The sequence below is a fragment of the Microtus oregoni genome, unplaced genomic scaffold (assembly GCF_018167655.1).
Source record: "Microtus oregoni isolate MIOR12 unplaced genomic scaffold, Mior012 000088F_ref0000325, whole genome shotgun sequence".
Lineage (NCBI taxonomy): Eukaryota > Metazoa > Chordata > Mammalia > Rodentia > Cricetidae > Microtus > Microtus oregoni.
This window is the reverse complement of record NW_024544555.1, coordinates 623,553-1,200,268: the sequence shown is the minus strand read 5'-3', so window position 1 is coordinate 1,200,268 and position 576,716 is coordinate 623,553. Positions and strand designations below refer to the sequence as shown.

Below are 576,716 nucleotides of genomic sequence, written 5' to 3'. Positions count from 1 at the left end.
CAAATCAAGAGGGGAACTCGAAACTATTGTAATTCATAGAAAGGCATCAAACCTATAGTGGCCACCATTTTGGGTAATTCATATGTCTCCAGGAAAATGCCTTATATAGTCACTCATATGAGACTGAGACATGAGGAGAAGAGTCAGAGTAGTGCTATTTTTATTTGGAATCTAATTATGAGAGAAGAACAGTAACAGCATCATTCAGAATACATTACAGCTCTGGTCCATACCTGAAGGAGTGAAAACAGTAGAGCCAATGATGTAGGTCTCCTCTGTGTGTTCAAAGGACCCAAAAGCAAGAAATACTGGTGTCTGAGAGAAGAGGAAGATAAGGTCCCAAGACTTCTCTATCACTTTACCAGTACCTTCTCCAGACATGGTGCTGTCCAGATGCAAATGTACTAGGTATTAGGGATATTGATGCTAAGTCCAGCACTTAGATTGAAGGGAGCACTTTTCTATTTCTCAGATGTGGTCATTTATATCTTAACTTTCTCAGATATCTGAATATGTATGTAAGTCCTAACTCGTATGTTTAAACTCCTATTGTGATAATGTATATGATGGTTCTTTATTTTCTAATGAGATCCAGACAGATACAATATTGAAAGTGGAGGAAATAACATGTTAGTATGAGTTCGTATTACTTGTGGGTATGATGTCTTTGGATTCATGTATCTTGGCTTAAACCCACACCAAAAACATCCGTAACTTATTTGATAAAGCACCAGCCTATGTGCTGAAAGGGCCCTCCTTTGTAGTAGAGGGCAAATAATTAAGGAGAGTCATGATTTGGCTTCTGCAGTCCTCTTGACAAGATGATTTGTTGCTCGTGGGTATAATGGAATGTCATCTACAAAGAAAGCAGACACTTTGAATGACAGGTGAAGATTTTTCAAACTGAAGTTTTGGGTCTGTGATAAATTACCTTGGAGCTTGAGAAAAGTTTGTGTTCATTTATTTCTTTCTAGACAAGTTGGCTCAATAGGACAGTTCGGAGTCAGAAAGCACATCTCCACCTCGTCCAATATGTCAAGGGCCTTTGGAAAGCCCTTACCTGGCCGAGTAAGGCCGTTTGTATTTGCCAAAACACTGTCCCTTCCACTTACTTATGGATGCTCTCCTTGAGTGGGTGCTTAGAGATCAAGATACTGCAAGATTTGTGCCATTCAACTGTAACTTAATACCTTGAGCAAGTTAAAATTTAGTGTGGAAGGAAAATAAACTCCGGGTTTGGACTTTAACCCTATATAATATTACTAATATTCTTGGTACTATTTCTATTAGGATGGGAAGGTCGCCTATTTCTGAGTACCCCAAATTCAAGGTGAAATATGTTCAAAATGTCATTATTAAAATTATATCATGTTTTTAAACAGATAAAGAACAAAACTCTTGCCACTCAGAAAATACTAAGTAAGTCATATATACGGTTATTAACAATGGATAAAACTCTTTTATACAACCCACCTAAACTGAATAGAGCCCATTGCTCAGATTGTTTAAAAATAAGAAGAGAAACCATAAAATTTGAAGCTATGTGTTTAATTTTGACTACTGACTAAATTTTAGAACAAACATGGACTTAAAAGTAAAATACATTCATAAAATTTCAACAGTTATAAATGTAAATATTACTAAATTGTCACAAAAATGAATCATTCATGCAATAATTTAGATTAAAATATTACAGCTACCCCCACCTTCTTTCTTTCCTTTCATATCTGTTTTCCACATCCCACCCCCCCTTTTTTTTTGATTTTCAAGACAGGGTTTCTCTGTATAACTTTGGAGCCTATCCTGGAACTATCTCTTGTAGACCAGGCTGGCCTCAAATTTACAGAGATCCACCTGCCTGCCTCCCGAGAACTAGGATTAAAGGCGTGCACCACCACTGCCCTGCTTTCCACATCCCTTTTTAGTGGTAACTATCATTTGTCTCTAAATTTAAATTAATTAATTAATTGTAAGTGAAGCCATAATCATTTGTATTCTCTTATGTATGGTTCTTTGTTCAGTATTTTAAAGGTCTTATTAATGTTGTTCTATTTTCTAACAGCTCCATTTTAATTGTTTCAGATATAAATCTATTACATGCTATTTATTCATGTTACTATTTATGGGCAGCTAGATTGTGTTATTATAAATAAGGTCCCTGCCCTGAGATGTTATAAAATTTAGTGCCTGAGTACTGAGCATAGCTGAAGTTTTGAAACCATGTGGTGGTATCTTTGCCAGCATGGTTCATTGGAGGGCATGATGCTCCTTTTCTCTCTGGGAGTACTTTTGGTCCCACACCAAAAGTCAAATAACCTCTTATAAAGTCATTTCTATGTTGCTCTTTTGTCTGTTAGCAAAACAGTAAACATGAATCATCGAGTTTACAAGCAGTTTTACAAATCTGGCCTCATTAAGATCTTATATTCCTCATTGTGCAGACATCTCATTGATCCAAGTTCTGCATTCATTGGTTAATGTATGTGTCTTTGTCTAATTTAACTGAGATACTGTAATGAAGGTTCTGGTACTAGTTGATTTTATTTTATGGGACAGGCATAGAACTGACTGCCTGGGAAAGACAACAGACCAAGATGCAAAGAGAGCAAGAGAGTGAGAGAGCTGGAGAGTGAGAGAGGTGGAAGAAAAAGCTTTATGAGTCAGACTGACATTTGGTGGGTTGAGGCCAGGTGGTGCACCTTGGGTTAGGCATTTTATAAGTTGTCTAGGGCCTTCCATCTTTCGCATAGTGTCACCTAGGTGTTTATCTCCAATAGCCCTTTTCCTCCCTGTTGTCTTCTCATAAGGAAAGGAAATGTCCACTAAAGGTAAAATCTCAGCAATAACCTGCAACTCCCTATCCAGGGTAATGAAACCCTGACTGTTTATAAGTACATGCTTCCTTAAGTCCCATGCTTCTTAGTTTTCTTTTCATTAATTTACATATGTTTGCTTGCTTTATAAGATTGCTATATAATTTTGTACAAATATAATGGGTGTATTTATGTTTCAGAACTTATAATATATGGACTATTAATGCCGCTTTCTGCTTGCTGGTTTGCTGGGCCAGACCAATCTTTCTGCTTCCAATGTCTAAAACTGTTTAAAATCATTTAAAGGAACTCAACATTTCAGGCATTGGACAACAAACACGATAGCAATTTCTATAAGAAAAATGTCTCAGCAGGGAAGTTTCGCTTTGATCTTATCTTCCTTTCTAGGTATGGTTTCTGAATATTGCAGAAGTGGTAGGCAGAGACACAGCATGAACAGCTGTAAGTGAAAATGTTGGTTCATTTCCCAGCTGCCCAGGCCTGAATAATAACATAGAAACTATATTGATTATAATACTATTTGGCCAATAGATTAGGTATATTTTTAGCTAACTCTTACATCTTAAATTAACCCATAATTCTTGTCTGTGTCAGGCATGTGGCTTGATACCTTTTATCAGCAAGGCATTCTCATATTGCTTTCTCTGGGTCTGGGTGACAACTGCAGACTGAGCCTTTCCTCTTCCCAGGATTCTCCTATTCTGTTTGCCCTGCCTATACTTCCTGCCTGGCTACTGGTCGATCAGCATTTTTATTAAACTAACACAGGGTATAAGACCATTGTCTCACAGTAAGCAGTGACCATAGGGAGCAGAGTTATAGTGCCAAAATAGCTGAGCTAGACAGGAAGAACTGCACAGACTCAAACTTGGAGGTTTAGGAATGTTAGCGTGTGTGCTATTATTGCAAACACTAACCCCGAAGTGACTGCTATCATGTTTCATGAAAAATTGACACAAAGGAGACAAGAATGGCCAATTAGAGCTGATCGTATGCACATGAGTGTGAAGTTATACAGTGAGGGTATGGAGTTGAGAGGGAGATTGGTGGTAGGGACTGTGGGCAATTGGAGGCAGAAATGATGGGTGGATATAATCAAGATACATTGTATGAAGTTTTCAAATGTTAAATGAAACTTAAAATTGAAAAAGAAATAAAAGATGGAGAGAAATATTACTTGATCTAGGCCATGAGTAGGCTTCACCTATTCATCTCATTGTAGCTTCACGAAGAACAGACATTTAAACCAAAGACCTAGAGTAGTGTCTGTCCTAGTAATCTACTATCAGAGGCCATAGTCAAACGACAATAAAAAAAGCATGGTCACCAAGACTTGGCTTTGGGTCTTTCCAGAAGGAGTAACAGAATATGTGCTGATTTAAGCATCTCTTATAGATACTCTGATTAATGAACAGTTATGTTGCAGAGATGGTTGCCAATGGATATTTTACTAATTTCCCATATCCACATACATACTTCCAGTAAAAGTTGACTGAAATCCTTTGAGTCAATTAAAAATGGCTGACCGCAATTTTGCCAGGATTAGTCAGCACTTGGCATCATGCTTACGTGAAACTAGTTGGGCTCTTTCTCTTCAGAGACCTTGAAACCCAGGTTAAATAAGCAGAGAATACAATTGTGTGAATCATGTCATCACTGACATTCTAGAACTTTAGTAACTTGCGCATTCAAAAGTGACATGAATATATTCTTACATTGTTGATCCTGCCTCTGGATGACTAGCCTTAATTCTTTGTTTTGGGTTATACCATAAACATAAAAACATACTAACTTGGGGTGCTGACTTCCTAGCTGTGGCTTGTGACTACAGTAACTTAGTTGACGTAAACACAAGAGCTATCAGAATTCACTGACAAGTATTCTACACCATGACTTATCATCATTACTTAATTTTCAAATTTTACTTTATAATGCTATTAAAGTTCTTTTTTTATCTTTTTTTAATTTTTTTTTATTGAGAAAAGAAGAGAAAAAAAACATAAACAAAAAAACAAGTTTCCACCTCCTCCCAGCCTCCCATTTCCCTCCCCCTCCTCCCACCCTTCTCTCCCTCCTCCCACCCTTCTCCCCCACCCCCCACTCCTCTCCCCCTCCCTCTCCAGTTCACAGAGCAGTCCGGGTTCCCTGCCTGTGGTAAGTCCTAGGTCCTCCCCCCTCCGCCCATATCTAGGAAGGTGAACATCCAAACTGGCTAGGCTCCCACAAAGCCAGCACATTAAGTAGGATCAAAACCCCGTGCCATTGTCCTTGGTGTCTGATCAGCCCTCATGCAGTGGATAGAGACCACTATCGAAAACCACAACCAAAGTACAGAGCTGTGAAGCCCAGTCTTAGAAGATACATCTACAACACAACTCTTGCATGTTAAGTTCAGAGATAATTGCAAAAGAGGGTACAGAAAGATTGCAAGAGACAGATGATAAAGGAGTTTTCTCTGAGCATTTTTTTTTAAATTTTGAATTTAGTTTATTATTGTGTATCTGAATGTTAGGTGTGTGTGTGTGTGTGTGTGTGTGTGTGTGTGTTTGTGTGTGTGCATGTGTATGTAAGTGCTGTATGCTCATGCCGTGTTGAATATATGGAGGTTACCACTTTCAGGCATCAATTCTTGTTGAGTGGGGACCTCTTTTATTTTTGCTGCTGAGTCATGTATCCCAGGCTAGCTACGCCCTAAGCTTCTGAGCAATTCTCTTGTTTCCACTTCCTGTCTCACCATAAGAGCATAAGACGACAGATGGGTGCCAACTCATCCCATTTCTTTAAGAAGCAAAAATTGCTTTTTTATGTATTTATTTTCTGTGTGTGCATATATACATGTGAGAATGTGAGTATGGTGGCAATGATAGGGACAACCCATGGCACAGAGGTGGCCGTCAGAGGATAACCTGCAATTTGCATGCAGTGGTTGTTTCTGGGTACCATGTGGATCTCAGGGGTAAAGTCAGCTCATCAGCTTGGCAGAAAATGCCTTTACCTGCTGAACCTTCTTACCTACCACATCTGTCCATTTACATGTGTTCAAGGGATCTGAACACAGGTTCTTAGTCTGACATGAGAAGCGATTTTGCTTACTGAGCCACCTCCCTGGCACTCAGCTCTGTATACTAAGAATTCAGGGAAACTTAAAATGAATAGAAGAGTAATTTTAACTGCAGCTGAACGCAGAAGAGGGGATATCAAAATTAGATAACCCAGAGGTCTCTTAGCAACTGAACGCATTCTTTCTCTGCTTTCTTCAGACCCAACTACTTTAGGCTCCTCCGTTTAGCCCAGCCTCAGTATTAAAGCAATATAACAAGGTTTGGGTGAAGATACTGTTTTCCTACATCTTCAAAGGCAGATTAACACAAATTCCTCACTCAAAGACTGCAAGTAAAGACTAATTACTGTAACCTCTGTGTTCCATGTATTCAGAATAGAGGCTTTTTTTTTTCAAAAGCCAAATTAAATTTGGGTTGAACAACAAGATGATGGTAAAAGAACCACTTTGAGCTGGCTACTTACTTACAAATAATACGTTCTAGTGCTAGGAGTAATTCTAGACACCAGGTATGTACATGGGGGTGACCTCTCAAGAGTTTGTTTGAAATGGAAACTGTTCCAAGAAGAGCTGGGGGCATATTCTTGCTCTTTAGCTTACGTTCTCAAGGAAGAATCTGCCAGTTTTTAGTTTTATATTATCACTGTTTTCTTTCAGCTATCTGTATTCACACACACCACATACACGCACATACACACACACACACCTACATAATTCAGACAAATAAATATAAATGAATTCTCCCAAAAAAGAGGGAGCAGGAAAGCATCTCTCTCTTTTTTTTTAATCTAAGAAACAATCACCATTTCTGAATTACCTCCTGGTCAGAGAGCACTTTCTCTTTTAGCTTTGGTACAATATAAAAATTCACTATTTTTAGCTTCAAAACAATGAACATAATCTTTTAGTGCTATCTTTTCCTGTAAGATGATAAACTTTCATGGGAGCCATGGGCTCTATGCTAGGGTTTAGCCTCTATATTTTCAAGCACTATGGTTGCCAATAGCAATTGAGTGCTCTAAAAATTTTCTCATTTCTTCTAGGCCTTTAGCTAAGATCAAGTATAGAAATTTTTTTCTGGAGTTTTCTTTTCTTACATAGGAAAAGAAGGTATTGTCTGTCTTCGGGTTTCTATTGCTGTGAAGAGACACCGTGACTACAGCAAACATTATAAAGGAAAACATTTAATTAAGGCTATGGCTTACAGTTTCAGAGGTTCACTTCATTATCATCTCAGTGGGGAGCGCATCGGTATGCAAGCTGTGGGGGCCCAGAGATATGGATCCTCTCTCCTATTCTTGCTCTTTCAAAGTTATCGACAACAGGTGTGACTACAAACAAGATTTTCTGACCTTGGGTATGGTTACTTGGTTTTTTGAGTATTAATATGACTCGTAGAGGTGGATTCACTGCACCATGGCCAAAGGTCTGAATATTCAAACCTATTTCTCCTCCTTCAAAGAGATCACAGGAGGTTTGACTCAGGGAGTGGCTCCTTACAGGTGTGGATCTCACTACAGGTGTGGTCATTACATGTCCTTTCTAAATGACAGAGTACTTAACTAAGGATATAATTGTTTGAAGCTTCAAGTATTGAAACAAATAATTCCTCTGCTTATTCCTTGCATCATGCTAACATCCTTTTCCTTCTCTGCTCCCTGTTTCGAATTGGGGTATATAAGTGTATGGAAAATAAACATGGACAATTTTCAGTATTCACTGAATTTCCTTCCTGATGCTATCCTGTGCTTATGTCTTTTCTTCCATAGTCTGATTTTTCTACCTGCCAGTTCTTAATTCTGATGTTTCCCTCCAAGCATGGACAAATGAGGCTGGTGGGACCCGGCTGATGGTGTCACTCAAATGCAGGCTACAATGGCAGACATACATACTGTATGTAGCTCAGACTATAGGAAGTTGACTGAGATACTGGGTGGTATCCTGAGCATAGGAAACCTCAAAACCCACTCCCATAGTGACATGCAAGGCTGTACCCAATCCAACACATCCATACCTCCTAATATTACTAATGCTTATCAGATTATGGGGGCCAATTACATTCAAACTACCACACTATCCTTTCAAGATTTTTTATTATTTTTACATTGAGTTAGAGTATTAGAAAACAACCCAGTTTAAACATTTGTTGTAGAGTGATCTGATGGTAATTCCAGTCAATATGGTTGGTTGGAATACTGATGTGTTCCTGCTGGTCCATTTAATTCAATTCATATAAACCAGGTCAAGAAAGGTAAAGAGGAGAAAGGCACACCACTGAAGGAAGCGGCCTTAGTAACTCACAGGCATATCCTTCAGTTCAAGAAGGCCTGCAATGAGTTGGCATTAATGTTTGCTAGACAGACAATTGTCTAGCCCATCTGTGTACATCTCTCTATTGACTGAACAATTATTTTCAATAACTCAACTAGAGTACTTTAGCTAAAAATCTCTCCTGGGAGTTCTTTATCAATCCTGCCCTCTTTGGATATTTCTGAGGGGATACCCCTGTTTTTCTGAAGCATGAAACTATTACCCTAACAAGTTCTCAAACACAGAGAAGTGACAAATTCTGTGGCTTGCCCTGTACATTAACATCACCTGCTTGGTGAAGTGGTGTGGCAGTTGAACAGTAATTCATGGATTCATGTTCCTGATCAAGCTGAATCTCTGTACACCCCACACCATATATGTAGTCAATGCTTCCCTGTGTCATTATTTCAGAAAATTCTCTGCTTTCAATCATGAAAAAAATTACCTTCAATAGTAGGAATTTCTTTTCACAAGCTTAAGGAGACTCACTGGAGATAGGAACCTTGGGCATTTACTTCCATCATGATATTTTATTACCATACTATCTTTCATTTAGTAAAAATTTAAAGGGGGTAGTTTCAGATCTGAGGGCTATGTTGGTTGTTTCATTTCTGATTACATGCTTGAAAATAATCCAAGGGTTTTAACATATAATTGGAAGAAGACATAGAATAGAAAATAGTATCATTCTCATAATTTGGCACTATTTTCTGAATACTATTGGTCTATCACAAGGCTAGAATGAGTAACAAATTCAGCTGGGCTGATTCAGTTGTGTATGAAGTCATCTGAAAGAAAGAGTGATTGGCACAGCAAAGCAACACGATGTGTCAGCAAAGACGAACATTTGTGAAAATAGCACCCAATGATATACCATACATACCATTTTCCACATCATTCCCAGGGCTTTTATATTGATGCAATCCTTTTAAAATCCTATAAAATGGATACTAAAGGGTAAAGAAAGAAAGCATAATGATTTTTCCCAATATCCCATCACAAATAAACTGGTAGACTTTTCAGACTGCACCTCAGGAACCTGCACTATTGTGTTTTCCTTGCTGTGCACACCATCCCCCAACTAAGTACCTGTCAACCACAGCGCTGCACTCACTCAGCACTGACTTGTAGTTGGAGGGAGTTTGTTTGTTTCTTGGCCATGCAGACTCCCGAAATAATCACACAGAGGCTGTACTATTTATAATCACTGCTTGGCTAATCACTTAAGAGTATTGCTAGTTAGCGCTTATATCTTTGTTTAACTCATTTCTATTATTTTATATTTTACCATGAAGGACCGGTTCCACATGGCCGATAGCATCTTATTTCTCTGGCAGCTCCAAGGCTTCTCCTTGACTCCTCCTTTTTCCTCCCAGCATTCAGTTTAGTTTTCCCTACCTAGCTCTGTTATGCCTTGCACAGGCCCAAAGTAGCTTCTTCATGAACCAATGGTAGCAAAACATATTCACAGCACACAGAGGGGAATCCCACATCATTGACTAACTTGCTATGAAACTCTACATTGAATCTTTAGTGAACAATGTGTAGCACTCAGTCCCAGCATCACTTTTAACATGATTTTATGTGGAGAAAGGAATGCTTTCAATGTTTTCTTTTTAATGTAAATAGCCCAGAAGGCTAAATCGAAATATGGTGGAGATATTCTCTCCCATGGGTGACAGCTGAGGGTAGCATTAGGGTTAGCTTTAGTTTCTACACATAGAAACTGAGTGGATTGAATATCTCCATTTCTCACTCCTAGGCACTGTTATTTTCAAATAACTTCTAACCAACAATGAAAAAAAGCCATGGATTTGAGTGGAGCAAGGTGGGTGTATTAGATTGTCTGTGGGATGGAAAGGGAAGAGGAAATGCTGCAACTGTATTATAATCTCAAAATTAAAGGGTAACCTTTAGCCTCAAAAGACTTGTTAGCATTAAAAAAGGTAAAACTATTTGTTTATTTTTGTCTTGTTTTGTTTTGTTTTTCAGTGAATTGTCCCCATCAGGAAAGGAGAGGGTTGGAAAGGAAGAAACATTTTCAGAATGTAAGAGAAAAAAAAAATGTTTCTGGGATTTCATCAATCCTCAAATTTGTTCTTAAAAGTTAAAGTTAAAACAGCAAAATTTAAAGAGAGAATTAGATGTGCACTGTCTATGCTAGGGGATTTATTTATTTGTTTAGAAAGTCTCTACAGCATGTGAATTTAGTCAAGTGAAAATATTTTTAATTTTTTTTTCCAAATTTTATCAGTGTTTCTTTCAGGAGTACAGAAAAGAGTCTTACATGAAAAACATTAGGGATACAGAGGTCCTCCTACTTACAGAGAAGCACTAAGAGAATCAGGAATATTAATCACATAGGGGTGTCTCTTCAGTGGAGGAGATCCAAATAAAATCCAGCATTCCATCCAGAAAGCTGAGAGTGGAGGTTCTTAATAACCTGATGAGCTTGGCTGTTTGAAGGACAGTCCTCACTCTAGTTCCCCAGAATGATTATTCCAGACTCTTCCCTCCCTGGACCATTACCATTTCTTAATGGAGATGTCACAAGTACTTTATAGCCTGCTAACCTCTACACTATTGGTCAGAGACCACACTGGATTCTCAGCCTTTGAGCTATAGATCCCACCCTCATGGACTTTGTAAAGGAGTCTCTAAAATGTCGTCACACCTTAAGCTTCATTGTGCACCTGGAAATGGACTGATTGTTGAAACCTTTTCAAAAATTGCACTGTGGTTTAAATATGCTGACAACAAACCATGTGGAATTAGACTCCCCAAAGTCTGATACAGGCTCTTGAAATCAATCTGCACTAGGTTTTCATCCTCATCTCTTCATGGGCTTCCCTGTATGACACCTGTGGGGACCCCCTCACTACTCTCAGTCTAAAACTTCTGTTCTGTATCTCTTTCCCCGCAACTTTGCAATCAATATAATCTCAGATATGAGACACAGCTCATGACTGTTATGTACATGCCTTGAGTTGAATATCTAGAATGAGAGGGAGATAAAGAGAAAGAGAGAGAGAGAGAGAGAGAGAGAGAGAGAGAGAGAGAGAATGTGAGGGGGTGGGAGAGATAGAGAGAGAAACAAAATACAATACAAACAGGCAAGCCACATATCCACTCCTCTAAATGATTCAAAATAGGTCAGAAATATTAAAATACTAAAATTGTGTGGTTTACACTAAACTTCAGATAACACTGGCCTTCTTTTCTACACCCTTATTTTACTTCTGAAATATTTCCTCCACCATCAGCAATTATTTCTGACTTGATCTTGAACCAAAAATTTCAGTAAGAACAGTAATTTTTTCCTTATTTCAGTGGAAGATAAACCGCTAACATTTTAATTCTGTTTTAAAGAAAAGTATCTAATGTGAATTGTATTTTTTCCTAAGCATTCCATATCTGCTGATCTTTCTGTATACTGTTACTTTGTTCAATTAAGTTTAATTGAGGCATAAATCTCAGTGAACTTTAAAATGAAATTATACACATACATGAAATATATGTGAATCTGTAAAATGTGTCTCCTGGAACAATTCTTTCAACCATAAGGGAATACGTGAAATTTTTTAAAGCATACTTACTGCATATTTATGAAGGTCTTTAATTAAGATCCAGCTCATGTTTTTACTTATCTGCTGAAAACATTAATAAATTTTTACCTACACATTCATTATCCAATAAGTATTTATTATTATTAACATAAGCTTCTGTATAAAATGGTATCAAATATTTTAACAAAGTTTATTAGAATAGTCATGTACTGCAAAAAATGTTTTTAATTTGTTTACCCTTACACTGAAATTTAATCCTCTAATAAATAGATATAATGGAATTTTCTCAACAGTGATAAAATTCCACTAGGTTGAGAGTGAAGAAAGACACTTCTTAGTAAATTTTTCATGACTTTCCAAATTTCTCTACACATGGAGTTAATAATTTCTTAATGTAATGGACACTTGTGTAGCTTGTGGAGTAATCTATGCATTTTGTACAGCATAGATAGTGTGTTAGCAGAACTTTCAATGAGGCAATGATGTTGCTAAGAGGCTCATAAGACAGTATATGTGGCAATTAAATGAGAATCATTTACATGCAGACAGATGCAGGCTTAACTAAGATTTGCTACCATGCTACCACTTGCTCTCCGAGTCTCCAGGCAAGTTGACCAACCTCTGTGATCTTCAGTTTCTCCATCTATAAAATATGAAGGAAAGCAGCACTCAGTTCATAGGGACTTAATGAGGGTCAATTGACATGGTGTTTATGTAATACTTACCACATCCTTAATACACTTGATGTTAATTAATATTGTTTCTAATCATAGTGCTATTATTCTGCTATCGTTGCATTACCCCCCAGCATTAATCTTTCATCAGATATTTTGGGTACTGAATGACTTAATAATTTCATAAGATAATTAACATATAATCAGAACTCATACACTAAGGAAGTGTTGAAAAAGACAATAAATATTGTTAACAATATTAAAATTGATCACAACCCCAGATTACTACCAATAAGAACTTTAGCTCATATATTTCCGGATATTTTTTGTAGTAAACTATTTGTGTACATGTCCAAATGTGTGAACACACAAAAAATGTTTTAAGAAACTGAGATAATATTGTGCATATTGTTACACCTCCTGTTTTTTAATCTCTTAATCTCATATTTTATGTCTTTGATATCTAGGTGTTTTTCCTCATTGATCACAAGACTCCTTTGTAACTTCTTTAAATTCATACTTAATCATAAATAGTAGCACACATCTTATTATATCCCTAACCATTCTTCTAGGCAAGTAATTTTTTCTTTTCTTGAAAACATTTATTTTCATAAGTGTATTCTGATTAGAGTAGCCCTCCCCCTATGACTTCTAGTTCTTCCCCATCCCATAAAGATTCATACCCATTCTTGTTCTCCTTAGAAAACAACAAACTGGAAGCTATAGTATACAACCAAAGTTAGGGAGAAAAAAAAAGAGAACAAAGAAAAAACAAAAATGCCCTGACTTCACATTATGAGATAAAGAACTTCCAAAGTGCCACTGAGTTCATTTTGATGTCCATCTACCACTGAACATGGGATTTATCCTTAAAAGTGGGTTATTCCCACAGTAAGACTTCCTTTCAGAAAACAAATTTCTCATTTGCAAGCAGTTATCAATAGGAGATAGCTTCTGGTAGGGGTGAAGGTGTGTGTCCACTTCTCCTTTCAGCTCTAGAACTCCATCTGGTGCAGAGCATGTAAACACTGTGTATGATCTTTTTGAGTTCATATGTGTGCAGCCCTGCTGTATATAGAAGGTCTTATTTTCTTGGTGTTTTCTGTTACCTGTGCCTCTTACACTCCTTTTGCCTCCTGTTCTGCAGTTTCCTGAGCACTGAGAGGGAAGACATGGTGGAAACATCCTTTCTTTGGACTTAGTGTTCCGAGTCTCTCACTCCCTGCATATGGTATGGCCTTGGGTCTCTGTATTTGTTCCTATCTGCTGCAGGAGGAAGCTTCACCAATGATGATTGAGCAATGCACAGATAGATGCATATAGGAGAATGTATCTGGCAGTCATTGCATTGTTGTGTTCTTTTAGCAGAACAGTAGTGTTTGGGTTTCCCCTAGGTCTCTGGACTATCTAGTCTTAGTTGAAGGCCACCAAATGAGTGTCTGGTATGGGGTTCATCTTATGGAGTGGACCTTAATTTAAATCAGATATTTTTTGATTACTTCCAAAAGCTTTGTGACACTGTTTCTTCATTGTACCTTGCAGGTAGGTCTGTCTTAGAGAGTGAAGGCTTTGTAGCTGATGTTTCCCATCTTCCTTTGGTAACATGCAGAGTACCTTCCATCCTGTAGGAGTGCAGGCTGGATGTCTCTCTGTTCAATGATTTATGTAGGTTGTCAGCAATAAGGTCTTACTGTCCATTTGTGGAGAGCCACCAATAGTATTGGCAACAGCATAAACTCTCTGGGAATCCCCATGGGAACTGATTCGATGTAACCCATTCTGATACTCGAAGCTTTATTTGGTGACAAGAGATGTCCATTTGGGGCTCTAGTTCCTTGTATATTTGGTGATTTCAGTTAGATCACCTTCATATATGTATATATTCTCGGAGGCATTTAATATGATTGGTTTCCATATGAACCCTCAAATAGCCCTTAGTTTTAGCTATCCTTTTCCATATTCTCTGCCTTGCCCCTGACTTTCCCTCTTACTCCATATTTGATCCTCCCATTCCAGTCCCCATTCCTCATCAATCCATAACTGTTTACTTTAGTTCCCCTTCCTAAGGAGATCCTTTCCATGATACTTCTTATATCAGTAAACAATTCTTTTTTTTTTTGATTTTGAGTCCTTTTGTAGCCCTGTATGGATGTAGGAAACTTTATTGATAAGAAAGAGAACAGGGTTCTCTAAGTGCTTCTACATTTGAATGTAGAGGATATGAAACTCTGAGGGAGAATGCAAAATGTCTTGGCTGCTAAGGTGAGTGTGGACATCACCTGAGTGTCATCACCTGAGGACATTTATTCCTCTTGTATTCTTTCTGGCTTGGGTGGTCCAGGGTTTCTAACTCCTTGGAGGTTGAGAAGATTATGAAGTCCACCATGCTGTTGCTATAATCAAAATCAGGAAAACACTTTGACAAAGTGTTAACTAAAGACAGTATCATACCCAGCACCAAATGTGTAAGGGTAGTTGTTGCTAGTAGAATCACATGAGACAACCTGATCCCCGGTAAAGACCAGGATGCCTCTTTTAGAGTGCTCTCTGATATACGACTGATTCCTTGGTGTCACGACATTTGTCACCTTTCTCTGGGCACAGGACAGATCCCTCATGGACACTTTGGAGGTAAGCATGTAAAAAACTGTGTCAGTGAGCTTCCTGTTCACCCCTGGGATGGTCTTGCCTGAAACCTTGACAGCACCAGGAGATACAGTGTTGATGCTCTTGGAACCTTCACTACTATTACATCAGTTTCCCAAGGGGTGGTGATGTCATGGACTCTGCTCCTGAGTATTTCCACAGTGCTGAAGTTGGCATGAGTGAACTTTAGATGTATGCAGGGATGTTGGGGTCAGGGGTAGGTAAGCAGTTCATGGTGTAGGAGGCATTATTCATTATCTTAAGTGTTCTTGAGGGAGTTGTCATAGTTCTTATGGTTTACACTCATCACAAACATGGTAACATCAATAGAAAGGGCTAAAATGTAAACCCCTTTGGCTCCTCTCTTCAAGTATGATCTTCAATATTGTTCACAGTAGTAAAGACATCAATAGAATACATGATATACTTAGCACTGCCCTTATAGGTATTGGTGGGACCTTACTCCTAGAAGATGGAGATAGCATCCTATTGATCAAAGTTTCTGTTCAGCCTTGACTCTGACATGAAAATTGTTGTGGACAAAACCATACTAGAATATGTAGACCATAACCATGTGCTCTAGACAGCAAAATTTATTCACCCTCATTTCCCGAGTTTAAGTAAGCACTTCAACTTGTTTCTGGGATGGAAAGGCATATAGACCAGTTTCTTCCATTTATATAAATCACATAATAGGTAAAACCAATATATGCTATCAGAAATCAGAATAATAACCATCCTTCTCTGGAAAAACATGCATAATTACTGAGAAATAATGAATGTTTATGATAATAAATATGCTAATTACCCTGACTTGGTTATCAAACAATGTATTAATATAGCAACACATAATATTGTATTCTATATGTATGGTCAAAATCAAAATCAAAACTCAAATAGAAAATGACAAGATACTTTATCCTTGTAGAGAGAGGTGAAGGGTTTGCAGGGAACACAGAAGATTCTGTCACACTGGATCTATTTAGGGCATTGATCTACACAGTAGCAATATGGATGTATGAAAAGTTATTATGTTATTTATGGTTTGTGCTTTATATGTATTAATATTCATAATGAGTTACAATGTAAATATTATATATAATACTTTGATGAAAATGAAATCTATACTTATTTTTTTAATTTATATCTGTGATATTTTTATCTTCATAGGCAGAAATCAAATACAGTGGAAAGGAAACACAATTGAACACAGAGATCAGAGATCAGTACTATTATTTGTGTATCCCTGGTCAGATAACCCCTCTGAACTTCAGATTTTGTCTGTAAAATAGAGAAATTATAAAGTTATGTTCAAGTTTATATGAGATGTTTGTTGGGAAAGTTCTTGACAATTTTACCATACAATTTAAAGCTCCCAAATATTTTAGGTGAAGTTAATAGAATGTGATATAATTATGGACATAGAGAAAAGATACAGTTCTTTTATTGAATAATTGATCATAGCCACTAAATTGTATAGTATGACAGAGAAGAGGTACTAACCTCACAGAGGTCACAGACATAAAATTGCAAGTTATTTTTTATTCATCATTTAACAAATGTTTGTTCTGAGTCCTTGACAGGATCAGAACAGGATCACTCACCTGGGATCAGAAGAACATAAAGTCTGCTGCACTTTTGAATCATTCATTCTATGGATGAGAGAGTTGTGCTACCTGTGAAGATCTCAGCTCAAACTTTGGGCACCCTGCTTCACTTTTCTTCCTCTCAGCACCCTGACCCGAACAACACAAATGATGAGAGATCTTCTTAGCATCCTTAGAAGGAAAGTGATGTCATACACTTGTCCACGATCTGTAGGTCAGTAAGGGCAGGGTGGAAGCTCCTATCAAAGTCATGTGGGCCTGACATCCATAGACATGTGTGTGAATACCCTATCTCTGTAAAAATGGCAGTGCCTATCATTTGAAGCTGTTCTTAACAATTAAAATGATCTAGTTAAAATCTGGAAATATATTGTATCAACTATATAACCATCATGAGTTTTTCAAAAGTTTTCAGTTCTGTCAATACTTTGCTAATTTACATGTGACAAATGCATATTATACGTATTATCAATATTCCTTCCCAGCTGTACTTCTTGTATTTGTTTTTTAGCTGTCAATTATTTTTCATATATTCTTTCATGCCAATAAAACTCCAAAGAAACTTAGAATGTCACTTTTGTCTCCCACTCTTCAAATTTCCCTCTTTCTACAACTCCAGGTCTCAGCCTTTAGGACAGCACCAAACACCACTCTCAATCATGATCCAACTTCCACTGGTTTCACACATTCATCTTACAATGTTTCAACTCCACACTTTTCTATTTCATCAAGGAAGAATACAGACACTCCATCTCAGCCCTACTCATAAGTCACATGCCAAACACACCCATTTGACTTTTTCCTTGCCCACAACATACTGGCTCAGATATACCTGTCTTCTGTCTTCAGAAAAAAAAAAAATTCAATGCCAGCCAAACTTTCTCAACCTTAGTCCTTCTACTTTTGCTTTTCCTCAATATTTATACAAAATAAAAAAAAAACATGCAAACTCTAATGCATGATCTGTGTAAGGACAAAAACTAGAGTTTGATTTTGTGGCCTTTCCATTATGACCCAGAGGCTTCAAATTTGCTAGCCAGGGTAAGCAATCATTCGATGGTCCCCACAGTAGGGGACTATTTCTCTGCTGTTTCAAGGAAATAGCCACAGACAATATGCAAACAATTCGATGTGACTGAGGTCCAATAAAAGTTCATTTTTAAAGTTGATTGCAATCAAGGTGTCATTTTCTGACCTCCAGTCTAGAAGAGATGACAATGGTGATTATGTTGTAGTTGAAGCAAACAGCTGAAACATTAGAGAATTTTCCACTTGGAAGGTGTTGTGTTGAACACTGTGTAATGCAACACATAACATTATAGGGTAATATAATACAGCACTGTTTGACAGATTGAGAAACCAAATTTATAAAACTATTAAACATATTGCCCAATGCCCTAAAGATGAAATGTATCCGATTAAAACATTCTTAAACAGTTGGCTGTTCTTCCTGACCTGAGAATTCCCCATAAGCTTTTCAGTTCTGATGTGATATCAATCTTTGACACTATTGAAGTAATAAGTTTCAGAAAGCATTCTCCTTATCCGTACTTCAGCTAGTACTTAATCCCAGTCTCAGAGCTACATTCGACTTTAGGAGCATATGGAACCCCATGTGGGGACTTTTGTTCAAATTCCAGAACCTCCAGTGTTTTTGATGTTTGTTTTAGCAGATGTTAAATGGAATTTTCAAATGAGTTTTAAAGTATGATGAAGATGTTGGTGTACTTAGCTGCATGGGGGAACCATTTTATCCTTGAAAAGATAGGACTCGATGCTTTTTTTGCTCAGGATTGTGATCCCTGTAACTTGTGAAGTTCTTTTGAAATCACACTGGGACTAATGTGTCAGATGTGGCTACGATTCAAAGCCTCCCTGAGTTTTTTTCAATAAGACGAGTAATAGGAAGAGTGTTTAGTGACTGTGACACTCCCTGACAAGGACTGATTAAGAGGCAGTTTCTTACTCGGATTTCCTTCAGCTAATGTCAAGAGCGAATAAAGATAATGATTCCCATGTCTCAGGGCTCACTCAGAGTGATGGGTCCAGCAACTGCAGCTGTATCCAAGTACAGAGATTCACCACAGTGCAGTAACTCAAGGCTACATTATTACTTATCTCAATTGATCTAGTGAAGGAGTGGCTTTTGTAGAAAGTGTGGAAAATAATAGGGAGTAAGCAATGACAAAGAAAAGCAAGGAAAGGAATAATGTCTATGTAATATCACCAATAACTGATAGATACAAGTGTGTTCCTAATCAGAGAATTGAGATTATCTAAAAATATAACCATTTTACAGATACATGCAAGAAAATTCACACAGAAATAATACGGATGAGTCCTAGAGCATGAAATCTTTTAATCTACTTCATAAGTCAAAATTCCAACTGGAAGTGTTAGCTCTAAAAAGACATCTTTGTTTCCTAAGTAGATACCTTCAACTGGAACAATAAGAAGAGACATGACTCTTAATTGGTTCTAGACTGATTTTTAGAGTCACAATTGTTTATTCTTTCATTGTCATGCTGACAACAGTTTGTTCTGGATAGGCAAAAATGATATGGAGACAGAAAAGCACTGCTGGAGCTAAGATGAACATTGAGATGATAAATTTTGAAAATTTTTAATTTTGGACCAGAAAGCGTCAGTGATTACATCCTGAGCATCAGTATAGGTTACAGGACATTCCAGATGTGTGGAACTTTCATACATTAGTATCTTCACACTAGTGTGGAATGAGTAAATGGAACACCTAAATCCAGAATATCTGGGAATTATGCATAACCAAATGAAGGGAAGGCTATTTAAGTCTCTGCAATGCACACTCCTTGGGTGTGGAATTGAGATAATTCTAATATAGCCCCTGGGGAGGTTATGAGGATAAAAAATGCTTGATGATGATAAGGAAGAAAATCTCTTCAATGAAAGGGGAAAGGTCAAGATGGCCTAAATTAAATTTCACAAGCAATATTTTAAAAAACAAGCCTGTTATTAAAGAAAAATGTGTCAAACATGATATTTTTATATCATATATAAGTTTACATATCAATTAACACTCATTATTGAGTTCCTAGAGAGTCCCTTCTAAAAACAGAAGTATTTAAGTTTGGATATTTAAATGAGTAAGTGTTTAGAATTTTGCTTTAACATTGAGAAAGACAGTATATTAACTAGAAAAAGTAAATGCAAATATTTAGAAGGTAGAAAAACATAAATTATAGACATAAACGAACAAATTTTACTCTGGCAAGAATGAGGTACATAAATCCTAGGAAAAGATAAGAGTGATACAATAGAAATATTCTGTCCATAGTTCAAAATTACTAGGTAATTTTGTGTAAATGTATATGGATGTATGTGTAGATACACAAATAAGTGATAAACAGGTAGATAACAAAAGGAGCTAAGAAGACACAATACATATTTAGATAAATTCTTAACTAATTAAGGAAAATAATTAGCATTTCCAGGATCAGGAACATGGGCAAATTCTTCAGTGACTTGTTTATATATGTGGGTCTTATTTCTTCAGAGTCTTTCCAGTGTTGAAATCTGTGCCTTGTCATTGCTATGGATTCTACAGAATGCTTAGAGGTAGTGTAAATGCATAGAGTAGAGACTAATAGGGTATTTGATTTTAGTAGCATGGGATTTTCACAGTACTAAAAGTCAGCATGAACTTAGGTGAACGTGCTACTGACTTCTTTTTACAATATGAAAATATTCAAGACTTGGAAAGGAAGAAGGAATGCTGAGGGTTTTTATTATTGGTTTATTGATTTGGCATAACTTCAGACAATGGGAATCTGAGGGAGAGGAAAGGCAAGTCTTTCCTAGAGTGTTTTAACAATTAGTGTGCATCAGAAAAGACTGCCAAGTGTCAGAGTCTTATGTTGCCATTCTAAATCAAAACTTCTTCAAATGAATAGAGTTATTATACAGAACAATAGTGATGGTAGGCTTAAATAATTGTTCAATGGTTACTAGATATAGGAGAGAAGAGCAATGTGCCTTATTGGCATCTCATTTTTGAGCAACCAAAAACATCTTTTAGCAAATGTTTCTGAAGCCTTTCTCAATACTCTGAGGTCAAATCAAGAAAAGTGGACAATTGCCTCAGAAACTTTAGGAAGGTTCTGGCTACTTGAGCTATTGTAACAGAGAGAAAGCAAAAATATTCAACTGAAAAAATGTTTTAAGTGTTAACTAATTTAAAGCAAGACTGTTCATTATTTTAATAATGAAAAGTCTTAGTGATTCTATCTTTCTTATAAGAGATTCTGAGCTAAGACATTCATTCAGATTATATAATCAATTAAGTTGTTGTTAAAACAAGCATTCTGTCAACTTGGAAATATCTCAGATCACAAATATCCATAGGCATTGTGAGATCATGCAAAGGTACAAACTAGCTCTTCTATGAGAAGTTCTAGAATTTTCCCAAAGCATGTATGATGACCCAGTCACTGATGGTACTTACACCACAGTCAGAGCATGTCTGACCATCATGGGTGAGATGAATGCTATTTAGAAAGAAAATCCTTAAATGAAAGAATGTTGAATAATTCTTTATACACCAACGTATTAATAATAGAGCCCCCTTGACTGTGGTTGCTCGTAAAGAAACACCATAGAGAGAAAATGCCAAAGACACTTAGGTCAATGTTCTTCCCAATGATAGATCTGCTAGTACACTTCAATCTTTCTATTCAAAATAAAGTGAAAGTTTGATATATACAATTTGGTGGTAAATCTCATGCAACTATCTGGTGAAAATATAATGTGAGAGAAGTTACTTAAGATTACCAATCGACTACCTTTCCAAAATGTAATGCATGACTGAGGAGATGGCTTAGTGGGTAAAAGCACTAACTGCTCTTCCAGAAGACCCAGGTTCAATTCTCAGCACTCACATGACACTTCACAATCCTCAGTAGTTCCAGTTCCAAAGTATATGACAACCTCTTTAGCCTCCACATGTACCAAGCATTCACATGGTGCACAGATGTATATACAGGCAAAATAACCCACACATAAAATAAATAAAACTACATGTATTTGAAACTGTAATATTACATTTACTTCTTTGAAAATTACATTCCAGTTAAGTAACATTAATTATTAATGGATGATTTTGAATGAATCCATCTTTCTTTTATTTATATAAGTATTATCAAATAAATAAAATAAATAAATAGATAAATAAATAAATAAATAAATAAATAAATAAAAGTGTTCAGAGCAATGCACACATGAGCAATACGCAGAGAAGGGAGGTTTGTCTTAATACATAATCTTGTGACAATAGTCATCTTTTCTTTTAGTTTAATCAGCAGGATTGAATGTGTGCATCTATCTTTCCAACAAAATGGAACAGTGGTGGCAAGGGTAAAAACAATTCCCCAATTCACACAGTTAACATGTGATGAGACTAGGTCTAAAAATGTATCCACTATCAGCCTAATTGCCACAGGGGGAGATTCTCCAGAAATAATGCATTTACTCAGGAAGATTTACAAACAGAGGTGCTGATGCCCTTATCTTATAGATGTATTTAATAAGACAAAGGGAAGCAGGGTTTTAAAAACAAAATGAAGCCGGGCGATGGTGGCGCACGCCTTTAATCCCAGCACTTGGGAGGCAGAGGTAGGCGGATCTCTGTGAGTTCGAGACCAGCCTGGTCTACAGAGCTAGTTCCAGGACAGGCTCCAAAGCCACAGGGAAACCCTGTCTCGAAAAACCAAAAAAAAAAAAATGAGTACAGATATGAGATGAAAACATTGATTGTAAGGGCATATTCAAGAAAACAATGGTAGTTTGTTAATGGGAGTGATTTTTCTGTATGCATCCAGTGGTTCTTGCATCTCATGCAGGTCATTGACAAAAGTTCTTGCTACAATCATATATGTGTGAGAGGCAGTCAAAGAGTTTGCGTAGTTCTTATCCTGGGTATATAAGCATGAGGACATGTTCCCCTTATCAGTTCTCTGGTTCTACTTTGGATGGACACAAGTAGTTGCATATTGAAATAAAAACTTTCAGGTATTTATATTTTAATACACACTTACATAAATATTCATTTGTTACTTACAAATGTACTTTGCAGGGATTAGTTTTAATTTATTCTTCTCTCATATATTACATCCCAACCTCAGTTTCTTCTTCTACTCCTTTCAATCTCTCCTCCCCCGTCTCCCCTTTCACCCATTCCACTCTTACCCCCATTTTCCTTCAGAAAAGAACAGGCATTCCAGTGATATCAACCATATAAAACATAACAAGTTACAATAAGACTAGGCACATACCCTCATATAAAGAATAGATAAGGAAACTTAGCAAGAGGGAAAAGGGTCCCAAGAGAAGACAAAAGAGTCAGAGACAACCCTTACTCTCACTGTTGGTAGTCCCACAAGAACACTAAGCTACACAACCATAACATATATAGAAAGGACCTAACAAAGACCCATACAGGTACCCTATTATTGCCTCAGTCTCCATGAGCCCCTTTGGTTATGTGGCTGGAGTTCTTGTAATGTCCTGGACCCCACTGTAGAAACTGTTGCGTCCTCCCTCGACCAGCAAGGAAAACACAACACCCGGAGCTCTTCTTGCAGCAGTTTATTGAGGACTTTATTCACAGCAATCTATCTCCTTCTCCTTCTCTCTCTCTCTCTCTCTCTCTCTCTCTCTCTCTCTCTCTCTCTCTCCAGGTAAACCTCTCCCAGCCCTTAAGTAGGCATGCATGGGCTGCCAACCCTGAACTGCCAGGTGGGCACCGCCCATAGGTCCACGCATACACAAGCAGCTGATAATCATTGTGTAATCATATCATAGGTCAGGCCTTAGCCATCTCAGGAGTTGATCATACATCTCCATCAGGTGTGACTCCATGCAGCTCGCTACAAGAAACAATCCTTTCTCTCCCTATTTGACAGAGTTCCCCTGGCTCTGCCTAGTATTTGACAGTGATTCTCTACATCAGTTCTTATTAATTGCTGGATGAAGCCTTTCTGATGAAAACTGGGCTAAATTCTTGTCTAGGCATGTAGCAGAATATCAAGAGGATTTCACTTCCTTTTTGGGCCAGTTGTATTTGGTTCTATTCTAGATCTCTGGGCTATCTAGTCTCTGCTTCTTGGCCATGCAGGCAATGTCAGGTGTGGACTCCCGTTCATTACAAGGTCCTAATTTGAATCTCATTTGCTGGCCACTCCCACAAGTTCTATGCCACCTTTACCCCAGCACATCTTGCAGGCTGGGAAAATTGTAGGTTGAAGGTTTTATGGCTGGGTTGTTGTCCCACTTCCACCACGGGAAGCCTTGCCTGGTTACAGAAGATGGCTGGTTCAGACTCTATATCCCCCATTACTAGGAGCCTTTATTAAGGTGATCCTCATAAATTCCAGGATGTTTTCATTGCACTAGGTTTCCACATCACCACCAAATTGTCCCCCAATTATAGTTGTCTCTCCCAGTACTCTCTCCTTCCGACCTCCCCTACCTCATCCCCTTTGTTCCCTCCCCCATCCACCCCATTCAGCCTACCCATGAAATATATTCTATTTCTTCTTTCCAGGGAGAACCATATGTCCTTTCTTGAGCACTTCTTATTGCTTAGCCACTCTGGGTATGTGGATTAAATAAATGGCTAATATTCCCTTATAATTGCGTACATACCATGTTTGTAATTTGGGGTCTGGGATACCTAACTCAGGATGATTTTTTTCCAGTTCCATCCATTTGTCTCCAAATTTCATGATGCTATTGTTTTTTTTCTTTTTTTATTGAGAAAAGGAGAAAAAAAAAAACAAGTTTCCACCTCCTCCCAGCCTCCCATTTCCCTCCCCCTCCTCCCCCCCTACGCCCCCTCCTCCCACCCTTCTCCCCCTCCCCCCACTCCTTTCCTCCTCCCTCTCCAGTCCAAAGAGCAGTCAGGGTTTTCTGCCCTGTGGTAAGACCTAGGACCTCCCACCTCCGTCCATATCTAGGAAGGTGAACATCCAAACTGGCTAGGCTCCCACAAAGCCATCACATTACGTAGGATCAAACCCCCGTGCCATTGTCCTTTGCGTCTCATCAGCCCACATTGTTCGCCATGTTCAGAGAGTCCAGTTTTATCCCATGCTTTTTCAGTCACAGTCCAGCAGGTCTTGGTGAGCTCTCAATAGATCAGCTCCACTGTCTCAGTGGGTGGGTGCATCCCTCGTGGTCCCGACTTCTTTGCTCATGTTCTCCCTCCTTCTGCTCCTCATTGGGACTTTGGGAGCTCAGTCCAGTGCTCCAGTGTGGGTCTCTGTCTCTATCTCCATCCATCACCAGATGAAGGTTCTATGATGATATGCAAGATATTCGTCAGTATTGCTCAAGGATAGGGTCATTTCAGGTTCCCTATTCTCAACTGCCCAAGGAACTAACTGGGGACCTCAGCTTGGGCACCTGGGAGCCCCTCTAGGGTTAGGTCTCTTGCCAACCCTAAAGTGGTTCCCTTAACTAAGAATTGTGGTTCCGTGCTCCCCTGTCCAACCTTCCTTTATCCCAATCCTCCTGCTTTCCCAAGGCCCGACATCCTTCCCTTCTAACTTTTCTCTCCCCATCTCCCCTTACCCCCAACCCACCCCACCCCAAGATCCCAATTTTCTCCCCGGCAATTTTGTCTACTTCCCTTGGCCAAGAGGATAACTATATGTTTTTCCTTGGGTTCCCCTTCTTACTTAGCTTCTTTAGATTCACCTATTGTAGACTCCGTGACCCTTATTTATGGTTAGAAACCAATTATGAGTGAATACATCCCATGTTCATCTTTTTGGGTCTGGGATACCTCACTCAGGATAGTGTTTTCTATTTCCATCCATTTGCATGCAAAATTCGAGAAGTCATTGTTTTTTACCGCAGCGTAGTACTCTAGCGTGTATATATTCCATACTTTCTTCATCCATTCTTCCATTGAAGGGCATCTAGGTTGTTTCCAGGTTCTGGCTATTACAAATAATACTGCTATGAACATAGTTGAACAAATGCTTATGTCATATGATAGGGCATCTCTTGGGTATATTCCCAAGAGTGGTATTGCTGGGTCCAGGGGTAGGTTGATCCCGAATTTCCTAAGAAACCGAAACACTGACTTCCATAGTGGTTGCACAAGATTGCATTCCCACCAGCAATGGATGAGGGTACCCCTTCCTCCACAGCCTCTCCAGCAAATGTTATCATTGGTGTTTTTGACTTTAGCCATTCTCACAGGTGTAAGATGATATCTCAAAGTTGTTTTGATTTGCATTTCCCTGATTGCTAAGGAAGTTGAGCATGACCTTAAGTGTCTTTAGGCCATTTGAACTTCTTCTGTTGAGAATTCTCTGTTCAGTTCAGTGCCCCATTTTTTAATTGGGTTAATTAGCATTTTAAAGTCTAGTTTCTTGAGTTCTCTATATATTTTGGAGATCAGACCTTTGTCTGTTGCGGGGTTGGTGAAGATCTTCTCCCAGTCAGTAGGTTGCCTTTGTGTCTTAGTGACAGTGTCCTTTGCTTTGCAGAAGCTTCTCAGTTTTAGTAGGTCCCATTTATTCAATGTTGCTCTTAATGTCTGTGCTTCTGGGGTTATACATAGGAAGCGATCTCCTGTGCCCATCTGTTGTAGGGTATTTCCCACTTTCTCTTCTATCAGGTTCAGTGTGTTCGGGCTGATATTGAGGTATTTAATCCATTTGGACTTGAGTTTTGTGCACGGTGAAAGATGTGCGTCTATTTTCATTCTTCTACAGGTTGACATCCAGTTGTGCCAGCACCATTTGTTGAAGATGCTTTCTTTCTTCCATTGTATACTTTTAGCTCCTTTATCAAAAATGAGGTGTTCATAGGTTTGTGGGTTAAAATCCGGGTCTTCTATACGATTCCATTGGTCGACTTCTCTGTTTTTATGCCAGTACCACACTGTTTTCATTACTGTAGCTCTGTAATAGAGTTTGAAGTCAGGGATGGTAATGCCTCCAGAAGATCCTTTATTGTATAGGATTGTTTTGGCTATCCTGGGTTTTTTGTTTTTCCATATAAAGTTGATTATTGTCCTCTCCAGATCTGTGAAGAATTTTGATGGGATCTTGATGGGGATTGCATTGAATCTATAAATTGCCTTAGGTAGAATTCCCATTTTTACTATGTTGATCCTCCCAATCCAAGAGCAAGGTAGATCCATCCATTTTTTGGTATCCTCTTCAATTTCTTTCTTCAATGCCTTAAAGTTCTTGTCAAATAGATCTTTCACTTCCTTGGTTAGATTTACCCCAAGATATTTAATGCTGTTTGTGACTATCGTGAATGGTGAAGCTTCTCTGATTTCCCTCTCTGCTTCCCTATCCTTTGTGTATAAGAGGGCGACTGATTTTTTGGAGTTGATCTTGTATCCTGCCACATTACTAAATCTGTTTATCAGCTGTAAAAGTTCTTTGGTGGAGTTTTGGGGGTCGCTTAAGTACACTATCATATCATCTGCGAATAACGAAAGTTTAACTTCTTCCTTTCCAATTCGAATCCCCTTGATCCCATTATGTTGTCTTATTGCTATTGCTAGAACTTCAAGTACTATATTGAAGAGGTATGGAGAGAGTGGACATCCTTGTCGTGTTCCTGAGTTAAGCGGGATGGCTTTGAGTTTCTCTCGGTTTAATTTGATGTTAGCTGTCGGCTTGCTGTATATAGCATTAATTATATCTAGGTATGACCCTTGTATCCCTAATCTCTCCAAGACTTTTAACATAAATGGATGTTGAATTTTGTCGAATGCTTTTTCAGCATCTAATGAGATGATCATATGGTTATTTTCCTTCAGTTTATTTATATGCTGGATTACATTGATAGATTTTCATATGTTGAACCAGCCCTGCATCTCAGGAATGAAGCCTACTTGATCATAATGGATAATTTTCCTAATGTGTTCTTGGATTCGGTTTGCCAGTATTTTGTTGAGGATTTTTGCATCGATGTTCATGAGTGAGATTGGCCTGTAATTCTCTTTCCTGGTTGAGTCTTTGTGTGGTTTTGGTATCAGAGTAACTGTAGCTTCATAAAAGGAATTAGGTAATGACCCTTCTGTTTCTATATTGTGGAATACATTAAGGAGTATGGGTATTAGCTCTTCTTGGAAGTTCTGGTAGAATTCCGCATTGAAACCATCTGGTCCTGCGCTTTTTTTGGTAGGGAGGTTTTTGATAACAGCTTCTAATTCGTCGCGACCAACAGGTCTGTTTAGATTGTTCATCTGGTCCTGGTGTAACTTTGGTATATGGTATTTATCTAAAAAAGGGTCCATTTCTTTTACATTTTCCAGTTTTGTGTTATACAGGCTTTTGTAATATGATCTGATGATTCTCTGAATTTCCTCTGTGTCTGTGGTTATGTCCCCCTTTTCATTTCTGATCCTATTAATTTGCGTATTCTCTCTCTGCCGTTTGATTAGTTTGGATAGGGGTTTATCAATCTTGTTGATTTTCTCTAGGAACCAGCTTTTTGTTTCATTGATTCCTTGGATTGTTTTCTGTGTTTCTATTTTGTTGATTTCAGCCCTCAGTTTGATTATTTCCAATCTTCTACTCTTCCTAGGTGAGTCTGCTTCTTTTTTTCTAGAGCTTTCAGGTGGGCTGTTAAGTCTTCAATATGTGCTTTCTCTGTTTTCTTTAAGTGGGCACCTAGTGCAATGAACTTTCCTCTTAGCACTGCTTTCATAGTGTCCCATAAGTTCGAGTATGTTGTTTCTTTATTTTCATTGAATTCAAGGAAGACTTTAATTTCTTTCTTTATTTCTTCCTTAATCCAGGTATGGTTCAGAAGTTGACTGTTCAGTTTCCATGAGTTTGTAGGCTTTCTGGGGGTAGCATTGTTGTTGAATTCTAACTTTAATCCATGGTGATCTGATAAGGCACAGGTGGTTACTAATATTTTTTTGTAACTGTGTAAGTTAGCTTTGTTACCGAGTATGTGGTCAATTTTCGAGAAGGTTCCATGAGCTGCAGAGAAGAAGGTATATTCTTTCCTCTTCGGGTGGAATAATCTATAGATGACTGTTAAGTCCATTTGCTTCATTACCTCCATTAATTCTCTAATTTCTCTGTTAGGTTTCTCTTTGATTGACCTGTCCATTGGTGAGAGAGGAGTGTTGAAGTCTCCTACTATTAGTGTGTGTGGTTTGATGGCTGCCTTGAGTTTTAGTAATGTTTCTTTTACATACGTGGGCGCTTTTATATTCGGGGCATAGATATTCAGGATTGAGACTGCATCCTGATGAATTGTTCCTGTTATGAGTATAAAATGTCCCTCTCCATCTCTTCTGATTGATTTAAGTTTGAAGTCAACTTTGTTAGAAATTAGTATGGCCACACCTGCTTGTTTCTTAGGTCCATTTGCTTGATAAGCCTTTTCCCAGCCCTTTACTCTGAGTAGGTGCCTGTCTTTGTGGTTGAGGTGTGTTTCTTGTAAACAGCAGAACGTTGGATCCTGTTTTCGTATCCAATCCCTTAGCCTGTGCCTTTTTATAGGTGAGTTGAGCCCATTGACATTAAGTGATATTAATGACCAGTGGTTGTTAACTCCGGTCACTTTTTTAGTAGTAGGGTTTGTGTGTTTCCCTTCTTTGAGTTGCGCTGGTGAAAGGTCTCTAGATGACTGAGTTATTGTGGGCATTGTTGGACTCCTTGGTTAGTGATTTTCCTTCTATAATTTTCTGTAAGGCTGGATTTGTGGCTACGTATTGTTTGAATTTGTTTTTATCCTGGAAAATTTTGTTTTCTCCATTTATAGTGAACGAAAGCTTGGCTGGATATAGTAGTCTGGGCTTGCATCCATGATCTCTTAGTTTTTGCAGTACATCTATCCAGGACCTTCTGGCTTTCATGGTTTCCATAGAGAAGTCAGGTGTTAGTCTGATAGGTTTACCTTTATAAGTAACTTGGCCCTTTTCCTTTGCAGCTCTTAATATTCTTTCTTTATTCTGTATATTTTGTGTTTTGATTATTATATGGCGAGGGGATGTTTTTTTTTTTTTTGATCCAGCCTATTTGGTGTTCTGTATGCTTCTTGAACCTTAATAGGTACCTCTTTCTTCAGGTTGGGAAAGTTTTCTTCTATAATTTTATTAAGTATATTTTCTGTACCGTTGAGCTGTACTTCTTCTCCTTCTTCTACTCCAATTATTCTTAGGTTTGGTCTTTTTATTGTGTCCCAAATTTCCTGAATGTTTTGTGATGAGAATTTGTTGGTTTTGCTGTTTTCTTTGATCAGTGTGTTTATTTTCTCTATGGTATCTTCAGTGTCTGATAGTCTCTCTTCTATCTCTTGTAATCTGTTGTTAGTACTTGTTTCTGTCATTCCTGTTCGTTTACCCAGATTTTCCATCTCCATTCTTCCCTCGGTTTGTGCTTTCTTCATTGCTTCCCTTTCATTCTTCATGTCTTGAACCGCTTCCCTAACCTGTTTGATTGCTTTTTCTTGTTTCTCTTGGTTTTCTTGCGTGTCTTTGAGCGATTTATTCATTTCTTCTACCTTTTTGTTTGCAATCTTTAATTGTTTATGGCAGTTTTTCACCTCCTGTTTAAGGTCCTCTATTATTTTCATATAGTTCACTTTTGAGTCGATTTCTTCTATTTCTTCAGGAGTAGGGTGTACAATTCTTCTTATTTCGGGATCCCTGGTTTCTGGTGGTGTCATGTTGCCTTTCAGATTGTTGGAGGAATTCTTGTATTGGCGCCTTCCCATCTCTTCCTTCAAATGGAGCCAGGAGAGGCCTGGTCTCTTTGTCCAGTCTTTGCTGTGATTGACTCTCAGGGTATATCTCTTCAGTGTAGAAGCAGGAACCGTTCCCGTCCAGATGGGATTCCTCAGCAACCGTCCTGATGGGATTCCTCAGCAACTAAACAGGGCCGCTGTTAGCCCAATGATCCAGGGCCAACAGGATGAATGGAGCAAGTGGGGGGGGGGTATCCAGGAGCGCGCAGGAAGCCTGGCGCCTGAGCTGAAGGTGCCCAGCTCCCTTACAGGGGACCCTGAGGCCTGCCCGGCAGGCAGGCACTCACTGCTCTGGGTGGGTCGCCTTAGTTTAGGAGCTTAAAACTAAAGTTGAGCACTGGTCCTAGAATACAGCAGGGCAGGGTTGGGGAGGGGTGCTGGGGGTGCTGGGTCGTGCGAAAGAAAGACAGCCCTGCAGAAGGAGCTGGGGGAGGGGGTTTGTACTCTCTTCTGGGACAGCCGCCCCTGGATAGCACACACTCATGGGAGTGTGTCCTGATGGGATTCCTCAGCAACTAAACAGGGCCGCCGGTCGATGCTATTGTTTTTAACAACTGAGTAATTGTACAAATGTACCACATTTCCTGTATCCTTTTTTCTTTTATTGAAAATAGATGTTTTATGCAATATAATCTGATCATGGCTTCCCTTCCCCCAACTTTTCCCAGATGCACCCTACATTTAAATTTACACATTCACTTGCATACCTTAAGGTCTCTATTTGAATTACTTGACAGTGGAGTAAAGTATGAAGACAAATGAGAATAATGAACAAAAGTCTAAAACAGAGTCCACTTTAAGGAATGGCATCCAGGATGTTCACAGCTAGTAGGTATCAGCAAGACTCCCAAGGAAAGCGCTATCATAAGGTATTGACAGAATAATCTATACTGTGGCCACATGAAATAGGTGCAGGGGACTTAGATGTTATGTTCTGAAGCTAGGTCTTTTTTAATAATTATAATTTAGTACTAGCAGGCTGTTCCAATCCTAGCATTTTTGTAGCATTTGGCAGATCTACAGAAGAGGAAAGAAGCAGACTCTCTACAAGTGTTTAGGAAAGCAAAGACTATCTACAAGTGTTTGGGAAGAGAAGACAGAAATCGTCACTCAGGGAAGATAGTCACTGCATATCCCTGGAGTTTTGAGAAGATGTCCGAGCTAAAGAAGGAACAACTTGGTAAGATCTAAGATGAAGTTGAATGCTGAATTCAAGATAAACCTAATTGTATTAATAAAGGAGTTGATAAAGGACATTTCAGGGGCATGTTATCATATACTTACTGTTTTCCAATTAGTCACCCTGAAAAAGATAAAGAAAAGCATTTTGCCTTTTAATTATTAGCCAATGGCATCAACAGAAGCTACCCACCTCCCGGTGTCACACAATTCAAACTAGCTTTTATAATCTCTACCACTCTTTAAACTCCTGTGTGAATTCTTGGTTGGAAAGATGCTCAGCCTCTGTCTCGGCAGTCAACTGTGATTGTGGGTGGTTCTCTGGTCCAGCACAGAAATGTTACCAGGTGCTGTTGTCTTCAGAACTTCTAGGAAGAAGCAATTTTCCAGATCACTAATCCAGGCTCAGATTTTGTCCCTGGATATTGAGGTTTGCCTTTTTCCACTGATAGTTTGCATGAAAGTCTCAAATCTTTTGGCAATCTGAATTTACTATTTGAACTGTTTAACATCTATTAATGATTATAATAGAATTTTGACATTTCTATATAATTGTTTCCAATTCCTTCATTTCCAAGTTCCCTAGACAGAATGTTTTGTATTCTAGTCCCTGGTGAGTAAGAGATACTATAGATCCTTCTAATGATGTGTAGGGCTTTCTCTAGTCCTCTGTTGCTATTGCTCATGTTTAAGCATGACTTTCAGAGCAGATACATATCCTGTTGGAAACAGACAGTGATGAGCTACATGCCAATGTCCTGTTAGAAACATGCTTCTCCTGGCTTTCTTCACACAGTAGTCTAGTGCCACACAGAGAGGTGAATTTCTTACTAGCTAGAAAGAACACACTAGGTACCCAACTGCATCTCCCTGAAAAGTACTTAAAACTAGGCTCCCAGTGAGTCTGGATTAGTGGAGATTATCATAGAGGATTTAGTTGGCATTGACATTTTCTGCTTGAATGAGTACCTTTTTTAAAATGTCTTTTCGACTTTTGTCCTTTGAAAAATATGATCAAGGAGTTTGTCAGTGATTCAATATTATTACTAATTTGAAATAACAATGTAATCATGAGAAAAAGAGACAAGGTTTAAAAAAGCAATCTTTTTAACTAACTAAACCTCTCTTTGAGTCTGGAGAGTGTAATTAAATCCAATCCAATGTTGTAACTCAGTAAGACACAACTTAATCTTGTGTATAAATATACACTCCTAATTGTTACAGCATCATGAAACACAAGTCAGCAGGTATGTGAGACAGCACCTAGAGAAGAGTGGCATAAGTACTTTCCTAAAGTTCAAAATACATTAAACATAGTCAGAGGTAAAATAACCCTTCTCCCAGGTATAACATTTTCCTGAATTTCTACAAGCAACAAGACTGAGATTTTTGAACGACAGACATACTAAGTTCTGAGTCACCTAAAGGGTTAAATAAAATCGGCTTTCCCAACAAGAGATGTGAGAGAAAATGTCAAGCAGTCTATGATTAGAAGCTTTTGTTGGGCAACAGATCTGATGGATAATATGGTGATAAAAGATGTATAATAAATTTATATTAAATTAAAATGAATACCATAGTAATATAAATTTATATATTATAAATACATGTCATATCTATGTAGTAAGGGCAATGGGTTGCCTGAAACTTTTCCTTTGTTTTTGTGGTTTTGGATCCAATCTTTGATTTGCCTTCAATCATAAAACTAACTTCAGCCTCTTTCTGTTTCTGTCTCTTTCTCTCTGTCTATCTGTCTCTCTCCATCTCTCTAGTTCTCTTTTTCCTTTTCTTCTATTTCAACCATCCTTTTAAAAGTTACCATGATGTTAATGATGATCAACTAAGCGTTAAAAAATCTACGTTGTTCAACTTATAAAACTTTACTATTTAAGGTGCATTCTCATCCTCTATTTCTGTCTCCAGAATACTTCAATACAGGATTGGGCTTGGAGAAATTTTAAGGTTGCCATAAAAAATTAGCAGGAAGGAATCAACTTAAGTATACACAAGTTATTTAGCATTTCTAATATGTTTAACTGTTCTGGATGCCAGCACAAATAAAATGCATGCACAGAGAAGGTAGAATGAAGACATTATTTTTGTCGATGACTGTCTTCAGAGGAGAAAGTCTGTTTCAGGAGTTCAAACACATTCCTTTTTGTTTCCATGACAGGCAGCACTGACTCATTACTACATGCTTTACTTCTGAGGCCAAGTGGTCTCTTGGGCAATCTGTCAATGTGGTGTTCCCAGCAGCCAGTGCCAATGAGGATTAGCACACAAATCAAAATCTCTTTGTCCTTTTCATGGAGAATGGAAGCTTCAAACATATAAAGTTTAATTCCTTTAGTCATCATCTAAGTAAGGTATAAATACATATTTCTTTTTTGTTGCTTTTTGTTCCTGAATGGTAGTTTTACTTAGTTCCTTATGTCAACCAGGATCTTTAAAACGGGCTTTTAGGTAACTTCTCTTATTTATGGTACAAATTTCTTTTCCTTAAAGTTTTTGAAAATCCCATACATGGGTAATGTATTTAAAACCTTTCCTTAATATTCTCTCTCTGCTCTAATTCTTCTCATGTTCCCCTTTCACAATCATGGCCTCTTATTTAATTATCACTGTTATATACATTTGCATATTTGTGTATATATATGAATAATTTGCTGAGACCATTTAGCATTGCCCATGTGTTTACATGTTTAGGGCTGGAACTTGTTAAGGAAGTGTGTCCCTAGAGGACATCGATTCGACCTCTCAGAAGTCACTGGCGATCTGGACCTCTCCACCTGTGCTGGGGCTTTGTGAGGTTTCTCTCATGTGCATTGGCATGCCAACTGGCATTTTCAGAATGCAGGCCTTATTTTGGTGACTGTGCTGTTGAGGCTTAATGAGTACATCTTCCTTGTCTCATATAGAAGATACTCTCTTCCAGGAGAAGTCCTGATTCTCTGGCTCTTAAAACCTTTTCATCTGTCTTCTAAAAAGTTCCCTGAGCCTTAGGTGTCGGAATTACATTGTAGATCTGTCAGTTGAGAACAGAAATCCCTATAGTCCCTTTTTAAAAATATATATCTTGACAATTTGCATATTTGTGTTATGATTTCCATCTGCCACAAAAGGAAACTTCTTTGATAAGAGATGGGAGCTACACTTATCTATTGATATAGGGAGAAGGATTCAGAATATGCATAGAAATTACATTGGTTTAAGAAATTGACACTAGTAGGTACTCCTCTGGGGTCCATGACTTCACCAGGCATAGGTAGTTGACTAGAATTACAGTATATGATGTGAATTATCTGCTATTGAACAGGTCTTAAATCTGATTAAACAGTTGTTGGTTACTTGTAAGATAAAGGTGCCACTGCTATTCTGCTGGGGATATTTTGTCAGGCTGGTCTTTATTGCAACTCGTAGGTTTGACAGTACATAGGACTTTTGATTGCTTTTTCCCCCCATGGCAGTTTCCATAGCACCTTCAGATGGTATTGGAGTTAGTACTCAGGGAGCATGCTGAAAGGTCAGTTCCAGTTCTACTCTCGGGAGAGTCCTGTGTCTGAAGTATGTTTGGTCCTCAGAAGACAGATCTTAACTTCAAGCTCTGGGAGGCAACCGAGAGCAAAGGCAGTAGTCTGTATTATTTTGTGGGTCTTTCCGAATCCCCTCACTAACAACTTGAAGCAAGGTTTCCCATGCCTGTCACTATGAGTTTTGTTAGATCATCTGTAGCTCTTAGGGAGAGTAATGATGCCCATGTGGTTTAATTCTATTTAAATTAATTTGTGTGTGTGTATATAATATATATATATTATGTGTAAATGATTTTATGTATATATATGTACAGATGTGTGTATGTGTGTACTTATGCATATTATAGGTAAACATAAAATAATATGTGTCCATGTGTTCCTTTAATAAACAGATGAATTCCTGTCTTACTCCTCCAAATGTTTACACACTATTTTCTCCTAAATTCCATGAGTAACTATATAATTTCAGTCACTTTAAAGCTTATTTCGCCTTCTTTATCCCTAAATACACCATCATTGCCATTGGGGTTATTCCTCCCCTTTTCATGCTTTCCTTTAATTTTTACTTCTGAAATATGGAGGAAGGTGATGCTCAGGCAATTTGGAGAACCACGTGCCTTCAAAGTGCCTTCTAAATAAAAATCTCTTAAACACCTACATTGAAAGCCCTCCTGGGAGTATTTTAAAACCTGTAACCTACAATATATTTAGGTGACCAAATTTCTAGAAGAGGACTGCTGCTGTGTGTGTGTATGTGTGTGGTGTGTATATATGTTTGTGTATGTATGTATGTGTGTGTAAACATTTCCACCCTAATGTACATACATGCTTGTCTATGTGTAGGAAAGTAAAAAGTATCTCATTTTTTTTTAAAAAATCTGCATAGTTCCAGAATACAACAAAGTATTCACATATCTTCCCATGTACTACCACTAAGGGTTTTATTTTTTTTTCATACCTCCCAGAAGCAGCTGAATCTTAGAGAGCTTATATAAATTTTTTTCTCTGTATGTTTCTATTTCTGACTTCCCCTTTCTCATTTACCACCAAACCCCAGACACGTAGCTGTGTCTTACCACTAAGAGCATTTTCCCTCATTATTCATGTCTTTACAAGCACATACTGTCTAACATGGCAGTCTGTGAGTAGGCATGGGGTGCTCTCAGGGCAAAAGAATGACACTTTCTGGATTTGGGGCTTTTACAAAACTTATCTCCACTAATAAGGAGAAGACCTGGGAGTTAAAACACATGGTCTGGAGAATGAATATGTGACATTCTTTTTCTTTCTCTCTAAGCAAATAATTTCATTTCTAAAATAGTCTTACATGGTTCATTTCTGGTTTCCTCTTGGTCTTATAAAATAGTATTAGTAATGATTAATTCTGGGTTTAATTCATATATGTGTCTGTTTGTGTAATGCTTGCTTAGATTTTTTTAGTTGTATACTTCTAGACAAAGCTTGTGTCCGTATGCTCCATTTAGAACTCAAAACATTTCCTGTACTCTACATGATATAGACTCAGTACTCTAAATCATGGTGAAATGTCTCCAGCCCTTGATCTAAACTTTTATTCCCAACAAGTTTACTTTCTAGACCCAAAGATAAGAAAATGAAATAGGTTCAATTTTGTTTTGTTTTCTGTTATTTTTTTAAAGAACCTCAGAGTCTATGCCATAGTTTTATTGTGGACGCTGCTGTTGATATGAGGATGCAATATCTAATAGCAAGCATTCATAGGAAGCTAAAAGCTTAACTTGTCTGCCATTTATATACCCATACTATATTCCCTTATCATTATCCAATTGAAAAATATATGCATAATGAAAATATGAAGAAGGAACTGGACAGGATTTGCCTTTTAAACATCCAAAGCACTGGGGTAATGTTGCATAATCATTTTACTAAGAGCCTATGTTAATTTTGGAACTTCTGATTTCTAGCATAATAAGATCTGTCAAATGCAAGCCATCTCAATGTCCCCACAATGCAAATAGACACTCACATTATCTTGAATACAGAGGATAGATATTGCCATTATGGGGAAGAGAGAAAAGGTGACAGGGATGTCCCATTTCTTGTTTCGTTCTGGTCACATTTCATTTTAATGTGATTAAGGGCCGCTTGACACTTTAATCAGGGTGATATCTCACATGCCTGGATCGCTTAGGCTGTGACAGGAGACTGAACACTGACATTTGTTTATTCCCCTTGTTCAAAGGAGTCACTGCTGTGTTAAGCGAGAGGGGAAGATTGGTTCAACAGGTGGAGGGAGAAAATTAAAGATAAATCATTTTCCTAAGTTCTTTCTGGTTAAAGGCCAAATGACAAACAGGGTAACATTTTTTCTTTATAAAGGCTCTTCTTCATGATTAAGCTAATTCCTCTTTGTATTGAGTTGATATTAGCTCAGAGCCACCTCCCTACACTGAAGCAAGTCTTTCTAAAGTCCAGGTGACATATGATACTCACTTGTAATCCATCTATAATTGTACTGCTACCTGGGCCAGTGTTGACTGATGGTGCAGCCACCAAGCTAATATTCTTGTCTACAATAAATATTTAAGCATTATTAGGTACCTGGAGACAAAGATTTCACTCACATTTCACAAAGAAGGATACTGACCTCCAATGTCACTGAATTACTTAACTAAACTGGACCCTTCACGATGCCATACAACCTCAGTGAGAAAATTAAAGGGATGAAAAATCTCCCACGGATGTCCTTTTTATAGTTTGCCATCGATACAAACATCCAAAGTCTGCCTTTAGTAATCTGGTAGCTATCTATCAACAAAATTCCTCAAGCTCCTTTGCAAACTGTTTTGCCGTTTTAAGCTAAATTTCATTTCCCATCTACTTGCAAACAGCTCTGCAGAAATTGACCCTTAACACACTATAATTTTTTTAAACTCACTGCTGCGTTGTTCTCACTGTTATGCAAATATGACAGCATTATTTGAATTTACTTTCTTTTGTAAGCCTTCAGCCCATCCCTCTTTTGTCTTCCAGAATCTCTGATAGAAGTGTGTGCATGACCTTTTTCTCTAATTACTCTCTTCTCATGTTCTCTTCAAACTACTCCAACCAGGTTTTGCTGAAACTTCTTACAGCAAGCCGATATATGACTTCCATGTTACTTGGCTTTAGAGTGTGTTTTTAGTCTTCATTTGACTTTATTTCATGGCAACATTTTATACATTTTATTACTCTACCAACTTGCCATATTTTTATCCAGTAAATTCCAGAAGAACACACTTTCTTGATTTGTTTTTAATGCTACTTGGCCCTTCCACAGGCTCACATGCTCAATCAATGATCCTTTACTCCTTCACACTTATCGCTCTGGGAAGCCCTCCTTACCAAATCCTTCACTTTACTTTCGATGCTGATGAGTACTAAATTCCAAGATCTTCCGAATTTTTCTTTCACAAGTTCTAGACCAGAACTGACACCTTGATACTAAGCATCAGTTTGAATTTCTAATAAGAACATACCTGAATCTATCAAACCCTTACCTTGGTCTGTCATCATTCGCAATATTTATTTCCTTCACTAGTTGCTGTAAACTCTTATAGTGCTTGTGCTCAACAAAATTCATTGTCTGAAAGATGGAACAAATGAAAGGATGAATGGATGCTTATTAGCCATCATTGCCACCTGGACATAATTTAGAAACCAATAAAAGTTTCTTGAACATATGAACAAGTAAAAGAATGAAAAATTTCATGGCCTGATTTGAGTCCTGATTCATTATTTCTTCTTTGTACCTAATTAAAATAAAATTATTATAAAATAATTATGAGGATTTTTCCTTTTAGAGAGACATTATTGGCAATAATCTCTAAGTTAGGCAATCTTCTGCCATTCCTAACACCAAGCCACTCTCTATTGAAACTATTGAATTCCCTTGTAAAGATTTTACTCGTGATAATCATTCTGTCTTGTTCCTATATACCCTTAAACATGCCTCTTTGCCCTCTCTTTGAAATATATCCAGAATCTGAGCCCTGATGTGGGATTCCCCTCTGTATGTTGTGAATACCATTGGTTAATAAAGGAACTGCTTTGGGTATATAACAGAGCTATAAAGAAATAGAACTTAGGTGGGGAAAACTAAACAGAATGCGGGGAGAATGAGGGGAGTAGTCAGAAAAAAAGCCATGTAGCCCCACTGGAGACAGACACCAGAACTTTACCCGGTATGCCACTGCCACATGACGATACACAGATTAATAGAAATGGATTAAATTAAGATGTAAGAGTTCGCCAAATAAGTAGCTATGAGGCCAAGCATTGATTTAAATAATACAGTTTCTGTGTGATTATTTCGGGGCTAAGCAGCTGAAAACTAACTAGCAGCTTCTGTATTACAGAGCCCTTCTCATCATCCATCTACTTTCCACTTCCAGATGTTGGTGGTGTTGTGACAGTTCTAGCTGTCTGTAGTTCCAGAGCTCTTGGAAGATAGAATTAGATATGCCACAAGTAAAATACACAGTGGGAAATACTTCATAGGAAAACATCATAAAGTGTATTCCTGGGCTAAGTAGAATCTATTATTAGTGCTAAGTTCACCTAGCTGTTTTGACTTTTATGTGACTACCATAAAAACATAAAGCTACATATGAGGCTGGCTCACTTATGTTTTGTGTTTTCTTTGGACCACTACTGTCATGGATTCTCCATCACCTCAGCATTTTTTAGTCTGTTTTCTAGCCAGTGATCTCTTCACTGTCTAGTCTGTGGACCCTTCCATCTAGCTTATAATAATAGCCAAATAATGAACTGTACCTGTGTAACTCTACTGGATTCAAGCTTAGTTCATACTACTCTCCCCCTAGTTCCCAATATCCAGCAAAACAGGCTTTTCCATTCATCTCTCAGTTTCTTTCTGCAGTTCTTCTATTAAACATCCTCTTTCATTGGGGAAGAGTTACATATTTTATTTCTTGACTTTAGTTTCATCCTATTTTTCATTTAAAATCTACTTTGCCCTTTACCAATACACATATTCCTGCTTTTGTTCTTTTCTCCTTACAGCTTACCACTAGTTAATATTATATAGCCGCACATGTATAGGTGATTGTGTCTGCCCCAAATCCTCCAAAGGTTAGGCGGTGCTGTTTGTTTACAACTATACAGTTAGTTTATACCCTTCGTGGTCTCTTGTGTTGTAGTAATAAGGGCGGCGGGGCTGCGTCCCCAGCAACCCGGCAGCTGCCTGGCTAGCTTATGCCCGAAATAACAACACACAAACTGTATTCATTTAATCACTGCTTGGCCCATTTCTATCTAGCCTCTTCTAGGCTAATTCTCACATAATAATTTAGCACATTTCTAATCATCTGTGTAGCGCCCCTAGGTGCGCTTACCAGGAAGATTCTAGCCTATGTCCATCCTGGGTCGGAGCTTCATTGCTTGTGTCTGCCTAGGAGCTGGGAGCATGGCGTCTCTCTGAGGTGTCTGCTCCCGAGAGGAGAGCTGTGGAGTCTGAGCTCACTTCCTCTTCCTCCCAGCGTTCTGTTCTGTTTACTCCTCCCACCTATCTTCTAACCAATGAGGGCCAAGCAGTTTCTTTTTATTTAACCAATGACCTTCCTCCATCATTTCCCCTTTTTCGGTTTAAATAAAAAAAAAAAGGCTTTAACTTTAACATAGCAAAATTACATATAACAAAACAGTTATCAAGTAAAAGTTACAATAATCTTTATCATATCTAAGGAAAATTATAACTATAACTAACGATTCTTAACTCCATCAAAGACTCCAGAAAGATACAATACTACCTAAGCAAACAAAAAAAAAAGCAACTTTTAAAACTCTAGAAATGACAGAGACATCTAGCTGCCTGGACAGTCACCCAAAGTTCCTCTGTACCATTGGGGCATCCATCTTCAGCCTTCAGGCCCATGGTATCCAGCAGACATTTCCATAAAGCAGGAAAATTCAAAGTCAGTTCAGTCACTATCTGTTGTGTCCGGCAGAATGTCTCGCAGACTCTTTCATGAATTAGGAACCCCGAAAGATCATCTCACATTAGGCAAGTTCAGTAGTCCTCTCTCTGTGGGTTCTCTGTGTCCACTTTATGCAAGAGTCCAGGCAAGAGCAGTTTCTTGCCCAAATGGCTATCAAACTCCATAACGAGCCTCTTCAATGCCCATCTTCCTCTTGAAGTAGATTGGTGCTGCCAGGAGCAGAGTGTCTCATTGTCAAGAAAAGTCCTAAGTTATTAAAACATTTAAAATGCCATATTCTATAATCTTTGAAAAATATGAAGAATGCCTATCTAAAATATATCTACGCACATTTAGAAAATATTAACTAACATGACTACAAACTTGACTATTATTTATGATTATCCATCAACAACCTATATTTACTAATTATACATTACATTTTAATAATGAACTACACAATCACAATACCTTAATCAATATCAGAAATACATATAAACATAACAAAATTGACTGTAAATCTCTATCAATAAAGCAAAATCTATACTAATGCAAATTATTCATTCCTATATCATATTCCCCTTTAAATGTAAAAGAACATTTATAAACATTTTTTGGGAAGATGGGCACAGTTATTTCTCTCCAAACTGCTTCTTGCTGAATGGGGGCGTCGTTAATTGGGTCTTTCATGGTATAACCTGTGTGCTAGTTTCATCTCAGTTGGCAGTTGAGCGAAGCAATTTTCTGAAGGTGTTCACACCAACCCTTCAGGAGGGCGTGGTCCATCATACCAAATCGGAATAGAAGAAATGAACAGGGTCTCATCCTCTGTGAAAACAAAATAAGAAACTCCTTTCCAAAGCATCATGTCCTTAGATCCAAATTTCAAAGTCAAAGCATCAAAATATCCATGTTGGATTAGTTCAGCAGCATTTATAAACAAATACCTTTTGCATCTGTTGCTCCTTCCTCAGCATTCAAACAATTCAAAGAGAGCATGATAGCATACAGCATCAAAATTCTCTGTGTATTTTCCATTTTTGTGTGCTTTATTTTAACCTCTATTTTGTTTATTTTTACTTTTAACTTTTTGCTTTTTGAGACAGGTTCTCTGTATCTTTGACCTGGAATAACTCTGTAGACCAGGCTGTCTTTGAACTCTCAGAGATCTGCCTGTCTCTGCCTCCCAGGCATTCGGGATTAAAGGTGTATGCTACCACACCTTGAACTCACAGAGATCTGTTTGTCTCTGCCTTCTAGGCACTGGGATTAAAGGCATGTGCTACCACACCTTGAAGTCAAATAAGTCAATCTCCCTCTGCCTTCCAAGTGTTGGGATTGAAGGTGTGTACTACCACACACAACAATTCTCTTCTTTTTTTTTTACTTTAAGAACTTCAACTTTTAGCTTGCATATATTTTTAACACACTGTAAACCATTTAGAAATTTTATTTGTCTTTGATGCTCTCTTTACTGAATCTCTCTCTGTTTTTCTGACCACATGAGTCTTTAATTTACCAAGCAATCTAAGTAGGACTAAAGCCGTGGCTTTGCCAGCTAGATGTAGCCCATTCCTTAGCTTTCTGCCATTCCAACCTTGTGGCTAAGGTACCGGCCAGAGCCACGTTCAGTGTCACAAGTCTACAGAGCTTCAGCAGCCTGTGCTTGCAAACCGCATGAACCGCCTGTGTAAAAGAGTCAGAGCTTGCCCTAGAAGGACAGCCCAGAAAACTGGCATTTTTAAACGGCGCAGCTTTTTTCCTGCTACAGCTGAAAACCGAAAAGCATGTGTTCAGCTTTTCATCAACACCGTTTAAGTGTTCCGTGGCAGTGGCAGGACCTCTTAATGAGTTGCAGGGTTTTGCAGCTAAAGCTGAGTCAGGATGCCTCTCTTAGATGAGAGCGCTTGCTTGCCTCTAGCAAGCAGAGCAAACCCAAGAAATTGCCATAAGAAACATGCTTTACTCTATTCTTTTCCAAGCTTTCTCAGGCTTTCTGTGGACTCAGTTAGCCACACGTCTGGGCGCCATTTGTAGTAATAAGAGCACTGTGGGGCTGTGTCCCCAGCACCCCAGCCACCTGGCTAGCTTGTGCTCCGAAATAACAACACACAAACTGTATTCATTTAAACACTGCTTGGCCCTTTAGCTCTAGCCCTTACAGGCTAATTCTCACATCCCGATCAACTCTTCTCTAATAATCTGTGAGTACCGGTCTTACCAGGAAAGATTCAGCATATCTAACCTGGCGGCTTGCTTCATCGCGTGTGCCTCAGAGAGCAGAGCTCTCGTGTCCGCCCAGGAGAGGGGAGCATGGCGTATCTCTGAGGTGTCTGCTCCCGAGAGGAGAGCTGTGGAGTCTGAGCTCACTTCCTCTTCCTCCCAGCGTTCTGTTCTGTTTACTCCTCCCACCTATCTTCTAACCATGAGGGCCAAGCAGTTTCTTTTTATTTAACCAATGACCTTCCTCCATCATTATGTAGTTTATGTTCAGTAATCAACAATTTCCTCTAACTTCACACTGTAGCCTCAGAGTCCTCTGTGATCTCATCCTCAACACAGGCTTCATTTATTTTCTTTGTTGTTCATCCTATTGCATGAGCCCCTCATTCCTCACATAGGTGAAGCTCACCTAACCTACTAAATCTTGATTCTCTGTTGCAACTCTAAAATATATTTACCCCCAGATCAGACTCATAATTTCTATATTTCTAAAAAGGGCTTCTTCAGTGAGTGTTCTTTCTAAACAGAATATCTAACCTCCAGCCTGACTCTATTTCTCTTTCGACTTTTTGTCACTGAATGAAACTATGTTGTAAATCTGTGGCTCTCTGTTCATTTGCCATCTGTCTTTTCTCTTGAATGTGATCTTCGTGCTGGGAGAAATCTGTCTTACTTGCTATGGCACTGCCAATGCCTGGAATACAGTTGTATCTACTAACTTTTTGTTGAATAAATAGAAATTGTGATCACAGATATTAGAATGCGATGACTCAAAGTATAAACAATCTGTGTCAGTTCAAAGGCAGAGGTTGAGGTGAACACAAGGGGCATCTCGTGCTTTGTAAAACAGTGAAATAAAAGCAGTGTCGGTGAACTATAGAGGATGGAACTTGGGATCCTAATTTTATATAACTCACCCCAACCCACACACTATTTATGGGTTTCACAAAGAGAAACATTTCAAATTGCTTCATGTAGAGACACTCACTGTGTCTTCTAGTGGCTGCCAACTCTTTCTTCCAATGAGTTAATTACCAACTCAGAATCTGTGTTAAAGTACACCTAACTAGAACTCTATGGTTCTTTTTGTTCAAGCACTAGCTTCAAGAGTATCAATAAAGGAAAACATTGTGGTGTCCAATTCCAGGAGGAGCACAATGCAGAAACAACATAGACAGTGCTAAAGAGCCAAAGATAACATTCTTAGCCTGGGTCAGAAATCTCATGCCAAATTCCTATACTCTCTTTGATAAATCAAGGGCAAGAAGAAGGTTAGGACCAAGGAACTGGGTAAATCCATCAATAAAAAGACTCCACAGAACAACATGGTTCTAGATAACAACAGATAGACAGAAACTGCTCTATAGCAGTGGCCATGCTATTTGTTCTTTGTGCGATGCTTAGCATCACAAAATAGGTTAGATGATGCCAAATGCATGGGAATCCTTTACCCATGGTACATGTAAACTGCCTGTTAAGGTAAGGGGTACTGAACAAGCACCAAGAGAGTGGGAACAGGTATTATTCCCTGACTCCTTTACATAAGTAACATACTTAGAGCTCTCCCTTGGTGTCTGGAGGTAACGGTTGGCTCTAGCTACTAAGGCCTGGCATATTTTGCCTGTTGTGATGAGTGTGGGTGACTCTAGCAGCAAAAGTCATCATTCCTTCCTTATTAGTCTTCAGGGAGGAAATTCATTTCCTCTAAAACACACTGGCATGGGCCTAAATGAGACATTAAAGGTCTCTTAGTCCAATTCCACCATTCAGAAATAAGAAATGAGTCCCTTGGGTGGGAAGCCTCTTTTAGATGAAAGAACATATTTTCCCAAATGTCTTAGTAGGGCCTTTGTCAGTCTGTAGAGTGAAAAGAAGGTTGTCTGAGGGCAAACTCTTTAAACTTATAACATATTTAGTTCACAGTCAAGATTTTAGGCATCCTTAGTTATGACCACAGTTCAACAATAAAGCATTATAAACTTCACTGTGTGATTAGGCACAATTTGCCTAATCTATTATTGCAGGAACATCTGTAGCACGAAGAGTATAAGTGAGACACAAATACTATGTAAAACCACACAGATACACAAACAGATTCAAGTGGCATACCCAATCGCTTTGTAGACATAGATAGGCACATATTAAAAGGAATGAGTAATAAGAGCACATGGAAAGTCTCACAAATTGTTTTTCTAAGCATTATGCTCTTTGGTATGGATTTTAGATATGCTAATTTTATGCAATATCACTTTGATCTTATAATAGTTGCTATTTTGTGGTTTGCTATTGTTCTATCTTGATGGAATCTAGTGAGCACCAGATGGATTGTCAAAGAACTTGATATAGAAATCAAGATGCATGCAATTTTGAATATAGTATCATGAGGGGTCTCTTTAAAAGCCTATGATCTAGAAGTATTTCAACTTTGGTTGATGCTGTTACCAACTTTGCCCTGTTATGAGCACATCGGCCCCAGTAATGGTACTTGAGAATTTCTAGCTATATGAATCACAATCCAGCACCACTCTGCTTTTGGAGAAAGCCAATATCACAATCCTTTAGATTCCTACTGTTCTGGAATGAAGATACACTACTTACCTGTGAGGGAAAATAATTGCTGAAGTCATTCCCACTTTGCAAGAAACACAGCCTGCTCTGGTTATCTGCTCAAATTTGGTGTCTTTAGATTTCAGTGTAGAAATCAGTCAAACAATTTTTTATAAAACTAACTCTCTTAGCACAGCTCACTGGGCCCAAGAATTCCAATGCATGGCTTTCGTTAGGCATCTCATTTCCCCCTTGCCCTGCTAGAAACAAATGATATTTACTGCCCTTCCCTGGGAGGTGAGAAAGAACCATTAGGACTTCCACTTCCTACGTTCACAAAGTAGAAATTTTAACCTGAAAATCTTAGTCAACAGACAAGCATGATGAATAAAATAATGACAAATTTCAGATGACTATTATTTATTTGGGTACAAATCTGCTCTCTAATCCTGCAGTTCTGGCTTTGTTGTACACTGAACATGGTAACCATGTGGTCCTGGGAGGTGTCATTCATCTCTCTAATTAGCCCTAAAGAAAGCACTTGTTTCAAATTAGGAGCAACAACATCTCTGAGAAGGACATAATAGCACTAACAGTGGCAACTTGCTTAAGTAATGGGCCCTTTAATGCTGCTTTTTTAATGAGAAAGACTGCAGTCCTTTTACTCAGTCGGCTTTTCACATTTCATCAGCATCCAGATCTTCATCACCTCAAGACATAGTTATCTTCAGCATCATCTTCGGCAAGGAGACAGGGCAGATCTTGGTTGGCTGCACTTAAAACCAAACCATGACAATAAATATATTGTCATTAGGACCACAACCTTGGTCCTAATCCAGGACCATTTGCACTTCATGTTTCCTTGAGGGTATACATGTCTTGAAATTAGTTTCTGTAAGCAGCATTCTGAATGCTGGCAGAAGGCCAGCTAGATTGACATAAGTTTGATGAAAATGACAAAGACGGTGAGAGGGAGGGTGAGTTTACTTCATGGAGACAGTGTGCTGTCCTTTGCTGTTTGGATGATTTGGCTGAGGTTGGTCATCTGTCCCGCCCCCCAGTATAGATTAAAAGTCTCAGCAGTTGGCTTACAGGTGAAAGGAAATCACCTGGCTCCAACTCCTCAGCTTCAACTCTTATTACTTTAGCTTTCTAAAAAGAAGTTCTGTTCTCCTCACAGTTGAGCTATGGCCTTTATTACTTTCTTTACCCGAATTTATTTACTGTCAGTTACCTGTCACAGGCATCAAACACTTTGTGAAAACACAAAACTGTTCACAAATAATATTTATCTATCTGTAGATAAATAGATAGGTAGGTAGGTAGATAGATAAATAAATAGATAAATAGATAGATAGATAGATAGATAGATAGATGATAGATAGATAGATAGAATGGATATATCCCATTTTTTTTGTCAACTCACTTCCATTTTTGCACCAAACTCTACTGCCATACTTTGTAGTTCTGCACCTGTATTATCAGCCACTAGGATAATAAATAATAATAATAATAATAATAATAATAATAATAATAATAATAATAATAATAAAGCATGTGCCCCTGGCAGGGAATCAGTAACCTAATTTTCATTCTTGGATCATGAGCTATGATATACTATGGACTTCTGATGGTTCTTTCCCATGTCATCGAAAGATATTGTCAGAAAATAAAACTAAATAAAGCACAAACCACACAGTGCTGATTCAGAGAAGAAGGAAGTAATGAGACCACACCCTTCAGGTTCCCACAGTTAAGAGATTAAAGATAGCTATACTTCTGAAGCCTCTGAATAAAACCTCTCTGTCTCTCTCTCTTTCCCTCCATACCTTCCTCTATCTTTCCTTATCCCTCTCTTTCTCTAATTTTCTTTTTTTTTGGATTTGCTGAAGCCAGTAAGAGTTGGACTCTTGTCATTCTAAGTAAGCATAGGACCTCTCTTCTTTGTCTTTTATTGTTTCATATTAAGCGAACTTTAACTGATACTTAATAACACTGACAAAAATAAATTAATATGAGTTATAAATTAGAGCTGATACACTAAGTGGAATGTTAGAAAATCCACCTGTGAATACAAAGATGATGGTGATGATGGGACAGGGCTGGGATATGAACTGTAAGTTTTGGAGAAAGTTCCTAAACAATGCTGTGGGTATTTTCCTTTACAGCACACAACTCTTCCTCAGATATTTTTTCTGCAATTGTCTTCAATTGCCAATGTAATTGCCAAAATAAATTAATAAAATAGCTGTCTCTGTCTATGTAAAGCATCATTAACCTTAGAGAGACATTTTCTTTTAATATACTTGTTTAGAGGCACAGGCAAGTGTGTCTTCATACTCAATTGTTTGTTATACATCTTAATGATTGATAATCAATCATTTCTGATTATTAGAAACAACTCCCTTCATTAACTCTTACGGCAACAGAATACCATGGACATTGCTTCCTTGTTCTTTTCATTAATTAAGACACTCAAATAGAGTCCTAAATCCATATATCTTCTAGATCATAGTTATATAAACCTACATCTAATTATATTCTATATCAATCTACATCAAATTACATTCCTTAGTTTATACTGAACACTCAGTAGTTTCAGCTATGTAAAAAAAAAAAGAAAAGGAAAGAAAGGAAGAAAGAAAGAAAAAAGAAAAAACATCAGTAGTGTGAAAATCCTAGAGGGGATAAAATTATGCTGTGGTTGAAAACACCAACTTACAGAAGACATGTGCCATTTAAATTCCTCTTATGCTCCCTGATAATAAAATGACGTTGATCAGATAAGAGAGCCTGGCGAAGCTGTATTCCAAATGTGTAGTGTGAGTGATAACAGGACTACAAGGGAAAGGTTGCTATAACAATTATCTTTTTTTCAACGCTAGGGTGCCCTTTTGCCAGGAATACTGTTCTTCCCAAGGGCCTGAATACATAAACATATGTCTGATGACATATGTAAAGGATAGTGAAATTCATAGTCTCAGTTCTAAAGGGAAAACTGAGACTCAGGGTGAAAATACTGGCCTAAGAGGGGAAAAAAACAAACAACGCAGGCAAACAACAACAAATCTGAATCTGATGAGAGACTCCAAGCTAGGTTTGAAGGCTCCAAACTCCCAGCACAGTGTGTTCTGCTCTAGCCCTCCCCAACCCCTTTGTTTTGTGTTCTATGTATGGAACCCTCCGTTCCTCATTCCCTTTCTTTCAACATGAAAGTGTAGTTGTGTGTGTGTGTGTGTGTGTGTGTGTGTGTGTGCGTGTGTGATTCTTAGCTGAATGTGTTTCTAGTTCACATACCTAGAGCACCTCGAGTCATAGAAGGATTCAATTAGGTCTTGCTGATCTTGCCTTACAAGTCTATTCAGCTGGTAGCATTCAGGCTTTTCCCAAACACACTTCAGTGCAGCTCCCCCTGCCCTGTATCTACAAATATTCTCCATTCCACTGGTCCCCCTAGACTGGTTTCTCTCCACCCCGTGGGTCCCACTCACTAGCTCCTGCAGCTACTTATGAAATAAACACTCTGAGGCTTAGAATGAATTACATACTCTTTGACCTATTAGCTCAGGATTTTTAATAACTAACTCTTACAATTTAAATTAACCCATTTCTATTATTATATATTTTATCACAAGGCCTGGGGTTTGTTACCACTTGTTTCTTGGGCAGCTACATGGCATCTGCCTGACTCCACCTTCTTTTCCCTGCATTCAGTTTAGTCTTCCTTCCTAGCTATAGTCTGCCCTGCCATAGGCTAAAGCAGCTTCTTTATTAACCAATGGTAATAAAACAAATACATAGCAAATAGGAATCCCACATCACACCCTGCCTACAGTTCTCACAAAAATGATTCCTGAATTTGTTCCCCTTAAAGAGGCCACGTGTGCCTTGGGGAATATAGGCCATGGGCATCTGCTTTCCTGAGTGGAACTTCACTGTCTGACTTGGGGGAGGAAGTGAAGAGCTTCTACGGAGGCTTTCTTCACTCCACAGGCGTGAACTTTATGCAATAAATTTGATTTTTTGAGGTAAATCCTTTTCCCAAAAACATTATAGCTCAGCCTGGAAAACCCTTTTAATTTTTAGTACCATCAAGATGTTTTTTAATGATGATGCATTTTTTTTCTTTTTCCAAAGCAATTGGCTTTCATACACTTTGTTTTTCTTATTGTCCTTTAAAAGCTCAAGCTCCTGAATCAATAATATAAAACTGCATTATCTGTCCTAAACAATCATGTACAGAGAAGAGGTCCACTTGCAATTTAACATGCCACTTAGGAAGTATACTTAGGAGTTCAGTTGTTTGCCCCTTTTCCTCAATAGGATGAGGATGAAAGAAGCAATTTATGGATGAGAGGAAAAGTCCACACACAAGGCGACAATACGGTAAACATGCTGTTCAGAGGCAGCAGCCTTATGCGTTTAGACTCATCAGAGAGAAACCACAATATTGCAAGATCAGGTGTATTGATTAAGTATACAGGCCACATGGACATTGAACCGTGCTAAAATAATCATATCTTAATTGCAGGGTCATTCTTTATCATCCCAAATCTATAGCGCAAATCACTGAATATAAGTATCCTCATCATGAAGGGACTGACCTCTGTATTTACAGCCACAGCTCTAATCTGCAGTGAACAACAGCATCTCATTGTCCAATATCACTGTGGCAAGTGGCCCATGGAGATGAATGTAAAATACAGTGGAATTAAAATATGAAAGACAGATGAAAATAAGATTGCTGACCCAGATTTCCTTGTGAAAGACAGTCAAAGACCTGGAAATGAGTCATCTCACAAGCTGGCTTGTGGAGGGTGTTGAGAGGAACTTCTATGAGCTTGCGATGGGCTGTAAATTGCCTCTGATACAACTGAGACAATGAAAGGAGAAATGCTGGTACCCGAGCCACATTATCCACTCTTGTTCTGAATACTTTGTATAAATCCTTCCCTAATAGCAAACCCTACATTTGCTAACACTTGCCCTAAATGAGCACCCAATACACGTTCATTTAACGGCTATATAATTGAACTAAGAAATCTACCTTGTTAGGCCCAGACAGAGAGTTGTGGATCAAAGTAGCAGAAGACTATGAAAATGGTAAACTCTATAATTGAGCTCAATCAGCATCCAGAGGAAGTCATGGTGACTTGGAAGGAAAGAAAGAATGTTTGGGGCTCCTACAGATTGGTAAAATTGAGAAGGAACTTAATCTGAGCACTCGTATAAGAGCATGTGCCTTTCAGAAGGCCTACTTGGAAGACAATGAACAGAAGAAATGTAAATGCATGATCACAGAGGGCAGAGAGGGAAGTGAGATGGATTTAGCCCAGGTAGAAGCACTTGATCCCAGGCAATGAGTAGGAAGGTCCCATATTGTGGAGATAGCTGGGAACTGTGACTTTAAAGCTCTGAGTGAGCTATAATCACCCACTTGATTGAGTGAATGGATTGGGGCATAATTGACTCATCTGAGATGCTCAGAAGGAATATATTTGATCGGGAGGATGAAGAGTTCAGTGGGAGCCAACTTTCTCCTTGGGCCCCAATAAAAGCCCAAGTGATAACTTTACAAAAAGGCTGAATAAGAGGAATGAAATCGAGATAAAACTAAAGTTCCAGGTATGTGATTGTTGAACAGAACAAAGGTCATATATGAAATCACTGTCTTTCTGACATTCTTTCAAAATGAGAGCTTTTATAAATATAAAGAATATTAGAGGATTTCTTAGAACTCTTCTGTTTGTCAATGAAGTGAACTGTTATGCCAGAGGTAGCAATTTGTTAAAGACTGTGTAGGCAAGGAAAATCAGGGGATGAAAAGAAAAGTAAGGAGATAGAAAAGAGGAGTCAGGAGAAAGTAATGAAGGAAGGGAACAAAAGAGGGGATGAGAGATCTTCTACACAAATGAGATGCAGTCCCATCTGAATATTTCACCAATTCTAACCATGCTGTAGAGATGACACCACACCAAACAAGAAACAGCCTACTTTTGCTGTGGACAGCTCTTCTGGTTTATAAAAGATCACATGATACCTATGGGGCACTATGGTAACAGTGTTGATCATGATTAATTACTTTCTATAAAAATTGTTGTCACTGTTATGATATAAATTAGGCTAATGAAGCATTAATATGGATTGAAAATGTGGCACTAGACACACTCTAATTCTAAGAATCAATATCTCATTAACAAGTCATTGCTGCATCTATGAGCATCATTAAATTAATCTCACACTACAAAAAAGCAATATTCCAAATACTGAGAAAAGGTCCGCTTCACAAAGATGCACAAGCTTTCTTATTTTTTGAGAGGAATAAGCGTTAAACACATAGGAATTGTGGAAGTAGTATGGTTTTCTGTTTGCTTAGACTCCAACAAGCTAAACATGACTCATTTCTTTCCTAATCTTTGTGATCATAGAGATATTTGAATTGTTTAATCACTATAATTTAGTATTATACAGAATAAATAAATAAAATGACAAAATAAGGTCCTGACATAGCTAAAGAATGACGGGGTGCTCCAAGAACATAAAATCTTAGAACAAATCAGGTTAAAAATCACAGCAAAACTGACAAGCTAGATTTGTATTCTTTTCCAGTTTCGGCGTGAGGACAGCCCCAGCAGGAGCCTTCCACTAGGTCATATTATCGATTACTGGGCCACTAGGCTGCTGGAAAGGTCCATGGCCAGAGGCTTACTGACAGATTGTCCATCACTGTAATTCCAAAAATGCCTAATGGAAGAGTGTCAGCCTTTGCAACCCAAGGATCAAAGGATTAATAAAACTCTCACAGTCATATCTCACACGTATTTTTCACCCTAAAATAAAGTGAATCCAAAGCCTGCATTCATCAAATTGATTTTTCTGTGTATTAATGTCAGAATTTACAGATTTTCTTTCAAGGTCTTCAAAAGTCCCTTAATGTCATGATAAATAATATACTCACAGGTTAATTTACAGACAAAAAAGTTCAGAGTTTCTCTTTGAGCTCTTATTTGAACAACAGATCTATAGGTTATTTTCAGGGTTAGAAAAAGTTTTAGAATTATTTCCCTCTCCAAAACTAAATGGGAAGATGGGAATTTATTGAATCTAGGTTATTTATAATTAAAGTTGAACAGGAGCAATTAGTATTATTCAAATATTTATACTGACATTGATTTCATAATATGTTGAAATCATTGTAATATATAAAGCAAGTACTAGAAACACATTAATATCAAAATAATTTTTATGCATTAGCTCTCTTTTTCAAGGAACCTGGAAATTCCTGACTACAGATTTAAACTGAGTTCACTTCATCCTTCCAGAGATCTGGGTATAACACTGCTCCTACAAACAAAGGTTTCTGTTTAATTAGATGTATTCTAGTGTTGTGTGTTGGTCTGTCTCTGTAAGTGACCTTTTGAGGAATGTATAGGTTTATAGTGTTTCTACTTCTCCATGTAGAAGAACAAAGTTGAAACAACAGGGACAAAGGAACTTCTCTTTACCAGATGGCCTTAACCTCAGATCTCAGGGATTCCTCTTCTCATAAAAGGTCTTTGCTGTTTTTCAAAACCTCATGGAACATTACAGTAATTTTTGCATTACTATGATTTTAGTGGGTGAAAGGGCAACTGTTTTATTTTCCTAAGTTCTCAAGTTTTTCTATGTAGTTCATGGGATGGAGGCTGCATATTATAGAAAGCAAGAGAACATTTCCCTAGCCAGATTCTTAGATGTCAGTCTTACTCTTCAAAATATAGATTTTTCTGACCTTGTGCAAGTTATATAATTTATTTGTAGGTCAGTTCTCTTAGTGTTTTATTATCTGTGATATCTATTAAAATGTGTATGTTCTGTAAATGTGATGCTGAGGAAATGATAAGAGAACTGTCTGCATGCAATCTGGGTGGATGGTATCACCACCTCATCATTGTCTTCATGCTCCCTCTTTCCCTTCTGTGTTTTTCTGTCCCCAGTGATCCCTTTCCTTTTTCATATCCACTGTTTCATTCCCATTGCCCCGTTAAAATGTCCTTTTCCTTTCTTTTGTGCTCTTTCTTGTTTCCTGGTTTCTAACCCCACTTACTCTCACTAAAGTAGATACATTTTAAAAAATTATCAGATTTTTATGATGTTGCTGTTTTAATCCTTTTAACACTTGATTTATTTATTGTGTGTGCATGTGTGCACACACAGATGTAATGAAACAGGACAGTTTGCAGAAGTCTGTTGTTCGTTTCTGTCACATAGATTTCCATGATCAAACTCAGACCTTCATGCCTGGCAGCAGCCATATTTACCCACTGAGTCATCCCAACAACCCCTTTTTGTTCATCTTTGAAGACAAGTTACTTTAAATTTTGTGTACGCATGTGTAAGTTCAGGTGCCTTGTGGAGGCCAGAAGTGTTGCGTGCCTTACAGCTAGATTACAGGTGGTTGGCAGTCACCTGATATGGGTTCTGTGCCCTCCTAAGAGCAGTATGTGTTCTTAGCCACTGAATCACTTCCTCAGACATATTAGGTAGTTTTAGAGTCTCAAATGCATACCTTTTCAAAAATAGCCTTAGATAACCTAGTACCAAGTACAATAAATACCATAACAAAAAATTTAAATTCCTGGTATTTAATGAAAAATTCATGTTATTTTTATTCATATTTTATAGCTTCCATGGAATCAAATCATTCATTTAGTTTAGTAATATTTAAGTAGAAAATATTTTTTCTAGATATCTAACCTTAATCAAGCTCAGACATGAGTCAGTCTATCTCCAGTCATGCTTAACAGTGAAGAAGAAGTCAGGAGAGCTCCTCATGGAGACACTCTCTTATGATCTTATGTCATTTTTTTCAATGCAAGTAAAAAACTAAAGAAGTTACCTTTGCTCTATTTGTTTGCTCTCAAAAGTATATTTTCCCCAAGTCCTTGACTTAGATGCACAGTACAGATAGTGATTTTTAAGTGGCAAAAACTAATCTCCCAGCAGGTGCTCTATTTTAAGCTTTTTGATTCTCAATGTTTTCATTGAGAACATCCATGCTAGGTGTTACACAGACCCATTAAGATGCATGAAACAAATGAGGATAGAAAAAAATGCATGTGGTCGTTCTTACAGAGTAATTTCAATACTGTGGTTACTATTTCAATTATTGGTAGTAAGTATTTAGCAGACATCTGTTAACACTGGAGTTGGAGGCGGCCTTGTTCTCTCACGACTGGAGATCAGAAATAATGATCTCTGAATACGAAATTTACCTTTGAAGTACATTTTGTACTCAAACATTCTGAGGCATTTCTCACACCTCCTAATTATTCTGGACTGGAGACATAGGTTGTTACAGTAGAAGGAGTTGCACTCAAGGTCATGCTATTTCTCAGATCTGTTACTCTTCTAATTAGCAGCAAGATTTCTGAACGACTCTTAAATTCCCAGGGTGGAGCATGTTTTGAGCATAAAATAAAAGGACGGAGGAGCTGGATAGCTATGCATCCCTGACAAAACAATACTGTTGCTTCCTCACTGAAAAAGAAGTCAGAGACATGGGTATGGAAAAATTCAACCGCCCTTCAGTCGATCCTGCTCTATAAGCCTGGAGACTTCAACATTCCTTCTGTTTTGTTTCTTTCATGAATTGAACTTTGACAAAGTAGCAGATCAATGGAAGTGTCTTTCTGACGTTATTCAAGCCAAGTCTCTCGTTGCCTAAGTAAGCAATGGGTTCTAGAAATATTTATTACTGTCCATTTCTCCCTAGTTTGATCCTTCTACTCATCCATCCATCCAATACAATATGAATTGACTATGTGGAAACTACAAGACACAAAAGGAAATTATATGCAGTCCCAGCCTTTAAGAAACCACACAACTGGGGATTTCGGAGATGCATCAGGGTCAGCATAAATTATCCACAGTTTGATTTCACTGACAAGGTGTAAAATATAATAGCAACAGTATAAGGACTAATTTCCTTTGTGAGAAATCTAGAAATATTTAAGTCTTAAGAGACTTCTGTATCCAGATGAATGTGAAAAGCCACATCTGATCCAGGAGAATTGTTAGCTCATGTGCCTGCCGCAATCAATCTCCCTGGCTCAGAACATCACTGAGTTTTCCTTCAGAAAGGAAGACTGAGACATGTTTTTATATTCATTTTCCCTTTTATTGGAAATAGATTTTTTTCTCATACAGTATGTTCTGATTACAGTTTCCTCTTCAGCTGTTATTTCTAGTTCCTCCTCACCTCACCTCCTATCCAGATCCACTACTCTCTTTCTGTCTCTCATTAGAAAAGAACAGAGTTCTAAGAGATAACAACAAAACATAACAAAATAAAACGTGAAAAGAGAAAACAAAAACCATCACATCAAAACTGGGCAAAGCAAACCAACAGAAGCAAAAGAGGCCCAAGAGCAGACACAAGAGTCAGACACCCACTCATTCACATACTCAGGAGTCCCATAAAATTACTAAACTAAAAGTTATAATGAATACGAAGGGATGCAGTGCAGATCCAGGTCATCCTGTGCTGGTTACTTCAATCTTTCTGAGTTCATGTGAGTCTTGCTGAGTTGTTTGAGAGGGCCTTGTTTTCCTGGTGTTCTCTGTACCTCTGGCTCTTATACTTTTTCTGCCTCCTTTTCTGTGCAGTTCCCTGAGCTCTGAGAGGAAAGATTTGGTGGAGACAGCCTGTTCAGGGTTGTGTGTTCCAAGGTCTCTCTGTCTACATAATATCTGGCTGTGGGTATCTATATTTGTTCCCATTTGTTTTAGGATGAAGTTTTTCTGATTTTGGCTCAATAAGGCACTGATCTAAAATACAGCAGAATAGCATTGAGGGTCATTTTATCATTACTTTTTTTGCTCAGTAGTAGTTCATTTTGCCTTAGGTCTCTGCTCTGTCTAGTCTCTGGTTCTTGGTCACTCAAGAAGTGTAATATATGGTTTGTGTCTCATGGTTGGACCTTAAGTCAAATCAGACGTCGGTTAATTGCTTCCATAAGCTTTGTGCTGCCATTGTCCTAACATGTTTGGCAGTCAGGACAGCATTATACATCAAAGATTTTATGTCTGGCTTGGTGTTTAAGTTTCTCTATTGGTAGCGTGTAGAGTACCTTCCATTACCAAAGACAATAGAAGATGGGGCTGAATGGTCTATAGAAGTACAAGCTCAATTTCTCCAGGCTTAATGACTTGTGTAGGTGTTGTCTTCAACAATAGAACCTTGTTGTCAGTTTCCATCCTAGCCCTCAAATACCCCTTACTTCTAATTATCTCTGTGAAGGAAGAAATCAAACAAGTGATACAAAAATACCTGAAGACAAATGAAAGTGATTGCATAAGGTATTGCTACTTAGCAGCTACAGCTAAAGCAGATAGACTAGAAACTAGAAAACAAAGACAAAATTAGACCTGAAGATACTACATGGAGAAGTAAAATAAAAACCAAAATAGAAAGCAACCAAAAGGAGATCAGGAAAGCAATAGAAAAGTCAACAAGACTAAGAGTTGCATTAAATATCACACACACACACACACACACACACACATAATTAAATAATATATGATATATCATTATAATTAATTATAGAGATAATTATATATGTATATATCATATAATTAAGGAAAAGAAATAAATAAATTTGAGAGAGAACAAGAGAGTGGTGTGCATGGAAAGGTTGGATAAAGGAAAGGGAAGGTGATCATAATTAAGGGAAGGTGATCATAATTTAAAGAAAACCTTAAAAATAATGTATTTGGCATGATAAAAATGGGGTCTACTTGGGTCAGAAAGATGCAAGCAGAACAGTGGCAGGGAGCTGGGCAATGGGACAGGAGAACAGAAAGGGGAAACAATCTCCCTGAAACAGCTTGAACATACCATAAAAAATCTATAGCTTTGTATGTTAATTGTAAAAAGAAACAAATCAAAATAAGAATTTATCTTGTTAAAGTAAACTGTTTTGTCCAGACACTTTCTCAATATTAATTGCTCCCCGAAAGATAAGGTGATTCATTTTTAAACAATTATAGAGTTTCAGAATTTCAGTTAGAAGGCAATTTAGGATTTTTTTTTTTCATTTCAAAGATGAAAGATGGCCAATTTGAGGTCCAGTGACCTTCGCACTGCCCGTGATAGGGCTCTGTCTAGAAGTCAAGATGATAATCTTAGCAGCAGGTATGTGTTTAATTAGGTTTTCATTCCCAAGGGGAGAGTCTGTTTTATTGAGTTACTAGGACAGGAGAATGATAACAAGAATCTGATGTTAATCTGCCAACACAGACAAAACAATCACATATCAAAGTATGAGCCCTGAACCCCTCAGCCTAATAGTAGGGGTTAAGTTCAGATTATTAGTATATTACACAAATTTTGATAAGACAAATTATTCATTAGATTTGAATCAGAATTTGTTATCCACAGATTTCAAAAAACACTAAAACTGCACAAATTGGTGAGGAAACAATTATAAATTAGTATCTCAAAGGGATTTCATATTATGTAAAATAGACATAGCCAGTACTCAAAGAGCAATAAAAAAAGAGAATGCAATTGGGCTGTGGTGGTGCACACCTTTAATCCCAGCACTCAGGAGGCAGAGGAAGGCAGATCTCTGGGAATTTGAGGCCAGCCTGGTCTACAAGAGCTAGTTCCAGGACAGGCTACAAAGCTATAGAGAAACCCTGCTCAAACAAACCAAAAGAAAGAGAGAGAGAGAGAGAGAGAGAGAGAGAGAGAGAGAGAGAGAGAAGGGGGAGAGACAGAAAGAAAGAGAGAGAGAGAAAGAGAGAGAGAGAGAGAAAGAAAGAGAGAGAGAGAAAGAAAGAAAGAAAGAAAGAAAGAAAGAAAGAAAGACCTCCTCTGGGATACCACTAGAATTATAAAGGATGAGAAACCCCCTCACAATGCACCTAGATACTTTTCAGAGTGATTGTCTTTCTTTGCTCATGTCCCCTTCTCTGTCACCATGCAAACATGTAGACTCTAACCACGAATGTGAATGTACCCTACAGCTAATCCACAGATACACTTTACAGTACCAGAGTTAGCTGGGAAAGCACAGTCTGTCTCATGCTGGGATGGACACTAAAACACGGTGAAAGAAGGTGTGGGGATGTGTGAACTGAGTGGCAAGCAATACATGTTGACTAGTAAGTTTGCAGATAGGCCAGAAATGGAGGTTTTGATTATAAATATATCCTCTAATCAAGTAGCTACAACCCATAAAAGGGGGGCATCATAACAGATTAAGGTTAATTTAATTCAAGAGAGAAAATGTTCAGAAACCTGGAATTTATCTGAACAATTACCTCAGTCATCCCCTGAATAGTCACATCCTCAGGAAAATTACCTAAGAACATTCATCTATTTTTTAATGATGTCACTCAAAAGTAATTTAAAAATTACAAACACAATCCAAAAGTCATGCTAGAGATGAAAGACAGGATTAATTGAGAAGTCAGGAAATAATCCCATATACCTGCTGAGTTATCCTGACATCAAAGGCAATTTACAACCTGGAAGGGAGTCTAGTAAAATGGGAAGCTTTCCAGGAGGTGATCAGTTGTCACAAACACATGCAGTTATGACATAAGGAAGATTCCCAACTTGAAAGAAAGATTGCTGGATTTCAATCATACCAAAAACATGAATTTAGAGATAAAAATGAGAGATAGAGTCTTCCCCAGGATGGAGCACACCAATTGGTAATCCAATACGAAGTGCATAACCTTAAAATCATATGTAGAAGAAACATTATATAGGTTCTGTGGAATGTACTTAGATATTGAGGAATATATATGTATTTATATGTGTATGTGTGTCTGTGTGAGACAACAATTAGTGAAAAAAGAGACAATGAATTTGAATGAGAGCAAAGAGGAATGGATGAGACTCTTTGGAGGAAGGAAATGGGACAATAATGTAATTATATTAGATCTCAAAAAATAAAATAAAGTAACAATTTTTAACTGAGGTTAAAAATGAAAGACTTCCTCTCTATGCTTTCTTCCTGGTTCTAGTACTTGTAATAAGGATGTTTGCATCAAATAAAAATGAGAGTTCTGAGAAGTTGTCTTTGAAAAGGAAGAAGACCAATCAGGTTCCTTCTTCAGAAGAAAATATCTAAACTTTTGCTTGCTTGTAAAAACATCTTCAGATTTCATGGTGTCCAAAATATGGTACATTTTTTCTAAACCCTACTTATACTTTTGGGTTATATGGGTTATGTATTTTCCCTTGCCCTAACTCTCCATTCTTATGGTCCTCAAATTTTACACCAAATTAAAACAAGGAATTCATTTGTTCCTTAAAGAAAGAGATTTTCTTTATGTTAAAGAATTGAGAAAATATCATACTAAAAGACACAGTGAGAAGATATGAAAAGGTTTAATTTTCACAGAGTCATTAAAGGTACACATTCAATGCATACACATGCATATTTAGCATGAAAAAGTGGTGACTTAGAATTTATGTTACACCATTACTGCTCTATTCAATTAAATAAATTTGCACTGATATGACTTTCTTGTGTTCTTAATTAGGTTCAACAACATGGGAAATATATATCTATATCCATATCATATATTATATATATACATATATACATACACTATGCTTTTGGAGTTGATATATTTGAAGAGTGTCTTCAAGAAAGAAAAGGGTGGGATTTGGACACATATGAACATAATTAAATAATCAGGAGTAAAATTATCAAAAGTGGTACAGACACTGAGCAGTTTCCATCACAAAAATGAGCTGCTTGGGATAGTTATTTAAATATAGATCCTCACAGTCCTTCATAAGCCTAATAAACCGATTTCTCTAGGCATGCACTCAAGAATTCACACATAAAATCACAATATTCTTCTTTGAATTTCCCTCTGAAGATAATGAATAAAATCTAAACCTTCCAGGACTGCCATATTATGTGTCTGGAAAACAGCATCACCTGGGTCCTCTGGCTTATTTGTCTATGCTTGGAGGGAAATGTGAAGATTAAGAAACGGCAGAGAGAAAAGACATAGATACAAAAGAGAAAGAGAGAGACAGAGAGACAGACAGAGAGAAAGACAGATAGATAGAGACACAGAGAGACAGAGAGAAGATAGAGTCCAGAGGGCTACCCAGTAAATACTGCCCATGCTTATTTCTCATAGGTTTTATTTGACCCAATTCAAAGAGGAGGGGGAAGACAAAAGACTTCTTTACCAAGATTCAAAGAACAAACAAAATAATTACCTCTCAATACCCAAATCATCAAGTAACAATACTCTAGGTCAAAACACACCTTGTAGTCACACCTTGGGTCAAACCTCCTGTCGTAACCTTAAAAGAGCAAGAATAGGCCTGAACTCTCTGACCTTTGGTCAAGGTGGAATGAATCCACATCCCGGGCTCCCACTTAGGACCCAGGATGTCTCATATTTTCCAGCACCTAGTTCCTTTGCAAGTATTGTGACTTATCCATCCCTGGTCTTCTACTCTTGTCCCCCAGCCACATATCTTGCTTCTTAATTAGCCTTCAGTTAACATTTTATGGGATGCTCATATGACAAATGTTCCCAGCATTGTATTGACTTAGTCACCATGTTTCTGCTCTGGACAGTTCCTTAGATGTTCCAACTCCTGGAGTCACCCTACTACCAGCACCACTTGGCATCTCACTAATCTGCATTATTCTATTCATTATGTTATTAACTTGATATTGCTATTCTAAAAATTACTACAAACCTCTCAGTTTATGGCTGCACAATGGACTGTCTTACAATTCTGTGGACCAAAGTTCAAGTACCTTATTCAGCTAGGAGCAATAAAATCAATGGCTAAGCATGGTGTGTTTCCTTTCAAGGCTTTAGAGGAGACTCCAGTAATATTAATTTCTCATAATCATCTGTAGTCATTAGATCTTGACCCCTTTCCTACATCTTAAAAGTCAGCAGTATAAGTTAATCTTTATCTACCTCATGGTACTCATTAAATTTCTGAGGTTTTAAATAGCCAGATTTGGACTCAAGATCTTTGCGTGGATTTCTTTTACTTTCAAACTTTTTAACTTTACTGGCAGCTATAGTCTTCTATTTATTATATAAAGTAACAAAGTCACAGACTAAAGTTACTGGGACATGTAGATCTCTGGGGGCATTGTCATACCTACAATAAGTTCTTAAGATTATCTACCACTTAAGTGTTTCTCTCTTCATTTAGCACTCTACTAAATAAAAATTTACCACTGATTTTGCATGTCTAGAAAGGAGTAGCTTTACAGTATTGAGTGAGTGAGAGAATAACTGAAAAATTATAAAGATGAGATTATATATACTTTTATGATTTAAACCATTATAGCAGCAGTTAGTTCAATTATTGTGCCCAAGAGTATGTAGCTAGTCTAATTTTTAGCCAGTTAAAATCCCCCGCTACAACTATGTTGTATAGCAGTCACTTAATGTATTTATAATACTTTATAGATGTGTCTTGCCTATACTGGAAAATTTCTATTATAGAAATTGATTTGGGTCAAATAAAATTTCTTTTATTTCAATTGAGAGTGCTTTCTTCCACTGTTACATGGAGACAGAGAACATACTGTTCTTTAATATGCTGTAACCATTTAAAGATAAATGATTCCAGAGGGTAAGTAGGAGACAGGAATGACCCAAGCTGGAGCAATGGAGTGGGGAAGGGTGCGTGTGCATTAGAGAAAACATTCTTAACTGAAAGGAAAAAGCTTAAAACTCTGAACCTGATGTATAATATGAATTTAGACATTCATGCCAATGCTGAAAATAATGTATGGGTAAAAATTGTTTTGTTCTAAGGTATAACAGAGTGCTGGTCCTCCATGGCAACTAATTTCTCCAGCCACTAAGCAAGCATGGGAGTGTGTGTGCACGTGCATGCACACACACACAGATGCACAGACACACATGGCGGGTGGACTGAAGACAGTTTAAAAACAAAATCACAGCTATGATTCATGAGGACAATTTACAACACTGACACTTACTGATATGGACAGAATACCAGCTTTCTTATGTAGAAATATTCCAATTTTGGCAAAAGAAGAGTGGTTGAGCAGACAAGAGCAAGAGGCTAATGTAGAAACATTGGTAAAGTATTATGGAGATAAAATCAAATTTTGACACTGCCAAAGATGTTCCTGTGTGAAGTGCCAAGCTGCCCAAGATAAGGGAACACAAAAAGCTAAGTCTATACCTCAGTAATTTCCCTGTTAAAGCAACCGTCAGTTCCGTGCACTTCTATTGCCACAGAAGTCTTCCTATGTCAACTCCGAAAAAGAAAACATACAATTTTCCTCATGGATGTTAAAAGGTAGCGGTCAAAGGAATACTTATTGAAATCATGCAGAAAGCAAAGAAAAACAAAACAGAACAAAGACACTGAGTCTATAGTGGCCTATAAAGTTAATGCTACATCAAAATGAAAAAAAAGAAAAAGAAAATAGTACAACCACTATTTGTTTTTAAGAATAAGCACAGATTTACATATCAAGGTAGATAGGTGAAGACACATTAGGTCCCACCCCTAATTATCAGCTACAGATATGTAAAGACTACTGAAAGAAGGAAAGTTAGTCTTTCCCAGAGATGAGCCCCCAAATCATTATCCAATCTCAAGAGGTCAGCCTTAAAAACAGACATGCAAGCAAACATACAACCAAACTTGGCAGGTTGCATTCATATACATATTATGGACACACATACATGCACGCATGCACGCGCGCACACACACACACACACACACACACACACACACATGCACACACAGAGACACACAAACAGAGTGTGTGTGTGTGAGAGAGAGAGAGAGAGAGACAGAGAGAGAGACAGAGAGAGAGAGACAGAGAGAGAGACAGAGAGAGAGACAGAAAGAGATACTAAAAGTAAGAGGCCATAAAATTGAGATGGAGTGAGGTGGGGCAGGGATATGAGATTGGAGGAAGGAGGGGGGAAATGATGTAATTGTATTTTAATTAAATAAAAATTTTAAAAAATAAAATGAAGGAGTTGTACAGATGGCTTGGTGCCTTAGAGCAGATGCTTCTCTTTCCAGAGGACCTTGGGTTTGATTCTCAGGACTTACATGGTGGCTCACAGCTACCCATAACTCTAGTTCCAGGGACCTTATACCCTCTTCTGACCTCAACAGACACCGGACACACATGCATAAATTCTGGCAAAACACTTATAAACTCTAATAAGAAAATAAACCCAGTATTTATTTTAGTCCATGTTCAAGAAAGTGATTGAGCATGTGTGTGCCCAAAAGGACATGCGCATGAAGCTACATCTTTTCCTTTGTAGCATCTTCTGTTAAAGGTCTGAGTCTGGATTTTGGTGAAAATGCCTTCTAACAGAATATACTTGAGTGCCTGAAGATTCCTCTACCCTGGGTCTGTTAGAATATTTCCAGCCCTAATCTGAACAGGAAGTCAAACTCAGGTCCTACAAGTTTCACAATGGCCATCAGGCTCTAACTGTAATGGAGAAATCGTCTTGACTTTATAAATGGTTTAGCTAGCACCTGTCTATATTAAGTCTTTGGGAATGGTTGCATTATGGATTTAAACTAATCCTTCACTCAAGTGCAAAACAGGACTATGGAAAGGCATTGTCTGGTCAGTTACCTGAGGAAGGGAAACTCCCTCCAGAATCAGTAGCCCAGAACGTCCACAATAAGAACCAGTTTGAGAACAGAATGGTCCATTAAGTACCAAAACCCAAGTAGGTTCAAGCTTCAACACATAGTGAATTCCTAGTTGAGTCCAGTTTTGAACTTTTCTGAGACCTCAGTTACATATCAAGTCCTACTGCTTGAGAAGGCTGCAGCATGTGTCACCATAGCCAAGAGACCCAAAGCTATCTAAGTCAGACAATGAATTCTCAACACTAATGTTGAGAGTGATAAAAGAATTAAGATGCTGTAGCTTGGAAGTCATACAAGCATTTTTTAAATTAGAAATGATCAAACTTCTTGTTTTAGGACACCTTTGTCTATTTATTTCATAAAATGAAAGCACTGCTCAGATATATAAACAAAAATAAAAAAATAAGATTTTTATAAAATTTTTGAGTAAACTACAGAAAGTTACTGAGTCTAGCTAACTTCAGAGGAAAACAGTTAAAAATATTATTTCCTCCATAATATGTCAAGATTTATTTTTTCCAAATTACAATTATGACTCATCATCTAGTATACATTTAAGAAAATTTTCTGAAAAATCAATTTTTTCTGCAACAGATTCAAAATGAAAAAAAGAATACATTATAATTTGACCTCCTTTAAGAATTCCTAAATAGTGGGAGAGCCGCTTGTTGGTTCCCAGCTGCCTGGCTAGCTTAGACCAGAAATAATCACACAGAAATGGTATTAGTTAAATCACTGCTTAGCCCATTAGCTCTAACTTCTTATTGGCTAACTATTACATATTAATTTAACCCATTTCTATTAATCTGTATATGACTACAAGGTCATGGCCTACCAGCAAAGTTTCAGCACATCTATCTCCAATAGCAGATCTATGGTGTATCTTTCTCTCGACCTTCCTTCTCCCAGCATTCAGTCTAGCTTTCCCTGCCTTTCTAACTAAGTTCTGCCCTATCAAAAGGCTGAGGCAGTTTTTTTAGTCATTAACCAATAAAAGCAATGCTTCGAAAGAAAGCTCTCCCACACCATTTCCCCTTTTCTGTTTAAACAAAGAGGCAGGCTTTAACATGGTAAAATTACATATAACAAAACTGTTATCAAGCAGCAATTACAGTTATAATATTTATACCTACTTTATCTTTTATCATAACTAAGGAAAACTATAATAACAACTATCTATTCTTTAACTCCATCAAAGACTCCAGAAAGACATAATATTACCTAAGTTAACAGAAAGTGCATTGTAAGAAACTTCCAAAACTCTAGAATTGACAGAGACATCTCATTGCCTAGATGGTACCCAAAGTTCTTCTATACTTCTGGGGCATCTATTTTTCAGCCTACAAGCCCATAGCCTCAGGGAGGCTTTTCCAAGAAGAAGGAAATTTCAAAGACAGTTCAGTCACTTTCTTGTGTATCCCGCAGAATGTCTCACAGACTCTTTTATGAAGCAGGAACCCTGACGGATCATCTCACCTTTGGGCAAGTTCAGTAGTCATTTCTCTGTAGTTCCTGCATGTCCAGTAATGCAGGCTAGGCAAGAGCAGTTTCTTGCCCAAATGGTTAACCAACTCCTTAAGGAGCCTCTTTGATGCCCATCTTCTTCTTGAAGTAGCTTGATGCTGCTCAGAGCAGATGTGTATCATTGTCATGAAAAGTCTTAAGTTCTTAAACATTTTAAATGCCATATTGTGAAGGCCTGTGAAAGATTTTAAGAATACCTATCAAACTGAAATATATCTCTATATATCTAGAAAATCTAACTAACATGACTACAAGCTTGACTATTATAAATTACATTTTTAAATGAACTACAAAATTACAATGCCGTAAACAAGAGCAGAAATATACATATAACAAGATTGACCTTAAATTTGTATCAATAAACCAAGTTCTATATCAATGCAAATCTCTATGGTATAGCCCTCTTTAAATATAAATAAACAATATTTGGGAATAGGCACAGTTCTGTCCAAACTTCCTCCTGTTGTTTATTGGGTGAAGTATTTTCTTTGTGGGGGTGTTTACAGCAATCTTTCAAGGGATTCTGTTCTATCAAACCATATTGATCTGGAAGCAATCCAATGGTTCTCATCTTCTGTGGAACAAAAGAAGAACCTCTTTTCCAAAGCAACATATCCTTAGACTCAAATTTTGGAATCAAGATACATTTCTGTTGGTTTAATTTAGCAGTCCATACAATGAAATGTCTCTATGTCTTCACAGTCAAAATATTCAGAGATAACATAATAATATACATAATCCAGACTCTCTATGAATTTTCCATTTTACATGGTTTGTTTTTACTCTATTACTTTTCAATATTTATTTTATTATCTTTACTCCTTTAATCTATGACTGTTTGTACTCTGTCTCTTTAAAGACCTTACCTCCTTTTTCTAAAAACCATTTACTTCTTTTCCAACTCTCTATATTCTTTTTCTTCTCTCTCCCAAGCCTACGTACATTTATCCAACACTGTGACTTGTTTAGAGTTCTTTCATGTCTGAATCTGTCCTTATTTGCTATCTGTAATTCTCTACTGTCTTGAAAAGCTTTTAAAATGGTAAGCAGCTTGGCTGCAAGCTGCTCTGGATACTCTCTCCACTTTGAAAATGGTGGACATATTATTATTGTTAGCTCTGGGGCCGCCAGGCAGGAGCCACGCTCAGCACTTTAACTCTGAGAATGAGTGTGTAGCAATAAACCCTTTTTATCTGAGTACTAGCTAAATATGCCCTGCAGCACATTGAGTGGTCTGGAAATATCTCTGTTTATGGCATCAGGAATCTGCCATGCTCTCTTACTTGTGCAAACCTTGCAGTCCTGATCCACTACCTGCCCAGGTGAGGGGCACTAAGCTGGTATCAGCTACTTTCCTCAGCCTTAGAGGGAACACAAACACCTGGCCCATAAATGCCATTCAAATGCTCCGCAGCCACAGTTTGTGCTGGCAGCATGGCCCAAGAAGCTTGTTTTTTAAAAGGTGAGTTTTTTTTTTTTTTTCTACTACCAGTGAATCAGGAATGCCTCCAGTAAGGCAGCTACAACATGCCACCAGGTGAAAAAAAAATGAGGTTAAACTTTGTTTTTCTGTGTCTACAGATCCTTTTCAAGCTTTTTAGATTGTACATAGATTTAGTCTACCATGCCAAATGTAGTGGGAGAGCCACTTTTTCATTCCTGGCTGCCTGGCTAGCTTAGACCTGAAATAGTCACGCAGAAACTGTATTAATTAAATCACTGCTTAGCTCATTAGCTCTAACGTCTTATTGGCTAACTCTTACATATAAATTTAATCCCTTTATATTAAAGGTATATTACCATGAGGTCATGGCCTACCAGCAAAGTTTCAGCATGTCTCTAGCAGCGGATCCATTGCATCTGTCTCTCTCTGACTTCCTTCTCCCAGCATTCAGTCCAGTTTTCCCCACTTACCTAAGTTCTTCCCTATCAACAGGCCAAGTCAGTTTCTTTAGTCATTAACTAAAAGCAACACATAGACAGAAGGACCTCCCACACCATTCCTAGAATACATAGCTCTCTAGATTCACTGGACATTATTACATTCATTTCTGATAGCTTTAATCTCCATGTATCTCCTGTCACCTCTACTGCTGAAGAGGAATTGTTGCCTTTTTAGAACCAATGGAAATTTTTCCCAGAGATAGATTCCGGGAAGATCTTGTTCTTAAGAGAATCCATTACATGATGTGTTCTTATCCTAATCCTTACTTTCATATTCCACAGTTCTGGGTGGAATTTGGGTCAGATAGGACAGGAAAGGATTGTGAAAAGGGCAGGGATGATAACATAGACTATAAAGTGTTTGTCTCATAAGCATACTTATCCACGTTTGATATCCCAGGTCCTATGTTCATCCATAGTTCAGGGATTATAAAGATGTACCACCATGGATGTGGACACAGTTGGTTCCCTGGTATTTATTGGCCAACCAGACTAGCCTAATCAGCCACACAGAAATCCTCAAAATACAAATGATACTGAGGAATGACAAGCAGTGCTGAAGACCCTCAGAGACATTCAGCCTTGTGGACTGAACAACTATTGATTCCTTGAACTTTCCATCCAGACAAATATTTCTGGATTAGCTGGACCACAGCCTGTAAGTCACTCTAATTTCTAATAAATGAGTCTTCTTTCTTTAAAGAATTCTGAATAATATAGCATACATGTATAATAAACAAGTTTAAAATGTTCATGAAATAAGAATCACAATTAATAAAATTGTTTCAAGCTGGAGACTTCTGTCAAATAAGTAGATTTTGATTGCCTTTGTCACCACATAAAAACACAATTACATGAGATGAAATGTGTTGATTTGCCAACTTTTATCATACATACATATATATGAATAGATAAAATATATAGCTACATATATATGTATGCATATATCAACCATTTTACTATCTGTATATATCCCTTAATATCATGCTATAAGTTTCAAATATACACAATAGAATTTATTTGAAAGGAAGTCATGAAGTCGGCAGCTTGTTAGGGAACAAAAATGTAAACAATCAATTAACTGAGTGACACTTTTAGCCAATAAATTAATTGGATAGCAAGTAAATAAATGAAGAACATAAATAACCTAAATGGCTAACTTGGCATTCTGTACCCAGTAAAACGGCCTTGAAAGCTTGGAGATGGATGCTGCTGAAATCTTCTTTCCAATTATCTGACCTTCCTTCTCCTTTATCAGTCTCTGTCCTTCTGCTCATTCATTTGCCATTTCATATCCCTAAGTAATTTTTAACTCCACAGAACAGTCTGTAATAGTTTTCTCATTTTCTGGCCTATGGTCACTGGTGATGTATGAATAGACTTTAACTGATTTCAAGTGAATTTCTGTATCTTACATAGATTGGTACTGTTGCTATTAGAAGAGCTTGCTTTTGTGCACAGTCAATGGTATTGGAGATTGAGTCCTCAGGAATAGGTTACTGAATAAGATCTGAAAATAAAAGTGGGATAGATATCTAAACCCACAGATGTGCACATTGCATCAGAGGATCGGACAAACTATCGAATAACAGGAAAACCCAACTTCCCCAAGAGATCACAGAATTAAAAATTTTGTAAATTAAAAATTAAAATAACAAAATGTAAAAACATTGCAGAAAGCATTACCAAAAGATTCAATAAAGCATTACAAATATTACAAATAATATCAGAGATGGCGCATGAGGTCTAGTAAGTGCTCCAACCAAACATAAGGAAAACAAACTGTGTGCAGCTACAGCATCCAAGAATTCTGGAGCACTATCAAAAGGACCCACCTAATCATCCATGGGATAGGAGCTGCAAGAAAACTAAAGGCATACAAAATTTAATGAATTAAATTATAGCATTTATTGAATTAAATTATAGCAGAAGTCCATATATATATATATATATGTATGTATGTATGTATGTATCATGCCATGACATATTGTAGGTAACAAAGGACAAAGATGGCTCAGCAGTACAAATGATACACTGTTCTCTTGAAAGACCCAAGTTCAGTGCCTGGTATCCACATCAGAGGGCTGAGAATGACTGATAACTTCTAATTCCTGGGACTCTGAGTCTCTAACACTCTCTCCCAGACTTTTAGGACATTGAACTTGTACATATATACATATTGCTTTAAAAATGAAAAATAAGTCTTTGGAAAAATAAATAAAAATTTTAAACCACAGGGTAAAATAACACTATTAATGCTGCAAGGGAAAGTGTCATGATATCTGCAAAGGCAAATATACCAATATGACATAAGACCTGCCACTAAACAGCCCTAAGAGCTATAAGAAAATAAAACATCGTGTTTCAAGAATTCAATGTAACTGTCAAGATGGTGATCTATAGCAAAGCTGTCTTCTTAACGTTACAGTAAACTAAAACATATCAAGATGATTGTAAACTAAGGCAGATCACAACACCAAGTCCACACTGCAGAAGATTCTAAAGGAATTCTGCACACAGTGGAGGAAGAAACGTGGTTCGAATTATGAGCTGGGAAAGAATAAACTTCAAAAGATTATGTGAGCGAATGAGGAATCTACCATCTCTGACACAGCAATCCAACAAAAGTCTAATGGCACTGAGGAAGATAAAGAACAAACAATAGTCCATGGAACTAGAAAACTAGCCAATAAGAATCTTAAATATAAGTGATCTCAATTTATAAAAAAAGAGACAGACTGAGCCGGGCGGCGGTGGTGCATGCCTTTAATCCCAGCACTCGGGAGGCAAAGGCAGGCAGATATCTATGAATTTGAGGTCAGCTTGGTCTACAGAGTGAGTTCCAGGACAAGCTCTAAAGCTACAGAAAAACCCTGTCTCGAAAAACAAAAACAAACAAACAACAACAAAAGTAAAGAGAGAGACAAGACAGACAGACAGACAGACCGGTGGGGTAAATTTCAAAAATAGATTCAGGGGTAGAGGAGATGGTTAGTATGTATCCACACATACCCGAGTGTCCGTGTCCAGAGTCTATGTGAAAATTTGAATATGATTCCATGTGCCTCTAGCTCAGCATTGGGAAATGGAAATAGGTAGATTACAAGAGATCTCTGGTCATCCAGCCTAGCTTAAGTGGTGAGCTTCAGTTCACTGAGAGACCCTGCTCAGAGGAATAAGGTGGAGAGCAATGGAAGAAGGCTTTGTACAACATGTTGTCTCTGAATGCATGTATGTGCTTATACACATACATCCACCACAGCATCCACTCACCCACACCCACCCACATAAATACTCACACACATATGGTTACACAAATGCACGTACCACCCACAACAAAACACAAATATACATCTATGGACCACACATACCATGCATACACACACGCACATGCACCTGCCATGCAGTCATGTACCATACACACCACGGAGAGAGAGAGAGAGAGAGAGAGAGAGAGAGAGAGAGAGAAAGCACAAGGGAGAGAGAGAGGGAGAGACATGGTCACACATATGCACGTACCACACGCATCAGATACACAAACATGCACACAGACAAACACAGGTGCCCTTTCCAAGAAACATGCAGCGCTGATGAAAACACTGACAGACTAAGAGTCAAAGCATGGGAATCACTAAATGAATGGAAGCTGAAACAAACAGGGGCAGCTAATATGATCTCTGATTTAAAAAATAAACCCTAATTCATATCAAAATCAGTCAGAAAAAAATAAGGAAGACCACTTTATACTAAGACACAGAAAAATTCATCAAGAAGGCACAGGAATTACAAATATTTATGTGCTGACCATGGGGGCTCCCATAAAGCAACACTAATGGAAATAAAGTACCTGATCATTCCTGATACTATAATAGAGTGTGATGTCTATATTCGACTCCTATGTTTAGATATCCATTTGAATGAAAAATCAATTAAGAAACTTCAGGCATAAATCAGATGAACTTTACAGATGTATACAAAATATTTTGTGTAACAGAAATGAAACTACACATTCTTTTCAACAGAACTTAGATCCTTCTCTATAAATAGAGGTGATGGCATTTTAGGTCAAAGAGCAACAAACACACTGTATTACGATAGTTCTTGTATCTTACTTATCAGGGTCTAGTGGATTAAAACTAGAAATCAACAGCAAAAGAAACTACTAAAAACTGAACTGAGTACATGTGTCCACATTTTATATATTCCTTACTCAGCACATAGGCTACTTCTAGAAACTGACCACTGTGACCAACGCTGCAATGAGCCTGAGCTTGCAGGTACCTCTCTGACAAGCTGACTGGCTCTTCCAGGTAAATATCCAGAAGTCATGTGTCTGAATTCTATTTTTAATTTTTAAAGCCTTTATATTCACATCCACAGTAGCCACAGTGATTTCCATCCAATCCCATCAGCAGGAAGTAGGGACCACCACCCCAGCAGCATTTCTTGCTTTCACTTCGAGGCCACTGAGTCGTATGAGATTGCTCCTACTACTTGTGATTACCTCAATGACAGAGGCTGTGCTGTATTACGACGTTTCTCTGTGGCACTGCCACAGTGCAGTGTACAATACACACTGCATATCCTTGCTGAAATGTGTGGAAGGGAGGACTGACAATTTACAGTGTGTGTGAACCTGGAAGGGCACCCTAAAGCATGCATCAAAGGCTTGTCCTTCATAATGGCACAACTGGAAGATGGTAGGACATACAATGTATGGCCTTGTGCAAGGCCTTTTGTCTCTGGTAACCAGCCCTTGAAGGGAATGCTAAGGTCTTAGCCCTTCCTCTTTTTCCTAATGCAGGCATAAGATGAATGCAACCTCCTGACAAAGAGAAGCATGCAGCCTAGGCTCAATGCTCAATGCTCATGCTCTGGTTTCAGCGGATCATGAACTAAAAGTTATAAGCCTGTGAACCAAAATGAACCTTTTCCCTTCAAGTTAATTATCTCATATATGTATTTACATATTACAACAGAAAGCTAACACACACTGAGACAAAAATCTAAAAGGCAGAAGCTCATATCTCTAGACCATTTTGGTGATTTCTTTTTATCTCCCTCAGCTCTGTCCTCCCACTAGGATTGCTTTATGAATTTTCTATAAATGTAAATTTATGAAATAATGCAATATGATGGTGGAGACTTTTTTCTTATCTGATCTTTAGGCCATTTAAAAAGTAATTATATGAACTCTCAGTGTTATTAGTTATGTTCATTGAATTGGCATTTTCATTTTGAATCCATTTTTAATTACACTGGACACCTTCCATCGATATTTCTTCTGAGAAGAGAGGAACATATAATGGCATTTGCAGAAACATATGCACAAGATCAAATGGAAAACGGCTACACATGCAGCCATAACAGGCAGGATCTGAGTTACTGGTAAGTTCTAGAAAGGACCTCGCAAGCTTAAGCAGTGTCTGTGCTAGCAGGTAGACTCAGAGCACTGTGGTAATTAACAGTCAGACTCATCTAGAGAACATAAAAGCGCTGGCTGTTTGACAGTTCCCTTCTTTATTAGTTCTGCAAAGGAAGAAAACGATAAAGGGGGAATTTTCAAGCTGGCCTCCCAATCTTTTGCTGAAAACAAGCGGAGGAATGCAGAAGCAAGCTGTTGTGGTCCCCTTGGTGAAAGGCCAACCCTCAGTGTGCAGGTGTAGGAACCCCAATATACAGGGTTAAAGAACAAAGGGGGTAGCTACCTCATGGGCAAGAAAAGACGAAAATTCATCTATTTTGGTGGACCTAAGAGTACAAACAAAAGACATCTGGACTAGTGGCTTAGTCCAGAATTCAGTAAAAATGAACCAGATAATAAGTATTTTTAGGCTTTGATGAGCTTAACAGGTCTCTGTTACATTTTATATACTTTTGTTTATTGTTTTACAAGTCATTTAAAAGACATCTTAAAAAACCAGACTCTGGAGTGCGTTTAGCTCCTGCCCTACTGTATCCAGTCCGTGGATAAACCACCATCCACAGCTCATGTTTTACCAACTCTTCCTGTTGGCATTCATTGTTGATATTTCCCCCAGTACAGAAATACTCTAGAATATATCACATTTGGTTTTAATGATTACTCAGGCTCTGCAAAAGGTAAATAGTTCCTCAGCTTTTCTTTGTCTCTTTCCCAACTTTCATAAATATATATGTATAACAATAATTAATGAAAAACAAGCCATAAATTTGAAAAGAAAAAAAGGGGATATATGGGAAAGTTTGAAGGGAGGCAAAGAAGGGGCAAATAATGTAACTATATTATAATATAAAAAATAAATAATATTTTAATCTCTATGGCAGTTATTTAGCCAACCACCTTTCAGTTTGGGGTAATGTGTATAACTATCCCTCCTAATTAGGTCAGAGCAATGGATTTATCTGAGAACATCCATAACTTATCATCTGACAAAGACCATGCTGCCTTGGCATGGGGATTTCCTGCTGTTATTATTTTAATGAAAGTGTTATGTACTGGGTTGCTCACTGCAAAGTTACTCTTTCCCTCTTTGTAATAAAAACAATGCAAGAAATTTTGAAATAGCTAAATCTTGTGCTATTTACACTAAACTTTTTCATTACCATTTATGTTTTCATTTCCATATATGCTATGATTTTGTTATAAGAGCTCTAACTTCCCTGTTTTCCCTTACCCCTTAAACCCCATTGATTTTTCTCTCTCTCTCTTTACTCTGTTTCTCTCTCATGTTTCAAGAAAAAAGACCTAAAATTCTCAACTTAATTAAAATATTAAAATTGTTGTCATTATTTATTTGGATGATCAGAAATGTCTCAGATACTGTCATCTGTCATGTATCTTCCTTTCATGTGGATTCTATTTTGTTTTATTGTGTGTGTGTGTGCATGCGTGCACACATACGTATGTGTCCGTGCCTCCCATCTTTTCTCTTTCTTTCTCTCTCTCTCCTCTGTGTGTGTGTGTGTGTGTGTGTGTGTGTGTGTGTGTGTGTGTGTATAGGTTTCCATACAGGCCAGAAGAAGATTTTGGGTTTTTGAATATGAAATTAAAGGTAGTTGTCAGTTTTTTCATTAGAGTGTTGGGAATTTAGCCCAAGTGATTTGGAAGGGCAACACATGCTTTTTCCTGCTGAGATATCTCTCCATCTTCTATTTCATATAAAATAAGATAATATTGGCTATTGGCTACTAATCTCCTCCCTGCTCACACCCCCCTTTTTTTATCCTGATGTAGGCCAGCGTTTTCTCTAAGAATTCTTTTATTGAGTTGTTATTTTTGTTCTTTTGAATATGATGATGGCGCCGTGAGTGTGAAATGGTAGTGTAGTATGTGTGTAATGGCCTTGGGCATATGACAAAAACCGCCATTGCAAAAAAATGTGGAGATAATAAAATCCACTCTTACCCTCCCAGTGAAAATGGGTTCAAAACAAAAGCCTAAGATGGTATGGACTTACCCTTTCATGGGCAGTAATGAGGCATGAAACTTCTAGATGCCACACAGGCTGACTGACAACCCTGGTCTTCCCTAAATTGCCCTGCAGTTCAAGTGGCAGCAATCTCTTAGAGGAACTGAGCCTCTGTTCACTGTCAGCAAACAGAGCCTATCTGAAAAAAAAAAAAAAAAAGAGGGTTCCAAGAAGCTGTGCTTGGTTCCCATTTTGATGGGTCTAGAAGCCCACTTTTTTCTCTAACCTTTGTTTTAGGTCTTATGTGGATCTATGCCCCCATACGATGAGCAGCATTTTGTAGGTGGAAACTGCTTGTGTCCCAGCCACCCAGACATAAAATAATTGCACAGAAACTATATTAGTTACAGCACTGCTTAACTAGTTAGTTTAGGCTTCTTAGGGACTAACTATTACATCTTAAATTAACCCATTTCTATTAATCTGTATATTAGCACATGGCTGTGGCTATTGCTTACTGGTAAGAATCTGGCATCTCTGTTGACCGCTACATAGAGTCTCCCTGATTCTGCCTACTTTCTATATCTCTGTTTGTATTTCCTGCCTGGCTTTATTTACTAAGCCATTGGCCAAAACAGCTTCTCTAATAACTAATGGTAATAAAACATAATCATAGCATACAGAGAGGAATCCCACATCAAACATATATTTTAAATATTATTAAATATATAATTCTAATATTAAATAAATTAAAAATAAAAAATACATAAGCTTCTTAAAAAATGAAAAAATATAAAGTATTGGCTACATGTTTTCTACTGTGGAGGACTGAAAACTCACTGAAGCTAAGTGGAAAAGCAGACAGAAGACATGTGAGCAGAATCAGCGGAATTAACAGTTGATTGAACTAGGGAATTAGAGTCATACGCTATGTCCTCAGTAGATTCATGATGATCGATCAATGTTTTACCTATAGCATAGGGCAAGCTTGATTATGGAAAGTTTAAAATCTTTAGGAAAAGGAATTGCCGTACTGTAAACTAATTAACTGTGTCTATGGGTGTGAGTGTGTATGCTTAGAATATTCATTTCAGAATTTCCCTTACATTTTAATTCCTTAAATATATTTTTCATTAGAATAGAATTACATCACTTTTCTTCCTCTTTCCATACTTCCAGGCCCTCCCAGCTAGCCTCCCTCTAATTCCTCCCAAGTCTCCCACCCTCAATTTGATATCTTCTTTTATTTGATTATTATTTTGTTTATTCAGTCATTTCTAGGATACAGTCACAGCAGACTGTCTGATATGCTGGCTCGCTCAATATTTCCACCCCCTCTACTATGATGTTCCTGATGACACAGATGCAGGAGTCCTGTGCAGTTGCATCGCAGACTTTTGTCTTGGTTAAAAAGCTAACATGCAGGGGAACTAGCATTGTGATGTCGGGGGCTACATTTTCTGGTGATCTGAAGCAGACATCTAATAACCCCAGATAAGAAACCATTGACACAACAAAGCAATGATTTGATTCTACCGAAGTCCATCTTGACAAACCAACTAGTTTGTTGGTATTATTTACAGGAGTATGCATGAGGGAGAGCCTAAATAAAGGAGCAAGAAGCCTCGAGGGAAGCTACATCACACAAAAACACACCCCAGCACAGGTGACAATTTTTGGAGTCTACAACTCCAGAGTTCTCTGAGATATACTTCCAAACTTTGGGGAGGGGCATTGTGAAATTATTAAGTTTGAGTTTTCTCAGGTTTGTGAGTTTTGTTTACTTCCTGGCTGTCATGAGCCACCCACTTCCCTCCAGGAAGCTCTATTTTAATTCTTAAGGGATTCGCTACACAACCTGGGAGTTAGCCTCAGTCAGATTATAGACCAGTTAAATTTATATCCTTCACAACACCTGGTTGTAGCTTACACTTGGTCAACTGGTAACTAACTGGTAACTATTGGGGCCTCATATATGTGCAGACTTAACCCTGCTGCTGTATTCTCATAGAAAATCAGAAAGCAGCAAACAGCACACCTCAATTGTAAAAGCATACATAGTTAATAATTTATATAGCACCATGAGAATATCTCTATAAAACTTCAGAACTCCCCTCAAATTTCCTCAAAGAGATACTTTTTCCTTGAATCTGCACATGAATTTTATAGCACTGGAGCTTTGAACAAAAATGTTCAAAATTCAAAATTGTCATGAATACCTTTGATGTAAAAGATTTTTGAAGCCCACTGAGCTGAACATATTTAAAGATTTCACTTAACATTTCCATTTGAGAGCATACTAGAAATACTGGCAATAAGTCAGTTTCTTGTTGGTAAATTAAATCCTCCCTGATAGGTTTTTTTTTTGTTTTTTGTTTTTTTAATTTGGTTTTGCCAACCAACTCTCTTGCACCAGCTCTACCTATTGAAGTACACCCTGCCCCAGAGATAGTTTTCTGCGATTGTAAATATGCAAAGCAAGACACATTTTACAAGAAGACTCAAATATGAGCTAAGGAAGAAAGGAATAATTATTTTGAGTGAAGAATCAATGCTAGGATCAGTAACAAAAAGAACTGTTAACTGGTTTGATACAAAGGATGGTCAGAATATGCTAAAGGGTAGGTTTTCTGTTTAGTAACTATGAGTCACTTTTAATAAATATTGATCAACTATATTTCTCAGGTGAACACTTAATGGTTAAATAATTCTGCTAGACGTTCATGATTAGTTTGAAATTCCAAAGATTGAAAGAAAGAAATAATGGAACCAAAAAAGGAAGGATGGAAGGAAGGGAGGGAGATAGGAAGGAAGGAAGGAAGGAAGGAACGAAGGAAAGAAGGAAGGGGTGGTTCAACAACACAATGTTGTTTCTGAAATTCAATGAGCTAGTTTTTAAAAAAAATCAGTGGAAATAAGAAAATATATAAATAAGAAGGGGAGATGTTTAGTAAGTGCCCTAGCAGCAATGAAATTTAAATATCATATATTTTCTTTTTCTCCCTTTCATATGGGGTAAGCAATCCTTAGGAAAGCATAAGACAAGTGGTCCTTGTGCCATGTTGTGATCACATGAGTTCTAAAACGAGGCCTTTCATTGAAAAGGAAAAAAAGCTTACAATTTTATGTATGGGTAATAAATAATCCTCTTTACTATGGCATTACAAAGGAGAGATATGCAGACATGCTAGGGTAGCACACAAAGGGATTACGAAATTATATTTGGGAGATCAGGGATGTCTCCAGGTTAGATGATGTATCATCTAAGTTTTAGGGAACAAAAACAATCAAAGAATTGGATGCATCCAGCAAGCAAGTACAGGAATTTCAAGGCTATGATGTCTACTGAAATCATACAGTAAATCCAGTTGCTTGAAGGTGTTCTACACCCCAAACACAAGTCTTTTATTTTACTTCTTAGGACTCCTCTGCTCCTCTGCTCTTTATGTGAATTGAGGCAATTTCAAGAGCAATTAGCTATTACACAAACAGACAAGTTCTCATGATAAGACATGATTGATCATGGTCTCTATCTAGTAGCATTTTCCATTTTATTTTCTTTATGACATGATTTACTCTGTAGACTATTTGCTTATTTTTTTTCCAATTGTGCTTAGCAGAATATAAGTCCAAAGAGTGAAAATATAGTATATGTTTCTATCTCTATAATCATATATCTGGAACAGTCTCTGATATACAGGAAAGACTCAATAGGTGCTTGTCAAATAAGGAATAGCTGCCTTCTGTTCCAGGGGTAACAAAACTTTGGGACATCTGGTCTACTTCTGCCCTGACATTTTGAACAGCATATTAATGCTGCATTCCTTGATTCTAGTATGAACATTGAGTCATAAAACAATGCCAGAGCATCCATTCTGACACATTAAAACTTTATGGGAGTGCCAACATTTGATGAAATATAATCATTGTCAATGCATTAAATAGTTTTATGACAGTAATTTGCAGATATCTAAGGACCACAAGTCCCAGCTGTGCTGTCTTGTGCTGTCCGTTTTGAATCTTACCTATTTTTCCATGAGAGCAAAAATACAAAGAAAAATCCACTCCATTTATTAAGTACATCTTGATGACATATTCCTGGAAAAAAGCTGTTGAATAAGAGAGTCAGTAATTGTACTATTATTAAGGTTAATATAAAGTGAACATGGAAGACTTGTTATTTAAAAAAGCCTTTCCATTTATATAACTTTTCATGGTATATAAATGAGTTTAAAGCACAGTGGAAAAGTGTCTCAGTTTGAATTGTTCAAATATGTTGTTATCTTTTATACACTGGCTCAATGGTATTCACAGTTATAAAAAAAATCACTAAAGGGATTAGAATACAATGGCAGACACTAGGCTCTGTGTGGGGGTAGCATCCCTCCGATTCTCATTACAATAAAAAGATAAACTCTAGAATAATATCTACTTTAAGATGTGAAAATTTAAGGTCAGAGAAGTTGTTTCTGATAAGCTAGAGTGGTTCCCATTAGAGTTTTTAGCTATCTGATAGAGCCAATTTCTAATCAGTAAACTCTGTGGAACAAACATCTAACATTTTTCTTTCCAAATGAGAAATGTACTTATTTAGTTCCTACTCAGTTGCTTTATAATTCATATTAATTTCTGCTATGGAAAGCAGCTTCTCTGTTTATGTGCTTTATCATAGACTTAAATGTACAGAGAATCAATGCTAAATCCATTTTCTATTGAACTGAAATCTTACTTTCACTGACCACAGAAAGAAATTAAAAATGGCCAGATACCTAAGTTCTGACTCGAATCTCAAAGCAATTAAAGATCAGAAATTATAGTCACAACTCTTCTCTTGATGGTGTTTCCTACCAGATTGCTATTATAACTCCAAATTTAAAGAACAAGTTAATATGGGTTTAATATACTCCCTGCCAGCTGTTAACACAATCTCTGATAAAGTGAAAACATTTTTAAATACTTTCTATATTCCTTTCTTTGCTTTCTTCTCATGATCCAGTTCATACATCACAGAGTTCATGACTAACATGATAGCAGGATCAATAATTCCCAATTGACTTGACTTTGGACTCTATCTTATTCATTACAGTGTCTATCTGAGAATTTTACTTGCTTGGTTTTTCATTGTTGTTGTTTCCTTTATTGGTTCCTTGTTTCTTTTTAGACAGGGTCTCATATAATATAGGTTGGGCTTGAAATTGCTCTGTAGCCAAAACCTTGGAAACATGATATCCGTGCCTTTTGAATATTAAGATTACTACCATAATGCCCAGTCATCTGAGGGCATTAAAAGATAACAGTCCTACATAAGCCTGGGTTGTAAAAGTGAAGAGCTAAATGACTCATTCAAAAAATTGTGATTTTTTTTAAAAATTTACCCTGATTAACCAAAGTAATCATTTATGATGAAAATGTGCTTCTATGAAGCTCATGTATTCAACCCTAGAAAAATCTCCTTGAGTTGATGTGAACAGTAAAGAACATGTTCCCAGAAGATGATCATCATTCCACATGCACTAATTTGGTGACTTTTAAAGCCTTCATTGAGCCTGGAAGCTTCTTTGGCTCCATCAAGTTGATTCCATCCTCCCTACCTTCTTAAGCAATTTCACCTGGAGTGTTGTTATTTGAAAGGTGAAGTCGTGGATGAGGATGCAGTACCCTGACTTTAGCCTAAAATGATACCTATTTGTCAAGACTCCTCAGACTTTCGACCCACATAAAACGTCCACACAGAAACTCCATTACAACCATGGTGTCACCAGTTTCCAGTAATATGTTAAATACCATGCAGTTCACCTCTGCAAAGCTTTGATGTAGTCTTCTGTGTATTACGAATCTTTAACATGCTGCTTAAATTATTGATGCTTATATCTATGATGGTTGGAAAAATGAACAAGTATTAGCCTTTGGGTTTATTTCCAGTCTTGGTATTTGAATATAGGGAATAATGTATGCTGTAAAAGAACTCTTCCCCTGAACTATGTCCTCAACCTTTTGAGTCTTGCTGTGTTTCTCAGAATAACCTCTACCCTGACTGATTGTGACCTCCCTGAAACACACAGATTGGTTCAGGCTTACATTCCTCCTACCTCCCTAGTAGTGAGGACATACTAGCAGTCTGGTTATGTCTTGGCAATTTGAGGTGACTTGGACATAAACATATACATTTATTCAGAATTACAGATATACCCATTTCACATGCTCAGTGTTAAATTATGAAATTCTAGAGGAAGCACTCCTTATACAAGTTGGCTGCAGTTCTCCAAAGTTGGCCTTTTCCTTTCCTGTACATTGAAAAATTTCCTCATACTCTGCTCAAACCTCCTCGAGTTTTCTGCTTCTTTCTGCTGATGTGTAAATTAATGAAGTTCATCAACCGACTCGCAGAGTAGTGTTGGCTCATGTTCTTCAACATAGAGTTTAAATAACTACATCAGGCAAGGAATAAAGAGAGTGGATAGGGACCGGAGAGAAGATAGATAAAGGTAATGTAGCCTCTCTGTTCCTGTCCTTTTAAAACAAGTTCTCTGCAGCTATTTAATAAAAACCACCCACTTGCATTGATAAATCACTTGCAAATTATATCAGTCCTAAATTAGTTCCCAAAGTTCCTAGCTGCTGATGGCAGCAATGTTTTATGGAGATTTAAACAAGGTGATTTGGCAAAGAAGCATCAGCTCGCCCTTGCATAGCCCTGAAATAACTGGTGCTTAAGAAATGAGGGAAATGTTCCCAATAAGTAATTTGTCACTTTGTCTACACGTACTGCCCTAGCGAGCTGCAGCACAAATGTCTAATGGTCAAGCATATTTACCCTTCAACACCTCATAAGGATGAGTTCATCTATATTGATCCATACTAAAGACAAAAAGGAAATGTTTCTGTGCAGATGGTTTGTGACAAAAGTATTCAGTGGGCTTTTACTGATGCATTATTTACTATCATGCAAAGGTTTTCTGAGGAGAAAAGTATAGAATGTTGTAGATAAGACTGTGTGTGTATATCAGTCTCTTCCTTCCCCCTCTCACTCTGCTTCTATTTCTGCCCCTTTCCCTAAAATACTAGCCTAATAAAAATTGTGACATTTTTGTACAACATATTTAAAATTGAACAGAGTCAAAAGACACTTCTGTATTGGTAAGAGATCATCATTACGTTAGCCTCTCAACTTAGAAACCAAAAGCAAATTGCTTGTCTGTCTGTATGTCTATCTGTAATCTCAGCACTGACTCTCTGGAAGTTCTGACACACTTAACACAGCCTTCAACTACAACTAAGGATAAAAGATTGAGTTGTAATCCCTCAGCTGAGACCACTGCAAGGACACTACCCATCTCTTGAGAACTCTTTACCAATAAGACATTTGCAAAATTTTGGATTTCCTGGAAGTCCTGACTGCTGTTTTCATCAGAAACTGTCTGGCTTATGTGCAGACGCAGAAGCTTTTCGTGCTTGAGCATCTAGTGTGAAGGCAGATATTCCCCGAGAAGGGCTGCTGATCCAGTAGGCACTCCCAGGTAACAGCTTTATAAAATGCAACAGAAATGCATTTGTGCAGAGGGCTGCTCCATCCGACAGAGCTTTGTGGAATTGTACCCAAATGTCTAGAGTGCCCCAATTCACAGATGTAGGACCTAGCTTTCTTAGTCTCACTGGCTTCTTGAACCTCATTTTCCAATTAATGAATATTTTACATCTCATCTCTACCAAGACATAGTAATATGGTGGGAATCAAGAAGGCAGAATCTTGTACTAAAAGCATTACCTTTTAGAAGAAAAAGTAAACATAGAAACAATAAATGCAAATTATCATAGACCTCATAAAGAAAATATTCTTAGTTAGGGGTAGATTTTTACTTCCTCTTCTCAGTGCTGGAATTTTGTCTTGTTTGAACCTGTGCATGTTTTGTGCATGAGGACACAGTTATTGTAAGTTCATACATGAATCAGTTCTGTGGTGTCTGAAAAACACTACTTCCTTGGTGTCACCCAAGACCTCTGCCTCTTAATTTTCCCAACTCCTCTTCCACATAGATACCTGAGCCTTGAGTGGCGGATTTGATGAGGACATCTCATTTAGGACAGAGTTCCCAGAGTCTCTCACTTTCTGAACATCATCTAGCTGTGGGTCTCTGTGTTAATTCCCATCTACTGTAAGAATAAGCTTCTCTGGGGAGGGCTGAGTGATGCTCTGATCTGTGAGTTTAGCAAGCAATGTCAATAGGAGTCATTTTATTGCTATGGTCCTTTAGCAGAATATTAGTAGTAGCTTTTCCCCTAGGCCCATGACACATATAGTCTCAGATTCTTGACAATTTTGGCAGCATCATATATGGGTTCTATCTTATAGAGTGGATCTTAAATTCAATCAGAAAGTGGTTGGTTACTCCCACAATATTTATGCCACTATTGTACCAGTATATCTTGTAGGTAGGACTCTGTTGTAGGTCACAGATTTTGTAACTGGGGAATGAAGAGAATTACTTTTCTCCTCCAGTCTACAGTACTATCCAGAGCTATGAATGCTTGTCAGTAGGGGTAAAGATTAATGTCATAAGTTATGTTTTTACAATAAGGGTGTTGTTATTGTCATTGTCTAAAACCTTGAGGTTCTTCTTACTTTCAATACTTGTTAAAACTGTTTTCTAGTCTATATTTTTCTGTAGTTTCTATTATCTGATTCATTTCTGTGTCTGCTTCTGTTAATTGACTTTCTCCAGAGGATTTTACATTTTTCTTGTTTCTCAGTTGTCTAGTGTTTTTGATTGAATGTTGAAGAAGTATCTTTTAATTTGATGTGTAGAAAAATAGAAGTTAAGCAAATAATGATGTTTCAAAATGAAAACATGTGCTAATTTGTAATCAACCTTGGTCTATTTTTGTTGTACCTTTAAAAGATTTAGTTCAGGGGCATATTTTACAAAATATTTTAGAGAAGAATCAAGAATTCCCTTTAAAGGAACATGAGGTATTAGTGCCTGATGACTAACTAGAAATGTTTAAATCTTCCAGACTATCTCCTTGCTTTGCAGATTGCTAAGGAGTTCTCTGCACTATGACTCTTTTCCTATGTGTGCACCCAGACTAAACAGTGTTGAGCAAGCATTTCCCTGCCAAGGTGTGATAGAGGGCTGGCAAAGACACCTGTGACTGTCCCTCACAGTACAGAGAGCACTGTTTTCCAGTGTGTTCCCAAGGACTATTTCTTCTCTTCACAGATGATAATTACTTTACGCTTTTCAAAAGTAATGATTATTTATTTTACTATCTAAAGACATCAATGCTGTACAGTAAATCACTCTTACATATGCCTTTGTTTCCAGTTGAGTGCCAATGTTATAGAATTTGGTGACTAGAAAGTCAGTGTTGGTAAACTCTCATTTAACTAAATGTGACAACATTACAGGAAGACAAACGGACAATAAGTAGCCATTTGGCAGGTGAACCCACACTTCCAACATTCTTCCCAGGAGAAATGTCTTTCTTATATTTCAAAATAAGTTTAAACAAAGCACCAAGTGTTCCCCAGGGGCTGAAGCTGGGAACACCCTCTATTCAATCTGTTCCCTTACAAGCATTCTTTATTGTGATATAAAAACGGTGGCCAAAAGGTTAATTGAAACACAGACTATGCTGATGCAAACATCAGTGATATGTGACAGCTTAATAAGTTTATTAACTTTCAGACTTTTTTGAAAAAACAACATAATTTATTATTCTTCCTGTGTTGGGTTTCAAAATAGACAAGCAGCATACCCTGAGTTCTCTGCAAACAGTATTATCGCAGAGTTTTCCATTTCAGTTTGTCTTTAAAAATAGTCATTATTATTTAAGGTATTCAAGAATCATGAAGAGATGGTACAAATGTCCTGACTTCTCAGTGTCTGTCAAGCTGATTCATAAGGCTACATGTGAGGCTCTGTTGATGTGCAGAAGTTCTACCAGTAACATCTGTTACTCCATAGATCACACGGACTAATGTGGCTGATCTAGATGGCTATGAACATTGTTCCTTCCTGCCTCACTGTTCCATGTTTACTCTTCCTGAAGCTGCGTGCTCAGATGAAGAGGAAAACTTTCCATAATAGGGGATGATCATTCTTGGGTCACAGATATGAGGAGTTGTACTTCTCTGCTAGAACCTCCAAACAAATCTGCCACGGTCCATATAAGGCTCTGTAATTAAGTGGAAAGATTGGGACAATATCTACTTGAAACATTGCCTAACTATAACATTGTGAGCTTTGACATGGCACATTGCACCAAAATAATGGCATCTTTTGGTCTTTATCTTCCTAGTTTCTTCTCACAATACCATTCCATCATCGCTTCAAAGCTGGCTTCACTATCATTTGGTTTTTATAAAATGAAAATTCCTTTTGCCTGTGTACTATTGCACATGTGATTTCCTCTGACTGGAATCTACATTCTTGTTTCTTCAATCTTTCCTTTGAAACTTGACTTCAAAGATAGATGACCTTACAAAGATTTCATGTCTCTTATTCATTGATCTATACCTAGCTGGTGTATCTTTGTAAACTTGAGCTTCTTCATGGCCATTTGCACACTTATAACTGTAGATTTTGTTGAGATCATAACTTTTTCTGTTAGAAATATGAGTAGAGCAAACATGGGTCTTGATGCTAACCCTCACGGGTGGGGCTTAGTCACTGTCTCAGAGCTTTGCATATAGTATTCACAAGAATGGTTGTGGACTTCTAGACCTGGTCTAGAAACAAGAAAAAGAAACAAAGACTGGTAATGAGCTCTGTTATTCTGCTTTGTTTGGCTTCTCTTACTTTACTGTTCTTTTGGAGATGCTATTCTCCACTTTTACTTCACTCATAAGGGCATTCGATGCCATCCAGTTCAGTTAACTCTAAACATCTATTTTCTGGGGCTTAAATGACTATTGTAAGCAGCAATAATTAGAGTTTTTGAACAGAAGTTTTGGAAATAAAGTCAAGAATGGAATGCCATCTCCCTTTATGCAAATATGCATTAGCTGGAAGAATCAACAAATGTAAGCATCCATTGTTCAGACATGAAAATAAGACCAGTAGAGAAGGCAGTCTTTAGAGAGAGTGAGTGAAACAGACAAGCAGAGAGGTGCATCCAGCCACGTGGTTTTTGATCTATACTGAGGTCATTCTGGAGACCCGTCTGTGCTTTGCTAAAGGTTCCTGGGTCAGATTCTGTAATGTCTCACTAGGTTCAGATCAGTGTGTTCTTAGAATTGCACTCCTGTTTGTGGCCTCTCAGACAAAATGCTTGCTTTTTTCAGCTTCTAGAGACTTCCCACACTCTTTGAATGATTATGTTTCACTCCATCTTCAAAACCGACAATGCCACATCTGCCTCCCTTAAAATGTTCCTACATTTAAAGGATTGTGGTTACAACAAGCCGATACTTTGGCAATCCATGATCATCGCCTCAATCCAAGTCCTCATCCAATTCATATCTACAAAGTCCCTTTTGCCACAAATAAAGTCACAGGTTCTGGGTTGAGTACATATATCTTGAGGGACTATTATTCTATCTAGTATGGTTAGTGTCCATAGGATAGATATCCCTCTGCATATGGACTATATCAGTCAATATTTCTATAGCAGAAATGTCTCTTCCTTAATTTATTCTATACTTTTGTCTATATTAATAGTATTCAAATTACTAGCTTTGAAACAAAAGTTCTTTAAAACTGTTTACTGCTAAGAGCACATAACCAGCTCACAGATATTCACTAGCTAGTATAACTAACCTTCAAGACCACTGGGTTGACCACATTTTGCCAGTGATCTAATTGAGGCTAAACGCCTCCTTCCCTATTGCAATAGTGCCTACCATAGATGTTTGTCTGTAGTTTCTTTCTTTTTTTTTTGTCATAGTAATCCCCCTGGATGACAATCACATTATTTTTCCATTGATGATCACATAATGGTGCGTATTTCTTAATAAAGCACATTTGATGGCTCGGAAATTCCCTAAATTACATCTAGACTTTCATAAAATGATTCACTTTAATTCATGGTATAACTGCCTTTGTTTTGCCTTCATCTCCCATTCTTCTTTTATTGTAAGATACGAAAGGGGCTTAATGAATATTTCTGTCATGAAATGCTTGCCCAATTCATTGTTCCTTTCTACTTGCTATGTGATAGATGCTCAGATGTGTGAAAAGAAATAAAAGAAGAGTCTTAAGAAAATTTGTTTTTAAATGTTAGGGTATGGAAGTAAATTGAAAAACTGTCAGAATGTGAAATATGGAGGGATACTTGTAGACTCAGAAAGCCTGTAACAGGACACATACAATGATTTTTGTAAAACTGTATTTAGTCATCAATTCAAATGTATTTTTTAATATTTGCTTTCTTCTGTGTTTTGAGAAAATAGAAACATGAAGATCAGTTAGCATCTTTCCATGTTATATGTTATTGGAGAAAAGATACAATCAATAATTCAATACATTGACAATATATACAATTTCGGATATAGTTATTCTAATGAAGTAAGCTTAGCAGAGTAAAAGGTGAACGAATAAAAAGAAAGGCTGGAATCCATTTTAGGCTGGGTTCTAAGGACAACTGTGGAGGAGGTGTCATATTTCATAGGTTTATAGTATAAAAGCATGCTCTGTATGAAAACCTAAGTAAAGAGAGTTTGAAAGTAGGAGCCAGTTGTGCACTAGGCCATGGTTTAGAAGAAAGCTTGAAATTCCAATATGAAAAGAAAGAGAAAGGAAACAGTGACAATGGGGTTAGAGTGAGGGAGAGGGACGAATGTGAGATCACTGTTGCGTGCTTCCTTACTTGGATGCTAAGCACAGTGTGAAAACCTTGTAGGGGCTTAGTCAGAAAACTGCTGTTTGACTTGTGGTTTAAGAAGCCCATTTTGTCTGCTACAGGAAATAGTAGATCTAGGGATGGAGAGATAACTCAGTGGTAAAAACAGTTACTGCTCTTCTAGAGGACCTGGGTTTTTGGTAACCACATGGTGGCTTACAACCATTTCTAGTTATAGTCCCAGACTATCAAATACTCTTTTCTGGCCAACAAAGTAACCAGGAGCATGTAAGGTACACATACATACATATAGACAAAACCCTTAGACACATAAAACTAAATAAAAGCAAGGCCCTAGAGGAACAGAGAAGGAGAAGGAAGCCAGTAAAGAGGTTACAGCAAAAGGCAAATCAGTGCCATGGTTCTCTACCTCCTTATGCTACGGCCCTTTAAAGCATTTCCCCATGTTGTAATGACCCTGACCATAAAATTATTTTCACTTCTACTCCATAAATGTAACTTTGATATTGCCATAAATTATAATGAAAATTGCTGTATTATCCAATGGTTTCAGAGGACCCACAAGTTGAAAACCCCTGAATAGTAGAGAGGATGGGGAAAATGAAAGTAACAGGAAGATGGTAAGAAGTGTATTTGTGAAATGTTGAGAATTGAATCGAGTCTTAAAAAGTATAACAAGAAAGTGAAAGGAAACATAATGTTCAACACTGAACCCAAGAGAACATGACAATTTGAAGTGTGTGTGTGTGTGTGTGTGTGTGGTATATGCAACTTGCATTTTTGTGTTTATGAACGTATGAGTGTTAAGAACAGGAGTGGATGTCAGAATTCTTCTGTTTTCACTCTCTAAATTTGTTTTTGAGACAAAGTCTCTCTCTGAACCTGAAACCAATACATCTGACAAAATTAAGTGCTCACCAAGCACCAGGAATTCTCCCACTTCTACCTCCCCAGCGCTAGGATTACAGCTGTGACCATTATTTTTGTACCCTTTTTCTATGTGAGAATTGGGTATAGAACCCATGTCCTGTGCTTATGTGGCAAGAACTTTACTTGTTGATCTGTCTCTCAATACCCAGATTTTCAACTCTTAAAACCTGAAAAATACTGCTTACTACAAAGGGAATTGGTCAAATAGGGACACTGAGGGAACTGAAAGAACAGAAATATGTGGTGTCTCAACGATCAAGGAAAGAAGGTCCAGAAATAGGAAGGAATCTATAATGTCAAATGAGGCTGACAGGCCAAGGAAGAGCACCAAAGCAGAAGTCACTTCAGTCAGATTCCTTTTATTTTAAGAATGAATGTCCTCTTGGGTTAGATTAAAGATAAAAGGTAAAAGAGAAAAAGTCATCAGATACTGTCTATTCTTGCAAAGATTTCTGGTGTTTGATCCAAAGGATGAAAGTGGTTCAACCCTTTGAAAAAAATCCTTATATTAATACTTGCATGCCTACAAAATTTCCGACAACAATAACTCACTTTGTAACAGTTGGTTGGCTGTATGTAGTAAGAGTTAACAAGGGGCTGGAGAGATGTATCAGAGGTAAAGAGCACTGTCTGTTCTTCCCAAGGTCTTAATTTCAATTCCCAGCAACCACATGATGGCTCACAACCATCTGTAATGAGATCTGGTAACCTCTTGAGGAAGAGACCTAGTCAGTTGTCCTCATCAACTTAGACCATAAAACCCAATATGGACAAGTTCAACAGATCTGCCATATATGGGCTGCCCATGCATGCTTCGGCATTGCCAGGGCATACATTTCATTTTTATTTCAATAAGAGTAATAAAACTTCCCTTCAGAAGTATGGTATTATAATAAACAAAGTATATTATAATTAAAAGGTTAAGCTAAATACCCTCATATTTGTAACTGTGTGATTTTAGATGAGTTAGTTGGTTAGTTAGTTAGACTCTTAGAACTACTGTTTTCTTGTCAATAAAATAGGGATGACAATTTTTTAAGGTAAATGAGAAAGATGGAAATAAGGAAAAAAGGAGGAGAGAGAACAGAAGAAGGATGAGAAGTAGAAGTGAGGAGTTAGAAAAAGAGGGAAGGGAGATGTAATAATATTCATAAGTATCTATGTCCATGACCTAGACTTGGTGAGCACTCGATAATTGAGAGGAATTACTGCCATTACTATTTAGTATTTGTTAATATTGTCTCAAATCAGTGGGATAGCAAATTAGGATTGCAGCTGCACCAAAGAGAACAATTTCTATCTCTACTGCCTCAGCCTTGGTGTGCCTCTTGTTTCCAGCCAGCCCCTAATGCCCTTTCCCATTTCAAAGCACCGCAGGGGACATAGCCAAGGGGATGGAACAGCTGTGTACCAAGTCTCACACAGAAACCTATTGAGTTAATGTCATTTTAAACATAGTTTTCTTATGTGTAAATTAGCTTGCAGATTTTGAGCTTCCTACCACTAATTACTAAATTAGCTGGAGTTCCCCTGCAGGGAAAGCTGTAGCCAGGAAGACAAACATGACATTCTTATGTGGCTGCTTATTTGCATAGTTCACACAACTCTCAGTTTACAGAGGGAAAGAGAGATCCTGCTTTCTTCTAGTTAAATCTGTCAAGACATTTATAGTTATATTGGGGAATATTAGGCAACGAATTAGCCTAAGGCTACAATTAATCGTCATCCAGAGCCAACACATGGGAATAAAGAACTAAACAAATATTTTAACATTTAGCTCTTTTTTGACCCATAAACTGCAAGATCATTTCCTAATTTGTGAAAGGCTGTATGAAAACTTACAAGAAAAGCTTCAGGAAGAATGTGTGACATGCAGTATCAGAAGCTGTAATGCATAATATCCCCAAGCATGATGGGATCTAGAACCATTTTGGAGAAGAGCCTTTCACAATGCCTGTCAAAGATTATCTAGTTATCTTCTGGGCATGCCTGTGAGAGATTATTTAGATTAGGTTTCTTGAGGTGGGAAAAAATCCATCTTATCTGCGGTTAGCACCATTCATGTAGTGGGGTCCTGAAATTAATGAGGAGTAGACAGTAAACTGGGTGTGAGATTCATCCCCAATGGCTTCCTGATTGGGGAAGTAATATGATCACCTGTCTCAGGCTCCTGCTGTGACTCCCCCACCATGATAGACTGCATCCAGAAAAATGAGCAAACTCAGTCCTTCATTTTTAAATTGCTTTTGTCTTAATATTTTATCATATTCTAATGTTAATATCATATCTTAATGTTTTATAATAATTTCAAATTAAATCCCCATTAATTGACTTCTTGCATCGAGTAACTCTTTTTTTGCCAGGAAAATTCTACCATCATGGAAGAAGCCCAGTTTAATCAATGTATTGCTGTGGGAATGTCTTCAGCCAATAGCTTTTAAGATACCGGCCCTCTTTGGGCATGGTCTCATGTACTATAAATGCAGATGACAAGAGTGCACAGGCCTCTTGGTTGCTGAATTCAGTTCCAGTTCCCAGCACATACAGAGGCCTGCAGATCACTACCCTGAATAAATAAACCTTTGTTATACTCCATTCCAGACTATTGTGGAACACTTTTGTACAGTGCCTGCCTTCTGGAGCATGAATCCATATAAGACCTAAAAAAGCTTTAAAAACAAAAGAGGGAAAGTTTCTAGACCCACAAAAACAGGATCCAAGCACGCTCCTTGGTAGCTGCATTTTCTTTTTCAGAAAGGTTCTGTTTGGTGGCAGTGAGCAGAGGCACAGCTCCTTTAAAAGAAGCCTTCCTGTCTCAGCATCAGCAGCAAATCTAAATGGCTTCTTTAAGAAACAGCAGCTTTCTGTCCGGTGCTCCCGTGTGGGTCTCTGTCTCTGTCTCCTTTCATCGCCTGATGAAGGTTAATATTCCTGAGGATGCCTATGTGTTTGTCTTTGGATTCACCTTATTTAGCTTCTCTAGGAACATGAATTATAGGCTCAATGTCCTTTATTTATGGCTAGAAACCAAATATGAGTCCAAATCAGGAGCAGAAGGAGACGGAGCACGAGCAAGGAACTCAGGACCACGAGGGGTGCACCCACACACTAAGACAATGGGGAGGTTCTATTGGGATCTCACCAAGGCCAGCTGGCCTAGGTCTGAAAAAGCATGGGATAAATCCAGACTAGCTGAACATAGCGGACAATGAGGAATACTGAGAACTCAAGAACAATTGCAGTGGGTTTTTGATCCTACTGCACGTACTGGCTTTGTGGGAGCCTAGGCAGTTTGAATGCTCACCTTAGGAGACCTGGATAGAGGTGGGCAGTCCTTGGGCTTCCCACAGGTCAGGGAACCCTGATTGCTCTTCGAGCAGATGAGGGGGGGGGGGACTTGATCGGGGGAGGGGGAGGGAAATGGGAAGCGGTTGTGGGGACGAGGCAGAAATTCTTAATAAATAAATAAATTAAAATAAAAAATAAAAAAAAAAAAAAAAAAGAAACAGCAGCTCTGGCTCTTTCAAGAGGTGCTACAACTGAATGCGGTTTGTGAGCAGAGTGCTACGAGCTGCATAATGGCAACACAGACCAGCTGCATCCATAGAGCAAGGGCAGTGAGCATGGCTTGTGGTGAACATGCCTCTACAATGCTGGACTGGGCGGAGCAAACAGGCAAGGCCATGGAGTTGGTGCTAGCCACACTTAATTAACATTTAGGGGGAAAAAGGCACTCCAGGTTAGAAAATGATTACAGATATGCAATAAAGACAGACACCGACAAAAATAAAACTTTGAATGGGTCACGGTGTGCTCAAAAAAATGTACGTAGACTTGGGAAAGAGAGGAAAACTAGTATAGAATAGAGTACAGAGAGTCATAGATTAAAGGAGTAAAAATAATAAAATAAATATTAAAATCAATAGAGTAAAAAAGTAAGCCATGTAAATATAGAAAATACACAAAGTCTAGACTATTTTCATTATTGTGTTTTCTTTGAATTTTCTGACCGTGAATGAAGAAAAATAAGCCATGTAGAAATGGAATACATACAGAGAATACACATGGGTAAATGAACAGAAATGGTTTAAGTTATTTACTTCTTTAGGTTGGGAGAGTTTTCTTTTATGATTTTATTGAATATATTTTCTGTGCCTTTGAGCTGGAGTTATTCTCTTTCTTCTACCCTTTTTAGTTTTAGGTTGGTCTTTCATGATGTTCCAGATTTCCTGGATGTTTTATGTTAAGAATTTGTTGGATTTAATGTTTTCTTTGACCAATGAGTCTATTTCCTCTATAGTATCTTCAACACATGAGATTCTTTCTTCTATCTCTTGTATTCTCTTGGTTATATTTGTCTCTGTAGTTTCTGTTCATTTACCCATATTTTACATATCCAGAATTCCCTTCGTTTGTGTTTTCTTTATTACCTATATTTCAGTCTTCAAATCTTGAACTGTTTGCTTCACCTATTTGATTGTTTTATGTTGATTTTCTTGGATTTCTTTGAGGGATTTATTAATTTCTTCTATTATGTTTGTCTTTTCCTCCATTTCATTAAGGGAATTTTTCATTTCTTTAAAGATATCCATCATTTTCACAAAATTATATTAAAAGTTGCTTTCTTCTGCTTCTTGTGCGTTAGGATGATCAAGACTCCCTGCTGTGTGATTTCTGGGTTCTGGTGGTACCATGTAGCTTTTTAGGGTGTTGAATGAATTCTTGCATTGGTGCCTATCCATCTCTTCAAATGAGGCCAGCAGTGTCTTTGCACCTTGGTTCAATCTTGCAGTGACTGTGTGTTTGGAAATTTATCTTGGTCTACTCTGTACTGTCAATGTCTGTGTCTCAGGAAGCCTCTGTGGTCTCACTAAGCCTGCTCTCTTAGTCTTCTCTCCTGGTTTGTTCTTTTGGTCCTTTCTCTTGGTCCCATCAGTGTTTTAGCAAACTCTTGATCCCCTCAGTATTGGAGCAAGCTGTGTTTCAGATTTCCACCGAGGTTGCAAGAGAATAGGTGAGTTTGAAGGCAGGGTGGGGCTAGTAGCTTGGAGGGTCAGGTGAATTAGTTTGGGTTTTTGGGAACCTACATGCAGGAAGGTTACCTGCTGGCTGACTAGAAAAGCCTAGGGAGTTGGAGGAGGGGCCTAGGGTTTTTTTTCACTGTGGAGGTCCTAGAGAGTGGAGTGTCCTGCCACATGGTTGTTCGCTCATCACTTAAATCCTTTCAGTATTGGAGTAAGCTGTGTTTAAGAGTTCGACTGAGGTTGCAGGAGGATAGGCTAGTTTCAGGGCAGAGTGGGACTAGTAGCTCATTTACTACCTTTTGAGATAAAATATCACATGTAGCCCAGGCTTGCCCTCATCTTGCAATCTTCCTGACCCAATGTCAAAAGTGCTAAGATTATAGGCATGAAGCACCAAAATCAATAATATTTTATTATGTTTTATTTATTTTTGTTTTTAAAGTATAGATGATAGATACATAGATATCCCCCCTCTCTCTGTGTGTGTGTGTGTGTGTGTGTATGTGTGTGTGCTTGTGTGTTTCTGTGTGTGTTTGTGTACATTTGGGTGCAGAGCCCTCTAAGATCAGAAAAAGGTTTTGGGTTCCCTTAAGGTACAATTATAAGTGATTCTAAACTTCCAAACTGGAGACCAAACTCTACTCCTTTCCAAGAGGAATACATATCAGATAATCATTTGGATACATATCGTGTGTGTGTGTGTGTGTGTGTGTGTGTGTTTATGTGTAAGTATGCAGAAACACAAATAATATTTATAATGTGGTACTTGAATGAGAATGATACTATAGGTGTGTATGTTTGAATACTTGGCCTCTGGATGGCGGAATTGCTTGATAAAAACTAGGAGGTGCTGACTTCTTGGAGGAGATATGTCACTGGGTGGGTGTCTTCAAATATCTCAGGTGATACCCTGTGCTCTTCATCTCATGTTTGTGGGTCAAATGTGGACACTCTTCTGTTCCGTTTCTCCACCATCATGGAGCCTCTAAAGCTGTAGTCAAATTAAATATTATTTTTATAGGTATCCTTGGAGGTGTAAGCAATAGAAAAGGAAGTAAGAGGATATAAAAACAACTAAAGAAAAAGAAGCCACAAATTTGAAAGAGAGCAAAAAGAAGTCCATGGGAGAATTTGGAGGGACGAAAGGAAAATGGGAAAGGGTGGGATTATATAATAATCTCAAATAAATAAATAAAAATAAAAATAATACTTTAGGTTTAAACCGCTGAGCTGTCTCTCCAGTCCAGCTAAATTATTTTTAATCTTTAGGTGATATACCAGAAGAAATTTGAGCAAATTTTTGTTTTTTGAGATTATGAATGATGTCATGAGTATTTCTGTACAGCATGCATATATATATATATATATTAATTGGTGCAGCATATGATAATCTGTCTATAATCTGCTATAAAGAAATCAATGAACTGTTGTTTTCTAGATGATTGTTGCTATTTTACATTTTCAGCAGCAGTGGGTATGGTTTTCAGTCGTTCCAGGTCTTGGTTAAAACATGTCAGTGTGTACTTCAGTCAGTTCAATAGTTACATAGGAGTCACTCCTGGCATTGGTTTACGTTTTCGCAGTAAATAATAACACTGGAATTTGGCACGTGATCATTATGCAATGCTTGTTTTTGTTTGTTTGTTTCTTTGTTTGGTTATTTTTATTGTGAAATATCAAGTTTTTTTCAATAGATTGATTTTTCTTCTTTTTGTTGTATTTTTTTGAGTTTTAGAGTATAAAGCTTGAATTCAGGTCTATGATTAAAATATAATTGACATATATTTCCTTTCAATCTGCATCAGACTTCTCCATTTTTAAATAATATCTTTTACAGATAAAGCCATTTATAGTTCATTGAATCCAGTCTATGGTTTTCTTTATATTTTGTGGATCGTGGTTTTTGTACTATTGCTAAAAATTCCTCCCATGACTTCCCAAATTATGAAGATTTTTTTGTTAATGTTTTAAAATTTTAGGTTTTACATTTACGATTATGATGCTTTTTGAGAAACAGAACAAAGAAATTGTTAAGGACCAAACCAAAATATGCCATTGATATGGAATATCTCTCTGTATGCTATGAATATCTTTTATTACCATTGTTAAATAAAGAAGTTGATTTGGCCAATAGACAGACAGAATAGAGCTAGTTGCGAAATTCAAGCATAGATAAAGGGGAAAAAAGGCAGAAGACATGAGCAACCACCAAAGGAACAAGATGTGAGGTAACAAACCATGAACTTCCTGGTAAAATATAGAATAATAGAAATGGGTTAAGATGTGAGAGCTAGTTAATAAGAATCCTGAATTAATAGAAAAACAGATTGTAATTACTATTAAGTCTCAGAACTGGCAGGCAGGAGAAAAATCTCCAGTTACAGACCATCTTTAAATGTTCTATTCTTTGATATTTGCTATATCCAAACTCTCAGGCAAACACCAAGTAGCTCTTGTATCAAAATGTCTTCACCTCTCCAGAGGAAAACGCCTTTCTTGTTAAGCAGATGCTCCTAGTTGCCCACTCCCCATTATCTCTGTACAACTTTGATTTGCATTTGGGCTATGTATATATAAATATTTTGATATTTTATATAAATAGGTTATATCAAGATATCAACTTTTTGTCTCTGGTTTCTTTCAATTAGCAGAACATGTTTGTGATTCATTCACATTGCAATATTTCATTTCTTTATACTCATAAGAATGAGTTCTTATGTTGCTTTTCTATGTCATCATTTGTTTCATTATCCTTTGTAAGACATTTGGACTACTCTGCGTCTCTAATTGAAACAAATGTAGCACTAAAAATAGGCATACATAACTACTTATTCTAATAGCTGTTTTTAAAACTTATTTGGAGTATGTATCTAGGAGTGAAATCAATGAGTCATATAGTAATTACATTCAAGTGTTTGGAGGGAAATGTCAAACTGTTTTACACATTGTCTCTGCCCTGCCGTCACCACCACTGATCTCCGCCAACACTTGTTATTTCTCTTTGGATGCTCTGATGATCTGAAGTGACGGTTCATTGTGTTTTTCCATACTTCCCTGGTGACTAACAGGCTGGGAATCTGTTCATGTGCTCATATGTCTTTTGTGTATCTTCTCTGAAAAAATATCTATTAAAATCTACTGGAAACTTAAAGGGGAATTGGATTTTTGTTATCAAGTCATACAGGACTTTTCCATTTTTATTATTGAGTCATGAAGATATTTTATAATGTATTGCTACAGAATATTTGTACACTGTGTGAAAATGCGCTGTTGTGATCGGTGCAATAAAGAGCTGAATGGCCAATAGCTAATCAGGAGGTATAGATGGGACTTCTGGGGACAGAGAGGACTCTGAAAAGAAGAAAGGTAGAAACACAAGGAGATGCCGAGTAAGCAGGATGTGCAGGATGAGAGGTAGCAGCCAAGAGCCAAGTAAAAGAACTTAGATCAATATAAATGTGTTAATGTAAGTTATAATAACTATTAGAAACAAGCCTAAGCTATAGACTGAGCTGTCATAATTAATAAGAAGTCTCCACGTCATTATTTGATAGCTGGTGGGACAGAGAAAGACTTTTTACAATGTGTTATAGTTATCAAACAAGGTACTCAGCAAAACTTTAACTATATATTACCTTGGCATTGCTTGATAATTCTTTATGATAGAAAATTATCTTATCAAGTGTATATATTTTTATCTTTTGCTGTCTGTTATATTGGTGTAAATCTTGTATTTCTATAATTTTTATGATTTAAAGCTGTTATTTCAGGAAACAACCATTTTGAATTGTTTTTCTCTGTGTGATTTGAGGTAAGCATCCAACTTTATTCTACTGCATATAAGTATCTATTTATTAATATTATTTGCTGAAGAGATCATCTTTTCCCAGTTGAAATTGTTTAGGCTTCCTGGTCAATTGGTAATAGATGTAGTGATTTTATTTCTGGGCTTTCAAATAAATTCCATTAGGCTCTAATCTATGTTTGTGTCAGTGACACATAATTCTGATTATTACAGCTTTGTAGTACTTTCTTTTTAATGAGCATTCAAGATATTTATCATCTTAGCAACATCTTCAAATGTGCAGATCATGTTGTTTTACTTTTATTCACACACAGACTTATCTCTCTTGCCTCCCACCTACATGGTAGTCATTTTGCTCCCTCTACATGGTTCCCTGCTATTTTATAACTTATACCATTATTATATTATATTATATTATATTATATTATATTATATTATATTAATAACTTGGATGCAGTTGTTATAGCTCAATGCTGGTATGAAATTCCTGGGAATCATGCAATAGGAAAAGTTTTCACTTTTTATGAGCTGCACCAGTTTGGCCTTTGGTGACCTTGGAAGAGAAGTGAAGGTCATCCAGAAACTCTCCTAGGCTCCCCCATAACAAAGGAATGCTGCAATATAAAAAATGCAGTTACATATATTTACATTTCCACTCTCTATAGCACACTACAGACTTGTACTCTCCCAAGAACACAAAAGCAGTCACAACCAGCAGGGATTGAAGTGTTAAGTGTTCTAAAGGTGAAGTAGATGAAGAAGAAAGGCAGAGAAAACAACTTCCTACTGCTGGCAGAGGAATGGCAACAACATCAAACTTCACCATGACGCAGACCACCTGACAGTGACACGAAGTTATCCATGTTCTCCTTATACTCCAACTACACTGATTAGTACAATGGCAGTCAGTTAGGCAAAAAGAGCAACAGACAGAAGGGTCCTCAGAGGATCAGTCCAAAGAAGACAAGACAATAGAAGACTGAAGGTTATGATGATGATTTCAATAAAAACAACAATTAAACAGAACAAAGCTTTGCCCAAGGTGATAAAACCCTCTCTGTGAAAACTTCTTTCTCTCAATGTATCTTAAAACATAAACCAGGTTCAGCTTTCACAAAAGCATGACTAGGCAAACCGAAAACAAAATAGAACAATGAATTCTCAGCCTAATCTGAAGAGAGTCACCTCAGAGTCAGCCTAGACTTGATGCAGACAACACAATCTAGGCAGGGCATTTAAAATAGTTACAGTTTCCATGTTAAAGTCTTAAATGTGAACATCAACACCAACTGGATAGTATCAGCCAAGACGTGGAGAGTGTAAGAATACAAAGAAAATGTTGAGAATACCAAAACTGCAGCAACAGAAATGAGGAAATGTTTTCATCAAAGGGTGTGTCAGTCATTTTGACACATCTGAGAGGGAAACCAGTGAACCTGAAGATAGGTCAACAGAAACCTTCAAGTATGAAATGCAAAAAAAAATATAAAATAAAATGATGATGCTTTTAAAAAAAAAAAAGAACAGGTAAACCCAAAATATATAAGTCAATTGCAAAGGGAAGAACATATTCATAATTAGAAAGCCAGAAGGAGCCGAAACAAAGTAACAAATAGCCACAGTTCAGAAAGAGAGCACAAACAGAAGCAATCATTACCCACAATATACCGCAAAAGCCAGGTGGGAGTTTCCATATTTAAAGTGCAGAAAGCCAACATCAAAAGGGAAGGATGAAGCAAGCCAAGGGGTAGAGGGGAGGTCCTTAGCCACAGGGGGGCAATAGTGCTGCTGCTTTGCACTGATAAGTGTGCAGGCCACAGGAGCATGGAGACTGGAAGAAACAGGGTACTGACAGCCTTTGCTTCCCGACCCATTTTCTGCTTTACTTCTCTTCCATTTTTATCAGTGGCTTCATTCAGATCCTCCCTGGCGTGCAGTCACAGCCAATAGGAGACACAGCAGACAGTGGGCAGACTGTTTTTTTGGACCAGGTGACAGATCTCAGACTTACTTCTCAGTGATATTATGAAATAAGTATACCTTTATTATTCCTTGAGGAAACTGAACCAGGTGAGAGGATAAGTCTAGGCAGCACAGCTTGTTAAAGGTTCTGCCAGGAATTCCAGTACAAGATGAAAACAATTCTGTGGTCTATCAGCAACTTTGTGGTTGTACATGTATGCATATGTGTGTGCACATATGGTAATGCCAAGTCTCATGAGTTCTTCTAATAAGCTTCCTTTTAAGTGAGTAAGACACTGATCACAGGAATCTTATTAAATCAATCAGATGGAATATTTCTTAAGAAATCACTCTTATCAAGTTTATGGTTTCTAGTATTGCCTTCATCTCCACCTTCAAAATTAGTTAAAAATTTATTGGGACACTTCACTCAATATGATGTTTTCTAGATCCATCCATTTGCCTGCAAATTTCAAGATGTTATTATTTTTTCTGCTATGTAGTACTCCATCGTGCAAATGTACCACATTTTCCTTATCCATTCTTCAGTCGAGGGGCATTTAGGTTGTTTTCATGTTCTGGCTATGACAAACAATGCTGCTATGAACATAGCTGAATACATGTTTTTGTGGTACAATTGAGCATCCTTTGTGTATGAAAGACAAATATTGCTCACTCATAAGTGGCTTTTAGACATGAAGAAAAGAAAACCGGCCTACAATTCACAATCCCAGAGAACCTAGACAACAATGAGGACCCTAAGAGAGAGATACATAAATCTAACCTACGTGGGAAGTAGAAAAAGACACGATTTTTTGAGTAAATTGGGAGCATGGGGACTATGGTAGAGGGTTGCAGGTGGGGAAGACGGGAGGGGAGCAGAGAAAAATGTAGAGCTCAATATAAGCAATTAAAAAAAAAGAAAAAAACTTATTGGGACAAAATAGTAGAAAACAAAAATGGTGTGGAAGAAAACAGAGGTTAAAGACATTTGTTTTAACTGATGTCAGTAGTTAAATTTTTCAACATTTCTAGACATTTTATGCATATTTTCATCTTCAACACTCATCCACTAAGCAGAGTAACCCTCTCAAACTTGTGCGAGGTCAGTCCGTAACATGTTCCTTTCCTTCCTGCTGCTATCACATAACTTCATACAGGACAAATTCATTAATACTCACTTTTGACTGGATTCTGACCTTAATTAGAACAACAACTGTGTTTATACCACTAACAAGTATTTCACTAATATGCATATTTCCTGGTATAGTATTTTTTATAATATATATTGATTGAAAGTTATCTTCTTGGAGTATGTCTTGTTTCAGTACGTTGAGAATCTGAATTAGCTCAATATGGTGTAGATGTACAAAAAAAAAAAGATGGAGAAATCCTGTGTTTCAATATATAGGAATACTATCTGAGGTTTTAATAAGTATTGAAGAAAGTCAACGAATATATATATATATATATATATATATATATAAAACTACTGTGGTATTATGGTATTAGCAAGCCAAACCATTTATATAAACTAGATGTAATGGAACCTACAATTAGACAAGTAAACAGATTGGACATCTATAGTCATTGCTAAAATAAAAATGGACAGAGTAGCAGTCAATTCGTTTCAATTAGACTAGGAGATGGCAGTTTAGGAGCAAGATTCTGTATGCCTGGGAGAAAACTGCTGAGCACGGGTCTAGACACACATCAGACACAGGATGCTTATTCTAATGAGTGTGAACAAAGAACCTGGGAGTCACAAAAAAGGAAGGCAACAGTTCTTTCTAAGGGCCGGAAAGGAATAGTGAAAAAAACTCAAATAAATTTACAATGAGTGGGTGAACTTTAAGTGAGAATTCGAAAGATAGAAGCACTTACTGGTGGCTTGCACAATCACTCCTTGTTTTCAGATATAAACCCAAATATCTGTTCCCCCAAACACAACTCCAACCCCCTTTCTTTTCTCTACACATGCCCACGCCTAACCTTGATGGAGAACAAGTGTCTTATTAATTTCAGGGTTTATTATTTCACCACTCTTTCTTGTTTGATTGATCGAATAATAAATGATGCGTTGTTACAATGAGAAACTTGTCCATGTATCTTTTGCAACCTTGACACACATGCACATATACATGTATGTTTAGACATGCACATTTTCGTGTTACATAAGAAATTCTCTTTGCATTAAACTTGTTCTAGGCACTTTTTAAGGCCAGTAATATTATTAAAATTTAACTAATTTATTATTATTGCATTAATCATTTTTGTGTGTGTACCAAATCATGAAATCATGCCTTGGTGCATATATGTAGGTCAGAGAGCATCATTAGGAGTTGGTTCTTTCTTCCACACTGGATTCTGTAAACTGCATAGACTGTCAAGCTTGCAAGGCAAGTACTTTTCCCCACTAAGTCATCACATCTGCTCAAGTTTTATGATCTCCATTTAATATGATCTTTTAAATGATATACCATTCAATTAAAATATATGTACTAATTGAAAATATGAGTTATGTTACTCATCTGAGATGCTATTTTGTAAAAGCCCCCCTACTTTTAAAGCACTATTTATATGTTTTTGGTAAAATTCCATATTTTGCTATGCCTCACGGGAGAAAAGAATAATATTATGATAAGCCCTATATTTAGAATATATACAGCTTTTCATTACAGTTAGAAATTTGAAAATCATAAGAGGTTTTCATTCTTACTGTAATAATATAAATAAACCCAATAAGCTATGAAATCATAGTTTTAAATGCTTGCCAGAGAGCTCAGGATATAAATAAATCTAAATAAATCAAGTTCTAGAAGGAGTTTTGTAAGAGGGCAAAGATTGATAGACATGTTTTAAAATATCAAAAGGCATAAGATATATAAACATTTACAATAGAAATGAAAATATCTCATAGCTAGCCTAATAACAGATAAGATAAAGCAGGAAAAAAATCTTGAAATTGGTCAATAGAAAATATCCAAGTGGCAATACACAAAATTTACTGGGAAACAGACTAAAAGTCAGATATCTGTAGGATAAAATCAAGTGAACTAATTGAGCATGTATGTTTACAGTTCTAAATGGTGAAACAAAGAGACATGAAAACAGTTGTATTCAAAACAGCCAAAAGCTTTCTCAACTAAATGTGTCACATGGCACTGAGTCTGCTTCTATATCTTTAAAATCAATCAGTAAAATTTATAGCAGCAAATAATGAGAAAATAAAATTATGCAATGATCCCAGTATGTGTAGAAAAGGCATTTAACATCACTTAACTCCTAATAGACACTATCCTCAAAGGAGAATCAAAAGCAATTTAGTTATTGTTAAAAAAAAGTGTCTTAACAACTTTAAAATTCTTCAGCAGACTTAATAGTAAATGTTCAATACTTATTCCTGGGTCAGAAATAAAGCAAGCATGTACAACCTAGACAGTGTTCTTTGATTGGTCCGGGTGTTTTCTGAAGTCTACGTATTAAGAATGAAGTACAAATATTCTCTTGACTTTTTGAGAATGACAGGACTGTACAGGTGAAAAACAAGAACCATACGTACAGGAAGACTTAAATGAACACATGACTTCAAGAAAGATGTACGCTAGGTGGTTACTATACAAAATACACATGCTCCTAAATTTTAGCAAGAAATTTCAAAATTTGACCAACAATATACTAGGTATAATAAGGTACCAAACATAAAACACCCGTGGAAGAAATTTAATTTGTATTTCAATAGTTTTTGCACAACTTTTATTCATATTTTGCATTATTTTAGGATTAAATGTATGATGTCAAATTCTATTTGGTCATTATGTGTCCCTAACCTCCTCTGATTTTTGTAGTTTATTTATGTAGCATATCTTTGCTTATGATGACTCTGATATTTCTGAGGACTGATCAGTGATTCTGTGTGATAACCTGCAATTTACTTTTGTCTGTTATTTAAGGACACGGGGGTCTCAGCAGAAACTATGAAAGAAACCACCTCTCTTGTCACACTGTATCTGAAGCGCTCACTCGTCATGTGGTTTGTATTAAATGCAATCACTTGGTCAAGGTGGATTTGCCTGGCTTCTCTGATCCATGACTTCGTTCTCTAGAAGCCAAGTCGCTGAGACAGCCCACAGTCAAGTGTGTGGGAAGATAACCTTTGCTATCAGCAAGAGGGAGTAGCAATTTAAATTATTTGAAACTGTGCAATTCTCCCATACACATGTATTTATTTAGTTAACTATTAAGCTTTTGTTTTGTATTAAAGTCAATTACTGCGCTGTGATAATTACTGTTTGGCTTTAATTGTCCCAACTTGAGGCAACAGGAATTCCTGCAATTTGACTCCTATATTCTTTTGATGAGAATTTTTAAAAAAAAACTTCCAACCCTTCAAGAAGTTTCAGACTCATGTTATTTTCTATTCCTTAACAGTAGGATCAGCAATTTCTCCGACAGTTCAGATAGTTATTTTTTGGAGTATAATATGTAGAAACTAAGATTTGGGCACCAGCTCTACTTACTGCCTCTAGGATGCCATCGCTGCGCATTTTTTATGGTGGGCGCGACTCTGTAATTTATATATGTGTACTATCACATGTATATACATACATCCATAATTATTTCTGGGCTTCTCCATCTGTATTTATGTTAAACTAAACATATGCTAATGCAAATGTCTCTAGCTCTAATCCAGGACTACATAATTTACTCCACTTTGCTCATCTAGAAAGTTCTGAGACAATGAACCTATGTCCCACCATCATTCAGGTCCACTTAATGATGTCTTGGACTTCAGTTCAAACACAAATCATTTTCAATATTGATAATCTTTATTTCAACAACAAGTAGTTTTGTTAATGAGACTGCAGAGCTTGTATTCAGTTCATGTTTTTTTTCTTTTTAACTTTATAGTCTCTAAATAAAAATTTGTTTCATCCCAAGATACTTAAGTGAAATCCTCTTTCTTGCCTCTTTGGGGAGGGTGTGTCATACTGTCTGGTAGAAATACATTTTCCCCTGTTATGTTCTGTATTTCATAGTAGGATTTCCCCAAGCTCTTGTTTGATTTCCCAAGTTAATTAGCATGTCTATGAGTTTATTCTCTGTCATGTAAACTTCTGCAGATTTTGACAAATTAACAGAATTTGATATTTGCTATCCCAGTACCACACTGAATGAAAACATCACCTAAATTATATAATTTGTGAGAAGTATTTGCAGCTTAATTAAATGATCATAGGGGAGGGAGATAACTGGATCTTATGGTAAATGTTTACTTATTTTCCTTTCCTTTTGAGATTACACTATAATTATATTATTTCCCTCCAATATACCCTTCTTTTCTCTCTTTCAAATTTTTTATCATAAACTGTTGTTACGTGAATATAAGTATATGTACAATCATAAGGAGTCCTAAATAAAGCCTGCCCAATTTGTGTATTGTTAGTTGTATCATATATGTCTTCAAGGCTGACCATTTCATACTGAATGGCCAATTTGTTTGCTCTTCCTTGGGAAGGACTATAACGAACTTGTAAAAAATCTCCCATATGAGGTGTATTGTTTGTATACTGACTGCACTAAATCATAGTTCCTTTATTCTCTGAATCCTGGACAGTTTTGGGTGCCTTCAATGTTTAAATACGTTCTCGCCCAGTGTTGGCATCTGATTTTGAACAATATGAATAAATGTACCTTTCTGGCTCTGAAATAAGTGAAGCTGCTTTGACCAGGTCTAGTCAAAACTGTCAAACTAAATTAGTTCAAGAGGTTTGCTTTAGAAATATTTTATGAAATTAGATCTTAGAAGAGGAAGTGAGACAAGGAAACGGTAACCTTGTGTGATCATCTCTTCATTCGCTGGAAGTGTGTTTGGAAATTCATGAAGATTCAGAGACTGTTTTTGTCATTAGTGAGAGCCCTGTAAGCAATTAGCAGTTTGTTGTAAATAGAACACTGGACACCACAATTCAAGCACATTTCATTTCTAAGATTTGTGTTAATTTATCTCTATGTAAAAGGCATTTCAGCACAAGGACCTGTTGCAATAGACAGAATAAATAATAGTTTCCAGAATGTCCAAGTCCTAATCGCCAGAATATATCTTGTCACAAATTCCCAATATGCACAGCAAGAAGAAGCATGCAAAAGGGGAAGCAGTAAAGCTGCTGATTTACTGACTCTCAAGTCGGGAGGCTGTTCTGCAAATATCTGTGATTTCAGTGTCACCACTGTGAATGGGTCAGATAGGGGAACCAGTGAAATAGGCCTAACTGATCACTCCTGGCTTTAAAGACAAGAAAGGCTATGGTGAGCCAAGGAATGCAGTAGCTTCCAGCTACCAGAAAAAAAAAAAAAAAGAATCAGAGGCTCCATTCTACAAGTACCAAGCAGTGATCTAGCTTTGTCAGCTCCTTGAATTTTAATCAGACGATACTCACAATGTAAAGAACTGTAAGATAAATCCATATTGTTTTAATACACACAGCCTGTGGTAATTCATTATAGAAGACACACTGATGGATCCATTATGATGCTCAAAATGGAGAGGTAGAGTATTAAAATGTGATGATTTTTTTTTTGCCATGAAAACAAAATATTTAAAAATTTAACATCCCTCACATACTTAGGCAGGTTTGATATCTGGACAGTTGATTCTTTCATAAGATTATAAAAATTTAAATTTTAGAAGTATTTGCACCACTCAGCCATAATGCCCAAGTGAGCAGTGAAGTTTCTCAGTAACAAAATCAATTAGTCTGCAATAAAAGGCAAATGCAACATGGGGTCATGAGAGACATAAGGATAGACCTCAGTGCTCCATCGTGACCAGGATTCACACCGAGTACCCAGTTTCAGCTCCTTTAACCAGCTCCCAGAGTAAGAACATACATTACAATTTGGCCAACTCTTGTCTTTTGAGGAACTCTAGGTATCACTTATAACGCTAGACTGTGCCAATGCACGGAGAATGCTGTTGCTATTTTCTCTAGGTCCAGTGTGTTCATGAGTTCTGTTTGCCTATTACTGACTACTTCTCCCTTGTCTGCTATTTATACCTTCCACTTTCCCTCCACATGGCATTCAAGTTAAGGGTAGAAGCAAGGGTGCCCTAAGAGCACATCTGTGTCTCACAGACTTGTGAGCCATGTCCTTTCTCACTAACCAAAAAACTGCATCTACAGGACAAAACACGCATCTTGAATGGATGAAAGAGATCTTTGCTTAATTCAAATAGAATATAAGGTCCACAGATTACGTGTTCCCATAACAGAACATATTTATGGAAATATATTAATTTCAGAACCAACTCAAAAATCATAATTGCAGGCCATGACCAAAACAAACAAGTTATTACATTGGTACCTAAAATGTAAGGTTAAAAGAGGTCACTATAAAAAGCTGGGAGATAGTTATTTTTTTTCTTTACTCCAGTGAAGCTAAAAGATTTTTGTTTTTATCTCCACCAGATGCAATTAGGATTAACTGAGGAATTACTTAGTTCCAAACTAAGAGTACTGGTTTGCTACATCTTCCAAACAGTAGAGTGGGCAGTTATTGCCTCGAAGAATGGTTCTCAACCTTCCTAATGCTGTGACCCTTTAATACAGTTCTTCATGTTACGGTAACCCCCAACCATAAAATTATATTCGTGACTACGTCATAACTGGAATTTTGCTACTGTCATGAATCATAATGCAAATATCTGTGTTTTTTGGTGGTCTTAGATGACCCATGTGGAAGGGCTGTTCAACTCCCATAGGGGTCGCGACCCACAAGTTGAGAACCACTGGCCTAGCAGGTTAAGTGGGATACTTTAAGGAGTACAGAAAGAGCTTGTGGAGGAACACAGATGCTGCGGCTACCCACATAAACCTATACAAGATCCCCAAGATTGAGCCTGTCAGCCTTCTTCCTTTAGTAAGAATGTGATTCATGAGATTTTATACCTAGATGAGGAGATATTGGCAATGAATAGCTACCGGGGCAAGTCAATCGTTTTTCTTCAATAGAAAAGCTCCGGGAGCAACCTTGGGTAAACTCAGTGGTTCATTAAGAAAAGAACAAGAAAAGGTAAGTGTTTCTTTGTGTCTCCTACCCTCGACATCCCCAGTGTCACTTTGTGTCCCAAACACTGGAGAACTCCAGCTTCACTTTCTGGCAGGTGAGGGCTGTTTTTATGTACAGACTCGGGATCTGTAATTGTTCCTCTCTGTCAGGGGTCCTAGCTACCAGCTGCCACTTCCACTGCCTGAGTGGCCAACCCTCTGCACAATAACTGTTCAGCACAGGGTAAGGAGTTAGCCAGCCTCTGTAGGAGGTTCCTATAGACCAGAAGCAGTCTCAGGCTATAAACGTCCAGGAGGAAGAAGCTGCAATTACTAACTTTTGTACACAAGGGCCAATCATTTCTGAACACTCATCCTTGCACACATCCTCAACTCTCTCACTTGGACCAGAGGAAGGTTCAGTCCCTTCTCATGGGTCTGAATAATCAGTTCTTGACCCGAGGCAAACAACAGAAACGATGCACATGCACTCAGGGCTTCTGTGGCTCCCCACACTCCTTTTTCCGTATGCAGAGGCAAAAGAAATATCAAGGGAAAGATTAGTAAATTGATTTTATCACACATTCCAGGGGTGAGCGTACAAAAATCCATCTGCTAGTAGCATGGGTGAACAGGCTGAAGCCTTCCACTGCCAAACAAAAGCGGCAGATTATAAAGTCCCTCCCAAATGAAACTTTCTTAGACTCAAGATGCTGGAAGCATGTATGGAATGGACTAGTCTTCAAAGCAACAGTCACTCCAGGAGTCACTCAAGTTCCAGCAATAGAGTTGAAGCTCCACTGAGGTTAGCATTCCTCATGTTTTGGAAAGGTAGAGAGGATAAACAGCTTCTACAAAATCCATCTCACTAAGTTGATATGAGAGGTCCGAACTCTCTGAGCATAGCTGTTGCCCCTAAGTTTGCTGTAGCTAAGGGGTATCCTGGGGGAACCGGCTCTGACTCCTTTTGAGGCTTTGCCTGCAGGCCTTACCTATGTCGAGCCCTGCTGCATGACTGGAAACTATCCAGCTGTGTCCCGCATTGACTCATTTAGCCAGGCTTTAACAAATTCTCTCAGAGGTCAGGAAAGGAGCCCTTAATGGAAGAGAGAGATGGGGCAGTCCCCATTCTGCTCTGGAGAGCTAGTACTGGTAAAAGTCCTTAAGAAGACCCCCTTTCGGAGTGACAATTGGATTTCCTGTTCTTTATGTCTGTCAAGACAGCTGTTGTAAATTCCTGGCTAAATGGCACAAGACCACCTTGAACATAAAGAGGATCCTTTTCAGGAGTGCTCTTTTTCTTAGCCTGAGCCTAGATAAGAGCATTCATTTCAATAATTCCTTGACAGATACCAGTGTTAGGAATCAAAATTTCAGATCCCTGTCTGTATCTCCATCAGTGTGACAAATACCCTTGACCAAGAATGGTTAACACATTGTGTAGTCCATGACCAGTTAGTAATATCCAAGTACAGGATGCATGAACCTGACCATAATGAGTAATTGTAAGACAGAACACTGTCCCAAAGACTGTCAGCCCTACTTTTGTGATAGGCCTGTGGAATAGTTACCACAGTGATGAACCCAACTTCTTCAAACAACAACAACAAAAAACCTTTCTTATTATTTGTTCTTTGTGTCTCCCACAGAATGCATCTCGATCTCATTCATTTCCCTGTCCCTTCCCATCTGCCTTCAGCCCCTGAAACCACTCCATAATAAAATAAAATTTAAGAGAACAAACAAAGAGGGAGAAAGGGAAAAGAAAAGGCGAAATCTTATCATGGAAGATGTGGTGTAGCACAGTACACAGAATCATTGGTCTGCGTCAAGCTCTCTGGTTTCTGCTACACTATCAATGCTGGGCCCTCACTAGAAAACTACTTGGATGTCCTGTTGTTACTCTTTGTCATGGAGATCCTGCAGCTTTGGGTTTGCAGGCCCAGCCCCTTCACATCCTCCAGCAGATAAAATTTGGGGTAGATTTGAGGGTAAGCCAACACAGAACCCTGGTTCTGGGCCTGGGTACTTGCAGGGTTGGACAGCCCATCAGCTGTCCCCCATCCTCACCACTAGGGTGAGCTCTCCAGCATTACCCTAGATAGGTCAGCCCTTGCAGCAATGAGCAAGAGGTGAGGCCACATTGCCCTGAATGTAGCCAATCTTGCCTGAACCCAACTTCTAAGTGTGACCTGATGGGTCCGCTCTTCCCAAACTGTGACCATCCCACTGACCATATTGAGTAAGGCCCTCTGTGTCCATATGGATCATAAAATTCACTCTCCTTTGAGGGAAGGCTGACTCTTGGAACATCTAAGGCACACACAGACCTCTCTTTACCTGAGTGCAGATGTCAGTGAGATACTTGCAGGTTCTAAGTCCACTACTTGTGTCCTAACTATACTAAAAAGTCATAATCTTCCAGCAGACCCATTTTGTCTTGTAAATATTCTAGACTTGGTTCAGAGAAACAAAAGAGCAAGGCAGCTGTAGCCTCGCTGTGTAAAAAGGACCTACTAGACAGCATCAGTGTAAGCTTAGAGATCACAGGGAAACCAGAACAGGACACTTCTGAGCAGAAACATTTATTAGAACCCCCCGACACACACCCCACACCCCCGTCTGGGATAGAACATGAAGTCTGCTATTATTTCAGGAGGAGGGAAAAGGCTGCAACATTCTAACGAAGGCAAATTCAGGGCTAGAGAATTGAATAAGGGATACAGATATCCAGAAATATGACCCCACCACCACTTATATGGCACTTGAGTCCATGGGCTTATGATCCATCTTTCCGAATGCCAAAACAAAGTCTGCTGTCAGCGTTCCCTTCCATGCTACCCTTCTTTCCTAATGTTTCTCAAGAGGTGGTGTTGATAGTAGAGAGAAATTCTGTGGCTGACTTATGAAGTGGTGTCTGCAGATGGGAGACTTTGTGAACTCTTGAGTCAACCCAGTGACCTTCTCCATGGAGAAGACTTTGCAATGGCCAAAAAAAGGCAGTAGGGAAATCTCCAGTGTAGCTGACACATCAAACCCTGCAAAGTACTGTTGCATGGATTCCTTGTCTGCTCTCCTTTAATAAAGGCAAGGTGGCTCCAACTGTGTTTTGATGAGGTTCTCCCCAGGGGTTATAATTATTCTAATGGTTTCACTCCTTGTAGGCTATAGATTTTACCTGACCCACATAACACATTGTTATTTAATAGATCTCCAGAAACCCAGGTCTACACAGACAACTGATTACTCTTTCAGCCCTGGGCATGAACCCTAGGATCCATGTCTGAAAACATCCTCTCTTTGATCAACGTTCTATAAAACCACCCACCTTTTAGCTGGAATTAGCCAGAGTGGCCGTCACCTCCATCTTCAATTCTATCAGCCTCAGAGAGAGAAAAAAGGAGGGTCAGAGAAACTTGGCATGATCTAGAAAACCATGAACAGGTTGATCCTTATTCTTGGGGTTGTCTTCTCTGCCTCTACATACACACACTCCAGGAGGTAGTGGCCAACAGGGCAAAAAGAACTTATCCAAGAATGAATACCCAAGCAGGCCCAATTAGGAAGGCAAGGAAGTCTGAAGGCAAGGCACTCAGGAGCCTATAAAATGTCCAAACTACTGTTGAGAATTCTCTGTTCAGCTCAGGGCCCCATTTTATAATTGGGTTGATTAGCCTTTTACAGTCTAGTTTCTTGAGTTCTTTATATATTTTGGAGATCAGACCTTTGTCAGTTGCGGGGTTGGTGAAGATCTTCTCCCAGTCAGTGGGTTACCTTTTTGTCTTAGTGACAGTGTACTTTGATTTACAGAAGCTTCTCAGTTCAGGAGGTCCCATTTATTCAATGATGCCCTTAATGTCTGTGCTGCTGGGGTTATACGTAGGAAGTGGTCTCCTGTGCCCATGTGTTGTAGAGTACTTCCCACTTTCTCTTCTATCAGGTTCAGTGTGTTCAGGCTGATATTGAGGTCTTTAATCCAAGACTCCTGTGACATCATGAAAGGAAAGGGACTAGTTGGGAAGGTGAGGTGCAGAGGGAATGGGGGAGGGGTTGAGAGAGAAAAGTGAAGGCTATGATGGCACAGAACAGAAGAGGGAGCTTAAACTGATAAATTACCTCCATCAGATTGGCCTGAGGGCAAGTCTGTCTGGAATTTTCTAGATTGCTAATTGATATAGAAAGGTCCATCTCACAAAGGGAGTTTCTATCCCTGGGCAGGAAGTTCCAGCGTGTAGAAGCATGGTAGCTGAACACAAACCTAGAAGAAAACCAGTAAGCTGTCTTCTTCCAGGGTCTCTGATTAAGTTCCAGCCTCCAGCTTAAGCATAAGCACACAGGTGCTGACTTCCTTTAATGACGGAGGATGCCTTGGAGCATGAAATAAGTTCTTACCTCCTAAAGTTGCTTTAGGGTATTGCATTAATTACAGCAACATAAAGGAAATTAAAGCAGGGGTGAATATGATGAAAATATTTTGCACACATTTGTGAACTTGTCAGATACATACGTTATATAAGCATGTATATGTATGTGTATGAAATGGAGAGAAGTATCCGTAGCATCTCAGAGAAAGTGTATATTGGGCAGAAATATGTTTTAAAATTTACTTGAGATTTAAGAGCATATAAACAAGCAGCATATTTTTCCAATATTTCTGATTTTTTTTGGGGGCAATTCAAGCCACATATGGCAGGCTATAGTTACAGAGGTCATATCTAGCAGGACAAATTTGCAAATGGCTTGAACTCTTGGACCCTCTATCTCTTCACCTGCCATCTGTCTATCTGTCCCTTTGTCTTTCTTTTTTATCTCTTAGAAAGTTAGGGGGGATATACATGACTCAAATTACATGCCAGTTTTCTAATGGCTAAAGAATAAATGAAGGTATGAATGAATGAATGCAGAAAATTCCAGGTATTCTTCCTAAAACTGCTCTACCCAGAGCTTTCTCTGTAGATAACCCCTTGTTCCATGGCTTCCCATCAGATCTGTAGGGGAAGCCTGAGCATCTACTCAGGACTTGACATCTTTTCAACACGTCCCTGGCTACGACCTAATGATGAGACTTCTCTGACAATCTTCCAACAGATTCTCTTTTTTTCTCCTTCTACATCTCTCATCAATCTAAAGTAGATTTTTTTTTCAGATAATGGATGGAAGAAGACTCTCCTCTCTCCAACCCTTATTTCACTCAAAATAAAGACCAAGTTCCCCCCAGATGCCCACAAATGCTCTGTGATCTAAATCCTGGTTTTCATTCTAGACTCAGTTATTTATTTTTCCATCCCACATCTCTAGCAGGCTTTATTTTCAAATAGCCTCAGCACTGAACATTACACTGTTTAAGGTATTTCCATATTATATTTACAATTGGTTCATTTATTTTTGCCTCTTCCTGCTAGATTCAAAGCTCTTTGAAGACGTGGTTTATTGATACATTCCAAGAACCTAGATCATTAGACACTCTCAGTAAATATTTGGTCAATTAATATATACAATTATAACTGTGCATTATTATTATTGTAGGTAATATTATCACACATTCGCCATATACAATGGTGTCCTCTACTAATGATTTTTCTAAAGAAAATCAATGACAAAAAAATAAGTGTTGCAATATGGAATGACTTTTTGTTTTGTTTTGTTTTTTTGATTTTTCGAGACAGGGTTTCTCCGTAGCTTTTGGTGCCTGTCCTGGAACTAGCTCTTGTAGACCAGGCTGGCCTCGAACTCCCAGAGATCCGCCTGCCTCTGCCTCCCGAGTGCTGGGATTAAAGGCGTGCGCCACCACTTTTTGAAACCAGCGGTCTGTCCCTGGGGGATGGAGATTGATTTTTTTTTCCTTCTTGGCACGTGAAAATCAAGGGTCTTACTTGGATGCATATTCCCAGGGCTTCAGACTAAACACCAATCAAGGAACCTTAGAGACTCTAGCTAATGGTATCAAATCACATATTGGTACCAAAGACATCTCCGGGAAGAAAAATAAACAGGGGGGAACCATCAAAATTTTAGCATCAGCAAAGAAATCTAATAAAGAGACTCATAAAATGCTCAGGGCAAAATAAGTCTCAGAATGGCTCTCACCTTTCCTCCAAGTCATGATATATTTAATGTTTTACTATGAAAATAGCAGGGAATGGGCAGTTATCGAGGTACTTTCTCTCTGGTGATACAAAGGTCAACAGTAATGGTCAGATGTTCTTGTATGAGAATCTCTCTGTGACTCTGAGGCTTCAGTTTCCTCCGTGATCAAAGGAGGAAAATGTACAAGCAAGAATAAAATTAAGTGATGTTCATGAAGCTATTAAGACCTATATTTATCACATAGAAAGTGTTTGTATGTAGCATGTACTGAAATCACTCACGATTTACAAAGGCAAGCCTGGAAGTTATAAGCAACCAACTGTCAGCTCAGTGGCTTTTTGTTCCAGCAGAGTGGCAAGAGGAATGGTCTCCATAGTCAAACATAGGCACTGGGTAAAAATGAGAACATAGCCCGCTTCCTCACAAAGCTGATGGGGGTAACAACCCTTCTTCCGTACAGTTACTGTGAAGATGAGACCCACCAGGGACATGGAGAAAATCCACTACTTATATTTCCTAATATCCCTTTTAATATGATAATCACATACACCAAACTCTTCTTCCTGTGGCTCCTTCCCCATCGGTTCCACAGCCTAGGTCTCAATCTCCCTTCCTTTCTCCTCTCACCACTGGTGAATCATTGCTGGGTTTTCCCCATCTGATCCATTCCTTGTGGTCCTTTGTGCATTAGTTAAGGAGTTCGGATCCTTCTTCTTGCTCCCCAGTGTTAAAGCTAGCAGAAAGTTCCCCCGCTCACACTCTTCACTCTCCACTCCCTACTAAGAAATCCTGCTGGCTGTAATACCAAACCTTCTTAACCAGACCAAGAACTAATATCAAAGGGCCAAGAGAGATCAGACCTGTTGCCATGAGAATATAACGTGGCTTTGCTATCCATACAAAGGCTCATTTCACATTTCAAACAAAGTTTGTCTTATTTGACTGCCCACAACATATTTTCCATTGTTTTCTTGGGAGGGTTTCCTTTGAAGTACCATCTTGTCAACTTGTAGTCTAGAGGTACAGATGGGTCTTATCCCTTCCTCTCTTTCAAGAAGGGGGGTGGTTATGTGTTAGGAGTGTAACTTAAAACCCATTTTGTGTAACTCAGAAAGCAGTTTGTGTTACTCAAAAGTCATTTTATGTGATTTGAAGTAATATAATGCCCTGAGTTTGCCACCTGCCAGCTCTGATAAAAGCTAGGCTTCAGCAGCCAGTTACGGGCAGGCCACCAGGTCACAGGCTAGCCCAGAACAGGCCTTAGTATAAGAATGAAGTATCTCCACGGTGTACTATGCCAGAAAATTAGCCCCCTCCCCAAGCTGTGGGCCCTGATACGGCAAAGCTATAGCCCAATGAAACTACAGAAAAATTAGAACCCTGGGAGAATTTACCCACTGCACTCTCTGGTCTCTGTGATGATTCCCTTTGGCAAGAGAACTTGAGATTGTGCATGACAAATTGTGCTCAAAACCCTAAAGTGGTTGAGCCCATATTGACAAGACCAAATAAAATGGAGGCACCAGCTATTCTCATAAAAAACTATAATAGACATAAGTTCATTTAACTTATATTAGTATATTATACGGAATGCTGTGTGAATTACTTGAGTATATTCAGAAGACAAATCCTAATTACCAAGTATGTTCTAGCCCATCAGCCACTCTTTCTGCAATGTGACTGCTTTCAAATGCACCTAGGTGACACTTTCAAAGGTGTCCACCCCATCAGATGAAGACAGCACTAAGAGATGAACAGAAGAAGAGCTGGTGCATATGGCATTTCTTATGTCCCAGAATGAGGCTATGTTAGAAGATGAACCAGTGCTGTCTGCCAGATAATCTTTTTGCTTAAACTACGTCAAATATGCCATCCAACTGAAGTTCTCCTATGTTGACTCTTATTCAAATATTTCTGGAAAATTTCAAATATTAGAGTCAACACATGGGGATCTGATGAAATCTCCAGCACTCATCATCAGAAAACAGAAATGTTCTACATAATCTTCAGATTGATTGTCATTACCAAAATAATGTAGGAGGAGAACCACATCTCTACAAGCTTGAAGGGACAGAATAGAGCACACTCTAATTCATAGGAACAAAACACTTATTTCTTAGTAAATTTGTGTTGGTACCAGGCAGGGAAGGGGCCTAGAAGATCTTCAAAAAATGCAATGCATAAACTCCTTTTATAGAACAAAGAATTGAGCAAGAAACAGAACAGCAATATAGAAAGTATAATGTTGAAGGTGAACATCAAAGCATAAAAAGAACAATCCTCAGATTAGGGAGGGATCCAGCAAGTGGATATCCCTAAGGTCTCTTGCTTCCTGGCTTAGAGGATTTTAACTGCCTAAAGAAAGAAAGGAGTCCCTGAAGGGCTGACCTTTTTTTTGACTGACATAGGTGATTGACATCTCTAGATTATATAATATTATATTTACTGTGCCTGTGTCATCCCACGATCCTCTGTGTTAAAATCAAATGCATGAGATGCATTTCATATATATCAATCCTTAAATTATTTTTGACATCCTTAATGTCACCTTGGAATAATGTTTCCCTTCTTGGTATAGTCAATTTTTTTCTTGTTTGTTGGAGGAGAGTTGCACAATCCAACAGATGGGCCAAGAAAAGCCAAGTGATGGTTAGGACATTCCAAGCAGATGTCTATATTAGTTTCTAGGTACTGAAGGTAATGTTCCTCTGACTTAGAGCCATGTGTATGTGACCCTACCTGCCTTCCTCAGTGTTAGCGAGCTTTGGGGCACATAAATTTCTTTAAGGATAGTTTAACCTCTTTTCCAAAGCTTTGTGGCTCTAGTCCAGTAAGCTACTATCCTTTTGTGAATTTTCAATTGAACTATTTGTTTTTTCATTATTAAACTGCGTGTTATAGACGCTTTGAATTATACCAGATATATGATTATCAAATGATGGTCTCATTCTTTAGGCTGTTTATTCACTTATTGCTATTTTCTATTAATGAACAAAGGTTTACTAATTTTCGTATTATTATATTTGATTGAATTTTCCTGTAAAACAAAACTTTCCTCCTACTTCAGGGAACAGATCCAATAATACACTGTGAAGCACAAGGTTATGAGAATGTGTTCTTGCTTTCTTTCAACAACCTTGTTACTTCTACACTCACATTTTGAACACTGATGCATTTTGCTATTATCGCTTCTGAGTATTTATTTTGTAGTCAGAACTGCAGAGTAATTATCTCAGTCCTTAAAGGAACACTTTTCACTGAGTGCTTAGATGGTTTTATATGATGAAGATGTAGGACAATCAGAGTCTTCTTTTGAGATAACAAGCTTCTTACTGGTTTTACCAAAACTAATTTTTGCAGAATTTATTTTCTGACTTCAGGTACTGAATAAATAAGTACCACCATGAGAATATCCTGTATTTTCTTTATCTATTTATATGTTAATAGGCATGTAGACCAATTCTATAATATCTGAATAGTGTCATGATAATTGCAGGTTTGCATGAATTAAGTAGCTGATTGATTTGCATATATATCTGGAAGTGGTATACTTGGATTATATGAAGGGTCTAGTATCAGGTTCTGAGGACCCTCCATTTGGAATCCCTGTGTTAGCTGCACTATTTACATTCCCACAGCAGTAAACAAGAGCTCTGCTTTTCCCACATCCTCACCCGAATTTGCTTGTTTTAATGATAGTCATTCTGACCAGAATGCAATAGAATCTCAAATGCTGACATGCACTTCCATGATGACTATTATTTTCCTGTATTTATTGACACTTTGTCCTTTTGAAAAATGTCTGTGCATTTACATTGCCTGGATTATTTTCACACTATTAGTGGCATGGATCTCCGTGTCTCCTACTTGTCATGTTGAATTCTCTACAGCATCCACCTGCCTGCCAATTATCCACAGCATTCCTTGATTATTGACATCCTCTACTTCCCTGTGCCCTGGAGGCTGAACACTGAGGACCACATCACCTGAAGCATTGTGTCCTCTGGACTCCACTTTGGTTTAGACAATGATATAGATGACTAACTATTAGAGGCAATCTTTGGGGCGTGTTTCCCTTTACACTGTCTCTGCCTGGGCCTTGTGCTGTGAAGTGGCTGCATTTCTTCATCGCCACATGGTTGCAGCTCCTTTGGGTGCAGCGCTCTACGTCCTGCAGTTCTTAAATGGCACCAAAGAGGATATTTCTTCTCCCACCTCGTCAGGTCCAGAAATTAGAATAGAAAACTCAGAAGTCTAAGTGCAGTGTGATTGGTGCTGACAGACCGAAGACAGGTGTGGTGAGAAGCTAGAAAATTTAGCCATCATCGGTGACATTGTTTTGGCTACTGAAACTCAAATACTCAGGCTCAATCAGCGAATACACAGGTTAGCTCGAGAAAGGAAGGTTGGGAGTTGCCGTCTCTTTATTATTTGCTCACCTTTCTTTTTTCTACAGTCTGCAGAAAGGTTATCCATTACCACCATTGGCAAGACGTTACTTTCAAGAACTAAGCTTAAATGTGTTTATAGAGCTAAGAGTAACTGATTAGCAGGACTGTTAACATTGAAAGATTAGCTAGTTACAACACGAATAGAGTACCGGGCAGGTGATTAATTCTTCTCAAATCTTGCAGTAGGAAAACCTTTTAACTATGAATCAAAAATCTATAAGCCATAAAAGAAAAATCATAAATGAAACTATGTATGCTTAAACTTCAGCACAGAAAATAAAACACCATAAATAATGCAGAAAAAATATGACAAACTGAACCCGAGGAAAAGTACAAGTTTGTTCTGCACAGAGGACCAAGCTCTCTAATACACAAAAGGCTGCTTGCTAAAACCAAGACACAAAGGCTAGTGATCCAATAGAAAGATTGGCAAGAAATTCATACTTCATATAGGCAAAAATGTTCTACCTCCTTCATGATAAAAAGAAATGCTGACTAAAACAAAGAAAGTTGCCTTTCTACTAAAGATATTGGCAGACGTTATAGCAACACTCCATTTTGGCTATTCCTAAGTGTGTCATATTGTTTATAAAACTGGTCACTAGCTGGGCATGGAGGCACATGCCTTTGGTCACAGCACTTGAAAGGCAGATGGATCTCTGAGTTCTAGGCCAGCCTGGTCTAGAGCAGAAGTTCCAGGACAGCCAGGGCTACACAGAAAAATCCTGCCTCAAAAAAACAAAAAAAAAAAAAAGCAAACAAAAACAAAACAAAACTGGCTAGAGATATCCCCTTCCCTCTAGACATGTCCTTTTATTTTTATTTGATTTATTTGATTTGGTTCTTTTGGCTTTTCGGAAAGCCATTTTTGTACAAGTATAGCATGTGCTTTGGGCACACTCTCCCCATCCCTTGCCCCCACACCCTTTCTCACACCTCGGTCCTCACCTTGGTTCCCTCTGTGCCCAAAACAATTTCATCTGCTTTCACATCATCTGAACACAATGGTTTTCTGTGTCTGAGACTCCAAAAGGAGAAAACATACTACTTTTTCAAGACTGACTTAAGTCACCTCATATGGCTATGTCCAACTGCATCCATCTGGCCTCAGATGACATAACTTCCTTCTGCTTTGTGCGTGAAAAATGTCTGTTGCGTACATAAACCATGCTTTCTTGATTCACTTCATCTAGCTGTTGATAGACACCTGGGCTGCTTCTATAATTTAGCTAATGGGAAAAGTAATGTGACAAACGTAAACAGACACAACTCTATCAACATCGCATTGGAACTTCTTCCAGTTCGTTCCCTGTCTAGGGTGCCCTTCACGGAGATCCACATTTTATACTTAGATAATAGAGGCCCCATTAAAGCATTGAAGGGACTTTCACACCTTTGTTAATTTAAATTGAATCCAGAATTCAGTGTTTTAAAATTACTGAATTGTAGAAGCTGTTTTTAAAGCTGCTGAGTTTACTTTGTTGAAGAGCAGCATGCTGGGAGTTTCATTTTGTGCAACCCATTATGTGGTTTGCTTTGACTGTGACTTGCAGAATATTTGATCCTTTGGATGTTCATTGGCCAGAGGGCTCTGGGGTTATGAGTTTCTGACATCTATAAAATTGTTTTATAATGCCAAATAAGAACTCATATTAATTAACTTTCTCAAAATTATTTTATTCTGTCCCTATTTGATTTTTTCTCTTTGCTCTCTTTTTATAATTTATTTATTTTTTAAAAGAAAACCCTATCTTTTTTTCATTTTACATAACAATCCCAGTTCCCACTCCCTCCCCTCCTCTCAACTCCTTCACCTATGCCTCTACCCACCCTCCATTCACTCCTCAGAGAGGATAAGGAACATTGCTTTGGGGGAAGGTCCAAGGCCCTCCCCACTATATCTAGGTTGAGCAAGGTGTCCATCCAAAGATAATGAGCTCCAAAAAAGCTTGTACAAGCAGTAGGGATAAATCCTGGTGATGCTGCCAGTGGCCCTGCAGTCTGCCCTAGCAATACAACTGTCACCCACATTCAGAGGGTCTAGTTTGGTCCTATGCTGGTTCCTTCTCTGTCCAGCAATAGTTGGTGAGCTCCCATTATCTCAGGTAAACTGTTTCAGTGGGTGTCCCCATTGTGGTCTTGAAATTAGACATCAAAATTCCAAATAATCCAATTAAAAAATAGGGCACAGAACTAAACAGAGAATTCTCAACAAAAGACTCTCAGATGGTTGAAAGACACTTAACAACATCCTTAGCCATTAGGGAAATGCAAATCAAAACAACTCTGAGATACTATCTTGCACCAGTCAGAACTGCTAAGATCAAAAACACCAATGATAGCTTATGCTAGAGAGGATGTGGAGTAAGGGGAACATTTCTCTATTGCTGGTGAGAATGCAAACTTGTACAACCATTCTGGAAATCAGTGAGGCGATTTCTCAGAAAACTGGTAATTAACATGTCCTTTTTAAAAATCTGTGCCACTTCAGAAAAAAAATTCACTTCTTGATTTGTATGTCTTTTTTATGTACTTATTATATTTATCACCCTCTATCTGAAAATCAGCAGTGAGACAGTATTCTAACTGGTACTGACTGGGATCAAACATTATCTTCTACCTAAAGAAGTTTACAAAAGACATCCTGTGAATGTCAACTTTCCTCTCCTAGGATAGGAACATGTCTGATATGGATGATTACTTCAAGAGAAAGCACAGAGAGGTGCTGTGGAGTAACACTCTCCAATAATCATCACCTTAGAGAAGCATCAATTTGCACAGTTATTCATGCATGAAACTAACTTCAGAAGAGCAAAGGTCACAGAATCTGTTTTAGAGAAATAAAAAGAAAATAGATCATGTAGAATGCAAGATAGAAAGGGTTGACTACATCAACCCTCTGCAAGCTCTGAGAAGTGTAGCGTGGAGAGCCATGTCTCCCTCTTAGGGAGATCATTAAAATCTCAGTCTTAGACATGGAAATCATACCAGACCTCTGAAGCCCAGTTTGAGGAAAGCCTTCTAGGTCCTTGACCTTAGAACATGTTTCTGGGTCTGAGGTGAATTGGTAGCTGAAGTACTGCTGCCATCACCCCATTCTCCAGGACTGGGCAGGACTGAATAGAAAAAGAATTCATCTACTCTGGTCTTCACTTCACAGGTAAGATAGTGAAGGAAGCTTAAACCTTTTCTGTGGACTTCAGCATCAGACTAAGAAAAGCTAACACCTGAAAGACCAAGTGTTAGCATTTACATAATAGCTTGTTATAATCATGCTGTGAAGCAGAAATCTAAGAGACACACCAAAATGAGGATAAGTCCAACCACGCCTAGAAAAATCACTTAACGAAGCAGGCAGTCTGTAGGCAACCTCTTGAGAAACCCATGTCCACACCTGGGTGTGCACTACTTTCCCCAGAATGTCTCTCTTCCAATGCTCGTGCCTACATCTATGCTATAACCTCTGCTTAAGAAACTCCATGTATACTTCATTCTGACTCCCGTGACTATCAAGAATCCCATATTCAGCTAAGTAGAGTTTGCTTAAAGAATTCAGGCTGCTACAGGAAACAGTGTGGATGTGTGCCCCCAGTGCCTGTTACTGCTCCTGCCTTCATTCCAGGTGGCCCATAAGTGGGCACATTTCTGAAGTGCTGCCTGCACTATCTCAGGAATATCTCGAAAACAATGTTGATTATACTCACAAACTCTTAAGAGGCTAATCTATCTTGAAACAAGAAAAATGGCATCTTAGCTTCTTATAGACAAAGAGAAATCTTGTTTCTAAATCTAAATGGTAGTTGGCCCCCCATACACTCACAATCTTATACCCACCTACCCACACATAGCACTAAGTGGACTCAGTGGGTGTAAAAGAACAGTACATGAGGTTGGGAGGGAATAGTTGTGTGTAGGGGGAATAAGGGAGGAATTGCTGCTGAGGGAATGGGGGTGGATTTGATCAAAACACATTATATAACTCGTGGAATTATCAAACAGACATGCCTAATGTCTCTAATTTTCAGGGAAATGAAAATTACAACCTCAGTGAGCTATCTTTTTACCCTAGGAAGAAACCCTTTTTATCAGAAGATGAAGTGTGGTATAGTCTACCATTCTAGCTTTTGGAAGGGTGAAGGAGAAGACGGACAGGTTCAAGAGCAGTCTGTGTGATAGAGGAAGAATTCATCTTGAAAGAAGGGGAAGCAGACACAGGGCAGGTTGAGGTATTAATGAAGATATGGAAGGAAAGAACTTTGCTGGAATATAAATCAGTTAAGTTAATGAAAAATACTGTAGAAGTCCCTGATAGTTTAACTTTGAATGATTCAGTCATCCTCCTACTAGTATATATACAAAGAAAATTAAGTCAGTATGCTAATGAGGCATCTGTACTCCCCTGCTTATCACAGCACAGTTCACAAGAACCAAGACATGGAAACAACTGTTTTTATCAGCTGACAAATGAACAAAAGAGAACATGATTTACATACACTGGGAATATTATTTAGACATGAAGGATGAAACCCTGTTACCTGTGACAACGGAAGAATACCCAAAGGTCATATGTCAAGAGAAATATGGAAGATATAAAAAGGTAAATAGTATTATATCTCACTTATATGCAGAATTTGAAATATTAGATCTCATAAAATTTCTGAGTAAAATCCTGGTCAATCAGAGGCTGGAGAAACAGTGCCTATGTAGCCATGAAGTAGTGACTTACAACTACTAGAAATAATTTCTGATATCTTAACTTATAAGTCATTGTAGACATCAGTAACATATATATTTCAAAAGAAGCTAGGAAGAATGACTTATTTTGGATGTCTTCCCCCTAAAATAATAAATATTTAAGAGATAGATATGTCTTTGTCTATCTTAATTTGAATAATTTACAGCATATCCAAACTGAAACATAATATGGAAACTCACAATTTCAAGTATAAGTTAAATCACAAACTAATAAATATTTCAAATTGGACACATACACACAGGGAAAATAGAAACCTTTTCTCGAATTCGGAAGTAACTTCAGAGCTGATGTTTAATCCACAGTAAATATTCCATCAGAATAAAGAGTTCCAAAGTTTGTGCATGTGTGCACACGTGTGTGTGTGTGTGTGTGTGTGTGTGTGTGTGTGTATGCGCGTGCGTGTGTTAGGAGCACTTTTTGCTCTACTTTTAACAGGTGAGGCAGTTTGTTTTACATGTGTATAGCTGCGCCTGGGAATTTTTCCCACATTTTCATGAATATTTTCAGATGTAATTCACCTCCTGAATGTTCTGTTGTACATAACACCAAAAGAGAATATATCTCCTTGCTGAATTCAAAACTGAAAAAAATAAATAAATCCTTGGCTGTATCTGTTTCCAACCATTAAGCCAAGCAAACTCTAGATCCCAAAATATAAAATAAAAAATAAAAGTTAAAGTAGGCTGTTTCTAGGTTTTCCCTAGAGTTCCGTGGTGGTTTTCACATTGATGTGTAAGATTCATTATTGAAGGAATTGGGAGTAGAGAGGTCATGTTTAAATTTTTAGTCAATTTCCACACATTCTACCACTGAGCCTCTTCTCTATATAATTCTCAGTATGGTCAGAAAATCGTTAAAATCTAAAATTGTCTTGAGAAAGACCCACGTCAACCTTCTTCTATGGAGACATTTTCTATGATGGCTCCAGCCTTCCAATGGGCTCTCATAGATGATGGCATGAGGGTAGCGGCTGAGTGTACAGAGCTGCGTCTGACTTTACTGATTGTAGGATCCCGCTTACAGTAGTTACTTAGTTACTATTAATGGGTTCTTTCTGAATGAAGGATTTCATTGGAGACAAAAGTTTCTTGATTTTTTAATTGAAATTTACATGCATCATTCCCAGAGTTAGAAGATGATAGCAAAAATCTGGTTGTAAAGTAAGTTTATAACTGGTTTTAAGACAGCCTCCTCATCAGTCAAATGCTTCTTACAGTGTTATAATGTTTGAAGAATCTCATCATCAAACAATTTAATTTTCATCATAACAGTGTACATCAGGTAGCCATGCCCTCAATGTAATGTTTGAATATTATAAATCTAACTGGCATGAATTCTTACAAATGTCAGTTCTTCAGAAAATAAAGTTCTGAATAATTTGGAGTATATTATTTTCTCTTTTTCAAACTGGAGGAAGAATATTCAGGCTGTGGGGCGGTATCAGAGGAAGGGGAGTGTTACATACATTTGAGGTCTTTGTAAGGAGGGAAAAGCCTTATAAATGAGTAGTCTGTCTGGTAGACCTCATTTCCCCATACTAATTGCACAGCACAACAACAGGTAAACCACTTGTTCTCCTGAGCACAGTTCTGCATGCAAACTGCACCATTAGTGTTTAAATCATCACCGCAGGCACTTCACCCTCTGCAGAGCTCTTCTGTGCTCTTCTGGTGGGCTTGATCATAAAAAGAAGTGGCCTAGCATTTCCCTTTTCAATCTCAAGGGTTTATTCATATACTTATACACACACACACACACACATATATATAAAATACAGTTTTAAAAATATATTTCACTAATTCTTATAGAATTTCCTCCCCACTCCTCTCACCAACTCCTCCAAGATGCATCCCCTCTTCCCTAAAACTTTGTGTACTCTTTTTGCTATCAAATAAGGGTGGAAGAAGAATCAAGGCTGCACATTTGTTCCCATTAGAATTGTCAAGGTGATTAATACTGGGTAGTTGTTTAAATTCTTATTATTCCCTGTACAATCTCTTCATTTTTCAGTATACAGTGTCCAGCAGCTCATCCGGACCATGAGGTAGCCATGAACATGGTAGAGTACACATTATAAAATATTTCTTAACTCAACCATGTAGTTCCTCAATGTCAGCTTTGTAGATGTCTGTGCTTTATCACAAGTGTCAAAGGCTGGACACATCTGTTTTAGAGAGAAGGTATCTCCTTAATAATAACTAAAGTGATGAGCCATTGAATAAATAAATTTAGTGAAAATGAAAATTGGAGAGTTAAGGAGAGTGTGATGGATAATGGTGAATTGTAGGATCCCTGAAGTCTGTGAAGGGCATGAAGGAAAATTAACACCCTCCAGAACTGAGAATGGGTAGCATCTCCTTCCCCTGCTCTGTGCACTGTAACCCTCTCCTGAACTCGTTTCCACCCTCATTGCAATGCCAACAGGCTTCACCGACACCGATCGCCTTAGCCTCCTTTGCCCCAGCTCTTCTTCATGTGCAGGCACCTACTTTAGAGACTGCTGCCTGCTTCCCAGCTGCAGGTTTTCCAGCTTAGCTTGGTTCCTGCACATTTAATGAAGCCCACAGGCAAGCAGAAAAGCAAGACAGAAAGGAGGTCAGGCCAAGATCTCTCTTCCCCTTTTAGCACAGTGTGTTCTGACTGTAGCAGCCAAGGGAAAACTAAAGCTGAAGCTTCAGCCCTCTGTTCTCCATTCTTCACTTCCTTAGTGAGATGACCCAAGTGCTGCCCTTGAGCCGCGAGCCATCCCTGGGTGTCTCTCCTCTTTCCCCCATCATCACTCAGACTGGGAGATGGTATTAGAAAATGGTCCAAAAATTTCTCTGCTTCTATCCTATCATGAATTCCACCAGAGGAGAGAATTATCTGAAAATTGGATTGACAGCCCTGTCTTCTCTCGATTAGTAATACTAAAACCAGGAGCTTTGTTTATCTCTTAGTTAGAACTCACACTGATGTCCTAGGTTGATGACTAAGTCATCAGATAGGTTTTATTTTTTCCAGGCATGATCTTGAAAAAAGAAAACCGAAAATGTAGAGCTGACATTTTAAAATGTAGAAGTTTCACATAAAAACCCAAAATTCTTGATAATCTTAAGAAAAATCATCACTTATTTCATAAAAGTCTAATTCTGCCTCATCTGTATTTTTCTTCTTAGTGTAGGGCCTCTCTTTCCTTCACTTTCTTGGTCCCTCTTTCAAATAGATGCAACAGTATGGAGGAAAGTTTACATGGAGAACAGCCTTCTTGTATCTACTCTTCGTCACACACTTTTTAATTAAGAGGTCTTAGTTAAAATGGATGATGGAATGGTGTCTGCTTGTAAGGAAAATACCATAATCACTGTTATACTAGGTATGATAGCTGACTGAGCACTTAGTCTTTCCTAAGTATCCTATATACAATGCATAATAAACACCATCATAACCTTCAATTCTTAAATAAAGAAGTACAATCTAGAAGATTTCTTTGACTTTTTTTCAGTTCAGGCAGTTGTTAGTTATAAGTAGTAGAGTCAAACCTAGATTTCTATTACACCCAAGGCCATGCTTTGAATCGATACCCACACTTGCTCCATCAAATGTAAAGTGTTCAATTTTACAAGAATAGAATGTTGCTCTTGATTAAAGATTACAAAGCCAGATTTAAAACTTCTAGGACCCTTCAAACACTACCTCTACAAAGACAATGAAAATGAGGTATGAAAAGCATAAATATCCTGTAAGATCCCAACAATACACTTTTGGCATGATTACTTACTGATTTGGTTTATTATTTTTACTGTGATGCACTTCCTTGAGTTCCAATGACTTCAAGCTGAATTTGAAAGGATTTCTCTGGAGATCTCAGTTCTGAGATATCACTTGATCTATGGCCAGACTTTTTGGGCCAGTATTCTACAGCCGAGCCTTTGAACACGGCAAGCTTAGATGAAAAGCCAGAGTGTGGGAAACCAGTTCTGCATCATTCAAGATCCTGGAAAAAAACAGAAGAGAGTCACAAATTAGGGAGCTTAAAGAGAGTAATGCAGTGAAGCAAGGAATTAGGATGTGTGACGCATTAAACCCTCACCAATGCCAGACACAGATGAGCAAAGCAAACAGCCACTGGGCCTAGAAACAGAACTTCGTTGGAAGAGTCAGCCGAATGTATCTACACATCGGATGAGAGAACTAGGCAGGTCATGGTGGTGCTTTAGGGATGGGCCAAATATCAGCAGCATAGTCTTCCTCAGGTTTGTAATATCCTGCTTGTTCTCTTCATATGTCAGAGAAATGGAGAACCCACTGGTGTGACCTGAAGAGGTCAGTCCTTCGAAAATGCAGAGTGTGGCAGAGAGGGGTGGAGTGTTTCTCTACAGTAGCAAACGGAAGATTCTCAGAATATTTATCCTGCGTAGAATTTCCCATGGTGACAACTAAGAAACTTGCACTTTAATTGGGGAAGATTATAAGAAAATGAAAAAGACTGTCTCAGATTATTAAATCCTCCACTAACAGTGTTGAGGCTGAGTAAATCATGAATTAGTCAGTCCCTATTCCTAAATTTCCATTTTGGAGACAGGTAAGGAGAAAATACATTTTGTCTTCAAGACTACTGGAATTTAAGAGAAAAGAAGTCTTTATATATAAATCATAGTGATGCTTCCCTTGAGTTGGGAGAACTTAGTATCATATTCAATGAAATAAAAATCTCTACAACATTCTCATCACTGGAAAAAGTCTTCCGAACTCTGATCCACTGCCAAATGCATTTTTCCTAGAGGGGCTCACAGTGTCATCAGCAGACGATGCAATCCCTTTTCTTCACACACCTTTGCCTATCTAAACCATGTCTCTCACAGGCCTCTGCTGTTGCATATCTTATCTTCCTGGTGGAAACACTCCTGCTAGCTTTTATATCACCTTGACAGAACTTGTTTTCTTGTTTGTTAGTCATTGTGGGCATCACTCTGTACTCTCTGTGATTCACTGACAGTCTTACAGAACAGTACTCACAGGAGAACACCCACAGAAGCAATAAACATTAACCTTTATTCAGGATATCTATGCTCTTAGTCCATTCCAAGAAAGTCATGTATTTTAGTCCATACAATCTTCACGCACTCTCCTAAAGGAGTGCCAAAAGCTATCACTATTTTATAAAACACAGGTTTAGTGACATACTTAGGGTGACTCAGTTTAAACCTGAACAATGCTCCCTCTGACGTATGTATTCTCATGTTCTAGCAACATCAAAAGCTTCATTCAAAGCATATAGAACTTTGAGGGAAATCTTCCTGTCATGTCATGGAAATTCACATGGTATGAGACTTTTAAACATCAAGCTGACATATTTTGCTAATATTGACACCCAAAACTGATCAGTGGGAAATATAATTTTTACATTGCTGATGAATTTGTGTACATCTTTCTCCAGTCACTTAGCCATTACATTACAGCAGCAGTATCTTAGAAACATATTTGTTGAGGATATAGCCTATGAATTTATTACACATATAGCTGTAAGGATATATAAACTATAAGTAAAATGTAAAGAGCAATATGAAAATTTAGCAACTAGGGGTCGACTAAGTAAAAGGAATCCTGCAAAGGAATACAAGGCAATCATGAAAATTTCTGGCATGCAGTGGTTAATAGAACACAGATACAATCATTCCACTTCATCAAATATCCATTAAAATATAAAGAAATGTAAGATGAAAAAAAAATTATCACACATGTGAGCTAATTGAAGTACTTTATACAGTAAGCTGCCTGAAAATCCCCAGAAAGTTGGATCTTATGATAAGACCTGGGAACATACCTCCCACAGAAGGTGGGCACAGCTGAACTCAGTGGCACATATCTGTGGTTGCAGTCCACAGTAGGGATGCCTATGATGTGCCACGTGGTATTACGCTCTGATGTTTAGCGGCATCAGAAATAAAGGAGCATTCAGTCTTTGTCTTATCTCACCTAGGGTGTCCTCGTGAGCCACACCTGGGCAGAGATTCCAGGCTTCTCAACTCCTGCCCTGTTAGAAAAAAGACTATAGAGGCATAAAGCATATTATTTGTGTCTTTGCTCCAGTGAGATATTCCTCATTTTCTCTGTAAATTAAATTTAAAAATAAAGTCCAGAGGCTTTTCTTTTCTGCAATATATGAAGCAAAGCAAACTGTCAGCCTGGGGCATAATATTCTTTTATGTAAAATGATAACAGGTCTATTGAAGAATATATATTTAAAAGGCAAACTTCAAAAATGAATCTGTCTCCAATCTTATCACTGCTAATAGATACTATATTTACTATATATTTTGTTCATTTATTGCTAAGGTTTCCCATGGTAATGCATGCTTTTTTTTAACATGTATTCAGTGATATTTAGGTGCTTTGCTATATCCTTATATACTTACTAAAACAGCATGAGTATCCTCACTTTCTATTGAATGTTCTAGAGCAGGACATCTGCAACAGATGCAAGTCTGCTGTGAAGGAAGAAAAGCTGAGGTCAATGAGTGACCAAGGCGAGAAGGCAAGATTCTTTTGATGCTTTTGGTTGCATTCTGACATTGCAAATGCATTTTAAAAAAAATCAGTGGAGGATAAGGGAGTGAAATGACCAAGAAGAGATTGAACTAATGTCATAAGACCTTCCACTGGGTTCTCTACAATAACTGGGCTAATTTCAACACCTTGAAGTAAAGACAAAAAAAATGTGAAGCACATCCATTGGAATCATTTAGGTCTTGTTTAGGGCAGCCATGTTGGTGAGACTTCATGTGTGTACTCTTTGAAGTTTCTACGAGACAATCTCATAGCAAACATACTGTTTTCTGGCTGTTTCGAGCATTCCTCTTCCACAATGATGTCTGAGCCACAGGTGTCGGGAATGTGTTGTGAATGGATGCATCATGTGTAAGTTTTATTATTGTCGTACCAGGATGTGATAGCCCTGGGAGCCAGGACAATAGACACACTTTTCAGTACAATCCTCTTTGGAGTGAAACATACCTTGGCAAGCATCCAGGCTCAGCTACTTGTTACTTCAATGACCCTGAGAATATGGTGTTAAATTCCCTAAAGTTTTTTTTTTCATCTTAAAAAAAATGTATTTTGATAGCATCTACTTTTGAAGATATTTTGAGACTTGAACAAGACAATATGAAACTGAACTAGAATAATATCCTACTGCACATGAACATTAACTGTAATTAAACTTACAGCCATTTTACTCTTCAGTGTCATTATGTTACATGTTTTTGCTTTTCTTTTAATTTACATTTTGAGAAGTCTATATGTGAGTATTATATATCCATAATATTCATCCTTCCCTATACACACTCCTCTCTCTCTCTCTCTCTCTCTCTCTCTCTCTCTATATATATATATATATATATATATATATATATATATATATGAAGAGGAGTTGAAGTTTCTCTTATGTCTCATTTATAGGACATAAGGACTAGATAACCTATCAAGCTCACTTCTAGAGAAACTGATGCCCCCTCTCAGCACCTACAGAGTGCTCATAGTTCTTTAGATAGGAGTGAGAGTCTTGTGAAATGGGACATCTACTGAAGCAGTTATTATATAGGTTCTTTTAGGCAGCCATATAGTTGAGATTTCATGGGTGCAGCTTCCTGTTATGTCTAGAATACACATCTAGGAGAAGATATACTGGTCTTCTGGTACTTCGGGTCTTCCAACCTCCCCTTTCATGACTTCCCCTGTGCCTTAGGTGTAGGGTACACATGGTTGATGTCTCAATTGTACCTGAGCACTCCCATAATCACCAATTCTCTACATTTTGACCATTTGTGGATCTCTGTAATCATCTCCATTTCAAGATGAATCTTTTTTGAAGGGGTAGAGCTGCACCATCTGTAGCTAAGGATAAGCATTTAAAGTAATTGAAAATTACATTGCTTTCAAAATTAGGAGTAGTAAGTTTTCTTTTCTAGGATATGAACTTTCCAAGCATGGGTAGTTGTCTATGTTTACACCACCGGACACAAGTTTTCTCCAACTGAGTGTGTCTCACATCCAATCAGATAACCCTTGGGGATGACTTGCTATGTTGGTCATTATTGTGTTTGTAGGCTTTTCATCTGGGTAGGACTATTGATTGCTTTTCTCACTTGGCGACTTACATCGCACCTTTGGATACTGTGAGGGTTATCCCTCTGGGAGGGTGGTTTCCAGGTCAGTTCCAGCTTGATTCCTCTAAGTCCTAAATCTGAAACATGTGGTGTTTTCAACAACAGTGTTTTAAATTCAAACTCTGAGAATCAACTAAAGGCAAAGCCAATAGCCTTTATTGTTTTGGTAGTCTCTTAGACTCCCCTGGACAACAAGTATAAAGGACATTTCCTATGCACTGAGTTTTTTGTTATATATTTGCTGGCTTTGGTAGAGAACATCATCAAGCTATGAGGGATAAATATATTCAAACCATAAATATATGTATCCATATGTTATATATGTACTTAAATAAGATTAATGAATCACATTATTTACTGAGTTTTTAAACATCCTTAGTATTATTTATCTCTTCTTCTTCTTCTTCTTCTTCTTCTTCTTCTTCTTCTTCTTCTTCTTCTTCTTCATTTAAAGTCATCTCTCCTATACTTTTTTCCATTCAGGGGACATCAGGGCATCTGACCTCTGACTTAATGCAGAAAACTCTCATGCACAGAATAAAATCTCACTTGCTTCCAAATGAGACACACTAAATTAAGTAAATTAAGATGCCAATGCAGAAGAATAATTTGGGGGGTTGTGGGGGGGATGTGTGTGTACATGTCAAAGAAATGGTTGGTTGAAATGGTGTGACTACCCCTTTTGGCTTAAGCAAACACAACAGAAACCTTTCATATTTTGTTCCTTCTCACCAATATTTTTTTCTAATTTCCTTGAGGGTATTATAATAACCCATTTATTCTATTCTTATGACACGCTGGAGCTGTCACTTAAAAGAAGGCGATGAATGATTTATGCTTTCAGACTGAATGAGATGCTTTCCCAAGTTCCCCACCATACAGTGCTGTTCTCACATGGTGGCTTGTTACCACAGACTAGGCTGCTTTGATTTTGAGTTAAAATTGTTTTATCTGCTTTCCTGTCATTACAGGAATGTATTTTCTTCTATAATACCAACTAGACAAAGATAATTGATAAATTGTGCCTTTTGTCCTGCTCTTTTAAGACTGTGCATGCCCAAATCCTGATTCCCAGGTATAAATACAAGTAATACATGAGAAACTACAATTTGCCCAGAAACAAGAGAAGCACCTCCTCTTCCACTATTTTGTACCCACCAAAATAATCAACACATTCAAGTATATATAATTATCTATATAATTATTATATAGATAATTTATAAACACAAACATGAAAAGTTCTATCCAGAAAGTGTAGAATTATAGGACGTGAAGAGATCTTGTGACAGCGGGAGGGGAAAGTTAGTAAAGACTTTGCAGGAGTATTTCTTGAGCTAAGATCTGTGTGCGAGAAAGAAACAAGTTGAAGTCTGGAGGGAAACGTGCAATTAGAGAGTAGTAGTTGCAGTCTGCTTGGAGTGGAGGAAGTAAACGCACACAAACTGCTTAGAATCAAGTAGAAAGCCCGTGAAGCTGGAGTGGCCAGTGATGGGATTATGGAGACCTGGAAGGTCAGAGAAGCAGGTGAGGAGGCTTTGCTTTCTTCTTGCAGACAGTTTTGGTCCATGATACCTTCTTTTCCTCATCTGTCAATCTTCCACTAAACTGTTGGGAAGTGGGGTCTCATCAGCTCTACTTAAACAATGCAGAGCGGTTTTCTACAGTGTTATAACAGACAGAGATCGGTCTGGATTGGAGTCCACACTCACAATGTCGCACTGTTATCTTCAGAGACAGGATATAAGAAGCGTACACTTGAGTGGGTTTTGTATAAATCTAGGCCCATCACCTGCAAAATGGGGCCAACGACAGCAGCCTATCAGCCTCAGCAAAGTTCCACAGCATCAAGCTGCAGCATAGCGATAAACACATTAAAACCTGCACTTCTGAGATAGCATGTTTTTAATCTTTTTATGTTTTCCTCCCTTACACAGCAGCTGAGAGACGTGCTTTCCTAGAAATCCAGCATTCTGCTCATGGCCACGAATGAATCCTCTACTCATTTTCAAGACATAAATCATCTCTCTTTACCTTTTTCTATGTGTCATCGCGACGCTAATGGACGAAAGGTCACCAATTTCCTTGCTGTTTATAGACGGCATGGTTAATTTCTTTCAACTGGTCAGAAAATGTCAAGCCCATCAGTAGCGTTACTCACTTCATTAGCTAATGGAGCATAATTTGATGTTTGGTGATCAAATAAAATGGAACATTGAAGAATGCCTTGGAATAAGACCAAAAATATTTTTCAAATTACCTCCATCACATGAGGTGATTATCTTTTCTCAGAAAATAGCCTCATGTGACTCTATGTCAAATAACCCTGAGATATGCTCAAAAACTCTTAATGTCATTATATAATCATTCTAACAGAAAATATTTATTAAACATTTAATATGTGCAGTGCTTTGAGATGAGCGTTTTGAATCAATGGCCTCATGGAGTACTTTAGTCATTCTCAGGACAAGGGACTACAAATGAGGACACAGATGCCTCATGCCCCGAGGACTGTCACCTCACCATGCCCATGAGCACCCACTGATTGAAGTTTGAAGGTAAAATATGGAAACTCACCTTCCCTACCTTGAATGGCCTGAAATCAAGGGAAAGGGCCTTCAAGATCTAAGTGGTAGTAAAAGAGCGTGCTATAACATTCAAACCTGCTACTGATGCTGTGCTTGGCTATATGAAGCTGGACAAAGCATGTTCTAGTATCTCTTTTCATAAGAATTTGCCAGAGAGCTGAAGACTAAGGAAAAAGATAGCATTGCCTTAAGACATAGCCTATCAGAGCCCTCTATGACCTAGTGCTATTTCTTACGTTCTATTTTCTGAGATGCTGTTTTTCTTGTCTTGTTCCCACTCTAGCATTTGACAGTTCTAGTGCATACTGGATAATCAAGAAAAGCAATGTTCAATATTTCAATATGTTGAGCATAACATGTGAGGGTAGTCATAATCTTTAAATTAAAACACATTTCTCATAATTTTACTTATACATATTTATTTAACTTGTTCATACAATATATTGCACTTCTATTCTGAGAGATGTATTTTACATCTCTGTGACTTGTTCAAACAGGGCACAGAAATTAATACAAAAAGTCACAAAGAGAGGTGTATTGTTTGCAATGTTCCTGAAGTAGAGATTGGCTTCTTGACACTTAATTAGAACACATGCTTGGCATAACATGATAGTAGTAAAAGTGACAGCACTGATCAAGACTCAAAAAGAAACACACTGCAGATAAGAAGTCTACAGATTAGTATGATACAACTCAGAACAACTCAAGAAAAGTCAAATATCCTTTACCACCTTTACATACGATTTCCAAAATATACTCACAGGGAAAAATCACTCTAATACCGTAGTTCCCAGGAGAAAACATCACCAAATATAAAATAGTAATGGTGTCAGAGAATAGCATCATTTTAATAGTTCATTTAATAGGTTAGGAGAATACTCCAGCAACATTTGTTCCATTTTTTTACTAATTATTTTCTCTTCCTACTGATAAAATACTAAGCCTTAAGCTGTTGAAGAATAATGTTGTCTTATTTTTATAACTCAGCATTATTTATAGCCCAATAAATCTAATACCCTGAAGCTGATGCTAAACTGATTCTTCCAAGCACCACAGAGATTTCTGTTTTCGTTTCCCAGTTCTGTGGGCAGAGGAAGTACATTCATAGTGCCCAGACACAGCAAATATCTCTAGGTGAGACAAAAGGCTGGGTGGCCATGAGCGCATGAGGTTAGGGGGACTAAATTAAGCCTTAGGAAATCACTAGATGAACATAAACATGTCTGCTATTAGACCTAAATACTCCAGCCTTAAAAAGAAGAGCAGGAATGTCAACAAAGAGAGAAAAGTAACGGAAGGAGGCAACCTGTGTGCAGACATCATAGCCTGAGAAGTGTGCTCCAGCCAGCTCTGACACTCACCGAGAAAGCACACTAGCCAGTTTTGTTGTCTAAGTAGAAACCTAACTATTTCCTTTTTGAAAACATGTTTAGTAATACATTAAATAAAGGCCATTATCACCAAAGGTCTGTGGGAGGAAATGTCAAATGACTGTTCCAGGAAGTAGGTTCTGCATGGCTAACAGTGAATCAGTCCACCTTGGATGGGATCGCAGCTAGTGAGCTGGATGGGTTTTCACAAGTGACTTTTTCTCTGGGCTTAGGTTTGTTTGTCTCTAACTTACAGTGGGAATAGTTAAAGAGCATCATTGTTAGGTAACAAGGCAGTCTCTTCTCTTTGTCCCTCATGGTGCCTTTACTCTGAAATTGAGCCCTGAAAGATTAGCAGGCTGCATTATTTCTGACTTTAAGAAGGATATGGCTAAGTGGGGTACCAATAAAAGACAGTGATAACCGTTGAGAGAAACGTGTTCCTTCCTCTTGCCCAGTGACCACCAAATCCCTATGCTTTGCTTGTAATTCTCCTTCCAGCCAAAGTGCCAATGAAATGGACTTCCTTTACAGCTCTGGCTGTTCATTCTAGATTTGGTAGCAATCCTTTTCATTCCTGATGGATATAAAGATGGTAGCAATTGATTTGAATTTGTTCTCACAAGCTAGAGTGTTTCACCATTTCCGTTAACTAATTTACACCTTTGTCCAAAACTCTTAAATAGCCCTATATGAATGTTGAATTTTCTTCCTTCTCACAAATAAGGTACAACAGGAAGGGCTTGAGGAAAGAGTCTCAGATGGAATTCTGAGGCTAGGTCCCTTATATATTTTCAAAGAGCACAGATATTGTTTTTCTAGGAAGTAAACGGGTCACTGGTATTCCAGGAGATAGAGGATAATTATTTTTATCAGGGTTATCACTGCAGGTAAGCTAGAATGAAGAACAAACAGAAATCAAGAACTTAAGTGATGAAGTGGTTAAGATCCATGGTAACAAAACTAAGTAAAATGTCTGGAGGAGGTAATTAATACTTCTGCTATCTTTGGAGATGTTCTTAGATGTAAAAGGAGGGCCTGATTGTTTGTCTTGGCTGCCCAGAACTGAAATACTCACACAGATACTGTATTAATTAAAACACTGCCTGGCCCTTTAGCTCTAACTTCTTATTGGCTAACTCTTACATCTTAAATTAACCCATTCCTTTTAATCTGTATAAGGCCATGTGGCTGTGGCTTACCAGCAAGATTCTAATCGGTGTCTGTCTCAGGCAGAGGATTCGTGGCTTCTCTCTGACTCTATTTTCTTCCTCCCAGAATTCAGTTCCTTCTTCCCTGTCTACCTAAGTTCTTCCCTATCAACAGGTCAAGACGGTTTCTTTATTCATTAAATAACGAAAGCAACACATAGACAGAAGGACTTCCCATGCCACTTAGAGATGGATTTTCTTAGAAAAAAGGTAGATTTAAGTCTTTTGACTTCCCAGGTCATCAGTAATGATAACTTTTTGGTGTCCCCTTTTCTCTTCATAGTCACAGGGCTGATGTGTCTGTGATAAAAATCATAGCCTGGTTAAAAAACAACTTCTACATATAGGACATCATTTTTGTAGTCTGACCTCCTGTATCAGGGATCATCCCTAAATAAGGGTAGAAGAACTGTAGAAGATAGAGTTTGGAGAGGATCAAAGAGAGAGAGTAACTTGTAGATGTTGCAGAAATGACATATGCAACTCACAGCAGCTGTGGTTCCCTACGATAGACATATACAAGACCAAGCCAGTCAACATTACAGCATGGAGGTGGGAGAGATTCATAAGTGCTCACATATGGACATTTAATGGCTTCTAGAGAGCCTTCTAGAGAGAGTCAGATTCTGTTCAGTGTGTGCCCCTACAGCTCTACCATATGAATGGATAGCCTCACATCCATAAATAACAGTCAGCATAAATTGGACTAGGTAGATTATTTACAAAAATGAAGACACAAATTTTGGAGGTGAGTCTGGAAAGAACTAGAAAAAGGAATAGGGTAGAATGTGATTAATATGTATTGTATACATGTGTGAAAGTCTCAGAGAATTAAGAAAAATAACTCAGATGCACCAGTCCATTTTTATCCTGATACCAAGGGAAAGCAAAACTATAACCCAGGAGAAAGTTAAGATTATATTAGAGCAGAGCACAGATGAGGCTAAAAATTCTGCATCCCTAATGTTCCCTAAGAGAGGCAGTCATTCTGAATATAAAACCAATAGCAGTTAAATCCTAGTGCAGCTCAGGCAGTGAGTTACAAGGTTTGGTTTCTAAGAAAATTGTCCATTGACTTTAGAACATTACTGATTTCTATTGGAGAAAGGAGTTAGAAGAGCATGCATGAAAGCAGACACTAATAGTGTTGGGTTATAAAAATAAAATATAAAACTGTATAGGGCCAAATAAATTGATTTATGTATATTTACTTTACTGGGAAGAAAATCAATAGTCTGTTTGTTTGGCTAGTTAAACTCAGATTCAGTAATGACCTAAAGCCAGTTGGTTGGCTTTGTAGAAATATGAGAACATCCCTGGAATGGGCCCACATTTAAATCTGCCAGGTTATACTTGAACTGGCACAATTACAGGAGGAAATAGAAGACTTTTCTTTTGCCAAAACCATAAAAGGTACCTAAGAGATGCCTTAGCATCCTTTGACATGCCCTGCCTGTCCTCCTGGACTAGTCATGACTGCAGACATTATAAAGTAGGTTATTTTCCTATCTTCCATGCTAAAAATGGGATCCTGAAATACTAAGTCTATCATCTTGGGAATAATGACTTCATATCACCCCACAAGGTGAACAGATTTGTTCAGCTAAGGGGCAGGAGTAAGATACACTGGTAATGGGTGGCAAGACAGAATATTACAATTGCAAATCTAGACACCATGGCCAGTTACAGAACTGGGGATGACAGTAGCTAGGTTTGGACATAAATAGATTTTCTTCCTTCTGCCTCATAGAAAGATCAGTGGAAGCCACTGTCATCTGAAGGACACACTTCTGGTTGAGTGGCCTTCTACTCTGTTTAGAGGACTGCTTCATCTTTGGACCCCAAAGATACAGTGATGGCAATATTACTTATGTTTTTCTTCATCATCCCTATTTGGGTTTTCTTATCATTTACACCGTTGCAAAATGTGTCTTTTACAAACTCTTCATTTGTACCTTTTGGGGTGATATTTTTTCTGGTACCTTGACAATTATACTGCCACATTGTGTTATTGTGGAGACAAATCATTAGTAAGGACTAAGTGTGGCACAAATAATAAAAATGCAGAGACAGAAATTGGTGTTCAACCTGAAAACAAGAAAAGCAAAACAGCCAAGCCACTAGAGAAGCCTTACCTCTTCCAAGGCTGGAGGACCACAGACTAAGCACACTAAGCAGACAGAGCCTCTCTCTCCTCCCATTTTATATACTCTCTAGTGCTGGAATTAAAGGCATATGACCCCTAGTACTGGGATTAAAGATGTGAGCCCCCACCACCTGAATTTGTTTCTGCATTGGTCTTGTGTAGCCCAGGATGGTCTTGAACTCACAGAGCTCCATCTGCCTCTGGCTCCCAAATCCTGGGATTAAAGGTGTGTGCTATCACTGCCTGATCTCTAGTGGCTTAGTTTTGCAATTCTGATCTTTAGGTAAGTTTAATATGAATAAAATATCACTATAACTAAGTCCTCAGAATGTGTCTGGTACCATTGGGTACAGCTGATAGAGATGCTTAGTTATTGTTTATCATTTTAAAAGTCAGTAGAACATCTTATGAAGCTATTTCACAGCAACACAGGATTAGTGAAGCATCCAGCAAGAAGGAACCCTTAATAAATATATAGTTGTTAATATAATAGTAATTTCTTATTTTTATAAGGAATTCTTTCATAGTCATTGACATATTGGACCTCTTTCTCACAAAGCCTTGAGTTTAACTTTTTCATTTTATCATTACCTTTTGTCAATGTCAATTTTATCAGTCTAGATAATCTAAATAATTGGCTTTACAGAGCTCTAACATTTCAGTTTTGCCAGTCTCACTTGGCCTTCCCTTCACAAGGAAAGGTACTTGCCCCTTGATGAAGGCTACTTGTCCCTGAATAACTGTGATTTAGAAAGACAGGTGAGCCGCCTGACTTTCAAACAGCATGTTTAATATTAAAAATTCGTAAGCACAGTTAAGCCTTGTACCATAAAACATCACAGCAGCAACAATAATTACACAAAATATCTTGAGCTTTCCTAGGTGATCGTCTAGGCAATCCATAATCTGGACTGATATAGGAAAGGAGTCACAGCACTAATGCGAGTACAAAGTTCTAAAAGATGACTTGAAAAAGGAGTTCTGAGATATCCTCAACGGATCTGGTCTGGCCTATGACTAACATTTATAAAGACATGGTTGGTCTCTTTCTGATGTTAGGTACAGGGATTACCCACAAAGAACTGTCCCTAAATAGACCAGGATTTCCTTACAATATGATTTAGTTATTAGTATCAAAGCAGAAAATCTGGAGAGAGGAGACATCATCTCAGATAGATTACAAGGAACTCTTATACTTGAGAACCAGCAATATTTACATATGGTGGCATAGCTCAACTTGTAGTCGATGACTCATTAATAATCTAGAATCCACCAATGTCTCCTCCTGTGAGTCCAATCTGGAAAATTCCTTTGCTACTCTAATGCAATTAGATACTTGTTTCTTGATTTCTTGATGGACAAGATAGCTTGTCAGCCTGTTTGGAACTGGTGAAGGTGCTTTCTTTCTTTACTGCCTTGTGTTTTCCTAAAAGACGTTGCTTGGGTTACTGTTGTATCCATCTCCCTATACATCTCAATGGAACTCAGAGCAGTTGGCCTGCTTCTGAGAAACTATGGTTTTCCAGGATGTTCTCTGTGTATTAGGTCTGAAAGTCATTTGGAATGTCTCTAAAAGCATGTGCCCTGTTATACAATCTGTCATAATTCTCAAGTGTAATGGGAATAAAATGAAATGGCTTCTTGCCTACGAAGGAAATACAGAACACATAAGCAAAATGCTCAGAGTCCCAGTGTTAGCTACCTTTTCAAGATTATAAACCCAAATTGTATAGGACAATTTCTCCCAGCTGCTGAAAAAAGCAAAAGATCTTAAAATCTGAGGTGCCTGTTCTAAAAGTCACCTGAAAGTGCAGTAGTGACTATTAGGTGTTGGGAAATATGAGGCGAGCCAAGGATCTGGGGCAAAAGTGGAAGAAATATGGCTGGATATGTATGGACAAAACAAACCAAATCCCATTAATGTGTGTTGACTTACAATTAATAAAAACTAAAGCATTTAAAGAAGTGTTTTATGCAGATAGAACAATAACTGAACTTTATATACCAAAACAGTTTCTTTTTAAACCTTTGTCTTACTTACAATGAGAAATCATAAAAGGAAGAGAAAAGGTCATTTGCATATAAAGAAACTTTTATTATTATGCTATCAATTTTACACAGTCAAGGGTTTCACAAATGGTGGATGTTCAGTGTGTGCAGATTTTGGAATACAGTCTTCCAAATATGTCTACTGTCTCCAAAAAAAAAAATGACCTTTGAAGTCATCCTTAGCTTTTCCATGGAAAAGCACAGGTCCTTCAGACATTTCCTTATTTTGCTTTTTAGTCCAGAGGGAAGCAAACAGCAGACAGCAAAGGCCAATCATTGTTGTTCATAATTTGTTCTAAAACAACCGGTCTTCCTGCATTCTCCCTAGGATTTTATCCAGAGGAACTTTGATTGTCTATTATTATCTATCCAGAAGAGGACGGAACCTTAATGAAATAAATATATGTTATTGATGCTTCCAATTGCAGCCCCTCTCCCATTCTCTTTCTACTCCTCTATTCTTTTCCTCCCCAGATCCACAACCTGGTGATTCATTTCTTTTCCTTCACTTTTCCTCTTTATGTAGCAAAATATTTGTTCTTGTGATGTCATAGTTTAATTATTCTATCAAGGAAAAGCTTATCTAATCGCTATTTCCTCCTTTCTCATAATGGGATAATTATACATTTAGCAGCTTCATTAGTTAATTGTGCATGTGGAAAAAACCTCCTCTAATATCTAAAGACAACATTTTATTTAGTTGTTCGCAAAGGGGATTAACATTTTATTTTAAAGAATTAGATTACTTCCCAGCTTCTATAACCTATCAATAGCACCTGGGCTAAAAGATGACTCTGGCTTCTATTTGTAATGGAGTTCATTTATGTGCAGATTTGAGAAATCTAAGAAAAATAACTAGAGTATATCTCTTAAAACTAAAAGAGAGGGTGTGCTTTCACTGGCCTGGAGGTATGGGGCACTGTGTTTATTTAACTGCTTGTCCAAAGTAGCCACAGCCTTTGAGGAAATGTTAGGAACTATAAAGACTTGGGGCTTTCCCAGTGACAGCCAGAGAGCTGACCTGGGTGAGATGAAAAGGTCCCTTGTTAAAAGGTCATGATTGGACCCAGCAGTTAATTCGCTGTTTATTTATTTTTTCTAAACCATGGGTAAAACCTGTTATTGAAACAATTTAATTTAAAAGAGATTCCTCTGATAATAGTCCTTGATGTTAGAAGGAGGGAGAGAGAGAGAGAGAGAGAGAGAGAGAGAGAGAGAGAGAGAGAGCATTTCAATAGATAATGGGCTTGAAAGGAACCAGTTGTTCCTTTGTCCCACCTGTGGTCAGTGTTTTTAAACATGCTTTCATATATGAATATACCAGAGGAAGCTTCTGCAGCAGTAGATTTCCATGTGGCCTCTCTAAAGGCCTTTAGTGGTAGTTGGCTCTCCTGTATTTCCTCCTTTACCCTAACCTCCACAATCCTTCTCATTTAACACTACTATTCTCTTCCCTTTATATCACTGTACTCTATCTCCCCTTCAGGCTGAGAGTACAGCTCAGAAGAGTAGCACAGCACTTGCACAGCCTGCACAAAGCTCTGGGATGACCACCCAGTAAATTCATCAGCCAATGGTTTCAACTTCCTACTAGGCACATCTTCTCTGGACAGCCCCCTTTAGGATAGCATGGAAGACTAAACAATACTTTCTGCTTTTCAACTGGTCTCAGGCAATAAAGGATGCTTTACTCAACCAGAGCGGAGATGAGCTAAATATAAAGGGAGCTTGACAAAATATATTTACTTACTTAAAAATAGGCAGTATGGCATTCTGGTGTAGTAATGCTGCTTTCACAGTTCCTCTATGTCTGTTAAAACATGTCCCTTCTCTGTTCTACATTCTACTCAAAGGCAATGAAGAAGAATGGATCAATTTCACAATCTCCAAATACAATAAAGGAAACTCGGTTTTCCCTAAAGCAAAGTCAGGATAATAATATTTTTAATACCTTACCAAGTTTATTTCTGTTGCTGTGATAAAATATCCTGTCAAGAATCAACTTAAGGAAGGGTAGGTTTGTTTAACTTTATAACTTCAGGTTCAAGTCCATTATCTTGAGAAACTCAAGGCAGAAACTTAAACCAACTAGTTACATCCACAGTCAAGAGCAGAGAGAGGAAAAAGGTGTAGATCCCCGCTTCCTTGCTTGCTTTTGTTGATTCCTTCACTCTAAAACAGCTCAGGGCCCAGCCTGGGAAATGGTGTTCCCCACAGTGGGCTGGGCCAGTAAACAATCAAGACAATCCCTTTTAGCCATAACCACAGGCCAAGTTGATCTACATAATTCCTCAACTAAGATTATCTTCATGTATTGCTATGGGACAATGGTCTATACCCTGTCACTTGTATTGTAAAAAAATGTTGATTGGACAGTAGCCAGGCAGGAAAGTAGAGGCAGTACAATGAGAACAGAAGGATTCTGGGAAAAGAAAGAGTCAGTCTGCAGTTGTCACCCAGACACAGAGCAAGATAACAAAATGTAACTGTCTTGCCATAAAAAGTACCAAGCCACGTGGCTAACACAAACAAGAATATAAATTATAAGAGTTATGGGCTAATATAAGTTATAAGAGTTAATAAGAAGACTGAGCTACTAAGTTGACTAGTTTATGATTTAAGTAGGTCTCTGTGTGTTTACTTGGGACTAAATGGATGTGGGACCTGGTGGGACAGAAACCTCAGTCAACAATGGATAATTCTAAATTATGTCAATATGACACCTAAAACTATTTAACCAAAAGCACTATTCACATAGTTCCTCTGACAAATTTGTCTTGGTATCCTCAGTTCTTTGTAGGGAAGTACGTGGTATGATGTGTTGGCCATCATTTTACCTGTCATATTGATGTAAGACCATGAAGGGGATACCCACAGAAACTGCTGACCTGAGCAGTCACTGACCCTTGACTGACAGTGGGTACCTGCATAGGCCAAACTAGTCCCTCTGAATGTGAGTAACAGTTGTGTGGCTGGGTCATTCTGTGTGGCCACTGACATCAGGACCAGGATTTATCCATAGCTCTTAAATTGGCTTGTTTTGGAACCCATTTCCTATGAAGGGATACCTTGTCCAACCTAGATATAGGGGGAAGGGCCTTGTTTCTGCCTCAAAATAATATGCCAGACTTTGTTGACTCCCAATGGGAAGCCTTACTCTCTCTTAAAACTGGATGAGGGGTGGGGTGGGAGAAGATGAGGGGAGTGGGAGGAGGGGAGGGAGAGGGAACTGGAATTGGTATGTAAAATGAGAAAATATTATTATAAATTTTTTTTAAAGAAATAAAAGGGTCATGGATAAATGGGCAGGAAGGATTAAAGAACCGAGTGAGATGGAGCAGAAGGAGCAAAGGTGAAATCAGGATAAGCAGTGAAATTCTGGAATGGGAGATGCAGTTAGAATTTAGAAATCAGATAAATATACATTATTTTATTTTTTCTTCATCTGAAAACTGAGACAAGTAATAATTTATTTTTGTTTGTTTGTTTTCAGCATGAGAAAAAATTTGGTCCATTTTTACTGCCATCAGGGGTGATTCCACCTACTAGTCCCAGTTAGTTCCCAAGTCTGAGACAAGTTATGGAGCAGAGAAAAGTTTTGAGTTTTCTGGTTAGCAGAAAAGAGAATTCCAACATGGATTTATCTAGTAGGGAGTTGAAAACTGTTTAGGACAAAAATAAGCCTTAGCAGAACTTCAGGCAAGCAGTGGCTCCATTTGGATCTTGGTAGGTGGCCATGAAAACCTGGTGGAAACACACCTCCCCGTTAGCTTCCCTGGCAGAACCAGTCTTTACTCCAGACTGGTGGCTTCTCTTACATTTTCATCCAAATTTCCACACCCTCTGCGTGGATTTTCTATTCCCTCTGTATTCCTCTCCTTGAATTAAAATCTCCTGTCATTTGCTAGGCTGAAGGAGTTTGTTTTTCTTGCTGGTTATTTTATAGTAATGTATTAATTGACTTGGTTTCTGCCTTAACTGGCAAGTAGTCACACATTACTATAAAAATCAAAATATATGTGATAATACTGGTTCTATACTAGACCAGCAGAAAGGAGGAAAAAATTCACATGTCAGCATTTGAGAACTTTTTCTGTGCTGTGTTATAAAAAAAAGTATGCGGGGGGGGGGGGGCAAAAAAAAGAAAAAGAAAAAAGCACGTGGTAGGTGCTCATTCAAAGAGAACTATTCTTATTCATTAGACTAAGATGGATCCACTATTCAATGAACTGATAATGAAATAAGGAGATATTCAAGTGGAAAAAATAGAAACTTATTATGGTATCACCTACAAAGACTGATGGATCGTTTCCCAAAGATGAGGTTCCATTGCCAAGAATTATGACAACACACCTTTCAAAGAAGATATGAAAAAGGTAACTAAGCTTATAACCCCAGCCTCCGAAAACCCAGGACAGGCCTTACCAGCAGGTTCACAATGACTTATAAGAACAACAACAACAACAAAAATATCATGATAAGTGCCTTAGGGATTCTACTGATACCGTAAACACCGTGACCAAAAGCAACTCCGGGAGGAAAGGGTTTATTTCAAGCTTGCACTCAGGTCACACTCTATCAGTGAGGGAAATCAAGGCAGGAAGTTGCAGGCAGAGATGATGGAGGAACACTGAGTACTAGCTTGATCTCCATGATTTGCTCTGCCTCTTTTCTTCCCACAGTCAAGACCACTTCACCAAGCGAGGCACCACCCACAATGTGCTGGGCCTTTCCATACCAATCATAAATCATGAAAATGCCCTACAGGCTAACCTAGTGGAGGCTTGTTTTTTATTTATTTTCTCAATTGTAGTTTCTCTTCAAGACGACTCTACCTGTGTGGAGCTGACCAGCAAGTAAACACAATGAGCAGGGCAAAACATCAGAAGGTATCACTACCCATAATGCCTCTTGGTTGAATTCCTTAGCAACAGCCATGTTGGACTAAACTCAAGAAGAGCTCAGAATGTACAGCATGGGTGATGACTGCCATGAGAACTCAGCATTCATAGTAAAGTGGGGTTGTTTGAAGAGTCACTGTAGTCAGTGATGTGGTTTCAACATCATAAGGTGAGTTAAGGTCCACGCCGAGTGATGTAGAAAATTTATGACAACACTGCTTATCCATAGTCATCCAACTAGGAACAGAAAGATGCACAAATGGTTATAATAGATTTATCGTACAAAATAGGTATCAATATGAAGCTGGTGTTTTGTGAGATGATGTTAAGAGATTAATCAAACCTGCCATGTGCGGGTTGAGAAAATTTCTTTATCCATCTGAAGAGAAAAGGTGTGAACAACTGCCAAGGATATCTGGTTGAGCTCATGTCTGTGCTACTGGAGGCTTTTTTGGGACAAAATCCATCCACTGGGCCTAGTGGTCACTCTCCCACACTGGGGTACCATTACCATAAAACAGTCCATCCCTAGGGCAGAGTTGTGTCTAAGAATATGCAAAATGAAATTCCAAATCTTCCCCTTGTTTCAATTTACCTTGACACCTTGAATTTAAAGAAAGATCATATGTTGTCCTTAATAAGTCAGTTGATAGATTGTTGCCTTAACATGTACAAAGTCCTAGCTTCAATTCCCAGCACTGTATAAACCAGGCCTAACCAGGCATGGTGGTGGACTCCTACAGTCCCAGCACTCAATTGGTGGAGGCAGGAGGATCAGACGTTCTAGGTCATCTTCAAGTATAGAGTGAGTTCAAGGACTACCTGGGCTACATGAGACCTGTGTCAAAGGGAAGAAAAATAAAATAAGCAAAAATCCATATTTAAGACTTTAATATGTGCTTGTTTGTTTTTCCCTATTTTTTTTAACCCAGTGAAGTGGTCTTTTATCTATAAACATGATCAACAGAAAAACTGTTTGTAATAGTCCTAATATATCCACGCTTTCCCAATATTCTTTACATCTAGGCTTGTTCACAGTTATGGTTGCAAATGAGTTTGTATTTTGTCATCACTATTACAGACCAATATAAATAGAATTCCCAAACCAATTTCTTCTCCTGTTGGCAGGGGGTGGCTAGCTCATTTCCTGACCAACCTGATTCAAAATAATCACACATAAACTTTATTATTTGCAATACTGTTTGGTCAATAGCATAAGCATATTTTTAGCTAGCTCTTATATCCTAAACTAACCTATCTCCATTAATCTGTGTACTGTCAAGAGTCTGTGGCTTACTGGGTAAAGTTCTGTCTGGTGTCAGGTGTCTGTCTCCTGTGGGGTTACATGGCTTCTCCCTGGCTCTGCCTATGCTCTCTCTATATATATCGTTTCCAGTTTTGCTATATTCTGTTAAGCCATTGGCTGAAAGCAGCTTCTTTATTAATCAATGGTATTCCCAGCATACAGAGGGGAATCCCATAGCACTGCTCCTGTTTCCCTTGGCATTAGGCACTGTTGGGGGTATAATATAACACATGTGGCAGGATGCCTCTAAGATTCCTGGCTTTGCTAACCTGCACTCTGAGCATTGAGGGAAGGCGCAGGTTAGCAATATCAGCCTTCTCTGATGCCTTACCCACACTAACCTGCTATTCTGGTTAATCATTCATAAAACACATGACCTATGGTGAGGAAAAGAATTCATGGCACTTTCATGCCAACTTGCAGAGTTTCTGTCATTCATTATTTTAAGAGATGGCTTTAGAGTTAAAACTGTTCCTTCCAGGAGCCTAGGTCAGACAGGGTGGATGTTCTCTCAAACCTCCATGGTGCTGCTGAAGCATCAGAGTTCTGTACACTGAGGAGACAGACGCCTCCGCCAGAGCCGACCGGAATCTTGCCAGTAAGCCACAGCCACATGACAATACACAGATTAAAAGAAATTGGCTAATTTAAGATATAAGAGTTAGCCAGAAATACGCTTAAGCTATTGGCCAAACAATATTGCAAATAATATAGTTTCTGTATGTATGATTATTTCAAGTTAGAACAGCTTGGAAATAAACAAACAGCCTCTGGCAACATTCTCCTAATATTTATACATACATACATACATACATACATACATACATACTATGAATCAGAGTTGAAAGGAAAGTGAGCAAGCAAAAAATAAACAAAAAGCAAAACAAAACAATAACAACAAAATAAAAATCAAAAACTTCAGTCACACAGCCTCAACATCCAGAGCAAAAGTAAAAAGAACAAATAAAGATGGACTCTAAAATCAAGTCTATAAGACATGCTAACCCATGAATTTGGCAAAAGTGCTTCTTAGACTGAAACAAAAGAAAGCCAGCAAGAGACTGAAGTTAAGTCCCTTTGAGCATCCAATACTTTATAAACAGAAGAACACAAATCAAGCGAAATAACTGCTCATTGAGCTGAACACTAATTGGTCTCAATCAATCAGGATTTGCTGAGGGCAGCAGCAATCACTTTCTATGGTGTAAGGAAGCAAAGGACATTGCTCACTGCTCTCCTCGCAGTCTCCCTCTCTATTGTCACACACTTTCCTCAGCTCAAACAAAAGGGAGTCCATTTGCAGACGGATAATGTATTCGCCACGATTTTCAGTCCTTAGTTGAACTACCAAGTGACTGTAGATCACTATCCATGCCCTGAGGCTCCAGGTCCACTCCAGAATAAAATTATTGCACCTGTGTGACAGATTAGCAGACTACCAGCTGGAGCCAATCCACCAGTCTTCCCCAGAGTCAGATCAGCCCATACTGTCACAGACAAGAAGCATAACCCAGAATCACTATGCCACTTGTGGTCTCTAGCCCATGCCAATAGCCAGAGAACAGGCCCCATATTATGAACTCTCAGGCCAGCCTCTGGCCCCAGGGCCAGCCAAGACATTGCGGTTCCACATTCCATCAGATTCCCACTTCAGACCTTCTTACTAAAGGTGGCCTCAGGTCTTCCATGTCCCCGTGGATTCCAAAAATTGGTCTAACTCCCACAGTCTCGGGGAGCGCCCCTGAGTCAGACCTTAAGGACTTAATATCCAGAACACCTAAGGGATCACATACCCAGTCTCCCATCAAAAACCAGAGTGATGAAAAACAAGGCCCGTTGCAACTCCTTTCACTTTAAATCACACACATAATGTGAAGGCACAGAATAGATAGTCTACATACGTTGGAACCACAATAGAACCGAGCACTTGTACGCACATTATGTATTTAAATTAGTAAAGAGAGAGGCTCTTGGAGAACCCCAACAAAGACCTAAAAAGGGCTTCTCATGACTGGTGCTGTAGGCTTTCATGGATCATTTTTGGCTGTTGGAGGGAATATTGTCAGCCCAGATGGGAAATTTAATTTAAGCTGTGTATGTAAATGTATAAATTGACTTATGTGTGGTATAGGATTTTAAGGTAGCTAGTGGCACAATTTCTTATGAATTTTTAGACATCCTTACTGTTATTTTCCCCCACTTCTTCTTCTATATTTATCTTCCTCTCACATTTTTTATTAACCCCCCAACAATGTTTCTGTTTCCTCTGATTGAAAAAGCAAAATATGCCTGTAATATCATTCTTTTCTTTTTAATTTTTTTTAGATTATAATGACATCATTTTTTAATTGGTGTGCTCGTCCCTGTGGAGGACTATTTCATCTGTTCTCATCATTCCTTAGTTACCGATAGCTCTTTGTGTAGGGTTAGAGTCTTTCCCCATCCACCTTCATGTCTATTGTTGTCAACTTTGTTCAGCTCACCAATTGGTTATCCAATACCAACAGTCAGTCCACAAAATATGTGCAAGTTGTAGTTCTGTGCTATGTGTTTAGGAATATAGGTGTGTGTGTGTGTGTGTGTGTGTGTGTGTGTGTGTGTGTGTTCAGCATGTTTAAATCAGGTTAAATATATAAATATAAATATATCCTTTATAAAATGGAAAATGAAACTGGGTTTGCTGGCAATATTTGGTCTCAACCTCAGAGGTCACTTCACATTTCTTCTCTCTTCATGGAAAGCTAAGTCAGACAACTCCACAGCTGCTGCCACTACTGTGAGTTTCTTGATTTTTCTTCCCCAACATTTGCTAGACTACAGTTCTGTCTTTCTACAGTGGCTCTAATCTCTGTGACTTTCTGCACACAAGATCCCTTTATCTTCCGTAGCCTCCAACTCCAGGCGACTTTTATGAATGTCATTGAGATTATCAGATACCCGTGATGTGAGAGGGGATGACATCCCACTGATGCTCTCTTGGCTAATATACACATGTCCGCTGGGGAAGATTGTTCTCATCAAATTGCTTCTTGAGTGCCTTCAAAGAACAAGCAAAAGGAATTGAAACAATTATTCACAAACTCTAGGCTTTAAGGGCAACAGCTGCTGATGATAATGAGGTAGGATTTTGTTCTGAACTGTGTCACCATTAATCTCATTTCCTAGATAAGTTCTTGAACCTCTGTGTTGGCCTCAGTGAAAGAGACAGGGAGCAGAATATTGGAGCTCGGAGTACCGAAGACAGTTAATTCAGTAACTTAACAAATCAATTTAAGTTGCTTCTGGAGTTTAGCCTCTGACTATAGGAGTTAAAAGTGCTCACATGGGACACTTCATCTTTCTAATCATTGCAAACTTAAAGGATGGCTATTTTTCTAGCCCTAATTTTGGGCTTTTTCTTTAAGCGTGCACGCTCTCTCTCTCTCTGGTTCTGTCTCTCTCTCTCTCTGTGTGTCCCTCTCACTGTCTGTCTGTCTCTCTCTCGCTCTCTCTCTGTCTCTCTCTGTCTCTCTCTCTCTCTCTCTCTCTCTCTCTCGTGTGTGTGTGTGTGTGTGTGTGTGTGTGTGTGTGTGTGTGTGTGCTTATGCAGTAAAGTAAAAGAAATTTGTGAAACAATTTTAGCCTGGGTTAATTTAGCTATCCCATTGAGAGTATTTGTGGGACCTCAAATTCGTTTTGTTCTACACTTTAGGTGACTAAAGAGACACGGTGTCCATCTGTCAGTCAGCATCTGTTGCAGCAAATGAAATAATGCACATATTGCTCTCTCAATAGTTGGACCCATGTGTTCCACAGAAAGAAACTTCAGCTTGTAGTCACACACCAGCCAGGTAAGGATTAAATTTGTTTATTAACAGAAGAAATGATGTGGTAACAAACACCACGAGAACACCTTCCAGGACAGTTTGTTAATGCTCAGTCACTAGTAAACTCACCCTGCGGCCAAAAAAATGGAGGTCAAGGATGGGCCTGGGATAATATTTGGTAACTATTAAAAAAGCCAGGGTAGAAAGAGAACACAATGGGAACTATAAAAGTTCAATTTGGCTAACATTTTAAATATAACGATACAAAGAGGGCCCTGAGGCAACAACTATCAGACTTCAATAAAAATTTAGCACCTACTAAGTGTCTGGCATTATTTCAGGGACTTGGGAATGAGCCATTCATTAACAGCAAACAAGATTTTTATTGCATGATGCTCATATCATGTGGACAAGGAAAAAATGTGCAAGTATATAGCATGCAAATAATAGAATTTCAAATATGATATGTAACATGGAGATAACATAGGGGTGGTGTAGCTGAGAATGACTAAGAGAAAAAAGATGGAGAAAGAGAGGAGGCCCAAGTACTGCCAATGAATGGACATTGAGCTGAGTTTCCGCTGATAAGAAAAGGTTTGTGATGAGTTGATACATATAAAGAAGATTCTTATCAAGGAAACAGCTCATGTATGTGGACAGCCTGAGTGTGGACATGCTAGAAGAAAACGAAAAATTAGTAGGTAACATTAAATAGGAGACAAGATTTTTTTTTAACTATTTTTAATAGAACTGTATACGTTTGTGTCTCCTTGTAGGCTTATGCGGATGAGTAAAGTGCCACCATAGGAGACCAGAAAAGGATATTGGAATCTCTGGAGCTAGACTTAGAGGTGGCTGTGAACTATTTAACCCACATGGGTGCTGGGAAAGGAAATCGGGTCCTTTGCATATTCTCAACTGATGAATCATTCAACCCTGATTGATTGTTCATATGTCTTCTACTGAGTTAGCTGATCCCTTTTCTTCTGAAAGGAACTTAGACCATTAGCTATCATAATAATGATCAGAATCCATCATCTAGCCAATCCAATTGTGGGATAATCTGTGGGATAATCCTTCTGTATGCTGTGACTATGTGTTGCTCTCATTGGTTTGTAATCAACCTGATTTGGCCTATAACAAGGCAGAATAAGGCTGGGCAGGGAAGCCCAACAGAAAATACAGAGAGAAATAGGATCAGGGTCAGAGAGAGAGATGAACCAGCCCCTGGGAAAGCAAGATGCCAGAGGACAGGTAAAACCACAATTCATATGACAAAATATGGATTAATTTAAGTTATAAGAGCTAGTTAGTAATAAGCCTGAGTTATAGGCCAAGCATTTTGAAATTATTAAAAGTTTCTGTGTGTTTATTTAAGACTGGGACGCTAGGATAAAAGAAAGCTCCACCTCCAATTACGCATAACTTTCTGTAAGAAAAACATTTTTAAAAATCTAAGTATTTGCCATTGCAAGCCTTTTCTGGAGGAAATAACATTTGACTATTTGTTTTTCTGCATTCATTCAACAAATCCCCAGCTGCCTTTCTAGAGCCAGGACTGACAAAGGTTCCCAATTTCAATCGACTCACCAAGAACAGTTGTCACAAACAACGCTGCAGTGCACCTCATCCTTAGAGAAAAAGCAGCCCATATGTTCCCCCACTGAGATGTGCAGTCATGTTTTGCCTCTCGTCTAACTCAATACATCAGCTCATACATCGTACTATGAGTTTCCTTCTCAATAGAAGTTGCACACCTTGATGTACTTGGAATAACCATTTGCTACTTATTCATCTCTGCAATGTTTAGAATCTTAGATTTTCTAAACATTGTGTATCATTTTTGCTTCAGAGTGAAATAAACATACACTTGTGTACTGGAAAAAAAGTGGGAAGTCAGATTAGGATTCCATGTCAATGGAAACAAATCTTCCCTAGTCTGTTTTCTCCTATTGAGAACACTCTAAGGTGATAAATACAGAAGTCAGTACAACTTTTCAAAGTTAGGAAGAAAAGAAACATAGGAAGCTGGGACAGAGTCATTGCTATTTAAAAAGAGAGATAACCATGAATGGATCCCATTTGCTGTGGAATAATGAGTGGTGATTGATGAGGGACTGTATTCCATACTTTTTCTGAAATTTTTAATATGGTTCTCTGCATGTCCCAGGAAACTCAGTGCCCATCTGCCAATCCAGGAGATGACTGTTGTGAGCAGTACTCTCTTTCAGCTGTTTTTAAGAAGATATTGCTCCAGGATTCTGTTCCACTCCTGATTATTTACCACTTCAGTCTCTCTGCAAAATGCTAAGCACCAATTTTATCATGCTATAAAACATTTTTAAATTGTTATTAGATTAACTCGCAGCAAAACATGTGATCTTATCATCAATTTTCATAGGGTGCTGTCTACCACTATTAGTTTAGGACAAATTTCTTTGTTTCAAGTGTTTGTTTCAAAAATAAGTTTCTTCAATAGAAAATTACTTTGGAAACTATACAGCTCCACAGACATAGAAGATAGACCCGAGACACCTATTAATGTAGTTTTAGGGCCTAGCTTAGTGTCTTATAAGTATTCAAGAAAACTAGTTATGAACTAGCCTACAACACTTTCCTTCAGTCATTAAGGGGATAAAAGTTTCTATACAATACATTTAGGAGTTGTTCGCCACCACCAAAGAGCCAGCCCACACCCTTGAGCATGTTAGGCGAATCTTGTCCACTGAGCTACCTTCCTAACTTTCACATATATACATTAGTATTTAATAAATGTGTTGGGTGATCTTATAGATGAATAGATGCCTGCATTCAGATTATTTCTTGGGTTAGAACTCTATTGGCATAAGGTTGATTTTGTGATATTCTGGTCCCATTTCTAATATTAGCATTGTTAAAAATAGTAATAAATGAAATAAAAATTTTGTCCCACATTTTTGTTATGACATAATAACTTATAGAAATCAAAGTTTATTTATACATTTTGCATTGTATGGTTTTTCATTTTGCTGCAGCTGCAATGACAAGGAGAAAGCAAAGGGGGAGGAGGAGGTAGAGAAAGGAGAAGTAGTAGGAGAAAAAGAAGAAGGGAGGGAGGGGAAATTAACTCGATAGACATCGCAGCATGGGCTTTGAAATGGAGGAGTATATCATGTAATATCCGGGTAAGGCAATGTATTTGCAGATATTGATGTGCACTAGTGCTGCTTGCTGCTGCTGCTGCTGCTGATGATGATGATGACTGGAATTGTTCTTGTCATTTTCCTATAGATTCTTTTTTGATTTCTTATACATTTTGATTGGGAATTCCTTAACAGTTGTATAGTGTACTAGTTACTTCCCTGGTGGTTTGATAAATACCTAACAATAAACAGGAGGGATAATTTTGGCAATAGTTTGAGGAGGATAGTGTCCATCATGGCATAGAAGACATGGTAAGATCAGCAGGGGGACGCTGGTCACATTGTATCCACAGTCAGGAAGTGCAGAGAGAACAGGAAACAGGGATGTCCTGCAGGGCTATAACACCTCAATGCTCACCCACAGTGATATACTTTCTCTAGCAGGGCTACATTGTCTAAAAGTTAAAACAACCTTTCTAACACAGTGCCTATAACTAAAGACCTTCTGGGAACAGCTCACATTCAAACCACAGTACATGGTTTGCCAGTCTTTTCTCACTACCTGTATATTGGGTCTTCCATTTGTTAATTGCTTACATTCTTACTTTATTTTATTTTTGAGAGTTTCATGTTTGAGCACTATATTTGCAATATCCCTCCCTGTTTCCTTCTTTGTTCAGAGGCTTTTACTTTTATGTTTTCACACTTGCCTATTTTTGTTTTGTTGCTTCAGCTTTTGGAGAAAATATAAAAATTCATTACCCATAGAAGTATACTGTAGTTTTCTTCTAATAGTTTTAAATTTTTTGATATAAGGCCACACAGTCCTTAAGTCTAAGTCATGACCCCCTTATTTTAATCTCAGAAACCTAAGGTCTTTGATACTAGTTTTTCATGACCCAATGAAGATTGTACTCCAGACTCTTTTCTTGACATCCAAAATTCTAACTTTTAAACTTCCTAAAGCCTCATCTCATGCATGGACAGTTTAAGAATATGTCTAAGATTTGCATAGAACATATGAAGATCTCAGAGTTTAAATCTTTTGCGGGTTTTTCCCTTAATTAGATTCCAAAAGCTTAGCCATTCCAATAACTAGGAAATCAAATGTGGATTCAACATTGTATTTTCCTTTAAAAAATACTTTTATTCTTTGATTTTCTGCCAGCTTTGTGTCATGCATGCTACTATGCCTCCATATAATTATTTATATATATTTTTGACATTTATAATTGCTAATAGCATTAATGTAAATTTCTGTGGCACTATTATTCAAAGTAAGTATTCTCTAAGGAAAAGTTTTAAACTAATGCCTGAAATATAAAACATAAGCAAAAGTAAATATCTCACACACTGCAAATAAGTGGGTTCTCAACTTATTCGACCTTTTCTACCTACTAAAAAGCTTACAGAAAAAAATCCATAAAAAATAGATTAACCAAACCATGAAGAGACAAGTAAATTCAGAGTATGCAGACACCACACATAGAGCAAGCAATCTAATTTCTTGAACCAAGCAAGGGTATTTTTAAAAAAATGACTTACATAATAAAATATGTTAAGAGAAAGTAGCAACCAAATGTCATAACTGGTAAGAATTATAAAAGTCAATATCAAAGGATCTATTTGAAGTCATTAAAGAAACTTGAACATCAACTGAGTTTAAATGATTTTAGCCAATTTATTTGTAGATGCAACAATGGCATGGTGCATATATTATTAAAACATCAGCAGCTAATAATATATTCGAAAAATCTTCATAGAAAATAATATAGTACTAGCATCAGAAAATTCCATGTTATAAAAAAGGCAATACATAAAAAATGAAATACTCTGGCAAAATACTAAAGATTTAAGAGAGAATGAAAATTTGATTATACTGTTCTTTGAAATTTTCAACATCTCTGACACACGTTCATACTACCGTAGTTGGGAATGACTGCCTGAGAATCCCTCATGTTAAGTCCAGCCAGGATTGGCAAGACTGTACCGTGCATCCCTGGCTTCTATTCTCTGGGAGGAGCTGGTTTAAGATGATGGCATTTTTATCAAGAGGAAGGAAAACATCCATGTAATTGTTGCTTTATTCTAGGCTATTTATTTCTGTCTTGATGAGCAACTTTTTCTTTGTCCTCACTGTGTGCATCCGAGGGTCTCTTGGGTTATGCATGTTAAAGGCACTGCCAGAGTCCCCAATATTTGCATTCCTCTTATAGGCCCACAGACATTCCTTCTTGTTTTCAATTTGGGGGGGGGAAGAAAAAATATATTAAAATTCAGATTTCTAACTGACAAATAAGAGGCTATCTGAACTAATTACTGAGATACACAGAAGTCTTTAAGTCAACATAAAGCAATATTTAGTAGTTATGTTAAATTGCTGATATTTTATGATGTTGGGATTTTTTTTTTGCTGCTGACATTCCTATTATCTCAGAATAATTTGATTAATGAGTGTTAAGTAGAAATGTCAACATTCATCATAAATAAGAGTGGAAAAATTATATTTTTTAAAATACTCAATAATAGTATAGTTATTAATGAATAATTGAGTGATTATAATATGGTAGACACTACATTTTGTAAGAATAATGTTTTCTTGTATTTGTATAATAAACACAAGGAAGATCTTACATTTTGCACATAAAATTTAGCTCCCTAAAACAATAATAAAATATTTTTTTCAGGTTCACATTAGTAAAAAACAAAGATGCCAAATTGTGAAACTAAATCCATGTACCTCTGATGCCCATAAAATAACCACTGTATTGAAGGCTCCATATTTATATTTATTCTGTGGTATACTTGAACAAAATATTAAATACATACTTTATCCAGGACTTGTTGATACAGTGAATAATTGCACAAGTATAATCTAGAGAACAGTGAGGACACCAAAATGAACACTCCATGTGTGGAGAGAAGGATTTTATTGTAGATAGAGAGAGAAAGGGAACAAGCAGACAGATGACAGTCAGGGCTATCTCTGAGCAGAAAAAACAACAAAAATCGAGGTAGAAGTCTGCCGGTGAGAGAAAGACTCTCTTTGTCTGTGTTGCAAAGAGAGGAGAGTGGCTTAGCTGTAGCAACCTGGAAACTAGCATAGTGGAGGCAACGGGTATTGAAAAGGACCAGGAGGCTATCATGGGGGCTTTGATATTCATAACAGGGACATTTACTAGGGACTAGAGGACCCTGCAGATTAATATGGGGCTTGATATGTCACCACAGGTATAAGCCAAGGGAAGTGACCTTTCTGGCAGGCAAAAACCAGTTTCACAGGTTCCTGGGGAATACTGACTGTAGGGTTTTAAATATTCGCCAGTATTTCAGTTAGGGTTACTATTGCTATGATGAATCACTATGACCAAAGCAAGTTAGGAAGGGTAGGATTTATTTGGCTTATGTTTCCACATTCATGATCCATCACTGAAGTCAGGACAGGAACTCAAACAGGGCAGGGACCTGGAGACAGAAACTGATACAGAGGCCATGGAAGTGTGCTGCTTATCAGTTTACTCCTCATTGCTTGTTCAGTCTGTTTTCTTTTTTCAGACACCAGGACCCTTAGGCCAGGGATGGCGCCACCCCACAATGGGCTGGGTCCTCGCATATCAATCACTAATTAAGAAAATGCCATGTATTACTTGCTACAGTTCAAAATTGTGGAAAGATTTGCAATTGTAGTTCCCTCCTTTGAGATGACTCTACTCTGAGTGAAGTTGACATAAAATTGACCACCATAGCCAGCAACTCTTTAGAATTTAGCCTGAGCTGAGAGAATTGGGACCAAACAGAAGGGAGTGAAAATAAATAAGGAAATCGTTTGAGGGGCATTTAGAAATTGCTTCCTCCATGTTTTAGCTCAGTCATAGCTCCTTGCAGTTTTTAAGTATTTATTGTTAAATATGTTGTTTGTAAAGAAGTCGAGACTTCAAGAAACAATTGGTATGCAAGGTGGGGGGATTGGAAATTTGAGGGACAGATTCCTTACCCATTTGATTAGTTCTTTTTGTAATTCATGGCACGTCAGGCTAGAAGACAGTTTATATTACATTGAAGTTTAGTCCTCTCACTTTGCAAGCTAAGAGAAGAGTTGTAAACAACTCAACATGAAGGCATTCTCATCAATAGAAATAAATGATAAGCAAGAACCTTCAGGTTAACCATTCAAAGATCTGGACTAGGGGAAACATCTATTAGGAGCAGTTATAGAAAATAATAGAAAACTAATCATTGCAAAGTCTGAAAAGTACAAGTGATCTTTGTAATACATACACATGGCCATCCTTATAATACCCATTGCCGTCAATTGAATATTTTATAGAATGCTTCTGAGATGCCCAAGTGAAATAAGCCTGTCCTAGTGAAACATTTTCACTCACTTTTATTATTCACTTTTAAATGCATATTTGATTAAAATGGATTTCCATCACTTTCTTCTCCTTTTCTTCTCTCTAGCTCCTCCCGGTGTCCTCCCTTGTACCCCTACATGCCCCCCTCTCAAGTCAATAGCTGCTTTTTCTTTGACTATGATTTTAATGACAGAGAAAGGAAATTAAAAATCAATGAGATAAATTAAAAATGTGATTGTAAGAAAAACGTAGCAGGGTCGTGGAAAGTGAAGTGGGGAGGCTCAGCTATCTACAAGGTTAGTAGCGAAAGAATAGCAGATGGAGTCTAAAACATAAATAGCATAACTAAACAGAAGGGCAAGAGCAATGCCTTCTGGGGATAATCCTGTACAAAGGTCTTGAAGTAACTTGGATTCATAGGAAATATATCTGTGTTTCAACCTCACTATCAGCCTAGCAGAAAATAATCACCTTCTTTTGGATTTACCATGTTTGGTAACTCTCTTTCTGGTTTTTAAATTCCTTACCATTATCTGCTTAATTTTTTTTCCATTTTCACCTCAATTCCTTTAATGTTTTTTATATGGATGTCCATCTTGCCCAACTTAAACTCACTCACAAGACTCTAACCTTTTAACGACCATTAGATTATTCTTCATACATGTTTAATTACAGTACCTCTAGACCAATCAATCGAATTTCTGAAACAGGCAAAGAACTAACATCTCCATGTGTATAGACAGATGGAAAGGGAATGTCTTGTATTCTGTCCCATGGAGAGACTCTACAGTAATTCCCTGACCACCATACCAGTGAAACAATGAGGACAATGATTTCATGGTTTCAGAGCCACTATGAGGAAAGAACATGTTGCTAGGGCACAGAGTCAAGAAGCCAGCCTCTGTTCTTCACTCTGGCAGGCATTTAACCATTATGACTGGGCCCTTTCTATGTGCCAAAGATTACAAATACAAACCAAAATAGTGGTTGCTTTCTTCCTTCAAAGATGTAATAAAATATTTTTCTCCAAGGTTGTAGAAAATAGGTTTCTATATTATTCATAATACTATATATTTTCTTTTTAACAGGTAAATATTAATTATAGCTAAATACCTATGTATTTTTGTGTGCACATGTATGTACATGTTGGAGGGTGCACATATGCCTGTCTGCATGCAGCAAGCAGAGGTCCATGTCATACGTCTCTCTGTAGTTCTCCACTTTATTTGGAGCAGGATTCATTTGAAGCAGGATTTCTCACAGAATCTGGCACTCACCAGGACGTGTTGTCTGGATTGCCAGAAAACACCAGGGATCCTCCTGTCTCTGCTTCTCCAGGACTGGAATTATAAGCATGCATCATCACATACAGCTTTGTTCATGTGTGCTAGGAAATCACTGCAAGCATTTTACAAAGTGAACCTCAGAATGGCTTCTCTGAGAAATTATTTAATGCCATCCACAAAAAGAATTCTTTGGTATTCAAGAATGCCTTTCATAATGAAACATACTAGGTGCCAATCAAATTCTGGATACACTAATGAAAATTAATCAAAGGATCTTTCTTTGTATAAGCCACAATATCATAAGCATCTGGTTGTGGAATCAGGCCCTATTCAAATACCCTAAAAAATAGAAGAGTAGAATTCAGATAGATGCAGGAAGTCACTGGATATAGGCCATTTAGAATTTAGAAGAGATTGTCAAAGGGAAGACTGGGGATATGACTCATCCGCAAGCAGGAAGACAAGCTTTGAATTTTTTCATTGCTATCAACGGCTTCTTTTCTGTCCACAGCCAAAGACAGCATTGAACCTGTTATGAATTTCTTCCAGTGCTTAGATTCTGTCTCCCACTATCCTCGGGGTTCTTCCTTCCTGACTTCTGTCCAGCATCATCACTCCTAGATTCTATTTACACACTTTATCCCTTTGTACAGATATCACACTCAGATCCTAAGATGATTGTCAAGTTGCAGTGTTTACCCATGAGACTTGACTTAGCAGGTGGGTGGACCAGTCTTAATCCATCTTACAGATCACCTAATTGCCTGGAGAAGTTGCGACTGGTGTGTTTGTAAGTTATGAGCCTGTATATGGTCTTGAACACAGGTTAGGGGGATGCTTTATTCTTGTCAGCTTCTCCAAATCCACTCCCAAAGTCCTGCCTTACTGAGCATGATCATCTAGGAGGTTTGAGATTCTGCCTCAACTCTGTACTTAGTACTCTTCTATGATTCCATTCAATCATAAAAGTATACTTTACAAAAGGTACATTTTTTTCAGGCACCTTCTGTTACAAATTCTCTCACAGACCCATCTTCTACTCAAAACCAGAACCCTTGACAAACCCTGCAAGACCATGCTTGGTCAGAGGCTATAGTCCTCTCTGACAAGATCCATTATTAATTCATTGCTACGTAGTCAGTTTCTGAACACTGTTTTTTGTTGTATATCTAAAATAAGCCAAGCTCATTGTCACTCAATCATCTTCAAACTTGCTACCTCCTTTATCTGCAAAACTCTCAGACACAGGGGATTGACTGCAGTTTCTTGTCAAACTACAATTGTGTGCTCTGAGAGGTGATCCCTGACCATCCATTCCCAAACTACTTCCTGTGAGGTGTTCTTACCCTACTCAATCTTTTACTTAGTTGTTTTAGTTAATTCTACCCGTAACTCTTATCACACTCTCAAACTTCCTTATTTACTTTCCCAAGTATAAATGCACATGTTATGTGTCTAGCATCCCCAGTCCACCTTGATCACCAAGGAAGGTGACTCTATCTCTACTTCAGTGATCACTTACTCTTTCCTTAGACAGAAGAATAAAGAATATGACAGCTATTTCAGCTGAGCTCTTCCCCGCAGTGCTCTTAGATAGGAGCCCACTCTCCCTCTCTCTCATTGTACTTTCATGCACACTTGGCCCATAATGAATTTTCAAATACTATATAAACTCAAGGGAAGTGGGCTACTTTGTTCCAGGAATCCATTATCAAAACTTCTAACCTCTCTTCCTTCAGATTTTAGCTTTGCAAGGAGATGTGAAACTCAAGTTCACCATGTTCTTAGGCTAAAGAGAAAGGATAAAATTGGAGACATCTTAATGAGCTGAAGAAGGAAGCATCTTCACCTCTCTCATCTTCTTGACAGAGGCTGATGCTTAAGTACTCTCTATGTATCTTCCCTTCCTCTTCAGGTGCTAGCCTGTAGCTGTGTTCATTGCAGTGATGACTTGAAGAGACGTAGAAATGTTATTTACACGCCATCGTTGAACTTCTCACATACAGCTTCACTTTTTAGTTTGGAATAGGACATTTATTACCAGAGTGCTTCATGAAAAACATATTTTTCCACATTACTCCATAATTATATAGATCCATAATTTCATCCTAGACCTCTAATCATTTGTATGGACTGAGCCCTTTTGACAAACAAAATAGAATTGTCTGAAAGAAAACAGTTTGCCCTTGCGACTTAATGCCAGGTGAATATCAAACTCTGTCTTTTCATGCTAGAAGTTATATACCATGAAAGAGATTCCTCTGTTTTGTTCATCACTGTAAAGCCTTTGAGCCAGGGATACCTGGAAAGATTACCTCCAGTAAGAATATCAGGAAATTGATTGAATGATTAAACATTAATGGGTTCTAGGCAATGGGGGTTAAAACTGTATAAAGAGATAAGTGCATAAAGACAGCTATTATTCTTTTTAAATTAAAGAACAAAGGTCCAAATCACTGAAGTTGTCTTGGGTTATGCATGTACAGTCTTTTTCAACTAGGACTAAAATTTAACTAGTCAGACTCTAGGATACTTAACTTAGTCTATTAGACCATTAAGTACATATCTATTCATGCAATGTACTACCTGTCCTCTAGGACTGGAACTGAGCTAAGGACTTATTCATTTTCTTATATTTTGACAAAAGCATAAATAAAGAAGGGCACAGCCAACTCCAGGAGACTGTGGAGTCCACTTGCTATAAAGTTTTAGGAGGCTCTAACTTTATTTGGCAAGTGCACTTTCTAAAAGGTTCTGAATGGTAGTGGCATCACGGATTAGTCTAAAAAGATGCTTTCAATCCTGAAAGCTATTCCTAAGGAGATGCATATTTTATAAGAATGTCTTTATAAGAGGAAATTGTGGTAGAAACAGAAGGAAAAGAACCAGAAAAACCCTGAAGCTGAGTGTATCATAGTGGGTGACTGAATAGATATTGTAGATGGGCAGTAATCGGCTTTCAGTATAAGACTTAAGAGCTCAGAATGAAAACATTGAGCCCCATAGAAGTCACTAACAGGAAGAGGAAATTCATGGTACCTTGCAATAGTAGCTGTGAAGAGTATGATTAGATACATAACAGAAGACACTAGCTGGACTCTTTGGATGTTCATCCCAAACAGTGGGGCCCCAAATTCACCATGTATTGAGGTACGACATTTTCAAAGATATGACATTAATTGCAGAAAATGAATGATTCTCTATGGACCACTAAACACTGAAGGATAGGTGGTGGTGATGGTGACAGGACTCAAGTGGTCTCAGTGGGTTCCCAAAAGTCTTTACCATTTCTGATATTGTCACAGTGTTTGGCAGATAATATGCCAGCCATCTTTGAGATTTAGTTATCTCCACATTCAATTTCTCCCCTTTACACATGACAGTAGACTGGGTTGAAGAATTGTCAAGCTGCCTATCAGCAATGTGGCAAATACAGGGAGAAAAATAAGCAAGCAAACAACAAAACCCATGGAGGATAATTCACAACTGAGACTAGAGTTTGGAGGTGTTGCAGAGCTTTGGATTTTTAAGTCAGTCTGTGTATGTAGCTACAGGCATGTTTACACCTGTATCCTTCATTCCTTTCTCCAAATGTCAAACAGCTGTTCCCTTCTGGATGTGTGTGGGCCATGTGACTGTGACAATTTGGAAAAGAGTGTCTGCATCACTAAGGATAAGCTGAGTTGCTTATCCTTATTGCAGTGTTGGCTCCAGGATCTTCATTTCTAGGCATAGAGTGTGCTGGTAGTGACTCTCATCTCCAAGAGGGACATTTAAAGAGAAGAAGCTGCCCTTCTCAGAATTAAGGAATCTCAGTATTTTCCCAGTTTATTTGTGTGAAAAGTAGACAGCGGAGAGATTTTCATCCATTTTTGAGCTGTTCTTGGCTATTCGCAGCAACTGGTCCAGCATCTCCACCCATCTGCGAAAGCACCATGAATATACGGGAAGGCTGCCTGAAGACAAGAGTGGCGACAACAAACTACGGAACGTTTGGTTTTGGATCTGAAAATCTGAAAGAATAGTTTGTGTTTACTGACAAATATTCCTTGTGATATCACACAGTGATATAAAACACCGCCATGAACAATATTTTCATCTACTAATTTGTGTTGTCCATGTACTAATTACAAAGATATTATTTACTGATATACATGTGTGCCAGGCACCATATCCATCTCTAGGTATATTTTAATGAGAAAATGAGAACTCACATTGAACATACGGACCTTCCTTCCTTACTGGTGATACTTCCACATCAAATGCTAGTATTAACATTCTGTCACACAGAGGTTTTATTCTAATCCAAGAATCATAACTACGTCACGTGACTGTTTCAAGCTCTGCCCAGGGGCTACTTTCTCGGGACCTAGGGCTGACATCGATTAGACCTGTGCATGTAAGTCAACTTCCACTTGTGTTCGCATGTGACTCAGAAAATTTGCTCAGTTTATGCAAATGCTTCATAATCTCAATATAATGAGGGTAGTGATGATTGCTTAATCTTGTTGCTGCTCGAACTTAATGCATTAAAGCTTATTATGCCTTATGCAGCATCTGGCATACAAAGAGTCTCTATAAATAATGGCTTATGTTTTTATTTGGTAGAAATAAACTAGTTAAAAAAATAAGTAAACACTGTGTGATTTCTCATACACAGTATTTACCATAGGCTGGGCAGAAGGAGGAACAATCTACTTGCTTCGCTGGCAGAGATTCAGTTTTGCAAGATGCATATTTTTAAACATGGATGGTTGTAACTACTACTCACTATGAATGTATTTAACACTACTGAACTGTAATCTCAATTTTTATGCATTTTGCTGCAACAAAAATACTGGAAAAGTTTGGAGATTCTCACTTTTATTGCACAATTATCGGCAAGTGGACTATCTCTCCACCCGGCTCTCCATCTCATGCTTGTCACCAAGGGCTGCTCTAGGGGCTTCTAAATAATTCACATACCTAGAGGCAGGCTCAAACACAAGCATAGGTAGGAGTTCAGCCTGCTCCATTAGAATCCATTCCCATGCAGCGTCTAGGCCCTGAAGCACCCATAAATAACCCGAAGCGAGGGAAGCTCCATCCACCGGAGAATCCCCTGCCAGCTCCCCTGCAATAGCAGGGCCAAATGAACCAACCTCTATCTCAGAAGAGCATGGCTAGCGACAATAAACGCTTCACCCCCATGGTAAAACCTTGCCTGAACCAATCTCTCAAGGACCTGGAAGGGAAATCCAATGGGTCAGCATTGCTCTGTCCCTAATGTAGAGGGCAGTAGACAGAACATGTGACACCCAAAGCACTTCAGACAGCCTGGCTGCATCCAGATGTCCTTTGTGCTGGCCTCTGGCAAACATTCATATCCTTACCACCCCCAGAAAGTCACCTTTTCAAAGGAAATCATGATGTGGAAAGAACGGCTCAAGTGAAGCCATCAGAGAGTCACGGGCTCACTGGTAGAACTACACTCTCAGCTCCTGCTGCGTGGAAGCAGTGAAGCCCTTCTGTGTTACTATGAATTGTTCCTCCTTTAAATTGCACTTGGCCCAAGGATAGACAACACCTAGCTTCCCTCAAGCTGCTTCTCCAGACCCCTCTTCTCTCGGGGGCACACACTTCCTAAAATGTAGGCCTACATTTCCAGTTGATTCACAAAAGACTCGCAGGGTCTGACACACCATGGTGTGGCCAGTGAAAGTTCATTTTCTCCTGGGGCTTTCTGGAATTCCTTGCTGAGTCCTACAAAGATATCATCATAAGATGCTAAGGGGCATACATGAACTACCTAAGGCTTCTGTAACAAACGCTCTAAACAGTGAAGCAGTCTAAAACAACAGACATGGATTCTTATCTGAAGAGCAATGGGTGTACATGACAGTGGTCCTTGCTGTGCTCTAAGGGGAATCTGTGGTATGCATCTCCTTTTGTTTCCCCCAAGCAGTCGTAGGCCTTGGCTTGAAGCAGGGTAAGATCACTCTATCTCTATTTCCCATGGACCTCCTCTCTCAACATTTCTCTTGTGCCTCTCTGTTCCAAACGTTTGTATCCTTTGAAGGATGTGGTCACTAAAGTTACTCTCATTCTTCATGATCGTCAATTTTGACTTTGCTGTTGCTGTTTTTAATTTTGGGCAGGGGCATGTTACATTTATTACATCTGTAAAAATTCTATTTCTAAATAAACTACTATTTACAATACTCTGTAGTGCCTGCTTCACACAGAACCCCCAAAAGAAACCACCACAGAGCCAGTATCCAAAACAAACACACTGGAGTTTATTAAATACAAGCAAATTCAGACCATAATTCAACACACCAACCCAATGGCCCGGAGCCCTCAGGATTAAGGGTTTTTTTTAAAGGGAAAAACAGCAAGCAGCATGGCATTAGCCTTGGCATTTCGGGGTTGGGTATGGGTATACAATCTTTGAACTCAATGGTTGGAATATAGGGGAATTTAGGGGGAGAGGAGTGGGGGGAGGGGGAGAGGAGTGGGGGGGGAGGAGTGGGAGGCTGGGAGGAGGCGGAAATTTTTTTTCTCAATAAAAAAAAAAAAGAATTTCAAAACAGTAATTAAACAGATACTGCAAGGACATTTGAAGGAAGTAGATGTAAACACTTGTTTAGCCACCTTGGTGGGGTCACTTGTCCAGGGCTGGCACAGATTCTTAGAAATGTTTATGACTTTTGTTGGACTGCATCACCCCGTCCCCTAGTTAGGTCCTGTCTAAAATGGAGTTCTTTCTCAAAATGGAGTTTGTTCTGTTCCTTCAACTTGAGTTAGGACATCAATATTTTTGCTGTTGTTTTAGTTTTTTTGAGACAGGATCATGTGTTATGGTGAGGATTGTCTAACACTCATGATTTTCCTGTCTTACAAACTGTGACCACAACTAGTAAGCTGGACATCATCTCTGTAAATGAAGACTTTGAGAATATTACTGGTACAATTAAGTAATGGGATGTTTGGATCTATATGAAAATATAAATGCATTAGGAGATCTTTGTAACTAAAGCAATGTTTTTCTGTGTGTCCAGAGTATGATGTCATAATATGTCATTGATAAAGTAACCACTTAAAAGTAAGATAGTTCAAAATTGGCTGATTCACTATTACAACTTATCTTCCAGAAACAAACACTTGTTGTGCTTGGGTATGATATTAAAAATATATCAACAATTATCTGAAATGGCTATTTCGATGTGCAAATTTTTACCTGCTATTCATTTCTGGGAAGTAAAGCTTTCTTCATATATTTTAGTGGAACCAATTTAATGCAACAGACTTTATTTTTAAAAAGTAAGGAAATTCCAGCCTTCAGTCCTGGATCACCCTAAGATAGGTTATCTCCTGTCCATTGCTGTGTACATGAGGCTAGCTGGCCTATGAGACAGAATAAGATTTCTTTCTTTTCTCCCATACCTTGGAAGGAGGTGTAAATGTTTACACCATACATCTGACTTTTATATATGTTCTGGACATTTGAACTCAGATTTCCAAGTTTGCACAATAACTGCTTAATCCACTGACTCATCTCTCAAGCCCTGTTAACCTTATTTCTTGATATAGAGCTCTCGCCAATTGACCAGAATGACTGGCCAGTGAGCTCTGGGGATTAATCCATCTCTTTACTTCAGGACTAGGGGATTGAGATGAACACCACCATGCTCATCTTTTACATCAATGCTCAGAAATTGAACTCTGCCTTCCATGCTTACACAGTAGGCACTGAATTGATGGAGACATCTCCTCACTCTCTCTGGTTTGTACCCCCCCAAACACACTGGTTTTAATGCAGCAGTATGAATAGTAATATATACATATATATATTCATAATATATATATTATAATATATATTATAGAATATTTTTTAAGATGTGCTACATTTGTTTATGCTGTTTAACATTTGTTAATAATGCAAAGATGCATCATATGTTTTTAAGTTGCATTTATTTAATTCTGTGAAGCTGTGATACTATGCCTGCCTAAAACACCTGATTGGTCTAATGATGATCTTAAGGGCCAATAGCAAGGCAGGAAAAAGGATAGGCAGGGCTGGTAGGCAGAGAGAATAAACAGAAGGAGAAACTGACAAAAAAAAGGAACAAGAAAAGAAGGGCCAGTCACCCAACCACACAGTCAGACAAAGAATAAGAAGGAAAGAAAAGATATACAGAAATATAGAAAGATAAAAGCCCAGGGGCAAAAGGTAGATTGGATAATTTAAGAAAAGGAAATTTGACTAGAAATAATCTGGGCTAAGGTCAGTTATTTCTAAGTAAAAATCTAGGCCTCTGTGTGGATCTATTTAGGATTCTGGTGACGGCCCTTCCAAAGAATAAAGAGTAAAAAACAAGCAACAATATCTATTACCTTAACTCTTATGAATGAAAGATCCTTCAGATGCTTAATAAGTGGAATTCCTTAGCAAAAAACAATATGAAAGAGCTATTAATACAGAGGGAAGACTGTGGACTTAATAAGCCCGAACCTGAGCCCCACTGATCCTATGCTACTAGACACTCTTTATATTTGAGTCATACTCAGATAAAGGACGCGATACTCCTTTAGCTAAATTTTGCTTTGTGTAGCTTAATATTTTGTAAACAAGTTTATTAGTAATTTTCTTGTAGTGTCAACTTTACTACTTCAAGATTTTCCTTCGTCTCTGGGAGAACAAATGCTTTGACTATGAAGGCATCTACTACTACCAAAAAGCACTGCATGAAGGTGTTTTTCCTCCATGGTTGTCAGAGCCTGTAAACATTTGATGAAGTGTCAACAATGACTACCTTCCTGTGATGGAAATAACAACATACTTATGGATCAGCTTGATCGTGATGGCAAAATGTTTTTATCTCAACCCAAACACAAGCTCGTTTGGTTTTCATTATGCTTTTAGTCTGTAGGGACCTCGGAAATTTGGCTGCAGATAAGGCCATTTGGGAGACACATTTCTCAAATAATTAGCTTGTTTGCATACTACAGCAAAACTCAGGCAGAGGTCCTCAATGGCCTGCAAGTAACTGTCTGCATGGGCATCTACAAGCCCCCTAAAAAAGAAAAGGGATGAGACCTTTGAACCACTCTTCTGCTAATGGAAGGACAGAATGCTGGTGGCCTTGTCCAGTGTCTCTTCTGCAGCAAGGACCTCTCAAAAAATCTTACGTGTGATCTCACCTCTCATATTGTTAGAGAAGGCATAACACTTCCCTAGTGTGCTGGAGAGTTTTATCTCAACTTGATACAAGCTAGAGTCATCTGAGAGAAAGGAACCTCAATTAAAAAAATAGAGGCTTCCTTCTGCAGCAGATGCTAGTGAGTGCAAAGAGAGAAAGTCTAAATTAGAGGATTCCGAGGGGCCCCTCCCCTTGGAGAATGGGGAACCCCACGGAGGAGGAAGAGGGAAGATCGTAGGAGTAAGAGAGGAAGGAGGACACCAGAGAAGATGCTCTGCTGAATCAACTAAGCAGGGCTCACGTGTGCACAGATACTGATGCCTGTGTGGGTCTGCACCAGGTTCTCTGCATATAAGTTATGGCTGTTAGCTTGGTGTTTTTGTGGGACTCCTAACAGTGGGGGCAGGTCTTTCTCTGACTCTTGTGCCTGCTCTTAAGACTTTTTCCTTCCTATTGGGTGGCCTTGTCCAGACTCAGTATGAGGACTTTCGCCTTGTCTTACTGTATTGTGTTTTGTTCTGTTTGGCTGTCATCTTTTGGACTCCTGCTCTTTTCTGAAGAGGAAATGGAAGGGAGTGAATCTGGAGGAGATGGGAGGTGGTGGGTGCTGGGAGGAGGGGAGGGTGGGAAAACCATAGTCAGGATACATCATGTAAGAGAAGAAACAATTTTCAATAAAATTTTTTAAAAAAGAAAATGTCTCTATCTGGCAGTGGAGTGGGTGAGGAAGGACTTGGATTTTTTTAGTGGGACTGGCAACTGAAAGTTTGATCATACTCCAGTGAGCAAGTCCCAACACAAATGAAACCTGGTGGGATTTTGGGTGAGAGAGGGCACAAAGGTGGGTAGGTGAACCTGAGAAGAATGGGAAATAGGTGTGATTGGGGTGCATTGTATGGCATTCCCAAATAATTAATACAAATATTATGTTGGAGAAAAAGGCCAGGAAGGTGGCAAGCTTGCAGGGCATTTTGTTAATTAGTTATTGCCGAGGGAAAGCCCAGCATGAGGTGAGCGGCGCCACACCTGGACTGGTGGCTGTGAGAAAGCAGGCTGAACAAGGCACAAGAGACAAACCAATAAGCAGCCCTCTCCCATGGCCTCTGCAGCAGTTCATGCCTCTAGGTTCGTGCTTGATTTGAGTTCCTGCCTCAGTTTCCTGTAACGGATTGTGATTCAGGGTATGTAAGCCAAATAACACCACCAAGTTGTTTTAGGTCACGGTGTTTTGTAGTGGCAATAGAGAAGTCACTAACTAGGACACCAAGGCAAGCTCACTGCAAGGGTTGCAAACTCCTCACCCTGCATACTGAAGTATCAAAAAAATGCCTTGTGGCTGCATTTTCTCTCTGCATTTCCAGCAAGTTTCCAGAGAGTAACGATGCTGTGGGGTCTAGCCACAGTTCCTCAAGACCTGCAGGACAGCATGCTCTGAGCCATAACTGACTGCAACAGTGCTCACTCACATATGGGAAGTGGTTGGGTGGTGAACTAGTAACAGGGCCGTGTTAATAGGAGAGTAGCAGTGCGAATAATCCACTGCCCTGAATCAACCATACACCATTTCGGCTTGCTTTTGGAAGGGGTTCAAGGAAGAGTTTAATTTTGCACAGCACCATATTTGCTTCATTAATAGATTTTGCTAAGGCCAGTGTTAAAACCCAGTGACTGTGGTCTCAGTAAACATACGTTTTTCTCCGGAGGGGATATGGTATGTAGGCTGACTGGGCAAACAAACCTGCACTCACAATTCACAAAGCAGGCACACAAGTTCTCCAAAGGATAACAGAGAGCTGAGTCCACAAAGGGCACTGAAAACTGCAGTTCCTAAGAATGTACCTCAAAGTTGGGGGAAATTTCCTACTTCATTCTATGTTGGGACAGGATGCTCATCCATTTCCCGGATGGCCCAGACTCATTGCCCAGCTGCCCAGACTCCTGAAATAATCACACAGAAACTATATTATCTGCAATACTGTTTGGCCAGTAGCTTAAGCGTATTGTTATCTAGCTCTTACATCTAGAATTAGCCCATTTTCATTATTTTATATTTTACCACAAAGCTCATGGACTACCAGCAAGGTTCCAGCTGGCAGCTTGCATCTTTCTCCACTGGCGACTACATGGCATCTCTTTGACTCTGCCTACTCTCTCTGTATATATCTCTTCCAGCCTGGCTATACTCTGTTAAGCCATTGGCCAAAAGCAGCTTCTTTATTAGCCAATAAAAGCAACACATGTAAAGAAGGACCTCTCACACCATTTCTATAAATTCCCACCTTAAGCACTTCACCTCTGGCATTTCTGAAGTTTCTCCCATGCTCCCTGTTGATACCCACATAAAACACAAAGATGGTGGCACACTCCTTTAATTTCAGTACTCAGGAGGCAGAGACAGGCAGATCTCCGAGTATGAGTTCAGCCTGGTCTACCTAGCAAGTTCCAGGACAGGCTCCAAAGATACACAGAGAAACTATGTCCAGAAAAAAAAAGAAGAAAAGAAAAGAAAAGAAAGAAAGACAAAAAGAAAATCCCACAAAGGCTATAACCAAAAATGTGTAAGTGTGGCAGATAAGTGTCTATAATTTTGTCTTATGGAGATTGTAAAGGAATAACACTGCCCAAGCTCACAATTCTTGCTATGACTAACAGGCACATGAAGGTTTGTGGTTAGAAGCAGTTACAGTGTGCGGACGGTCCACATGAGTAAATTTAAAGCTTGAGAAATACCTAGCCCTTGCTCAGTGCCCCATGGCTGAAGCCTTGTTGGCATGTGCCTTTATCTCTTTCCTTCTCTTTCTTTGTTCTTCCTTCTCAGTCTCACTTATCCAGCACACAGAGAGAACCTGTGAAGGGCGCAACACTTGTGAAGCCTTGGAAGGAAGTTTATTCAAAAACACTGTAAACAAAATTTGTTTCAGACAGAAATGAGTCCAATACCAAAAACAAAGAAAGTAGTGATATTACCTCAATTGCTGTGGGTTTTTTTTTGGGGGGGGGGGACACTGTGTTAAATGTCTACCATGAATTACTTTATATTTAATTTTCCAAATCTCTTTCATAATGTATTTTTTGGCATTATTTTACAGATGAGAACACTGTGGCCCCAGGTGCATAGAAGTGGCAGCCATGTGCTAATTACAGTATCTAATTATCTGTGTGTAAAAAAAAATTGTACACTGTATTTTGATCACACTTTTCCCTATCTGAATTCTTCGCAGGTCCTACCCACTCAACTTCATGTTCCATCTGACTTTTCTCTATCCCTGGAAAGCCTGCCTGCTTTCTAAGGGAAAGCAGAGGAGGAGTGAATGTGGGAGAGGGTGGAGGTGTAGGGGAGGGACTGGGAGAAGTAGAGTGGAGGGAGGAAAAACTTCAATCACATGGATGTAACATATGAAAGAAGAATAAAAGAAAACACTTAAAACGAACAAAAAACAATAGGACAATATCTCTTCTTAAAAAACGCCCCCTGAGAAACGAGCATGTCCACCACACATCACTTATGGTCCAGATCAGATTCTTCTTGCTCCTTCACTCTTTGCTACCTATTTTAGCTCTAGTTAACAGACCAACCGGACCTAAGTTCAACAAGTCCAGGACCCTCAGACTTCCAACTGGTATGTGTTCTGAACACTACTCACATGAATTATGGGGTCTCTCTTTGGTATTTTCTAGAGAAAAGAACTGATGAAAACAGAGGAGATTAATGCCTTCCTGTGATGATACCATAACCAGTAGTAACCTAAGGATGGATTGGAGTCACAGCCAGCTAAACACCATTTTTTTTTGTTTTTTTTTTTTTTTTTTTTTTGCTTTTGGGCAGACTCCCCCAGGGCATCACTCTATAAACTTCTCTAACAACAATCTTATATGATGGAGCTATAAGAACTATTTGATAGAAAAAAAAATATTGTTACCTTTATAGCTTACAGTTGTCATGGTTTAAAGCTAGAATGTCCTCTACTTGTTGGCTACAGCTGATGGTACCATACTGGGAAGCAGGAAATCATTGGGAAGTGGGGCTTCATCGGCAGATGTAGACCAAGGCTGGGCCCATGAAGATAGTAGTTACCTCAAGTCTGTCTAGTCTTTGCTTCTGAGTTCACAGCACATGAAGATATCAGTACAAGTTGCACCCATGCCTCCTTTGCCGTGTGCACTGGGCCTTCAGAAACTAAGAGTTGCTTCTGTCAAGTATTTTGCCACAGCACTGAGAAAAGTGGCTCGTGTGTGTGCTCATCTTGATTCCTCAGTTCACATTCCTACTCCCTTGTATTTTATTGGGCCTCCTTAGAATCGCATCCATGTATAAAAGGCACCTCAAACACCCTTGCCCACATTTCGTTTCTGGGAAACTGAAGTTAAGGCAATTTGAAATGTTACAGTCCTCCAGTAATGTGGAATAGTGCTGCTTACAGTCCCCAGAAGAGATGATAAGTTTGTAGGTGGATTTTTTCTGTCCCTCCCACCAGCTTCCAAATAACAGCAGGGAGACTTCATATTCATTATGAAAGCTCAGCTAACAAGCTTAGGCTTGTTTCTAACTAGTTCTTAAATTAACCCATGTCTATTCATTTACTTTCTGCCTCGTGTATTTCTTACCTTTACTCTGTTCTGTTCAGGCGGCTTTTCTGCTTCCTCTAGGTCTAGCAGGCCCCGCCTCTTGACTCTGCCCTTCTTCCCAGTGTAATCTCAGCTTCAAAAATCCTGCCTAGCTATTGGCCATTTAGCATAGTATTAAACCAATCTGCGTGGCACATCTTTACAGTGTACAAAAGGATTAGTCTGTAACCGAAGTAGGAGGGAAAGGGAAGATGGGGTGAAATGTGTGCACAGCTGTGGTTTGTGTCCTTCAAACCTGTTCCAGGAAAAAGCACTTCTCTGCTCTAATCCATTCAAAGCAAATATTGCCACAGCTTTTGTTAGCATGGAGGGACACAGTTGCAAATAGAGAAAAATGAATGGCTTGTTGTTCTTTTGTTACAGAAGGATTCATACTACTCTGCTTCCAGGCCTTCTGAGAACTCACTGTCCTGGGAGTCTGTTGAGCTTGCCCTTATTAAAGGCCTTGCCAAGGTCGGGGGAGGGGATGCGTCTCCTGAAGCCAACATCAGAAACTAAATGATCTGTCCAGGTGCTATTGAAACCAACAAACCAACAAACAATAAACCCAAAACAACAAGGTCAAAAATATACCCACGGCTGTTTCCAGAGAAGTAAAGCTGTCTGGGGAAGGCGTGGCTCAGAGCCAGAGTTAGAAACGAACAGGTGTGCCTCCAGAGACAGGCTCCAGCACCTTCCCCAGGCAAACAAAATTAACACGTGTTTCCTTTCTCCTTTCTCTTGGAAAAGAAAAAGGAGAGAAAAAAAAAAAAAAGGAAACTCCCAAGAACAAAGGTAGTTTAGACAGAAATCCTTAGAAAGCATTACTGTATACCCTGAAATAAACATGTAATTGAAACCTGAGAACATGTGTTCTCTCCAATATGCTGAAATTAATCCAGTTATGTGGGGGGGGGGAGGGCGGAAATTACAACATATGTAAACCTGAAAACTGATGTATATGCGCAGTATAACATGAGGACAAAAGAAGAAAAGGTTAGTGATGAGGGGCTGAGGAGGGACTGAATTGGCTTTTTGTTGCTTGTAATTCTGCATGGCATTTTTTTGTTGGTTTGGGTGATGGACAAGTATATAAATATATTTGATACTGAATGTGCAAAATGTAATGTGAAGTGCACAGCACCCATCCCAAATGCCTCTTCTAACTGTATAAATGTTCACTAAATTGTAGACTTTAGAATTTTAGTTAATTTTGTTGTGTGTTGCTTTAATTTGTTTGTAAGTTTTTTTATAATAACGTTTATAAACTTAATTTATAAAAAAGAGAAACATATGCCTAATAACTGATCTCCAAGTGCAAGGGCCTGGGGTCAGTTTTCAGGTTAGCACAGTACTAGATAATTGTGTTCTCCATCACACACGCCTGAACTTAATGCATTTGGATAGTGCATTTAATTCACCTGCATTCTCCATAAACACAATGACCCAAGTACTGAGCAATACCTCAGATAAAGGAACAGTTGCTAATGTGATCACACCATATATAGCATAGTAACTAATTCTGTATGTATGTGTATGTACTCAAATTCAGTACTTTTCCATGAATGAATGGATGTGGGATTAAGAATGAGTGGTGAGCTACAATGATAGTATGGTTCAGAACATATGTATGAAGTTCGGACAACATGACAAGGTCTTTACTGGGATAACTTTATGATATCATATGTGCATAAAATACTAATTCCTACATTCATTGGATAAACTTGTATAAATTAAAATCCCAACATTCATTGAATTTATAGGTTAGCAGGAGATTGTGGTTTTGTATAGTGTTATAATAATGCTTGCTAATACTTACTGAGTAGTAACAATGGTGTTACATATCCTTAGAAATGATATCTTGTTTAATTCTCATAACGACTCATTAATTTTTATAATGATGTCAGTATGGTCATTCTCATTTCACTGAGGAATAAATAAACTTGGATACTTAAGGCAACTTAACAGAGATAGGAAGAGGCACAGGAAATGTAGGAGGTTTGAATATAGACATTCTTGTCTACATGAGATACATCGCTATGCTATCTTGTCTTTGCACATAATCCTTTGATTTCTATAATAATTGATAAATAAGACAGCCTCTCTATCCGTATAGTACTGAAAAGCAGTGATACAGTTAGTCACCTAGTTCTGTCCACCCAGAGACTGGGATAACTACCTCTTAATTTCAGGTTTAGAACTCCTTCTACCAAATTAGAGGAGAGTCTGGGATTCTGGGTTTCTATATTCTACCTTCATGTATTATTATTATTTTATCATATTACATGTGTGGGTGTTTTGTCTGCATGTTTGTCTGTTCTCTGTTTGCATGAAGTACCCAAAGATGCCAGAAGGAGATGATAGATCCTGTAGAACTGGAGTTAGAACCTCTGTAAGCCACTATGTGGGCGCTGGGAATTGAACATTTGGAAGAGCAGCCAGTGCTCTTAACTTCTAAGTTGTATCTCCAGTCCCTATGTTTGTTTTCTTTGACAACAAGTTGCTCTGTGAGCTTGCTGTACCCTCCACTCAGGATTGCTGATTTCTTTCACGGAAACCTGTGGAAAGAGAACACAGAAGAATCAGCATTTATTCTTAAGCTTAGGGTAGCCCTGTTTCAATGTATCTGTGCCCTGTGGCTAATTTGATTCATCTACAAGAAACACTAACAAGATTTACTAACCAATTGTACTTCATGAAGTATGTGGCTTTGGATTCAAGAGAGACTGAACATTTTCTTCCTACAGACTAAGCCACATAGATACAGAATTCAAAAACAATTTGCTTTGTTGCTCCTGCTCTTTGAGGAGAAGGCAAAAGCCCAATGAGGCAAAGGGATCAAATGATTAATTTAAAAGTTCAAGGTGATATGACAGTGCATGATTATTATTGGGGGGCTCAGTTTTAGACCAAATTAGAACCCCACTGGCTGTCTGACTCCCAGGTCTCAGCACCATGTGTTCTAAGTCCATGCGAGCACATGCCATCTAGCCACCAAGGACAGCATTCATTGCTTTTTTTTTTTTTTTTTTTTTTTTACCAGTTTTACAGGTGACAATTTTAGTGCCTTTCTGCTGGTTCTGTCACAGCGGGACATACCAACTCCTGCCACTTTGCCTGGCAACACCCTGGGGACAGAGGTAAACTAGAGTTAAACTTTAGAGGGAGAGGTTCCATATCCCGCCCCTCTTACCTATCTTCTTGAAATAGCTAAGGCTTCCACAGGGAGCTCTAAGGCTAGGGTCTGGAAGGGGAGGCATCTTACATTACATTATAGTCTTTGGCTCTGAGCCTGATGAATGGTTTTTGGAGTATATGACCAATTTAAAGAAGACTCCTACAGATATAAACCTAGATTCTCCTGTCTCACTTTCAGTCCCCTCAGTTTTTACTCCACTCTTGCTGCCAATTAGCAAGACTCTACTCACCCTACTTCTGATGACTGAGAGTTCCCTGTGGTCTCTGAGAATCTCACAGCCAAGCTTCGCTTCCAATAGAGAGCTTACCATTGTATACCAACAACTTCTACTGTCAGCTCAACTCAAGAACACAACCTCCACTGGATTTCTCATGGTATCAATCTAGGCCCATACTGTCCTGCTCAATGCTCCATAATGAGTGTACACTCAGCCCACTCCAACCCTCATTTTAAGGATATAGTCCTCTGGCGGGCTTTCTAGGCTTAGACGGTAGACTCAAGTAAGTAGCAAGGATGTCATGTTTCAGAACCCTCTCTTCATGACTTTCATGTGACCTCCAAGATAATTCTAGAATATCAATGCCATTGAAAAAGTACTATTACTAAATCCAAGTTTTGAAAGCTTGCCCTAGAAATAAATAAATTAGGACCATCTCCTAGACTCAATATTATGTCTTTTATAAAAAAATTGTTTTTATTGAGCTATATCTTTCTCTCCCCTCTCCTACTACCATTTCCCATGGTCCCCATGCTCCCATTTACTTAGGAGATCTTGTCTTATAAGTCTTATAAGTGGGGGGAGACACTCAAATCAGCAAGATTTCCATCAACTGTTATTCTGTCTACCCTGATGCTGTACCTTCAGAATTCATCTAAGTCCTACCACACCAATGACATCCGTTTATGGTATCCAGCATCTGTGGCTTACTTAGCATAGGAGGCCCTAAAATACCTTAGCAAACACAGAACGCATTGCTCTATTGATTTGGTACCCAGGAGGGGAGACAGAAATAGATCTTGGTGAAGGCTTTCCTCTATCATTTTCTCTATAGTTTCAAGTCAAGGGGGAGGCAACCTGCTGATTCTCTGGGAAAGTGGGATGCTCATGTGGCTCAGAAAGATAGTGGGGTCTGAAGAGCAAACTTATTTAAATTCATCTACCCATACTTCAATCCCAACCAGGGTGGTATTATCTCCACTGGACCCTTCTTTGCCTTAGTGAATTGCCAGGTTGCAATGAGGTTCCCTCTAAAACACACCCTCTTCTTGTCCTTAGTTGCTCTGCCCTCCAGCTTTAGGTTAAATGGTTCAGTTTAAATGTCACCAGGAGGATCTTTGACTCTCATGCATTACATTAAATTGGTTATCAATTCTCTAAGCATGTCCGCTTATCTCTTAAAGTGTCAGTAACGATCAGCACATTATCATCATAATTAGTTCTCTCAGGCATCTTTGAAGTCCTGTGGAATTGCTTGGAGGGACAGTCCTCCCAACCATCTCCTGCTCTGGGTAAACACAGGTGAAAAAAAATCTCAGCTTATTGCAAAAGAAGGGCTAAAGAAGCAGGAGGACCATTGCTACTTTATTTTTATCACTAAACTCAGTAGAATCTAATTTTCAAATCCAGTTCCTGCATCTGCTTCCTAGGACCACTCTCAGGGCCAAGGACATATTTCCTAACAGCTGAAACTAAGATAAAAGGTCAGAGTTAAACAGAGAGACCCTTGGCGTCATTCTGCCTACAATAACACAAATTTATTAGTGCTTCTTTCTATACATTTACTTAAATGACCCCAAGACAATTCTCTCTTATCCTCTTACTTTCTCCTGACCATCAAACATGCTTCTGCTCTTCAAAAGCCAGTCTAAAATCAGTTATAGGGTATGGAGATTGCTCAGTGGATAAAGAACTTGCCACACATGTGTGAGGGCCTGAGTTCAAATCCCCAGCTACAGTCCAACACAAACAGACATGTGTAGCTTTAATTTTAATACTCTTCCCACCACAAAATAAAAGACAGAAAAAAGAGAGTTCTTGATGCTCACAGGGCAGCAGGGAACAACAAACAGATCATGTTTCAGACAGGGTGGAAGGTGAAGAGCAACACCCAAGAAATTATCTTCTGACCTCCATACACGCACGCTTATTCACAAATACACAGAGACATTCGCATGCGCTCACACACACATACACATAAGCATATACACATGTATACATGCATATGCATACACACATGCACATACACACATGTATATACACATACGCATGTACCTGTACATGTACACATGCACATACTCATACAAACATATGCACACATACATGCAATCACTGAATCGTGTCTTTCCAATTAGCAAGCAATCTTTTCTATTTTTTTTTAATACTAGACTTACACAATATATGCTGGACCTGCATAGGTAACAGTGGTGACCTTGGGTATTAAGATGATCATGAGATACAGTAGAAGCACAACTTGGTCCTGTGGGTGGGGAAGTAGAGGAGAAGAGAAAAGGTCAAGCAAACTCAGCAAGCTTTTCCACTGGAGCTCTCTTCTCCGACAATAGATCAAACAGATTGCTGATATGAGAGAACAGCTTACAAAGAATAAAATGCCCCAGTTTTTTTTTATTTTTTGGTAAAATTTGCCTCTAGAGACAGTATGGCCTTATAGGAAGACAAATTGAACAAGTGTTCCATGAAGACAGAAGCCACATTGATGTTGCTCAGTAATGTGTTTCCAGCACTGATAAAACCCGCAAGTCACAGTCTGTTGACAGTGAATTTATTGAATGAATGGAAGAATGAATGTTTAATTCCACACAGAGATGTTTTAAAGTCTTAGGATCACACACTGTGTTCTTCTGCAGTTACTCTCTTTGTAAAATGGATGTGACCACAGTGCCTATTCAGAAGTGTATTCTGAGGTTAGAATTTGTCACATTGCAAGAGTTAACCCTTACAGAGAGAGGAAGAATGCCTTAAGGATTACTGACACGAAAGGAGATGTGAAATGAAGGGTAAGTGACACCATCCCTTGGGGAAGGTGTGCTTTCATTTTTTTTAGGAGAACTGAGATAATAATACAGGTAGTCGCTGGACCAGAACCGGAGGCAGTCATGCCTGAAAACCAAAAACCCATCAGATCTTTCCAACTGGTCAGAAGGGAAAAAGAACTAAAAGCAGCAACAGCAAGCCAGCAAAGAATAATAAAGCTGTTTGCACACAGTCTTTGGACAGCTCTGCCTCTGGAGACCTGGTCTCTGGCCAGCCTTCTCCATGAAAGCGGCTCTTCAAGCGGGAGTGGTTTGAGGGAAAAGAAGAAAACTACAGATGTTGCCTATGCAGCATGAGTAAAGCCCTTGGCGGACACCAAGCAAAAGAGCATAATTGTGAGCTGATGGCTGCCAGAATAAAAAGCATTTCTCTCCTCCACCTGTCTTTTTAATTCTTTTCTTTTTCCCTTCACCCCTTGCAAACAGCACAGATGGGGAGGAGAAAAGCAGAGGATTCAAACTGGTACATTACGTGGGCACAAACAAGTTAGGGAAAAACATCTTTGCATGGTGAGAAAAATTCCACTCCTTTCTTGGACAACTTCTGAAGGATTGGAAACCATGGAAACACTAATATAAATGTAGCCAGTGTATTGTACAGTCTCAGTCTGAACAATGAAAATACAAACTTAATCTGTTAAAAAAAAGTTAAAAATAAATAGAACTTGGACAGCACACTTGAACAACACTTCTTATTCCCTCTGAAGGTAGCTTACAGAAATGAACAACTTGAGAGAAAAAGAGCTTTTTACTTTTTATCTCACCAAAAAACTACATATATACACATGTATTATCTATAAATAATGTATAAATACATATATATGCATATGTATATATATAGCTAGTATCTACTATATGCACATATTCATAGAACACTAAAGCTCAGAATATTCCTAGTTCAAAGCATTGTGGAACAATAAAATTATGTAATAATGCATATGTAAAAGCATATTTAGATGTATGGATATTAGCTTTCAACAGCTGATCGGTCTCGATAGCCTAATAAAAGTATGTTTAAAAATATGACAAGGGACTTAATTTAAATGGGGGAGTGGAAAATTGAGCGCGCATACAACAAGGTTGTAACTCATGAATCATGAAAAATCACACAAACATACACAATAAGGTTGTAGCTTCTGAGATCATGAAAAATCTCAGTATGTATTGCTTGGGTACAGTTATAAAACATTTCAGTGTTCAGAAAAGGATATTCAGTTAAAAAAAGTGACAAAATGGACCGGTCCCTTGTTGACCCTCTCTAGAGGAAGGGAGCAGAGGAGCCAACTATTTCTCTTAGAAGAGAGGAAAATGTTACCGCCAGTTAGTTGTTGCACGGAAACTCAGATGCACGGAGAGCACTGTTGAGAATTTGGAGATGGAACAAGTGGCTCATGAAATCATCTCCTTTGAAGTCAGAGGTGACGTAATGAAGAAATGTGGCGCGAAGAGGAGAAATTTAAATCATGACAGAACATGAACCTCCCTGTGACTTATGCAAGGCACATCATGAGACACCCCCATAGGCAGGATGCATCAAAGTGCCAATCCATTGAAATGCCCGGCCCTCTTTCTTTGCCTATACCTTGCTTTTGCATATCAAAGCTCAGTTTAAGCTTTAATCAAACCACCCAGTGACTAGGAAGCGATACACAGTGCAGTATTCTGAACTGTAAATGGAAGCTTGATCTGGTCTGGCCACTCAGTGGAGGTTTGGGTTGGGCTCAGAGCAGAACTGAAAACTTGGACTCAGCTTATGTATATTAAAGAGAACTTGGTTTCCTGGCCTACATTTGAAAACTGAAACCTAATGTTGGCCTGTGAAATAAAATAAAAATAAAAACAATGAGTTAACTGTACACTTGAGAAATTATCCTCACGTTATTTTGAGTTTTTCACATCCGGAAGCAGCCTGTTTCCTACCTTTAATAAGTCTGAGTTTGCTGTGCTCAGCATAATTGGACACAGCTGCCTGAATTTTCTGCCAGGGTGTGAGGAAAAATGGAGTTATTATTAGTCCTTGGTATTGCAACCTGCCTGGCCAATGTAAATCTTAAGATTCAAGTGTTTATTGGTAGTGAATTTTCCATTGTGAGCGAACCTAGGAAGCCTCCTCACTAATAGGAGTCTGGAGAAGGAGGCTGAGAAGCACTGGTATCCCATCACAGAATTAATTGCTTAACCCATCTGCAATGTCGGAGTCAAGAATAGACACATTAGACCACACGAAATTGGGCTGTGCTCAAAATGAATAACTGCGGGGAGCAATTTCCAGGACCAGCATGTGAAGTTGGAGGGGTTTGGAGGAGTGGAGCTTCCTGGAGGAACACCTTTGAAATCAGAAGAGGTTTGAGTTCTTCATCAGTCTAGGGCAAGGGTCCAAGTGGTTTCTTTAGGAGACACTGAAGATGGGTGATAGATGTTTTCTGGGGAGACCTGGAAAAAAAATGCTTCCTCAACTCATTTGAGGAAGAAACAACATACCAAAGTACAGATGTCACCAAGGTCCTGATGAGTTTACCTGATGAGTTTTATTTGGGTTACTTATATGGTTGAGAGGTTACATACAATAGCAGAAAGGACTCAAAGAAAGCTGCACCACAAAGGTCCAGCCCAGCATGAATGACAGCTCACAGATATTTCCAAACCTGAAGCACACTGCACAGCTTATGGGATTTCTCAACAGTTGGAGACTGTCCTTTCCAAGTGACTCATTGGTCTAAGTCTCTTTCAAGCAGCTAGGCCAGCCTTCTTTCGTCAAGGACGTTTGCCTTGTCTTTGCTTCTTCTGTTTGCTGGCCTGGTCTCTGATTCTTCTGCTTGTTTGAGAATCTTCCTTGCAGTTTGGCTCACTTAAGAGTGCCTCTCAGGCCTGACAGTGGTAGCACATGCCTTTAATCCCAGCCCTTGGGAGGCAAAGGAAGGCAGACCTCTGTGAGTTCAAGGCCAGCATGATCTACAGAGCGAGTTCCAGGATAGGCTCCAAAGTTACAGAGAAACCCTGGCTCAGAAAACAAACAAACAAACAAACAAAAAACCCAAAATAAACAATGACAACAACAACAGAGTGGCTCTCAGCTGTCTTGACTGCTTATATAATCTTGGGAATGAACAGAAGCTAGCAAGTCTGGCCTGTTTGAAGCATTTCCTGAAGCCATTTTGAGTCGTTTTCTTCCTCTCTTGATAAGTTCCCCTGCGGAATGGAATGTTAGAATGTTAGACCTGTCCCTAGAACTTCCTGCGGTTTCCCTTCCCTGTAAATATCGGGTCCTAAAATATCCCGATGTTTCACATTCTTTCCGGTTACATTACACAACCTAAAAGTTTTCCTCTCAAGATGGAGGTTTTTAACTTTGGAGGAAACTGCTACACAACGGAAGAGAACAGCGTTGAAGGGAAAAAAAAAAAAAAAAGACTGCCCAAAAAATAGCACATCATTAAGCCAGCTGCCACAAAGAGCAGACAGAGCTCAGGCTCGAAGACAAACAGGAAGATTTGAAAAAAGATGACTTGTAGTTATCTTACCCAGTGAGCAAGGGTGCTGAGGTGTTCACACACTGTCTCTGGAGGCTGTTTCCCCTGTTGTGTTTTGTTTTTAAGTCCTTGGCATTTCTCAGCTTCTATGAATAGACATAGTGCCACCTTTTATTATTTGGAAAAACCTCATGCAAAAGAAATGTGGATATCGGCAAGGGAAGTTAGATGAAACATAATAAAAAGTCGCAAAAAATAGAACACTAACAGAGATAGATACCCTTAAAACTCCTTTCATTACAAGGATGTACGTAGTCTCCAGATTAGTAGTAACTTCTAGGGCTACTAGAACTAGAGAACAAGTAAGTATGCCGTGAGCAAGTCAGGACAGAAATCAGCACAAGCACAATGGTGTCACCCTTAATCATATGGAATTGGCAGGCATTTTCTGCAAGGGGCCATCTAGTAATTATTCTTCGCAATTCAGCTCACACACAGTCTCTGATATACATCACTCCTTGTTTTGTAATTGGTTGTCTTAGCAATCCTTCTTTAAAAGAAAAAAAAGCAGCTTACTTGGGTTTTACGGTATACACCATACCTCTCTCTCTCTCTCTCTCTCTCTCTCTCTCTCTCTCTCTGTGTGTGTGTGTGTGTGTGTGTGTGTGTGTGTGTGTGTGTGTGTGCATGCATATGTTTGGATTTGTTCCATCAGTCATAGTTGGGAGCAGTAAATTCCAATTCCATTTTACAGATAAATGATTTGAAGCTTTTGCCCATTAGTTTGTAGATTCTGTAAGAAGTGGGGTCTGATCTGCTTTGTTTAATTTGCTATTGTCAACATCTTGCTGAAAGAGTTCTTTGCATATGGACTTCATTTAATATTTCTTTCAATGAATAAATAGTTCAAATAGCAGTTCTGGCTGAGAGAACACATCACAATTGCAATTACTCATATGCGTTGGTAATGGGTCCTTTGTCAGTGTTTATGTGCCCAGCATTTACAAATCCGCTAATGTCTTAGTGATTCATAGAACCTGAGGAGAATCCAATGCCCTTCGTGCATGGTGTGGTGTATGAAGAACATCCCTAAGAAAAATGTGGCCAGGCTCAGAGGCAGACTGAATGAATATTAATAATTTCTGGGTTTTTTTTCTTTGTGTTTCGCCAATCTTTGACAGAACTTGGGGTAGAAAGAAAATCATTATATAGTCAAGAAATGTGGTCAGTACACCCAGGTCCAAGGAGAATGAACCAACACTTAACAGAGCTGTATTTGCCACCATTGTGTTGCAAAATAATCCACAGAATGAGTGACACAATGGCCAATGTTTGCTAGGCAGGAAGCCAGGAAAAGCGCATCTCCTACTGAACTTTGCACAATAGAAATGGATCCTACCACCCAGACCTTCCTAGAGAGAAGGAACTGTCTGGCCAGAATAAAACACTGCACCGGATAAGGCATAGCGCACTCAGCCCTGTGCAACATATGGCATGATTCACTGGTCAAATCCCAAACATGGCTGAGGGTATTAGTCCATATATTCAGAGAGTGAAGGCCATGAGATATGGACAGGCTTATAGAATTATGATTACATAATATTGTTCTATGTCTGGTTGGGGTTGGTTTTGCTTGTTTGTTTGTTTTGCTCTCTTTGTGACAATACTCACTGTGCCATTCAAGTGGATCACAAACTTCCAATCAATTCTCTTGTCTCATGCTTTCTAGTTCTGGGAACAGGCAAGACAAGCTCTAGTCTAACTATTTAATGGACTTAAATCTGTTGTGGGAGCTGCGGACTGCATTCCTGCCGCCCTGCTCCCAGCCACCTGGCTAGCTTATGCCCCAAAATAACAACACACAAACTGTATTCATTTAAACATTGCTTGGCCCACTAGCTCTAGCCTCTTATGGGCTAATTCTCATATTTTTCCTAACCCATTTTTAATAATCTGTGTAGCACCAGTCTTACTGGGAAAGATTCAGCATGTCTGACATGGCAGCTTGCTTTATCGTGTCTGCCCTGGAGAGGGGAGCATGGCGTCTGAGCTCACTTCCTCTTCCTTCCAGCATTCTGTTCTGTTTACTCCATCCACCTATGTTCTAACCTATCAGGGCCAAGCAGTTTCTTTATTAGCCAATGACCTTCCTCCATCATAAATCAGTCACAATTCATTATACTGCCTGACTGTGAATCAAACACAAAAAAAGAGTCAGTGGGAATGACTTGGCCCCACAGTGTCCAGGCCTTTATCTGAGGATACTAAGGGATATAAATCTGAAAGAAAGTCATGTGGGTAGATACGAGCAATAGTTTGGAGGGAGCAACAGGAAACTGTGTAACTATATTATGCTCTCAAAACATAAAATTATTTAAAAAAAGAATTAAAAAAAATATTTAGGCAAGTTTCCCTCCTAAAGGAAAGATATGAGTGGAAATAAGATGTAGGTAAGGAAAAGGAATCATACATAAAGAACTAGATATATAGGAGCCTGAGAATTGAAAGTGGAAAAGAGAAGCAAATAATCCTAGAAACTATCATACTATGAATGAGCTGACCCGATCTTATCAGCCAAAGTTATTTCAGGTCCTGATGGCTATGAAAGAGCTCTTGTGTGTTTTATGATGGGAATGCAGCTAGCCGGTAATACAGTCACAGTTTCTGTGATGTGGAACATGTGCAGCAGGCATGGAGTACTTGGTAAGAGAGATACACGTGCTGCATAATCTCTACAGAATATCTGACATGCTATAGATAAGTCATGGTGTCTCGCTTACCCTTTCCTGCAAACATTTAATGTGTATTTCTGGAAGGGAAAAATTCTCATCACTGCTTGAAACAAGGACAAGCTCTGTGTGAATTCATCTTCAGGAAGTAACAGAATACTACTGATGGGATCTTTTATGAGACACACAGCTTCCTAGCGAAGGGAGGGCTTCATGAAGCCCCAGAACATCCCCTAGATGAGGAAGTGGGTGGTTGCTATAGGAGAAAAGTCTCACATAGGCAAATTGAGAACCACTCCTGACTCGAAAGCACTGGTCCACCTTGAAATAAAGAAAGTAGTGGCCATCATTTAATATGCACTGTTTGCACAAATTGGAAGAACATTGTACAGAATTTGCAATGTGTTTTGAAAACTCAAGGGACTATTTTATAAGTGAAAATTGAATGAAGAATTTATTTTGAAGAAAATATTCTAAAACAAATGAAGATTATATAGAGATTTTTAAAAAGAATGTTGCCATAGTTTAGGCCATTTTACATCTCATAAATTGAGAGAGAAAGTAAAAAAATAATATGAAGAATAAATTATATGAAAGAATATTAACATGATAGCAGATAATAAGAAAAAGATGGATGTATAATTCAAATCCTTGAAGTGATAATATAAAAATAAAGCAAAGACAATAAAGAAGAAATAATAGAAAACTGGGGGTAGGGGATGGCAAAATGTCTCAGTGAGTAAAAGAGTTTGCCACCAAGCCCAATGACCTGAGTTCAATACCCAGAAGCCTTTTAAGGAAAGGTGAGAACTGAATCTCACAAATTATTCTCTGACTGCCACAAACACACACAACACATACACACACATGTACACATGCACATACATACACGTATATACACATGGAATAAAGAAAGAAAGAAAAGAAAAATAATAAATAATTAGTTGAATAAGACATGTTGTATCCTAGCCAGGTACATTAAACCCAAGCATTTTTAACCCTCAAAACAATCACCATTAGAGCATAAAGATGATATTGTGATGTCTTACTTTGTGAGTCCACCCTCATGTTTGGGTGTAGTCATCACATCTCTGATTTTTCCAATTAACTAGTCTTGCTAACAAACTTCACATTGACAGGAGGCTTGGTAGCTTCCTTCCTCTCTGGGGACCAGAAACTATAAGGACTTACCCCTTCCCAAGAGGGCTGGTGTGAAGGATGTGCATAAAGAACTCCCCAGAGTGAGAACGCCATGGCTGCGGCTCTAGGTTCCTTTCCAAGAGACACTGCTGCTGAGGACATGTTTGCCTCCCTCCTGGGAGGATTACTCACTCATTCAGAGAACTGCTCTAGCTGTCTTTGTTCCTGAGGCAGCCTGATTCAGACAGAACTGGGCATAAAATCCCTGGTTTGATTGCATAGGACAGCTCAGCAGTCTGGGTTTCTTGTGTGGCACTATCAGGAACTACCTGCTCCTCTGGGGAGTGCTGTCATGGGATGAACTCTGGTCACCAATCATCTTCTAGTGGAAAAGTGATCCCCTCTTCCTGGAGTGAGCTCCTGCAAACTCTCAAGACACAGAGGCTCTGAGGGCACCCAGGTCCTGTGGACAAGAGTGCCTCTAACCTTCCATGAAAGACTTCTGCTATCTACAAGCTACCTGATTGTTCTGAGGGTGCCCAGCTTCAACAAATCTACCCTGGCATGCTTCTAAGTGTGACCTTCATCCAAGATAAGTCTTTTTGTTCTGCTTTTTTAAGGAGTAAAATTCTTCTAGCATATTTGATGAGGTCATATTGCAAATGCATAGCTACCAGTCACAAAAATAAATGCAATAAAGTGTGTGTGCATGTGTGTGCATGTGTGTGTGTATGTGTGTAAGAGAGCATCATATAGCATATCAAAGAAAAGAGCTGTGAAAATGTATCAGACATAGTCTGAATCAAATCAGATAAAAATAAAATGATGACATTTATACTACTAAAATTAAATGTAAAATAAGGCCATTTAAATGGAAAGTCACAGCCATTCCAGTGGAGAATAAAAGATTATTAAAATATAGTAAGAAACATATCACCAGAATTAGCAAGAGAGATTAAATGATGCACAAGGAAATATGAAAATTTAATAGGACACTTTGGGCTTTTGATAGAATTTCAGGGGGAGTAGCACGTATAAACAATACATAGAGGAATCACACACAATGCACAATTATGCATAGAACGGATTTTCGCATATTAAAAATCTGTCTCATTTTTAAAGATTACGGAACATTTACCTAAATTGGTTATATTCTATGACTATAAAACCCGTGTTAGTTCTCCAAGGTAGAAATTACATTCCATTTCCTTTGATAACAATCCAATAAAGCCAGCATTAAACAATAAAAGTATATTTCAAGAACTGCCACAAGAAAATTTTTTAAAAGAAAAATCAAAAGTGTAGTTACACGCTATTTAGAAAATAATGGCATTGAAATTACTATAGTATAGAAAACTGCTAAGGCCAAAAGAAATAAATACACCTTTGAATTAAAGAAATATTTGAAAAGAAACAAAAGTTGAAATACATTAGGCTTTTAACCTCTAGATAACAAAAGCACATTATAATATATTTGAAGAGTTCTAAAATGAAAAATATATTTGAACAAAAACAAAACATTAATATTTGAATCTATTTTTTCAGAGGCACAGTGGACTCTGACCTGATAAAATCAAAAGGTCATAAGAAGGATTCAGGTGAATATTTCAGTGCATATTTGGTATTTGGAGTTAGCATCACTATCTTGTTATTGGATTGAAATGAAGGCAGCTGTGTAACATACAAAGAAAATACTATAAAACACAATATGTTTAAATGAAAGGGGACAACTTCTAGAAAAATATAATTAATAAGTGCCAACTGAAGAAGAGAAAACCAAATTCAAATCAATGACAACATTGCAGTAACATGGGGAATGCTGAAGACTACTAAAATTAAATACAGTTTTAAATATACTAGTACATTCAAATAGCAAAAGGCGAGTTAAAGGACAATTAGTCTGGTTGACATTTCAGTTCCCATATCCAATGCTTTGTGAAGTTTGTGAATGGGTGGAATGTGTTGAATACCAGCTTTGGCAAGTATAACACTTACCAGGGTAGGGGCACAGGATTAGAAAAGTTAGGACAGGAAGGAGAAATAGAGATAAGAAAGAATCACAGAGACAAGGGATCATACTGGGAGGAGTTCCAGTGAAAACTGAAGTCACCCGTGTTTAATTTCTTATACACTTTTAGACCCTGAGACAACAGGAGAAGGGGTGGGAGAAGGCAAAAGGCTGCTTTAACATGATAAAAAGAACAACCAGAATAGTTACTTGCATCAAGACTTTGAGACATCAAGTCATTAGCATTCTGTTGTTGAGACAGTGAACCCACCCTAGACCAAGTATCCTGAAGGTAGCCACCCCCAAGTTTAGACCTCCTAATTCCAAAGAAAGAATGGAAGTATGCTTGAATTTTCTTACCTTTTTTCAGGGTGGAGAGAATAGACCTCCATGGGCTATCTTAACGTTCAAAACACCAAGTAACCACACCATAGGTCAGAGTGTTTAGCCACAGTTGTTGTCAACAACTTTGAATAACCTAAAACTCCATGACCTCCAGACAAGGCGGAATAGGCTCACATCTTTGGGCCTCCACACTATGTGTCGTGTGTCTTCATCTCATACACTTCAGACCTGTGAAATTGTAGCAAAAATTTCAAAAGATTGCATGCATTAAGTATCTAGTAATATTCATTCAATATATAACAATAAAATTGAGTATTAAACACTCAATAAATGTAACTTTTTTAATTTTATTATGAGCCTCTCAAAACAGTTTATTTCAAAACTGCAAGGAAGATTTATCTTAAGTGTATACTAACACATTTTATTGCATCAATGGATCAAAAGGATTCTGAAAAACTGTGATCATCCTAGTATATTCTGAATAATATTAATACTTTTTAATATGTACTCTTCATAAAACACTGAGTTCCAGAAAATGAAAAATGTACAAGTCGTATTTAGCAAATTGAAATTTTAATCATGGAATAAAAAATAGATTATACTTCTTAATCAGCGTTCCATTTGAAAATGAAGTCATTAGGTGAACATTTCAAAGAAATCATCTAAAAGCAACAGCAACGAAGGAAACCACATTCCATTTTTGTCTAAATAGAGAGTACGCTGTAGCTCACAAGTCTTCAGACCTGTGAGGGGATGGACAAATCCATGCAGTAAGTCAGGAGCCATGAAAGTGCTCTCTGATCCCAGTCATCTGAAGTATGAGTCTCCAAGGTAAGAGATGGCCATGTTCCTTCAAAACCCAAATTATTAACCAATGTTAATCCAAAGAATCTGTGTGCTGGCATCAGGTGTCCCCTGAAGCAGCTCTGATCTATGCAGAAAAGGAAACAGAATATACATAAAAACTCAGATGAACAAACTTCAAGTTCAGAAATCAGGCAGTTTCTTCGGAAGCCCCAACTATTTTATATGTTATGCCTGTACATGAAAGACATAAAATTTAAAGCAAACCACAGTGTTATCATTTATAAAGACAGTGAGACCCGAGGCTGGTTCCATAAGGGGCGGTCGTTCCTCTGTTCCAGGAGAGGCAGCAGCGGGCCACCCGGGTTCCGGGTAAATCCCCTTGCAGGTGGAGGACCACAGCAGGTGAAAGACAGATATGCCATGCAGAGAGAGCTGGGGTCAGGAGTTTATTTAGTGGGTCATGGAGGGGAAAAGGAAAGGAAGGTGGAAGCAGAAAAGGTGGGAGAAGATAGAGAGAGAGATGAGAGAGAGAGAGAGAGAGAGAGAGAGAGAGAGAGAGAGAGGCAGAAGCTCTCCAGAAGGCTAGACAAAGAGAATGTGCTGGAGAGATGCAGGAGATCCCTTGCCTTAAATCCCCTTGCCTCAGTTGGAGCTTGCTCTTTCTTTCTTTCTTTCTTTCTTCTTTCTTTCTGTCTTTCTTTCTTTTTTTTTTTGTTTTTTAAGACAGGGTTTCTCTGTATCTTTTGAGCCTGTCCTGCTGCCCTGGAACTAGCTCCTGTAGACCAGGCTGGCGGCCTTGAATTTACAAAGATCCACCTGCTTCTGCTTCTACCTCCTAAATGCTGGGATTAAAGGCCCACACCACCACCGCCCAGCCTGAAGCTTGTTTCTTAAAGGAACAGGATACCCAGGTGACAGACCAGGCCAGCAGATTACAACATTCCCATCTTTTTCTTGTAATAATAAGGCAGGGAGATAGGCATAGCAGGTTGAGAGAATTGGGATAGCGTATTCTCAACACTGATTCCTGCCTTTAAGTAGGTGGTAAAGCCTTTCTTAGGGAGCCTGAGAAAGCTGAGTGCTGGTCACAGCCTGAAGGTCACTTTACTTCTGTCCAGGATTTGTGGTGTGGAACTGTCCAGTGTCTCTTGGACCTGGCAAGGTGTTGGTAGATCAGGGGACAAAGTTAAGTTTAGGGAAAAAAAATTTTCAGGACCAGGAATTGAGAGGGGGTATATCTGACCTGTTTAACGTGAATCCTTCAATTTGGCTCCCTGGAAATCAGAAGAATTTTTTTGACTTGCAAAATGTAAGTTTTCGACATATATATTGTAAAAATAGCAGCATATTTATGTCAAAAAGACTGTGACAGATGTTTTTGCACAATGAAAAGTATCTTTAGAGTAGTACTCTGCCAGAGTTACATTAATAGATTAAAGTTATGAAAGGCAGCATGAGAGAGATAACTTATATTTGTCCTCACATCTTTTTTATTTGTATGTTTATTTTTCCATTCAAAAATGTACTCTTCCTCCCCTCCTCCCAATCCCCTCCCACTCCCCCTTCTCCCTCCCCCTCCCAATTTGAGAGAGGGCAGGGAACCCTGCCCTGTGGGAAGTCCAAGGCCCTCCCCAGTACATCTAGGCCTAGGAAGCTGTGCATCCATATAGACTAGGGTCCCGAAAAGCCAGAACATGCTATAGAAACAAGTCTTAGAGCCTTTATCAATGGCTTCTCAGTCAGCCCCCACTGTCAGCCACAATCAGAGAGTCCGGTTTGATCACATAAAAACACAAACCACAAAAGAGAAACATCACCCTTCCCTCAGGCATAGAAGTTCATTTAGAATCTAAGCAATGCTGATTAATAGCATGGTCGATGGAGCAGAAGCCATTCACAGCAGCTCTCAAAGAGGACACATGTGATGGAGGAAGGTCCTTGGCCAATAAAGAAACTGCTTGGCCCTGTGGGTGGAGTAAACAGAACAAAATGCTGGGAGGAAGAGGAAGTGAGGAGAGACTCGAAAGCTCTCCTCTCAGCAGCAGATGCCTGAGAGAGATGCCCCGCTCCCAGCATGAAGCTCCGACCCAGGATGGACTAGGCTAGAATCTTCCCGGTAAGACCGGTTCTCACAGATTATTAGAGATGGATTGATCGGGATGTGAGAATTAGCCTGTAAGTGCTAGAGCTAAAGGGCCAAGCAGTGCTTAAAAGAATACAGTGTCTGTGTAATTATTTTGGGGCATAAGCTAGACGAGCAGGTGGCCGGGGTGTTGGGAACGCAGCGCCGCCACCCTTATTACTACATATGGCACCCACGTGGACAACTGCTTCCACATAAAGCCTGAGACAGCTTGGGAAGTAATTCTAGAACAAAATGAAAGCATTGTGCCTGGTTTCTTGGTAGCAGCAATTTCTCAGTTCTACTCTGCTTGCTAGAGGCAAGCAAGCACCTCATCTAAGAGAGGCTTCCTGACTCAGCTTTAGCTGCAAAGCCTGCAGCTCATTAAGAGGTCCTGCCACGAAACACTTAAACGGTGTTGACGAAAAGCTGAACACATGCTTTTCGGTTTTCAGCCATAGCAGGAAAAAAGCTGCGCCGTTTAAAAAATGCCGGCTTTCTGGGCTGTCCTGCCAGGACAAACTCTGACTCTTTTACGCAGGCGGTTCGTGCGGTTTGCAAGCATAGGCTGCTGAAGCTCACTTGCTGGCAGGGACCTTGAAATGCCATACAGTTGTTGCAGTAAACATGGCTACAGCCAGTACCTCAGCCATGAGGCTGGAAAGCTAAGGAATGGACTGGATCTAGCTGGCAAAGCCACGCCTTTAATCTTACCCATATTGCTCAGTAATTTAAAGGCTCGTGAGGTCAGAAAAAGAGAGATATACAGTAAAGAGAGATTCAAAGACAGAGAAAATTTCTGAATGGTTTAAAGTGTGTTAAAAATATATGCAGACTAAAATTTAAAGTTCTTAAAAGTAACAAAAAAAAGGAAGAGAGTTGTTGTGTGTGGTAGCACACACCTTTAATCCCAGTGCCTAGAAGGCAGAGGCAAACAGATCTCTGTGAGTTCAAGGTGTAGTAGCATACACCTTTAATCCCGAATGCCTGGGAGGCAGAGACAGGTGGATCTCTGAGAGTTCAAAGACAGCCTGGTCTACAGAGTTACTTCAGGTCAAAGATACAGAGAACCTATCTCAAAAAGCAAAAAGTTAAAAGTAAAAATAAACTAAATAGAGGTTAAAACAAAGCTGCACAAAGATGGAAAATACACAGAGAATTTTGATACTGTATGCTATTATGCTCTCTTTGAATTGTTTGAATGCTGAGGAAAGAGCAAAAGCTACTAAAAGATATTTATTTATAAATGCTGCTGAGCTAATCCAACATAGATATTTTGATGCCTTGAATTTGAAATTTGGACCTAAGGACATGATGCTTTGGAAAGGAGTTTCTTATTTTGTTTTCACAGAGGATGAGACGCTGTTCATTTCTTCTATTCCGATTTGGTATGATGGACCACGCCCTCCTGAAGGGTTGGTGTGAACGCCTTCAAAAAATTGCTTCGCTCAACTGCCAACTGAGATGAAGCTAACACACAGGTTATACCATGAAAGACCTAATTAACGACGCCCCCATTCAGCACGAAGCAGTTTGGAGAGAAATAACTGCGCCCATATTCCCAAAATATGTTTATAAATGTTCTTTTACATTTAAAGGGGGATATGATATAGATATGAATAATTTGCATTAGTATAGATTTTGCTTCATTGATAGACATTTAAGGTCAATTTTGTTAAATGTTAATCATCGATAATAGTAAAGCTTGTAGTCATGTTAGTTAGATTTTCTAGATATATAGAGATATATTTTAGATAGACATTCTTCATGTCTTTCAAAGATTACAGAATAGGACATTTAATGTTTTAATAACTGAGGACTTTTCATGACAATGAGACACTCTGCTCCCGGCAGCACCAATCTACTTCAAGAGGAAGATGGGCATTGAAGAGGCTCGTTATGGAGTTTGATAGCCATTTGGGCAAGAAACTGCTCTTGCCTGGACTATTGCATAAACTGGACACAGAGAACCCGCAGAGAGAGGACTATTGAACTTGCCTAAGGTGAGATGATCTTTCGGGGTTCCTGATTCATGAAAGAGTCTGCGAGACATTCTGCAGGACACAACAGATAGTGACTGAACTGACTTTGAATTTTCCTGCTTTATGAAAATGTCTGCTGGATACCATGGGCCTGAAGGCTGAAGATGGATGCCCCAACGGTACAGAGGAACTTTGGGTGACTGTCCAGGCAGCGAGATGTCTCTGTCATTTCTAGAGTTTTAAAAGTTGCTTTTTTCTTGTTTGCTTAGGTAGTATTGTATCTTTCTGGAGTCTTTGATGGAGTTAAGAATAGTTAGTTATAGTTTTCCTTAGTTATGATAAAGATTATTGTAACTTTTACTTGATAACTGTTTTGTTATATGTAATTTTGCTATGTTAAAGTTAAAGCCTTTTTTTTGTTTAAACCGAAAAAGGGGAAATGATGGAGGAAGGTCATTGTCCAATAAAGAAACTGCTTGGCCCTGTGGGTGGAGTATACAGAACAAAATGCTGGGAGGAAGAGGAAGTGAGTAGAGACTCGAAAGCTCTCCTCTCAGCAGCAGACGCCTGAGAGAGATGCCATGCCCCGCTCCCAGCATGAAGCTCCGACCCAGGATGGACTAGGCTAGAATCTTCCCGGTAAGACTGGTTCTCACAGATTATTAGAGACGGGTTGATCAGGATGTGAGAATTAGCCTGTAAGTGCTAGAGCTAAAGGGCCAAGCAGTGCTTAAAAGAATACAGTGTCTGTGTAATTATTTTGGGGCATAAGCTAGCCGAGCAGGCGGCCGTGGTGCTGGGAACGCAGCGCCGCCACCCTTATTACTACACACATGTGTCCTAGATCATATGCTTCTTAAGTGTGTTATGAAGGGCAAGGACCCACAAACACTCCGAAGTTATGGTGCATGCAGGACCACAGGAGCCAGCAAGAATCAAATGGGAGTCATGGATGAGAGAAACCACTCTTCTTCTAAATTACATTGCATATGGGGTGTGTGAAGGAGTGATAAGAAAGTAGTAGGGATGTATGGAAAGAAGGAATGAATGAAGGGAGAAACAGCGGAGCAAAAGTGAATGGAGGAAGGGAGGGGATCAGCACCAGGCCCATGGTTTCAGAAGTTCTATTATGTATCTTGAAGAAAATCACTGTAACATTAACTAAAGTTTTCCGGAACATAGGAAACTAAGAAAAACTTCTGAATAATTTCTTTTAGTTTTCTCATTTCTTATAAAATTTTATTTACATTTATAGTAATTTCATAATTTTATATAGTCTTTAGAATTTGGTATATGTATATACCCAAGTTTGATCATATACACCCCCCCCTTCCTTCTCCAGTTCTTTCTATATCTTCCCCTAAAATGTCTCTCCTAATTTCAGGTCTGATTTTTATTTATGTAATCATTTATTTTCATAACTAAATTCCAATTAGTTTTGCATACATATGGATGGATGTGAGACCATCCACTAGGAAGCAAATACAAATATATTAGAATAATTGTTGTATAATTATGTAAATATGAACAAATAGATCTAGTAAAAAATCCAACAGCAAGAACTACAGGCTACTAAAGAATGATGAGAATGGGAGAAAATAGCCTTTCTCAGGGAAGTTTATATTTGCATATTTAGGAATATATATATTTCCCTATAGACTTATATGTAATATATACTTACATATTTCCAAATTAAATATAAAGAGACCAGGAGCTATGATTTGAGAGCGAGCAAGGGGGGTAGGCAAATTAGAATGGTTAAGGAAGGAAAAGAAAAGATGAATCTGTTGCAACTATATTTTAATTTCAAATATAATAACAAAGTCAAAACTGAAAGAAATTTTAACATTTTCATAAAATGGAACATTTTTCCATTAAGAGCTATTGAATAGAAAATAAAGACAAAAATCCAAGGGTAAATGCACCAGGACAAAAGAATTCATAGTTAGAAAACCATTAATGAACAACCAAAGCATAAAGATTGTTCTCAGTTACACAAGCATTGAAAAGCATATGTCACATCCTCATGTCACAACCATCAGATTGCAAAATTTTACACTTGATGCAAACCTAGATTTAGTGCAGGTGGGAAATGAAAACACACATGGATTATTAATGATTTAACTATCAAAGGTATTCAAAACCAGTTGTTTTAGTTTGGGTTTCTGTTGTTGTGAACAGACACCATGATCACGCTCTTATAAAGGAAAACATTTAATTGGGTCTAGCATACAGTTCAGAAGTTTAGTCCATAGTTATTTTACTGGAAAACAGCAGGCAGACATGGTACTGGAGAGGTAGCTAAAAGCTCCACATCTGGTTCTGTAGGCAGCAGGTAAAAAGAGACACTGGGACTAGTTTGAGGTTCTGCAACCCAAGAGTCCATTCCCAATGACACACTTCCTACAGAAAGTTCACGCCTACTAATGTGCCACACCCTGTTGACCAAGCATTCAAATCTTTGAGTTTATGAGGCCCTGCTTAATCAAACCACCACAACAATCTAACATTATTTATAGAAATTTGACTTTCATATTTCTTATGAATGAGCCATGGTACTCTAGAAATTCTTACTCAGATCCATGAAGAGCATACTTAGCGCTGCTCCACACAATACTGTCTGTACTGCATGTCCAGCCAGTACTATGCAGTGTCCACCAACCTTAAATGGCTCACCTTCATGGACACCACTAAGCAGTTAAAAATAGTTAGAATAAATAAGATGGTAGATATGTAGAAACAGCATATATAGATGACTTTTAAAAATTATATTACATATGAGTTATATTATATGTAATAGACAAATAGTTTGTGGAAGGATTGATAGAAGAAAGACAAATTATAGATGGATAAATATGTAGGTTAAATAAATAAGTGATGGGTAGATCATGAATAGTTGATAGACATAGATGATGGGTAGGTAGATATATGATAGACTATAAATAAATAGGTGATAGATACTTAGATTGATAAACAATGATAGCTATGTGGTTCGATCTTCAAAAGAAAACAAGTATAAAAACAGTAAAGCAAGAGTGATTCTTAGCATATTATAATAAAATTTTCTTAGAAAATATATATTCCCTTACTTTATAACATTCATTTCGTAATATATTCATCTTTCCAGAGTTGTATATAAGAACTTTCTAAGGTGGGTGTCTATTAAGGGTGGTGGGGAGGGGTAGAAAGGAAATCATGAATAAGCAAGGTCCAAACTGTTTCTGAGAATACACCCTGAGTCCCCTGTACCAGAAGCTTTAAAAATAGCGAAATCATAATGCGGAAGATAAGTTAGCACAATAGAGTAGCGTATAAAGAAACTTAAATGACGGAAAGCATTATGCAAAACAGCACATATGGGTCATGTCTATTTTGTCTGAGATCTGTAATGACTGCACAGAACAAAAGCCATGCGGGCGTTCATAACAAAGACGTCTGCAGGCTGAGAGCCTTTCATTCACTGATTCTAGTTCTCCAAGTTCCACTTTGTTACTAAAACCTTTGGTTTAATAATAAAATGAACAATAGCTGCTAAAGAAAGACATGTGCAGAAGCACCAGAGGAGTTCGGAAGAACATCTAGCTTCAGACCTCAGCTCTCCCTCTTGTCATCTGAAAATGAAGGCAACAGTGTGCCTGTCACATGCCAAGACTACTGCAAAAAAAAAAAAATTAATTAATAAAAATAAAAACCACTGCACAAGCTTGTTAGTTTCACAAAAATACTATTCCAAGCAACTGGGTTTAAGCATGCTTCGGAATTCATATTTTTATTCTAGTGGTAGAATAATGTAAAACTAATGTCATATATATTGATATAGACATATAATTTCTCAAATGGTCAATTCTATACTTGTTTAGTGAAATTGTAATAGTCCTCCTAACAAGAATAATTAAGTAATAAATAGTCTGAGGTCAATTCAGGTTAAAATCCACACTAGATTTTGCTAGTAAGTACATTATAAAGAAAGGAATGTTCCAGAAGAGATTTTAGTATCAGATTTGCAGAAGAGGAATTCAGATAGATAATCTTGGTTAAAGGTTGAAAGTCAGAATGGATCAACTCATCACCTTCACAGAAATAAATCTTGCAACCAACGTACCTGAATGTTTCAAAAACGTGGAGGGTAGAATTTAGCCAGAATTGGTGGTTGCCAAATGCCCTATGCAAAAGACTAAAAGGACCTAACGAGCAAGTGTGAGAACCCAGCAAACAAGAAAAGCTTTAGGTCTTGAGGAAGAAATGAGTACCAAGACAGGGATCATTCAGAGTTGTTTGTGTAAATTTTCCAGGGAAGACACAAACAGATGTCTGCTTACCAAGACGGACCAAAGAATTACTACTGCAGCCAGGCTGGTGAACCAGCATGTTTAAGCTGGCTACCTACAGGGGCATGGGTACAGGCCTCTACAGTGTTGAAGAATTCCCTCCCCAGATGATTGCTGATCCTTTATATATCTTTGTGGCAGTGAAGAAAAGGCTGCATCAACCTGGTGACCGTCCCCTTCCCATAGTTGATTGTGAGTGGGCTCTTTCATGCGTGGGTTTCCTTGAGGTAATCCCAGCAGCCAGGATTTCAAAACAACAACAGCTATTAAAAAAAATGAAACAAACAAACAAAAAACCCACAAAGCAACACTCCTTTCTAAGAGGAATGCATCTCTTAAGTTCTATGACAACTGAGGCACTGAGATGATTGTGCTGAGAGAGAACTTTCAAAGTTCTGAACTTTGCACAGCCTGAAGAGCAACAAAGTCACAGAAACTACTGTCCGCCAACTCTCCCGGCCACACTTACTCATGCGCTTATCCTCCCAAGAGTGAATGCTGCCTCCTCCATTGAGCGATGCTGTCAGTTGTCACAGCTGCCAAGCCAACAGATGGTGTGGGCTGGTGTCGCCAGCAGTTTCCAAATGTAAAAATATAGTCACTTAGAGATGTTCTATGCACCTCTATCTCATTAATCTTCTAAGAGCACTGCAAACGGGCGATTTCTAGGTGACAATGGCAGCAGGCTGGCTGCCTTCCTTCCCGGGCTTCCAGACCACCTGTCATCCTCGCACCTTGCCGGAACCAGAAATGAGCAAGGAGCTTCGAGATCCCTCTTGTATCTTTCCTCTGTACCTCGGGGATTTAGTTTTCACCTCTTTGTGAGCAGGGCCCGTTGAGCTGGATTATTTCTTATCTGGACAGACACAAGGCAGCACTGCACAGGAGAGTTAACGAATGCTTTTAAATTGATTTCAAATCAAATGCAGTTTGTAAGAAATATTCATGGCCAACAAAAGCATACTCACAGGCAAAGGGAAGCAAACTCAAAGACTGATTCTGAAAAATCAGTGAGTCTCATGGTGAATTTTCACTACTTTTTTTTTTTTTGCTATCACCATTACAACGAACAATTAACAGCTACAAACCTGCATATTTCCTCTCACCTTGGATATAGTGCAAGTGTCAAAATAGAATTCATGACAGTCCGGCTTTCATTTTCTAGTTAGTTTTAAAAATTCTTACCAAATTTATCTCTTCTAAACACATACCCAATCTCTCCAGCTCCAAATGCCAACAACTTCCTTTTATCAGCTGAGAAGTATAAAATTGTTGAGTTTCATTATTGGTTCCATGGTTTCTTATTCCATTGGCTGAAGCCTGGACCTCGGAAGGAGGAGTGCTTTAAAGTATTCATTCTTGCCATGGACATATTGATGTTTTCAGGAGTTTGTCAATAAGACCTTAGGACATAATCAATGCCTTTGTCACTTTGGGATTGTCATATATAAGAAAAAATAAATAGCTTTACACAAAAGAAATACGAAGTAGGTTATGAAGAGAATAGCAAGCCAAGGATCTTACCTTAAGTAAACTACTGAGTGGCTGTTGAGATAGCCAACTTAAATAGTAGCATCGGGAAACTGAGTTGGACAGTTTGTTCAAGAGACGGTACTAACCAAAGTCCCCAAATCAGTTATAACATCCAATTTTCCAGCTTTCATCCTGTCCCTTAATGATAGTTTGAAGAAGTCCAATACCTCCTTGTAAATCCCAAGCCAAATAAACACATGCCCCTGCACATGCTCTTAGCGTTTGATTTCTGAATCTAGTCACTGGAATCAATTGTCCGAGTCAGAAAACTCTGAATCGTCAGTCATCATCCCCCCTCAAAGATACTAAAGCCCGGACTGACATCCACCATGTAAACTGTAAACTGAAGGGCATGCAGCCTGTCCAGAGATGTGTGTATGTGGGATTTTTGCTTTGACCTCACAGGGTTAGCCCACACACCATTACAAGGTTTAAAATTCAGGAGACACTGCATAAAACTTTGGGGTTCGGGTTTTCCTTAAAAATCTAATTTGACTATAATGACATTACACACCCATAAGCCTATACATTGGGTTGAAATGAGTATAGGCACCCCCTAGAGATAAGGCAGAGATCAGCTGCTTGCCAGATTTTCTTTTCCTCTGTCACCTAAGCTACTCCACACCTTAAACATCTTCTCCCTGGCTACTACAGGCACTGGAAGTCGTGAAACTTGTTAGGATGCTCTGTAGACACCTACAGACATCCTTCCTTATTCTTTTGTCTTTGAATGCTTGCCCTGATACTGATAGTTCCCCACAGTGAACACATAAAATGTTGCATCTGAAAATATGCAATTCTGTCAAAGGCCTATTTTCCAAAAATCCTTCCCTAATTTTCAAACATAGTGGGCACCTTGTTATTTGCCCCCAACATGTTTATTGAATGTATTTTTATCCCTGTAGGTGAAAAAGAAAACTCTGCTTATTCAACATTAGAAATGTGTATTTCTGTTTTCTTTGGGAAACCTTCAAAGTGTTAATGCTTGTCTATGACCCGTTTCAACATTACTTAATTAAGTTTAAGCAATTAATTTTACATTTTCTAATTATGGATACAAATTTTGGCTTTACTTCTATTAATTAGAAATATGAAGTGTAATTTACATCTTAAAACTATTTTCCTTTGCTTGGTAGTGGTGGTACATGTCATTAATCCTACCACACAGGAGGCACAGGCTGGAGCAATTTGTGAGTTAAAGCCTGGTCTACAAAATGAGTTCCAGAACAGACAGGAGGACTCTTTCACAGAGAAACCCTGTCTCAACAAACAATATATATTCTTTTTAGGTTACAGATTAATGGGTTTTGTTTTACTGGAACTAGTATCTTAGGCAGTGTATAAACCAGTTCCCATTGTCTCCAAAATGGACTTTCTAAGGAGTCCTGCACCATTGGAGTCCAGTGCTGTTATTTCTTTTTTGTGACAGTATATCATCTTTGATAAATTTAATGCAAGCAAAATCATATAGCAAGTGCATTTTATTTTCCTTCTTTGACACAGTACGCTTCGTGCTCCATCTGTGCAGCTGATCAATACCTTCTTCCTTTTATTGCTGACTGTATTTCACTGACCAAATATATAAAAATGTGTTTGCTATTCCCTTGATGAACATGAGTTTTCAGTTTTGGTAAGAAATTGAGCAGCTTTGAACATCATGTCTAAATATTGGTGTAAAAATAAGTCTCAATTTGTTTTGGGTAAATATGTGTATGAATGGAATTGCTAAATCTTATCATAACTTGATTTATATTATTAAGACTCTGTAAAACAGCCTTTCAAGCTGGCTGTACAACTCAGCATCCCCAGGAACCATATATCAACTCTCACGCTCGTCATCCTCGACAGCCCTTGGTGTTGCTGTTGTTTTGCAGGTCTATTGGGTACACAGACAACCCCCAATCTGGTTTGAATTTGTGTTCACTAATGATTAATGATAACATCCCAGCCTAGTTGCACTAAGAGAAGAAAACAGAACCTGGCAGAGATCTACAAAGATTATTGAAATTGACTATCATAAAGAATGTTAGCAGGATTGATTAGCTACTGACAGAGGGAGTCCCACAAGAGCCAGCCACTACTGTCTGGGAGACCAAAGGTTTGGGATATATAGCTGGATTAGTTGTTCCCTACCTAGCACAGAGCTTCTCATCCGCAAGTCAGAAAACCGTAGGTCTTCTCTACTGCCCTGAGAAAGTTCCAGGTGGATTAGTAAACAGGAAACCAACCCATCTGGTGCAGTAGCAGAGACATGTGCGGTATAGAGGCAGAGACTTGTGTGCTCTCCCTGGCGTTGCACCGGAGTGAATAGCCCGAGGTCGCTTGTCTTCTCACAGGAATCCTCAACTGCAATGCTGGATGCACAGGAAGATATTCTGTGGATGGCTTGTGATAAGCGTTGGTGCCATTGGCTAGCTACCTCTGTCCTGCTATGACTCAAAGCTCCTGAGAGCTCCCATGAAGTAAGCAGGTTCCCTCAGTAGATAATGCAGAGCTAGCTTCTCAGACCCCATTGTATCTGAACCCTCTGGCCTCTCTCTGGCCAGCTTCTATTGCTTCTTTGACTTAGCTAAAGCCAAAACAACCTTCAGGGGAGTTTCAAAGATTTGACTCTGGGAGACTTGCTTTTCTAGGGACCATGTTCAACACTGTCAATCATATATATTCTCAAGCACTTTTTAGCCTCCCATGTATATCATTTCATGGAGTATCTGTCAAATATCTTGTCTAGTTTTAAAATTAGGTTATTTAGAATTTTTTCTATTTGATTAATATAATACTCAGGGCTTCTTTCTGTAACTGGTAACAACTATTTGTTAGGAAAACTATATTTTTGTATGTTGAAATTCCTGACCACATTTGTTGAAAATCAATTGGCCAGGTACGTGCACACACCTGTAAAATATCTATATTATTCACACACCTGGTTGATAGATTACTACAGCTTTATAGTCAGCTCTGAAGGCAGATAATAGACATTGTTTAATCTGCATCTTCACTTTCAAAATCTTTTTGATTCTTTAGAATCACCTCATTTATTCCACACACAAAAAAATCCTTTTTGAATTTAGACATTTGTTCAATTCCAATTTGGAAATAAATGATGTTTCCTGAGACAGAGTCTCACTATGCAGCCTTGACTGATCAGGAACTTTCTGGATAGACAAGGTCAGCCTCAAACTTACAGATATTCACCTGCTTCTGCATCCTGAGTTCTAGAATTGAAGGTGTGTGCCAACATGCCCAGCTAGAAATGACTACTTAGTATTGAATTTCAAAATCATGAATATTGTATCCCTCTCAAATCATCTGGTCCTTCTTTAATTTATCATAGCCATATTTTAAAACTTTCAGTACAAAGAATTTGTCCATATTTGATAAATATCTAATTTTTGGTGCTAATTAAATATATATGTCCTGATGATTTGCTGTTAGCATATGAAAATATAATTTCATGTATTTGAATTTGATAGTTTAATGTGCAGTAATTTTACTTATGAATTTAACATCCCTAATAGATAAGGTAGATTTTTCCATCTATGCTCTGTAAATTACATATTTTAAGGAATTTGTAATTTTACTAATATTCTGCAACACACACATAGCATTAAGTTGCTCATAATGTTCTCTTTTTGTTCCTATCGTGTTGTCAGCAAGAAGAGGGCAGAGGCACAGTTCCATCGCTGTCATCCTAGAAGCCTCAAAGCCCCCTTAATGTTTCAGTGCCCTCACCTTGGGCAAACCACAGATGATGCAGAAGCAAATGTCAGGGCTAGCCAGCATGAAACCGACTTGAGGTTTAATACGAGTGCTTTAATATAGGCTTAAGGACACGGATTAAAAGACAGAAAGGTTTTTAGAAAGAAAGAAACACCTCAGAGCATGGGTATGCCTTCTGAAAGAGAAGCTGTAATTCACTGTTTCTTGACACGTATATATAGACACATTATATAGGATTTGGGTAGGTTTAAAACAATTATTTGCAATTTTTAATTAAATATAGCACTGTAATTAACTCTTTGAGAATCTATACATATATGCAATGTATTTTGATCACATTCACTCCCCAGCCCTTTCCCTAAATTCCCAAAGATCCACCTTCTCCCACGTAATTCCTACCCATTCCCAACTTCAAGTCTATTCCCTTTTTATAATCTACCAAATCCAATGCATGCTGCCCTCCTACTCACAGGGTTTGGCTTTCCACTGGAAATAGTCTACTGCTTTGCTGTAGTCTTCTGTGGTCCTCTGCAACCTCTGGCTCAAATAATCTTTCTTGTCCCCTCTTTCACACTGGTCCCTGAGTTTTAGGGTGTGTGTGTTTGATGTAGATGTCCCATTTATGGCTGAGCACTGCACAAAAAATTAGTCTCAGTGAATTTTACCAATTGTGAGTTTCTGTGTTAATTCTTGTCCACTGCACAAAGAAATTCCCAGATGAGATCTGAAAACTGCACTCATTTGTGAGCACAGAGATACAAATTTAAAGGAGGGTTTGATATCGTGTCCGTTTAGTAAAATAATTATAGTAGATTAACCACTGGAGCCTGAGACAGCTCCCCCAATGCAGCCATGGGCTCTTGAACAAATTTACAGTACTAGGCAAGTTTTCTCCTCTAGAATGGGCTATTTACCTCCATAACATTGGTGCTATGATTTCATCAGTGAGTCTGTCCTACCATGCTGGGCATTATTATAGCTCACAGCGATCACATCTAGGTAAGGCTGTTCACGATCTTTCTCCTAAAGCTGCACAGCATTTTCCAGCACTATGAAAACTAGACAGCAGAGAAGAAGTGAAGCTAACAGATTTAAACTACAGCTGAGGAACGTATATGAGATCACAGAGTAATTCTAGAGGGATACCTGCCTGAATTAGAGTTAATACAGTAAAGTTATGGTTCCCAGAGATGAAGGAATGTGAGGTGTCTTTTCTTTAAAGAGCGTTCAAGGTGTTGTTTGAGATTCCCTGGAATAAAAAAACGTTTGTAGAAAAGACTATTCCTTTTTTATGTCATACACACTAAGGACTTAAACCTGGGATCATCATTATTATTTGACCATAAAATAACTGTGTATGAAAGGAATACTATTTCTGTGTTGGCAACATTCTGTGTTGGTTGTCTTGTTGGCCTCTGTTGCTTAGATGGTGAGAATTTTACACCAGACACCAGGATTAGGGCTACTTTCTATCTCACATCCCCATTGCTTCCCCTGCCTTTCTATCAGCCGCAGTGTTATGGGAGGCAGAGCACTGCCCCCTCTGTTAACCCAACATCACAATGTGTGTTCTTTCTCTTATAGACTTAAACTGAAATCATTTTCAGATTATTGATTTCATTAATCTTTACCAAAAAAAAAACTATCCTTAACTAGGCGGTGGTAGTGTAAATCTTTAATCCCAGCACTCAGGAGGCAGAGGCAGGCAGATCTCTATGAGTTCGAGGGCAGCCTGGTCTACAAGAACTAGTTCCAAGACAGGCTCCAAAGCTATAGAGAAACCCTGTCCAACCCCTGCCCTCAAAAGGAAAGCCTAACCTTTAATTTCATTGATTTCCTGTATTTCTATTTTCTGTTCACTGATTTTTGCCTTTTATTATCCCTTTCCTTTGGTTTACTATACTTTTTTGTTCCTTTTCTAGGATCTTAGAGTTTTGATGCACTAATATTGTACTTTGCTTTATTCCAGCTTCTTTGAAAGTCCACTGTTTCATCTCCCTGATTTTACAGTCTTTAACTTACCACACAGCCTTCCCTTTTTTGTTGCAGGTGCGGTATTTCTTTGTTTCTCAAAGTTTCAGATATACTTTTACTAGGGTTCAATTAGCCTTAATGGGTCCTCTTCTTTTGCTGTGTGGCAAGTGTGGTGACCAAGTCCCTGTCCAGTCTCATTGAGTTATAAATGCCTCTGACACCTGGGAATTACTCTGGGAAGTTTGGAGCTCACTTGGCCTCCTTGAGTTTCACCTGAAATCCTAAGTGTGTATAGCTTCTTAGTTGCAAACAGCTCAAGGGGCACACAACATAGAGTCTGGGGCTCTTTATGCCCTGAAGTTCTCTCCTCTCTAATTGTCTCTGCAAATGCCAGCTGCTCAGCCTCTCTACTCTATAAAATACATCTTCTCCTTTTAGCTTTGTGGGGCCATTATTCTGAGCTTGTGTTGCCTCAGAATGGCGTTCTGAAATGTTGACTCCCTGGAGAAAGCAGTTATTTGTGCCATCTCCTACACCTATTTCAGTATTTTAAAAATCACAGGCCTTTACTGATAGTGGTACAAGGAGCAAGTGAACACTGCTATTTAATTTTCAACTTGTTCACGGTGAAAGTGAAGTCTACTACCACTTAGTCATTGACAAAAAACAAAGTACATCTATAAACCTATACAAATCTTATTATAGAATGTATCCCATTCTTTAACGATATTGCTTTACTATTTGTCTCTTCTGTTAGTCTTGGACTTCTGGGGCCTTTGGGAGGTACCCTATGATTCCATCATAGACTTTGGTATATCCTCATCCGGGAATTAATGTGAAAGATGTACATTATATGTACACATTGTTGAAGAAATGTCCCCAGTTCTGCAAACATAGAGTTGATGATCATCAGACATGTTCGATCGAAATCAAATACTTTCATTAAGAAGACTCTGTTAAAAAAAAAAAAAAAGACAAGCCTTGCCCCACAGAGATATAAGTTCCTGCACACAAAACTCATTCTTTCCTGTGGGAGCAGAGGAAGTCCTGAGCAAATTTGTAAAGAGCAGATCAAGTCCTGAGTGACTGTGTACTGTGGACACAGCACAGTCATGTCAAGACCTCAGATCCATGGGAAATTGGCAGGGCCTATTCTCCTTCAGGTTCAGAAAGGCAAAACCTTCTTCTGATTCCAAAATGAGTGTTCATAAAGATTGACCAGTGTGCACAATAGCCAGCAACTACAGCTTCTTTCTCCCAGATGTTTAGAGTCCCAGACTTCTTGCCTGGAGAGAGCTCCTACAGAGACTTAATTCTTCCCTTCCTAGAGTGATGAGCTGATTCCTTCCCCACAGTAACACAACTTCACAGACTTAACAAATGCAAGATAAACTAAAGTACACCCTTTAAAATAACATTCTCTAGCATATTCTCTTCCTTATATCCACCTATTCCTCTGAGCAACCTGTGATCTCATCATACGTGTCTACTGTTTTTATGTATTCCCTTGATAAAGATAATTTCAATGGCCTCCAGTGTATCACTATTGCATTAGTTTACCACTAATATTTCTTGCATTTGCCTTTTCTGGGTAAAAGGACAAAGACTCTTTGATTATCCAAGACCAGATGCCAAAATGACACCATAAAAATCCATAGCCCAAAGGCAACATGGGTTTATTTTTCCCCAGAAACAAATAAGAAAAGTATTTCCCTCATACTTTCAATTAGAAGCCCCTTGCCATGGTCTAAACAATAAGAAGCATAAGAAATAATCACTTTTCCCTTGTATCAGTGGCAAAGTTAGAAGAGTAATGAGCCATTTCTGAAAAGATCAAAGCACTAAATATTTGTATCCTCAATGTCTTTTGTGCATTACAAAAATCTCTTCCAAAATGTCTTTCCAACAGAGACAGACACCAACACCCACCAACACATACATCTGTCTTTCACAGTGACTTTACCAAAACCATAGCTTGCGTCTAGGACAATGACTATATTTTCTTTCTCATTAATCAATGCGTTGGGTTTATATTTCATTTTATTCAGTTATATATATTGTACTATACAATGCCAAAATCTAATTTACCTGTCAAACAGGTTATTCGTGAAGATTTCTATAACAAGTAAACGGTATTGCACTGGTGAAATGTTTATAAAATTTTCAGTATTCTCTTAACTTATCTTGGTACTCCAAAGCTCCATTACATACCCTCATCTAAAGGATATCCTTCTCTTCCCACACCCATAGACAACAATCCCAAGATTTCCAAGTCAAACTTCAGACTTAACCTAAAACAACTGTAATTATACGTCATCTACACACAATCTCTCTCTCTCTCTCTCTCTCTCTCTCTCTCTCTCTCTGTTTTTTTTTCTCTCTCTCTCTCTCTCTCCTAAATCAGCCACACAGATCCATGGAACCATTGTACCTGTACACCTGTTTGAAAGACACATCTTCCCAATTCACACAACAAACAAAGCCACAGCTGAATTACTTTTCTTTCTTTTGTTGGCTGAATGTAAATCAAAAATAAATCACTGTCTCCTCACTTTTCATGCAGTTGCTTCCTCTCCTGTAGGTATACTCAGATTTCATCAATTATTTACTCTATAAGGATTTTGAAAAATAACTTGTTTTATAATTCTGCCTTGCAATGTCTCTCTTATATGTGCCAGGAGAAGGGCTGGAGCCAGGGAGGGTGGGACAGTCGTTTTGGAAAGATGATTTTAGGCCGGCTGCAGAGAGAGACTCTGCCCAGCTGGCAGTGTCTGAATAGACAGGTGGGGAAGTCCGCTGTCATCATCAGAGCCTGCTGGCTCTCGTCCTGAAGACTGGGAAGAATTTAATACCAGAATATGTGAGCCCAGGAGGTGAGCTATTGACATAGACAGTTGGGTGGAAGCCAGGCAGATGCTCTGCCAAAATCGGTAGGCTGAGAATGAACAGGGCTTGGTGGTCAAAGGGAAAGAGGAAGAACAGAACTCTGCTGGTGACAAGCAGCTCTAATTTGATACCTAGGGAATACAGTGGGACAGGGGACACATCCTGCTGTCATGGAAAACACAAAAGGATTTTAACCAGCATACTTGAATTCAATCACTGACTTTACCACCTTCAAATCAGGTTGTTTTTATTTCTTTAAATATCATTTTCTTTGACTATTGTTGACCATATATAGGACGTTCATCATTTAAGTTTGCTGTCTAAGGAACTTCAATGACAAACCACGGATAAATGCCTTGTAAGTGGCACGGTGTCGCAATCATTAGTTGCTGAACTTGTCATAGGTAAAGGTGCCCTTTAAGAGAAGGTTTTATAAGAAGCAGGCAACTCAAAAGTAACAGCTATATACAGATACTCAACTTTCAGTGAAGAGAACTACTAATTCAGAATCAATGAGGAGCTGAATATTATTAGCCAGTCCACTGTGGAGCACTCCATTAAGCAAGAGCAAAATGAGTCTTCTTTGGTATAGGTACAGGTGGAGCATGTGCCAGAACAGATAATAGTGAAGGCCATAGAATAAGTAGAGAGGTCTCAATAAATTTGAAATTAGATAGTGTGTGTCCCTGACCACAGTAGAATGCAATTAAACATCAGCAACAGAAGAAAATTTGGAGCCGTCACAACTATAAAGTAATGAAACCACTCACTTCTAAATAAGCAGCGGATCAACAGAGAAATCACAAGGGAAATTAGAAAATAATTTGCGAGGAATGTCAATGGAAACACAACATACCAGAGCTTAGAGGATGCAATCAGACAATGCAAGACAGAGAAAGTACGCTGCAGCAGGAGCATGCAGTGAGAAAGAAGATCCTAAATAATAAGTTTAAGAATGTAGAAAAAAAGGAAGATGAAACACACAGCAAGCATAAAAAGGTAGTAAGTTCAAGGGAAGATTAATTAGAAAATTAGGGGATAAAATTAGGAAAAATCAATAAAGGGTTGATTTTAAAAAGACTGATAAAGCTGACAATTAGCTAGACTTATGAAGAAGAAAGGACAGAAACAGAAGATACAAGCTATAAAAATCAGAAATGACAGAGGGGATACTGATCATGTTACTGACCACAGAGAGATAAAGCAGTCAACACTTCAGAGTTAGGATTTATAGAATTGCTTTAACATGATTTCATGTAGCCTAAAAGTTTCGCCCTATTGCAGCTTACATTTTAACCAAGGTGATAGCATTTCTTCTTAAAAATTTGAAGCAAAGTTATATTTACACGTGAAAACCAAAAAGAAAACCTGATCAAATCATAATTAAAAAAATAGTTCCCTATTCATAAGGTTTTGCTTATGTTGATGTAATTTACAGTCAGTATTTAGGGTTTCTACAGGGTAAGCATATTTTCGTGAAATAATGTTTTCTATGGTACTTACATTTTGTAAAACTGTAACAAATACCTCATTAGTGTCTTTTGTTGAAGAGGAGGTAGAAGTGGAGGTACAGAATAAGGAAGAGCCTGGTTCCAAGGACAGTCAATTTTGGGTAGAGAGTTCATCATTGCCTGGAGACTCAATATTTACCCAAACGTCATGGAGCTGTGCTGGCTCATGACACAAACCTAGTCTTTATAGCTTTCCTAGTACTAATCTCGGCAGGTTTAGATCAAGTCATGTAAAAAGACTTTCAAATCTAACAGAATGAATATATTTAACAGACCCCAAAATTCATAGGAACAAGTAATTAGAGTCTTCAAGCAGGACAGGACACTCTGGCACTTGTAGCTTGAACTTAAGACATGTCTGTGTAATAGTTTTAGCAGGCAGGCTCTTAAACCTTATACCAATAAATGTGATTAGTTCTATGGCTTAACATTTCATTAAATTAAGCTTGATACCATAAACTGTACTGGGAAAGGTTTCTCGAACCTATCCAATCAAACATTACCCATTTTGTTTAAGGAGACCACAAAGATATTAGGAATCATTAAGATATACTTCTAAATTACTCACAAACCAATGAAGTAATTATAATCAATAATAGCATGTGTTGACCTCGATGAAAATGAGAAGACAACATCCTAAAACTTGCTCAATGTTGCTGACAGTGTTAACCGGGCAATGAACAGCACCAAATGCTTTATTTTTTCTAAAAAACACCAATCAAGTCAAGGATCTTGGTTTTCACTTTGAGAAGCTGAAGAGAAAATAAAAGGCTATCCTTTATTTAGCCCAAGGAATGATTGGATAAAAATAAAAAAAAATTATTCATTTTAACTCAGGAAAATCATTGATTGAAAACCTTGAGGCAGCAAAGATTAATGAAATTGATAAGGCATTGGTCTCATTAAATAAGAGCAAGAAAGCTGACCCAGACAGGAAAAGAGAGGAGACAGAAATTCAATTGTTGATATGGTAGCAGGGACTCCCATACACAATCAGGCTAATGATACCCCGAGGGTAAAGGTAAAGGTATGTGGAGTAGGGACTTGAAATTTTGTAGTGATATATATATATATATATATATATATATATATATATATATATATCACTATATGTATATATATAGCGTCTTTGGAAAATATCTTGGCAGTACTGCATAAAAACAAAATATGGCTGGGTGATGGTGGCATGCACCTTTAATCCCAGCACTCAGCAGGCAGAGGCAGGCAGATCTCTGAGTTGAGGTCAGCCTGGTCTACAGAACTAGTTGCAGGATAGCCAGGGCTACACAGAGAAAACCTGTCCCAAAAAACCCAATCTGTATAATACATATATATTCATATATTCACATGTATTATGATTACTATGATCCAACAATCCTATTATAAGACATTTGCCAGAATAAATGACAATATATGACTGATCAAAGCCAGATGCAGCTTTTCAGGGACACTTTACTGTAAAGGGCAAATGATCATGAACTCTCCCAATGGGCATGGAATGGGGTAAGAATAAACAGATCACTGTGGGATGATACAGAACACTATCATGAAACAAGAAGATACTAGATGCTGGGATATGAAGTGCATTGGGCTGAGTTAAATAAACCCACAGTCATAACCTGTGTGATTCTGCTTATAAGAGACAGAAAAGGCCACTCTAGTGACAAAAATATCGGTTGTTGTGGGATGTCCTGGGGTGTAGGAGAGGTAATAGATTGACTTCCAAGGTACACAGGGGAATTATAGGAGGTGATGCAATTATTTCATGTTGTGCTGTGATAATTGCATTACTGCACTAGATTACCAAAACTCAATTATACATGTGTCGTTGGTCATTTTAGTGTATGCATACATGGTATATTCACCATAACTCAATAATGGAGGCATCTGAAATCACCAGAGAAGGTGTATTTCTTTAAAATGATTATATATTTATAAGCAAAAGAAATAAAATATATTTTAAAATGTGATCAAAAATTGATAAAATATATAAATAATGTCAATATTACCTCCTAAAATTTTATTGCTAAAAATGTAATTAAAACACAAGGAATATTAATTATCACACTGAAAAGCCTTTCCAATAAAATTGGAATGAACCAAGTCTGTGCAATTTTAAATGAATTGTTGTTCCAGTAATGCTGGGGACCAGCCTCAGCAGAGAAATGGGTCTCAAATCTGGGATGTCTGGAGGGCAAAATATGTGCACGAATCCAGAATTCTGATGCAAGTTGACAGGCTATTCTCTTCCTCCTCCTCTTCTTCCTCCTCCTCCTCCTCCTCCTCCTCCTCCTCCTCCTTTTCTTCTTCTTTCTCCTCCTCCCCTTCTTCCTCCTCCTTCTTCATCTACGCTGAGCTTCAAACCTCAGTCTTTTATTGTGCATTTTGCATAAGGAAAAAATTCTTTTTTCTTGCCATAGGTTAATCATTACAGGGCTAAGCAGTTCACAGGAAGTATAAAGATTCTTTGAAATCAGAACATCATCCTTCATAATGACATCTGCCCAGTTCCAAAGCCCCATGCCAGCCACCATATTCTTAATTCTTAGCTGAGTTAATCATAAAATAACTTCTGAGACTTTCACCTCAGAGGCTAACTACTTGCTGTTTACGGAAGCATAATTCAGTAGATTTTACTCTTTTGTTGTACCTTCACTTTTGATTTCTAAGACCATGGGCAGTCAGCTCTAAAGCTCTAGGTTCTTCAGAAACTTTATTCATTATAGCCAAGAATAGAAGTCCTAGAAACAAATCCATGCTTCTTTTTTTTATTTATTTATTAAAGATTTCTGTCTCTTCCCAGCCACCGCCTCCCATTTCCCTCCCCCTCCCCTAATTAAGTCCCCCCCCCCCTCAGCTCGAAAAGCAATCAGGGTTCCCTGTCCTGTGGGAAGTCCAAGGAACCCCCCACCTCCATCCAGGTCTAGTAAGTTGAGCATCCAAACTGCCTAGGCTCCCACAAAGCCAGTACGTGCAGTAGGATCAGAAACCCAGTGCCATTGTTCTTGAGTCTTAAAAGACCCAGAACACGTCACAGTAAAGAACAGTCTCTCAGCAATTAATGTTGCTAAGAAAACTGGGAATCCACCTCCAGAGAAATGGAACAGGGTACAAATCCACTTTACAAACAAAACCAACACAAGTGAATTAAAAAGCTAACCCAAGCTGGAAGCTAGTTTGATGACCAAATATGCTTGTGCCAAATCAGATGACCTGATTGGCATCCCTGGGTGCACATGGATAAGAAAAGGGAACCGATTCCTGAATGTTATTCTGTAACTTCCACATGAACTCTGTGGCATGCACATATCAATACACAACACAGATAATAAATAAATGAAAACACAAACAAACATAGAGAGCCTAAATGATGAACGGAAGCCATAAAGCTACTGAAGAAAAGTGTAGTGAGAACTTTCTGGCTGTATCCTGGGCTCCAGTGTCTGGGTGTGACGTAAAAGTCACAAACAACTAAAGCACATAAACAAGTCACTGTGACTGCATCTGACTAAAGAGCTTCTACACAGCAGAGGCAGCATCAGTAGAATGGAAAGGCAACCTGTGAGATGGCAGAAAATGTTTACAAACCCTGAATTTGGTAAAGAGTTAAAACCTAAAATATGTGTGAAACCAAAAATAATACTTTCATAAGAACAGGGAGAAATTAGTCAATCAAAAAGTACTTTAAAATATAAATAGACTTTCCTCAGAAAGAAGCATATAAGTATCTACCAAGTACATGAAAAGGTTCTCAACATCACCAAGCATCAGGGAATAACAAATAAAAAACACAATATTTCAGATGACATTGATTCAGACTGCTGCCACTAAAAAGGCAAACATCAATGAGGTCTGGCAAGATTGTGGAGAAAAAGGACCCCTTACACACTATGCTCATCATCCCATTGATAATGAAAATGCAATACACATATGTATTCATACACATGGTGGGATGTTACTCTGCTCCCTAGAGAATAAAGTCCTGTCATTTACAACTACATGGATGAACAGGGAGGACAATTATGCTAAATTTAAGGGGAAAAAACCAATCTGATACAGAAAGGCAAATTATACACACAAATCTCTTTTAGATGTTTAATATAAAAAAATCTAATCAGAAGCAGATAGCAAAAGAGTAGTCCCAAGGCCAATGTCTAGGGAAAATGAGAAGATGGTCAAAGGTATAAGCTTCCAGGAATAAGATAAATTAGTTCTGGAGCCTCAAAGTATACTATGGTGACCATAGTTGATAATGATGTATTATCCACTATAATACTTGAAATTTATAAAGAGGATAGATCTTAACAGTGAGAGCTTCACACAGAAGGGTGGGCAGAAAATGGAAAAACAGAGGAGAGCTAGAGGGAGGGAGAAAGAATGACTGTCTGAGGTGATGGAGACATACTTCCAATTTATTATGATAATGATTTTACAGTGACTATGTATATTATTATATTAATTGCTCACCTTAAATATATACAACTTTCTTCTACTATACTCCAGTGAAGCCAAAGAAATAAAACTAGTAATTTTTTAAAATATTGATTTTACAAGAGCTTTGTAACATCAAAATAGTCATCACATTGTTTTAAAGCTGTTACTTTGCACACAGAATGGCCGAGTAAACAAAGGAAAGTGTGAATTCTACTTTATCTTGATAGCAATGTTGGTTGTATAGCCATATGTAAGTATCTGAGTGCCCATGCCATTACTTTTAATAACCCCTGATACTCGTCAATCAGAACCTATACCAAGATAAAGATAAAGGACTATTGAGGAATATTAGTTTAAGATGTGTTACATTCATTTATGCGGTGAAGTATTTGTTTAATGATGCAAACATGTTGCATTCTTTTATGTTGCATTTGTTTAACTCTGTAAAGCTGTGATGCTTTGCCTGTCTAAAACACCTGGTTGACCTTATAAAGAGCTAAATGGTGTCGGAGAATCGTCTGTATTCTGTCAATCATGTTTTAAGTAAGCGCTGATTGGCCAGGCAGTAAGTATAGGCAGGTCAACCAGACAGGAAGTCGTGGTGGGGCAATGAGAACAAGAGAATTCTAGGAAGGAGGAAGCCATTCCTCCACTCCTGCTCAGACTCCGAAGAAGCAACATGTGATCTGCTTCGGCTATGAAAGGTACTGAGTCACATGGCTAACATAGATCAGAATAATGGGTTAATATAAGCTACAAGAGCTAATAAATAGCCTAAGCTAATGGGCCAATCAGTTTTATAATTTATAGAGATCTCTGTGTGATTTTCTTTGGGGCTTGCCGACTGTGGGGTACCAGGCAAGATGGAAACCCCAACGAGCAGCCCCCCTCATGTTATAGCTAAACAGCCAATAGTTAGGCTGGGGAGAGAAATAAACAGGTCTGGAAGTCTGAGAGAATAAAAAAGAGAAGAGAAGCAATAAAGGGCAAAGGAGATGAAGAAGCCAGGAGTCAACCACCTAACCATACAACCAACCACAGAATAAAGGAAAGAAAGACATATAGAATAAAGATAAAATGCCCAGAGGCAAGATGTAAGAGAAAAGAAACAGATTAATTTAAGTTAGAAAAACAGGCTAGAAAAAAGCCAAGCTGAGTACAGACATTTATAAGTAAGAATAAGACTTCGTGTATTTGTTTGGAATAATATCTGAGTAAAAAAAACCAACTACAAAGGACAGTGCACTAATTGAATGATGATGAAGGAAAAAAAGAGGCTTCAGTTTTACAATGAACACGTGTCAATATACAAAATACAATGACTCAATAGTCAACAACCATTTTTTGAATAAAATTGTGTATTGTCAAGGAGATAAAACATAGGTTTATAAACAAAAGAATTTGAGACAGTGCCTCAAAGCTTATTTACTGCAAGCAATATTCAAGCTGGTCTTTGAAGACATCAGACACCTCAGACAGTAAAGATAGTAAAGATGCAAAATAAATGTAAGCAAACCAACATCAGGAATATCAATAAAGAAACATTGGGCATCTACTGCACTATATGCCAATTGGATCTACCCAACACATGCAGATCAATCCTGAAGCACAATTAATACAAACTCAGAGACAGAAATTAGCGTTCAACCCGAAGGTCAGAAAAGGGAAACAGCCAACCGCAAGCTCTTACCTCTACCTCAGCCCGAAATGATGATCCAGCTTCCAGGAATCTCAGAATGAGACTGAGAGCTGTCTCTCCTGCTTTATAATCCTCTCTAGTTCTGGGATTAAGGGCGTGCACTGCTACCATCTGGTTTCTATGGCAAGGTAGTGTGGCTGTTGGGATTAAAGGTGTGTGTCATTGCTGCCTAGTTGGAAAGGCTGGCCAGTGTGGCTGTTTTGCTTTCCTGATCCTCAGACAAGCTCTCTTTATTAAGATACAAATTAAATGCCACTACATATTCCATCAAAGAGCAGCAGAACACACTTTCTTCTCAAGTGTACTTGAACCATTCTCTCAGGAGAAATGAGGGGTCAACCTCATCTTAAACATCATTTCTCAAGATAAAGGAAAGGATGTCAACTCTGCCTTCAGTAGACATCCACCCAAGCTGATAGGTTTCTGGTCCTCCCTGTTGTGTAAGTTAGGAAGCATTTAAGATCTTTCTCATTTCCCTGTCTCATCTTTCCTAGAACCCTGTGTCTTAAAGTCATGATATTTTTTTTTCCTTTGGGGAAAAGAAGTAGAGAAATTAGTGTTAAAAACAAATTGAAGGACTTATGACTGGATTCACTAAAATCCCTGTGGATCACAAGACCTGAAGGCACAAAGGGGAAGGCACAAATAGAACTTCTTCACAGTTGGAAATGTCCTGTCTTAGCTGTGTCCATTCATGCTCCTCACAAAATGACGCATTTTATCCTTGACACCCACCAAGAGACTCCTACTCATTCATATCAAGAAAAGTATTTCTTTAAAATTAATTAGTAATTAATTTATTAAAATCAAAAAGAACAGCAACTTTGGATTTAATCTTTCCAGAGAATTGTGTCCATATATATATATATATATATATATATATATATATATATATTCATAGAAACCAGTTCTAGTCATTTTCTGTCATGATTAGTTCTGGTGAAAAGACAGTGATTTTCACGCCTTTGAAGACCACAAATTATCTAATTTCCAGAGAATGTGACAAAAACCACATCTGCCTCAGGGTCATGAGAACTTCAGGCCACAAAGATAAAGGAAATTCAATTAATTTTAGGCTATCCTAAAACAATGATCCAGACTAGTAAAATGAGCAAAGGGAAGGTTTTTAAATATATCTGGACATTCATCTTATCAGGTGGGAACATAATTGTCAAATGCATCAGAGTGAGAGAGCATGGGCTGGAAGGGGTTCTAACAGGCTTTAGCTCACCCACAAGGATTCCTTCATTCTTGGTGATGATTAAAATGCCCATCACTTCCACCTATGCTGACTCATGTTTCCTACAAGGAGCATACCCCAAGGTCCACCCCACCCCGCCCCAGTCAGCAAGAATACTTTTGGAGTTTTGAAATACAAAGATCAATAAAGATCGGGATCCATCTTTCAAATGCTCCAGCATAAGCCATCAGAGTCAAACAAGGAGAGGCTGAACTGTAATTCAAAGTGGCCACTGTCTTTATAATACCAGGTGACATCAGGATACAGATAGTTTTCACAGGAGAAAAGGCTGAAAAGTGACAACTGGCAGAGGAATTCTGAGAGGAGCTTTGCATATTGAGGGTTAAAGAAATCAAAGGAAGGCAGGAGAAGGGGGGAAGGCAACCACAGCCTTCACAAAAACAGGCATTGAGAGAGATTCAGAGGTTCTGGGATGACTAGACTTGTTACTCCAGGTTAAATGCCTGTGTGTGTGCGACATGTTCATTCCAAGAAATGAGAATCCACAAGCTGGGGTAAGTTGATGGCATAATACATAGGAGGAGCTCAATATCGTTTTGCAGTAACACCTGAACATTAACCACTTTCTGCAGTTCAAGAATTAAACTCATACTTGTATTATAGAGTAACCACCTCAAACACTCCTCAGGGCTATTAGTGGAAACACCTTAAACACAGTGAATCCATTTAAAACTGAGTATAACATGGGCCCATTACTGTGACATTTCCTCTTCTGCTTAAATAAACAAGATGATTTACAATCAGTTTCATTTTTAAGAAATAATTATTACCTGTTCTTCACAGGGTTTGTTAATTGAATTATTGAGTAGTGCCATATACAAAAGTCAAAAGCTGGATATGCTCTGCACAACATGCTGGCTTTCCACTTCTGGATAGAATCACTTAGATGTTGCCTCCTGTAGCAAAGAGACACCGGTCAATTTGCAACCTATAAAGCACAGTGTTTCCAGCCAGTAGATCCATAAGGCAAACTGATGTATTTGTTCATATTTCCAAAAAAGACAGAAAAACAGAAAGAAAAGTCATTGTGATAAATCACTGGATGTATAATATGTGGGATGAAAACGCCCATTTTCAGAGTTACAGTTCTGTTTTTATTACTATATAAAAATACAGTATAAAATGATAATGTAACCAAATCCACATGACATAGTTCTGGTTGAGTTGATGGAACATTATTTGCCTTTGATATACCGGAATATGCATATCGTTATGTCACGAATATCTATACCTTATGCATAAATGAAGATCATATGTGTAGAAGGCTCCAAGTCAATAACTACCCACCAGATGATTTTCAGGTTTGGGGAAAATTGGTCTCCATTTTTTAAAATTAAAAATGTTAAATCACTCATTATTCGTTTAGTTCATCTTAAATTCTCTTAATAAAGAAACCCCCCAACATCTCTGAGGCATTCTGCAATGTCAAGTGCTGCTTTCAGCTGCAGAAAATTTATCCTTTATGCCCTAAACAACCTAGGGTGTTTACATCTGTAGAAACACTACCTGCATGTGGAGTCCAGCATCCAATACAGTCCACCACCAGACTCTATCAAAAACAGCATTGTTAAGTTCTTTATGATGAGCTTTTAGCGTGGGTCACAGTATTTCCAGGCTGTATTATTCACACCAGTCTGGCTTAGCTCATCTTCCATATACACTCCAGATTACATTCACCTCATTATCATTATAGTGCCAGATGAATGCATGGCACATCTGCTCATGAAGTGGTTTATTATGTGTTCGAATGAGGTTCAGGATGAATAGAAAAATAACTACGGAAGAGACAAATGCACTGTTTATACCAGCTGTGAAATTCAAGCCCAGCCATGCTATCTCTCAAAACTCCTTTGGTATCTCCCTTCCACTGAATGGAGAACTATTAATTAATGAGTTGATTCCACTTATCATGAAGAATAAATATAAAGCAGACATAAAGCAAACCCAAACATATTCACAGAAACCTGGAATAGGACAAAGGCCTAATGAAGGTCTACATTGTTCATTCAGATTCCATCTCATCCTTCCAAAAGAAAATTTGAAGGTCTGTAAATATTTTATCAACACTATAATATCAGATATTTCTAATGCAAAACAAGACTGTGCAAATAAATCCGCCGGTTATTCATCAGCAGCTTACATTTTTCCCCACAGGCAGTTTACAGTCAATCTTTCCTATTACTCTTAAGCTTTATTATCCATTGTAGAGCCAGCTCCAGTCTCCCAGCTGCCCAGCGGAGCCTACACCTGTATCTGTATTGTGCTATGCCTATTCCTCACATTGTCTACAGCTGAGCCATAGAAGTTAATGTCACTAGTTCATTCCTGCATTGTGATGTCTTCTACCCCCATTAAAGTGAAGAAGTTCTTCAAAACGCTGAGTCCAATGTCCAATGCGGAGCCAAGGAAAAGGTGAGTCAATATCTAGGCTAACACTGGCAGATGAGACCCTTATATGTACAGAAAAAATAACAACTATAATAGGCAATATTTTAAGAACACAAATAAATACAACTGAGTACATGTTAAATCCCATCACTTAATAAAATAGAATCCTAACTCTTCATGTAGCTTTTTTGGTTTTGTACATATGTTCAAGTTGTATAAATCCTTCTCAATATAAAATTTTCTATAGATAATTGCTAATATGAATATATTTAGAAATTATATTATCATTTTGCCAGCTAAAGTATCCCATTGTACAAAAAAATTATAGTTCAGAACTTTTCATTCAGTGTGCTACTAGCAGGTTGGGAGCATGCCTGAAGATATTTGTCTGCTCAAGCTTCTAAGTGACCAGGGGGACACAGGTACTTCTGAAAAGTCATATTTTGCTTCTACTACTTTTAGATATCTATTTTGAATTTTTCATTAATGGCAACAAATTATTATAAAACTAGTAGGCACCTATACCCAGCAGTAGGATGTGATACTAAAGTCCTAGAAATATTTACAGTGAGTTCTTAAGGCCACAAGAAAAAATGTATGAAGACTGCCACTCCACTCACGCACTAAAAATTGAAATATATGGAGATATAGGAAAACTGGGTACATTCTCCTCATTGACTCTTTAAGCTTCTCATCTAATTCATTTTTACTTACCTGAGCTAACAATTAGAGCTGAAGAGACATATTTAACTGAACTAATTAGTATTTATACATTATATCACAAGTATTGTCAAGCAAAGCCAATGGAGATTGGGTTCCCTAATGCCCAGCTATCTTCTGGTTGCTTTGAGCCTTTATGTGGTATTTATCGATACCAAAGGCCTTATTCCAACTTTCCAATGCTGTTCATGTCTCTGTTTTAAGAACATGTGTGTAAGAGAGAGAATAAGCATGCATGCACGCACACGAGCGCACATACACACACACACAAACACACACACACACACACACACGCACACAGAAAAGTAACATTTCCTAATGAAGTTAGCTGAGGTTGGATTTAAAAAACAATTTAGAAACTAAGGCAGCATTCCTCCAGAAACAGAGAGAATCACCTGGTTTATAATAACGTGAGACTTTCAAACAAAACCACAAAATCTTCATACCCTTCTTTAACTGAAATTTCATATTCTGTTGAGAGTAACATCGCCCTCCAGAAAGGCCCAGGTAGCCTATACCACCAAGGTGCCATTGAGGGATTCACTGCAGAGACTGCTTGCTGATTTGAATGAAACTTGACCTTGATAAAGCAGAACAATTTGCAAGTTTGTACTCACTGGGCCATGAGCTGAAGATGCCAGAGACACATGAGCAATTTCAAGTTACTACTGAAATGTCTTTGGAGAATAATGGCCATGTTTACGACTGCCTGGTGACCAATCCAAGTCCCAGAAAGAGGCTCCTAGAGCAGCTCAGCAATGGCCACTGTGTAACCTGGCTCTTTACTGATGATTTTTATTGTCCCAAATATTCAAACCCTGGAGAGGTTGACAAGAAGAATTAGACAGAGAATGAGCTGAATAAAATATATCTTGATGTAGGAATTACATAAAAACTTATAAATAAGCTATGAGGCTACAACGGTTTAGAAAGACTAAAAAAGGTTTTGTTTATCTTTGGTTAAACTACATAGAAACTTCTTCTGAAAAAATGCAATTATGTGCATCCTTATGTGGCCAAAAATAAAGCTTTTTCTTCAAAAGTGTCAAGTTTGTTCATTTTCAAAATGGATCTGACATGATGAAAGTATGCAAAATCCTGTCTTAAATCAACTGCCATTTTATCACCTAGATTTTATTAGTTCATAATTACCTAAATCAACACTACATGGAGAAAGAGCCCAACCTTCTTCATAATTGCACTGCTGAGATCAATTAATTTAACAAAGGCCGGTTTAAATTTTAGCACACAGCCTTGCACCAGAAGGAAAAGAACAAATAGTTTCTACCCTGTGTAATGAGAAAGCTAATAAGGGCAGGACAGAGTGGTCTTTAATCCACACTTTGCTGGCGTGACAGCTAAGCTGGTTTGTCAGGACAGTTAAGCGATGGTAAGACCAGAAAAGAAAACATGAAAAGATCAGCAAGTCAGAGATCCTGTCTACCCGGGGACACTGAAACATCCTGGCCAGGTTAGAACACAAAGTCTAAGTGGGCAATGGTCTGAGAAGAGAGAGGAGAAAGAAGCACATGACAAACTCCAAAGTGACCAAAGAGCTTGGACATTATTCTGAAGCCATGAGAGAGAGTTGCCAGAAAATACAGCAGGCCCTGCTAAATTTGAATTTCAAATGATCAGTGAATGTGTTTTAGTATAAATAGATTTTAAATATTCCCTGGGACATATTTAGACATAAAAATCAAAACTGTTATTGATCTGAAATCTAAATTTATGTGAATACTCTTGAATTGTATTGGCTGAATCTGGTCATCCTTGACTCAAAAGCAACCTAGCCAGGAGAGCAACATGGAGTAAGCTGAACTGCAGGAAGCTACTGCTGTTGTGATACAGGTCTCAAATCCATCCTTATTGCTACTTACAATATCAATTTTGGCGGCCTTCATAATAGACAAAGAGTTAGGTAAGAAACAAATGCCATGATATGAAGTAAAATTAAAGGCATCCTTCTATTTTTGCCTTCTGTTTTGATTCTTTAGAGGATTCTTGACCCTTAAGGTTTCAGCATCAGTGTTTAGCAAATATAAAAACAGTATTTTCTCTTGCAAATTTGAAGGATAAAATGAATTATTGCCTGTAACATATAGAGAACTGGGCCTGGCATGGAGGAAGTGCCTTGAAAATATCCAAAGCATCAACTCATGCTATAAAAATTGTTGACTCTCTTTCTTCTATAGAGTCATTTTAACTTAAAAATTATTCAAAAAGCAGCAATCTATATCATTATTATAAGCAGAAAGTCAATTTCAACTGTCATCTTTACAGATAGCCTTAAAAATATGTGAAACGTAAACCGATGACCATGCTTTTTCCTTGACAAAATATCCTACAGCCACACACTTAAAACCCCACCGTCATGTTTTACAGCCAAGGAGAGTAAGACTCAAGAGGGAATTAACTTGTCCCAGGTTAGAGAGCAAAATAGACACACCTGGGAACTTCATCTGCATCCACTAGTCCCCAAAGCAGGACTTTTTCAAATAAAACCATGGCTATTGTATCACTTGGCTGTAGCATACAAAGTCAAAAGCCATGGATTTCCAGTTCTTCTCAGAATCATGTGGTCCAGCCTTACCGCTAAGTTTCTCATCCCCAAGCCTTTTTCTGCTGTTGTGTGTTTCTCCATTCATCACTCCAAGTTTGTTTTTCTCAGTTAGGAAGAGAGAGTACACAGGAAAAGAGCAGATGAGCTGAGAATCCATGTCAAAAGTGGGGGACCCTCCCCATCTTTCTCTCCCTTGGCTCCCTCTCTCCCTTTGAACCTCTCAACAGAAGCAAATCAAGGGGTGAGTTACATCACCAAGCAATACAAAGCTACACAAATATTACCAATGGAGCTCGAAGTATTCACTTGTAGCATAGGAAATCACCCTGGTGACATACTTCAGAAAACACTGTTGCAGAGAATTCTGTCCTGAATTCTAGAGGGGTAAGCAGTGAAGAGATGAAGCCTCTGCTGTCTGGCATTGAAAATGCAACCCCCCCCACACACACACACACACGTGGCTGTGCTGATGACCGAGGATGAACCTTTTTTTGTTCTGTGGCAGGTCTTTTTACATGAAGAGATGATTTATGTGCTTGCTGAAAGTACAAATCCCTGAGAAAGGATGTACACAGATCCACAGTTGTTTGGCCTCCCTGTTTATTTGCCAAACTTTACATATCAAGGAGGCTTTCGTAGTGATTTTGATAAAGAAAGGAGATTCATACCTGGTTGACTGTAAAGAGCATTTAAAATACAAAATCCTCTTGTACTTATTAGCCTTAGAACATTATTTATGTAGCCTGTTACAATGGCAGATACTAGAAAGAACATTTTTCTCTTTCCATTGGTACAGTTTATCAATCACCCTTGCTCCTGACAAGCCCTGAGGAGGAGAACATTTATCAGAGTGGATTAGAAGACTCTAAAAATAAAAGCTGAAGCCGGTGTTTATACAGCGAATACAGGCTGATTGCAGAGGCCCGAGAAAAGACTTTTTAGTCTCCAAGTGACTTCAGGCAACAGAGAAGCCAAACTCCCAGAGATGCATTGGTAGTGCTAGCACTCCTACAGGTTTTCAAAATGTGTTTGTGTGGAGAAGGTGAAGTTATGCAATGCAATGATTAATACCTAACTTCCGACGCAACCTGAAACATTGATAATTTGGTGTTTTTGGAATTCACAAACGTCACACCATTCAGGATGCACAGTGAAGTCAAACAAGTAATAAAAGCCTTCTATGAGGAATGATAATACTCAGCACTACACATTATTGTGTGATTCATCTTGAAAATGGGAAGTGAACAGCAGCTTTTAGTTAGAGCAGCAATCTACACGTCCTCCTCTCCAGTCACATCCGCCTGGCAGGTCCCTTAATGTCTTCAAGACTTCTATTCCACTTTCCAGATATGACTTCCAGGTGTGGCCTCCTGGGGCCTGTAGGGAAAGGTTATCAAATGTCAGTAGGAAATTGCTATTACACAAGAAACTACAAAGAAAAAAAGATTTCTAAATGTCTCTCCCCAAATAACAAAACTTGTAAACATTTTATTAGTGTAAGTTAACTACAAAGCAATGAGTCTTAATGCAATATTTAAATGCATGCCTATAAAATATTTTCATCACATTTAACTCTTCCTCATTCTAGTTTCTTGTCTTCTAAAGTGTTTTGTTGACAGTGGTGGCATTGAGAGATGATGGATGTAAACAGCTCAGTCAATTTCATTGTTCAGTAGGGGTTAAGAGTGTTTGAACCAGTAATTCCCATATTTGCTGCATATTGAAAAGCTTAGTCAATGCAAATGTGGACCGTGAAGATTTCTCAGTGCTTGTCCTATAAGGGAAGACTGCACTTCAGATCCCCAGACATCATTTAATGGTTGGGCAGTGTGGCAGGTGTGGTGACTACCTGAAACTCCAGCACTTGGGAGGCAAAGAGAAGGGAACCCTGGAGCAAGCCATCTGGCTAGACTGGCATCTGTAAGCTCCATGTTTGTTGAGAGAGATCCACTCAGTAAATAAAGTAGAGAGCAATCAGGGAAGACATTCACAGCTTACTTTAGACCATATACATGAGCACACATGTATACCTACAGACACACATGTGAACTCAGGCACAAGCAGGCACATGTGTGAATGCACACACACACACACACACACACACACACACATCACATTGCTTTGGTCACATTAGTATGAATTAAATTATAACTTCTGATGATGGACCAAAACAATAGCCTTTTTTTTTTTAGAGATCTGGATGTGATTGCTATGTGGAGACACTCCATTAGCAAACCAGTCTAGATCACCATATCTCAGACTTTAATGTGTTTGCTGGTGCTTGGGGCCTCTTTTAAAATGCAGTTTCCTATTCCATAGACTGTACCTTATGCTCTGTTTGTGTTAACCAGCTGCAGAGTATTTAGCCTCCTGATGCTTTGTAGACTGCCTTGTGGTATCAAAGAGAGTCCTTGAAGATCAAGAATGAACTCCACAAGGCAGAAAAGCCCGCCATGTGCATCAGGATTTACATGTGCACTGCTTTGAACTATCTCAACCACATCTTTTAAATAACACTTTCCCTCAAAATGTGTGCAGGTCTTTCATTTTTTTTCAAATATTGCTTCTTAGAAAATGTTAAAAATTAAAAATGAGTAGTGTGAGAGTAGTTTGGAATTATCACTTGGTGCCCAGTTCAAAGTTCTGCCAGGATCCATCTACAAGTAGTGTGAAGATAGCAAAATGTCATAGTCTACTCATGAGGGGAAATAGGATGCACTCCTGGGACTTAAGCCTAGGGAGCTGTAGCCTAAAGCAACCACTCTGTGAATCTCCCATAACCCAAGTATCAAACAGAAATCAGTTCTCCAGATTTATACACTATAGTAACAGTAGAGCTGGATGCCCAAAGTCACTGACTGTAGCATAAACACCTACATCTTCAAGACTTCTAATGGATGTTTCTGATAGCCATTGACTTCTAAGTGATTTTCTGAATGACTCTGCTCATATTTTCCTAAGCATTGTTACCATCTCTAGCCTCAGTGTTACTCCATTTCATTGCCTGAATGGCTATGCAAGAAAAAGGCCTAAACTTTGGCTTTTGTGCTCATATCATATCTTAAAACTATTAATACCCCCTCGTGTTGTCGAGGTTTTATGTCCTGCCCAGTTCCCACAGTTATTAAGTCCCAAAGAAATCATACAGAAGTCTACAATAACCATAATCTGATTGGCCCATTAGCTCAGGCTTCTTATTAATTCTTATAACTTATATTAGCCCATTATTCTTGTCTATGTTAGCCTTATGGCTCAGTACCTTTTCCAGCGAGGCAGTCACACCTTGCTTGCTCTGTGACTGGGCTAGAACTGCGGAGGAATGGGCTTCCTTCTTCCCAGAATTTTCCTATTCTCACTGACCCACCTCTACTTCCTGTCTGGTTGTCCTGCCTATACTTCCTGCCTGGCTACTGGCCAATCAGCGTTTATTTAAAATATAATTGAAGGAATACAGAAAATTGTCCCATACCACTATCGTGTCTAGTTAATAACCATCTTGGTAAAGTCAGAGTAGGAATATGTGTGGACTCCTCAGGCATGTTTCAGAGAAGAATTAACTTCAGAAACAGCAGCTATCATTAGTTTGAAGTCTCTGAGAGTGCTGCACTGTGATACCCAGTAGTAAAATGTATGCTGAGAAATTTTATTTTTGTTTCTAACATTCTTCTACAGGGAAAGAGACCTTGAGCTGCTTATACAAAAATATATCAGACTAGGAACAGAAAAAATAAAAGTTAAGCCTGAAGCAATTTGAATGTATAAAGGTAAGAGACCACTCAATAAACAAAAGGATGTAGCTGTCAAAGAAACGTAAGAGACCACTCGTAAAATGTTCCTAATGATCAAAGAAGGAATACTTGAATAAAAAGATAAACAGTGGCTGCAGACAGGAGTATAACACTGAGTATAGAAACACAGCATAGAGTTCATTCTGCTTCAAATAAACATGTGGAAAACTTCAAATAACGTATTTGTAGACATTAGGGGGTAAATCTTTGCCGGCTTTTTGCTCTTGTTCAATGTAGGTTGGACTTAATGATAAACTTTCAGAGAACACAATATAATAAGGGCTCCAAGGAGAGTAAGAAAGCAGTGTGCATATTATTTGAGTCACTTGATCAAAGTTGGTATCACCAAGGAGTCAATAAGAGATGGGAGAAATGGCTTATCTATAAAGGGATTTGGCATAAAACCTGATGACCCAAATTCAGTCAATCCCTGGTACCCATTGTAGGAGAGAATTGATTGCCATAAGTTTTCCTTTGACCTCCACAGGCACACCATGGCACATGGTTCTCTCTCTCTCTCTCTCTCTCTCTCTCTCTCTCACACACACACACACACACACACACACACACACACACACACTGCAGTAAAAAATAGACAAGTCAAGAAGTCCTAGTCACACAAACAAAATATGGACTCTGCATTGATGTTGAAAAGCTCTTTGCCTTTGTGACTGTCATGAAGTCTCATCATCTAGTTCATTGAGAAACATCAGGAAAAGAAGATTGAGGAAAATTCTACAGTGCATCTTGCCAGTCATACTGAAAACTTAATAATAGTGTCAGAGAAACTGTCACAGACCCGAAGAGAAGAAGTGATATGACAATCAAATATGCAGAGTCTTTTGGAAATGAGCCTAGGAGACAAAAGTGGAAAGTAGTGGGAAAACATGGAAATGCGGACAAAGTGGGATCCGATGAATAGCGCCATTGTATCACTGCTGGCTACTTACGACTGATGTTTTCATAGTTAATGTAGGATGCTAACCCTAGGGGAAATTAAAAGAGGTGCATATGAGAACTCAGCACTATCTTTGCAACTTGTCTACAAGTATAAAACAGTTCTTTTATTTTCATGTTATGTGTTTTGCATGTATACGCTGATGGGTGTTTGAATGAAGACACTTGGGGGGGTAGTACCCATGCAAATGTCCGTGTGCCCATGGAGGTCTGAGGCTAATGGCAGGGTTCACCCTCAATTGCCCTTCCACCTTATTCAGTGAAACAGAATCTCTCAGTCAAACCCAGAGCTCACAGACCTGACTAATCGACTCCGGTATGGTCTCCAACTTCTGAGGCTAGAATTATAGCTAGCTGCCTTGGCCAGATGGAATTTACTTGGATTCTGGGGATCTTAACTCTAGTCCACATGCTTCTGTACCAAGTGCTTTAGCTATTAATTCATCTCCCCTGGCCCCTATAACTATTTTCAACTATTTTTAATTTAAAAATTTAGTCTATACAATCCTAGGCTCTGTTCCTTTTAGTTACAGTCTTCATAGACCTGTGTCTGACTTTGTAATAAATGTGAAAAGATGTAATAAATGTAAAAAAAAAAAACAGGAAAAATGAGAAAAAGGGAAAGGAGGAAGAGGAGGGGAAGAGTGAGAGAGGGAGGAAGGAGGAAGGGAGGGAGGGAGGGAGGGAGGGAGGGAGGGAGGGGAAAACTTGTTTCTATTTACGCAGCCTGGCACATGTTTGTGCAGAAGATGGGAAGATAAAGAGATCAAGTGGACATCGCCTAGAATTGATGCTTTCCATGTGGAAAAGGATGTAAGATACAAGAAGACAAGACACAAAGATGGGGTAAGAGAAGGAAATGACTGGAGCGCGAGAGCAGCATCAGCCCTCTGTGAACATCAGAAATATCTGTCATAACTTGCGGGTCCAAATACATTATTTCTTTCAGTCTCATCGGAGTGTCTGGACAGATCTGAGGATTTCCATTTCATAGCCGAGGAGACTTGGACACAACAAGGTTACATGTTTTGCCTGGGGACTCTTCGTGTCCTTGAACAAGTATTTCAGCAAATTATAGTGAAGGTGAATTCAACCTAAGTCTTTATCAGCCTTCTGGATGGAAATGACATAAAAATTTCCCTTGTCTAACACCTATGCATTTATTAATTAGTAAGTGTAGAAAAGGACAGATTGTGTTGATCAAATGACCATGGGCAGGATATATAAATCATCCCAGCCAGCAGAGATTGCTAACACGGTGTGGCTTTTGAAGTTTAGAAATTCATGGACAACTTGTAACAATGTGTACCTTGTTACCTAACTAGATAGTCTGAATTCCCAAATTCATGCCCAGTTCTTCAGTCTAAATCATAAGCTTTTTCTAGTGCTAAATTTAAATCAAGCATTAGTAAATCATACTGAGTGTCCCTTATGCAAGAACGTGCCTGGAGCAGAAAGCTGTTATTTGGGATAATTTGGAAGTTTTGGAAGATTTGCATAGACACCACTGGGTGAATATTCCTAATACGAAATAGTCTAAAATCTGAAATGTTTCCCATGGAAAGGCATTACTGATGACTGATAGCACCCCTGCCTTCAGTTCTTGATGGTGAGTGTGTCTCCAGAGGGTGTCATTGTGCACTAACACCAGAGCACAGCTTCTTAGCCCTGTAATGGGATGGAATACTGCTAGTTCTCTGAGACTTCCACAGCAGACTGGACCACTGAGGCTTCCAGCTGCAAGGACTGTGAAGCTACCAAGCTCTCAGCCTCCCCATTAAATGTTTGGCTGTTGCTGGATTATCTGACCCGTATCATATATTCAAATCCAATTAATCAACTTTCATCATCAGTACTCATTTTTTTGGTGCAATTACTCTAGAAAGCTATAATTAATACAACTAGGTTTCCAGAAGATACGCTTTGAGAGAAAGTTGGTTGAAGTATATTTTTATCAATGGATTAATCCACTGATAAATATATAGTTGGGTGGACTAAGGGGGTAGAGCCCTGTGGTGAGAAGTAAGACCCTGGAGTCTTAACTTGTGCCCTCAGTCCTCTTACCTTTTTGATTCCTGCCTAAGACAAACAGTTCTGCTATACTGTACCAATGCCTTGATATTCTGCCTATCACGGACACATAGTGATGGTTCAAGTGATGGTGCCCAAACTCTATGAAAACACAAGCCAAGATTAGCCTTTCTTCCTTTTAAGCCATTTGTGTTACATATTTTGTCACAACATTGGAAACAGATTAACACTTAAACCTAAATAAAACCCCACAGAACTGACACACTGAAAGTCTTACTATTGCTGCCTTCCAACAGTTTCTATAACTTCTCATTTTCTTATATCTATTTCACATACAATGTTTAACTTGTCTCTGATAAAGTATGCCTTCCTCATTCATCAGTCAAGTCTGTTAGTATTTTAAAAACATTTTTAATTCCAATTTTACAAATGAAAATATCTTTCCCAGAATCTCCTAGGGGACTTGTCTGAATGGAAATGGTAAGGGGGAGTTGTGAGTCTACTAAATACTCAGTAAAGAGCAGAGATAGTTGACTCTTATTTTAGGCAAGAAGAGACAGATGTATTCATGAGAAACAGAAATCACTGGTGTGGAGGAAAAAGACGTTGCAACAAGAGAGGTCATTACGGTTGATGACATGTGTCCACTGCTAACGAACCTCAGAGTGTAGCCTTCTTTATTTAGTACTAATATGATGAAACAGCATGAGTCAGCTAGTGTTCTTGGAAGAAATGTGTGTGCTTGTGTATATGCATGTATGCACAAATGCGTGTATTTCAATCCAGGTTTATGACAAACAAAGAAAAACAGTTTTAGCACAGACCATGAGACACTGCAATGTATTGCAAGCAGAAAGAAAAACTGAGATTTTTCTCAATAATTTATGTTTTTGTTGCTAAGTAAACCTTCGTTTATTTTTCATGTTCTCCTTGGCATAAGCCCAACGGGTGTAGAAAACAATTTCCCCTTGGTGGGAGCTGGAATGGAAGCTAGTCTGTATACTCAGTGCTGCACATAACTGGGCAGTTTGTTTGCCTCCAACAGATGTTGCAAAACATAGCTCAGATCTACCATCATTTCCTTGTAGTTTTCCTGTGTTCTTCCTGAGGTCTGGTCCTGCACTATACAGTAAAATTCTGAAACTCTGTATTAGATGAAGTGATTTTTTATGAGCTAATTCTTAATGTTTGCTGGCTTCGTTTCAGAATGGTCCCTGTACAGATTTGGCACAAGGAGGAGCAAGCAGAATTTTACCTCTAAAATTAACCATTATCTCACAATTGGAAATTATAAACTTTTTTATACAAAAATAATTTAACTTCATAGTCAAAATTGGTTTGCTGTGACAGAAAGGAGGACACAATTAAAACATGTTTTTTTTCTATGTCAGAAGACATTGAAATTATTCTGGAGTACCTTTGCAGGTAATGATGGGTGCCCGCAAAACACACTATGTATGCCAAGTTCACAGACACACAAGTTGAGGGACTACAGTACTTTGTCCAGACACACATTCTCTGTTCTGAGCCTCCTTCTCAGTTCCTGCTTACAGTAAGCAGGTCCAAAATAGCAATGAATAATTTCCCTCAAAAACAGACAGTGGAAAGTGTCCTCTGCAGGTGTGTTGCTTACCTTCCAGAAGCATTTTCATGAATACAAAGAAATCTTTGGGGAGAAAACACACACACACGCGAGTGCGCGCGCACACACACACACACACACACACACAGAGAGAGAGAGAGAGAGAGAGAGAGAGAGAGAGAGAGAGAGAGAGAGAGAAACACACAAAGTGCCTTTCCTATGTCACTGACAAACTGACAATCTGGCTATGCTCAGAAGGCACTAAATAAGACAGTCATTCTTTTTACTCAAGGAAGAACAGTTCTCTCCAATGGCAGGTGTGGATTGTAGTGGTGGAGCCTGTGATCTCTATCTGAGCAAGCTATCTGGGTAACTCCTGTTTCATTGGATCTTTTTAGGGTTCCACGGCTTCTCTCTCAGGTGAGTTCTGCTTCTTTTGTCATGAAATTGCCTCTTTCTCCCTCCTCTGGTTTCCACACTTGATGCCAAATTATGTGAGAATTTATCTCCTGCAAATGTATCTGTAGTTGCTTCTCCGTACACCTGGAAGTCAGCGTGCAATGGGTATTTTCACAACCACTCTGAGGTTCCAATTGTTGCTGTACTGGGCTAATCTCAAAGCCCTGAGAGTAACCCTGGTATTTAAAGACATGTATTTCCAGTGAATCATAGTCCCTCAGTGCATTTTAGATAGCTACTGCATCTGTTAGTTTACCAAAACAAACAAACGAACAAATAAAAAGTTGCAATACTCTCCAAAATTTAGAAAAAAATCAATCCGGTTTATTGAAATGCCATATGCTATTCCCTAAACCTTTAGGGGAACTGATCTCAAAAAGCATAAATCTATTGCATCTGTCCTATGTGCTCTTAAAACTTTGGTCCTTAGTACTTGCTTAGCATTACTTTGTCATCTATATTATTTCTCTGCCTCATAATTTCCTAATGCCAAATTCTAGAAAAGAATTCCATTGGCTTACTTCCTTTTAAATTTCAGAAAACGGATCATCGTTTGCTGATCAGCATTTAGATTTCTTGTCCATACCGTGTGTGTGTGGGGGGGGGGGGTATTCCAGCCTAATCTCCTGGAGGAGACAGTAGTCACAGCTGTAGCACCGAGGGCAGGGTAGTAGTCCTCTTCACTGTAGAATCCTACATGGAAGGCACTTATGAACCAGCCAAACTATTTCACACGCTTACAGCACCGAGTAGTCCATCACCAAAGCACCCATAGACTCACCTTTAAAGCAGGTGGATGGAGGCTCATTTCACAAAGGATGACCTCAAGGCACGTTGGGTAGGATTACATTATTAGTCTCCCAAGTATAATCCAAAACAACGGAAGAAAACAGCAAAGCGATCCTCATCTTTAAGTGCAAATTCATTTATGACACTACTACTTAATTAGCAAGCCAATAAGTGAAGCCAGGGGGGATACACGATGTACTAGACGTGGAGCTTGCCCACAAGCCTTTTCTTTATTTTTATTTTCAGAAGTTTTCAAAGGATAATCAAGCATTATTACAGATCACCTCAAATGCACAATGCAACCTGATAGCTGTGCAAACAGAGATATGGGGCAAGTGTTTTGAGAAATTGGAACTCTGGAGATAGGCCTGCTGGCTGAAAAGAATTTGTGAAAGCAGGAATAATTGAGCTAGATTTTCAAAACGGGAAAAAAACATACTTGAAAATATGAGAAGAAGGTGTCAGGCTAAGGCGACTTCACTGCAACATAAGTATCTCTAATATTGTAAGCTTAAAAATCAATGTGCAGAAATTCTATATTATCTTAGTTTTATTTCAAAAACAAGATTGAAGATACAATGTTAAAACAGGTATATCAAACTTCTGATTCAAACACTTATTACATACATAGCACAATGAATGCAATAATAGCTTATATGGACAGAGACTGCATGAGAAAATTCCTATAAAACACTTACATCCCTGCTGGTTCATAATAGCTGTTCTATAAATACTAGCAAATATTGTTCCATTGATGCAGATAATGGGTATAAAAGGTTAATGGATTAAAAATAAGTAAAACATATTGCATAAACATAAACAAAATGAGGAAATAACTTAAGTGATAGTCATGGCAATGGAATGTCCAATTTTTACATTGAACAGTTATTTGATTTAAATTTATTTCAAGAAAGTATATTTTATTCTTATAATCAAGAAGAATTTAAACACTTTCTTTGAAGAAGTTGTAGGATGAGAAATGGAATTTAATCAAGAGAGAAATATCTCTAAAGTTGACTTGAGAGAAAGTACTTGCCCACTGACTGACAAAAGCCAGAAAGAACTAAGACATTAAAGACGATTCTTAGAGCCTCACTGAGCAAAGGAACAGCTCTGCCTCTTCAGAGCTAGAGTAGAAAGCAAAAGCGTGAATATTTTCTATTTTATGTATTTGTAGTAATATAATAGTTATACAGTCATTCGCTCTCTTTGGGTGAATGAAATTCTCTCAGTAAAACTTAAATTTTTAAATAAAGAGAAGCATGGATGGGTGGTGGAGTTCCTACAGTTAGTTAATTTGATGTAATATTTTATTATACATAAATATTTTAAGAAACTTTAATCTGATTTCCCCAGCCTGGACTGTAAAAGTACTTCTGTGTTCATTGAATCAGTGCAATATTAACATCCCAATGCTTGAAAGTAGTGTCTGTCAATTAGCCAGATGTTTCCAAATGTTCAGTTCCTTGTCGTTATGTGTGCATCTGGTTCCAGAAACATCTAATTGATTGATCGGAATTTTTCTATTTTTTATCCACATGTTGAGAATCTTATTAACACACCTACCTTCACTTCAACATCTTTACTCCTTTGGAGCATATAATCAAATGAATGTGCACCAGCATTTAACAGTACACAATGAGGGGCTGGTTGTAAGTAAAATGCAGATACTATGTTAACACAACCGTATCTGGAATTAAAAAGTGTATTTTCCTAGCAGAATCAAATATGAAGTTCAATTATCATTCGCATTGAATTTTTTATCAAACTTGAATTATGGTGTTGCTTCATTTATGTCTCCATTCAGATTTTGAAACTCCAATCTGTTCATTGTCTCAATGTGCACATAATAGTAACAGTTTCAGCAATGCCTTGGGGCTGTAGCTAAGTGGATCTTAAATTCAGTCACAACGGCAGAGCACCATGGATAAGCTAGTCATGCTCTCCAGTTTGTGTCAGTAATCCTTTATTGAGAAGAAATCAGTACTCGATGATCATTAGAAAGGAAATCGTTTGTTTCTATCCCCTTTCAAATATTTATATTATACTTGGCTATTTAATTCAGTTTTTTTTTCAAGTGCATTGAGTGTATTGCCTTAGATCCTTGATCCATTTCCCCCCTCCAGCATTCCTTTGTACCCCCCAGACAGTTTCATTTCTACTTTTATATCTTCTATACTATATAATTTTATGTATCTATAAGGTCTCCAACTGACACGCTAACGCTAGTCTGCATGTGTCTTTTCAAAATGGACATAATTAATTTGATGATCTCTGTACCATTTTTCTGCAGAAGGCACAATTTCATTTTTTTTTTTTTTTTTTGGTTTTTCGAGACAGGGTTTCTCTGTGGTTTTGGAGCCTGTCTTGAAACTAGCTCTTGTAGACCAGGCTGGTCTCGAACAAGGGTGAGGTCGAGAATAAATATAGTGCTTATTTGCATTTTCTGATAACTAGTGATATTGAATTTTTCATAATTTTATTGGTCACTGATATTTAATCTTTTGAGAAGCATCTATTTGGGTTTTCTGGTGCTTAGGTGTGTTGGTTCTGTGTGTATTCCAGATACTAACGCTTTGTCAGATGTCTAGCTAGCAAAGATTTTTCTCACGCGTATAGGCTGTGTCCACACGTGATTGTTCCCTTTGCTACACAGAAACATTTTAATTTAAGAAAACCACAGTTGACAGTTGCTGGTTCTATGTCCAAAGCAACTGGAATCTTATTCAGAAAGTGATTGCTTATGCCAATATTTTGAAGTCTTTCCCACTTTTTTCTCTGTTAATTTTAGAGTTATCTTGAATTAAGGTTTTTTGACTGTATGGATTTTATTTTTCATACAGGGAAGAGATAATGATCTAGTTTTCTTCGACACACGAATATCCAGCTTTCTCAGAACCATTTGTTGAAAGTCTTGTCCTCTCTCCAATCTGGATTTTTGGCACCTTCGACAAAAGTCAAGCAGTAATAACTATGGGGGTTTATATCTAGTTCTCTATTCTGCACCACTAATCTAGCACCAGCACAACACTGCTTTCATTACCTTAAGTCTTTTGTCTGACTTGAAATCAAGATGGCAATACCTCTGATAAGTTGCCCCTCACAGGATTATTTTGGGTTTTTTTTATTTTTTTGCTTCCATACGAATTTTAATATTGCTTTTCCTATTTCTGTGAAGTATGATGTTGGGATTTAGATGAGGATTGAACTGAAATTATGTATTTCTTTTGCTAGGATGGCCATTCTCACCTTAATTCTTCCTCCAGTCTAGGAACATGGAAAGGTTTTTTCTATCTTCCAAATGTAGTCTTCAGGTTCTTTCTTTTCTGTCTTACGGTTTTCATTGTAGAGGATTGTGACTTTCTTTAATTTCGTCATGAAAACATTTACAGGCAGCTGTGACTGAGATTGCTCTTCTGATTTCTTTCTTTGCACATTTGTTAATGATATACAGGAAAGCTACGATGCTGTGTTAGCTTTACGCTCTCACATTACTGAAAGTGTTTATCAGCTCTAATAGATCTCTGACAGTCTTTAGGGTCTCTTGTGAATATAATCCCTTTCATCTCCGTTCCATGTCTTATGCTTCTAAGTAACATTTCAAGCATGATATTAAATAAAAATGAAGAGCTAGGCATAGTGGCACACAACTCTAATCCCAGCACTTGGGAGGGAGGCGGGTGGATCTCTGTGAGTTTGAGGCCAACCTGTTCGACCATGCATGAGAATAAAGAAAGTGGAATGCCTTAACTTGTTCATGATTTTAGTAGAAATACTTTCAACTTTCAATATTGAGTAATGTTGGCTATAGATTTTTAGCCTTCATCATTTGAAATATGTTCCTTCTATCTAGTTTCTTCACTGCTTTTATCATGAAGGGAAGTTGGATTTGCAAAAAAAAAACCCATTTTTCATTTATTGAAGTGATTATATGCTTTCTGTGCTAAGTCCATTTACATAGTATATTTTATTTCTCAACAAGTGTGTCTTGAACTTGACACAACATTTCTTTGAACCATCCCCACATTTCTTTAATCAAGTTAACTTGATCATGGTAGTTAATTATTCTTAACATGCATCCAAAATATATGCTTTGTAAATAGCTACAATTGTGATGTCGTGGAGCTGTAACCAATATAGTAGTATAAGATATAATGTCATTGAACTATAAGGCTATAGCCTTTTCGTTATTGTACAGTACAATCCAGTTGATCTATAGAGATGCAGCCCTAACAGGGAATCCTATTGTCATAGCACTGACATATGTAACTATAACTGCTACAATTAAGTTAGGACATAGCTGACACCATGGCAATATATTTTTGACAATAGTTTTTGCAATAAATATAGTAAAGTTATGACTTAACTATGAAACAGCGCTCACGGCTCATCACAGGTTTATTGAATGATTAGGCTTTATCAAGTTGTACTGCTTTGAGAAACTTTACAAGGAGAGCCTGTCTGGAGGAAGAGTGTTACTGAGGACATGTCTCTCAAGGATCTATCTGTTCCCATGTCCCCTCATCTTCCCCAGCTTCCTATCTGCCATGACTTGAAAAAGCCCACTGCTATCTGATCCCACTGTTCTGATGCTTAGTCCCATGTGGCCCAGTGACTACGCCTTAAAAACTCAGAAACTGAATCCAAATAAAACTGACTTTCTTTACGTTGTTTTCTCAGATATTATGGTCACTGCTATAAAAACTAATATAAAGGTAGAAGATTTAGAAATTATAAAAAGCTATAATCATTTGTGTGTGTGTGTGTGTGTGTGTGTGTGTGTGTGTGTGTGTGTGACAAATACCATGTTTGAGTGACACAAATTTGTATTGGAGAGGTGGGTACATGTCTGGAATCTGGACGGTATGATAGAAAGATTTCAAAGAGATGAAGCCAGAAGGGAACATTTCCCCTGCATGTCTATGTTCTGTCTCTGACATAGAATTTAAAAATTAAGAGTGGAATGAATATACAAAGCAACAGTTTGAGGATGCCCTGACTCTTGATTCATATACACATGGCACAATCCCTGACAAATCAAAGAGCAAAAAGCCCACGCCGAACCCGGTTTCACCTTCCATTCACATCATGGCAAATGCTGGCTGCTCTGCTCAAAGTTCAGTGTCTAAGTTTCTGCAATGACAAATGAATTCCAAGCGGTGCTGGCCACGCAGATGACTCCTGCCATCACTTCCTTAGACAGTTCATCCCGAATCAGACAGTTATAGAAAGCATTGCATTAGCTGATGTAACCAACAGACAGTCAGCCTCTGCCCCAGAGTTCTGTCTTGTGCAAAAACTAGGTATCGTCATAATTTTGGATTTATGGAGACACTACTTACAAAGTAAAATCTTACAGTCAAAGCAGGAGCATCTGTAGTAAATTTAAGCTAAATCAACTTCTGAAGACCTTTGTCCTCCAGCCTAGCCGCAGGAGAAAAATCAAGAGAAGATACAGATACTTTGAGTCAAATCTTTCTTATTTAACACAGCAAGGACAGCACTATTAGCAGCATGAAAATACCCCAGGGAGAGAAAACAGTCATCTTGAGTGGAGAGATGGTGACGTTGGGTTGCACTGAACAGATTCACCATTCAAACAGTCAACGGTTTTTGTAAGGTACATGAATACACAGACTAGAGTATGATTATTTCCAGGTGTGTATAACTGCAGGTTAATCAACATGTTTCATCCTCTAGAAACTGCTAGATTGCAGAACACACAATTATCCTTTCAATGGGAACAATCCCCCTCTTCACATGTAGGTCAGCCTTCTCTTAAACAGCCTGAGAAAGTAGAATAAACTGTCTCCGAATGTTTCCTTAATTAAGGCTGACACAACCTCAAAAAATATCTCAAGGGCAAGATAGAATAAGATTGATAAAGCCATCATAGGAGGCATATGAAGCCACAAACAAATGAACACAAGTGTAAGAAAAAAAAAGAGTGTTGAAGTTTGGCATGCATAAAAAATATGCAAAATGCATCAAAGACACCATTTAATACTTAAGTTACACCATAGTATAAGTACTGTTACTTCCCTCCTTTGGAAGATAAAACAGGGTGCTAGGAAAGTTTACGTGTAAGAAATTTCCCTAAGGTCACAAACGTTTCTGTTTAACACTGTTTCAACTCAGCCACCTTGGAACTAGATTTCTGAAGGTTCGTTTGCCTGTGTGGTTCCAGTTAGAGGGACTTGCAAAAGGTACCCAGTATAAACCTGGGGGACAAAGTACATCAGTTATTTTACTACCAGCACCGTGAGGGTGAGAGAGATGCAAAGAATTATCCCCTTTCCTTCCTTGAATCTGAATCCTCCAAGTATTACTGCTGACTTGACTACAATAGCAACCTGCAGGGAGATGTGCCACTGAAATTCTATTAAACTTATACCAGCAAAAGGAAAATAGAACAGTGTTTCAAAGACTTCTACATGAGTGATGCCAATTCCACTATAAGAGCTGTGTATCCCTAGATTTTCACAGACTCCAACTCAGGCCCATACCCCACAACCTTATATGTCAACCTTATGACGCATCTATAATGGTAAGCTTTCTCCCATAATTCTTTGAACGTATTATTCTCTGTTCTCTATTGAATAAATATATCTACTCTAATATGTAGCATGATTCTGTATCCTAATTAGCTCAAGCAGGATATAGAGTTATGTCATTAGCTAGAGTTAGTATATAGATGTGAACACACACACGCACATATATGTATATATGCATATATATGCATGTGTTCTGGAATATATGTATATACGTGTGTATGCATATACATATGCATATGTGTTTTCTGGAATATATATTCTAGAATAGATAGATAAATGGATAGATGATAGATAGATAGATAGATAGGTAGATAGATAGATAGGAAAAAGTATAAGGTTTTTGTAACATATTCTCCCACAGGTAATTTGTTTGCTGGTATTTTCAACAGACCCACAGATAAGAACAAAATATTGGTAAATAATGGCCTAAAACACATATGCATACAGATGATGTGCCTGTCATTGGTAAGTCAAATGTCCAGTGCTCCTAAATGATGTAGCTGAAAATGCTATGCCCACAGAAACATTAGTATATATGTTTCTATGTTTATAATTCAAGCTCATTTGACTCGGGTGGATTCATAAAGATCATATGTTTATATAGATAGTGTCTAATTCATGCTAGTGCACAGGGCAATCCCTTAAGCATTATAGGTGTCTTAAGAGTGCTGAGGAGTTTGATGGATGCTGATAGGGAATTTTTCACAGAAGGGCTACATTCCCACCCATTCATAAGCTTGTGATTTTCCAAGCTGATTTTATTCAGAAAGTAGACTTCTTACATTTCTCCTTTCTTTTTGGTAGAAAGAAATGTAAGTAGACTTCTTACATTTCTCCTTTCTTTTTGGTAGTTCTCTGAACTTTGGACACATGAACTGATATATAATTGCTCTTCTCACACAAATTTTTGGTAATCTTCTTTATCTCTAAAAAATTCAAATTAATAAACATTATTTTGAAAAAGATCATAGCAAATTGCATTGCTTCTTCAAATACCCATAGGTATCCTGGAGTAAAACACAATGTAAATGAAAACATTGGAGATAAGGGATTATGTAGATTTCAGTAAGTATTTATATCAGGAAAGATTTAAGAATTACTGGACCCTTACTTTGAACAGGTAGGCAGAGTCAAAATAATCCAAATGGAAAATTAATAGAGATAGATTCTTGGATCCACAACATAAATTCTAAGAGACCTGCACTAGAAATTAATGCAAATTTTGGTGTTCTGGGTTTTAAGAGAGACTAGTGTTGGTGTGTTCATAATTAGAACATTTGTGTTCAAAATCATGATAGCATTTACAGCTAATGCAGGTTTTGATCATTTGCTAGGCACTAAGTGAAATGCTTGAATGCAAATTTCTGTGTAGTTCTATTAAAACACTAATCTAAAAAAGGTAAAACCAAGTTTGACTCAAAACCTAGCTATAACATTTCCATATCACCCTCCTAACTAGGATGTAATCTCTTGAAAGGCAGGTATTACTGTGATAATTTTCTTTGCATTACAGGTAGAAAGACTTAAAAAAGAAAACTCAGAGAAGTTGAATAGCTGTGAGAGAACAAAAGTTCAAGGAAAAAGATTTGACTCAGGTCTACTGTCTTAGGCTTCAGGCTAAAGATTCTTTCTATTCTTCTGGAAGTATCTAGAAATAGTCTTCCTGACTTTGATCATCAAAGACTAGACCATTGGTCTAGTTACTTATTTGGAGAGTGAAATTTTCAAGCTATCATCTGCTTGGTTCATATCATATGCTCTATTTAGAACCTCCACATACAGTGCTGTAGAGAAAATCTTTAGCTTGAGAGCCTCCTAAATGAGGATAGTCAAACAATGAGCTCCGCGATAATAAACACATTGGAAGATTGTCTGTGCAAACAACATCATGCACTCTCTGCTTTTCAAACCTCTCTCTCTTTCTTAATCCTCCAATACATTCCACTTTGGCTAACCATTCTGTTTACATCAGCTGCACCAATAAAAATCATGCAGACTATTATCCTAGAATACATGCTAATAATTATGTAAATATTCTCTCAGTCAGATAATAAAATTCTCATGAAGATTTAGGAGGAAACTATTATAAAATAAAATGTAGAGAAAATGAAAACTATTCCACTGCAATGTTGTAGCAGTGCTTTTTCACATTGAAATATCTGACCTGGGTATTTGTTAAAATAACTTAGAAGAGTCTGCATCTACAAAACTGTGGAAGAAGGGATATATCGGTGATGAAATGAAAGCAGAATAGACATTGTAGAAACATTATATATGTATATAGAGCTATCGATGCAAAAGTCTTTGACGTGAAATTTGCTACACTCAGGTCAGAGGATATGAGATTCTGGAGAGCAAGCACCTGTCCTATGCCTGTATCCTCAAATTCATGATCAATGTTTGGCCATTAAAAAGTGAATGGCATTTGCATTAGCTACTCTGCTGCTGCTGTGATAGCTACTAGGACTAAAACCAACTTACAGAAGAAAGAGTTTGCTTAGGAGACTAATACATTATTCATTGATATAATTTGCATTTTTCTTAGTTCCCAGTGAGGTTGAATTCCTGAAATATAGAAGCTAGATGGGTTTTATCTATACATGCAGCATCATTCTGACATAGTAATGTGCACTGATTTAGCATCTCATTCAAGGATACATTAATATTTCTTGTAGATCTTCTATGCATCCACCCATCTGTCCATTCACCATCCATCCATCTATCTGTGAATATCAACAGTCCCTTGTTGAGTTCACTTATACACATGATCTGTGCTAAGAAAAAGTCACATTCCAAGCACTACCAAGCATAATATCAAATACATGATCAGTGTATGGACTGAGATACCATGGGAAAACATGGACTTAATGTCATCTATGCATAGCTACTTCATTATTTCTGGAAGTCAACATTTGATTGCAAAATGACAACACATCACTTGTTGACCACCATAGCAATAATCAGGTTAAAGTCAAAGCCATGGGAAATAAGTTTCTTTCTGCATCAGATTGAGGACTAACTCTTAGGTCACTTCAGGGCTTCATTTTCTAGCACGCTCATCCTCAATTCAATGTCTTATTAAAGCAGATTCCCCTGTAACCTGGAATTGGCAGGCCCTTCATCTTGCACCTTATTTGCTGTAATTCTATTGCTGAAATTACAGGAAGACCTTATTGTAAGGTGATACTTTCTTGTTCATAAAATGATCCCACTGCAGTGACAGACAGCATCTAAAATGTTCATGGGCCTAACACTGGGGATGGAAAAGAATCGATCGGCAAGAAAGACAAGAAAATATTCTACTGAAAATAACAGCAGGCAACTGAGCCCACTGAGACACTGAGACATTGAGACAAGTTAGAGAAAAGAATTCCTATAATTCAGCAAAATTATCTTTCTACTTCTGTTAGACCTATTGAAGAGAACAAGCATTCCCTACAGTATCCAAGAAGATAGTGGCTATAAACAAAGAGAAGGGGCAGATTGAAATTGGACTCTGTGGACAGGCATGGAATGACACTTCGAGCTATTTTCAGTAAATTGGCAAATGTGTGAATTCAATCAATCCTTAACAGGGGACTAAATCACATAAGGAGATATCCGTTTCTTGACTTACATTACTAACTCATGAGAAAGCTTTTTAATAGAACTTACCACTTTCAATTCTTCTCTTTAGTGACAAAGCTTCCTTTTGCATTTTTTTCTAATTTAAGGCTATGAATCCAGTTAATCCTAATTCTCCTGAGCCCTAAGCACTCCTTTGTAAGAAATGGTGATCATTTAGCCTCTGGGAATCTGCCAATCAGAGAGCATAATAGCCCTGTGGCATACAGGGCAAGGGTTTTCACGGTAACCAGATCATCTATGGTTTCTACAGCTGCTAACAACTCAACTAGAACCTTATGAAGCTGAGAGAAAATTCATTTGGGTCATGCATGATATGCACATATGATGGGAGGTATTTCTAGACAAAAGATTCCTGTATTTGAATCCCAATTCTAACCTTTGCGAGGGAAGTAAAGCCAAATTAGTTTGACTAGTGAATGTTCCCATTTTCCCATCTATAAAATACATTTTATAGTGTTATCCCAAGAGTTAATTATAGTGATTGGTGAGGAAATGGACATGTAGCTCAATTGATTGTGTTCCTTCACAGCATGTACAAAGCTCTGGTTTCACTCCCCAGCAACTTATAAATCCAGACATTGTGTCATAAGTATACAACCCCAGCAATCAAGAGGCAGAGGTAGGAAGAGCCTGAAGTTCAAAATCACCCTCAGCCACATATAACAAGTTTGACACCAGCCTAAGCTACAGGAGACCCTGTCCAAAAACAAAACAACCAGAGAGGGAGTCCTACACTATGCCTGTAAAACGCTGGTTAAATGGAAACCTTCTACATTATCGTGGCTTTTTAATACTAAAAGCATATGTCCATTTCCTTAATAAGCTAAAAATCTCCAAACTAGTGCTGCGTGCCTAGCATCAAGCAAGATAAAAGAATGTAATCAAATTCCACTCTAAATTCCCTCATTGTCTTTTCTCCTGATATTAGCACAGCTGGTTTTCAATATTTGTCCTTAGAGTGAAACATTGCTTCTTTATCAGTACAGATACAGCGTGTTTATGGAGAATGACTAATATCTTATGGACATCCTTTCCCCATGGATCTATCTTGACTCCTGACAGTAGCTTACTGTATATTTCACTCAACTTGATAGAGCACAGGAAGGTGAGTATCTTCAGATGATTTGTCAATATCAGCTGATGTTTGCTTGTCACAGATAAACAGTCCGTGCCATGAATCAATAGTGTGTCAGCAAGGCTGTCACCGTCCCCACTAATGTGTGTGTGGTGTGGTGACAGCTGATACATTACTGTGAATGTCTGCAAATGCTAAGCCGCTTAGCTATTCGCAGGCCATGACTCAGTGTCTCTTCACGAGGTAGGGCGTTTGTTTAACAGGCAGTCAGGAACATGGCCATGACCATTCTATTCTCACAACAGCAGACGGCTCCGCTGCATCCCATTCCAGCTGCATGTTTCCGTTGAACCAATTAGCAGAAATCCATCTAGGCTGCACAGCTTTGATTACACAGATGGGCCCCAACAACACACTGATCTGTTTGAATCAGAGTTACACAATATCCTGAACGAGGTCCCCTGGAATCAACACTCTGTATACTCCAGCAACTAGGGCTGAGCTAAGTAAGCCAAAGTAATCCCAGCCAAGGTACTCCCATGGTCAGAGACTGACTTTCTCTCTCTCTCTCTCTCTCTCTCTCTCTCTCTCTCTCTCTCTCCACACTTCTTTTTGTCTTCTGAATTCAATCCTCTGTATAGTGCTCCTGATCCCAAATTATTGGCATCCCTACTCCAAACTGAGGAGACTGTGCCCACAGTGAGTCTGTCCATAGACCTTCATGGTCATCTTTAACTGTCTGTGTGACAGAAGCACAGAGTGATAATTTATGTGGGTCTAAAATTTAGACCAATGCTTTTTGTCTCCTGGTTTCTTCACACACCATCTATATGATCTTGGGAAGATGTTTGTGCTCTGTTTCCTTATTTTAACACAGAGATCACATTAATAAAACTTGGGTGGTCTGAGCACTCAATGAGAAAAATATGTAAAAATTTAGCTCAAATCTTGGTACTAAATAGATCTTATAAATTTGCTTAGTATTACTGGGAAAAAATAGAGCACCATAAAGAGATAATATGATAAGACTTCCATGACTAGTCCATCCACTTATAGGACAGAATTGGCTGCTGACCACAATGTTTCAATATGCAGAAAAGTAGTAGGACATGTACATGATTTGACCCAACAATGAACAAACCATCTCCGTTTCACATTGCATATATACTAGAAAAAAATAAACTTTATTATTAAAAAGACGTTCCAAATAAAAAAACTATCATATATCAGAATTAGCAAGACCTAAAGACTGTCCAACTCAATAGACAACTATGTAACTAGGGTAGACACATTTGGAATGGAAGCTGCGGTGCTTCACGTTGGATTTTAGACTTTCGATATTTAATATGCACTCATCTACCAAAAGAAAATTAAATTTTTTGTTCATTTTAGGAAAGAAATAAGAAAGGGAGAAAAACATTTTCAGATTTTGTCTGTGATAGCTGATATTAGTAGCAATTCCTACCTGGGTGACAGTTAACAGGTGGTAATAATGAGCTAGTCACTTCGTTACTGTTTGAATCATTGGTAATACAGAAACACACAAAAGAAATTTTTGCAGACAATAAAACCAAGTTTTGCAGTGACTGGTCTTTCAATACCAAGCTTCTATCAAATTTATCAACATATTCTAGAAAGGTATAATAAACTTATATATAAAAATATACAAAAGTATAATAAAAATAATACTGCATTATCTTGCTATCTTAAGAATTCTGGAGGTTAATCAAGAGAGATTTTTTTTTCCAGCCAGACATGACAGTTCACCCCTTCAATCCCAGCATCAGGGGCAGAGGCAGGCAGATCTCTTTGAATTCAAGATGCCATACAAAGTTCCAGGACAGCGAGACACCATCTCAAAGTGAAAAAAAAAAAAAAAAAGATATTTTTTTCATCATCAAAAAAGAGGATGACTGCTTAGACAAAGAATTAGTTCAAATCATGTACCCAGCACTACTGGTGCTCATTCAAGATCCCTACCTTGCAGAAACCCATATACAGGAATGCAGACAAGGAAATAAAGCAAAAAGACTAACAAATGGGATCACAAACCCAATGCTTGCTCTGTCTATGCCTGACAGTGGTGTTTAAACTGAAGAAACAGGCCTTAGGCATCCTTAGCTTGAATCCTTTAAAAAGACCCTTCCTAGAAGGATGTGGTGACAAATACCTTTAATTTCAGAACTTGGGAATTGGGAGGCAGAGGAAGGTGGATCTCTTTGAGTTCGAGACCAGCCTGGTCTATAAAGTGAGTTCCAGCATATCCAGGGCTGTCTCAAAACAAACAAACCAAAAAAGACCTTTTCTTAATATGCAAGCCTGTGCTGTGGGTGTCTGCTTCGGGGTATTAGAGAGAAGGCTAGAGTTAAGCCAGCATGGAACTGCTCAGGTGAAGAAGACAAAGCCGTAAACTGATCAGACCCTTTCTCAGATATCACAAAGGCAATAGATTTTCAGCTTAACAAAGAATCCTTCCCCTAGAGTATGTCACTGTTTGCTTCTATTTGCCTTCCAATTCCTTGGTCCTCAGTAGTTTGAAATCAAAGCAGTTTGTAACGTGGTCCCTGAAGATCAATCCGCAAATGAAGCAACACTTATCCCTCCTAAAACCCCAAACATTCCACCTCCTGACTCCACTATCTTAATTAAATAACTAAAAGCTAGAGGGTTTGTAAGGGGTATATGAATTTTCTAATTGTGATTTAAGTTAAAATGTTTATCTAAGTAATTATTTTGAATGCTGAAGTTCATTGTTATTAATCTGAATTGTTCCTACAATTTTTGAAACAGGAAAGATAGAACCTTTTGAAAGAATATAAGAAGTATCTTTGACTTATTATATAGATTATAATATGCTTTCTATATTATACAAAAATAAAATCAAAATGTGGACGCTTTGTATAAAAGTATGTTTTCAGTCCAGATTGTTACTATGGTTAAAACCAAATTATTTGTTGAAGTATTAATTATAACAGAATGGTTATCACTTTGGTTGAATTAAGCCGGGAAAAATTGGAAGAATGGGTATTAAATGATTAGTTGGTTATACATTACTTCATTTTATTACTTGTTTTCATTTTTGCTATTGTATTTGGGTTTTTGTTTTTATTTATTTATTTTTAAAACAGTATTTTCTCATCTTACATATCAATCCCAGTTCCAACTCCCTCCACTTCTCCCACCCCCCCCAACCTTCCCCACCCCCATACACTCCTCAGAGAGGGTAAGGTTTACCATGGGGAGTCAACGAAGTCTGGCACATCACTTTGAGGCAGGACCAAGGCCCTCTCCCCAGTATCAAGGCTAAGCAAGGTATCCCTCCAAAAAGAATAGGCTCCAAAAGGTCAGTTCAGGCACCAGGGATAAATCCTGGTCCCACTGTCGGTGACCCCACAGACTGCCCCAGCCACACAACTGTCACCCACATTCAGTGGGCCTAGTTTGGTCCTATGCAGATTCTCCCGCGATTAGTCCGGAATCAGTGAGCTCCCATAAACTCAGGTCAGCTGCTTTTGTGGGTATTCCCATCATAATCTTGACCACTTTGCTCATATTATCGCTCCTCCCTCTTTTTGACAGGACTCTGGGAGCTTGGCCCAGTGCTAGCTGTGGATCTCTGCATCTGCTCCCATCAGTTGCTGGATGAAGGTTCTATGATGACAATTAAGGTAGTCATATATCTGATTAGAGGGGAAGGCCAGTTCAGACACTCTCTCCATTATTGCTTAGGATCTTAGCTGGGGTCATCCTTGTGGGGATTCCTGGCAATTTTCTTAGAGCCAGGCTTCTCACTAGCTTCATAATGACTCCCTTAATCAAGATATCTCTTTCTTTGCTCTCCCTCTCTGTCCTTCCCCCATCTGGACCATTCTGTTCCCTCATGTTCTCTTCCCCTCTGCCCCCTTCCTCCCAATTTAATGAGGAGATCTTGTCTACTTCCCCTTCCCAGGGGGATCTATGTATGTCTCTCTCAGGGTTCTCTTTGTTGCCTTTGCTCTTGTATCTGGAAAGCATGCAGAAGGAAACAATGGTAATTAAGTGCAGGCTTCTTGATATTTTCCAGACTGTCATTTATCTAAAACCAGCGCTTTATACTGGTTTTGTGGTGATGAATTTGGGTAGAAGAATACATTTTATCCAAACATTTTAAAGCTTGATATACACTTTTAACCACTTAGAACATGCCATTCTGACTTCCATGTACACTTGACAAAGTTTTACAAATATTAAGGCAGGTCCTGAATACAATTAGTAATACCTGGCATGAGTCTCAAACTTCGCCAATATAAATCTAAAAGTAACTTGCTTTTTCTAACAGTAGGATTATCCGAGTAGCAGATACCTGGGAGGAATGGAAGCTGCTTTGCCTTCATATCTGCTGTCCTGAATAGGAAGGACCACTCAGCAAGGGTTTGGTGTCTCCTTAGATAAGAGTTCCCCAGGTTTTTTCATCTTCCCGTGATATCAGAGCTTTGATGTTTACAATCCGACTCCAGACTCCCTGAGATTAAGAACTGGCCTCAGGTTAGCCAATTCAACTCTTAAGGAGGCAAGGGCTGACTGCAAGGTAGAGAGTTCTATGCTTAAATCCCCTGACAACAGGCTAGAAGCCTGTTATCAGTAATACAAGGTATCTGGGCTTTGGTGAAAGAGTTGAAGGTCTGGGTTAAGCAGGATGAGTGATGTTTGGTTCTCTTAAGGGGGATAGAAGGTAGCTATTGTTCTGAGTTCAGAGGTCATGTGGGCTTATGTTTTAAGAGTTGTTTGTTCCCAAATAGAATTTGCATTTTAGGAAGAACCACACATGCTCCACAGGAGGTGTGTGCTAAGCATGAGGTTTGCAGGTGATCTTCCTGTAGGGCAAACATGTGAAAGGGTCCCAAGGAAGTCTAAAGTCACACCCAAGGGACTGCCTGAAAGCAGAACCTGTGTGTGTCTCCCCACCTATGTTTTCTCGAAATGTATTAATCACTTATTCACCCCCAGGACTGGGGATTGCTTGCCCTGATGTTTGAAAATGCATGGTGACCCTTCCAAAAGCTTCAGAACCAAAAGAGAAGGGACTCGGCTGTTGGTGGAGGTGCTCAGCTCAGAGTTAGAATTAGCAGCTTCAGTTACCCACCCCACCCCCACACCTGCCTGCCAGAGGATGGGAAGAATTTCTGCATGGTGTGTCAATCACCCCAAGCCAATTCCAATTTCTGCCTTTAGGATGTCAGGTCTTAAGCCTCTCTTGATCCAGCCACAAAAGAAAAAGGGGGTTCTTACTCTAAAAGAACCTTGAACATTTGCTTAAAAAAATTGTACTTAATTACGACTTAATTTCTATGCAACCATTTCTCACAAACAAACCAAGGAGATATTCATTGTTTTCATAAATATCATAAACACAGAATGAAAGCAAGGATAAAATGATAGTATTTATGAAATGTTTACTGCTTCATATAGGCTGTGTGTGTGTGTGTGTGTGTGTGTGTGTGTGTGTGTGTGTGTGTTAGGAAAACAGAATCTATAGAAAACTGAAAAGTAGCCAGCCTGTTCTGCAGAGTGAGTTCCAGGACAGAGAAACTCTGACCAAAAAAGAAAAAATAAAAAGTGAACAATATCAGGAGAGTTAGGCTCCTCTTCAGGCTGCATTGTTTGCTGTGTGCTAGTAGCCAAGCAGATTTATTTCACTCAGCTTGTGTGCAACAAAGAGACACCAACATCTGTTTCACTGAGTTATGATGAAGACTAACTGAAGCTATGGAATATTGCACAAGTACTAACACAAGCAGAAATGCTTATTTCCTTTACTTCCCCTTTATTTTACCAATGACAAGGAATTATAGAGCCCTATATTATTTGCACAAGGACCCTGTGAGTCTCATGTGTCAGGACCGGCTTATGTTTGTAATGTCAGTGTCAGCACCATTAACATAGAGGAATGGAAGATCCTTTGTTGTGGGAGGATTCCCCAGTCCTGTAGACCTCTGAGTGAGTCCCTCTACCCAGTAGATAATCAAAGCTTACATCCTCCTCACTGCCCAAGCCACCTAGACAACTTCAATTGCAGATATTGTGAATGCCCCTTAGAAAGCACAGCCTCTACCTGTTTAGAGACACTGCTGGACATAATCTCAAAGGGCCCCTAAAAGCTAGTTGTTCAGTCTGCTTCTTCCCTCAAAATAGCTCAGAGTGGAAGGTGGATGAGGCTCATGGCTTTAAATAGCCACAGGAGGACACTTGGCTTTTGTGGGCAGTCAGCAGCCTGCTATAGAGTGTAGAGCCCCAAACTCACCGAGTGCCTCTCAAAGTCAGCAGCTTCCCTCTTCTCTTTTCTAATTCTCAAACATGTTCCCCATGTCTAAGAGCATTTTGAGGGAGGCAGTATTTTGAGGACAATGAAGTAAATGGTTTCATTTCACTTTCATTGTTTGGATGAATTTAACATTAGGGAAGAAATCAGAAGGGAAACTATGGAACCAAGAAAGAAGGAAGAGGGGTACAATTGTTTTTTAAAGAACGAACTTAACAATACCTCTCTTATGTGAAAGGTCTGTGTTTAAAACAAGAGAAACGCTAAACTTTATTGTCACTGAATAAACAGTAAAGTTTAGCAGCATTTATCTCTAGAAAGGAATTGCAATGTTCTTTACTACCGGTTTGTATTTTCCGGTATGTTTTATTTTAATAGGTAGGTGCTATATTGGGTAGAAGGAAAATCGAAACAAAAAGTTTAGGAGAGTGCACGTGAAAATGATACTTTCAGATTTCCAATAATTTTATAATGTAAAGCACTGCTGACATCCCTCAACCTGTAACCGGCTTATAACCTGATGAAATCACTGTTGGCTGAACATATCCAGAGCTGAGAATCAATTATTATACCTCTGCTCCTGAGTGCCACAGTCAAGCAGTTCAGGACTCTCTGCTTGCCTTCATGATGCCATGGCATGGACTGTCACAACCACACCTGACACAGATCACAGTGAAAATCCTAATTACCAGCACAGTTCTCCAGCATCATCGAGAGGGAAGAATCCTCAGCCATGATAAGTGAAGATTGTACTGTGGAATGTTGTGTGACGGTGTTATGTTAAACCATTATACTGAATTCTATTTCTTGACTGTCCAAGGTAGGAAGTAAAATATGGCTGTCCTTTCTGAAAGCCTCTTCTTGTGCCCTTACTCCCGATCCTCCTGTTCCGCGATCAAAGCTGCTGTCTCCATATCTAACATGGTAGCTTTGATTTGATCTTTGGGACATCGCACATAGGGAGGAATCAAGTGTGGTATTTGTGTTTTCACAATGAAGCTTTAAGTGAGTTTTCTAGATAATGCTAAACAGGTGTTCACAGTAGCTGGAGTTCTTGGTCCTCCAGTAGCAGTGTGTGTATGAGAGTTCCCACTCTCATTGCAGAAGTTAAGTACACTCAGTCTCTTCGCTGCTAGCCTTTTCAAAAACTAGTATTGCTGATAAAAGTAGTCTTTAATTTACCTGTAAAAAGGTAAAGTTGTGTTCTAATCAGAAAATTAAAATTAAAAAATTATTTATATTACCTTTAATATATAATCAATGTATTATTACACATGCATATCTGTGAATATATTAATAGATCATAATATTTGATATTGATTCATATTTATTGTAGCTAATTTTTGTAATGCAAATAAACATTTTACCTGCGTGAATAAAAATATAGAGAAAATGGAAGATATAAGATGAAATACCAACTACGGAGATATCTGATTTTTATAATTATTGCCTTATTTTTCTTAAATTTTACTACTAAATTTTTATATTGAGAAAAGCGATGTATCTAATCGCAAGGTATGATTTTTTCTAATATCTTTTATTTTTGTTAGTTATTTTATTTTGACTTTTGTATATATTCATGTCTGTAGAGGGGTATGTGCAAGTGAGTGTGCGTATGAGTGGACACCAAAAGAGGGCACCAGATTTCCTGGCCCTGGATTTATAAGTGGCTGTGAGCTGCTTGGTGTGGGTGCTGGGAACTTAGTTCCTTTCCTCTACAAGAACAGAAAACACTCCCAACCTTGCCATCTCTCCAGCCAAGGATCTTTTGTTTGCAATGGTTTTTGTTGTGATTGTTATTGCAGCTTCCTGTGCACCCCTTCCTCCCTGACCAGTCTTTGCCTTTGAGGTTTTCACTGTTCATTTCAACACAGTTACAGAATAATGTTCCTGTCGGGGCAGGAAGGGTTGGTCCTGAGAGTTTATAACTTGATGTAATTAACCCCTCAAGGTTTGTCTTGAGATAAAAAGCCAGAAGCTGCTCTCCCTTCGCCCTCTCGCCCATTTTCTATCCCTCTGGGGCTTCTCAGAAATTCACAGTGATAATGAGTGCAGCGGCAATCACAATAGGTTCAGAGGGAGGAAAAGACCCAAAAGAAGAAAAGTTTATGAAGTTATGTCAATGAAGGTGATTTAAGTAAATTCCTGAAGTCATGTTCCAATGGAGTAGAGTTATTTGCCTTTTCGTTATTTTGCCATTTTCTCTGTTTTACTATTTCTACATTTTCAGCATATTGCACCTGTTGAAACTCCTCCCTGCTCTGCCCTTAGGCTGACCAAACAATTTCAGGTTTCTGTCAATCAAGATCGTGTAGATTTGTAGTTTTTTTTTTATTTGTTCATTTTCATATCTTGGGGTTAAAATGACCATGTCTATTATCCATATGTCATGAAGGAATAATCATTTTCTCTTTTCAAATAAAACACTTCTTAAATGGAATGACTTGGTTAACATATATTTATTAATGAAAAAGTACACCAAAATACACTTTATATTTATTTTTGCTAACTCGTAATCTGCTAAAATTCCACCATTTCCAGAAAGCATTGTAGATGCCAATTTTTCCTGCCAGTTTGCAGACACATGCTAGCTAGACAGGTCTAAAATAAGTCATGTGATAGGACATAGGATGGGATTATTTTCAAGCCTCAAACTTTTGCTTCAGCTTTTAGAAACATTGGATGAATAAAACTTCTCACTGAAAATGTTAAAGTTCAAGAAAACATTGTGGAAGTCATCCTACTATTAGCATACACCTGGACAGTGCAAAAGAACCCACTGGTACCCAGCTCTTTAAAGGAGAGGTGCAAGAAATTGCCACAGCATTCGTGAGCTCTATGGATAAATGCAGATCTGTTTATTATTAATGTGTCTTTTTTCCTCCTCAAACTCAGTCATATTTGTTCATGCTAGGTGTAGAGAGAACATGACATTTACCTTCTTTATAAACTCCCTGAAGTTTATTATTTTTTGCTATCAAGGGCCACGCACTCTTCCTACATGCAAACAGATAGAGCACAAACTTTCTTCCAGCTTTGCTCCTTCTAACTTCCAGGTAAGATTTCTATCTCCCCAGCCTTGCCAATATGTTACCTTCTGTTCACACTAAAGGCAAGCTGGAAACTCCCTGTGGGTTTGAAGAACAGAAGATGGAGGAGCTTACCCAGGAAAATATCAGGGTAGTGTGGAAAATAGTTGACCAAGCTACACAAGTGTGGCTACTAGAGAGTGCAGACTGAAGGGCATGAAGAATCAGGACAGCTCCTCCATTTACAATGGCTTTGGAGAAACACACTCAAGAGAAATGGAGAAATTCCACCATCACCTGATCCACTTCCTGTCTGTCCTTCCTTTCACATCAGGGGGACCTCAGAAAAAAAGCAGTTTGAGATGGTGAGTCTGTAAGGATCACAAAGCTTTTGCTTTACCTCCAAACAGGAGACCAGGAACATTTTAAATGAAGATCTGTGGAGAAGAGGGGTGGCAAAAGCCCCAAATCATACACAGGCTTAGAGCTCCAAGTGCTTGTGGCAGAGCAGATATGGAAACCAAGAGAGACTGTGTGCAGCAGTGGCTGATAACACACTATAATATAGTGTTCTCTCCATGTTTCTGTCTCTGTGTGTATCTCTCTCTCCTCTTTCTCTCTGTCTTTGTCATCTATCTATCCATCTATCTATCTATCTATCTGTCTATCTATCTATCTATCTATCTATCTATCTATCTATCCCTATATGCAGAGAAATCAAATAGACTGAAAGGAAGGAATCAGAACTGCACAGAGGGAAGTGGAGACTCCAGGAGTATGAAGAGAAGAAAAGCCTAATTTGGCTTGACATGGTGGCGCATACCTGTAAACCTGTAATCCCAGAACTTGGGGAACTGAGACAAAAGGACCTTGAGTTCAGGACCATCCTTTGCTTCACAGCGTGATCTTTCTAAAAACCAGTTTAGAATAAAAATAAAAAGAAAGAATGTAAGGAAGAATGCATGAAGGGGGAGCATATGAAAGAGAAAGAAATAAAAACTGTGTCATGCAGCTGTGTGACTTTAGGTCTCAGAGACACCAAATTTCATAGCTTCTTATTATCCTTCACAGACATGTAGAGCTCATTTGTCTGTGTGAGCTCAGACCTGGTTAAGGACTAGCAGCATTTCATAATCAGTTTTTTTAAAAAAAAAAAAAGGCACATAAAAATGGCGGATGAAAGAGGAAATCAAGGGGAAGGCTGAATTTCATGCCAGACATTGGCTTGGGTTCTCTGCTCACGTGGTTGCTAAGGACCCACAAAGGATCCAGGGGAGCTCGCTGGCATTCTAAGCATTTCGACAGCACTCCCTACTTGACCTTTGCTGACATACAATAATTTTATGAACTCACAAGATGAGGATGGCTTATTTAAGTCTGAAGTTGTCTTGTCTGGAGAGGAACTTTTGCTAGCCTCCTGTTGGGAAAAACACCCACCATGACCTCTTTCTGTGGCAGCTGCCATTGGAGCCAGGATTGATGGGAGCTCTGAGTGTTATATAGACATGGAAAGAAACACTGCCTTTGAACTGAAATTAGAGGGGAGGAGAAGTGTTCTCTGTGAAGGTGGTGATTTGGACTATTTCTCAGCCCCCGTTCCATAGTTTTGATCCTTCTGATCAAGTCCTGTTGAACTCAATTTGGCAGAGGGATGAGTTTCTGGACAGGGGCTAGGTGCAGACACTGGCTTATCACTACAGGGCTGACGTGAAGGAAGAAACACTCCACCCAAAACTCCCCAAACTTCACTAGGGAGAATGCCCTCCAACCCACCACTTCCCGAACAAAATGAAAAGTTCTTACCACTCCAGCTCAGAGTCCCCGAAGCCTTTGTGAGGAAGCTAGATTCTGTGTCAGAGAGAACAAGGCAGTGAAACCCTGGTGACTGTTTGTCCTTTGATGTTCTAGTCAGAAAGTATGCAACTAACTTTTCCTCTTGATATTAATTTTTCTTCATCCTCCTGGAGTCGTAGGCAGGGGTGAGAGCATTTTTTTGTGACTGAGTCTAAAGAAATATAGTTACTTTAACCAGTCTCTGGGGTTTCAGATTTCTTGGACTTCCCACTTTCTCAGCACAGGGTGAGTTTTTCCCAAGAAGCCCTATAGCTTTCCACCTAGTAATGCATGTGGAAAGTCCCTCTCAAACATCCTTATTCCTTTTGTCTGTGTAAATTCTTAGTCCCCTGGGTCTTCTGGGGTCAGCAGAAGGATTTCTTTTTTTAATAGCGACAACTGAGAAGTCAGAGCGTGGAAACAAACCAGAGCCTGCACCCTACCCCACAAGGTGACTGCATCTACGGATGCCTGTGTCTCGGAGTCCTTCCTTTCTCCTGCTTGGTACCAGGTTCATGCGGGGGGGGGGGGTGGAGGGGGATGCTATAGAGTCAGAATAAGCCCATTAACTGTCCACAGTCATTTACATGAGAGCTGTGTAAAGAAGACTTAGCCTGAGGCCACAGTTGGGGTTCCAAACCCAGGTCCTCCGCACCTGAAACAGAACCTCCCCCTCTTGGAGTCTTGGGTTTTTTCCTCTTATACTTGTCCAGGAATGGGTCAGTAACAACAGCTTTCATGAGCAAAGTGTCGGAGACTCTGGGTTAACAAGTTTGAAAAGATTCTTTACTGAAAAGTTCATAGAGATCACATTGAATATTATGAAGAAGACTTTGAAATTACAAAGTGGGATGCATGAAAGATATTCTATTTATCAAACTATACACCATTCAATTCTTTCCATTTTTGAGTGTGTGCTTCTTGGGAGAATGGTTCTGCTTGATGCACTACACCATTGCAAAAGACCAAGTTATTTTTAAAATTTCTATCTGAGGAAATACTTTTCTTCTATAATTTCCCCTTTTGATTGAAAATCATAAGGGATAATAGGCAATTTCATTAGTTACTAACAGGACATAAATATATTCAGACATTTAGAGTGCTGAAGCCAAGCTCCATTTTAAAATTGGCATTTTCAGAGTGGTAGGAATGAGGCTTTATGAGTCATTATTTTATCTATTTGATGTGTCAGACACTGATAAATTATCTCTTTGGATTATCTGATTTAAGTTTCACCCGAATCTTATTATCTGTTGTTTTACATGTACAAATGAAGAAACCAGGGCCTGATGATATTTCATAAATAATTATTGCAAAACCATCCAATCAACAAGAGACAGAGGCAGGGCTTCCATTCACTGTCCTGATAACAGTTTAATATTAAATATATTAAATCTCTATGTTAAATAAATAATTTATCACTCTCCTTCTTCTTGTACCCCATTTGGCAACCTGCCATATCAAACTAGAAATAAACCAATTCTAACATTTTTTTTCTTTTATGTAAAATGCTGAGTTAGCATGAAATAATGTTGAATCATTGATCTCTTATATGTACTTAAAATATATATATATATATATATATATAACAACTAATTGTAACCAAATGATTTATTATGATGGGTGCTAAATTACAATGTATATGAAATGGACTCATTATGGAAACACATAAAAATAGTTAACTAGTTTTGTAATTATATTCACACAAGAATCTGAAATATAGTTTCTGTTCTGCCTTTTAAAATATATCCACAGAATTACTTTTGTAGTTTTTGCTACACAGTTTTACAATACTGATACTGCACCTGTATCATCTACCCTACTATAAGAATGAAACAAAATATGAAAGCAGTTAATAGAAAATTATTCCTTTCCATTTCCATCAGTGATTCCAAAGAAGAAAGTTTGTTTCCATTGGCAGTGAGGATGGATGGTAGCCATTAGCATTTCAGCTCTTACATACATAGACATATGTATGAATAAACCCATGTGCTGCTCGGGCTATTGTCCCATCTGTAGGTGTTTGCCTTCTGAGTTGACCTGTGATTGCCAAAATGCTATGCAATTCTACTGGGACATTGTTATTCTTTCTTTCTTTTCTTTAGCCATGTTTCTCTCAAAAATCAAATATATAAGAAAGAAATACAGCAGGCTAAGATCTACAGTGCTACAAAGCAAGTAAAAACAGTTACTAAGTTACCAGTCACAGCAGTTTATGTATTTTTGCTATTCACAGACTGCAGACTTTTGTTGAATCTCTGAGCTGATGGAAATTGATGACATATAGACATGCATTCATGTGAGTCCATAATTAATGATGTTTATACTGTAATAAGCACATTCATTTTTAACACCATTCAGTAAACCGATTCCTTTAGGGCTTGAGCTAAATCCGCTATCACAATTACACACAAAAGAATCTGTAAACAAGTTGACAGTACACGTATGTACAAGCAAACCGCACTGGAAAAGCGAAGAGGTAATTTCAATAGGTGTCACTTGGGATATATCAATGTGCAACAAACTGATTCATCATCAAGTGTCAGAATGTGGTCAGCGAAAAAGGAACATTAGCAAGGCCCCTGTCAATCACCACTCAGTGTTACTTCTAGCAAAATCCAGATGCTTCCATGTGTGGGGTGACTTCACATTCAAAGCGTCCAAGACAAGAGAAAAGAAATGTGAGAATCCCTGCTGGATGGGTCTGGAGATCTCCTGGTAGCTTATTCGGTACAGCCCCATAGTCGAGAAGGGTCAGGGGTGATGTGGATATTATTTAAGCAATTACATTTAATTTAAAGAAATCCTTCTGTTAATTGGATTCCATGTAGTGCTCTGCTTGTTATGAAAGATGTGGGGAATGAGAACTTAATTTTTTTTTTTAACTTCCTCCCAGTATCACAAAGAGTAGTTCTTTATGGACTTAGCTGAACACTATTGCCAGTTTAAAGAGTGTTGCTGGAAGCTGATCCCATTAACCAGTTTCATGGAAGCTTGAACGAAACTCTCCTAAATTAGTGTCTCTGAACATTTTGGATAGGATACCATTTCAATAAATCTTTAATCCAGTTTTTTATACCATACCGAAGGACAGTAATGAGCAATGTTGATACCTTCACTTCCCCACCCTGCATGCTTTCAAAACTAATTGCCATACCATTCTCTAAAATAGCCAGAACATGTTTTTTTTTTTTTAAAAAAAAACTGTTCTGATTCAGTTTCCTTAAAAAAAATAAAAAGAAAGAGAACAAGGAGAAGATAATTGAAAGGAAACTCAAAGACAGGATGGCATAAAACTTCCCATCTGATCCAAATTGCTAGGAACAAAAAATTACTGCAAACTTCATTAGAACTACTAATTAAAAAGCAAAAAGAAAACATTTCTTCCTCAAGCCTTCAAGACTACACCTGTAGAGGGCTCATGGAGAAAATTCGCCCACTGGTGCACCTGGGTGTCTGGTTCTGTGGACACTCCGCACAGATCCCCGGGAGGAGGGATCTTGCTCTATCAGCTGAGCCCTGGCTTGAGAGACAGACTCTTTGAAGGGTCAGGCTTATGTGCTTACAACCTGATCCCATGAAGCCCCCGGGAAGCTTGCACAGGTTAACTTCAAACACCTCTCCCATTCTCCCACAATCCCCAAGGCGCTTGACTCTGACTGAGCATGTAGTCTATCTTTCTGCCGTAAATTTAGACATTTATCTCTTCTGTCTATCGGATATCCAGACAAGTAAGACATGCTTCCTTTCGCTTGACTCTGATCCTCCTTTTCTGAGCAACTTTTTGGTCCTTGTGTAAACAGTCTGAAAGAGTGATTGGCAGGAGACTGGAGAGTGTTTGGTGTGCTCAATGTGCCCTGGAGACTTGGCACCTATTTACCATATGAATATTTCTAACTGATTGCTGTAACTTCAAAATAATTAGGCTGATAAGCAGTTTAAGTCACAATCGTGCAGGCCGCATTGAGCCCATGGATTATGAGAGAGGAATTTAATTGAAAGGCCAATGAAATCGCACTGGGAATAGCCAGTGGTTTTGTGCTATCATTTCTTTCTTTTCTTCTTAGAAATCACCACTTACATTTGGTGGGCATTTTGTTTCTCTCCTTTTGTTTTGTTCTTGTCATGAGCAAATTTGAAACACATAGTTTGAAATTCAAACCAATGGTTTGGCATTTCTTAAATACATTTTTTTGTTTGTTTTATCTATAGAAGATAAATCTAGGTATTTGTATCATATTCTCTGCATCATTAATAAATATATACATTCATAGTAGAAGAATTCTGGAAACCAGAACTACAATAGACTATCTAGGAAACCAATGTAAACTGTAATAATTAGTTTCCTAAACTCAAAATTTCAAAGTTTCAAGCTACATGTTTATGTGTATACATATGTATAGATATATAACTATTTATATATATATATATACACATCTAGATAGATGTACACACATATATACATATATACATGCATTTTATACACCAACACACAAAACACCCAGATACCCATGCTCTTTACACACAGTCTTGCATTTCGTTGCCTTTTTGTTTTGTTTTGTTTTGTTTTGTTTTTTTGCCTGATTCCCCACCCCAGCTTAGAAGAGCAATCACGAGACATTGTGGGATGCGGGAAGCCAATGTATTTGTATTTTGATCTGACTTGAATAAAAAAGAACCTAATATTTGCTTAAAAGTCAAAATGAGAAAGCAGAAGGGTACACGGACACACATCTGTGTAACACATGTGGCCCAATCACCCACCTGTTGTACGTCTTTTGAAATTTTCCCTGGTGCCCTGTACACAGCATGGCAAGCAGTCTCGGGGATTCCTTGTACAGAACCCAGCCAAGGGCGAGCATCTCTTAGGACCAGACAGAGTGCCGTCCGTTGAGCCCTATGACTGCCTCTCATAGAGTTCGCAGTGCAAGGTAAAATCTGTGGCAGAGAGAACAGAGAACTACCTTCCAAATTTACCTTTTTTCCTTGTCTCCTCTGAAAATTCATGTCCAATAGCAGTTGTGGTTTAAAATCTCTCATTTCTTTTAGAATGGGTGCTGGGCAGAAATCATGCTGACTACTCATTACTCATTAAAAGAAAAGGAGAAACAGATAAAAGCTCGGAATAAAAAGGAGAAGCAGTTATTTATGAGACGGTTAAGTCCACAGCCTTTGGAATACAATAAGCCCAAGAGAAAATTCGTTTCTACCACTGTTGTATGGGACTGTGGGCTGTTTTTTCTTTCTGAGCTTTATTGAGCTTATCTGTAAGGCAAGCGGCAGTGAGAGGGGATACATTGTTAGATTATTAAAGAATTTAGTGAAATAAGGTATATTCAATACCAAGTAGAGTTTCTGACATGAAATGACAAGTCCTTAATATGCATGATTTAAAAACTTGTTTTTGAACTTATAATTCTAGTATGATGATCTAATATTTACATATAGGATAAATACAGAAAACGTACAGAAATAACATGTTTGTGTGAAATGGATTCAATTCAAGTTCTTCATTCAAAGTTGGATTTCCTAGTAGCTTATGTTGTTCGTTGCAGTGATGTTTACATGACATGCACCCTACCAATATTTGATGAGTGCACACACAAACAAATATTTGATTGGTTGATTGATTTAAACTCTCCAGTCTTTAGTTTCCTTTTTGTAAGATGGGGTTATAGTGATCGGATCTTCCCTCTATCACTTTAATGCTGGTCTGATAAATTTAAAATAGATATCAAATTATCTAAGGCCACAAAAGTTTCCTCAGAGAGTTGACGTGAATCTGTTAGATAAGGCTCAGCACCCAGGGATTCTGAGGCTTGTCATGTCTATGAAGACAGGGAGTGAGAGCCAGCCCTGTACAAATCTGTAAAACAATGAAACATATTTTGCAAGATCTAAGTGCCCTCTTCAATGAGTGGACATTCAACCCAAGAACATAAAGTGTACAATGAACATTTAAAATGATGGAATCTTTGGTCCACTGTGAGAACTACCTCCCCCTTCCTGATTTCGTGTCTGAGATCTTGTAGTCTACTGTTGATCACTTAGAAAGCATTCCAACAGGGTCATACAAAACCCAAAAGGCTCCAACATGCTTTAGAACTAATACACTTAGCTGTTGACATGATTGGTAACATTTATGAAGTGTAATTGGGTGAGGAAGACAAAAAGACTCATCTAGAAATTACGCGACTGTCTAAGACCCAGACTGCTAATTCCCTTTCATGCCCTCCCAAAAGATGGCATATTCCTTCTTCTAAACTTCTGCCCTCACATCTACAAAAAGGGATGGCTGCATCAGGCATCATATAAAATACATATACATTTAAGTTGGTGATTGTTGTGCTTTCTTAGCTTGTGCCTTGACAAGGAGGTTTTTTTCTAGAAATGGTGCAGAAAGGAAGCCATGGTTTCTAGCAGGGAAAGGACTCAGTTATCTTTAAGGTACTGGCCACTGGGAGTTTGACCATGCTCCAATGAGTGGAAAGCATAAATAGGACTTAGTGTAGTCCTTTATTTCTTTATTTTTTTCTTTTTTTGGGGGGGAGTGGGGTGCAAGGATGGGAGGGTGGATTGGGGAGGAATGGGAAGTGAATGTGATCGTAGAAATCCCAAAGAATCAATAGAGATATTATATTGGAGAAAAAACAAAAAGGAAAGAAAAATAAATGCAAAGCATTCCTTAGTTAAGTTTCTTCTTTTAGGCAGGATTTAGATTTTTGAATGAACATTCTTTGCTGTGAGGGTCTTTCTTGGGCACTGGAGGAGTTTTGGTGATGACCCTCATCTCTACTCACTGGATTTCTGCAGCACCCCTCCATCACGATAGCCAAAGACATCTGCAGGTATTTATTGCCAAAGACTGCTGGGCCGCAAAATCATCCCTAGTTGACAGGAATTGCCTTAAATGAACACAGTCTGTGCAAACCAAAAGAATTCCTAAAAATGGTTGTCTACACAGAAAAGATAAACTACTGACCCCTGGTCACAATGGAGAAAAACTGTTAATGACCAACACGAATTCTAATTTAGCTTCTGCCAAATGCATTCTTCTGTGCTTCAATTGTAGCTAAGTGCTGGAGCCCTTGCTTCTCTACCCTAGTTCCTGGGTTCAATTCCTGACACTACATTCTGTTCCTTTCCTATTTGTTTGTTTATTTTTATGTAAGATTGCATTGACTTTACACATGGTGACAGGGAGTTTGACCTCCCCCGCCTCCAGACATGTGTAATGTTTAAATAATATCAGGGAACTAGCTGATACATGGTGGCACATGCCTTTAATCCCAGCATTTGGGAGGCAGAGGCAGGCGGATCTCTGTGAGTTTGAGGCTAGCCTGGTCTCCAAGACTTAGTTCCAGGACAGGCACCAATGCTACAGAGAAACCGTGTCTCAAAAACAACAAGAATAAAAAATAATATCAGGGGACCAATATCAATTAGTCAGTATTCTAAATGGTAATCTATTGTTCAGAATTTTAAATATAAGTTAAATTTCTTAACCAAAGACTTATCCTATGTACTCAAATGATCAATAGCCATTGCCCTAACATGAATGTAAAAGCAAGTCATATGTGTGCACACCCACACCATATACACACAGATGCAATTGTAACAATATCTCTTTGTTACTTTGTAATACATCAGTTTTCTGGTTCTGCTTCTACTAGTGATGGATAGAACCAATATAAAAAAAATAGAGAGAGAACCTAAAGTTTTGTTGTTTTTTTATTGTGCAAATCCAGGTAATAGCTAGGAATTCATTCTAAGAATAACCTAAGCAAGACAGAGCAGATCACAGAGTCCGGACTCACTAAATCCCTAGTTGGCCTCTAAGTGCTTCTACAAGGCTGATTAATGGGAAAATTGCCCCTACCCTCCTCCAGAGCAAACCACGTGATAATTGCTGGGTTAGGGAACAAGTTCTTCTTTATCTTTACAAAAAAATAGTTTCCCTAAATAAAGCATGACTGCCATTCTAGGACTTAAAATTTGTTCACTAAGAAGAGGAATTTGTTGTTTTAAGAGGTTAGGAAGTTGGGGCAGTAAAGGCATCTTCCCACTTGGTGTGCAGAAGAGGGAAAGCAACAGACTGAAGCAGATGGAGTTATGTTGTTTGTGTGCATATGTTTATATTGACAAATAATCCTAGCTACCTGTTCAAGTTCATCTGCTTCATTAGCTGCTCCCCACTTCCTTTTGTATTTATTTCAATGTTCATCAATGCTCACGACAAGTTAATTATTCTGTTTCTTGTGCTATAAGGGTACTTGTTATCTATCCAATTATTCTTCTGTTATGTGCTAGGGTCAGCTTGGTGAGTCACTGTAACCTTCTGACCTTTGTGGTGTATGTGTGTATGTGTGTATGAGAGAGAGGGAGACAGAGACAGAAACAGACAGAGACAGGGGAGAGAGAGACTCTGGTTTAACAATCTTTTCTGGTAGAAAGACTAAAAAAAAATTTTAGCACTTCATTTCTTTTGTGTCCTTACAGTTGGGTTGTCACCATTTTTAATTCCTTCTGTCCTTTCTCATATGCTTACTCTTATATACAAAGTTTTGTTTTACATTTTTGGTTAATGTTATGGTTCAACATCTCCATTATCCATGGGCATCATATCTTGCTTGAGTCAAACTGGACAAAGCAAGCGATTCAGTGGTTTAGGATTGTACTGATAAAACAACTGAATTCACTGATTATTCCACATTGCTTTGGTATTATCTATATATTTCACCAACGGAACCATCTTTGGGGCAGCATAATCATTAAATTATGAATTATTTTCTGGCTCCTTTGATACAAACTGAGTAATAAAATGAACTGACCCAAAAAAGTCATTAATTTCATTTGCTGTTGGGTATTAATAAAATACACTTTTCTTAGAGATGTTCCCCATTCACCTGGGTTAAAGCTATAATGATACAGACTTTCTGACTGAGGAGTGGAGGCCCATCTACCAAGAGACAAAGCTGTGATGACAGAGGCTTCCAACTCAAGGAAAGGCACAAACATAGAACCATGGGAAGAAGACTTTGGTTGAAAGGCAGATGAAATGATATAAATGGATTTGGAAAAAATACTAGTGGCCTAGTCCTAAAACATGCTTTTTATTTTCTGTGACAGTGAATGGCATGTGCTTTAAATCACATGTTGACTGCCTTAGTTCCTCAATAGCAATTTCTTAAAGTGGGGCCCTTGGACCATCAAAATTATTAAACATACTAGCTCAAAATTCAGCTTCCCTGGCCCTGCTTCAAGTTTTATGAGGCTGACTCCGAAGTCCACATAAGGGGATCTGCTCTTCAGAAAGTGCCATAATGGGTTTTAATGTGTGATGATTACTGAGCCACAAAAAAGAAAGAAAAAGAAAAAAATTGCAACAGTGGTCACTCGGGGAAAATCCCCTTTCCAATGTCCTTCGCAAAATGAGAAGAACAGAAATTTCAAAGCAAATACATCACAAATCTGTGGCTATTGAAGTTGAAGACTCTTCTTTCCACAAGGATAGGGTACAATAATCATTTTTTCTTGAGCTGGAATGATGAAGGCAATATAAATAAAACTCAATCCATCATATTCCATTTCTTCTAATTTCTTCGCAGATGTCCATCATTATATAGTCCCTTACCACTGATACCTAACTCCATTGTAATCCCAAATACACACTGTTCACGCTGATTCTTTCTCTAGTGTGTTCTTTTGACACTCTAAAAGAAAATAAATAAATTGGAACAGTGGGCCATCAAGACCGTAAGATGCCAACAGTACCAAGACATTAAAGAGAGAAATGGCCCATGCTAAAACCTATAACTCAGCATGCAAATTGGCAAAAACATTTATCTGCCACAGAGTCACCAGGGGGAAAATAATTCCCTTCATTTTTCCTTAGAAAATTGTTATGTCAAGTAGAGATGACAAAGAATTCATCCTATAAGTTCACAGAAAATGTCTTATTAATTCTAGCAAAGACCAAACATAAGGCCAACATTACTCAAATTGTGTGACAGTGTATCCAGTGGTAGAAACACCAAGACTTGGCTCTTCTGGGTTAGTCTATTCTACTCTACACCAAATTGGAAGATTGACAGCCAAAAAAGAAAAAAAAGTTAAGAGTCAAAATTTGACTTCCTTTGTAGGAACTGTACTGGAGCAATTTTTCAAAATGCTGTATCTGCCATTTCTTTTCCTCCTAGGAAAATGTTATGCTTAGGAGAAAAAAAGATATTCAAAGGATTGGAGGGTCTGGAGAAGCAAACACAGCCCCAAATCATAAGTAGGGGTGGCTAAGCAATTGAATAATAAACAGACACCTGCCATCTGTGGGAAAGGATGCTTCTGAATCAAACAAGGACAATGGATACATGGGAAGTTCCATGTGGTCCCTCTTTTAATCAAGCATTGCTCCAAAATGAGTCAGCTGGAATAGGCATTCCACTATGGGGCATGTTTGTCATTGCACTCCTCCTCCCTTCTAGAAGCTTAGCATGCATGCTTTTCCAGCAGGGTAGCTGTGCTTATGTGCAAAGGGATACAACACAGCGTAGTTTGGAAGCCACTTCACAGGATCACTCATAACTATACATCACTGCATTTTTTTCTGAGCGGGCAGTAGTGAACTATGCCTTTAATTCCAGCACTCAGGGGGCAGAGGCAGGTGGAGTTCTGTGAGTTTGAGGCCTGCCTGGTCTACAAGAGCTAGTTCCGGGACAGGCTCCAAAGCTACAGAGAAACACTGTCTCAAAACAAGCAAACAAAACCACAGAAGAGGTCATTATAGTATGTTAACATTTGTGTTTTCCTTTCCTTCTGTTATTTGTATTTTTGTTCCCTTCTTAATAGTAGGTAGGAGGACTTTATAAATATATCCCTGACTTCAGGAGACTCATATCCATTTAGGGAATGATCTGCCCAAATTTATTGGATTTAACCTTATAGGATTTCAGAGACAGCATCCCAAACTAAGTCTCTATACATGGCAAGTTCATTTGACCATCCAGTGATATTCATTTCTTCATAGCAACAATGGACAGCTCCTGTCAAAATCCACATTCAAGAACTGAACTGTACATATATTGCTCTGTCCATAATTGTACTTAGTACTCTGAAGCCAGGGATAGCATAGTGCTTAATCTCAGGGCTCACTTAGCCAGAGATCCTTTCCAGTGTGTTGAAGACTGTAAGGAGTACACGGAATATCTCCTTGCCATGGGAACCTAAGACTTTATGTTCTTGGCGCCTCCTCAAAGTCTTCTACTGACTTGGGCTAGATTTCTGAACATATCCATACCCTCACAAGTGGATGTCAGGCTTTTTTGTCTTTTCTGTTTAAACATTTTACCATGGGGCAGGTGTCACATTACAGGGAGCCCCAAATGAAAGTGATATGCTGTTTTTCAACAGATCTCTACCACTAAGCTTGTTCACTGTGGGCACAAACAGTACCCGTGAAGAAAAAAAAAAATGCCTTAATAGTATAGCCTGCAGTTGCTCTAAGACTGTGGGTAAGACGTTTCATTTCTTCTGTGAAGATTGTAGCAGTATCTGTGGGTTGATGGCCAGCCCAGTTCTTGAGTGCCTCTCTTTCTTGACACCATTATGATTAAGTGCTCAAATTTAAGAGAAAGGACTTTGGCCAGTTTATTCAAACCTCAGATTCTCTGACAGCCCTTTCAGTGAGTCAATGATCATCCGGTCCACAATTCACATCCAGATTCTTCTGACCCATTAAAATCCATAATGCTTCCCAGTATCTTCCATAGTTACTGTGATGGTATCTTTGATTTACCATCAAAAGACAGAGACAATGAAGATGCATTAGTAGGGTTCACACACAAAGCTATCTATGAACTATCTGCTAAAATATTAATACACAAAACAATACTTTCAGAAATGATAATTTTCCTGGCAATTCAGCACCCCAAGGAAACTTTCTTTTTCACTTAAATAAAATTTTAAACTTTATCTGAAGCATCAGGACAAGAAAACATTGCCTTATCCTATTACCCACCTGTGTAGTCAAGAATTACAAAAAATTCAGAAAGACAACCATATACTAACAGACATCAATAAATCAATGAGGAAATATTTAAATAATAGTTGTACCTTTTAAAAAGTTTTCTTAAAACAAAGAAACTGGTCATTAGATATTTTTTCTTCCATAGACACTATCTGGTTGTCTTTATTACTTGTGCTAACTACACACATGTGAGCACGCACACACGCATACGTACACACACACACACACACACACACACACACACACCAAAAAATTAGGAATGCTTGGCACATTATAGTGACAAATCATTTTTCAGTTACCACTAAGATGTGTGATAAATGCTGAAAATTAAAAGTTGTCTTTGGACATTCATTTAGCACAAGTGAACAAAAGAACTATTGGAAGATTAATAGAAGACAAGAGGCATGTGGGTAGACATTGTTAACAATTTCTTTTGGACTGTATCTATACAGGTCAGGAATATATTTTTTAAAAAAGCTTAAAAAGTCAAATTCATTACTTTTGTGTTCCAGCCACCCACGTGGGTCCTTACAGACATGACAGAAATGGTATGACTAAACCATAGTGTGGCCACAGCCAAACCCTAGGATCCCAAAGGCAACCAAGCCTGTCTACAAGCAAGCAATAATGTACAGGGGTAGTTTAAAGTTCATATGAGAAATTAAGAAGCATGTGGGGGTACAGATCCTCTAAAGCAAGCAAACCGAAGGCTGGATGCATCTTTAATTATTGGGTGTTGTTCCTAGCTTCACAACTCATAGGGATGCAAAGAACTTGCCTGAACAAAAGGCCTCATCAATAATATGTGGGCAAGTTAGAACTCCGCGTCAGGTGGAGAATGGGGATTGTCAATTAAGAATGGAGAAGGCTGAGTGCATCTCAAAGCTATGTTTGTGGATGTGAATATCTGCTTGTTGGTTAAACACACACAGTGTTCCACTAGCTCATCCCACTGTCTCCTAACGTGGGGAAAGAGCACAGCAGTGCACAGGAGCCTGGGGGTATGTATTTCAAAATAAGAAAGAGAATTTATTGATGATGGGGGGGGGGGCTAATCAGCGTTAGAAAGCATTGTGAAGGGAGGCTGGGAAATCTACCCAGGAGGGTCTTAATGAAGAGGCAGAGGTTCCTTTGTCTGAATGCTCTTGTGGGGGCATCTGGAAGCAGGATGTCAGTCCTTGGCTGTCCAGGCCCTGGGTCATGTGCATCCATTGTGCATATATACAGACATAGATTGTGCTTGTGGTGCACAAGTGCTCATGCATACGGAGTCAATAGAAACTGGCACGTGGAGATCTAAGTGAAAAATCACACAAATCCACCATTCTCCCTTCACCCCATCAACAAAAGCGAAGAAAAAATAATAAAAATCTTGACTCTTTCCCCATCCTTAGCCAAAGGAAGGAGGCAGAATATGAGAGGAAAACAAACATAAAAAATCCGGTTTGGGGTACATGAGCCCTAAAGCCTGTGAGCTACTCAGCTACAGCTTTCACTGTAGGGAAGATTCCCAGCACATGGGATCAAGTTAATAAAAGACAAAGGACAACACAGGAGCTCGCTTCTGGTTCCACGTCTGAAAAGGAATCTACCCTGTGGATTTACACATTAAGGTGAGCTAGTTAAAGTAGGCAGTAGTACATCAACGGACTATTGTGTTCTAACAAATGTGGATCGTTAGTTGATACTTTTCCTTTAACATATGTGCTCCTTTGGGGAGATTGATTTCAGAGTGGCGACTACCCCCAGTCCTCCCCTATAGATGATACTTCCGTAAAAGTTCAGACTGCCAAGGATGTTTTCTCTCAGGGAAGCGATCTGGAATCTTTATCTTCAGGAAATCCTGGATGCACTTCTCCAGCTCTTCTTCGATGGAGAGCTTTTCCTTCGCAGCTTTCTTTTTGCTGCTTATGTTCGACTCCCTGGAGCCTGACGTCAGAGTCCTGAGCAGGTCACTTTTTCGCCTCATCTCTGACTGCTGGATCAGCTGCACGGGGCCCTTCTTAATGGGCCTGTCCAGGGTCTGGATGTTGCTCTGGCGCGTTACAGGACCGCAGATCACCGTCTCCTGGGGAGAGCTGGCCTCTGACTGGCTGTCGCAGCTGGAAGTGGAGAGGTCATTGCAGGAGGTGCCGCTCTCCCCTTTGTCTCCCTTACCATTCTTGCAGCAGCAATCACAATGAGAGGAGGACCACCTGGAAGGCTCACCTGGAAGGGAAACACAGACCCACAAATGAGTGCCAGAAACTCAGGGTGATGCAGAAGACGAACACGTTAGTGTTCAGAGAATACAGGTATACAATACAATATAATACAATAGCATCATCCAGAAACTAAGTCATCAAAGGGACATCAATTACTAATAGAAGACTGTGAATCTACTATAATACATGCTGAAGTGCACCAACAGTGCACTCAAGAGCCCTAGGTAGACATACCCAGGAATTTATCAGTCCTGGGTACCTGACAGATTCAAATTTTTAAGGCTTCAGTTCTACCAGCCGTAAAACCAGGATAATAACTTTCTTAGTAGCTGCAGTCTTGGGGGTGGCTTAGATGAGACAAGCAGAATGGAGTAGGTGGCATACAGTAATCTCAGAAAATGTGTGCCAATTTTACCGTGGGTAGCATTGAACCCTCAGCTAAAGCTCCACCTGTAGCAGCCAGGATGCAGTAAGAGGCTATCCATATGAGGGGAAATGCATCGGCTAGTGACGAGGGCTCTGGCCAGCCCCAGCATCTCATTGGTTTTCCATCATCCTAGGAACAGAAGAGCTCCACTTAGCAGTTACATGCGTGGAAACACTAAGACCCAGACAGCTTAACAGATGTGTCATGATTTGAATAGCTCGTGGAAGAGCTGGGATTTGAATACAGATGTCCCAAGTGTTACAACCAAGCCAATTAACTGCTTCCTTAAACAAATCTTCTGTCTGTAAAATTCTTGCTTCTCAGACTACTGTTCAAGTGTGAATTTCTCTGACATCCCTGTACATCTCTCTTAAAAATGTTTGCCTCGTCACAGGTACAACTGTAGCTGTAAGTAACTGAAGCTGTCCCAGCAGCTTCTAAATCACTATCTTCCCAACATAGACATGGTGAAAAGTTCATTGTTGTAGGTCTAAGCAATCACGCAGGGTATAGCAAAGAAACTCAATAATACAAAGCATCTTATCAAAGAACTTCAAAGTAGCTGGATCAAGCCGTGCCTGAAGTTAGTCTTGTCAGTAGACATGTTGTAAGATCCATAAATTTTATTCTTAGTTTAAGCCAATATGAGAGCGTCTGTCTCTATCCCCTGAGTGTTGACTCTTAAAAGTAAGTTCAACAGCTTGGAGGCAGAGCAATTTTTCAGATACACAGTTGGTGGCTCCATAAACTTTGAAAAATCCCCAATCATGGCACAAAAGAACTTTCTCAAGCCTAAGTTATAGTGGCTAGCCTTCCAGTCTCCGAGTAGCCCCAAGGCTCCTGGAGTCATTCTATTCACTGATTATTTATTACAGGCTGGGTGCTTTGGAATATTACTTTAACTAGACAAAGATGTGTTACATTTGGTTATACTGCAGAATATTACTTAAACTGTGTAAAGGTGTGTTATAATTATTCATGCTGCATTTGTTTACAGATGAAAGGATGTGTGTTTAATTATGTAAAGATGTGTTGGATCTGTTTCACCTTGCCTGCCTAAGGCACCTGATTGATCTAATAAAGAGCTGAACTGCCACTAGTTAGGCAGAGAGAGGGATAGAAGGCACTGGCAGGGAGAGAGACTAAATAGGAGGAAGAATCAAGGCTCTAGCCTCAGGAGAAGGAGAGAAGGGAAAAGAACGAGGGGGAAAGAGAGGGACATGCCCAGGGCGAGAAGTCAGGCAGCCACCAACTAGCCAGCCAGAGAAATAGTGAAGATAAGATATACAAAGGAAAGAAAATACACCCCAAGGCAAAATAGATAAAGAGAAACAGGTTAATTTAAGTTAAAAGAACTACCCAGAAATGAGCCTATCCTAAACCAAGCTTTCATAACAAATAAGAAGTCTCTATGTCGTGATTTGGGAGCTGGCTGGTGGTCCAAAAGAGAAAGCCTGGTATAGCTGGGCATTTCAATTCACCAACTTCACTGATGCCATAAAAATATGAAGGAAGACCAATTTCCTTATTCTTATGTATAATACATTATAGATTATTAATATAGTAGAAAGGTAATGAAATATTTTCTACGATTTTTTAAATCCAGTTTTGATTTTTCTATGACTTATTCTAATAAACAATAGTTATCATTCTCAAAAATCTCATTCATTGCCATTTCTAATATGGTCCAAGAAATGAACCTATGAAAAAAGAGTCATCCCTTGACTTCCTACGTAATGTCTATATTTCACATGTATAAATGATTTTCGCACATGACAAGTAGACTTTTTTTTTGAGAGGAAATAAAAATATTTTTCTCTAAATCACAGCCCCAGAATCCCTAACTTTTACACACTCATGCAGTCCATTCACTTTCTAACATATGACTGAGTAATCATTGTGCTTATATAGCTATTAAATTAAATGCAGCAATCCAATTAGCCAAAAGGAATCATAATAGCAGCAATGCCATAGCCATTCTCAGTTATTACAAATAAATACCTTCTGCGTGACAGCAAAACTGCTTGTGCTTAGAAATACTTGCAATATCGAGGGCTTTCCGTCTGCCAGGGAACTGAGGACAACAGTTCTCAGGTCTCGTGGGCAGAAGCTGCCTCAGCTGCTGGACACTGGAGTTATTCTTCACTAATACAACTCACAGTGGGGTAATTCCATTGAATTGGACTAAATAAAAGTAATCACTTCAGAGCAGAGTTTATCTAACCTGGTTCACTGGAGAATGTTTAGAAATTAAATTTAGCATTGAGAAAAAGAAGAGGAAAGAAAGGAATAGGAGGATAAGGAAGGGAAATACAGGAAAGAGGCAGGGAGCACACACACATACACACACACATTATTTGGAACATACTTGTCTATTACCATAAAACAAGGTAACAAAACACTTGAACAAGCAACCCCACTGAGTCAATAGAAACCATATGTTCCTGCCCAGAAATTGTCTTCCCCAGGGAAGTCCCCCCAGTCACCAAGTTCCAAAGGAAATCTGAATCTTCTTAAGCAGCACCCAAACCCATATGTGGTCAATCCCTGTGCATTCATGTGCACCCTTGCAGTGCATGGCACGCGAGGGACCTGGCACTGCTGAAGCTTGTTTCCCAAAGCTGCAAGGACAATCCTGCATTTCAGTGCCATCTGGGTTCTCCAGCTTCCAGGCACATAGAATTATTACCTTCCATTCAGTCCGGGTACTATCACTCTTACAAGGAAATTGAACAACTTAATTTTAATGTAGCTTGTCACTACGAACACATTTATATCTCGCAAGAACATTTGAATATTTTACCACTTTGGCAAGCCAATTTATAAAATGGCTCCTGAAGTCTTTATACTGTTTTGAAATCAAGGAAGCAGATGGGATTAATACAATCCAAACAGAGCCAGTATGAAATTTGAAAATAGTCATGTAGAACAGAGAAGTCCACTACCTTTTTCTTGGAAGCACTGTGTCCAACCACTCTCCTCCCAAGAATGTAACTGGAGAAGAGGACTGAGACTCAGCAGAAGGGGCTGCAAGCACAAGGCCCCTTGCCCTTGCGGTCCCTCTGAGGCATGCTCACAAATGTTAAGAAACCATGAAAGACCCATGCAAAGTCAACTCTGCAGCAGAAAGTATTCTAGGATCTTCCCGATAATGGAGAGGAGCAGAATCACAAATACACCAGTGCTCACTTCTAATCTGTGAGGTTTCAGCACTGGTTGGAATCTTTGAATTTAGCAAGGAAGCAGGTTAGAACTGATGAGTCGGATATGGGGAGAAAATCATCTCTTCCAGAGAAAAGCCTTACTTAAGGGTATGTGAAAGAGAAGAAAACCCATTGCCCTGTGAAGGATTATTAATTAATTGCTGGACCTAAAGTTCTACAATGCCACTTTGCTTTGTTCTAGAACTCATTTCTGAGTTTGAGGGCTTCTGTGACAATTTCGGATATACTCCATTCATTCAAATATATTGGTTAATACTGCAAGTCAGACCTCAATCTCCATGAACATCCCAAATAGAAATTTTACTGATATAATGATGATTCTGCTACAAATGTACTGTACAATCAATATTTATTGATGGCCTAAGTGTCTCATTAGAAAGGACACTGTAGCCACAGCTGGACACAGTAGAAAAATGCTAACTGAGTATCTGGTAATGCCTGACTTGGCATTGAAAGGGATACTAATGACAAGCACAAAGAGTATAAGGCAGGTACTATGTGACCAGATATAGTTCTGGAAGGATGGAGTCTTCCAGTGTAGTGCTTAAAAGTTAACATGTAGGTGAGTCATCCAGAATACAAATTCACTTGAAACTGCAGGACAGGGAGAACTTTGTGTTTTAAATTAAATGCAAGGAAAATGAGAAAATCAGCTTTCCAAATATACATCCAAATCTTTCAATAGTTTACACCTCTGCCACATCAAGAACCAATCAGGCAGATGGTATGACTGAGGTGCCCCAGCTTCACAGAGCCTTAATGGTAATAAGTAGGAGAGGAAAGCCTATGAGAGATGCCTCCTCCATGAAAAATTCAAGGCCAGCTGAGTGAGGCATGACTTAGCAAACTCACAAAGTGCTTATGCATTTTTAAAGGAGGCGTCTCTGTAATCTACCCGTACTTCAAATTCTCCACCTGCTAATGGCCGTGAGTACAATGCACTTCATTACAGAAGCGGCTGCGAGAGCTGGTCCTCCCACGGCTTCTCCATCAATGGTGTCGGAGCCTCGCAGTCTGGGAGAGAGGTGGTCAGATTTAATTTATCAAGGCTGCTAAAAGACACTCTTGGTCTCACAGCTGAAAAGTCGATAATGAGCAAATTGATGTTTTCCTAATTCTGATAACCTTTGAAGATACATTGAATGGTGGAGATTAGGGATAGGCAGGCTGTGAAAACTCCTGGACAAAAAGAGTCCTTAAGCTTGACAATCATCATTTCTTGCTTCTGGCAGACCTTGCCTTCACTCGAGGGCATGTAGTGTTTGGTAGGCCTGGCTGGAACCTCAATTTAAGAGGTGGTGTATATGAACAAGAAAGGATAATTAAGGCATCCACACATTAGTCAGGAAGGCAGATACTCCAAGATTGTCCAACAGGGAGAATTCGATAAATGGTGAATAAGCAGACATTAGAAAGAGAAAAGTAACACTGAAGAGACGGTTAGTGGAGCTATAGCTGCTGTCTGCAAAGATGTACAGAAGAATACACAAACGCTAAAGCCTAAACAGCTTAGAAGAAGTCCGGTGGAGGAGGGTACAGATGCCTGAGGAAAGCCTGCCACTCTTCTGGTGACGGTACCTGAAGGAGTCTACCTCTGTGGGTCATGATGGAGGGAGAACTAGAGCCAATGGCTCTGGGGCAAAGTCAAGCAGATGCAGCCTGAAGCAAGCCAGTCCTTCTCAACTACATGGCTCACACCTTCCTGCAGCATCCCCTCCTGACAAAATCCAAGAAATAGACAACTGTGTATGTGAAGAGTGTCCTCGTGTGACTGGTGAGTCGGTATGGTGATCCTGAGTCCTCGTCCTGACATCACAGAGCATCGCAGAGAGGGCGGCTTTGGAAAAGAGACGGTGCCTTCATAAGAGCACACGGATGCTCTGAGGGAAGACAATGGATAAGAGACAGCCCTCTCGGGCAGCTGGAATGGATTTCACATGGCAGTAAAAGAAAGCCATCATCTCACTTCAGCTCCTGCCCTCTGCCCCGTTTTACACTTCAGAGTTTTCAATTTGTTCTCGCCTTGCCGGCAACACACACTCTTCTATTCTACACCTGCTTAACTTGCTCATATCAGCACAAACACAAATGCTGAAATATAATTTCACAGAATGGGTTTACCTTTCTCTTCTCCAGCACAATTTAAACTCATCCTAAACTCTGCCCCTGGCTTTTATACTTTAACATTGTGTATGCAGAAGTCTCTCCCTCTCTCTCTCTCTCTCTCTCTCTCTCTCTCTCTCTCTGTGTGTGTGTGTGTGTTGTATGTGTACAGTGTATATGTGTATTCTTACAAAATTATTGATTTAATGGTTCTTTTTCACACGATGTCCTTCTGAATTCTACACCACACTAATATACACAGGTCAGGCTATGAGGGTGCATGCTCGGTGTATGTACTCAACTATGTTCATAGCAGCAGTATTCATATTAGCTAGAACCTACAAACAATCTAGATTCCCCTCGATCAAAGAATTGATAAAATGTGATACATTTACATAATGGAGTACTACACAGTGGTGAAAATAATGATATCTTGAAATTTGCAGGCAAATAGATGGATCTAAAAAAATAAAAAAAAACATATAGAGTGAGGTAACCCAGTCCCAGAAAGACAAATATAATATGTACTCACTCATAAGTGGCTTTTAGACATAAAGCAAAGAAACGCTAGCCTACAGTCCACAACCCCAGAGAACCTAGACAACAAAGGGGACCCTAAGAGAGACACACAAGATCTCCTAAGTAAATTGGGAGAATGGAAGTCACTGGAAAGGGTAGAAGAAGAGAAGGGAGGAAGGGGGTGAGTAGAGAAAAACAATAAATAGAGAAAGACACTTAGAGAGAGAAAGACAGAAAATCTTTCACAAATAACTAAAAGACCTCTGACTAATAAAGGTCTTTAGAAGAGATACTATCAGGATACATCTGATGTAACCTTGATAAAAATAGGCTGACTTGATGGCCATCAAATTTTATGGCCTATCCAAAAAGTTCAAAGTCCCTTATTTTGTGTAGGAATGTGTATATAAATTAGTCATAATGGTTTGTTAATGTAAAGGACCTTGCATTATTATAGAACTAACATAGAAATCAGCTTTCCTAGCTATTCTATCTATGCTTCATATTTACCTAACTTTCCCATTTCAAGTTTTGAATCTATTAGGTTTGAGAGCAATGCAGTGATTTGAATAAAGCTGGTAATCCCGAATCCTGACTCCCTGGTTCAGTGTCTTGTTCGTTTAAGCACCTGGTGATAACACGATTATTCCACTTTTCCAAGACTTTCAGCTCTTTAATTGTTTTCTCCTTCATTTTATTTCATGTTAACCTTAGCTCATTGCCCCCTTTCTTTTAGCTAAGGTCATACTTAATGATTCTGTCCCCCAAAGTCCTTATTACTCAGCTAGTCCAAGTTCTGTGACCCCCCACTAACCCCTTTCCTGCCTTCTTCCATTCATCCTAAAGATTCACCTTTGTCCTTTTCTTCAACCTTTTTGTAAACTGGAACAAGTTTCCCATGACCCATCCCATGTCTTAATCAATATCTAGACCACAAAGGGAGGATATATGGCCTGGGTGTGAGTAGAGTTCCCTAACCTTATGACCACCGTGGATGACAAAGCCTTAAGTGCGACTCAAGCTAGGTGGATCTGAGCCCTCACTGGGACTTTTCTGCTAGAACATATGGGTCATAAATGCTGTATTTTGTGGGAGGTTGCCAAACTGGGACATGTGAGTCCAATAGCCATCTTTCACACCAGCTGGGGAAGACATTCATGGAACAGTGAGCCAAGGGAGACAGGAAAAGCTGAGAAATAGAGAGAAACATCCCATCATTCAGCAGAGTGTCAATTTGGCCTCAGGGCCAGATTTATAATCTTAAGGCCTGGAAATTCTCTTTGTGCTAAACCTAGTAAGAGTTAATTTTCTGAGGCTTATAACAGAATTCTTGAATACAATATCAAACACATGTAAGCACACTTAACATCTATTAACTCTCCATTTCATCATCTGAACACACACATACACACACACACATTCCCAGTGCTAATGATGCAGAAGGTGAGAACTATTATTCTTGCATAGCTGTCTTGAGAATGACTTGTTTCTTCTCTGGGTAATATCTTGTTTATCACATTATCCCTAACAAATGTAAATAGCATTTAGAGCAACAAACTAAATCTATGTCACCATCTCTTTTGCAAAGGAACTACAGTTGTGAACAAGGTCACAGCTACCCCCCCAGTCAAAAATTTGCATAATAATAAAAATATAAAATAATACAATTGATGGAGGACCCCCATATGTGTCAGTTCTCATACCAATCCAGTAAGTGATGCTATTTTTCTTTGCTTTTCATGAAGACGAATTAATGCAGCTTAAAGATAAATTAGCCCAATCTAAAATTACAAGCTTGAGAAGTAGCAAGAGTTCAACCAAGATCTTTTTTTAGAAATTTCATAGCCTCTGTGGGGTTTTGGTGAAAATATGCTCCAATGTCATACACACACACACACACACACACCAGCCTGCAATGGTTAAAACATTTACTGGCTAGTATAATCATCCTAAATATTCTGTCTTCAAGAACACCTCTAAAGCATAATAAACATAGAACAACTTGAATCTCCATTTTCTAAGGAATTTTGTTCTAATATTTGTGTAAGAGATTTAAGCTCTCTCACTCCAAAATATTGGCACAGAAGTAACTTAAGGATAAGGCATGTCGGTCCTCTTGTTGAAGTGTGGGGTGGACACATTCCTCTCCATGTATTCTCTCAGCTGCTGTGGGAATGATCAGTGGTGTTTGAAGTACACACTTCATCAGTTAATGAAAAAGTTCTTTGTGACATAATAAAGATATAATATTTACCAATACTGTTTAATAAATATTAAATAACCAAGCAGGATTTGGTATCTTCTTAAGAGGGAGAATGTGTGTGGGCAAATGAACACCCAAACTTAGGTTTCTTTCTCATGGCTCAAAAAGAGTCAGCCTATGCTAGAACAAGTATTCAAGAGCCAGAGAATCTGTGGATCTGAGCAACACAGAGGAAAAAGATCTGTCTCCAAGCATGTGTGAGCCATGCACCACGCTGAAGGAAGTCAGCGTTCAGCAGAAAACCCTGAGAGCAGAAGACACTCTCATGAGATGTCCAGCAAGGAGGAGATTCAGAGTCCAAGTGACCACAGCAACAGCATAGAGTCAGAATCCCAGGAAGATGGGACGTAAAGAGCACTGAAGGAGCCAGTTCAGGGCCTGGAGAGGGTATGAGGGCAGAGTTCTGTGTAGGACCATGCTTGGGACAGTATCAGCGATACCTCTGAGATGATATACCCTGGGGACAAAAGGTCAAATCCAAATGGAGGGGATTTTCTAAATAAATAGAAAAAAGAACGAATGAATGAATGAGAGTAAAAATACTCTCCAGAAGAAATTGTTCTTCCTGACAGCGAAGGTAAATGTGCATGACAAAGTAATTTGGAAAAAGAGGATTATTGCATGGACCACAAATGTGATGGAGAGAAGTGGGGGAGGAGGGGAGGGAAAGAGAGGAGAGGAGAGAGGAGGCATGAGGAAGGGATGGGAGGGAGGAGAAGGAGAGGAGAGGACTATGGGATGATGACTTTGGCCTACATTGTTACAGCTTATAGACTGTGGAGATACTGAGCCCCATGGTGCCCTGCATCAGGCAGCATCTCACTGAATGCTCCAGCCTGTGCAGAAAAGAGGGGACTACAGTGCTTTTCCGGCTCAGGATTATGTAGGTAGCTGGTTAGGACCTGCCTTTTCCAGGTAACAACAGTCTGCCATTCTGTCTGGATTCTCCCATTAGGAACATTAAAAGGCCTTTTCTGAATGGTATGTATTCTTGACAGAAGAATAATTCTCAGAAATCTGGGGTGAATAGTTTAATCACAATTCCCAGGCTGCAGAGAGGAGAGCCTAGAAACAGACAGTAATGGGTAATGGGAATTTTAAAAATTCCACACTGAATTGCTGAACTACAGGCACCTATCACGTGTCCATTGTGATGCTACACTGACACACAGCAGGGAGTTTTCACCTTAGCATGTGTTCTGCCTAGCTTCTTGACGAGTCTGCCCTCTGCACTACAGGCTGAGAGGCAAGAGGGTACTACCATAAACTTCACCTGGAAAATCTCTGCTCGGTCAAAGCAATTGACTCTCGGGGTGCCACTTAATGTCCCCCAGGGGTAAAATCTTCTCGCTGTTCTGAAATAAATGTCCATACTTATTGATGAGGTAACCAGATTTGATAAAGCTGGACTAAGTGGTCCACAGCTCACAAAGCCAGTAAGAGACAAGACTGAGACTGGCTTGCCTTGCTCCAGAGAAATGCTGCCGTTTGGACAAGAGCTTATTGGGTACACTCTTTCCTTCATAATGATAAACTTAAAAGAAACCCAGTGAGCAGAGGCAAAGGAAATTGAGCTGCCCTTTTACTTTTCACCAAATGGGAAGAACACCTCATTTCACCAGTCTGTCTACAGATGATAAAAGAAGAGAAAGCCTTGTAGAATTTAACAAGCTCTGCCTTAACCTGTATCCTTCCTAATTGGATGGTAATTAATTGCTATTCTTTTAATTAGGAATTCAAAATGGAATAAAGTCAGAGCTAAGCAAAAGTTTCTCTCTACAGCCACAGCCTATATTAATATCCTGTCTTAATAATAGAGAACATTAATCGGAATGTTTACGACATGCCATGTGCTGTCTCATGCAGTTTTCTCACAGAAGTTCATTTGAGATCTGCAGCATCCCTAGGAAAAATCCTTAGCTATCTTTCACTTTTTGCAGAAAGGCAAACTGAGGCACAGGAAGGGTAAGCAGAAACCCAAAGCGGTTGCATAATGGAACTAGCATGCAGAATCAGGCCCTTTTGTCCCAGGATCTTCTTAGAGTCATGCCAACTGTCCTGTTTCTTGGGCTTTGTTTATTTTAGGCATTTTTGTGGATACACACAAAGTCTGTAAATCCTTTTTATTAGACAAGATGTCTCACTGGGACTTAGGTCTCAGTGCTAATTTCGCTAGGCTGACTAGCCAGCCGGCTATAGCAATCTGACTGCCTCGGCCTCCCCAGTGCTGCAGTTACAATTCTGCCACCACAGCTGGCATTTCTCCTTGTGCTGGAGATTTGCACTGGCTAGTTTTATATCAGTTTGACATGAGTTACAGCTAGTTGAGAAGATGGAACTTCAGTTAAGAAAAAAATGTCCCCATTAAGTAGGCCTGTGGCCAAGTATATCAGACATTTTCTTTATTTCTTTTTTCCTTTTTAATTTTTATCTATTTTATGTCTTTAATTTAATTTATTAATTTAATTTATATTCTGATTGCATTTTCCCCTCCCTTCTCTCCTCCCATTCTCAATCCTACTACTTCCCGGCTATCCTCCATCCTCTCCTCTATTTCTATTCCGAAAGGGGTAGGCCTCCCATGGGTATGAACCAAGCAAGGCATATCAAGTTGTGGTAAGACAAAGCACCTCCCCTTGGATTAAGGGATGTTTTCTTGACTGATAATTGATGGTGGAAAGGCAAGCTTAATAGAGATTGTGCTACCCTTGGACTGATGGTTCTAGGTGCCATAAGAAAGGCCAAGCAAGCCACAAGGAGCAACCTAGTAAGCAGCATTCCTTCCTGGACTCTCCATCAGTGACTCCCTCTAGGTTTCTACCTTTAGTTCCTACCTGGACTACCCTCAGTGACAGAATATGATCAGAGAGGGATAAGCTGAAGTAAACCCTTTCCTCCTCAAGTCACTTTTGGTCGTGGCCTTTATCACAAGTTGTAGGATATTTTATCACACTGTATGAAGATGTATCACTGCTTTACCTTGCCTGCCTAAGGCACCTGATTGGTTTAATAAAGATCTGAATGGTCAATAGCTAGTCAGGAGAAAATAGGGGGGACTTCTGGGCAAAGATAAGAATTCAAGGAGGAAGAGAGTAGAAGCACCAGAGAAATAGAGAGATGGGGGAGTCAGACTACAGAATTGGAAAGAGGTAAAAAGCTATGTTAATTTACGTTATAAGAGCTAATGGGACAAGTCTAAGCTAAGGCCAAGCTTTTGTAGTTAGTAAGTCTCAATGGCATTATTTGGAGTCTGGAAGACCTGAGAAGAAATTCCAACAACAATCAGTGTTAAAAACCCTTACTAAAGCAGAACTGAGCTCAAGTCTTCATGCTGAACGATCAGCACTTTACCTAATAAGCTGTCTTCCCAGTTCCCAGCCACTGGGCTTTCAACCAGAAAAACAAGACTAGACCTCAGCTCACATTGATGACTGGTAATATCTTTACTTGGGAATGTGAGAGACAGAACTGTTTAGCTGAAGGAGTAGAAAAACTTAATGATAAGATTCATCCACTGTACAATAAAAGCACCTAGGGTATTCTCAATGACTATCAAAAAATCTATAAAGCAATTGATTACTTCATATGTCAACTATAGAAAGGCGAATATCAACTTCAATATAAGTATTTAAATAGAAATTTCACTGAAGATAACCATTCATTTAATCCCCTGTTTCTTCAAGCATTCTTCTAATATTCAGGCCACCCAAAATCCATTTTCTTATTACCTAATCATAGTCTCCATTTAGTGCCCTTATCATTGGCTGTCTTAAAAAACACTGTTACACTTTGCATACACTGACAATATGTAGAGAAACAGAAATATGCACACAGACTAGTTTCTGCAGAAATGCTCTTTCTTGGCTCTCCAGAACAATGACTGCCATTTTGGACTGGGATGTCAAGAACAAGGAGAACACTTGAAGGAATTCATAAGTTGTACATAGTTCTGTCAGCTCATTGTTAAATATTTAAAAGTGAGATGTCGGCTACTGAGAAATTCCATAACTGCACAAAATGCACACATAAAGTCTTGAGATTGCCCATTTACCCATGATTCAAGAAAAGTGAGCAACCATGACTTCCATGATTAATTTACTTAAAAAGGTCTTTCAAGTAGCTTGACAGATGTGTCCTATGGGCAAATGCAGCTGAAGAATACAGCTAAATTAATCAGCACTGATAATCTTCAGACTGGAGGGGATAGAAAAGAAATAAACTGACACAATAAGATTGAGAGATATTTGAGTTCTGTCTATATTATTTGATATCAATTAGTATTCCTCTGCAGTGATTATATTGATAAACATTTGAGGTCTTTCTACATTTTGATGTCTATTTATTAAATACTTTTTTTCTCTGCATTAACTATTAAACACTTAGTAACAGACTCTTGGTTATTAATATATAAGAAATTAATGGGAAAGAGACAAAAAAAGGAAAAAAAGGAACAAAACAGGAATTCCAAAGGAATGGAGGGCTGTCTTGGTGACTGGACTTATTATCCTATCATTTTCCAGTCAGAGAATTCATTTTTCTCTCTCATCACCTCATGATGACTCTAAAATAATAACACTTATTGAAAGAAGGAGTTTGGGTTTAATTTAAAACTTCAAAGTTGGGCCTGGAGAGACATCACAGCAAGTGAGAGTTCTTTCTGCTTCTCTAAAGAATGTGGGCCCCAGCGCCCACAACAGATTGTCACAACTGCTTCTAACTCCAGCTCTTCATCCAGTCCTGTCCTGGCACCTAGGTACACATGGGGGAAGACACACATACACATAAAGAAAAATAATTTTTTTAAAGTCTCCAGAATCAGGAAATATTTTGATCAGATTTCTAAATCTAAAGTTAATGAAAATAAATAAATAAATAAATAAATAAATAAATAAATAAAGTTAATGAAACAGGCAATTTAGACAACTAGATACCATGGCCCAAAGTGACGGGGATCAAAAACTTATATATAAAGAGAAAAAGAACAAAGAAGAGAGGCAATAATGAAAATCCAGGGACAACAGAACATATTGTTAAGCGTGGTGGTACATATCTGCCAGCCCAAAATTCAGGAGGCTGACACAAGAGGATCCCTATAAAAGTCAAGAGGGCCAACGAGAGAGCATTGTGTGATGATAAAACTGACCTACATTTGTGCAGCTCTGGGTCTACAAGAGACAGGAGCTCGATGCTGCCCTTGCATATGTAAATACTTTTACCAGAAGGAAGACCGAGGAATCAAATGTGAGACAGCAAAAGAAACAAACAAGGAGATAGCAGCAAGAGGGGAAAGCAGAGAAAGCCACAAAAGATAAGAAATGGTAGGTCAGTGTATTGGCTACTTTTCTCACCGCTGGGGCAAAATACCTGCCATGAACAACTTAGGGGAGAATGTTTTAACTCAGTTTCATGGCAGAAAGCCTAGCAGTGTCCATCACAACAAAACCAGTTTCTATGGCAGCAGGAGGGTGAGGCAGCTTGCTCACATCTCAACAGTGTACCGGGAGGCAGAGACCTCTGTTCTCTGGTTATAATCCTCTAACCATGTCACTACAACCCAGTACCCTATTTTTCCCAAAGCAGACCCCAAGTCTAAAAGCTCTATAACCTTCCAGAAGAGTGCCACCATGGGAGATGGGGGGGTTCAAATTCTCCACCCTATGAGGAACTGTTCACAATCATGCAAGCAGTGGCTTTCCAAGAAGAATTTGAAACATATGATAGAATCCGAAGTAGAATTTCTGATAAAGGAAAAGGAAATTCTGAAGACTATAGCACGAGAGTACGGGTGCTTGACATATCTTTAAGGAGTAGGGGGAGTTCCAGCAATCTTCTGGAAGGAAGAACATTTGGTGTTAGCTAGGGTTAAAGAGTAAAGAAACGGTAAGGAGACAGACCATTGAATACTGTGCGAGATAATGAAAATAGTCCTCAATAGTGGGTATGGGAAAAAAGACTTTGCTGGTCCGGGAGGACTTCACAGGTGTCTGGCAAATTAAGATGGCGTGGCAAAAGTGATCGGCAGGTAGAGATAGAAAACAGATCATATTAGGGAGATAAAACAGATCTTAGGGAGGTCTAAGAGGCTATTAAAGTGATCAGATTACAAACGTGTTTCAAATGGGAGATGTATAGACGGCTGAAAGAAAGGATATAAGAGCTGCAGACAAGTTAGGAGGCTGCCAAAATGGCCCAGATGAGAGGAAGTGATAGCACCGGCTATTGTTCCTAAAAATAGAGCCACTGCCTAATTTCAGAGCAACCGAGAAGGCACAAGTTACAGATGTGGACGAGAGGAGGGATGAATAAAGGAGGTTCCCAGGAGTGCCTCCATCTCGCAGCTAGTAGCTGCTACTCTTGTTCTCTGAAGCAGGCACCATGGAAGAAGAGGCTGGGGGAGTGGTAGGAGATGAAGATAATCAGTTCAGTTTGCAAATTGGGGGACTAATAGAATATCCAAGATATAAATATTGTCCCAGGATGCTATAAACATGACTCCTATGAGTCTCTTGGAATTTCTAGGCATCCTTTCTTGTTATGTGCATGTGTTCATATGTGTGAATAACACTGCATGGTACAAAACAGAAAACTTCGGAAAATTGAATAAAGGATTCCTTGGGGAATTTATGCAAACTTATTTAACCCTGCCCTGAGGCTATCTTGTCTTTCATTAGATGATCAGTGTTAAGTTTAAATGTAAGAAAGAATGTCTGCAAACCACACTCATTTGACATCAGCAAATATTTGAGAGGGTCCCTACTAACCAGATGGAAACTCACTTACGTGCCATTCGATAGATTATAGAACTCCGTGCTTTAATTCTCACACTCACTCACTCAACTCATGAGCAACTGATTTCTTAAAGATGCTCTGTTGGCAGTAGAGGCATAGTTGACCATGGGGCATTCGTGTTTTAGTAAAAATAATGAATTATAAAGTTTCAGGTCATATTGAGGGCTGTGGGAAAAATAGATAATGCAGTGCCACAATGAGTTGGAATGAGGCAAGGTGGTGAATGGTTACCATAGTTAGATTCTCATCTCCAGAGAAAGGAGCACTAGAGGCAAAATCAAATGTCCAAAGGAAGCAACGTATGAAGATTATGTAGAAACCAAAGGAATGGCAGATATAAAAGAGCTAAACCTGTACAAGGAAGGGAAGGATGGCCTGTGTGACTTGAAGTGATCAAAAGAGGAAAATGCTGGAAGATGAGGTCAACGTGGGGACACAGGAGGGAAATCACTATCGGGCCTCAGCAGCTGCAGTCAGCAGCTGCAATCAGTGGGCATGTTTGAAACCAGGTCAACAGAAGGATGGCCTTGCCAGGGGAGTTGTATGATTCAGTTTTGTTTATTGCAAACTTCTCCTGGGTCTTAACTATAACTATGGATTATACGTATGAGGAAAGAGAGGTTTATAGATTGGTCATTATGATTATATATTTATTTCATCATTCTGGGATTGGGACCTAGATCCTTCACATGCTAGGCAAACATTGCACCCTTGAGCATCAACTCCAACCTCCAAGATCTGTTTTTAACAGAAGGCATCGCACTGTCTCCCATTCCTTCATACAGAGCACTGACTTCTTTTGTCCTGCTGCTGATCTGCACCTGCTGGGGTTGTTTGATTGACTTCGCAAACCAGAGCCTGGAGTTTAGTTCTACAATCAGGCATCATTACGTTGTTTGTAAACAATGACAGACTATGATAAATATGCATTCTGGCTAATTACTGCCTTCCCATGTGCTGCCTTCACTTTCTCATTTCCATCATCCCTGTCACATCTCCATACCTGACTGTGTGTTCCCTACCACGGGGAAAGAGAAAATAGCTGCAAACACATTGAAATGCAGGAAGATATGCAGTCCTGTGCCCTGATGAGATCTTAAGAACAGGAGGCAAACACAGAGCGTTTCAGCATGTTCAGCTTTATTTCCCTTCCTCGTTGTGTCCATAAAGTTTTTATTCAAGGCACAGCATCCCTAACAGATGTCCATTACAGCCTTGCCTTTAAAGCAGAATTAGCAGGCCAATAATAAAGAAAGTTCCACTGGGGTCTAAGGGATTTGTTTTCACTCTCCTCTCCTCTCCTTCCCTTCTCCAAATTTTTGCTCTCCTGTGATGCTCTTTCCCTTCCTCCTCCTCCTCCTCCTCCATTACACACACACACACACACACACACACACACACACACGAGAGTAACTAAATTAAAAGGATCTGGGATGGAGTCTCCTTAATCATGGAAAAGCAGCCCCTATACCAGATTTCTTGGCATAGCAAAAGATTCAACACCATCAATTCTCATATGGTGTGCAACAGGTGTAACAACTCAAGCAGCAGAACCTAAGAAAGGCTATTAGCTACAAGTTCAAGCAAAAGCCAGAAAGTATTCTACTTCTGCTCCTGAGCACTTGGGGGATGTGCCCCGGGACTTCAGTTTGCTCACCTTTGTAGGCAAATAAGAATATTTGTACTTATTGGTACTTCTTACAATAGTCACTCCACTGAGGTATTGCTATTACACATTCCATCTTCCCACAGAAGAGAATGGGAATTTCACATAGAATCAGTCTCCCCGCCTGATGATTAATTTTCACTATCAACTTGATTGGACTTGTAATCACCTATTAGATGCATCCATAGGTATATCTGCAAGATTTTTAGAGATATTTGAATGGAGAAAGAACAGCCACCTTGAATGTTGGGGAGTGTCATCTTACCGGAATAGGGTCCTAGACTATAGAAGAAAGGAAGAAGAAGAGAAAACTAACATGACGCCAGTATTCATCTTCATCTATGACCTCATTGGAGCCATCTTGTGCTTCTGCTACTACACTTTCTTTACCATGGTGGACGTTGTATACCCTCACAGTGTGAGAAAACAAAATCTTCCTTCCTTTAAATTGTTTTTGTTGGTATGTTGTCATGAAACTGAGAAAGGGGGCTGCTATGGGTTCCCCAAACCTATAGGAACCAGATGATGCAACTAAGAGCCCCAGAGGAAGATTTGGCACACCAAAATTAGACATTTGTCCTGCACGGTTTCAATACTATTTTTGGCCTAATCATTCTTTGCTTTGCTGAAGTGGGAGTCCCCTCTGTGTGCTGTGATTACCATTAATGAATAAAAAAACTGCTTTGGACCTGTAGCAAGGCAAATCTTAGGTAGGCAGGGAAAGCTAGGCTGAATGCTAGAAAAAAGAAAGGCAGAGTCAGAGAGATGCCATGGAGATGCCGCTGGAGATAGACATGCTGAAACTTTGCTGGTAAATCATGACCTTGTGGTGATATATAGATTAATAGAAATGGGTTAAATTAATATGTAAGAGTTAGCCAAGAAGAAGCTAGAGATAACGGGCCAAGCAGTGATTTAAATAATATGGTTTTTGTGTGATTTTTTTCTGGTCTAAGCTAGCCGGTCAGCAGGAATCCAACAAGCAGCCTCCCACTCATTTAGAATGGAAATCCTTGAACTGCGCCATTGTACATTGACAATATGCAACTTTCCCCCAGAAGTTGGGAGTTAACATATTCCCTTGAGTCTCAGAAGAGATTTTAGATTTGGAGCTTTTAAATAATGTTAAAACTGTTATGATTTTAGGAACCTTTGGAAATGAACTAAGTACATTTTGTATTTTGAAATGTCCATAAGTCTATAAGGACAAACTATGTTTTAAAATGATGTATTTTTGTGTCAGGTTGAAAAGGGATAGACATTTTGTAGCTAATCTTCACTGTCAACCTGACTATTTAAAATTCCTTGAGACATTTATCTGGTCATGTCTGTAAAGGTTTTTGTAGAAAGCTTTGACTGAGGAAAGGTCTATTCTGAATATCCTGAATGTGGGTGACAACATTCCATTGCTACAGGAAAAAGAGAAAGTAGACAGAACTCCAGAATTCATCTCTAGGCTTCCTGACACACAAGATATAAGCAACCAATAAAACACCACTTCAGTGGATCTGGGATCATCTTAGTATATTTCATCTGTAAGGTGATAATTCTTCTGTCTACTCCACATGGAGGAGGATCACTGGCTTAGATTTCTGGGTATAGTGAAGGCTTCAACTATGATGCTTATGTTACACAGAGTACAGTTCTGCTATACCAGCCACAATCTGGTACCATCAAGCTATGCAATTTTATCTAAATTCCTAAGGTCTCTATAGTTTTGCCTACTTTATGTTGACTTATAATAACATTGAAAACACTCTGCAAAGATAATAGTGTGATAGCATAGATATTGGAGATGGGATTGGTGGTGTCATCATTGTCAGCCTTTGCTTTGGTCTCATTGATGCTGATGTAGTCTTTCAAGCACAATAGAGAAGGTTGTGATTACTAAGTCATTTTCTTATTAATCATGTTGCTTTCCACTCTCTGCATTATGTATTAATGTTCATCACTGCATTCAGATTGCTTTCTGTCTACATTGACTTCTCTTTTTCCACTTGCATAACTTGGCCCTAAAGAGTCAGCTTAGTTACTTCCTCCACGTTGTCTCCACCTTTCATGCCAGTCAAGCAATCTAGCCCTGAGCCATGTCCCCAGCCCTCGGCATTCTAAGACAGTCTTGCTACACAAATCCAGACTGGTATTAAGATCTTGATTTTTCTGGCTTCTGCTCTTTAGGTATCTGATTCAGGCATGTGGTACCATCCTCATACCCAGCGAGGTATCACTTGATTCCCACAATGCTCAACTTCAAAACTCCAGAGTTTAAGTTACTGTCCTTTCTCCTCCACCTGCCATTAACTTGTGGAACATCTCTCTTGGACAATCAGCATTGTGTTGTAAATGGTCACTGCATTAAACTGGAAGCCTTTTTCAGCAGGTGTTTTGCATAATTCCTTTCATCTTCAAACAGAGCCACATATTTGACTTGTAAGGACCACTTCACAAAAGCGTTTTGTGTGAGCAAATAAATAATACATATTTTAATTGGTTCACCTTCTGGTGACAGAATCATCGAATACTAAATAGACATCATACAAATGATAATTGTTTTTCAGTCACAGGTTCGTATGTTATCAAGTATAGCTTAATTTATGTCCTCAGCTGCCTAAATTGAAGCTTAATCTTCATCTTCCATTAAAGGCAAAACTGATCCTTCATTGGGAACTTTTTTCACTCCCTACCTCCCAGGATCTTTACTACTTTGCAATAAACAATTAAAACTATATCCAGTCATGATATCTATGAACTATAACAGTATAGCCTGACACGATACCCCTAAGGGGGCAATAATAAAATTGATATATATTGAGTGGTTACCAACACCTGTCTATTGGACTTAAGACCCATTCAACAAGAGGATATCAAGCCTGGTACAAGAAACCTAGCCAGTATCCTGGGCTCATGAGGTCATGGATTTTGCAGAGAACTACCACTCTATGAGACCAACAAAATATGAAACTATATTCTAGAACTTATTCGTAGCTCTTAGATTTTATCAAAGAAGTTTCCATTTGCAACAAATAGACCATTGAAGCAAAACAAAACTGGTCATAATGCAGAAAGCAAGTGTTCCGTGTAGTTCATCCTTCAAGACAACCCAATACGATTCCTGTTCAGGGAACATCAAGACAAAAGACTGTCAGCGCAGAGAACCAAGAAGTCTGCTGTGGTGTGCCTTCTAGAAATGATAGGGAGGCTACACTCATGATACCTCAACAACCTAAACAAGAAGTGAACAATAATACCGAGCTGCGTTAATGTGGAAGTGGGAAATCTCATAGATTCCCATCCCCTATACGATATACAGAAGACAATTATGGCTGTTAAGAGAGTGAGAATTAGTATCCCCCAGGTGTGAGTCCACTAATTGGTTATCCAAATACACTCAAGCAACACCAAACTGACTCATTCAGGTATATTTACGTAGTTATGCATATGTGTGATAACAATAACAGTAAAAGAAGCCATCGGTTTGAGAAGTGGAAGGAATGGGCAAGGGATTAGAGAGGGGAACGTGGGAGGGGTTGAAAAGAGGAAAGTGAAGGTAGAAGCGGTGTGATTATATTTCAGCTGAAAATTAAATAAAATCTTTGACAGCAAAACACTTTGAAATTTAAATTGTGACTAACACACTTTTGCTCCTAAGGACAATATCCTCACCTTGAACATTTACATGGCTGAGATGGATGTTTGAGGTCCTTCTGACAGGCAAGGAGGAAGGCTGCTGAGAAGTTTCTCAGAACGCCTGCTGCAGAGTCGCTGTGTCAGAGTAATGAAAGGCAGCTCGACACTGCCTCAGGATCTGCAGCACATTCACGCTCTAAGTACAAATCTCCCAAACTCTCTTGGAAACTTTGCTTAGAGTTTCAATAAATCACCCTGAAAGACTTAATTATGAAGCCCCAGAGCTGGTCGTGAGGATAATAAAGTGCCTGGCTCTCTGTTTCAATTGATATGTTAATATTTTAGTAGCACCTAACTGCCTGTGTTCTATTTCACAATTCTTGATGAAAGTTTGATTTTAATAGATCTTCTGAAAACTATGAGACTTGTATTTCAACCCTCGTTACCGGATTGTCCTTTATCTTATGTGGCTAATGCCTCCTAGCAATCATTATCTCTTGGCAGACTTACAAGTGTCAAAGCTGAGCCTTATAGGGAAACCTGGTCCGTGTCAGACATGCAGAAACAGTCCAAATGCATTTGGTCTCTCCTATGTTTCTCTTTGCATTTGTCCCTGGTGTATATCTGAGAATTAAAGCAATTTAGATATGCTACCTGAATGTTTTTAAGTTTCTTTTAATCAGGAATAACGACCAGATTTTTCTTTAAACTTGAGGAGTAAAGAAAGTTAAGCTATTCTGAAATGATATGTAAGTTCTGAAGTTCAGATAAGAAAATGCAAAGGATAAAAGATTCTAAGGTTTTCAGGAATATTTTACTCATTTAATGAAATTATAACTCAAACCTTAAAAGATGCTGTATATAATTAATATACACACGTTGATGAATTTGGGTATATGCACGTGTTTGCATGGTAGTGTGACTGCAAGCAAAGAAATGAACTTCTCCACCATCTCCAAAGTTTCATTGTGTCATTGAGTTGTCTCTGGAAAATTCTGTGATAAGAACAAGCTTGAAAGAGTGAGGAAGTTATTACTAACCCCAGCCAGGCACACTGTGTGGTTCTGCAGATTTCTAGAACTGCTTGATCTTTCAATATAGAATCCTAGACTCACTGAGTATCAGTTCTTCATTTCTTCTTCTTTCCACTCCCAGGAAACAGTCATTCTATTTCCTCTGTCCGGGAGTGTCAGCCTTTTATATACATTCCTGAAGCAGCATTAGTTGTTCTCTCATTGACTTATTGCACATAGCAAAATGTCCTCCAGTTTCATGGACTATGTTTCATATGTTGTGTGTGTGTGTATGTATGCATGTGTGTGTGTACATGGTGCATGTGTGGCAGTTCTATTTTAAACTTAAAAAACTCTACAGTTTAATATAAAGACTACATCATTTTACATTTATACCAACAGTTATTGTATAGCAGTTTTCTCCAAGATTGATATCTTCCATCATGAGGGGAAATTTATTAATACCAAGATGTTTATAGGGAGGTAAAACAACAGAACATTCTAAGGGTAAGTAAACCATTCCATTCTGCAAGGAAGCTCCTTAAGCACAGGGAATAAACAACTCGATGACTTCAGGAAGTCCCTGAAACTTACCATCTTCACTAGGTCTTTTCATGGTCTGAGATGATATAAGCATATATATAATATATAAGGACTGTGAGAAACACTCTCAGCATGCTGAGCTGCCTAGAAGAAACATAGACCAACTAATCTTCCTGGAAGAAGCAGAAACCTTGAAGAGGCTCAGATCAATTGAGCTATTTGAAAATGACATTCTCTAATATTTAAATTCAGGACTTGAGGAATCAAGCTGGAATGGACCTAGAAGCCTGCCCCCTGAGAACTCAATTCCATAGTATAGGAAAGTGCAGCCTGCCAATTGAGAAAACGACCAACAGTCCTCCCCAGCTGCAAAGCTTGTGAGTCAGAACAACAACCAGTCTAGCAAGACATACTCAAGGGTGCAATCCAATCGTAGCTATTTTGGGGGTCACCAGCAGCAATTTCCCACTTGATAGGTGGGAAACTATGTCTAGTACTTGAAACTTAGTCAACTACCCAGGGCTAGGGAAGCACAGATCTTAGAAGAAAAGCTACTACTGCCATTTTCTTAAACTGATCAACCTACCCCTGGATCCAGCAATACCACTCTTGGGAATATACCCAAGAGAGGCCCTATCATACAACAAAAGTATATGCTCAACTATGTTCATGGCAGCATTGTTTGTAATAGCCAGAACCTGGAAACAACCTAGATGCCCTTCAACGGAAGAATGGATGAAGAAAGTATGGAATATATACATATTAGAGTATTACTCAGCAGTAAAAAACAAGGACTTCTTGAATTTTGCATACAAATGGATGGAAATAGAAAACACTATCCTGAGTGAGGTAAGCCAGACCCAAAAAGAGGAACATGGGATGTACTCACTCATATTTGGTTTCTAGCCATAAATAAAGGACATTGAGCTTATAATTCATGTTCCTAGAGAAGCTAAATAAGAAGGTGAATCCAAAGACAAACACATAGGCATCCTCAGGAATATTAACCTTCATCAGGCGATGAAAGGAGACAGAGACAGAGACCCACACGGGAGCACCGGACAGAAATCTCAAGGTCCAAATCAGGAGCAGAAGGAGACGGAGCACGAGCAAGGAACTCAGGACCACGAGGGGTGCACCCACACACTAAGACAATGGGGATGTTCTATTGGGATCTCACCAAGGCCAGCTGGCCTAGGTCTGAAAAAACATGGGATAAATCCGGACTAGCTGAACATAGCGGACAATGAGGAATACTGAGAATTCAAGAACAATTGCAGTGGGTTTTTGATCCTACTGCACGTACTGGCTTTGTGGGAGCCTAGGCAGTTTGGATGCTCACCTTACGAGACCTGGATAGAGGTGGGCAGTCCTTGGGCTTCCCACAGGTCAGGGAACCCTGATTGCTCTTTGAGCAGATGAGGGAGGGGGAATTGATCGGGGGAGGGGGAGGGAAATGGGAAGCGGTTGTGGGGACGAGGCAGAAAATCCTTAATAAATAAATAAATTTAAAAAAAAAAAAAACTGATAAAATTTGAAACCATATTCTAAATACTTATCATGATACCCACAGATAATTATAGTTATCACCACTCGTCAAATACCCTTTTATTGTGTGACAGATGGAAAACATTGCAGAAATCCATAAACACTCAAAATGAAGAGAATACTTGGCCACAGGGGGTCCAACCTGAATTGGCTAATCTACAGATAGTCCTTTACACCTAAGACTCAAGAGAAAATAATGGAAGAATGAGTAGAAGAATTGTTAGATTCCCGAAGCCCAGGATGCCTACTGCAAGAGAGTGTCTTTAATAAGCAACAGAGAAGCCACAGTCATGAAATATCAACAATAAAGTTGCCTAGGCAAGACCTGAGTGACGACCATGCTGGTTGACATGCCAATGGGGAAAGCATTGGGAGTGTTGGAAGTGGTAAGAATGATGTAAATACAGTACTCAAGTATGTAATTTTCAAAAAATAAAATTTAAAATAAGATATTCAACCAATGAACACTTTTTATGTTTTTTTTAATGTTTTATAGTTTTTGGTGTACAAGACTTTCGTTGTCTTGGTAAGTTTTTCTTACATCTTGAACAAAAGTAAGTCTGATTTAGAGGGCTATCCTCTAACTAGATTTGTTAAAATGTACATGTATGTGTGGAAGGTCATCATTAAAAAAAATCAGAAAACTAAGATGAAAACAGCAAAAAGACTTACAGCCAACCACAGTTGAAAGTAACTATTTTTGCTCATTTTTTATGAATGATTCCCGATGTTATATTATCTTTCTATAACTGCAAAGATAAGTCTAATTATTGTTTCATCTCCTTCATGGAAGTTCGCTGGTTGTACCAAAGTTCATCTTATTTCAAATCAGGCTGAGTTGCTTAGTGTCTATTGGGACCTAATGTGATGTAATAAAAGCCATTAGACAGAAGTGGTTTCTCATTTTTCCTAAGAGTAGAAGCATTAAGAAAAGAAGATTTGATTAAGAGAATATGGAGGCAAATCAAAATCTTTAATCCAGGGCTTAGCCTTTTGAATCATGATTTAATCTATAACAAGCAGACTTCTTAGAGCTGTCATTTTAAAAATATGCTAGCTCTTGTCTCTGGTGCTGATTTAACACAACTCCTGATAAGAATCATCTCCCCACTATACCTGAGCTAGTCTAAGCATATTTTAAAGTGGCAGGTCTAATTTCCAACGCTGGCCTCAATGTTATGAATATAAATCTTCAGCTAGAGAGGTAAACACCTTGTGGAATCCTGGTCAGTGATTCATTCTGCTCAATACTCAGCTCAGAGACCCATGGAGAAAGCTGCAGGAAGCTTACTCTCCCCTCCAAGCGGAAACGTGAGAGGAGTGCTCATGCGCGTGTCTAGTTAGGGCTCAACACTGAGTTCAATATCAAAAAAAGATAATTTAAATTTGCAATCAGTTAGCCATTATTTGGAAGCAGATGCTTATCTACTTATATTATTTAGAAGCAAATACTTATAACGATCTTCATATCTGCTCCTTACAAGCTACATGATAATTTTCAGGTGAATAGTCATTTGGGGAGAAAGGAGTCAATGGAGAATAATGGTATATACAAATAAATGAGGGGAGTGATGTTTGGGTGCTAACAGCAGCATGCTTGAAGTAGGAATTACTTGTGGTATTATTAGATATTAACATTTGGCGTCATTGGATCCTAACACTGCTTCAAACACTAAAATAATAATAAAAACAAAAATTAGGACAAGTTCTAAAAGAATATCAAAATCGAAGGCATAGCCAAATTTCTATCAACATGTATGAATGGAGTAAATGATCTAATCAAAATAGCAGAGATTTGAAATTGAATATAAAGCCAGTGATAGCTAAATGTATTGTATAGAATACACATTTCTGAAACATAGAAACAAAGAATAAAAATCATATAAACATCAAAGGAAAGTAAATAAACATACCCAAGTGTACACTATTATTATTCTCTAGGGAAAATAAATCAATACCATAATGAGCTATTAGTTTATAATAACTAGGATGACTAGATTACCAAAAAAAGGTAGAGATGCAAAATGTAGAAGCACACACTTAGTCCCAGTACTTGGGGAATCCAGGCAGAGGATCCTAAGTTTTAGTCCAGATACATAGTGAACATTGCCTCAAAAATGCAAACAAAAATTTCATATAATGGCATCGATAGTAATGTGGATACATTGATACCCTGAAGCATTGGAGGTGAAAATGCAAAGTGGCATAGTCTTCTTAGAAAACCAGCGGTTTCTCAAAACAAGAGTCTCCAGGACATGCCAGTCCCTGGTTAGATAGCAAAGTAAGCTCAAAACATGTCCACGTAGGTGTCACACAAATGTCCATGGCAATGTTATCCCACAGATCCAAAGTGTAGAAACTAAAATATTCATCAAATAAAAACAAATGAACAAAATATGACCACACAATGGAATGTTATCTATTGTTAGAAAATGAAGAATATGTTGATACATTGTCCAACATGAATAGATCCTAAACATTGTATAAGTGAAAGAAATTACTGAAGGCCATAAATGATATAATTTCATTTATGTGAAGTGTCCAAAAGGCACAGATCTGTGTCAGTGAAATCAGTGATATCCTACAGCTTAGAGGGTGTAGAGGGAAGAAGTAACTAAGATTGATAAAGGGTTTTTATCTGGGGTATAAAGTATTCTAAAATCAACAGCAAAGACTACAGAATCATGCAAATACAACTTCAAATGTCTGCACACTTCAAAATAGTGACTTATATAATGTGTAAAATATATCTCAATCAAAAGAAAATAATGTAATAAAGCAAAATGGCATAGAAATGAGGCAATCATTTTACAATTTACCGTGAACTAGTCAATGTGGGTATCAAACATTAATGGCTGCTAATCAGTAAAAAGTAACAGCCAGATATTCATCTGACAAAGCCGTCTGAGAATCTACTCTGAGTCAGATTCAGTCTTTGAGCCTGGCGGTCACTGTAAAGAAAATATCAAGGATACCAAAGCCTTCTTAATTGCCCTGTGCATTCGCAATCAGTCTCATGCCAACTGTGAGGAACATGGTTTAGATAACGCACATTTCTGTTTTCCTTTTTATTTCCTCTTTGGAGTAAGACTTGAACCCAGCAGCTACTTACTGTTGGGCATGCTCATCTCAACTGGCATCTTCATGTGTGTTTGCTGTGTGCTCGTGTACATGTAAGTGTGAGTATGCACCTGTGTGCACAGGTGGGCATATGTGCATTGCCAAGAGCTCTGGGAGCTATGGCTTCACCAGCGGCCACTAGAATATACAGCAGATGGCAAGGGATCATTCAGGTGTTGAACCACCAGATGAATAACTCTCAGATGGAGGGAGCCTCCTCAAGCAAGGCTTATGGGCCAAAGGTTCTGAAAACTGGTTACTTCTGTCTATAACTTTTCAGACAGTAATTTCTATATTGTCCAGAGTTTGTTCTATAAGGAAGTGTATGAGTGTGTGGAGGTGTGTGTGAGTGAGTGAGTGAGTGAGTGAGTGAGTGAGTGAATGAGTGTGTGAGGGAATGAGTGTGTGAGGGAATGAGTGTGTGAGGAAATGAGTGTGTGAGGGAATGAGTGAGTGAGTGTGTGAGTGAGTGTGTGAGTGAATGCTATAGAAGAGAGATGTATCAGTGTGTGAAGAAATGTAACAGCAGGGCAAAGTGTGTACAGAGGAGAGCTGTGGAGAAAGGAGTGTAGCTGGACATAAAGAGATGTAAGTGTACAGAGACATTGTCGGGAAGGAGAGCTTTTCAAGGGGGCAGTGGTAAAGTTACCTTCAGAAACTGTGCTTCCTTCCCAAAGACCCTCAGATAGAGAAGTTTTCTAAGTCTGCTACTCTGAAGGCATTCTTTATGCTGCCCTGGAGCAGTTCTAGAACTGCTCTCCCAGCTGTGGTAGTGAAGGCACATGCGTGCACATGTACGAGAAAGCCAGAGGTTGATATATAGTGCTTTCCTCACTAATTTCTTTAGATCTTACTTTATGATTTAATTATTTGTATATGTGTGGGGAGAGCAATATTTATACACAAGTGAAGGTGCCTTGGAAGCCAGCAGAGGATGTGGAGATCCCTGAGAGCTGGAGGTTGTGAGCTATTTGACCTGGGTGCTTAGAACCAAACTCAGGTCCACTGCAGGAGGATGTGTGTGCTCTTAATCAATAAGCCAACTCTACAGTCTCCAATTCTTTACCTAACTTTGTGAAACAGGGTCTCTCACTGAACCTGGAATTTACTCATTGGCTAGGCTGGTTAGCTAGTTGCACCAAGGATCTGTTGGCCTCTACCTTCTCAGCACTGGGATTAGAAGTGTGTGCTGTCATGGGCAGTGGTTATGTTGGTTCTACAGACACAAACTGGTTATGCTTGCACAATAAAAATGTTCCTCCTGATTCATCTCCTCGATTCCCAGCCTTCAGTTTTACCAAGTAAATTTTAAGACAAAGTGATAGAGAGATAACTATTCAAAAATGTCAGTAATTTCTTAATATAAAAGGTAAGGTAGTTGTCATTTGCAAAGAAAACAAAGAGGTTGTTAGTTCCTTTAACAATATTTATATTCTTTAAGGATTTCATACACGGTATCTTGCCAGTATTCCCCTCCCCCCAACTTTTTCACGATCCACTTCCAACTCTCTACAAAGTTTATGTTCTCTCTCTCTCTCTCTCTCTCTCTCTCTCTCTCTCTCTCTCTCACACACACACACACACACACACACACACACACACACACACAAATTTGTGCTTCCTAAATGCTCTTGGATACAGAGCTATCCCCTAGATTATGGTTAAAGTCTGGGAGTCACCCCCTTAAAGACCTCTTGTAGCAGCTCTCAGTAGTTAAAACCTCCTTTAGCTCAGGGTGGATCTTTGTGAGTTCAAAGCCAGCCTGTTCTACAAAGCAAGTTCCACAACAGTGATGGCTACACAGTATGACCCTATCTCAAAAATAAAACAAGTGTTTATTTGAATGACAGTATTGTCTCATACTAGAACACAAAATACACTTGAAAAGTAATCAATGAAAGTTTCATATAGACAACAAGAAGCATTCATGATAACTTGGCATGCTAAAAAGCAAGTACTAGAATAACATAATAGATAGAGTGATAGGTAAATAGATAGATATATAAACAGTCAAATAGAAAATTGACCTTGAATGACATTAGTCTAAGCATTTTTTCATATTAATTCACTTAAATATTGTACAAATCTATGAAGGAGGTATTAATTATTGTTACATTTGATTTATTGATAAATAAAGAAATGAGATGAAATACTTCAATCAAGCTCATATATGCTGCATAGAACAGAGAACATGACGGAACATTTCTCATTTTTATAGTTCCTTAATTTTTCTTCAGTGAAACATCAGGTTTTACGAAACAAAATACTATGAATTTTTTTCTAAGTGTGTGAAACTAATAACTAACCAATTCTTTAGTTACCTCTGGCCCCTTCTCCAACTAATAACAGGATACTTCTCAGCTTTCTTCTATGCACACTTCCCACTCCCACTTTCAAAAAAGTACTTTGTTGCTTTAATTTCCCCTGAGAGGTGTTCTGCCACCTAATGGCCTTCACCACTACAAAATATGTACTAATATTCATACTAAAGTTCCCCTTGTTCATTTGCGCATCCCACGGCAGCACAATCACGTTTGCATTATTTTAGACACATGGAACGAAGTGTTTATGTGGCCAATCACATACTAGCCCCTGCTACAATACAACTGTGTTAGGGCACATTTCATATTAGACTGATATTCTAATCATTTCAACTAGAATGAAGGAGTAGGCTTTGGATAATTGTTTTTAAAACACCACTGGGTTTGTCGAGCTGCAGCCAATCCCTCCCTCATATCATACAATAGTGGTCTAATCATAGACTGTAATATAGAATATGTAAAACTTATTAAAAACATGGATGGAGTGTGAAATGAAGTCAAGGGCCAATGAGGTTCAATCTCCCTTCTGACATTTTAAGAAGATTACCAAAATCTGCAGCAGCTATGGAATTCCAGGTTCACACCCCTCCTTATTTAAAATCTGACTAAATATTCTGATGCTTATGAATATTATGATATCCCTCTATGGAACACTATTAATTCAGCTATTAATTCTTGCATGAAATCTAAGCACATGCTTTTAGTCCTCTGATGTCGAAGAAGGGAATATCCCTTCTTAACTAGGGAATACACTTCAGATTTTCAAATAAAAGTCAAGATCAGCCAGGAAAGGTCATCCAGAAAGGCATATATTCTGCTATAAGCTGACTTGTTAAGTTTAGTTATGTGCAAACAAGACATACTGCATAATCCCTGAGCTAAACTGACTGGCACAGGCAAGCAATCTCTAGCTCAACAGACTGGATTAGTAGATAGTTCTGTTTCATTGGTGAACACAATTAGCCTTCAGTGGTGTACAAGGGTCTTCTTTCTATGTGTTGCTTTCATTGGTCAAATAAAGAAACTGCTTTGGCTTTTTGATAGGGCAGAATTTAGATAGGTGGAGTAGACCAAACACAATGCTGGAAGAAAGCAGAGTCAGGCAGACACCATGGCTCTCCTCTCTAAGGCAGATGCTGGTTAGACTCGTGCTGGTAAGCCACAGTCAAGTGGCGATACACATTAATGGAGATGGGTTAAACGAATATGTAAGAGTTAGTTAATAAGAGGTTGGAACTAATGGGCCAGGCAGTGTTTAAATGAATACAGCTTCCATGTAATTATTTTGGGTAAAACTAGCCGGGTGGTCGGGAGCTGGGCGGGATGAAAAGAGCCCACCAATCCTCTTCACAACACTTCTGTACACTGGAAAGAGGGAAACGACATGTAGGTTAGTAGAGCTGAGAGTTTTATCTCTGGTAACGTTGCTCTGTGGCAAGAATCACTTTCTTAGCTCCCTCTGGCCAACAGCTAATGATAATGCAACACAGAGGGCAGCTGCTCCTGCTGACTCAGGCTCATTATCTGGAAAGCCTGGTGGGAGTGCTTAATGGCATTGTGGTTTTCCTCAACAAAAAGGTATGATCTCTCATGTACAGAGGGAGAAACGAAGCTTTGAAGACAACAAGCGCCACCATCCCTGCAGACATATTAGTCATGAGTCATGTAAGAAGAAACACAAGACATGATAAGCAGACACAAGAAGAGCATATGGCAGCCTGATTGGGAAGTTAGGATAGTGGGGGCAACTTCTATATTTACATAGTTGAAAATACATGCATAGTTTCATTTTCAGGGCTGTGAGGTATATCCAGGACCACTGACCTATATTCCCAACCCTTATAAAATTTTGTTTTGAAGCAGGTTAGCCTGGAACCTAGATCCTCCTGCCTCAGCCTCCTGAGTAGCTGGGATCAAGACACGAGACAGTACACCTGTTTCTAAGCATCAGTAAAAGATGTGGATGAGAGCAGATGATCAGCCATCTAAGGACTTAACCTGGAATGTTTTATTTAGCTGACACAATTTTAAAGTAAAGCCTTGCTAAGTCTTGTTTAAACTAATTTGGGGGATGGTGAGATGACTCAGCTAGTAAAGGTGAGGTTGCCAAACTTGATAACCTGAGTTTGACTGCCAAACCTCACATGGTGGAAGAAAAGAAATAAAAAATCTCTCACAAATTATCCTCTAATAGCTATGTGCACAAGTGAACCCAATCAATTATCAGGGGCCTTGAATACTAGCCTCAGAACCCCTCAGGGCTCAGAATTGGATGTCTATGGCAGGCGTAGATATAAGGGTAAGGAATTAACTCAAGTATATTACGTCTGCATGTTCTTTACTTTTTGTGCGAGGGGAAAAAGTGAAATCAAAGGCCATGGAGAAGCAGAAGAAAAATAAGGGGGAGAAGAAGGAGAAGAAGGAAGAGTAAGAATAAGGGGAAGAAATAGAAGAAGTAGTGAGAAGATGAAAAGGAGAAGAATAAGGGGGTTCTAGTTTTTTACGGACATAGTTAGAAAATTCCATAGGCAAGGACAATAATAATAATATGCATATCAAAATCACAAAAAAAGGCAAGTAGAACCTAACAAAGCATACTGCAGAACAGGTGGCCTGACCTGGGAAAGAGCCAGCAGTCAAGGGGAATTACCTGACATTCCAAACCATTAGATAAAATTACTGAATGTCCCTGAATCCCGGATTCATCCATTCTCTTCAACTAATCTTTTTTGTGATTTTGCATGTGTACAATAAGACATGTAGTCCTTTAAATGCATGCACAGGAATGTTACTAGTGTAGACAGATCATGTGATAATCTATTTTTAGATTTTTTAAAAACCTCTGCACTAATTGCCATACTAATTTGCCCACTTGCCAACACTGGGTTCCATCTTCCCCACATCCATGCCAGTATTTGCCATCACTTTGTTTTTTATCTTAGCCTTCTGACTCAGGTAAAATGAAGTGTCAAAGGAGTTTTAATTTGAATTTCTCTGATGGCTAAAGAGGTGCAATCTCCAAGCTACAAGAGTGACTAGCCTACCCAGACATGTTCACTTACCAGTGCCACTTAATAGTGCCACTTAGTAATGACACCAATATCACGAGAATAAACAACCACTTTCTGATGGAAAAGCGAGAAGTCCCTTTCTACAAGATAAAACCTACATCTGCCACCATTATTAAGCCAAGACCATGTGATGAGATAGGTCTTCCGCCATAAGGGAGAACTTCTTATATTACTAAATGGACACAGTATTAAACCTACTCCTGCTGACTTACCATTATATTTACAGATCAAGGCATCTTTCAACCAACACCTAAGAAGCTTCTATTTACAGTAGATGGTGATTAACACAGAGACTTACAATTGGCCAAGGTGAAGTATGCTCAGTCCTAAAGGAAACATATATAGAGCCCAACCCCGCCCCTGCCAAGGCTCAGGATAATGGAGGGAGAGGGCACATAGAACGTGTAAATGCCAGAGGTAGTAGACGATGACAAGAAACTTATTTTTCTTGTTCTTTCCTTTTTACATATGTTTATCATATTCTTTCCTATTCCCATAATTCCTCCAATTTCCTCCCCACCTTCCAATCTATCCAACTTCATGTTCTTTCTCAGGAAAAAAAATCAGAACAAACAAATAAGAGCGCACACACAAGCATGGAACCTATTTTGTATTGGCCAGCTACCCTGAACATGGGACCTGCCCTGGAGTGTGACCGATATACCGGTGTATAAATCAGTTTCCATTGGAGAAAACTGATTTTCCCTCTCCCAGCTGGTATGAATTGCAAATAGCTTCTTGGTTAGAGTTGGGGTTTTTGTGCCCACTTCTCCTCAGTGCTGGAGTTTTTCCTGGCTTGATCAGAGGCATACTGCCACAGTCTTTGTGAGTTCATACACGCCTCTGCAGCACTGGGTCAGCAACCACTCACCCTCTGGCCCTGGTTGTCTTGCTGCCTCCTGATTTGTGTAAATCCATGAACCTTGAGTTTCACACGTGGGGATGAGAGTGCCAAAGGCTCTCTCTCTGTTTTATTGTCTAGTTGTGGCTCATCAGGATGGTCCTCTGTCAGACACAGAAAACATCTGGACACAGCAGTGCAGCTGCATGTAAAAATTCCCAGAGGTTGTGAGAGTATGCTCAAAACTTATGCAAGCCTAAGCAAGAAGAAATCTTAGTGTGGATAAAGGAATTGGGCACACAGTCCCACCCTCAGCTGTGGATTGACTGGCAACGGATTGCTGTTGGGAAAGGAAATGTCAGTGTTCTCTAAGAGTGTAGCCCCTGCTAAGTTGATCACTCTCCAATAGAAGACTACACAGTCAAGAATATTTGGGCAGCACAAATTGGTCTTGAGGGCTTAAAGTAAAATACAAATGTTGGGTAGATATGAAAGAAGAGCTTGGGGTAAACGTATCATCAAAATGCATTGAAAGAAATTTGTAAGTCCCAAAAAAACAAGAAGAGTAAATAATTAAATACTACTTGAGGCTCCTGGGAGACTAAGATGAAACAATATTTTAAGTTTGGAATCCACCTAAGTTATAGAGTAAGAGCAATGAAACACAAAAACACTGCAAAGAAACTTTGACATTACTCTAAAACTGGCAGAGTCCTATCTTTTCTTGAAAAGCATCAGAAAATCGATTTGTCTTAAGGATGATGGTGGCTGTGCCTTGGAAGGCCCTCTTCACTGCAGTCTGCTATGATCCCTTTTGTGTTTAGCCTACTCTGCAAATCCACTTTACGGTGAGTAAAATGGGAATAGCTGACCCAATGACTTCAGTCTCTTTTGTTGACCATGACTACTAGAAATTCACATGCATATGTACCAGTTAGCTGGTGCATAATGAGGACACACAAAAAGGTATGTATACAGGCTGTAAAAATTCAAGAGTCTTTAGACTTCAAGGAATGATACAGTCAGAGGAGAGAGAGTTGCTTGGTTGTATCAGTGCTCTGATTTCTCTTCCAAAATACTCACTGTGTGTGTGTGTGTGTGTGTGTGTGTGTGTGTGTCCAAGTGTACATGCCTGCACTTATAATTTACATGTGCATTTATATTATGGCTTGACTATGGAATACTCCACATAAGTTGAAGGCTTGTTCCTACGTAGTGATGGTATCTTGGAGGTATTGGAAACTAACTTTAGGAGACAGAACTCTCTATAGGAATTAGGACAATGTGTGTGTCCTTAAGTACCTAGTTGTCTCTGTCTCCTCTTTTTCCTATCTACTCCTTTCCTCCACAACGACTTTTCCTTTTCCTTGGGCCGCTAAGCAATGGAGCCAACAGGCCACAGATGTGCATGTCTAGAATCATCAGCCAAAATGTAAGTTATCTTCTCAGGTGTTTTGTCAAATTGACATAAAACCGATTAACACATCTTATATAATATGGGTCTCAGTTTTTTCTTTGCCAAGAAGGCATGAGTCTGCTCTAGTATTTCTGGCTATCTGAAAGTTTTTATCATATCATTTTATTAAATCGTGATAACCTATGTTTCCTATGCAAGGGTTGTTAAAAAGATTAGGTAAGTCGCTTTCCAGTTCTATTAGCTACTAATTAGAACTCTGAGTGATATACTCCTCTAAATCTGTCTCTTCGCCTGTGAAATAGCATGGGGGGCGGGGGTGGAGAAATAGCTCAGTGGTTAAGAACTCTGACTGCTCTTCTAGATTGCCAGGTTGCATTCCCAGCACCTACATGGTGCCTCAGAACAGTCTTTAATCCATATAGAGGGGATCCATCACCCTTTTCTGGCCTCCACGGGTATTGTGCACATGTGGTAAACAAATACACATGCAGGCCAGAACAGCCATACATAGAAAATAAAAATAAATAGTTTTCAGAATTACTACAGGGAGCCTTACTCAGCATGAGTCTATAAAACACTTGTCAATGTTCCCAGCACACAAAAGGAGCCAAACACTTGGTGATTCCATTTGCATTTCTAGGGACTGATTTGAGAAACATTTGACTCAGACTGAAAAGAAAAAGGACCAAAAAAAGCAAGAAAAGAAAAAAAAACCAAACTAGTTCTATAGCTTTTAAAAGGAACCCCGAGTAACTCCAAACACTGATAAAATGGCATTAAGTGACATAAATGTACATATTATAAAATAGCATGTATTTGAAAGTCACATTTGAATAATAAAAAAGAATGCAAAAGCAAACCACATATTTCACTTTTACTGAATTACAGAACACACATGACTCTTTTTACTATATTAGAAAATGGGCAACTTAAAATGATCAGCATATTGAAAAAGGCATTATACAAAAAAAAATGTAGCTGCAATTCCTAAGACATATGGTGTGGTGTTAATATTTCCTATAACTCCATGTATAATGGTGTGCAGGGCTCTTCAAATTGTTTCTAGGCACAGCCAATTTTTCTTGAATTCATTTGAGGAAGATCACTTCAGGTTTTCGAGCACACATATTAAGTAGCCGTTTTGCACATGACTGTATTAGAATAAAAATAGTCGTGTGTGATCTTTGTGTTACCAGCAGACCTTCTAGTACAATGCTTTCCAAAGTGTGACCACGGGGTCACCTGTACCCAAATCGTCACACATTCATAAATGCAAACTTCTTTCTTCCCTGACAGACTCAGGGACGCTTGGACCAGGGAATCAATTTATGTGAACCCCCAAAATCTGAACCCACTCCTTTGAGCTAATTAGATAAATACAATTCCATCGATCTTAAACTCTGTACTAAAATATTAATGCATTCAAAGTGGCGCTGACCTTAGGATGCCACTCATCCAAACACCTTGCTGTGCTTGAGGATAAATGAAAACGGGGATCTTCATCTCTACAAAGTTAAGGACTATTTCACTCCACCACTATCATCTTAAGTAAAATAATAAGTTAGTCATTTGAGAAATTAAAAAATCCAATATTTTCTTTGTTGATTGTTGTTTGTTTATGTAAGCATGCTACACGACTTTGACAGGCTTTTTACATAAATACATAATAATATCTTCTAAGTGCTCAATTCATAATTAGAAGTGTACAATCAAATCAAATAAAAATAATATTAAGCTAAATATCAAGGGTACTCAGTTGGAGATCCCCTCTGGTATTCTTTCCTTGGAAGAAATTTTGGTCTTCTTGGGAACTATGAAAGTCCTCCAATGTTATCCAGAGCATGAGATCTTCATGTTCTTCCGAGTAGAGATGAGTAGCTCTTAGTACATTCTCAAGGAAATCAGTGCCACAAAATTGTTACAAACCACTATGAAATAAAAATCTAAGAGAACAAGATAGAATAAACAACAAATAGCATTATTACAAGGATATCACTAGTTCAAATGGAGAAACTTGGTTTATTGAGGGAGAAGGAGAGCTGAACAAGTTTCCTTAGAACTCCCAGAGAAAATACTTCTCATCTGCCACAAGGAAAACTTTTGGCAAACCATTTCCCACCAAAGCATGACAGATGATGGCTTAAGATATTGTTTTCCTTGGTGCTACGTCTTTCCCCCAAAACACACCCTTCTAACTGCTCATGGATGAAAACTGGTTCATGGGAAAAACTGACTCTCCAGTCCTGACTTAGGCCAGTCTCTCAGGTGCTAATGAAAGGAACAGTAAGATTCCCAAGAAGTGAGATAATTTGCCTGACTAGATCAGCACATCCTTCCTCACATTTGAGGCTTGGCCTCAAATTACTCTCCCCTCATCATTCTGCCCTTGGGTATTGCCTGCTGTCTTAGCTCGACAATAATTCTCACTCCAAATTTCACATTTTTTATTTTAAAAGACAGTGCCAGTTCTGTGTGTGGAATAAAACAAACTAGTAAGTGGAAAATAATCACACTGACAAAGTTACAACAGACAGAGAGGCCTCCGATGTTGCTGATTTCCTTTGTGAAGAAACTTGTAAGAGGAGTAGTAACCCCAAGGACCTTAGCTCCAGAGACGCTGGGCAGACTCAGCTGACCTTACGTATTTTACGTTGTATCTGCTGCTCTTCTCCCGTGGCCACCACTGCATTCGTCTTAGATATGTAGGAATTAGTTATCCTCCAAGTGTCTGTCTGCTCTCGTCTCAGTCCTTTTCTTTTCCTTGCCTCTTCACTCCCTTCCCAAACAGTTGTTTTCACTTTTTGCTTTGACATCTGAGCTGTGTTTCTGAGGCCTTGTCTCCATCTCCTCCTTTCTGATGATCCATCCATCCACCCTGCTGCCGCCACATCCTTTGCTACCTTCAGAACCCAGTTTCTTTATTCCCCTGACATGGAGCGGAGACCAACAATTCTCCAGGAATGTTCCAGGTCCTCAGTGCCAGGTTGGAGCTGATGAGGCAACCAACATCATGGACTGAGGAGTAACTGGGTTCCTGGTCTCTCCACTGAGCAGAGAAGCCTTGTAGAACAACCCTGCCCTAACCCTAGAAGATTCATCAACTTGTGTGGCCTATCACCCACACTCATTTTCTGAATCCAAAGTGAACCAAGGGATCCTGACTTTCAAATACAGAGCTCGGCTCTGAAAGCTCGGCTCCATGCTGCAGTCACCTTGGGCTGCAGAGGAGGGAGTGATGGTCTCACAGATGTGTTTACAGGTCATGCTCACACTCAAAGACTTTGCCTCACTTAGAGTAGTGGAAGGACAGGCTAGGAGAGTAACTAACCGATGACCATGGAGTGGGGATGAGCAGGTAAAGGGGAAGTCACAGACCAGGCCATGAGCAACTACTAGCCAGAGGGCATGCTCATGTGAGGGCCCACAAGGAGGTCTGAGCAGAACACAGGCTGTTGTATGGAGGACCCTGGTAGGGCTTCTCATCTATCCATTTTAACCTGAGGCTGAACAGCAGATGGGGCAAGTGAAGTGACTCTTATAGGTCAGCATGGTTAAGGCCCACAAATTCCTCGGGAAGAAATGCCACCCACAGTCTGGGCATGGGTGGGATTTCTTACTGGTATGTATAAACTGAGGTTGGAGCACATACTTGTGCAGGGGGAAAGAATGGGTCTGGCGTTAGTCATGGGAGGAGAGGGCACTCTCCAGGGTGTACTGGCTGTAGCTGGGTAAAAGGGAAAGATGATTCAAGCAGAGCTCTGCACAGGGAGTGTTAGCAAAATGACCATTAGGTGGCATGCTGGCTAGTGACCACTCCTTGAGAGAGTTCATCTTCCATCTCTTTTTGTGTGATCCTCTTCCTTACTCCCTTTTCTTCATTGTCACCCTGGGTCCTGAGGCAGGGAAGATGATGGGCTCGGAAGCAGCAGGGTGTTTGTTCTTCTCTGGGTGCTGCTCTGGAGACAGCATAAGTGGCAGAGGATTGGCCGCCAGTGAGCAATGGGGAATGGCTCAATGGAACCTCACACAGCCCTGACTGTTAGCCTGCAGTGAAGGCATGAGAGGATATGAGTCAACAGTCTTGACACATACTGGGTGGAGCAATGGGGATGGTGATGGTCCCAAACACCAGGAACTTCAGATACTGGATGTTGCTGTATTTTTGAAGTAGCCTTTAAATGCCCTTCCTTGGTGGTTTTGTCTATCACCAAAAATCTATACCTGTACTACAAAGTCTGATGAGAAAATGCTATGACATAATGGCAGAAGGAAGAACATGCTGCCTTCTTGTTATCATCTGATTAAGCGAGTTTGGCCAGCTGGTACAGTCCTGCACTTCCAACTACTGGAGAGGCTTAGAGGAATGGAAAGTCCAAGGCTTGTCTGAGCAACATCGCAAGATCCTGTCTCAAACACTGTTGAGGTGAGGGAGCAGGGTAACTGGGATCCAGTTCAGTGGTTGAGTACTCATGAAGCCCCGGGTTCCGTCTTCAGCATCAGAAATGACGACAACACGTAGCCAGGCACAGTGAAGCACACCAGTAATTATAGAAGTTGGGAGGTGGAGAAATCTAGATCAGATGCTCGTGGTCATCCTCAGCTACACAGTGAGTTTGGGGCCGCTCATATCTACATGAGCCTGTAAATGGAAATTTCTGGAAAGAAGCTGCATGTACAAAGGTGCAATTAGAGCTCTGTAATGAAAGGTATAGCCATTTGGAGATGGTGACATTTTACTAACACAGAGCCTAATTATTATTTATCTTAGTCTGCCTTCATCACCTTAACATCCCATGACTGACACATAAAAGTTCTTTGGGGTGTTTGAACCGACCCTTCGATTTAACAAATCAAATGAGAATGTTGCCGGATAACACCCAAAGCTGAGAGCGGAGTCCCCCCACTTTGCTGTGATTCGCCAACCCAAGGTATTTGAAAACAGTCTCCTGTGGTTTCCTTTGTTCTGTTATCCTAAAATTCACAACTTTGTTCCCTCATTGGAAGAAGAAATTTGAGGAGACCTAAGTCTGTGTTCCCATGCTGTTGTCAATTAGCTCTAAAATAAACCACATTTTTTAAAGCATTGTTTGCAACCGTGTCTCAGTTCTCTGATATGATATGTGTTTCTCTACAAGGGTTTGTCCGTCCCTCCCTCCCGTGTTCATCTTTGGACTCCCTGTTTTAGTTTTCTTCGTTTGTTGCTCAAGGAAAACTTACCTGCTCTGCATTTCCACCATCTCCATCTCTCAAATTTAAGGGACCAGCTTCTTTCCGACTCAAGATCTGCTGTCCCCTTGGTAACCTCCTCCAGGTAAGGGTGGGTGTATGGTAAGTTCTCATCACTCCCATGATGGGACAGAGGGAAATAGGGGACTCAAACTGGGCCAGATTCTTCCCAGGATTGTTGAAGTTGATCTATCAAAGAAAACACTGTACCTTGGGTCACTTTCATGAAGTAATATGAGTTCACTTCCTGATGCCACATTCCCTGTCTTCAGGTTAACACCGCCTACAGCTAGAGCGTGAAAACCACTTGCACATGGAACTGAGATATTGTGTCTGGTCTATAAGCTACACCAGCATTCTTTCACTAAAATCTGTCATTTTACTTAAACTTACTCAAGATGGATTTTTGATACCAACCATCTTGACAAATACTCTCACAAGGCTTTGCCCTATGTCAGCATTGAAGATTTACTGAAGTCTTTTTCTTCCAAGTCACTCTATTGTCTTTTCCTCATCGATGTGCGCATAGATTATTTTAACTTTCCTTCTTGCCTACTCTGTGACACTTCCTTTCTGTTTTCTCCTCTGAAAGTAACATGCTTATTGTAATATGCAGGAGATGTGCTTATTCAGCCCATCCATGGCGAGTAGTAAGCAATTAGGATGTACGATTCTAAGACATTTTAGGAAAATAAAAATGAAATCTTATTCTTGTCAATCTATCTTGGCTAAAAATCAAAGTTATGGGGAAGAGGAAAATGTTTCTCACTCAACTTTAAAATACACCTAAATAATCAGTTAGGAAAAAGTATTTGCTGTTCTCACTGGTCACATATTTTCCTTCTGATATTGGCGGGTGCTGATGCAACTTTCCACCATAATATGCCACTGGTGTATTTCTTTTCAATTTTGTTTTGTTTTACAATTCTATAAGCACCCTGGTCAGCTGATCTCTTTGGGCTTCAGTCACTCATCATCATCATCATCATCATCATCATCACCACCACCACCATCACCACACTTTTATTGTATTCCAATAATGGAGTTGTAGTATTTGAAAATAATATTCTATATATAGCGAGGACATAAAGGATGGCTTGCCTTGTGGCAGTTTGATTTAAAGCACTCACTTAAGCAAACATGGTTCCTAGAACACCCTGCCAAAGCTACACAAAAATTTAAGGTTGTGTGATGGATGAGGGAGCAAGATCTAATTGGTGTTTTAATCAATGTGTTCTGACTTGAAAATCTGCATAAATTTATCAACAGAAAATGCCTCCGTCTAAATCAAATTACCAAGTTATGGTATTAAAAACAGTTATAAATGTCTAACAATCGGCTTATATGCAAGTACTGGCATCAGGAAGACATCAGGATCTCATGTCCAGAATTATCTCAACGATGCTAAGTTATACACTAGCAACAGTGAAGGATGCATGACCACGGACTGATTTACCCTTGCAAATGATGCTGAGTCAGAAATGCAACAATGCAAAGTCTACCTTGAGAAGATGTTCTGTGGCACGAATAAGAAAAACACAGAGACAGATAATGAGTTCAAGCTGAAGCATCAGAAAGTAGAGCAGCCAGCCACTAGAGAGACCTCTACCAATACCGAGACCGAAAGGGTAATCCTGACCTTAAACTGCGTCCTCAGACTGCGTCTTCAGACTGACTGCTTTCAGACTGCTGCCTCTGACTTCACTGAGCTCTTGTATCCTCCAGCCTTATATTTCTCTCTCTGCCCAGCCATATCACTCCTGTCTCCACCTCCCTAGAGCTGGGATTAAAGGTGTGGGATCCTAAATGCTGGGATCACCTCAGTTTCTCTTTTAGACTTACAATATCGTGTAGACCAGGGTGGCCTTCTATCTGCCTCTATTTTCTGAGTCCTCAGATTAAAGGTGTATGCCAAAACTCTTTAGCTTAACTCTGCACTCTGATCTACAGACAAGCTTTTGTTGTTGTTATTGTTAAAGCACAATTTGGGGAATTACTCTTCTCTGAGATGTTAGATTTGTGAAATTCCTAGACTTATATCATTTTTTTGAACTGTATCTTACCTCCATGACTGCAATCTAAGATAGCGATTCTCAAAGAGAGTTCTTCATCAGAATCACCTGGGGAGTACCCAGGTCATAACTCCTTATCAAATTACATTTGGCCTTTGGACTTGATACTAGGGATCACTGTTCTTAAAACTCTACACACATAGGCGATTTGGACACATGGCCCATAGTCTAAGAAGTATCTGTTCTTTGATTTTTGCTGATAATTGGTGAGACTATGTTCAACAGGGCATATCATTGCATCCAAGTCAGAAAATGAAAGAAAGTGTCATTTCTGGGCTTGGGCTGTTCCTCAAAGAATACAGAACGGTAGGAGTTTCAGAGCACATTGGAACAGCATATATCCCCTGGATCTCCAACAAGAAAGGGTACAGAAAGATACAAAGTAGTCATGCAAACCCAGAGGCCAAGTGAATTCTACAGTAGCTAATTCTACTGTATCTAGTTGTGTTGGTAACAAGCAACAAGTGGCTCTAATAAAGGAATTCAAGGTACTTGGCTGCCTTTATTCAAACCCCCAATTTTTCCCCAAAGTAGTTAGGAGCTCACTTTTAGATTCTTTTCTGCAACCTTATATATTCTCAAACTGGCCAGTTGAGATTACTTGTGATTCCATTTCTTAGAACCTAAAGCTAGCCTGTCACCAAGCATATCCAGCTACATGCTCCCATCTCAAGAACTCTAACCTCATTATACATTACATAAAAGCATTCCAGGAAGAGGGGACAAAGAATACAAAAGACATGGAAAGGAAAGGAGTTTGACACACATACAGGCCAGAAGGATGGCCAAGGTATTCAGAGGCTGCCCCCCCCCCCCAAGAGTGGTGCAGCTTAGGGTAGAAAAGCAAGCAGTAGCCAGTCCAAACTAAGTCAGGGGACTTTAGATTTGTTCTAAGTGAACTGGAAAGTCTCGCTTCACTGATTTAATAAGGTGCTGAAGCACACATACCAACTCACTCACTTGCCCATCCTGGCACAAAAATACCTCCATCAGTGGCTGCAGTGTGACACCAGCAGATCACATACCCTTCTGGACACCCTAACTATGTTTTATAGACCACAATGATGCTAGCAAGAGCAACAGTACTATAGCAGGGTTGAAAGCAGCAGTGAGTGTTGAAAATGCTGACTTTGAGATCAGATCTAACATCCTTTCTCCACTTGTTCAGAAGCTTTGCAAGGTAGAGTCATGGCTCCTGGTTCTGGAACACAGCTGTCCATACCTCATTCCTTGTTTGCCCTAAGCCCCTCATCATTCCTTAGCAACCGCCATTGTTTCCAGAATATGTTCCCCCTGGGAAGACATAGTCTAGTGTTTCTCACTCTGAGCGCCACAGACATGTTAGGTGAGACAATTCCTTGCAGGAGAGGCTGCCTGGACATTGTGTGATGGCTCACAGTGTCCGTGGTATCTATTCAGTTCTCATAGCACCCCTTAGCTGTTATAGTAACTAAAATATATTTGGATATTTTCAGTTTTTTTCTCTGGAGAAGACAGTGGAAGAAGAGAGAATGCTCCAATCAAGACCACTGATGTAGACAGAGGAGGCATAATCTCCTCCTTCCATTATTGTCATATCTTCTGTCATACCTGGTTGCTCCCACGCTCACACACCACAGATCACCCTACACAAAGTTGGCAGAAATTATGATACTCCTTTGCTTATAAATTGGCTTTCCCCTTTATCACAATAGAATCTTAACTTGAGCCACCATGGTTGAATGTGAACAAATTTATTCATTCCTGTTTTACATTACTGCCTTCCACAGCTATTCTGGACCAGCACATTCTAGCAATGTTAGTCTTCCTTCTGTTCCTCCAGCACACTTTCTCCATTCTAAGCTCAGGGCTTTGAAAGCTCAGTATTCTCTTTTGCAAAATCTCTTTCATTTGTCATATCAGATGAATAAATGTCACAGGGCTAGGTAACCAATTTGATGTTTGCTTATTTTTCAATCTCTCTGATACCCAAATGACTAGAGAAAGAGACAGCCAACTTGGTCTTTATGCTGCAAGTGTTCACGAAACACTTGAAAGACCATTAGATGAGGTTATTTTTTTCTCCACGTACCTCCCATGTGCATTTAAACTAATTGTTACCATTTGCTGGTTTCACTTAATAGTGGTTTATCATTCCTATACCCCCATTAGATGTTCCTGTACCTCTTTCATCTTTTCATTTTATGCAGTAACAATTTCTTTTATAGAATTCTGTAGCCCATGTAACAAATCCTCTATTGTTGACTATTGGATTATTTCTTATCACCTATCGTATACATTCGTTTTCTTTTATTTAGCAGAAAAAAAGGAGCTAGGACAAATTGAGTTCAGATGCTGTTCAACAGTATCACACTGTTCATCAGTCAGTCACGCCGATCAAGCTCATGGGGCTGTGTTCACGTGGAGAGAGGCTTGAGATGGATCTGGACCAAGCAATAAGAATAGTCAGCACTTGCTGTAAATGTTCAGTACAGCATGTTTTAATTATTTTTTTCCTCCACAGAAACAGAGGAACACAAATACTCCACTTGTAGTTCTGTTTGAAATTGTAAAAATTTGGCTGTTCTAACTTTCAAGCTGCCTAAGTAAGCGGCAAGATGAGTACACAGCATACCTCTCCAACTCCCAACGCAACACACCATCAGATGAAACCATTAGGTGGAAGTGAACATCTCAGATACTCTGCTCCTGGCTTCTCTTGCACAGATAGTATGCCACAGCTTTAATGATTATCAACTCTGCAGAGTTAAAGACACAAACAGGGTTCACATACTTAGCAGCCCAGAGTTTAGCCAGACAATTTGTTTCTAGTTTCTCCCTCTCTGCTTTATCACTCAGAAGAAGATTTTAGATGACATTTAAGAGTCAGAGACATGCTGAGAAGATGAGGGGCATTGATTGAAATTCTACTGAGGACTTCTCCAGATTTTTGATTAAAGTTCTACCACGTGTGCAGACAAATATGTCTTCATGACTGAGGTTTTAATAGCTAACCTAACATCCCAGGACCCACCTGCTTTTAAGTGCAAAAAAGTAGGTGAGGTGATCCCATGTCTATTGAAGTCATGTTTGCTTATTTTAAAAGTAACCATCATTCCTCAGTGCCTATGCCCAAGCCCAAGATAAGTATATAGCTGTGCACTTGCCCAGAGCTGCAGTCCTGGGGCTCTGGGGCCCCCTCACTCCCTGCTCTCTGCTGAACTCTTTCACCTCCACCTCTAAAAAGAAAACTAAGTTCAGGGCAGGCTCCGCTTCTGATTCCCCTGGCATTCATACCTTCTCCATGGAGCCAGGTGAAATACTGACAGTACCCCATTCTGTCTTGTTTCAGTCTCCAAGCGCATATAAAAAGACCCTCCCTACCCCTGGATGCAACCACACAGCAATGTGGTTATAAGTCAGTTCATGCAAATAGATGCAGAACGGCCTTCCCGGACCGGCAGATGCATACACAGCACAACTGTCAGTACAGATTGGGGCCTGTGGAACAGCCTCTTCATGAGATCATAAATCACCCCTTTGCAGGAAGAAATGAACTTGGAAACTCATTTGATTAAAGTCGCAGTTTCTTTTCTTTTTGAAGATAGAGGGAGTAGGCTATTGAGAACCCAAGGAAGCAGTCACATTAAAACCAACGCTGAGGGTAAAATAACTCCCTGTGTATTCTGAACAAGATTTTCCAATTAAAAACAAGCAGTTAAGGCATGCCTATGCCTGCCCTGTGGCCCAACACTCACAGCTGGGGAAAAGGTCCTGAGAAGCCAGAATAACAAAGGGAAGCTTACAACCCCTGCAGTGGCGAGAGAAGGAGCAGAGGGATGCTCCAGACAGCAGAATAGAAAGAAGCCAGAGCAGATTACACTAATCTGTTTTCCTCCGTCCACACTTTCTTTCATGGGTTTTGAGATGACTTATAGCATGTGTGAAATTCGCATTCAGAGGGCCGTCTGAGCTGGTGCTATGAACATCCGTGGAGGGTTATCTCTGAGTGCTTGGCACCTATTACTGCTGCACTTCTCCCACACTCACAGGGTCTCCAAGAATGTCGCCCCCTTCCCAGGATAAACCACAGCTGCTAGAACTAGTCCACACATGTATTCCCATACAAAACAGAATTAGCCGCTATCTGGAAAACACTGCTCATCAGAATGGCTGTCATAACCCACTGTCATATTTTCATAGCTAGCCGCAGAAGTTTCCTGTATTACAAGGCCCTTCAAAACTACATTTCCAACTCTGATTCTCTTCATAACCACAGAAAGTGGAAAGGTTCAAGGTAATTGACCCCATTTTTCAAAGAGGTGCTTTCCCAAAGCAAAACCGTCAAGAGCTAGCTTATTAGTGATCAGGATTCTTCTCACAGCACTGAAGCTGGCTGTACGTCTGTGCTCTCTGGGCATATTTTGTCTAATAAGTGGCACAAATACATTCACCACTGTCTGAAACAGTAGAGGAGTGATTAGCCTATAAAACCGACAGATGGGAAGGAGGGTCTCGCTTTAGGACTAGCTCACACCAGTCCCCTGGGTCACCTCTGCTCCACAATGACCTCATCCTCAGGTTCCTTTGACGGAATAATGTTGCCAGCAGTCTTAGACCAGGTGGAAGTCTAGGTTAAAAAGAAAACAAACTATCTCTTTTCATTTTACATACCAATTGCAGTTCCCACTATCTCCCCTCTTCCCATCCACTTCACCTACCCCTCACCCCATCCACTCCTCAGAAAGGGTCAAGCGCATTGCTTTGGGGAAGGTCCAAGGCTCTCCCTATTATATCTAGGCCTAGCAAGGTATCCATCCAAAGAGAATGGGCTCCCCAAAAGTCAATACAAGCAGTAGGGATAAATCCTGGAGTCACTGGCCTGACAGTCTGCCCCAGACATACAACTGTCACCCACATTCAGAGGGACTACTTTGGACCCATGTTGTTTTCTTCCCTGTCTGGCTGGAGTTGATAAGCTCCCATTAGCTCCCACTGTTTCAGTGGGTGAACCCATCATGGTCTTGACCTCTTTGTTCATATTCTCACTCCTCCCACTCTTCAACTGGTATTTGAGTACTCAGTTTACTGCTCCAATGCAGGTCTCTGTCTCTGTTTTCATCAGTTAATGGATGAAGATTATATGGTGATATTCAAGATATTCATCAGTCTCACTAAAGGGCAAGGCCAGTTCAGGCACCCTCTTCTCTATTGCTTAGGGTCTTAACTGGGGTCATCCTTGTGGGTTCCTGGGAATTTCTCTAGTGTCAGGTTTCTTGCTAGCCCCATTATAGCTCCCTCAATCAAAATATCTCTTTCCTTGCTCTCATCTCTGTCTTCCCTCCATCTTGAGTATCCCGTTCCCTCAAGCTTTCCTCCTTGCTCTTCTATGCTCATCTTCCCCTTCAACCCTCCCTACTTCCCCCACCCCCATTCTCCCAATTTTGTCAGGCAATCTTGTCTACATTCCCTTTCCAGGTGGATCTATCCATGTTTTTTTAGGGTTCACCTTGTTACTTAGCTTTTCTAGAATCATGAACTATAGGTTCAATATCCTTTGCTTTACAACTAGTATCTACTTATGAGTGAATACATACTATATTCATTGTTCTGGGTCTGGGTTACCTCATTCAGGATGGTTTTTCTAGTTCTATCTATTTACATGCAAATTTCAAGAAGTCATCATTTTTAACCACTAAGTAGTACTCTAATGTGTAAATGTGCTGCAATTTCTTTATCCATTCTTTGATTGAGGGGCATCCAGGTTGTTTCCAGGTTCTGGCTATTACAAATAATACTGCGATGAACATAGCTGAACAAACGTCCTTGTAGTATGATTGAGCCTCTTTTTGTTATATGTCCAAGAGTGGTGTTTCTGGGTCCTGAGGTATGTTGATTGCCTATTTTCTGAGAAACTGCCATATTGATTTCCAAAGTGGTTGTGCAAATTTGCATTCCCACCAGCAATGGAGGAGTGTTCCCCTTTCTCTGCATTCTCCCCAGTATAAGCTATCATTGGTGTTTTTGATCTTAGTTATTCTGACAGGTGTAAGATGGTATCTCAGAGTTGTTTTGACTTGCATTTTCCTGATGGCTAAGGATGTTGAACATTTCCTTAAGTTTCTTCCAACCATTTGAGATTCTTCTGTTGAGAATTCTCTATTTAGTTCTGTACCCCATTTTTTAATTGGGTTACTTGGAATTTTAATGTCTAGTTTCTTGAGTTCTTTATGTATTTTGGAGATCAGTCCTCTGTCTGATGTGAGGTTGGTGAAGATCTTTTCCCATTCAGTAGGGTGTCTTTTTGTCTTATGGACTGTGTCCTTTGCTTTACAGAAAGAAGTTTGCCCTCTTTCAGCAGAGTATCCTACTAGAACTGGCTCATTTCTGTCTATGAAGGAATTACTATTTAATATAAAACTGTCCTTGGCCAGGCTTAAGTCAGACATTTATTCATGTGGCTAGAGAAAATGTGACCTCAATCAGAATTCCTTTACAGCAAGTTTGAGAGAAGGTAGTGTCTCAGTAGGAAATCAAAGTATAAGTAGATCTAATCATCAAATGTGACAAATGTTCACCACACTGTGTCAAATAAAACTTTATCAAAGCAAACTGAATCCGTATATTGTGCTAGAGATCAGGTTGTAGCAAGACATCTTGTTACTTATTCATATATTTATGGAAAGATATTATATGAATATTTTATTGCAGGACGTAGAAATTCCACGGTTAAGAAGGCATTGGCTCTGCCAGAGGCAAGCCTGTGAAGTGAAGATTTGGGCTGAATGACTTTCTACCTTCCAATCATTGCAGGGTCCATGCTTACCACTGTAAAAGTGACATGAATTATTTGTAGGGATATGCAACCATGCACTCTTAGTGTACTCTGCAGTTTTAAAATTTCACGGTTGCCATGACAACCTGTTTGGTTCTGAGGGTATGTGGCATTTCTCATATTATCAATCAGAAGCTAGATTTATTTTACAATAATATAGAATGCCAACTCCCATGGAGTAGAATATATGGAAGAAATAATAAGAGCGACATTGGAGAAATTACATTTCATAATGCTTTCACTGACACTTTGGAAGTAAGTATCAAAGGTAATTTTTTTTCTAAATATTGACTTGTAGAACTTTAGATAGATTGCTTTAAGACCCACAAATACGAAATGATTTTCAAGTATGTTTATCTACTAAGAACTCTTACCTTGAATGTTGAAAATAGAATGCAACTGAAATGTCATGGAGTCCAGTCCACGCACTACTGCTTACAGATACAAGAAGTACCAAGGAGAAAATGAAGGTTTGCATGGGCATAGTGGCTTGACCACAGATGTTCACATGTAGAACAAGGTTCTGCCTACAGTGCCCAGCCAGCTACACCACCAATGTGCTAACACTCCAGGAAAAATACTCATTAAATTTGCAAACAATAAACTACATTTCCATCCCAAAATACATAAAAGTTCTAAGGTATTTTCATCTTGACCATGCCCTGGAATTGCCACTAATATTACTATATAAAATTCTTGTTAATTAACTAATCATTTTTATGTTTTCAACCTCTTGTCATTTCAAGGGAGAGCTTATCGATTTGTCATAAAAAAGGGAACTCTAATACTACATTTGTGAAATATAAATATAAAAATATAAGCATCCTCTTCTATATGAAGAATATATGAAGTTAGTTTATAAATGACTGGATTATGTATAATCTTTACTTTATGCATTACAGGAATTTATATTAGTTTACATTTCTTTTCCCAGTCTAACAGGTGGTTTAAACAATAGAAACTTATTTCCAGATGGTTTTAGGAACAAACATAACAGATCTATATATCCATGCGGTTGTTTCTTCTAATGATCTGTCTCTTCCTTATGGCTTCCCCTGTCTTCACATAGTATTTCCTTTGCGTGTGTGTGTATCCTCCTCTTCTCTGGTTATAAGGACACTAGTCATACAAAGGACCTCATTATAATTTAGTCATTGTTGTGAAGACAGTGGCTCCAAACACAGCAGCATGCCAAGGCATACAGCATTAGGACTTCAGAACACGAATGTGGAGAGAATGCAGCCCCCAAACACAGCCATAACAGAGCTGCATTTAGACACCTTAAGAACATACTTTCAAGCTATCAGAATATTACAGGTTAGCAAAATACAACTTTTTTATGCTAATAGCTATGATTAAGGCCTTAGGAAAAATAAAATCTTCAATATGCTATTTTCCCAACAGTATTTATTGCCTAATCCCCAATCCCTCTTCGCATGGCAATATGGGATGAGAATTTAGGAACTTGACATATCAGATCAAGCAGGATAAAGACCAAATGCCACAGAACTGATGAACAAGCCCAGAGTGAACAGCAGAATGAGCCCAGCTTTTGAGCACACATACGGTTATTATTGGGAACTGATAGCACTTGGAAACACAGTGTATTTCAGTGCCATTGTCTATTCTATAAAGGGACTAAAACAAAATTTTTCTGAACACAATCTTCCAGAAGTATCTCGCTTAAATGCATAGATATGTGTAGGATATTGGAAAGGCCAAGTGAAATACCAAATCAGAATTAATCCTCAACTCTCTTTATAAATAAATTTAATAAGTATTGAAATGTAAGTGATTTAACAGCTACATAAACCAAAATAACTCCCCTGTTCTGGACCTTAAGTCTTGGAAGGGACTAATAGAGCCTCCTTTGGGCCAGACTCCTTTTGCTTTTACAGAGGCATTTACAAGGAAAGTGATCCCCTATTTTCAGGCATCTCCCTTGCGGCATCTTCCAACTGCGCTTTACTGAGACACTATGATGTTCCAAAGCTGAGGGATCATGACCCCTTTGGGGTTAGCATATTAGATATCTCATGCATGTCAAATATTTAAATTATAATTCCTAACAGTAGCAAAACTACAGTTATGAAGTGACAGTGAAATAATTTTATGGTGGTGGTCACCATAGCAACTGTATTGAGGGGTGGCAGTGTTAGGAAGGCTGAGAATCACTTTCCCCAAGAAGGCTCAGCACACAGTGATGCCTTTCCCTGACCTAGGCTGGTCCTTTTCCCCATCACCTGATCACATGACCTACAGGGCTTCTACTTGCCTGAACTGTCTCAGCACTGGAGAAAGCTTCCTGATGTCGCCAGGTGTTGGCAGCACACGCCTTTAATCCCAGCACCTGGAAGACTGAGGCAGGTGGATCTCTGTGAGTTTGAGGCCAACCTAATCCACAAAGTGCGTTTCAGGACAGCCAAGGCTATGATATAGACAAACCCTGTCTCAAAAAAAAAAAATCTTGTTGATGTCTTACACTGGCATCAGATGCGTTGTTTGTGAGATAATACAACACTGCTTCAACTTCCAACTTTTAACTCTATTGATATCTTCCAAAATTACTTGTTCTTGAGATATAAATATTTCTTTTCCTCCTTTTTTTCCCTCAAAACCCTCCATATACCCTGCTTCTTGTTCCTTTTCAAATTCATGGCCTCTTTTTTCATTCACTGCTATTATATACATATATATCCCTTAGTATATAAATATAATCTTAGTCTGTATAATGTTACTTATACGTACATTTTCAGGGATGACCATTTTGTACTGGAACACCAACTTGGGAGCTCTTCTTCAGGGAAGACTTTCTCCGTTTCTTAGTATCCCTTATTTCCTGTAGTTCTCCTGAGGTTTCCTCCACGTCAGCATGTCTTCTGTTGCTGTCCTTGTTCTGCTCTTGGTTAACCTGTTTTAACTGCTGTCTTATCCATGCTACTGTGGGAGTTTTGAGGACAAAGACAATTTTGTGTGTGTTTGCACTGCCAAAACCTAACACTATGCCTGCATCTCAATTAAATTTTGTTGTTCCAGAAATGATGTCAAAGGCTCCGTTCGTAGAAGCTGTTTGTTAATATCGTGCCTAGAAATCCCAACTGGTAATATATTTGTGCAAGATTTTTGTGAGCACAAGGAACAACAAGATTCATTGGTGTATAATCCATGCACATATTCACGCCGACAGGAAACTAACCTTAGTAATCACTAATCGTTATTTTTCACCTTTTACAAAAAGAAAATCTAAGGCCTAGCAAGTGCTAGAAATTAACACAGAATGATAATTAGAGGAATAGTGGACAAGGATATAGAATTTTTGACTTTTATTCAATAATTTGGTAATATTCGTTAAATGCTAACAAATATGCCAGCCACCAGGAATATAAGGACAAATAAGAAAAAGGGATCTCAGTACTCACGGTATATGTATTTTCATGACAGAAGACAGGATAAAATAGTTTATAAAAATTTGTACGGTGACTTATACACAGTGACAAGGCAATGTGTCTGAGGGGCATAATCTGAGCTAAAGTTTGAGAAAATTTGAATTTTATGAAGCTCTGAGGAAGCAATGAAAAGCATAAAATGGGATTACAGTCAAAGCTGTGAAAAAAGAACATGGCGGTGTGAACGGCTGGGATGTAGGGAGCAGAGAGGATAATTGCTATGATAAAATCAGAGCCATGGGCAGGGCCCCAGTTTGCAGGACATAGATGGACAAAATAAGGCGTGGACAGGTCCAAGGTGTCCTGAGAGATCCAATTGTCATGTCTGCTTCTGAGTCCACTCTCGGCAAAGGAGTTTGTTCCACTAACGTCGCCATTGTGAAACTGATATGTAAACCAGGGTAGACAACTGAAGAACTAATGGAGAAAGGAGTCAATGATCCATTTCAGCTTTTTCAAAACAAATGAGGAGGGGGCACTATGGTTATGCATAAATATACTTCCATGAAAATTCATTTTGTGAAGAATCTGGCTTGCTGGGACCTAATAAAGCCATCAAGTTATAGTTTCCAAAGTGGTGCTTTAGTGAATGGTGTAGGAGTTCCTTCTGTTTGTATGTTGCTCTAATTGTATAATGAATAAAGAAACTTCCTTGGCCTAGTTGATAGGGCTGAACTTAGAAACAGAACAGAATGCTGGGAGGAAGAAGGACAAAGTCAGAGAAGCCATGGATTCTCTGCCTCAGGTGAATGCTGATGTGGTGATACACAGATTAATGGAGATGGGTTAAACTAATATGTGTGAGTTTGTCAATAACAAGTTAGAGCTAATGGCCAAACAGTGTTTTAATTAATACAGTTTCTGAGTGGTTATTTCGGGTGTAAGCTAGCTGAGTGGTCAGGACAAACAAGGGACCCTCTCCTTACAACAAGTGAAGATCTTTCTTCAGGAGTTTATAGAGCCCATGCTTGTTTACAAACATTCTTCACATAACACAACATCTGTTCCTGGCTTTGAGCTTTGTCCCAGCTAGATGACGTGCAAAAGTGTGGTGCTGAGAAAATTTAGTGCTGTTCCCAAAGCTCCAGATTTTCACTTGAGGGGCTCCCAGGTGCCCAGGCTGAGGTCCCCAGTTAGTTCCTTGGGCAGTTGAGAATAGGGAACCTGAAATGACCCTATCCTTGAGCAATACTGACAAATATCTTGCATATCATCATAGAACCTTCATCTGGTGATGGATGGAGATAGAGACAGAGACCCACACTGGAGCACTGGACTAAGCTCCCAAAGTCCCAATGAGGAGCAGAAGGAGGGAGAACATGAGCAAAGAAGTCGGGACCACGAGGGATGCACCCACCCACTGAGACAGTGGAGCTGATCTATTGAGAGCTCACCAAGACCAGCTGGACTGTGACTGAAAAAAGCATGGGATAAAACTGGACTCTCTGAACATGGCGAACAATGAGGGCTGATGGGATGCAAAGGACAATGGCACGGGGGTTTGATCCTACGTAATGTGATGGCTTTGTGAGAGCCCAGCCAGTTTGGATGTTCACCTTCCTTGATATGGACGGAGGTGGGAGGTCCTAGGTCTTACCACAGGGCAGAAAACCCTGACTGCTCTTTGGACTGGAGAGGGAGGGGGAAAGGAGTGGGGGGAGGGGGAGAAGGGTGGGAGGAGGGGGCATAGGGTGGGAGGAGGGGGAGGGAAATGGGAGGCTGGGAGGAGGTGGAAACTTGTGTTTTTTTTCTCTCCTTTTCTCAATAAAAAAAGAAAAAAAAACACATTGACTTCAAGTCAATGATCGTAGCTGACAGATGTCTAAAGAAACCATCTATCAGTTTTTATCTCTCTTACCTATTCTTGTATTTATAATTTCAAATCTTGTTGTGAATATAAAAAAGCTAAACAAGGATTGGGGAGACAGAGTGGAAAATTCTGAGACATTGCCAACACCCACATATTTGGGTTTTTAACTCTACCTTACCTTGGCCACCTGTCAAAGTCATGAATCTTACAGTGCCATGTCAAGGACCCTTACCACCTTTGCCAAAATCCGTCCTCTGCTTTTTTACCTAACTTTGGTGCCATTAAAATAGGTCAGCCTGGTCTACAGAGCAAGTTCTAGGACAGACTCCAAAGCTACACAGAGAAACCCTGTTGTGAAAAACAAAAAGAATAATAAAATAAAATAAAATAAAAATAAATAAATAAAGATAAATTTCTGTCTTAGAATATAAGCTAAAATCCAATCTTTCTGCTATATATTGATATATGGATCAGGAATAAATAGTTTTGTCTTTGAAACATCAAGTATGGAAATAATAATACCTTTTTTTTGCAAGGGGTGTCTGGAAAGTAGGGAAAATAATGTAGAAAAATCTATCAGTTTAGAGATTAGTATTTGCTTGGAATCACCCCCATCTGAAGTCCCTTTCTTTCATTTTTCTACTTCAAATAGCAAGGCCACAGTTGCCCCAACATTGGCTACCACTGGATGGTGAATTGGCCACGCTTCATTCTATTCTGAACCAATTTGAATCATAATTCATTCATTTGGACCACGGGATAGAGAGGGAGGATAAATCTTCTCTTTGGATGCTTCGGAGTGAAAATGGTCACTTAGAAACAGAGATTTCAAGGATAGATTGTTAATAAAGCCTTCAGAAGTGACACCACTACAAAGTTGATTTTTGAGTTCTCCTTCAACTCAAATCACTAATAACTATTTGGCCTTTAAGGGCTGTTTGTTTTTCAGAGCTTGGCATTTTGTAACAAAGTAAGGTCTTTTGGTGACAACAAATTTGAGACAAAAGTGAGGAACTAACTTACTCTGTCTGTGGTGAGAAAACATCTATCATTACTCTTAGCCACTGCCTAGGACTGGAGTAACCTTGTCTAAATTAAACAGTCTACTATAGTGGCATTTCAATTGCATTTTAATAAATAAAGCAAATAAACATCCCAATCTGGGGGCTGGGATAGTAAAACAGCCACACTGGTTAGCCTTACAGACCAGGCAGTGGTCACACTAGATGCCATGGAAACTGGGCGGTGCATGCCTGTTATCCTAGTGGCTCATGCCTTTAGTCCTGGAACTAGAGAGGATTATAAAATGAGAGGAAATGGCTCTCACACACAGCCTCATTCTGTGATCCCTGGAGGCAGGATTGCCACTTTGGACTTAGGTCGAGGTAAGAGATAGTGGCTGGCTGCTTTGCTTTTTGGGTCTTCAAGTTGAACCCCAATTTCAGGTATGAGTTTCCTCCTTTTAAAAAATATTTTTAATAATCCTTTAATAATCTCCTACAATGTTCTTTGATTATTTGTCTCCCCAGTTCCTGTTAACTCTCCCAGATCTACTTTTGCTCCCCTATCCCCAAACTTATTTCTTAAAACAAAACAAAAATGTCAACTACAATTTACGTTGTCGGTATACTCCTGGGTTTACTCTTATTATGCTGAAAAAGCTTGGAGAATTCTTAGGGTTCTTCCTATTTGTCTAATTAACTCCCAATGCAGGCGGAACATCATTTTATAATGCTAAGTTTGCCGTGTTTACATACAGCATCGCTACAAACAACAAATTTGGGGGTTCATCAGAATTCAATAATAGCACATAAACAATTCATCTTTCTGTCATCAACTCTTCCTAATAAACATAGTAAAACTTCAGCTTCATTTTTTTTTTATTCACTGCATTAAAAACTCAGAATTAACTGGGATTTCTACTGGGGCTTATGGCCATCAATGGTTTCCCAGTGCTGCATTCAGTGGGCTAAAACTCAAAGCTTGGCTGGAAAGCCCTATTGTCCTTGTTCTTTTCCATTATCCTATTAGAGATCTCTGCTGGTTCTTTCTGACATCCCAGTCAATTCTGTGACAAAACAGAACTGTTTGCCAACAACAGCCCAGCCAAGCCAGCATCTTCAGGAAAGCAACTTCCTACAGATACGATGCTTGCTAGAATACTTGGCCCTGGAGCTTCAAGTTCAGAATTACCTGGTGAGCTGTGACAAATATAGAATTTAAGTCCACATCTTGGCAGGGTGAGATCTCTTATGTGTTACAGAGTAATGAAGCCAAGGCAGGGCATGAGAGAAGAGTCTTGAAGAACAACAAAGGTTCATTTCGCAGAAATAGTTTCTGGCATGTCTCCATCCCTACTGAGGACAGAACAAGAGCAGGATGCATGCTGTGACTGCAAGGATCAAGACATCCAGAAAAGCAATTTTCTAAACATCACAGAGTCCCACGAGTCTTTTCAGCTCCCATTCTCATTGGCCTGAATTCATTCCATTCTCTGGCAAAACTGGGTCTGTAGAAAACTATGTTTTATTGCCCTGATTTTACCATCAATTTCCATCCTTCACTTTACGCAGGAAATACCCAATCCAAATGGGTTTTTCTTCACATAGGATATTAGTTTTAAACCTAAGTCTCAAATTATAGCTTGGGTATTTATTGTCTATGACCGTGGGCAAATAACTTGACGACAGTCCCCTGCTAAGAAAATAATAATGTGCAAAGTATTAAAAAGCATTACTCTCCGTGGGCCTATAAATATTGACTTGGTATTATTGCTACCACCACTGTTTATTTTTTTAAGTGTGTATAGGGCATAGGAAATATCTGGCTTAAGTCCTTGGTGATATAATGGAAGCAAAATGTGGATTCTTTGGAAGTGCTCTATAAACAGGCCAACTCGGAGTCTCCTGAATTTGAGAGTCATCAGCAGTGACCAGCTGTGTAAATGGGCATCAGAGACCATGAAGGAACCCTTAAATTTGTCTCCAGCATCAATTCCCCACAACATAATGACTACCAAATAACCTGGCAACTGTGTACCACAATGAAATTCATAATAGAGTGCTCCCACCATGCCACGGTGCCAAATTCCTGTTCTGGCTCCCAACAAATATAAAACCAATTGGTTTTGCCTACTCAGTTTTCTTCTGTAATTAAACATTGCTGCCTTTGACTTTCCAAAGCATGCTGGCATTTGCCAACTCAGATGTATCATGGTCTTAGTATCACCTGACACATATTTTAAAACAATGTCGTGCATAGACTATGCTTCAGAGATATTCCCCATCACCAGCATACTCGCCAGGGAGATCATACCCAGATTTTACATGTAATGGGTGCAGGGAACCCAAAGCACAGAGGAAGGCAAGATGTGGCCGAGGTTAGTAATGTTACCAGTATTAGCTGGAACTTAAGTGAATATTTAACATTCACAGGGGAGTAGACTCTGTTATATTTGCCAGGCTTCCATATCAGACCACACAGAACTTTCATATCCAAACATGTGAGTGATGCCTTGGAGAAGCCTTTCAAACTGTATTCCAGACAATTCTTTTACTTGTTTTCATAGAAAACAAACGGATTGGATATTTATTTACTTACGTTTAACGTTATCATTATGTATTTTTTAAAATAGTATGTGAGAGCATTATACATTAAAGATAGAATTCTATTTTCTACCTTTCCAGAGACATATCCTTTGTTGAGGAATGGTTAAGGAGACATCGGAGTGTATATTCCAATCTTCATATTTATACATAGTAGAGTAGTAAGTAAACCCTAATTTTGTTGGATCAACATATAATGAGGATGATTCCAGTTTGTGTCAACTACCCTTTTTATCTCAAGATAGTCTGTGCTAACCAGAAAGCCCTGCCCAGGGGAGGCAAGGGGAAGCAAGCTGGAGAAACAAATATGTATGCCCAGGTATATGGAATAATGGTCCCCCAAGATGTTCAGGAACTAACTTTTAGAATCTGTGATTATTCTATATTTACATGATGCATCATTTTTCCACAGCCAAACATTCACATTTGGTGTCTCTGTAAAATTGTTCATTTTGAGGATTTCAGAGTATTTATCTCTTTGAAGCGTCTCTTACTCCGTGTGGTTTCTGGTAATCCTTGTCCTTCCTTGACTCATGAATGTGGCACTTCATGATCTTCTTCTATTTTCCCCCTTGGTATCATAGGTGCCTATGGGTGTTCACAAGGTTTTCTCTTCTTTGAAAATCTGTGGCCAAATCTTCCTTATTAGGACACATATCACTGGAATGAGGCTTCATTTTAATTTAACTACGTCTACAAGGTCTTCCTCATAAGGTCATATTTATCACAGGGTGGGACACCAGCCTACTGTGACAGATACAATTTAATCTGCAACATACAGCATAAAGGACTTTTCAAATAAATAAAGGGCTTTTAATTTAAGATCTTTAGTAGGTTCCAACCTAGATTATTCTGGTGTGCATACTGTACACAAAGACCTTCATAAGCCCAGGAACAGAAATGGAGGGGATAGCCATATGAGCAGGAGGTCAGAAATTTGAAGCATAAATTAATGAGTCAATAAAATCTAAGAGTCTTAAAAGCTAGAAAAGTTAAGGAAGTTATTGCATCCTGGAACTTTCAGAAAGAATTAGCATTCCTGATGGTAATAGCTTTACCTCCTTAAGAATTTACCCTGAATTGGTCTGATTCCAGGGTTTAAAATCTGTCTTATCCTTAAACCATTGTCTCCTGTTATCTATTTGTTGTAAGTTAGATGGCCTCTTTGGACACAGAGCAGAAAGTCAGGTCTGCCTGTGGCATGAAATTCACACTTGCATTCTTCATGTCTACATACAAGAGAAACAGCCATTATTCACCTGGCCCCTAGGGGGAAGTGCTGAAAGAGAGACCACGGAACCATCTTTCTGGGGCACATGCTTTTGTGAGATAATCAATGGGCTCATAACCACCTATCCTGAAGTTGATGATCAGTTAGCAATGCCAGTATTCACTTGGCATAAAGGAAATAACAACATTAAATGTCACACAAGCCAAAGGATTCTGGCGAATGTGCCAATTTGACCTGCTCTTCCAAAAATTGAAGATGATGGAATCTATCTCTTGCTTCCTTTCTTTGGGCTTTTTCTGTCCTTGAGAGATATTAAGCTTTGTGATACTACACACTTCTTATGTTACATATTGGCCTTATTAGTTTGAATAATTTGCTTCACTTCCCCCAAATTTTTCTAGCATCTTTGATGGTCACAGCCAAATCCAAATGACAATTGTTTTGTCTTAAGGAGCAAGGAAGACTTTCAATTCCTAGAAAGATAATCTGTACAAAAACTGCCTTATTTTAAAATTCTTTATTTTAAAGAAAAACTAACAACTTTCCATATTTATGTGATATAGTCTTGTTGGTTCAATACATGCATACATGCAGCATAGCCAAATCAGGCTAATAAATATGTTCATTACCTCACCACACTTATTTTTCCATTTGCTGTGGTGGGAACACAGAAGGGAGTGGGTTAAAGCATTCCAAATCCCGTAATACCAAAGCAAAAATCCCATGTGTATTAACAATGAAAATGATCCTCAGCCATCCTATTTCAAAAAGGAAGGCAGTGGGACTCAGACTCAGACAGCAAATCAGAGGGAACTTGTCTGTATGAGAGAAAACTTACGAGAATGCTAAAGGAAAGTCAGGACACAAGAAGTACCAGAAACTATTATTCGGTAAATATCCTCAAATCAGCCAATGAATGAACTGATTAGAAAGACAGATGGTGTCACATCCTTGCACAGTTCTGAGGACCGACCTAACTGTGGTAGAGAGGGAATGAAGAAAGAACAGACACAAACACACAGAAAAGCTGGTATCAGGTGGACTGGGCTCTTTAACAGAGAAGCCATAGCAACATGGAAGCCCAAAGTGTTTATGATACATAGTTGAACAAGGATTCGGAGTTATTGCATGTGGCTGAACAAGGAGGCGAATTATTACATAGAGATATCTAATCAAGGAGCCTGGTTACTATACACAGCTGAACAAGGAGGCATGTCTAACTGATCTCTGTTGGGATGCAGTCTCCAGCTGGAAACATCCAAGGGAGAAAGCTAAAGCGGAGATTTTCTGAACACTGCCAGCATTTATACTGGGACAAGTGGAAGGCTTTGCCATTTCCGCCTCTCCCTTGGAAGGCTCTGTCATTCGCATGGAACTGAGGCCCTGTGATGTTAGGATGGCCACAACTATTCCAAGAACACACTTTCCTTCAAGACTTCTTTCGTTGTCTGTGGATAGGTGGCTGGCTGGCAGGCTGACGTAGGAGGTAGGTGAATGAATGGATCAATAAATATATAGGTAGGTGGATGGAGTTATCCAGAAGGCTTCTCCACTGCTACATGCATGGAGCTTTTCATAGCTCTAGGTTACTAGATTTACTCTTCTGCCTAAAATTGTCTTCCTGCAACTTTTGTTTTACACCAGGGGCTGCTCCCAGTCTCATCTCTGCTGTCATGTCTCCGCTTCAGCAAAGTTTATTCTGATTGCTTGTAATTTAATTACTGCTGTGACCTTCTTCATTATTCAATGCTGGGATCAAACTCAGGGTGTTGCACATGGCAGGCGAGTACAGTGTAATTACAGTCTTAGTTGTTTTCCTATGACTATTTTCTTGTTGTGTGTTATTTTTTATTTGTTGGTTTGCCTACTTTTCTAAGATTATACCTACCCACACAAGTAGTGACCTTATCTGCCAGGAGCCTAGTGCATCCGTGATGTAGAATGGCTCCTATGCCTCCTTACACACGGAACATTCAATATCCCCTGATAATTGAATGTGTTGCACATTCTATACTGCTATTCCTTGAATACTGTGGTGAGTAACACAATGTCACCAATTCTGATACATTTCCTGGGGGTTCATATAGTGAAAGGACTTCTGACTATCCCCTCAGCAAGGGGCTCTGACAGAAGTTCTGCTCACACTGTCTAGCTTCCTGCCCTCCCAGGCTCTGGATCCCTTTCTTGTCACAAGCCAGTAGGGGATGTCACGCCTGTTCAGTTCACATATGTGTGTGAGTGTCTCTGAAGGAAATCTTCCAAATGCTCTCTCCTTCATGGCAAAGCCTTACCTCTATCTGGCAGGCATCTTGCCCACAAGAACTCTGTCCTGATGAAGTCAGCCCAAACCACTCCAGCCTTTCCCAAAAGAGTACTCATGTGGTTACAAGTAATGGATTGATGTGTGTTGTGCCCAGAAAACAACGTATTTTGAAAATAAAATTACTAGATGAAAACACCAAGAACAGTGCTGTGCCTGTGTTTTACCTGAGACCACGACAATGGGGAGAATGGGGGAAAATGAGTCATAAAAGTCTGAAACAATTGAAGATTTTAATACTAACTAATGGATTCTCAAAATAAGAGGTTGTAGCATCATACATTCCTTATGTCTTTTCTCAACCTGAGTAGATGGATATTAAATTCTCTCTCATGTTGAAACTTAGTAAACACTGAAGTTCTGTCTTTCCCCCAGAAGAAGGGTAAAAGGTGAGAAAAGAAAAAGAGCATCATTTCGGTAAATTCCACAAGAAGCTCATGTTACATATGAAACTCTGTTTGTTCTTCGGATTTACCAAACATACTAGTGAAGTCTACAATGAATGTGTTTGGTAGACTGTACTAGTTTTGTATAGATGAGATATAGAACATTGCAATCAGACTGTTGAAAAGAAGATGTTTGTATGTTTTCATTATCTATTTAAATGGTTGCACTTCAAAAAGATTTCATAATTGACATAGTGGCTGGAAATAAATAAGTCATAATTATGTTGTTCATGGAAAAGTAATACTATTAGGAAATGAAGGGGAAGAACAACTTCTAAAGTGAGAAAAGGCTCATTAGAGTCTTTTTCTTTCTTTCTGTCTTTCTTTCTTTCTTTCTTTTTACACAAAAAAAAAGAGATAAATGTGGTTCTGCACTAAGAGGCTGATGAAAAATCTGGAACAAAAGAGAGCCATCATTAAGGGTGGGGTGTTTTTATTTGGAGAAAGAAGGAGATAGGCATGACCTAGATAACTTGGGAGTAAACCGTCACTTCCTGTGAATTTCTTTCATGTTAGGTAACCCGGATAAAACAATACATCTAGGTCATGAGTGTCCCAAAGGCTCAGTGTGCAGTTCTCACATGGCTTCATCTATAGATTTCTCCGAGCATCGAGAATCATGCTTCATGTCCAGTTCTCCCATCACTAATTGTTTCCAGACAGCCCCATCAGCACTACTCCTCTAATTAGTAAGGATGCTTCCGCTTTCCTCGGGCCCTTATAGATCAGCTTTGGAGATGGTGAACATAAGAGTCAACGGAAAATCTAATTTTTTTCTCTATTGAAATAAAGGTATTAAAAGGTATGATATGCAAACACAAGGGATTACTGAAAGAAAACAATGCAATATAGTTATTTACATGTGCAGAAATATCCTAAAGCTTGAGGAAACAAAAATATTCTGAAAAAAAAACTTATGAATGTATAGTTAATATGGGAAAATCTATACTAGTTTCCCTCAGAAATGGATTTAAATAAATATGGGTCTTTGTTATTGTGAGTGTGTGTGTGTGTGTGTTAGAGAGAGAAATATTTTAAAAAGTATGTATAACAGGAACTTATTTGTATAACTATTCTTAGCCTTTTTATAGAAGGCAGCACTTTCACATCTAGCCAAGCTTCAAAGCTTGTGAATAATTATTTAAAAACAACTCGAGGCTATAAGATAACTAATATTTCTCAAGTTCGTGCTGGAAGACTTAATGGGGAATTAGCAACTAAGGAAAACTCTCACTTTCTCTTAACAATCTTTCTTGTGCTATAACTATGTAAATTAGCATGTACTCATAATCATGTTGGCCTAAAATACACTTGACTGGCTGTAAAGATAAGAAACTGGAGAAATAAAAGATTAGATTAAAATAATAGTAAAGTGTATATAGTAATTACTACCTCAGCCAGCTCTTCTCATTACTACCCGGATGTCACTAGTATTCCATCAGTAGATATGAAGACTGGTAAGGAAGTCATTTGTGCATATTCTTAAACAATAAATTAGCAAAGAGTCCAGTCACTATTGAGAAATCCAAAGCTGAGTTAAATATCATTGATGCTTTCACAAGGGTGTTTCCATTTCAAGTAACTTTAGACAATCTTGTTCATCGCAGGAGACCAAGCTTCTGACTTTCAGTTATTATTAAAGAAAGATCAGTGAAGTTTTACTGTAGACCAGTCAATAATTGTCTCAATCCCCAAACCAAGAGCCAGGTGTGTCTGAGGTTTGTCCAACTATCGAAACACAAATGTCCCCAGATGGATGTTACAAGTTTTATCTTGTGACGTTAAGTAATAAATATTAGGCATCAAAATGAGGCAGTAGACCAGTATCATGTGGCTGGCTCCTGGAGACTTTCCACAGGTCAGCAGGAATAAGGTGTGAAAGTCAAAAAAGTAAGGAAAGAGTCTTACAGGAATTATTCTTGGACAAAGCCATGATAAAGTGGCTAAGTGGCTACTTCCTTACCTTAATGCAGGAGTGCCTATGGTACTTAAAAACAGAATAAAGCACTACATAATAGAGATACATATATTCCTGGAGTTTGGGAGGCAAAGGAGACTGAAGTCTGACTCCTCATTTTTCTTCTTTTTCTCTCCTTTTGTGCACTCCCATCCTTCTACTATTCATTGTTCATATCCCTGAAATCTAGAATTCAGTCAGCATACCTTTTCTGCAAGAAGTCAGATAGTGAATATTGTAGGTATTTCAGCCCATATAGTTTTCTGCCCATCACCATTTAAAATCCACCACACATCATATATCAGCTCATGTATAAGCCTGCACTTCAGTGAAAGTTGGCTCATAAAAACGGGCAGCAGAACAGAGCTGATCTCTGGACCAGTGGTTGACAATACTGGAGATGCTAAGGGAAGGAATGACAGTCGGATGCCTTTGAGAGCAGAGCCCTAACAGTGACTGCTTCATTGATGTTTACTAGAGTTCTTAGGCAAAGATATTTGATGATTTCCCATGGTCTAGATTAGTGCCGTGTTGGGAAGAAAGAGTCAACTGGAATTGTTTGAATTGTGCCCAAGAGGACTCTCTGGGAGGAGGGTGAAACTCAAGCAGAGAGATTATCATGGAGGGGATTCACAAACAAAAGGTTGTGGGTAGGGAATGTGAGTGTTGGATAGAGAGAGTGTGGGGAAGAATGCATAAGAAAGGTCACCTTTGGCTCTGTCCTCAGCTGGTGCTGAAGTCTTAACAACCATGGGATTTCTTTGCCCTTAGTGTCCACAGGACATCAATGACATGGGAAGACCCAGGGAGAGCCTCTGAGAAGGATGGGAGAGCTTCGGAGAACGCTTCAAACAGCTGAAGACATCCTTCAATGAATACACTAAAAAATATCTTAGGAGACTTTGTGTTTTGATTGTATTACACAAACTGTTTGTTTAATATATCAGTCACAGAAATGTTACCTCTTCATTATATACATGAAAAGAAATAAATTCTAATAATCTATTAATAAGTGTCTGGTTACCGGACAGCATTGCTAGGATGGCACTCATTCTGTAATTTCTACTTTATTTCTCTTGTGGTTCTCTAATTCAACAGCCAGGCTCATTTATGGGATTTCTTAAAGCGCAGATTGCTGGACTAACCCCCAGAGTTCGGATTCAGTAAGAACGGAGTGGAGCCCAAGTGTGTGTTTCTCATAGAGTCTCAGGTGGTGCGGGAAGTTCTCATTTAGAATCATTGGGAACCTGAAATGACCCTATCCGAGAGCAATACTGACGAATATCTTGCATATCATCATAGAACCTTCATCTGGAGATGGATGGAGACAGAGACAGACCCACACTGGAGCACTGGACTGAGCTCCCAAGGTCCCAATGAGGAGCAGAAGGAGGGAGAACATGAGCAAAGAAGTCGGGACCACGAGGCGTGCACCCACCCACTGAGACAGTGGAGCAGATCTACTGGGAGCTCACCAAGGCCAGCTGGACTGTGACCGAAAAAGCATGGGATAAAACCGGACTCTCTGAACATGGCGAACAATGAGGGCTGATGAGACGCCAAGGACAATGGCACGGGGTTTTGATCCTACTTAATGTGCTGGCTTTGTGGAAGCCTAGCCAGTTTGGATGTTCACCTTCCTAGATATGGACGGAGGGGGGAGGACCTAGGACTTACCACAGGGCAGGGAACCTGGACTGCTCTGTGGACTGGAGAGGGAGGGGGAGAGGAGTGGGGGGAGGGGTAGAAGGGTGGGAGGAGGGGGAGAAGGGTGGGAGGAGGGGGAGGGAAATGGGAGGCTGGGAGGAGGTGGAAACTTGTTTTTTGTTTATGTTTTTTTTCTTCTTTTCTTAATAAAAAAAATTATTTAAAAAAAAAAAAAAAAAGAATCATACCGTAGGAGCCACTGCTTTCAGCTAAGCCTGGTTCCCAGGTGTGGCTTGTCATCCCAACAAAACTAGGACTGCCTAGAGTAAATTGGGTGGTCCACGGGAGTTATTGGTCAGTTTCGTTTCAGAGGACAATTGATGCTCTAAGGTGCTGACCCTATGTATCCCTTCTCACACAGTGGGCATTTTTCCCCTGAATACACTAGACTTCCCAGCCTTGCCGTTGCTCATATACTACATGAAGACAGTTACCTGCCAATACCAGATATTTCACGTAGTGTCACCATCTATCCAGTGCAAAAAGGGATACTGAAGGGAGTTTACTGACATATTGCCTGACATTGTCATGATCCATGAGTGACAGAAAATAGACACCCAGTGAGTAGGCAGACTTCCATCTGGCAAGGACAGTGCTGTAATGAGCACCGATGTAAAATGACAGATAGTAATAGAAACTAGAAAGTCTATGGGAAAATTAGCGTTCCTCATCTCACATCTGCATGACAGGGGGAGCTGCCAATCACGGTCTCTAGAGAAGAAGGCTTATCTGGATTCCCAGCCACGTGCAATGCCATGTTAGCCTAAGTTTAAAAAAAAGAAAGAAAGAGAAAAAAAAGCAGAAGAAAAAAACAGCCTGGAAAAAATAGAATCAGTCTGCTAGAGAGCTTTAAACAAATGTGGAGCTGAGAAACAAGCTGTCACAAACTGGCACAGAGAATGCAGGAAATGGATGTGAAATGAAAGCTGCCTCTCCCAACAAAATAAAGCAGGCAATTAACTCTTGCCATTCTCGCCACAGTTCACGTGCCATTTCAACCCTGGAACCTGGGTTGCCAGGGTATGGGCCAGCACTTTAAATACACAGACTGTTCTCCCATAACTTGGGCAAGTGGGTGAGAAATAGGCAAGCAGCTGGCAGGGAAGAACTAATTTGGCTCTCTTAAAATAGATATTTTTATATATGTGTATATAAACATATGCACATAGATGCATGTATATTTTATATGCAATATACAGTTCACACATACATAAATACATGCATATGAACACTGACAATGTATATAATTGAGGTTTTGCATAAATTAAGAGTGGCATGGAAATAAAAAGTATCTCTCATGTCTTGGTAATATTTTTATAGAGAAAAATACAAATTCGCCATCAATTAACAAAATAGAGCACAGCAATACAAACTTTCCATATACTTAGCTTTTGTTTTGTTTTTCCAATTCTGCCTATACTCTGAATGACAGACATGTAGCAAACTCAGGAAGAAAATCTGAAACTGGTCCTGATCAAGGTATAAAAGGAATGCCATAGAATAAACTCCAATTCTGCCAAAAGCAATGGGAGGGGTCAGCTGATGTAAAATTGCTGTAGACGGTGAAAAGATAAAGCGCCATTATATTAATAATACCAAATTGCTTGAAACTGAAAAAAAAAGCTTTTGGGAATTAATTGATATGCTCATATGTGAATACAAAAACAGTCCAGACAACTTTCTCTGCAGTAACAAAGAACAAAGAACCCCAAAACGTCAGTGGCACAGTGTATACAGTGTCGGCACCAGGGTCCTCTGACAATCAGGATGACTCAGTAGCTCACAGCAAAGGAGGCTTCACTCCAACATGTTTCTAAACACAGAAAAGGAGAAGGCAAAGATCACAGCAAATACAATGTTTGCTTTTAAACTTCCTCTCCAGGAAAGACACACATCACTTCTCAGTGTCACTGACCAGAGAAAATCTTGAAAAACTCCTGGACAGCCTTAACATGAACTGAATAATGAAAGCTTAAGTGTACCAGGAGTTAAGAGGGAGAAAGGGGAAGCATGAATGAAGATTGCCCGTGATGGCCACCATCACCCATGTGCATTGCCTGGATCACTGCGTTACATTCTCTACTAGTGTCTGCTAATCTGTTCATTCACACAAAGCTCATGGAGTGAGAACGTACACACACACACACACATGCACACACATACACACAAACACACATGCATACACATACATACACATGCATATACACACATATACACACACGTATACACACATGCATGCACACACACATACACACATACACATATACATACACACACATGCACACACATGCACACATTCACACACATGCATACACACTCATGCACACACACATATACACACATACACACATGCGCATACACACATGCATGCACACACACACGCATGCACACACACACATACACACACATGCACCCACAGACACATCTTACATCTTACCCTAGTCACCCTATAGGTGTCATGCTTTCACATGTTTCAGTGGGATCACAGTTTTCATGTCAGGTGACCAGTCCTACCCACCCCAGTGACAGCATCCTTCTGCATCCCTCTGCCCACTACTGGACACTCAGAGCACTCCTCCCCTCCTTTCCCCCAGGCAAGCATTGCTACTTGCATTTCTTTCCTCCTTGAATGCCTCTGTCAAGACCTCCCTCTCTTCCTTCTCTGCCTCCACAGTCCCTCCCCCAAAGCTCTCTTGCACAACATTTCCTGGAATTGGCATCCTTTTAATTAAGCTTTATAATTTTATAATTATTCATGAGTTTGTTTAATATCTTTCTCCCTTTCTAACCTCACCAAGGGAAGGAACAATGTTGATTTTTCCCTACCATCTGTACACAGTAGTAAGCAACCTTCCTTAGGCTAGTCCCACACATCCACGTGGATGAGCAAATTTAAAACAATTTTGCTGTTAGTATCTGGTAGGGATCAACAAATCAGCGGAAATGTGCATGGCCGAAAGCCACTAATCTGGGATTTACAGTGCAAATCCAAACGTTAGAATTAAACATACCTTTGCGTCATTTTCTCTACTTCATGCTTTAGAAAAAGAATTTATACCCATTATCAGCAAATGGCCCTCCAAACCTGCAGCTGGCAGGTTAGGCTACCATCCTACAAGGAGGAAAACGGAAGTGGAGAGGACTGAGGAGGCTCACCCAATAGCATGCTGCAGTCTGGAAGCTAAGCCAGAAGGTGAACTGGAAACTTCTGTCTGTCCATGTGTTCCTCTCTGCTCGTGCCTCCTGTCTCTCAATTTAAGAAGGTCGGCCTTAGAAGTATTCAGGTGGGGGCAGTGCTAATGAAAGGAGAATTAATAATACAACACCTGGGCCAGATTCTGCATAGATATGCCAAGTGTGACCTTCAGTCTTGGAATTCATTTCGGAAACTCAGCCCAAAGGAATTGATGCGGTAACAGAAAAAACTTCATCAAGTGCTTAGCTTCATAAATATGTCCTTCCCAGCATCTCTAGCACCTTGAACTCTCCGTCATCACTATATGGAAAAGCGTGTCTCTCAGAAGCCCTACCGAAATGCTTGTGGTGCTCAGTGGGAGTTACTTAACAAATTAAAGTCCATCACAACTCCTCGAGAAACATGTTTTGAGTGCTTCTGGAGGACAGAGTGTTGCATAAGATGCTGGGGTAGCTCAGAGTAAATGCAGGAGCCTTATGTCTGAGTCAGAGAAGCCTGGGTTAAGTCTCAGGAGAAAGGTGGAGAAGGAAATGATCAAGAACTAGGGAAGTAGCGGCTGCTCAGAAAGATACCAAACACCGTGAATCCAAAGGAAGACCAAGAAAGAAGGCAAACGGTGAAGAGATGGCGAGGACAGGGAAGCTGGGTAAACAACACAATTGTGTCCTAGGCAGCTACACAACTCCATCTCAATGAAACAAAACGAACCACACCACGCTTCTTACAACTGAGCTCTGAATAGTCCCGCTTATGAATTCTGTTTTAGTCACATGAATTTTAGTATGAAGAAGCTGTACCCTGAATGCCAACGCTCTCACACTCCCAATACCTGAGTATATATGAACTCAACATCCTTCCTCTCCCCCTGGATTACAACTCCCTTTTCCTTTGAAAATATCTCTATTTCTAGCTCCTGCCACAAGGGGGCGCCACTGTACATCTCTCCTAGTTCTCGTAGAAGTGTCTAAAGTCAGTGAAAGGTGGAACAGTACTAGAAACAGGAAAATGCCCTTGGCCTGGCAGGCAGCCACCTCCCACGCAGAGAAAGATAATGCCACAGAGTGAGACCGGCTTGAATTCCCTTCACATTCGTCTAAGAGAACTGCATACAATATTGAGTGTGTAGCATCGGAGATAAATGATAGGACACGTTAGTCTTGTAAACAGAATTTTTAAAATAAGAGATTAGGCAATGAATATCTCCAAGGGGGAGCAACGGGCACAGTGACTATTCAGAGATTCTCTATTCACTGAAAGCCCAGTAATTGTGTGTATGCTCGTGGATGCCACAACACACATGTGAGACGATTTGTGGTACTTGGTTTTCTCCTTCCTCTGTGAGCGTCTGAGAGATGGATTCAGGTCATCAGGCTCATCAGCAAGTACTTTTACCCACCTTGCCATCTCATTGACCCCATCCATATTCCTTACGGTTCTTCTAACTCTTCATTGCATGCTACCTTTTATATTTGACAATCATTTCTTTCTAACGATGTGCTCAGGGCAGATGCCCCTCTACCCTTAGATCTATTTCACCTGCTATTATAACACACAAACTCAGAGGGTCCCAACTGATGGGAGGAGGTGGTTGGTGCTGATCTCTTACACTGCCTTCCTGGTTCCCTCAAAAAGGCTTTCCATGACCACCTCCGCAGAACCCCTCATCATCCGTCTCTCCTTGCTCTGGCCTCTTTCCTTTTCTCTCTGACATCTCCTGCCTCACACAGGCTGTTTCTCTCTCACACATTCAAGTCTACTTCATTCTGTCCCAATGTATGAGGAGGATGTCATTTGTCAATATATAGTCTCTGTCTTGAATACTGTATCTCAAGTGTTTTTGATGGTCAATAATTATTACCTAATGAATTAATATGCACCCATATTGCTGACTTTCAATATGCCTGAGAGAAACCACAAATGTTAACTCAGGCCACAGCACATTACATAAAATATCTCAATTCTATCCCAAATCACAGAAGTTGAAAACGGTTCCTACCATTTGTACACAGAGATAAGACCTTGTAATTTACTTGTTTAGGGTTTGGGTTAACATTTTATCCTGCACTGACTGTATAGATACCCTGTGCAGTCTAATATTCAAATAATCCTAAGCCAAGAATAAAATCTTAGATGTGTGTGAAATTTAGGACCATACCCAATGCACTCTAGTAGATGTAGGACCTAGGTCTGCAGTGAAGGGAGAACACCAACACGAAAGGGGTGCACTTTCTAATTTTTCCAACTCTCTTCTGTTTAGTCTTTGTATCTTTCACACTATATATCTTTATTCAATTCATTACCCATCCCTCTGCTCTTATATAACCTCCCTCCCACGAAATAAAATTTAAGAGAAAAAGAAAGGAAAAAAAAGGGGGGGGGGAATCTTATGATGGAATTTGCAGTGTGGCCCAGTGAGTCACACAGTAAACTCCTTTTGTCCATGTATCACTACTTGCGAGTTTCTGGGACCCTGGTATCTGCTACTCTATCAAAGACGGACCCTCACTGTCGCTTCTCTTGGATATCCTGCAGCTTTGTTACCTTCCTGTGGTCCAGCAGATCATAGATGGGGTGGCTATTTTCTGACATGTGGCAGCATGGGTGGGGGAGAGATGTCCCCTTCCCCCACCATCCACACCTGAGGCAGGTGGCAGAGCTGTCCCTGAGGTCAGCAGGGCAGGAGATGGGCCCCTTCCGGCCACCAGCTGCAACACTCAGGACAGTGGTCTACTTCTGTTAAAGGTTGCTCTAAAATTAAAAGGTAGTTCATTTCTTCTGGTTAATAATAAACAATGTGATTCCCACGGCATTTGACCTTACAAATGAAAAAAATTAATGAAGAGATCACCAGCTCTGCCTCTGCTGCCTCCCAAGTGGACATCCTCAGGTAGATTACCAAAGAGTTCCCACAGAACTTCTGACCAGTTCAAAAGATTGGTGTTGAAGTCCAATAACTCCCCACCTTATGAGGCTGTTGCTTTGCAAGCTGGACTATAGTGCTGTGTCTACAGGTAACAAAGCTCTGGCTGCCCCATGTTTTAAGTCATAAAGAGATCCACTCTGAAAAGAGCACCTACAATGTTGTTCATGGGATTGACAGATGTCATACTCATGGACTTCCTCATCCACAGCTCTCGCTGGAGAATCTCCTTCCTATACTAGAGCTTCTCCAAAAGCCATAGCTGAATTCCTATCCAAATAAACAATGGAAGGCCTAACTCTTTACAGTTTGTATGTCTAGAGAAAAATCACCTATATTACATAAAACAGGATGTTTTCACTCTGAGTAGGTTTTCCTTTGTGCAGGATGGAATTCAGACATAGGAAACCAGACCTTGAACCTGGAGTACATTAACAAATATGTGACGGTTGGCCCTCTTCCAATGAACCTATTTCTCTGTCTATGACGTGAAGACATCTAAAAGATCACCCTCACAAAGTTGCAGACACGTTAAGTGCTTTGCTACTGGTCAAGAGCCCTTCAGATATAAGCTATTGTCAGTCTGACATCTCTGGAATTCTATTTTTGTCGCAAGAATAAGGTCTATTTCACTCTTGGGTCCCACAATCATTTTCCAATGCATCTCATGAGCACTGACTCTTCCAAACTCTTATAGCATGAGTTCTCCTGATTAGGAATGGTTGATTTTTTTTTATTTTTCAAAAACACAGTTTCAAAAGCATGTAGGCATATATCAACTTTTATTTTTCTAATGATCTACATGTGTTAACCTCATAGATATGTGGCATCATGCTAAGATATCCTAGACCTATACAGAGATGCGGGTAAGTTTTCCATCCCAGCAGACACACATATTCAGTCATTTAGTGCCAGTGTGTTAAGCATTATAATGGTCTATGCAGTCATGGGTAGAAACAGAATCAACAGTAGGGAAAAGCATAAATGACAGAGAAAGTCAGGGAGACACTTGATAAATGGGACCATGACACTATGTATACCTCTGACCACAGAGTGGTCAATAGCTTCCTTAGAACACTAAGTAACACAGCAGTCTCCTCAACTGAACAGTCAATGCATTTTTTTGTCAATGACAAAACAAAAATCTCCCAAAATAGATTCTTTCTGCCACTGACTTCACTAAGGTATCTGGGATTCGCTGGGATTGTGTATTGTACAGCTGGGATGCTTCAGTGACAGAGCTGAAATCGTGAGAGGAACCCACCTTAGACACACAATTCACCATAGAGATCCCTTCCCCATCAGCTGAGAGAAAAAGTCAATAGCTTTTCAGTGCATAGCAGACAGGAGATTAGAAAGTATTTGCTTTGAAAGTATTTGTTTTGCTCTTGGCCAACTTTTGCTGTCTATCCAGGAGATGGATACATTTCATCATGTTCTGTATATATACATTTCCAGGCACGCAATCGCTCAGCGGCAGCACGGTGGCACGGGGGACTTAATAGAACAACATTTAAAATCCCTAACAGTGATTACCAGATAGCTCGGCCCCACTCTCCACCACCAGTAATTCTGCTTATTTTTATTAATATGCACTAATTATACAGAGTAGGGTGTTTCACTATAGCATTCCTACAATAAATCCAATATATTTTGATTACATTTATCTCTCTTTATGATATTTTTAACACCCCCACACCAATAATTTTAAGGAAAAAGAGACAGTATGCAAAACTTTTACAAAAGAACCATGCTTCCCTTCAAGAGAGAGGTTAACATAAGAGTTCCCTGAGTCCACACAGAAAGTTGCAATACTGGCTTCTGAGGAGCTGCTCGGCAGGTATCCTGTTCATCTCTACCCACCACACACACCTACTAATGATTTGAGCAAGAGCAACAGGTTTTAGTCATTCTCTTAAGAAGCTGGGAAAGTAACACATGAACTTGGGAACTTATGGTGGCTACATTTTATATTTTGAAGAAAAAAGTATTCTGTAGTGACAGAATGGCACAAAACAGATGTCTAGAGAAAATGAAAACATAGAAATTTAATATGGAAAAATGCTAATTACTCCTTTCTAACCATTGATAGTAAAGGAGGAGTAACCTTCAAAATAGAACAGAAAGTTCAACTCAGAAGGGAAAGCAAATGCAAGGGAAACAGAATCCAAAACCCCATGGTTTGGCCCCATATATGTTACTGGAGGATATTTAAAACTGAGCATGAATAATAAATAACAAATTATATATATTACAGATCCTGATTGTGTGTTTGTTACCAGTGATTTGCAGCTATTAGACAATATTTCCATCACTAAAGTCATCGGTACCTACAAACAGATTTAAGCATTTTTCTGAATTTGAAAGGCTAGAGTCTCAATCAAAAGTTCCCTTCGGTACCAGCTATAATCAAGGCGCATGGTTTTAAGCTTGTCCATTAGTATCTGACAGTGAACCATGGAGGAAGTAACAGTGTATGAGATTGCTGATTATTGTTCCTGGTTTCAGACACTATCCAAAATACGAAACTGTAGGCAAGACGCCTCGGAACATCAGACTTCCTAACAAGGGTAGGAAGCAGACTGGCCTTCTTGTGTGCAGCCAGTCACATGGAATATGTGCATTTCGCATCAGGAAAGGGCCGTCCCCTAATACTACTGACTCTCTCTACTAGTAAACTCGGTTATCTAATTGTCTATCCCAAAACTCTAAGGAGTAACCAAGTGACCATAATTAAAAACATCATTGTTGAACCAGACGTAAGATCCTAAATACAGACCCCAGTCATGTGACAAGAGTCCCATGGATTGGTAGCCCTTCATTTCCACATTAGAAAAACAGCACGTGAACATTAACAACGCACACAAAAATCATTGAAAATACATCTAAAAAAATGCACCCCAAGTCAGAAGAAAAGGAAAACTCTGTTTGATATAATTTTGTGCTAAAATGGCAGCAGACCAGGTAATTCAGTTTGCAGGGAACTTTAGCTGGAGATGCATGTGATTTGAACACACCCATGGGAGGTATTTGGGGGTTTCTTCGGAGACCTAGAAAGCTCTGCTGAGTTCTGCAGATGGATGTGGAGACAGTCCAGGGGATCGAGGGGGGACAGAGCAGCCTCCTTGCCAGTCCTCCTCTTTGCCTCCCATTTGTCCTGCTGACCATCTCTCATGCTGGAGTCTTTTGCTCTATTACAGGAAACGATGGGCAAACGATTTTGTGAAAACCTGAAAGCATTCCAAAATGAGTTTGGTGTACTACCGATCTGCATGGGATGGCAGGAGAGAAGGAAATGAAACCTTCTAACTCCATCGCACACCCTCACCTGCTTCAGTAGATTCTACTCCTCGAGAAAATCAAGCCCAGCTTTCCCCACAAAAAGAAGTGACGCAGGCTTGACTGCACAGAAGCCTGATTTTACCGATGGAAGTGAAAATTTTGCTACTCTCCATTCACAGCTACTACATTTACTAATTTGGTTTACCTAACTATACTTTGTTATGATTTGTTAGTCTTTGAAAATTTCATATATGTGTAAAATGAATTTTAATAATATATACCCCCATTACCCCTGCCTCTGCCAGCTCCTCTTTGCCATCTCACAAACCTCCCCCAGCATATTTCCACCTCATCTTCATGTTCTCTTAGTTTTTGAATAACTATCTGATCCAATCAGTGCTAACTTGCTCATGAGTATGGAGCCAGCAGCCATAGCCTGGACAGAAAGTGCCTCTCTGTTCCACAGTAGCAGTTACCACTAGTTCCTCAGCCTGGGGGAGCTGCAGGTATCAGGCCCTCTGTGCAGATGACCACAAGTTCATGAAAGTTCATGTGTTCAGTAGCCCTCCTGTGTTCATGAGTCCACATTTCATAGCTGTCCCCCCAACGTCAGGCTCTCACGTTCCTTCTGCCCCTGACAGTTTATATGTATGACCCGACAATAGCTGAACACGCAGATCACATATTTTCAGCACTTTGTCTAGTTATGTATCTCTGAATTTAACTCTCTATAAAGATTCTCCGACCAAGGTTGAGCAATGCACACTTACGGGTATAACCATGAATATTTAGAAGGTGCTTTGGCAACCCAATCACTCACGAATAGGAATTGGTGACTTAATGAATAGCTTTCTCACATAGGAATAATATCAGGTTATGACCAAGTATTTCAAAGTTTGTGCTAGTCCTCAAACTTAGGAGGCCGTGGGGACAGATGGCACAACTAGAACCAACACAACATAGGCAAGATGAGCTATCAGGACCATGCATTTCAAAATCCCCGCGCCTGCCTAGCCCTCTGCTCTGTAATAGAAACTGCCCATTTGCTTTGTGGACACCAATCCAAGAGTCCCCTGAGACGACAGTAAGTAGGAAATCTACCAAGAAAATATTACAGTTTTAGGAAAGCAATGTTTTCGGCTGCTGTAATCATTCTAATTACTTTGGAATGCTTCCTCCCCCCTTCACCCTCTAGGGCCTTTTTTGCCTTCAAATCAGCTACAGAAACAAAGTAATTTAACACAGTAAAAAGCTTATTAACACATGATGCAGTTCAGTGGCATGAAAAGCTGCTGGGGAGAAAATCCGGAGTCCCATCCCCCACAGAAAAAAAAATAGATCTGAGTGCCTCAAATCAAAGAAGCTGAACTCGGGTGTGAATAACTCAGCAAGATGGGAAAAGGAGGGTGTGGATGTGAGCTCCGCCTGCAGAAACTCTCATCTCTCTAGGATGAAAGAATAGCAGCTACCTTCCTCAACTTGACCCGAAATCTGGTTTGTAGTCACCGTGGCCGTTTTTAAATCCCCATCCATCACTGAAGAAAGTCCTCAGATCCTCTTCAACCATGGTTCTATCTGTCTGGGTTGTTCTTGTTTGGTGTTTGTTTGGTTCTGTTTTGTTTTTCAGACACCAGAGAAGCTGACATGCTGTCCATCTGTAGCAAGGGAATATGAACGCTGCTGCTTATTCAAGATGGGAAGAGTAAGGAGAGGTGAGGAGTGTGCAGTGCTAAAGTCATCCTCTCAGAGGATAAGAAAAGCAGCCTGAACGCTCTACTGGAGGTCGCTGTGCCTTCCAAGCGGAGAAGGAATCCGGCGGAAGACAGCGTGAGCGATGTGCACAAGCAGCACAGAGGAGGATGAGAACTGAGTAGAGGCTTGCTAGCACAGACCCGTGCTCCTGATGCGAGGAGAATGCATGCTGAATAACGCATGAATATCCAGAAAGAAGTTAAACAGATTTTAAGGCCCAAGAAGAACCATCAATGAGCTCAAAACAGACCCTAGGTTGTTTTGTATATACAGTTTCCCTCAAGAGCAAGCATCCTTCCATTCATTTGTCACTTGATATTTTAATTTTTTTATTATAAATTCTTCCTAGGCACACATTCAAACAATGCTCTCTAATTTCAGTCTACAGTGTCTGAGGAATGACTAAAGAAAGGACACTCTGCCTGCCACGCATTTTTTCCCTTCAATACCGTCATTTATTTTCCAATTAGAGTGGACTTCATGGTGACCTCCTCACATATGTGAATTAAATCCTGTGCTTTGGACTGCTCACCTCACTGTTCGACTCTCATGGCTGTGTCCAGACACTCACTCAGTCATTCAGTCTCCACCCTGTCCTCACATAACCCTCCTCCTATTTCCAAGTCATATACAAATAGCATGAGGAGTCTACATAGAGAAAACTTGCACTGTGTGCCTGAGTCTAGCTTATTTCTCTTAATAACGATTTCCATCTACACCCATTTTCACGCCAATGACAGAATTTTGTTTTTCTTGATGGTCAAATAAAATTCTATTGTGCTATTGTGTACATACCACATTTTCTTTATCCATTCATAAATATATGCATGTATATATTCAAAACTATCTGGGTTATGTTGAATATACTGGGATAAACATTGACGTGTAAGAATCATTGTGGCACACCAACAGATTCTTTCAGGTCTACTCTAACTGGCAATTTAGGGGCTTTAGAACATCCTCCATACTGAATTGCAGGCCACTGGGCTCTTAGAGTATCTGTTATCCTGAGGATATGATGTGAGCTGCTGGGTGTGTTGCTATAATCAGAGCAAACTGCCAACTTTCCTGTAACTCTGACTAAAGCAAAAAGGGCTAAAAATCGATTCAATATTTATTCACTTAATACATGCATATTGAGCATCTTGTCACAATTTCATCCCAATGAAATCTAGCTTCTTTCAGATCATGAAGTATCTCTATTTACTAATCCTCCCAACTTAAAAGTTCAACCTACTGCATACACTGTATATGTATCTTTCTGATATCTATAAATCATCTTTTGACATCATTAGAAACAACTGAATATTTTGGAGACAAGACAACTATAGTAATGGGAAACCTGAGTAAGCAGAAGATAAGGAAAAGGTGGGGATCAGTAAAATGCAATTATCTGCCTCAAATATCTCATGATAAGCAGCATCTTCTTCTGAACATAACTGTATCAGAGACAAGAAGTTCTTTGTAAATCACAGACATCAATGTTCCAGTGTCTGTCCTTCTTTCCATAGTGATGAATGAGTATTTGCTCTAAAGCCAAAGCATCTAACAGAAAGCTCACAATTAATACAGTAAAATCCCTTTCATGGAAGCTTGCCTTTTCTCCTAAGACAGGCATAAGTAGATCAATGAGGTGTACAAAGTCATTTAAGACAAAGCAATCATCTGTCTGTGCGCAGTGAAGCAGAGAAAACAGACCAAACACGACATTGTTCCAGCTCACTCTGTGACTGGTAAGTTAGCTGTTCACTTGTGTAATTTTAAAATCCAAGTCTATTCTTCTGCCTTGATGCAGGTAAACCTAACAAAGCTAATCACCTGTTGGTGAAACATGAGTAATGATTTAAATGAGCTTAAACCAACCAACTCAAATTACACAAGAAAATGATAACATAAAATAATGATAGTATAAAATAATAATCAAAATTTGCATTTAAAAACCCTACAGACTGTCTTTACTATACACACATGAGACCAAGCAACTGTTTTGACTGTGGCAAGATTTCAGTGAAGAACATATTATGGTATGAGTGTAGTATCTCTAGAAAAAAATTAAAATAAAAATAGATTTGCATTCTTTAAATCACTTATCAGTGATCTGACAAAGCCAAGAACTGGGTTTATTTTTTACTCAACAATAGAAGATCTATTCATATACCCACCAGTCTCGTTTCACTTTCATGGTGGGAATTCCTTATCTGTTTTTTTCCATTACTTTGCACTACAGATTTTCCCTGCACCTCTACACAAACCTCCCATCCCATCCACATGGCTAGCAGTGTTCCTTCATTCCTTCACCTGGAAAAAGAGAAAACAAAGAGGGAAGTCAATACCCTTAGATTTGAAGGGCAACATCTGTAACATCTCAAGCCCCCCTTGGGAACTTGAATCAATGGTGGACAATGAAGGCCTTTGGTTTGGCTTGCTTTGATTCATTTTGTTTGGGATTTTGCTCCTGGAGATTGAAGTCAATGTTGTACACGTGCTAAGGGTGTGTTCTAACCACTAATATGTACCACAAGCCTGAGTTCTTTCTTTTTTCATACTAATGCCTCCCTCCAGAAGGGTGACGCCATATATACTGCATATAAGAAGATGTACATACACATAATTCTCCTCAAGTTGATCCAGAAGAAGTCAAAGGAAAAGAAAGTCTGTGTAAGATGAAACATAACAGCAATGACTGCTCTGATAATTGAGCAACAAACTAGCACCACGAAAGAAGAGCACAGGACATAGGTGTTTTACTGTCATTGTTCCCTTTCCTAGATGCCTATCCATTCCCGAGTCTGGGAACACAGTGAACCTGCGATGAGATGCGCCACACAACAGCCTGCAGAAAACCCATCTGCAGCGGGTGTTTCTTGGCAATGTGAATGCATTGATTGATATTAGTAACCTGCTAAGAGAACCAAGTTGAAAGAGGACTTTTCCTCCTCTTTTTCCAGTCTTCAGAATCTTAACTGTGTAGAGCAGGTTGAATGAATCTGGAGAAGAAAGGATTAAGTGAAGAATAATCTTATTGTCTTAGAAAAGTAATCCTGATACCAGAGAGGTAAGCAATTTATTGATATACTTGATCATTTTCTTATTTTGTTTTCAGGGTTTTATGTAACCTTGAACTACCTATGCAGCTTAGGTGGAACTTCACCTGTGGTCCTCCTGCCCCAACCATACTTATTCTGGTACAGGTGTACACTATGACACTTGGTGCTGTATTTTCTTATCTGTAGAATGTAAATACTGTTAGGAAATATCAATACTGTTCATGATTTCTGTGTTCTTTTGAAGATCAGATCTGGTAACACTAGCAAGTTTCCATGCTTGGAATGAATAAGAAATAGCTGAACATCAGCTGCCTGCTTTACTGGGCCAGTTTCCTAGTCTTTGCTACTTTTATGTATAGACACAAACATTTACTCCTGTATATCACACCCAGGACTTCTATTAATACTTAATTTGGAGAATTTTGTGTTATAAAGTCAAAGAATTTCAAGGATGTCTTTAAAAAAAATATTCAAAATGTGTTGTCTGTCTTGAGCAGAGAATAGCTCCATAAAGAATGGCCAAGTTTGAAAGGCTAATTGAAATCTTCCATTACACAGACTAGCCCCTTCATCATGAAACTCATTTGCTAGGATCTTGCCTGGAATCCAGAAAGTCACATTGCAGTAAAGAAATCATGGTTGTGATGTTCATGTGCAGAAATTGATCCTCAACACAACAGTGTTGACAGGTTGAAGCTTCAAAATCTAGTTAAGTCATAAGGGCTCTGCCTTCACAAATGCTATCAATGAAGCTGGAGAGATGACTCAGTGCTGTGGGACAATGGTCTGTACCTGTCTATTGTTTTTTAATAAAACACTGATTGGCCAGCAGCCAGGCAGGAAGTATAGGCAGGGCCAGAACAGAAGAGGAAAGAGTCAGTCTGCAGTCATCAACCAGACAGAGAGGAAGCCAGACAGAGCAAGCAAGATGTGACTGCCTTGCTGAAAAAAGTACCAAGCCACGTGGCTAACACAGACAAGACTTATGGGCTAATATGAGTTATAAGAGTTAATAAGAAGCCTGAGATACTAAGCCAATCAATTTATAATTAATGTGGACCTCTGTGTGTTTATTTGGGATTAAATGGCTGTGGAACCTGGTGGGAAAGAAACCTCAGTCAATAACTCAGCCATTAAGAATGCTCGTACAGGGGAACTGAATTAAATTTCTAGAACCCACTTCAGGCAGCTTACAACCTGTAACTCCAGCTCCTGGGGACTAAACACCCTCTTCTGGCATCCACAGGCATGTATATACAGTATGGTAGACACTCACATATACATGTGAAGAAAAAATAACAATCTTTTATTTCTTTGAATAAAAAGCACGAATATTGTCACTATAAAGGTGGGCTTCATATTGCAAGAACAGGTTCTTGAGCCAAGGATTGGATAAACTATTACTGTCATCTCAATACATCAAGCCCATCTGATTTTGTGCCACAAAATGATGATACAAAGAAGACCATAAGCAGATACTGGCATTTCAATGATAAACTCCCTTCAGCCTCCAGAACTGTGAGAAATTAGTTTACTTCCTTCATAAATTATTCGCTGTGGTGTTATATTGTAGTAGCACTAAACAGATAAAGACAGGAGGAGGTCTTATCAAATTATTTTCACAGCAAAGTTCATCTCTCACTAGAAAATATTACCAGACCAACTACTAAGATTTCAATAGTTTACCCACTTAATTCCATATGTATTTTGTGTATGTCTCTTTGATAAAGATTGTGCCTTCTGTACATGCAATATGAAACCAAATGCCCTTGGAAATACGTATCTGAAATGAGTTAGCTGTGAACCAGCAGGATGCTAAGCACTGAAAGAGGTATAATGAATATATAATGAAAAAAAAACATAAATAGTCAAAATGAGTAAGGGTTAGATAAGAAAAAGGCTTTGACGTGGCATTCCTAGCAAGTGTTCCTAGAGTTTCACTTCTCCATTTTTAGAAATGAACACTGAGACAAGTGTTCATGTTATACAAAAGAAGATACATAAGTATAATGGTTAGAATAAGGACACTTTTTTTCTTACTCAACATCAAGTTCTACTGTTAAAACCTTTCAGGTACTAGCACCCCACCCATCTGACATTCTCACCATCACCTTAGATATTGTCTTCTTTGACAGGATCAATACATTCTTGGCATACATGACACAGCTCACCAGAAAGAAAAAAAAAGAAGGGAAATCCAAGACAAGCCCTCTCCATTTAAGTAAATGACTTTAAGAAACAAAACTCATATGCTTATACTTTGTACAAAAGACCTAGGTTACCTTCCCATGCTTACCTGTAGAAAGCTTTGTGACTTCCCCACTATATAACAGATTCAGGGAGTCAGTTCAATATCTATTACAGTTGATAAGGGTGGAAATATGTGACTGGCAATCTGTCTAGAGACTCAGAAGGTTAAGGGGTCACAGGAGTTATGAGTTTTCTAGCATTTCTACTAGCTAAGGATTTATGATCACATTTCTCTATATCTTCTCAAACAGGTAAGAGCCATGAGGAACCATGAATCATGACTGAATGAGTCATTATCTACTTGATGAAGAAACTCTGAATAAAGACTTTCGCAGGACAATGGCTGGGCTGTTTTCATAAAGTCAAACCCTTCTCCAGAGACAAGCAAGCAGTAGGATGTGCTACATAATTGACCTAAAATATGTCATAACAAATACGGTTTTTGTATGGAATGATATGCAAAGCAGTTTGGACTGAGAAACAGCAACAGTCCCTAAATAAGTCGTCCTGAGAAAGTGGCTTCATGTTTTATTGGTTGATTTGTTCCCTATAGTTGTTGGATAGAAATTAAGAATGCAGAACCCAGGAAATCTGTCTCTGTGAACCCCAATGAGAAGCACAGCAAAACAAGGACCATGGAAATCAGATAAGAAAGGCTACAGGGATAGCGATCACATTTGCTGAGCACAGTGTAATACCGCTTTGGGAGCTATTGTTCTGTATGCTCTACTTTCCCTTCTACCACAAACTTCACCTGCACTAGGAAGAAATGAAAAACAGAAGTACTAGTGTGAAATCTCATTCTAGGAAAACATATAGAAGATTCCAGAGAAGTCTGAGTTGTGCTACCTTCCTCTTCCCATTTAATCTACAGTACTCTCTGCAGGAGAGAATGTTTTATGATTGGGAATCTTCCCACCATCTCAAATACTAACCTCACTGTCCCTCTTACGTTTCCCCTGTCAAGGCAAGAAATTGCTCCTCTGAGATGGAGATCACCTCATCAGCCCTATGTGTCAGGAATGCCGACGGATGCATCAGGTATGCATGCCAAGCAATGAGTGATACAAAATTATCTCCAGTTTCAGTCATTGCTTCCTGGAAGTTTACTATTTTGTTTCTGTAATATTTATCATATGGAGAATAAATAAGCCCTAGAAAATACGCACAGTCTAATGCATGGCACAGGTGAATACACTGTCATCCACAACACAAGAAGACTTTGCAGAAATAGGTAACCAAGGGATTTGGATTTACCTACATGAGCCCCACTGAAACCATAAGGATTTGTACGTGTAAGCAACAGAATCAACAAGGGAGACTGTGCTGAGTTGTGTGGACTCTTAGTCACTGTTCTATTGCTGAGAAGAGACACCATGGCCATGGCAACTCATAAAAGAAAGCATTTAATTGGATGCTTGCTTAAAATGTCAGAGACTAGTCCATTATCATCATGGCAGAGGTCACAGAGTCAGGCAGGTTCAGTGCTAGAGAAGCAGGGAGAGGTACACTCTGATCCAAGGGTCAAGAGGGTGAGGAGGAGGTGTGGGTCTGGTGTGATCTTTTGAAACCTTAAAGTCCACCCTCAGTGGCACGTTTTCTCCAACAAGGACACACCCCCTAACCCTTTCAAAGAGTTCCACTCACTAATGACTTAACATCCAAGTCTATGAAGCCATTCAGGCCATGTTTAGTCAAACCACCACATGTACCAAAACAGAAATTAAATTGATGCATCCAGGAGCTAAATGCTTCTAGATGAATCTAGAAACTGGAGAAGAGCAAGGAAATGGTTCTCCTTTGGAGCCTCTCCGAGGAACCAGCTTTGATTTTAGCTCTAAGCTTAACATTCATTTCAGACTTGTTGCTAGAAATAAAACTTGTATTGTTCTAAACCTCTAAGTTTGTAATTATTGTATTTAAGTAACAATGGGAAAGACATATATCTTCTCCATTGTCCATGAGAGAACCTGGACTGACAAACATCCAATTATCAACCAGACAGTAAGACTTGCTTTGTCAATTTTTTAATGCCTAAGCTTACTTCACATCTATGAACTTTTTCTAAGGATATTTAGACACTTAATGATTTCTGTCACCCATCCTAAGGAGATGCAAACTGTCATCATTAACAAGATTAAACTAGTTTCTGTGCTGTGGTCTATATGCTCTTATTAATAAGCAGCAGAGGGATGCAGGAATTGACACTGAATCTCAAACAGGACAACAAAAGGCAACCTAAGTTAAGTTAGTCAATTTTTGTCAGTCTGACACACACCCAGCCATATTTGGGAAGAGGGACTCTAACTGAAAATCTGCATTTAACAGATTGACCTCTAGGCAAGTCTATATAGCATTTTCTTGATTCATGACTGATATGGGAGGACCTAGCTCACTGTGGATAGTGCTACCCTGGGTAGGTGGTTGTAAGCCGTAAACAAAAACAGGCAGGACAAACCGTGGAGAAGAAGCCAGTAGACAGCATTCTTCCATGGTCTCCATTTTAGTTCCTGCCTCCAGCATCCTGCCTTGAATCCCTGTCCAACTTCACTTCATGGAGGACTATAAGCAATAAGATGAAATAAATTCTTTCTTCCATGGGTTGCTTCTGGTCATGGTGTTTATCACAGCAAAAGAAAGAAAACCAGAGCACTCCCAAACTCGCCAGGTGGTTATTTCTGGATGGTGAGATCACTAAATGACCTATATTCTCTTTAACGCTGCAGGAAATCTTTTTCTCTTTTTATAATGGGTATTCATCATTTAACGATCTGAAAATCAATGCCTCTTTTTCTATCTCTGGCAAAATAAAGATTTCATTTACCTATGGAGATTGAACTGAGCCTGGTACTTCCATGGTGTGCTGAATACGCTTCCTGGGTTTTGTCCATCCATCCTCCACTCCTACCACTGCCAAGCTCCTCACTAGCCTAAGTCAGGAAGCAGCAGGACAAACCATAGACTCTAGCGTGTGAGCCTCTGTTCTCCTCAGCCCAGTTCTGCTTCCTGTGTTTTCTTTTTTTCCTATTTTGGTTAATGACACTATCCAGCTGCCTAAGCCAGAATGTTGGGGTTGTTTTTAACTTCCTCGCACCCCACATTACATCATTTGCCAAAGTCTTTTCATTCTGTGTCCTCAATTTCTCTCGACTCTACGCAGTGTCTTCAATTGCCCTTCCTGGTGGATTTAGACAAAGTCTGATCATTTCTTCTCCACTCTATTTTCATCCTTTTCTGAATTGGCTCTGTGGAGAATTTGCCCAGTTCAACTCTTCACAGGCAAAACTGAACTCTCACCTCCTCCCAGCTCTCTGCTCAGGCTCTTCATACTGGGTCACGAGTCTGTAAACTGCTTGGTGCCAGATTTCATGATCTGGTTCCCTGAAGGTTCCGGCTTTCTTGTACAAAAATACAGCATTCTGGCTGTACGTCTTGAATTCAATTGACATTATACAGAGTTCGCCCCATTGCCAAACCTTCACCACATCATTTCCCTACCTTACTTGCCTACTTTGTATATCTAGTACCTGAAGAACTTGACATGATTTAGGTGTTGCCCTTGTTGTAGGACTGGGCTGAGGTAGACTTCTGCTCAAAAGTCCTTCTAACATACACATGTAGCTTGAAAGTGGAACATTTACCACCAGACTATAGTTGTGTGTAGAGTTTGAAACCCCAGCCTGGGCCAAGCAATGTCCTTCTCAGTAAAACTGCTGTGACAGTTAATACGGACTGTCATTTAGGCTGGATTTGGGATCACCTAAGAGGTTCCCACTGCCACACCTTCCCCACCTTCAAATCATGAGCCTAAATAGCCAGACTTCCTTCCTTGAGTCACCTTTGTCAGGCATTTGTCCCAACAGTAAGAGAATATCACTGATATATCTGTGTCTTGTGATTTTTATGTCTCCAGCATATAGTGACGGGCACAAAGAGACATTTAATAAACCACGGTTAAGCAAGTCAATAAAACAATGATGTTTTAACTTATATCAGAGGCTTATTGTACATTATAGATAAAGTGTATTCTACAATGTAATCCTTCTCCAAATACTTAATTAGATGGGCAATGCTATTAATCACATTTCATAGATAAGAAAACTAAAGCAGAGAGGTGTAAAAACACATTTCTCTAATCTACCCAGTTAGAAATTGCATGTTAATGTAGCTTTTCAACTAAATGAATGAATGAATGAGAAATTTACTGACCATTCCTATTGGTGCTCAACTATAAAGCCATGTGATAATCCTTAAATTGTCAATGAGATAGATACAACCAATTCCTTGTTCTCTATTCTTCCTTGCTCTGATAATGGAGTAAGAAAGTGAGAAGAGGTGCCACCAAACAGAGCTCCAGGTGACAACTCCTGGGAGGAGAGACAGGGGACATCTCCAAGTTGTTAACGAAGAGTGCCGATTATTCATTACTAGCTAGTTGTTGCTCTCGCCTGGCTGTTGCTCCATATGCGGTGCACCAGCAGAAAGGAAATGTTTTCAATAAATATTTCTTAGTTCTAAATTAAGAACCATCCTCTGCTTGGTGACACAGAATCAGCAATTTTCGGTTGCTATGTTGGTGTCAAGGGACCAGGGGATGTAGAGGAACATTACAGGTGGAGGTCCAGGGAAGTAGTTGCTCATTCTACCAGAGAGACAGAAAGCCTGGGACAGCATCACTAAGGGGAAGTCTCCTGATAATTTAATGTTTTACTCTTAACCTCAAAATAGTCTTAAACCACATGCCTCTAAGTCATAGTAAAAAACACATGAACAAGGATAACCTCCTTTATTCCAGACCACAAAATCATGTATTGCAGGATGAGGTTTGTGGATGTTGGGGGAAGGGAACCCTCACAAACCATGCACTAGTAACATAAAATTTTATCCCGAAATACCTCACCAACTTAAGACCGCTGTGCAAGGTGAAGAGAATGTGTTCGAGGAACAGCCAGGTGTAAGAGGAGCATGCACGCCATGGCTAAGATAATATTAGACAGGACTTTTTGCTTTTATGTGGCAAATGCCAATGCAGACCACAGTCATAAAACCTAGACATTTGTTCACAGAGCAAGCAAAGTGGAGGCGGGACCATGGTGACCAGAACCAGACACTCAACTCCAATAGAGCCATAGCTTTCTTCCGCAAGTGATTGCCTCAAGAGGAAATGGAATAATCTAGTTTTTTTTAATATTATTATTAGAGCTGAATGGAGATTTCACAGTCTAAAGGAATTCTTTTTATCTGTTACATGGCAATTGTATCTTTTACAGATATTTGTTTCTGGTGTATAATGGCAGTGATGCCTATACACGAAGGAGCTGTTATAAGCGATTAGCAAGCTCACCTCGATCTTTATTGCTGCATATGTTCCCATAAATAACCACTGTGTACTACTTCTTCTCTGAATAGATGCCTAAGGAGTCACTCTCTCCTTTCCAACTATCCCCACATGTTAGAAGAGTTCAAGTCTCATATTTATGGAAAAGGTAACTATGGCTTCAGTCAGAGGAGAATTATTTCAATAGGACTCTTGGTTACCACTACGTCAAAGCTCTCTGACTTATGTAGCTATATATACAAAACTTGTCTCACAAGATCTCATGAGTAAACTGGGAGTGTGGAGATCATGGGAGAAGGTAGAAGGGGAGGGGGCAGAGAGGGAGAGGAGCAGAAAAAAACATCTAGCTCAATAAAAACAATTTTAAAAAAGAAAAAAAAAACAAAATCTGTCTCAAAAAACTTTAGGCAACATTGTCATAGGGCAGTCTCTGAATGGCCTGAGCACATTACTGACAAGTAATTCTTGGCTCCAGGCAGCACAAGTTGTGCTTGGGAAGTTATTTATTTATTTATTTATTTATTTATGTGTTTATTTAAAAGACATCAAGTTGGAATTGAATGGGGAGGTTGGGGTGTTCATCTAGAAGAGGTTTGAGAGAGTCATGGGAGTATGATCAATGAAAAATAGCCTTCTATGGCATCCTCAAAAATTAATAAATATATATTTAATTTTAAATATTAATTGTGTTATGATGCTTTCTAAGAGCAGGTTGATTAAGGAACTGGGGTTCTGTCTCATTGGGACAGCATAGAGTTATCATGGGAAGACTTGGCTCAATCTCCATTGCTAGTGCTAGCGATGAAACAAACGGCTAGGCTGACACGTAGTCTAAAAAGAAACAATATAAAAGCAGAAGCAGAAGGATGGAGATATTACTCCTTGCTGACTGTGCAAGCACCTGCCATGCAAGCATGAAAACCTAGGTTTGGAGGCCCCACACCCAAGTAAAAGCCTAGACATGACGGTTTGCACACTAATCCCAAAAGTCAGAAATGGGAAGATCCCAGGTGTTTGCTGGCAAGTCAGTCTACCTAAATAAGTGAGTTACAGGAAGTAAGAGACTGTCTCAAAACAATACGGTGGAGACAAAATGAGGAGGACACCACAGGTACACGAACCTATGGACACAAGCACACCCATGTACATGGGTGCCCATACACACGCTTGCCATCACTCAACCCCAGATAGAAAGGAAAGAACATGAAGTGAACATAAGTAAATCTGGTGCTATACCTTTCTCTGTGTCTTGTCCCTGTCCCTTGTCAATACAGGACCTGGGCTCAACCCATCCTTTCACGAGATGAAATTTCTACATCCTCCAATGAGAGTCACAAGATGAGGATGGTGACCCAAGCTTCCCAGTGGCTTTCTATGAGACCCTGGAGAAACAATTTCACTTCTCTGTGTTCCAAACTTCTTGTCTGCAAGATGAATCAGATCAGGTCCCTACTAGTACCTGCTTCTGTGACAGTTGCTCTCCAAAGGGTAACCCTAGGTAAATTCTGCCACCACAAAATAAATAAAAACAACACTCCATGGGCCAACTGCTCACAGGTGGGACAATTTTGTAAGCAAACATCCCTATCTTAGGCATTTGCTTATCTGTCTATGTGAGTAGAACTAGGAAAAAAGATGTCAGCTACTCCCATTTGATATAAGGGACCTCAGACATCTTGGTCAGGGCTTATAGCTACCTGATCTCTCAGCTGCCTTAACATTAACCTCTAGTGCTCCTCACAGCTTCTTCAGAGGACTATGGTCCTTTGAGTTTACTCTTGTTCTGGTGTACACTTTGCAAGTAATCCAATAAACTGAGACACACACTGAAGCAGACAGGAGGATCCCCCAAACTGTCTTTCTACCTTTAGGCTCCCTATATATTATCCACTTAATACTTTCCCTTCAATGCACTATTTTACAACCTACCCATGTTAGCCTCATTGAGAAAACATGTCCTTAACACATTGCTCATGCTTCCTTACAACTCATCGTAAAAGCTCACAGCAAATACGTCATCTGTGAATGACCTAGAATCCTGTCAAATGCATCTGCCTATGGGATACATAATTTGACACCCAGGAAATGCTCTGCTAAAACCTACATGATTTAGATTGAATAACAATACTTAACATTCTTTATGGTACTTCCTATTTTCTTATAACAATGTGTATTTCAGAGATGTCAGAGAGTGTTGGGAAAGGTTAAAAAAGAAAAAAAAATACATTGTATAGGACATTAATCTGAAAGTAACATAACAGAAAGGTCCCTGAATTACGAGTAGAGGAGTCTTTTTGGAAGCTTTATGCATGCCTCTGAAATAATCACATAATAAAAGCTGAGGTAATAATCAGAATGACTACTGCATATTAAACATGGGCTTTACGCTGAAGTTCAGAGAGCTGGCCCTGCCTCTGTTCATTTATATTCCTAACTGCAACAGTGACTACCATCTCAAGCAGAGGACCTGGGAGACCTTTCTCATGCCTGCCCTTATTTCATCTTTAAAAACAAACAGCAGGGGGGAAAATAGCCAAACCAAACTCCAAGCACCATGTCTCCCAGGCTTCAGCGCAAAACCCCATTTCATGCTTCAGAGCCTGGACAATGACGCTGAGTTCAGGTTGCCAAGCAGGAGTGAGCCCGACTCCACATGAGCCCCGCCTTCCACCACAGGCTGACGAAGGCTAAACTGGCCTGTGGGGCAGCACAGCCCCTCTGTGTAGGTATAGAGCTGCTGTCTGACTCCTTACAGTCTAGGATAAAGCAAGCAGACACGGGATAAGATGAGTTATCTCAGAGAATGTTTCAAGTAATTCCCTTTCATTACCAGAATGAAGCAGGGTCCCATTTCCAATTAGCCAGAGTTTGAAATCTTATTTGGCAAACCACACTGACTTGGGACCCCCACTTCCATGACAGGTTGAAGTCGTGGATTTGCCAGTCACTAAACTTTATTTTCATTACAGAGTTTTAACCTCTATGGGCCTCATGCTCCTCCTTTGTACCAGAAAGGCAAGCAGTCCTGCTTCTTGAGATGGCAGGATGATCATGATTAGAATGAATGTAAGACTGGGTACCATGCCCAGGACACATGTGTGTTAGGTCGATATCTGTCCTATAGCTAATTACGGGGCTTAGCAATTCAGACAAGCATTTCCTATGCACGGGTCCTAAGTCCACGCACAGCTGGGTTCTTTACTTGATCTCACAAAGTCAAATTAAAGTGTTGGCTGGACTGAGCTATTCTCTCAAGATTCTGGGATAGAATGTTTTCAAGTTCATTGAAACAGATGGTGGATTTATCCTTGTAGCTGCCTGCTAGAGGTATCCTCTCTCTGTTTCTTCGGGGACACAAATTTATTTTCTACTAATCCTCATCTAAACCAACAACGCCAAGTTGAACCCTCACCTTTCCAATCTCTAGTATAGTTCCCTTCCTTTCTGCCTTTTTGGTTAATTTTTTTTCTATTTTTTTTGGGGGGGGTGGGGGAGAGAATCTCCGTGTAATAAACCTGGCTGTCCTGGAACTAGCTCTGTTGACCATGTTGACATCAAACTCACAGAGATCTAGCTAAACTCTCCTAGGAGTTTAAAGGTATATGCTATCACTGCCCGGTATTCCTTTTGTTTTTAATTGCTTGTGTTAATGCATACAGTCTACCTAGATAATTTTTTTCCTATTTTAAAGTCAACTGATTGATAAATTTAATATAAGATTGATAAATTTAATATAAGATGACTTATTTATAAGTATTATCACTAGGTACAAAGGTTATATAAAAACAATATTTTGCCTATCACATACAAACAAACCTAACCTGTTCATTATTATCCACAGACCCGTGCTATAGGAATGTATATTATTTGCTGTAACTCACCAGTATACATAGTGATGCTAAGACTTTTTATAATGTCTTACTTGTATCTTTAAATCTGAGTTGGAAGTAAGCTCCTGAATAGGGTAAGGTACATTTTTACCTGCCTCTGCAGATGGTAAAACTCATAGATAATATTTAGTATGTCAGCATTTGAAAAATATGTCAGGGTGTGTCAAAAGGTAAACATTACTTTATTGATGGGATTTTTGACAAGGAAGGCTATGAACTGTGACCCACTGATGTCATACAAGGTTACTTTGGGGCTCAGTCCTTCTGAGAGTGAGACATGAGCAGTGTTCATTGCAGAAAGCTGTGTTTTTTGCATATGGCTCTTTGTTCTAGTGTAAATTCCCTATGAGCAAAAAGCAAAAGGCACTCATGATTCTCTTGTCTCCTTCTTTTCAGTATGTCCTCCCAGTGTGGACCACAACAACTGACAAATGGGACCTTATAAAAAGTTTTTATACAGCAAAGGAAATGCCCAGTAGTGAAGAGGTAAGAAATAGGGGTGGGGGATATTTGTCAGCTGTAAATCTAAGAGAGGATTAATATTTAGAATACATAAAGAAACTTCAAAACAACAACAGACCTTGCCCTATAGTCAGATTGATGACTATCTTAAATGTCATCCTAGAACCTTCATCTAACAGTGGATGAGAGCTGATGCAGAGAGCCACAGTGGAGCACTGGGATGAGGTCCCAGAGTTCAGTGGAAGAAAGGGAAGAGCGATAGTATGTGCAAAGGGGTGAAGACCATGATGGGGACACCCACTGAAACAGCTTCCCTGAGCTAAAGGGAGCTCACTGACTCCAGCCTGACAGCAGGGGAACCAGCATAGGACCACACTAGGTCCCCTGAATGTGGGTGACAGTTGTAGGACTGCAGCAGACTGTGGGGCCACTGGCAGTGAGATCGGGATTTATCCCTACAGCTTGTATTGGCTTTTTGGAACCCATTGTCTTTATATACTGGAGAGGGCTTGGTCCTGCATCAAAAGCAATGTGCTAGATTTTGTTGACTCCATGGGAAGCCTTACTTTCACTGAAGAGTGTCTGAGGCATGCAGGGAAGGTGGAGAGAGCAGCAGGAGAGGAGAGAGTGGGAACTGGAATTGGTATGTAAAATGAGAAAAGATTATTTTTTTTAAAAAATAAACAGATAAAAAACAACAGAATAAAATGTAAAATAACACAGACAAAATGAGCTATAGATTTTAACAGAGAATTCTCAAGAAAGTATTAATGACGAATAAATATAGGAGAAAGTGTTCAAAAAGCCATCAAGAAAATACAAATTAAAACTACATTAAGATTCCAGTTTGACTCCAGTCAGAATGGCTATCATCAATAAATCAAATGACAGCCACTGTTGACAAGGCCATGTAGGAAGAGAAATATTTGTTCACTATTGCTAGGAGTACGAACTGGTCCAGACACTATGGAAATCAGTGTAGAAATGCCTCAAAACGTAATAAGAATATAACTACTTACAATATGACCTAGCTATTCCTCTCCTAGAAATAAACCCAAAGGCCTCACTCTATATTCTACCACAAAGACATTTCTTCATCCACCTTCATTGCGGGCCCTTTCACAATGCAGAAAGTGGAATCGGCCTAGACCAAAACTTAGCTCACGAATGGATAATAAAAATGTGGCACACATACACAATGGAATTTTATTCAGCCATAAACAACTGAGATTCGCAGGGAAACAGATGAAACTAGAATAAAACTATAGTGAGTGAAGTGAGCCGGGCACAGACAAACAAAAGCCACATGTTCTCCCATGCAGATCCTCGCTTTGAATTTCTAATTTTGTGGCCTCAATTTAGCTTTCCTGTAGAAACTAGAAATCTAAATAGAGGCTTTTTTTGGGGGGGGGGGTATGTCCTGTGGGAAGGAAACAGTAGAATGTAAGCTACATCAAAGAAGAAAGGCAGGATACTGGATTAGACAGCTATTAGCAGGCAAGGGTCAGAGGATTAGGGAGATGAGGGGACAGTAGGGAAGGGATAAATAAAAGACGGGATATTAAAAAGCCATGTGGAAGTGTACTGTTTTATAACCAAATTTTTAAAAAAGGTTTGTTAAAACTTTAAAAGATATTCTTTAAGTCTAGGAAAATCTTTGGTCAGAAACCATGAGTTATTAAACAAAACACTTAAACCAGAAGTGGGATAAAACCTTTTAAATTGGGTCATGGAGGTCCCAGAATACCCCACCACCACCACCAAAAAATACCATTTTGACATTCAGTTGGCCATTGAAACTAGATGGTGGAACCCTCTCGCTGGAGACACCACATATCATGTATGCATGATGTAGACAAACCAGGCTGAAGGGAAGGTGGAAGCTTCCTCCCTGCTGGGCTGGCTTTCATACTTCCCAAAGGTGTTCTGGGGTTGACAGGAATGGAAGAGAAATGAAAGAGGGGAGAGCAGACAGTAGCCAAAATTCATTATTTACATGAATGATACTGTCAAATAAAAGTGACCAGTAAAGAAATATATAATAGACATATATAATAAAATAAATAAAATATCTTCTAAAGCAGGGAGGAATACACTTAACACACCCCCAGACAAACAACAAAAAAGAAGAATATATTTTGAGACTTAATGCTAAAGAAACAATGAAGTAAATAATAACATATTCTCATTTATAGAACTTTGTAGCTAAAGTTATTTGTTTTTATATAAAAACAGAAGTTTTTATTTATATAACATGTAGCCACCCATCAAGGTATCTGCTTCCCTCTTGGTATACCAGCCTTTTTCCCCAAGCCAAAACACTTACCCTTCACCCAAATCCAGGCTTTTTCTGCCTAAAATTCAGATGGTTAATGTGATCAGTGCTCTAAATCCCAAGGAAGAGAATTGGCATGACCCACCCTTCTCTTATCTGATAAGTTTTGATCAGAGGGACAAGACCACATGATGAACACAACAATGGGCTTAGGAGTACATACAATGTATGGGGTAAAAAGTAATTCTTGCGAAGACCAGCAGCTGTGTGGGCATTGCCAAAGCGGTTTTCTCAGCATCCCTCTCAAAACAGCCAGAGCTTTCAGAACCCACCCTCTCAAAGTACATGAGAAACTCCAGGTCTTTCTAGTGAGGAGTCGACTGGTTCTAAACACTATCACTCACCAGAGTGATACACTAGGCAAGACTTTTGCTCTGATTGTTCTTAGATGTGGCTCTCACCTTTGCAGCCAGATTACGAGTCCAGTCCTTAGTCACCTGGGATATGACTCACCCTTCTTGTTCCAAGAGCAAACCTCACAACTATAGTCAGGAGACCCCTCCCAAGTCTCTTTAGACGGTATCACAGGCCCAGGAACATGCAGAAGCATAGACCCCTCCAAAACTGGAGCCACCAAGAGTCTGAGCTTGATTTTATGCCAGGTATTGGAATTTCCAACTTGTCACCCTAGAAATTTCACCAAAACGTATGGAAATATCTCCGAAGCGCAAGTTCTGTATAAGTCTAGAGATTTGCTTAAGGTTTTCCTGGCACAAACAATAGCCCTCCTTGGATTGGCAGCTCTTTGAGATTCTGGGGTTGAGTCTTCCACACATAAGTGATTTCTGGCGTGCAAATCTTTGACAGGCTACTGGAGAGTGGAGGGATTAACAGTGTCTGTCATACACCAGTTTTAAATAACTAAAACAGTAACAATGATGATAAATTGTTACAAAGCACCCATCACTATCATTAATTACCCTTCCCACCTATGCAGATAAGTACATGGGTTTTTGTGTACACTCCAAGTACGTCAAATACATATAAAGACAAAACAAAGAAAACTCTTGAAAGATTTATAGATCAATGTTTTCAATAGCAGAATAATATTCACACCTTTCTTTTTCTTTTTCTCCCTTGACCAGAAGCCTGAAAATGGTTTCAATGGAGTATCTCTAGATATGTTCACATTAATAAATAAATAAACAATAGTCCTCCACTTACTCCAATCTGTTAGTGGGCTGTCCACTAATTGTTAACTTATACACATAAACACATTTATTTGTATCCTCAGAAACTCTGGCATCCTGTTTAATTGCTCTTCACACCTCCCAGCAACACAAAATTTTTTAAAAAAATAACAGGGTAAAGTAACCTCAAGCTAATAAGTGTATTGATTCCTGTTGGTTTTGTTCCTCAGGATCCATGCAATTATGTTACTAGGTTTTCAAATGAGACTAGGAAATGAAAAGGAGGAAATGCTCATCCTACATGAGCTAAATTAATTTACATCTGTGGGTTTTTTTTTTTAACCAACTTAAGAAAAATAGTAACAAAACAATCTCCCTGTTGATCTAATTAGCATTAGTGGTAAAATAAATAATAATAAGTAAATCAGTTGTACATCTATAGAACTTAAGACAATTTAGACCTGTTTTTTTTTTTCCCCATGAATTCTCTATCTCTAATCCTCTCCATCTGATACCAAATAAATTAGGAGCTATAGCAAATCAAAGAATCTCCCAGGGAAACCTCTACAATACTTATTAGAAGGAATATCTCACAAGGAGCATGAAGCATAAGAAGAGCTGTCAGGATAATTATTAAAAATCACAAATAGAAACGCTTGTAGGATTGATCAGCTCGCTGCTAGGTTTGTGGAAATAACAGCTTTATCATCAAAGGAATAACTGGAGGAGATTTTTTAAAACATGGAATGAGGCTTTGCTCTGTTCTGATTTAGCTGGGGCCCACCTTGAAAGCATCACTGTTGATTCCTCCTCCAAGGGTCCTAAGCAGGATTCAATTTGTATGCTTTGAACTACTGCCCAAACTGCTTCAAATAACAAAAGAAAGGCAAGAGGCATGGACTTGTCCAGCTGTGTCTGTGGAGCTCTCTGTAGCCAAGGAGCCCTGTCTATCGGATGAAATATTCGTCTGTTTATCTCCAGTCTTTAACTTGCAACAATTCCTTTCCCAAAATAATTATAAAGCAATTACTTGCCAGCTTTCACTTTATTGGTAACTACTTTTACTCAAAGAATAGCAATTACTACATAATTACAGTACATGGTTATCTGAAGAGTCTTCACTGTGCCTGATGACAATAAATTATAGTCACTGTGGTTCTAATTATGTATTCTATAGATCCTAAATATGCAATGGCTGTATAGTTACATATTAATAAGCCACACTCTACTTTTCAGAGCAGACTGCGGTAATACTGCCATTGAATTTCTTCCATGTGGTCGCCTGTAGAGTCATGCTTATTGTTCCATTTGACTTTCTGGAAGGCAACAGACTACAACCAACACGTGTTCAGCATTGCCCACCAGTTCTCAATTTCATCCGGGCACACCCACTAGGGCAGAGAGAAAATCAAAAGTGAAAAGCAAAAATTGCTTTGCTAATCCTCCTTTCTAGTGTGTCGTTTTGAAAAAAAGAAAAAACCACCAGCCCTGGCTTAGAGTCAAGAATTGCAGGTGCTGAAGTTTGGCAGTAATGGCAGACTTACCTTCACACAATCATTCGATACAAGAAGACTGGATTCAGAATCAGGGAAGGGCATGAACCTGGCTTTGGACCATGACTTCATTGCTTGAAATTTAGAACATAATTTCGGTTCCAAAAATGACCATAAGAAGTCAAATACCTGAGAGCTAAAGATTTAAGGATGCAACTTACCTTTCCTAGCTCTTCAAATATATCTTTAAGTGCGGAAATAAATTTCACAAAAATCTGAATCACGTGGAATTGATTGTTTCATCACCCTTCTGACTAAAGTCTATCAAACTGCATTATAAATACCTTGGCTACTCTGCAAAATCTGAAAGCATTAAATGGCATTGTCTTTACAGTGCACATAGTCACAAAGAATGTTTGGCAAGAAAGGGCTTCAAAGAGGTAGAAGTCGGGAGATGAAGACCAGGAAAGCAGCTCTCCAGCACTTATTGCTGATTTCTGAGAAGTGTCCTACTGGGCACATAGATCCTGACAAGCACAGATGAGATGAGATTTCAATGAAACTAGGCAGCTCAGCAACATGCCCTCCTGCCCTGGTACACACACCCTTTCCAGAGGCAACCGGCCTCTGAAAGCTTGTCCTTTCCTGTTTGACTCTGATATTCCTGGAGCAGAGTTCACTGCAACTTACTAAGCATCAGTGTATAGCAGACAGCCTGTCACAAATGAGCAGGAAGAAGCAAGGCGAAGGAAGATGTGAGCACCGCTGCTAGTGTTCTTGTGCAAAGATATATTGATGGGGTATGTCAGTCCCATTATCACTGATATCTCCAATTAGCCACTGTGAAGACTGACCTTGAGTTTCAGGTTCAGGTTAGCATGCATTAAATGTTTAAAAATGGACAACTTAAGTGGTGAATTGTAGTTCTAGAGATGCTTCAGTAAAGAATCAATGAAAACTTAGACAACGGAAAAGATTTAAGAAAGAAGAAAATACTTCTCAAACATCTATTCTTGTCCCAATCACTTGACACATCTCACGTTCTTGAACTATGACAACTGTGTCGTGTGTCTAATTAGTATTACTTAACAGATAAGAAGGCGAGGTTGGGATTGGTGGATTCACTTTCCCTTAGTTGTCAGGGATTGTATTTGAGCTTGGATTTGATCTCTCACAGCTATGCACTTTCTCTTGGCATGCTCACATCCAACAACTCCAGAGCTAACTTTTCCTCAGTACTGACATCCAAGTACTGCCATGCATCGGTTTAGTCAATCCTGTTGTGTAATCCTTTAAAATAGTTAGCGACATCTATATTATAATTCCCAACTCAAATACAAGGAAACTGAGTCTTAAGAGAGTTACCTCTCTTGTCCAAGATGGTGGAGTAAAACTTAGAGCTGGTATTCCAACCAGAACCAGCAACAAAGCCCTTGCCCCTGGTGACCTTTTTTTTTTTTTTTTACCATCGTTTAAGATACTGAAGAGGAAAATGTGATTTCTTGTTTAAAGGAAGTTTGCCATTAACAGATGAACCAGGCCCGTCCTGTTGGAATCGCATCTTTCCACAGACATTCACTACTGAATTATAATTTACATAGCAAACCAGCATAATTTTCTTTCCTTGTCTTCATCATCTAGTGTCATGTCTCTCACTAGCCCTTTGATGCCTTTCTCAATCAAGATATCTCTTTCCTTGCTCTCCCTCTCTGTCCTACCCCTTCTTGAGCATCCCATTCCCACATGTTCTCCTCCCTCCCATTCTTCCCTCCCCCTCCTCCTCCACCCCCATATTCCCATTTTTTTTCAGGAGATCTTGTCTGTTTCCCCTTTCAACGAGGATCCATGTATGTATCCCTTAAGGTTCTCCTTGTTATCTAACTTCTCTGGGATCTGGACTATAGGCTGGCTATTCTTTGTTTTACATCTATTATCCACTTATGAGTGAGTACATACCATTTTTGTCTATCTGGGTCTGGGTTATCTCACTCAGGATGTTTTTTTTTTCTAGTTCTATCCAGTTGCATGCAAATTTCATGATGGCATTGATTTTTTCCTGCTGAGTAATACTCCATTCTGTACATGCACGACATTTTTCTTATCCATTCTTTGGTTGAGGGACACCTAGGTTGTTTCCAGCCCCTGGCTACTGTGAATAATGCTTCTGTGAACACAGTTAAGCAAATGTCCTTGTGGTATGAGTGTATATCCTTTGTGTATATGCCCAAGAGTGATAGTGCTGAGTCTTGTGGTAGATTGATGTCCACTTTTCTAAGAAATTGCCACACTGATTTCTAAAGTGTGTGAGGTCTGTGGGACCACTGGCAGTGGAATTAGGATTTATCCCTAGCGCTTGACTTGGCATCTTGGAGCATACACTCCTTGGAGGGATACCTTGCTCAACCTAGATAAGGGGGAAGGGCCTTGATCTTGCTTCTAAGTGAAGTATCAGACTTTGTTAACTCCCCATGGGAAGCCTTACTCTTTCTGAGGAGTGGATAGGGGTTGGGGGGAGATGGGTGGGGCAAGAGGAAGGGAAAGAGTGGGAACGGGGATAGCTATGTAAAATGAAAAAAGATTGCATTAAAAAATCTTAATTAAAAAAGTAAAAAACAATAAAAAGGAAAAAAAATAAGTTAAAACGAAACATGTAAATGAATGAATGAACCTACATAGATTTCTACTTTGGAATAGGCTTTAGAGAAAACTAATTTTAATGCCTTAATTTTACAGGATTCTTTTAATGGATCTTAATGACTTAATCTGATGCAAAGGCCAAAAAATAATACCAGCCTCATAACAATAGAGCAAATTATAAAATGTGCCTGTCTTGAGACCAAAATTTATGAAGTTTGATTTTTACAGGGTTTTTAACCTATGTAGGCCACAGATTTGAGTACATGCCCTAATTTAGCAAGTGTTTTGTATCCATAATAAGATTCCTAAATGTTATCTGTTTTTAGCACATAGGGATATCTTGAGAAAATATTTAATATACTTGTGGCACTTGTTGTACCATCAGGACCATCCTTATTTCTTCTATCCCAATAGATTACATAGCCTGAGGTGGTAGTCAGCCACAAAGGGATTCTATATATACATTTGTGAGATTTTCAAGCATTTCTTTAAAAGAAAATGCACAATTTCTGCCTTAGCAGTGAGGACTGTCTAAAAGTATGGAAAGATTGAAAAGGACTCAACTTATCAAAGTGGTAATCTTGGCAGTTGATCATGACAATGAGGACCATTTGATATTGATAGTTATGTTATTACTAATTAAGGCTTGCCTGTCCCAACTATTAGAGGATAGAGAATTCTCCTACTCCTCTATGTACATTTATAGAAAAGCGTTAAACACATCCTGATGAAGGCCAAAGACAGTTTATAGCACAAAATAGTGTGAAGAATTTCCTTAGCATAGCATGTGTCAGAGAGAAATTGTGTGGTTTTCTATTTAAGAATTTGTCAATAGGAGGAAAATCCTAACACTTTCCTACTAGACAAGGCGCATACAGACAAATTTTTACACAAAATTTCAGAGAAGTTCACAAAGTCCTGATAATCCATTCATAGATTCCTTGACTCCATTATAAAAGTACCTGTTTCAAACCTGTTTTTTGGGGAATAGAGAGATTGCTTGGTGGTTATGAGCATTGACTGCTCTTCCAGAGGACCTGGGTTCAATTCCCAAGTATCCACACGGCAGATCACAACTGTCTGTTCCTACAGCTCCAAGGGGTCTGACACCCTCTCATGCACATACAGGCATGCAAAACATCAATACATATAAAATAAAAATTTGTTGTAAAGCAGGGTTTATCAACCTTGGCACTATTAACATTTTGGGCCAAATGATATTTTGTCATAAAGAGATGTCATCTGCACTGTGGCAAGTCCAGCAGCATCATCAGCCTTGCTCATTAGATGTTAATAGAACACATCCCTGGACACACACACACACCCTGGCAATACTGCCCCCCATTTGAGTTCACCATTCTATACTAAGAAGCATGAAAATCTCGCACAAGGGGAAAAACAATAGATATAACAATTATCATAGAAAGAAGCAAGCTGGAAGTTGATGAACAGCAAGCACAGTAAAATAAAAAACCTTCAAAGTTCCCCCTTTCACCCTGTCTATGCTCTTAATTCCTGAAAGACATGACTACTCTCCTCACAAAAGTAGGCTAATGAGGACCTGCTTAAGACAATCTGGTTCGATTGAAAAGCGTCTGCCTCTTCGAGCCACCCTCTGCCAGGTGCTGAGAGGAAATGATTCTGAGGAAAACACTGAGGTGTCTGTAAATGAAAAGAGCGTGTAACCCAAACTGTGAGAAACACTCCGGGAAGGTGTTCCATTTAAAAGCAGTCCTGCAGAGCTAGGGCATCTTAGACACCTGGGCTGTGGTTTTTCAATCCAGCGAGTTTTTACAATGCAGGACTGCCTCAGCCTCTGCTCGTTTCTGAAATGCTGAAGTGGCCACACTTTGAACCTGAGCCCTGGTTTCCTGCTAGGGAACTGGACTGGGCAACCAGACAGCAATCCAAAGTGTGGGTCTACAGATGAACCCTCGGGAAACTGCAGAGGATAGGCTGTCTTTGTCTGAACACTTATTCTGTGCCCAAATTTTCATCTTGAAATCTGAATTTTCAAGTGATAGAATTGAGATGTGAGACCTTTGGGAGAGGAGTTCACAGGAATAGAATTAAAATCATTAAAAAAAAAATGAGACCCAAGGGAACTCATTAGCTATTTTTACCCTCTAAGGTTTCCACCAGAATATCATCTACCAATCACAATGCAGGTCCTCACACACTTGCCAAATCTGCTGGACACTGTGGTCTTAGAGGCTGAACCTCTAGAACTAGGAGGAACCATGTTTGGTGGTTTATGGGCCTTGTAGGTTATGATATTTTGTTAGGACAACTTGAAAGTAGGGACATATAGGCCATCTGCGTGGAAGGCATAGATTCCCAAAAGTCTCCAAATGTCAACAATTTCCAAGTACCAATTAAAATTGGATATGTTTCTATGTTGTTTATGTGTTGGGAGAGTGAAGTTACCAAGTGCAAGCATACTAAGTCATAGTTTTGGGTAATCCTTGGGAGCTATTCCTTTCATATTAATGTGCCCGTGTTAGGAGAATTTCCCACGCCATACCCAGAAGATTCAAAATGGAAGAATTGCTAACCCTCTCACAACCTCTAGATCTCCGCTTACTATAAAGTTCAACACCTGTGACAACATCTATGGATGCTATATCAGTAGGTTGGAGTGGACCACTGAATTGTGAAGCTTAAAATGCTGATGCCAGCACATTCGTACAAGAGGAAGAAAGGCATCTCAAGTGGCCAGCCAGTAATGGGTTTGCAGGGTGTTTCCTGCTTAATGGGATTCAGGTAGAGATTTAAAACTGTGTTTTTTAATGACAGTCTAGGTGATTCTGAGCTTAACTAAAGTGATGGGGAAAGAGTATCTTTCCCAGATTCCAAGACAAAGAGAATACATTGAATTGTGAGTGACTTGAAGAGTTAATAACCAAACATTTTTTACCTCCTTCTCTACCAGGTAAACTCTTATTTATTCAAGGTCCATCTCCAAAATCAGGCCCTCTTTAACCAGTCCCTTCTCCGCCACTTATTATAATATTCACTGTGCTGCAAGGATTTGGAAAGATAAAGCATAGCTCAGTTACATCTTATTTATCTCTGTCTGCCCAGACTCTGACAACAGTCTCTGGCACCAGACAGATTCAATAACTCTGATGTCCATAGTGATTTGTATTGTACTTCTCCCTGTTAAATCTGCCCTACAAGATTAGAGCCTTCAACAAAGAGTCAGAAATTCTGTTTCCACATCCCCTAAGATAGCATTGTGTAGGAACACCAGGGAGAAGGAAACTTTGGTCCTCTGTGGAGGTAGAAACTACCCCACCTCTGCCTTAGCTGCCAATGTCCCCATATCTTTAGCACTGGCCAGAACTGCAGGTAGGACAGCAGCCTGTTTCCTTCATTTTAAGTCTCTACCTCTCCAGCTCTATCCATAACTGGCTGGACACTTGGCATGCCTTTCTTCCTCTTGTACGGATGTGCTGGCATCAGCATTTTAAGCTTGACAATACAGTGATGCAAATGATACAAATTTCATTATCTCACAATTCATAAAATTGATACATTTCACAAAACTAGCTATAGCATAGTTTTATTGGTATTGCTGAGACAGTTACAGATGATATTTTATAATGCCAATTACACCACTACTTCTAAAAAGTAGAAATTGCTGTGTTTAATATATGTCAGAAGCTACACCTAGCAATCTGTATGCCTCATCCATGTAATCCTCCCAGTTCTTTTGGAAGTTGAGGTGATTTTTAAAGTTCCTATGTTCTCATCTATTTTATAATGGAGAACATTAAATCTAAACGTTTAAATGGTTTGTTCAAAGTTATAAATGGGTGAGTTAGCATCTGGACACAAACTTACCTGATCTACTTAATTGATATGCCATACCAAAATGTCATTTTCACTCCTCAGCTCAAAACATTCATTCATATTTTGAGTAAGTAGAAATCTTCAAGATGTGACTGGTTAACAACAGCAAAATACCTTTGAGCTTGAAGTACTAAGAGTAGATTATTTTACCTCCACAGTAGAATACCACATAAAAAATGTAGTATTACATTTCAATCATAAGAATGAAATTGGACTGTGTGTACTTCCACTATGGTGTGACTGAACAGATATTTTCTTTGACTTCTTTGATGGTTAGCTCTAATTCTCAACTTGACACATTATAGAGTCACCTGAGAAGAGGGATAGCACCTCAATGAGGGATTGTCTAGATCAGGTTGATTCCTGGTCATATCTGTGGACAATTATCCTGATTGCATTCATTGTGGTGGGAAGATCTACCCACTTTGGGTGACATCATTCCCTAGACAAGGAATCCCATACTGTCTGAGACTCGGAAAAAAGCTGAGCATGAGTATGCATTCCTTCCACGTAGCTTCTTGGATGTAATGTGACAACCATCTTGAGCTCCCATTGCTGTGATGTTGCCACAATGATGAACTGTAACCAGGAACTGTGAGCTAAAATAAACCCCCTTTCCTAATATTTTTGTCACAGAACTGGAAACGAAACTAAAATAATTTCATCTGCAACGTTGAGAGTTTGACCTCACAAAGCAAATCTCCTCATTTCAGTGAAAGGCTAGTGGGGCAAGTCAATGGGCACCTGTAAGAGCTACCCATCCCCTAGCCTAAGTGTCATTTGCCTTTGTTACAAGGAGCCCAGCACTCGCAAAAGTGCAGCAAGTTCTACATATAAGTTACCAGTTCTTTGAAAGAGAAAAGCCATGGCAAGCTTGAATCAACTGCTTTGATTCATACCCTTTGATCTGTGCTCCTTAATTTGCAAGGTACATGAATGTATGGTTTATTCATAAAAGAAAGACCTAACAGGTGAAAGATATGGGAGGAGAACAAAGTAAGAGACTAGAAATGAGAAAAATGTAATGATTGACAGGAAAGAGGGGCAGTGAAGGAGCTTATTTTCCTCGTGACTACTTTCAATACCTTAAGGGTTATAGGGGAAATGTGTTTTGTTTCCTGGAGTTTTTTCCCTACAAGTAAAAAGGAATAAAAGAAGAAATCTACATTCTAACTTAACCTCCAGTAACTTAAGCTAAATGAATGAGCATTTGTAGAGAAATCCGCCTAAATCAACAAAAAGGTTTCAAAGATTTAGACAAATTATGACATTAGGAAATAAAAGCCTTCTTCTGATAGGAAAATAAGGCCAGGTTCTGCCACTGAAGCAGTAAATCTGAATTTCTGTTGGAGAAGGGAGACTGCTTGTAGGTTCCCAGCCACCTGGCTAGTTTAGACCCAGAATAATCACACAGAAACTGTATTAATTAAATCACCGCTTGGCCCATTAGCTCTAGCTTCTTATTGACTAATCTTTTACATATTAATTTAACCCATTTCTATTAATTTGTGTATCGTCAAATGACAGTGGCTTGCCAGCTAAAGTTCCCAGCATCTGTCTCTGGCAGCTCCATGGCTTCTCTGTGACTCTGCCCTTCTTTCTCCCAGCATTAAGCTTAGTTTTCCCTGCCTAGCTAAGTTCTGCCCTCCTATAGGTCCAAAGCAGTTTCTTTATTCATTAATGGTAATCACAGCACACAGAGGGAACTCCCACATCATTTGTTTGTTCTGTAGCCTTAGCCACAAAGAGTTTCTTGGAAATTTCCTCTTCCATTAGCACCACATTATATGATACCTGGAGACAGAGGGCTCTACAGCCATCAGTCAGGCTACACAGTCTGCCCCGTGTATGCCAGAGACATTCTGTTCCACTAGGAAGAACCCAAAAGCTTATTTATCCTTCATAGGACCCTTTAGTTTTCCCTTGCTCATAGCTTTTGGGATTCCCTATGGTGGGATTCCTTGCTCAGCTTTGGTGAAGGGGGAGAGGGTTTGGTCCTGCCTCAACTTGATGTGTGCTAGGCTTTGTTAACTCCCCATGGGAGGTCTTACCTTTACTGAGGTGTGGATGGGGGCCAGGTTGAAGTGGGAGGGAGGAGTGGGAGGAGGGGAGGAAGAAGGGGAAGGAGGAAGATCTGTGGTTGTTATGTAAAATGAATAAAAGATTTAAAATAAAAAAATACTACACATTTGATACTATCTCATACCCAACTTTTCTGCATGTATGTCTCAGCTGACTAGTAGCCCTAATCAGCCATCCCCCCTCCATGCTGCTATGGGCACTGTGGGACTGCAGTGTAAATTCATCAGAGACGTTTCTCTTTTTTCTTCACTTAAAACTGTAGTTGGTCAGAAGGATGCTACTCACAGTAAAAGATTAGTAAATTCTGTTAAATAAATTGCTTGAATGAATGACTTCTGAAGTGAGTCAAATTGGCTTTCTTTGTGAAGAGAATCACACATTATTCCTAAGGTTTCCCATCTTGCTTTCTTCAAGGGGGAATCTAAGTTTGTTTTCTAAAGAGATGGATATGTTGTGTAAGTAAATCCTTTGGGGGGAAAGGGGACTTAAAAGCTCTTCTAGATGAGGAGCCTGAAATACTGCTTTCCTAGAACCTCCTTTTCTCCTCTCTCTCCTTACAGACAAAGAAGATTTGATATAACTCAAGAAAGAACCAGAAATGAGTTGTTCATATCCAAACATGCCAAGCCAATTGTATACTTGTTTGTATGGCTCTTTGCTTGCCCTATACACACTTACATACATTCAGGGCGGGCAAAGGAAAATAGCCAAACATACTATTCAAGTAAGTTTGTATGTATAGGTTCTATATGGGAACTAAAATTTAAGACGTTATGATCTTTTTAGGGAAAAGCCTATCACATATGAAATGAGAGAGCAATGAACTGAACAGAGTTAGAATTTAAATGTATTCTATGAGCTCCTAAGAAAGATGCTGACAGAAATAAAGCTTTCACTCTTAATGTCTCAGAGTCTGTAGAGATATTTCTTCCAAATGGGCTGACCTCACCAGCCATAAGCTGATTTAGAAGAATATACAGGATTTTTATAGAGAAATAAGAACAAAAAGGCCACACTGGGGCAAGGGAAATAAAAGGAGATGGGGGATATGAAAGAAAAGGAAGCAAGAAGCCAGAAACTAGCTTGGTATTCCCAAGACATACTTGAGAGTGGCCTGAAGAAATATGGAAATTAGAAGCAATTATCAGAAGCTGTAGAAAAACAGACACATAGGGGGGAAAAAAAGAAATGAAAGAATAGCTAGTAGATGTGAGAACCTGGGAACTGTAGTTGGATTTAAAATGGCATCGTCATTTGCATTTGCAGATTCTAAGGCCCACAAAAATGAGACATGCCCATTCTCCGTGTCTCCTACTTCTCTCTTTGCACTGAGAACCACTCCTTACTTCATTTCCCAGCAGCAGCCTCTGCCAGGGGAGTTTGGAAACTGATGCCTTTCAAAAAAGGTGGTTATCTTCTGCATCCTTCTATACGCTTTTGGGTAAGAGGAGAACTGAGGGTTAGAGCATTTTTTTTCCTTACTTACAATGTTATGTGTTTATTTTACTCTGCAAAGTCAATGTTATATAAAAGCCGCTACCCAAAGGACAGATCAAAAGAAAGGAAGAATGACTGAAAAGAGAAGGAAAGGAAGGAAGGAAGGAAGGAAGGAAGGAGAAAAGGAAGGAGGAAAGAAGGAAGGAAGGAAGGAAAGAAAGAAGGAAGGAAGGAAGGAAGGAAGGAGGAAAGAAGGAAGGAGGAGAGAAGGAAGGAAAGAAGGAAGGAAGGAAGGAAGGAAGGAGAAAAGGAAGGAGAAAAGAAGGAAGGAAGGAAGGAAGGAAGGAAGGAAGGAAGGAAGGAAGGAAGGGGAAGAGGAAAGGAGGGAGAAAGGGGAGAGGGGGGAGGAGAAATCATTTCCATCTGAAGATGCTTACCTACAGAATGGCACAGGGTAGGGCACAGATAGAGAAGTGATAGACATATTTCATGACTCCCAAGAGTTCTCCATCTGTGACTTTGGGCAATCATTTAATCTCTATAAAATTCACTTTCAATAACTGTTCAAGGAGGTAGACAAAATCACCTGCCTTTTGGTAATGATTTCGGGACCAGATAAGGAAATGCACGAAAAGAATTTGATACAGCTGCCTATCACATTCAGTGCTCCATAAATATTAACTATGATTCGTTATTAGACTTTCAAAGAAATTTAAGCCATTGTTCATTATAACATCTTCAATTACATTGCACTCTAAAATAAATTTCAAAGTAGCATCCTAGCATAACAGGGCCCGTGATGATTTGTACAATTTATTTGAAACACACTCATTAATTCACTTTTTTTGATGAGCATGAAAATCTTATTTTATGTCAACCATAGACAGAGCAAAGAAACCCCTACAAGCGACAGAAACCTTATTTTATCAAATTGTGTTTGCTAAAAATTTTGAAAGCAGGATATTTAAAACTGATCATTAAATTTCAAACTGACATCAAAACTCTGTGTTTCAAAATTTACCATAGATGTTAGATGTGATTGCATATAAAACAAGAACCGCAAAGTTTAGGAACTATGAATTTCCACTGACCACAGGTGAGATTGGGAGTCTAAAATCAATATCAGGGGTTCCAGGATTTCTTTGAAAGTATATGTAAATACTGAAGACTCAAAATGTTCCTTTGAAGGTGTCTATGGCCCTAATCGTATTCTTTAAGGATCCTACAGCATCTGTGGGACATAAGAGTAGGAAAATGATCAAGCTAACATACTACATGTATATAGTAGATTTATCAGTATCAGTTCTTAAGACTGGATAGATCTGAATAAATTCAGACTGAAGCTAAGTCTACTTATCCAATAATAAAAACAAGTTATGGAACTGAATTGTTTTAAAACTGCATAATGGTGTTTATAATATATATCAGATATAGATGCTATTGCATATATAGTCCATTATAAAACATAAACATGTGTAAACTTAAGTATACATATCAGAAAGTGAATAATAAACTTATTTTTGAAGAGCCCAGAAAATATATTTTGTTGCCTTATAGCAATTACTTATAGGAGATGACATTGTCTATTAGTTTTGTATTATCTCCTGTAAGAACAGCAGAAAATGTCTGTCTCTGTCTGTCCGTGTCTGTCTGTCCATCTCTCTCTATCTCTCTGTCTCTGTCTTTTTCTCTCCCTCTGTTAGAAGAGATCACACACAGACTTGCTTTTCCATGGTAAGCAAGCATCCTACCTGTGTGTTATTATCATGGCCCATCATTTATTATTTTGAGAAAGATTCTCACTAAGTTACCCACGCTGGCCTTGCTTCATTCTGTATCCCACACAAGCCTTGAAAATGGGATCCTCCCAAATCAGCTTCCCGAGATCTACCCTGGTGTTGACTGTAAACTTGTACCATGGAGGCCCAGCTGCCATATTGTTCCAAATTAGATGGCTTACTCGCCACATTTTCACATTCACAGATCACTTGAAATTGAAGCTATATATTCAATGATGTGTTTCTTTGCTCCTTTCCTAAAAGGATCCTACCGATATGTTTTATAATTGAAAATGAAGTCAAGCCAAAAAAAAAAACATTGTGTGTGTGTGTGTGTGTGTGTGTGTGTGTGTGTGTGTGTAACAGTTACTTAAATTATTTTCAAGATACTTTTTAATGGATTCTGTAAAACAACCACCAGCATAGGTAAATGCTGAGCCCCTTATTTCTGTTATGTTATATTCAAATAAAGTGGGTCACAAGAATGAGCAACTACCTGCAATGTTCTGCTATTTGCATATATTTCCATAGCACTCACTGTTATTAAAAGTTAGATACATTAATCCCCCCATCCCTTAGTAAAATCGCACAACCAAGAAATACAGGAATTAGAGAGCCCTTTAGAATACCTCTCAAGTGGACAGAAAAGATGATAACACACATTATTATAGTTATTAAAATGAACCACTGATATGGTCAATTTATACATATTACCTAAATTTTCACACTAATGAAATCAAATTAATTCAGTGGATTATACCAATTTATAAATGAAGAAACTATTAGATTTAGAGAGTGAAGATTATTCTAAGTCCCAAGGCTACTGAGAAAACAATGGCAGGAACCTAACTATTCTTTATTTGTGCCTCTAGCTTCATTCCGTTTAAACACACACACACACACACACACACACCAGTTTATTTATGTACCTATGTATATACCTGTGCGAAAATATTTTATTTATTACTTTTATTATGTATTTATGTGCATGATATCTGAGCAGGTACCCAGGGAAGCCAGAGGGATTTGGATGGCCTGAAACAGCTAGCCCTGATCCATGTGCTGGGAATTGAACCTGGGTCCTCTCCAAGAGCACTAAGGACCCTTAACTGCTGAGCTATCTCTCCAGTCCTTCTAGCTGTGTTTTAACCATTGCACCACCCCCCTCTCTACTCGTTCTAACTCCACTGCTTTCACCTGGAAAGCTAGCAGAAAATCACTTGGAAATGACGTTCAATGCCCCCACCTTGCTGGTCTTGTGATCTCGAACCAGGAGGTAAATGGCTATTGTAACTAGCAAATCGGGGCCAGCTGATCAGTCAGTGCAAAGAGTGTCTTCTAAAACAGTTTGCTCAGCAGATGTTTCTTCTAAAGATCTTACGGGACTCTTTGTGCACCATACTAGGTCCTCAACTCCCTATGGGTGAGGGAGACAGATACAGATATTAGCTCTAGTTTACATCTAAATTAAGATTCTGGCTGGCCGGTGTCCATGTAGTTACCTAAGTTTGTGCAGCTTAGAAAACATGCTACCTTCAGAAGCTGAATATAATGAGGAAAATCTAATTAAAAGCAAGTTACTGGCTGATTCAGTATTCCTACGTAGGCAAATTACTGGCTTCAGAAGTATCAGTATCAGTGAGCAGTGGGTACGTGGAATTTATAAATAAACGGCTGGAAGAAGAGGATCAAAACCCTATTATTATCAAGTTGGATGACATGTCTCCATAAATCACCAGCCATAGTTTTTACATACGAAAATAATGAAAAAATAAATTTATACGTACCCTTTGATCTGAAATCATAGCAAGAACCGTCACTGAAGCAGATGAAAAAACTTCAGAGACAGGGCACAATCAAATTGCTTTCTTGTACATTTTAGCTTCTGCAGCTCAGCAGCTCTCTGCGGGCTGTACTCAATTTACTTAATTTGGCTACCACAGAAATCAAAAAGCAAGTGAGTTACAAGTCCCGAAAGACACTCAGAAGAATTTGCCACACAGCCCAAAGTTCAGCAGAGTAAGCAGGGGAGAGTGGGTGCCCCGGGTGGCAGGAGAGGGAAGGTGACCAGCTGACACCACTAACTCCATGTTTGTTCATGTCACCTGCAGACTGTTCACATGCTCACCTTGTTCACCTCTCTCACCTGCGGCACCAATCTCCAGTCTCAAAGAGAACAAGACACCCCAGCATTTGCTTCACAGTTATGGAACTCTAAGACTTGGACATGATCATACTTTGTCCTCATGAGCTTTCTTGTCCTTGTTTCTAATTGCCAGGCAATTGCTCTGTTTTATTGATACATACTGAATGTTTTACATGTCTGCAATGACTACTGACTACGTCAAACAATATAACGCACACACTAATTTACATACTTATTTTCATGGAAAAAAGGCATTCAAATCTCTTAGTGATTTTCTTGTGCACAGTAGCTACAGCAAACCTATTGTACAACAGATATAAAGCTACTCATCTCTTACCAAAATACCCTTTTGCCAGGATCCCTCATTCCCGAGCCTCTGATACCTACCATTTAGTCATATCTATAAAGCCAACTTCTCTGACACTAAGGTCTTTCAGTATTTTTCTTTCCTATGTGTGGATTATAACAATTAATATATGTTTTCCAAATTTATCCAAGTCATAAATGACAGGATTTGCTTTCTTATTAAGGCTGTTTAGCTTTAATAAGAGTATTGTTTAATGCTGAATTGTGAATGAATACTCTATTTTCTTCAGGCTCCTATCTGCTGATTGACTTTCAGGCTAGTTCCATAATCACAGATATACTGAACAATAGTTCAATGAATACAAGGCTATATTTGTCTCTTCATTAATTAATTTCACACATTTGGATGTATAACTGATAATAGCATTGCTGGGCCATATGACAGTTGTCTTTAATATCATGAGAAATTTCTATCTTGTTGTCCACAATGGCTGCCCTTGTTGATATTCCCATCTTCAGCAGGTAAGTGCCCCTTCCACCACATCCTCATCAGTAGGTTGTTTCCTTTCTTTTTTGTATGTCATTGCCATCCTAACAAGTATGACTTGCTAGGGCACTGTGCTTTCAATGTGCATTTCTTTGATAATGAATGATGTTGTCTGATCCTGCTTCCCAAAGTTGTTTGGCTCCTTATTACTTGCAGAATCAAGTTCAAATCATGAGAACAGCTTTAAAAAGCCTTCCCAACGTTCTGTCCTTCCTTTCTGGAGTCTGCACCTCCACATCTTCCTATAATGGTCCACAGTTTTCTTTCTGCCTGGAAGTCTCCTTTATTTGTTAGTCCTGGTATAGTGAAGGTCCATTGTTCTAGCCCAGGTTTAATGCCAAGTACTTGAAAAGCTGTCAGAAGAAGAATTAAACAGAGTCACAGAGGTCTTTCCCACGTTTCAGTCTACCCACCAAAGCCATCAAGATGACCTTCCCCAACAGACCCAAACATCACCACTATCCACTGAGCAGCTAAGCCTACTGGGGAGCCACCCAAGGCATCCTGGGTAAGGGGCTGTAACAGGAGCAGATGGCTATCACGATATCTGGAGACAAGACAATTTTTGCCTTCCTGAGTCAGTCAACATTTCCAAGTAGACAGGGGTCATGCATGGAGTAGCTGTCATAGCGTACGAAAACCCAAGGGATCAAACTCTCTAGAGCTCCCCAGTGGCCGCCCTTTTAATATACCCGCAGTGAAGTTCCTCAGATCTACTACCACTGTAGCAGTAACATCTGAGTGGATGTTGCCAGGGAGAAGTAGTCTTCTCTCTATGATGCCAGGTCCAACGTTCTGTCTATCCAGGGCCTGCTAGGAGAAGCCGACATTGATAGCTCTTTGAACACATGTTTTGCAGAGCTCTGGGGGGCGGGGGGGGGCAGCTTTTAAGAAGTATCCAGAAGAAACCTAATCAAAGTCATTCAAACATCAAGAGACCTGACCTGAACTGTCTAGACTCTCTCATGTCCAGTCTTTTTATTTTTTTTCCTCAGATGGTCTGTTCTTCCCTTGCTGTCTGTATAGGACTGTCTCTTGGCCTATAGTGTTATTTTCATTTTTTTTCTTTTTCTAAGTTAACTCTGACTGAGCCATTATAATGTATATTAATTAAATGCATTTTGATTGTTCCTTTTTTAAACATTAAATGTCCCAAAGGCCACATTTGTCCAAATGGCACGAATCATAATCAGCTATTGTGTTTGTTACATGTTCCCCTGCTTTGGGCCTGTCTACAACAGGCCTCTTTTTACCATAAGGTGAACAGGATACTGTAGCACAAATTCCAATTGTTCTTAATAAAATCGGGAGTCAGATATTAGGGGGTGAAAGGTGAGAGGTCAGAGAAACAGAGCAGCCAACCACTAGAGAAAACGTTTACCTCTACTGATGCTCAGACCGAAGGGGCGATCCTGTCCTCAGACTGTGTCTTCTGACTGCGTTTCCCCGACTGCACTCAGCTGCTGTCTCCCCCCACCTTATATTCCACTTTCTGCCCAGCCATATCACTCCTGTCTCCACCTCCCTAGTGCTGGAATTAAAGGTGTATAATCCCAAGTGCTGGAATCAACTTTGTGTGAACTCTGTTTCTCTTTTAGATAGATTCAATCTCCTATAGCCTGGGGTGGGGGTAGGGGGGGGCTCTGTTTCCCAAGTGGTCAGATTAAAGGTCTTTGCCACCACTGCCTGTCCTCTAGTGACTTAGCTCTGCACACTGATATTCAGGCAACTTTGTTTGTTAAAACATAAACAAAGTAACACGACAGAGTGCAGACAGGATGAAAAGAAATAGCAGAGGAGCCTGGCGATGGTGGTGCACGCCTTTAATCCTAGCACTCGGGAGGCAGAGGCAGGCGGATCTCTGTGAGTTCGAGGCCAGCCTGGTCTACAGAGCTAGTTCCAGGACAGGCTTCAAAGCCACAGAGAAACCCTGTCTCAAAAAAACAAAAAAAAAAATAGCAGAGGACTCAGACTGAGGAAAAAAGAACAAGAAATCTCCATAAAAAAGTTTGAACAGAAGGAATCAGTGTCCTGGGACTGCTTACCCATTCACTCAGTGCCCATCTTCTGTCTGACCTTGTAACCCACTTTAAAGTAATATTTTACTTTGGGTGGTATTCAGCCATAAATTTTAAGCTAAAATACAGTCAGAGATTTAACTCAGTGGCAGAATGTTTGCCTAGCATATACAAGGCCCTGGCTTTGAGCCCTGACACTAAATACATACATATATAGATGTATACACACAAAAATGCAATTCTCTTCTTGCGAATTATGTTTTTATATCTCTGAAATTAGGGGTTGGGAATCCAATGTGAAAATTTTACAAAATATATAAAACTAAGAATTTTAATGAAAAGTAGAATAAGAATCTCAGCACAAATGTAGCAAAGTGGAAATACCAGGAAAGAAAAAGAGCAAAAACATTATGAAAGAAAAGTTTATCTTAGAAGAGAAATACCATACATTTTGTGCCTGGACCCGCACACCCAAACTTCCAAAGCACCAAGCTTCTAACTGTCCAGTATTGGCATGTCTATGATTAAGGGGAACTTCTCCCTAGGCACTCAGTGCAGCAGGAAGGGCAGCATGGGATCAGGAAAGACCATCCTACTCACCTAAGAATTCATGTAAGTCGCTATTCATGTAACTGAGACTCCTTTTTAAAAATTAATATGGGGGCTGGATAGACAACTAAGCAGTTATGGGCACTTGTTGATCTTTCAAAAGAACTGGTTTTAGTTCCCAGTATCTACATGATAGCTCACAACTGTCTGTAACTCCAGTTCTAGGGGATCATATGCCCTCTTCTGGCCTCTGAACTCTTTGGGCATGCACATGGTACACATGCATACATGCAGGCAAAATACTCATACTCACAGAATTTTTTCAATAAATGTTTTATTATTATTATTGTTTATTCGAGACAGGCTTCTCTGTGTAACCCTGGCTCTTCTGGAATTCATTCTCTAGACCAATTTAAGGCTGGCCTTGAACTCAGAGATCTGTCTCCCTCTGCCTCTTGAGTGCTGGCATTAAAGGCACATGACTACCACTGCCTAGATAAATTTAATATTTTTTAAAAAAATAAGAACTCAATATGTCCAGGTGTTTTATAATTTAATATTGAAATAATGTCATAAAATATATCTTTATTTTGTATCTTTACTGTGACAGGGCTGACATGCTTCAAACACAATAATTTTCATCTTTTTCTCTGTTATAAAAAGAACAACTAGTTCTCCATTTTTGGCATTCTGTACTCATTGCCTTGGAAGGTTTTTAATTTTTGTAATTTGAGATACAAAAATAGAAATTGGCATTGCTTTAGTTTAGATAGATTTTGAGTTTGTCAGAAGACTCACATGTTAGAAATGTGGTACCCAGTGCAGTGATAGTGGAGATGGTGTCCCTGTGAGGAGGGGAAGCTCAGGACAAAGTGTTTGGTTCCCTGGGGTGCTGGCCTTGGAAAGGATGGATGGATTTCTCCCTTCCAGGAGTCCCTGTGAGTGTTCTGCACAGTTCTGAGAATGAACTAAGATTGTCTTACCTTTTAATAAATGAGTTTATTAAGTAAAAGGAGACAAAATAAAAGAACTAATATCTATTAGCAGATAGGTAGATAGATATATAGATAGATGATAGATAGATAGATAGATAGATAGATAGATAGATAGATAGATAGACAGATGCAGCAGATAGAAAGCAGAACATCATCAAAAGAGTTTATAGCACCCAGTAGAAATGATAGGCATAGACTGATTGAAAGGTGCAGAGATCCACAGCCAAGCACTGGGCCAAGTTCCTGGAGTCTAGTGGAAGGGAGGGAGTAGAGATTATATGAGCAAAGGGGGAAAGATCATGATGGGAAAATCCAAAGAGATAGCTGACTCAAGTTAGTGGGAACTCATAGACTCTGTACTGAGAACTGGGGAGCTTGTTATGGGACCAAACAGGCGTCTGACAGTTGTGTGTCTTGGGCTATTTGTAGGTCCCCTGGCAGTGGGACCAGGATGCAATCCTAGCCATGAACTGTATTTTTGGAGTTCATTCTCTATGATAAGATACCTTGTTCAGTCTTGATACAGGGAGGAGGGGCTTGGTCATGCCTCAACTTGATATGCCAAGCTTTGTTGACTCCCCATGGGAGGCCTTACCCTCTCTGTGAAATGTATGGGGGGGGGAGTGGAAGGAAGGGGTAGGGAAAAATGTGGTAGGTATAAAAAATAAATTTGAAAAATCTAAGAAGAGAAAGAGCAAACTAATATTCATCAAAGAGAGAGCTTACAACTACTCAGAAGAAATGGACAGGGGAAGTCAAGACGGGATGCTGGGATTCCCAAATGAGTTTCCTCTCCACGGATGAGCCTTTCGCTTCCTGACACTCATTTTACACCATGGGATAAACAATAATAACCAGCTGTGGAAACGATTTGTCCTCTAGCTGTTCTCAAGGACACAGTGCTTTTAATGCTTTTAACTTCTTGCCATGTGTCTCTCTTTCTGTTATAGAGCCTTGGGGTCATCCTGAACCTGGGTGGGGTTGGGTGTCTGAGGGGCTATTTTCAAAAGACATGGAAGGGCTTTAACATTACATGACAGTTTAACCATAGAGTGAAGATTACAATGTTTTGTCTTTTAAGAACAAGACGTTCCTAAGTCCCTGATACTTCTCCCGTGATGTCACCCAGCACACAGTGAGGGAGCCGGAGGATCCTCTTCAGAAGCCAAACAAATGAGCTATCCAATCTTAAGCTCTTTTATCTATAGCTAGACTTCAGGGACAGGCTTTTCATTTATCAGCCATGTATGTGTTTCTTATACTTGGTGGGTTTTTTCTTATCTTAAAGATTTATTATGATATTATCTTATTTTTTTGAAACTTTCCAGATATATACAATGTGTCTTAATTATATGTGGCCCCCTCTGGGCTTATTATCTTTCTCTACTCCCAAGTGGACAGAGACATTGAATTCCCACAGATCTTGCCTTCTTTCTCTCAACTTGTTCAAAAAGAACCTTAATAATAGCAACAGTAATGCTCATTATAGTTATAAGCATATAATGTAGTTATAGTATGATTATAACTATAATAATATAATTGTCTTATTATAATTATATATTAATATCCTTAAATATAAAATTTTCCAGTAGATGCAAAAGTTTTTCATAACCATGGAAAGATATCATTATAAAGAGAACTAGATAAATGGCTTATTGGAAATGACATAGGTAGAAAAAAACAGCGAACTAGTCTGGTAAGCAAGACAAATAAATGGACCTAAGATGGGGGCAGTGAGAAAAGTTAGAAGCATTTGAATGCAGACAAGAAAGTGAGCACAGGAAAGAAATTGCATTCCCTCTCCTGAGAAGTCAGAAATGAAATCAGATGCAGACAATACTTTTGTGCTAACAATGGAGACCTAGTGTCGGGGAACTCAGAACATGTCTGGAACCACCAGGACATGGAGTCAGCTTCCTGCATCAAGTACCACGTAGGGCAGAGATGGCAGCTCCAGAAAACAACTGGGGTCGATCTGAGGGGTCTTCCTGCTGACCCCTAACATCTCACATGCTTCTTCAAAGAAATAGTTCTCCCAGAGCAAAGGGTTAACCATCCAAAAGCAGAACCGCCCATCAAGAACATACACCTGAAAAGGGACACATGGGCCCACAAGTCAGTGTGTCCCTACATTCACTAAACTGGGGAATCTCGGATTTGACTTCAACACTGTTGCTCACACTGCCTGCAATCCTCTTCCCACCCCATTCTCATACAGAGCCCATCCTAACCCCCATCTGAAGCCAGCCTCCTCCAAGACCTGCACAGCACCACACACATCTATCCTCCACAGTACACAAAGGATGTGAATGTCTCTTGGTTTCCCATCCATTTGTTCGGAGTCAGTCTCTGCCACCAGAATTGTGCCATTGAGATTGCGAGCCACCAGTCTTTGGTGGCCAGCTGAGTATAAACATACTAAGAATCAAACAGCTCTGAGCATTCCAGTCTTTATTTGTGTTATCCATACAGTAAACACTCAGCAGCCACTCGAGGTTGTTGCTGAATGGATGCGAAGTCAATTTCTTACCAAATTTAATCACACTGTAACGCTTACATCAGCTCAACAGCCCTGGCAGATATGGAGCAAGTCCCTTATCTGTATCATGCATTCTTGTATACCATTATCTTAACAAAGTCCTTGGCATTGGGACATGCTCAGTAAATACCTTTCAGATAAATGAAGGAACTACCAGAAAAATAAACCAATATTTTACAACCTCCATAAGTTAAAAAAATGGGATTTAGGAAAATTGAACTTACAGGTTAAAAACACCCAGCAAATCTTAGAATCTATTTGCTACCCAGCCTATAAAATTAGTTAGTGTCATGTGTGTTCTATGAGCTTTCTGGTAATTAAACTTCCTAACATCATGTAACTTTGTGGTTAGTCCCATTTGCCAGACATTCCCAGGAGATTTCTGAGACAAAGTCAAAGGTAATAATATATTAAACTTCCCATGAGGTGGCTCACAAAAAGAAATTCATGAAACTAACTCACAGGATTCCACTGTTACATAAATGCTTGCCGGTAATGTGTGAAATGAATGAAAAATTAACATTTATATTTCCTGTGGGGCTAGGTGTACTCAGCTAGTTCACTTAATAAATATATGAATATCTACCACTAGAAAATAAGGACATGCTTGTCCCCGAAGTCTAACCTTTATGTCCTCCTAGGGCTAAGAAATAGGAGCTCATGGTGGCTGATGTCCCCTTTTATTATGTATAATATAAGTAAATAGTATGTGAACATCTTCAGTTGCTTGGCTCTTTGTAACCAGAGATTGCCATTGTGAGAACATTCTTAAAAGGTGATCTGGCTGGAGATGAAATCAACCCCCTCTTCCTGTCTAGCTCAGAGTCCCATTTATGGCAGATGCTCAGATCTCTGCTGAGAACAGAAAGGACACTTTACTCTCCCATCTGGTTCACAATGGCTAGATGTCTGCACGCTTGGCTGAGGTCAGGCCCTACATGGCCCAGCTTGTCAGAGTGTACTTCCATACTCTCTGTGATAACTGCCTCTTGCCCAATATGTGGCTTGGGAAACACTTTCTCTGTGGGTGAATAGGAAGAACGGTGTCCTGCTGCTTCTTCTCTCATCCCACCCGGAGGAGAGGAAGAACGCTCTCTGATCCCTCCAGTCATTCACAGGACATGCACATCCTGGTGCTAGAAAAACGTGGTGTCCTTTTTGGTTAGCTGAGGTGATGTAATTAAATAGACCAACTAAAGCACGTGACTTAAAGGACATACATTTAGTTGTCCCAGTTCTCAGTTCTGAGAAAACCGTGATCAAACTGCTTACTGCCTTGCTTCTTAGTGTGGCCTCAGAGGCTGTCACATTCTTCCTTTACCCTAACGCAATGGGCAGAGGAGATCTGAAGTCTCTCTTCCCCCTTTAAGGCATTACATATGCTTCAGGGACCCTCGCTCATGTATTTGTCTATACCTAACTGTCACCCAAATGCTTAGGCCCCTAATGTGATTGCAGCAGGGGCTAAGACTTCAAACCATTAATTAGTGGAACAGCAAGAGGACTGGGAAGATGGCTCAGTCAGTAAAGCGCTTGCCATTCCAGCATGAAGTCTTGAGTTTGGGTCCCCAAGAACCAAGTAAAAATCCAGGTTTGGTGGAGCATATCTGTATTCCTAACACAAAGGAATTGAAGACAGGAACACCCTGGTGGCCACTGGCAAGCTAACATTTATAAAGTTCAGACTCAGAAAGAGATCCCGGCTCAATACAAAAAAAGAAGAAGGGAATTATGAGAAGAACCATAGTTTTTAAAATCAATAAGAGTAGGGGCTAGAGATAGTTCACCAGTTAAGAGCACTGGCTGCTCTTCCAGAGGACCTGGCTTCAGTCCTCAGTACCCATATAGCAGCTCAGCACTGCCTGTAATTCTAATACAAGAGATCAGCCAGGCGGTGGTGGCGCACGCCTTTAATCCCAGCACTCGGGAGGCAGAGGCAGGCGGATCTCTGTGAGTTCGAGGCCAGCCTGGTCTACAAGAGCTAGTTCCAGGACAGGAACCAAAAGCAACGGAGAAACCCTGTCTCGAAAAATCAAAAAAAAAAAAAATACAAGAGATCTAAGCCCCCTCTCCTGGCATACACAGGAACAAGTAAGGCAAGTAGTATACATATATACATGTAGGCAAACACTCCCACATATAAAACTATAAAATAAAATCAATAGGTGTCTTGGCATTTCAAGTTGCTTTGCTGTTCCTTGGGAGTTTTGTTGTTGTTGTTTGGGTTTGGTTTGGTTTTTGGTTTTTTGAGACAGGGTTTCTCAGTGTAACAGTCTTCGTTGTCCTGGAACTCCCTCTATAGACCAGGCTGGCCTTGAACTCACAGAAATCCTTTGGCATGCTGGGATTAAAGGCATGCACCACCACCGCCCAGCTGTTCCTGGGTCTTATTCTCATCTCTTTGTTGTTAACCATATTCATAGTTATAAATATTATATTGTTAAAAAAAAAGAAGGAAGACACCTCTGGCATTAGCATTCATGTATAAATACTACACACACGGAATCACATACACACATTTACCCCTACACACACACACACATGCACACACACACGCACACACATACACACACACACACACGCACACACATACACACACATGCACACATAGAATATTTACAAAACTCAATGTTGAGCAGCACAGATGTGCAGTCCATCACTCTTAGACACACCCAGAAACTGCGCTTCATGGCCCCAGCTGTGCTGTCCAACCCTCAGGTTCTTAACAGCTCAACCGCTCCAACTCTGCCCCTGTAGTTTTGAGTTGCGACTATAACCCTAGAATCCTATTTGACATATGCTTCAAAATCTGTAGTTCCCAAAAAGAGAGAAAGGAAACGAATGACTCTGGTGCCCCTTTCTCTTTAACCACCGGTGGCTTCTTCTGGGTCTAAGCTTAGGTCTGTTCAGGGTTTATATAAAAGACAGAAGCAATAGCAGGCTATTACTGCAAAATGAGGACAGCGTTGAGCAGCAACCTTCAGATGTATTTCCTTCATCGCATCAAAAGTCATGTTTCACTGCATTTATGTGTCTTTCCCTGCAAGTCCATTTTACCCCCAGCACTTGACATGGTGTTTGATATGGGACATTCACGTGGCAACTGTCTGGAAAACTGAAGAGAAAAGAGCATAGAAGACAGGAACGGAAGTAGAAAGCAATCAAGCATGCTCCTCCTACCTCTGGCACCTTTGGCTAAAACAGCCTTAAAGCATTCACTTTCTGGATAGCCTGGTCCAAGCTTGTGTGTACACCAAGAGCCTTTTCTAGTGCTGTAGCATCATGCAGAAGTAAAAACTGAAACAGAATCACGCAGCAGCGTGCCAGCCATAAGTCACAGACACCACAAAACCCCAGAGACCGAGCAGACAGTGGGCATGGGCAAAGGGGGGAAAGAGGCAGAGAGAAAGGATGATAATGGACTTGAGGAAAGTGAAGAGAGAGAAGGGAAGAGTGCAGGTGGATAGCAGGTGCAGACAGGGTGGAGTGAGCAGATGCCGCCGAGAGGAGAGGAGACAAGCCCAGGTGAGAATCTAGTCTTCATGGCTTCCAGCCATGTGATTTCTCCAAGCTTCAACTTCCTCATCCTTTAGATGAGAGTCAGTGTTTCGCTTGCTTTTAGGCAGTTACTAATAGGGTTAAAGGGCCTGATGCCCACCACAAGGTAGGCAGTCTCTGTGCAGAGTAAAAGCTTGACACATAGTAGACCTGACTGCTGCTTAAATCTGATGTTAATCTAGATGGCTCAGACAGTTGTTCCATGGATGTGTCAAAGCACTTATCTGGAAAAAAAATGTTCGACTCAAGCCCGAGGAGATGAGTAAATAGGGGTCATGTCTCTTCAGTGCATCCTAGAGCAGGGGATAGCATCTCTCTTGCTAAGGACCATCAAACTGTCCTGGACTATGCCCCTCGCTGTTTCACAATCATCTCAGAGCATTTCAAAGAGAAGTCTACGCACTTTTCACCCTCAGAATTCATGACTGACTTTGGCTCATTTTCCTTTATACCTGTAACTCACTACTCACCTCATCCCCTAGCTTAGCGTCATGTTTGATCACCATCAGCTACTACTATTCCTCAAGCCCTTACTGCCAGCCAGGTCTTTGCTAGTCCAATGCTGTGTTCACTTACTATTCTTCTTGGTAGGTCCAAAGCAAATGATGCATTTATTCTACAGAACCCTATGGCTTCTGTCATGATACCCCAGTTAAAATTATCTCTGACATTTAAATCTGTATCTGAAGATCAGTTCAAAATTGTCTGTTCTCTGGACTCAGGACATTTTTTGCCAGAACTAGCAAAATGCCCTGTCAAAGAAATTACTCATATATACTTTTCGATATCAGTTAGTTATTGTAGTTGTTAAGTATATATTATATCCTGTGCATCATTACAGAGACTTTTCAATTTAGTTCATTGTTTAAACAACCCGTTAAGCCAGTAACAAAGGTCAGAGTAGTTAAACAACTTGCTTAAATTTGTGCAGACACGAGATGGAGGCCAGATTTGCATCTCAGCCTACTAGTCTGAAAAGTTCTTGTTCTGCCCACTGCGCCTTGTTATTATTTAGTATCCTTGCCTTGTCTGATACTTATACTAACCATTCAATATGCACAACTTACGGAGTAGGCATTTTTAAAATGTCTCCACTTCCTCTATTGCTCCGCAGTAGATAGCAGAACTAAGATCCAACTAGTCTGCCTCTGGTGCCCCCACCCCAACTCTATAAATAAGTCAGGGCTGCTCTCTCAGTGTGCTGGCTGCTGTGAAAAAGGAACAAATCTCATGCACAGTTAGGAAAGCTATTACTGTCTACAAATATCTAATATTTTATCCAAGTGTTTAATATTTACACTAATTTTTAAAAAGCCTATTAAGTTTTATGAGAAGAAACACATAGACATCAAATATATGAAAGAAACAAATACATAATATTCATAGGAGAAAATATGTAAGTGCTTGAGAAAACTCATTCTTTCTACTACCATAAAATTTCAAATCAGATCAGACTTGTTCTTTCCAACATACCTATCAGGCTGGCAGAAAAAGGGCACTGTAATATCATAGCCCACTATTCAGAAAACACAGGGATTGGTGCAAGTACACACCACAGACACAGAAGGCTTTCGCTTGTTTGGAAAATCAACATGAAAGTAATTATTGAGAGCTATGAAGTTTCATGGCGCTTTCAAAGTGCTCTAGGATGCTTTTCCTCCAGAAATTATTCCATACATAAAAAGATACATATGCAAAGATTTTTATTTTAGTTTTGGCTATGACCACAAACATTAGAAATCAACGTGGCCCAAGTTCGAACACAAATAGAGCGGGCATGGTGCGTCAAGCCAGCGTAACGCTCTCTATCAGCTACCGAGCCTTGTCAAAATTAACACTGTATGGATAAAGTGAAATAGAAAATTGCATGCACTAGCGATTATCGTTACTGACACCCACTCATGCAGACATCTCTTTTCCTGTGAATTCAAGGTAATATGAAATCCCGCAGATCTCCGTGTGCTTCTGTGAAGTTTTGTGACTGTATGGGACACGGATAATTGAGTATATACACACAGGGGTGTGAGTGTGGGTACCCTGCGGGTATGAGAATGAGTGAGGCGGCTTCTGAAGGGAGAGGAATCATCTGGGTGAAGCTGACTGGCTTTGAAGCATGAGAAAAGGTCCTTTCTTTCCCAGAACTGCTTTCCTGGAACAGTTTGTCATTTTCATCCAAGAGAAATCATGGTAACAAGCTCGCCAAGTGTCTCCTACTGAAACCTGGCAACTTGCTTAATTTTAAAAGGTGAGAAACATGCAGGGTCTTAAAATGTGTCCTAGATGTAACCAGAGCACAGCAGCAATGGGCTCAGACCATCAGCAAGGCAGGGGACAGGGAGCCACGTGGTTTCTAAAAGATTTTAAGGCTGATCAGAGCAAAAGACATTACAGGGGCTCTGTCACGGCAGCTTGCTTACTAATTCACAGTCTGCAAATACAGATGCTCCCCCTGGCTTCCCATTCGCCTCGTTCTTGCACAACCTGTTCCTGCCTTGGAGTAGCAGACTTCTGCACCACTGTGGCCTGGGACTAAGCTTGAACATCATCTTCATGCTTGCTCACTCAGTACCCATACTGCAGTTACAGACACCGGAGCCAGGTCATCAGACACAGCAGGAATTTGTTCCAATAGGGGCCCAGCTCTTCCAGCACCAAGAAGACCTACAGCTTCTCAGAGACATTATGTGGCAGCTCTGATTGTGTATGGGCCAGTGCACAGGAGAGCCTGTCTGCCTGGATTCTGTCAGTGTGAGGATGCTGTCTGACTCAGAGGGCACTGTCTCTGAGAGTCATGGCAGGGACATGTGGCATCAGCATTCTGCCTTTACTGGTCCTTAAAAACAAAGGCAAGGCCTGCACACTGAAACAGCCATTTTATGTTTCCTTACTGATGGATTTCCAGGCTTTAAAAATCGACAGCTCCCATTTTCTCAGCATGGTCCTTCATGCCTGATCCATGCTTGTCTCTTGGCATTCTTTTCTGACCACGCTTTCATTCTCTGGCTGCATCTAGCTTCTGATGCTTTGTATTTACTGGATAGCTGCTTGGATTTTCCACTTTATTTTTGAACATTTTATCCTGAGGGTTCCTTTTCATTCCTCTCTTTAATCTTTCAGCTCGGTTCAACCATTACCTCTTCCTACGATGTTTCCCTCACTTAATTACTGTCCCCAACTCTGCACTTCAAAGTTATTTCTATTATTAACTGTGCTGCACCATGGTTGCTGGGGAAAAGGCTCCTCCATCTGTGCCTTCCACTAGAACTTGGTATCTTCCGGGGGCAAGAACTGTCTTTCTCAACTCTCTGTACCCAGCATCTTCCTTATAATATTACTGTTTGACAAAAAAATAAAAACAGTTTACACACACGTACACACACACACACACACACACACACACACATATCCCTTCACTCTGATCTCAACTTCACCTGGCCTTTGCCCTCTACCAATCATGTCTATAAGCTATTTGCTTGCTTTGGTGTGGGCCACGTTACCTGTAAGCCTTTCATATGTTTTAATCTTCCTGCCTCACTTTTAGTAGCCTGCTACACACAATAGGTGCTTATTAATTAGGAATATGTTCTTTTACTTAATGCAACAAATTACCATCATGGGATCTCATTCTGAGGTGACTGCCCTGAAGAGTACAAGAGGCTCAGAACTGCAAAGGATTGCTCCAGTGTGTAGCAAGGGAACAAAAAGTCACCTGACATGTTCTGGTAACTAGCAGGTTCCTTTTATACACCCTTTCATTGCTTTGCAAAACTGAGTTATTTTCCCTTTCTGAAACCCAAGACTCTATAAAACAATGATCATAGTGACATTTCCATACCCACATTATGATGAGTAAATAAAATTATGGAAGTGCCTAACATATTGCCTGGGGCACAACACGTTTAGCCAATAAAACCTCTTATTGGAGGTGGTATTCATACATAAGTACAACCTTATGCCACAATAATGATACTATAAGATTATTAATTTGTCTAGAATATTTTACATTTAGATTAATGACAACATCCATTTGTCTCATTGTGTCATGGAGTCCATGAGATAACTTGTTTTAAACAAATAAATCATTATTCTTTCTCAGTAAAGAAGCAGAAATCAAATGATTTCTAAAGATCACCTCACTTTGGACCCTAAAACAAGAAAGATGCTCACTCCACTAAGATCCCACCCTGTATGTGGTCCATGGATATAGACTTAGAAGATGAATCAGAAGACACACTAAAGCATTACATCACTTCAACTCGGGAAGAGGATCTGGAATGCAACCACATATTGGTAAACCCTTTGGCAATCACACCTTTCTGAGCAGCTCATCTTCTGAATAAACTGGTCCTCTCAAACCCCTGGAGGATTTATCTTCTGTGTCATTTGATTGTCAAGGCAAATGTATTCTGATTTCAGGTTGCATTGTGTGTTTAAGTACAGAGGTTTGAAAGTATACAGTGTGGAATCCTTTCATCTGAGAGGAAATTGTTGGGTAAAGCTGACCCCGAAATATCCACATTGTCTACGCTGCATGGCAAGGGCCAGATGCAGGGTTGGCAGACCTAGGTATGGTAGACCTAGGTATGGTAGACCTAGGTATGGTAGACCTAGGTATGGAAGACCAGTGGCACCGAGGGAGCTTATCACTCACCAAATCATGGTTCTATCCTCAGCCCCATGGCATGCTTTCTTACTGGGACATTTGTTACTATAATGTAAGTAGGGTACCATCTGCTATGAACATGCCCAGGGTAGATGCTGGAGAGATACAAGAAGCAGCATGGGATTGTCTCCAGTTTCCCTAGCTTGGACAATTTAAAGAAGCCTACATCTGACTGCCCCCAGACACACAGAGACTGTCAGGGAGAGCAGAGAATGAATCAGCACCTTTGCCAAGTCCCCTGCCGCCACCCAAAGCCACTTGAGCTAAGTGATGTCAGCCAGCACCAAAGCGTCCACCCAGCTAGCCTGGACACTTTGCCTAAATAATGGTATACGGTTCTAAGTAAGATTTGAGGTAGGATTTTTTTTTTTTTTGCATTGCTGTGGCCAAGTTGCGAGAACAAAAAAAGCTGTATTCTGCAGCAAATAAATATTATTTTCCCAAAGCTTTGACTGAAGAACTCCATTGTGCTCCTGTACAACTGCTCAGCGATTTCAGCACTACAGAACAGATTGCAGGAATGTTCTTATATTATTAATTCTCTCATCCCGGAGGTCCTAAAGTACACAATGAAATTGCTTTTAAAGCTATGTGTTGTCGTGGGAAAAGGAAGAACAGCATTATGACAAATGGCTGACGGGTTTTAGAGGAGGAAGATGGCATGCGGGCAGAACTGATTCTTTGGGGCGATGCCGAATGTTAGCATCTCCAGCGTCCTCCTCACCCTATCTCTGGTCAGATAACTTTGACAGAGAGGGATCTCCCAGTTTCATGTTGATCTCCTTACCATTCTGTGAGATATTCCACGGATGGAGTTGAGGGGTCTCGGAGTCAATGTAGAGGTTAATACAAACCCTTCATTTTCAGTACAGTATTGCAAAGTTGCCACTTACTGGGCATGCCATCCATAAGTACTAGGTCTCCCCTCTCAGTTATCTGAAGGAAACTGCCCTCTCTTGCCAGGGCTGCACACGATAGGTGAATCCTTCCTTGCAAAGCCTTTCTTTGGACAGCATTTCAGATGTCCTAGTCCATGCTCTGTTGCTATGATGAGCATCATGACCAAAAGTTACATGGGGAGGAAAGGCTTTGTTTCCCTTTACAGGCTCCTTTCACCATAAGGGAAGCTGGGGCAGGAACTCAAGGAAGGAGCCTGGAGGCAGGACCTAAAGCACACCTACATCAGAATGCTACTAACTGCTCTGAGTTTCATAGCTTGTTAAGCTTGCTGTCTTATATAGCTTGGTACCATCTCCTGGAAGGTGGCACCATCCACAGTGTGTTGGGACCTTATAGAAAGCCCCACAGGTCAATCTGATAAAGACACCTCTTCGTTGATGTTTGTTGTGGGATATTACTTTAACTTTGTAAAGATGTGTTACATTTGTTTATGTTGTGGAATATCACTTTCACTATGTAAAGATGTGTTACATTTGTTTATGTTGGGAAATATTACTTTAATTTTGTAACCCTGTGTTACATTTGTTTATCCTGAATTTGTTTAATGTTGTAAAAATTTATTGCTTTGCCTGCCTAAGGCACCTGATTGGTCTAGTAAAAAGCTGAATAACCAATAGCTAGGCACTAGAGGAACAGGCAGGACTGGTGGGCAGAGAGAATAAGTAAGAGGAGGAATCTAGGCTCCAGGGTGAAAGAAAAACAAGAAATAATGAGAGAGAAGGAGAGGGAGATGCTCCCGGGACCAGCCAACCAGCCAGTCAGAAATGGAGAAAACAGAGTAAGTAGGAGATAAAGAATCAAAGAACAGTAAAAAGCCTAAGATAAAATGTAGATGAGGAGAAACAGGTTAATTTAAGTGATAAGGCTAGTGGGACAAATATAGGGTAAGGCCAAGCATTCCTAGCTAATAAGAAGTCTTCATGTCATGATTTGGGAGCTGGCTGGTGATGCAAAAGAAAGCTTGCTACAGAGGTTCCCTCCTTTGAAGTGACTCTAGCTTGGGTTAAGTTGACAAAATCTAATCAGCATCCTTCTTTTCCTTCCAATATGTGGGTAACCAGGATTTTCCAAACTTTCTAGGCTGGTCACCCCTAGGTTTATTTTCATCCTTCATCTCTGCTTAGACTCTGTTTTCTCTTTCCTGCTAGGACAGCTACCATTTGTGCATCTGCTTTCTCACTTCCAAAATGTTGACATTACTAAACAGATATCACCTCCTGGACTATTCTCTTTGACCTTAGAGATTTTGCTTTTATCCCCCATGTATTATTTTAAGGAGTGTTTAATAGGGACAGGAGAATGAAAGAAAGTAAGCCTTAAGAAAGTACTTAACCTATTGTCTTTTATGGAAAGCTCCTCCCTTTTGTTTTTAATATGTATGGAAGTTCTTGGCATCTTCCTGGTAACCAGAAGGTCACAAGCTCTAATTATAGGATTTACTTTAAGGGCATAGAGGAAGCTCCTGCATAGAACTGGGAGTCAGGAAAATTCCAACTTGAAAATGAGAGTATGACTCAACTACTCCAAAGAATTCTCTGAATAATTACATTCAGTAAATTCCCCTTATTTCTCCAGGCAGCTTGGGGACTTTGTCACTGTTTCTTAAGGACAGAGCACTCAACACTCCAAGGATTTTCTCAGGTTCCTGATGATATGATACCAGTATTGATGAGTGACACCGGCATCCTAGTTTTAATTTAAAAACCTCAAAGCCTTTAAATCTGTAGAGAATGGACAGACGCCCCATCTCCCACTGTGACTCTGCTCCACCGCGAGAAGCATCCGCTGGTTGACAGCTGACAGCTCTCATTCTTCCTGCTCTGGGTAATTACAGATCCCTGCTTTTCAACCAATGCTACTGCCTCCTGTGTGAAAGGGAAGTCTTTCGGAATATATAAGCAGCAATCACCTTATTATGGAGACCTGATAAAACTGAAGACCAGTGCAATGGAATTTATTAACTTGTGAGATAGCCTCGGGCTTATTTAGAAACTGAATCTACCAGATCAGTGGTGATGCTGTGCTCTGAGGTCTGCTTATCGTAAAACTGTGAGGTGTGCTTTCTAGCTTAAAAGAAATTTAAGGAAAGCATCATGCCTACTCCACACAGAGCACCATAGGCAACTGATTCATTCTATGAACTCTAAGACTCAATAATCGTCAGTGACCAATGAATGTCTTCCATGACACTGAGGCAGACGTTCATAGATGTGACCTTACAATTTAATCCATATGTCCTTTCTTCCTAGGTTAACTTTTCTTCTTTGCCAAGGAGGATTCCATGACTACTTTAAAGTGCAATCCATTCTATTTATTAAAGCAAACTACCATTATTTTGTTTGCTTTGTGTTCCTATAATTCATTTGTCCCTCTGTCACTAAACTTCCTCTGGTCCATGCTACTTTATCTTATTCTCTGTCTGTCTCCCTCATGCCTTAGCAAAGCAAGGGGAAGAAGAATAAGAAAGCAGACAATGTATAAGCATTGTAATCAAACCAGATATTGAATGAAGGTTTTTTGAAACAATATTTACTACCTCTTCAAGGATTCCATACATGCAGACAGCACATTTTAATCATATTCACATCCACCTCCTCCCTTAACTACTTCAAAATATACCCCTCCAACATCTTGCTCCTCCTTTTAACAGAGTTTAGATCTGCCATTTATTGACTTACTAATAGATGTGGATTTCAATTTTTACAAGCAAAAAAAGAGAAATAATAAGAGATACAGGATTAAAATCTTATAATTTGCCTTAAGTGTTAGGCATATTACTTGGTCCATCATAAACTACCATAATATTATCTATACTGCTACTGTTACTCTTAAAAGCATGGATCGTGTGTTACTTATCTTCTGCAGTACACTGCCTGATACACAGAAAACATCCACTAACTCTCCAATAAAAGAGGTAACAAGTGAGTAACACAGTAAGAGTCAGAAGATTCTTCAATGGGAAAGGAACCCTAAATGTGTTGAATAAGTGAACTGCCTGTGTGACCCTATATCATTTCAATAGATGGTAAAGCTTACAAATTACTATCTTACTTTGTGCACAAACTTTTTACTCTGAGGACTTGATGTGCGTAGAAATGAAGCATTTACATTTTTCCTTGTTCGGTTTTGAAGCTACAAAGTATCACACACACATACACACACACACACACACACACACACACACACACGAGACACTGAGACCACTACTCAAGAAAATCTCATTCTTATATCACTCAAGGCCTCTGAACCTCAAATGCACACTCGTATCTAAAATGGGATAGCTAAAACTCAGACCTTTCCCATGTTATCCTGGAGTTGGAAGACAGAACATATGATATGTGCTAACGTATTTTGCAATCTTGTAAGGCCTAAGCAAGTGCTCCCATTTCTGTGTTTGTTTGTTTGACTGGTTGCTTATTTGTAGAAACTCATTTCTTGGCACTACCTGAAAATTCCTATCCAACTTCAATAACATCCACATTCCTTCAAATATACTTAACAGACTGATTCATGGCCACCAACAAAATCTGTTGCTGTTATGGTACAAAACAGAGCTTTGTAGTTTCCTGTAGTAAAAGCAGAGATGGCCAATAAAATGTTTTCATTGATTGCAGTATCAATTATAGATGCTGCAACGGCTCTGAACCAGAGCGTCTTTTAGAACTCAGCTGCGGATTTCCTTTTTTACAGCCCTGGGATCCAGTTGGTAAATAAGGCTTCTCCATTAACACTAACCTGAAGAGACAGAGCTCTCAGGAGGATCATCTCATCTTTATGCTTTTCCAACCTGAGGTCATAAATTCTATCAGCCTGCAGGGAAGGGACTTCCTAAAGATTACAGGGGCTCAGGGGTGCTCTTCCAGGGAACCTAGCTAATAAAAATTAAAGTTCAAAGTCACCAGGTAATCTAGGACATTCATTACACCTGCAGTGAAACAGCCCGGGCTCGTCAGCCAGCCAGACATCTGGCTGGTGAGGATGTAGGAGGAAGTAAATACTTCTAGGATGCACCTTGTCTCTCCCAGGGGCATTGGTGTTGTGGGTGCAGATGGTATTTCAAATCAACTTGCCTTAGAAAGTTCTAGAGCTCTTAACGTCATCATCAACAACAAAATCTTACTCTGTGTCTCTGGGCTTGACTATAGGTAGATGGCATATTTATAGCTTACTCACCCAAACTGCAGGTACACATGAAAAATCACTATGGTAGCCAACATGAACTATGAATGGCTGATAAGAAACCAGAAGCATACTGTACATCTGGTCCTCAGATGATGAAGCTGCATGGGAGGTTATGCAATCTTGAGGAAATATGGCCTTGCTGAAAGGGGTGTGTCACTCAGAGCTCCTAGTCTTGCCTCTCTTCCTGCTCTTTCTCCCTCTCCCCTCTACTTCCTGTGCATGTATAGACGTGTGACCAGTCAGCTTCCTGATTGTGCCGCAAATGGCCGTGCAGCCCTTGTCATTATGGATTCTAAACCTCTAGAGCAGCAAGCTGAAAGAAGCTCTGGCCTCAGTAAATTTGCTTTTGGTCACGGTATTTTATCACAGCAGCAAAGTAACTAATATATTGGATAGCTTTTCTAGTTTAAAGCTTTAGCATATGATGTAAGACTTAAGACTTGGGGAGATAAGAACTTTTCACAATGGAATGTGGTAGAATGAGTCCAGGAAACTGTTCTTCAAAAGTCATGGTATGTCTCTAGTTGTCAGAAGTATTTGGAGTAGCTGAGAATCACAAGAAACACACTTAGACTGGACAATGAAGTACTTGATGGTCAGTAAAGAGGGGACAGGCTATCTATTGAGAGCTTAGGAACCTTAATCAGTGATCACATAGATGAGCAGTGGCATGGTGCAGCCAACACTGCCCCAATTAATCTGGCAAGGGTGCGCACTCTTGCTTTGGGAAAAGAGGACAGTGTGCCTCTTTCCATCCCTTTCCACATTCTGAAATCACAGCAGAACCTCTGGTCGCCTCAGAGCATAGTCAGTCTGAAAGAAAAGAAATATAGATTAAGTCTGGAAGGCCTCTTCTTTTCCCTGAGCCTCTAACTAAGATGCATGAGGGGGCTCTGTGTAATTGCCTGGTTCATACACATTCTCATATGCGCCTTCCCAAGAACTATCAAAGTGTGTATAGTGGTCAAATTAACATGTGATCTTAATATTGCTTCTGACATAACTCTGATAGTGCAACATAGACTGAAATATGAGCACGTCTGTTCATTCTTCACCCCTTCCTTCTGCTAATACCTACTGAGTGCTCTGTTGGCTGCAGTAGGGACTGCAAGATAAAAAAGCTCCGCTCTGCACTCAATTTTCTCACCTACTAGGAAAGAGAAAAGTAAACCATTTTTTTTTATTTAGTGATATGCTGCTTCTCGCAAACTAATTGATGCCAATTTTTTTCTAGCATTTACCTACAAAAATTAAATGAGCATGTGCCCTCAACCCTGAAATGCCGTAGTTTCAGATGCAACCTGAATTTCACCTGCAAAAGTTCACCAACGACCGTTCACTGCATTGCGAACAAAACCAGAAATTTACAAACACCCAAGCACCCGTGATTAGGAGCCCATATAGTAAGAGATGACGTGCCCACGATGCAGACTTATAAAACGACTGCTTTGTGAAACGAGGCAGACCTGTACCTGCTAGCAGAAATAGACTCAGCATACAGTATCTCAGGGTTTCTGTTGCTGTGATGAAACAACATGACTGAAAGCAAGATGGGGAGGAAAGGATTTATTTGGTTTACACTTCCACATCACTGCTCACCATCAAAAGAAGTCAGGACAGGAACTCAAGCAAGACAGGATCCTGGAGGAATTGATACAGAGACCACGAAGGGGTGTACTTAATGGATTGGCCCCATGGCTTGCTCAGCCTGCATTCTTATTGAACCTAGGACCACCAGTCCAAAGATGGCACCACCCACAAGGGACTGGGCCCCTCCCTCATAAGCACTACTTGATAAAATGTCCTACAGCCAGCTCTTATGGAGGTATTTTTATCAACTGAGGGTCCCTCCTTTCCGGTAACTCTAGTTAATGTGTCAAATTGACATAAGACCGGACAGCTCATACAGTAAATACAAATCTGGATTTTAAAAACTATTAAAATTAAATATTTTAAATTGATCTCTAAATATGTGTTTATATTTAATCACGGATGCACTGGCAATATGCAGACTATTTGTTCCATGAGGAACTATTAAACTTTCAAATTGAGTAGGTACATGTCACTCTTAAAAGACAGTAGACTCATTTTGAAACAAGTAACTTCCAAATTCGATATTACCAGGAACTATATGATTAGCAGCAGGCCTCCGGAGAGAGAATTGTGAATTTCTTTCCAGAAAAAATGTTGCTGTGTTTGGATCTAGAGGCCCAGGCGCCACCACCACTGCCTGTTCTATTACTCCCCACCACCACCACCACCACCACTACCACCAAGTTCTGTGTCTTGCTCCCTCTCACTGTTGAATGCCCAGGATTTCACAAGGCTCTATGTTCCTCCATATTGCTAGAACTACTCCATAATACTAAATTTAATCATATCCTAAACTCTCCAGTTTTTCCGTGGGAAACTGATCACACCATTGCACTGCAGGGACAGAAAGGCTTTAAACTGTGGCCACAATGTGCCAATTTTATAGAGTGTTTTATGACGCTAAGGGCATTTCAAAAAAATTTTATTAAGGCTTGATTTCTGTAAAACATTCTTGGGCTATTTCATCTCTACAAAAGAGAAAGAATTAGAACACAGAAGCACCTTATACGGGAGAATTTTACTCAGTCAAAAAAAAAGATACATGATATTTTGGAAAACTGATGAAACTTTATAACATGCTAAACAAAATAAGCCACAATCAGAAAAGCAAAGATCACAGGTTCTCTCATCTACATAATTTAGAGCACACTCCCACACCCACACTCCCAGTCCCCATCCCAAGCACACACACATGCACACACAAGACACACACATAGAAGTATGAGTATTTTAAGAAAAGAAACTAAGAAGGCAGGAAACATGGAGGAATGTGGGTTACTAGAGTGAACTATGTAACATACAGGGCATAACGAAACACATCACTTTGAACATGAACATATAACAATTAACATTTAACAAAACAGAGGCTTGGGAAAAAGCTCCATTAATAAGCACACTGAGCAAACATGAAGACCTTAATTCTCATCCCCAGAACCCATGCAGAAAGCCGGGGGTGGGAGCATGACCCTGCAATCCCACTATGAGCAGGGAGGATGGAGATGACAGGAGCACTCCAGCCTAGCTCCAGGGCCACTGAGAGCCCTGGTCTCAAAGAATAGACAGAAACTAGTAGAGTAGGGAAAACTATGTCCCCTGGCTTCTGTCTGCATGCACAGGAACTCACATCCACTCACACGTGTGCATATAGCACACAGACACCACACACACACACACACACACGATTTATTTTTTCTTCTTTCTTTCAATAAACATCAACTTTTTTCTAAGAATACAGGGAATATTGATATCAGAAGACACCACCCAAGCCTATTCACAGTATCTTTAGTCAAAAAGCAGTGGGACGCATTAAAATTAAAAACAGGACTATTTGTAAGGTCCAATTTTACCTGTGACACACACCTGTGACAAGTATTTTCATTTCAGTTTGGGGGCTTTAGTTACACATATAGAATGGATGGGAAAATATTTCAATCCACTATAAACTGGTATACTTGATGGAAAAGGCAATAAACATTTTTTAAGCTTACACTATAGATAAATGTGTTTGTTCCTCTAGCAAGATAATTATTTTCTTTTTCTCCTGCTACTCTATGGCATTTATCATCTCTGATAAAATTGGTATTCTATATTTACTATTACTCTTTTAAAGTCAATTTACTTTATGGGTTTATTGTTGCTGCCTTAAATGCGCATCTTAGAGAGGTTGTATGTTTCTGAAAAGAGAAAGATGTACAGGTAACCGATAGGGAAAATAGTCCCGGATCTGTACCACTTAAAGAAATGTCTTTTAACAATTTGCAAAACACTTCATAATACACTCCACCTCCATGGGTAACCTCAGTTCAATGAAAAAGCAAGGGCAAGACCTTTTCATTACATAAAATACTTGCATAAAAAGCAGCTTTGATTGGGGTTCTTGTTATTAATCATTAGTTTCTTCCTAATTAGCTTCTTTCTTACAAAGAAATCAAATACACATGAAAACATTCACACATGGTAGACTTTCTACTTGAAATATTTTGTTAGTTGATCAAATATTCATTGAATGCTTACTATATACCACTCATTTCTAGACATTGAGTATCAGACAATGAATAGGGCCAAGCTCCTTAATTCATGGCTTACAGAGTTGAGGGGAGATGGTACTGAGCCATTCAATGAGCCCATATGAGGCACTGTGATGAGGCTTTGACAGGAAGCAGTACTTGGAGTTTTGGAAGCCGTTGGGTAGAGTGCTTCTCCAAAGTGAAGTCTGACAGGCCCAATTGATAATTAGAGATTAAGCAATAAATAGCTCCAATAAAAAGGAAAGAGAGTTCCTGAGAAGGGAAGAGCTTGTTGGAAAGTTCAGGGAATGGAGAGCACAGAGCATACAACTCAATATAGGTGAGGATAGAATCCAGGAAGGAGAAGGGAAGGGCAGCAAAGTGCAAAAGAAACTGTAGGAGATGAAAATAAGACATTAAAGAACTTTGGGTAGACCCAGGTGTGGTATTAGCACCTATAATAAATGTAAGGGATGGAAGAAAGAACTTCGTAGAAGAGGTAATATTTCTTAAGGCGAGCTTTATGAAAACCATTCACAAATCTTAGCCAACATAAAACCCTTCACTTTTGAAGCAGCTAAAAAAAAGCAAGTCACATTAAATCTGCCTGTCACTAATGCTGAGAAGTCAATGAACTAGAACATTTATCCATCATCCTCACCTAGAAATGAAAATGTTTTTATCTCAGTACTGTTCAGTACAAAGCACCCTGTGTGAGGAAACCCTTGTAAAACACTGAGCTAGCATCTCCAGCCACAACTACTATGGGTTGTGCTTCTATTGGTCACTTAAAGGAAGGCCTGGAGCTCTGTGGTGTAAGGAAATAATACTTGTCAGTTAAGGTTTTCTATAGAGTCTGAGGACTAAATACATTATAAATTCTCATTGTTCCATAGTTGATTCATGCTTAGATGAGGAGAAATGATATGCAGTTAATATGAGAGAGTAAAGAAATAGCCACAACTAGTCAAAGTGCAGAGAGTAAGTGACTCTGGGGTTCTCAGACCCAACTGGTATATCAACACTGCAATCTCTATACCTGAGACTCAGTGACTATCACAGGAGAGAGGGAAGAAAAGGTGTTAGCATCCAGAGGACCAGGTGGGGACGCCTGTGGCATGATGCTGTCTTCTATTTTAACAGGAAAGTTGCACACTAAAAAGCTTAGTCATTTGGGTGCCTAAACAGGACTAAAATAAAAATGATACCAGTTGATAGAGCAGGGTAAATAGAGGAATTCCCAAGAACTTCGCCGTTAGAAGAACCACAGGCAACTGATGACTTCTGAGAGAGCAAGAATCAGTCTTCTCTAGGATGGTAGATTATCTCAACTCAACATACCAGCCCTCAGTATGTAAGAGAAACAATATATGATCTCAGCAGAATGTATTTATAAACTTAGACACATATACATGTAACAGTTATAATTAAGGAATAAGAAGCCATGAATATGAGAAAGAGTGGGGAGTACATGGGAGGAACTGGAGAGAGAAGGGGGATATAAATGCAGTACTTATATATGAAATTCTAAAATCAACTTTTAAAAAAGCAATAGGCAAGATAAAGACATGTTGAGGCTCTGCCTGCTGTACTCATTAGGAAACATGGAAAGTTAGATACAAATTTTTATTTATTCTTTAAAAATAATCAGGCAGTCAGGCATGAAGAACAGTTGTGAGCCCAGCACTCAGAATGTGGAGGCAGCAAGTCCATAAGTTCAAGATTATCCTTGGCTACACATAAGACCTTGGAAAGAAAAAGATGGAGACACACACACACACACACACACACAGAGGAGAGAGAGAGAGAGAGAGAGAGAGAGAGAGAGAGAGAGAGAGAGAGAGAGAGAAAGAGAGAGAGACAGAGAGAGAGAGAGAGAGAGAGAGAGACAGAGAGACAGACAGAAACAGAGACAGAGACCGAGACAGAGAATATGAGGCAAACTATCAGTCATTCAGAAAGGAAGTAACAAAAATGATGTGGGCTAAGAAACCAAAACTGTAATCATGGCATGAGAAATCAGCGAATAACTAATTTCCCAAGAACAGAACCTGAGAAACTAGAGAAGGAAGAGTTTTGGTCTAGCACTGATTACATGAAATGAAAATCAGACTTGTGGGTCAGACTTGATTTACTACAGTGATCAGCGATCTTTCGGCGCCAGGAGACCCAGCATTGGGGTGAGTTTCTGGCCCACGGCGCCAGCCTGGGACGGGGAGCTCGGGGGTTTCTTGGCCCCCTGTCCTGCTTGGGCTCTCTGCTGCCTCTTTCTTCCTGGCCCACCCAGCTTCCGTCCAGACCCCTCCCCACTTCGCCCCCCACTGCCCTCTTTTGGCGCGTAGCATCGCCCAGCGCAGCCTATCTGGGCGCTGGGTCCGAGTACCCGGGGCTCCCGGGCGGGCAGCAGTTCCTTTGTTTCTGTGGCCTGCCTGCACCAAGCGGGGTAGGCGCTTTGTCTGCGGGCTGCCCAACCAGCACGGAGGCCTGATCTTTCGGCGCCAGGAGACCCAGCATTGGGGTGAGTTTCTGGCCCACGGCGCCAGCCTGGGACGGGGAGCTCGGGGGTCTCTTGGCCCCCTGTCCTGCTTGGGCTCTCTGCTGCCTCTTTCTTCCTGGCCCACCCAGCTTCTGTCCAGACCCCTCCCCACTTCGCCCCCACTGCCCTCTTTTGGCGCGTAGCATCGCCCAGCGCAGCCTATCTGGGCGCTGGGTCCGAGTACCCGGGGCTCCCGGGCGGGCAGCAGTTCCTTTGTTTCTGTGGCCTGCCTGCACCAAGCGGGGTAGGCGCTTTGTCTGCGGGCTGCCCAACCAGCACGGAGGCCTGATCTTTCGGCGCCAGGAGACCCAGCATTGGGGTGAGTTTCTGGCCCACGGCGCCAGCCTGGGACGGGGAGCTCGGGGGTTTCTTGGCCCCCTGTCCTGCTTGGGCTCTCTGCAGGGCCTCTACTCCCCGGGTGCTGCCTCTTTCTTCCTGGCCCACCCAGCTTCCGTCCAGAGCCCTCCCCACTTCACCCCCACTACCCTCTTTTGGCGCGTGGCATCGCCCAGCGCAGCCTATCTGGGCGCTGGGTCCCAGTACCCGGGGCTCCCGGGCGGGCAGCAGTTCCTTTGTTTCTGTGGCCTGCCTGCACCAAGCGGGGTAGGCGCTTTGTCTGCGAGCTGCCCAACCAGCAAGGAGGCCTGATCTTTCGGCGCCAGGAGACCCAGCATTGGGGTGAGTTTCTGGCCCACGGCGCCAGCCTGGGACGGGGAGCTCGGGGGTTTCTTGGCCCCCTGTCCTGCTTGGGCTCTCTGCAGGGCCTCTACTCCCCGGGTGCTGCCTCTTTCTTCCTGGCCCACCCAGCTTCCGTCCAGAGCCCTCCCCACTTCGCCCCCACTGCCCTCTTTTGGCGCGTGGCATCGCCCAGCCCAGCCTATCTGGGCGCTGAGTCCGAGTACCCGGGGCTCCCGGGGGGGCAGCAGTTCCTTTGTTTCTGTGGCCTGCCTGCACCAAGCGGGGTAGGCGCTTTGTCTGCGAGCTGCCCAACCAGCAAGGAGGCCTGATCTTTCGGCGCCAGGAGACGCAGCATTGGGAGAGCCAACATTGGGGAGAGACAGCGTTTGGTAGGCAAGGAGACCTAATCCGGTAAAAGAAGATCCATAGGGAGCATTTGGAAGAAGAGATGGGCCGACGTCAAGGCAAGAATTCGCCCAACAAGCTGAAAAGCAACATGAAGCTACCAGAAACAAGCGACCCCACAACGGGAGGACAAGAACCCCTTAATCAAAAGGAAGGAGAAAAGATTGACTTCATGAAAGTGATTGACACCCTTAAACAGCATGTAAAAAACGCCCTTATAGAAATGGATGAGAAATATAACAGAAAGTTTGAAGAATTGAATAAATCAGTGAATGATACCCTAGAAAACCAAGGAAAAACAATCAAACAGATAATGGAAACAGTTCAAGACCTGAAAACTGAAATGGAGGCAAAGAAGAAAACACAAACAGAGGGCCGTCTGGACATGGAAAATCTAGGTAAACGAATAGAGACTACAGAAACAAGCATAACCAGCAGAATACAAGAGATAGAAGAAAGACTCTCGGATTCTGAAGATACCATAGAGAAAATAAACACACTGATCAAAGAAAACAGCAAGTCCAACAAACTCTCATCACAAAACATTCAGGAAATATGGGACACAATAAAGAGACCAAACCTAAGAATAATAGGAGTAGAAGAAGGAGAAGAAGGGCAGCTCAATGGTCCAGAAAATCTATTTAATAAAATTATAGAAGAAAACTTTCCCAACCTAAGGAAAGATTTTCCTATGAAGGTGCAAGAAGCATACAGAACACCGAATAGGCTGGATCAAAAAAAAACATCCCCTCGCCATATAATTATCAAAACACAAAGCATACAGAATAAGGAAAGAATATTAAGAGCTGCAAAGGAAAAAGGCCAAATTACTTATAAAGGTAAACCTATCAGACTTACACCTGACTTCTCCATGGAAACCATGAAAGCCAGAAGGTCCTGGATAGATGTAATGCAGAAACTGAGAGACCATGGGTGCAAGCCCAGATTACTATACCCAGCCAAGCTTTCATTCACTATAAATGGAGAAAATAAAATTTTCCAGGATAAAAACAAATTTAAACAATACGCAGCCACAAATCCAGCCTTACAGAAAGTAATTGAAGGAAAATCACTAACCAAGGAGTCCAACAATGACCACAATAACTCAGACATCTAGAGACCCTTCACCAACACAAAACAAAGAAGGGAAACACACAAACTCTACGACTAAAAAAAAATGACCGGAGTTAACAACCACTGGTCATTAATATCACTTAATGTCAATGGACTCAACTCACCTATAAAAAGGCACAGGCTAAGAGATTGGATAAGAAAACAGGATCCAAAATTCTGCTGTTTACAAGAAACACACCTCAACCACAAAGACAGGCACCTACTCAGAGTAAAGGGCTGGGAAAAGGCCTATCAAGCAAATGGACCTAAGAAACAGGCAGGTGTGGCCATACTAATCTCTAACAAAGTTGACTTTAAACTTAAATCAATCAGAAGAGATGGAGAGGGGCATTTTATACTCATAACAGGAACAGTTCATCAGGATGAAGTCTCAATCCTGAACATCTATGCCCCTAATATAAAAGCACCCACGTACATAAAAGAAACATTGCTAAAATTCAAGGCAGCCATCAAACCGCACACACTAATAGTAGGAGACTTCAACACTCCTCTCTCACCAATGGACAGGTCAATCAGAAAGGAACCTAACAGAGAAATAAGAGAATTAGTGGAGGTAATGAATCAAATGGACTTAACAGACATCTATAGAACATTCCATCCAAATAGGAAAGAATATACCTTCTTCTCTGCAGCTCATGGAACCTTCTCGAAAATCGACCACATAGTCGGTAACAAAGCAAACATCCACAGTTACAAAAAAATATTAGTAACCACCTGTGTCTTATCAGATCACCATGGATTAAAGTTAGAATTCAACAATAATGCTACCCCCAGAAAGCATACAAAGTCATGGAAACTGAACAGTCAACTATTGAACCATAGCTGGATTAAGGAAGAAATAAAGAAAGAAATTAAAGTCTTCCTGGAATTCAATGAAAATAAAGAAACAACATACTCAAACTTATGGGACACTATGAAAGCAGTCCTAAGAGGAAAGTTCATAGCACTAAGTGCCCACTTAAAGAAAACAGAGAAAGCTCACATTGGAGACTTAACAGCCCACCTGAAAGCTCTAGAAAAAAAAGAAGCAGACTCACCTAGGAGGAGTAGAAGACTGGAAATAATCAAAATGAGGGCTGAAATCAACAAAATAGAAACACAGAAAATAATACAAAAAATCAATGAAACAAAAAGCTGGTTCCTGGAGAAAATCAACAAGATTGACAAACCACTATCCAAGCTAATCAAACGGCAGAGAGAGAATTTCCAAATTAATATGATCAGAAATGAAAAGGGGGACATAACCACAGACACAGAGGAAATTCAGAGAATCATTAGATCTTACTACAAAAGCCTATATGCCACAAAATTGGAAAATGTAAAGGAAATGGATACTTTTTTAGATAAATATCATATACCAAAGTTAAATCAGGACCTGGTGAACAATCTAAATAGACCTGTTAGTCGCGAAGAATTAGAAGAGGTTATCAAAAACCTCCCTACCAAAAAAAGCCCAGGACCAGATGGTTTCAATGCGGAATTCTACCAGATCTTCCAAGAAGATCTAATACCTATACTCCTTAATGTATTCCACAAGATAGAAACAGAAGGGTCATTACCAAACTCCTTTTATGAAGCCACAATTACTCTGATACCAAAACCACTCAAAGACTCAACCAGGAAAGAGAACTACAGGCCAATCTCACTCATGAATATCGACGCAAAAATCCTCAACAAAATACTGGCAAATCGAATCCAAGAACACATCCGAAAAATTATCCATTATGATCAAGTAGGCTTCATTCCTGAGATGCAGGGCTGGTTCAACATACGAAAATCTATCAATGTAATCCAGCATATAAATAAACTGAAAGAAAAAAACCATATGATCATTTCATTAGATGCTGAAAAAGCATTTGACAAAATTCAACATCCATTTATGTTAAAAGTCTTGGAGAGATTAGGGATACAAGGGTCATACCTAAATATAATAAAAGCTATATACAGCAAGCCGACAGCTAACATCAAATTAAACGGAGAGAAACTCAAAGCCATCCCACTTAACTCAGGAACACGACAAGGCTGTCCACTCTCCCCATACCTCTTCAATATAGTGCTTGAAGTTCTAGCAATAGCAATAAGACAACATAATGGAATCAAGGGGATTCGAATTGGAAAGGAAGAAGTTAAACTTTCGTTATTTGCAGATGATATGATAGTGTACATAAGCGACCCCAAAAACTCCACCAAAGAACTCCTACAGCTGATAAACAGCTTTAGTAATGTGGCAGGATACAAGATCAACTCCAAAAAATCAGTCGCCCTCTTATACACAAAGGATATGGAAGCAGAGAGGGAAATCAGAGAAGCTTCACCATTCACAATAGCCAAAAACAGCATAAAATATCTTGGGGTACATCTAACCAAGGAAGTGAAAGATCTATTTGACAAGAACTTTAAGGCATTGAAGAAAGAAATTGAAGAGGATACCAAAAAATGGATGGACCTCCCTTGCTCTTGGATTGGTAGGATCAACATAGTAAAAATGGCAATTCTACCAAAGGCTATTTATAGATTCAATGCAATCCCCATCAAGATCCCATCAAAATTCTTCACAGATCTGGAGAGGACAATAATCAACTTTATATGGAAAAACAAAAAACCCAGGATAGCCAAAACAATCCTATACAATAAAGGATCTTCTGGAGGCATTACCATCCCTGACTTCAAACTCTATTACAGAGCTACAGTAATGAAAACAGTGTGGTACTGGCATAAAAACAGAGAAGTCGACCAATGGAATCGTATAGAAGACCCGGATTTTATCCCACAAACCTATGAACACCTGATTTTCGATAAAGGAGCTAAAAGTATAAAATGGAAGAAAGAAAGCATCTTCAACAAATGGTGCTGGCACAACTGGATGTCATCTTGTAGAAGAATGAAAATAGACCCTTATCTATCACCGTGTACAGTGATCAGCATACCCCCTAGACTTATTATATTGATTGTCACCTCGCTAGACCAATGCTTCTCAAAACTGGACCCCAGAGAAGCCCTCACAGTGCTCCAGTGAACACTGCCAATTAATCATACCGCCCATGAGCAAATTACACTTTGTATGACTAAAGTTTACTGATTAATAATCTGCTATGGTAAATAATTAAAGTTTAATAAGAAAATTAAAATAATAATAATGAAAACTAACCCAGCATTAGATTTTAAAGGATGCAGACTATAAATTACATTTTAAAATTATAGTGTTTTTGTTGTGCGCACATGGCTACAAAAGGCTAGCACTGCCACCCTTTCCAGGTGTTTTTAAACACAGGCATAATCATTGCGCACACCAATGGAGAAAGTGTAACGATTCAATCCACATGTCCAGTATGTCATGGAAAAGTTAGCATGTCTCCTCGGATAGGTGCAGTCCATTGTGACACAGAGCATCAAGATGTCTAGATCCTCATAAGATACAGAACAAATTACTGTCAATTACAGGCAGCGGTACAGAGCACCAGAAAGCAATCTTCCCATGTGGCTGTGTTTTGTCAGCTGGGCTTCTGCAACGTCTCTCCTGCCATCCCTGCTCTCCATCTCTGTGAAAGCAATTTGTGGTCTCCAAGTGAATAAAAAGATGCAGTGTTTGTCCTGTGTTTTTGTTCGTGGCAACTTTGAAGCATTGTTCTGCCAACACATCAAGATACTCACCTACGTGAGTCACAGTGCGGAGCACTGACGGTCCATGAAGGACAAGCTGCGGTCTGCTGTCATAGCCACTGCCTAACAGAGGACTATGTTGGTGCTATTAAGCTGAGTTCGATCGTGTATTTCAAATATAGCAAAGTACTATCTGTTAATCTTCCTTATTATTAAGTGATTAATATGAAATTGTATGCCTTGAAGTACAGAGATAAATACTTCAATGAATAGAAACGATGTCTCTGGTTTTCAAATAGTTGACTTTAATGTGGAGACTGGGAAATAATAACAATAGCAATGATAATGAATATTGACTGCATAGAAAGGACGTAAGTATTGATTGATAAAGTTGTTCTTAAACTGAAGGCAAAAGGAGAGGAAAAAAAACAAGCAGAAAAAATAGAGGAGAAGGAGAATGAGCCACAGACCAAGGTTGGGAACAAGAAAGAGAGGTTGCCCCTGAGATTCCAAAAGTAACTGAGAGAAACCTAAAAGTTTGGGTCAGGGCTCAAAATCAGTGCAAAATCAACCATTCCCAACATATTATTTCAATACAGTTTCAAAACATGGGAGTAAGGCCAAAGATCTATAAATTTTTCTATTCAAAAGGATCTGTACATGTTTATTGCCATTGTTTTAAACCATGTCTACAGATTTCTTATAACTTACAATTAACTAAAACTAGAAATATCTTATAAACCCATGCATGTCCCAAAGCAGGGGTGAGTAATTAGTGTCTCTGTGGACCTTCCCCAGCATCTCCATTATGATTGGAGGGAGGGTCACCATCATTCCAACCACTATGGACAATTATTAAGCATGTAAGGAAGACCATAGATGCTACTGTTTAGTATTTTTGGTTAATCTCATTAGACTTCCACAGCCACCATGAGGCTGATGCTACCGATACCTCATGTCACCTGTGGACTACTTTGAAACGGAGTGAATTACACAGTAGCTGAGCTGCCCCCTTAATAACACGTCTCCAATTTTCAAGGCTATGCTTTTAATTCCTATGCAACACTAAACCGACACCACTTTGAACCAAGCTTAGTACACGCGATGGCTGTGAAACAGTCTTCGTGGACAGGAAGAAGAACAGAACAGCGGATTCGGTCGCAGCGCTCTGAAATGTGCTGTGTGCCTGTGCAAAGAGGCCTCTATCGCCCGTGCTGTCCAATGCCAAGGACAGGGAAGTCTAGATACTGGGGCAGGCTGGTTTCTAGGAGACACTAACACTGCTCTCATTTACTCTTGGTTTTACCTTAAATGAATTATATTGTCACCTTTTCTGTAGTACAGCTTAGTTACTAATACATCTCACCTATCAAAATGGAGATGCTGGGGAAAATACAGAGATTCTACAAACTCACTCCTGAGTTTATAAGATATTTGTAGCTTTAGTCTGTTATTGTGAGTTATAGAAATTCTGCAGACATGATTAAAACAAAAGTAGTTGAAATATTTGAGTGTACAAAGGTTAAAAAGCAAACAGCAATTGACTAGAAGCCTGACTGTATGCAGGGACTTAAATTTTGCCCACACCGATTGCTCTCATACTCCTCCTGCCTGTCCTGCTTCTCGGCTGTGATAATAAACTTTCCCTTCACTGTGACACAATTATTGTCAGTAACTTAAAAGTTTATGTTGCTTGTTCTTAGTCCACACCCTCCCCAGGCACTCTAAGAACCCTTAGATGAAAATAGATGGACTAGTTTACATCATAGTCCACCTTCAGACAGCCCCTGTTCCCAGGATAGTAGAATGTGCCCATCTGTCCCTCAGAAATGAGTGGTCAACAAAGGCACTGTCACCTATAGCAATGGATACTGAACAGGTAGACGGAGCCTGTGTCTACTGCTCAATTATCATGCAGATGAGGAACAGAACAGTTTCAGAAGGAGAAACATGACTTTCTGAGGAAACTCAGGGCATTAAAACAAAATCCCGATGTAAAATTATATCCCCTGGGCTTCATTATAAGAAAACAACTTCACAAAATTTATATCGCTCTACTCTTCACCTTCATTTGTCAGCAAAGACTTTGTTTTGATTTACTTGCATTCTTAAAAATAAACTAAAATTGGATTTTTACCTCACTAATTGGGTACACAATCCCACTAGCTAGGATGGCGGGGATAGAGTTAAGAGGAGAATAAAAGCTCGATCCACACATCACCCTCCTCCTTTGAGAAGACATGCTTGAAACTGCATTTTAAACACTTCAGCACTGCTGAAACAAATTAAGAACAGCTCAGACACAGAGGTGCTGCATATTATTCATGATCTCGAAATTATTAATGTAACACCAAGCCATTATTGCCACAAAACGCCGTCAGAGTAATTAACACATCTTATCTAATAGAATAAGGCCGTCGAATCAAACTAAGCAGTAATTAGGGTACATTACTACATTGCTGAGGCGGAAAGACGCACGTCAACGGAATGAAAAAGAACTCCGGCTCATCAAGGTGGCACTGAAGACCGAAGCGTGCTAGACTGTTATTTACTGCCTAGCTTCCATCAGAAGTCTCTTCTCTTGCCCCAGTTTCTGTGGGCCCATTGGAGATTAACATTATTGCCCATTCTAGTGCTCAGAACAATTCCCTGACTGCCTTCTAAGTCTGTATTTTTCAGTTTCGTGGAGATTCCACAGTGCACTATGAATACCAGGAATCTTTAGAAAACAAACAAAAAAAAATCAAAGGTTTTGAAACAGCTTTGTGACTGAATTTGGAGAAATTTCTCAAATTCATTGATATAATACAGCAATTTTTCTCAGGATTGAAATGTGTGTCATATATGAAATGTGCTTAATTGGGAAAAGAGAGATGGCTTAATGGTTAGGAATGTTTGCTAGACAACCATGACAACCAAAGTACAGATCACAGCACCCAACATAGAAACCTGGGCACCCACAAATAGCTGTAACTCCAAATCCCAGTGATCTGACGCCCACTTCTTGCCTCCGTGTGTACCCACGCAGATGTTCACACATATTAATACACGCACAGGCAAATAAGTAAACAAGCTCAAGAGGTGCGTGATTCCCATCACTTACTTATGGTCTAACCTATCCCTTTCCTGAGGCTAGTGTGGAAAAAAAAGCAAATGAAGAGAAAAACTGCCATTTTCAGTGTTTAAGGAACATTTTTCAGTTCTGAAATCACTCCTATCCTTAGTAGCAAATGAGTTGCGGCAAAGAACGCATGTAAGAAACATCATATACCTTCATTGAGGCTGGGAAAACTCTACAATGCATTCTTCCAAATGCCTTTTCTCTTCAGCCTTGGGGTTTTAGAGAACAAGACTCTTCATAGAGCATGCAGGTCGTGTTAAATTTAGAAAGATTACAGCTCTGAGATTGGAAGCTACTGGTATTCTGAGATTTCCCCAAAGATCTGAGGAAAGGCTTCTGAGACATTACCAGGTTTTATTTATCAGGTCGTGAAACTTAATCAATATTTAGCTCATTCCTATTGTCCTAGGAAATAGGTCATTACCCCTGCCACTGAAAAGAGGCACTATGTCTAGAAAGGAGACAGGAAGGAAGGGAGGAAGCAAGGAAGGAAGCAAGAAAGGAAGGAAGAAAAGGAGGAAGGGAGGGAGGGAGAAAAGAAGTTTCACATCAGTGTAAGTTTATATAACATTGAGAAATATAAGCAATATGAATTCGTGTATTCACACGTTTATAAGTAAACTCACCAGAATAGATAGTAGGGTAACTTTAAAAAAAAATGTCATCTCCCTGGTAGAGTTCTCGCAAGCACCTCACACATTCATGTCATGAGACATCAACAGAGCCATTTTGAATCAAGCAACAGTTTTCCAATGAAGTTTCCTCGTTGTTCTTAGTCTTGTAAGAGATGGCCTGTTGTGTGTGGCGGGGGGGGGGGGCGGGGGAGGGGATCTATGAACAGACCTAGAAATCTTACCCAAAGCGGTCACTCATTTTTACTGCGACACCAAAGAGGCTGAAGAAGAGTTCCCTACGAGATGACAGAAGAGGCCACGGTCTTTTCAGAGATTCAGGAAACTTCCCCAAATGCCTGTTGTTGAACCTTGCAACCCCCCAACATAACTTATCCAGTGAACAGTATTTGCAGGATATTCATCAGAAAATAGCTGTCTGAGTTAAACTCACAGCCTTATCATGCCTTCCTTCATTGTCTGCAGTTCTTTGTGTAGAGTTGGGGCTTCCTGAACTTCCCCTTTGTTGGCTATTCACAACAGCCAGAAAATGGAAACAACCTAAATGTGTCCTTCAACTGATGAATGAATAATGAAAATATTGTACATAAACACTATATAATACTATTCGTCTGTAAAGAAAAGTAAAATTTGTAGGTAAGTGGGATAGCACACATACACAAAAAAGTCACATTGAAAGAGGTAACTCAGACCCAGAAAGATAAATGTTGACTATTCTCTCTCATGAGGTTCCTAGCTCCTGTAGTATTAGGGGCGGCGGGGCCTCTTCCCCAGCACCCCAGCACCCCAGCCGCCCGCTCTGCTAGCTTATGCCCGAAATAACAACACACAAACTGTATTCATTTAAACACTGCTTGGCCCATTCTCTTCTAGGCTAATTCTCACATATTAATTTAGCCCATCTCTAATCATCTGTGTATGGCACCCCAAGGTGCGCTTACCAGGAAGATTCTAGCCTATGTCCATCCTGGGTCGGAGCTTCATCCCGGGAGCAGGGCATGGCGTCTCTCTCAGGCGTCTGTTCCCGAGAGGAGAGCTGTGAGTCTCTGACCTCACTTCCTCTTCCTCCCAGCGTTCTGTTCTGTTTACTCCTCCCACCTATCCTCTAACCAATAAAATGGGCCAGGGCAGTTCCTTTATTAGCCAATGACCTTCCTCCATCAAGCTCCAAGTCTTCAGAAATGAGGACATAACCTGTCAGGGAAGGAGGAATGGGGATGCAACAGCGAGAACAGTGGGCTACTGTAAGCTGAGCAAATAAATGAGAAAAAAAGGAGGTGGGGATTTAAGTAGGGAGGAAGCAGGCCGAGAAATACAGAAGGAGGAGAAAGGTAAAATAACAGTAAAGATGCCTGAAAAAGTCCTAAGGATTCAGAGTATTAACTATCTTACTAAAAATACCTGTAATTCATGTAAGCTGCGTCCCGTAGGTTGAGAACTGCTAATATAGGTTATTGCTGTTGCACTCGGTTGACCCCCAAAGGCGGAGGGTGAGTTATTTCACTTCTAAACCGGAGTAGGTGCCTTAACTTCTCTACAAATGTCAAATCTTCTCTCTCAGGGCATTCGTATTTTATCCTAATAAGTATTCAAGCCAAAATGTAAATTTGCATCTTTGACTCACCTAACACCATCACCAGTATCTCCCTGCTTCCTTTGGGAAACCTGCCAGCGGGAACTACAAAATCAGATTCTGTGTTCTCCAAGGACTTTCTTCTTGCTTCTCCAAGCAGTCTCTGTAACCACAAAGGGCATGCTCAGGCACTTGCTGGGAAGCATTTTGGGTCAGGCTGTCAGGCAGGGCCAATGAGATGCATGGCCCGATGGAAGGTGACCCTGGGGAAATGTGCTGAATCTGAGTTGGAATCACAAATCCAATAAGAGAGCGCAGGCTTCCCTTTAAAAAGTCTGAAAGTGGCAAAATAATGCAATCACCTACTGTAACCAAGTATCTGCACTGGTACTCCAAGAATCACATTATGCACGCAGCCCAGTATCTGCTGAGAATACATTACACCTAATGACATAAGCCCATACATTTCCTCAGCGTCACCTGGCTGCCTCACAGATGTCTCTTTATTGCTTTATATAAGTCCCAAGTAATGTGCAGTGGACAAGGTATCATTCACATCAACCGAGTGAGATCAAAGCCTGCGGTGAGACATACAGAAAATCCTCCTCCGCCCTTATCTGTAAAAGGAAAGTAGTAACAAAGGCAAGAGCTGGCTACTCAGGGCTCTGCCTTTGATCCCTCTTTCAAAACTGGTAGAAGGTTTGCAAGGGTGGTTCGTGAAGAAAACCTCTTCTCCATCTCGTTTACCTGGGACTGAAAGAAAGCATTGCACACCCGGGGAAATGCAAGGCAGCTAACTCAGTCATGCTTCCAGCCTGAGCATGGTGGGATACGGAATGGAAATTGTGTTTGCCGGGGTATTTGCTCGCTCGTCCAGCAAATATTTATTGAGTGGTATTTGCCAAGCATGGGGAGTGAGGCTGGGAAAATACAGGTGAATAAAACATCCTGATTTGTCCTGAGATACACATGGGTGAAAATGTAATTACGATTTTGGATGGTGTATGCTCAAAAGTTCAGTATATAGGGGACGTGGGAACCAAGGAAGTCAGAGAGAAACAGGTATGAGAAGAGGTTGGAGGGATTTCCCAGCAGCCTAGTACGGGAAACCGTGAGGGCACACCTTCCAAGAATAAGAACTAAGGATGAAGTCAGAATTAATACTGCAGGTCCAAGGCATTTTCTGTTTATTTGCGTAAACAGTGGGTAAGATCAGATTATGCAAGGTCTTACAGATATGGCATGATTTCTCGGATTTTGCTTTGTTCATACCAGCTTCATGAGTCCTAGAACCCATTCTTAAAGCTATTGAACTCCCAAGCCTGCACAGTGAGTCACTAAGCTAGTATCTTATAACACATGGTCCATATGTCACGTGCTGAGAAACACCAACACCGTGGAAACTAACTAGTACTTTCTATTAAAAGCAGGTTTGAGTCAGCTGTTTCCCCTTGTCCAGTAGCCTGGCAGCCCGGCAGCCCAGTGGTCAAGTAGCTTAGCAGCCTGGCGGCCCAGTGGTCCAGCAGCCCAGTGATCTGGCAGCCCAGCAGCTCGGCAGCTGATGTATGAGCCCAGACTCAAGGAGGCAGCTTCAGAAATTCTTCTTTGGGAAAATTCACTGTATGACTTTAAATTCAGCTTTGAAGACTTACTTTGTTTCATTCGTGTGTCTATCTATTATCTATCTATCTATCTATCTATCTATCTATCTATCTATCATCTATTTTGTTTGTGAGGGAGGACAGCAAATGCTAACATCATAGTAAGTACATGCTCTCTCATTGCTGAGGACTCCTAACCTTCTATTCATGTTTTAAAGTCAGAAACTGGAACCATAGACAAATTTAGATACAAATAATTCAAAATATGAAGCTTTTGCAAATAATCAGGCAGACAGATTTGATCAGCATGTATTCTTAGATATGATGGAGCAGGTCTTGGGTCCCTGTGCTAAGCAACTTCTGTAAGGTGACTGAGCACCTTTGATAACCACACTGTAGAGTTCCTCACTGACACTAACCTCACTAATCACCCTTAAATCCATTCTGTATAATAATGCACAGGCCAGTAGTTAGTAAGTCCCAGGCAATTCTGCCTTTACCATTCCCAGGATTAAAAAGCTTTGTCCCATACTGGTAACTACCAGTTTGGTATCTCTCATAATTTTCTTTTAAAATTATATCAACAAGAAAAAACATAAACTACAAAGAAAAATGCTGCCTTTACTGTAGTGGCATTTCATTTGTATTTTAATAAATAAAGCTTGCCTGAGGATCAGAGAGTAAAAGAGCCACACTAGGCAGCCTTACAGACCAGGCAGCAATGACACACACCTTTAATCCCACACTAGCTTGCCATAGAAACCAGGCTGTAGTGGTGCACACCCTTAATCCAAGAACTAAACAGGATTATAAAACAGGAGGAGACAGCTCTCAATCTATTTCATTCTGAAGTTTTCTGGAAACAAGATAACATTTTTGGACTGAGGTCAAGGTAAGAGCCAGTGGCTGGCTGCTTTATTTTTCTGGTCTTCAGGTTGAACCCCAATACTTGTCTCTGAGTTTTATTAATTGTGCTTTGCTTTATAATTGTCTTGCCATAATTGAATCTATATTCTGCACCAGCCTACTGTTCCGGCCTACTGTTACATAATAACTAAGGAATTCCAGCATGAATGCACACTTTCTTCTTTGGTGTTCTTGAGATAGGGTCTTTCCAGGTAAGGAAACTCATGACAGTTCTCCTGTCTCAGCATCCCAAGTGCTGGGACTATAAATATATGCCACCACATTGGGATAAGTGTATATTTTTAAGTTAAAATAAAACCCTTGGAAGTGCACAGCTCACCTTTCTTTTTTCCTTTCTTCTTTAACCCTTTCAGTGCTGATGAGTCCTGATTTGACGAAATACCATACAACACAGACTTTGCAATTTTAATAAGTAAATGGATCTCTCTTCCTTATCCTACATTGTACAGCCATCTTGCCTTTCCAGCCATGGGTCTCTCATGTACTAACCTTACATTGCACTTATGTCATGGAGTTACCGCGAAACAGGTATGTGCATGGTGTGTGTGCATGCATGCCTGTGTATGTGTATGTGTGTGCATGTGTGTGGCTATGTGTATGTGTCTATGTGTTATGCATGTGTCTATGTGCTATGTGTGTATCTATGTGTAGTTTGTGTGTGTGTATATATATGCCTATGTGTATGTTTGAACATATGTATCTTTGTGTGTGTGCCAATATGCATGAAAAGTTTAGCTTCCACTTACCAGTATATTCTAGTTTCAGCTCTTTTGCTATGAGAAAACTTTCTGACCAAAGCAAGGGAGGGAAAGGTTTATTTTGACTTAAAGGTTATGATTCATCATTGTGCTAAGTCAGAGTAGAAACTCAAACAAGAGCTTGAACCAGAAACCCTGGAGGAACACTGATTTCCAGCTTTCCCTCAATCTTATACTTAGGCTTAGCTGGCCTTCTTATATATGCCTAGGAATGCTATCACACAATTGGCTGTACCCTTCTTTAACAATTAATAATCAAGTTAATCCCCCTCAGGCCAATCTGATCTGGGAAATTACTTGCTGTAGGCTTTCTTCTCAGATGACACTGGCTGTGTCAAGTCAAAAATTAAAGCTAGCTAGGACACACTCAATAAATGTTATTTTGATTCTCATTACTATTATTATATTTATGGTGAATGAGTTTTCAAAAAATGGCCATTTCTACCTTCTGCATCTCTCTACTGCTTAAAGTCCTATAATCAGTGGTACATCATTTATGCTTTGCAGAAACAATGATATTCATATTTTGGAAACTAATGGGGAAAATAAAGGACATCTTAGCACAGATAAAAATATTCAGAATGAGTAGGAAATAGCTTCAAAGAGAGAAGTAGGGAAATAGAATAGGTTTGTTGTTTCTACCCATTCAGGTCTACTCAGCTATGGTTATCAACTGTGGGGTTTCCCCAAGGAAAGGTTGAGGCAGAGATGTTTTAGTAATACTTAAATCTTCACTGTCCATCACCTGGTGCTAGTGACTGCCGTGCTCTTGGGAAAGTGAACCTTCCCGTCATAGTCTTTCATACTGTGGATATGCGTGTGCCTTAGAAATAGCATGGTCGACAATAAATAAATAATAAATAGATAAATAAGTTAATTAATATTATGGTCCACCAGAAACCTAGATGGACAATCCAAAACACAGAAAAAAAGATTGATAAACACCAAGAGTTGAGCTTTAAATGACCCTCCAGGCTGTCATTTTATCTACAGCAAATCTATCATTGAGGAAATTTCATGCTTTTATACGTCTCAACTGAATAGAAAAGCAGCTGTCGGGGGTAAGAAGGTGAGACTAAGGCATGGACATAGACAATGCTGTGATGTGGTTACCCCATCAGGGCTTTGGCATGAAATGCTTCTGATTTAACTGCACTTCCTGCTCTCACTGTGTGCGTGTGCTTTTACGGGCATCTTAAAAAGAGTTCCCGAGGACAGCAATATGGCTCAAGAGGGTAAGGTGTTTGTCACACAAACCTGGTAACCTGGGTTTGATCCCCAGAACCCACATAAAGGTGGAAGGAGAGAACCAACTACACAAAGTTGTCCTCTGACCACCACCCACAGGCTGTGGCAGGCATGCCCCATAATGCATCATGAATATATGTACCTGCACTTGCATGTACTTACACGCACTAATAATAAAATATCAGAAAATAACCGTTCATTAACTAACATCATAAAATGCCCATTTCCAAAGAAAATGATAAGGTTTCTATTTTTAAGGAAAGCACATGTCACAGTATCTACCATTTATTGGTTCTCACTTCAACATTCTCTATTACAGACACTAAAATCCATGGATGCTCAAATACTTTATAAGATATAGCAGCATTTGCACATAGCCTGGACACAGCCTTCTGTGCATTCTGCACCATCTCTAGGCTACTTGTACTAGCTAATGCATTGTAAATTGAACTGTCCTTTATGAACAGTTGCTATCTTGTTTCTGGTAGGGAATGATGGTGAGAAAGACGTCTGCATGTGTTCAATAAATACACATTTTTACAGCTGTTTTTAAGCCAGTAATGGTTGAAATTGCAAATGTAGTATCAATGAATACAGATGAGTGATTGACTAATCAAGAGAGAAAACGGACAGATTCCTTGCTTATATAGTCCTTCATGGACCCCACACATACGCTTTTTCAGACAAAAGTTAATGTACTGTCAGCTTGGCAACAATAGAGACACAGGCTCAGGCCATGCTCTAAATTTGGGTTCCAGGCTTTTGCAGAGTTCCATAATTGGACTGCCTGACCAGTCTTCCCCGAGAGAGAATACAGCACATATCATAAAGTTCTTTACCAAGCATGTACACTACAACAAGGATAGCGGGTGAAACAACATAAAACCTCACTGGATGAGAAATTGCCCTTGCTGGAGCATCCATTACTCCCAAGACAGTGATGCTTTATCTCAATTCGCTGCAGTTGAACATCCCCTGGTACTGCAAAGATTCTATGCCTCTGGCTCACAAAATATAAACTGAATAAAAAACAGAGTACTTTCATACCACACAAATACCGTGGGTCTGCCTACCAATGTTGGCTATTAAATCTAATAATTAACAAATCTCCTTTGTTCCAAATAAAATAACAATGAAAGGAATTATTCAAATAATTTTATTCTTTCACGTAGTTCTTAGAATGAAGAGCTTAGAGTCTAATATGAGATGTTCGAAGTCAAATCCACTTTTAATGGTTGTGTGGTCCTAAATTAAAACAACCTGTTCAAATATCAGTTTCTTGTCTAGGAAAGGCAGAAATAATAATGACACTACCTCAATGGTTGATAATAAAATAACATACGTGTAGTACTAATCCTTAGACTTTCCATTAAGACAGTATAAGGTGTGACATGGGCTCAATACATATAGATACTATTGTTATTTGTATTAATGATTTTGAACTTATACTGTGGTGGCTACTGAGAACAAAACTAATTTGGGCAAATGAACATTCTACTTTGCCTACCCATATAGGTCAATTTCAACACAGAAGCTTCCAACTCATCACGATGAGGAAGCCATAATTATACAGAAGGTGAACATCACTAAAGAGAGATATATGATCCATTTTATAAAATGTAACTATATTGTGGAAGCCATTAAGTTACAGTGAAAGTATTCATAAAGAAGAACGCATTATGACTTTAATAAATTTTCAACTCTCCCTTCCCTTTAAAACGTTTATTATACTCTACAATAGTGAAAACTCAGGTAGACTTGATGTCTGTCTGGTTATAGGGGACAATTGAAGCCCCAGGACCATCACCATAAAACTGCTCTGCTACAACTTAGCTGCCACAAGCAGGTTGCATTTGGCAGATTTATGCTCATAAAGGTTGAAATTTTGTAGGAATGGTTAGTTATGTCTAGCACATTTGATGCTACCTTTTAATGCCAGTGTGCCTTTTTTGTTAGCATATTTGGTATTTCTGCTTTTTTTAAAACTTATATTGGTTTCTGATATATTTACAGCCACAAAAAAGAAGCCTTCCCAAGAAAAATACTCCCACTCACCTCCAATAGCAGTTTGAAGCCGTGTGTTCTCAACTTCTTTCTGCATCAAAAAATTGCCAGAGAGTCTTTATCTGCCCTGCAGTGGGCCGTGTTTTTCCTTACCCACTCTCTTGCTTCCCCACCATTAGTATCATCAGAACTACTCATGCCTTCCGACCAGCGCTTCCTTTTCTGATGCATACAAACACAGTTATTTAAAACTTCCTCTAAAAACCTCTTAAGAAAAATACACCTGACAGTTCTTAAGAAACAAATTCCTCTCATCCTGTCAACTTCTCTTGCAGATGGTTGGCATTGTGTATCCTGATGCACTTCAGAAACACCCTAAATGCTGTGAAGCAGAATAGAAAAAGGGATAAAGGATGCCTCTTTCAGCCTGTTGGACATCCTTAAAGGACTTTACCAACCACACATTATTCTATATTATACTTTGCAGTAGACACCTTCTTCTTTCGAAAGAGTCTAATGGTTAATCTGGACTGTCAACTTGATTACATTGAAGCAAGCCTCCCTATGAGATCAGTTAAATGCTCATCTGGGTAAGTCTATAAAGGCATTTCCAAAGTAGTTAAGAGAGTATGGGAGCCCCAGATGAAAAAGAGAAAGCAAAAGGAAACCCATCAGCATGTTTCTTCTCTAGTTCTGCTTCTTGAATACCATGTTGCTTGCCACTCTGCTTTGCCAATAACGATGCAAAGAAATATCAAAAATTGACCAAAGATCCATCTTTCCTCCCTGAACTTATTTTGCTCAAGAATATTGTCACACAAATTTCTTACTACATATAACAACAAATCTTACTAATATAATGCAACAAATATCTTACTAATGTGAACAAGAGTCTCCTCTTTGTATGAGACCACAGACAGCATTCTGTTCTTAGACCACATCAGTGCAACAAAGTAAACTTAAACACAAAACTACTTAAATTACTGAATTACATTAGGTTAACTTTTGTCTTAGCTTTATTTCTGTTACTGTGTTAAAGTACCCAGGTTCCAGCCTACTATGTTGGAGAAGACAAGGCGAGAGCTAAACATCAGATTCACATTCAAACTGGAATTTTTGCTGCTTTCTGCGCCTTCCCCTCTCACACTGTTTAAGACCTAGGAAGTGGTTCCACCCACGATGGGCTAGTTCTCACCTCAATTAGTAATCAAGACAGTCACCCACATACCAACCTAACGTAGACAATCATTCATAAAGACTTTATTCCCAGATGATGCTTGGCTGTGCCAAGTTGACAGTTAAATTAACAAACACAATCTGACTTCCTTCTATATTTTGGGTAGCTCCAAAATTTTCCTATGGGTAAGGTTTAGCAACAGTAACCTGATTACAGACAGAAGTAGGGAGACTTTTCTTAAAGCTGTATTAGAAGTCAAATTGAATTTTACTTCGGATACAAGTGTTTAGTTGGAGTGATTTGTATTGAGGAGGAAAGCTGATGAACATGGATGATGGGACTAAGATCTGTCCTAAAGCTTTGACACAGTTGCTGTCCACAGGGCAGAAGTGCAATGTTAGAGACAGAAGACTCAATTCTCATCCTGTCCAGAGAGACAAACAAATGCATTTTCCTTTTCTTTGATTAGGAGTGATACATTACCCTCTAAATTCGGAGAGATGGTTCCTGTGATGGAACAAGCAAGGTGCTAGCACCAGGAAAATCCTTAATAAACAGGTGCTGAATGGTCTGGAGCGAATGCCTTTAATGATGTACACGTGTAGGGGCTTTAAATCATACAAAGCAATGAATGTTCACATTCATTTTGAAGTGCTTATTTTAAAAAAGAAACAGAAGTCACCATTTCAAGATTTGTAAGTTTCACAGGAATACAGCTCAATGGTAGGATGCTCACCTAGCTGCACAAAATCCTGTATTCAATCTCCAGCATCACAAAACAAACAAAATGCTAGGGTTGCTTTAGCCTGAGAGTATGGCACTTAATATTGAATGTCTGCTTCATTACACTGAAACAGGTCTTTGAGAGTAGTCAAATATTCTTCTGGGTGAGTCTGTAAAGACATTCCCAGCACTTAAGAAGCTAAATCAAGGTCTCTGAACTCAACAGCAGCCTAGGCTACCTCACTTCCAGACCAGCCTGAGTTAGAGAGCCTGTCTCAAGAAAACAAAATGTTTTTCTCCAAGATTTTTATTAAAATTTCTATCAACAAAATTAGAGATAATTTTCTAATATCTATACCTTCTGGTTTAGAAAACAAAACCAGAAGTTTATAACTTGTGCAGTTTGTCGAGGGTCTGTATTTTTATGAAGTGCCTTTCAATGACTTTGGCTGGATAGCCTACCTGGCTTCATACACCTGCATTAATATCTGGAGCTGTAACTAACACTATCTTTGATTAGCAACCTATTCTATATGGCATAACCTATATCAAGCTTTTCTTTTTCTTTTCACCAAATAAAATCATACCAAGTAATTTTTAGTGACTTTGGAGTGTGGTAGTGACTTCATTGTTAACCATTCCCATATTCTTCAGTAATTAATGGTTTCAATTAGAGGTGATACTGTGGTGAGCTTACATCTCTTTCTGCACATATCTGCATGCATCTGGAATTAGGCTTTCAGCATACCTCTTGAAAATAGAGTTGAATCAAAGCTGTAATATTTCCAAGGACATCAGACCTGTTGCCAAGAATCTCGTAGATGCCAGGCATTTGCCAAGCAACAACTCACATCATCTTGACAATAAGCTTGTTAATTATCATTACTGTTTCCACCTTAAAAAGTGGCAACTGTCTCAGCGATAATAGCTTTTCAAGAGTTTTTTGCAAATCCCAAAGAATGGTCTAGCCTTGCCATTCCTACTTGGGGACTGCCACGAAATTACCACCACTGTCTTCAGTAATAGAAGACCACCTGCAATGACACTGGGAAATAGATCCCATAGTACTCTCTGAAAAGACCAATGTCTAACAATGATATGAGGAGCACCATGCATTTGCAATGGGGAGGAGGTTTTTGTAACTTGGTGGTGTTGCCCAGTGGCAGTGAGGACTCTGGAGAAACAGGAAGAATACCGGGAAGAAAGGAACACAAGCCAAGTGCTGTCAGCCTTCTTCAGTTGGGTAGTTTTAATTCTGAGCAGCTAACTGGGTTAGTTATAAAAATTTAACTATGCAGCTACCTGGGCAAGTAGAGAAAATGCAGTGACCTCAGTGAGTTTGGCTATAACAAAGAGGAATTCTTCTGTGTGCCAAAAAGCAGCCATCAGCCAAACTTTAATATCTAATTTTAACTGTTAGGATGGGTGATTTTTAAAAAGTGTTTATTCTACTTTGAACAAATTGTAGTTATACTAGAAAATGTAAAAGAAATCATAAAATATAAAACCATTTCATAAATTAGGCTTTAAACATATATAATGACATAATGGAAAACCCAAAATAACCTGTCCTGTATACAAATTTTCCTCCTTCACTCTTCCTCCCACCCTTCTGCTGCTCCCCTAGTCTTTTGCTCAGCCACAGAGATATAAATTCTTCCAAGTGAGTATCTCCTCGCCTCTTGATATCCATCCCCCCAACTGCCTAATCTCTTTCAGGACACTTTTGGGGGAGGCTCTTGAACACAAGGGCATATGAATTTTTAAAGAAGCTATTGCACTGCAGATTGGTTAAATCAGTAAATAGTCTCTAGGCTATGCCCCTGAGGTCTATTCTGCCATCTGTACTCAGATCTTCAGGGGATTGGATACTAATATTTTAGGCCAAAACAGTATCAGAATTTTGTTCAGTCCCAGGACTCTTGTCATCAAGATTACAAATTATCTTGGCTCATTTCCCAATCTTGCAAGACTTGGAAGACTAAAATATTACAAACAATGAAGACTTCATTTAAAACAAGCCAGGAATGTGTCACCACATTACACATCTTGGGTTTTTATAAGCAATTGGCTTTACCTTGAACCCCTCTATCCCATGAAAGAAATAGGAGTGCCTTGGGTCTCCAGACAGAGGATGCTCTCCTGAGTGGGTAACTTCCTTCTTGGAGTTATAGAATATATCAAGAGTATTGCGTTTGGGTATTCTAAGAATCCATGAAGAGCATTGAGTGCCTTGGCATATAACTGTCCATTGAACACAACAGGAAAGGAGACATTGTTGATCGCTTCTAGCATTTCACCTCCCCTCACTACTGATCAGTTTGTTTTTCTGAAAAGGAAAAGCAGAATGTGTTGCAAAAAAATGTGACAGTTCATCATAGAAGACAGAGGTGTGAGCATTGGGGTGTGATTAGCCTATATTGGTTCCCAGCCCCATTTATAATCAGCGTGACTTTGGCTCTGTCTCCTTGCCCATGAAGCAGCTATGAAGCTAACCTCAAATTTTTGGTCTAAGAATTCAGTGAGATGCATGATGACAGCTCAGCATTGAGTGGGTGCTCGTGAAGGAGGAAGAAAGGAACTGTCACATTTTCTCCCTGTTTGCTCACCCTGTTTAACTTCTTTATCATGGATTTCTTTGTTCTATTCTTCCTCACCACCATGATTTGTGAGTGAGGTCATCTTTTTCTACCTGTGCGTGAGATTAACTCACACACACATGTACACAAACACATGCACACACACACACACACACACACACACACACGGACACACACACACACACGGACACACACACACACCATAGTCAAGGCACTGTCAATCAAACCATTACAGGAAAGGATTTGCCAAGACACCACATTGCTACAAAACAAAACAGTTTCCTGGTAAGGTGATGGCAGCCTGGAAAATCTAGATAGCCCAAGAATTCAAAAAGCCCAGTTACAAAAATCAACACCTGCCCACCAGCCTCAGACAAGCTAAATTTTGCCTAGTCCAAATTAGAATCAGCCCACTGAGCCAACAAAAATAAAGTCAAGGGACAGCAGCTACCCTCAGAGTGAATGCTTATCTGACTGGTTGGCGGTAGCCATTTCCAGTGCTGTGTGTGAGGCTGTGATTGCGAGCTATCCTGGTTGCCAGGCAGAATGTGAGCATATATTTTAAGTGTACTGATGGGGTGGGCTGCTGTGATACAAAGAAATGGGATGCTTTTATGGGCTAGCAGACCAAAGGCAATTATAATTGTGGAGCCTAACCTTTCCTTCCAGATATTAAAAGGCTGCCCAGGTTCCCACCTAAGCCCACCGTATCTTATGTTATCCTCTTTGTACTAATAGGTACACAATAATGTGCTGGTAAGAGAGGAAGAGGCTGTTTAAGAGACCAAACCAGGCAGACCATCTGTCAGCATGATTTATGTTCTGGTTAACATTCGGCTGTTCTCTCCTTAGCATGGCAAATGCATCCAACACATCACCTTTTTAAGCTATAGCACGGCTGAGCCAAGATTAGCTATATACCTTAATCCTTAATGACACTTGTGGGCTTTGAATCTCCCCGAAGCTCTGTTCAGTAACCTTCTTGGCTAGGAATTTGGGATAGAAGTTGGTTGCAGCTGCAGTAGCAGCAGTATTCATGACAGGGTCTATTGCATGAATAGACTCAGCGTGTGTTAGGTCTCTGTAATAGAAAGGCTATTTAATCCAGTCAATTCAGCACTGGTGTATTGAAGGCCTGGAGATGCCAATCTAAACTGGTGGGCTTGTTAGACATGGGGTCAGCTTGTACAAACTTTAAAATTTGGGCGTAATTTAAACTCAAAGCCTTAGTTGCTTTATTTAAAAACTGTATGACTATTAAGTGAAATAATGACATCTGGAGGAGTAGCTCAATGTTCACTAGCCTAGGATGGATAAGGCTCTAGATTCAGTATCCAGTACACACTCACAGACACACACACACACACACACACACACACACACACACACACACACACGAGAGAGAGAGAGAGACAGAGACAGAGACAGGGAGAGAAACAGAGAGAGAGAGAGAAACAGAGAGAGAGAGAGAGAGCAGGAGGAGGAGAAAAAAAATCCAGGATTATATTTGAAAACACAGATTGAAGATCCCTCACCTAACAATCTGAAATCCAAAATATTAAAATTCACAAAATTTTAGGATGCTTACATAATATCACAAGCAGAAAATTCCTTAATATGAAAATTTATTTCATATACAAATGATTTCAAATATAGCATGAAATTGTCTCCAGGCTATGGTAGCACATGTATAGGAAACATGACTGAATTTTGCATTTAGGCTTGTGTGCCATTCCTGAAATAGCTCACTATGTACATTAAAATATTATAACTTTCACTCCTACAGCAAATCCAAATTCTAAATATATTTCTGATCTCAGGTATTTCAGATAGGTGGTGATCATCCAAGTAAAAAGTCATCAGCAATTTTAGGATATTAGAATTATTTTTCCAAATAAAATCAGAGAAAAGAAATCTTACTTTGGTTCTTGGATGTTAGAAAATAGTGTTAAATTGAATGGTTTGCTCACAATACATCAAAGATATTCCCAGCCTCTGTAAACAACAGTTGAAATATCTAGCCTTGTCTCTAAGCCTTTAGAAAGGTTTTTAGCAATGGAGAAGACTCTGTGTAGCCATGGAGTTAGAAGGTGAGATGCATTAATGCCAATAGCTGGGCTTTCACTGCCCATCAATCCCAGCTTAGCCTGTCCTGGTCCAAATCAAGCAGAAAATTGAGAAAGCAATGTGCTCACGTCAGGGCAAAGGGTCCCAGTAGGTTTATATCCCTCCAAGCACCGCAAAGCCAGCAGGAATACCATCTTCACTGACATTCACAGCAGAGAGGTTGTGAACCTAGAACACAGCTCCACCAGCAGTAGTTACAGGGGGTGACAAAAGAACAAGAAAAAGATTCACAGTTCTGACTACTGGTGGGGTGTGGAAAGGGAAGAAATGGCCGTGGTTCTGGTAGATTCTTCTATTGCAACAGCCAGAATGGAACTGCAAAATCACTGTTGCTTCCTCTTGCCTGGAGTTTCTACTCTAACCACAAGTATAGCAGTGATTTAGGAACACTGCTGTGCTCTGGGACAATGGTCTTGAACCCTGTCACTTGTATTGTTTAAATAAAACACTGATTGGTCAGTAGCCAGGGAGGAAGTAGAGGTGGGGCAACAAGAACAAGAGCATTCTGGGAAGAGGAAAGACTCAGTCTACAGTCGTCACCCAGACAAAGAGGAGCAAAATAATGCCTCGCTGATAAAAGGTACCAAGCCACACAGCTAACATAGACATGAATGTAATGTAAATTCTAAGAGTTAATTAGAAGCCTGAGCTAATAGGCCAACAAGTTTATAATTAATGTAGACTCCTGTGTATTTCTTTGGGACTGAACAGCTGTAGGCCATAAGCCTTAAACAAGAGTATTTTTCCACAATAAGCAATTTGGAAAGTTTGGATTCCTCCGAGATTTCTACCTGGCCTACAGAAAAGCCCTTTCTTGCCTTATCTATACAGGGACTTTTTCAGCATACATGAATTCCTGCTTTTTTTTGCTTTTTGCCTTTTTCTTAGAAAGACTTAGTCCACTCATGGCCTAGAGGTGCAGTCAGTGAGAAAGCTTCACCTAGTCACAGGGATCCTAGATTCTAGGCTTAGAATTATATAGAATTATAAAATAGAAAGGAGAGAGAGAGAGAGAGAGAGAGAGAGAGAGAGAGAGGAGAGAGGGGGGTTGAGAGAAAGAAAAAGAGAGAGGAATAAAGAAAGAAAAAAAGAAAGAGAGCAGGAAGGAAGGATGGATGAAAGGAAAGAAAGACTGATACTAGTCCAGTTGAATTAGAGTCCATCCTGACACCACATTTTAACTTATTTCTTCAAATGCCATCTCCAAATAGAGTCATATTTTGAGTCAGTGAAGGTTAGGACTCCAACCTACAAACTTTAGAAATATCACCCAGATCACATGACCACCTTGGTTTGTAGATATTCTGACCATCCTCAGCCCAAGTACTTCCCACTCTAGTCCATGGAAGGGTTGACCCAATTTAGACATCATGGAGTCTTGTCTGTGAATTTGGAACTAGAGTCAATTGTGTGGTCCATCATTTTAACCTCTTGCTCTAAGGAAGTCTAAACTGGAATTTCCTACATGTCAGATAATGCAAACTCATCAAGGCAATAGACAAAAATCAGGGTGGCAAGTCTGAGAAAGCAACGCTCAGAGGAAGAAAAAAAGACTTGACACCTTCAGTGGTTTTGAAGTGTTTGCTTCTAGCACCCCCAAAGAACTTTTGGGCCTTCCGTTCTGTGATATTCCCCTCTCCTGGTGGAAGAAAGTACCCCAGAGGAAGTAGGGATGAGGATGAGGATGTGAGTGTCTAGATAGTCACAGCCCTGCTTCTCAGCTCATCTTGAGAGGAGCCAGAGACAGTATTTGCCTTTGCTCTACTTAGTTATCAGTTCGGATCAAAGCATCTCGCCATCCCTCAGTAGATGATGCTCAAGTTTGAGCACCCAGGTAGTGGTTCCAGTGCACAGTCAAATCTCCGTCACTTTCTCTGAAGCTCGCCTGCTTCAGCTTCTCCCACTTAGAACAAAGGAGGTGTGTAGCATTACCTTCAGCACGAAAGCACACCCTAACCTTGTGGATGTGTTGTGTAGCTATGTCCTCTGAATTGAAACATCCCCTGATAGAAGAAGGTAGATTCCTGAGATCAGAGAAATAAATGAAACTTTCAAGGCTCCAGAAAAGTCCAGAAGCCCAGAACATTCATGGGTAACCTCACCAGTAAAAGCAGTCAACAATTGCCAGGGAAAGGAGACTCTAATCACACAAGATGCTTACAAGTTATAAAGGAGTACCCATGATACAGTTGGATGGGCTTTTCAATAGTCCATCTTCCTGGGATTTCTTATATGCTACAAGTAACAGCAGTAAACTCAGTAGTTCCCTAAGTTAGACTCGGGTGGAGTCATTTCTTTGCTCTGTTGCCACTTTGGTATTTAAGGTGAATAGACAGCCATTCCCATCTCCTCCTGGGGGGAGAAAGCCATACAACAGCAGTGACTGAACCACATTCTCCCTTCTCTTCTCCAGCCCAATCAATTCACATTCCTTTTTGTATCACCAAAAAAAAAAAAAAAAAAAAAAAAAAAAAAAAAAAAAAAAAAAAAACAGTTTTCCAGTGCTTGCGAGCCCTGGTGCCTCTGAGAGTCTTCATACTCATTCTAAAGGTCACTGCCCACATCTGGACTGCCTCATAATGAGTCATGGTTGGGTAGGTGGAATTTTGGCTAAGACTGCACAGCACACTGGTCCTGATCTATCTGCCTTATCCATTCTGCACAGCAATACTACCCATAGGCATCATTCATGTTGAACATGTTTATAACCATGGTTCCCTGTTTTTTGGGGTTGTTGTCCTACCTCAGCTAAGTTCATCTTTATCCCTTTTAAATTATTACTTTGTTTTGTTTTTCTTTAGTCTAAAGTATTTAAATGTAGGTCTTCCATTCTCTATTCCTACTGAAATACCATTTTAAAAGGTGCTAGTGGGCTGGATCATGGCAAACATGGCCCTGGCAGGCCTTGCCCTTCCCCCTTCCCTGTCCCTTTCGAAAACCATAGATTACTTCCCTAAAGCTAGCCACCAAGGTCTATTCCCTTATTTGACCACTTCCACCACATAAAGCTGATCACCAAGGTCTAGCTATCTAAGTATTGAAGTCCAGCAATCAAAAGCCCCTTTTGACTCAGCTAATTAGCATGCCCAATCAAAGCAAATGTACTCCTCCTAGTATAGGGTTTTCCCCTTTCCCCTTTATAAACTGCCATTTGCCTATGGGCCACGTCTGCTGCCTGCCACTTTATCCAGAGGCAATCCTTTATCCCTCTGGGGCAAATATACCTCCCACCCACCCCGCCCCCTTCCTGCTTCCCCCTTTCCCCTATTCCCTATCTCCCTATCTCTTATCCCCTGTCTTTGTTCCTCTGGGGCAAATAAATTTGCTTTGTGCTGACAACTTGGTCTTGGTGAGGACTGTGCCAATAATTCCAGTCCTTTCCCCATTTTGAGCCAGGTCATTTATATCCAAATGGTAAGAATTTCAATGGCACCACCGGGGAAGCAGTACCATAATGGCGTACTGTTGACACCAAATGGTGGCACTGGTGTATTTACTGGGGTAAGGTATTTTCAGGTAAGCTTACAGCCATAGCACCCTGGTCCAAGTTGTGACACACTCTCCACCTACCACAGACTTAATTCCTGCCTGCTCTCTTGTGTTCTCTTTCTAGGCTTCAAATGACAATTAAGTTTAGGCTCCCACATTTAACCAGCTCATGTGAAATGGAGGGTTGGAGCTGGAGAGGTATGGTTTCTTCAAAGTCAAAGAGCCAATATCCGACCTGGGTCTCATCATGGAAACAATTTCCATATTCCATAGCACTCTGAGAGCCGTTCTATAGGCTGCATGTCTGTTCCCTGGAACAGCTAACCCAAAGAGAACCAATTTGATTAAAAACAAAGAACTGAAGACATAATCAATGGTTGGCCTTTTAATCATTCTCTCTGTATCAAATTGTACAATGTGTTCTATCCTCCATATGCAATCCCGGAGTCAGCTTTTTATATCACTTTAAAACACATCTTAGAGATGAGAGCAAATGCTTTTACTGAACATGTGAATTTCAGACCTAGAATCAAAAACATGGGCTCTTGAATAGTTAAGTTATCCTTTCCTTGATACTGTATTTAAAATTCAATAATAAATATTCAGAAAGCAGGAGTCAGTTAAGCTGATTCTATCCAGAAAAAAATATATGTCAGTGGATGAAGCTTGTGAATTTGTTAACAGGTCCAGAAATAGGCTGGGGAAGGGAAGCTGCAGGCCACAAAAGCAGCCATGCTGGGGGTGCTCAATTAGTTCTTCTACACCAAGGATACAATGTAACACATGGGTGAAGGTACCTTTCACTCCCTACCCTAAAATTCCTGTGGGTCTGCCATTCACGCTTCATTTCATTCAGAAACATTTACTGTACTTATTGCAACTCTTCACATTGTTTTTAAAAACTAGCTTCTCTGGTTTTTGTTTTGTTTGCTTGTTTGTTTTAATTTCTTTTCTTTCTTCAGCTTATTCTCTCGGAATCCTACACAGGGTCCTTCAGAATCCACTGTGCTCTCTCATTCTTCCGTGTCTCTGCACATTTTTTTTTTTTTTTTTTGGTTTTTCGAGACAGGGTTTCTCTGTGGTTTTTGGAGCCTGTCCTGGAACTAGCTCTGTAGACCAGGCTGGTCTTGAACTCATGGGCTGGAGAGATGGCTCAGAGGTGAAGATCACTGATTGCTCTTCCAGAGGTCATAAGTTCAATTCCCAGCAACCACATGGTGGCTCACAACCATCTATAATGAGATCTGGTGCCCTCTTGTGGTGTGTGTGAAGCAGAATGTTGTACACATAATAAATAAATAAATTTAAAAAAAGAAATAAAAATAATAAGTCTCTGCACTTTTTATACTGGCCACTTCCCAATGAGCCTTGGGAGCAGGAGTTCTCCTGACTCATGCCCTTTGCCCTTGGACAAACGGTTACTGTCTGTGCTGCAATATCCTCACGTTTGGAAAGTACTGAAACCTGCCTCCCAGTGTTGGTGGGAAAGTTAATTGAAAACACACTGCCACAGAATAATTCAATGGATAAAATATCACCAACAGGAACAATAACACATTAAATAAAAGCAGAAAATGAAATTAAGTGGAGCCTTTGAGGTTTCTCATTCCCATCTACATGAATCCTAAAAGTATCTAAAACTCAAATTAGGTTTTTGAAGATCCCAAAAGATAACCTTTCTGGGGTGCTAACTGCTAAGCATCCGATAGCTAAAGAAAGCATCAAGTTAGATTTTCTTCATAGAATGATACTCTAAGGGGTAATTTCCATGCTGTGAAAAATTACAGAACTTTATCAATGATTCCTTATTCACAGGGTCAAGATCACATTGGGCAAACACTTCTAAGCACCTATTGTTCATAGATACTCTGGCAAGAAACAATGAGAAAGATACAAACAAAACCTAAATCATATCTAACATTCTAAAGAGTGTAGGGGTTTTCTGAGGATCCAGACTACATGTTCTCTAGGATTCACATCTCCCTGGGTTTACACATGCTTTACTCCTGGCCCTGGGGAGGCTGGGAGGAAGGGAATCCCTAGTTCAAGCCAGTCCTGTATCAAAGGATTTCCTTATAAAATGCTTTGATTGGGTTTTTCTTTTTTGAGAATTTTGTAGTATGTGGGGGTTTAGAATTAATTTATAGAATTAATTTTATATGTATGAGACTTTTTCCTACATTGCATATGCTCACTATGTGCATGCCTTCTGCCCATGGAGATGAGAAGGGACCAGAATCCCTGGGAATGGAGCTTTGAGCCACCATGCAGGTATTAGGCACCTTACCAGGTCCTCTGCAAGAACAGCAAGTGCTTTTGACTGTTGAGCCATCTTTCCATTCCCTTAACACAATGTGTCCTGATCATATTTACCCCTTCCTCTCCTCACCAACCAACTTTATGTTCTTCTTTTTAAAATCCATCTAGTCCAATTTGTGTTGCTCTAACTCTTGGGCATGTGATCTTCCCCTGGAGTGTGGTTTACTTACCAGGAGCTACACTCTTAAAAACTAACTCTACTCTGGATAGCAACTACCAATTACCTGTAGCTTCTCAGATTGGGGGGTGGGGGGGATTCCATGCCCATCTTTCCTCTATGTTGGGATTTTGTCTTGTTTGAGCTTCCATAGGCCTTGTGCATACTGTCACAGCTTCTATGAGTTCACATGTAGCCATCATTCTGTATACAGAAAGCACAGATTCCTTTCCATCATCCGCTGCCTCTGAGGTTTACAGTCTTTCTGCCATCTCTTCAGCAATGATCCCTGCATTTAGGGAGAAGGGGGTGTGATGCACTCTTTAGGGCTGAGTATTCTTCAGTGTCTTGTTTGTTTATTTGTTTGTTTGATTGTTTTTCAAGACAGGGTTTCTTGGTAGCTTTGGAGCCTGTCCTGAAACTAGCTCTGTAGATCAGGCTGTCCTTGAACTCACAGGGATCCTCCTGTTTCTGTCTCCTGGATGCTGGGATTAAAGGCATGTACCACCTCTGCCTGTCTCTGCAGTGTCGTATTCTCTGCATCTTAAGCCATTGTGGAATTCTTTGCTCATCACCATCTCCTTACAGACATCATCATCTCCTACAAACAGACATCGCCATCTCCTTACAAACAGACATCGCCATCTCCTTACAAAGAGACATTACCATCTCCTTACAAACAGACATCACCATCTCCTTATAAACAGACATCACCATCTCCTTATAAACAGACATCACCATCTCCTTACAGACAGACATCACCATCTCCTTACAAACAGACATCACCATCTCCTTACAAACAGACATCACCATCTACTACAATTCTCTGATAAGAACTGAGAGAGATGCATTAATTTTTGGATATAACAATAAGTCTTAGTAGTCAATTTTATTTTTATTTGTTAGAATAATAGTAGTATTTTCTCTCCTAGTGTATATGACTGTCTAGTCATAGATTCTTGGCCTGACAATGGTGCCAGGTATGGATTTCTTTTTGTGCAGTTGGACTTAAAATCAATCATAAAGTGGCTGGGTACTCCCGTGATGTTCCTGCTACTATTGCTCCAGTAGGCATGTCCTTCCAGGCCAGCTGTTTCTGTTGCTGGGAAAGTACACAATTGGTTAAGGCTGATGGTTACTTATAGAATGCATAGCACCTTCTAGCATATGAAAGCTTGTCAATAGGGATGAAGCTTCCAGGTCAGCACCAGCTTGATTTCTCAATGTCCTCTGAATCAAGTATGCTGCATTTGCTTCAAGTTCTGATAGGTAACCAATAGCATTATTAAGACCTACGTTTCAGAGTAACCCATTATTGCACTGAGATTCATATTTACTAGTCTATAGCATCTGATAGAGTTATTGTTTCCTCATTATAGACTTCATTTTAACTCTTTTCATATGTACATGTAGATCGACAAATTAGATAGAAAGATGATAGATAGCTAGATATGATAGACAGACAGAAGGAGAGAGAGAGAGAGGAAAGCTTCAAACTAGCAAGTTTTCATAGGACTTTTTTCAAAAGGTCCTTATTGTTATCTCTGTATTCCTTTCTCTACCTCCCATCCCAGTTTAAGTCTTCCTGCTCTATTATTCCCCCTTAACCATTTGTGCCACTGCGTTCTGTATCCTTTCTGTTGAAAACTCTGCTGCTGTGTCCCCTTAACTAATCCTGACCTCTATGGCTATTCTAAACGACATCTGAAGATTTCTTTACCTTTATTTTGTTCAGTGCTTTTGGAGTCCAGCTTCATGGGGTTTCTATCCACTTATTTCTCTATATTTAATCCTTCTTTATGACTTCAGGGAAAATAAACATTTTATTCCTATATCATTTAATTCAAGGCCCTCTGTAATCTTGTGGGTCCTATCTTCCTGGATCTTCTTCTTGGTCCTGTCTTCCTGGATCATCCTCACGATGCAATCCGAACTATTTTCCACTCCATGAACATAACGTGTCCTTACTCTATGCATCCCATGTGGGAATATGTCCTGCTTTCACTATTCTAGCCAACTTCTGCTTTGTGTCTAGGATGCACGCTTCCTTGTATAAAATTCCTAGGGTTCGTTCTTCGGCTTCACTCAGTCACGTTGTTTATGACTTCATCATCCCTCAGTGTCAGGTTTTCGTTAACAGGATCTCTCTCCTTCACCTCACATCCTCTGAAATTACCACCATGTCGGTGATGGGTTAGATGATCAGTAAGTATTTATTGCAGACTTGAATGTACAAAGTCAATTATAGCTTGCATATTATATGGCAAAGTGTTCTGCGTATTACAAAATGCTTCCTGTCACATTATCTCAGTGAAATAGGAGAAAGGAATTCATACTCATTCAACATAACAAGTTACATACTCTAAAACCTGGGTGCCCCAATTAGCAGCAACATGCAGGGCAAGTTGTAAAGATGGAAGAGAAGATATATGGAGTAAGGACTTGAAGGAAGACAAGCAAACACATATTTTATGATACCAAGTACAAAGCATCTAGGTCTGTTTTTGCAAATGTATACCTAGCTAGATCGGAAACCCAAGAGATTGCCCTCTTCCTACATGTCTATAGATTTTATGATGTAATGCCCTTCGCTTTGGGATGTGGAGAACTATCATAACTTGTACTCGGGTCATATCTGAGAGCAGCCGAATGGCTCCATTACAGACGCCCTTAGTCAGCACATTCGACTCGTTTAAAAGCAATGCAGGTGCATTGATCATGAAACAATCTGCATTGATTTCTAAGTTAGCCAACCATAAATGATTCCTGATGAGTTTTTCTGTGCTAGAGTACCTTCATTCCTTAGTGTAAAACAAACAACACTTAATTCTGTACCTGTAATAATATTTACACTTTTAATTTTTTCTTGTAACACATATTGATAAATACTATAGATAACACAATTTTAATTTTATATTATGCTTTATTATAAATATGTTATCTTCCCACTTAGTTTTCTGTTCCTACATTCTTTCAATACTTGACAATATTCTAATCTTCTGCAGTTGTGTGTATCTAAAATTGTAAGTCATTGAGTAAGACTCTAAGAAACAAAAATAATAGCCTTAGTTCTTCAATATTTATGAAGCTGAGGCAAACTAGGACACATTTTATCTTTTAATAGAGAAATCTGTTAAACAACCCACTTATATGTGAGTGTTTGACCCTATACCGCGTTTATACTGAAATAAAGACTTTTCTGTTTGATACCACCTCTCCCAAGGCCACTAGCCATAAGCTTGTTGATATAGTCTAACATGATAGGAAGACCCAATAATATATTGGTTACCATCCGCTGGATGACTTCAATCAACTTACATAACCTTTTGAAAGTCTTACCTTAGCAGTAGCCTGAACGATAGTAATGATAGTCATGCCAGTGTTACAAGCTGGGGAGAACAGCCCACAAAGGCATACTAGGAAATCTTGTTCCCAAAGTAGAGGGCACTGACTGACTTGCTTCTGCAATTAAACAACTGTCTGAGTACCTTCCTTCAGACAATACACAAACACTTAAGGTGAAAAAATTATTGGTGGATGGAGCTAATTCTCCTTTCCAAACTGGAGGACATCTTGCACACTTGGGATGGAGGAGAAAGAAAACTGGAACCCAAGTGGAGCAACCACTCATATCCATAGCATTAACATCGAGCATAAACATTTTCATACAAAGGCAGACTTGGAGCTGTGTGGGGACCACCACCCAGGACACAAGAAATAAAATTCCTGAGAGAAAGGAGAAAAGTGTGTTGAAGATCAGCGGGATCTTTTCTAGTCTTGAACATTTGGCAATCACTTCCGCCTAGGTTGTTAGGTGTTGTTCCGGTGACAAGGCTGTCAGAGAAATGGAGCAGAGCAGTTCCTCATGAGTAACGAATTAGCCTTGTTTCCCTTCTCAGCCTCACTGGGGAAGAGTTTGGGCCCAGTTCTGAAGAGTCTGTGTTAGTAATCCATTGTTCAAAATTCTGGGCCACATCAAATCACTCGGTAACGGATTAATGGAAATTACTCTGCTTTTCTTACCGATAAGATCCTACTTTGTGGTTGGCCTCCTGAGAATTCGGTGTCACCCTGCTCCATTCCTGAGACTTCATTCTGCTTCTTGGGATAGGGAATGAAAAGACATTTCAAGAGCCTACAGAAGACTAAACGGATCTAACTAACAAAGAGCTGGAGGCTGACATGTGAATTGGTGAAGATGCTCTGGGTATTTTTGAAGACAAAATTATAGACTTGTATTGTAGTAATTCGAGCAGCGGGGCTGCGTCCCCAGCACCCCAGCCGCTTGGCTAGCTTATACCCCGAAATAATTACATGGACACTGTATTCTTTTAAACACTGCTTGGCCCTTTAGCTCTAGCCCTTACTGGCTAATTCTGATATCCCGATCAACCCATCTCTAATAATCTGTGAGCACCGGTCTTACCGGGAAGATTCTAGCCTACATCCATCCTGGGTCAGAGCTTCATCGCGTGTGTCTGCCCAGGAGCAGAGAGGCGTCTCTTCTGAGGCGTCTGCTCCCGAGAGGAGAGCTGTCCAGTCTGAGCTCACTTCCTCTTCCTCCCAGCATTCTGTTCTGTTTACTCCTCCCACCTATGTTTTAACCTATGAGGGCCAGCCAAGCAGTTTCTTTATTTCTTAACCAATGAAATCAACAGATTGATATATGACACTCCCACATCATTGTATCTTTGAGAGACAGATCAAAGTTCATTCGAATATTAGATTGATAAGGCTGGCAGTCCCTAAATATGCTAACACAGCAAAAAGCACTGCCCAATGAACTATGCCCCAGAAGGTATGGTAAAACGGGGTGTGGTTATATGCACTGTTATGCTAAGCACTTGCCAACATTACTGCATTGTGTTATCATGACAATAGGGAACTATTCTCAGGACTGTCTCATAGCAATCTTCTTGCTCCTTGTTGGTAGAGGCAATCTCTCAACATAAACACAGGAATACCTGCTATAGATGCTCAATTCCAATGTCTGCCTGACTTCTGGACCTGGTGCATGATACCAAGAGAAGTAAACCAAAGATAGGCCTTTAGCAGTGCTTCCATTCATACTAAAACAAGTCTCAATGAAGCAACTTTTTTCATTCTATGCATGATCTGTATATCTAGACATGGTTCCAAACTTCTACAAACTACTTTAAGCCAGGAATCTTATAAGACAGAAAGTATAGGATCCTCAGTTGCCTCGCCAAACCAATCCTGGGCTGCCTCTGTCTCCGGACTTCTTAGCACTAACGAATATCTATTATTTAAACATACTTGGATCAAAATTTCTCCTATTTGCAGTGAAGGTGTTCTCATGAAAGGATATGCCATTGTTCTTCGAGCAGCAAGAAAAATACTACTAACATTTTTTGTGGAAATAAGCCACTAGAAGAGGGAACTGGAGTCAATAGCACCATCTATTTGATGACAACAGCACCTTCCAGGCTGCTGCCCATGAGTTCATTCCCATTTCCTTAGATTTAAAGCGTCTTTTGTGGATGGGCAATATGAAATCATGCCTTAAAGAACTTGAACAAATCTGTGTTATTTATGTTGCTATCTCATCCGTCTTATCTTCCATTGACTCTTGAATGGAAGGTTGTAGAGAGTATCATCCACATACAGAGGCTCCATTCTACATTTACTGTAAGAGAGAAATTCATTTGGGAGTGCAGAAGCAAACGGTGAGAAAAGAGAAAGCCTGGAGGAAGGCAAACATCAAATGGTGAGAAGTATTTCTTCAGCTTAGTCTCTCTTGACCTTAACTTACTTCTCAAAACATTTGCTTCTAAAGAATGCTCCATTTCCATTCCTAGGTACTTGTGTTTTGTTTTGCTGCCAAGCAAGCCAAATGCTCCAGAGGACAGAGAATTCTCCAGCTGGTTAGTTACAGCCGTCTACAAGTCAGGTACATAGAGCAGAATAAAATTCTCCAAAGAATCGCTGCATTTCTGAAAGATTTCTACAGCGCAGATGAGTTTTAAAGTTTTCTTTTTTTTATTAGATCTAAAGAAGACTCCTTTTTCTAATCCACTGGCCTTTCAAGAACCTAAAGATAAGGAAAGACAACTGGATGCGAAGAAAAGGATTGATTGTTGCACACTCTGAGAATGAAGTGCCGGCACGCTGTTTCCCGATATAGCCTCTCTGCACTCATGGTTCACAACTCTGCGTTCACTCATTGCTCAGCTGAAAAGTTCTGCCATCTGCAATGGATTCCATCAGATCTACCAAAATTCTTAGCTCTTTCTGCCTTAGCATGTTTTTTCCTCCAACTCCAGGACCCATCCCACTGCTGTTCTTTGGATAAATTTTCATGGGCTACCAAAATTAAGGAGCAGAGAACTGATAGACTACGGAAGCCTAGAAGCTTATAAGTAATGTGTTAGCTTTCTGTAGTCATCATAACATTATCACAATGGCTTGATTTAATAAATAGAAAGAATGAAACTTTATTAACTAAATTTGTGTAAATCAGAAGACACTCATGAATCTCACTGGGTGTTGCCAAACAATTTTCCCTTTTGGAAGTGATGGGAGATCCCATTCTCTTGCCTGTTTTTAGATTCTCCAGGGGTTGCACATTCATGGCATTTTGGCTTCTTTATTCCATTCAGAGTGGTGCCACACTTCTCTAGGTTCAGGGAAATTCTTCCACATCTAATTCCTTCCTACATCATCCAAGATACTTGCCTGGCCTAAAGATGTTATTTCCCACAGCTGCTGCTGCCATGTAAGATAATCCATTTACAGGTTCTGAGACTAAGGCATGGATATTTTGAAAGGCCATCTTCAGCCTATCATAGTTCCCATAGTAACCCTAAGTCACTGACTAACATGTACCAAAGTATGGAAACCCTTGTCTCCTTAAGACTGACCTGAGGGACGTTTTTCCCTTCAAAGTGTCCTGAAGGATCAGGCTGCCTCCATTGGCATGCATAGGTCCTACCTTTCTTGATCTTTTCTGGTATCTTCTACTGCTCTCTATGGTTCTTACTACACTTATTGGGAGAACTTCTGTAATGATGGACACAAACTCTTTCCTGGGATTTTGCTGATAAAGAATCCTACCCAAGAAGAATCTTATGTATGACAGAGAGTACCCAATGCACTGGATCAAACCAACATTAGACAACTGTAGATGTATATGTTATTAGTACTGATAATAAAGTGTCTATGCTCTACGGAGTCCTTCCTAGAGACCTAGCCTTTTGCTTAATCACTATACTTAACAAATAATGGTTAATTTACATAAATTATTACCCTCCATTAGTGAGGGAGTTAGCCATGGGTATGCTATATGACTCAGTGGGTGAAATGTTAACACAGGCATGAGAACTTGATTCCTGTCCCAAGCATGAAAATTCTAGATAGGATGGCACATGACTATATGCCCTTCTCTGGGAGTACAGAGACAGGCAGATCCTAAGTGCTTCCTGGCCAGGGAGTCTAGCTGAAATGAAGAGCTTCAGGTTCAAGGAGAGATTCTGTCTCAAAAAATTAAGTAGAGAGCATAGAATAAAGTATATGAAGTCAACTTCTGGCCTCCACATATGCACATTCAAATGGGTACACCCTCATACACATGTGCTCAATCACATATATGCTGTACAACACACACACGTACGCATAGATACATACACATAGGCACACACATGCCACACACAAAACAGTAAGTTCTCCAAGAGTTAACCTTGATCACTAACACATTGCCTTTAATAATAAATTTTTAGTATGTGGTAGGTGGATGAGGAAGTTACTCTTACAGCCAGAGCTACTGGTGTTTCAAAAGGTTAAATATATATGCATCTTATGCATATATACATTGGTATATGCATGTTATAAATATTGAAGCAGTAGTTAGAACCTCACACTGCCAACTCCAAACACATGCTCTGTGCCATTTCACAACCTAAGTCAGTTTGTTCAACTCAGAAAATGCATTGGGATAGAGACTCCACTTTGAAGGAAAGAGAAAGGTCTTTTTTCCCCCCATTCCAAAATCTCTACTATAAAACAGAAGTGCTCAGAAAGGCCCTTCCCACCCTACCCCCGTGACACAGCTCACTGTCCCAATGACTCTGGTCAAAGAAAATCACAACCACACAAAATTTAACTATTATATAAGCACAAAGTATGAGTGAAATAATAATGAGCTCACAAACAGAAAAGAGAGCTCTTATAAAATAAATTCCATTTGTAAACATGCCCATAAGTACCAGAGAGTTTGGTATCAAGGACACTGTTAAGTAGCTCTGTGAGTCTTAGAAAACACATACCACAGGCATCTAGTTAAAAAGTAAGCGACACTGAATTACAGTTATCAGCATATTTTTGATGGGAATTGAGTGAAAGAAAGTCAATAGCTGTTTAAAAATTCATTATAATCCATTTTGATTATTCTGTCATTATTTTCATTTTAGAGTCAGCAAAAGCAAAGTACATTATGACTCATCTGTATTCATTCAAAAATACACTGCAGTTTTAATTTACCAAGATGTGGGACTCATAATCTAGTTAAACCACTTAATAATCTCCTAAAAACATCCAAAATTATATGTAAAAGGCACTTGGATGCTTGTTTAATTACATAAAAAGACCAACTAATGAAGTGAAATGGATACTCTGGTTTATTAAACTATGCTTTTGTAGTTAATTCATCGCTGAAATTGGCATGGACCTAAGGGGTTTTGGAATTCCAGATGCAGGCTTCTAAATGGGTTACCATCCTTCCTGCTTAATATGAATACGATGGGAGGTCTCTAAGGATGGATAAAGTTTCAGTTAAAATTAAAAGATACTTCAAAATAAAATCTCAGCAGTGAGTAAGGTCAGAGACAGTAGTGATGTATAAAAATAAAACTCCAGGGCCACCAAGAAGACTCATTGGGTAAATGTGCACACCACCAAACCTGGTTATGGCCTACATTTGATTTCTAGAACCTATAAGATAAAGGGATAAACTCATAGCCCACAAATTATCCTCTGAATTCCAAATCCATGCCACAGCATGCATCCCCCACCCACTACCTAAATAAATGCATATAACTAAAAGATAATCAGTGCACTGATGTGTTGTTTGATATGGAGTCTTGCTATGCTGCCCCAGCTTCAAACTCTGGAGCTCAATCAACCCCTCTGCCTCATTGTTTCAAACAGTCCGGACTGTAGGCATACACAAATACCATTGATTTCCAGAACATGTGTAGGAAAGAAAACCTTTATCAAGCATTTAGTTTTTGAAACAGCCACAATTTAAAAAAAAATCATACTAACAAGGAACATAGATTACTAAATAATGGGGGGAAATGAAAAATGGTACTTGTGTTTTTCTCTGGTTTACTTATGATATGGGTCATTGCTGAAGTCTCATGATTTCAGATGATATCTCTTTAAAAGCTTGAAAAATATAGGATATTACTATAAACCTGGAAAGGACCCTTAATCCATGCAATAGAGAACCACTGTGGAGGAGAGAGCAATGAAGGAGGAACAAGGACAAGAGTGGTAAGTCAAAGCAGCATTCCTTGAAAGGGGAGTGGGCTAACAACGCTTGTAGAGGTCAGGGAGCATGTCACATTTTTAGAGATTACAGTAATCTGCCCCTTCCTCCTGTTAGATTTTAAGTGAAAAAACAAATAAATAAGATACAAAGGGTCACAACCGCCCAGTGTATTGAAAAATAGTTAAAATAATATAAAATCCACATAGAATTATAGCTTCTACATATATTTAGACAAACGGTAACATCCATCCGCACAGTACACCAATACTTTAATTCTGAGAACTGTTTCCTTCAGCAATTTTCTTTGAACCTGAAATAACTATGTGGGTGTGTGATGCTTAGTATAAATTCCAACTGGACACATTCTGGCAACACCTGGGGGACCAGACACATCTGTGAGAGATTGTTTAGTCTCTGGGTGTGGCTGTGAGGGATTATGTTGATTACTTTTATTGGGGTGAGAAGAACCTCTTGAAAAAATAAGTGGCAAAATCCCTTGGGCTTATGACCTATAAAATGAAGAAAGATAGCTGCACACAAGCTTTGGACCTCTTTGCTTCTTTGCTTCCTGACTGTGATAGTCTTGAGTTCCTGTTGCCCGACATGATTGTGCACTGAAACTGTTTTCTTCTGAGTAGCATTTTTTGGGGATGTGGGGGGATCTGGGTATTTTATCACAGTATCAGGCAAAGAAATAAACATAAACTGATTTTAAGTAAGTAAATAAATAAATAGGTGTGTTGTCCATCAAATGCATGCTGAGGTCACATATTGAACTGGTAGCTACTATTTATAGCTTTGAAAAATGTGAAATTCAAGATGATGATGAACAGAAATGAAGATGACATTCTTTTTTTCTTAGCATGTTTTGGGGTCTGCTATAATCTCCAGTTAATAACTCCTGGTTTTATAATTTTTTGATTATATATCACTAAAGATTTGTGGATAGAATATTCCTCTCTAAAATTTCAAGCAGGATGTACTCAGTATAATTCAAATGGAATAATTATGAGCATCTACTTAACAATGCCTGTCTTTAAAGTACACAGTTTAACTGAGGGTAAAAGATGACTAAGTAAGCCAATATGCCTTGTTGAATTTATGGTATATGCCATGTTCTAATAAAGAGAAATTCATCATAAAGTTTGCCTGGAAGGATAAAGAAAATATCACAGGAAACATATGATCAGATCAAAACAAAAGGTCAGGATGTGTATCACACCAGAGTGTTGGAAGTTAGTGATCTGGGCAGGCAGGAATTAGTACCAGAAAGTGTGAGAGGAGAGGGGATCTTGGCTTCACCAGGTGTGTATTGTAAGGATTAAGTGTCAGAGGTACCTTGGTGGGTGGGGGCCAAGATGTGCATTTCAATGAGATCACACCTTGTAACCAACATCACTTAGGAGGCTTAATGGGGGAGAAGAGACAGGGATCAAGGACAGAAAGACCATCTCAGAGTGGGGAGCTGACAGACAGACAGACAGATGGGAGAGACCAGAAAACAGACAGAAAGTAAAAGACAACCCTCTGGGATGGCAGGACCTTTTAAAGGGTTGGCTGCTATGTATTACTTAGCTGCTGAGGAACTGAGTCACTGAGGACAGGCTGGGATGGGAGAACATCTGATTTCTAACATATATGACTTCAGAATGCCAGTCACCAAGTCATAAAAGAGTATCAGGCACTTGGTTTGGGAGGTCCTTCTGTCTATGTGTTGCTTTTATCGGTTAATGAATAAAGAACTGCTTTGAGCCTATGACAGGGAAGAATAGAACTAGTCGGGAAAGCGAGGCTGTATGCTGGGAGAAAGAAGGGCAGAGTCAGGGAGATGCCATGGAGTCACTTGCCAGAGTCAGTTATGCTGAAACTTTGTTGGTAAGCCACTGCCACGTGGCAATACACAGATTAATAGAAACAGGATAAATTAATATGTAAGGGTTAGCCAATAAGAAGCTAGAGCTAATGGGCCAGGCAGTGATTTAATTAATACAGTTTCTGTATAATTATTTCACGTCAAAGCTAGCGGGGCAGCTTGGAACCAACAAGCGACCTCATTACTACAGGCACTCTGTGCTGAATTCCATGTCTTAGTTTGTTCTGTTACAGCTCCTTAGAACCCCAATATCCAGTGCTCAAGCACAGAACAGTACTTTCTCCATTTAGACCAAAACCTCGGGTCTTTATCTGCTACCCTGCTCCTTAGATGTTCTCTCTCTCTCTCTCTCTCTCTCTCTCTCTCTCTCTCTCTCTCTTCCTTGTTTTACTGTCCTTCACTGTTAAATCTTTGTAACTCACAATCCTTTTGAAACAAGATAGTTTTAATTTAATTATCTTTAAAAATCTGTACGACTCTGTCTGAATAAGAATATAATCGCCTGCCATGAGGATACAGTTCGTATAAAACTGAAGGAATGATTCAAACACTTAAAAGATGATTTCCAAAGACATTATCTGGATATTTCTAAACATAAAAACTATACTTCTTGACAGGCATTCAGAGAAAATAAAATGGTGCTTTTTTTAGAAGAAATGCCTTGGGAATGCCATGCTGCCAAATGAGGAATGATGACATCTGTCTATAAAGCACATGGCTGACAGATACTCAGTATGAACAAGTTTAAGTGTATTGACAGAGAACATGGAATCTTTGAAAAGTCAGTCATAATGAAAACGTCCTCTCCCTGTATATTCAGTATTTCAATAGCTGGGGAGTCATTGACATCTTTAAAATGAATAAACCATAGAAAAGAAAGATCCCTGTCCCCCCCAAAAAATTATTTGGTACATCTTTGTCCATACATAATTATTTTTCTGAAAGACCTACATAAGAGAGAGTGCTATTACTTATTTTTATAGACTTAACAAACATTTATGAAAATGGACCTTGAAGCCTGGTATGTGGTTAACACCGTGTAAACCCACAATGAGAGACTAAAGCGAGAGTTACAAGATTAAGCATCCAAGTCTGGACCATATAAGTACAACATGAGTCCTAGGCAAGCCTAGATGCCTTAGTCACTTTTCTATTGCAGCTTGTAGCAGAAAAATTTTGCTGGGGGCTTAGGGTTTCAGAGGGTGAGTCCATGACCACCATGACAGGGAGCCTAGCAGCAGGTAGGCAGGCATAGCTTTGGAGCAGTAACTAACAGCTTAAATCTTGATCCACACAAGGCAGAGAGAACTAACTAGGGATGTCATGAACTTTCTGAAATCTCCAAGACCAACCCCAGTAAAATACCTCTTCTTAAAGGTCACACCTCCTAATCCTTTCTAAGCAGTTCCACAAACTGTGGGCCAAATATCCAATTGTATGTGCTTATGGTGTCCAGTCACATTCAAACCACCACCAGAGGCTATAGAATGGCACTCTGCTTTTAAAAAGTTACCAGATGGGTGTTCGTTTCATTTTATTTTGATAAATATCTTTTAACTTCTTAATTTTATGCTATCAAATATTTCCAGAAACTTAAGTTTATTTTGTACTATTTTGTTAACTAGAAGCAGGAATCAATATTGAAGACAACTTACCACAGTCTAGTGTCCAGCTAGGTGTTAGGAAAGGAATGCCTCTAGCTAATGATCATACTTATTAAAATCAAGATTATTACTTAATGTTGTATAAGCTGAAACTAAGGGAGGCTAAGTAACGTTCCTCTTTGCTCAGAATCTTGTTTCAACAACACAAAGGAGTCATCAGGCAACAGTGAATTCTCAGCAGCCGACTTCAAACACACTGTGTCCCAGGAAGACAAAGGAAGCTAAGCAATGTGGGGCCCATGAGAGAGCAGGCAGATAGCTATAGGCAGACAAAGCATTAACAACTGGTACATCACTATTTGAAACCTCTCCTCACTTAAAGACAAGCATTTGAGCTGATCCCTGTGACTGCTTCCTATGAGCAATTGGTACATTTTGCACCCAATGGTAAAATGTAGCAGGCTGCAGGCACTGGGTACATTTTGGTCCCCATAGGAAGCTGGAGAAAAGAACAACCAATAAATGAAATTTTCCATCATGTTCCATGGCAACTTGATGTGCTTTCAATGTCAGTTTGTTAACAGTGTCGGCAGCACTGTGGAGAATACAGAACCCAAGTGCTCCAGTGAAAGGCCATTGTAAGGATTCCATTCCCACACCTGTCACATGACCGGGATGCTCACAGAGGACCTTATGTGTCTTACTGTAGAAATAGAGGTGAATTCATTCTTTGATTTATTGCCTCACTAAAGGCACTCCTCTTTTCCTCATAGGATTGAAAGACACATAGCCTACAAGCCCAAATTCAAAGTACATGACATTTGACAAATAATCATCTTCCTCCCATCATTGGTGACAGATACACTCAGAGAAGTATCTTTTCTCTGGGGGAGGGGCATAACTTGAACAGGCTTATCACACCCTGCAGCTGCACTGTGCATGCAGGACCAGGCACAATGTTCACATCTAGCCCAGTGGGAACTCACACTAACCTGGTATGAATCCTGTGTTATTAATTGGCAATGTTATTAGCACCCCTGTTTGCAAAGTTGTAAACAGGGTGTCATGAACTTAGGCAAATCGTCCAAGGACTTGCAACTAGAAATTGCTAAAAACAACATCAGCTACCCTTATCGGCATCCAAATGAAGTTTTGTTTTCCAAAGTAGCTTATATAAAAGTCTGATTCAAGAACCATTAATAAACAAACAATTATCAAGAATGGCCCTTAACACATAAATTCTGAAGTTCCATCCCAGACCTACCAATCTAGAATTTCTTTAAAGGGACATAAAACTATCAAAATATAATCTTAAGAAATGATGATCTAGCCAAAAACATAGAATTAGACATCAGACTACAATGGTTAAGATCCTGGTTATCAGTTGTCACTTGCTAATCTTCCCCAGATTTATGAATGACTCTATGTATAGCCTTAGTATTCTCACCTGCAAAATGAAATAGTTGTAAGTGCATCTATGAACTTTTAGATACAGTCAGTATCAGCAATCAGTTTACCAAGGTGGTGGCTACACCAGCATCCACACCAGTGTTGTGCCCCTGACCCATGCATAGGTATTTTCCATTTGTGATAGACTGTAGGAAGCATATTCAGACAGGCCCATTTCTGGAAGGTCTGAAGCTACATTGACAGCCAACTTCCACTGAAGGACTCCATGGACAGTCTTAGTGCTAATTACAGTTCTATCGCTATGAAGAGACACCATGACCAAGGCAACTTATAAAAAGAAACAATTAATTTTGAGCTTGATTATAGTTTTAGAGTGTTAGACCCTGATCATCATGGCAAAAAGTGTGACAAAAAGAGGCAGGCTGGAGTAGTAGCTGAGAGATTACATCCTGACCCACAAGGAGGAAGCAGAGAGAGACAGAGACAGAGAGACAGAAAGGAAAGAGAGAAAGAGAGAGAGACTGGGCTTGACAAGGGCTTTTGAAACCTCAAAGCCCAACACCAGTGACCTCAGCCCAACAAGGCCCTATCACCTAATCCTTCCCAAACATTTCCAACAAACAAGACCAAGCATTGAAACAGATAAGCTGATGGGGGCCATTCTTATTCAAACTACTACAAACACCTTGTATAATGTCCATCTGATGGATAACAGTCTAAGATGATGCCTGACCTCCCTTCCTACTCTCATCTCAGGAGAAACAGGGACCATGACTAGAGTTCTCTAGAGGAACAAAACTTACAAAATAATATATATGGGGATTTATTAGACTGGCATACAAGCCATGGTTCAACTGGCCCAACAATAGCTGTCTACCAAAAGGAGCATGAAGAATCCAGTTGTTGTTCAGTCCACGAGGCTAGATGTCTCAACTGGTCTTCATGATAGAATCCCATAGAAGTAGGCTCTCATGTCAGTGAAAGAACTTGCCAGCAAGAGGCAAAGAAAGCAGGCAACAAGGGGAATCTTCCTTTTTCCATGACCTTTACATAGGCTTCTAGTGGAAGGTGTGGCCCAGACTAAAGATGGGTCTTCCCATCTCAAAAGATCTGTATTAAAATGTCAGCCTTTCTTCCCCCTACTCAGTTTTTTTTTTATTCTTTTGGAAGATAACAGGTAGAAGGAATTGTGGGTCTGGTGGAGAGTGGAAGGGGGACTGGGAGAAGCGGAGGGACAGAAATTGCAGTTGGGATGCAATGCATGTGAGAAAACAGAAGAAAAATAGTGGGTCTTCACACTTCAAATTATTTAATTAAAAAATGATGGAGGTGGGTCTTGTATCTTATCTGTTGCTTTCATTGGTTAACTAATAAAGAAAACTGCTTGGCCTGATAGGACAGAAAATTAGGTAGGTGAAATAAACAGAACAGAATGCTGGGAGAAAGAAGCCAAGTCAGGCAGTCGCCATGATTCTCCCACTTCAGACAGATGCAGGATCTTTCCTGGTAAGCCAGCTTGTGGTGCTACACAGAATATTAGAAATGGGTTAGATCAATGTGTAAGAGCTAGCCAAATAAGAGGCTGGAACTAATGGGCTAAGCAATGTTTAAAAGAATACGGTTTCCATGTAATTGTTTCGGGTAAAGCTAGCAGGGTGGTAGAAAGTAGCCCGCCACTCATATTACAACAAAAAAATACCCCTCATCGGGGTACCCAGCATCTTATGTTTTGGCTAATTCCAGGTGTAGTCATGTTGACCACCAAGAATAGCCAGCGCAATGACCTAAGAGACCTCCAGTCTCCTGCAGTTTCCCCTCGTTTTGCCACTGAAGACATTTTCCATAACAAAATGCTTGCCAATTCAATCCTGTCTTTGTATCTATTTCTGGAAACACATAAAGATTAGGAGAGATAAGTCATAAAATATATTTATAGTCCATACCCAATACATAGTAAATGCTTAATTAGTGTTTGAGACAGTTGCATTGCTCTCCCTCCTGCCTCACCACAATTATCATAGAAAATAAACCGTTTCTCCCCAGCCGCACTAAGGAATGCACCATGACATTGTTAAAGCTGTTAAAGGTAGCTTGATATATATAAAGAAAGGTTGCAGATACTCTTAAAATTAGCATTAAAGGCAGGGGCAGAATTATTCCTTATAAAGCTGTATCTGAGTACAAGATTAAATGACAACCCTGAAGCACAATGCAGAATGTCAATAAGCGAGGGCATCTGCTTCCTGCCTCCCAACCCTCATGCCGGAAGAACGTCTTATTCACCAGCCCAGCACCAGCCTCTCTGACGGTAGCTAATCATGCGGGTATTCATAACTACTCTTTAAATTAAATCATTAAATTATCTAAGGCTTGCCATACAAGATGTACAAGGTATATTGCTTATTAAAATGAGTTATTTTCCACAGATCTGGGAGCCCTTTTAAAATGTACAAACATTTATGAATTTAGCACAATCAGGTTAGAGCTCAAAATAACAGCAGGGATCACAGTGATTTCTGGAAGATTCTGTTGGACCATTTATACCTCACACTCAGGAATGTAAAAAACATGTACAAGAAAGGCAATTTTAGAAAGAAAGAATATGTGTTCTCTCATATACTTGGGATATAACTGTCCCAAATACATTGTCCAGAGGGAAGACATATAAGAACAGAATTAAGACATGCAATCAAAAATATCAAGCCCAACTCTCCAGACTTCAAGAAAAATTAGTCCTCCCTGACTTCAGGCCAGGATGAAAACTTAAAGAACAAACAAAAAATGAACAACACCAAAATACTCCTAAACAGATAATGTTATAGTGGCAGCGACCAGCATACTACCATCGTCTGTTTCCAAAGGCTTGAACCTGTGGTTGAAACAAAAAATTCTCCAACTCTAAAAACTGCTCCTTCCAGTATTCTGTTGAAGAAGTGGAGCATGAACTGCAAATGGTTTTCCTGCATGTGTGCTCTCATGTCAGACACAAGAATGTCATCCTAGTCAACCACCAACCATCATCAGTCCTGACCAGAGCCCAAAAGGTGCAGATAGAAACACAGAGCGCAAGCTTCCAATGTTGGTCAGGTTTATGCTTGGGAGGCAAATGGGACATGAACATCATTCGAATTTTTTCAATAGAACCCAGGAAAACAGCAACGGTAAGCTTGCAATGTTCTGAGAAAAAAACAAAACAAAACAAAGCCTCAACATTACCGGATTCCAAACAGATAGACAATGCCAAAGGTTGATTCTACATAAAGTAGAGAGGTGAGGAACAACGTGTGATGAGTGGGCTTGGAGACAGAACAAAAAAAGAGCACAATCATAGTTACATTCTCATCACTATGAGGACCACAAGGCCCCTGACAGGACTGAGGACCAGAGAACAGAGGAGAGGTTGACAGATGCTCAGCTTCATCCTGAGGAGCTACAGCAGCTTGAGAGAGAGGTCGACTCCTTATAGTCCCACAAGCTCTCTCAAGCTGCACTTGCCAATGAGGGCCTGCGTCCTGACAATTCTACAGCCACCAGGTAGGCAGCCATGAATCACATGAGCCTGGGGATACTTAACAGTTAAATCATAACACATGACTTGAAAAACAAACAACCAAAACAAATGTGAAGTCATGTCTTTATTATATTTTTCTCCTTGTGTGAAATATGTTAAAGATAAATTTGCTTTCCCTTGAGTGCTAATGGTCACTCTGGCTTTGAAACAGGAAATCTTCAATCTCCTGTCTCTTGAATGGTTCCTAGGAAATTCTTTGTGATGTAGCAGCCTCGACAGCAGTCATGTATTCCTTACATCATATCTACCTGCACATAACCTTTTCTCAGAGGCCTGCTCGATATTCTGTGGAGCCACTTTGTCTTCAAGCTTCTCACTTCCACCATGCTACTAGGGACTGTCCTATGGTGCTTCAGTAGAGGTATATTTGGGGTAGCTAATTAGGGAACCTGGCTCTATGTCACACTGAAAGGCAGAACCTTTTCACCATGAAAACTAAGACAGAAAAGGAACAGTCACAAGTTTAGAAATGTCTGCCCTGTTCTTCCAACAATTTTGCTTTTGATTCTTAGTGAGTTTGCCACAGCTCTAAAAATTTTGACATAAAAGGCATATCTGACTTTTTAACTTGAAAGGCAATCTTTTTAAACTTGCAATCTGTTCCTTAAAATTTTTTTATAAGTAACAAAATGTAGCAGGTAGCAATTATTTCAAAAAGGGCATAGCTTGTCTTCCGTACATGCCATTCAACATTATCAGAGAACGGCATTTACTATACATGTCAATTTGAAAATCAGAGACTACAAAGGCTCAGCATATTTACTTCCTCCCCTGGATGCAAGAGAATTGTTTCTGTTAGGGTTTGAGAAGCCCAGCCTGTGAGCTTTCCTTCTCACAGAGAATAGGTTCCTAAGTCACGCTGTGAAGTAGGGAGAGCCTTTCTTCAGAACCTTCCACCCTTTCTCGTCGACTGCACAGCGGAGGGGGCCTCTTTTGCCTTTCACATCCGTGCCCTTCTACTGTTCTCAGGACCCCATGTCACTCGAAGCGCTTGTTCTTACCGGGCATCAAATCTGTTTGGAAAGACAGGACAGAGCACACCTCTGCTTTCATCCTTAGGTCTGGCCAGTGAGAACAACCTGACCCACAGAAGTCCATGTGAACTTCCTACTTTCCGTTATAAGATCAGGAAAGTTATTTGCTGAAGTTGCTCAGAAGGAAGACTGCAAAGCTAGAGTTGCTATGACTTGGTCATGTCATGTGTTGGCATAGAAAACAGTTCCACAATACCCAGAATGGAGTATAACAAAGGTTTATTTATCTTAGGATAAAATCACAGAAAGAGTAGCAATCCACAGTCCTCTGCATGTGCTGGGAACTGGAACTGAATCTAGTAGCCAAGAGGCCCATGTATGCTTTTTGTCTGATTTAGTTTAGCAGTCCCCAGAATCAAATACTTCTCTGCTGTCAAAAAATTCAAAGAAAACACAATAGTATACACAATCCAGATTCTCTGTGTATATTCCATCTTTACGTGGCTTATTTTTCTTTACTCCTTTAATCTATGACTGTCAATACTTGTATTGTCTCTTTTAAAGACTTTGTTTCACTTTTAAAACTATTCCTTTTTATGTCCATATTCTTTTTCTTCTCTCTCCCAAGTCTAAATACATTTATCCAACATTGTGATTCATTCAGACGGAGGTCTTTATCATCTGAATCTGTCTTATTACTTATCTGTAATCATTTTCTGACCAGGAGCATCTTTGTGTTTTTTCAAATATAAAGTGGGCATGACTAGGACCAACTCGACAGCCCTGCCTGCTTGCTCTGCCCAGTCCAACATGGCGGAAGTATGTTCACCACCTCTGCGAGTCATGATCTCCAACCCAACTCCAAGGATGCAGCAGGTCTATGTTGCCATTAAGCAACTTGTAACACACTGCTCAAAGACCCCACTAAAGTGCTCCATAACAGGACCAGCACGAACCAGGAAGTTAGCTCTTAAAGGAGCTGCTCATCTGCTTGCAGCCAGCAAACAGCCTATCTGGAAAAAAAATGCAGCTACCAAGAAGCTACACTTTGCTCCCGTTTTTATGGGTCTAAAAGTTCTCTTTTTTTCTTTTCTTTTTTTAGGTCTTAAGTGTAAGTGGATCCGTGCCCCAGACAGTGGGCGCCAATTCGTGGGCATACAAAATAGTTCCACAACAGCCTGGAATGGAGTATAACAAAGGTTTATTTATCTTGGGATAAACTCACAGAAAGAGTAGCAATCCTCAGTCCTCTGCATGCACTGGGAGCTGAAACCAAATCCAGCAGTCAAGAAGCCTGTGCGTGCTTTATGTCTGTGTATATATGCCCAAAGTGGTCTGTTATCTTAGAGGCTATTGGCTGAGGAGTTTCCACAGCAGTCATGAAAATAATTAGTCTAAGCATTAAATCAAAAGAAAACTATATGAGACATATACCAAAAGCTGGGCTTCAAGCTCTAAGGTTTGAATGACTGGATCCAACTGCTTCTGAAGCAGTGTGGTCCTTCTAGTTCCAAACGTCTTACACCAATGCTGTTAGCTGTTTATGATCACAAACTAAGGGGCACATACTGATGCAAGCTGCTCGCTGTAGGTTTGCACAGTTGGTTGGCAAAGTTCTTATTTGCGCCCCTCTTTTCGTGATTTTTATGCCTATGCTGTGATCTTCTGAAACTAAGTCTCTAAGAATCAGCTCTCATTTACATCAAAGAATTTCTGTGTTTGTTCTGGGCTAGTTATCCAAGAAACATTGTCTTGGTCAATGTTGCATTGCTTATCAAGAGACACCAGAACCAAGGCAACTCTTATAAAAGAAAACACTTCATTGGGGCTTGCTTACAGTTTCAGGGGCTTAGACCATTATCATCATGGCAGGGAGCATGGCAGCGTGCAGGCAGGCATGATGCTGGAGAAGCAGCTGAGAGCTCTAGATCCAGATCCTCGGGCAGCAGGAAGAGAGGGTCACTGTGCCTAGCTTGGGCTTTTGAAACCTAAAGGCCCAGACACAGTGACATATTTCCTCCAACAAGGCCACATCTCCTAATCCTTCTCAAGTCCCTGATGACTAAGCATTCAAATACATGAGCCTATGGAGCCATTCGGATTCAAACTAACACATACATCATCTATAATTAACATGTAATTGACTGAAGTAATTTTATTGCTTTATATTTATTGAAATGAAAATTGAAGTGTATAATAATCAAACAAAAAGATATCTTCAGCCAAAAGAACAATCAATAAGGGAAAGTGTTTGTTTGTTTGTTTGTCGTCCACTATGTGGGATAAAATAATGAGAAAACCTGGCTTAAAAGCTAGTGTTATAAATAAATACGAAGTACGCTTACTCCATGCATTTTCTCCCATTTGTTACAGAGATGAGTGATAGAAATGAATACGAAGTAGGCTTACTGCACGCATTTTCTCCTATTTGTTACAGAGATCGTCTCTGAATGGTTCTTAGGAGATTACTATCTGGTTGCATTCAAAAATAAATAGTAGATAGGTTAGGAAGAGAGCTCAGTCCTTTCTGCTCATAGGGAGAACTTGAATTCAATTCCCAGCACCTGTGTCAGGTGGCTTACAACTGCCTGCAGTTGACTCTACTTCCTGAAGGCACTTTCATGCATGTAGTACTTGTAAAATAGGGCAGGCACGTATACTCGCACACAAATTAAAAATGCGTAAATAATAAAACCGGAAGTATGGCCAATATGATAGAAACATTCCTACCCCCCCAAAACCCCTCTTCCTCAGAGCACAAGAGCCTGGGCCCCAGCTGTGTGAAGCGGGGTAAACAGAAAACACCACAAGAGGCGTCTTCCTCCTCCCCTCATTAATCAGAGAACAAGAAAAGGGACATCTGCAAGGCAAGCATAGGTGGGGTGGGGATAATGTTGTGTTTTTAATGTTTCTGTTTTTCTTTTTTTCTCTTTGTTTTTGGAGACAAAATCTTGCTATCTGACACAAGCTAGCCTGCAGCTCACAATCCTCCTGCCTCTAGGATTGCCAGCATGTTTCTCACAACTAACTAACTTTCCTTTTTATTCTTCAGAGTTGAACTCATGCATGCCTCAGCCATGTGGCTGGACCCCCATGGAGACTTATATATGACCTCAGATAAAATATTTCTATAATATCAGAAAGGTTGGCCAGAGGGGGTCTCGGTGTTCTCAAGAGTCTGATTTTGCCTCCCTTGCTCCTTTCCCATCAAGCCATACCCCATCAAATAAATGAGCAGAAAAGTGGTATGAGAAATTATTAGATAAAAGATGAGAAAACAAGAGTTTTTTTCCCTTTTGTTAACCAGAGTCCTGGCCCAGAGTTCAGCTCTGAGATTTCTAAAAGGCCAGGCTAGCTATCCATCCCAAGAAATCAAACAGAAGTGTGCCCAGAAACCAGGAAAAGATGTCAACTAATAAGACAATAACAAGGTAGGCAGATGAAACATCTCAGCACAAATAAGTTTAAATAATGGAAAAATGGAAGCTTGGAGTGACTAGCATGTTAGAGAGTTAGTTCTGGCTAACTGTGGTCCACTTGATTGTGGTTTGTTCTAGGTTCTAAAAGCAGGCTCTGGAGAAGCCCTTACCACTGGAGGAGGCCATCTGGTTCCCAGGGCTTGACTGCTTCTACTTGGGGATCAGCCTCCATGTTCACTGTGTGGTAATTGCTTCTAATTAGGGGAAAATCTGCTTGGGAGGTCCCACTGCTTCTCAATTTGATTCTAACTTAACTGCAGATTTAAAATAAAGACAGTCAATTTTCTGCCACCTCTTTGAAGATATGGGAGAGAAGATTCTGGAAGCTGGAAATAAAACATCTCATCTAATCTTGTCTTTATGCTTTGAGATGGAACAAGATGAGTTTGGTATATTTTAGGGTCAATCAATCATGTCTTATCAGTTTTTAGACTGACCCCTTTTAAGTGGTAAACATGCCTACAGACAGACTGAAAAAGGCATCTGACCCACACTAAAGGACACAAATGCAAATAAAACCAGAGATGCCAGGCTGCTTTAATCCTGCTTTTCACTGGCTGGCAGGGTCAAGTGGAGTTGATGCATTTTTTAGCAAAAGCACCCAACACAGTAAATCTGACTTGAGTCTCATAAAACCTTTTATCATTTCAGATACCAAGTCCCAAGCAGTAGACTGTTGATGGAGGAAGGTCATTGGCTAATAAAGGCACTGCCCTGGCCCATTTTATTGGTTAGAGGATAGGTGGGAGGAGTAAACAGAACAAAATGCTGGGAGGAAGAGGAAGTGAGCTCAGAGACGCGACAGCTCTCCTCTCAGGAGCAGAGCTTGAGAGAGACGCCATGCCCCGCTCCCAGCATGAAGCTCCAACCCAGGATGGACATAGGCTAGAATCTCCCCGGTAAGCGCACCTTGGGTGCTACACACAGATGATTAGAAATGGGCTAAATTAATATGTGAGAATTAGCCTAGAAGAGAATGGGCCAAGCAGTGTTTCCAAGAATACAGTGTCCGTGTAATTATTTCGGGGCATAAGCTAGCTGGGCAGGCGGATGGGGTGTTGGGGACGCAGCCCCTCCGCTGCCCTTACTACTTCAGACTGTCACCTACACTTCTGACAAAATGATCATGAATCGGGGACCCTTCCTTAATTTGATCAGTTCACTATAGAAGCTCCCATAATGCATGAAAATGTTACTTAAAGATACTGATTTATTAATAAGGGATAGCCTAAAGGACACAACCCACCGATAAAGGATGGCTAAGGCATGACATGTGGGAGGAGCCTTGAGTCTCCAAGGCCTCTTTGGCAAGATACACCCTGGGTGCTTCCACAAGTTCAGTTATGAAAAAGTTCTTTGAACTCATTCTTTTGTAGTTTTATGAATGCATTGCTGTGTGGGTGTAACAAGTTAAATCATTTGTCATTCATAATCTATTCAGTCTTCAGCCTGCCTTTGCCACCCGTCACCCATTGGAGGATGAGGCTACCATTCAAATCCTATCATCCTGGTATGGATATTCTTATGTAAAGCATTGTACGGCTTCCATAAAGCACACGTTAGCAGTACATAAAAGACCCTCATCATTCCATAGATTCTGAAATCTTAGGAGCTGTGTGCTGGGAAGCTGGAAGAAAACCAAACATAGAACTCACAGTATCACACCAGAATTGGAGAGGAACATCACAAATTGCAGAAAAAAGGATCCGCTTGTGAAGAAATCATGGAACTGCTAAATGTTTCTGGACCTAATGCTAGCTATTCAAGATACATGCAGGAAACAAATGGATGCAACAAATAGAAAAATTGGCAAATGCATAATTACACATGCAGACTTATCTCTCAGTAATCAAGAGATCTAGTAGAGAGACAGTCAGCAGGATCTATTAGTCACGAACAGCACCATGAGTGAACTTGACCTAATTAACATCTACAAAGCATTCCACTCAATGATAACATAACACCTACTTTCCCCCCCTCGAGTGCATATGTGATCCAGTGCATGAGAACACAGGCGCTACATCAGGAAAAAAAAAAACTTACATATATCTCAGTTGAGATAATTCAAGGTATTATTCTCTGTTTAAAACAAAATGAAACCAGGAATCAACATCTGGGGAAAAAAATCCCCCAAATAGATGAAAGTTAAACAACACATTCCTAAATAACTATGGGTCAAAGGAAAGTTGGAAAAATGGTAGAAAAATATCTAGAATTGAACAAAATTGAGCATACATTATATCAAAATTTGGCAGTATATTTAAATGATGAAAATGTTTTAACACTGAATGCATATACTCAATATGAAGAAACTCTGTGACTTAAGTTTCGAACCTAAGAAATGGAAAAAAACTTAAAAAATAGAAATGAACGGCTAGTTTAAGTTAGTAAGGGGAAGTAGATAAGAACAGTAATAATAATATAATAGTAAGATGGAGACAAAAAACATAAGAAAAACAGTCAATAAAATTAAAAGCAGTTTCTTTGACAAAACAAAAAGATGAATGCTGAGCCAGATGGAGAAATGAAAATAAAAACAGGAAATGTAAACTATCAGCATTCTGTAGACACAATAAGAATTCCAGGAAAATACTAAAAAAAAAAAAAAAAAAAATCAACCTAGCAACTAGATAAAATGAACCAAGTGAAAGACCTATCACCAAAACTCATTTATGATAGAGGAATAATCAATAATGTGAGTATTTCAATACCTAGTGAAAAAATTTAAATCATAATTAATAATCTTCAGAAACCATCTGTAAGCCTAGACAGTTTTGGGTCTGAAATCTTTGAGTTAATTTGAAATGCCCAGTCTTTATGATATCTTCCAGGAGGCAGACATGCAGGGAGCACTACTCAACTAATTTCAGGATGCCAACATTACCCCGATGCCAATATTAGACAAAGGGAACACAATAAATGAAAACTGTAGAGCTAGTCTCTCTCATGATTATATTAGACACAATATTCCTCCGTGAAATACCAGCAAGTCTGTTCAGGCAAGAAAGAAAATGAAGCAAAAGCCGGGACAAAGTGAGCTTCATCCGAGGAAGGCAAGGCTATTTCATTACTAGAAAATCAGTAGTTATTATTAACAGAATGAAGGAGAACATCAATGATTCCTGAAGAAACATTTAAAAATTCAACATTCATTTAAGATTTAAACAAACAAAAAAATACCAACTCTATGCATACTAGAAATAGCAGGAATATCCTTTAATTTGATTGAGAATCACTATAAAAATATGCAGCTGGTTGAGCATCACTATAAAAATGCACAACCAACATCATAATTAACGATAAATGAATCAATGGGACAAGAACACATCCATTCCACCACTTCCATTGGACATAATAAAAACCCTAGTTACTGCAAAAGCACAAGAAAAGAAAGAAAATATATTCACATGGGAGAAGAATCAGCAAAACTACTCACAGGCCAAATAGTTATTTGCAATGAAAAACCCAAAACCACCTAGAGCAAAGGGAGTTTTGACTGGAGGAATTAACAATTAAGTGTAGTCAGAGGACTGAGATCAATAAACAAAATCAGTCACATTTCCTTACTGTAAGCAATGATATTTAAGTATCAAAGTTTTATCAACAGACCAGAAGGAAGGAAGGAAGGAAGGAAGGAAGGAAGGAAGGAAGGAAGAAATGAAGGAAAGAAGGAAGAAATAAAGGCAGACAGATTTGAGGATAAATCTAATAAAATGAGTTGGGACTCCACTGTTAAAATACATAGAACATCAAAGAAGGAACGTGAAAAATAGCTTGACTAACCATTACATGGACATGGTTTGGAGTCTTCAACATTTAACAAATTTTATCTTCTTCAACCCTTTTCTAAATAGCCCATAAATGTAAGACTAACCCAATCAAATTTCCAGGCTAGTTCCTGAGTGAAAAATCTAATTTATAGCTAAAAAACAAAGGAAATAAAATAACCGAGAACATTTAAAAACTACTATTGAATATAGAATTCTCTCCAGGCAGTGGTAGCACATGCCTTTAATACCAGCCCTTGGGAGGCAGAGTCAAGTGGATCTCCACGTTCAAGGCCAGTTTGGTCTACAGAGAAAGTTCAAGGCCAGCCAGGGCTACACAGAAAAACCCTGTCTCAAAATAAAGAAACAAAAACTAGAATGCTCACTGCTATTTTAATAAATTCATAGTGAGAGTACACTATGGAATAGGGATGTAACTCAATGATGGTATTCTTGTCTATTGTGAGCAAGTCTCTGAATTCAATTCCTTGAACCAATTAATGAATCAATGAAAGAAGATAAAGCTACAATAAACTTAGTGCTATGGAAGAGTATGTGTTTATGTGCAGCAATGAAATAAATATACATTGCAGAAATAAACACAGGAATTGGAACTGATTTTTGACAACAGTGCACAAACAGGTCACTGGGGACAGAATAATTATTTTAACAAATAGTGCTGCCTATTATGTAATAGAAACATGAAACAAAAATTACTCAACTCCGTTTATACTGAACTCAAAATGGATACTCTACTTGAATGGAAAACAGAACGATGGCATTTGTAGATGACAACATCACAGAAGATCTTAGAAATCTTTGGTTAGGCAGAGTTCTTAGACACATCAGAAAAACACACAACTTTCAAGTCAAGCTAAAGTTTTCTTGAGGGAGTCTGCATACATTCATATGTAATGAACTGCAACATTAATTGAGAATCCAAATTCACAGCAACACAGAGCTGGGTCTCAGGTAATCAGGGTAACCACGCTTGACTTGGTAACAGGATGTTACAGTTCGGACCATGTCTGAGCAAGGTGAAGGAATACAGGCGGTCAGTGATCCCCGCTTTGTCTGCTGTATCTCATTTCCATTTTCTGACCTTAAATGCTTTCAAACCACATGCATTCTCACGGCTCTCTCCCTGCCCTGATTCTGAGAGCCACTTGACTCTAGAACTGAAATAAAAGCCAAGTGAAATCATCAAATTTAGAGTCAGGGGTATGGGCAGAAGATTATAATACACCCAGAAATCTGATGCAGAAGGATGGCGAGTTTAAAGCAACACCCCAGGTTACATGACAAGATTATCACCATAAGGAGACAAAGGCAGAAGCAGCCAAAAGACCTCCTTCTCTATCAAAATTTTGTCTTTAAACACCAAAAACTAAAATGTTGATAAAAGCAAAATTCAGTGCTTTCTCTCTGAAATAGTAAATGTGGAAGTCATCACCTTCTTGGAACACATAACCAAAAACTTACATCGCTAATAAAGGACTTACATCTGAAGATAAGTGTTCAAACCTCAAAATGCAGCAGAAAGCTAACAACCTGATATAAGCTACATAAAACATTTTAACAGATATTTTCCCTCAAAAGATGTTCAAATTACAAGCACAAAATGTAGAACTACAAACTGAATAAATGGATTACAATCTAACCATTACAAACACCAAGTGCTGACAAAATTGTAGGTGACTCTTATTCTGCCTGATTGCAAAATGACACAATCATGCTGTTTAAGAACCTGGCAATTTCTTATTATGCCAGATATATATTTGCTGGATAACCCAGCAATCCTGCATTGCTTTATATCATTTAAGAATGTAATCTTCACACAAAACACATATATTTATACTTACTATTTATAGCAGTATGATTCATAACTGCCAGAAGATAAAAATAATCTAAATGTCCTTCAATAAGTGGATGAACAAGCCATGCAGGAAGTCAGCAATGGACTATGCTTCCAAAATGAGAACAAATATCTAATGTAATCACTGAGAGGTGTTAACCTTAAACATGTTACATAAGTGAAATCAGCCAGATTTAAATGTTAAATGCCATATGTATTTATTTGTATGACATCCTGGAAATTGTACTGTGTCAGAGATCAGCAATTGTGAGGAGTTAGGAATGGGGTATGGATTTAATGCAAAGGAGTCATGAGTGACTTTTTGCATGTCTTCTTAATGAACTGCGGAATTTTCTAAAAATCCATGGACTGTATATCAAAAAAGTTAACCCTATATAAATTCTTCAAACTCAGTTTTTCATTCTGCTTGATAATCCTGGACCTGATTCTATCCTTGCTAGGAGCTTTTGAACAAGATGCATCCTTCCTTGATAGTCTGTTCTCTCAGACATTATACTATGGTGCAAGTCAAGTGATTGAAAGTGAAGCAGATGATGTCTCTCTTTTCCATTGGCTTCTGAACTCCTCATCAGAAAGTTACCCGGCAGTTCATGAGATACAGATTAGCTCTGTGGGGTTTCTCAATCTGCATACCACCATACTATGCAAAATTTTATGAAATGAATGTGTATTTTCAGCTCGTTACCTGCATTTTCAGCATGTTACCTGCATTTTGTTTCAGTCATGCTGGCCAGGAGCCTTGTGATGAAGGAGGAGCCATAGCATGTTTCCACTCTATGTTACCCAGCTGTGGGCTCCATGTGAAATCATTCCCTGCAGGACTGTTTGTTACTGTGCAATAGCAATAGTCTATGTCTGCCTTTAAGGGACCGATTAAACAAACTGTGATAGATAGTATTGCACGATACCAGAGAAAATGAGGTAAGTTATCAAATCACCCCCTAAAAGTACTATTGAGATGAAAAACCAAGTACTGTAGAACTGCAATACCTTAAGAGAACATATACAACTGTTATGTATATTGTCTGTTATGTATATTCTTCTGAAACTGTCATGAAAGGTTCACAGCAAATCCATAATTAGGTTTGTTTCTGCGAAAGAAAACGAGTGTCGCATTTAAGCCAAAAGTCTTTTTAAAAAGAAAGTCTAGCTATATGTTATTAGTATTCCTTGAAAAAATAATTTTCAAGCAAAACTGCCAAAGATACTTAATGTATCAGGACACTTTCCAGGAGCCACACAGAAACACACCAAAACGGGCCACCTGGGCAGCCAGTGTCACAGGATGGAGTGCCTAGCTTTGCCAAAAAACGGTTCTTTTCAGAGGAACAGAGGCTGTGGATCTCGGAATCACGCTTTAGGGACCGGAGCTCCATTCCGCCTATCCTTAAGAAATCACCGAGCTGGAAACCAATCTCTAACGCTGGACTTTCGCGCCTGGCGTGCACTTCCTCACTTCATTTCATGCCTGCTGTCGCCCTTCATGTAACTCCTTACCCACTCCCTTCGCCACCACTGAGCGGCCCCAAACCAGAAGAGCGCAGTTATTTTTAAACTTAGAGTGAATTAAAAAGAATTTGGTTTCGAGAATCCTGCTACATTCTTTGGAATAATTAGAAAGACCCCGTGGTGTCACAAAACCACAAGTGGAAAGGCATGTGCTTGTACTGTTGCCATGGGGATCTGCCTCCTCAGATAATCCAGTTTGGAGACAGCAGGAGACGGGAGAAATCTCCCAACAGGCAGCAATTATGACAAGGCAGCCAGCCCCACAAAGTAAATAGTGCCAGAGGGGTAGAGCTTTGCCTGTCGCTGTCCAGGCATCACGATAAGGGAGACGGGGAAAGTATAGGCTGCACTGTGTCTAATCGGCTGAGGCCGGCGCTGGGGCCGAGCTGCAGAGGAGGAGGAACTGTTTGCCTGCTCTGCTTGGCAGGCTGCTCCAGACCTGCTCACTGGTCCAGAGTGATTAGAGCTCAGGGGGCCTAGCGCTCAACCTTCCTCTCTGCCTGTTAGAGTCATCGGCGGCCTCCATGAAGGTGTATTATGTTTCCCCCATTTTAATTTTAGCATCTACACTTCAGCAATTTGCATTTAAATGTGTTGTCAGAGAACTTCCAGAAATCTTTAATAGGAAGACCGATTTGCATTTTAATATGCTGTTAAAGAATTTCAAAATACCTTTTTTTAGTGTGACTTCACATTACCAGAGGAATGGCCTCCATTACAGAAATTACAGTTACCTGGGTGCAATTTTAAACAGCTTTCAGAAGCACAGTGACTCTGTTGGATTTTGTTTGAGGTTCGTTGTAAAACAGAAAATTCGAAGGAAAAAGGGGAAATTTGTGATTCAGGAGACCTTAAAAGTAGAATTCACATGGTCAATACACAGGCTTGGGACAGTGAGTTATATTAAGGGAAGGCTTCTACAGGACACAGGAAGGCGAGATATTTTGCTATTTCTGGCTATCACCATACTCTGTTTTTGTGCTAAAATAGGAAAGTTAAACGCTGAGCCAGGTAGAGTCCTACAGCATGTAGTGGCATTACTGTGCACCGCATTTAAATATCTCCCAAGGGTCATCATAACCTTTAATGACTATTTCTGTTTCTGTGGATTCTGAGGAAAGATTGATTAGATTGTAGAGTCACATTCAAATTACTAAGAGATAGTATATATTTCTTCCCCGTTCCTCCTCAGCATCAGGGACTCCAGGCTACTGTTACCATGGCTAAATAAGGCATTGCAAGCTCTCTCAAATCTACACCCTATCTGCTTTCCCAGCATTCGTGATCCTACTGCACAGAAGACACTCCCTCTCTGAAAGTGTCCTGCAAGGAAAGACATACACTTAGAGCTTTGTTAAGGGAGAAGAACAAAAGGGAACCTGGGTGAAGAGGAAATGGGCAGGGAGAAACTGGAGGGGGAGGAAGAAGGAATTTCCAAAAATTCTTTCAAATATTTTGATCTTTTTTTCTAAAATACCCTTGTGGGTTTTCCAGAATTTGCATTGTGCTGTAATATACATTGCATAAAATGTAGCATCTTAGACACTTTTAGCAAATACTTCTATGGTGTCATTCATAACATTACATGCCACAGTCCATAACTCCTTCATTTGGGTCAACTAAAACTTAATACCCATTAAGTAACTTCCTACCTCCTTGTATCCCTAGCAATATCCACCCTCCCTGTCTTAGTATGAGTAAACATTGACTTCTGACAAAAAAAAAATTGAGCTAATTGCAATGACTTTGTGTCCCCCCCTTCATTATGTTAATGTGGTGGTCCTTCTTGATATGCTAGAACAACCTTATGTTCTAGAAAAAAGCCCCCCGAGGCTTTTGTATATAATCTTTTTATTATGCTTATAAACTTTGCTTTCTGGTATTTTATTAAGGATGTTTGCATCATTTTCAGAAGGATAGTGGTCTGTATCCTTGTGTTTTTATCTGATTCTGGTACCAAGATATTACTAGCAATGTCACAGGATAAATTAAGTTTCCATCTTTTCAAGTTCCTGGAAAAATTTAATAATGATTGATGCTATTTTTTGTCTTTAGATGTTTAATGTAATCTACTGGTGAAGTTAATAAATAGTTCCAGTGTTCATATGTCTTGAGATATTTTTGATTATTGATGAAATATCATTGTCAGATGTAGATCTGTTCAACTTTTTAGTTCTTCATTACTTAGACTTGGTAGGTTTTATATTTTTAGGAATTCAACCATTTTATTTTTCTTGATTCAATTAGCATTTGTTTATAATATTTCTATTTCTGCTGAATAAGAAATAATAATCTCATAACTACATTTTTATTTCTGATAGCAGAGTCTTTCCTCCCCACCCACCCCCTTTATGTCTTACCTTTCAATTACACTTGTCTCTATGTGTTTTTCCCTCCTTATGATTTCTTCTTTGCTCTGTCATTTAAGAATGACTTATTTAAAGTCCATAAAGTTGTGAACTTCCAGCCTCACATCTGCTATTGGTTTTTAATTCCATCCTGTATTAGCCAGAAAAGATACTTCATATAATAATCATTTTTTAAAAATCTACTGAGACTTCATTAGGGGCCTAATACATGGTAATCCTGAAAAATGCAGCGTGTGCCCTTGAGAATATTGCCTGTGCCATTGTTTCTGGGTAGGTAATTCTGAATGTGTTCATGGCTCTAACTGGTTCTTTGTGTTTTCTAACACCTCTATTTCTGTACATCTATATTGTCCTATCCATTGTTAAAAGTGACATACCGAGATTATTGCTTCCTTCAATTCTGTCATTTTGTGTTTAAATTTTGTATGCTCTGTTATTAGGCACACAACATTTACCATTAGCAAATAATCTTACTGCACTAAATTATTCATTAATATATAACACTCTTTGTCTCTTCTCTCCTTTTTTTTTTAAAAAAAATCTACCAGTCTTTATTGAATACCAGCTTAACTATCTTGATCTCTTTTTGCTGCAACTTACATGTATCTTTACAGTTGCTTACATTCAGTCCATTTACATCTTTGGGTCTAAAATGAGATTTTGTAGAAAGTTTATAGCTAGGCAATACATTTTTGGCCATTCTTATTATCTTTCTTTTGGGTAGATAATTTAATCCATTCTTACTTAAAGTCATGATGTGTAAGGTAAGGCTTATCTCCTGTCATTTTGTTATTTGTGGCCTATTTTCCTTGTAGATTTGTAACGGCGTAAACGAATGCAGACAGATTGTAAATATATATATAGCTTTAATGGCGAAATAGACTTACAGAACCACCTTTCCCGCGGAGACCAGGAAAGCAGAAAGGGATGGCTGGGAGCACGCTTGCCAAATTTATAGGCCAACATTTAGCCCGAGGCGAACACGCCCCCTAAGGGGCGGGACTTATCCCTACATAGATTGTGTCCAGTATCTCTAGGATTATTAATATAATTTGTAATTCATTGATATCTGTAGTAAATTTCTTTACCAATCCCATCTATATACAATCTATCGGTATTTTCTTTGTGGTTACCATAGGAATCAAACCTGGTTGCCCTAAGCATAACTTTATTCCTGTCTAAAATCAGTAACACAAAATTCTGTTTCTTTACCTCATTAAACCCATCTCTTTTGTGTGTTGGTATAAAAACTTGCTTGATTATATACCGAATTTCAAAAACATAAACTAGTAATTCTTTTAAATGTGATAATCCCTTGGGTTGTGTAGAAACCAAAATGTAGGACTGACAAACAAAACTTAAAATAATACTAGCGGGGGCTAATATGTTTTCCTATATCAGTTTCCTAAATTAGGTACAAAACAAAGAACAGAATTACAAAGTGCTGCAGAACATCGTGAGCTTTCGTTATCTGCGTATCTGCCTTTTCGGGTCTTCCCCCACAGATCTGAGTCATGGCCCTGGGCAGTTTCATTCCACTTTGCCCACTAACCTTGAGCCTTTCCCACAGAGAAGATCCACCGGTGACAAATTCCCTCAGCCATGCTTTGAAGTTTGGTTATAATACATCTTATTGTCCTTTTGGCTTATCTTACTTCAAGATTGATGAATAAATTACATGTTAAAGTTTATGCCTTCTGTCAAACTTGGGTACTTAAGGTATTATATCTTCAAATGCTACCTCTCCCACTTTATTTTCTTGTACAAAGATTCTAACTTTTCATATTGATCTACTTGGTCATGTCCTACATGCTACAGGTTCTGTTCACTTCCTCCCTTTCTTCTTTCTTCTTTTCTGTCTTTCTTGAATTTCTTTGGAATAGGGATTGAAGCAAGACCTCATACAAGCTAAACAAGTATTCTACCACTAAACTACATTGCCAGCCCCTTTTCTTTTTTTCTCAGTATATTTTTATATTTTATTTATTGGATGTGTTTTTCACATAACGTGTCTTGATCCCATTCATTTGTCATCCCTTTGTATGTACCTCCACCCCTGCAAATACCCCCACTGAATAAGACAAAATTCAAGAGAAAAAAAAGGAAGAAAATAAAATGAGAAAAATAAAAATGGGGGAAAATTAAAAATCTCATCATGGAAGCTGCAGTGCAACAACCCAATGAGCCATGCCATGTACCCTTCTGTCCACACATCTGTACTTGCAAGTGTTCATTGCAAAGAGTCTTTGGTCTGGCTTTGGTCTTGCTTGAGGCCCCAGGTGTTTACAGATCATAGATGGGGTAGATGTTGGGGAAGGTCAACTCACAAGCCTGGGTCTGGGCCTAGGCAGCTGTAGGGTTGATCTGCCAGATGGGAAACATGGACAGCTCTCCCACTGTCATTTGGGGCAGGCTTACCTATACCTGCACTAACAGTGTTGGCTCTATTGTGCTGCCCTGGCCAGGTGCAGGGCCTGCTCTCCCGAGTGTTGCAGCTGGTGGAGGCCAGGGATGGCTCTCTCTTATGAACACAGGGCTATCTCTCCCACCTGCCCCAAGAGTTGATGGGTAGGGTGAGGGAGCACTTCTTCCCCACAGCTTTCCCCACAAAACAGATGGGTAATGGGAGCTAGCCCTTTTCTTTTAGCTCTCTCTCTCTCTCTCTCTCTCTCTCTCTCTCTCTCTCTTCTATCTGCCTTCTTCATTTTCTCCCTTTTCCCTACCTCTGTCTCTATACAGACTTTCACTAAACTGCTTCAGCTGGCCTTAAACATGCAATACTCCAACAAGTGTGTGCCATAGTACATGGTTGCTTGCTTTATTGATGTGGGATTTTCCTCTGGGTGCTGTGATTACCATTAATGAATAAAGAAACTGCTTTGGACTTATAGCAGGACAGAACTTAGGTAGGTGGGGGAAACTAGGCTGAATGCTGGGAGAAGGAAGGCGGAGAGAGAAGCCATGGAACCACCAGAGACAGACATGCCAAAACTTTAGCCAGTAAGTCACATGATGTGGTGATACACAGATGAATAGAAATGGATTAAATTAATATGTAAGAGTTAGTCAATAAGAAGCTAGAGCTAATGGGCCAAGCAGTGATTTAATTAATATGGTTTCTCTGTGATTATTCCAGGTCTAAGCTAACCAGGCAGCAGGGAACCAACAAGCAGCTCTCCTCCTACACTTTATTAAATCTTTTCTTCAGCATTCTGAATTTCCATTTCTTCTATCTCCAATTCGCTAATCTGTTGGCCAGGTCTGTTTTGGAGGTCCTCTAACAACTAGTTTCTAGTGCTACTATTGTCACTTTCCAGGTCAAAAATGTCTTCTTTATTTCTCTTTGGGTATTCTATTTCTTTCTTGGTGTTCGCATTTTTTTTTGCACATTGTTATCTTGATTTTAGTATCACTAAGACAAGAGCTTTAAAGTCTTTGTCTAATAAATCTTATCCTATGCTCTTTTTATCAATTATTGTTGCAGAATTTCTTTTTAATGGATCACAATTTTCTGATTCTCAAGTAGTAAACATTAGACTCAACAACGGAGTAAACTCTGGAAAAACCATTCTTCTTCCCAGGCAGGGGTTATTAAGGAGTTTTTGTTTGTTTGTTTTGTTCATTGGTTGTTTATTTTGTTTTTAATTCCATAACATGTCTCTGTGCCAAAAATAAACTTGAGTTATAAAACTAAGATCTTCGTGGTATGTTTCTGGACCTCCATCTTCCCTGAGCATGTGGAGATAGGTATCCCTCTGTAAAGTTGCTTTTGTCTGTCCTGGTATTTGATGTCTGGTGCCCAAAAGAGCAAAGATTAAATAGAGGAAAGAATAAGGTCTTTAAACTCTGTGGGAATCACTCCAGGTGAAATGAGACTAACAGGTAAGAATTTAGATGGGATGTGTGACTGTTGCCACCTGCTCTGTTTTCGTATTCATGGTCATAAGCAGCAATCAGCCAGCAAAGTCCCGGTCCTTGATGGTTGGAGGACAGGAAGCTTTCTGGCCATCCTATGTCCTGTAAGTTATATACAAAGTATTCCAATATCACATACACAGCTGCCTACCACAGAGCAAGGTGAAGGAATGGGGAGTGATTACTGTGCTTGAAGATGAAATAGATCAGAATGTAGTACCTAAGATTTCCTTTGTGAGTTACAACACCGAATAGATTTCAGAGTTCCATTACTACAAATGATCCCAGTGCAGTTGTTTAGGATGAACAATAAACACCTAGGAGCTAGTATTCCACACCACTCCTAGGCCCCCTCTGCCCCTGCCCTCTTGAGTATCTCGTATCTAGAAACACTGGGATGAGTTTATGTTGTACATGGTGCATTTGTACAAAGATAATCTGAGCATCAGAAAAGCAAAGTCTCAAAGTCCCATCAGCTCAAACCATTCACTGTGTATTGACTACTGGAGGAAGAGTGTCCTTGTCATCTAGTTGGACAACTACCTGTTTAATAAGTTTCTTCTTATTACATCATGTACATCATCTGCAGAAACCTTGTATGGAGAATTGATGAGAAATGGGAAATACCAACATGATTTGACACCATTCAAGAAGATGAATCAGGAGGATTGGTATTACAAGTTCTAGACCAGCTAGGATTATATTCTGAAGCCTTGTCTCAAAGGGTAGAACATATGGGGAGAATTGATATTACATTAAATATATTCTATGAAAATAAAAAGCAGAATAAAAAACAGGGAAAACATTGGGATGAAAACTCATGTAATTGCTCACCCATTTATTAAATTAATATCTGCTATACCTGGAAGAAAAGCTTTGCATACCAAGAGTACCAAGGCAAGGCAGAGTATAACTGATAGCATTTAGATTACATAGTTCCCTGCACTGTGTTCCACTTTTTCCCAAATGCCTTTCATTTATGAAGAATCCTCAAAAGAAGTCTTTGGGGAAGAATGATTATTGCCCATAGTTATTAGACAATAAAGTGACATAAGGAGGTGAAAGAAAGTAGTTGATGTTACTCAGCTCAGATGGTAGAGCTTACATCTGTTGGTTACATTGAATCAGCTCAGCTGGTCTTTTGTCAGGATCCACCCCTGTGGAAAGTACTAGAATGTTCAGTAGGAGTTGGGATAGAGCTTTCTGAATCACTCACCTTTTCCTGTTGGTTCACCTTGTGATTAGAGAAACATATTTTAAGAATCATGTATCCAAGTCACATCTACCAAGAAACACAAGTCAACCAATTTAAACATGTTGGGTGAAATTCATAGTTAAGGTCCAGATGAGCAAAGTATTGTGTCACAGAGCTGGGAATATGAGTCAGCAAGGATGATAAATAAAGGTCCATCTTACTGGGTTCTTCTCAGAGACACATCCAGTATCCAACTCACAGTTGTTAAAGAAAAACACCATTTGTGTTATTGGATTTATGTACTCTATCCAGGGGGCCTGATGGAAGGACACAGAAGCTGGACCTCACACCTGACATGGAAAAATATAGTGAACTTACACATGTTTCTCCATGAAATGAAACAACAATATTAAGTTTGGGAATAGAGGGCCACCAAATTCCTGATAAGCTTTTATTTAGATTTTGAACATGTGGCTTCTCCAGCATTTGAGGTGATTCTGCTACACTTGGTGAAGCATTACCAAAGTGAATTATTTCTAAAGCTACAGGAATCTGCAACTCTAGGGAATGGATGTCTTTGAAAGGCTGTTTGGTGCTACTTCTTGCTACCTTCTGGAGACATTCTGGTTATGATTCTTTCTAGTTATGACTGTCTATTCACACCAGACAGCAGCCCTCCTGCCAGAGAGAGATAGGCATGAAGGAGAAATCCAGTCATTGGGGTCTCTCTGAGTTCTTCAGTGCCCCACACCAGTAAAGAGAATCTATTCAACTAAAGAAGATGAAGGGGGCAGGGGACTGATCTCTCTATATAAAGAGAAGTATATATACATGTATATGCACACATGTATGTATGTGTATATCCATACTTATTTTTTCAACAAAGTCTATATTTATCACTCTTTGAAGTCTCTTCTCGAACTCTTAGAGGCAGACCATTGAAAGAAAAATCTTTGAGACAATTCCAGACGCACAATGAAATTCTTTTTTCTTTTCTCTCTCTTTCTCTGATGTTTCTATCCTCTGACTATACAAAAGAACCTTATTCTAACTCTGAACTATTAGAGTTTTGTCTTTTCATATATAAAACACTTTTTGAAGCCGTACAATTCTTTTTTGTTCTGTAGAGGAAAGATACTAAAGCCTAAGTGTCAGACGTATCTAGTTTTGAATTCTACGCCTGTCCCTGTGTGAACTTGGTACATGACAGTGAGTATTAATATCCGTGTACAGAACGTGGTACAAATGTGTCTTGCTATTTAATAAGTAAGCTGTGCCTATTGAGTATTCTAAGAACCCAGCATTGTCCTGGGTACAGAGGGTGCAGCCAAGATCACAGTTCCATAGCTCTTCTGGGTACTAGTCTTTAAAGTTATTAGCATTTAGACTGAGTGGGAATAGAGTGCACGGCCAGGAGTCCATTTCCTGGTCACAGGTTGTTCACTTAGCTTAACTGTGTTTCTTAACAAAGTGCTATAAGGTCATACTATCTCCGCCTGAATCACTACAGAATATTAACATCAAATAACAGTGTGGGCAGACTTTGAACAGGGAACCCCTTGCAGACAGAGAAGACACTGAGAGAAGAGCAGGTTATTATTTTGGTATGTACTCGTTGTTATTGTTGCTGTTTGCTATTGTTATTTGTGAGCCTCCTAGCAGCTGATGATTAAGGTAACAATATTACACCATGCTAATGTCCTTATGTTTTCAAAATGTAAATAGACATTCGGGACACCTGTACCAGTCTTAGAAGAATGCACTTATCTGCCCACACCTGTTTCGCTCAATGTGCACCAAACAGGTTTCTTCTGGATTAAAATTAGTACACAATTCAATGTGTTATGCTTTCATTTTTTTTCTGCAGTAGCAAGGTAAGGCTGCTACGAGAAGAAAAATATATGGCTCTGGTAAAGTTGTTAAAACAGCAACAACAACAACAACAACGGTTTAATCTTTAGAACTGCGCACTAGAGAACATTGAGGTCCCATCTCACCACAGTCAGATACTGTTATCTAGGAAAGAGATGATATAAATGTTCACAAAGCTGTGGAGGGAGTGGAACCTTTATATGTTGCTGGTAGGGATACAAACTAGAACATCCACTATGGAAATCAGGACATAGGCTGCTCAGATACACTAACACTGAAATGCCACACAGCCCAGTTACATCATTCTTGGCTGTATAGCTTTAGGAAACTAAGTCAGCTTACTATGAACATAGGTGCACAACCTTGTTTACTGCAGCATTACTTACAATGGCTAAGATCTGGAATCAGACTGAACACCTACTAACATTATGGGATAGAGTGTGTAAATACAAACATCCGTGATGTGCGGGTACTGGGAGGCAGAGCTTTTAGGAGGCAAATAAGTCGCGAAAGGTTGTGATAGTAAAGACATCAAGATGAGATCGATGTCTTTACAAGAACAGAAGGAGACGTGAGAGATACAGCAGGAAGTTGGTTGTGTACATGCAAGGAGGGCTCTCTAACAGACCCGAGCATTGCAACCACGGTGTTGACAGGTCTGGCCCACCCCTTCCCTCTCCTTGGCTAAACTGTTAGATTACATTTCCTAAAGCTAGCTCCCAAGGTCCAGTCCCTTTTTGGACCACCTTGTTACACCTGACTAAAACTCCAAGGTCCCACTACCAAAACCCCAAAGTCCAGCAGTCAAATTCGTTATTTGGCTACACAGGTTAACATGTCCAATCTGAACTTACCAACTCACCCTAGCATAGACCCTGCCTTTTTATCCTTAAAAGCCCCTGCAGAAACACCTGTTCCCTGTCTCTATCCAATCTACTCCCTCACACCTGAATTCCGCCGCCCCCCCTCCCCCCGGTAATAAATCTTTGTGCTGAAAGTTTGATGTCTAGGTGTGTTCTGTACTGACACTGAGAGGCTCCTTACAGTCCTTATAGGAAACACAACCATGCTGTGACACTTGTCTTGGACGTCCCCCAATTCCTGCTGTTTAAGCCATCTAGAGAATGGAATTTTAGTATAGTGGTCCATACAAACAAAGAAGGAAGGGAATCATTACACTGAATGACTCCCCAAACAATAGTCATTTGCAAACTCTGTTCATCAGGGTCCTTTAAAAGAACAGAATTGATAGAATAGATACATATTATAGAAGAGGATTTATTAGATTATCTTACATGCTATGGGGCTGGTAATCCAACGACAGCCACCTGCACTTCAAGAGACTGAGAACAGCTACTCAGGTCACAAGGCTAGATGCCTTGTAGCACACATCTAGGGCCAATGACCAGTTTTCCCAGAGAACTATGGGTCTTCAGTTCACAATGGAAAACTAAAAATGCTGGCTTCTGATGCCAGTGAAGGATGCAGCACTAATGGATTTGGGATAGATGTATTTACTAACCATAAGCAAGAGGCACAGTTTTTACTCAGACTTCCTTATACCTGGGCCAGCACGAAACAGTACTACCCACTCTAGGAGAATTCACTCTCAGATCATTCTTCCTGGAAAAGACATCACAGGCACTCCCCCTAACCCAGGTATTAGTCGAATCCAAATCTACAAATCCAGTCAAGTTGAAAACTAAGATTAACCTTCGCATATGTCAACTACATGTGGGATTTCTCTTTTCCTTAAGTCCCGTAACGCTTAACAGGAGTAATTAAAATTTTACACCTTCTATTTCAAAACATGCATTAAAATTAAACTTTATATCCTAATCCTACCTGGGAAGTAGCATAAATTTTGAGAAGAAGAAAAGAGTCCAGATGAATCTAATTAACACGGTAATATCAAACTCCAGCCAGGCACCATTCCTTCCTTAAAGATTTCAATTCTGAAGTTGGTTCATTAGTGAAGGAAGGTTATTAGCAGAGGTTAGAGGAGGTGATGCTAATCAGGCATCCGACTGAGGATTTCTCTTTATAATAATTAGCGAGATTAATGAAGGACCAAAGGGGGGAATTATTGAAGTGTCACTTGTCTTGTTTGATCCTGATGGCCGGTCACTTGCACGTATCAACCTATGGATGATGTCGCCATGCTTTGGGACCCATTGTCCTAAACGAACTGAGTCACCGTATTATCCTTTGCCTATAAAGAGCTCCAGGACCACAACCCTCACTACTGTGCTGGTAATTTATTTACAGTGATTACTAAGGCAGCCATATATCCTAGTTCTGTATCATTAGAACAACTTTATACATTTCCTAGCTATTAATGGTGCCCTTTCCCCACACTCAGATGTGTCCTGACATAGTCCTGGTCTCCAGCCACCCAGTTCTCAGTACCCAAAGGACAAGCTCCTTCACACTTATTAGAAATAGGAAGGGAGGAGGATAGTTCCAGCCCTTCGACCTCAGCAGTAGAACATTTTAGGGAAGAGAACATCTTACTGACTTTAAAAAAAAAAGTGGTACATTTACACAGTGGAGTACTACACTGCAGAGAAAAATAATGGTATCTTGAAATTTGCAGGCAAATGGGTGGAGCTAGAAAACATTATATTGAGTGAGGTAACCCTGATCCAGAAAGACAATTATCATATATACTCACTCATAAGTGGCTTTTAAACATAAAACAAAGAAAACCAGCCTACAAATCACAATCCCAGAGAACTTAGACAACAATGAGGACCCTAAGAAAGACAGACAGAGATCTAATCTACATGGGAAGTAGTAAAAGACAAGATCTCCTGAGTAAATTGGGAGCATGGGGACCATGGGAGAGGGTTGAAAGGGAGGGGAGAGACTGGGAGGGGAGCAGAGAAAAATGTAGAGCTCGATAAAATTAATAATAAAAAAGTGGTAAGATTCATAGCATGAGGCATCTGCATAGCACATGATTGGGATCACAGAGAAGGAAGACTGGGTCACAGGAACATGTGGGGTTCCTGATCCTGGAAGGCAAGAGTTCCACCCACCACTGATGGAGAGACTGAAGGTGCCAGGTGGGTCTTTTCCATTAAAACAGCATTTCACTCTGAGATTATAAATGTTAAAGAACATAGTGTGGTAAAGACTAAAATGAGGGACAGAATAGAGGGTCAGTGGTTAAGAAACTAACTTCCAAAGTTACAAAGGACCCGTGCAGTGCAGAACCTGAAGCTGCCTATAACTGCAGCTCCAGAGGATCTAATGCCCTCTTCTGGCCTCTGAAAATAACTCTACACACAGCCATAAACACACACATGCACACATACACGCACACACGCACATATATACACACAAGAAAAAATTCATTTAAAAGATTAAAATGAGAACAAAAACTATTTTCTACTCCAGGGTCTTCAGTGACTACAAGATGCAAGCAAACCTGCTCCACATGCTGAAATAGTAAATACATAGATCTCCTGCAAGCAAGGAGATCTTCTTATAATTTCTAAGTTTTAAAGTAAGTCTGACGACTTTAGTGTGTATAATTTTTATGTTTTTATGTGCTGCTTAAAAGAGAGTAATTGCTAAAAATGTGTAATCAGAGCATATTACTATAGTACTTCAAGCCCACAATAGGTTGGTCATTGTTTTAGCAATAAAGCCACAGTCTTTCCACATGCACATACAGTCTGCTTTTTCTCTGTGGATGTTTCCTCCTAATCTCACACTAGCTCACCAAGCTGTGACTGGGTTCTAATGTGCCAAGCTCCTCTTCTACTTGATCTTTGGTCTTTACTTTCATGGTTCCATCTACAAGGGCATTCTCCCCTCTGTGTTTTTTAAGTCTGATTTATTAGCATATAGTAGGGCTTAGTAAAAATATCATCTGCTTGGAAGACAGGCATCCCATGATGCATCCATTCTGTACCCACTCTGCAAGATGTGTCACCTCCTTAGTGACCACAAGATGTGTCTCTGTGTATTGTCTGTCTTCTTGTGAAAGGGACGGTGAGAGAATGGGGCTTGCAGCATATCCTAAGTCTATTACAATGAACGCTAACAAAAATACGTATACAGCAAAAGTTTGTCAATCTCACTTGGGGAAGTAGGAGAAAACAAACAAAGTAAGTCTTAAATAAGCAATTGTTATTATTTAGGTCTGCGGACACATATGTATAAACCTAGTGGGGTGGAGGGCTTGTTAAGTTACTGAAAGAAAACTCCCTTCAGAACAGGTAAAAACACAAACTCATTTATCACCCTGCAATGAATACAAGCAAGGCAGTAACCCTGTGTACACTCATGGGGTGTGGCAGTCTTTATTTTGAAGCAGTTTCCATTAGGTTAGAATGAGCCACTATGCATGCCATTTCTTATCATACAGTTTCTACCAAGCAAGTGACAGCAATCCGGAGTGGCCTTTGTTCCACCCCACCTAAGTGTCACTATGCAGGGTGGCAGTTCTATTCAATTAGATTGCTGTCATTTCTCATTTGCTGTGTTGAGAACCGAGAGAGGTCATTTCTTTGGAGACACTTTCTGACCTCTCAGTCAAGGTCTTCCCTCTACCTCCAAAACTTAGGGACGAAATCAGGGGATGGATGCAGAAGAATCATTAGTTGTAGGTCAGTGTAGGTCAGTTTAGGTCTACATAGTGAGGTCTTGTCTTGAATAACTCTCTCTCTCTCTCTCTCTCTCTCTCTGTCTCTCTCTCTCTCTCTCCTCTCTCTCACACACACATACACAGAGAGATACAGAAAGATAGATAGATGATAGATAGAAGATAGATAGATGATAGATAGATAGATGATAGATAGATAGATGATAGATAGATGATAGATAGAAGATGATAGATAGAAGATGATAGATAGAAGATGATAGATAGATAGATAGATAGATAGATAGATAGATAGATAGATGAGAGATAGATAGAAGATAGATAGATAGATAGATAGATAGATAGATAGATAGATGAGAGAGAGACACAGAGGGAGAGACAGAGAGAGAAAGCCGAGACAGTTTTGGAGGCAAACCAGACAGAAGTTTCCGACTCAGGGGCTGCTTTCTGGGCTTGGGAGAAGTCCAGCTGTTAGAAGGCTCTTGGTAAAGATTAAAGAAGAAAACTAATTGTTCCCTCAGTGTGACTTGCCAAGGGTTTCAAAGAACCTAGATCTGCACTGAGTCTGCAAGGTATTTTTACACTTTGAATATCCATATCCAGATTACACAGAAGACTTCTCCAGTGACCTTGAAAAAGCCATTTAGGTAAGTTTCTGTGCTACTTAAATGAATCATTTCTATAGAGAGAAGTGAGGAGGCTTGCTAATTTACATATTTAAAAACACTTTGAAATCTGTAGATGAAAGAATTGCTGTGCAGTGAGGGCAAGGTAATGTGTTGGGTCAAATTCTACCCTTTATAGAAATAGAGAGCGAACAGACAGATACGAGGACACTTGAGGGACGCCTCTGGCACATTATTTTTTCAAATTAATCTTCTAAGAAAACCCCCTACTCTCAGTACATAGAATTTTTAATCACATGTAGAAGTTATTAATCTTGTAATGATTTTCCTTTAACATTGCTCCCCTAACATCCCAGCTTTGTGTAAACGGGACCTGCAGGGGATTTGCCTGCATGGTTTATTCTCTACATATCTTTCCTTTGTTTGTTAATGTTGACCCTGTATCAGTATGTTAGTGTTCAGCCTGACAGCCTCCATTACTAAGTTAACTGGGACCCGAATGGGGGTCACTTAATCAATTATTAGACAGATATTTACACATTGAAGTCAGATATCAGGATATGCTCAGGAGGCAGAAAAGAGAAAATTCTAAAGAAAGCTGCCAGTCTATGAGTTAATTATATCCATTTATAAAAAATGATATTAATAATTACCTAAAAGATAATAGCAATGGAATACCTTTTTTCATAGGATAATGATCTCTTTCAGCAAGATAAATGCAAACTCAAGGAGAAGACAAGCAATACAAAATTCTCATGGTAAAAACCAAGCTCCCCCAACCCCCCCCCAAAAAAAAGACAGAAAGAAAAGAAACAGACAACCACGTCTTTGCAATAAGCTGCAGTAATTGTAGACTTGCTAATTTCCTTTATGCTTTCCTTAACCTTTTAATTCTGTTCTCTTTGGGCAGGAACAATAAACAATTTTATTACTCACTCTCACAGATAGTAGGTTCCTTGCCTTACTGTCTCTTGCCCCACTCCTTCAGAAGAAGTTTGATGCTCTTTCTCTGTTCACCAAAGCTTTGTGGATTTCAACAGTGTCACCCCCAAATCCTTTCTTCTTTCTCTCTCTCTGCTCAGAGACTCCTCCCAGATGAATTCTTCCTCGCTCAAGTCCAGCTTCCTGCCCATCAGCATCACGATGCATTACTGACTCTCTAAACCAAGCCATGGTAAGGCTGCACATGAAACCACAGAACATGGACTGTGTAAACAGACACAGCCTTCAGGATTTTCTCTAATCTACTCACACATGAATAGAGCCGGCATAATCTTCCCAAAGGTCTCTGGATATCATAGCTCCTATTTGCACTGTTTATGCATAGTACCTTCAATTTTGAAGCAAACATCCCTAAATGGGCTTATCATTTCACGCTGGCAAAAAAAAAAAAAATGAAATGTAAAATTTTTAGGGCTGCTTTGTAAACTTTTGTCCTATTTTCTGGCCCATTACCTTGACAACATAGTATTAAACTTTATGACAAAATAGAAGATAGCTGAGCCATTAAATTCCTGCAGACAAACCATCCAAAGCACAGAGTAAGGTCTTAGTAGGAAAATGCCTGCTAGTTCAAAACAAGTGGCTTCTTGATGACTATAGGGTTTCCATCCACTTTTGATGGGTCACCTATTTTTATCTGTTTGATTGGCAGAGAGTTTAACAGCCATGATTCCAAGGAAGTGAACTTAGGACACCGTCAACATTATCTACTCAACCAACATCAAATATTTATTGGACAATCACTGAGGACAAAGCACTTTACCCCTTGAGAAGATAAGTCTTTCTCTGCCAAGGTACTCTTCAATGAATAAATGCAAATGAATACCAATTTCAACCCACTTATCTGGGCATAATATAGACTGACAGGTTTGGTGGACACTGCGGGGAGGGCTATCTTCAAAATCTACAAACAACATAGTTTTGAAGGCAGCCACTGTTTTTTTAATAATCTTGGAATTAACTGCACATAGAAATGGCACCAAAATTCTGCAAGGCCTATGAAACGTTTGGACACATCTCCTGTTTAGAAGAACATTTCAATGAGGCAGTGTCTGTGGTCAGTGTTTATGTCTGTCCCCCTAACATATTGACTGTTCCCCAAAGAATATAATTAGTAATTTTCTCTGTGGCACATGGATAGTTCTCAGATAAAACTATGACATAGAAAAAGAGGGACAGGGCTGGAGAGATGGCTCAGTGGCTAAGAGCATTGCCTGCTCTTCCAAAGGTCCTGAGTTCAATTCCCGGCAACCACATGGTGGCTCACAACTATCTGGAATGAGGTCTGGTGCCCTCTTCTGGCCTGCAGACATACACACAGAGAGAATATTGTATACATAATAAAGAAAGAAAGAAAGAAAGAAAGAAAGAAAGAAAGAAAGAAAGAAAGACAGAAAGAAAGAAAGAAAGAAAGAAGGGACACTGTCCTATTTTGTTTTCTACTGCTGTGATAAACTCGGTGACGAAAGCAATGTGAGGAATAAGGACTTTAATTCACCTTGAAGATCATAGTCCATCAGGAGAAGAAGTCAGGGTCCATCAGGAGAAGAACTCAAGGAAGAACATAACCAGTCCATAGTCCATCAGGAGAAGAACTCAAGGAAGAACATAACCAGGAACCATAGCAAAAGCCATTCAGGAATGCTGTCTACTGGTTTTCTCCCCATGGATTTCTCAGTCTGTTTTTATTTCATATGCAAAGAGAATTTATTATTCAAATTGTCCTGTGTTCTATCCTTGAATGAATTTACATTCACAATCTGAAAAGAAGACAGTAAATTATTAATGTAATATTTCTTCAAATCAAATTTGATCACCCGTGAGATGGCTCAGTGGGAAAGGACTGTTATGTGCAAGGCTAGAAACCTAACCTTGATCCCTGTAGATCATAAAGCTATGGTATGGTTGCTGATTATCCTACTTTATTACATCCATATCAGAAAAATAAAAATAGTTCTTTGTTACACACATGAGGTATTTAATGTTTCTTATAATCTCTTTAATCAGTCATTTTAACATTAGCATTGTTAAATTGTGTGGAGAAAACAGCACACATTGGGAGTTCATCATCTCCACTTGAACTTGTACTCACGTGGCAGACACATGAGCATCATGAGTTCAAATGTATCCCTGAATCATTACTGACATCCAAGCTAGGATGAATAACAAGCAACAAAATCTCAAGGGATTTTGTGAAAAGATGAAAGTCAAAACCAGGAACAACCCACCCCCCCCTTAACAGACTCCCTTACTTGAAAAGAATTATTATACATAGTTTGTTATTTTAATAACCAATGGGACACTTAGATGATGGGGATACAATTCTATACATTACATTATAGGAAAATACCTATATATTTACAATAGAGTTTTCTTACAGTTCTATGAAGTTGAGGCTCCGTTGTTGTAGTGGTGACAGAGACATTTTAGAGTCAAAATAATTCATTCAATATGTTCAAAGATTTGTGCTTGGAAAGATATGTAGATAATTAATACTTAAAAACTCAGGATATATAAGTAAGTAATTTGGCTATGCAGTGGGATGATAAGCTAGATACTGATAATTGGTAGTTAGGGGCTTTGGGGCTAAGGAAGTGGCTAAGAAGGTAAAGCCTCTAACAACAGAAATGATGAAATTCAGGTCCCCAGCACCCACAAGCATGTATGTTGGACATAGAAGCCCACCTGTAATTCCGGACCTCTAAAGGTCGAGACCAGGGGACCTCTTCAACCACTTAGGTATCTAGATTAGTCTATCAACAATCTTTAGGTTCAACTGAGAACTCCTGCCTCAATAAGTAAGAGTTTGAGGATGATGACCAAGCAGCTTCAGGCCTCCTGCATACAGTTATCTATATGCACGTACACCCTCCCACAGCAACATATGACATATGCACTAAAGATCCTCTCGATACTACATTTAGAAAAACAAATCCCCATATTGCTCATCTTGCCTGTCGGATAAACAATGCTTTGTAGCTTTGACAATGTTGTTAGGAGGGTGCTCCTTTCAGAAGTGCCCCAGGGAAAGTCAAACAGACTGTCGCTATTAAAAGACTCCTTAGGGATATTTTGAAAATCTCAGGTCTCCCTCATTCAGTCCTTCCTATTTCAGTTCAGAAATAATGAATCTCGTGTGGGAAATGCCAAACTATGGGTGACTCTCTTCGATGAACCCCAAACAGATTCTCACCAAGCAGGTGTTCTGACAATATTTCTCTTACAACTAGTCATAGCAATTTTATTTAATTAGGAAGAAAAAAGGCAAACTGAAGTCTGTGGTTTTGGCTGAAGTCATAATGTTTAAAATAACTGGAAATATTCTTTAGTTTGGACTCCAAATAATAAGAACATAATGTAGAATGTGATAATCAAGTTCTTACAATGAATCATCACTGTACTTCTTGTTTGTTTTGTTTTAGTCCCATATAAATGATTCTCTGCTGTGGGAGCTCCTTCCATTCCTTCAGCCAATAGCCTTTAAGATACCAGCCCACTTGGGCATTGTCTCTTATACTATATAAGCAGCTATAAAGCCTGTGCTCACTCTCTTGCTTCTGGCTCTTACTTATGGCTGCTAGACTCTGTTCCTGTTCCCCATTCGTGCAGAGGACTGTGATCTAGGACCATGATCTGTAAGTCTCCCCTAAATAAATAACCCTTTATTATACATAATTCTGTTTTGTTTTTTATTTTCGAGACAGGGTTTCTCTGTAGCTTTTTTTTTTTTTTTGGTTCATGTCCTAGAACTAGCTCTTCTAGACCAGGCTGGCCTTGAACTCACAGAGATCCGCCTGCCTCTGCCTCCGAGTGCTGGGATTAAAGGCACGTGCCACCACAGCCTGGCTTTATTATACATAATTCTGAACTAGTGTGGGATGATTTTGTATCTTCTGCCATCATCTGGCACCCCAAAAAAAAAAGTCCACACTTTTTGGGATTGGTCCACCAGCCATGCGGCACGTTAGGCACTGACTCTCAGGCCCACACTTTAGCGGGCCCTCAGATGCAGGAGGCTGCTGCTCAGAACAGCCCAGCTTGCTACCCATATGCCAACCTACACGCTGATGCCTGCAATACCTGCGGTGCACACAGTCCACAACTCACACTGATGCACTGATGGGAAAACTTTGGGTTTTCTCTTTATCCTGGGCCCTAACTCTCAGAATCTTTTGATCACCTTAATAACTGTTCTTAATTTGTTGAACAAAGCATATTACTCAGTACCTAAGTAAGCAACATGTGTTGGGCGCCATTTGTAGTAATAAGGGGCGGCGGGGCTGCGTCCCCAGCACACCGGCTGCCTGGCTAGCTTATGCCCGAAATAACAACACACAAACTGTATTCATTTAAATATCAGAATTAGCCAGTAAGGGCTAGAGCTAAAGGGCCAAGCAGTGTTTTAAGTGGGTTTAGTCCATCACTGCTGCTAACATCTCTCTTCCCTGTGGCTGCAACTGCGACACCTGCTGGCCAATACCAATTATTACACCTACTCCAATTCATTGTAATTGCCTTACGACAGGTAAGATCTGAAAAACTACAATGACTGATAACATCCAGGAGTTCAATAATTGTTTTGCTTCTACTATGTAAGGTATTGTGCAAGACTTACACTATTTTCCTTCCCTTTATTTCATTCTAAGAATTAGCTTAGTTTTCAATATTTTCTCATTAAAAATGGTTCAATACTATGGAAATGGGTAGCATCAATTTGACAAAATTATCTGAAAGAATTTGTGCTGTTGAATGTAACTGTCAGAATCTGTTGAAAAGTTATGATATGTGATGTGGGAGTGTCATATATCAATCTGTTGATTTCATTGGTTAAGCAATAAAGAAACTGCTTGGCCCTGTGGGTGGAGTAAACAGAACAGAACGCTGGGAGGAAGAGGAAGTGAGCTCAGACTCCACAGCTCTCCTCTCGGAAGCAGACACCTCAGAGAAACGCCATGCCCCGCTCCTGGGCAGACACATGCCATGAAGCTCTGACCCAGGATGGACTAGGTTAGAATCTTCCCGATAAGCGCACCTAGGGGCACAACACAGATGATTAGAAATGGGCTAAATTAATATGTGAGAATTAGCCTAGAAGAGGCTAGATAGAAATGGGCCAAGCAGTAATTAAATGAATACAGTTTGTATGTTGTTATTTCGGGGCATAAGCCGGGCAGGCGGCCGGGGTACTGGGAACGCAGCCCCGCCGCCCCTAATTACTACAAATGGCGCCCACATGGACAACTGAATCCACAGAAAGCCTGAAAAAGCTTGGGAAAGAGTAAAGCATGTTTTCTTGATAGTGACAATTTCTCGGATCTACTCTAAGGATGAGACATTATATTTACTGAACAAGTTGGAATCCTCAGTAAGGACATTAGAACAGAACACTGGACAGGAGATTTAAACTTTAAAATGTAGTTAAAAAAAATTGAAAAGATTGAGGAATGTATTGAAATTGATGAGCAGGGACAGAAGGTACAAGGACAGGATTTAGCCTCATCAGAACATGCCAGACCCCTGGAAGACTTACACAGAGTTTCAACAGCATATCCAATAATTTCCTCAGAAAGACTGTCTGGCACCTTAAGGTAGTTAAAGAATATGCATGGGAACCAATACATATGAGCAACCTAAAAGAAATAAAATGAGCGATAGTTTCTTATGGGCTACATTCACCATTTGTCAGGGAAATGGTAAAAACGTGGGCTTCAAGTACTAAGGCAACCCCCCACGACTGGCTTTAATTAATCTCAGTGATTCTAGAAAATGGACCTCAGCTGCTTTGGAAGTATTATTGAAGAGAAGAGACAACAGGGAAAGCAAAAGGATTTGAGACATCCCAAGATCAAATTCTTGGCAAGGGTCATTAGTCTGATCCTCAGGAACAGGCTTGCTACAACGAATGCACATCATCCCTATAGCACAGCAGTTTTAAGTGTTTGGGACAGGATTCAGCAACCAGGAAAGAGGAGTGAGTCATATTCAATTTTATATTTATCAATAGAGGATAAAAATACAAAAAAAAAACCACCCTGGTATAAAGAGGGAAACCAAAAACAGACACAGTATTGGCCAACTAGTTACAGCATTAACTGTTTCTGCGTGTGATTTAGTAGGTAGGAACTAGCTAGTCTGTCATCTTCTTCTACCAGTAAATGGATAGATGTCATCACTCAGCTCACTTATTCTCCCCACAACCCCAATCACTTGTCACAAAAAAAAAAAAACAGGCACTCACAAAGGGTTTTGTTATTTATTACAGGATATGATTGTTTTTTATTTCCTTTTTTGTCAAATGTTGATAGTTTTATATGCTCCTATATTGTCTGAAGTAAAATGATTTTAGAAGCAAGCTCAATTCTAACTTTTCCCTTTTTAGTCAAAGGCATGCTGGGCTCTTTGCTCAGTATCAGGAATCATGAAGGCAAATGGGTTAAGGTCTTCATTCGAGAGTTCATCAAAGAAAACACACAAATGGCTGATAGATACATGCCAAAACAGTCACTGTTATTCTTGGAAAATGTAAATTAAAATCACAATAATATTCCATTTCACACTTGCTCATACAAATATTACTGAAAAGACAAAGCTGTGATAAGGAGACAGCTCAGTGGGAAAACTGTTTGCAAATGCTAAGTTAGAATCCCTAGAACCCACATTAAAGCCAGCTTCAGTAGAACATATCTGGAATCCCAATACTACCAGGAGATGGGTGGTGGTGTGAGACAGAAAAATTCCCAGAAGCTTGCAGTCCAATTAGCTGTTAGTTTGGATGGTGAGAGACTCTGCCTCAAATAAGGTGAAAGGCAAGGACTGACATCTGAAATGGTCCTCTAATCTTTACAGGTGCAACACTGTGGCCCACATTCAAACACAAGAACATGTGGGCATGCGTGCACACACACACACATTTTAAAAAAGAGGCAAAGTTAGCAACAACAATGACAACAAAACTTGCCGCACTGTTGGCAGGAAAGCAATACAGTGCCACTACTATGGAAAATGACAAGAAGGTTCATGAAGAAGCAAAAATAAGGTGTGGAACTAACATAAATGTTCAATTACATATGAACAAATAAAAAAGCACAGCATATACATGAACATAGTATTGTTTATTTTTCAAATGAAGGAAACTCTCCACATGCAATGACATTTAATACATTAGAGGCACCACACTAAGTGAAATAAGCAAATCAGAGAACAAATATTACATTTGTCTACTCATATGAGATATATAAAATACTCAAAGTCACAGAATAGAGAATGGAATGGTAGTTGCCAGGGCCTGGGGAAGGGCAAATGAGGAATTACTGACCAATGACCAGAAAGCACTAGTGAAAGTCAGCACAATGACACACAGTTTGGAAGGTTTAGAAGACCTTCTGGCTGGGTGGTCACTTAATTCTCAAATGCAAGGAGGGTGTTCCCTGGTTAAGTCAGTGGGTGTTAGCACATGCATTTCCTAACGACAATGACATTCTCTGGAGGTTTACCAGGCCCTGGATACACAGGTCAGGAGACAACAGTTGTTACCCTAGAGAGGCTGATCAACAGCTGCTGACTCCTTCCTCAAGTCCTCAGAGAGGCAGTGGGATGGTGATTTCCTAAAGCACAGCAGACAACAGCCTTCCCTTTCTGTAAGCCTAATAAACAATCTCCATGGCTTTTTAATGAAAAGGAGCCTACCTTCCAAAGTTCTCATGCAAAATGCTTCCAGATGTTACTAGCATTTAATATGCATTTATACTATATATCTGTTCCATTTATTCTTTGATTCATTTATTGTAGTACTGGGGGTTGTACCTATGATCTGGTACATGGTAGGCAAATTCTCTACCACTGATCTATAACCCCAGCCGAGATGGATGAGAACCTACATTACAACAGCAGTCTCAGCCTGTAATAAATGGTACAGTTCAGTCGAAGGCAAAGCTCAGCAGTTGAGTACTTACAAGGCATGTACAAGAACCTCAAAACCACAAAAAAAGGCACATTTCATCAGTGCAGAAAAGTCTTTCCAACTTCCTTGTCACTGAACAATCACATCTTTAGAAATACTCATGCATCCTTTTAAATTTTTCTTGAAACTAAACTATAATTGCATCATTTTTCCTATCCCATTTCCTCTTTTCCAAAAATAATTGTATTATCTTCAGAAGTCATATATTTACAACAAGCTTATTCATGAACCAAAAAAGGAGAGATGAATGCAGTTACTGAAATCATAGGAGACTGATTCCTGTTTGGGGAAATGGAATATATTTGATAAGCAGGCCAGCAAGTGTACACCTGTTTTTTCCTCACCACATCCCCTGGAGCTCATGAAGACTTAGGAGCACACAGATTGTGTAGTACCCAATAAATATACAAAGTATGTAGGCAACAACACTATTGTTAATATGTTTACAATTGTTCATAAGACAAAACAATTAGTGATACAGATTCCAAAGTTTCACGACTAAAAGGAAAGTGGATACTGTTATCAGCCTACAATATATAATTATGTATTATATAAATGCAATACAGGTAGTTCAGAATCTACTCATAAGTAGTGGTGTGGGAGAAGAGAACATGCTGGCTTGTGAATAAAAGGGGGTCAATTTAGGGCATAAAATATCCTAGATGTACCTAGTATTGCTTTCTCAAATAGACACACCTCAATTGAAGTACTTTTAATTCCATTTACTTTATTAAGATAATTAGGAGTAGGTCTGACTTTTAAATATTAGTTCATAGATGTTCAAAAGGGTTCCTGATTTTAGAGACACCAGCTGATAATGAGGAAAAGAAAGAGGTTACAGGGAGGGAATATAAGGGGACAGTAGAAAAAGAATCTGCTCTGGGCTCTAATACTGTAAGCCAAGCTCTAGTCACTGAGCTGCAGGCAGTAAGAGAGGGTGAAACATCACTAGTCTTGCTTTCCAGAAGACTTGCTTGCTGTATGTGGTCTAGTTGAGGGTACTCCAAGTAAAATGTCCCACCATGGGTTTCTGACAATCTTTGTATAATGTCCCTGCAATTCCCAAAATTCAGAGGAAAGGTTGGTTGTAATCTAGTTAAATCTCACTGTGAAAAAAAAAAATGACTTTCAAAACTGGAGATGCCTACAGCGAAACAGTATTTGTTGGACATGACTGCACACATGCATTCAGAGGTGTTGTGACTGCATGCTCAAACCTATACGAGCCTATCTGCCAAAAGTCCAGAGTGAAAGGGGAAAGGACCCATGAGGGACACAGCTAACAGAGGAGCTATTGGCAACTGAGGGCTGGCAGAGTGAGAGTAAGTTTTCTTCAGGGATGGGATCCTGAAAGAGCAACACATATTCCAGTGTGTGCGTGTGCGTGTGTGTGTGTGTGTGTGTGTGTGTGTGTAGAAAAATTGATGCCATGGTAGGCATGTAAAATGAGACGGGGTCTTTTGTTGTTTGGTGCTTATGGTGGTAGTAGTTGTGGTGGTGGCAGTGGTGACATTGTGGTGGTGATGGTGGCCGTGGCGGTGGTGATGGTGGCAGTGATGGTGGTGGTGGCAATGGCAGCAGTGGTGGTACCAGTGGTATGGTGACGATGTGGTGGTGCTGGTGCCAGTGGTGGCCGTGATGACAGTGTGATGGCAATGGTGGCAGTAGCAGTGGTGGTGACAATGGCAGTCGTGGTGGTGCCGGTAGTGATGGTAGTGATGTGGTGGTGCTGCTGCTGGTTGTGGTGCTGGTGCTGGTGGTGCTCATGGTGAGGGCTGTGGCAATGGCAGTGGCGGTGGTGGCAATGTCGTAGTGTTGGTAGCAGTGGTGAGGTGATGGTTGGTTGGTTTTTATACTGGATGAAGCAGGTCGGCGACCTGAGAGTTTCTAGGGATTCTCCTGTATCAGCCTTCCTTTTCCCTGCAGAAGCACTAGAATTACAAGCACACTCGGCACGAATTCTAGTGCTTCAAACCCAGATACTCAGGCTTGCGTGAAGAGTACTTTATCCAGTGAGTCGTCTCCTCAGCCCAGCATTCTCATCTTTTTACAACCCTACAAATGACACTTCCTCAGTGCAAAAACGCAGTCACTTATGGAGGGGTTGCACCCCATTTTAAAATGTGCACATAAACATATATTAATTGTAAATGTTGATATTTATTAACCAAAGAGTATGTGGTAAAAACTCTATATCTCTAGATTGATGAATATATCCTGAGTACAACTGTATGTACTAATGCATATAAGAATCATTGACCTCATGAAACCTGAGGAAACAAAACCTAAGCCAAACAAAGAGCCTTAAATCCAAGTCTGACTCATGACTCCGAGGAGCAAACTTTGAAGTACAGATTCCAGGTTGCAACTATTTGTGGAAATGAGCTAATAATCGCGAAGGGTTCCAAAATTAGTGTCCATCTTAGGACTTATGGCTATAGATTCCCTAGGAGCATCCCTGCTTTCTCCCTACACTCCCCACCCCCCAGGCACCACTCAACCTAAGTGCACACTATTCTTGCCAACGGGTAGGTTAACACAGGAGCAGCCATTGCAAGAGAACTGGGATGTGAGGAGTCCTCTTCTGTATAGCTTTTCCAAAAATAACCCAAGTGGAAATGCCTCGGTCCCTTCGCCTTGTGAGGACTGGAAAATGCTGTGGTTTGTGGAACATACTGAAACCAGACATTTGTTCAGTCTCCTCGAAGATATTAAAGTGCCTGGAAATTGTGAAATAGGACAGTCTGAAATGTTTGAAAAGGACAGTACTCCTGGGAGACACTTAGATTCCCTGTTACAATGCCAGTTGCCAGTCTGAGAAATGTGTACCTAAACTAAAGAGAGTTATTCAAGCAAGGGGAGCCAGAAACATTAGTAAATCTGATTTTGGTTCTAAAAATGGGCAAAGACTGGAGTCAGCAAAATTTGAGACCACTTCTAATTTTATTTGACCCATTTGTTTGTGTGTTGCTGCTTCTGACAGTGTCCATGCCTGTGGTATCAAAAAGACCCAGCCTGGTATCCAGAAAGAATGCAACTAATAGGGGTTCAAGGTCAAAGACCTAGGTTCAAGTCCAGAATGAGCTCGAGGAGGTTAACTGAGGCCTGTGGGGCTTGTTTTCAGACATACAACAGGGACAGACAGGCCTACTGATCTTACATTACTGATACAAGCACACTTGAAATATCATCAGTGTTTGTAAAATCTGAACCATAAAATGCATTAACTGATGTTAGAGCAAAATTATAGCCAAGGTGAAGACAATATTTGATTTTAAAAACTATTATTATAAAAAAAGAAAAATTTTCTTCTATTTGCCTTTTATCTTAGTTCCATTCATTTATTTGACAAATATTTAATGAGTATCTAACTCTATGCAAGACAGCCATGAATATAATAGCAAACGAGCCAAATAAAGCATCTGAGAGGAGGGGATGATGTGGGCATGGTCAAAGAATATGAAAGTAAGCAAATGCGTTGTGACAGAGGATGAGAAGTGCTATTAAAGCAATAAGAACAGTAAAGATTCCTGCGCAAAGAACAGTGATACACAAACACACTCTCACACACACATGCACACTCACACACACTTGGAAATGTCATTATGAAACCAATTGTTTGGTACACTGAAGGAACTCAATTTTGAAAGAGCTCTCTGAAAGAATACATGGGTTAGGATTATTATAATCATAAGCAGTCTTTAGTCCAGAAGAAATAATGATGAATAAGGAAATAGTCCAGAAAATAAAAAACAAAAAGTAGCTGCAAATCCCAACTGATTTTGGTGCATCCAAAAGCAAGATACAATACACCCATAGACAGTACCACAATGGAGGTGGAAACTGTTTACAGTAGGGTGGACAAGGTACTTGGGGGAAGAGTCTTGGGGCTATGGTAAGGAGTCTAGATTTCTTCTAACCAACAAAGGAGGAACTGTTCGGTGATTGCTAAACAGTGATGCAGCACATAGTTCTCCAGGAAAGGACCTTGACTAACCAAGGAGAAGAGCAGAGCTTTCGTGCTGGGACACTGGTTTCTACTTATTTGTTTGTTTGGTTGGTTTTTCTCTTCTGAGGGGCAAGTACTATTCGACTTTTAAAAAGTTCTTCCTGAGCTCTGCAGAGATGTTTAAGAGTATGGATCATCCAGAGGACCCAAATTTGGTTTCAAACATCCATGTCACAATGACCTGTTGTCACTTCAGTTCCAGCAGATTCAGCGTCCTCTTCTGACCTCTGTAGATAGCTGCACACATGTGGCATATTCTCACAGAGACACATTCACATACATTTAAAAATTAAAAAAAAAAAAAAAACCTTTGAAAACAGAAAGAGAGCTTTCCCTGTGGTGGACACTAGTAGTAGCACACTCAGATTGTTTTCTGCTCTACTATACCCAACATTTTCCTCCTGCATGGATGTAGTATACACTCCTTGCTTTCAGAATTCACACTCTGAAGGCATCCTTGCCTTGTCCATTTCTCCAGCAAATCTGGAGGGACTTTGTCACCATCTCTGTCTGTCGCTATCACAATGGCCTAAATTCTCTTCTCTCCTTCCTCGATGAATCTGAAATGTCCCCTAACTGTTCCCTCTGCTTCCAGCCTTGCCCTCTTCAGTCTCTTTCAATACAGCACCTGTAAATGAAGGTCACATGATACTACTCCTTAGTCCCAAATACTCCGTTGTTCTCCCATCTCAAAGATAGAATCAAATGCCTCACGGTGTCCAGCAAGGCCTAACATTGTTAGCCCATTCCCACTCAGTCCACATTCAGCCTCACTGATGCTCCTGCTGGGCTCAGTCACTAATAGCAGGCCTTCGCTTCTCCTGATTCTTCTAGACAAAGCACATTTTGTCCATGAAATATGACTCTCTCTCTCTCTCTCTCTCTCTCTCTCTCTCTCTCTCTCATATCTTTCAAAATTTTCTGGTGTTTCATCGTCTCATTTTGGCCCTCCTTGGTCATCCTTTCTACCATGGCAGTAGCTCCCAACAGTTTCTTTCTGAAGCTTCTACTTGAGGCTTCTCCACACCATTTATTTCTATCTTCCAGGTTATTTATTCACCAAACTAGAACGTGCACTCCAGAAGGACAAGGTTGTCTGTTCCATTCATTGCTGTATTCCCAGGACAATATAATTACTTATGGCATAAACAAAGAACCTGAACTTCATACACACTTACTAAGTGCCATGCTACTGAGCACACACACACACACACACATACAAATCCGGCTTTGTTGATGGGGCATGGCTTGAGGGGAGGAATAGTGAAGGAAAGATGGCAAGAAAATTAAAATTAAAATGCACATTAGAAGGAAGTTCTAAGGGAAATGGTAGTCTAGGGTCCCTACTGATACCAATATTAACTTGGTAAGAAAATGATTTATACATGTCAGATTGGCTTGATTTTACTCAGTTTTTATGTCTCCAATACTGAACTATTTAAAAATTACTTTAAAGCAGTGGTTCTCAACCTTCCTAAGGCTGCAACCCTTTAATTTAGTTCCTGATGGTGTGGTAACCCCCAACCATAAAATTTTTTTCTGTCGCTACTTTGTAAGTATAATTTTGCTACTGTTATGAATCATAATGTAAATATTTCGGAGACAGATTTGCCAAAGGGGTCACAATTTACAGGATGAGAACAACACTGCCTTAGAGGGGAGGTCATAATAATTCTTATAAGGGTGGTAGAACGTTTTTAATTTCACAGGAGCCCACAGCTGAGAGACTACCGATTTTTAAAAGAGACATTGAATACTTTGAAAAGACTGAACGTGTTTGAAGTTTTGGAAGACTGTAAGACTCTAAAAGCTATATTGTTTCATATTATGATGGTAATTCTAACATGATATCTTGGGGATAATCAAAAATTGAAGATGACCGTTTAATAATGAAGTATCTGTCAAGTTGAAAAGGGGTCAGTTGTGCTAATTACTTTTTTGTCACACTGATACAAACTAGAGTCATCTGGAAAGCAAGACCCTCAATTGAAAAAATGCATCTATCAGAGTGTGTATAAGCAAGCTTACAGGGAATTTTCTAGTTTAATGAGTGAAGGGAGAGGACCCAGCCCTGTGTGCTGTGACTCCCCATAGGCAGATGGTCTTGTGCTGTGAAAGAAGCAGGCTGAGCCAGCCAAAGAGAGTAGGTCAGTAAGCAGCACTCCACAATGGTCTCTGCTTCAGTTCCTGCCTGAGATTCCTGCCTTGAGTTCCTGGCCCGACTTCTTTCATGATGGACTGTAATCTGTAAGATGAAACAACCCTTTTTCCTCCTCAAGTTTCTTTTAATTGTGGTGTTTATCAAACAGAAAGCAAACTAGAACAAATGGCTAGGCTTTATTGAAAATTATTCCAGTTTGCCTCGAACCACCTCCCCACCAGCTTTAAAAAAATTACTATATTTACTGACACCCAAGGACCTGAGACCTGACCAGTCTCTATGTGGGTTCTGTGACAGTGCTTTCTCAGAATGATTAGGCTTGTACGTGGAAGTCCAGGGTTCCAAATAAGGACATCCAGGAAACAAGGTAGAATTAGCAGTCCCTTTTAGACCTGGTGTTGGAAGTTGCATGCCCTTTTACCATGTTCTATGGCCAAAGCAGTCACAAGTCACAGAGGAGAGAGAAGCCCTAAGTTTTAATATCAAAGTTGCTGGTCTCACTGCCAAAGAACATTGAGACTGAGAGAACAATGTTTTGTGGACATTTTTAAAGAGTATAACATCAGAGAAAGTAGGATAATTATTAATAACATAATTCGGTTCCCACAATATCACTATATGGAGGCATGATCTCACATTTGGGATAAGAAGAAAATGTATCGCAGGGGGATTAAATGATTTACTCAAGTTCACAATGTTGACATTTACTGTTGCTTAGACCCAAACTAATATAGGAACTGACTCCGGAGGGCATGCTCCTCGGAATAAATCATCCCAGGGCTCAAGGATGAGATAATAAGCAAGCCTAATAAATATGGAAAATGTGTAAGTGGAGGAATATTCCAGAAACCAGAAAGTCAATGAAGGAAGTAGGCATCATAATAATTCCTGTCAGTGTGGAGTACTGCGGGAGCCCAAAAAAGTAGATCTGTTCCCCCTGCACTAAAGGTCAGAGAGTTTAGACATATTCTTGTTCCTTAAATGTTAGGTGACAGCAGGCTTGACCTACAGTGTGACTACTAATAGGATATTTTGACATAGGGTGTAGTTACTTGATGTTTTGGATATTAAGAAGGTAACTACTTTTTTCTTAGTATCTTGGTAAAAAGCCGTTTGCCTTCCCCCTTCTTTCTGGATTGGGGTATATAAAGGTTATGAGAAATAAACTCAAGGCAAGCCTCAGTATTTACTAGATACCCTCCCAACTCTATCAGCTGCCTCCTGTCTATTTCTCTCTCACTCCTCATATGCTTCCCTTCATGCATGGAAGAATAAGTCAGGTGGGACCCGGTAGTTATCACCCAGATGCGGGACATGACAAATGGCCCTCAACTTGGAACTCACAACAGGGAACCACTAGGAATTGGGTCATCTGAGGGGATGTAGAGATTATAGCCAATATCATATGTGTCATTCCTCTTATGTCAACACAAAACAAATATTTAAAACAATAATAAAATTAAATAGTTTATTTATTTATTGTACATTCTACTTTAAGTAGAATCCAAATATTTGGACATTCCCTATTTTATTCCATAAAAGAACATTTAGTATATATTAATTCAAGACAGATTTGCTGCTTTTTAAATCCTAAATAGCCACCATTTATTGATTCAGCAAATGGCATAGTTTTATAATGTGTGATTTTAATTAGTCTTAACAATAAAAACTTGGAGTCAAATATCGGGATAAAAGTTGAATACCTCTTTGACTCTTAGAACAAAAAGGGACGAGATCATGTCTATCTTTTTTATTTTTTTTATTTATTTTTTTTTTTGTCTAACCATATCATTTTTTGCCTCTTGTCTGTAATAGACCTCCAGACCTCTATGGTTAACTAGTGGCTAGCTCTACCCTCTGATCTTCAGGCAAGCTTTATTTGTCAGAACACAAACAAAATATCCCAACAGTTTTGCTGTTTAAAATAATCCCCAGGGCTATATTCAGTGCCCTTCAATAATCCCAGACTCATGAATCCTAGTCTGTATGGAAGGACTCACAAGGCAAGGAATCACTGTCCTTGAGTTGAAGACCAGAATCCTAACCCTGGTCCACAGAGCCCTGGAGGGTCCCAGCTCCATGTGACTCTCAATCACATCTCCTACACCACTTCCTCTGTGCTCCTTCCTTCAAGCTAGGAATCCTACCTAGGTCTCACTATGTAACGCGGATCTGCTTTCAACTCATGAGCCTCCTGCCTCGACCTCACAAATGCCCTAATTGTAGGTGTGTGCCACCTCTGGTATGGAACATGTCATATGTCCTCTATCACGATACCTTACTGATGGTAGAATATTCTGACATCCTCTTTGTGTATCATTAATTCCTGTATTTTAATCCCATAGTAATTGTTGATTTCTCTATCCCTTCATTGAATGTATTTAAAGTAAGTTCCGAGAATCTTTACTCTCTCTGCTGTATGATAAGCTTCTTGAGGACAAAGACTGCATATTTCTCTAAAATCTCGTCACCCATCACAATGACAAACCCATATTCAGCTGCTTATTAAATAATAAATGGATGCATAAATTGTAACAATGAGTTTTTAGACCATAGTTTAGGTTTATGAGTATCTCAATAAGTTTATTATAAAATATTTATCATTGTCTGTTCATATCTAAAGCTTTCTCATCTTAATTATATTCAAGATTCCTAATCAGATGATAGGAAAAATTAATATTGACAACTTAACAAAACATGTAATTTTTAGCATTCAAGAAGCTTCAGATTCACTACTTTAATTCATTTGATCCTCAAAAACACCCTAAAAGGGAGTTTGTTGTTAGCGCCGTCTTTCCTAATAAAGAAGCTAAACTAAAGATGACAAAAAATTAAGGCAGAAATTCCCACCATCCAAGAACCCCAGGCCAATGTAAATTAAGAATGAAAATGTGATTTTAAAAATGTAATAAACCTGGTTGAAGAAAGAGTTAGTGGTGCGGAAGAAAACACCTAACATAATACGTGAAGGAACAAAAGACTTTAAAAATAGAGAATAAAACAATTTAGTCATTCCATTATGGTGGACTAGGACAAAAACCCCTAAATGAACTTCAGATGTATAAAACAACCTTATTAACGAGGGTGGAGCAAAGATAGGCTGAACTAGGCAGCACTGGGGAAGAACAGGGCTCCGAGACTGAAAGCTCAATACACTGTGCAGAAGCACACTCTAGCCAATGAGATTGTGTCCCACTGAAATTGTTGTTTGTGGATGCTAGAGATGAAAATGGAAGCATGGGTCTGTCACAAAGTAGACCCACCTTTCTTACATTTAGAGAATGGATCTACAGAAAGCCAAAGGCAAGTTTCTAGACTGATTCACATGCTAAGGAATAATGAGCTGGAGATATCAGTACCCACTTACATTTTTCTTAATATTAACACAAATTACTGCATTGTCTGTGCACCATTACTTCATGAACTGTATATTATTTGTAAATATTTATATGCATGAGTTAGTTTACACAAGCGTTTAGCACCTAAGAAAATTTAGAAGCAACATCACCATCAAATTAATGACCATACTTAGCACCTAGGTCTTGATTTGTATTACAGTTATCCAGTGACAGAAACCAGGGGAACTCTGAGCAATAACTAAGTGTACATCTGGTATAAGGCATAATAAAAAATAAACCTTCAAGGCTCTGTAGATCAACACTGTTGTCTTCTGAAAGATCAAAGAAGACAAGGATAGTTATATGTGAAAGGAACACAGCCGCCAACAGAAAGAGCTATCAATGGCCGAAGTTGGAGCAAGCTGAGTTACAAATAAAATAGCACTTCATTGTTTCTCAAAGGGTAGGACAAATCCCAAAAATAAATAAATTACTGAGTAAACAAACCAGTGGTGGAGAAGATACTTAATTATTCCATTCAAGAAAAAAAAATTCCAAATAATATATGTGGACACTCTGCCTTTGAGGAGCAAGCTACTTCTCACTACTGAAGTATGGCTTAGACATCTGACTAAAACAGAGATGACAATATGGGCAAAGAAGAAATAATAACTTTATAATGAAGAAACCTGACAACAAGTGCCTTAGCAAATGACTGAGATGTATATCTAGTTTGACAAAATTAAGTTACGTTGATAGTGTATTCCCTTGACACAATGCAAAGAAATTGCATTCTGCTTCTGTAGATATTTTCCCAAAGCCCATCCTCCAGTTAATCACTGAAAAATGCCAAGAGGAGACTAAGGAGACAAGGCCAATGTAGCACAATGCTTTGGATAGGAACTTAAACAGAAATACAGATAGTGAGCAAACTGTGAGGAACTCTGGGTAAACCTTGGGTTTTAGTTAACCTTGGGTTTTATCAATAGTGCTTCATTGATGAATATCAGTGGTACAAAATATTTATAATGGTCAATAATATGTCTGCAATTAAAATATGTAACAACATGATATTAGTTGGGAAGCTGTCAAGTGTTACTAGGTAAACAGTTACATAATAGTTTACAGTTGTATTATCTGTATTATCAACAATAATAATCAATTGTATTATCAACAATACTAATAACATTTTATATGGTGAAATACTTTATACTTCTCTGCAAAAACAGCCATCAACTAAGAATTAATATAGTTTTGTGAATTAGACTAACACGACCCCTCTCTGTAAACCAAGGTGTTGATATATTGTCCCTAGATAACTAAGGACTGCCTAAGCTTAGAGAAGGGCAAGCAGGGTGTCTTGCCTTAATATAGCTTCAGATTTGAAATAACAAGTTTACTAAAGATTAAGCGCACTGCCAAGATAGGTTACTTGGAAAGAAAGAAAAGAAAGAGAGAGAGAGAGAGAGAGAGAGAGAGAGGAGAAAGGAAGGAAGGAAGGAAGGAAGGAAGAGAGAGAGAGAGAGAGAGAGAGAGAGAAAGAAAGAAAGAAAGAAAGAAAGAAAGGGAAAGAAAAGTTAAGTTTTAGGTAGTCAGCTTCCTCCTGAATTTACAGCTTTTGAGTTGCAACGGAGTGTCCCAGGCAAAGGGTGGAGCAAAGTCCTCTGTGCACTGCTCCTCTAGAGAAGAGAACTGTGTTGTTTATTTCTCAGCCACAGCCTGGCTGCCATATCGGATCACAGATGTGGCACCAGTTACATGAAGCAAGACATTGAAATTGGATTCTTTGCAGATTTCACAGACCGTGGGGATTTATGGCGTTTTTCCTGGGGGGAGGGGCGGTGAGGGTTGAATTGTAATAGTGAGATCATACCGGAAAAAACATGAGTTAATTCTTCAGACCAGCCTAATCCACTCATTCAGAAACGACAAGGAAAATGTTATTTATGCTTCGTAGGCAAAAAACATGGGACCCTGGATTATTCTACTGTGCTCTCTGCTGTCACTGATGTGATTCACTTCAAATCACGAAACCGTAAAATGGCTGTATTCAAAAGAGAAGTAATAGCAATAAAACTACGCTCTCTTCGTTTTTAGCCACACACGGCTTATTTGACTCCTTTAATTAAACTAAGATTTTCACTAACGTTGGGGACTAGAGGATTCACGTGAAACTACTGTCCCTTTAATTGAGCCGATTGCAATTTCCTGCCTATACAACCAGCTAAAGCCTTCTATGGAGAATGTCTCTACTGCGACATCCTGTTATTTCCCCACATGATGAGAGCCTCTGATATAAACTTTCCACCTCAGACATAATGAAAGCTGTGCGCCAGGTTTCCAGCCTTGTCTTTCAATGCTGCTGAGAACCACTCTGAGAGCACGAGACAGGGCAGAGAGGAACGGCTATTATTTGGAATGCTTTTTACTCATTTAGTGCTCTCCTTCCCGCATTACAATCCCCAGGCTATCAAAGCAGAAAAATCAGATTCAAACAAAAGCTCAGGACCCTGGGGAGTGAATTCCGGGGTTAAGAGGACGTCAAACATAAAGAAGGACTGGACAGAGAGATTCTTGTCTTGCTCTGTACTGTAGGGGTTTGAAGTGTGGGGATAAGATACAGGGGACAGAGCATGCTACTCCCCACTCCAGCCCTGCTAGCCCAATCCCACTCTCACTCTTGGTGAAGATATCGATCCTCTTTTATCTTTTCAAGATGCTTAACATCCCTAAGAGTGTTTAGGTGCCTCTTCTACTATGCATTGCCAACAAGTACCACCTGACACAAGCAGGGGGCATATCGCCTCCCTAACACCTTCTCAGTGATAATGATGCGTAGCCCCAACCTAATCATAATAAAGGACCATACAAGCCTCCTTAGGAAAAGAAAGTCAGCAACTGACCATTTATTTGACAAGTGTCAGGATTGCATAAGACCAGAAAGGCCAGGGAACAGCTATGAATGGAACAATATGGGCAAACGACAGCTAAGAGGATGTGGGAACACCGGCAGAGGGCTGATCTCCAAGGTATATAAAGAACTCAAGAAAATAAACATTAAAAAAAATCAAATAATCCAATTTTAAAATGGGATAGAGACCTAAACAGAAAATTCTTAACAGAAGTATCTCAAATGGCAGAAAAACACTTAAAGAAACGTTCATCATATTTAGCCATCAGGGAAAAGCAAATCAAAATGACTCTGAGATTCTATCTTACAACTGTCAGAATGACCAAGATCAAAAACACAAATGATGGCTTACTCTAGAGAGAATGTAGAGCAAGGGGAACACTCCTCCATTACTGGTTAGAGTGCAACCTTATACAGCCACACAAACACTTGCTCAACTATGCTCATAGCAGCATTATTCATAATAGCCAGAACTTGGAAACAGCCTAGATGTACCTCAACTTAAGAATGAAGGAAGAAAATATGGTACATTTACACAATGGAGCATTATTCAGCTAGTAAAAACAAGGACACCAGGAAATGTGTTGCCAAATGGATAAAACAGAGAATAAATCACCCTGAGTGAAGTAATCCAGACCCAGAAAGACAAACACGGGATGGACTCACTCATAAATGGACATTAGCTATGAAGTAAAGGATAATCAGGCTATCATTCCCAGACCTGGGGATGCTAGGTAACAAGAAGGGACCCAAATGGGGACCTATGGATCTCTAGGGAAGGGGAAATGAGAAGCTCTCCTGATTGGACTGAGGATGGGTGGGCATGGGAACTTTGGGGATGAGGATGGAAGGTGGCCAGAGGGGGGGAGTGCTGAGAAGGATGACCTGAAGGGGGTACTTTATGGAATCGGGTAGAAGCCTGATGCAAGAGAAACTTCCAAGAGTCTACAAGGATGGCCCTGGCTAAGGCTCCTGGTAATAGTGGAGGCATAGTCAGAACTGGCCATCCCCTGTGATAGGACTGGTGATTACCCAGCTGTCCAGAGAGAACCTTAATCCACTGACTGATGGACGCAGGTTCAGAGACCCATAGCCAAACACTGGGTCAAGGTCATGGAGGACTGCTGAGCGGAGGAAGAAGGGATTGTAGGAGCCAGCAAAGTGGGGGGAGGGGAGAGATATCAGGGACATCAAAGGAAACCCCACAGAAATTAGTAGTCTGGCTCATGGGAACAAACAGTCTGAACCAACAACCAGGGAGCCTGCAAGGGACAGACCTAGGCGTTCATGTGGGGCTCCAACCCAAGACCCCTCCCTTCCTTGGAGCTGCCTCAGTCCAGACTCCACCCCCAGAAAGCCCACCAAACGATGACCCCTCCTCAGAGATGCTCAAGATCACTCCCACAGGGTATTTAAACTGACACCCAGAGAACAAACATGTGATCTTGTGGCCTTCTTTCCCTGTCTCCTCTCTGGGGCACTGGAAAGCCATCCGGGAGCATTTGTAACCATTAAACCTAGGCTTTTTTTTAAAAAAAAAAAATTGCTTTGATTTGGTCTGATTTGAATTATTGCGTCAGTGAAGGGGCTTATGGGGTGCAGAAACTTTCATTTAGGCCCTCTGCATATATGTGACAGTTGTGTATCTTGGTCTATTTGTGTGACTCCTGGCGATGGGAGCAGGGGCTGGCCCTAGTGCTTTGGCTGGCTCTTGGGAACCTTTTGCTCATGCTGGATTGCCTTGACCAGCCTGAATACAAGGGGAAGTGCTGGGTCTTCTGGCAGCTTGATATGCCATGCTTTACTGATGCCCATGGGAACTGCCTCTTTCTGAGCAGATACAAAGGAGGGGTAATAGATTGAGGGGGTTCAGAGGGGAGGTAGATGGAGGGAGTGGGAGGAGAAGAGGGAGGGGAGGTTGTGGTTGGGATGTAAAATAAGTAAATTTATTAAGTAAAAATAAATTTTGAAGTTATGCCATTCTATTTGAACATACAAACTGATATCTAGTTAAAAAAAATGATGAAGTAAGACCTGGTGGTATATACCTATAAGTTCCAGATACTTGGGAGACTGAAGCAGGAGAATCTTTTTGAGCCAAGGAGCTCAGAGCCGGCATAGGCAACATCCCCAAAGCCTTCCCTTCTCTTTAAGCAACAACAGTGACAAAATCAACTATTAGAATAAGTACTGAAAGTATTTCCCATAAAAAGAGGATGTGGGGAAATGAACTATATCTTCTAACAGCAAAAGGACATGAGTGAATAAAAATGGTAAAATTCATGTATGTTCTGCAATTTAGGTAACTATATCATATTAAGGTTAACGTCTGAGTTTGGCATCTCTACTATAGTTATCTCAAATGTGACTAAGGAGAAGCTAGCAGAAAAGTGCACATCGACAATTTGTTTGACTCTTCTATTAGAATAACATTTAGTCTAAACATTAGGATTCACTAATATAAAGCAAAAATCTCTACATAGTATGATAAAAGAAAGTAAGAGGAAGGAAGCTATTTCAGGTCATAAGCAAGAAGGTTTTTTGTTTGTTTTTTTTTTTGGTTTTTCAAGGCAGGGTCTCTCTGTGGTTTTGGATCCTGTCCTGGAACTAGCTCTTGTAGACCAGGCTGGTCTCAAACTCAGAGATCCGTCTGCCTCTGCCTCCCAAGTGCTGGGATTAAAGGCATGCACCACCACCGCCCGGCTAAGCAAGAAGTTTTTTAAATGCTAATTTTTCAGCAAATCTGGGGTACTCACTGGACTGCTTGTGATGCAGACAGGGTCAGAAAGAGACATAATGTGATTTCCAACATGGACTTTAGACTCCAATAGCCATTCGAAACCTGATCTTAGGGTTTACTAGCTGTGTATCTTTTTTTTAAATTTTTTATATAAAAGGTTTTTTCCCTCCCATGGAGAATCAACAAAGTCTAGCAAAACAAGTTAATGCAGGACCAAGCTCCTTCTCCCTCACCCCTGCTGAGCAAGGTATCCCTCCTTAGGGAATGGGTTCCCAAAGGCCAGTCCGTGAACTGGGGATAATCCTGGTCCCACTGCCAGGGGTCCCACAATCTGCCCCCAAGCCACATAACTGTCACCCACATTCAGAGGGCCCAGATGGGTCCTATGAAGGTTCCCCAGCTATCAATCCAGAGTCAGTGAACTCCCTGTGTGTCTAATGACTCTTTTCTTGATCTCTCTGAACCTCCATTTTCCAGCATGGAAAATAAGAATGTCAATGCACTAACTTCTTAAGGTTGTTAGGACTAAATGAGGCAATCCATGCAATCTTGGCACGCATTTATCATATGACAACATCAATACATGGAAGCAATTAATACTGTTTCAGAAACTGGCATTCATTCTGCTCATTTCAAATGTTGATGCCTCCCTCTCATTAAAATGGATTAACAGTTTTCCATTACATTCAACCTTATAGAAACACGATCCTTCTTCAAGTGCTAATGGACTCGCGCTGTTCTCACGAACAAATAAAAGGTTCTCTGACCCTCAGTTTTTAATACGGTCCACATTAAATATTGTTGTGAATAGTAGTCATTTCCATCAATTATATTATAAAATCTTTGATTTGGGGACAGCCTCATTTTTTCTTCTATTTTCTTCAGTGCAGTGTGTGTCATAGGCATTCAAGGAGGCTTGATTATTTATGATTATGGCACATTTTCAGTGTCTCTAGGGGAATCTGGCAACACACAGATTTAGTCAGTGGGAATTTGAAGACTTGTCAAAACAAGACTTAAAGAGATAAATATATAATTAAAAGCCCTTTAAAGGAAAAATGAAAGTCTTTCAGAATCTTCTCCACTCTAAATGCAAACTAAATTTGATTCTTCACCACTGTCTTTGGGGCCTATGTCATGTGTATTTGTCTTGTAAGAAAGATAACTTAACACAGGGTTTTCAGGACTTCTATAGACATACTCCTTTGGCTGAAATCCATTCTCCCAGGAAACATACTCAAAACTTACAATAAATTCTAAATTTTAATAATCATACCATAGGTACACCCAACACCAGGAAGAGTACATCACTTAACGATTCCCTTACACAGCACTGTGGCTTCTTAAGTGCTGTTAAGTGTATTGCTTCAATTGATTCTCATAAAAACTCAGAGAACCTATCTGTAAACCCTTATTTCCCCGTTTTCAGATAAGACCACTGAGGTATCTCACAAGGGCTTCCTCGGTGTGCCCTTTCAGCCTCGTGTGCTTGTTACAATCATAGTTCTGAGGTCATCGTAGAGAACTATAATAATCCACCTCTCTGGCTCCTCTCTGGGTGGCAAGATGCTTATAGGAAGAATTCTCTTTTACCCTGCTTGTGGTCCTATGTGCCTACCACCAAAAATGCACTCGGGACCATTTGTGGAACAGACAAATAGGGAAAGTGAAGAAAACTGATAGTGAAGGATGTCCCCAAAGAATCTAAATTAATTTTCTTGGATAAATGAAAATTATAGATATCTATTAACATTTTATAACTCATTTCCTCCTAAAAGAGAACACAGCTATGGTTGAGCCTGACACAAGGTGACTGCAGGGAAGGGGCCAGGCCTATCTCCAAGATGACTTTCTGAGCTTGGATGATCAGGGAGGAGAATGAGACCAAGGTACAGCTTCTGTAGAGAAAGCAGTTTATATGGACCACTTTCAGGTTCAGCACTATCATAGTAATTTCCACTTCCTCCAAAGAAGTACAGAATGATGAATACTGACTGAAAGTAGCCAAACAAAACACAACAAAGGCTTGGAAATGAAATCAAATGAGACTTGCTGATTCTCAGGGCGATGGCATACTGAATACAAACCTGTTGGTCACTAAGCCTCTGGGGATCTTTAAGAAGACAGTAAAAACCCAATATGATCTTATTCATGTGATAGCTTTGTGGATTGTTGGGAGCTGTGAACCCCCAGATCCTGAATTTCTTGTAAACAAATTGTTTTCCTCTGCTCTGAGACAGCTTGCAGCTGCTTTAAGCACGAGACCCTCAGGAGTTCCTGATGGCAGGGAGTGGTTTCTGGTGGGTTTGGCTGGGTCATGGCTATCAGTTAAGGATCCCTATATAAGCTGCCCCTGGACACAATAAAGGGAGCATTCCTGTTTCCAAAAAGAAAGAAAGAAAAATCTCCCTTCCTTTTAGCTATGCATACAATGATCTTATTATCCTGACTTGAAAACCAGCATCCTGATGTCCGTCCCTGAATCTTTCATTACAACAGCATCTCCTTCTATGGTCTATGGTCATCTGGGGCATGAACATCATCTTCAAAATCAGAACCATGAAATGCTGACAGAGGATTTGTCCTCCATGGTGAGACCATCAATTTCTCCATTGCCAGGCACTCGTCATCGTGCCTCATGCTGAGCAGCCAGAGTCATTCCAGGAGGCTGTGTAGTCTGAAAAGAGCACCAAACAGCCACCTGAACACACAGTACTGTCCCGACTCTTCCACACTCTTCAGAGCAACCATGAACAAATCACTTGGTTTCTCTGATGCTGTCTTTTCTCTTAAGTGAGCATAATCCTTCCGGGTTCTAAATTGTGCTGTGAATTTGGCAGTTTTCACTGAGGTGAGAATGGGGAGAAAGGAACTCGACCACAAGCAAACCTTGTGCTTTCAAAATAATTAGCCACATGTACCGAGTTTTCTTAATTATTAAAAAGGCAAAAACCTGGAAATCCAATGCATCCTGCTTACAAGTGACAATCTGGGTCAGAAAGAGGGAAAATATATATTGACTAAAATAAGACCGCCTACAAAGGAGGATTAGGGGAGATCACTCATAATCATTGGAGGGAGAAGTTGAAAAGAAACAATGATACATAGTCATTAATGTTTAACCTGCTTAAATTAAAATAACCAGTAAGCTGGCTGCTTGGACCATCTGCATCTGATAAGCGTAAGTTGAAATCCTGGCACCATCTGCTCAAGTGGAATTTAATACTGTATTAGTATGTTTAACCACTGTTAAAGTAGTAGGGACAGTGGACTCATGACTCAGGATCTAAACAATGACCTTTCTTTATTGGGATGAGAAACCAACCAGAGTCAAACCATCTTGATCAGAAATTATTACAGAAGTTGATGTTCACCCCCGCTAAAACCAAATAGAAGCATATTATTGGTAGATTGATAAGCAACCAGACTTTTGGACTAAGGGAAGGGGCAAAGAATAGAAAGCCAAAGAAGCTAGGCTATGTGGGACAAGCAATGAAAGTAGAGCATCAAAACAGATTTCATGTTTCTCAGTCTAGGCCTAATCACTGGTACCTAACTGCCATGTCTTGGGAATGTTTTGTTGGCAATCAGACAGTCTATTGAAACATATGCTCGGGAGGATAGGGCAATGGAGAGTCAGTTAAGAACTTGTCTATGAGTGAATGAGAACCTGAGTTTGATCCTCAACCTCCACATACAAAAGCTGGGTGTGATGGCATGTATTTGTAACCTCAGCAGTGGGGAGGTGCATGTAAGTGAATCCCTTGGGTTCTTTGACTGGCTGGCTTACCCTCATTGGTGAACTCCAGGCCACTGGGAGACCCTACCTCAAAAGATAAAGTAAACAATACCTGAAACTGATACCAGACTTCCACATAAACACACGCGTGCGCACATGCACACACACACACACACACACACACACACACACACACACATCCATGCCCAAATACGTATATACAAACACCCCAATATACTTATACACACATACATCCTTGCTCTCGCATACAAACATGCCTCCATAGATACACAAACAGCATCTAACAGTGCCTGGCATACAGAAAGTCTTGGTAAAAGCTCTGTTGGCTAATAATATCAAACATATAACAAAGGCATTGTCAGGTCTACACCATTTTTTTTTCTAATTCTAAACTCCATTCGCTGATAATAACCCCAGTTTAAAAATCATCATAGTGAAGCCGGGCGATGGTGGCACATGCCTTTAATCCCAGCACTCAGGAGGCAGAGGCAGGCGGATCTCTGTGAGTTCGAGACCAGCCTGGTCTACAGAGCTAGTTCCAGGACAGGTTCCAAAGCTACAGAGAAACCCTGTCTCGAAATACCAAAAAAAAAAAAAAAAAATCATCATAGTGAATATTGGATCAATAGCCCTAAAGCACACGGCGATGAAACAAAGAGAAAAGAAAGAAGAAGCACATTCATAGTCTCAAGTTATTTAAATTCCTATGGCAGACGTTTTTCCTTTTAAAAAAGGAATTGGATATTTAAGATGCCTTCAGAGGAAAGGAGTCTTATTCCCATAGGAATAGATTTTCAATAAGGAATCTCAAAAGACACGTTGGAAGGTTGATAAGCTATAAAGAACATTTTAATATGACTTGCTAGCTCCAGAGATTTTTAAAAATCTCATTTATATTGTAGTGATGGATATGTACACATTCCATATGTCTACACTGTGGGAGCCAATGTGTCCATGACGTTTAAGTATACTTAGATAGAAGTTAACGTTTATTGAGAGCTTACCAGGAGCAGAGCACTTTGCTGTCTCACAAGTATCACTTCCCTTAACGTTCTCACCAACTCCCTCAAGTGGGTACCGACATGACTGTCTAGAGATGAAGAAACTGAATCATCAAGAGTTTAAGCAATTTGCACACACAAGGACAGGCATGAAGTATGCAGTAGACTGAGGACTTGAACCCATTTAAGCTGACCCCAGTCACTACACAAATTAAACTATGATAGCAAAAAAACTACAAACAGTCTCAGGGAAGCTCGGTTCAGTGGAAGACAGAATGCACCCACTTCTTCTTCACTACGGATGGGGAAGCCATACCTTTGGGAGAAGGCACATAGAACCTCCAAAGAAGGAAATTAGAGGCCTTAATGAGCCCCAGTCATGAGGAATGCATTGCTAAAAGATGAAAACCACAGAATCAGTACACCCTGCTTCATAGATAAGAACAAGGTTAGCATCCATGTAAAATGATTATCCCTGAAAGCAGAAGCAGAGAGCATTTTATTCCATCAGCTGGGTGTGCCTGTATATTTTCACGGACTAGAAATTGGGTTCAGTCTTAGTGAGCACTAGTGCGCACATTTCCTGGCAATTGTTTATTTATTGCTTATTGGTAGGCTTTTAGCTTACATCTACCAAACAGCTAGTGATGGATTTTTTTTCAACTAACAGAGAGAGAAAGGAAAAAGCCAAGGTCCCTTTGGGTATACATTGGTTTCTGTCCTATCTCAAGCAATTCATTTTCAAACCATAATAAGTTTTATATGCAAAAAAGATTGTAATGTGTATAGTTACACTCACCTATACAACTTCTCCACAGAGTGCTTTAGAATATTTTCTCAGCAAGGTGGTTGTCTAGACTCTCTCTCTCTCTCTCTCTCTCTCTCTCTCTCTCTCTCTCTCTCTCTCTCTTCCTCTCTCTCTCCCCCATAGCTGGTTTGTGTGTCAACGTGACACAAACTAGAGTCATCCAAGAGGAAGCCTCAGTTGGGAAAATTCCTCCATGAAATCCAGCTATAAGGCATTTTCTCCATTAGTGATCAATGGGGGTGGGCCCAGGCCATGGTGAGTGGCACCATCCCTGGGCTGGTGTTCCTGGGTTCTATTAGAAAGCAGGCTGAGCAAGCCAGGGGAAACAAGTCAGTAAGCATGACTCCTCCACGGCCTCCGCATCAGCTCCGGCCTCCAGGATCCTGCCCTGTTTGAGTTCCTGTCCCTACTTCAATGAACACCAATGTGGAAGTGTAAGTCAAATAAACCCTTTCCTCCCCAGTCTGCCTTTTGGCCATGGTGTTTCACTGCAGCAACAGAAGCCCTACCTGAGACTGACTCTCTCTCTCTCTCTCTCTCTCTCTCTCTCTCTCTCTCTCTCTCGTTTTCTCAAGATCACATAGCTGCCCAGGACTTTCTTCATGCTCACAATGCTGATAGGAGGCACAAACAGACTGAACATTTTAAGCTTCTGATACTTCTTGCTAAGTCATTCTACTGTTGTCTTCAGAACTGATATTAGTTATAAACGACCGTGATTAGCACAACGCATGTGGCTTTACCTAAATCACTTGTAATACTGGGATAGGGCTGTTATAGATGATGAACATGATATAATTTGACAGAAACAACATGCATTTTTAAAACATGAAGCTTTTCTATACCACATAACTTGCCGAAAACAAACAAACAAAAAAACCTAGAATATGGACTGTCCCTTATGGGATAATTTCAGGGAGCTGTGACTGATGACCTGAGCCTCTTCTATGTAAAGAGGTTTGAACAATACATCTGTCTTTGAAGCCGGAGCCTCCAAAGGCTACATGTATGGTAAAGCAACAGAGTTTTCTCTCCATGACCAAGACTTGCTGCTGACACAGCTCCTGTTTGGTCCTGGATGACCGGGACGCAAACACTTCTGTCCAAAGCAAACTGCAATAATTGAAGATTTTTTTTTCCTCACAAGGATCTTCCACTCCTGCTGTTATTTTTCCCCCAAGCAGAAAATACTGCCATTGTGCTTAATCCAGGGAGACTTTTGTCTGGTAAATACTACCGGTTCCCAAGGTACAAGGCGGATATTGTGCGAAATAAATGGTGAGCGCTAATTTGTGCCTTTTATGTCTCCACTGCCCGGGGATTGACTGCTAAGGCGAGAAGGGATTTATCTTAACCAGATAAAACCAGTCCGCACAATTTAAACCCCTGGACAATTCTTCCTTATCTTCTAGGTAAACTGGCCCCTTTTATGTTCCTTATCTCTCCTGTTTACAGATGCTCGAAAGGGCCTAAAACAGGAAAAAGCCCAGTGTACAATGGATTCCATTTCAGGTACAAATAATGTAATAGTACAGCCCTTTGGGAAACAGACTCTGATGGATAGAAGCTGAAGTCAGCATCACAAAATTCTTTGTCTTTTACAATAAAATAAAGAGAGGAACAGAAAAGGGGGGAGGTGTGAGAAGAGCTGACAGGCAAGCCTCCAACATGGTTTTCCTTTCTTCTTTTCCTTTTGCTCAAGCTTGGTAAGAATTCTGATAGGTAAGACCTCCTGCTGAGTACAAAGCTCAGAAGCAAAGAGCTGACCCTGATGGTACCAGGGGCCCAGGATGTTGATTTGGACACATTAGAGCAATGAATTGAAAATAATAGAATCATAATACCCTTATATTACAGAAGGAAAAGTCAAGGATCACAACCTTTGACTGAGCCTGTGCCTACAAGGACAACAAAATGAGTAGCTAAAGATTGATGTCGCTATTCATCTGATAGGTGTCCTTAATGTAAGCCCATTTACAAGAGCGCTTTCGAACTATGCTAGGTGTCAACCAAACTGTAGAAAACAGTCATATGATTGAGGGACAATGAGGAAGAGACCATTGCCCTGACGGAAACAAAAATACTCTCATTTTATATCTTCTCTCATTAGACAGAGCTAAAATCTCAGGTCTTCTGATAGATCTGTATGTTACATGGACGTGGGCAACTTGAGACTCTTTTCGATGAGAACATACAAACCCATCCTTTTCAAGACCAGAGCCATTCGTCACACATGGTTCTGAAGCCCAGGAAATAAGGCGAATTGTTTCAAGAACATAGCATTTGTGCTTTAGTGTCGATGACTTTAACTTAATAATTGAAACAATTGAATATTAAAAATATGTTGTAAAATGTTCTTTACTAGGTTGAAACATTTTATTATAATTAATTTTAGTTTTCAATATACTTCTTTTCTTATGGTTACTATAAAAATATAAAATTACATGCATATCTTGCTGCAGCTTTCCAATGTCTGCTCCAAAGACTGTAGACACTACTATTAGGAGAGAGTCTACTATAGATGTTCTCCAGAATTGGTAGCCTGGCCTTCTGGCAGCACAGAGAAGCTTGGAGGTCAGCCTCTAGAAACCCATGTTCTAAATCCTAGCTCTGCCTTTCACTAGCTGTGGGACCTTGAACAACATGCTTTGTTTCTCTGAGCCCAAGACTTTTCACGTTCCAGTGGTGAATCTAAGATAGCCAGCAAGTAAGAACTCAAAAACATGGGCTGTTACCCTTCCTATTGTCTTTAGAATAGGCTATTTGAACATTGTTGAGAGTGTAGGTAAAATTCCAAAAACCTGCTTACATGTTTAAGGAAAAATGTGATTCCTTGACTCCTATTTATAAATTCACATGTGAAGAATAACCTATCTTTAAGTAAGCTATCAGCTTGAGAGTAATTCCCTCTTTCAAATGGATTGGGAATCTTCCTCCTTTCCGTATACGATGCTTTCATTTCTGGAAATCAAAGACAGGACTAAAGCTACAGCAGAGAATGGGGACTAACAATCACCTTGGTGGTTACACAAAATGAAGATGCTTGGGTTACATCCATGGGCAATGGTTTGAACTAACATTCGTGGCTCATTAAACTTATATATATGATGCACTCTCTCACTAGATCAAAGTCCTGTAAGAAAGGTGAGTCATTGCAGGGGACTAACAGCAATAGTGTGAAGTTGAAGTCATTAAAGAGGTGGAGGGGCATCTGCGAGGAGTTCAGAAGAAAAAAAAAAGGATACGATGAAAATATAATGTATAAAATTCTTGAAGAATAAGTAAAAAAATGAAAACAGTATAAAATCCATTTAAAACAGTAGAATATTTCTGTATTAGCTTGCCTGTTGGTGTCACCAATGTAAGCTACATGAGACAGAGAAACTTTGCTCATGCTGAGATAGAGAATGGGTGCCCAATAAATATTTATCAAATAAATGAACAAAGATAAGGACTCAGTAAGGCTTGTAACTAAAAGGAAGAAATCAGTCAGGACAGGTCTGAGACCTATGCTCGGAACCAAAAGTTAAACATCTTAAAGTGTTATAAAGGCACCAAAGAATCCTAATGTCAGTCTAGCTGACACTCAGTTAGCAGAACACCCAGATAGAAATGTTTTGTGGCTGCTAGGCTCCCAAATGTGCCTCTACCATCTAGGATGAAGGCTAGCAGCCTAACATGCTATGATGGGTCTTCACTGTCTGTTCTCTCCAGTGTTCTCTATCTGCCCCCTGCCTTATATACTACCTATAAGGTTCAGAGAACAAGCTGGGCTTTCCCTGATTCCATGCCATGGTCCTTGCTTGTCCTCTGTCCTAACACTGTTCACGAATGCTGTATTTGACAGGTTCATTCTATTCCATGTGACTTTGCTAAACACTTGTTACCTTGGAAAAGACCTCCCTGATCATTCCACATAGACATTGAATACATTCACCTGTTTTCATAATATCTGCACCATTGAAAAGTTTTATGTGTTGTATATAGTCGTTCATACATTCCTGAAATCGTGCAAAAGATGTAGCTGAATAAATCTAGTCCATAGATTTATACCTTTTGTAATGGGCATTACCTAATGAGAAATAAATAATACCATGTCTAATTACAGCTCCTTTTCTAGATTGTATCTTTGAAATACGCTTCCCACAATTTGTACATTTTTAAAGTATGATTTCTTTTTCTTCCTAATTGAAAACTCACTCAGCTGGCAAAAATCCAATGATATCCACTTAAGGCTAAGGATTTTCCTTTTTCAGCTTACAAGAATATTTCCTTCTTTGTCTCAATTATTAAATTCATGAGATATTAGGTTTTTATCACCAATACCTGAACTTGCATTTTACCTCTCTACTTGTTGCTTTTTTATAACATAATAAGGAGAGATGCTATAAAACATTGAAATAATTACTCAAACATTTTTGTATTGGCACAGGTAATGGTAGCGAAAACTGAATTCCACACAGGACGCTTATCTTTCTGTCCCTGAAGCACAAACCAGTACAGGGAAATGCCCTCTAGGAGGTCCTTAAGTAAATCAACTTTGGGGCTCTAGTGGTGCAGCTTAGGAATAGAGGGTGCGATTAGAATTTGTGAGGAGCCGGGCGGTGGTGGCGCACGCCTTTAATCCCAGCACTTGGGAGGCAGAGGCAGGCGGATCTCTGTGAGTTCGAGGCCAGCCTGGTCTACAAGAGCTAGTTCCAGGACAGGAACCAAAAGCTACGGAGAAACCCTGTCTCGAAAAATCAAAAAAAAAAAAAAAAGAATTTGTGAGGATCTAAACAAATAAATAAATTCATAACACATAAATAAAACTCTGTTGGTAAATGAAAAGTTGGGTATACAAATGAAGCGGGATATTTTAAAATCCCCAACTCCTTTAACTGTCCATGGCATAGAGACAACAAAGCTTACCATTATGCCAGAGCGATAATGAACAGGAGGCAAAGGATGCGTCCTAAATGGAAGATTCAAATACCAGCACTAAAGCCTCCTGGTGTGGAGAGTTTGCAGTAAACACACACTGGGCTCCTATTTTACTCCCTAAAATAAGGATTACACTTTGTTGTGAAGAAGAAGAAGGAGAAGGAGGATAAGGAGGAGGAGGAGGAGGAGGAGGAGGAGGAGGAGGAGGAGGAGGAGAAGAAGAAGAAGAAGAAGAAGAAGAAGAAGAAGAAGAAGAAGAAGAAGAAGAAGAAATAATTTAATTCTTGTTCACAAAGCCCATATAGATGACCCAACTCCTCTGTTCTAAATTCTGACCTTTGGTCCCTCACTTTTGTAGCTACACCTGAACCCAGCTAATAATGCCCTGGCTGAGCATAAACACAAGTGAAAACAGTTGCCCCTCCTACCCTGTTTCCAGCTCATTTCCCCCACCACTCAGTTCTATAGGACTTCGATCCCATGAAAACTTCTAGTCCATTGAACCTACACCTTTTCATTGCCTCTTATTTCTTTCACATCCTGTATTTCTCACACAGCTTAAACTCAATGGTCAACTATGTTAAAAAAAAAAAAAAACCTCATGCATACTATCAACTCTTCTTAGGTTTATGGTGATCCTAACAAGTGGCTTATCTGAATCTGTATATTGACTGTACCTTCATAGGAGGTCATCTTAAAGAAAATGAACAACCGTACTGAATGAGGTCACTTTAAAATGTGGCTTCACCCAGAAAGACAAATATGGAATCTATTCACTAATATGAGGTTATTAGCTGTTAATTAAATGATAATCAAGCTTCAATCCACAGACCCAGAGAGGTTAGGTAAAGAGGGGGGCTCTAGGGAATATGCATGGAACTCTCTGGGTAGGAAAATGAAGAAAATTTTGCAGAAGGATTGCAAGCAGTGGGGAAAGGAACAGGAGGATCAGATGAGGGGTAGAGAGAGAGAGAGCAGGAGAGAACTGAAATTGGGGAGGATTGGGAGTGGAAACCTAGTACAGTGAGAATTTCCTGGAATTTATGGGGGCAACAGTAGTGAGGACTCCTAATAATGGAAGATATGGAATCTGAAGCAGCCATCTTTTGTAGCAAGACAAGGCTTCCAGGGGTGAAATGGATTGTACTTGGCTGAGTTGTTGGCTAAGGGTCTGATGGAGATCCCTAAAGCAACCAGGTTGATGCTAGGACAGAAGGTAACTCTGTGAAAACTGACAGCAGGACCCCCCATTGCTCTGTCAACATAAATGCCCAACTAAGTCTAGAGTCTGAGTTCCCATTATGACCTTCAATCCTTGCTCTTCTTTCCATCTCCCTCCCCTCCATATTTAGCCAAGAGGCTTAAGCAAAAATGCCTGGAATCACCCTTTCTGCCATACATACAGCCTTGCCATAAATTCTGAGTCCAGACATCTGCATCATCTACAACCCCCTTAACCACATGAAGTCACTACTAACCCCACAACCAGATCATTCTCCATTCATGTAAGCATTGTTTTGAGAGTCCTTCTTCCTTGTAGCTCCGCCACTCTGAAAGCTGCACACGTGAAGGAAAGGTCAGCCTGATTTCCTGCATCGCAGAGCAGGCAGCTTTGAAAAGCAGTCCACACGGGTCCCTATCTGCTCACAGCTCCCCAGTGGCAACCTATATCACCCGACAGGTAGAGCCAAAGTCCTTACAGGTCCACAGACTGGCCCCTGGGCACCTCTTTGCGCTTGATTCCTTCTCGGATCTGTCTCCTTTACCAGCTCCGGATACCCCACCACACAAACTCCTTTTCTATTAGACCCAGTGCGCTCTCTCCTCTGGACCTCTGTGTAGACATTTTCTTTGGACTCTTAAAAGATCTGCAACTTGGAGACGTATCTCCTGCACATCATTTTGAACTGTCACCACCACACAGTGATGACCTGCCAGATTTCTCTCTGAAATCAATGCACACTATTGTTCCAGTTTGCTTTTCTGTTGCTGGGATAAAACACTGACCAAAACCAATGTGGTTTATTTTTCCAGATCATTATCCATCCATCTTTGAGGGAATCCCACACAGGAACCTAGAGGCAGGGACTGAGGTAGAGATCATGGAATAACACTGCTACTGGCTTACGTCCAGGTTCATGTTCAGCTACCCTTCTTATACAACCTAGGATTAGCTACCTAGCAAAGTGTATCCCCCCAATACACGTTGACCTAGGACCTTTCCCAGCAAGTAGCAACAAAGAAAATGTGCCCCCAGACATGTCCAAAGGCATTCTAAGGAAGGCAATTCCTCAACTGAGGTTCCCTCTCCCATGGTGACTATATGTTTATATCAAGTGGAAAGTTAAATCTAACTGTGGCAAGCACAACTGCACCAGCTTCATTCTCATTTTTATATTTATAGATTACATTTTTGTATCTATGCTCCTTGTTATCTATCTCACATGAGAGACAGACAGAAACAGACACACATTCATACACACACACACACACACACACACACACACACGCACCCCAAAATATAAGTTTCTTGAAGTCAGGAAATGACATTTATTTGATTCAACACTGAATTCTGTTTGGACCATTTAAATAATATGTTGCATAAATAACTTTTGCAACAAAAAAAGAAAAACTCAGTATTAGCCATGTTGTGGTGGTACACACCTTTAATTCTAGCACTCAGAGAGGTAGATGCAGGCAGATCTCTGTGAGTTCCAGGCCAGCCTGGTCTACAGAATTCTAGGCCAGAGATACATAGAAAACCCTATCTTAAAAAAAATAAAAACAAAATTAAACCTTAGTACAAAGCTTTGCAGAGATAAACTACCCCTATAAGTGTTAGTTATTATTATGAAGGCTTACAAACACAGATTTTGCTTCCTCGGAGTCAACTTCATAATCATTCTAGACCCGATCTCACAGTGGACAAATAAACAAGGCCCATTTTATCATGATATCTTACTGCTGATTATTTTAAGTGATCTAAGAATGCTGACCCATGGGTAGGACAGATCTGCACAGTAAGTTAGCAGCTAGAAAGCAGTTATAGCTTTTGGAGTCAGACAGACTTGATAGGGGGTCTGAATCCTGATTTTGTTATCTGATAGCTGTGAACTTGAGTACAAATTTTACTAGGTCTCAGTTTTCTTGTCTGTAAAATGGGAAAGGCCATCCTGTCATCCAAAATGTTGCTCTGATGAACACTGGAGTTCTAAAGAGAGGACATCGTGCCCACAAGCAGTTGTGATTGGCATGCATTCAGTGGCATCAATAACTCATTTTAGGAAAAGGTCAACAATTGAATATGGAAAAGCAAAACCCATAGGGAATGAAGACAAGATTACACTGCTCTTTCTCTGTTTGTAGGATGTTCACCAAGGTTTGAGAGAGAACTGCTTTAAGAAACCCAACTGTTTTTTTTTTATATATTTTGAACTTTCTTTTTTTGTTATTTATTTATTTATTTATTTATTTATTTATTTATTTATTTATTTATTTATTGAAGATTTCTGCCTCCTCCCCGCCACCCGCCTCCCATTTCCCTCCCCCTCCCCCCATCAAGTCCCCCTCCCTCATCAGCCCAAAGAGCAATCAGGGTTCCCTGCCCTGTGGGAAGTCCAAGGACCACTCACCTCCACACAGGTCTAGTAAGGTGAGCATCCAAACTGCCTAGGCTCCCACAAAGCCAGTACGTGCAGTAGGATCAAAAACCCATTGCCATTGTTCTTGAGTTCTCAGTAGTCCTCATTGTCCGCTATGTTCAGCAAGTCCGGTTTTATCCCAGGCCTTTTCAGACCCAGGCCAGCTGGCCTTGGTGAATTCCCGATAGTTCATCCCCATTGTCTCAGTGTGTGGGTGCACCCCTCGCCGTCCTGAGTTCCTTGCTCGTGCTCTCTCTCCTTCTGCTCCTGATTTGGACCTTGAGATTTCAGTCCAGTGCTCCAAAGTGGGTCTCTGTCTCTGTCTCCTTTCATCGCCTGATGAAGGTTAATATTCAGGAGGATGCCTATATGTTTTTCTTTGGGTTCACCTTCTTATTTAGCTTCTCTAGGATCACAAATTACAGGCTCAATGTCCTTTATTTATGGCTAGAAACCAAATATGAGTGAGTACATCCCATGTTCCTCTTTTTAGGTCTGGCTTACCTCACTCAGAATAGTGTTTTCTATTTCCGTCCATTTGCATGCAAAATTCAAGAAGTCATTGTTTTTTACTGCTGAGTAGTACTCTAATATATATATATATATATATATATATATATATATATATATATAAATACATATATATTCATTCCATACTTTCTTCATCCATTCTTCCATTGAAGGGCATTTAGGTTGTTTCCAGGTTCTGGCTATTACAAACAATGCTGCTATGAACATAGTTGAGCATATACTTTTCTTGTATGATAGGGCATCTCTTGGGTATATTCCCAAGAGTGGTATTGCTGGGTCCAGGGGGTAGGTTGATCCCGAAACCCAACTGGTTTTAAACTCAAGAATAAAATTTTCTCTTTAGTATTTGGTTGCCGCATTGGCCTCTACAGTAGTAGAGAACAATTATGAATATAAAATACAGAGAAGTCTCTGTTAGCTTCCTAAGCAAAAACAAGGCAAGCTACTAAATAAGAAGTTCATTTTGAATCTCTGATTTACACAGTTTCAAGACAGTCAAGTTTAATGTTCTTTTTCTTCGGGAACCATCAGTGCTTGTCATGTTCTCTGAGTTCTGGTCTCTGTCTTGTTACTAGCTCTAGGACTAAAGTCTGCAAGTATTCTCTTTTGGGGTGTGTGTGTGTGTGTGTGTGTGTGTGTGTGTGTGTGCTATTTCTACTTAGATATTTGATGGATTGAAGGAAAATAAAATAAATTCTCCATGTTCCATTTCAAACGTTCTGACATCTTTTTTGTACTATGAAATCTTGTGCCTTTTCATATCTGTGGCACCTAGAAAATCAAATCTGTAAAAATAATGCTATGTGGGAGTCTGGAAGAAGAGACTGTATCCCAGAAACTCTGTGTGGGTAACTGAGGACAGATTTGCAGACTTGGGCTCAATCTGGTTTAACTTTTCTGAAGCTATAGCATGGGAAAATCATGTTCACAAGACTTGCAATTTGAAAGGGAAGAGGAAGGGAAGTCAACTGTGTTGAACACCTTCTACCCGTCATCATGCACCCCACTTCAGGCTTTGTGTGGGATTCCCTTGAAGAGCTACTTGACAGCTCTGGAAATGCAGCCCTGCTATATGATATTTCTGTGGTATTTTTGGCATGACTTAAGAATACCAGAACAGCAATGGTCATGGCAATTTAGATTTAAACAATGCTTACACCAGTTATCAGATGCCATAATACCGATCCATGTTTGTAGTGCGGCTTCATCGCTGCCCCACATCTCCCAGTCTATCCTTAACTCATTGGTGATAGAAACAAATGACTTTGCTCAAACATAAAGCTAGATAGATGCAACTTGATCCATCTACACAGAAACCCTCCAATGCAACAAATACCTATGGAAAGTGTGGTTCTTGATAAGCTTAAACTCTCTGCATCTCAATGTTTCATTGTAAAGGTTGTTTTAGTAATAAGTGAGAAATATTTTACATAATATATGACATGAAGTTCAATAAAAAGTACTCATGAATGTCATTAACATCTGAGAGTTTAAATGTATGCTAGTGTGTACCCTTTATTTCTATCTGAACTCAAGAAGGCTTCAATAGCAAGCTAAAATAGAAAATATTTGACTAGACTGCATATGGCTATTTTTAAGAAAACTTTCTTCCCCATAACAAATAAATGTATTACCAAGGCAAATTGTATATTTTAAATATGAAAATATATCTATGGCAGCAAGAAAATATTCTTGTTTTTATATGTATGCATATGATGACTGGTTAAGAGAAATTATTTTCAAATGCCCTCTAACAGATTTTTATTTGTTTGTAATGAGTTCTATACACAGATACAGAAAAAAGAATCATTGTAGCCAGAGATTTTACCCTTATTTCTTAAGTTCTTTGCAGAAAATACATAGCATATTAGTCTCACAGAATAATATACAAATTTAGGCTTTATTCACAATACAGAAAAGAATTCAAGATTAGCAGCATATGAAGCCAACCCTAAAAACCATCTTCATGCGTCTATTGAATAGAAATAATTGCCATTGTTTATATATATATATATATATATATATATATATATATATATACATTTCAAGTGGTTAAGTAAGCTTTTTTCAAAAAATGTCAATGATAAAAGCAACTTAACTTTGTTTTTAATTCTTCAACTTTTATCCTTAATTTCCTACAGCTTCTGCCTAGCAACCAAACCTTAGGTCAAATGAAAATTAAATGAAGATGAATCTAATAAAAATGCAAAATAAAAATGTTCCAAAGGAGGAAAATCCATCGTTTGTTTGGAGTATCAGGTCATGTTTCTTCAAACCAACTACTGTGGTTTCTAGGTTTCCTGGAACTTTCCCAAGGGAGAAAAAGGAAGTAAGCAGGAGTTGGAGTGACAACTTATGCTCACTTCTCCATTCAATCAAAATAGCACCACTAAAAAGACTGGGGATTCTGGCTTTTACCCAGGACTTCATTTAAAGTCTGATGACTCAGAGGAAACTGAGTCATAAAATTATGATATCCCTGCCACCCAGGCAGGATGCTCTGATTTTGTGAATCCAGTTGGTTCCCTGCTGTCCTACTTTGTTTTTTTATTGTTGTGATAAAGTCCTGATGAAACCCAGCTTGAGGAAAAGGAGTGGAGGTGGCTTACAGGCTGCAGTTCACCGGGAAAGGAAGCTAAGGTTCCTCAAGGCTAAAACCTAGAGGTAGGAACTAGAGCAGAGGCCATGAAGGAGCATGTGGTTAGCCCACTTACCAAGGGGCGGCACCACCTCCTGTAGTCTGAGCCCTTCTACATCAATCATCAATGAAGAAAACTCCCCAGAGTCTTGCCTAAGGCCAATGTGACAGAAGAAATTTTACAGCAGAGGCTTCTACTTCCAGGTGACTCTATCTCCTGTCAAGTTGACAGAAATCACCCAGCACACCCCCAAATGTGACAGACAGGTTCCCACCATTATGACCTAGAGGCTTTGATAAGGGGCCCATTTTTATCCATTTGGCCAGCATCTACTCTATATATGTACGATCATTACACAAACGGAAGAAACAAAGGATGCTCAGTACATTTTGCCTGTATGCTACTCGGGCTTATATAATTACACATGCTGTAATTAGACTGTGTTATGCTCCTATCAAAGCCTGTTTGCCTATTTCTGAACACTGACGAGTAAATACACTTCCTTCACTTTCAAAAATAACAGATTTAATCTCTCCTTGGTTGTAGTTGCCTGTCCTTGAGACATTTTCTGGATGTTTACCTCGAGCTATAATAAAATCTGCCTTAATGACAAACAACTGATCAAGCAACAAAGTCACTTAATACATGTCATGTACCACTAGCTCTTTAGTGTGACAACCAAATGGGCTCACTGTTCATGCCAAACATTTAGGGTATATGAAGTTTGGAGAGGTTAAGTAACCTTTCAAAGTAACTATTCCCACTTCTGGTCACATCTCAAGTCCTTTCTCTAGGGGTTTAGATTCCCTTTCCCTTTCCCTTTCCCCTTCCCCTTCCCTCCCCTCCCCTCCCCTCCCCTTCCCTTCCTTTCCCTTCCCTTCTCTTCCCTTCCCTTTCTTTTTCCTCATTTGTTTGTGTTATACTAGTGAGATCTTTATCTGTGGTGTGTGTGTGTGTGTGTGTGTGTGTGTGTGAGAGAGAGAGAGAGAGAGAGAGAGAGAGAGAGAGAGAGGATCAGTGTCCTTTATATAAAAAGGGGTTCTATTATAATTTTACCTGATGGTTTGTAAAGGCTAGAGAAGAAATAACTACGTATCTGTTGTACACAAAGCATAGCACTAGGTGCTGGGGATACAGAAGAGTGGAACAAATAAAACAGCTGTCTTGACAAAGTTTTCAGGAGAGAAAGAGAGAGAGAGGGAGAGAGAGAGAGAGAGAGAGAGAGAGAGAGAGAGAGAGAGCTAATCAAACAAATGATCACACCTATAAGCAGCACTATCACGGTCACAGGAATGTTATGCAGATGTTATACAGCTAGCTGCTGGGAAGACCCTAACTGCTTCAGCTGTGGTAGAAAAGAAGGCCTTTCTAAGAAAACCCCACTAAAGCCTAAAACCAAAAGAGGAGTAAGATTCCGAGCAGTGAGAGGTAGAAGAGAGTGTTTGAGGAAGAGGAGAGACAGCTGCAATACCTTGGAGCATGAGGGAAACTGGCCAGATCTAAGAACTGAGGAAAGCCTAGGGTGGGGAGCAATGCGAATGGAGAAAGGCTGGTAGAGGGGAAGGGCACGGGGAGCTGGAGTAATGGGATACATTGGTTGATTTTGTTCTTTCTTTGAGGCATGAAGAGTGTAGCTATTAGTCCACAGCAAGGTTCAGGGGTTAGCAGCTTGGCTTTTGCTCAATCATGGACTAGTCCTCTCTAATGGCTTCACCCTCCATTCTTTTTGTGAGTCTATTATATCAACCAACAAAATTTATAATGGAAATGTGGGGCTACTAGCTAGTCCAATGGCTAGTCACATGGGATAGCATTTGAATTCTGATTTTGCACATACACTTTTACAAGCAATGGTTTCAACAGAAGATAGAACTAAAGAGCTGAAAAGGATGACATTGGTTCCAGGCATAGGTGTAGTCGTTATATAGCTAACATTGGTAAAATCCAGTTAAAAATGACTAGATTGTTAACAATGTCACAATTCTCCTAAGCCATACTAGGATGTGACTTTATGACTTCATCAGCCAGCTAGTAATGTAACATCAACAACTGCACTGACGATTTAAGTACTTTCTCTTCTCTAAGCATCAATTTTAGAGCTAGTCCAATATCCTGGTACCCTAAGTTCATGTAAGAAGTGCCCTCCCTATCCTCCTGTATGTTTAGACTTTCCCCATTACACAAAATTGTAACTCTTTCTTTCCTAATCTAACTTCTCCATAAACTACAATCCCCAGAGAATATTCTATGTGAATATGAGATTCTTTTCATGAAACCTCCCAGTATTCAAGCAGAATATCAGAAGTATCCGAGCCAGGTCCCAGTGGTCATCGGGCACTCGTGTAGCCAGAAGGAAATGAGCAGGACACTCTGCAAACAACTGAGGTGAGTGCTAAGTCGGCCTAATGACGAGGAGCAGTCTGATGAAAGGGTGCCGAGATGTTGTAGAAAACACTTCGCTGCATTTGGTGGGGGGTGGGGGTGTGCATGCAGATGGTACAGACGAAGGAAAGTTTGAAGTGCTGTGGGTTCCAATCAACGGAGTTCATGCGGATTGTCAATCACTTCCCCAGCAGATTGTGGAGAAGGGCTGGAAAGTCATGGGCATGAAGAGTTTGTGAATCCAAATCTAGACACTTTGCATACAGATTTGACATTTTCTACCCATCTCAAACAGACTATGAAACGATACTTTATATGAAGCGGATCCTTGCAAAATGGCAATCAATAAGGTCTTTGCAAACAAACACAGTAAATATGTATTGCTTTAAACTCCAAGTGCAGGTCTACAGCTGTTGAAAGCACTACAGAATGTCAGTCCCCACCACCCTATTTCACACGAATGTCCATCCAGAAAAGCAAAATCCCTACTTGTAATGTATGTTTTTCTTAGAAAAAATGAAATTAATGTTCCCCCAAGTCTATTACAGCCTGACAAAGCTGAACTCTACACAAATGCCTTATGTTTAAAAAAGAAAATATTTCAACTAGTTAAGTGAAAACTGAGTCCTGTTTTCAGTCACATTGCTGTATAAATGTGCAGGAACATGCCTATAGGAAAATGGCTTCAACACGTTAAGTTTTTAAGAGAGTCGCCCATGCTGTTCGCCCAGTACTCAATGTGCTTTATATGGCAGGTGGGTATTTCTCTTCTTTGGAGTATTTTCAGAGCTCCTCAAATATTTCCCTCTGCCTCGGCAGCACCCTAGCATACATGAGCACAAATTCTATTATACTGATCCCTGGAATTCCTCTGTTCCTCCAAGGTCCCTTTAAAATAGTCGTTACTGTTCTTTGAACTTGGCTCCCCTTGTTTTGTTTAGCTGACAATCAGTGTTGACTGGGTAGTACGCCGTTTCCCAAGACACGATATGCAGAAGTACAAAAGTCTTAGACTCGCCTTCTAGTTTCCTGAGTGCAGCTGGTTCATAACCACGCTGTATCCCATTCACTTGGAATGAGAGGTTGCTGTGCATTGGGCAGGGAAATGATTATAAGTTTCTGCCTCCGAATAGGGTTGAATAAAAATAGAAAAGAGTGAATTGTCTCACACGGAGCGGTTTCTGAATAGGTCACATGGCCGCATACGCGGATCAATTGTTCATTTCCCCGTCAGGTCAGAACACAGAGCTACGTGTACTATGGAGTAAAGTGACTTCCTTTTGCTTCTGGAATAGTTTAGGTGATCCCATTGTCAGCGGTCTACTCAGTAACCATTTCTTCTGTCACCACAAAGATACTCGCCAGGCTGAGACTCATAAAAGGGGAATTTTAGTTCTGTAGATATTCTTAATTTTAAAGCCCATCACATTGTTATCCTAGACTCTGAACGCAAAAGGTTGAAATGAAGTTGGGGGAAAGGCCTCTGTGAACAGTCTCCAGCGTGGAATGTGAAGACATAACTTTGCTAGATTTTCAGAGCTTTTCCTCTATCTCTTTTTGATATATTTTCATAATCTTATTTATATATTCTCTTAATACATAGAAACTTTCATATTCATAGGATACACAGTGGCATTTAATTTGAAGTCTTTGGGGAGGTTGACTTTATAGTTATGCAATCAAAATCAATAGTCAGACTTTCTTTCTAGCAAGTACCCTTCCACATAATTTTCTTTGTACATGCTTAGGTCAATAAACTAGACAAAGAACTACCGAAAAGAAGCAGACAAGTTGCTTAGCTGAAATCCTGTGACTATTCCCTGACAGAATTAGCAGGGGACTGGATGTTCACATTCTGAACACTGGTACCCAGCATTCTCTCCTGGGCTTCATACACCAATCATCTGAGCCTCATAACCCTATTCACTACTGTCATTCCTAGCCCCACTTTCCAGGTAAGAAAACTAAGGCTCTCAAGGAAGGTAATTTCCTAATGTTAGCACCACTAACAGAGAACAGGGACTTGAACTTGAGCACTATTTTGAGGACAGACAGCACACTGTTCACCTGTGCTCCAACTGCCATGCTCTGACCCACAGTGTTAGGCTGCCCCTGCATTAAGGAACATAATGATGGGATCCACGGAAGTAAATGGAACACTTGGGCAGAAAGAAAATAAAGAAAGCAGGTCTCACAGCACACTTTGTATTCAGTTCATTTCTATTCCTATTATGAGCATTTCATCAATTCTCCATACTTTTCTGAATCCTGATGCCCCTCTGGGCTTTTCCTTAAACGCCATCCCCACCCAGCTTTGATTTTTCTCCTGCCAGCTAATGGGAGCACAGGAGACTTTGCTGCTGGTAAGTGTTCTCATTTCCCTGGGGCTGGAATCATGAGCAGGTGCTAAGAGTGGAGCATCTTTCTGTGGCATTCCACTCTGTGTGTAAAGGAGCACTCAATGGACATTAGGAAGAGTCCTTGCTAGTCATTACGGTGTTACTCACACCGTTGCCAACCGCCAGCATTTTCTTTAAGAACTTTTCTAACAGGATTCCCAGTCAGTGGCACTTACGACCATGGTAGATCATTGCAGTCGGCACTTTTCCATTTTTTTAAAAAAAAATAGATTTACAGAGTACCTACTTGAGTGTTAGTACCAGGAATTATGGTGAACGCGAGAGACATAATTTCTATTTGCACAAAGTTGAGATACAGAGAGACAGGCAGATAAGCAAGAATAACATATTGATGTTATGGTAGAAGAAACAAGCATCTGGGAGGCAAGTATAAGGCATGACTTATCCAACAGTGGACCAGGAAAGGCCTCTAAAAGTGGAACTGCTGGGTAGGACAGGTGGAGGCAAAGTTCCAAGCAGAGGGAACATCAAGTGGTATGAAAGGAAGAAGCAGATATTTTTAAAATATCCAGGAACTTAATGAGATGTACCCCAGTGATCTCGAAACACACAGGTGACATGAACAGTAGAGGTAAGTGGGGGTCATTTCAAAAGCACAGGGTCCTAATGCATAGTAAAGACTCACTTACTGCAAGAGCACATCATGCTGATGAAAATTGAAGTGGAAAAGCGGCATGGCCAGGCTAACGTTTTCAAGACCTCCCCATGTCTACAGCACAGACACTAGATTCAAAGTGGGTATCATGTGGGGAGGACAAGTCAAGTGCCTTGCAGTTGTCCAGAAAGGCAATGCTGATGACCTGGTCAGGAAGGAGTAGCATCTATGACTACAGAAAAATGGGGAAGGGTTTCCATGAGAAGGAGAAGAGAGGAAGAGGGTGTACAGTAAATTAGAGAGGTTCGCTGGGGAGAACGAAGGCTTGGGATGCAATCTGGGGTTATTATTCCTGAAGGACTGAGAGACTGAAGATACCATTTACCAAGACTGAGAAACACAGAAGAAAAGACTTGGAGACAGATGGTGAATTCAGTGGAGCATCACCACAGCTTAAAGGATCCGTGCATTCTCAAAGACAAAATTAGAGTGAGTGGAAGGCGACTTCTCCCACCCCAGAGGACTCCTACTCACAGTGAGCAGGACCCGGCTCACATCCTGGAAAGCTCACTGCAGTCCTCAGGGCACCCTGGTCCAATGATGACAACAACCATGGAATACTAGATGTCTCCTGAATGACTAGAAGGAGAAGCATGTCTCCCTGGTAATGTGTACTCTGTCAGAACAACGGACTTGGAAATAGAGAGAATAGCACCCATTGCTATCTATTCTTATAATGAATGTAAAAGCCAACAATAAAAGGGTGCCCTTACTTTGCCTCCCTAACATGTAGCTTTCTAGTCCACAAATTAAAATGCACTTGCCATAAACAGTGAAGAAGACTGGACAGAAATATTGAAACTGAACTGACCAATTTAAACACCTACATCTAACAAGTTAACAGTGCCTAGCCAGTTTGTTACCCAGAAGTTATATGCAGTGTTATTAAATTATGAAGGAGAATGAGAAAACTCCACCAACTAAACATAACAGATGTGCCTCGTGCGGACACTGATTCACACAAACCAGCTAAGAAAATGTGAGGAAAAAGCAGGAAAATTTGAACACTGGCTAGACAATTGATAGTGAAGATGTTGATTTTGTGTGCAATAACCGTAGTGCATATTTTTTAAAATTTCATTGATTTATACAAATACTGAATATAGTACCTGTAGATGAATCACAAGACCAATGTCTTGGAGTTACCCCAAAGTGATGCAGAATAGACTGAAGGTAAGGTAAATGGAAGCGTAGACGATGGAGGACCGCCTCCTGCGAGCAGCTGCATCCATCAAGAGATGGTGTTTGTTAGACTGAAGCATCTCACACATGGTCTGCATCTGCATTTGTTTACATTTCAAATGGTTCTACACTAAAAATGTAACAAACCGTCCAAGAATGATGAGATTTAAGAAAAGCTAGAGCGAGAACCAAAGAAGGAAAGCAAGCATCTGTGATTAGAGAAGCAGAGCTTGTCTATTGGTTTTCAGGAAATGGCTTTCGGGGATGTGGGCTCAAAGCACCTGAGCAGTCAGCATTCCTCTCCATGTTTTGTGTTTGGACATGTTTGGAGGTGTTCCATGTTGGGGGTATTTTGGTATGCTCACAGCTCTCTTCATTTCTAATTTATCTGCTATGATCTAAATCTCATTAGGCGGTGGGTGCTACTTGCTCCTCTCTCTCCAAATATAAATGTATTTTTAACTTTTCAGGACATTCGGAAACAATGTTAGAGTCGTGTACTCTTCCCTTTCTTCTCACAAAATGACATTTTTTTTTCTTGCTGCTGAATTCATTTAGCAATGTCCCCGGAATGACTGGAAGTCAGGTAACAGATATTATTTGGAATAGAAGTGAAAACAGTATAAAATTTCATTACTAACATGCTTATTTAACTACTATATGCAGTCCATTTCTCAACACACAATGCTTTTTAGGAATAAGGAGAGAATGATGTCATCTTTTCTGTATTTTGCCTTCCAATATCTGCCTGGTATTGGATCTATGCTAACCTGGTATTGCCTTAGATTTAACTAAATTGTGGTTTGTTTTTAATTAAAAATTAGGTAACTTGGAGTCTTAGGGTAAAATGTTGCCTGATACACAACTATGGAAAGTTTTCTCATGTTTAAGTATTTCTGAGAAGAGTAATGCTGAACCTTCAGCTCATTCTCTATATAATGTCAGTACAGAAGGTTTCTTGACAACAAACCCTAGTTCTAGCATGGAGAGACAAAACTTGACACCTGAAGGAGCTTCAACCAGGAGACAAGAAAACACCTAAGTTGCAAGGGCAGGAAAGAAAGTCATACGAAGAAGAGACAGAGAGCGCAAGCCCTGTTTACCTCATGATTTGGGCAGCATTCTGGTTCATTTGAATGTGCCAATGCTGTGTCTCCCTGAGGAGTAAAACCGGAAGTTAGCCCCAGTCTCTGCCATATGATCAAGGTAAAGCGGCTGCAGTCCTTTGGGGATGGATGCACTTCCATGGCCTCTTTTCTATGTACAAGCACGCCCTTTATCTGAAGCTTTGCAAGCAATGCTGCAGAAATTATTACCAGTGGATACAGTCACTTCTTAGTTCACGGTCCAAACTGAATTTCAAACGGAAAATAGCTTCATGATCTACTTTTTGACAAAGTCTTTTCTTAGTCAGCAGCATATGTATGTATGAATGATGTATTCGAGATATTTGAGACTTTGGTATGACCCTTTAAATGTAAGGAAACGAAGTGAAAAGAGTAAAAGTTAGAACACACCCATGTGCAATCATTTGTGCAAAAGATGGTGAACTGATAAGTATTCGTACAATTAACAGAGCTCAGAGAATGCAGGTATTTCACACACTAGCTTAGGAACTAAACTCTCTATTTGTGGTCATGTTGCTTGACCAGAAGCAAATGTTTTCAAAACATCATACTTCCAGACATTCACCTGCAGTTACTCTTGAGGCTCAGAAAACATGTGACAGTCTCCCCACCCTGTCTTAGAGAAAGTCTTTAAAAGTCAGTGTCCCTTCCGTTCCGTGCACTTGTGATTTTATTAGATTAGGGCCTCTGGCTTCCAAATTACTGAGCTGACACTTTATTTAAAGGTGATCCAGGGAGCACAGCCACTGTTGATGGTGCTGCCTTTTATGAACTGCTTGAGGAAGAGGGAGGGGGACTTAGTTGATGGGGTAAGAAGACAGCTTTTCATTGTTTTAAATTAAGGCAGAAAATGTCATTTGTGAGTTGACTCTAACACAGATTCTTCTTTATGTCTCTGTGGTACTCTTCCTTTAGTGACTTAGTGAGACAACTTACATTTCCTCTGTCTCTGTTGAACACTTGCAGATCCCAGGTGATTTTCTATGTGAACAGAACTCTCAGGATAAACTGATGCTGACCATGAGGTCTAGGCCCACATGAAAGGTTAAAGGAGGCAGGAATGTCATCCATGTAATCTGTTGATGGATGGGATTTTACCCTTGTGAGACTTGGATGAAAAACAGGCAAACAGGGAAATGGGGGGGGCAGGCTTCACTCCCCATGGCTGTTAACCATAGAGCAATGCATTTGTTCCATATGTTCATTTGCTAATGTGATCTGGATCCAGGCGATGTGCTTTGACATAATTCCTGAGTTATTAAAATTTTGATTTCTTAGAGATAATTCCTTGCATGTAAGGGGGGGTGTACACATGTGTGTGCATGCACATGTGAGCGAGTGTGTATGTGTGTGTGTGTGTGTGTGTGTGTGTGTGTGTGTGTGTGTGTATTTACTACCACTAAGTTCAGGAAAAAAATTAGTTCCCCTGAGTAAAGCATCTTTGCACGCAGTCAGCTCCTTGCTCTAGAGCACTTCCCATGGTTTCGGCCCATTAAGCGGAGCACAACAGCTTGATGAATTAATGCTTATATAGGCACAGTTGGCAGCTTCTAATTAAATAATTATGGCTAAGCAGCTGCACGGAAGCAGTTATGCACCCTAGAAAGCCAGCTGTCAGTTTTATAGGTCCTAAGACAGAGGAAGAGTTAATACCTCGCTCTGGATGCTGGGTACAAAAGGGAAGTCTAGGATTTGCAAAATAAATGCTGTTAGTATGAAGGCCCTGTGCATGGGTGCTAGCCTATCCATAGAGACATGGAGAGCAAACTGACGCTCAACAGCTCAGCAAAGGAAGCAGCAATTATATGGTCAGGAGATTGGGGTATTTCCAGAGCATTCTAAAGAAGGCATAGTGTCAGACAGGTCAGCCCTTGATGAACAGAGAAGCACCCCCGACCTAGATGGCAAGTGCATCAATTAGGTGGGTAAATGACTGAAAGTCGGGGGTACAACCCTGCATTTTAACTATCTTCAAAGCAAATTTCCCCCCAAAAGTTTGGAGAAGGCATATATTCTACAGAATCACAGAAAGTGTCAGCTCCTTACAGAAGGTTTAAAAATCTAGAATCTTATCTCTGTATCCATTGGAACTTTGCCAGACAGAACAAAGCATTATTTGTTGATTAAGCTCTGGCCTAAATGAAGATCCAAAGACCATAATTAGGGTCCCTGGACCAAGTAATGCTTGCTACTCCATACACATCAGTAAGCTCTTGGGGAGTGATTTAACTTTTCTTCCTGGGCCATCTTGTCCGTGCAATCCACACACCCTCACTTCTGAATAGATATGTGATGACCCAGTTTGGAGAAACCTCACATCCCAATGGCTTCTCTACCTACACAAACTCCAAATGGAGAAACACAAGTCTAGGCAAAGCCTGGCCCAAGAACCTCAGTCTTCCCTTTATATTTAAACAAATATAGACAACTTAATCCTGACTTCTGAAGTCACTTCAAAATCAGCAGAAGGAAATAGAATGTTAACACCGAAAACACAGTCTTTATGGAATGAACTCAACACCAAAGCCCAAATCCTGTTGAAACTCAGCAGTTAGATCAAGCATCACACCATATAGGCAAATTGACTGTTCTTCCTGCAAAGACCAATGGCTTGTATTTCACAATGCCTTTCTATAAAGCAAAGCAGTCCACACCAGAAGTCCACATTTAAGCAAAACGAAACAGCCCTACTTGAAAGACGCCGGCAATCACATCACCTCACATATAATACTGATTTTTGTGTCATGTCAGGAATTCGATCTACCCAGTAGCTGAGGTGTTTGCATGTGACTGGCAATTCTCAGGGACCTTGTTCATTTTAGGTGGATCTTAAACAAAGTTCGGCTTAATTAAGCCTGCAATCCAACTCCAGTCTCAGTAGAAAAATGTTAAAGAACCAAACAGTGAATTTCAGACCTGGGGGAAATGGGGGCTTTTCAGCAGTCTGCACTGCCATCTAGCCAAGACCACATGAGTCTGTACACTGTCCATTTACCTTCTGAAAGGCACTGATGAAAGGAAGCCTGCAGCAATCAGCTTAACAGACCCCAAGAGTTTAGCTGAAAGGACTGGCAGTAGCCCTTCATCTGCACTGACTCTGCAAAATCTCCAAACCCTGTGAACCAACGGCCAAGCTGTAGTCAGCAATCTTACAGTCACAGATCACTATCTAGAAAAAAGTCATACACGCTTGTTTACAAACTCTTCCAGCATCATTGGTCCCTTCTAATTTTTGAACTCTGACTATCCCGTGACCTCATTGGAAATAAACAAGAAAGATTCCTCCAGGATCTGATAAGGCATAAGAACTGAATTATAGGCTTCAGGACTCTGTAGTTTTAGCATAGCTACAATCCCAAATCAGTATCCTTAGATTCTAGCAAAGCATGAGACCACATACATCTGTGATGAGAAGTCGAACACACAAAAATAAACAAAAACCTTCCTACTTACGATAGAAGACGTATTCGGTATAGCTCGACCAGATCTTGTCCTCGGTATACTGATTGACAAAAGACGCTGTCACCGAGGAGTTACAGGCCACCATGTGGAATCCACACTCTGACAACATATCAAAAGCTCTTTCCAGATGTTTGAACTTGAGATAAAATCTGGAGGTGTATCTTTCCGGGGCTCGGTCTGGGTCTCTGCTTTCATTCAGAGTTTCTCCAAAGACTTCCTTTGCCAATGAAATCCTTCCGCAAACTAAAATCCGGGGAACTCTTCGAAACTTGGCATCTGCTTGCCCCTCTCTGCCCAAGGTACAGGATCCCCTGTAACCCACAGTAATAAAACCCCACTTGCGGTCATGAGGGAGCAGCGAAGAGGGGGGGCAGATTCTTGTGTCGCTTCCTTGGGAGCCATCCTCAAAATCGCTGTGGCAGAACTCATCTGGGCTTTGCTTGACTTCCTCGGGGGCCAGGAGCTTGACCAGGTCGGGTAGCTGGAAATATTCAGCCTCTCTTTTCAACCTTCCCCTTTCTGGAAAGTGGTCAGGCAGGACGACCTGCCTGTCCCTGAGATAGTCCAGAATATAACGGAACAGGAAGCCATCTCTGTCGATGAAAAACCTTCCCTTGGAATCCTTGGCTAGATCGTTAGCGTTGTCTCTCTTTGGGGAAAACATTTTCCACAAGAGGGAATGGGGGATGCTTATTAATGTGGAATGGCGGGTGAAGTAAACCTGGCCCCCAACGTTCAGCTCTATGACTTCGGGGAAGGAGTTGGGAACCGCAGCCCCTTGATCCCGAGGATAGTAACGATTACAGTTCCCACTCAGAGCCATTGTCTCTTTCTTCTGCAGCTTCCCGGACTTAAAGGTGCAATCCAAGCCAGTTACAGCCTTAGGCTTTGCATCCAGTTGTAAGAGAGGGAAAAGGAGCTAACTTGCTCAAAATGACCTCCTCTAGCCCCGGTTTTGTTCGTTATTCCCCCCCAACAAGGCAAATTTTAGAACAGTCCACAGGTGAAGCAATGCTGGACAGAAAGTTTAAAGGTGTCTGGTAGTGAGCTTCACAGAAGGTAATGGTCAGCTTGGCTACATTCGCTCTTCCATTAGGATGGGAAGGCAGGAAGGCCAAGTGCCCAGGTACTCAGAGGTCTGTCTGAAGGAAAAGAGAGAAATTATTTCCTCAGACCCAGAATGAGTCAGAAAAGGAGAGACCTCTGGGGAGAGCAGAGGGGGAGAGAGGGAGGGAAACCGGCAGGGAGGAGAATATTTTTACATAAGCAGCCGGAAACTATTGACATTAATCACTCCTTAACGGAGTTAGCGCTTCCCTCAGCCTGCGCCCCCTTTAAGTTTAGCCTTAAGCCACTGTCTTCAGCAGCTGCTGCTCACACCGAGCCTGTTTGTAAATCTGATGTCAAAGGCATATGCAATTTTCAACTTCCAAAGAGACCCGTTTTTTTTTTTTTTTTTTTTTTTTTTTTTAGCAGGACCGAGAAAGCAGTGAGTCTCGGCGCTTACCTTAGCGAGTGCTGGAGACTCAGTTCTTGCGAAGAAATAGCCCTTTCCAGAGCAATCGGAAACCACGGCCACACTGGGTCTGGATCTCTCGTCAAATCCCAAACAGGTAGAGGACAGAGGTATCAAAGAAAAGTGCCAGAGAGATGTGCTCTCGGGAAATAAACGATTCCGCACTTACGCGCTCGTAGATGTGCGTTTGTGTATATGTATGTGTGTACGTATTCACTCCCAAATCTCTAGTTAAAAGGGACGGGGGAAAAAAAGTTGAGCCGTGAGAAGGCTGAGTCGAAGAAGTGAAGCAAAGAAAAAAATATTCAACCAAAGCTTCGGCAGGGGAAAAAAAAAGAAAGGAAAACCAAGATCCAAACCTTTAGAAACAGATCCTTTATACCTGGGAGAGTTACAAGAAGTACCTGGACTTAAAGGCGTTCAAAGAGCCCGGAGGCAGAAAGACAGACAGAGGCGCCTGGCCAGGGTCTCAGCAGCCACCCCACCTGCCGGCAAGGGCAAAGGGACACCCATATCCCTGTCAGGTAGGAGCAAGAAGGAGCCGGGTCGGCTGGGAGATGCCTGCGGGGCTCGGGCTCCGGAGCAGGAAGGTCCCACGGTGCCAGGAGCAGTTCGGATGCTGTTGTGTGAGCAGTGCAGGCAAGAAACCATCCAGGGAAATGACTATTACATCATCTTAAAGGAATAGGGCTTGGAGAGAGCGGAGGCAGCTCGGAGTCACGTCCTCGGCGGTGACAGGTTGCCAGCGCTGACGGGAACGTGGCGCCCGCGGTGGGCACTAGACGGGAGATGCTGGCTGCTAGCGCAGGGCGGGGATGCAGCACTGCACCGGCCCCCGTCCAGCCTGGGATCTGGAGTTTGCACCGGCCACCTCTGGGCTCTTTCTTCCTTGTTTCCAACTCCACCCTCGGCCCCCTCCCCCATTAATTACCCTCCACACTGGCAGTGATTTTCATCTGAAAAACCTCCGGACGTGCTCTTCAAATGCATGACTCTGCAGAAGGGCGCACGTCTCCCTCTAAATCATTTTCCTTTTAATCAGAGTAATGTTCAAGTTACAAGTGTTTTAGATTCTTTTTAAGCCTTTGATGACAGTCATATTCATTCAGATATTCTTTCCCCTTCATTTCTTCGGCCAACACACACACACACACACACACACACACAATTGAGGATGCTCTCTCAAAATGATTATTCAAATGTCCATAAAAAGCTAGGAGTTTAGCAGTAAGTCACCGATCTTGACTTACCTGTAAGAAACTGCTGCTTGCAACCTGTTCTGAGGCTTCCTTCTTACTGAGACTCTCTTTGGATGTGCCTGCCCGTCCCAACCCTTCCCAAGAGTACTCCTGTGGAAGACACGCCTGCTAAGAGACGTTTTACCCCTGTCCCAGAGGACTCCGTTAAGTGCATCATTAGAGTTTCAAGAAGGCATTTCCAGGGCAACCTAATACACTAACGAAGTGCTTCCAGTTGAGCCTGCCAGTCAATAATGGCCCAGCCAACCGCTTACAGTAAGTCCGTCATTTCCCCTTAAAATGCCAAAGTCCTGGACTCACATCCCTGGTAAGAAAGCACTTTTTCATCAATGAATAATACAGGTGAGGCACAATCCATTCCGAACAACCTCTAGTTTAAAAGCTGAAAATCAAAAAATGGAAGTGAACATATGAGTTGAACACAGTTGAGGAGACTCCTGCGTTCACCGACAACTTCTGCACCATTAATTAGCTTGAAAATCATCTTTCAACAGCAGACTAAATTGTGATTGTGTGTGTATGTGTGTGCACGTGCACGCGTGCTTAACAAACCTTTCTTTCAATAACCACTTGGTTCCTGAACACACTCAGAATATTAGCTCACTCCCAACCCCTTATTATATATGATTTTTGCTGCTTTAACTAATGCATTAACCTGCTCTCTCTGGCCTCCACTGCCTAGCTTTTAAAGCTGGATCTTTTAAGGAAAGGTTTATTATGTGATGCGCTTCTATCGCCATCTAGTGTCCAGAATTATCAGTGCAAGTCGATATCAGGAAATTTAGCTGAGTTAAAAATGTTATCTATTTTTAAGTTTTCATAGGAAACTAAATTTACTTTGTATTCATTATTCACCCTAATGAGGAAATAAACATTTAGTTTCCACCATTTCACGGGAAAAACTGGATCTGAGACTTCGCCTAATTAAGTATTGCTTTGGGTGAATAAGAAAGGGAATGCTTGGCTTCTGTTGCTGCTGCTGATGTTGAGACAGGTTTGTTTTGACCCCTGATACTTTTCCTCTACCAGGAGCTGAGGTTAAAGGCACCACCACACCTAACCAGTGTGTGTGTGTGTGTGTGTGTGTGTGTGTGTGTGTGTGTGTGTTTGCATGCACACTTATGGCGGTGGGAATGGCCTGTCATGTGGACAGCAAAAGCTCTGCCCCTGAGATCCATCTTCATTCTGAGCCTGTGTTTTAATGTTTAAAAGTGTAACAGCACATTATGACCATTGCTTCAGAGCTCAGGTCCTAAAATATTCTCGTCATTATGTATTCTAGACGAGGGGTATGGAGGAGAGCTGATAAGAAAACAAGAATTTCAAGATTATTATACATTATAATGACAAGTCGTTTTTAAAGAGTTTCTAATATTAACTTAAATCGCAAAGCTAAAAGAGTCTACAATTACAAAGAAAAATGTTCTCCACTCAAATAAGAGAGTATTGGCCTGGTGTGGTTTAATTAAGCATGCCTTTAATCTCAGGACCTGGGAGGCAGAGTTAGATATATCTCTTGTGAATTAAAGGCCAGCCTGGTCTACATAATGAGTTGCAGGACAGCCAGAACTACACAGCGAGTTACTGTCTCAAAAAAAAAAAAAAGTTGGGGTAGGGGTAGGATCTGTCATTGATTCATTGGTTAGGTTATTTTCAGACCAGTGATTCATTTGAAGATAACTATTATTAATTAATTGTACCTACTGATGGGTTTAAAGCTGTTTCTATTGTGCACATTGCACTTTGCTCTTCTCTGCCTTCTCAATCGTCCTCGTAGCCTTTCTTCTTCCTCCCTTCTCCACGTCTGTTGGGGTCTCTATTGCTTCATTACAATCTTTCTACCTTCAGATGATCTTTAGAAACGGGACCTTGGGGGAGGGTTGAAGGAGAGGGGAGAGGCAGGGAGGGAGGCAGAGAAAATGAAGAGCTCAATAAAAAAAAAATTAAAAATTTAAAAAATGTTTTTAAATTTTATTCTGGGTTCCACATATGACAGAAAATGTGATAGACTTAGTGATTTCTAAGTTTGCCTTACTTCACTTAACATGATGGCATCTAGTTCCATACATTTTCTAGGAAATAACAAGTTATTCATTTTTATGGCTACATAAAACTCCAGTGTGACTGGTCATTGGTAGCTGCTTTGCTAGCTCTCTTTGGTAATATTTACATTCTAATCTACCTTGAACCTCAAGAAATCAAAATCATCTGGGCCTCTGTTGCATTGGAAATGGCCAGGAGTTCGGTTTGAAACAGGCCTGGAGCATATTTATGTTGACTCCAGATATGTAGTACTTCCTTCTCCCTCTGTCTCAGGAACAACAAAGAGAGGAGAGATGTAAGAGATGAAAGACTTGAAGGAAGCACGGAATATGGACAGACTTAAGCAGTGCTCAAGTAAATGAGCATCTCCTGGAGGCTGGCAGGAAGGCTGGCTGCTTGGTGCCTCAACAAAAGGCAGGAAGCCAAGTCTAGGCTGGAAGTGTATTCCTGTACTTCATGTCAGCAGATCACACTGCTAGTGTTATTATCCCCTTTTGGCAGCTCTCCACGGAAACACTGTGGGATGGGACACGCAGCCCAAAGGCCAAACAACAGATATTAACAGATTCTCTTAAGGGAAGAGCATGGAAGACTACTTCATTCATCCTGTTCTTTGTGAGATTCAAACACCAGCACATCAAAACACTAATTATGTAAATTAAAGAAATATATCTTAGTCTGTATCCTATTTCCTACATTTCTAAGCCTCCCCCCATAGATGAACTGTTGAAGGTATATTCAAAAAAGCACAATTTTAATTTGGGGTTAATGTAATCACTCTCCACACATACTACGCTCGAGCTTCCTCTCTCATCCAGCAGAGATAGCTTATTTTTTAAAATTTATTTATTTATTAAAGATTTCTGTCTCTTCCCCGCCACCGCCTCCCATTTCCCTCCCCCTCCCCCAATCAAGTCCCCCTCCCCCGTCAGCCCAAAGAGCAATCAGGGTTCCCTGCCCTGTGGGAAGTCCAAGGATGGAAATAGAAAACACTATCCTGAGTGAGGTAAGCCAGACCCAAAAAGAGGAACATGGGATGTACTCACTCATATTTGGTTTCCAGCCATAAATAAAGGACATTGAGCCTATAATTCGTGATCTTAGAGAAGCTAAATAAGGAGAACCCAAAGAAAAACATATAGGCATCCTCCTGGATATTAACCTTCATCAGGCGATGAAAGGAGACAGAGATAGCTTTTATGCTGTCTTTGCTCTCAGGGAGAAAATGGCCCTCATCAAGGCACTTCTGCTCAGGCGCTGTGTACTCACACGCGTTATGCACCCCAAGCACTCTGGCATTATCACTGCCATCGTCATGGCTGCTCTTGATAGAGTTTCACCATGCTCATAGGTCTGCCTCCTGTCCTGCTAAACTGGAATCATGGCTTAGGGCAGGGGACTCAGTCCCCCCACTAAAGTAAAATGGCAATAAGGAGACCTGCCTCATAGGTGTGTTGTGCAGATTAAATATTGCAGTGCACATGGGTCTTCGGGCACATTCTGCAGCTCTCGGTGAATGCTTAGTAACTGCCATCAGTATTCACAATGGTAGCTTAAGTAACGGAGCTCACCGTCAGACTCTAACAGAGGCAGAAAGAAATTACAAAAGTGGCTTAAGACTAAAATGCAATTCTACTTTCAAAATCTTTGTTCTCACTAACGTGACATGCCAGGTAACTACTAATATTCATACGAGCAATTTTTCCGTTTATGGGGAAATTTAGGTTTTGTGACAGAGACAGAGAAACAGAATAAGAAACTGAAAATAATCCATATTCCAGGGGCTCAAACAGAAAACGGCACTATCTCTCACCAGGACAGGTCACATTCCATGTACACCTTTTAAGTGCTAAGGCTGCATCCACTGCAGCACTAGGTAGCTGAAATACAAAGCTGATTGTGTCTGAATTTCGCAAGCCCAAAGAAATATTGTACCTGTAGATAAATGATTAGCCATCTCAGAATCCTGACGCCTACCTTTTATTTCCCTGAACATGTCTAATGCTGTATGCAGCTGTTGGTCCTACAGTTCATGCAGAATGGGAACAAAGCATTTGACATTGGATGGCGTCTGCTTCCTTCAGTACCGCCCCCCGCCCCCCAAGGGGATCTGAGGAGTGGTGGCGAAATGAATATCAAGTACAGCTGCCAAGTCTTCAACTACAACCCAGCAAGTGATTTGCTATGTCGGGAGCAAAGCATGACAGTAACAAACAGAGGCACTTGCTGCTAGGGCAAACTCTCACGTTAAAGAGTTCAGACGAGCCTTGAACAGTCAAGTTGGAGGGAGAAGCCCGTTGAGGTCATTAGCTCCGGCCTCAGATCCAGATGACGGTGTGAAGGAAGAGTGACAGTTGCAAGTGACATGGAGAGTTCATACGAGGCAATTCTTCCTGAAAACATCCTTGAAGTCTACTCTCAGAACGCAAACCAAAATAGAAACAGTTTGTATCACCATGGTGCTTTTGACTAGAACGTCCCAGAATAAAGCTCTTCCAAGTCGGCCATCACTGAGATGTAGTTGGGAATAAAGCACAGATGTTAAGGTAGGAAGCCATGTTGCTGACTAGAGAGGGAGCATTGGCAGAGAAATACACATTTCTGTAACAGAAAATGGAACCATATTTTAAATTTCTGTTCAAAATAAAGAAGCTTTTCTGGAACAAATGATGAAAGTTTGTACACATTTTGACAATGAAGCTGCCATGAATATATTTTAAAACTAATCTTAGCAAGACCTCATCAACAGTGATACTGGCTCCTCCTCCGCCCCCTCCTCCTCCTTCAGCTCCTCTACCTCCTCCTCCAGCTCCTCCACCTCTTCCTCCTCATTCTTCCCCTCCTCTGCCTCCTCCACAGTGTTGGGAATCAGACATAGGACCTAGACATGCTAGGCAAGTACACTGTCACTGAGCCAGTACCCAGTTTTTTTTTCTCTTGTTTTTCTTTTTTTGGGGTCTCACTATGCATTCCTGGCTGGATTTGAACTTAGAATTCTCTTGCTTAAGACTATGAGTGACTGACCTTATACGAATATTCCACAATACCCAGCTCAACCATATATTTCAAATGGATTGGATAACGAGGAAAATAAAAAAAACAGGTTCCTGGATGTCAAACAACTATTTCTAGTAGTTAAAACATTTTAATGAGGGAAAGGGAGTTTGCACTGGCTAGTTTTATGTCAACATGACACAGTCTAGAGTCCCCAGAGAGGATGGAGACTCAACTGAGAAAATGGCTCCATAGATCTAGCTGCAAGGTTTTTTTTTTAATTTAGTGATTATTGGGGGAGGACTCAGCCTTCCCCCAATTTGGGGTGGTACCATCCATGGGTTGGTGGTCTTGGGTTCTATAAGAAAGCAGATTGAGAAAGCCAGTAAGCAGCACCCCTCCATGGCCTCTGTATCAGCTTCTTTCTCCAGGTTCCTGCCCTCCAAGAGTACCTGACATCATTGTTTTTGATGATGAACTGTGACTGAGATAAACCCTTTTCTCCCCAGTTGTTCTTGGTCAAAGTGTTTCAGCATAGCAATAGTGACCTTAACTAGAATCAGGAGACAGAGATCTACGTCTCCTATAGTCCTTTTCCTGCAATTCCCTTAAACATGCTGTGTTCATTCACTAGAGGAGACTTATTACACATTGCATGATATATATGTTGACATACTTCTTATCATGATTTTTATTTATTCTTTAGTGTACCTCTTTATTGAAAAACAGTATAATTTGTATTCCACTAATTACCACTCTTCCATCTTCTTCCTAAGAAACCCATTTTAAATGACATCATTATTGCCATTCCAAAATATTATAGATAGCTAAGCAAGCCTAGATATGATACTTAAAGCATTTACCTTTTCTTAAGTCAGGAAAATACTTTATAATAGTATCTCTCAGTTACCTTTGGTGTATATTTTATTTTCCCTAATCATTTTATAAATGTGTAAATTATATATACTAAACATCTTGGAACAACTTGTAGGAAACAGGGTTTAAAACCCCTAGTTGAAAAGAGAAACATATTATTTTAGAACCAAGGAGAACAGGGTACCTGACAGTAACAAAACCTTACTGATGAGTTCTTTAAAACTATGCCTCTGGCCGGGCGGTGGTGGCGCACGCCTTTAATCCCAGGACTCGGGAGGCAGAGGCAGGCAGATCTCTGTGAGTTCGAGGCCAGCCTGGTCTACAAGAGCTAGTTCCAGGACAGGAACCAAAAACTACAGAGAAACCCTGTCTCAAAAAATAAAAATAAAAATAAAAAAAACTATGCCTCTGGTCAAAGAAATTAATAAAAAATAATTGGGAAAACTTACTGTAGCTACCAGACTATTCTGTGTACATTCTGTTTTACTTCTTGTAATTCTTCTGAAATGTTGGCATCCTAAGAATGAAAGATTTTCCTGGAGGCAAAATCACCAACAGCAGGGCATACCAGGCCTGTCTTATTCCAAAGCACCCTTTGGTGGCACAGTCTTATCTGAATATATTTTCTGTTTGTTAAATGTCATCAATATGTATGCAATGCTTGAGTTTGGCACTATTTAAGGTACCAGTCCATTAGAAGCATAGACCACAACTTCATCTCCATTCAAAGCACAAAGAAAGTACTCTAAAACTGTCAGAGTGTTAAGGCCAGGTGGTGGTGGCTCACGCCTTTAATCCCAGCAATTGGGAGGCAGAGGCCAGGAGATTTCAGTGAATTTGAAGCCAGTCTGGTTTACAAAGCAAGTTCCAGGAAAGCTAGGGCTGATACACAGAGAACCACCCCCCCACCCCAAACACAAGCACAAAGATTGTTAAGAGTGAAGAATCCAAAAGACAGATCCAAGGATGGATGGGTGCAAGGATGGATGGATGCAAGGATGGATGGATGGATGCAAGGATGGATGGATGGATGGATGGATGGATGCAAGGATGGATGGATGCAAGGATGGATGGATGCAAGGATGGATGGATGGATGCAAGGATGGATGGATGGATGGGTGCAAGGATGGATGGATGGATGGATGCACAGATGGATAGATGGGTAGATGGGATAAGTGGATGGGCAGACGGATAGATTGGTGAGTGAATGAATGACGAACCAGAGCAGTGGTACAGAAACTGCAGCTAGATACAGAATACATTCTTACTCTTACACTGATTCCTTAAGATTCTACATTCTTACATCATTAGAACAAAATTATAGAACAATTCAAGTGTTACCAGAATGAAAAAGAGTAGTAACAATAGTATAAGATAATTGTCCATTCATGAATCTACAGAGTTGATAGTCAGATGTACATGTTTCTACTCTAGAAACAAGAAGCTTATAGAAACAAGAAATTGCTCATGGAGGGGGATATGCCCCTTAAACAAAATCCTAATTTGGGAATTCTTTTAACTACTGAAAAAGTAGTTCAGGATATTTGGGTAAGGTTCTAGACCATTCTAATGTGGCTGTTTCATGCCCTGGTCACTCTGCAGTATTTCCAGAACTGTGTATGGCGTCATAGGCTTGAGATCAGTTAATGCTCAGATGAGCACAAGACTGAGTGGCCAGAGCACAGCATTTAAACAGGAGCTGAAGATTAGCACCTCTTTCCCCTACCATGCAGATTTTCATAGCTTCCTCCAATCCAGCTACCCTGGGGCCTCTTGAAAGCACTTGCTGCTGTGTGCTGTGCAGTTCCAATGGCTACCAAAGCGCATCAGACAGTCATTTGAACTGCAGCCACTGTCTTACCACAGCCTGAGAAATCTGGTTCGCATTCATCAGGAAAACGAACAGCTATGAACAACTGGAAACACAAAAGGATTTAAGTATCTTGAAAGAAAGTGGACGCAGCTTGATGGCTCGTGATCAAACTCTTGAGAATAATTACATATAACTGTGTTGTTGACATTCCATCACAGACATAAAAGCTACAGTTTGTCCTAGGTAGGATAGACCAAAATCATATCCAATATCATATATTCATTCCTGAAATCATATGTATACAAGCAACACTACATGGACTCAGTAGTTTGTATTTATATGCTTATGAGTATATATGTAACAATAACAATCCAAGAAAAAGAAACCATGAAATTGAGAGGGAATGAGGTGGCACAGGAGGACTTGGAGGGACTGAACAAGAAAAGGTTGGAGGGAGGAAAGGGAGTGGGGAAAATGATGTAATTATATTTTAATTACAATTTCAAAGAAATTGAGAGGAACAAGGAAGGAAAATTATATCAATTGCCAAATAGTAGAGAAAAGATAGTCTTACTTGCACTAAAAAGAATAAGTAAATGTGTCCTTTTATAACTATTTTATCTAAGGGTATTCATACCTGCTAATGTCATAAGGAAATATCACTAGAGTCCATGTTAAAAAAAAACTAATGTGGTATAATAATAACAAAGTCCCACGTCCCAAAATATCACCTTCAGTCACTGGTGAAGTCTGGGGGTTATATCCCAACACTACACATACCTGGTATGCAGATGTAGCAGGACAGCCTCTGGCTAACCAGAAGCAACATTGTCCTCCCTCAGAGACCCACACACAAATTGCTGGAGTCCAACAAAGGAAGCTTTGGGAATTTCTCAAATCCATCTTTCCCCTCCATCTCTCTTACTATCTCCTGCTACCTCCCATATTTATGCATATTTTGCAAAGGAAATAATATTAAGAACTCCAGAGGTAGTAACAATGAACCAGACACAAGCTATCTCCATGGTAAACTCATCAGGCAGAAGGGATTAACACGGGAAAACATTTGGGAAGTGACTGATAAACAGAAACAAAAAGAATGGTTTATGTAAAAAGAAGCATAAATTCTATGGAAAACAGAAAGCTACCTAAGGACAAAGTCATTTACTGAGACTCTAAGGGGCATCTTACTTAGCTTGAAGTGCCCATTAACAAATATTGATGAACTGAAGTCAGGGACATCATGCACCACCATACATTTCCTGGGTTTGAAGTCAGAGGGGCACTCATCTAGAATTTATTTAGAACTGCTCCAGGCTGATCTGATTCCCGAGAGGACTAAGGACTTCAGGAATATTTTATATTTGTGTACATATGTTAGTCCATTGCTCCAGCAGATAATGGGGCTAATGCGTTTCTGGTTTCCAGCCATTTCAGACTAAGAGCCATTGAAGTGGTGCTTCCCAGTATGTTTACGTATCCCATCAGGTCCCTCTTGCCATTATTTATGTGCCAGGGCAATCTGGTTCAAGATGGCTAGCTAAAGATACATGAGCCAAAATGCTGGTGATTTTACAAAATGCCAAGGAAGCTGCTGGATACTAACAGGCAGACCTCACTGTAATGGCTCCAAATTTCTCTAAGAAACCCAGATCAGCAAATGATTTTTGTCTGGGAGAAATCCTATGACTCATGTAGAGTGGCATAAGCCCTCTGTCACATGGAAAGATCAGAAAGATAAATAGAAGAAATCTATGGCATATTTCATCAGGAGATTTTTCAGAAAAATAAGGATAATTTCCAAAGACTGACAATAGCATGCCCCTAAGGTACTGTAAAACACAGCACCATATGGGTTGTATGAACATTTTAGCAGTATTTGATGCTTGGAGGCTGAGAGTTAGAGGTAAGAGAATCTGAGACACTCTTCCTATTTGGGCTGCTCAGAAGATCCAATAATGAGGACTAGCCTGATGATGTGGGGAGGTTGACTTTGAAAAAGCCTTAGCAGTTTTTTTTAATGCAGTTGAGTAATATAGAATATCTAATGAGAGAATAAGAGTCAATTTGATCAGCACAAAACAACTTCAATGGAGTTTTAGTCAACTTTCATTTCAAATGCCTGGCTTACTGTCAAGTTTTGGGAAATAAATCTACCAAGAAATACTGAAGCAATCTGAGCACTAAAAATTACTTTCTGAAGTACAGTGGCATAGTTTCTCTGAATCTGTAAATTGTTTGCTTACTTTTCTGAGAGTTTCTTTTTCATAAACTTTTCTAATTTTATATAATTTCTTTTTTCTTTCATTTCTTCTTCTCTGTTTTAGCTTTTGTTTTTGAGATAGGGGTGTTTGGTATAGCCATGGATGTCGCGGAACTGTGTAGACCAGGCTGGCCTTGAACTTGGAGATCTGCCTGCTTCTGCCTCCTGAGTGCTGGGATTAAAAGCATGCACCACCACTGCCCAACTAATTGCATCCATTGATTCTTGAGACTATCTCCTATGCTAGATCTCAGACAGGGAGTTGATATCTAGAATATGTAAAGGGGCAGGCCAGGCAAGAGTAGGGCAGAAGAGGAGAAGGGTGGACTAACAAAGCAAATTTTATCTGTAATGCCATAACAAGTAGACTACTGTGAATGCTAATTAAATGAAAATGAACACATAAAAATATCACTTTCTACTGAGAAAGGCAGGAGGATATTATGACTAAAGGAGTGGGCTTAGAGATCAGGCATTTGGGGGCTGAATCTTCTACCTGTGCAACAACAGCTGTACTTCCTCTACAGAGATATAAGAACAAGTAGATAATCTATGTTGAGTGACTCATTCACCCTTTAGTCCATAATACCAGCTCGACAGCTGTAGGTATCTCTGTCACTTACCTGATGCTTAGTGTCTCAGTAAATGTATTCTTCCCCAAACCCAACCTACATTTTTGGTTCTAAGAAATCACAGGTACAAATGACTCACTAATATTGGCCACACCTTCATCTGCACCCTGTACAGATTCAAAGAGAAGAAAACAAAGTTTCATTAATCTCCTTTAGGGGTTGACAGTTTCAGACCAAAACATTGTTTGGGTAGACCAAAAGATCCCTTGTGGAGGACTGCCACAATTATTTGCATCTGGATAACATAATCATTATTTGCCAAATTGATATTCTTAACTATCTTTGGCCCCATGGTTTCCAGACTTTACTCTTTCGGTGATGGATGCCACTGGTCCCATTGTGGTACTCTGTACAAAAAGAAATAAATACTCCCTTCTTCTATCTTTTCTTTATACTCCCCTCTTTTGACTTAAATCAAACTCAAAATCTCTATTGACCTGATTTAATCTCAATGGACCATCATCATTATGAAAATGACTTCAAAAATTCATACAATCAGCCGCAAACTTTTCCCAGTTTCACGTGGACTACAGAACCAATGATCAATCCCCTTACCTTACATCCACTTTATTCCACTAAGTTCTTCCTTCTCTTAAAGGCTGATCACTGGCTTCTCTCCACTGGCTAAGTGAAACTCCATTATCTGATTTCCCCATTCAACTTTCTATTGCTCTAAGAACATATCTAAGATAGTTAAGTTCCATAGTAAAAAGGGTTGTGTTAGTTTACAGTTTGAAGGTTCTACTCCACATTCAATTGGCCCCATTGCTTTAGGACTACAGAAGAACAGCACAAAGTTGTGAGAGTGTTTGTCAAAGCAAAACACGTTATGCCCTAAGTCAGAGAACAATGAGCGAAAGAGGCCCGAGTCTCATAAGCTCCTTAAGAGGCAATCACCAATAGCCTAGAAATCTATTACTCCTCTTTGCAAAATATCACTGCCTCCAGTACTAGGGGAATGAACACTTAACAACACATCGACCTTCAGAGGGTATTTGACATCCACACGGTGCATCTTTCCACTGGTTCTCAAGCCCCAACAATCAAATCAAGTCACTTTCTTCTCACTAAAGTACTTTCAGATATCTCTTCTTTGCCTTTTATCATTTGCTTTTTTAAAACAAATTTTTTAATTTTCAAATAATTTTTGATAACTTACCAAGAGCCACGCTACCTGCTCAATTTGGAAACCCAGAGACAAATACGGTACACAAGTCTTTGTTTTATGAAACTTCCATTATAGAACTCAAATATAGATCCTAATCATTCCAACAAATAAATAACCAAGATAATCCCCAAAAGTTATACAATCTGTAACATAGAAAAGGGGCTCATGAAATGTGTGTTGGGTGAGATCGGGGAGTAGTGGATAAATGCTGTAGGCTGGGAGTCTGAAACAAAGAGTCAGCCATGTGGTTTTCTGGAAACTATATCCTAGGCAGAGATGAAAGTAAGGAGTGATTCTCAGAGGTCGGAGGTGAGGCTAAATTTGGTTTATTGAAGGAACTGAGACAGTTGGAGGATTAGCAGCCAGAGAAAGAGAAGGGAGAAAGGGGGTGGTCTGAGAAGGAGACAGGGGCAGAGCTACATGGGGTCTCACTAGCTTTTTAAAAGATGACTTGGGCTAATGTGCTGGCAATAGGTCGTCAGAATAGCAGCACCAGCTGTAAGGAAATAACTGAATTTGTAGGGATCCAGTGATGCAGCACAAATATCTCAGTGTCGGGGGAAGGAGACCAGGTGAAGGAAAGCTGGATGAGATCTCAGGAGTACCAGGGAGCTCCAGGAAGCAATAGTGTGCATGAAGTCACTGTCGCTCTCCCTGCTTGTAAACTGTGTCATCCCAGGTCATTAAACACAAGCTGACAGCGCTAGCCCTAGAATTATGTCATCAGTTACCTAGATGTCTTTAAAACAGATCTTATTTTTTTTTCTGCTGTGTAGTACTCCATTGTGTAAATGTAACACATTTTCCTTATCCATTCTTCAGTTGAGGAGCATTTAGGTTGTTTCCAGGTTCTGGCTAAGACAAACAATGCTGCCATGAACAAAGTTGAGCACATGTACTTGTGGCACAATTGAGCATCTTGCAGGAAAATGGATGGAGCTAGAAAACATCATTTTGTGTGAGGTAACCCAGACACAGAAAGACAATTATCACATGTGCTCACTCATAAGTGGTTTTTAAATATAAAGCAAAGAAAACCAGCCTACAAATCACAATCTCAGAGAACTTAGACAACAATGAGGACACTAAGAGAGACATACATAAATCTAATCTACATGAGAAATAGAAAAAGACAAGATCTCCTGAGTAAATTGGGAGCATGGGAACCTTGGGGAAGGGTTGAAGGGGAGGGTAGAGAAAAAAAAAGGGAGCAGAGAAAGCTGTAGAGCTCAATAAAAATCAGTTTAAAAAAACAGATCTTAGCATATACTAATTGTTCATATCCCATTGCTTAGAGAACATAGCCCAAAGTCCTCCGTACAGGCTCAAAGCCCTCTGCTGCATGACCCCAGTTCGTTCAGAGATATATTCAAACAAGTTCACAAGCAAAGGGAAAGAAGTGGAGAACTCAGGGAGAGTCCTGAGGAAACTTTCCCATACAGGGACAGCCCCAGGAGTGGTGACGCCTTGGACATAAAAGGACCAGCATTCATGACTTTACACTGTTCTTAAAACCAGAAGTTTCTGTCACCAGTGAAAGAGCCACAGAGCACCACACAGTGTTTATGTGAGGCAAGAAATCTAAAGCTTGGGAAATAAAAAGAAATCAAGAAGACTCCCACAGAACACAAATAAGTGTGCAATTAGCCTTACTATGACCCTTCTCTTACCTTGTGTATGATCTCCAGATAGAATGCAATTGAAGGAACACTTCACTATGAAACTTGATGATCTATTGTAGTAATAGGAGTGGCGGGGCTGCGTCCCCAGCACCCCGGCCGGCTGCTAGCTTATGCCCTGAAATAATTACATGGACACTGTATTCTTTTAAACACTGCTTGGCCCATCATATCTAGCCTCTTCTTGGCTAACTCTCGCACCTGGACTAGCCCATTTCTAATAATGTGTATAGCATCCCAAGGTGCACTTACCGGGAAGATTCTAGCCTACGTCCATCCTGGGTGGGAGCTTCATGCGTCTGCCCCAGAGAGGGGAGCATGGCCTCTGCTCCAGAGAGCAGAGCTGTCGAGTCTGAGCTCACTTCCTCTTCCTCCCAGCATTCTGTTCTGTTTACTCCACCCACCTATGTTCTAACCAATAAAATGGGCCAAGGCAGTTTCTTTATTAGCCAATGACCTTCCTCCATCAATCCAGTTAATTGTATGTAGGAGGAAGGGGAAGGGAAAATATGTATCGCATTGAATATGTGTTCATTGCCTCTGCCTCCAACAACCACTTCTTGAAACTGAAAATCCACCAAGCCAGACCTGGGAAGTCACTGGTATTAAGAATAGAAAGTGACAGAAGGGGGCAGTGTGAAAACAGTTTCATGCACAAGGCATGAGGAAGCTGTCCTGAGTGACACTGCTCATCCACTTGGGACCCTGAAGAAGAGCTTGGTTTATATTATTTGGATCGTCATACTTCCTAAGTCTCGAACACCCACAAACAAGGTGAGCAATGAAAACTTGTTGGCACACCATCTTGAAATAGCCTTCCCCACCTTTTCAGAAGCGGACTCCTTCTCAGCGTGGCCTCAAGAAATATTAATACAAGTTCAACTCCACACATGTGCTAATTTCATTGCTCGGCCTTTTACAAAAAGAGGAAAAAGGAAATTCTCCTGTACTGAGCATAATTTAAACAATCCTCAATACCTTTTAGCACGCTTACCATAGGCAGGCCTTAAATTCTCTCTCTGCTAATAAAAATCATAAGAATACACATAGGTCTAAATCCAGGCATTTACTCAGAAACAGTAAGAAACAGTAACTGACAGCCTGATCCTGCAGAATGGCAGAAACAAAAATGAGTCCAGGTCCTCAGAAACACTAAGCACACAAGTGTAGAGACAGGTCCATCTGTGGAGGAAGACTAGTAACGCCCACCCCAACAAGGGAAGCAAACCTTCCCTAAGGAATCCCAGCAGGAACAAAACCGGCTGTCCTCGAGGTTTACGGAGTGAGTGTAGTGAAGGCTCAGAGAAAGGCCACAGCAAGGCTATAATTATACCTTGAAAGACAGGTGGTCTCTGAAGGACACAGGAAAAAGGGTCGATGTACAGAGGAAAAGAGCAAATATGTACATGTGTGTTGTGTCAGGGAGCGTCTGGGGAATGGTTGGGAAATGAACAGTGAATGATCCAATCTTGGTAGAGCAAAAGTATCTGTGGGGGAACCAGTTGGCCAGATGCCAAGGGATTTGAGCTTAATTCTGTAAAGAAAAAGGAGACATGGTGTTTCTGAGAAAGAATGACAGCTAAGTAAGTTTCTCAATAAAACCACTTCCTTGTCCCAGCCAGTGGGTTGCCTTTGTGTCTTAGTGACACTGACTGGGAGAAGATCTTCACCAACCCCGCAACTGACAAAGGTCTGATCTCCAAAATATATAAAGAACTCAAGAAACTAGACCGTAAAAATCTAATCAACCCAATTATAAAATGGGGCACTGAGCTGAACAGAGAATTCTCAACAGAAGAAGTTCAAATGGCCGAAAGAAACTTAAGGTCATGCTCAACTTCCTTAGCGATCAAGGAAATGCAAATCAAGACAACTTTAAGATACCATCTTACACCTGTCAGAATGGCTAAAATAAAAAACACCAATGATAGCCTTTGCTGGAGAGGTTGTGGAGAAAAGGGTACACTCATCCATTGCTGGTGGGAATGCAAACTTGTGCAACCACTTTGGAAAGCAGTGTGGCGGTTTCTCAGGAAATTCGGAATCAACCTACCCCTGTACCCAGCAATACCACTCTTGGGAATATACCCAAGAGAGACCTTATCATACAACAAAAGTATATGCTCTACTATGTTCATAGCAGCATTGTTTGTAATAGCCAGAACCTGGAAACAACCTAAATGCCCTTCAATGGAAGAATGGTTGAAGAAAGTATGGAGTGTATACATATTAGAGTACTACTCAGCAGTAAAAAACAAGGACTTCTTGAATTTTGCATACAAATGGATGGAAATAGAAAACACTATCCTAAGTGAGGTAAGCCAGACCCAAAAAGAGGAACATGGGATGTACTCACTCATATTTGGTTTCTAGCCATAAATAAAGGACATTGAGCTTATAATTCGCGATCCTAGAGAAGCTAAATAAGAAGGAGAACCCAAAGAAAAACATATAGGCATCCTCCTGAATATTAACCTTCATCAGGCGATGAAAGGAGACAGAGACAAAGACCCACTTTGGAGCACCAGACAGAAATCTCAAGGTCCAAATCAGGATCAGAAGGAGAGAGAGTATGAGCATGGAACTCAGGACCGTGAGGGGTGCACCCCCACACTGAGACAATGGGATGTACTATCGGGAACTCACCAAGGCCAGCTGGCCTGGGTCTGAAAAAACCTGGGATAAAACCGGACTTGCTGAACATAGCGGACAATGAGGACTACTGAGAACTCAAGAACAATGGCAATGGGTTTTTGATCCTACTGCACGTACTGGCTTTGGGGGAGCCTAGGCAGTTTGGATGCTCACCTTACTAGACCTGGATGGAGGTGGGTGGTCCTTGGACTTCCCACAGGGCAGGGAACCCTGATAGCTCTATGGGCTGACAAGGGAGGGGAACTTGATTGGGAGAGGGGGAGGGAAATGGGAGGCGGTGGCGGGGAATAGACAGAAATCTTTAATAAATAAATAAACGGAAAAAAACACTTCCTTGATGTAATATAGTGCTCATCTCCCTCAGTCTACGGTCCCTGCTCAGTGCAGAGACCTCCATCAAAGACTTTAATCGGTAGCCCACTAAGGAGAGTGGCTTTGGAGCTGAAGGTCCAGTCATTCCAGCTTATGCAGCTTTTTCACAAATGTGTATAATACCAGTGAGGGGTACAAGCATTTAGTGTGTAACACTACTGAGGGCTCCATGTGCCTAATGAACAACACTAGTGAGGGCTACATTTGCTGAATGAATAACACTGGTGAAGGCTACATGTGTTTAATGCATAGCCCTAGTGGGGGTTTCATGCTCTTAATGAGTAATACAAGTGGGGATGATAAGAATTTAATGCATAAAACTAGTGAGGGTTATATTTTTAATTCAGAAGAGCAGTGAGGATCACATGAATTTAATGCATAATATTAGTAAGGACTACATGCGTTTAATGTTTCACTAATGAGGGTCACATATATTTAATGTATAATATTAGTAATGGTCACAAGTATTTGATGCATGACCCTAGTGAATCACATGTATTGAATGTGTAACATTAGTGAGGATTACATGCATTCAGTGTAAAGTGACAATCTACAAGGATCATTTTTATATGCACCATGAAGTGCATTTTCATTCATTCATTCAATAAACGTCTGTTGAGAGTGTCCCATGTGTTGGGCATTGCTGTGATGTGAAAACACAGAAATAAACACATATACTCAAGCACACACACACACACACACAGCCGAAGTTGTCTTTGCAGAGTTGGCATCCTAGATAGGAAATGAAGAAATATGTTAAATGCCAGATAATAACAAGTATTTGTCGAAAAACAGTCAGGCGAGGGAGCTATCGATAACCATGCTGAAGGGAAGGGAGGGACATCAACAACAGGGGACCAGAGAGAACAAGGAACGAGACGAGATGGGCAAAGCTGCTCTTTTTGCCCCACACAGGCTTTGTACAGGCAGGTTAACAAGGCCACATTAGTGCTGTCAGTATTAACACATACAATAACAGATGTCAACTACTGAATCACTACTCAGTGACCACCACTGTGCCACCCATTATTTCACTTACTCTTCCCTGAAAGGATAAAAACACAGAAAATGGGTACCTTCAGCGGGCCTGGAGAGGAAAAGAGTAAAAGGCCATCTCAGAGTGGGGAAAGGAGAGAGGCAGCCAGCCAGACAGACAGAACAGGCAGAAGAGGAACAAGAGAGGCAGGAGAGAGGACTGTGATAGACAGGCACCTTTAAGGGGTGTACTTGTGTTGCACAGCTGCCGCGGGGAGGCACTTGGCAGCAGGCGATGACATAAATACCTCTGCAGTCAAGGCAGGCTGGCGGCAGCAGCAAGAACTAACGTTCACAATAAGCAATATGTCTTATTAAGTAACACTTTTTAATGTAAGAAAACAGAGGCACCAAAGTAGAGGGCTTGGGGAGATGGCTCAGTGGGTCGAAGACTTGCTGCTCAAGCATGTGGATCTGAGCTCGAGTTCCTAGCATTCATGTGAAAGCTGGGCATGGCAGACCCCTCTTGTCACCCCAGCACTGGGAGGGTGCAGATGGGTCCATCATTAGAACTTACCAATCAGTCAGCCTGGCTGAAACCTAGCCCCAGGTTTGCTGAGAGTCCCTGGCTAGGGCTAATCTTGTCAACTTGACGCACTTGGGAAGAGGGAACTGAGGAACTGCCTCCATCCACCTGCCCTGTGAGCACATCTATGGGGCATTTCCTTGATTAATGATTGATGGGAGAATCAGTTCTACTGAGAATAGTGCCATCCTTGGGCAGGTAGCTCTGGGCTACACAGGAAAAGTAGCTGAATGTGAGCCTAGAGCAAGCCAGTAAGCAGTACTCTACCATGGTCTCTGCTTTAGGTTCCTGCCTTGTTTGATGAGAATCTGCCCTGGCTTTTCTCAGGGATAGACTGAGCCTAGAAGTGTAACTCTCACGAGTCTTTTCCTCCCCGAAAGGTGCTTTGGGTTATGGCTTTTATCATAGAGCAGAAAGCAACCTAGAACAGATCTTGTTCCAAGAGGTCAGGTGGAGAGCAATAGAGGGTAGCAGATGTTTACCTCTGGCCACTGTGTATGCATGCATGAGTGCGCGTGTGCACACACACCATACACCACACACACACACACACACACACACACACACACACTGCCCCCATACACATACCACCACAAAAGAAAACAGAAAGGCATGGATGACACGTCAAAAAGAGAGATGACGAGAGGAAAAAGGAGGACAGGGAATGGGAGAGGGATGGAGATTCAGATAGTTTCTTGCTCAAGTCAGTAAGTGCATAGGCTTCAGTTTGCGTGTAAAGTCAGACTCCAAAACCAGCACTCTTAACCCAGACGCAGAATCTGGGAACAGAGATAAATAAGGTAGGGACTCTGCTTTGTAATTCTTAGTATTCTAGTAAAAGAGACAAACTTGTAAACAAATAATTTCAGTGTGGCCATCAGAACTGTAATTCCGGTAATAAGAAAGGAGACAGGAAGGGAGCAGTGACTAAGGGCGAGGAGTCATCAGGAGCAAGCATGTTTCATTTGTGTTCATATGATTCATTGTTCTCTCTGGGCCTGGTTACCCACATCTAACCTGTGGCTCCTGGGGCTGCTTTCCGGTAGATTTCTCCCGCTGTAGTTTGTCAGCCTCATCCTGCACCCAGTAATCCTGACACAGGAGCTACATGAAGTCGTTAGAGCCACTTAGGAAAGGCAAGAAAAACATCAAGATGGGTAAGGAAGGTGGTGACTCTGTCAGTTAAAATGAGTTGAATGTACCAAGCTATAATACAAAGAGATGCTGGCAGAGCAGTCCCCCCAAACCAGCAGATGACAACCTCCAAGCCATGTGCACAGTAACACAGCTGACCATACCTCCACTTGGAAGGGAAGAGTGTCATTACCTAGCATGGTTTGTTTTAAACTTTCTGTTCTTAACCCTGGCCCACGTGGGAGCATTACAAAACATGGATTCCCTGAAACCGTACTCAAACTCCTTTGTAGCTTTTGCATTTTTTCCTAGAGATTATGAATTCATCCAAATTTCAAAACAGTCATATTCCATAAATAGAAGGTAGAATATTTATTCCTTATGACTTTTAGAAAGATAGCTGGAATTATTTAGAAGATCACAAATTCTAAATGGCTTGTCTACAAGAGCTAGTTCCAGGATAGGCCCCAAAGCTATGAGAAACCCTGTCTCAAAAAACCAAAACAAAACAAAAAGAACAAACAAACTACTTTTCTTATTTCCTCCTCATTCTCTATTGAGAACCATCTGTTAGTGTAGCACCCATCACAATAAACATGGCATCTTTACATAGAAAATGCAGAAAATATTTTTATTTAGAACATGTTTTTGCAAGATATGACACCTTTAAAACTCATTGGGCAAATTGCCTTTGCCTGCTAATTTAGATTATGCTAAAGCAAAGCAAGGAGACTATAGTGTTTGCCTTAAGCAAACTCGGTTCCCAGCTCCTACTTTCTGAAGTGAAAGAAATACAGAAGAGACTTTACAACTATTTCTTAAAATGACAATATCACTCAAGAGCTTAACACAGAAAAGAACTGATGTTCAGGATGATGAGTAGTTCTGACTGAGCACAAATAATTTCAGTCATGTTCCATTAGACTCTGAATGAGGACTGTAATCTATCATCCCTTGCCACTCTTGTAAAAGTCTAACACAGCATCGGTAAAAACTGACCTCGTAGCTATGGTATTCCCTTTATAATATAGAGCCTGTATATACTGAAATAAGCCCAATTTTTGCTGGCTTAGTCAAATGAAAGTTCTGAATGTCTTCCCTAAAAAGTGCCCTAAAAAGTGAACCTCAGATATTGACATAATCAATGAAGATCAACTCAGGTCGCGCCCTGTGCCCCTTATTTGTTTTTAGGTTTTCTTCTGCTTTTTGTATAAATTTAAGTATTAATTCAATTTAAATTTAAATTTTAAATATGGTATAATCATATGAAGCTTTACATTATATATGTAGTGATATAATTACAATCATTTTCAATGAAAAAAATGCACATCATGTCAATCAATGTTCTTTTGTAATCACGGTACCTTAAAAATCTACCCATAGTGAAAATGACACCACCAGTTGATGTCCCAATGTGCATGAGGGAAATATTATGGGGATCCACCCCTACACAAAGAGCTATGAGAAATCAATGGCTGATCAGAGAGGAGGAATCAGTGTTCTTCAGGGATGAACCCCTGATAGGCTCTTTAAGCTCAGTGGCTAAATACACAATATTAGGAACAGGCCATGAATTTGAGAGGCTGTACAGGAGGGACGTGGGAAGAGTTGGAGAGAGGAAAAGAGAAATGATGCAAATATTGCAGTCACATATGAAATTCTCAAAAAAACAATCTACCTGTATCCCCAAGAGCACCATACAGCCATAATTCTATTCACTCTGCATATCTGATGATTTATATATTCCAATATCTCTCTTCTCCTGCCTCTGGTATCTATCTATTTTTCTACATACTCAAGTTGTTTGGCTTTTACATGTAAAGGAGAGCATGAAGGATTTTTATCTTTGTGTCTGGTCTTCAGTTTCATTCACATTATTACAACTAGCAGCTTAAATAACCCGAATAACTCTGACTGTTGTGAATATGCCGTGTGTGTGTGTGTGTGTGTGTGTGTGTGTGTGTGTATGTATGTGTGTGCAGTTTCCTTGTCAGTGCTCTAGCTGTAGATTGCTCCTATTTCTAGGCTACTAAGAATACTACTTCAGCAAACAGAATAATTGTCTGTGCAAACGGCTGATTTCACATCCTTTGGAAATATTTTCAGAAGAAGGACTTCTGGGTAGACATTCTACTAGTGAATATCAGCCACTTACAAAATTACAAAATATTGGCTGTTCTTTCCCACTTTCACCTCATTGGAAGGTGGCAATTTCCAACACGTAAAAAAGAAAAATTGTTGACAATGTTCCTCTCATAAGGCAGAGTCTAGTTCCACTTTTCTCAAAGCAGAGCGAGTCTTGGAGACATGTTCCTGTCACTGTGTACATATGAAGTGTGACTTTCAGGGCTGATGGAGAAGGGAAGTGCAGCTTTTGGCTGACTTACAGATGCTCTAGGAACCTTGCCACTGCATTTGGAGATGGTTCAAGTGACATGAAGAAGCTGCCTGTGGATGTTCTGATTGAGAGCTCTAGATAATCCCCTCCTGTCTCAGGTCTAGACGTAAGTGTACTTTCAGATACTAATACCACGCCTTCAAAGCCAATCCAAGCTGTCTAGAACAAAGGTCAGCTGTTCCTGGCAAGCCTGTGCCAGCCCACAGGCTTGTGAGAGACTCAAATCTGATAAATGGTGTTTTAAGTCATAAAGCTTTGGTGCTTTTGCTTTTACTTTCATTTTTTATAAATAAGGGATAACTCAAACATAGGATGATGGTATTTGGGAATATGGCAGAAGAACATAGAAATAAATGACCTGGCAACTAAATGAATACTTCTGCAGATTCCTCTGGGCATGGATCCACTAATCTTGTTCTAATACAGATAACAGATTTTCAAGTTATCCCCCAGTTCCTAGCCCTATGTGCCATGAGCACCATGTTATGACAACGGACGAAGGCTTCTTATCTATGATGCTGTTACCACTGACCAGAAGGATATCCACTGGCAGATATTTATAAATGTTATCATATGAAGTCTGCAAATGGGAGCCTTTTCTGCCCTAGACATTCTCGTTCACAAATACAAAATGGTTGTGTCTGGCTTTATGAAAACTGCATAGCAATCTCATCAAGCTACATGCCATTTTAGGATTTTTATTGCTGTGAAGAGACACCATGACCACAGAAACGCTCGTAAAAAAAAAAACATTTAATTTTGACTGGCTTATAGGTTCAGAGGTTCAGTCCATTATCATTATAGCAGAAAGCATGGCAGCCTAGAGGCAGATATGGTGCTGGAGAAGGAGCTGAGAGTTCTACATTCAGATCAACACGCAGCAGGAAAGAGAGTGATGTTGGGCCTGGCTTGAGCATCTGAAACCTCAAAGCCTGTCCCCAGTGACACACTTCCTCTAACAAGGCCACACCTACTCTAACAAGACCTCTCCTCCTAACAGCACCACTCCCTGTGAGCCTCTGGGGGCTATTTTCATTCAGACCAACACACGTGCCTCCAAGAGTTTTTTCTAGGCAAAGGACAGAAGGTGACAGGATTGTAGCCAGCCTGCAAGGGGATTCAAGACTAGAGCTTTTTTAAGCTTAGAATATCAAGAAGTCTGTTGTATGTGGCAATTTACATATCTCAGATATCATTAAAAATTATTAAATAAATAAATACCACAACACAGCATTATTACTGGAGTTGGATATAAACTAAGCATCCCAATGAAGTGTCTAGTATAATTAGATTATACTAACAAAATTAATATAATTGTTGCCATCACTTAGCATCTAATTTTTGTCACCTACCAGCTGAAAGGGACAAAAATGATACTGGGTAAATTTGACACCAGCCTTTTTGGCCATGATTGGCCAAATCTTTTAGTCATCTTCAACTCATCTTGCTAGTGAAATAAGAATCCCAGCACTCGGGAGGCAGAGGCAGGCGGATCTCTGGGAGTTCGAGGCCAGCCTGGTCTACAAGAGCTAGTTCCAGGACAGGCACCAAAGCTACAGAGAAACCTTGTCTCGAAAAAAACAAAAACAACAACAACAACAACAACAACAAAAAAGAATCCACCTCCTAATAAGACCAGGTGATAGAACACATACTATACCTGAAACCGGATATAATATTGGCAGAAGCTTATGAATTGTATCCACACATAGCTTTTTGGGGACACTGTATGTCAAGTGGACCACACTAGGGTGACTCTTGGGAAGAGAGTGCACTAATATGGGCTGGAGGTTTTAGAATCTAGAGGATGAGGTGATCTCCAGTACCTGCAGCTGGATGAAACTGCCTATTCTCACTTCACTAGCTTATAAAAGGTTTGAAGACTGGGCTGGGCACAGTCACTTGTCACACAGGCAGAAGAAGCTGTCCGGTAAGGGGCTTTCCCTTTGGAGGGTGGGCATGCCTGGCAAGAACAGGGGAACTGATAGCTAGAATCTTGGGGCTATGAGGGGCTCGAAAATGTCAAGACAACAAGGCCACACTTTAACTCCTGGGCCTTCACTTCTTTTGAAACAGTAACTTGTAAAATCAGAGTGGGCATGGATGCTTTTCTGGGCACTTTAATTCTCATACGTGAAGTCAGACAAATTAGGAGCATTTGGTCATTTTCAGAGACACGTGCTGTCCTGATTTTCTGTGAAGAGAGGTCTTGGTTTGTTTGTTAATGTTAGAGCTATCTCAGCAATTTCAAGCTAATTTCTGGCAACCCTCTCAAAATTCTGAGCATGATAATGAGACATTTAATTTTAGGCAGGGAGAGAGGATTTGTTGCATTTAGTACAGAAGTTGACTGGGAATAAACAGGCAGAATACTTAGGGAGAGGCAGGGAAATGAAGGGTGTTTTTATGTACTGGGGAGGGATGGCACATGCCAAGGTGCGTGTGCATGTGTGTGTGTGTGTGTGTGTGTGTGTGTGTGTGTGTGTGTGTAGGTCAGGTCATCTGACTTGACAGGAAGTGCCTTAACCTACTGACTTAAGAAATGTGCTTATAAACCTTAAAATACCCTTTTAAATTAAGTTAATCTTTCTAAAATCAAATCTCAGCAAGGCTCAAGAACTATTTACACTCCATTCTAATGAAAAAATTCACTATCGTAGACAGTAGGGGATTTGTGATCTTCATTAGTGTAAAAAATTAGGAATACAGAAGAATAAAAAGCACCTTGACTGCTTAATGTTAAACCAAAATGCAAAACTGTTTGCCTTTTATTTCTGAATGTACACGTTAATGAAAGCCGTAATATGCCTCTGGATTTTTTTTAAAGTAAAATCATTTTCATTTAAGGAAAAGTTAAACTGGTTTTATAAGTGGTCTTAATAATATAACAATCACATGCACATGAAAAGCATTATGGATAGGCTAGCCTAACTTCTCCCACTACAGGAGAAAACTAAAAGTGAAAACATGCCTGTTTTAGAACTTCTAACTTTAATTCTTAAAAATCAGCATATATGGAAAAAAGTACAAACTATCTATGCTTAAGAACTTACTTTCTTGCCAGTAGGTGGAAGAACATGCCTTTAATCCCAGCACTCGGGAGGCAGAGGCAGGCGGATCTCTGTGAATTCGAGGCCAGCCTGGTCTACAAGAGCTAGGTCCAGGACAGGAACCAAAAAGCTATGGAGAAACCCTGTCTTGAAAAATCCAAAAAAGAAAAAAAAAAAAAAAAGAACTTACATTCTTGCCAGGAGGTGGAAGAGCGCGCCTTTAATCCCAGCACTAGGAGGGCAGAGACAGGTGGTTCTCTAGGAGTTCAAGGCCAGCCTGGTCTACAAAGCTAGTTCCAGGACAGCCAGGGTTACACATAGAAACCGTCTTGAAAAAAACAACAAAACAAAACATATTCTTAGCCATTAGCACTTTCTTTCAGTAAGCTTTGGCTCAGTTATAGTTCAATGTCCTCTCGTTTCGTTTCAGAAACTGACAAAATCTTATTTCAGCATTTGCCTTCAGTAAGCACTGTACTGCCTTTAAGCTCAATTGAGGAATTTACTCAGTACCAAGTAGCACTCAAGACCACCAGAGTGCAGCTTGGGGACTCCACTTCTTTGAAATGTCCTCAACAGGATAATAATACCGTTGGCAATCCTGACAACAAATGGACAAGAAACAATATCAGGTTACTGTTCATGTGAGAATGTGTACAGGAAAAGGCTTAGTCTGTGTGTGGGCCAATAAATACAATGAGAATACCGAGCTGTGTTGTGAATTCAGTCCTCCCAAAGTGACATGTTAACGTCCATATTCCCACGATGAGAACGTAACTTCAGGGAGAGCCTCTATAGATGCAATCAAGTGAAAATGTTACCATTAATGCCTTCACCTCATAAGAATGGCCTTATGGAAGGCAAACTGGGACGCAGCGAGACCCGCAATGAGGTAGATCTGTGGGAACAAACAGGTAGGATTCTATATGACAATAAAGGCGGAGGCTGGATTGATGTATTTATAAACCAAGAACCACTGAGGTCTGCGGTATCCACCAAAACCTGAGAGACAGGTGAGTGCAGATACTCCCCTACAGCCCTCAAAGGGAAGCAATCCTGTAAACTTTGATTTTGAACGTGAAGATTTTAGAGATGAGAAAACAGTTTTTGGCTAGGCTGCTCAATTTGTGCTAGTTTGTTAGAACAGACTCGGAAATAATAGAGACTGGAAACATTCGCTTCAAACCATCAGTTTATTCTTATTTCCTTTCATCAAATCCCAAGACATGGAAAAGCCCACGAAGTGCTTCTGCTTACCAATTTTTTTCTATACAAACTACAAGAAAAGAATGGGCATGCCGATATCACAGCTGCTGTGGTCCATGCATCAGCATACTTTAAAACAGCTCTTCATATGCCTTTTGTTGTTTTTAAACATTTCTTTCTGAGGACTTGGGAAATAGTTTGAGTAACGGAGATAGGAAATCTGAGGTGGACTTTAACACAATATTAGAAGCATTAATAGGCATGCACACATATACATGCTATAACACTTTAGCTAATTAAATATGAACTTACCTAATTAAATATTGTAAACTAACGCACTCATTGGTCAAATAATAAATATTACTTCTTAGGACGAATAAATAAGGCTGCACGTTTTTTACACTAAATGTTAGCAATTTGTGTAATGCACTCTGTACGCAAGTGAATGATAAAGACATTACATGAGACAGTGTGAGTAGCAAGCCTTAGACAGTTCACACAGTACAAGAGATGGGCACATGGTCATTCTTTTATACCTGTCCTACTAATATAGTCGCAGTAACAGCTGCTAATGAGTGTCACTGTAATTACTGGTGCTGGACCCTAATGTTTCCAGCTGCTAACACAGAATGAACTTAAGACTCACAAAAGCAAAGCCACTGGGCTATAACGACTCAAGAATAAATATAAAATCCTCAGTGCAGCGCCTGAATCGGAGAGTCCAGAGAATCCGGGGCGCTGCCCGAGTCACCCAGCGTTTCTGTCCGTCCTCCTGCCCACCAGCAAGAGACAGGCCTCCCTCCGCGTAAGCAACCAGCCGCGGATCCGCCGGCGCGCCCCAGTCTCCGCCGCAACCGAGTTGCCGGAAGCAGTTTCCCTGCTCCCTATTGGCCCGTCACAGGACGAATCAATCAGGACTGCGCATCGGTAAGTCCCGCCCCCACCCGGCACGTGCACACATACAACCTGGACGGTCAACCGAACCCGGCGGCGCAAAGCCTACTAACACGCCTGCGCGGGCGGGCGTGCCCCGGAAGCAGTTCTTTGGCCGCTGACACGTAGCAACAAGGCTACCGCAGGGTCTGGAACTGTGTTTGGGGGGTTACGAGGGGCCGCTAGAGCTGCCGCCGCCGCCGCTGGAGCGTTCGGTGAGTGTCCCCGGCCCTTGTACCCCTTTCGGCCTCCGGCATCAGTTGTGCGAGCCGGCGGCCTGGTCTGTTAGCGCAGGCTGTGGTCTTTCCCCAGACCCCCCAGTCCCTCTCAAGACCCAGGGCCGCGCCCGCGGCGCCCCTGTTTTCCTTCTCTGTGGAGCGGCGCCTCCGCCGGACCTCGCCACTGCCTCGGGCCCATACGCTCCCCGGGGTCCAAGGGTCTCCTGGGATCCCCACCCCACCCCCAGACCTCCTCCAGATGTTGATCCCGGTTCCAGAGACGCCTTCTGTCTTCTGGGGGCCTTCGCTTAAGCAGAAGACCACAGGCAAATCAAGCAGGAGCTAGCGTGTAAACAGTGTTTGCCCTCCCGTTGCAGATCGTTTGCAATGTCAGGCTTTGACAACTTAAACAGCGGTTTCTACCAAACAAGTTACAGCATCGACGAGCAATCTCAGCAGTCCTATGACTATGGAGGAAGTGGAGGACCCTACAGCAAGTAACTTTTCAGCTTTGGCAACTTACTTAGTTTGTAATTAGCGGAAGAATGTATTCAGAATGCCTGATTCTACCTTTTAAAAAAATGGATATGTGAACTTAGTCCTATTCAGGAATGTGATTTTTTTTCTTCTTTTTGCCTAGAAAAAGATATGATGTTTGGTTAGCATATGAAGGGGTTAGCCTGTTTATAATTTATTATTTTCTGAAAGTCTTCTAGTGTGCCAAAGAAAGATAAATAGCCCGTCGAAATAATATTTACAAGTGGTTTGGGTAGGTGCTTTGGGTACCTAGAATACAAGGCTAATTTATTCACTAAAAAATAAAGTTTTTTGATAGCTTATTTGGTAGGTGAGTCTGTGATTTCAGACTTTATGAACAGCTACTGAAGGAGCTCTGTGACACAGGTTAACAGTGTATGCTCCCCACTATGAGTCACCTGGTGACGTTGATGTGGCAATTGATAGTCATTTTTATTACTCTTCATACTGAGGTGTGATGGTTGGGACCAGAGAAGTGATCAGTTTATGGTTGAAGAAGAGAATTCAAAGACTTTAGGTTCTGAACTGTTAACAATAAGATCCTCTCTAATCTCTGGTGTTTGGGGTATTTTGAAGGCTTTCAGCCAGTCTTTTCTAGACCTGTCCTTAGTCCCTTGGAATGATGAGATGAATCTTACTGGTTTCCCTCTTGAACAAGGGAATGTCTTGTGCTTTTCAGGTAGTCTTATATTCTGAGAATCTTACAGCAGTGATGGGCCTGTTTTCCAGAATTGCATGGATATAGTCACACATACCCATATAAACATGCATATAACTTCATGCAACGTATGTGTCATTGGTGTACATTCGTAGATCTTGAATTCAGTTTCATGAAGACTCTTGCCGGACAAGAGCTAAGGAAAGCTATGAGTCCAGTCAGTTCATGAGATACAGACTCGACTAGAATGTATTTATGTTAGTATGTGTAAATAAATGTGCCTAAACATTTTTAAGTACAGAGAAAATTCTGGCTATTTTTTTATAACCCAAAGGTTATTTGAATCTACTTAATTTGAGGCATAGATAGATAAGTTGTGTGTGTGTGTGTGTGTGTGTGTGTGTGTGTGTTATACCTTCCAACTTAACCTGTTGAATGAAAAGAGTTTGTAAAAATTCCCTCTATGAATTAGGATTTTTCTTTCTATTAAGTTCTCAACTATATGCGGGTTGTTTCTTCCAAATTGGTTAACTGGGCAGAATTAGAAAATAATATATTTTAGTGAGATCTTTGTGTATTTGAGAGCAAATGGATGTAACTTTGATCTGAGTCCACCTGAAAAATCCCTAAACAACAGAACTTTGAAGAGTCTGACATTGTCGACCTTTTTTTGGCCAAATAATCCTTTATCTTTAGACTTATTAGAAGTTTTGCAATTGAAGTGCAGTTTTCTAGGTTAATCTCCTTCCGGTTTTGTGTCCTGCCCATGTTTCTGTAACTTAACTCTGACTCGTCCTCTCGTTACACTCCACAGTCATCTGAGGTCGCTTTCCCACATGGCAGTTATGTGTTGCTGAGTACTCTCCTTTTATTGTAACCAACTCATATGCCAGTAAGCATCGCCTCTTACTAGTGGAGATACTTTACCTAGCTGTAGCTATCAGCTGGAACACACAGGTTTATGAATGCTTGGAAAAGCAAAAGGAATGCTGAAGCAATAATACATGTGAACTTCCAATGCTTTCTTGAAAAACTAAACTCATTTGCTTCTATACGTGCCTGCAAGTAGATCTGACGCCTAATTATATTTTGAATATTATCTCAGCGTACTAACTCGTGTTCTTTTTGCTTTGCTAACTGCTAACAGAAATCAGTGATAACTTTAGTTAGGAAAAGTCTAGGTTCAGCGAGCCTACTGTCTGGAATGCCTTAAGGTTTGACTTGTTAGCCTTGCTACAGTTCTGCAGTTGCCCATGAGATCAGCTTTGATATTTTATGAGTTCCTCTTACTTGTATGTCATATGAGTAGATCCCATGTAGATTTCTAGAGAAGCCCCTAAAATTTTTATATAGTAATAGCAATCACTTATTTTTAAGAAGCCGAAAATTGTTATATTTTTTACCTTTAACTTATCTAATAATATCTTTATGAACCATTTTATGAACATAAGTAGATAGCCAGTGATAAGAGGTTTTATCTTTGCTGTTGCTTATTACAACGGCACACAGAGCTTATGACAATGCTGATTTAGCATATGTTACTTTGCCTGCTATGAGACTGTCGCTATAAAAACCATGCATGCCATAACACAGTTTGGCTTGTGATCCACTGTGACTCAAATTGGTGAGAACAGATCCTGGCAGGATGGGGGAGCAGTAAGCCCCACAGTGCAGTCTCATTGACACTGCATTTGGAAAGTGGGATCACAGCCCCACCTCTGGAGTGGGCTTGCTTGCAGCACCTCTGGTTTGTAATCAGTGGTGCTTACTGTGAACTCCATGCTCTACAGGATTCTTAGGACACATTTTAGAGATCTTCTAAATTCAGAAGTAGTTTCATAGCAACATTATTTTGTGCCTTTCACTAACAGTTGCGCTTACAATACAGAAATAATGTTTGTCCTGCTGGTCCCTGAATCTGAATAAGGAACTAGTATTGCGCTTGTCCTCACCATCTGCTTGAGAAGGTGGAGTAAGGCAGTTGCATTTAAGGATCCCCAATGAAGCAAGAAGAATATGATTGTTATTCAGTCCTGGTCCTTAGTACACGTCTTTTTAGTGCGGGGTGTCACACAACACTTCTTTTCCATACTGAAAGTACACTGTCTCTAGGAAGATACACAGGCTGCTTAATGTGCTCACTGAACCACTTGATTTTTGGGGGGACCATATTCATTTGAAACAATGGACACACTGTGTTTAGTCAGAATTTTGTACTTCGCAGATAATTTTTCAAAGATTACTAAATGAACCTGTCGTTTCAAGGAAAATAGCTGCTAGTACTTGTTAACCAATCACCAATCCCAAGTTTTTAGACAAAATGAGGATTGTGGAAAACTAGTGTTCATCTTCAATAGCTTCCTAGCAATCGAACATTTTATTCTTGATGAAATTGGGAACAGTTTTAACAAATGTGATTTTCTAATGTTTAGAATTGAATATATATATATATATATATATATATATATATATATATATATATATATATAAAATGTTGGTGCATACCTGTAGTCCCAGTACTCCATAGACTGGTGGATCTCTATGAGTTTGAAGCCAGACTGGTCTATGGAGTCAGCTCTAGATTTGCCAGAGCTATTTTATTCTAATCATGGTTTCTCTTTGTCATGGTCCTGGCTGTCTTTGAACTCACTTTGTGAGCCTCGAACACAGAGATCCTTTTGCCTCTGCCTCTTAAAGGCATGTGTCACCACCTGGCTGAATTAATAAATATTTTAAACATCTAAATTCCTTGATAGTGAATATTGATAGTTAAAGCTCCTGAAGGAACTCTAAGACTGCTAGAGTTAGAACTGCTAGCTATACTATTCTCTGGGTTCTTTTTGTATTCCTCCTTCCCTCCTTCTTGCTTTCCCCCCAGGAATAAACTACAATCTATTTAGTCAGCTTGTAGAAACATATGTGTGGAAATTTTCTTGTGATGTCATGGACTCTGATAAATATTAACAGATCAACCCAACCGCATATTATACTAATTCAGGAAAAGAGAATTGTTATCCTTGCTCAACTAGCTAACCCTGATAAAGGTGGTTCTTGTGTGAGTGGGTGTGCCCCTCAGAAGATATCAGCATGTTGTCATTCCAGAAAAGCTGGGAAACTGCAGATTTGGAATGTAACTTTGAAGTAATCTGTGTAAAGAAGGATTGCGAAGTGGTGTTTGTTAGTTATTAAGAGTTGATGGCCACTGGAATTAAATAACCTGGTTTCGAATTGTGGCACCACAGTGGCAAATTATTTTAACCCAAATTTCAATTTACATAGCTTTATAGTAAGGACAACAATAGACTCATTTCATAGAGTTGTAGTTAATATGAGACAGTTAAGCACTTACTAAGTAGTGCTTTGCACATAGTCACATTGAAAAGGTGTGTTTAGGACGTTTGAAGTAGTTCAGGTGGACCTCCTTATCGCAGTAGCTTACTTTAGAATTAGCCAATTGACTTTTAGATTTTAGCCTTTTTATTCTTTGAAAGTCTTGTTACACGTGTACAGTGTGTACTGGTCATCTCCATTCACCACTTTTCTCTGGCTCCTTGGAACAGCTAGTCGTCTCTCTCCCAGCTGCGTGTCCTCTTTTTTATGGTTATTAATAACATCCAGAGTCTAATTAGTACTGCATATGCACATGGGTCATGAACAACTTGTCTGGTGGGTGTGCCCTTAAAAAAAAAAAAGACTATTCCCTGAGCTGTCAGCTGCCAGTAGCCAACAAGGGTGGAGTCTTAGGGGCCCCTCCCCAGACCGTGGTAGAATTTGTACAGGCTTGTTCAGGTAACCCCAGCTACTGTCAGCTTATGTGTGCAACATTCAGGTCACATCCAGAAGTCAGCATTTCACAGCTTTCCCATGTGTTCTGGGTCTTACATTCTTTCTGTCCTCTGAAGTTCTCTAAGCCTTGAGTGATGGGAGACTGATCTAGGTGGTGCGACCACAGCTGGGCGTTCAGTATTCTCTGCACTTGGCACTCCGACTAGTCCTGAGTCTCTGCATTGACCACTACTCACTGCAAAAGAAAACTTTCTCTCACCGAAACTGAGCAGCACTAGTCTATGGGTATAAGCATACATGTTCAGAATGTAATTTAATAGCATGGGCTTTCAACAAAAGAACAGTACTGGGTTCCCCCTATAGCCTATGATCTTCCCAGCCATGGACTTTTGACCAAGTTTATGGTACCAGACATGAAATCCTGCCTGTGGTGTAGACCACATATCCAATCAGAAATAGTTATTCCCATAACCGTTATTTCACTATTGCATGGTGGGCACAACTTGCCAGCAAGTCAGGATTATATCACTAGCTAATCTCAATAAATAATAAATGCTGCCCAACATATTTAAAGGTACAGCAGTCTATATGAAAATTTGGCACTCTGCATCTTTTTAGTTCCAGGTTTCTTTACTTAACAGTAGCTGTGGTTAGAAGTTCACATGTGTACTCTGGAGATAGTGTAAGAAAAGTATGGGGGGGCTGGAGAAATGGCTGAGCGTTTTAGAGCATTGCCTGCTCTTCCAGAGGTCCTGAGTTCAATTCCCAGCAACCACATGGTGGCTCACAACCATCTGTAATCAGGTCTGGTGCCCTCTTCTGGCCTGCAGGCATACACGCAGATAGAATATTGTATACATAATAAGTAAATAAATAAACATTTTTTAAAAAGTATGTTTATTTTCTATGAAGTATATAATATGTGGTATTTTTAGTATTTCTTGATTGTTATTTATCAGTAGACATGAAATTACTTCAACAGATGCCATAGTAACTCCTTATGCACATGTTGCATTATATTTATATACAGCTGTTTCTCTCCTTTTGCTATTACAGTAACAGATTCCACATAATCAAAAATAAGTTGACTAAATATTTCTAGGACTTTCTTTTTGAAATATCTTTAAAATAATATTTTAACTTCATACCACTCAGTCTATAATTAGATTAGTCCACTGAAATGCTGGACATGTGGTAAGACAGGTATTCACAGATAGTTCTCTAGTGCAGTCCTGTTCCGTCCTAGTCACTGAAATGCCAGGGCAGAGTTCTTCCTGAAGACCTGGGATTTGGTGTAGATCCAGTGAGGCAGCAAGTGTACAGTCATTTTGAACATTTTAAAGCTCGACTCAAACACAAGATGACCTGAGGACATTGTGTTATATTCAGAACGCTGTGACAAAGAACATGCTTGGGTCCCTGTCCCCCAGTTTGAAACAGGCTTTCTCATTTGCAAACTATCATACTATGAAGTGTAAGAAAGAATAATTTAATCTGTATCCAAATTGGGAAAATATAGTCAAGTCTGTTATCCCAGACCTTCATTTATCATCTGTAGCATACATTTATTTCAGAATATATTGTGACATTCTCTTAGTGTCACTAAGGGAAGAAAATAATCCTGACTTGTTTTTATTTGTTGATATCCTGATGTTTAAAAGTGTGATCGTTGTTGTGCTTATATGCTGACATAATGCTGACGGCCATAAGAGGATTCTCTGTAAGAACACCCTTCTTGTCCATCTGCCAGTCATGGTCTCGGCACTGTTTCTCTGTGGGTATCCTAGAAGGAGGTTTGGAAGTGACTGAGTATTCTTTAGCTGTCAAGAAAAAAAAAAAGAATCTGGGAATACTGTCAATTGGTTCAAATACTAAGAGTAAAACTTACAAATTTTCTTTGTATCCAGGCAATATGCTGGCTATGACTACTCGCAACAAGGCCGATTTGTCCCTCCAGACATGATGCAGCCACAGCAAACATACACGGGGCAAATTTATCAGCCAACCCAGGCCTATCCTCAGACTGCACCTCAGCAATTCTACGGAGACAGCTTTGAAGAAGAGCCTCCTTTGTTAGAAGGTAGGATGGAATGGTTCAGGCTGTCTGAAAAGCATGAGGCCAGACATGTTTTCCATTTTAAAGTAGTTAGAATTTTCCAGGATCTCTGTAAACGTCACTGGTTTGGCATCCTTAATTGGAAGGTCTGAAATGCTACCCGCTCCCTTTGTTTTCCCTGAGACAGGACTGTGCTGTGAGGCCAAGGCTAACCTCAAACTTGCAGCAGTCCCCCTTCCTCGGCCTCACAAATGCTTGATACCATCCTTAGCTTAAAACAGCTTGACATTAATTGTGTCACAGCTCTGAATTTCAGAGCATTTCAGAGGTTGGATTTTGAGACTCGAGGTGCCCAGCGTATGCCCTGGTCTGCAGTTGTTTTGTGAACAAAGCCTGAGGTGGAGATTTTTTCCTCTCTATGAAAAACAGTAGCTAGCCTTTAGTCAGGAACTTATTAAGAGGAGAGTTTATATTGGGCCAAAAGGGACCATTTCTTTGAAGAAGTAATATTTAATATAACAGTGTGAGCATCAGCTTTTATTCAGATTATTAATTATATTCTGCCCTTAGAAGATATGAATGCAATTAGAATTGTATTTATAGTTCTGTGTGGAAATAAACTAATAGAACTGTTGATTGCATAAAACATGGTGGTTCTCAAATAATATTGTAGAAATCTGAACACAGATGCCTAGGGCATAATTGTATCTGCTTCCATGGGGTACATGGGTATTCCTGAAGCCCCAGGTAAAGAATCCTTTTGTTAGCTGTGTCCATGTGTTGTACTCTGAATATGAGGTACAGTGTGTCTGTTTTACCATGCCCGTATCCTTTCTAAAGCAGGGGTTTGGCGTCAGTGGAATCAGCAGCATGTAGAATGGTCCAGAGGAGAGTAAACTATCATTGACCATTGCTGCACCCTCTTTGTTCCTGTGTCGTGTTCCAGCACTGATTCTAGAAAGCATCACAAGTCCTAAAATTCATAACAGGAGTGTCCAGTGTTGAATACTATTTTGAAACAGAAAGAGTAGCTATTTGTCTTTGATACTGTGGAGTAATGAGCTTTCAAATGTAAAATTTTTAGGTAAATTTATAAAACTGCTAAACACATACCACAAATTCTGACTTCCTTCTTTTCTCTTTATCTTAGAATTGGGTATCAATTTTGATCACATCTGGCAAAAAACGCTGACGGTGCTGCACCCCCTGAGAGTGGCTGACGGCAGCATTATGAACGAGACCGACCTAGCAGGACCTGTGGTGTTCTGCCTTGCCTTTGGAGCCACGCTGCTACTGGTAAGACTAAAGAAGGATTCTAAATATTCTACCAGATGTTGGGACTCAGTCTTTGGTAGGTTTTAGGATATATTGAGTTTCTTGAATTTATACGAATTCCCTAGTTCTCTATCAATAGTAAGTATTGTGCAACATATGCAACAACATTTTTTTTTTAGCCAAATGTAGGAGACAGAAAACAGCTGTTATCATAGCCTTGAGAGACTGAAGCAGGAATATTATGAATTCTAGGCCAGGCTGGGTTACATATAAGGTACTGTTTCAAAGAAAAAAAAAATGTCTTGTAAGAAGTAGTCCAGTTTTGGGGGAAAAATAAGAAAAAAGTAAACATCAGAATTTCCTATATTTAAGAAATTGACAATATTTTTTTACTGTTGTTCCACTTTTAAAAGAAAATAGAGGTAGTGGTTTTATTGTTTTAGCTTGTCCTAATTTGGTTTATGTCATGTGGTAACATACCCAGAGGCTTAGGGCTGGGGACCTTGCTTACGTCATGTGGTAACACACCCAGAGGACTTAGGGCTGGGGACCTTAAAGCAGAAGTGATCATTTTAGCTCCGTTCTCAATTCCAGTCCGTTCATCACTGCCTGAATGTCGGATGCCCACAACTTCAGATAATCTATTCCATCCACAGTCTAGAGCAGACAGAAATAGGTGCATTCATGCCCCTCAGCTCACCTTTTCTACACAGCTCAGAACACAAAGCCAGGCAGTTATGCCAACCTCTTTACCCCACAGACTTGCCCACAGGCTAACCTGATGTGGATAGCAGTCATTGAGAAACCCTTCCCAGGGGATTATAGGCTGTGTCAGATTTTAACTTAACCATAACAAATGTCTAGCCCTAGGTCAGTGTTTTATTATATGGCTTTCCTGTACATTTTAACTCCTAGTGAATTAAAATATTAAAGAATGGTAAGTTTTTGTCTCTACTTCCAAGTTCTCCAGGAATATTAAAGTACATTGAAAGAAAAAGTTGCTATTTGTTTTCACTCAGTCAGAATTACAAGAGCTAAAAAATGTAAGTGATAGAAAATTGTATCTGTAGCTGGAAGACCTGGTCTTAGACACAGCACTCAACTTAGCCCTTGACCTGGCAGTGAGTCCTTCACATCCCTCTGTGGATACTAACCCTGTGCCACCTACTCGCCTAACAGGGTTGCTTTGATGTGCTGCCACACCCAGCTTGTTTTGAACTAAAAAACATAGGCAGCTGAGCATGAGTCTTATACCTGTAATCTTAGCATTTGAGAGGCTGAGGCAGGTGGATTTCTGACTTTGAGACCAGTCTAGATTAGAGTGAGACCCTGTCTCAAAATAAAGGACGGGGTATACAACAATATTTTGCAAAGCTAAGAGCACTGTCCAAGGTAGAATTTATTGTTTATTGCTCCAGTAATTCACTTGTCAGTGAACTCAGCTTCTTTAAACTACCATAGCCTAATCAGATATTTACAGGTAAATACCACGTCCAGCAAAGGCCTCAAGATTTAGTTTTATGTACCAAAAGTTTCACATAGCAAAGATCCTGTTTGGGATTTCTCTGCACTCTTGTTTTTATGAGAGTTTTTTTTCATGTGGGAAGGTTGTAATTTAGCTCATGACTGCTATCTGAAAACCATTCAGTAATTTGTATCCTGCCTGGTCTGAAACTCACTATGTAGATCACCTTAGCCTTAAACTCAGAGATCTGCCTACTTCTGCCTCCTAAGTCTGGGAATTAAAGGTTTTTGCCACCATGCCTAGATAGTATCTTTTATAAAAGTAGAACTTCCAGGGTGTATGCTTTTGTTTTTAATCAAAGGACTGTAGAATCCAACGTAGAATTTGGAAAAACAATGAAAAGGAAAAGGTTCTTTTCCATCGTATTCACCTGGTTATCTCACCCTCTTCTCTGGGCCCTGCCTTCCATTTTTCCTAGATTGTTTCCCCTTTTATTTGTTCAGTTGTATATCACACTTAAATGCCAACAAGTGAAATATCTGTGTTGGGAAGTGATGTATCACAGTTAAGAAGCATTTGAAGTTAGGACCTGCACAGATTCAAGCCAGACAGGGTCCCAGCACTGAGGGAGAAATGGACATGGACTTTTGCTCCTGACCAAGAAGCTGTCTGCAATTGACACTCAACTGAAAGGGAAAATGTAGTCGTTTCCAGTAGACTCTCACTGGATATATTAGCCCACTTCAGGGAATGGCCCATGCCCAGCAGTAGAGAGGGCTAACACAAAAGGAACTCAATAGTATTTTTGTAGACTTTGTCTCATAGAACTGTGCTTGGACATTGTTTTGGCTTGATTTGGTTTTTTTGTTTTTTGTTCTTTTTTTTTTTCTTTTTGTTGGTCTTTAGCTTGAATATTTTGGTTTCCAATTTTGTGGTTTTATGGGTTTGTGTGTATGTAAGTATTGTATATTTGTTTGTTTGTTTTAAAGAGGTAAAGATAGGGGAAAGCGTTAGAGTAGTGTGGGGAGGATCTTGGAGGATTGGGAGGGAGAAAAAGTATACTCAGAATATATTCTATTGAAACAAATTTTTTATTAAAATAGAAGAGTGTGGAACCTGTCTGCTTTGTCCCCTTCCAATGCACCTCTATAGACTTTGATACTTTTGAATTGAGTATTTTATGCATGCATCACTTAATGTGAAATGAGACCCAAATGACAGTTTTTATTCTAATCTATTTTCTTTTTCCTTAGGCTGGCAAAATCCAATTTGGCTACGTATATGGAATCAGTGCAATTGGATGTTTAGGAATGTTTTGTTTGTTAAATTTAATGAGTATGACAGGTGTCTCATTTGGTTGTGTGGCAAGTGTCCTGGGGTATTGTCTTCTTCCCATGATCCTGCTTTCCAGCTTTGCAGTGGTATTTTCTTTACAGTAAGTACTGATCTTAAACTCAGATTTAGTTGGCCAGTTCTATGTAGTGCGATTTATTTCATCTTCAGTTTGAGATAAAACCCCAATACAGAAAACCTATCTATTGTGCCTCATATAGATTTGAACTCTGCTCTGTGTGTTTTGGGTGAGTAACAGTGAAGGTAAAATTGAGATTTGAAGTCTTCTGTACTATCTCAGTTTTACCTTTGATCAAAAGTTGTACTACTTGTGTGTTTACCAATACCATAGCAACAATGAAGTGAATAGTTGTGATCATTAAATAACACATGGAAAAGTTCAGTTCATTCATATGAAAATTCTGTTTAGCTTGCTTGATGTTCTGGCTCTGTTAATCTTGAAGCAGTTGGGCTTCTTGAGAACACATGATTAGGAAACACATATGTAGTAGTGGGGAAAGGGAATGCTGATGTGAGTGGAGAGAGATCCCGAAAGCTATTGAGCATCCTAACCATGCCAAGCACCCACCCTTCAGCAAAGAAAGCCAACCCAAGTACCAGTAGTGCCAAAGCAGGGAAGTAGCTAAAGGAGCAAGACAATCACACTGTCTACATTAAATGGTTGGGTATTCTTGAAGTCACTGTGCAAATACATTTCTGAGTTTGACGAAATAGTATGTCTGTGTGTGGATTTTAGAATGTCTTGAGGCTTATCCATTGCTGTCCAGTTGTGCTAAGCCTTGTGGTTTCCACAAATGCATAATCTGTGGTAGTGTGGGGCTGCTTTTGTGCCTCTTCTGCAAAACAATGAATTAAAAATCCCTCCCTTCACAATAGGGTATAGCTGTAGTTTAGATTGGTTTTCAGTATCTAATCTTACTCATCTTTCCCATGTTTTTTGTTTGTTTTTTCCCGCTGCAGAGGAATGGTAGGAATTCTTCTCACTGCAACGATTATTGGCTGGTGTAGTTTTTCTGCTTCCAAAATTTTTATTTCTGCATTAGCCATGGACGGACAACAACTTTTAGTGGCATATCCTTGTGCTTTATTGTATGGAGTCTTTGCCCTGATTTCCGTCTTTTGAACTGATTTGTCTGGGATGTGGATATCAATGGGCCGAATTCACAAAAAGGACATTGGACTCTTCAAATTGGACCAGCGAACTCCTGCAGTGCAGCCCTTGCTGATTACCGGGAGCCTGGAGGCAGCAGGGGTGGACGAGTCTTTGCTTGTCTGTAGAGGACAGTTGAGCCTTGTGTGGGGTCTTCTGCAGACAACTAGCTCTGTGTGTTTGTTCTTTTACAGCTAAGAAGTACAGTTTCTTTCCTGATCCTGCAGCCCTTGACAAAGAACTCTTTTCCTTACAAATTATATTATGATGTTTTTGATAGATTTTTACCAACCGTGAAACCAACCACAAAGCTGATAATCTTTCTCAAAAAACAACCCAGTTACAGTAAAGAAGTAACAAGTCTTATTGCAGAAGTATTTTTCCAAGGAATTAGGAGAGAAAATACTTGCTGTATCCTCAAGTTAAGTGCACTGAAGTAAAGCTGAACAAAACAGAATCCCAGCGCAGAGCTTTCTGAGTTTGCACTTCAAATATTTGACATTCCTATAAATTGTCTCGTGAAATCTGTGCTGAAATTCAGAGATACAAGCAGTTCACAGTCTACCTCGTGGAGATGAAATGTGAACAGCTGTTTAGACATTAATGTCAACTAATCTGGACTGGCCACATGATGCTTAGTTCTGTCCACATGTCCCAGGAAGAAGAAATCTTTAAGTTTTTTTTTTTGAGAAAAAATATTTAAAATTTCACAATTTCAGTATTGCAGTTATCAATGTATAGTGAATTTGATGCTTATTAAATTTTTTCTCAATTAACTCTGCTGTTGTGTTTATTTTCACTAAACTACTGCTCTTGTCTTTTTTTTTAGGGTTTGATTTTGACTCATGATTTAAGCCAATTTAAAAATAGAAATCATCTAGTATTGAACCAAACAAACATGAAATGAGAACCAGTTTTACTTCAAATGACAGTGTTAGTTCCTGATTTTAAACTCCCTTGGTTTGTATCATTATAGTATCTGGTAAGAG

At 39.6% G+C, this 576,716-nt stretch overlaps 2 protein-coding genes across 2 annotated transcripts; one reads left to right on the top strand and one right to left on the bottom strand.

The window, feature by feature from the left end:
- Positions 1-264,880: 264,880 nt before the first annotated feature.
- LOC121442266 (BTB/POZ domain-containing protein KCTD16) lies at positions 264,881-535,250 on the bottom strand. The gene is made up of 3 exons (XM_041643747.1): positions 535,185-535,250; positions 533,669-534,819; positions 264,881-269,487 (listed from the first exon to the last, which is right to left on the bottom strand). Exons 2-3 carry the CDS (start codon positions 534,498-534,500, stop codon positions 269,036-269,038), a joined length of 1,284 nt encoding a protein of 427 aa, XP_041499681.1. The 5' UTR covers positions 534,501-534,819; positions 535,185-535,250; the 3' UTR covers positions 264,881-269,035.
- A 28,057-nt stretch (positions 535,251-563,307) lies between these two features.
- On the top strand, positions 563,308-576,503 carry LOC121442243 (protein YIPF5). The gene is made up of 6 exons (XM_041643708.1): positions 563,308-563,444; positions 563,825-563,944; positions 570,336-570,508; positions 571,635-571,780; positions 574,478-574,659; positions 575,538-576,503. The coding sequence occupies exons 2-6, from the start codon at positions 563,835-563,837 to the stop codon at positions 575,698-575,700; spliced, it is 774 nt and encodes a 257-aa protein (XP_041499642.1). The 5' UTR covers positions 563,308-563,444; positions 563,825-563,834; the 3' UTR covers positions 575,701-576,503.
- Positions 576,504-576,716: the final 213 nt, after the last annotated feature.

Excerpts from the sequence above, each read along its gene's own strand:
- LOC121442243 (XM_041643708.1), top strand. The coding sequence starts at position 563,835 with ATGTCAGGCTTTGACAACTTAAACAGCGGTTTCTACCAAACAAGTTAC. Across the intron at positions 563,945-570,335 it reads AGTGGAGGACCCTACAGCAA|GCAATATGCTGGCTATGACT; the intron begins GTAACTTTTCAG and ends CTTTGTATCCAG. Across the intron at positions 570,509-571,634 it reads AGAGCCTCCTTTGTTAGAAG|AATTGGGTATCAATTTTGAT; the intron begins GTAGGATGGAAT and ends TCTTTATCTTAG.
- LOC121442266 (XM_041643747.1), bottom strand. The coding sequence starts at position 534,500 with ATGGCTCTGAGTGGGAACTGTAATCGTTACTATCCTCGGGATCAAGGG. Across the intron at positions 269,488-533,668 it reads TACCGAATACGTCTTCTATC|GTGAGCCTTCCAGGTGGTCC; the intron begins GTAAGTAGGAAG and ends TTTCCCTTCCAG.